Here is a 492996-nt window from a genome sequence, read left to right on the forward strand (position 1 = left end):
GCTTAAGCCTGCAGCTCGTCAGCCAGGGGACACAATCCGCCACACCAGGCCGCCATCACGACCCACATCCGCGCCATCCTTGCTCCATTCAGCCACCAGAGCAAGATGCATTCGTCCAGGAAAAGAATCACGGAGCATATACCCCAAAAACTCACAGAATTTGTCTACAAGCCGGCGCACACCGGATCGCAAGATGGCACCGACCAGCCCGCGCCGCGAGTCTCCTATACTGACCTCGCAGACGAACAACGGAATACAGGTACCACTGCTGAGCCCCACTATACCCCTGAGGGTGATCCTCTCCCTGCCAGCCCAGCCAAAGCTAAAATGCGGTTAGACACACCGCCGCACTGGACGCAGCGTCCACTAATCGAGGCCCAGGCTCCTATTCCTCTCTCCATAGACCAGGCCTTACACTCATCCATGGCTACCTTCCCCACCTCAGGTCAGCCAGTTATGGACACAACACTAAAAGAAATGCTCCTCTCTCTGCAATCATCCCTAATGACAGACCTCTCATCCATGTTCCAAAAAATCACCTCTGACATCCACTCACTGGATGACAGGGTGACTAACACTGAAAAAGGCCTAAATACCTGTACCTCCACAGTGAATGTCATCATTGATGCTTATGATGAAATCAAGCAGTCATGGATGCGCGCCAAGCTGGCCGATTTAGAAGACAGGTCTCGCAGGAACAATGTTAAACTGAGAGGAATCCCTGAGAGTGTACTGCCCGCAGATCTCCCGCGTTACGCAAAAGAATTGATGCACATTGTTATCCCCGAAGCATCTCCAAGGGATGTGATTATCGATAGAATACACAGAATCGCTAAACCGTTATTAACTTTATGCACCCCACTTAGAGGAAACAACGGTGTTCAACACCCCCTCTTAGTCACCATTTGCTATACCCATAGTGAAAGATACACCGTATCACCCACCAACAGATCATTCCACTTATAATGTTTCCAGCTGCTACTTTATCTCTGGTTATTCTTTTTTTTTTTTTTTTTTTGAGCTTAATGTTCTCCTATTGACTTCCACTACTGTGCTCTTTAATATATTGCTCTATTCGCAGTCTTACAGTCCATCCTCCACACAGCTAAACGGGCAACCACAAGCCTGCAACTGAATCTCGCCTCCAAGCCGCTTCAGAGCCAAGTCGCATCACCCTTATTCTACTAACCTAAACGACTTCCAAATCGCGGACCCCAGCACATCTTTACCTGGATTCCAATTCCTGATCTCCTTTGAACCTCAATATTTCATCTAACCGTAAGTGCCATCTACACCACTTACCACCCACACCCCCACGAGATGCCGTTCAATATTCTATCGATAAACACCAATGGGTTAAACCATCCCGCCAAACGTCACCCACTTTGGAAATCTGCCGCAGAGTTCCATAGTGACATACTGTGTGTCCAGGAAACACACCTGTTACCAATCCACTCCTCCCTCTGTAAAAACCATCAATACCCCCATATTTTTTACGCATCACACTCCCTGAAAACCAGGGGAGTCATGATCGCAATTAAGGACACTGTTGACTTCCAACTATTAGATGTACTCACTGATCCTGAAGGTCGCTATATTATTCTAGTCTGCATCATCAACAAAGTGACTTACTCTATCATAAACGTCTATGCCCCAATCTTTCGTCAAATGAAATTTCTCCACAAAGTTCTAAACGCAGCCAGACCTATCCAAAAGGGTCACATGATTCTATGTGGAGACTTCAATCAAGTCCCAGATGCAACCATGGACTCCACGTTAGCAACAAAGAGAAGGGAATCACCCCTAAAAGCATTCCTATCCTCCCACGATCTATACGATGTTTGGCGATGCCATCATGGCTCAGAACGGGACTTCACTTTTTTTTCTCCCAGACACAATTCATATTCGAGAATTGATCTTTTTCTCACTGATAAATGTATTCTACAAAAAATATCCAGCTCTGTGATTCATGCCACGACATGGTTGGACCATGCCCCTATCTCAATTACAATCCAAGACTCCAACTTATAACACAACACATTTTTATGGCGAGCAAACAACTTTATTATCCAGCATGACAAATACGCGCCAGAAATATCAGAACAAATCACTGATTTTTTCACACTAAACAAGGGCTCAGTGCCCGACCCTGCCGTGGTATGGAGCACACATAAAGCGTATATGAGGGGAATGCTAATTAAATTGAGCTCCCATCATAAACGGAAGAGGACGCAGCGCATAGATGAACTGACAGCTCAAATAACGGCCCTAGAATTAAGTCATAAAAAAAATCCTCATGACTCTCAGACGAATCAACTTCTATCCCTACGACAGGAACTCAGATCCCTACTCCTGCACTCTTATGAATTCCTTTTAAGGAAAGTTAAAGCATCTACCTATTTCACCTCAAATAAAGCTGGAAAGAAATTAGCACAACACATCAAAGGTCGACGCACAAAATCTAAAATTAGCCAACTGATTCACCCACACACGAAAATCTCCCTAAGTAATCCCCAAGATATAGCCGATGCCTTTAGTGCATATTACCGAGATTTATACAACCTAAAAAGAGACCCCCATACCCCACAACCCACACTCCCTGACATGGACGCATTTCTCAACAAAATAAATCTACCCAGACTGAATACGGACCAACTATCCGCCCTTAACGCCCCTTTCACTGAACATGAAATTAAAAACGCCAACTTCGCTATCCAGTGGAAAAGCCCCTGGACCAGACGGCTTGACCGGGGAATACTATAAGCAATTCTCCCCACAACTAACCCCTCACCTCACCGACCTTTTCAACAACGCTGCCTCCTCTTCCAATTTTTCTAATGAATATTTAAAAGCTTTGATTATACCGCTACCGAAACCAGGGAAGCAGCCGAACGCCCCACAAAATTTTCGCCCAATTTCATTGCTAAACCTGGATCTCAAAATTTACGCTAAAACAATCGCAACAAGACTACTTACAATCATGCCCACCCTTATTCACCAAGACCAAACCGGATTCTCGAAAGGCAGACAGACATCTGACGCCACTAGACGGATGATTGACCTCATCCACCATATAGAATGCACTGGAACGCCTTCTCTGCTTCTATCTCTAGATACGGAGAAGGCGTTCGATAGAGTCTACTGGTCCTACTTGAAAGCGGTTCTGCAAAAATTTGGGTTCCAGGGCAACATCCTAAGTGCCATCATGGCACTTTATTCCAACCCCGAGGCCCAGGTATACGTAGAAGGCATGCTCTCACGCCCATTCCCCATTATTAATGGTACCCGACAGGGGTGCCCCCTATCCCCCCTCATATTCAATATGTTAATGGAACCACTAGCGGAACATGTCTGCTCCCACCCACATATCTCAGGTCTAAAAATTGGCAGCTCCCACCATAAAATCAGTCTATTTGCTGACGATGTGATTCTTATCCTTTCCAATCCGACTGCTTCCCTGGTTGAAGTGCAAAAACTGCTAAACTGGTTCAGCTCGATATCGTACTATAAAGTGAATACGACTAAGTCCTTTATATATTGATGCTACCATGAAAAATCTTTTACAACTACAATACCCATTCGCGTGGGCCGACACTGACATTACCTACCTAGGCATCCAATTACCACGGAAAACCAAACACATATACCAATGTAACTTCCTGCCCCTTCTCCAAAACATTCAATCGACATCACAACAAATATCAAAACACGAAATTTCATGGACAGGCAGACTTGCAGCATTCAAGATGATATGCCTCCCCCAAATTTTGTACCATTTCAGGACTCTACCCATCCCTCTACCCGTATCCTTCTTTAGATCTCTTCGTACGATCTTTAACAAGTTTCTATGGAAAGACAAAAAGCCAAGATGTGCCCATTCTACTCTGGCTAAACACAAACTAGCGGGCGGCATGGGTTCCATAGATTTTGAAGATCACTTGGCAACCATCCTGGCCCAACTTCCCTCTTGGTTTCAAACCTACCCGTCAACACTATGGGGACAAATAGAGAAAGCTTCACTCACCCATTCTAACCTAACAACATGGATACTTAGCATACCGCTAGGCACCATAATCCCAACAGCTATATCACCAACTATGAAAGCCACGGCTCATGCATGGAAGAAAATGTCAACCCTCTTGCCATTTAACCCCACACAGATACATTCACATATCCCCATAAATACCTTGCTACACCTAATGCCTGAACTCTCATTATCAACATGGAACCTCAATGGCATCCACTTCCTACACGAGTTATTGCACGATAACCACATCAAACCATTCTCCCGACTACAATCAGAATACACTCTGCCTCCAACCGAATACTATACCTACCTCCGTATACACCACTGCCTGAAAACTATCCCCCTCCCTCTATATTGTATCCAACCTAAAACTTGGGACTACCTCACCAACCCTAACACAAAAACAAAAGGAATCTCTCACTTTTACAACATCTTCCACCAAAAATACTTCTTCTCAAAACTGAAACCACATCACAGGTGGGACATTGATCTTGCGTACACCTACTCAAATGATCAATGGCACCAAGCCCTCAAGTCCATATATACAGCCACTAAATGCGCAGCCCTCTGGGAACTGATCCAGAAGATATCCTTGCGTTGGTACATGACCCCAGCTAGAATAACATCCTTTAACCCACAAATTCCCAACACTTGTTGGAGATGCAAATCCTCCCCAAGTGACCTATTTCATGTATTCTGGTCATGCTCTGCCCTTAAGAAATACTGGGAAAATGTTTTCCACTTACTATCACAAATAACCATCCAATACCCGTACTTGCAATTTTAAACCTAAATATAGAAGAAATACACCCTACATTCAGACTAGTAATTACACACATTCTACTGGCGGCCAGACTCAATATTGCTAGACAATGGAAATCCGACAATCCCCCGACATTAACCCAAGTTGTCGACATAGTGGCCCTACACTGCAGTTATGAGATCACAACTGTAGAGTATACAGGCCATGCAGCAAAAGCACACAAAAACTGGCAACCATGGACTGATTGGACTAAAACTGCACACCCCACATAATAGCACGACACCTTAGATTTCACTTTCTTGACCGAGCAATATTTGCAACTCTACTGGGAGACATTTACATTCAAATCAAATAGTTCTTAATAGATAAATACAGTGAACATGTTTGAATATGTGGACAGGCCTTTCCGCTTCAGGGGCACTAAAGATCCCACATGGGGTGCCCCTCCAGCGGAATGGACTGAATATCCTCATTAATACCCTCACCAACGCATGTTTACTACTGGTTACATCTGAACACTGTTTGTGGATTTATGTTTATATCTTATATTGTTTATGTTTATATCATAAATTGTTCAATCAAACGTTGTTGCACGACGTACAATCTCAAATTGTACCTTGTATTTCCTATGCAAAATCAATAAAAATTATAAACTGAAAAAAAAAAAAAGTTATGATTTGTGAATGAGTAAATGTAACGAATATAAAGAAGGTGTTATTCCAAGCCCCCTGCTGGCATTGCTAACTGCCCTTCTATCTTTTAAAATACCTATCCCTGCTCCAGTTGGCAGGAAAGAATGAAAGCTGCAGTCCTAAAGAAGAGCAGCATGACAGGTTGTGCCCTAGTTAAGGCTGTTCTCCTCTTGTGTCTACAGAACTAGTCTTGAAGCATCATGTTGGGCAGCCACAGCACCAGAGAACATGGGCAGCAGTGGCAACTGGCACACCAGGTAAGAGATGCAGGGCATGTGCCCCAGGCACCCAATGCTAGCAACGCTTATAATGATGGAGGTCACAATTCACCTGTCACATAGTCACAATCAGTAGGTAGATGGTGATGGACCTGTTGTTGACCCCTGCTCTAATGCTTCCCAAATCTTTCCAAACAAAATAAACAGTTTTGGAAGAAGTTGGGCTTTAGAAAATGTCAATTTCTTATGAAACTAAAATCTATATTTGAAAGCAAGAAAGCTTTGTATAATGTGGTGTCCTCCATTTTTCACTTCTTAAAGGATCTGCAGCTGTTTAAAATACTTAGTTAGTTATTTAGTTAGTTGAAATCTCCTCTGCTTTATCAGAGGTTGACTTATACCGCATACACACGAGCGGAATGTCCGACAGAAAAAGTCCGACAGAAGCTTTTCATCATATATTCCGATCGTGTGTATGCCTCATCTGACTTTTTTTTCGAAAATTCTGACGGACCTAGAAATAGAACATGTTTTAAATATTTCCGATGGAACCAATTCCTATCGGAAAACCGCTCATCTGTATGCTGTTCCAACGGACCAAAAACGACGCATGCTCTGAAGCAAGTACGAGACGGAAGCTATTGGCTACTGGCTATTGAAGTTCCTTTTTCTAGTCCCGTCGTACGTGTTGTACGTCACAGTGTTCTTGACGGTCAGACTTTGGTCGGACTTTGGTTTGACTGTGGGTAGGCAAGACCACTTGAATGGAATTCCGTCTGAGTTCCGTCGGAGAAACCTTCGGAATTTATTCCGACGGCAAAACCGGTCGTGTGTACAGGGCATTAGTCTGCTATAGCACTAGAGAACTACTACCAATAGAGAACTACTTAGGACAATAATAGGCTCTAAAGGTTTATATGGCCTTGTGTAGGCAGCTCTGTAAGCAGACATAGAGACATAGAATAGGACTAATCTGTAATATGTGTTTTAACAACAGACTTGCACTATAAAAGCATAATCCATATTCAAGTTGAGAGCCTGAGTCCAAGATCAGCACATATACATATACGACCACCCACGAGGCTAATCTAATATTCTTTTCTAATATAAACATTTCCAGGTGGCCATAAAAGTCCCATAATATTTCAGTATGTCATGTCTATTTCCTCTCATTTACTTGATGTTAAGAACTTTATTGGTGGTCTACTAATGCCACCTGACATGTAATTTCCTAGGAATAAAACTATATTTTCTAACACTCTGAAAGAAGCATCTCAGGACAGCAATTAATGATGGAAGAAATCCTTTTTTTTAAGTCATGATCAGATGAGAGCCCGCACTGCGCATTGTGTGTGGATTGTTTAATTATCAGCATGAAAGTGTTATGAGAAGACTGCTATCACCATGGATGCAGAACATACAATATTAGTGTTTCCTGTCTTAAGCTTGTATTGGCTGGGGTGAAAATGATATCTTGAAGGAGAGAAGATTTCACACAGAGACGCCATTTTTTTTCATTACAGACAAGCTGAAGCATCTCTCGATTATACCATTTTAAGCTGAAATCCAGGCACAAATGAAATCCCACAAAGTTGCAAGTTGTAATGAATAAGGCAGCCCATAGATGAATATGTTTTTTTCATTTAACCAACGGGTTGAACAAAAAGAAAACTGACCTGATCCCCATCCACACACTTGAGGTGGATGGGGGCATCCTCCCCACTGAGCTTTTCCATTCTGATGGCAGGGAGACAGTCCCACCATCAGAATATATTGATCAGCGTAGCAGGCTGTAGACTGATTGAGTAAGGAAAATTCGGCAGGGCGATTGTACAAAAGTTGATTGGTAGATCGACTTCTGTACAACCTCAGTGCCCATACATAAATCAAAATTTGGCTGGTCCCTGCTGAACTAGCTGAGTTTCAAACAATGTATGGCCAGATTAACAATTTGACTCATCTGATAAGTGTTAGCGTTTGCCTTTGGTGAGGTTATAGAGGTGTAAAACTGGTGAGACCCTGCCCTGGATGATAAACTACAGCAAATATAGTGGATTTATGGTTTAGCGTATGTAGCGGTACCCTCTTGAAGGCTGCTGAGTGTTGTGGTCTGTCTGTCACCCTGCCCATCCAGGCACACAGTTCTCATTCACGCTCAGGCAGAAAAACAGGCCTTGAACTTTGTTTTGTATTTTTTTTGAGGGGAATAAACTTGGATGGGGATGGGATACTCATGAGATGCCCAAACTGATTGCAGAAAAATATATATATGGGACCGACTATATACACCTTTAGTATATACAACTCCAACACATCACTTGCTTGCAGACTATCTCTCCTCAACACCTCCAGCACATCACTTACTTGCACTTCCTGGACCAGCTAGCACTGATTTGTAGGCCAGACTCTGGCTCAGCCAGGCCCAGAGTAAATGCCCTTAGCAGGCAGGGACCGCAGGCCCCTTTAATGTAGGAAAAATATGGTAGTCCTTGGTGCTAGCTGTCCACGTGGCTACTAAGCCCAGTACCACATCTTCAGGCCCTGCCAGCCCTCCTGGCTGCAGTTGCCTCTCTCTCCACTGCCCATAACACCACAGTCCATCCTACTGGCTCTGCACCCATCCCAGCCTGTAATCTCCCAGTTCTCTCAGGCGTGCCTCTCCAGTCCTCTCACGACTGTGTGTCACTCACCAGCCCCCTTGGCTGTGACCTGTTGTTCCTCTCCTGGAGACTTTGCCTGGCAGTGCTCTCCCGCTGTCATCTCTTGCTCCCTTGCCACCTGTACAGGACACCTCAAAGTGTCACGAGAAGGGGTCCTGTCCACACCGGAGCCTCCGGGTATTTAATGAGGCCTGCCCCCTGCCGATCCAGATTGGGGATTGGTCATGGCTCCTCAGAACACCCCAAGCAGCTCCACCTGCCCTCTCCCCCTCCCATTCCAGAAAACAGAACATTCTGGAAAGAAGTGGGAAGTCTTGGTGATGCTGCCTGTAAGTCACCCAGCTTTACTCTGAGTCACTCCCAACCAAGATCAAAACACACCCAGGCTTGGCTGCTAGCCAAGCCTGGAAGTTTACCTACTCTCACAAAAAAATGCACTATCCTTCTAACACACTAGATGCTGCTTGAGGTATATATAGTCAAACAGTTTTTTTGTCTTGGATAGAGCTGGGAAACTGTCAAATCTTTACTGCTGCTTGTATCCTTGCTGTTCTCTTTATTTGTTCTGGTGACCAATGCTTGTGAAAGAATAAGTGATGGGAAATCTAACATTTTCCCTTTGTCACTAGAACAAAAGGTGTGGGTAAATCTTTCAGTAGGGATGCCCTTTCTGGTGGCTTTCCAGACCAGATTCTCAGACGGCTGCAGAAAATCTCAGCAAGTAGGCCCCACAGCTCAGCAGAAGCTGGGAGCTCGGTGAGCACAGGCAGAACTTCAATTGGGCTGCCTGGAAGGGCAGCAGCCCATTCAGTCTAGGAACTTCTCTTCCTGGACAAGAATAGGGCTGCCTCAGGCCACTGACTATTTATGCACTCCCCAGCTACCTACTGGGCAACCTCCCCCATGGATTGACTGAGACAACATAAATATTCAGACAGCTGATTTGCATCCTTCCAACTCACTTTATTCTGGAATCCTCCAGAAGACAGGGGTAAGCAATCAAACCCACCGCCTGCAGAGCCCAAAGAAGCCCAACGCAGTCACAAACTGCTATACTGATTGCAGAGGAGACAAACAGAACTAAATGTACCTAACTTTTCTAGCAATCTATTTGGGAGGGTGCTACATCCATCACCACCAACACTGAGACCTGTCCTCATGGATCAACCAAAAAGAAAAGTGGAGTATCCCACAAAAACAAGAAAGGGGAGAAGGGGACCTATGTTTTTTCATATGGTGACATTGTACTGCTCGGATGACAGTATGTAACAAAAATTGTGGAAAAAAACATTTTATTTAAGTTCTTTCTTTTTCTAAAAATTGTGACAAAAAATTAAAACTTCAAAAGTACTCACAATGTCTCTTATTAAATGCCTTGGGGTGTCTGAATTCCAAAAAGGAGTCATTTGGGATGTATTTGTACTGCTCTGGCTTTTTTAGAGCCTCAAGAAATAAGATAGGTCGTCAGTAAATCAGGATTGTTACATTTTCAGATTATAGACTAACTTTCAAAAGAGTAAATAATATACAATTATTCGGGTTATTTTTACCAAAGAAATGTAGCAGAATAGATTTTGACCTACATAGTTACATAGTTAGTCAGGTTGAAAAGACACAAGCCCATCCAGTTCAACCAAAATAAAAAATAAAAGCTACAATCCCATACACACAATCCTATACCCAAAGTTGATCCAGAGGAAGGCAAAAAAACCCAGCAAAACATGATCCAATTTGCTACACCTGGGGAAAAAATTCCTTCCTGATCCCTTGAGAGGCTATCGGATTTTCCCTGGATCAACTTTACCTGTAAATGTCAGTACCCAGTTATATTATATAATGTATATTTAGGAAAGAATCCAGGCCTTTTTTAAAGCAATCTACTGAGCTGGCAAGAACCACCTCTGGAGGGAGTCTATTCCACATTTCCACTGCTCTTACTGTGAAGAAACCTTTCCATATTTGGAGATGAAATTTTTTTTCCTCTAGACATAAAGAGTGCCCCCTTGTCCTCTGTGATGACCTTAAAGTGAATAACTCAACACGAAGTTCACTATATGGACCACTTATGCATTTGTACATGTTGATCATATCCCCCTTAATCTCCTCTTTTCAAGAGAAAATAAATTCAGTTCCTCCAATCTTTTCTCATAGCTGAGTTCCTCCATGCCTCTTAACAGTTTGGTTGCCCTTCTCTGCACTTTCTCCAGTTCTTCAATATCCTTTTTGAGAACTGGTGCCCAAAACTGAACTGCATATTTCAGATGAGGTCTTACTAATGATTTGTACAGGGGCAAAATTATATCTCTCTCTCAGGAGTCCATACCTCTCCTAATACAAGAAAGGACTTTGCTGGCTTTGGAAACTGCAACTTGACATTGCATGCTATTATTGAGCTTATGATCTACCAAAACCCCCAGATCCTTCTCCACCATTGATTCCCCCAGTTGTACTCCCCCTAGTATGTAAGATGCATGCATATTCATAGCCCCCAAGTGCATAACTTTACATTTATCAACATTAAACCATATTTGCCACTTAGTTGCCCAATTAGACAGTGCATTGAGGTCAGCTTGTAAATTGAAGACATCCTGTAAGGACATTATTCCACTGCATAGCTTAGTGTCATCTGCAAAGACAGAAATTTTACTTTTAATCCAAAACCCTATATCATTTATAAAATATTAAAAAGTAAAGGTCCCAGCACTGAACCTTGGGTTACACCGCTGATAACCTTAGACCATTCAGAGTAAGAATCATTAACCACTACTCCCTGAATATGTTTTCTTAGCCATTTTTCTATCCATTTACAAATTGATCTTTCCAAACCTGTAGACTTTACCTTACACACAGAGGTGGACTGACCATTCGGGCACTCAGGCACTGCCCCACTAGGGAGCTCTATCAGGGTGGCCAGCCTCAGTAAAACCAGGGACAGTTTGTAAAAATCTGTTTTTTTTACATATGTCCCTGAAATGTCTGACACAGACATGCTTTTGATGTGAAAATTCTGAGACTATAGCTGCTCCGCCTCTGCACTGCCTCCTCAGCCAATGGGAACACAGTGTACCCGCCCCCTTCCCTAGCGTGGCTTATTTGACATAGGAGCAGGAGATGCCAACAGATGGAAGACAGGAGAGGGAGGAGGGGACACAGCTTGCAGTGTGGGATGCAGTCTGCTGGAAGGTAAGCTGGCTGATCTAAATTGAATGTATTATTCTCAGTGCTTACCCTGGTGAGCAGGGGGAGGGGGAGGCTGTGTTTCCTCTAGCAGGGCTCCTCCTGTCTCTAAAGCAGTTAGATCAATTTTCTGTGTGAGTAGTGCTGTCATGTACCTGGTGGTAGAGTCTGGTATGCAGAGGGAGGCCTCTCTTACACCTTTGACTCGAGGCCCCTGATAGAGAAAACAGGAGGCGCAGGAGAGCAGAGTTGCATGGGTGCCTTGGAAGGTTGATGGTGGATGAACTGGACAGGAAATGAAGTAGGAACTGGAATGGACTTAGGAACAGCTGTAAGACTAGAAACTGGTGCTCAGGCAGGTGCAGGCAGATGGACTGGAAGCGTTGACACACGAGTCCAGAGCAGGTGGACACTGGAGCAGGGTCAGGTGCAGGCAGGTTTAGCAACAGGCTGGCAGCAAGGTAGCAGATGGAGCAGGTAGGAACAGGGTCTCATGTACAGGCAGGTTCAGCAACAGGCTGGCAGCAAGGTAACAGAAGGAACAGGCAGGAACGTAGTCAAGACAGGCCGAGGTCAGATGCAGGCAGATAAGCAGGGATAGTCAGGAGCAAGCCAGGTAGGTCAACTGGAGCAGGTACAGGCAAACGATAATCAGGGATCACAGGTAATGCTGTAGACCAGACAGCATCGATCCAAGGAAGTAAGGCAGTTTAAATAGTCTGTTAGCGCCACAAATGTCACTGGACGCACGCGTGCGCGAGTGCGCCCATTAGGGCTGCGCATCTTCACTGGTCTCACGATTCGATTCGATTACGATTATCTGGTCAACGATTTGATTCGATTCCGCAATGCATCACGATGCATCACGATTACCGACGAGCTCCCACTTCCGCTTGGGCCGCCTAGGTGGCCCTTCCACCCTGCAATCTTCTAGGACACATCACAGTTCCCAAAAGATTGCCCGGCTATGCAGGACAGCGCAGTGAGACATGCGCACCCGGCTGTGAAGCTGCAAGCTGTCACAGTCGGATGCCCACAGTAGTATTGCCAGCGCTGTGGACAGGTGGGGGAGAGAAGGGAGGGTTTGGGTGGCCACGTTGCTGGATTGTGGGACAGGTGAGTGTCTTTTTATTAAAAGTCAGAACATGCACTTTTTTTGTAGCTGCTGACTTCTAATAAACAAAAAATTGACTGGAACTCCGCTTTGAATTAAAAATAACCTCACTCCCTAAAAAAGTGCAGTAATCCGGTGCACTACAGGGTACAGAGATTCACACACACTGCTGCTGGGAGGTCAAAAGGGATAGAATCCACAGATGACAAACAGCCCTGTGAAGTTCCCTGTACTGTCTCTGTGCTGACCAGTGGCGGCTGGTGCTCAAAATTTTTTTGGGGGGCGCAAACAAACTGAAAAATACTGAACCTCCCCCGTCAAACGCAGCCATCTGTGCCCGTCAAACGCAGCCACTTGTGCCCGTCAAACGCAGCCACTTGTGCCCGTCAAACGCAGCCACCTGTGCCCAAATGCAGCCACCTGTGCCCAAACGCAGCCACTGTGCCCAAACGCAGCCACTTGTGCCCAAACGCAGCCACTTGTGCCCGCCAAACTCAGCCACCTGTGCCAAAACGCAGCCACTTGTGCCCAAACTCAGCCACTTGTGCCAGCCAAACTCAGCCACCTGTGCCCAAACTCAGCCACTTGTGCCCAAACGCAGCCACTTGTGCCCAAACGCAGCCACTTGTGCCCACCAAACTTAGCCACCTGTGCCAAAACGCAGCCACTTGTGCCCGCCAAACTCAGCCACCTGTGCCCAAACTCAGCCACTTGTGCCCAAACACAGCCACTTGTGCCCAAACGCAGCCACTTGTGCCCGCCAAACTCAGCCACCTGTGCCAAAACGCAGCCACCTGTGCCAAAACGCAGCCACCTGTGCCCGCCAAACTCAGCCACCTGTGCCAAAACGCAGCCACTTGTGCCCGCCAAACTCAGCCACCTGTGCCAAAACGCAGCCACCTGTGCCAAAACGCAGCCACTTGTGCCCGCCAAACTCAGCCACCTGTGCCCAAACGCAGCCACTTGTGCCCAAACGCAGCCACTTGTGCCCGCCAAACTCAGCCACCTGTGCCAAAACGCAGCCACCTGTGCCCGCCAAACGCAGCCACCTGTGCCCAAACGCAGCCACCTGTGCCCAAACGCAGCCACCTGTGCCCGCCAAACGCAGCCATCACTGACCCCCCCCAATTACTTTCTTTTAATAAATATATTACAAAGGATGGTGTGCCCCCGCTGTATGTGCTTTTAAAAAACGATGTCACTTCATACCAAATTTTGCCGGTATACGATCATGTGACTCCCGGCCGTCCCGCCCCTCTCCGCTCTCCTCTTCCCTCTCCGCTCACGTGTCTCCTGAGTCCTGACGTCAGCGGGGAATTCTCAGTCCCGCCCGCTGACTATAGTTATCGTATCAGAAGAGAGGCGGGCGGGACTGAGAAATCCCCGCTGACGTCAGGACTCAGGAGGCGGAAGCGGAGAGCGAAGAAAAGAGCGGAGAGGGGCGGGGCGGGGCGGGGCGGGCCGGGAGTCACATGATCGTATACCGGCGAAGTTCGGTATGAAGTGACATTGTTTTTTAAAAAAGCACATACAGCGGGGGCACACCATCCTTTGTAATATATTTATTAAAATAAAGACGGTTTAAAAATTTTCTTGAGCGCTTTCCCGGGAGGGGCGGGGCTACTAATGACGTCACCAAACATCGATTTTCGGGGTTTTATGCATCGATGCCGCATCGGGGACACCCGAATCGCGATGCATCGATGCAACGATTAATTTCAGCACCCCTAGCGCCCATGTGGGCCAACGTTGGCATTTCGTGCGGCACTGGTGCGCAAGCGTGTGCGCGTGTGCATAGGTGTGCAAACGTGCCCGTGCAGCCCTTCTCAGTGGGACATGCAGAACAGGGGGACATCTATGGTCGCCATCTTGATTGCTGGCATGCCCTTCCTGACATTGCCCCCTGCCAATGGGCAGCCTCCGGATGCCCAATCGGGCCAACTCCAAAGGATGGGATCTCTTGACTGAACAAGTCTTTCAACGTGAACATTATCCTGGGGTTCCCATGAATTTTCCTCCGGACCATACTCTTTCCATTTAACGAGATACTGGATCTGATTTCTTCTTTTCCTACAGTCCATAATTGCCTCGACTTCAAATTCTTCTGTCCTGTCAACTAATATTGGTTCGGGTGGACCCGTATCCCATCCAGGGAATGGATCAGGGGTCACAGGTTTAATAAAGCCACGTGAAAGACAGGATGTATCTTAAAGGAATCTGGCAGTTCTAGCTCATAGGCCACATCATTGATCCTCCTCCTTACCGGGAAGGGTCTCATGAATTTAGGACCTAACTTTTTAGAAGGGCATGCTAGTTTTAGGTTTGCTGTGGACAGCCAAACCCGATCACCAGGTTCCAGCTTTAGCTCTCCCCGCCTCTTCTTATCAAAGATCTGTTTGTTATGTTCTTATCTTTTAGCCATAGTTGTTTGTAACAGTTTGTTATTGGTATTGAAGAAATTTACGGTCTCAAGGATGGCAGGTACTGAACATTCCGGAAAGGTACTGGTCAGAAATGATGGGTTAAATCTTTAATTAGCAAAAAATGGGGACTGTTTTGTGGCAGAGTGGATGGAGTTGTTATAAGTGAATTCCGCTAAAGGGAGTAATGCGGCCCAGTCATCTTGTGAAAATGAGGAAAAACAACGTAAATATTGTTCGAGAGTCTGGTTAGTTCTCTCCGTTTGCCCGTTAGTTTGGGGATGGTATGTGGAAGAGAATCATAACTCAATTCCCAAGGTTTCACATAGTGACCTCCAGAACCTTGAGGTAAATTGTACCCCCGGTCCGACACAATGTTTGCTGGGACTCTAACAACTTCCTTCACAAAAATTTGAGCTGTTTCCAGGGCCATCTTGGATAATCGGTCTACCACCACAAAGATTGTGGAAAAACTGTCTGATGGGGGAAGCTCCACGATTAAATCGATTGAAATATTCTTCCAGGGTGTTTCCGGGACTGATAGTGGTTTCAGCAAACACCATGCTTTGGTTTTACTATTCTTGTTCTGTATGCATGTGGTACAGGACTCCACATAGCCCTTGCAGTCCTTTTCAACTTGAGGCCACCAGAATGTGTGTTGCACAAGTTCAACAGTTTTACTGATCCCGAAATGTCCGGCTAACCTGTGGTCATGACACAACCCCAAGAAAGAAACACGTAGATTTTCTCGTATGAATATTTTGTCCTTGTGCCACAGCAGACCATCCCTGGCCTGCAGCGTTATTCTCAGAGGTGAGGGGACATTCACAGAAGCCTGTTTAATTTGTGAGAGCAGGTCTCCCTGAAGTAGCAGAAAGTTCTCAGAAGACAGAAGAGTGTCAGGCGGTGCAGATTCCCCGGACTCACAGAACATACGGGAGAGCACATCAGGTTTGGTGTTCTTAGACCCTGGCCTGTAAGTTAGATGGAAAGAGAACCTCCAGAAGAAGAGTGCCCATCTAGCCTGGCATGGTTTGAGTCTCTTGGCTGTCCTCAGGTATTCTAGGTTCTTGTGGTTCGTAAAGGGAGAAGGCAAGTCCCAGTCTGTGGATGAGACAGCACATCCAAGTGCACGTTCAAGTTCTTCGCAAAGATCTGTACAGCAAATATATTGATTACTATACTTTATCTGGTGTACATCAAGGCATCATTGCATTTCTCAATCGGCATATTATTCTCTACAGGTTAGTAATGACAGGCCAACAACATCACGATCCTCGTGACGTAGCAAAAAGCCTGAAAATCCAGAGAAGCCATGAAGTCCTTCATGGACGAGATGATCTTCTTTAAAAGACAGGACAATAAAGATCCATTCTGTGATCCAAATAACTTAAATGCGTCCTTTCTGAGGACAATTTATCATGCACTTCAAAAAGCACCAGCAGAGAGGCAGATGGAGATACATACGGGTTTATTTAACCACTTGCTGACTGGGCACTTAAACCCCCCTCCTATCCAGACCAATTTTCAGCTTTCAGCACTGACGCACTTTGAATGACAATTGCGCGGACATACAACACTGTACCCAAATTAAATTTTTATCATTTTTTTCCCACAAATAGAGCTTTCTTTTGGTGGTATTTGATCACCTTTGCAGTTTTTATTTTTTGTTAAAAAAATGTAAAAAGACCAAATTAAAAAAAAAAAAAAAATTAATATTTTGTTATAAAATTTTAAAAAAGGTAATTTTTCTCCTTCATTGATGTACGCTGATGAGGCGGCACTGATGGGCACCTATAGATGGCAGTGATGGGCACTGATGGTTTGCAGTGATGGGCACTGATGGGTGGCAATAATGGGCACTGATCGGTTACACTGATAGGCAGCACTGCTAGGTGGCACTGATTGGCACCACTGGTGGGCATTGATAGGTGGCACTTGTGGGCATTGATAGGTGGCACTTGTAGGCATTGATAGGTGGCACTCATGGGCATTGATAGGTGGCACTGGTGGGCACTGTGGGCACTGTCAGGTGGCAATGGCAGGTGGCACTGGCAGGGGGTACTGGTGGTACATATGAGGCATTATTGCCTCTTCCTCTTCGGGACTGATGTCCCTTGCTGATAAGTCGGTGATCGGCTTTTTTTTGTCCTCGCGCTGTCAGCGCGAGGAGAAAAAAATACCAATCACAGAGCTTTTGTTTTGATCATGATCAGCTGTCATTGGCTGAGAGTTGATCACATGGTAAGGGACCGGGACCGGCCCCTTACTCAGATCAGTGATCACCCGAGTCTCAGTGACTCGGTGATCATAGCGTGCTCCACGTGCGCCCTGTAGGGCGCGTGCACAGGGGAGGCCTTCTTTTGATGGCCTCCCGGGAATTCAGGTCCACGCTGTAGCTGTCATTCGGCTATAGCGCGGATGTCAACTGGTTAATTACGTGGGGGGATGTATTAGAGCTGCTGAGTCAGGAATGCCATTGCCCACTATTAGCCAGTATGAACCCCCTCAGAGGTCATACCGTCAATATTCCTATGAGTCCCCATGTCTTCCTGCCCAGCAATATCTACCGCCCTATCCACAGACCCTTGTGCGTGCATACAGCTCAATGCACAATACCCAGAGGCCTTCTTATGTTTCCTCTCCTGCTCATTCCTCACAGAGAACATATCCTCAGAGTGTAAACACTAGCTCAAATTCTGCTGATGCTTCTCAAGCTAATAGCCAAACCAGCTCTGGTTCTTCTTCCCAAAATTCCACTTCCTATTCCCCATCCCCCACCTCTTTTTATCAGGATTTGTAACCTTGCTTTTATGTTAAACTACAAATTTTGTTCCATTTTGCATATTTTATGCTTTGTTCATACTTTGACAAATAAAAAAACAGTTAAGTGTTAAAACATTTATTTTAAACGGGTTATGCAGAATAATAAAAGTAGAACCGTTTTGTGTCTTTTTATGCTTTCAAAACACAATGAAATAACCAAATTAATTAATTAATAAATTTATATTTGCACTGCATTATATATATATATATTGGTACTGCCATGGAACTTCTCCTGATGGAGATAGGTGGATCTCCCTGCACGTACTCTGCTGTACTGTACGGAGGGCAGGTGGAACTCTTCCTCTTCCTCAACATGGATGCCCTCCATCTCCCGGACAATATTATGCAGAATGCAGCAGGCCTGAATTACTAACTCAGCGTTCTCAAGACTTAGTTGCAAGGGTGTTTGGAAAACATGCCATTTACTGGACAATATGCCAAATGTACATTCAATGAGGCGTCTCGCGCGGCTCAGCCGATAATTAAAGAGCCTCTTCTTGTCGTCCAGATTGCTTCTGGCATACGGCCTAAGAAGATATTGCGAAAGTGCAAAGGCCTCATCTGCAACAAGCACGAAAGGCAGGTCTGGTCCTTCAGTTCAAGGCAGAGGCTGATCGAATGGTATGTTGAATCGCCCTTCTCGCATTCTTCGACCCATTACAGACTCATGGAACACTCTGGAATCAGAACTGCTGCCATATGCCCCAGTGTCCACAGTGATAAATTTATATTTACTATCACAGATAGCCATGAGGACCAATGAAAAATATTTCTTGTAGTTATGAAATCTAGACCCGGAATGTGGAGGCTTTTAGATACGGATATGCTTTCCATCAAGAGCTCCGATACAATTTGGAAAGGTTGCTTGATTCCAAAATCCTTCTGCTATTCTTCGCCACATGTTTACATCTGGCCCTGGCATCACTGCTGAACACAGCTCTTCCCATATGGCCAAGAAAGTATCATGCACTATCTCCGAAATAAAAGTTGAAATGCCCAGTAAAAAATAATGGTTTAAAGAGGTATAGGACTGGCCAGTTGCAAGAAACCTAGAAAAAATGAAACAAAACAAAATGTTTTTAGCTTTTTAATTAAAACAATATTCTACTGGCACATAAATGGATACAATATTTATTATCTATACATACTGTATATACACACACACAGTAGACCAGGGGTAGGCAACCTGACACTTGATAAATGAATGACTTCTTACCTCAAGGTCACTGAGAGACGTTCATCTGCAGGTACACATTTTCTTATGTTGGTATGTCTCCGCTGCAGCCATGGGTGCAGCTGGTCCAGTAAGTAGTCGAATGTGGCTACGGTCATCCTGGTGAAGTTGAAAAACATAGTGGGATACTGTTGGAGATGAGTGTAGTGCAAAGCCACAAAACCTTTAGCATGGGGTGGGTCCAAAATCAACATCTCCTAGCCACAATCTGCTTTTTCTTGCCTCCATTCTCCTCATATAGGCAAATACGACAAACAACGTCACGCTGTCCCAAAAATTGTTGGAATCCATTGCACAATGCAGATAGCACACACAAGGACAAGGACAAAGGAAGGACACAGCAAGAACAAGTCACTCACTGAAAGCTGCAATGCAGCTTGGGAGGAGCAATGCTTTTCTGGGTAATTTCCTTAAAGGCAGAGAAACTGCTGTAAAGGGATCAAAATGGATACAAAAACGGATGAAAAAACGGATGTAAATGTGTGCATTAATGGATAAAAACAGATATTAACGGAACAGAAGACGGATGAAAACGGAGATTCACGGAACTGAAGACGGATAAAGACGAATGAAGCAACATATAAGAACTGATATGTTTTTAACCTGGCTAAACTGATGGTGCCTGTGTGAAAGGGGCCTAAAAGTTTGAGAACCCGACAAAGCGTTGAATGCCTTTTTTTGTCCACTGGGGCTGGCCAATCTAGAATGGCAGTGACCTTTTGTGGGTCCATCTTGACACCTTTGGTGGAGATTAGTCCCAAAAATTGGATGCTTTTTCGCTCAAACTAGCACTTCTCTGGTTTAGCGTATAGTCCGTGTTGTCGTAGTTTGCCCAGTACATTCTTAACATGCCTGTGGTGGTTTTCAAGGGAAGAAGAGAAAATTAAGATGTCATCCAGATACACTACAACAAACAAGTCTAGATAATCACTAAAGATGTCATTAATGAAGTGCTGGAATGTGGCTGGGGCATAGCATAGGCCGAATGGCATCACCAGATATTCAAAATGCCCAAATCGGGTGCGAAAAGCCGTCTTCCACTCGTCACCCTCCCGGATCCGTACCATCATGTAAGCCCCTCGGAGATCCAGCTTTGTAAATATGGTTGCAGCTCCCAACCTCTGGAACAACTCAGGCACCAAGGGGAGAGGATAACGGTTTTTGACCGTAACTTTATTGAGTTCACGATAATCTATACATGGTCGAAGGGAATGATCTTTCTTCTCCACAAAGAAGATACCCGCTCCTGCCAGAGAGGTAGAGGGGCGAATGAAGCCTTTCTTTAGATTATCGTCTATATAGTTCTTTAGGACGACAAGCTCCAATTCTGATAGAGGAAAAATCCTTCCAAAAGGAACTTCAACCCCCGGGAGGAGCTTGATCAGGAAGTCATAGGGCTGATGAGGAGGAAGAGTCTCTGCTCCCTTTTGCTGAACACATCTAAAAAGTCATGATATGCAACTGGTACAGATGAGCAGGTTTCAGCGTCAGAGTCCAAGCGTAGTAGGGATGGCGGGTCTGGTGAGAACTCCGTCAAGCAGTGTTGGAGGCAGTAAGGAGAGTGGAACTTGACTTCCCCCTCGCCCCATTTGATAAGAGGGTTATGCGCCTGGATCCACGGCATGCCAAGGATTACAGGAAAAGGGGAGATGCAATGGCATCCAGGCGTAACAGTTCCTTGTGATTACCGGCTATAACAACAGGTAAAGTTATTGTTTCTTGAGTCACAAGTCTGGATTTAATGGCAGACCCATCGGCCAGATGTACTGAGAGTCCCTGGGCCCTGGGTTGCAAAGGAATTTGGTGTCTTGAAATGAAAGATAAGTCCATAAAACAGCTACAGGCACCGGAGTCAATTATAGCGGAGACTGGAATACATCTTCTCAGAAGCTGTAACACAATGGGAAGAGCCAGGTGAGTTGGCAGGATTGGTATGCTGGCAGAAAAGATAGTTTCGGATCTTGACTGGACATGATCTCACATAATGTCCTGGTTTCCCACAATACAGACAGAGGTTTTTGTGTCGGCGGCGTTGACGCTCCTCGGGGGAAAGTGAGGCACGGAGCATGCCGAGCCGCTTTGGTTTAGGGATATTGGGTGTAGGAGCATCAGGGGCAGAAGACGTCAGGCTGCTGGAATTGGAGACCTGGGGCAACTTCCAGGCCGGACAAGATGGCTTTGTTGCTCTTTCAGATCTCCGTTCTCGTAACTGGGGATCGATTTGGATGGCCAAATTAATTAATGTCCTGAGAATGGGGAATGCCAACTTGGGCCAACTCATCTATCAAAGGCTCAGAAAGACCAATGCGGAATTGATGGCGAAGAGCAGCATCATTCCAGCTGGTATCGGAACGCCAGCGCCTGAAATCAGAAGCATAGTCTTCGGCCGCTCTGCGACCTCGCTGGAGGGTGTGTAATGCTGCTTCCACAGTTGCAGTCAGCTATGGGATCCTCATAGAGCTGAGCCATAGAGTCAAAGAAGTTGCTTATCAAGTCAGAGAATCGGCTCCTTGTTCCAGCAGGCGGTGAGCCCATGACTGGGGCTCGCCCTGTAGTAGGGAGATGACGAACCCAACTTTGGTGACTTTCAGGGAGAAAGTGCGTGGCTACAGGGTAAAGTAGAGTTCGCAAGCATTGCGAAATGTCAGAAATTTACTGCGATCACCAGTAAATCTTTCAAGTATGGGAACCCTGGGTTCTGGAGGTAACATTGCCATTAAAGAGGTAGTCCGTTGCGGGGCCGTTATAGGTGAGGAGAGAGCCTGGATATGTTCTTCCAGTCAGGTGTATTTTAACAGTCTGCAAGATGTAGGCAGAATTCCTCCATGGGAGAGGCTCCCTGCACAGACTCTGACATGGCTGTCTGGTACTGTCACGTACCTGGTGGTAGAGTCTGCTATACAGAGGGAGGCAGGCCCGAACTGGACAAAAAATAGGCCTAGGCATTTAAGACTGAGAAGCCAATTTTTCCAGGAACCGGGGGGGGGGGGGTTCTGTTGGCATTCGCAGGGGTGGCTGGTGTTGGTGTCCTCCACACAGTAATGAGCAGGGGACACTGTGATATAATGGGGACAGCACTGTATAGTGGCATTGTAATGATTACAGTGCCCCTTTACAGGTAAGCCCCTTTATATTCCAGTGCCCCTGCAATTACACCCCCTTTCTCTGTAATCACAGTGCCCCCTTTTACTCTATGCTCACTGTGCAGGTCTCCAGCTCCTCCTGCCCCCTTACATCAGAGTCCACACAGACCCCCCTTACATCAGACCCCCCTTACTTCAGAGTCTGCACAGGTCCCCCTTACATCAAACCCCCTTTACATCAGAGTCCGCACAGAGGTCCCCTTACATCAGACCCCCCTTACATCAGACCCCCCTTACATCAGAGTCCACACAGACCCCCCTTATGTCAGAGTCCGCACAGAGCCCCCTTACATCAGACCCCCCTTACATCAGAGTCTGCACAGAGGTCCCCTCGCATCAGAATCCGCACAGAGCCCCCTTACATCAGACCCCCCTTACATCAGAGTCCGCACAGAGCGCCCTCGCATCAGAGTCCGCACAGAGCCCCCTCACATCAGAGTCCGTACAGAGCCCCCTTACATCAGAGTCCGCACAGAGCCCCCTTACATCAGAGTCCGCACAGAGCCCCCTTACATCAGAGCCTGCACAGACCCCCCTTAGAGTCTTCAGAATTTCCACTTACTGTAAGGGGGAGATCTGTGGACTCTAATGTAAAGGGGAACCCTGATTTAAGGGAGAATGCTGTGGACTCTGGTGTAAAGGGAAACTCTAATGTAAGGGAGTCTCTGCTCACCAAAGCCCCCCTCTTGCATCAGAGTCCACAGAGCACCCCTTAAATTCGTTTTACACACTGGGAGGCAGGAGAGAGGGTGATCTTACTCACCCTAGGATGGAGGCTCAGGCAAAGGCTGTCTGTAGCATTTATCTTCTGGATTAAAACTTCCTTCAGCGGGGCAGACACAGAAGTAGAGGGCCGGGAGGAGGAGGAGCAGTCCGTCCAAGCGGAGAGCTGAGAGCGGAACTGTCGGCGTTGGATCTGAGGCTGAGCTGTGTGTGAGAGAGACACACAGCTCAGCCCATGCAGCCACTAACGTCATTTGTAGTTCCGCCGGACACAGGCATGGCCGCATTACGGTAGGTGAGCGGCGGCCGCGGCCTATGTTGACCCTGTCCAGGCTGCCGTCGCCGCTTACCTCCCGATGTACGGCCCACGCGGTCCCGGCCCACCAGGCAAATGCTCGGTCTGCCCTATGTCCAGTCCAGACCTGGAAGGAGGCCTCTCTTACACCTCTGATTCGAGGCCCCTGATAGAGAAAACAGGAGGCGCAGGAGTGCAGAGTCGCACGGGTGCCTGGCAAGGTTGCTGGTGGATGAGCTGGACCGGAACTGAAGTAGGAACTGGAACGGACCCAGGAACAGCTGTAGGAATAGAAACTGGAACTCAGGCAGGTACAGGCAGATGGACTGGAAGCGTTGGCACATGACTCCAGAGCAGGTGGACACTGGAACAGGGTCAGGTGCAGGCAGGTTCGACAACAGGCTGGCAGCAAGGTAGCAGATGGAGCAGGTAGGAACGTGGTCTCAGGTACAGGCAGGTTCGGCAACAGGCTGGCAGCAAGGTAACAGAAGGAACAGGCAGGAGCGTAGTCAAGACAGGCCAAGGTCAGATGCAGGCAGATAAGCAGGGATAGTCAGGAGCAAGCCGGGTAGGTCAACTGCAGCAGGTACAGGCAAACGATAATCAGGGATCACAGGTAACGCTGTAGACCAGACAGCACAGATTTAAGGAAGTAAGGCAGTTTAAATAATCTGTTAGCGCCACAAACGTCACTGGATGAGTGTGCCCATGCGCGCCAACATTGGCATTTCGTGTGGCACTAGTGCGCAAGCGTGTGCGCATGTGCATAGGTGTACGCATACGTGCCCGTGCAGCCCTTCTCAGTGGGACATGCAGAACAGGGGGACATCTATGGTCGCCATCTTGATTGCTGGCGTGCCCTTCCTGACAAGTGCACTACATTTAGAGGAAGGATGTTCTGAACTTTCCCCCAATCTCTGCTACACCTCCCTACTCATTACCTCCTCACCAGTACACAGGCACAGTCCCCCCCTCTCCTGTATTGCCACTGCCTGTTTCTGTGAGCTGCTGGGGCACTACAAATCCCAGCATGCTAGGAGATGGAAGCAGCAGCAGTGTGTTCCATCCGGCTGATGGAAAGTGCTACGCCCCCTTAAAGGAGAATAGTACAAAAAAAAAAACAAGATTAGTTAAACCCACAAGTGCTTTTTTTACCCCTACTATTCCTTTATATTGGCTTTTGGAATTTACAAATGCAGCAATTTAGAAATCAGATGAAAGGTTTAGCACTGGGAAACACTTTTTGATACATTTTTTTATATAACTATATAGATCAGACCAAAATGAGGGACAAATGAGGACAAATGAGGGACAGAGGGACATTGCTCCAAATCAGGGACAGTCCCTCGAAATCAGGGACAGTTGGGAACTATGTATGTATACTGTGTGTACGTATGACTATGTGTGTGTATACTGTATGTATACTGTGTGCGTATACTGTATGTATACTGTGTGTATGTGTGACTGTGTGTATGTGTATACTTTATGTATACTGTGTATACTGTGTCTAGTATACTGCATGTATACTGTGTGTGTATACTGTGTGTTTGTGTGACTGTGTGTGTATACTGTGTGCATACTGTGTGTATACTGTATGCAGGGGCGGACTGACCATTCGGTCAGTCGGTCGCCGTCCGAGGGCCCCGTGGTGGGGGGGGCCCGGGTCGGCTCAGTCCGTCTGTCTCAGGAGGTGCCCGCAGCATAATGTGAAAAAAAATACCCCTTCCGAAGCAGTAAAGTGTAGCCTTTACCTCTGGTTGATGGGGCTATATAAGCAGAGCTGGCCAGGATGCATCATTCATCAGCTCAGAGGCGAGCCGTCAGCCGTTCGGGGATGATTTTAATGACAGGCGCTCTGGCCACCTCTCCCCCTGGGGAATTCAGCCGAGGGGCGGGCCATTCGTCACTGCCGCGGGGGACCGGTAAAGAAGCTGGAGGCAGCAGAGCGCGCCGCACAGGCTGAGTGAAGTCATCTGGAGAGAAGAATTTCCCTTTCCCAAAGGAACCCACACTGACCTGCCTTGTGTGCAGCAGCAGGTCAGTGTGATAATGACAAAGAGGAGAGCAGTTGCCAGTTAGTGTATAATGTGTGTTGTAAACGAGAGAGCCATGCTGCTGAGTGTTCCACTTCATTCTTGCCCTGTGCTGTGCCTATTTACCAGGTGGCAGGTGCTATTCACTAGTGCACACTGACATCTGGTACATTGAATGCCACTCAGTGCACTCAGTGTATAGATATCAGTGTTATATATAGGGAATAGCACTTATACCTTGTTCACATTGAAGCAATTTGCCATGCGATTTGACATGGCAAATCGCATGGCAAATCAGCGGCAATCGCCGGCAATGGCACTACCCGAATCAGTGCGGTGCCACATTTGTGGCACCGCACTGATTCCCAAAAGTAGTTTCTGTACAACTTTTGGTGACTTCTGGGTGCGATTTCCATAGACATCTGTGCAGCAACCCGCACAGATGTCTCTGAAATCGCTGCCAAACTCGCACTGATATGTGGGTATGAAATTGTGCGAGTTTAGCTGAACTCACACACTTTCATTCCCGCTGTCAGTGTGAACCTGGGCTAAGTGCGTTTATTATATATATATCACTAAAATCTGTACACTATGAATGTTCCTTACATTGGTGGTCAGTGGGAAGAAAGTTCCTTACATTGGTGGTCAGTGAGAAGAATGTTCCTTACATTGGTGGTCAGTGAGAAGAATGTTCCTTACATTGGTGGTCAGTGGGAAGAAAGTTCCTTACATTGGTGATCAGTGGGAAGAATGTTCCTTACATTGGTGGTCAGTGAGAAGAATGTTCCTTACATTGGTGGTCAGTGAGAAGAATGTTCCTTACATTGGTGATCAGTGGGAAGAATGTTCCTTACATTGGTGGTCAGTGAGAAGAATGTTCCTTACATTGGTGGTCAGTGGGAAGAAAGTTCCTTACATTGGTGATCAGTGAGAAGAATGTTCCTTACATTGGTGGTCAGTGGGAAGAAAGTTCCTTACATTGGTGGTCAGTGAGAAGAATGCTCCTTACATTGGTGGTCAGTGGGAAGAATGTTCCTTACATTGGTGGTCAGTGGGAAGAATGTTCCTTACATTGGGATCAGTGAGAAGAATGTTCCTTACATTGGTGATCAGTGGGAAGAATGTTCCTTACATTGGTGGTCAGTGAGAAGAATGTTCCTTACATTGGTGATCAGTGGGAAGAATGTTCCTTACATTGGTGGTCAGTGGGAAGAATGTTCCTTACATTGGTGGTCAGTGGGAAGAATGTTCCTTACATTGGTGGTCAATGGGAAGAATGTTCTTTACATTGGTGGTCAGTGGGAAGAATGTTCCTTACATTGGTGGTCAGTGGGAAGAATGTTCCTTACATTGGTGATCAGTGGGAAGAATGTTCCTTACATTGGTGGTCAGTTGGAAGAATGCTCCTTACATTGGTGGTCAGTGGGAAGAATGTTCCTTACATTGGTGATCAGTGAGAAGAATGATCCTTACATTGGTGGTCAGTGGGAAGAATGTTCCTTACATTGGTGGTCAGTGGGAAGGAGGAGGAGGACACACCCAAGGAGCTCTCTGAGAACCAGCCTTTTTTTCAAGCCTGGGCCTTGCCTGTTAGCTTGGCCCAGGAACAATGCCTGATCCTGGGGGAGGCCCAGGGAGGGATCCCCCTGATGACATGGGGCCTAGTGAGGAGGAGGTAGAGGATCTGACTGTGGGTCCAGGCCCTGGTATGGATGCGAGTATCTTCAGACAGAAGATTGTTGATCGCTTTAGGGAAATTGGAAGGGCTGAAGAGAAACTTCAAGTTTTGAAAACTAACCATAAGAACTTCAAAGCCAAATACTTCCAGGCCTGGAGTAGAAATCGCACAGCCATGAAGCCTGAGTTACAGGAATATGAGGAAAAAGTAAAGCAGCAAACTTTATTGTTGGAAAAATTAAAAGCCAGAAGTGGAGCTTTTAAAGAAAAATTTGAGAATGAGAAGAGATTTGCCAGCCAGTCGTCAGTAAGTCGCATGGATCAGCAGCCTCAGGTTATGGATGACCCGGGTCCATCTGCCTCTGCACCTCTCCCCCCATGTAAGGCCTTGGAATCGCCAGCGGCAACCAGCCAGGGGGTTGAGAGTGAGCATGGCACCCTGACCTTCATCCGGCGGATGGAGTCACCCCTGAGAGCAGACAAGTTTGCCATTTCTGGTGATCCATCAGAAATCCCTGAGGATAAGAGGAAAGATAAACCAGGGAATGAAGATGGACCTGCACCAAACACCCTGAACATGGATGTTTCTACTCCTGCATTTGCTGAGACCAGTAGTTCCTCTATCAAGTTTGCTGCATGTGTTTCACACAGTAAGGCTGACACCAGCAAAGAGATTGCCTCACCTGAGCCTCTCTGTGTTCCAGCAGAGCTGATTGATGGTGATGGGGGAGGGGATCAGCACATTGCACCATGTGCAATGGAAGCCATGGATGTGTCAGACCAGCCTGCTGAAAGTCCTGTCCTGATGGAGGAGAACAGGCCAGCTGAAGATTCCACCAGCACAGCAGTGGGAACTGACACTGTTGGGAAGACTACAGGAACTGTGAATATACCAGCAAGTATTAAGAATGACAGTAATGATAAAACTATGAATGTGGTGGGTGGTGGTGAAGGGGTTAATACTGCTGGGAAAAATAAAAATGACATTGCTCTCCCTGCTCAGCAGAGGAAAGACTCAGCGATTGTGCAGACCAAATCTGTACAATCGATATCTGCCAGAAATGTGACAGACGGTTCAAAGCACACAAATGCTTCTTCTGCTGGGAGAAATGTGGGCAGTTATGCGTCCGTTCTGGGGAGTCGCACCAAAGAGGGTGGAGGGAATTTTAGTGGTCACAATTTGGGGGGGCTTGGTGGTGGGATGGTTGGTGGGTACAGGAGGAGGAATGTGGTTCAATTGAAGTGGGAGGGGGAGGGGACCCCACCAGTAAGGGGGAGGGTGGCTGAGTTGGTTCTGGAAATGGGGTTTAAAGCATCAGATATCTTTGCTTTGATTTGCCCAGTGGGGAGTTATGAATTTGATTTGTCCTTTGTAAAACCTGAGGGTTTGGATTTATTTTGGGAGCGATATAGGAGGTGCAAGGGCCTTCCGCAGTGGAGTGGTTTGGTGCCAAAGGTGATTTCCAGGCAGCCTCTGATAAAGTCGGTGACGATCCTGGTGCGTAACGAATCCATACCAGAGGCTGATTTGATAGTATGGCTACGCCGATATGGTGAGGTCCTCGCTCCACTGCGGAAGGTCCTTGATGAGCATGGGATATGGACAGGGGCCTGGACAGTCTCACTAAAATTGGGGGTGCTTGGAAATGTAGTTCAACACCTTCCCTGTTCAGCTTTTCTGGGGAGAGATAGGCTGACTATTTTTTACCAGGGTCAGCCTAAAGTCTGTAATAAATGTGGAGACAAAGGCCATTTTGCATCTACCTGTACCCGTAAGAAATGCTCACTGTGCCAGGATCTGGACCATTTGGCTAAGGATTGTACTGAAATTCGGTGCAATTTGTGCCAAAAGCTGGGTCATCCTTATAGTCAGTGCCCGGAGGCATTACATAACTTGCCAGGATTGGAGGCTGAGTTGCAGAGACTTGATAAGGAGGATGAGGCCGCTAAAACTGTTATTGCCCCTCCTGCTTCTGTTATATCTGTTCCAGATTCTGTTTCCCCTAGTAATGTGGTCCCTGAGTCTGTCCCTCCTGTTTCTGTTACATCTGTTGTTTCGGATTCTGTTTCCCCTAGTAATGTGGTCCCTGAGTCTGTCCCTCCTGTGTCTGTTACATCTGTTGTTTCGGATTCTGTTTCACCTAGTAATGTGGTCCCTGAGTCTGTCCCCCATGTGGTGGTCCCTAATCCTACTGTACGTAGATCCTCCAGACTGGCAGAAGCTGCTGGGGGGGCAGGTTTGGCGGATCTTCCCACTCGGCCTCCAGTCCCTGTCCCTCAGCGGCACAAACGTGGTCAGGGGAATGTGGGGGTGCAGGATGGGGGTGGGGCTGATAGAAGGGTGTCCATATCCTATGTCTCACCCTCTGTTGAGGGGGATTCGGATGATGAGGGGTGGGAGAAGTTTAGGAGGAAGAAAAAGAAGAAGAAGAGGAAGACAAGTAAAGTGGTCATTTCTTCCTCAGGGTCGGACCCAGGAGGGGTTTCTCTTGGTAATACCTTTTCAGTTTTGTCAGGTGATGATATGTCTGATATATCTTTCTCTTTATCATCCATGGATGAGGGGGAGTCACGTAGTCTGAAGAGAGCTGTTTCTGGTGATGAGAGTGTGGCAAAGGTTAAGAAACGACTACCCCAATCATCCTGATGGCAGTTCCCACTCCGATAAAGGTGGCGACCATTAATGTCGCCAGCATTAAATCTGCAAGAGCTCGTGATATTGCCTTATTTTTGCTCAGCGAGTTTGATGCCGAGATTTTATTTTTGCAAGAGACCTGGCTCAATACTTTGGCCGATGTCCATCTAGCAAAAAGGGAGTGGAGATGCGGTCCCTCCTTTTGGTCTCTTGCGGCTGAGCCCTGCAGCGGAGTTGCGGTCCTTTTTAAAACCGATATGGTAACATGCCGGCGGGTAATTGAGGTAGAAATGGGGAGATGCATGGTCTTGGACGTCTCTGTTAGGGGGCAGGACCTGCGCCTGATCAATATCTATGGACCGCAGTCAAAATGGGGCAGGAAATGCCTCCTCACAGAGATCAAGCCCTTCCTTTTTACGTCCCAGCAGGTTGTCTTTGGAGGTGATTTTAACACCATAATTAGGCCTGAAGACAGGAGAGGCTCCATAGACAGGCTGGGTTACGATAGCGTTTTTCTTAGAGATATGGTAAGACAAGCAGGCCTGGTAGATGTGCATATTAAGCACTGCCCTGGCAGCACGGGATTCACATTTCAGAGAGGGAATAGTCAGAGTAGGATAGATAGGTTTTTTTAAAGGAGAACTCTGCTTTCTCGGCTCCTGAGTTGAGGGCGGTGGAGTTCTCTGACCACTGTATGCTGTCTGTGACTCTGAATGCCTCAGACACTCCACCCAGGGGAAGGGGTACCTGGAAACTGAATTCGGCTCTCCTGGAAGATGTAGAGGTAAGACAATCCTTTGAGGATTTTTTTCAGGCACAGGTTTCTATTCTGGACTTTTGCAGCAGTAAGTCAGAGTGGTGGGAGCTTGTGAAACAAAGGACAATTGGACTTTTCAAGGCCATAAGTAAGAAGAAGCAGCTTGGTATGTACATTGCCTACCAGCATTTGCGGAGGAAGCTTGATCGTCTTGTCTCGTATAGAGGAGATCCAGGGGAGATCTCTGAGGTGAAGTTTCTTCTTAGGAAGTGTCAATACGACCGGCATGCCTCCTTGGTTCTGGAGAGGGATTATGGAAAATATCACTCGCCTGATCCTTACCAGAACTGTAAGCAAGGCATAGCAGTTAAGACGGTCATAGGCCTGAGGGATAGTACGGGTTCCCTGGTGAAGTCCAGATCAGGGATCCTGGAGATCTTCAGGTCATATTATGCAGACCTTCTGGGAAGAAAGGACCTTTGTCGGGACAGGATGGAAAGCTTTCTGGATTCTACTCCAGGATTGGGAAATGGTACATTGCCTTTGATGGATTTGATAGAACCAATTTCAGTGGATGAGGTAGTTCATGCTATAGAGAAGCTGGCTACCAAAAAATCGCCTGGGCCAGATGGGTTGACAGCTGAATTCTACAAGTGTTTTAAGTCCATTCTGGCTCCCTTTTTAGCAGAGGTTTATAACAGCTGTCTAGAAGAGGGTTCGCTCCCTCCCTCCATGAGGCAATCCGCTGTGATTCTTCTGTCAAAAGGTAAAGACCCCTCAATGATTGAGAACTGGCGCCCCATCAGTCTTCTTAATGTTGATAGAAAGATCCTGGCGAAGATTCTTTTTTGGCGCTTGTCGTCAGTAGCAGGCGATTTGTTGTCCAGTCATCAGCACTGCTCGGTCCAAGGTAGAAGTACCTTTTCAGCGGTTTTAGCTGTCCGGGAGGCTTTGGAACGATGCAAGGCTGCTGGATGGAGAAAGTACTTGCTGGCATTGGATCAGGCGAAGGCTTTTGATAGAGTCAATCACGAGTACCTGTATTTGCTACTTGGTAGATACGGCCTGCAGGGGAGGTTTATAGATTGGCTGAAGACATTATATAGAGGGGCTGAGAGCTTCCCACTGGTTAATGGTTGGGTTGGACGGCCTTTTGAGGTTAGCTCTGGTGTGCGCCAGGGATGTCCTCTGAGCCCCCTGTTATATGTATTCGCAATCGACCCCTTCATAAGAAGGCTAGAGAGTGGATCTTTGTGCGGGGTGCCTTTGGGCATTGCTGGTGTGCCGCCTCTGAAGGTCGTGGCCTATGCCGATGATGTGTCTGTTATTGTCTCTGGGACAGAGGAGGCGCAGGAGGTGGTCTCTATGATAGAGCAGTACACGGAAGCTTCTGGTTCTAAAGTCAACCATGAAAAGAGTGAAGTTTTCTGGATGGGTGAGGAGGGTGAAAGCTTCGAACTTCCGGATGCCTTCCCAGAGCCCCAGCAGGAAATTAAAGTGTTGGGCATCAAATTTGGTCCTGGTGACTATGGTCATCGAAATTGGGAAAGCAGGTTGGTGTGTGCCAATGCCAAAGTAGCAAGCTGGAAGAAATGGAAGCTTTCCTTGAGAGAGAGGGTTGACTTGATCAAAACGTACCTGGTCCCAATCTTTTTGTATGTCAGCTTCGTCTGTATCTTGCCAGCATCTCTCTATGCAAGGGTGTACAGCTGTTTTTTCCAACTGTTATGGGGAAGTAGGCTGAACCTGATCAAACGCAATGTAACTTACCTGTCTAGGCGGGAGGGTGGCCTAGGAATGGTCAACCCAATAGTTTTCTTTTCTCTGCTCTTTTTAAAGTACAATCTTGGTAACATGCTAGCAGAAAACCCGCCGGGATGGGTGGGCATTTTTCAGTCTTGTTTTAGGCCTTTTCTGCGATGCTGGGAAGATGGCGGGCCAGTGAAAAGTCTGAGAGTCCGACATGGCAAGCTCCCGGCTTATGTTGCCCCGTGTCTGAAAATACTTCGGCAGTGGCAGGTGACAGTGGAGGATATCAAGTCCCTCCCCAGGAAGCTTCTGGAGAAGAGGATTTTGAGCTCTGCTTTCAGTGTGTCACTGGCCTTAAGGGATTGCCCAGGCTCTGTAATGAGGGAGGGGTTGCGTTTAATCAATTTAGAAAGAATCCCCTTGAAATTTAGGGATCAAGCCTGGCTCGCTTTCCATGGAAGGCTCTATGTCAGAGGGAACTTGAAGCATCGCCCTGTGGATGATCGGGATTGTCCTAGAGCGGAGTGTGTTGGTAAAGTGGAGTCTATGGACCACTTTTTGCTGCAGTGTCCCTTTAACATAGAGGTGTATAAAAGGGTGGGGAGGGCTCTAGGCATCCCCTTTTTCTATCGCATGAGTTATGCGGAGTGGGTGTACGGGGCATTCCCGACTTGCTGGGATTTTGATTTGGATACACTGTTTTTAGTTAGTATAGTTGTCCGTTACTTCACATGGAATGCACGGTGCCAGATTACCCTGCGGAAAAAAGTCCTCTCTGTTGAGGTGGTGGTGCACGATATTCTGGGTGAGGTTGGGAAAATTCGGGGTCTTGAGAGGGGCAGGGAGCCTCGGGCGGTCTGGAAAAAGGCGTGGAGGAATATCAGACCTGCCTTTGGTGAACTGCCCATCTCTGGGTGAGGTGCTCCTTTTCTTTTTCTGTTTCTTTCACTCCCTTAGCTTTTGTTGGTTAGTATCTTCTTTTTGAAGAAGGGCTGCATGCATAATGGGTGCGGGTTTGTTTCTTGACCTCACAGTTTGGATGTCTGGTGTATTGGTGTGAGTTGTAGTGAGATTATCCCCAATAATGACATGTTCATGATGAGTTTTGTTTTTGCTGTAAAGTCATTTTTTGTTTGAGAGCAGATTTGCTATATTTATTTTCATTTATGTAAATATGTATATATTTATGTATATTATATATAGTGATTTTATGCTTATTGATTGCAAGACTTTTAATAAAGAAAAATTGGGAAGAATGTTCCTTACATTGGTGGTCAGTGGGAAGAATGCTCCCTACATTGATGGTCATGGGAAGAATGTTCCTTACATTGGTGGTCAGTGGGAAGAATGTTCTTTACATTGGTGGTCAGTGGGAAGAATGTTCCTTACATTGGTGGTCAGTGGGAAGAATGTTCCTTACATTGGTGGTCAGTGGGAAGAATGCTCCTTACATTGGTGGTCAGTGGGAAGAATGTTCCTTACATTGGTGATCAGTGAGAAGAATGATCCTTACATTGGTGGTCAGTGGGAAGAATGTTCCTTACATTGGTGGTCAGTGAGAAGAATGCTCCTTACATTGATGGTCAGTGGGAAGAATGTTCCTTACATTGGTGATCAGTGAGAAGAATGATCCTTACATTGGTGGTCAGTGGGAAGAATGTTCCTTACATTGGTGATCAGTGGGAAGAATGTCCCTTACATTGGTGATCAGTGAGAAGAATGCTCCTTACATTGGTGATCAGTGAGAAGAATGTTCCTTACATTGGTGATCAGTGAGAAGAATGTTCCTTACATTGGTTATCAGTGAGAAGAATGTTCCTTACATTGGTGATCAGTGAGAAGAATGTTCCTTACATTGGTGATCAGTGAGAAGAATGTTCCTTACATTGGTGATCAGTGAGAAGAATGTTCCTTACATTGGTGATCAGTGAGAAGAATGTTCCTTACATTGGTGATCAGTGAGAAGAATGTTCCTTACATTGGTGATCAGTGAGAGGAATGTTCCTTACATTGGTGATCAGTGAGAAGAATGATCCTTACATTGGTGGTCAGTGGGAAGAATGTTCCTTACATTGGTGGTCAGTGAGAAGAATGTTCCTTACATTGGTGGTCAGTGGGAAGAATGTTCCTTACATTGGTGGTCAGTGAGAAGAATGTTCCTTACATTGGTGGTCAGTGGGAAGAATGTTCCTTACATTGGTGATCAGTGAGAAGAATGTCCCTTACATTGGTGATCAGTGAGAAGAATGATCCTTACATTGGTGGTCAGTGGGAAGAATGTTCCTTACATTGGTGATCAGTGAGAAGAATGCTCCTTACATTGATGGTCAGTGGGAAGAATGTTCCTTACATTGGTGATCAGTGGGAAGAATGTTCCTTACATTGGTGATCAGTGGGAAGAATGTTCCTTACATTGGTGATCAGTGAGAAGAATGCTCCTTACATTGATGGTCAGTGGGAAGAATGTTCCTTACATTGGTGGTCTGTGGGAAGAATGTTCCTTACATTGGTGGTCAGTGAAAATTATATAAAGTAAATAATAATAATTAAAAAAAAATGTAAAGCACCCCCATGATCCCCGCACATGCTCTATATGAAAAGCTTTATGTAGGATGAGCACATGTATGTAAACATGTGTCTATAGACGCAAATGCTGGACATGGGAGCGCACCTGAAAGGTAACCCCCCCCCCCAGGAGAGCGCTTCTCCTAGGGAGTTATCTGATGTGGGGAGGAGCCGCGAGAGCCACCCCCAGAAGACCAGGTTCAGGGCCACTCTGTGCAAAACGAGCTGCACAGTGGAGGGAAGTATGATATGTTTGTTATTTAAAAAAAAAAAAAAGAGCCTTTACAATCACTTTAATTTTGGAAATGTACCGTTGTTGCACTTTCTTTAATGTAATTCTGTGACGAACGCCTGTAGTGTGGGCAGTGCAAAATGTAGGTGGGAATTTGTGTGGGTGTGGCTTGAGTGTGGGTGGGAACACATGAGCGGGGACAAGGGGCCCCAGGATCTCCTATTGCCCGGGGGCCCCATGAGTTGTCAGTCCGCCCCTGACTGTATGTATACTGTGCGTGTATACTGTATGTATATTGTGTGTATACTGTGTGTGTGTATACTGTATGTATACTGTGTGTGTATATATATATATACTGTATATATACTGTGTGTGTGTGACTGTGTGTGTGAATACTGTATGTATACTGTGTGTATGTGTGACTGTGTGTGTGTATACTGTGTGTATGTGTAACTGTGTGTGAATACTGTATGTATACTGTGTGTGCGTGTATACCGTATGTCTACTGTGTGTTTGTGAATACTGTGTGTGTATGTATACTGTGTGCGTGTATACTGTATGTATACTGTGTGTGTGTGTATACTTTATGTATACTGTGTGTGTGTGTGTATATACTGTATGTATACTGTGTGTGTGTATGTGTATACTGTGTGTGTGTATACTGTATGTATAGTGTGTGTGTGTATACTGTATGTATAGTGTGTGTGTGTGTGTGTGTGTGTGTGTGTGTGTGTGTATGTATATACTGTGTATATTGTTTGTGTGTGTATACTGTGTGTGTATACTGTATGTATACTGTGTGTCACGGGGAATGCCACAGGGAAGTCCTGTCAAGTCACCGTGCGTCAAAGGGGGGCGGGGTCACCGAGTGGCCCCACCCCTGTTATTTAAGAACCGTCAGAAGAGGAGAAGCGTCACACAGCGGGAGCCTCCCTCCATGCCATCATGAATGCGGATTGGCCTGAAAAGAAGATGAAGAGAAGAAGATGAAGACAAGATGATGAAGATGTAGAAGATGAAGAGAAGAGCGTGAGCCTCCCTCCATGCCATCATGGATGCAGAGCGGCCCGAGGAGAAGAAGGGAAGAAGACGCCAACGCCGCGGAGGAGATGCCGGACGAGAACACCGGAGGAAAAACCAGAAGAACCAGAAGAAGAAGAAGATGGAGGAAGAAACCGAAGGAAGATAGAAGATGGGGACAAGGTGTTTTGGGGGGCTACCCCAAAGCACCCTCCCAATGTTGAGGGCATGTGGCCTGGTACGGTTCAGTAGGGGGGGTGCTCTCTCGTCCCCCCCTCTTTTCCTGCGGCCTGCCAGGTTGTGTGCTCGGATAAGGGTCTGGTATGGATTTTTGGGGGGACCCCACGCCTTTTTTTTTTTAATTTTGACGCGGGGTTCCCCTTAAAATCCATACCAGACCTGAAGGGTCTGGTATAGATTTTGAGGGAGACCCTGCGCCATTTTTTTTTTTTATTTTGGCCAGGGTTCCACTTAATATCCATACCAGACCTGAAGGGCCTGGTATGGAATTTAGGGGGACCCCCCACGTCATTTTTTTTTTTTAATTTTGGTTCGGGGTTCCCCTGTGGGGAATTCCCATAGCGTTTTTATCAATGAACTTTTATGTGTATTGTCGGACCGGCAATTCATTAATAGCCGCGAGTAGTTTAAATGACTTTTTTTCCTTTGAAATGTCATTTTGCTGTCAGACTGTTCTAAATACGGGAAGCATGCGCCCCTTTACAGGCATAGTATAGACCCCCCCTAAGGTACGAAATTTAACCTCTTCAATACAGGGCACTTAGACACCTTCCTGCCCAGACCAATTTTTAGCTTTCAGTGCTGTCGCAGTTTGAATGACAATTGCGCGGTCATACAACACTGCACCCAAACTAAAATTTTATCATTTTGTTCCCACAAATAGAGCTTTCTTTTGGTGGTATTTGATCACCTCTGCGGTTTTTATTTTTTGCTAAACAAATAAATAAAGACCGAAAATTTTGAAAAAAATAAAAGTTTTGCTTTTGTTTCTGTTAAAAAAAATTGTAAATAAGTAAGTTTTCTCTTTCACTGATGGGCACTGATAAGGCGGCACTGACAGGCACTGATATGGCGGCACCGATGAGGTGGCACCAATGAGTGGGCACTGACGATGGGCACTGATATGCGGCACTGATGGGCACTGGTAGGCGGCACTGATGGGTGGCACTCATATGCAGCACTGATGGGCACTGATAGGAGGCACTGATGGGCACTGATGGGTGGCACTGGTTGGCACTGATGGGCACTGATAGGCGACAATGATGGGCAATGAAAGGTGGCATTGCTGGGCACTGTTGGGCACTGATAGGATGGCACTGATAGGTGGCACTGCTGGGCACTGATGGGCACTGATAGGCGGCACTGATGGGCACTGATAGGCGGCACTGCTGAGCACTGATATATGGCACTGATGGGCACTGATACGCGGCACTGATATGAGGCACTGATGGGCATCCCTGGTGGCACTGGCACTGGTAGGCATTGAAGTGGGCACTGACTGGCAGCTGCCTGGGCACAGATTGGCAGCTGCCTGGGCACACAGTGGCATTTCCCTGGTGGTCTAGGGGCATACCTGGTGGTCCAGTGTGGATCGCTTCCCTGGTGGTCCTCGGCGGCTTCCCTGGTGGTCCTGGGTAGGATCCGAGGGGGGGCTGTGCTGATAAACAATCAGCACAGACCCCCCCCTGTCAGGAGAGCAGCCGATCGGCTCTCCTCTACTCGCGTCTGTCAGACGCGAGTGAGGAAAAGCCGATAACCGGCTCTTCCTATTGACAGCCGTGATCAGCCATGATTGGACACGGCTGATCACGTGGTAAAGAGTCTCCGTCAGAGACTCTTTACCTAGATCGGTGCTGCGGGGTGTCAGACTGACACACCGCAACAACGATCGCCGCGATGCGTGCCCCTGGGGGCGCGCAGCGGCTCAATATCCTGCGGACGTCATATGACGTCCCGTCAGGATTTTGAAACCACTTTGCCGCCGTCATTCTGCTATATGGCGGGCGGCAAGTGGTTAAAGGGATATTACACTTTTAATGTTTCACTTTAAGCATTATTAAAATCACTGCTCCCGAAAAAACGGCCGTTTTTAAAACTTTTTTTTGCATTGATCCATGTCCCCTGGGGCAGGACCCAGGTCCCCAAACACTTTTTATGACAATACCATGAATATAAGCCTTTAAAATTAGCACTTTTGATTTCTCCCATAGACTCTTAAAGGGTGTTCCGCGGCATTCGAATTTGCAGCGAACACCCCAAATTGTTCGCTGTTCGGCGAACTTGCGAACAGCCGATGTTCGAGTCGAACATGAGGCTCATCCCTAGTAGTCAATACATAGCCAGAGTTCAGTAATCAGATCGTGTAGTCAGCCAGTGCCAATGTCAGAGAGCCAGAGATCAACGTAGTTGTACAGGAAACAGGATCAGGAGCCAGAAGGGACATCAGCCGAGCAAGTCTTCAACAGGTACGCAGGAGAAAGTCTCTGAGATGTGACCAAAGGTGAAGGCAGAGATGAAGTGAACTGGACGGCTTTAAGTAGCCAGGACTGACGAGCAGATCATCAACAGCTGAGTCACTGTGGAGAGAAAGGAGACGGCAATGTAACGATAGCTGAACGGCCAGCTCAGAGAAGGAAGGGCTGAGCCCATCCCTGACAGTACCCCCTCCTCAATGACTCCTCCCCCTCGGAGGACCACCAGGCTTGAGGGGAAAACATCTATGGAAATCACGGAGGAGGACAGGGGCATGTACGTCCGAGGATGAGACCCAAGAGCCTTCCTCCAGACCGTACCCCTTCCAATGTACCAGGTACTGTATGCTCCTATGGGAGTCAACAATGGATTGTACTTCATACTGCTAATGGTTTTCAACCTGTATAGGGTGAGGACGTGGCACCGAGGTGGTAAAGCGGTTGCACACCAAAGGTTTCAATAAGGAGACATGAAACACATTAGAGATGCGCATACTAGGAGGAAGGTCCAACGCGCAAGCCACTGGGTTAATCCTGCAAAGGATACGGAAAGGCCCAATAAACTGAGGTGCGAATTTCAAAGAAGGAACACGAAGTCGGAGACGACAGCCAGACTCTTTCCCCAACCTGATAGGAAGGTGCAGGCAGGCGTCTGCGGTCAGCATGGAGTTTGTACCCATCGTTAGCATGTCGCAAAGCCTCCTGGACTTGTGCACAAGTGGAACGAAGGCCACGGAGAGGCTCCTCTAACGCAGGAATACTCTGCGGAACAAACGAGGCAGGCAACCAGAAGGTTGGAAACCATAGTTCACCATAAATGGGGACAAACAGGAAGCTGAATTCAAGGCACTATTGTGAGCAAACTCTGCCCACGGTAATAGGTCTGACCAGTTGCTATGATGGTCAGAAATATAGTAACGTAGGAATTACTCCAAGGACTGATTGGCTCGTTCTGTGGCCCCATTAGACTGTGGGTGATATGCAGAGGAGAAAGCAAGCTGAATACCCAACTGTGCACAAAAGGCTTGCCAGAACCAGGACACAAACTGACTACCCCTGTCTGAGACAATCACCTTGGGTAGCCCATGTAAGCGGAAGATCTCCAGAGCAATAATAGAAGCCAGTTCCTTAGAAGTAGGCAACTTCTTAAGTGGAATACAATGCAACATTTTTGAGAACCGGTCAACCACCATAAGGATAACTGTGTTGCCCTGGGAGTTGGTTAACTCCACAATGAAATCCATAGACAGGTGGGTCCAGGGCCTCTCCATTGGGTATGGGTTGTAGGAGGCCCACTAGAAGGTGTCGTGGAGTCTTACTCTGAGCACACATGGAACAGGCAGCTATGAAGGCGGTTACATCAGCACATAGACTAGGCCACCAGAATTGTTGGGAAATGGCCCAAAAGAGTTGATTCTTCCCAGGGTGGCCAGCAGTCTTGGGAGAATGGTAAGTCTGGAGCACAGCAGAATGGAGACTCTCTGGAACAAAGCAGTGGTCACAAGGTTTCTCAGGAGGAGCATTGACCTAAGCAGCAAGAATTTTGTCACCCAAAGGAGAAGTAAGACTGGTGCGAACCGTGGCCAGAATACGATCAGGCAGAATCACAGGAACCGGAACCGACTCCATCTTGGAAGTGGAGGAAAATTGTCATGACAAGGCATCAGCCCTTACATTCTTAGTACCCGGTAAGAATGAGACAATGTAATTAAAACTCGAAAAAAAAAGAGCCCATCACGCTCTCCTGGGAGAGAGGCGCTTAGCCTCAGACAAGAATGTGAGATTCTTATGGTCAGTAAGAATGAGAACCGGCACAGTGGTGCCTTCAAGGAGATGTCTCCATTCTTTCAGGGCTAAAATGATCGCCAACAGCTCTCTGTCACCAATCTCTTAATTGCACTCTGCCGGTGACAATTTCTTGGAAAAGTAGCCACACGGATGCATAGCGCACTCAAAGTTAGGCCGTTGAGACAGAAGGGTGCCAACTCCAGTCTCAGAAGCATCAACTTCTTGGGTAAAAGGCAACGTAGGATCAAGGTGTGCCAACACAGGAGCAGAAACAAAGGCAGCCTTGAGACTCTCAAAGGCCTTAATGGACTCCGGAGACCAACTCTGTGGGTTGCCATCTTTTCTGGTCATATCAGTCAGGGGCTTGACCAGAGACGAGAAGCTACGAATAAACTTCTGATAATAGTTGTCAAAGCCCAGGAAATGCTGCAGAGGATGTAAAGCCACGGGTCGAGGCCACTGTAGGACCGCTGAAAGTTTCATTGGGTCCATCGAAAAACCAGCAATGGAAATTACATAGCCCAGGAATTTAACCTGTTCACAATGGAATTCGCACTTTTCCAATTTACAATAGAGATTGTTCTCTCTTAGTTTCTGAAGCACACGACAGACATCTGTGTGGTGGCTCTCCAGGGACTTGGAAAATATGAGGATATCGTCGAGATAAACCACCACACATAACTGCAACAAATCTCGGAGGACATCGTTAATGAACTCCTGGAAAACTGCCGGAGTGTTACAAAGGCCAAAAGGCATGGCGAGATACTCATAATGACCTGAAATGGTATTAAATGCAGTTTTCCACTCGTTGTTAATCCTGACGAGATTGTATGCCCCTCTCAAATCAAGCTGCGTGAAAACCGTTGCTCCCTAGAGGCGGTCAAATAACTCCGTAATCAACGGAAAGGGATAGACATTCTTAATCGTGAAACAATTGAGACCCCTATAATCGATACAAGGTCTCAGTTCACCACTCTTCTTCTTCACAAAAAAGAAACCAGCACCAGCAGGAGACAAGGATTTGTGGATGAAACCTCGAGAAAATGCGTCTGCAACATACTCTTCCATGGCCTTATACTCCAAGATCGACAAAAGGTAAACCCGGCCACGAGGGGGTATGGCACCAGGTTGAAGGTCAATTGTGCAATCATACGACCGGTGTGGAGGCAAAGTAATGGCTTGATCTTTGTCAAAGACATCGCTAAAATCACAGTACTCCTCCGGCAGGGAGGAGAGTGAAGAGGTGCACAGGACCCTGGCTACCTTCTGGAAGCATCTCTCACTGCACTGTGGCGACCAGGACAGAACCTCAGCACGGAGCCAATCAAAAGAAGGGTTGTGCCTCTGTAACCATGGATAACCAATAACCAGCTGAAACTTAGGCGAGGAAATAACTTGGAATTGAATTATCTCACGGCCATAGACAAAGGAACAGTCTCATGAGTCACATGGGCAGGCTGTAGAGGTCTCCCGTCAAGAGCCTCAATGGCAAGTGGAGTGTCACGCAGCTGCAGCGGAATCGAGTGCTTTGATACAAGGGCAGCATCAATGAACAGGCCTTGCAGCCCCAGAGTCGATTAGAGCCTGTATCTCGACGGATGACTCAGCCCAAGACAGGGTGACCGAAACCAGGGGCTTATCTTTCTGGGAAACTGGAGATGAAACAACGCCACCTAAGGTCTGTCCATGACAGGACCTCAAGGTTCGGGCGTTCCCTGGATGGGTAGGACAAGACTTCAAAAAGTGACTAGCCTGGCCACAATAAAGGCACAATCTCTCCCTCCTCCTAAGGGCTCTCTCATCCGCAGAGAGATGCGTGAAGCCCAAGTGCATGGATTCATCTTCACAGACCGACTCGGTACCAGGAGGCATGGGCGGTGAGGGAGGCAAGGGTGGGACTGCAAAGCTCGGAGACAAATGTACAGGAGGCTTGCGTCAGCACTCCTTAAAAGGGAGTCTTTCTCTGAGTCTGGAGTCAATGAGGATGGCAAATGTGATCAACCTCTCCAGCTCAGTGGGTATATCTCGGGCTGCTATCTCATCCTTGATGTTATCTGAGAGACCATGAGAGAAGGCAGCCTCATTGTTCCAAGCAACCTCTGCTACCAGAGTATGGAATTCAATGGCATAATCGGCAACAGTTCTCGTACTCTGTTTGATGGACATGAGTCTCTTGGCAGCAGAAGCGGAGCATGCAGGAACATCAAATAACCTTTTGAAGGAAGCCACAAATTCTGGGTAACTCAGGACCACATAGAGGGTTTGCCCAGGCCAAGGCTCTCTCAAAAAGCAAAGATATCACAAAACCTTCTTTGCTTCTGTCCGTGGGAAACGCCTGGGGCAGCATCTCAAGGTATATCTCAACCTGGTTGAGAAACCCTCTGCATTGAACTGGATCGCCCCCAAATTGCTGGGGAAGCGGAGCAGAACCAGACATGCCCCTTATAGAGGTAATACTCAAGGCGGGTGCCTGCACAGAGACTGGAGCAGCAGCAGGGACGGCCTGCAACACAGGTTGTACCCGAGCAGCCATAGTGGAAGATTCCAGGTTCGCCGTGCGACTCAGGAGCATTTGAAACGCCAAGGCAAACTGATCCATGCAGTGAGCCTGGTCATCCAATCTGGGAAAAATATTACCAACAAGTGGACTGACTGCATCTTCTGAATTCATGGCCTTCGCCTACTGGCAGAAACCATGAATCAGACCGAGACAGAAGTACAGTTAATCACACTTGCTTGATAATAATAAAAAGGTAAACATAGTAAGCGTAGTCAATACATAGCCAGAGTTCAGTAACCAGATCGGGTAGTCAGCCAATGTCAGAGAGCCAGAGATCAATGTAGTAGTACAGCAAGCAGAATCAGAAACCAGAAAGGACATCAGCTGAGCAAGTCTTTAACAGTAACACAGGAGAAAGTCTCTGAGATGTGACCAAAGGCGAAGGCAGAGATGAAGTGAGCTAGACGGCTTTAACTGCTTGCCGACTGCCGGCTGTCAAATGACGGCCAGGCGGCATGGCTCTCGTTGTGGGAGGGCGTCATATGATGGCCTCCCATTTAAACAGGGAATGCACGCAATCGTGCACGCGCCTCCCTGTTCCTTCGGTGGCGGTGTGTCACGGAGACACCGCTCGCCACCGAGGGGGGTGAACAGCCATTGGATATGGCTGTTTACCACGTGATCGGCCGTGATGAAGTCACGGCCGATCACAGATGGTTCCACCCCAATGTGCACGGCGCATGCATGCGCACGTTGGTGGCGGCGTGTTCCCGGGAGCACTGCTCGTCACTGATGCTGGTAAACAGCCATTGGCCGGCTGTTTACACACATGATCACATGAAAGGATCACAGCCGATCACTAAATGTAAACACAGAGTGGTAAATGTTACCAGCTTTTCTCTCCTCACACACCATTTCCAGTGTGAGGAGAGAAGAGCCAGGAGCAGTGTTCTGTAGTGTCTGCACCAACACCACACTTGTCCCATCGCCCCCCTCATTGTCATCTGTCACCCAACAATCACCCCATAAAGTGCACCTGTCACCCATCCCCCGTCACCCATCAGTGACCGCCAGCCATCACCCGCCACGCATCAGTGACCGCCAGCCATCACCTGTCACCCATCTGTGACCATCAGCCATCACCTGTCACCCATCAGTGACCGCCAGCCATCACCGGTCTCCCATCAGTGACCATCAGCCATCACCCATCAGTGACTGTCAGCCATCACCCGTCACCCATCAGTGACCGTCAGCCATCACCCATCACCCATCAGTGACCATCAGCGGTGCACCCATCACCCATCAGTGACCGTAGCCTGTTATCCATCACACGTCACCCATCAGTGAACATGCCCTGTCACCCATCACCCATCAATGACCATGACCTATGTGTCAAGATGGTCCAAACACTTTTAAAACATTAATGATTAAGGAATCCAGGAAAGTTTAAGTAGCTGTGGTCTATTGTAGTGATGAGCCTCTTTCACCAAGGATAATCACCACGTGCAGGGGACATCTCCCCAATGAAATTGCACTCACCAAAAGAACAGCATACATAAGCCTTTATATTAAACGCTTCCTTTCTCCTTCGTCCAACCACCAGATGTCAATCATATTCATAAATGATACCGTAATACATATGGAAGGAATGAAATAGCCAAATGGTGTAATATTGCTAAGACAATTTTATTTGACATTCAAAATAATCCCCCTTAGGTTAATATGCGTACCAGATATGTAGAACAAACGAGCATTTAATAAAGTGCACTGTGCAAATAAAATTGTCTTAGCAACATTACACCATTTGGCTATTTCATTCCTTCCATATATATTGCGGTATCATCTATGAATATGATTGACATCTGGTGGTTGGACGAAGGAGAAAGGAAGCGTTTAATATAAAGGCTTATGTAATACAGTAGCAAAAGAGAAAAAAGTAAAAAAGTAACTCCTGCGCACAGGTGGATCACCATGTATAGGACATAAACACAGGCCTTGCTGCCCTAAAGGATGGGGATCCTAATAGAAACCGAAACAAAAAGAAGACAAGGGCGCACCAGCCTTGTGCATTAACTTTTAAGACATTTATTAAATAAAAATAGTAAAAGAAGTGACTCACAAGCGATTGATGGAGGAGGCACAGCATAAAATCGCACCAGTAGACAGTCTGCAATTTGGGATGAGCGAAACCTTCCAGGGGTCGTGGAGGAAAGCACAGACGTTGCAATCCGCTAACGCGTTTCGAGGGGAGAGTCCCCTCTTCCTCAGAGCTATGCAGTGCAACCTCCCTCAGCGAACCTCACTTAAAAAGGACTGCAAGCCAGTAATGCAGGGATGGAGCGCGGGGCTTCTCCCCCTTTAGAGAGTTCCTCCCTCCTAAGTCCTCTAATCCGGCATGCCATATACGCATAAGTACATATGCAGACACGTGTACACAACATACATACACGTGCATGCATACACACACATACATACGCGAAAAAACAAATAATAATCAATTGATAGATGAATCAATAAGAAGTGAACTGCAGCGTACTGTGCATACGGACTGAAAGGCAACATGCGATGTCTAAAGAGCACCAGATGTAAATCACAGTAAATGTTACCAATACCACTGCCAGATGTACATCGCAGTAGACATTACAAATCATAGTAGATGAGAATCGCCACCTCAAAAACTCACTCATCAAGTCGCAGCATATGCACAGTGGATGGAGGTGTGCATGTACTTACACTGGTATTGTGGTGGTGGGTGCCTGTGGAGTGCCTCCACATCCGCTACACAGCGGGCCGGTAGCTGCAGCATGTCTATAGTTCAGAGGAACGCACGCCAATGCGCTTGCGTTCCAAGCTACAGGGGGAAGAGGTGGGTTCTGCGTGCCACTTTGGAGGAGGGAGGCGGGGTTGACATCTCCCCCTCCGTATGACGCACAGTACACTGGCCGTGCGGGCGGCGTGAGGCATCCTAGTGACGTGCAGCTAGGGGCGGGACCGACATGTGAAGAGCCTTCCGCCCACCAGAGACATCCTGGTGTCTAACAGAGCGACCAACTGTCGCACAGATCATAGGCCAGGCACACACTGCCATAATACACTGCCAGTGTGTATAGCAATGATAGAATAATAATTAAACTGGCAATGAAAGTACAAATACCACTGAATGATTTGTAGACTATATAATAAAGGAAATAGTGATGTTGAAATCATTAATAATGGTAATGTGTGTCTGTTTTATCTGGTAATGCGGTTGGCGATGCTATTACAGGGGTAATGCTTGTAGAAGTAATTTTAAAAAGATCATAGCACTAGTAAAAATAATAGTAAAAATTGTTGTAATAGATGATAAGTCATCCGACCACCAGCGCGACCAGCACGCTGTACATGCAGCTTATATACGCATATGGGTGCCCACAGACTCGCATGCCACTATTCAGCTACAGATCAGCTCCCGTGATAATGGTGGTACTAATAGTAAAATAAATTGAAGGAATAAAAATAAAAATAAAAATAAGGATCACGCTGAGAGAGGTATGCGCATGTGCATACCTCTCTCAGCGTGATCCTTATTTTTATTTTTATTTTTATTCCTTCAATTTATTTTACCATTAGTACCACCATTATCACGGGAGCTGATCTGTAGCTGAATAGTGGCATGCGAGTCTGTGGGCACCCATATGCGTATATAAGCTGCATGTACAGCGTGCTGGTCGCGCTGGTGGTCGGATGACTTATCATCTATTACAACAATTTTTACTATTATTTTTACTATTATTTTTACTAGTGCTATGATCTTTTTAAAATTACTTCTACAAGCATTACCCCTGTAATAGCATCGCCAACCGCATTACCAGATAAAACACACACACATTACCATTATTAATGATTTCATCATCACTATTTCCTTTATTATATAGTCTACAAATCATTCAGTGGTATTTGTACTTTCATTGCCAGTTTAATTATTATTCTATCATTGCTATACACACTGGCAGTGTATTATGGCAGTGTGTGCCTGGCCTATGATCTGTGCGACAGTTGGTCGCTCTGTTAGACACCAGGATGTCTCTGGTGGGCGGAAGGCTCTTCACATGTCGGTCCCACCCCTAGCTGCACATCACTAGGCTGCCTCACGCCGCCCGCACGGCCAGTGTACTGTGCGTCATACGGAGGGGGAGATGTCAACCCCGCCTCCCTCCTCCAGCGTGGCACGCAGACTCCACCTCTTCCCCCTGTAGCTTGGAACGCAAGCGCATTGGCGTGCGTTCCTCTGAACTATAGACATGCTGCAGCTACCGGCCCGCTGTGTAGCAGATGTGGAGGCACTCCACAGGCACCCACCACCACAATACCAGTGTAAGTACATGCACACCTCCATCCACTGTGCATATGCTGCGACTTGATGAGTGAGTTTTTGAGGTGGCGATTCTCATCTACTATGATTTGTAATGTCTACTGCGATGTACATCTGGCAGTGGTATTGGTAACATTTACTGTGATTTACATCTGGTGCTCTTTAGACATCGCATGTTGCCTTTCAGTCCGTATGCACAGTACGCTGCAGTTCACTTCTTATTGATTCATCTATCAATTGATTATTATTTGTTTTTTCGCGTATGTATGTGTGTGTATGCATGCACGTGTATGTATGTTGTGTACACGTGTCTGCATATGTACTTATGCGTATATGGCATGAGGACTTAGGAGGGAGGGACTCTCTAAAGGGGGAGGAGCCCCGCACTCCATCCCTGCCTTACTGGCTTGCAGTCATTTATAAGTGAGGTTCGCTGAGGGAGGTTGCTCTGCATAGCTCTGAGGAAGAGGGGACTCTCCCCTCGAAACGCGTTAGCGGATTGCAACGTCTGTGCGTTCCTCCATGACCCCTGGAAGGTTTCGCTCATCCCAAATTGCAGACTGTCTACTGGTGCGATTTTATGCTGTGCCTCCTCCATCAATCGCTTGTGAGTCACTTCTTTTACTATTTTTATTTAATAAATGTCTTAAAAGTTAATGCACAAGGCTGGTGCGCCCTTGTCTTCTTTTTGTTTCGGTTTTTAAAGGCTTATGTATGCTGTTCTTTTGGTGAGTGCAATTTCATTGGGGAGATGTCCCCTGCACGTGGTGATTATCCTTGGTGAAAGAGGCTCTCCACTACAATAGACCACAGCTACTTGAACTTTCCTGGATTTCCTTAATCATTAATGTTTTAAAAGTGTTTGGACCATCTTGACACATAGCGCTGCTGCAATAAGTGATTAGAGACGTTTTAGGGCATCGTTTATTATTATCATTATGGTTTTGTTCTTTATGATTTTATTGCCTACACACAATTGTTGATTTTATTTTAAGCAGCTGCTTTGTCTACATCATATCTCTCAGCAAACCCTTGCGCAGAGTAGTGGGGGATAGAGGCGGCCTTATTTTCCACCATTTCCTGTTTTTTGAATGACCATGGCCTGTCACCCATCTGTGACCATCACCCGTCAGTGATCATCATCCGTCACTGTCCGTGGCCTGTCACCCATCAGTGACCATCGCCTGTCACACCGTCATCACCTATCAGTGAACGTCACCTGCCACCCATCGCACTACCCATTAGTGACCGTCACCTGCCACCTGTCACACAGCCATCAGCGTCATTTCCAAAAGAGTATACAACAGTGAGGAGGCGTTCCAGATCCTCTCCATGACCGATAAGAGCAACGGGGAGTTCTCATCAGATTCCAATTCTAATTCCGAATAAAATTTGGCATTTGAACCGGATAGTGAATCGGCAAATGATTCGGAGGAAGAATGGGTCCCTCCTAAAAGGGCACGGCACTCTGGAAACCAGGATTATATTCCCAGGCCCAGTACCAGTGCTGCCGCCAGCAATAGGCCCCGGGAACAAATGCCCAGTACCAGCGCTGCCGCCGGCGATAGGCCCCAGGAACAAATGCCCAGACCCAGTACCAGTGCTGCCACATCACGCCTGAGTACCACCACAGGAAATTCCAATCCAACTACTGGAGTGTCACGCCCCCCAAGAGCCAGGGCCTCTATATACATGCCAGATGGTCTTTCCAACCCAACATGGCTGCCTTCCAACTCGGCATCACCAATTATTTCCCATTTCACAGCACAGCCAGGTGTGCAGACCAACACCCAAAATTTCTCAGAGATTGATTGCTTTCATCTGTTTTTGCCCGACACTTTGCTGCAATTTATTGTGGACCAGACAAATTTATATGCCCAGCAGTATATTGCCAACAAGCCCCAATCATCATATTCCCGTCCGTTTGAGTGGAGAGATCTGAATTTGGAGGAGTTCAAATTGTTTATGGGCCTCACCATAAACATGAGGACTAAAAAAAAAAAATGAAGGACATGCCTATTGGTCCACCAACCCTATCCATAACAGGCCCATTTATTCTGCCGTAATGTCCAGGTCCCGATACAAGATGATAACGCGCTTTCTTTACTTCAGCGACAACACCCAGTGCCCTCCCCACAATCATCCAAATTACGACAAGTTATATCAAATTTGCCCACTGATAAATTTCTTTTACCAACAATTTGTAGAATTCTATGTCCCCGATCAGAATATATGTGTCGATGAGTCCCTGGTACCCTTTTCAGGCTGGTAGGAATAAAGCAATATATTCCTAGCAAAAGGGCCAGATACGGAGTAAAATTATACAAGCTCTGAGAGAGAGCCACAGGATATCTGTATGCGTTCCGCATATATGAAGGAAGAGATTCCCAGCTCCAGCCCCCTGAATGCCCGGCCTACATGGGCACAACTGGAAAGAATGTATGGGACCTGGCACACCCACTTCTGAACAAAGGATATCACATATACCTTGACAACTTCTACACCAGCCTGCCCCTTTTCAAACACTTATACATTGCAAAAACCCTGGCCTGTGGAACCTCCAGAAAAAATAGGAAGGGCTTTCCACAATCTCTAGCAAACAAGAAGCTGCAAAGGGGGGAAAGAGCATCATTGAGATGCAACGAAGTGCTGGCCTTGAGGTGGAAGGACAAAAGGGACGTGAACATGATGTCCACCATCCATGACGACACTACAATTGAGGTTCAAAGAAGATGAGGTCCCATTGAAAAGCCAACATGTGTCCAAGATTATAATCTCTACATGTGAGGGGGTGGATTTCAATGATTAAATGATTCAGCCCCATTTGTCAATAAGGAGGTACAAGAAGGTAGCAATTTATCTCATCCATTTGGCCGTTTATAATTCCTACATAGTCTACACCAAATCAATGGAAAGCCCCACCCCTTCCTAAAAATCAAGAAGTTGTCACGTCCCTCATCTATCACCAAAGACCCCCCAGGAAGACCTTCACTCTGAGGCTGTTTGCCGACTTCATGAGCGCCACTTCCCCTTCAGCATTCCACCATCTGAAGCAGGCCGAAGACGGCAAAAAAAATGTTGCATGTGCACCAGGATTTCGAGAAGATACCAGCTACCATTGTCCTCAGTGTCCCTCCCAACCTGGCCTTTGCATTGGTGAATGCTTCCAACTTTATCATACATCCCTAAAATATTAGCCCATATTTTTAACCATTTCCCCATTTTCATCATCTGTGCTGACCATTTTCCATGCTTCCCCAAATAACTATGCCACTGCCTTCCACGTGAACTGACCCTGGCCTGTTTTTTGACTATGCCTCTGCCTACCGTTTGGACTGCTTCCACGTGAACTGACCCTGGCCTGTTTTATAGACTATGCTTTTGCCTCCCGCTTGGACTGATCTGTTGCCCTGCTACTGTAATACACAGGGGTCTCACATATGTGAGGGGCTCCAGAATTGTTTTTCCGGATGGAGAAAACCATTTTTTTTTTTTTCTGGGTTTCTGAATTCCCGGATTAGGGTCTGGAGTCCGGAGGCTTCATAGAGATTTGGGTAGGTCGAAAGCCTCTACACCTGTGCCCCTGTGCACAGGTCTTACCTGATTGCCTGCTGCTGACTTACTGCCACCATGCCTCTGCCTGCCGCATGAACGGACCACACCGCTACCTGGACTATGCAAATAATTAGCTGTAGCAAGAGGCAGTATGTTTATGAAGGGATGGAGAGTGGTACAAAAATGAGTGTCTGTAAGTAACAGTGTACCAGGACCAATATTATGGCTGTGCTGGCTGTCTCTGCCTGGACAATTTCTATGGACTGTGCTGTGCTGATAATATCCTTGTGCTGACTATAGACAATATTCCTGCCTGCTGCCTGGATAATTACTATTGCTGTCGCTAAGCACATCCCTGCCTGCTGCCTGGACCAATGCTCTCCTCTGTGGATACTACTAAAAGCACAGGTAATGCTTTTTTTTTACCCTTTCCGCAATAGAATTTATTTTGGATTGTAATTCTTAGTATGTACATGCTATGTGTTAGAAATATGAAGGGCTTTCAAAAATGATAGGTTGCCAGGAAATTATGTCATTTATGCTCCTGATGGTGCTACTTGGAAGTTGGGCCTCTGTATGTGGCCAGGCTGTGTAAAAGTCTCACACATGTGGTATCGCCAAACTCAGGAGGAGTAGCAGAATGTATTTTGCGGTGTCATCTTTGCTATGTACATACTATGTGTTGGAAATATCTGATAAATGGACAACTTTGTGTAAAAAAAAAAATGCGTTTTCATTTTTTTTCCACATTTTCCAAAAACTTCTGGAAAAAAATTAACCGTTCAAAAGACTCGCTATGCCTCATAGACTATACATTGGGGTGTTTTCTTTCCAAGATGGGGTCCTTTTGGGGACAATTCCATTGTCCTGGTGCTCCAGGGCCTTCAAAAGTGTAATAGGTGGTTGAGAAATGAGGTGTCATTTATGCTCGTAGAACGCCTGAAGATGCTACTTCAATGTTGGTCCTTTGTATGTGGCCAGGCTGTGTAAAAGTCTCACACATGTGGTATCGCCATACTCAGGATGAGTAGCAGAATGTATTTTGAGGTGTCATCTTTACTATGTACATGCTATGTGTTGGATATATCTGATAAATGGACAACTTTGTGTAAAAAAATGCGTTTTCATTTTTTTCCACATTTTCCCAAAACTTCTGGAAAAAAATGAACCGTTCAAAAGACTCATTATGCCTCATAGATTATACGTTGGGGCCAGGCTGTGTAAAAGTTCCACACATGTGGCAACGCCATACTCGGGAAGAGTAGCGGAATGTCTACTTTCTAAAAAGGGGTAATTTAGGGGGTATTTAGGGGGTATTTGTACTTTTCTGACTTGTTATGTCTCAAGAAATGAGATAGGCTGTCAGTACATCAGGTGTGATCAGATGTGATCAATTTTCATTGACACCATAATTTGTAGACTCTATAACTTTCACAAAGACCAAATAATTTACACTAATTTGGGTTATTTTTAACAAAGATATGTAGCAGTATAAATTTTGCCCAAAATTTATGAAGAAAAATTACTAATTTGCAAAATTTTTATGACAGAAACAAAGAAAAAGGCATTTTTTTTTCCACAAAATTTACGGTCTTTTTTATTTATAGCACAAAAAATAAAAAACCCACTAGTGATTAAATACCACCAAAAGAAAGCTCTACATGTGTGAAAAAAAGGACGCAAATTTCATATGGGTACAGTGTTGCATGACTGAGTCATTCAAAGTGTGAGCGCTGAAAGCTGAAAATTGGTCTGGGCAGGAAGAGGGTGTAAGTGCACTGTACTGAAGTGGTTAAGTAGCCAGGACTGACGAGCAGATCATCAACAGTTGAGTCACTGTGGAGAGAAAGGAGCTGGCAATTAGCCGACAGCTGAGTGGCCATCTCAGAGAAGGAAGGGCTGAGCCCAGCCCTGACAACTGTGTGTGTGTGTGTATACTGCATGATCCATGTGTGCCTACTGCCACTCAACAGAAGTCAATATAACAATCCGATGCCTGTGAAAAATCTACTTGTTGCCATTCGGAGGCAGCTGAATTGTGCACCGCTGAGCTTGGCCTCGGATCAGGCAGCAGGGCAGGTCTGAGTGTGCACCTGTGCATTGCAGTGATATCATAGCACAGATCAAGCTTGGCTTTTATTCACATGCCCCACTGCCCAATCTGAGGCCAACTAAAGCAGTTCTCTATTCACCTTTTTGATCATCAAATTGGCGCATGTGGCACCGTGCGATCTAATCACTGGGGCTTTTCCCAGCGGCTTGTAGATTCCCGTCTTAGGCTGGGGGAGAGAGCCTGCTTGCGGTGTAATAATTTGCTCGCTATGAAGTGGAGGGACAATAAGAATGTTTTCGTGCTTACCTCCCTTCATGTAGACACGACGGTCCAAATTACTACGGCGACTGGTGTTGTGGAGAAACCCCTCTGTGTCCACGAATATAACCAAAATATGGAAGGGGTGGACCTCAACGACCAGTTGTTGGCGCCGTACCTAGTTGCCCGTAAGGCCAGACGGCGGTATAAAAAAGTGTCTGTATACTTATTTCAATTGGCTTTGCTGAACGCTCATGTGCTATACAGAGCTTCAGGACAGACTGGATCCTTCCTTAAATTCCAGGAAGAGATTGTCAGAGCCCTTCTGTATCCAGACGGTGCTCCACCTCACCTTCCCCAACCAAATGCAGTAAGCCGGCTGCATGAGAGGCATTTTCCTTATGTCCTCCCGAGTACCCCTACCCAACGAGCCCCCCAAAGAAAATGTCGTGTCTGCAGAAAGCGCGGATATAGGCGTGACACCTGGTATTATTGTCCCTCCTGTCCTGACAATCCTGGTCTATGCATTGGTGAATGTTTTGAGCGCTACCATACACTAGTTGAGTTTTAGGATATAGTTCAGCATTGCACAGGCTAGGACACACTTTCACAGGGTCACCCAAGATGCCCTCGCATTTTGAGAGACCCGAACCTGGTACCAGTTACAATTATAAAAGTTACAGTTATAAAAAAAAAAAAAAAACTAAAAAAAAAAAAAAATACACAAAAAAATATAAAATAAAAAAACCAAAAATAGTTGTCGTTTTATTGTTCTCTCTCTCTCTATTCTCTCTCCATTGTTCTGCTCTTTTTTTACTGTATTCTGTTCTGCAATATTTTATTGTTGTTATGTTTTATCATGTTTGCTTTTCAGATATGAATTTTTTTTATAGTTTACTGTGTTTTATTGTTAACCATTTTTTTGTTTTCGGGTACGCAATTCAGCTGCAGCACGGATTTATTTATCTTGACAGCAACAGCGTTTGCTCCCACGATACATAAAGCCGTGACTCCATCGCTGTCGGAGATGATTTCGCCACCACAGTTACATACTTCAGCAAATATGCCGAAGTGTGGGGGCAGCAGTGGGCGGAGGAGCGATTTGCTCCTACCTTTTGCGGGAGGATGCCCCCCATGCTTCGGCATATATATATTTTAGGCACAGGTTGCGTTAAATGTTTTATTTTTTACTTTGTTTTTTTTTGTATTTGCTTTGCAGGTATGGTAAGACTTACTGTTATACTGTAATGTTATTTTGTTTTATTGTTAACCATCATTTGCTTAGCAGGTACGCCATTCAGTTGCAGCGCGGATTTATTTATCTTGACAGCAACAGCGTTTGCTCCCACGATACCTAAAGCCGTGACTCCAGCGCTGTCGGAGGTGATTTCACCACCACAGTTACATACTTCAGCATATATGCTGAAGCGTGGGGGCAGCAGTGGGCGGAGGAGCGATTTGTTCCTACCTTTTGCGGGAGGATGCCCCCATGCTTTGGCATATATATATTTTAGGCACAGGTTGCGTTAAATGTTTTATTTTTTACTATGTTTTTTTTGTATTTGCTTTGCAGGTATGGTAAGTCTTACTGTTATACTGTAATATTACTTTGTTTTATTGTTAACCATCATTTGCTTAGCAGGTACGCCATTCAGTTACAGCATGGATTTATTTATCTTGACAGCAACAGCGCTTGTTCCCACGATACATAAAGCCGTGACTCCAGCGCTGTCGGAGGTGATTTCACCACCACAGTTACATACTTCAGCATATATGCCGAAGAGTGGGGGCAGCAGTGGGTGGAGGAGCGATTTGCTCCTACCTTTTGCGGGAGGATGCCCCCATGCTTCGGCATATATAAACGGTGCATATATGCCCATCATTAGAAGTGGGTGGATGAAGGGAGGTATTCTAATGGTGGGCATACCCACCGATCAATCTCTTTTTTTCGTTCAGCCCACAGGCTGCATGAAAAAAAAGTTTACAATATATGCCCAACAAGGACCAGCAAGGTACTGGTATGTTGCTGGACTTTAAGTGGTTATACCAGAATGATGCCTGCAGGTTTAGGTATCATCTTGATATCATTCTTTTCAGCCAGCGGTCGGCTTTCATGTAAAAGCAATCCTAGCAGCTAATTAGCCTCTAGACTGCTTTTACAAGCAGTGGGAGGGAATGCCCCTCCCCCACCGTCTTCCATGTTTTTCTCTGGCTCTCCTGTCCCAACAGGGAACCTGAGAATGCAGCCGTTGATTCGGCCAGCTGACCATAGAGCTGATCAGAGACCAGAATGGTCCAATCATCTCTATGGCCTAAGAAACCTGAAGCTACGAGCATTTTATGACTTAGATTTCGCCGGATGTAAACAGCGCCATTGGGAAATTGGGAAAGCATTTTATCACACCAATCTTGGTGTGGTCAGATGCTTTGAGGGCAGAGGAGAGATCTGGTTCTAATAGACCCCAATTTTTTCAAAAAAGAGTACCTGTCACTACCTATTGCTACCATAGGGGATATTAACATTCCCTGAGATAACATTAAAAATGCTACAAAAAAAAATGAAATGAACAGTTTAAAAATAAGATAAAAAAGCAAACAAAATAAGAAAGAAAAAAAAAAAAGCACTCCTGTCCCCCCTGCTCTCCCGCAAAGGCGAACGCAAGCGCCGGTCTGGCGTCAAATGTAAACAGCAATTGCACCATGCATGTGAGGTATCACCGCGAAGCTCAGATCGTGGGCAGTAATTTTAGCAGTAGACCTCCTCTGTAAATCTAAAGTGGTAACCTGTAAAGGCTTTTAAAGGCTTTTAAAAATGTATTTAGTTTGTCGCCACTGCACGTTTGTGCACAATTTTAAAGCATGTCGTGTTTGGTATCCATATACTCATCTTTTTTATTCCATCAAACAGTTGGGAAATATAGTGTGTTTTAGTGCATTAAAATTTTAAAAAGTGTGTTTTTTCCCCAAAAAAATGCGTTTGAAAAATCGCTGCGCAAATACTGTGTGAAAAAAAAATATGAAACACCCACCATTTCAATCTGTAGGGCATTTGCTTTAAAAATAATATATAATGTTTGGGGGTTCAAAGTAATTTTCTTGCAAAAAAAAATAATTTTTTCATGTAAACAAAAAGTGTCAGAAAGGGCTTTGTCTTCAAGTGGTTAGAAGAGTGGGTGATGTGTGACATAAGCTTCTAAATGTTGTGCATAAAATGCCAGGACAGTTCAAACCCCCCCCAAATGACCCCATTTTGGAAAGTAGACACCCCAAGCCATTTGCTGAGAGGCATGTCGAGTCCATGGAATATTTATATTGTGACACAAGTTGCGGGAAAAAGACAAAATTTTTTTTTTTTTGCACAAAGTTGTCACTAAATGATATATTGCTCAAACATGCCATGGGAATATGTGAAATTACACCCCAAAATACATTCTGTTGCTTCTCCTGAGTTCAGGGATACCACATGTGTGAGACTTTTTGGGAGCCTAGCTGCGTACGGGACCCCGAAAACCAAGCACCGCCTTCAGGCTTTCTAAGGGTGTAAATTTTTGATTTCACTCTTCACTGCCTATCACAGTTTCGGAGGCCATGGAATGCCCAGATGGCACAAACCCCCCAAATGACCCCATTTTGGAAAGTAGACACCCCAAGCTATTTGCTGAGAGGTATGGCGAGTATTTTGCAGACCTCATTTTTTGTCACAAAGTTTTGAGAATTGAAAAAAGAAAAAAAAATACATTTTTCTTGTCTTTCTTCATTTTCGAAAACAAATGAGAGCTGCAAAATACTCACCATGCCTCTCAGCAAATAGCTTGGGGTGTCTACTTTACTTTCCAAAATGGGGTCATTTGGGGGGGTTTGTGCTATCTTGGCATTTTATGGCCCACGAAACTGTGATAGGTAGTGAGGAGTGAAATCAAAAATTTATGCCCTTAGAAATCCTGAAGGCAGTGATAGGTTTTCGGGGCCCCGTATGCAGCTAGGCCCCCAAAAAGTCCCACACGTGGTATCCCCATACTCAGGAGAAGCAGCAGAATGTATTTTGGGGTGTAATTCCACATATGCCCATGGCAAGTTTGAGAAATATATCATTTAGTGACAACTTTGTGCAAAAAAAAAAAAAAAAGTTTGTCACTGTCCCGCAACTTGTGGCAAAATATAAAATATTCCATGGACTCAACATGCCTTTCAACAAATAGCTTGGGGTGTCTACTTTCAAAAATGGGGTAATTTGGGGGGGGGGGTTGTGCCATCTGGGCATTTTATGGCCTTCAAAACTGTGATAGGTAGTGAGGAGTGAAATCAAAAATTTACGCCCCTCGAAATCCTGAAGGCGGTGCTTGGTTTTCGGGGCCCCGTACGTGGCTAGGCTCCCAAAAAGTCCCACACATGTGGTATCCCCATACTCAGGAGAAGCAGCTAAATGTATTTTGGGGCGCAATTCCACATATAACCATGGCATGTGTGAGCAATATATCATTTAGTGACAACTTTTTGTAAAAAAATTTTTATTTTTATTTTTTTATCATTATTCAATCACTTGGGACAAAAAAATGTAATATTCAATGGGCTTAACATGCCTCTCAGCAATTTCCTTGGGGTGTCTACTTTCCAAAATGGGGTAATTTGGGGGGGGTTTGTACTGCCCTGCCATTTTAGCAGCTCAAGATATGAGATAGGCAGATATAAACTAAAAGCTGTGTAAATTCCAGAAAATGTACCCTAGTTTGTAGACGCTATAACTTTTGCGCAAACCAATAAATATAAAAATATTGACTTTTTTTTTACCAAGGACATGTGGCCAAATACATTTTGGCCTAAATGTATGACTAAAATTGTGTTTATTGGATTTTTTTTATAACAAAAATTTGAAAATATCATTTTTTTTCCAAATTTTTGGTCTTTTTCCGTTTATAGCGCAAAAAATAAAAACCGCCGAGGTGATCAAATACCATCAAAAGAAAGCTCTATTTGTGGGAAGAAAATGACGCAAATTTTGTTTGGGTACAGCATTCCATGACCGCGCAATCAGCAGTTAAAGTGACGCAGTGCCAAATTGTAAAAAGTGATCTGGTCAGGAATGGGGTAAATCCTTCCGGGGCTGAAGTGGTTAAATATGGGCTCCACTTTGGCCTTACGCCAATCCAGTGGTACCATTCCAGTCATTAAAGAGTCCCTAAAAATTAGAAACAATGGCTTTGAAATGACAGAGCTCAATTCTTTTAGGATCTGTGGGTGGATGCCATCTGGTCCAGGTGCTTTATCCACCTTTATTCTGTCTAAATATTTCTGGACCATATCACTTTTGAGCCATTGTGGATCATTTGGGGCTGTGTCACTACCACCCCCATTATGGACCTGAGCTCCCCCATGCTCCTTTGTATACACAGAGCTGAAGAAAGTATTTAATAAATTTGCCTTCTCTTTGTCCCCAGTCACCCACTCTATATTATTTTGTAAGGGGCCTACATGCTCAAACCTGACCTTTTTACTGTTAATATATTTGAAGTATTTTTGGGGGTTTGTCCTACTATCTTTTGCAATCTGTCGTTCGTTTTCAATTTTTGCATCCTTGATTTTCTTTTTACATATTCTGTTATATTGTCATGGTTATACAATAGAGTTTGTCTGTCAGCTTACCTATCACCATGTGTTCATCTCTAGAGACCAGCCAATTCTCACCTGACTGCTTTTATAATCTCTCCTCTAGCATGGCTCCACCCCAGCTCCTATCAGAGAACTCTATATTAACCTGTGCACCGCAGGCCAGCCCTGCTGATCAACCTTTGTGTGTTTGGTTTCCTGTTTCCTGCTTGCCGTGTGCTCTACGTTTGTTTTCTGTTACCAACTTTGGGGTGTTCCCAACTATTCCTGTCTGCTCGTGACCCTGACCTTTTGGCGTGTCCCCGATTATTCCTGTTTTCCTGTGACCCTGAACCTTTGGCGTGTCTCTGTTGTCCTTGTCTGCTTGTGGCCCCGACCTTGGCTTATTCCCTTACTATCCCTATCCTCCTGTTGCCTACTGTGGGCGTGAGCTAGGGGACCCTGGGGGTCGCGACCTGGAGCCAGTTGCAGACCAGTCTATCCTCACCACTAGAGGCTCTGGTGAACACCTGCTGGCTCTTAGACTCCGGACCCAAGGGAATCTTATGCTCTAACCCCGGTGGGATCCGTGTTGGTGTTCCAGCGGCCCTGCCTTCCTTACCAGCCTGACTCCCATCTGCAGCAGTTAGCCGTAGGGTCCACTACCTTGCGGTGCACCCCTGATCCCAACGGTGTGCATCTGTCACCTAGCCTCAGGTGACCTGACATATATTCCTTGTAGCATTTAAATGATGATAGTGTTCCTTCAATTTTATATTTTTTTTAAAGTTTTTTTCTTATTATTTATAGCTATTTTAACTTTGGCCGTGAGCCACATATGTTTTATTTTTATGCTTTAAAACTTATTGCCCATGGGAATATACTTTGCAGTGAGTTGGCATACAGTCTTTTTGAAGAATTCCCATTTCTATTCTGTGTCCATTGATGCCAATATTCCCTACCAGTCTAAGTCCTGGAGAGCAGCCCTCATCCTTGGAAAATTTGCTCTCTTCAAGTTAAGTGTTTTTATCTTTCCGTATGTGTTTGTTGCTTACAGCTAACATTAAATGAAATCATGTTATGGCCACTGCTACCCAGATGTTCTTTTCTATGAATATTGGTAATAAGCTCTGCATGGTTTGTGTCAGGAAGATCCTGCCATTAATCGGCGTCCCAGGCTCACTGGTGCGCGTTTGCGGGCGCCATTGCGCGCGCACACGCACCCCTGTTGGCGCCAGGCGGGCTATTTAAACCTGCCTGTCATACTCAGTCTACGTTGTCTGCTCTACAGCGTTCTGTGTGTGTTACCTGATCTGATCTGAGACTACCTGTTAATTGACCCGGCTATCTGTTTGTGACCAACCCAGCTATCTGCCTGCATCTGACCTCCGGCTTGCCCTGACTATTCTCCTGTGTTATCCTTGGTACCTTTGCTGTCCGTCTGATACCGATCACTGGCCTGTTTGACGATCCTTCTGCCTGATTCCTGATATCTACCTACTTGCCTGCTGTGTTCCTGGTTCCAGTCCACATCCAGCTTTCAGTCTGCTTACCTGCTGTTTGTTCCTGGTTCCAGTCCAGCATCCAGTCTCCGGTCTGCTCACCTGCTGTTGTTCCTGGTTCCAGTCCACCATCCAGCCTTCAGTCTGCTTACCTGCTGTTTGTTCCTGGTTCCAGTCCAGCATCCAGTCTCTGGTCTGCTCACCTGCTGTTGTTCCTGGTTCCAGTCCACCATCCAGCCTTCAGTCTGCTTACCTGCTGTTTGTTCCTGGTTCCAGTCCAGCATCCAGTCTCTGGTCTGCTCACCTGCTGTTGTTCCTGGTTCCAGTCCACCATCCAGCCTTCAGTCTGCTTACCTGCTGTTTGTTCCTGGTTCCAGTCCAGCATCCAGTCTCCAGTCTGCTCACCTGCTGTTGTTCCTGGTTCCAGTTCAGCATCCAGTGTCCAGTCTACTTGCCTGCTGTGTTCCTGGTTCCAGTCCTGCATCCAGTCTCCAATATACTTGCCTGCTGTGTTCCTGGCTCCAGTCCAGCATCCAGTCTTCTGCCTACTCACCTGCTGTTGATCCTGCCAGGCACCCATACCGCTCCTCACTCCTGTGCTCTCTGTCCCCATTCCAGAGGGCCATGAGTGGGAGCCATAGGAGAGGTCTCTCTCTGCAGTTCGGGCTCAGAACCCACCAGGTACGTGACAGTAGCAGACAGCCATGTCTGAGCCCGAGCAGAGAACCTCTCCCATGGAGGAGCTGTGTGTACACCTGGCAGGATTGACTGAAGCAGTCAAGAACCTTCAGCAAGGCTACACACGGCTGGAAGAATGGGTACTAGCCCTGTCTAACCCTACCGGGGTCCAGGGAGCTCCTTCCGCTTCCGCTTCTTCAGCTGGGCCTTCTCCAGCCGTGGTGATGCTTCCCCCAGAGCCTAGAGTTCCGATGCCTGAAATATTCTCCGGAGATCGAAGTAAATTCAGGGCCTTTCGCAATTCCTGTGAACTGTTCTTTGCCCTCCAACCATGCACCTTTTCCCTGGAGGTTACCAAGGTGGGCTTTGTGCTTTCCTTGCTTGCAGGCGATCCCCAAACCTGGGCCCATCGTCTTCTGGAACAAAAGGATGTGTCCTTGACCAACCTCACCACCTTCTTTGATGCTTTGGCCCAGATATACGAAGACTCTCAGCTCTCAGTAACCACAGAAACTGCATTACGTACCCTTCAGCAGGGACGCAGGGCAGCAGAGGACTATGTGGCTGAGTTCAGACGGTGGAGCGCAGACACGAATTGGAATGATGCCGCTCTCCGCTACCAATTCCGCATGGGACTTTCTGACCCCCTGAAAGATGAGTTAGCTAGAGTTGGCGTACCACAGTCTCTGAATGCATTGATCGATTTGGCCATCCAGATCGATCGAAGCCTAAGGGAACGTAGGGCAGAGAGGGCTACAGGACTTTCTCGCCCAACCTGGATGCTTCCAAGGATTCCTAGTCATACCCTACCGGCACCACCTACCTCCACGTTCAACACACCTTAACCCATGCAGTTGGGGGTCCTTCGGCCTTCCCTCACCCAGGAAGAACGGCAACGCCGTCGGATGAATAATTTGTGCCTGTGCTGTGGGGAACCCGGACACCAACGCTGTATCCTGGCCTAGGCCAACAAGGCCCAGGCCTAGGGCAGCACTTTGCAGGGGGGCAGCACGGAAAGAGTCCCCGCCGGCTTGTGCTACACTGTTATGGGGCGGACTGGGCTGAGAGGCAAATTAGTCTAGCGCCCCCATAAAGCAGCCACACTGCTTCTGGCATGCCGTCGGCCACCATTCCGCAACTGTGGTGGTGGGGGGGGGGCGCCGCTTCTAATTTTGACTGTCCTATCATCCTGGACCACAAACCTTCCTCACTGTGCTCTATGTTTTCTGCTCCACCATTGGCATGGTTATATCTTCTTAGTCCTCTCCATAAAATTATCAGAAATCTGTGCTTAAAGTAGAACTATAGGCAACACTTTTTTTTTTCATTTTGGATGAAAGGAGGGTTATAGCGCCTGTCAGTTAATTTTTTACCATCCCTGTCCCATTGCAGAGATTTCCCTTCACTTCCTGCCCCATAACCAAACAGGAAGTGAGAGGAAATCTATGCAAATTAAGGGAATCCATTGCCTCCCCCCCAGACCCTCAGGACTAGTGTCCCCACTCCAAAATTTCAGGGCAGGTCTTAAACAGCAAGGGGTGTGGCCTTGACAGGAAGGGGTAGGTCATATTTCAATTAGCGGGTACACGAGTTTAGTCAGGCCTAGGGCAGCACAAAACCTAAATACACCACTGCCGGACACTATGTTAGAAACTGCCCTCTTAAGCTCCGTAAGTGTCTCTCCTTGTCCACTGACTATGTTGCTCCTTTGGCCAAGATCACTTCTCACCTTGGCCTCTCTGTCTCATTACAGCTCCCAGGAAAGATTCTGCAAATACCCGCCATTATTGATTCCGGAGCTTGCAGCTGTTTCATGGATTCCTCTTTTGCTGAAAAACATCAGATTCCCCTTCTTCCAAAGGCCCATGGACTTTCTATCCACCTGGCTGATGGGTCCGCCATCAAATCTGGACCTATCACTCAAGAGACCATTTCAATACCCATTACCATCTCCAACTCTCACCAAGAGTTGCTGCGCATGGACATTATTGCTTCACCCTTGTTCTCTATATTCCTTGGCATACCTTGGTTACAAGCGCACAACCCTGACATTAACTGGGCCACAGGAGAGGTTACCTTTTCTTCTCCCTATTGTCAACAGTTTTGCAGGTCCCAAGACTCTCATAGGGCCACTACCTTACTATGTCTGGACACAGAAACCAGTATACATCGGTCTATTCCAGAAGCTTACCACGACTTTCTAGACGTATTTAGTAAATGGGGGCAGAGACTTTACCACCCCACCGGGCCTATGACTGCCTTATCGAGCTACTCCCCAGAGCGGAGATCCCATTCGGAAGGATTTTTCCCCTGACAGAGGTAGAACAAGGGGCATTAAAGGAATACATTGACGAGAACTTAAAGAAAGGTTTCATTCACCCGTCCACGTCCCCAGCAGGCGCGGGCATCTTTTTTGTACAGAAGAAGGACCATACCCTTCAACCATGTGTGGACTACCGCGAATTAAATAAAATTACAGTAAAAAAACGCTATCCTCTCCCCCTGGTACCAGAACTGTTTCAGAGACTTGGAACTGCCACTGAGTTCACTAAACTTGACCTCCGCGGAGCTTACAATTTGGTACGTATTAGGGACGGAAACAAATGGAAAACTGCTTTTCGTACCCGCTATGGGCATTTTGAATACCTGGTGGTGCCCTTCAGGTTGTGTAATGCTCCCGCCATGTTCCAGTATTTCATCAATGACGTTTTACGGGACTTTAGATCTGTTTGTCATCGTCTACCTGGACGATATACTAATATTTTCTTTTTCCCTTGAATCTCACCGCAGGCACGTCAAGAGTGTATTGGCTCGGCTTTGACAGCATGGCTTATATGCGAAGGCAGAAAAGTGTGAGTTTGAGCAGGTAAGTATACCATTTTTAGGGTTAATCATCTCTAGTAAGGGCATTAAAATGGACCCTCAAAAAATTGCTGCAATATTGGATTGGCCGGTCCCAACAGACAAGAAGGGAATCCAACGATTCGTTGGATTCGCCAATTTCTATCGGAAATTTATTAAAGGGTTCTCAGCCATTATCACTCTAATTACCCAGTTAACCAAACAGGGAACACGTTTTCACTGGTCTTCTGAAGCCCAAGAGGCCTTTGAGACCCTCAAGGGTCTCTTCACTTCTGCCTCCATATTAAAACATCCAGATTCCTCTCTGCCATTTGTACTTGAAATAGACGCATCCAAAATTGCTGTGGGAGCAGTGCTGTCCCAAAGACAGGGAACCAGGGCCCTACTGCACCCAGTGGCCTTTTTCTCCCGCAAGCTATCAGCAGCAGTGAGAAATTATGATGTAGGAGACAGAGTTGTTAGCAATAAAAACTGCACTGGAAGAATGGCGCTACCTTGTGGAAGGAGCCGCACATCCAGTCCTAATTTTTACGGATCATAAGAACCTAGAGTACCTGAGATCTGCAAAAAGACTGAAGCCACGACAAGCCAGGTGGGCCCTCTTCTTCTCCAGGTTCTCCTTCCACGTCACTTATCGCCCTGGTGCCAAAAACACTAAACCTGATGCCCTATCCCGAATGTTCCACAAACCCCAAGAAAATTCACCTCCAGACACTATCCTGTCTCTGGGGAATTTTCTTCTGCTTCAGGGAAATCACAAATTAAGCAAGCCTCCGCAGGTCTAGGGTCTTCCGTTGGGTCAGAACTACAGATCAGAGATGGGTTGCTTTGGCACGAAGACAAAATTTACATACCCGAAAGCCTACGAGTGCCCATATTGGAGCTCCGTCACGATCACGCACTGGCTGGGCATTTCTGTATAACCAAGACCACTGACCTGGTACAGCATACTTTTTGGTGGCCTCAGGTACATGAGGACTGCAAGAAATTTGTGGAATCCTATACAACCTGCATTAGGAGCAAGGGTTAGAAAACCAAGGCATGGGGGCTACTAAGACCTCTACCTGTCCCAGACAGGCCATGGAAGATATTATCTATAGATTTTATTGTCGAGCTGCCCCCAGCGGGGGGCACACCACCATCTTTGTGATCGTGGATCGACTGTCAAAGATGGCCCATTTTGTTCCAATGATGGGTACTCCCTCAGCTTCAGAAACAGCACAAGTATTCATTAAAGAAATCATCAGACTCCACGGGGTGCCAGCCAATATCGTCTCAGATCGGGGGGTACAGTTTACCTCCCGATTCTGGAGGTCTTTGTGCAAAGTCCTGAATATTGAACTGTCGTTCTCTTCTGCCTATCATCCCCAGACTAATGGGCAAACAGAGAGAACAAATCAAACTCTCGAACAATACCTACGTTGTTTCTCCTCTTTTGCCCAAGATGACTGGATTTCTTTGCTTCCATTGGCTGAATTTGCCTACAACAACCCCATCCATTCCGCTATCAAACAAACTCCATTTTTCGCCAATTATGGCTTCCATCCTTCATTTTTACCCAATTCCCTTCCTGAATGTACAGTACCTGCAGTTCAGGAAAAATTAAATTTCTTTGCCTCCAACAACCAAATTTTACAGGAAACCATGACCAGGACCCAGGAACACAACAAAATAACGTTTGAAAAGACGTGGCGAACTGTTACTTGCACCCGGTGACCGGGTATGGTTATCTACAGTGAACCTTAGGTTGGCCTGCCCTTCAAAGAAATTGGGTCTCAAGTTTTTGGGGCCATTCCCTGTCAGAAGGAAGATTAAGGAGGTGGCATATGAACTAGAACTTCCTGACTCACTTAAGATCCACCCGGTATTTCATGTGTCATTACTAAAACCTTCCATTTTCAATCCATTTCCAGGTCGAAGTACGGATCCCCCTGATCCTGTTTTGGTAGATGGCGAGGAGGAATTCAAGGTCCATCTTGGACTACAGAAGGAGAAATAATCAAGATCAATTCCTGATTAAATGGAAGGGGTTTGGACCCGAAGAAAATTCTTGGGAGCCCGAGGGTAATATTCATGCTGAAAATCTGTTGCAATCCTTCAAGAGATCCCATCCCGAAAGGTTTGCCCGAAGAGGCATCCGGAGGCTGCCCCTTGGGGGGGGCAATGACAGGAAGATCCTGCCATTAATCGGCGTCCCAGGCTCACTGGTGCACGTTTGCGGGCGACATTGCGCGCGCACACGCACCCGTTTGCGCCAGGTGGGCTATTTAAGCCTGCCTGTCACACTCAGTCTTCGCTGTCTGCTCTACAGCGTTCTGTGTGTGTTACCTGATCTGATCTGAGACTACCTGTTAATTGACCCGGCTATCTGTTTGTGACCAACCCAGCTATCTGCCTGCATCTGACCTCCGGCTTGCCCTGACTATTCTCCTGTGTTATCCTTGGTACCTTTGCTGTCCATCTGATACCGATCACTGGCCTGTTTGACGATCCTTCTGCCTGATTTCTGATATCTGCCTACTTGCCTGCTGTGTTCCTGGTTCCAGTCCACCATCCAGCCTTCATTCTGCTTACCTGCTGTTTGTTCCTGGTTCCAGTCCAGCATCCAGTCTCCAGTCTGCTCACCTGCTGTTGTTCGTGGTTCCAGTCCACCATCCAGCCTTCAGTCTGCTTACCTGCTGTTTGTTCCTGGTTCCAGTCCAGCATCCAGTCTCCGGTCTGCTCACCTGCTGTTGTTCCTGGTTCCAGTCCAGCATCCAGTCTCCAGTCTGCTCACCTCCTGTTGTTCCTGGTTCCAGTCCAGCATCCAGTCTCCAGTCTACTTGCCTGCTGTGTTCCTGGTTCCAGTCCAGCATCCAGTCTCCAGTCTACTTGCCTGCTGTGTTCCTGGTTCCAGTCCTGCATCCAATCTCTGGTCTGCTCACCTGCTGTTGTTCCTGGTTCCAGTCCAGCATCCAGTCTCCAGTCTACTTGCCTGCTGTGTTCCTGGTTCCAGTCCAGCATCCAGTCTCCAGTCTACTTGCCTGCTGTGTTCCTGGTTCCAGTCCAGCATCCAGTCTCCAGTCTACTTGCCTGCTGTGTTCCTGGCTCCAGTCCAGCATCCAGTCTCCAGTCTACCTGCCTGCAGTTCCTGGTTCCAGTCCAGCACTGCAGTCTTCTGCCTACTCACCTGCTGTTGATCCTGCCAGGCACCCATACCACTCCTCACTCCTGTGCTCTCTGTCCCCATTCCACAGGGCCGTGAGTGGGAGCCGTAGGGGAGGTCTCTCTCTGCAGTTCGGGCTCAAAACCCATCAGGTACATGACAGTTTGAGAGTACCAGGTCCAGCAGAGCGTCATTCCTAATCGGGCCTCAATAAACTGGACCATAAAATCTTTCTGTAATAGGTTTATTCATTTTTGCCCTTTAACTGTACCAGCAGTGCCATTACTCTAGTCAATTTCCAATAGTTAAAATCCCCCATTTTTATCTGTCAGAAACCAGGAAATCAGGCCGAGACAGAAATACAGTTAAATCACACTTGTTTAATAATAAAAGTAAAAAAGAACAAATGTAGTCAAAACAGCCAAAGTTCAGTAACCATAACGGATAGTCAACCAAGCCAGAAGTCAGGGATCAATGTAGTGTAACAGCAAGCAGGATATGGAGCCAGAAGAGATGTCAGCAAAGCAAGTCTTGAACAGGATCGCAGGAGAGAGTTTCTGTGATGTTGACCAAGGCAAAGAACCTCTGGACCGGACGGCTTAAGTAGGCAGGACTGACAAGCAGGATATCATCAACAGCTGAGTAACTGTGGAAAGATAGGAGCTGGCAATTAGCCGACAGCTGAGCGGCCAGCTCAGAGAATGAAGGACTGAGCCCATCCCTGACAGTACCCCCTTCTCAATGACCCCTCCCCCTCAGAGGACCACCAGGCTTGAGGGGAAAACGTTTATGGAAATCACGGAGGAAGACAGGGGTATGTACGTCCGAGGATGAGACCCAAGAGGGTTCCTCTGGACCGTACCCTTTCCAATGCACCAGGTACTGTATGCACCCACGGAACCTACGGGAGTCAACAATGGACTGTACATCATACTCCTCATGGTTCTCTACCTGTGCAGGGTGAGGACATGGCACCATGATGGTAAAGCAGTTGCAGACCAAAGGTTTTAATAAGGAGACATGAAATACATTTGAAATACGCATATTAGAATGAGGGTCTAATGTGTAAGCCACTGGGTTACTCCTGCGAAGAATACGGAAAGGCCCAATAAACCGAGGTGCGAACTTCAGTGAGGGTACACGAAGTCGGAGGTTGCGAGATGACAACCAGACCCTGTCCCCAACCTGGTAGGAAGGCGCAGACAGGCGTCTGCAGTCAGCATGGAGTCTGTACCTATCATTAGCATGTCACAAAGCCTCCTGGACTTGTGCCCAAGTTGAACGAAGACTACCGAGATGCTCCTCTAACGCAGGAATATTCAAACAAGTCAGGCAACATGTAAGGTTGCAAACCATAGCTATAAACGGGGACAATTGGGAAGCAGAATTCAAGTCAATGTTGTGAGCAAACTCTGCCCACGGTAATAGGTCTAACCAGTTGTTATGGTGGCCAGAAATATAGCAATGTAGGAATTGCTCCAAGGACTGATTGGCTCATTCTGCGGCCCCATTAGACTGCGGGTGATATGCAGAGGAGAAAGCAAGCTGAATTCCCAACTGTGCACAAAAGGCTCACCAGAACCGGGACACAAACTGACTACCCCTGTCTGAGACAATCACCTTGGGTAGCCCATGTAAGCGAAAGATCTCCCGAGCAAAAATGGAAGCCAGTTCATTAGAAGTGGGCAACTTCTTAAGTGGAACACAATGACACGTTTTTGAGAACCTGTCAACCACCATAAGGATAACTGTGTTGCCCTGGGAGTTGGGTAACTCCACAATGAAATTCATAGACAGGTGGGTCCAGGGCCTCTCTCCATTGGGTATGGGTTGTAGGAGGCCCACTGGAAGGTGTCATGGAGTCTTACTCTGAGCACACATGGAACAGGCAGCTACGAAGGTGGTTACATCAGCACGTAGACGAGGCCACCAGAATTGTTGGTAAATGGCCCAAAAGAGTTGATTCTTCCCAGGGTGGCCAGCAGCCTTGGGAGAATGTTAAGTCTGGAGCACGGCAGTATGGAGACTCTCTGGGACAAAGCAACGGTCACAAGTTTTCTCAGGAGGAGCATGGATCTGAGCAGCAAGAATTTTGTCACCCAAAGGAGAAGTGAGACTGGTGCGAACCATAGCAGCATATGATCCGGAGGAATCACAGGAACCGGAAACCGACTCCAACTTGGAGGTGGAGGAAAATTGTCGTGCCAAGGCATCAGCCCTTACATTCTTAGTACCGGGTAAGAATGAGACAATGTTATTGAAACTTGAAAAGAAAAGAGCTCATTGTGCCCTCCTGGGAGAGGGGTGTGTGACAGACTCACCCGGGACAGAGGCTGTTGGAGGGGACTGAATGTGAGCCTCTTGCCTACAGATTATGGGCCCTGGCATTTGGGGTACCCTTGAGGTGTTGTTACTTTGGCTTCGGGTCCTTGTCCCCCAGGACACACAGACTCTGGGGACCCTGTATTTGCCATATTAGCAATAGTGACTGAGTCATACTGTTGGGACACATACTGTGAGGAGATGCTAATATCAACTCCACTCACCTGTCTGATGTCTGCTATAACATGCTTAATGTAACTAAGTCTAGTCTGGCTCACCACAGGTTCTAAGGGTATTCCACACATTGTTGTTTGTTCTAATTAACCCTGTGTTGATGTTTATGGCAATGTGTATTGAATAGTCAATGGCTAGGAGACGAACAGTCTACTCCTACTATAGTTTGTTGATGACTAGGCTGAGGAGGGGGGGAGATCACTGTTTGTATTGTTAATTGTAATTAGCTCCTGCTATTGTGAGAAAATGTCCTGTGGTTGTACTTATGATAATGTATAATGTACTGTGTGAAGCTCAGTGACCAGAAGTCTGTTCTAAAAGGTCATGTCTCTTAGTAACCTAGGCTGGATAAAGGATTAGATAATTAGCTCATGTTAATTAGGTTAGGTTTTACTTATCCTGCTGTATATATTTGTGTGAGATCTCAAATAAAAAGTCAGTCCATGTTAGCAGTGAAACAAGTGTCTCCTTGTTTTGTGCTTATGAGCAGTTGGAATATCTGTATCCAGACTGGGAGGAAGTGGTATACTGACGGAAGCACTCAAGTGGAGTGTGGGACGTTCCGTTACATTGGTGGCAAGCAGCGGGACGCTTCCTGCAGTCTGGGACATCCAAGCTTCCACCTGTATCCAAGGTCCGGATAGCAGCAGAAGAGAGGAGAGGTACAGATACCAGCCGCCATGGAAGAGGAATTCGGAAGGAGGTTGCGAGAGATGCAGATACAGCACAGAGGACCAGTTTTACAGCAGGTCCTGCTGGGATGGTTTGTTTCTATCCGCTGTGAACTCTGGAAGGAAGCGCTAGCCCGTGAGCAGCGACACCAGGGAAAAGTTCTCCCCTCCATTGAGGAAAGGTACTGGTTGCAGTATGGATTGCGGGGTTCTGTTTTTAGGAGAAAAACCGAACAAGGAGCAGACAGCGGAATTAAGCAGGCTGGTCTGGACAGAGATGCGGCTGGATGAGAGCTACAGAGCCCTCTGGTGGCATGTATCCCAAGCATGCCCTTGAATAGCGGATGACAGCCCAACAGAAGGCTTTGGCTACGGCGGCCTGGGACTGTTGTATGGGAAGCTGACAGGGGACCCTAACTTTGGGAGTGATTTGGAGTGGCGGTCGGATGAAATAATGGATTACAGAGAACAGCTACTCAACGTCTCGGAAGTGCACTGGGCACTGGAAGATATAGAGTTTCTGGCCCTTCAGGAATGGGAGCTGGAGATCGCCTACAGACGGCTGCTAGACTCTGTTCAGCGCCAGGGCTGGGCTCCCTTTGCCTGGGACTATCAGGAAATACCAGGTGACAACTCTGAAATCCTGGCTGAAGAGTTGGCAATGTGGCAGAGTAACAGTGTGCTTTGCCAACCTGCCCCCACAGCTAGGGAGGTGGAGGTCTTATGGCGGATGCAGCAAGTGCTGACTGACCTTGATGATCCTGTTTCTGCATGGGATGATCTTGGATGGAGGAATGTGCCTGTCCAGCAGCATGCCAGAGAATCGGCAGTGGAAAATCTGAAGATTGCCGTCCCCAAACCTGAAGTGCTGACAACAGGGCAGAGCTCTGCTAACCTCTGCCCAGCACTGATAGCATCTTCTGGGTTCCATGGGCAGGAGATGGTGAACCTCTATCCCCAGACACCAGTTGCAGAGACAGGAGATTTGATAGACTTTTCTGCTGAGGAAGAACAATCTGGTGAGGAATCAGCGGAAGAGCTGGTATTAGGGCCAAACTTCACTGTGCTCTGCCCAGCACCAAAAGCAGTATCTGTGGAGTTACAAGGAACTTCCCCAGCTGAAGTGCTGGTCACCAGACAGAGGGGCCAAGACCTCTTCCCCACACCTGTAGCAGTTTCGGAGGCTCAGGGTGAGTAGGTGACAATCACTTCCCAGCAGCAGATACAGGGGGAGAAGGGAGAGGAGGTGTTCTTCGTCCCTCCCCAACAGTTGGCCAGGGTGGAGGAAGCAGACTTTCCTCCCCAGCAAAGATCTGTGCACCTGGGAGACAGTACCACAGATATGTCGCCCCAGCAGCCAGATGAGGGAATGGAACAGGAAGCATCCGGCTCACCTCCCCAATGGCAGCTGCACAGTTTGGGAGTGGAGGAATCCAGCCTCCTACCCCAACAGTTAGTCAGAACAGAGGGTGTGAAGCCCCCAGCAGAAGTGCTGGCAACAGGGCAGAGTGCTACCAAACTCTGCCCAGCACCGGCAACAACTGTGGAGATCCAGGGAGCCGGGGCAGTTGGCCCCTCTCTTTCGGCGACAAGCTGATGTAGTGGAGCTGCTACTCCCAGCTGAATCGCTGGCAACAGGGCAGAGCGCTGCTGGCCTCTGTCTCGCACCTACAGTTTCTTCTCAGCGTCAGGGAATTGGGACAGTGGGCCCCTCTGTCCAGCAACAGGCCAAGCCATGGAATGGTAAACACCACCCAGCTGAAGCGCTGACAGCCAGATAGAGAGTCAATGACCTCTGCCCCATGCCTACTGAGGTAAACTATTCCTTGCAGCCAAGAAAGGAGATCATGCAGACAGACATTTTGAGTTCACTCTGCCTGACTAACGCATGTCCAGACCAGGTGGAGGTCTGGGACCTTGTTAGTCAACTTTTGATGGGGGAGAAATGTGACAGACTCACCCGGGACAGAGGCTGTTGGAGGGGACTGAATGTGAGCCTCTTGCCTACAGATTATGGGCCCTGGCATTTGGGGTACCCTTGAGGTGTTGTTACTTTGGCTTCGGGTCCTTGTCCCCCAGGACACACAGACTCTGGGGACCCTGTATTTGCCATATTAGCAATAGTGACTGAGTCATACTGTTGGGACACATACTGTGAGGAGATGCTAATATCAACTTCACTCACCTGTCTGATGTCTGCTATAATATGCTTAATGTAAATGAGTCTAGTCTGGCTCACCACAGGTTCTAAGGGTATTCCACGCATTGTTGTTCTAATTAACCCTGTGTTGATGTTTATGGTAATGTGTATTGAATAGTCAATGGCTAGGAGACGAACAGTCTACTCCTACTATAGTTTGTTGATGACTAGGCTGGGGGGGGGGGGATCACTGTTTGCATTGTTGATTGTAATTAGCTCCTGCTATTGTGAGAAAATGTCCTGTGGTTGTACTTATGATAATGTATAATGTACTGTGTGAAGCTCAGAGACCAGAAGTCTGTTCTAAAAGGTCATGTCTCTTAGTCACCTAGGCTGGATAAAGGATTAGATAATTAGCTCATGTTAATAAGGTTAGGTTTTACTTATCCTGCTGTATATATTTGCGTGAGATCTCAAATAAAAAGTCAGTCCATGTTAGCAGTGAAACAAGTGTTGCCTTGTTTTGTGCTTATGAGCGGTTGGAATATCGGATATCTGTATCCAGACTGGGAGGAAGTGGTATACTGACGGAAGCACTCAAGTGGAGTGTGGGACGTTCCGTTACAGGGTGTTTAGCCTCAGACAAGAATGTGAGATTGTTATGGTCAGTAAGAATGAGAACCAGCACAGTGGTACCTTCAAGGAGATGTCTCCATCCTTTCAGGGCTAAAATGATCGCCAACAGCTCTGTCACCAATCTCGTAATTGCACTCCGCAGGTGACAATTTCTTGAAAAAGTAGCCACAAGGATGCATAGCACTCTCAGAGGTAGGACGTTGAGACAGAAGGGCACCAACACCAGTCTCTGAAGCATCAACCTCAAGGATAAAAAGGTAGCGTAGGATCAGGATGTGCCAACACAGGAGCAGAAACAAAGGCAGCTTTGAGACTGTCAAAGTCCTTAATGGACTCCGGAGACCAACTCTGTGGGTTACTGTCCTTTCTGGTCATATCAGTCAGGGGCTTGACCAGAGACGAGAAGTTACGAATAAACTTCCGATAATAGTTGGCAAAGCTCAGGAAACGCTGCAGAGGACGTAAACCCACGGGTCAGGGCCACTGTAGAACTGCCAAAAGCTTCTCTGGGTCCATCAAAAAACCAGCAGTGGAAACTACTTAACCCAGGAATTTCACCATCGTTAATAAATTCCTGGAAAACTGCCGGGGTGTTACAAAGGCCAAAAGGCATTACGAGGTACTCATAATGGCCTGTTCTGGTACTAAACGCAGGTTTTCACTCGTCGCCCTCCTTAATCCTCATGAGATTGTATGTCCCTCTCAAATCAAGCTTCGTGAAAACCGTTGCTCCCTTGAGGCGGTCAAATAATTCCATAATCAATGGAATCGGATAGGCATTCTTAATCATGAATTGATTGAGACCCCTATAATTAATACAAAGGTCTCAGTTCACCACTCTTCTTCACAAAGAAGAAACCAGCACCAGCAGGAAACGAGGATTTGCGGATGAAACCTCGAGAAAGTGCATCTGCAACATACTCCTCCATGGCCTTATCCTTCAAGACCGACAAATGGTAAACCTGGCCACGAGGGGGTACAGGACCAAGTTGAAGGTCAATTGTGCAATCATACGGCCGTTGTGGAGGCAAACTACCAGCTTGACCTTTGTCAAAGACATCTCTAAAATCGTGGTACTCCTCCGGCAGGGAGGAGTGTAAAGAGGTGCACAGGACCTTGGCTACCTTCTGGAAGCATGTCTCACTGCATTGCGGTGACCAGGAGAGAACCTCAGCACAGAGCCAATCAAAAGAGGGGTTGTGCCTCTGTAACCAAGGATAACCAATAACCAGCTGAAACTTAGGTGAGGAAATAACTTGGAATTGAATTATCTCATGGCGAAAAGCCCCTACAGCCATGGATAATGGAACCGTCTCATGAGTCACATGGGCAGGCTGTAGAGGTCTCCCATCAAGAGCCTCAATGGCAAGTGAAGTGTCACGCAGATGCAGCGGAATCGAGTGCTTCTATACAAAGGCAGCATTAATGAATAGGCCTGCAGCCCCAGAGTCGATTTGAGCCTGTGTCTCAATGGACGACTCAGCCCAAGAAAGGGTGACCGAAACCACCTAAGGTCTGTCTGTGACAGGACCTCAAGGTTCGGGAATTCCCTGGACGGGTAGGACAAGACTTCAAAAAGTGACCTGCCTAGCCACAATAAAGGCAAAATCTCTCCCTCCTCCTAAAGGCTCTCTCATCCGCAGAGAGACGCGTGGGTTCACCTTCACTAACCGACTCGGTACCAGGAGGCATGGGAGGTGAGGGAGGCACGGGTGGGACTGCAAAGCTCGGAGACAAACGTACAGGAGGCTTTCGCAAGCGCTCCTTAAAAGAGAGTCTCTTTCTCGGAGTCTGGCATCAATGAGGATGGCAAACGTGATCAACTTCTCCAGCTCAGTGGGTATATCTCAGGCTGCTATCTCATCCTTGATGGTATTTGAGAGACGATGATAAAAAGCAGCCACAAGGGCCTCATTGTTCCACGCAACCTCTGCTGCCAGAATACGGAATTCAATGGCGTAGTCAGCAACAGTTCTCGTACTCTGTTCGATGAACATGAGGCACTTGGCAGCAGAAGCGGAGCGTGCGGGAACATCAAATACCCTTTTAAACAAAGCCACAAACTCAGGGTAGCTCAAAACAACAGGTTTTTGCGTCTCCCATAGAGGGTTTGCCCAGGCCAAGGCTCTCTGAGAAAGCAAAGATATCACGAAACCTACTTTGCTTCTGTCCGTGGGAAACACCTGGGGTAGCATCTCAAAGTATATTTCAACATGTTTGAGAAACCATCTGCATTGGACTGGATCTCCCCCAAATCGCTGGGGAAATGGAGTGGAACCAGACATACCTTTTATAGAGGTAATACTCGAGGTGGGTGCCTGCACAGAGACTGGAGCAGCAGCAGGGTTGGCCTGCAACATAGGTTGTACCGGGGTGGCCACAGTGGGAGATTCCAGGTGAGCCGTGCGACACAGGAACGTTTGTAATGCCATGGCAAACTGATCCATGCGGTGATCCAGTTTATCCAATCTGGAAAAAATATTACCAACAAGTGGATCAACTGCATCTTCTGAATTTATGGCCTTCGTCTACTGTCAGAAACCATGAAAACAGGCAAAGACAGAAGTACAGTTAAATCACACTTGTTTAATAAGAAAAGTAAAAAGAACAAACATAGTCAAAACATAGCCAAAGTTCAGTAACCGGAAAGGATAGTCAGCCAAGCCAGAAGTCAGGGATCGATGTAGTGGAACAGCAAGCAGGGTCTGGAGCCAGAAGGGATGTCAGCAAAGCAAGTCTTGAACAGGATGGCAGGAGATAGTTTCTGTGATGCTGACCAAGGCAAAGGCAGAGATCCTCTGGACTGGACGGCTTAAGTAGGCAGGACTGATGAGCAGGATATCAACAGCTGAGTAACTGTGGAGAGATAGGAGCTGGCAATTAGCCAACAGCTGAGCGGCCAGCTCAGAGAAGGAAGGGTTGAGCCCAGCCCTGACAACTCTGCACTCTGTGTGCAGCACACCCCTGAACTCGGCACATAGCACAGCTCGAACTCTACATGTAGCGCACCTCTGAACTCGGCACATAGCACAGATCGAACTCTACATGTAGCACACCTCTGAACTCTGCGTGTAACACTTCCCCCTAGAACGCTGCAATCTGTACGTAATGCACCCCTGGTATTTAATGACCCTTCCTCTATTTGTTGTAAAATTTGACCACACCCACTATTTGATGCATGGGTGTGTGTGTATAGGGGGGGTTGGGGGTCTTGGTTGAGCTCCTGCAATTATTTTCTGAGAAAAAAAGCCCTGTTTTTATGTAAGCAAGTGGTAAGGCCTGCTGAAAGCAACAGGGGGTATAATAAGTAAGGTTATAGCACTTGGCACTTTGTTGGTACCTCATTGGTATCTGGTGTGCATTTTACACATACACTTCCCCTCACTCGTCTCCATGTCAGGCTAGGGAAAGGATCCGATCGCCTTTACCGACAGCTCCGGTAAACGGCGGGGGGCACTGGAGAGCGGCAGGAGGGGGCCCCTCTCCCGCCGCCGATAAAAGTGATCTCGCGGCGAATCTGCTGCAGAGACCACTTTCATCTTGAAGCGGACCGCCCGCTGAAGAAAAGGACACTGGGGTTATGGCAGCTAGCTTCTGCTATAACAACGATACTCCTCTTCAAAGGACCGACGTATAACGATGGTGGGCGGTCCGGAAGTGGTTAAGATGTCAAATGTATGTCTTTATACCTAATAAAAACTATTGAAATATAAAAATAAAAACAGCAGTGAATAAATACCACCAAAAGAAAGCTCTATTTGTGTGAAAAAATGATAAAAATTTAATTTGGGTACAGTGTTGCATGACCATGCAATTGTCATTCAAAGTGTGACAGTGCTGAAAGCTGAAAACTGGCCGGGGCAGGAAGGTGATAAAAGTGCCCGGTATTGAAGTAGTTAAAGCGGAGTTCCACCCAAAAGTGGAACTTCTGCTTATTTGCTTTCTCCCCCCCTTCCGGTGCCACATTTGGCACCTTTCGGGGGGAACATGGACCTGTTTTTGACAGGTCCCCATTTCCAGGAGATGGGGCCGAGGCACGGTCCCTCTGAAGTTTGTCCCCCCTCCTCTTTCCTCAGAAGTTCATTCCCCCAGGCCAATTAAAAAGCACAGCGCGCTTCTCGCATGTGCAGTAGGGAACCCTTCGTGGAGATGGCAGTGGCAGCACCCGACAGCCGATACGAAAATCGGCTAGGGTGCCGACATCGCGGGCTCCCTGGACAGGTTTAATTTTTTTCCCCAGGCTGGACCTCCTTTTTAAAGAAGGCAAGTACACAGTGCTTGAACCACCCTCAGATCTTAGAGAAACAGCCTGTTATGGGCAGGAACCCGAGGCCCCTTTTAAATGTGTAGCTAAAGTTAGTGTCCAGTTTCCATCCCTGTGGCTACTGATCCCGGCACCACCTCTTCAGGTACTGCCAGCCCATCTGGCTGCAGCTGCTAGCTGCCCCTTTCACTAGCCCTCCTGGCTATTACTCCACAGTTCTTCCAGACTGCTCAATCACCAGCACGCACGGCTGACTCCTCGGACGTGCTTACTCTCTCACACTGTCCTCACATTTGCTTCCGTGCATCCAAGAAAGGATTCCTCCTTGTGCTGTGGAGGATTCCTCCAGCACCCGAGCCTCAGACCTGAGGTCACCCCCTCCAGACTAGGGGCTCCCTTAAGGACCACTGTCAGCTTCCCCAGCACTCCATCTCCAGTCTTTCACCCGACTGCCCCTGCTGGCATGACTTATGAGTATTCTTGAAGTGCCTGTGCCGTGCAAGCACACTTTGCTGGGGATTGACTAGGGCACGGGACCCAGATTTAACCCATGCTTGACTCTCAGGCAGGCCCAATTTTCCTACACTAACAATTAACCTATTCTAGCACACTAGAGGGTGCTACAATACTTTATTTATAAAACCACTATACTTCAGGTGCCATAGGATGATTAAAGTTTACCCAATATCCAACCACAAAGGAACACTAATGCATACCCATAATAATAAGATCATACTCTAGAGATGTTTTCCTGCATGTAATACATCTTCAGAAAACACTGTGTTTGAAATTCTGGAATCGCTGCACAGTATTTTATGACCCACATTTTGAAAACATAACTAACACACTACAATTTAAATAATTATATCACCTTCTCATTTGCACAGAGCAGCCTGGATTCTCCTCTTCTCGGGTCTCTCTTCTGTTCTCCTGGCCCCTTCCTCCTGTTCAGCGCCCCCCACAGCAAGCAGCTTGCTATGGAGGCACCCGAGCTGAGTCACAGCTCCGTGTGTCCATTCAGACACGGAGCCTTGACCCGGCCCCGCCCCCTCTCTCCCCTGAATATATTAAGATAAAAAAAAAAAAAAAAAAACTTCTGCCTTTAAAACCCCTTTAAAGTGGTAGTAAACAATCACCTTGTAAAACAACCCATTCAGTTTAAAATAGAAATGAAAAGCAAAACATTTGTGTATAGATATAAGAAAAAAACATTATAAATACCTTTTTTTCCCTTTTTTTTTATAAGTGATACTTTCTGTTCTCAGCTGCATAAGAGCTGGTAGGAGGAGAAGCAACAGTACACTGAGCTTCCCATCAAGTGGCTGTGTTGGAGGTATGTCCAAGTCTGATCATTGGAGGAGAGCACAAAAAAAACCCTAACAATTAATTTGGAAGGACTATAAACGGTACCAAGGGAGTAAAAAAGTATCAAAAGTATTTATTTATAAGGTTAAAGTTGATGAACACATGACAAATATACACATGTATCACAAACATAAACATCACAAAACAGTATGATGCTCTTCTTAGTATTGTTTCTCATCAACCCTACTGCAGTAGGGGACGAGGGACCTGCTTTAGCTTCAATGCAGTTGCGTTTCCCAGGGCATAGCCCTCTTCTTCAGGAACAGTGTATCGCAGTCAAACACTAAAATAAGAAATATTATAAATATCAATTCCAATCACAATCTATCAATGTGCATAATGGCAGAATAGTGTATTGCCACATACCTCAAAATTATATACAGAGTCATAATACATGGCCCTCATATGGTCAGCCACTGCCACCTTCTGGTCGCATGGGATAGTTCACATACAGCTCTTTAGGGAGACCAAGCTCTTAGTTCCAATTGATATAAGTATTTGAAAAAGGTATATCATATGGAGATCATAGTAACCAATATGAAACAACCGCAAAAATAAGAAGACATCACTGTGTGTGATATAAGGCAAAAGGATAGTTTGGTGTGGGGCCCCGTTAAAATACAAACTACACCCCTACTCCCCAGTTTAAAAAACATATCTACTAGAGTCACTTATACTGCCTGTAAATACTAGCAGTGCCACGGAAAAACCCCCACCCTCCTTAACATGCCTTGACATACAAAGTGAAAAAGATATATATCCCAGATAAGTATATAACCATCATAAGAAAAATTCACTCACCCAGAATATCTGATGTTCAGTGTGATAGCCACATGTAGAGTGGAAAATATTTTACACGTGCTATAACATGATAAAGCAGGGATGCCAAAACAATGGTCCCCTATGCCAGCATCAAGGGACTCCTTAGCACCCTCACATCATGAGAGGCTCTATATAGGATGGGGAGGGCGGATCCCATCTCATGGCGTGCTTATATGTCAATTAGTGTCTTCAGGTGGATAAAATCAAAATCTGCGCCACCACGTCAGAAAAGACGTACCGCGCATGCGTGGACACTGCATCATAGGATGCGGACCACATCGCGGTCGCTGCATCATACCCCCTACAGCAAATCACACACTGCAGAGGCGCAGCAACCCCCACCCCCCCACCGTCCAACCACCAGCCCACGGGGACAGGAAGACATCCCGGACCCCGCCTCCCCACCAAAGGAGACGGACAGCACTGCCAACCAATGGAACAAGGAAATCCAAAAAGCAAGAACCACGGGGCAAAGGGATGAAAAAACAATTGCAAAGCATGCAAACATGTAAGCAGACTTGCTCGTCATGCTGGCCAAATGGGAACCCATATAGCAGCCTGCCTAAGATGAAACCATCTTGATAAGTCACGTAGCCTCATCAGCGAATTTAGGGGGGAGATGAGCAAAATAAATACATTTAAGGAAAAACATTGTCATTGGCAAATATAAGAGCTTGCATTGTAAGCTCTTATACCATCCAGTTCCACCAGGGGACAGCAGCTGGCCATTTACATATACAGGGGGTCCCCTACTTACAAACATCTGACTTACAAAAGACTCCTACTTACAAACGGAAGGAGACAACAGGAAGTGAGAGGAAATCTACCCCTTGGAAGGGAAATTCACTCCTGTAAGAGTTAATATGGGAAAAAGGTGTCTCCACTGATGCTTTATCACCTATCCTTATTTCCCTAATAACCCCAAATTTTCAAAATCCAATTGTCATTGGGACAGAAAGTGAGGTGAAATCTTCTGAACAGGGGCACAGACAGCAAAACAAATGTTACAGGGGTAATAACCCTTCCCTATGCTATCTACAAAACTTAAAAATATATTTTTTGGCTGGAGCTACACTTAAAAAATGTACCTGTTCCGACTTACAAACAGATTCAACTTAAGAACAAACCTAAAGTCCCTATCTTGTTTGTAACCCGGGGACCCCCTGTATACGACCATATATACATATTGATCAAATATCATTCAGCCATAGACATAACTAACAAAGATACAACAAATATATGATTAACACTAATAAGTCCCTCCTACCCCCCCCCCCCCCCAAAAAAAAAAATGGGGAGAGAAGCATCCCATCTCATAAGTAAAGCCCACCTCCCAAGATTGACTAAACTGCAGGTGTATATGTACATTCGCAGATAGCAGGGGGTCAGATAGGCAGAAGACAGGGATGGGCTAAATCTTTTAAAAAAGGTTTGTAACTTATAGCGTCATTTAAGCTGGATGGCTGTGTTGACGCCAAACGATGAATCCATCTCACCTCCCTTTGTAGGATTAAGCAATCCCAGTCGCCTCCTCGTATGTCCGTATGGATTTGTTCAAGGGCAAAGAATCGAACACTATGGGGGTTCTTATTGTGTTTCCATGTTTCATGTCTCTCAATGGGGGACATAATATCACCACCCTTAATGGCAGATGCATGGTATATACGTTTCCAGAAAAAGCGGTTTGTCTTACCGACATAGTAGCAACTACAAAACACATGTCATGAGGTAGACAACCCCTATTGTCTGACAATTTGTAAAGTACTTGACTTGATGGATTTCACCGTTCCTTCCAGTAGAGAACTGACCACGGTGTGCTCTCCTGCTTAGTGTGTCAGTTTTATTAGGAAACAGAGGGACTGGCAGGAACACCAGGAATTTTACACAAAGGAAGCAATGCAAAGAGAACAGGATACTTTTTCATACAAGTACATGGTACAGCAGGCACACATCAGGAATATGAAATGTTGGGCTTACCTACTCTTTAATTTAGAATCAGAACTTCAGGGGTGATAGGGGACATTTTTTTTACATGAAATCACACACATTTGCTACATCATTCATCATCTAGAAAACAGAGGCAATAAAACAGCAATATATATTCAGACTAAGAAGCAGGCAACTGCATTTTAAGAATTTACAGTCCAATTCAAATTAAAACCAAAGCACTTGGAAAACAGACAGAAATACCAAAATCTGTGAATAGGAGGAATCCCAGCCTCTGGCCAGGAGTCTTAGTTGACAGATTATGTAACACAGCTGTTTATTACCCTTGCTCCTGAGATCCCTAAATCAGACTGGAAAACAGTCAGCATCCTCAAAGCATTGGGGTCATGAGCCCCAGCTTCCAACTGGGAAACTATAACAGGTTTTGGTCTTATGTGTTTGCACTGGCCTTATAATTCATTTTTATTATTGTGTAATATATTTATTTTACAAATAAGCATTTCATATGAGGACATTAAGTCAACCAAAAATAATGGTCTTTCTAAAATGTAAGCCCAGCACTGTCTTTTTTCCCCCTTGCTCTAATAAATAATCTATCAATACTAGAAACAATATCCAAGTGGTAACACCTCAATTATGAATGGCAACATTCCGATATCTTTAAACATACCTTACTATATTTAGATGGGAATTTTCATGCATTCTGCTCATATACACACACACACATGTAAATCTATAAAACGTCATTCATTAAAAACATGTTAAAATAACATAGATACAAATAAAAACAATATATCAGGCTATGATAATGATTAGAGCATGCTGGGTACAATTCTCTGCACTTCCAGTGCCTTTCAAATAGACTATATTTTCTCCTCAGGGGAACGAGCATCTGTTAGAGACCCAAGCTATCATTATAAACGTATGTAAAAAGTCCCATCCAAACATAATAAGGTATATTTAAATTCTTTCATATTAGTTTGTGAGAAGTAGGGTGGATAGGTTTTCTTTATTTCTCTCAATCATTAGCAATAGATTAAGTTACACAAGCTATTCAGGTTATTAACAAAAAAGTGGTTAATTATTGTTCAGAAAACTTGCTGGACCAAAGTAAATATGCTAAAAAAAAACAAAACAAAAAAAATACCTGGAATTCAGCTTTAAAGTGGTTGTAAAGAAGAAGGTATTTCATCTTAATCCATTCTATGCATTAAGATAAGAAGCCTTCTGTGTATCAGCCCCCCCCCCCAGCCCCCCTAATACTTACCTGAGCCCCATCTTTATCCAGCAATCTTGCAGGAGAGACTCGGCTGGGGGGTAGACTCTCCCTCCCGATTGGCTGAGACAGCAGCGGAGCGCCACTGGCTCCTGCTGCTGTCAAAGTCAGTGAGCCAATGAGAAGAGAGAGGGGGCAGGGCCTAGTCACGGCTCCATGCTTGAATGAGACACAGAGCTGCGAGTCGGCTCGGGTGCCCCCATAGCAAGCTGCTTGCTGTAGGGGCACTCAACAGGAGGGAGGGGCCAGGAGCGCCAAAGAGGGACCCAAAAAGAGGAGGATCCAGGCTGCTCTGTGCAAAACCACTGCACAGACCAGGTAAGTATAACATGTTTGTTATTTTTAAACACAAAAAACGTGACTTTATTATCACTTTAAGTATTTACTGTGTTGTGATTGGACACAGATTATGGGAAGCATTTTAAAAAGATGATTGCAGATTTGAAATTGCAGAGATATATTTTCATATATTGCTATATGTAAGATATGCAATCTGAAAATGTACCTAATGCATGTAAACGAATAGAAGAGTGTGACTAAGCATGCTGCTATTTTGGTGCAACACTAGCATGCCTAAGATATGGACCAATAGAAATATCAGTTGTACTGCAAATGATGCAATAGTAAAAGGTTTTGGGACCATGCATCATATTAACTAATAACAGTGAATAACCTATTCCTTTGATGTCTTTTGGTACAAAACACTGGATTTGCTGGTAAAGTGACAGTGTAATCTGTACAAATGGATATACATATATGTGGCATGAAAAAGTTTTTTGAAATGATCAAGGTACTGCCGCATTTCATCACCAGGACAGATCAGGTATATAATGATTTTGGTCTCCAACAAAATGGCGGCAGGGGTCAGGGCTATCAGATTCCCCCTGAGGAAGACACCTGTCCTGGTGATGAAAACTGTATGGACGGAACCTTGGATTATGTCAGCACACACCACGCCCATACTGGAAATGCAGTACTTGAAATTGTGAGCTGGAATGCCTGCGATATCTCATTATATGGGGGTCATATATTTAGGGTGAGAGCACAACTGGTGTTGGATTTACACAGGAGAGGGAGGAGTAGAGTGGATGTATTATAAGAGCAAATATTCATGACAGTGTGTTATGAAAGAAGACACAAGAGAGACTGTATTTTACATGAACAACATTTACTATTAATAATTATTTTGGTGTTTAGGTTTTGGGAAAAATAGTTGACCTGTGATAGTGCTACACATAATGAGTTATATTGATCTTTGTGTACAATTGAGACAAAGGTGTTGGCAGCTGCAGTTATTCTTTTATTAGGTATTTCACAGATTAGCAGCGTAGTTGGTAACGTTTGTTATTTTTTCCTTGTGGGCAGTGACAGGTACTCTTTACCGGAAGATTTGGGGTCTATTGGACCCCAGATCTCTCCTCTGCTCTCAAAAGTATGTGATCAAACTGAGATGTGTTTGATCAGATGCTTTAGAAGCTGGCAATGGCTTGTAAGTAGTTAACTAAAACCGGAAGTGACACAATTCTTGTCGCTTTCTGGTATCATACACCACAGAGGTGATCTCTATGGTGTACCACTCTGAATGCCAGTGTCAGTCTCGGGCTCTCTGGTGGGACGTGGGAGACCGGGAAGGTGGCGAGAGGGGGGTGACCACCTGTCGCCACATGTAAAAGTGATTCGGCAACTGTATAGCCGCTCCGATCACCTGCTCTAAAAGCCACTGAACCACTGATTCTCAAGGACATACGGGTACATTAATTTGTGGGAGGTGGTTAAACTGTCATTTTTTGTTTATGTTTTGAAGAACTACAAACAGCTTTCTGTTCTTAGCTGAGGAGATACTCTGGGAATTTTACATCTTTAGGAAGACTGCATTAGGCACATGGGGTAATTTCAGTGCTAGTCAGGATTATCAGAAGCTCTGAGGGGAATAAGTCTACACTAGACTAAACAAATTATTTTTTCATAGGGGCGGCAAGGTAGCCTTAAATGGCTGAAATGAAAAATGTACTGGCACCTTATGTCACCTTTGTGTACCCATGTTGTTTTGCACTGCTTTTTTGAATTAGCAATTCTCTTAATGTCACCAGGCTTCTATTAACTGGGTCTGGGATGCACATTGTAAATGAATTACACGTGGTCAAAGAACTGCATCAAACTAATTGTGTCACAGTTTGAAATTCTGTTACTCTTATTAGCTTGCGGTGTTCCCAGATTTACAATGTGATTTTAAAACATTGCTCCCTTTAGATCCACGGCATAATAAATCCACAGGCATGTCTGTAAGAGGGCTAATGAAATGAAATATCCATGTTGCTTTTGGGCACCAGAGAGTAATTCTGCAGCTGAGTAAATTAATGGCAGTTTTACATTTTACCTCATAACAAATGTGCATTTTTTTTTTAGCCTCGGTATATATTTAATATTATCATATTTATTCAAGCATATTAATCCACAGACATACCTGGCAGAATTCAGAAACACTGCAGTGGGGCCATTAATGAGAATCAAATGGAATATGTCATGGTTTTGTGATGTTGATAGCTTTTACATGTGAGATTTGATAAATGTTGCCTTAAAAGCCTCATTGTAAACTGTGCTAACTTTTTCTGGATATAGTAATCCAATGATAGGTGTGCCAATAAGGCTGTCAAATGAGAACTGGCCTTTTTTATTTGAATGCAATACTCTTATTGTATTGTAAACTTGAGCTACTCTCATTGCTGCAAGATTCATAATTCTTGATGCCTTATAATATGAAGCATGTTCATAATGCTAAAACCGGGCGTGGCCTGGACGGCAATGGAATAGGACGCGAGTGAACTGAGCTCCGCTCGTGGTAGATCTTGAAACCGATATCCTGAGTGCGCACGGCTAACCTTTTGCTCAATATTTGGAAGACCAGAGACTACCATACCCTTCTCATCATGTCCCCACTGAAGAGGAACAACACAGCCTCTTCATCCCTGGACAGATACCGGAGACAGGAGTGGGATCACGAGGAGCAAGATGGCTACTTTGCAGCTTTACCCTCAGAGCATGCAGCGGCTGACACAGCGAAGGTACTCGAGGCTATATCCATGTGCCAGTCTACCCTAACAACCAAAATAGAGGAAATAAAGGTGGTCATTTCCTTTATAAGGCAAGACATGACCAAACTCCGGGACCGGGTCAAAGAGACTGAGACTAGACTCAGTCGCGCGGAGGACACGCTGTACCCGCTTCTACATTCTCAGGAGGACATGCAACGCCAACTACAGCAACTGGCCCAAAAGCATGATGACCTCGAAAACCGTGCCCGCATGTCCAACCTCCACTTTATTGGTTTACCAGAGGGCTCTGAGGGCCCGGACCCGGCCACTTTCCTTGGTAATGCTAAAACCAAGACGAAAAAAAACACAATTGATCTTCCAGCATTCGTAAATGGTTAATGAAATTAGGGTATTGCAAGGGCTTACCTATTTAGCAGCTTGGAACACATGTGAAGGTCTGTGTTATGCTTTGGAACAAAAGGAAAGAGAGAGAAGCTAACTCAGTTTCTCAAAACACAGATTTTGTAGGCACAGCATGAGGCGATATATATAAAAAATAACAAATTTTATTAGATATACATTAAAGTACAACAATCATAATAAAAGGGGGGGGGTTAAATAAAGACACCCTCCTTCTACAAAGAGTCAACGGATACCCAATCCTATAGTATGGAGACAAAAAAGTCATGGTGTATTGCAAGGTACAATGGAGTCCATCAGTGAGGTCAAAATTCAACGAGATTCATGAATTTGCTGCTAGTGTGTTGCTCCATACTCAAATTTCAACGCGCTTCGCAAGATATGCTTGCTTCTTCAGGACTGATTGGGTGGGCGCTGAGTGAGTTCACATGTCGTCGGTGACGACCAGAAATGGGGAAGACACACATGAGGCATCAACAAGGGAAGGAGACACAGGGGGAACGTAATTCCCCAGGAATAGGGAAACACCCTAAGGACAGCAACTGGAGCCAGCCAAAAATATCAAGATGTGTATCTAGAGTATATATTGCTGTATTATATAGCAGGTTCCAGTATCTGACTGGAAAGAGATAGGTATAGCGCAATCAAGAAAAATGCTGAAAACCAAACGGGATCACATAATAGCAGGCGCAGGTCCCACCACAAATGGAAATACAACGGGGGTCCTGTCTTTTGTATTCTGTAGACATTAGCGTGACACCAACGACCCCAATAGTGTATATACAAGCTGGTATATGTCAAAGCCGTAAACCATAAGAATAGACCACCATGGCCCTTTAAGGCACACCAAATCTTCCAGCCACAGAATATGGGATCACCAATGCCAGCTCCTGGGTCTGAGACCCAGGAGCTGGCATTGGTGTCATTAGGGGGTTTCCCTATTCCTTGGGGATTTTCTTTTCCCCAAGTCTCCTTCCCTTGCTGTTGTCCCGTGTGTGTCTTCCCCATTTCTGATCGTCACTGTCCTCTCCTCTGCATCCGAAGTCACTCAGCACCCACCCAATCAGTCCTGAAGAAGCAAGCATATCTTGGGAAACGTGTTGACGTTTGAGTATGGAGCAACACACTAGCAGCAAATTTTTGAATCTCGTTGAATTTTGACCTCACTGGTGGACTCTAATATACCTTGCAATACACCGTGACTTTTTTGTCTCCATACTATAGGATTGGGTATCTGTTGACTCTTTGTAGACAGAGGGTGCCTTTTTTTTAGCCCCCCCCTTTTTTGACGATTGTTGTATTTTAATGTATATCTAATAAAATGTGTCATTTTTCATACATATCACTTCATGCTGTGCCTGCTGTGCCTACAAAATATGTGTTTTGAGAAGCTGAGTTAGCCTCTCTCTCTTTTTGTTAGAATTTGGATGTTGGCAAGGTGAGGAACTTCCTTCCCCCATGCTTTGGAACAAAGTGAATTATTCATTCAGCTTTTTCAGCAGATGCATCGATAGACATTCAGGTTCCTTTCACATTTGGTGTTTTGAGATTTCGGGCAGAATCGTAGCAATCGCAAAATGCCAAATGTGACTGGAGCCTCACAGTCTGTCACATTTTGAGTAGAGACGGGCTCGGGCATGTTCTGGATCCCAGCACTAATCACAGGCAGTGAGACATTTCTGGATCTGGGCAGCTACAGACCGGGAAATGCCTGTGATTAGCGGTGTGCAATGTTGGCTTCCTGAGGGGATCAGGCAGGTGGGATTCTGAACACAACCGAGCCCATTCCTAATGTGGAGATGCGCAAGTGCTGAAAAATCCCACTCAGTTCAACAGATCACCAAGGCCGGTTTCACATATGTGCAGCAGCAGTTTCCAGCTTGGGGTCTGGTGCATTCCTGTTCACTGGTTCAGGTGCGTTTCAGGTCCAAATTTTTGCCTGAATTCGCACCTGAACCGGACCCAAAAGCGCACAGGACACTTTTGGAATTTGCACCGTGGCCGCCCCGGACACGTGTGCACCGACTCCGTTGTCACACTCGCATGTCATGTGAATTGGATGCAGTGAACACTACATCCAATTCGCACATATTTGAACCCTGCCTTAAATAGCTCCTGATTAGGATGGGAAATACACAACTATGTGCACTTACATGCAGGTGCATTGCCTTTCCTCATGAACTAATACTGGTGCCTTGCCAGTTAACAAGGCTCAAAATATGAAAAAATAACAGATAAAATTAAAAATGCAATTATTAGCAATAACATGTACTCCGCCCACCCCCTTCTTACATACATAAAAAAACTTAAAATTACATTAAACCTTAATTTTTTCTAAAACTAAAATAACAAACATGTCATACCTATTGCACAAAGCAGCCCTGATCCTCCTTTTCTGGGGTCCACCGCCGGCGCTCCAGGCCCTTCCTATTCGGCAAGTGCCCCCAGGGAAAGTGGCTATTGACACAGACAGGGTAGCTTGGCCCCAACCCCGGCTCCCTTGTCACAGCATTTGATTCAACGAGTCCACAGCAATCCGCGCTATCCCCAAAAATCCTACAATGCTGTTATACCTTTACAAATATTAGTAAAAAATTATGAAAAAAATGATAATCACAAAAAATGCTATGACAAAAAAGTGCTGCAACCAAAAAAAAAACTGAATATGGGTTCTACTAGTGTCAAAGACCACAATGTTTAAGGATTTATCTTCAGCCTAAAAACCTTAACATATAAATGTGAAAAATATATAAAACATATATATAAAAATATATATATTGATTTAAAAATAGTGCTAAACAATCAATCTGTGTTTCTTGTGTAAGTAGTCCTTCCTTCAGTTAGTGGGATTTCATCTCGCTGGGTGATTGCGCGAACCAAAACACCGTGTAAGAAAAAGGGGGGCCGCTTACCAGATGTGCTGGACCCCTATAACAGGGGTCTTCAGGGCTTCTCAAATGCCGAGTTTCACAGGCAGAAACAGCTGATTTAACTTGACAGGGGATCCAGATAGACTGGACCCCTGCGCACCTGAACAGCATTTGATTGACAGCAGTGGGAGCCAATGGCTGCCACTGCTATCAATCTTCTCAATGAGGATGGAGACAGTGGTGAGAGCCGCTGCTCTCATTCACATTGCTGGGTCGTATTGGGCTCAGGTAAGAATAAGGGGGGGGGGGGCATGCAGCAGAGACAATTTTTTTACCTTAATGCAAAGAATGCATTAAGGTAAAAAACCTTAATGTTTTAGAACCACTTTAAAGAAACAAATAAAAATAATAATTCATCATTGAATCTCACTGAAGTCTAGTTACATTGTATCAGAATATGGAAAGCTGGTAATCAAGCAGTTTGTATTTTTCTTTTTACTATTTTATTTCCCATTTACTACAACATCAGAATCATGGTGTGGTTAGGGTTTTTTCTCCCTCTGTGATGCACTTTCATCAAACGCTGCAATGAAGGAATATGGAGGCCTTGCTATTTAATTTAGCCCTCTAGCCCTCTATCATTGGCTATGCTGACCTTTTACTCACAGTAGGTTCCCAGTTATAAAGTAGTGTTAGACCTCAGACACACTGAACCTGTGCATGAGATTCTAGTGTTTTGGTGCGGGTGGATGGGGCTGGACAGTGTCTTGAGTGGTGCTAATGTTTAGGGAAGTATGCACCCAGGGATGAATGCTCCGAGCACACACTTGTTTACCCTGTGCGAATGTGGTCTTATGTCCTTAGCGCACCTATACTGCGCTTCACAAATGTGCTCCACTTGCTTTGGGACTCCAAAGTAATCTGAGTCCTGAGACCAGTCTCTCCTCCAATTACAGAGTTCCTTTTTCAGTATTAAACACAGAACTTCATGGAGCAAAACAGGCGCTGCGGCCTGCATTTTATGAAAGGCAAGTCAAAATATAGGATGCAGTGTTGAATAACGTTGAAATGTCTATCAAACAATGAATAGCAGTATCTAATGAGCCCCCCCCCCATTGTACAAATCTGCTATTTTCTGGGTAGATGGGCTACATGTGTTCTTATTTCAGTTTTTTATAACTAAGGTGCATCAGGTGGATCTGATTACACATTACTCACAGATTTCAGTTTTCAGTTGTACACTATATTACATTTTGTGTTTAAATAACAATAGCAATAATAATGTCATTACACCGTTTTATAGGTTAATTTATACCATAAAGTTTGAAATGGTTGTGCATTTATCTTAGCAAAAGGGTCTGTTTACAATAACCTAAAATATTTTTCTTTGATCATTAGAAAGGAACATCATGATCCAAATTCTTGAACTAAGCTCTTCTAAAATATGTGCACAATAAAATATGAACATGGGGGTGTAAGAAAACACATATTTTCTAAAGATGAAAAAATGTAGTCTATGCATAACCACTATTTAGCCCCGGTTCACAGTCAAGGCGCCTTTGAAATCGCACGATTTCAAAGCCGGTTAGTATGATTTCAGGTGTGGCTTCCTGACATCGATACGACTTCATGCACAGATGTTAATGCAAGTTGCACATAAATTTCCCAAAAATAATGCAGGAACCTTTTCAAAGTTGGTGCAAGTCTGAGTCGCACTGATTTGAACAGTTCCAGAGCCAGAAATAGGGTACGACTTTAAAAATTATAGCATAAAAGACAGCTAATAAAGTCCTGGGGCCTATCCTGTTCCAAGAATGGCCTTCATTGTACCAACTGAGGCGTTATAAATAAATTCATTTTAGTGAGAAGAGATCTATATATTGGTGTTGCATAGTTGCCAGTTGGACGGAGGACATGAGGGAACTGGTCACATGTGGATGCAGGGCTGGACTGTGTCTGTGGGTAATCACACCAGCCCTGCATGCTCCCGGAGTTCTAACTCGCGCTGTGTGTCTCTGTCTCCTGAGGTCGGTCTCCCTCATCTGCTCTGTCAGCCGCCCCCTCTCTGTCAGACCCCCCTCCTCCCATCCTTCCATGTTCCTATATACAGGAGGACTACAAGTAGCTGGGACATGAGAGGCTGGGACTTGTAGTTCTCCAAGTAGCTGAGGCATGGGAGGCTGGGACTTGTAGTCCTCCTAGTAGCTGAGGCATGGGAGGCTGGGACTTGTAGTTCTGCTCGTAGCTGAGACATGAGAGGCTGGGACTTGTAGTCTTCCTTGTAGCTGGAACATGAGAGGCTGGGACTTGTAGTCTTCCTTGTAGCTGGAACATGAGAGGCTGGGACTTGTAGTCCTCCTAGTAGCTGGGACATGAGAGGCTGGGACTTGTAGTCCTCCTAGTAGCTGAGGCATGGGAGGCTGGGACTTGTAGTCCTCCTAGTAGCTGAGGCATGGGAGGCTGGGACTTGTAGTCCTCCTAGTAGCTGAGGCATGGGAGGCTGGGACTTGTAGTCCTCCTAGTAGCTGAGGCATGGGAGGCTGGGACTTGTAGTTCTGCTCGTAGCTGAGACAAGAGAGGCTGGGACTTGTAGTCCTCCTAGTAGCTGGGACATGAGAGGCTGGGACTTGTAGTTCACCTTGTAGCTGGGACATGAGAGGCTGGGACTTGTAGTCCTCCTAGCAGCTGAGGCATGGGAGACAGGGACTTGTAGTTCTCCTGGTAGCTGAGACATGAGAGGCTGGGACTTGTAGTTCTGCTCGTAGCTGAGACATGAGAGGTTGGGATTTGTAGTCCTTCTAGTAGCTGGGACATGGGAGGCTGGGACTTGTAGTCCTCCTAGTAGCTGGGACATGAGAGGCAGGGATTTGTAGTCCTCCTAGTAGCTGGGACATGAGAGGCTGGGACTTGTAGTCCTCCTAGTAGCTGGGACATGGGAGGCTGGGAGTTGTACTTGTAGTCCTCCTGTATTGGGGGGCATGGTAGGCTGGGACTGGTAGTCCTCCTGTGTTGTGGAACATGAAAGGCTGGGACGTATAGTCCTCCTATATTGTCAGACCCCCCCTCTTCTGTCAGACCCCCTCTTTCATACCTCTCTCTCTCCTCCCCTTTTCTCTCACCCCTCCCTCACTACTGCCTCTTTCTCTCACCTCCTCCTCTTACCTCCCTCTTTCCCTCCTCAGGGGGTGGGGGCCCTATGAGATAGGCTGTACGGGGTCCCAATAATTTCTAACAGCAGCCCTGTGAGTGAGTGCACCAGTTTGGATGTTAGAGGCTCTATGACAGGGGTAGGTCAGTGTGTAGGGGTCCCTCTATGACAGGGGGTAGGGCAGTGTGGAGTGTAGGGGTCCCTCTGGGACCTACCCACATGTCAAAGAGGGACCCCAACACTCACCTACCCCCTATCATAGAGGGACCCCTACACTGCAACACTGCATACTGACCGACCTGAGATGTAAGGAAGCACTCCACTGGGAACACCTGAGATGTAAGGAGGGAATCTACTGGGGACACCTGATGGCATCTGGTGGCAGGCGACGTGACAAGTGACACACTTGGGGCTCCCACTGGTTCTGCATTATGGTGAGTTGAACTATTTAATTCTATATTACAATGTAATAATGATAATAATGCGCTTCTATCATCCTGACACCATAACAACCATACAACCATGGTGACGGGATGATTGAAGCACTAACACCAGGTGTTTGGAGTATCTTTATTTGCTGATTGTTAAACTTTCTGAAACACACATATTTCTATTGTGGTTTAGGATCTGGGTCTGCTGTTCCTCCATCCCTTTCTTTCTCTTTCTTTCTCCCTTTGTTTCTACCTCCATCCCTCATTCATCTCAGACTCTAACCACACCCCCTTTGAGTCACTCCCCTTCAAGCCATGCCCACTATTTCACGTAAACCATGCCCATTATTTTGGTGCGGCACGCTGTGCGCGCCGCATTTTTATTTTCCCCTATGCCACGCCTACTTACACATGCCCCACTCCCTAATTATAATGTGACTCCACCTACAGCCAAAAAAAAGTGTCCCTAAATTTTTTTTTTACAATGTTGGCAACTATGGTGTTGCTGTGAGATGCTGATTTACATTTTGCATGTTGGTATTGAGGAGTGTAGTTTCACCTATACAATGTTTGATAGTATATTTAAACTCCTTCTTCAGGTTTAACTATTAAAATTGCCAGATGTAAAAGCTTGTGAACTGAGGAGTCAGGTATCATTTTATTAGACTGAAAGTATCATCTTGGTACTGGAAAAGGAGAATAGTAGAGGAAGATGTGTGGAAGGGAAGAACAGAGAGGTCAAATAGAAGAAGGGAATGGGATGGGGGGGGGGCTGGGGTCAAGTAAGGAGTGTGGCCCATGGGGCATGGCATGCATTTTAGCATTCTGAATGGCTAAAAGGTCTTGATGTAGGCCCAACAACTGTATTGCATTCAAATCCAAAGGAATTTCATTCATTCAGTTTTTTTGTAAATCAGGGTGTCTGCTTGTAACCCTATGTTTGACCAGTGGTGGCTGGTGCTGGAGGATTTTGGGGGGGCAGCTCCAGGTCCGCACACACCCTACGGGCAGAGCCCTCCAGCAGTCACGGCTCCCCTGCAACCCGGCATGTAGCTTCTGTGTCTTTATTCTGGGTTCTGGGTCTACAGCCTCCTGTTCTGATTGGCCAGGGCACGAAGCTGGAAGCCGAGTGTTTATTTGATGGTATTGCAGGGTGGGAGGACATCATGAAAATGGCCAATTTGGGTCTCGGGCTCTGGTCATGTGCTTGTGAGGGGGTGACGGATGTGGTAGAGACCTGTTGGTCCGGTGCTCCACACAGTGCATGGCCAGACACATGATGTGTGATTGTATGGGCTAGGGGGGCAGATTGTGCAGACTGGGGGGGCGGCACCCCTTGTGGACCAGCTGCCACTGTGTTTGACCTCTTTGAAGTTGAGGGTGAACTGTTTCTGTGATGTTGCTATTGTTTGTCATGTAACTAGAAATAGAAAGGTGACTAATTTTACTTTGTATTGAAACAAAGACTGTGTATTTTTATTTTGTTGACTGCGGAGCAGAAGGTCATTGTATACTCAAAACCATAGCTCCTGTACTTTTCCAATAAATGTGGAACATGGATCCATGAGAGGTACAAGTCCTAAAGCAGGTGGGGGAGTTTTTGGTGGTATAGTTTGCAATTCTGTCTGGGGTTAAGTACTAGCACATTAGGCTTCATAGGAGTTTTCAAGCGCTAAAGTGTTGGAGAAGCTCTTGGTGACATTTGTCCAGTCCACTTGTCTAACGTGCCTCCCATTCATTTCCTATTTTGTTGCATAAGGAAGCTTATCTCTCTCTAATTAAAACTCTGTATGGATCTATACAGAGAGATAATGGGGGAATAGGGGATGAGTCAATCCTTTGACTCATTCAGCTTTGTGTGTAATCTGAGCTTTAACTATATAGAACAGTTTTTGCTTTCAGTAAATCAGTTACAAATAGTCTAGTAAACACGGGGACATGCTGGGTGTCTTTGCCTTGGTGATTGAATCTCTGGCATTGTTATTAAGGGCATCCCCTGCAGTCCAGGGTATCTTGGTGAGGCCTCTGATGGAGAAAGTATAGGAGCAAGGACGATACCATATATCTACAGAGTCTATATCATATGCTCCCTAATAGAGTGTCCAAAAAATTATGGTTATCACAAACTGGGAAGGCATAATTGTAGTATGTCTCAGGTCTCAACAGGTTTTCTCTATTGGTGTGATGAATCATGTGTCCTTTGTGAGATCTGCTCCAATACTGTGTCATTCATGAATTAATAAATATGCCATCATAATACATTGTCTCATCAGCTGTATGCCACTTGCCTCACTTAAACTCCCAACTCCTGTTTTTTTTTACCTAAAGCCTTAAGGTTTTTCACCTTAATGTATGCAGTAAGGTAACTTCTGTTCTGCAGTTCCCCCCCCAGACCCCCCCTTACTTACCTGAGGCCAATCCGATCCAGCTCCCGCCACTGTCTCTTTCCACCTTGAACAGATTGATGGCATTGTCTCATCAGCTGTATGCCACTTGCCTCACTTAAACTCCCAACTCCTTTTTTTTTACCTAAAGCCTTAAGGTTTTACACCTTAATGTATGCAGTAAGGTAACTTCTGTTCTGCAGTCCCCCCCAGAACCCCCCTTTCTTACCTGAGGCGATCTGATCCAGCTCCCGCCACTGTCTCTCTCCTCCTTGAACAGATTGATGGCAGTGGGAGCCATTGGCTCCCACTGCTGTCAATCAAATCCTGTGACATGGGAGCGGGGGACGGGGCTGAGTCCTGCTGTCTGTGTCAATGGACGCAGCAGTGGGGCTCGGGAGCGAGCATGCACGGGTACCCCCATGGAAAGTGGCTTTCCGTGGGGGAACCCGACCAAGAGGAGGGGCCTGGAGCTCCGATGGGGGACCCCAGAAGGAGAGGATCGGGGTGGCTCTGTGCAAAAGCATTGCACAGAGTAGGTAAGTATAGATATGTTTGTTATTTTAATACAAGAAAAAAGCTTTAGAACAATGAACACACAAACATCTCTAGCAGCAGCCCTAGAAATTATTGACTTGTTTGACTTGTACTCCACAAGGTATACTACACTACCCAGAGATTATTGGCCATATACCATACCACTGATGATGAGCATTGTCCTAAATGCCGCCAAGAAATGGGCTGATGATATGACCGCGATTAGTGATATACCAATTGCTATGGATCCGTTAATTTTGCTACTCGGTATCACTAAAAATATAGCTACAACGTCCCATAAGAGGCTATCTATTCTATACTGTGTTATGCACAAGAAATGGTTCTATCCAAATGAAAATTGGCAGAACCTCTGACTAGGTGCATGGAGGTCCATGGCTAATGCAGTCCTGCCGCTCTATATGCTCATGTACACGGGATGTAATTGTCCTAAGAAATTTGATAGAATTTGGTCAGCTTGGGTAGAAGCTAGGAATTTTACTCTCTAACTTAGTCTTGAAAGCGAAATATCCCTTTAGAATGATAAGGTTATCCTTCACCTCTCTCTCCTATTTTGCTTTTCTATCTCTCTGCACCCTACTTGCCCCTTCCGCCTTCCACCTTCTACTAGTCCTTCTCCTTACCTGCCCCCCCCCCCCCCACACACACACACACACACACACACATTTTCTACATATCATGGCTGGGATTGTGTAGGATATGCTATTTTATACCTTCCCTTGTTGGACATTGTTTCCTGTATAATTTTCATAAGTATGAATCCTTTTTCTGATGATCTGTACCACGCTACAAATGTTAAATCTGACTAAGCTCATGGAAACCTGCATGATTCTTTTGATATTTCTCATGTACATAGTTGAATATGTTTTAATAAAATTATACCTCATAATAAAAAAAAAATGCGAGCGTCACCACTTAGAGCAGCACCTGCTTTCTGGTAGTTTTACTTTCAAAATGTTTTATTGGTTTTCCAAAAATATAAACAATATAAAATAATGAGAAGTAAAGCAACACATTACATTACGTTCCCCTGAGGGGGGTACACGATAAGCCTAAAACATAAAGTAAGAATCTAGCGCACATCATACACATTGACTGGTACCTAAGAAGCTACTGTAATTCTTCCAATTATATGTAATACACCCGGCCTGCGGCCAATAATGGGGAGGGGCAAGGAGAGGTTCTGCCGACACCCCAAAAGGGAACACACTGTGCCCAGCCGAATCTCAGCCACTCATATCAAATCTTCGCCAGATAGGCCTGGGATCTAGGATAAACAATGAGGTTGCTATGACCTGATTTGCTAGCCCCAGAGGGAGAGACCTCCCTCTGCAGAACTGATTGCACTAAAGTCGGGGGAACTTTCCTAATACCTTAGAGGGTTAAGCAGAAGGGGGGTGTAAAGAGGGGAGGGGAGAGGAAGAGAGAGGGGGTAGAGAAGACAGGGAAAGAGTAGGGAGCCTATCAATGGGCGAGGACCACGCCTCCCTCTGTAAACCAAAGAATTTTACGGTTGAACTCCTGGTATAAGGGAAATGCCCATATACTGCGCCCAAGGTTCCCAAATAGCTTCAAATTGCGTTTTGGTGTTGTGGAGAATGCTGGAGAGTTTCTCTTGGGACATAATCCAAGATATTTTATGAGTAGCAGCCTTGATGGAGACCTTGGGTTGTTTCCAAGCTTTGGCAATGGTGAGCTTGGCACCAAGGAGGATGAAATGTATTAATTTACGCGTCTGTTTTGGTGTTTTGGGTAAGTTTGCATTAAGGAGGACTATAGCTGGGGTTTTCGGGATTTGAACTTTCGTAACTTTTCAAATCAGGGAGAAAATCTTGCTCCAGTGGGGCCTTAATCTCGGGCATTCCCACCAAGTGTGGGCCATGGAGCCTGAGAGTTGACACCCTCGGAAGCACCTGGGGTCTGCTGCCGGAAACATTTTGGCCAATCTGTCCGGGGTAAGGTACCATCTAGTAATGACCTTGAGGCTGGATTCTATCAGGGAGATATTCTTAATGCCCTTAAAGGATCTTGTCACGGAACGTCCCACACTCCACTTGAGTGCTTCCGTCAGTATACCACTTCCTCCCAGTCTGGACTCAGATATCAGATATTCCAACCGCTCTCAAGCATAAAACAAGGTGAGACTTGTTTAGATACTAACATGGACTATTTTATTTAGAATCAAAATTACAAGACTTTATATGCCGTTGGAACCTCCTCTAACAATGCAACTGTAACCTAATTAACATGAGCTAGTTAACTAATTCTTTATACAGCCTAGGTGACTGAGACATGACCTTTTGCCCAGACTTGTGGTCACCGAGCTTCACACAGTAACAGAGATAATTATCATAAGTACAACCACAGGACATTTTTTCACAATAGCAGAAGCTCCAATAGGAGTCGGCCCGTCTCCTACATTGTATAGAGGACAATGTGATCAACTCACTCAATTAACATATTGAGTTCAGAATCAATCAAACCAAGAATAGTCTCTACATACATCCTGGGAGGTATTGTGGACAAATATTACTGTCCCATTTTAAGTAGTCCAAGATATATTTTCTCACTCAACCTGTGCCAGGATAGCACAGGGTGACTTAGACATAAGAGGTGTATGGGGAGCTGAAACAAGGGCATCCCCTACTTTCCAAGGGATTCTGAGTTCCACAGGCCCTCCCGTCACAGATCTATTAAAGGAGACCCTCCATTTTTCTAAGTCCCAGTGGAGGGATAGGTCGCTCTCCCAAGCGAGCATGTATGGGGTCTTTAAGGATTGATGAGATAGTGACTGATAGATGATGGAGATTCCGCCCCTCTGTTCTGTGGACTGCCCAAACCATAATTCGTATGGCGTGAATTTGGGAGGCAAGGTTTTCTCCCCCCAAATGTGGAGGAGGAAGTGTCTTAGGAAAAGAAAAAGGTAAAACTGCGCTAAGAAAATATAAAAAATATACCATAAACCAATGATCGTGAAAGCAGCAATTCAAAATATATAACACACATATACCAAATCAAAAATAGAAAAAAACTGAATCGCGCTACTAAGTATCAAAAAATTAGCCGTGATGGATCTAATATATCCCAAACTCGATGAGCAGAATAAATGCAAAAATTTGTGATATAATAGGTATGACCTTATCAATAAATATCTATATGCTCATCATTAATACATTATGTGCGCTTGTGATCAACAAATAAAAAGGGATCCAGTAGTGAGGTATAAGAGGGAGCTTGAAGCTATTGTAGATAGGGGCTTCCGCAGTGGCATCTTGAACAAAAAAGAAAAATTGTTTCTGGTGCCAGCTGCTCCCCGCACCCCAGTTATATACCATCTCCCAAAGATCCACAAAAGTCTTACTTGCCCCCCGGGGCGACCTATAGTCAGTGGCATTGACTCGGTTACGTCCCGGGTGGGCAAGTATATAGACCATTATCTACAGCCTTTAGTTCAGAAGGTTCCCTCTTTCATTAAGGATACCAAACAGGTTATTAATATGCTGTCTACTATCATTCCTAAGAAAGGACTATGGTTGGTCACGGCTGACGTGACCTCCCTTTACACTATTATCCCCCACTCTTTGGGATTGGAGGCGGTTCAGTTATATCTAACTAGAGGATCTGGTCTGGCTCCAACCCAGATCAGTTTTATTATGGAACTTCTAGAGTATGCGGCCAGTCACAACAACTTCTGGTTCGACCATCAGTTTTATCGCCAGGATAGGGGTGTGGCCATGGGGGCTAAGTATGCCCCAAGCTTGGCCAATCTTTTTATGGCCAAGTGGGAGGAGGACATCGTCGGTGTCCAGGCTAGACCGGAACTGGTCTTTTGGGCCAGGTACATTGACGATGTCCTCCTCCTATGGGATGGCAGTGAGGCTGCACTTCGTGACTTCATGTCGTTTCTTAATGACAACAACAGGGGGATTAGATTGAACTTTGAGGCTAGTCGTGAGGAGATAAATTTCCTAGACTTGAAAATTACTGTTAAAGGTGATAAATTCATAACATCCACCTATTTCAAGCCGACCGATAAGAACTCATACATCCCCCTCGACAGCTGTCATTATGAACCTTGGTTAAGGGCAGTCCCTTATGGTCAATATGCACGTCTGAGGCGAAACTGTACTGAGGTAGACACCTTTGACAGTCAGGCGGCTGTCCTTACCAAAAGATTCACGGACAAGGGGTATGATGATGGTGTTTTGTTGAGAACGCTCAATTCTATACGTGAGAAAGACAGATTGTCACTCTTGAAGGATAAACAACAGGATGAAGTTAACACCCAATTCTCTTTGCCATTTATAACCACGTTCTCGACACAACATAAGAGTGTGAAGCGTTTGATTCGTAAACACTGGCATAGTCTAACCAGTGATCAGGTTCTTGGAACTATATTGCCAAAGAATCCCCAGGTCGTGTTCAAAGGAGTATCCTCGCTTGGTAATAGGATTGCCCCTACGGTCCAGGACCCACCGAGTCTGGATAGGAATTTTTTTCATAACCTCACAGGTTATTACAGATGCAAAAAATGTCAGGTCTGTACTGTAAATAGGTGTAGAGATAGAAAAATCAGCCAGTTTACCTCCACCAGCACTTCTCGGACATATGAGGTAGCACCATTCATAACTTGTTCATCTGAAGGTGTGGTCTACCTTATACAGTGCCCATGTGGTTTACAGTACGTGGGGAGGACCAAAAGGGCACTGAAGGTTAGACTGACCGAGCATATAAATAATATCAGAAGGGGTTTTGACAAACACCCAGTTTCACGACATTATGACGAGGTACACGCTAGGGACCCCTCCAATACATTATACATGGGCATTGATAAGTACAGACCCCATTGGAGGGGTGGCTCATTGGTCAGGGAGATCTCTAAATGTGAGATGTCCTGGATCTACGGACTCAAATCTTATGTCCCATTTGGACTCAACGTTGATACTGATGTGAATGCTTTCATCAATAATTCTTGAGCACACATCGGTACCACGGCTCCTGTTTTTCTTGGGAGGTGGCTGGTGAGGTTGCTTCTATATATTTGGTGCTATGAGTCCCCCACGGTATCAATGTTTTGACTCTTGAGATTATCTCTGGACCATTAGAATTTTATTATATATTGTTTTTTATTTTTTTTTTTTATTTCTATTTTTAGTTTTATTTTACTTTACATTTTTTATCAATTTTTCATTTTTGATATTTTATATTTTAAATCATATATTTTTATTGGCTTTTGACATCAGTCATGGTTAGTTTAGGAGTACACATCAAGTTGAGTACTTTCTAAGAATGTCACACCAAAATATGGTCAGAATCCATCCTGAGCATAATGAGGTTTATGCTGCACATTCTATACTTCTACCACTAGATGGCAGCAATCCTTTTTGCAGTCGTGGCCCCAAATGTCCAAATTTTGGACTTCCGGGCTCAGTTAGTATCCAAAATAGATTTTTTCTAATTTAATATATTATTTTATATATTTGATCATTGAGAATGTTTTTGCTTGTCTGGGGGCTGTTGTTTAACAGAGATTAGTTATAGACCGGACATCCCATAAAGTGCCGATTTAGTATTTTTTTTATATTCTTATGATTAAAAATCAGAATTGCTCACTGATACCGTTTGGCAACTCTGTGATATGCCTTCGTTACATTCATTAAGGAGCTCCTTTTGCCAACAGAATATTTTTTAATATTTTTTATATTTTATATGTATTTAGGTTTCCTATGCATACCATTAACACTGGATGCCTTCCGCTGTAAACATACACAAGCGTGTTGGAATCTCATTTGCGCCCTGTATGATATATGATGTATTAGAGCGTTACGAGACCTTTATGCATCATACTGGACTCTGTTTTTAAATACAATGTTTGTTGGGAGTGTTATTATGCATTCAATCCATCGGCCTTTCTCGTCTGGTCCTGCGGTCCATTCGGGGCAATTCGGATGCTCATTGGTGGTCCGTGGCTCAGAACGAGGCTTGGTACGGTGTTCCTGGTACATAGGGAGGTGACACAGCGCGCCGCCCGTGCCCCTGGATGACGTGACCTATCACGAAATGCGTAGGGTGGAGCAGGACAAGGTGTTGACGTCACCTCCAGACTGTTTGTTCTCTTCCAGTAGGACGGGTTTGTCCGTGTGTGTTTGGCCGACACACCAGACTTTAAGCTTGTTTATGGACGTTCTATGTAAGTGTGTTTTTGACTTTTTTATACAATAAAGCTAAAAGGTTTTACACAATTGGAGTTTCCCACTTTGTGTTACATTTGTTGATTCACCACTGCACCGATCGGGTCCCCTTGATGTTGAGGCACAGCCGCAGCAGTCCAGCACAGGAGTTATACAGCCGATATGTCTGTTATGATCCTCCGTAATGGGGGATCATTTATGTCCAGTAAGAAGTAACCCCTTCTATACTGGTGGAGGATTACATCTTTCGCTGCATAAAAATTGAAGATCTCCTTACGAATGGACTTTTTGTCATTTGTGTTTTGCACGGGTGGATTATTCATCACATTGAGAGACTTTCTTTTCTTCTTTTTATTTGTTGATCACAAGCGCACATGATGTTGTATTAATGATGAGCATATAGATATTTATTGATAAGGTCATACCTATTATATCACATATTTTTGCATGCATTCTGCTCATCGAGTTTGGGATATATTAGATCCATCACGGCTAATTTTTTTATACTTATTAGCGAGATTCAGTTTTTTTCTATTTTTGATTTGGAGGAAGTGTCTTATTTGGTAAAATCTATAACGTTCTGAATTAGGGATTTCTAGATGATTCACACAAAATTCAAGGGAAATAGGGCCATCGGCAGTGAAGAAGTGTCCGATTCGATACAACCCCTTGTCCAACCACCATCTAAAGGCTTTGATGTCCAGTCCCGGAGTAAAGTCGGGATTGTTGAAAATGTGCGCTAGAGGAGATTAGTTATAGACCGGACATCCCATAAAGTGCCGATTTAGTATTTTTTATATATTCTTATGATTAAAAATCAGAATTGCTCACTGACCGACACACCAGACTTTAAGCTTGTTTATGGACGTTCTATGTAAGTGTGTTTTTGACTTTTTTATACAATAAAGCTAAAAGGTTTTACACAATTGGAGTTTCCCACTTTGTGTTACATGCTAAATTCACCACTGCACCGATCGGGTCCCCTTGATGTTCTGAGGCACAGCCGCAGCAGTCCAGCACAGGAGTTATACAGCCGATATGCCTGTTATGATCCTCTGTAATGGGGGATCATTTATGTCCAGTAAGAAGTAACCCCTTCTATACTGGTGGAGGATTACATCTTTCGCTGCATAAAAATTGAAGATCTCCTTACGAATGGACTTTTTGTCATTTGTGTTTTGCACGGGTGGATTATTCATCACATTGAGAGACTTTCTTTTCTTCTTTTTATTTGTTGATCACAAGCGCACATAATGTTGTATTAATGATGAGCATATAGATATTTATTGATAAGGTCATACCTATTATATCACATATTTTTGCATGCATTCTGCTCATCGAGTTTGGGATATATTAGATCCAACACGGCTAATTTTTTTATACTTATTAGCGAGATTCAGTTTTTTTCTATTTTTGATTTGGAGGAAGTGTCTTATTTGGTAAAATCTATAACGTTCTGAATTAGGGATTTCTAGATGATTCACACAAAATTCAAGGGAAATAGGGCCATCGGCAGTGAAGAAGTGTCCGATTCGATACAACCCCTTGTCCAACCACCATCTAAAGGCTTTGATGTCCAGTCCCGGAGTAAAGTCGGGATTGTTGAAAATGTGCGCTAGAGGGCGGCAACTCGAGGTTAATGCAGGGTTGTTTCTTAAATTGTCCCAGATTTTGAAGGATTGAGATAGAGACGGGGAGAGGATTGGGGGACGCTGTCTTGGGGGAACCCAGAGTAGAAAGTCTAGGGTATAGGAAGGAGCAGCCTGTCTCTCTATTTGAATCCAGTCTGGTTTCTCAGCCTTAGAATAGACTGTGGAGAGCTGGGCCAGCCTGGCAGCTTGATAATACCAGAATAGTTGGGGCAGTCCTAAACCCCCTTATGGCCTGGGTAGGAATAGGGTTCTTTGCTGGATTCTATGTCCTCTACCCCCCCCCCCCCCCATATGAATTTGTTTACTTTTCTTTGAAATTAGGTCAAATGATCCTTAATAATGTTTATTGGAAGGGCCCTGAAGAGGTAGAGGAGTCTTGGTAGAAATGTCATCTTAACAGCGTGGATTCTCCCGAGCCAGGATACCTCCCCCTTTGTCCAGTTTCCTAAGTCAGCTTCGAGCTTACGGTAAGTTTGAGGGAAGTTAGCAGTGTATAATTGTTCCGTTTTAGCTGTGAGTTTAATCCCTAGGTAATCAATGGAGAAGTCGCTCCACTTAAAGTCAAAGGAACTTTGAAGTGACTACTGTGTCTGACTTGAGGGAAATGTTTAAGGCAGATGACTTAGAGTAGTTAACCTTTAACCCTGAAATCTTGGAGAACTCTTTCAGGAGTTTGCAAAGGTTTGGGAGGGAGGTTATCGGGGATGTTATGAAAAGGAGCATATCGTCCGCAAATAGTCCGCATTTGTGGACTTGGTTCCCACAGGACACCACTGGATGTTGGGATTAAATCTTATTGCTATTGCCAGTGTTTCGCTCGCCATGGCAAAAAATAGAGGGGAGAGAGGGCAGCCCTGTCTAGTGCCCCTTGCTATATTGAGGGGTTTGCAATACTGGCCTTGTAGATGGATCACCCTTTCTGGTAGTTTTAAATATAAAAAAATATTAATATGCGACATTTCAAATCTATCTGACTAAAAAAATATGGAACAAATTTAGCTAAAATGTCATTCTTTAGTCCTGAACACAATAAATGAAGAATATTTGGAAACATTATGCATTCTTATGCAAACTCTGTAAGACTTGTATTTACACTGAATTTAAAACACAATACAGGTATGATTATAAGACAAATTGAACTTGTAATTATTCCCAGCTTCATTAAGCCAATAATCACAGGAGGTGCCCTGTTAGTACATTTTAGAAATCCTTCACTGCAGACACAGCATATTAAAGATCCCACTGGATTTAATTATATATAATGAAAAAGGAATGCATAAACCTATCTTAGAGTGTGTAGGAAATTTCTACATACATAATTACCCTGCTGTACATTAGTAACTGAGAAGTGACACCGATTAAACATTAGGCATGTGAACACAAAGAGAAATGAACACTTAATCTCCCCTGCTTTCCAAACAGATGTAGCGCAGAACTGGAGCTGGCTGTTCCAAGCAAATCTATAAGACTAGTAAATGATTTGTACATAATACATCATTCAGCTGCAGGGATGTAGCAATTAGCAACCAAATCCACCCTAAAATATCCCTGTATAGTAAAACACTCTTTTATCTCATTTTCTTGTTAAAGGATTTTCTAACAGAAACACTAGCGATTCCCATAGCATACAGCACAATCATCTGCCATTAGATAACCTTAGGGCACATCCGTTTTTTTTTTCAATTATAATAGATGAGCATGAAGCAGTCACACTGTTTCCCAGGATTTTGATGTTTGGTGATGCGTAAAGTTTTGTTCTAATGCCGGTCAGAATTTCCGACAACAAATGTTCGATGTGAGCTTGTTGTCAGAGATTCCAACCGTGTGTAGGCTCCATCGGACAGTTGCTGTCGGAATTTCCGACAACAAAAATTTGAGACCTGGATCTCAAATTTTCCGATAACAAAATCCGTTGTCGGAAATTCCGATCATGTGTACACAATTCCGACGCACAAAATTCCACGCATGCTCGGAATCAAGCAGAAGAGCCTCACTGGCTATTGAACTTAATTTTTCTAGGCTCGTCCTATGTGTTGTACGTCACCATGTTCTTGATGTTTGGAATTTCCAACAACATTCGTGTGACCGTGAAAATTATGCATAGGGGGTGCTTAAAGATTGAAACTGGTGATTTTACAGACTGTAGGTTTTCTTTACTGTAAAAAAACCACTGTAATCTTATCGATAAACAGTATATTAGGGCTTTTGTAGATGGCTTTTGCTTCTTAATGATGCATTTTGCAGGTTAACTTATGCTTGTGCCTTTGTTCAAAATCTAGTGCATGCGTAGTTACATAGTTAGTCAGGTTGAAATAAGACACAAGTCCATATAGTTCAACCATAAAAAATAAATAAAAAAATAAAATAAAAAATATCATACAATCCCATATACCCAATTCTATACCAACAGTTGATCCAAAGGAAGGTGAACCCCCCCCCCAGAAAAGCAGGATCCAATTTGCTACAGCAGGAGAAAAAATTCCTTCCTGATCCCAGAGAGCAATCGGATTTTCCCTGGATCAACTTTACCTATAAATGTTAGTACCCAGTTATATTATGTACATTTAGGAAAGAATTCAGGCCTTTCTTAAAGCAATCTACTGAGCTGGCCAGAACCACCTCTGGATGGAGTCTATTCCACATTTTCACAGCTCTTACTGTGAAGAAACCTTTCCATATTTGGAGATGAAATCTCTTGTCCTCTAGACGTAAAGAGTGCCCCCTTGTCCTCAGTGTTTACCGTAAAGTGAATAACTCAACACCAAGTTCACTATATGGACCCCTTATATATTTATTTATTTATTTCAGGTACTTATATAGCGCCGTCAATTTACGCAGCGCTTTACATATACATTGTACATTCACATCAGTCCCTACCCTCAAGGAGCTTACAATCTAAGGTCCCTAACTCACATTCATAAATACTAGGGACAATTTAGACAGGATCCAATTAACCTACCAGCATGTCTTTGGAGTGTGGGAGGAAACCAGAGTACCCGGAGGAAACCCACGCAGGCACAGGGAGAACATGTAAACTCCAGGCAGGTAGTGACGTGGTTGGGATTCGAACCAGCGACCCTTCTTACTGCTAGGTGAGAGTGCTACCACTACACCACTGTGCTGCCCATTTATACATGGTGATCATATCCCCCTTAATCTCCTATTCTCAAGAGTGAATAAATTCAGTTCCTCTAGTCGTTCCTCATAGCTGAGCTCCTCCATGCCTCTTATCAGTTTGGTTGCCCTTCTCTGCACTTTCTCCAGTTCCCTGATATCATTTTTGAGAGCTGGTGCCCAAAAACTGAACTGCATATTCCAGATAAGGTCTTACTAATGATTTACTAATGATTTGTACAGGTGTAAAATGATCTCTCTCTCTCTGGAGTCCATACCTCTCTTAATACAAGATAGGACTTTGCTCGCTTTGGAAACCGCAGCTTGGCATTGCATGCTATTATTGAGCTTATGATCTACCAAAACCCTCAGATCCTTCTCCACCATTGATTCCCCCAGTTGTACTCCACCTAGTATGTATGATGCATGCATATTCTTAGCCCCCAAGTGCAACTTTACATTTATCAACATTAAACCTCATCTGCTACATAGTCGACCAATTAGACAGTGCATTGAGGTCGGCTTGTAAATTGGAGACATCCTGTAAGGACATTATTCCACTGCATAGCTTAGTGTCATCTGCAAAGACACAAATGTTACTTTTAATCCCAGATCCAATATCATTTATAAAGACATTGGGGTACACCACTGATAACCTTAGACCATTCAGAGTAAGAATCCTTAACCACTAGACATGTGCAATTAGTTTCATAATTATTGAAATTCGGCCGAATTTTGCATCTTTTTTGGACATTCGGATGCATCCGAATGTCCAAATAAAAAAATAACGAATTTCAACTAATATGAAAGAAAATATAGCGAATATAACGAATTAATTTGACGTGATTTGGTAATTCGTTAAAGATCTAATGAAACAAAAGGTCAACTCTTACAGTCCAATCAGCTGATTAATTTTGTACTGGAGGTTGGATTACTGGCAAAGTGCATTCCTGAGAACTGAGTGAGAAGGGTGTTGTATTGTATTTGAGCAGAGGAGAAGAGATATTGACATTGTGTGTGTTAATAGATTCAATAAACAAACGACTTTCCAAACTACTAATCATTATCACGAATATATATACATACATAAATATCGAATTTCAACTAATACGAAAGAAATTATAGCGGATATAGCAAATTAATTCGACATGATTCGAGATTCCGTATAACGAATATTGACACTCTACAGAAATAACGAATTAACGTAACATAACGAGTATAACAGAACAAAATGTATTTTACGAATGACAACGAACCGAAACTAAACAAAATTTTCCGTTGTGCACTAGTGTATACCACTACTCTCTGAATTCTGTCTTTTAGCCAGTTTTCTATCCATTTACAAACTGATATTTCCAAGCCTGTAGACTTTACCTTACACATGAGCCGCGTGTGGGGAACTGTGTCAAACGCTTTTGCAAAATCCAAGTATACCACGTCCACAGCCACCCCTCTGTCCAAGGTTTTACTTACCTCCTCATAAAAAGAAATCAGGTTTGTTTGACAACTTCTGTCTTTCATGAATCAATGCTGTCTGTTGCTTAAAATATTTTTTTCCAGCAAGAACTCGTCTATGTGGTCTTTTATTAAACTCTCCAGTATCTTCCCGACTATAGAAGTTAAACTAACAGGTCTATAGTTACTTGGTAAAGGCTTTGTTCCCCTTTTAAATATAGGCACCACATTGGCCCTACGCCAATCCAGTGGTACTATTCCAGTCATTAATGAGTCCCTAAAAATTAGGTGCAATGGCTTTGAAATTACAGAGCTCAATTCTTTTAGGATTCGTGGGTGGATGCCATCTGGTCCAGGTGCTTTATCCCCCTTTATTCTGTCTAAATATTTCTGGACCATATCCCTTTTGAGCCATTGTGGAGTATTTGGGGCTGTGTCACTACCACCCCCATTATGGACATGAGCTCCCCCATGCTCCTTTGTATACACAGTGTTGAAGAAAGTATTTAACACATTTGCCTTCTCTTTGTCCCTAGTCACCCACTCTAGATTATTTTGTAAAGGGCCTACATGCTCAGACCTGACCTTTTTACTATTAATATATTTGAAGAATTTTTGGGGGTTTGACCTGCTATCTTTTGCAATCTGTTGTTCATTTTGAGTTTTTGCATCCTTGATTTCCTTTTTACATATTCTGTTATATTCTTTGTAACATTTGCATACTGTTTGCTTTAGGGCCTATTCACACCAGCGGGGATGTGTTAAAGTTTTTGTTACCCTGAAAAAACAGATCCTGTTCCCTTAAAGTGTGAATAACATCACAACGCTTGTGCTGTGTAATTTGGCCCCTTCTATCACCTAAAAAACCTGTCTGATCCTCCCTGGCTATACCCTCCCACCTGTAAACTGTCTACGGTTTATCATGGCTGCTGAGCCCTGACAAAGTAGTCAGTTTACGTGCCTCCATCATCCGCAGCCCTGTTCTGTCCTTCTCCCCTCCCCCCCTGCCTGTCTGCTCTGTGTCAATGCCCACTCCCTCCCCTCCTTCTACTATTATAACCAGAATAAAAACCTCCCACCCCCTCTGTAACATAACGTTACGAGGAGTCGAGCCGAGGAGTCATGTGAGCGATGGGAGACGCTCTGATATAGGTACAGATCGGCAGCTTTTTTATATAACAAAGACACAGGGACACATAACGACGTTATGTTACAGTGGGGATGTTAGGTTTTTATTGTTGGCTTAACGACCGCTTTAAGGTGAACATAACACCTGCCTGCTAGTGTGTGTTGTGCACATATTGCGGTGTGTGTTTTTTAATTTTTTTTTGCAAGCTACGATTCATTTAACTCGTTGCACTACATAAAAATGCAACCTGTCCTACTGCACACCATTGCAGCACTTTGGTGTGAACTGAAACAATAGAACATAAGGCAAATTGTCCTGTATATTTTAAAACCTTTTTGGGCAATGCAGCCCAGCAGGACTGGTGTGTATGATTCCTTAGATCTGTGTAGAGCCTTTGCCTAAATAATTTTCTAAGCAGCAAGAACAGATCCCAACAGGACCAGCTCCATCCAAAAAATACAAAGCAGGTAAAAATCAGCTTCAGAATAGTCATCACACTAAACCGATTGTAAAATGTAGAGATGTAATTAAGCAAAAAAAAAAAAAAAGCAAAGCATGGGCACATGGGTGCAGCCATATTGATCATAACTTGCTAGCATTCATGTAGAGGTAAGTCTACCAGACAGGGCCTTGATTGAAAATTTTCTACAGCAGGGATATGCAATTAGCGGACCTCCAGCTGTTGCAAAACTACAAGTCCCTTCATGCCTCTGCCTCTGGGTGTCAAGCTTGTGGCTGTCAGAGTCTTGCTATGCCTCATGGGATTTGTAGTTCTGCAACAGCTGGAGGTCCGCTAATTGCATATCCCTGTTCTACAGTCTTTAATGGTGTAAAACACCTACAAAGCTCTGGTAGTGATGGAATCTTTTTTATGACCTAGGAAATAACCTTGTTGAATGCAGGCTGACATTCATTTATGCAATAGGGAAAATATGTGCACATCTCCCACAGCATTATTCAACCTGGAAAACTGAAGATATGATGTGAGTGCAGAGTGCCATGGACCTGCCCCTTGGGTGTAATAATGCAGAGAGCAGCGCTGACATCAGTACCATTCTGCATCACTGAGCGACATCCACCTATGTCTGAGGCGGAGAGACAGCTGCAGACACACGCGGCTCCAGTATCTTTCAAAGAGATTTCCACCCTCCTCCATCCTCCTAGAATACAGGACAGCGTTCTCCCCTTAGGACGCAGACAGGCTGCAATCTCTCCTCCATCCAGCCCGTGAGACAGGACAGGTCCACACTACCCCACAGTCCCACTTCAACTATTTAAAGGAGAACACACATACCGTCAACATACCACATAGAACGTTTGAACGTGGACTGGTATGGAACACAGAAAAACTTACTTTTAATCTCAGGCTACACTTCCCAACTAGCCATTACTTTTATGTACACATGGTGGCCTACCGGCCCATACAGACTGTGCCCTGGTTCTCAAAGGCTCTGATGAAGAGGTTATCCTCAAAACGCATCAGCCGACTCTAAACACTTACCTCAACATGGGCTTGTGTTACTTTTAACCTATTTTTAATTTCCATGCTTTACATATTTTGTTACCTGTTTGCATGATGCGTAGTATTGGTATTATTTATTTGTTTTTATTTCATATGAATACATTTTACACCTTTTGATGTGAGCGATTGATCACGTGCCCTCCATCCATCTTTCTCCATATAGTCTTACCCTGACCACCCCGGGGTCAGTTTTTTGGGCAGCGGGACACGCAACGCCATCCTTTTCAGTTCTTCTACAGCTCACAATACTACCATTTTAAACCTAATACACCCTCACAAGCGCAGGAGTAATCTTTCCTTGTCCACAATTCACTGAGCGCCTTGCCTGATGTAAAGGCAAAGAGGGAAAACTCCTGTGGCATCACTTCAAGGCCTGAACACTCCTAAAAATGGTATTAAAAAACAAAAATACTATATGGAGGGCTTAGGAAGGGAGTGCAATGGGAGGGCTCAGAAGCCAGAGTTGGGTTTTAAATCAGAACATAAGGGACAAACGTTACCAGAAAATATCTATGAACATTCTTTTGTTTCAGTCCTGCTCTTAGCCACCATGTCATGAATTATTGCAACACTTCAACTACTTTGAAAAGCCAGAGAAGGTGGTTTATGGTTATAGTAACTTCTAGTTTCAATTCCCAGGGAGATGTGGAATGAGTAAATGTCTCTTAAACTGACTGATGGACATGAGAATTACTTTATAACATGAGTCACTTCTGTCACAACATGTGGAAATGTGGAAAATTTTATAAAGACTGTTATATAAGTGTAGTGAAAGAGCTTCTTTTTTGGGACTACGCCTCATCCTATGCAGCCTCATGACTAACCTTTTCAGTGTGCTTTGAGAATCCCATGGATGAACTCATTTGTTTGATTAAAACTGTTACTTTGTGGCATAAAGTCATATCAGGTTTTCTGCCTGTTGAAGGATGAGCAGGAAATGTTTAGGTATGCAGGCAAGTCATATTTTATGTTTTAGAGCTTGTTCAAATCTTCTTTCAAATTAAAATGGATAGGGGCTGGTATCTGGTTGTTAAAATGTAAGTCATTGTTTACCCTTCTTCTTATCTGTTCATTTCATTAAAGTTACATAGATAGTCTGAAGAAAGACACAAGTCCATCTAGTTCAACCTATAAAAAGGTGAAAACCAAAAAAAAAAAAAAAAAATGTTTTACAATCCTATATACACAATCCCATGCCCACAGTTGATCCAGAGGAAGGCAAATAAATAAATTCCTTCCTGATCCCCCCAAAAGGCAATTGGATATTCCCTGGATCAGCCTTACCTATAAATGTTAGTATCCAATTATATTATGTAGACATACAGTATCTCACAAAAGTGAGTATATCCCTCACAAATATTTTATTATGTCTTTACGTGTGACAACACTGAAGAAATGACCAGGGGCGGCCTCTTTCTATCCACCCCCTCTGTGTAGTATTGATAGATTCATGGATTGCATGAATCTATCCATGGCCGCCGCCACCCCCTATTCAGGCACCCGGCCCCTTTTCAGGCGCCAGACGCCTGAATTACAGTGGCGGGGGGTGTTTTTTTGAAGCAGAGCATTGTGCTTGGAGCCCACCCAGGTGTGTTAGAAAAGCAAATGAATATTTGCTTTTCAAACACTGAACCACCTCTCCGCCAATCAGGTACCAATCAGGTGCCAATCAGATACCTGTCACCTGATTGGCTGAAAGAACAGGTGCTGCTATTGTTCGCCTGGCAGTAAGCGGAAAGATGAGACACAAGGAGGACATACGTAGCTTGCCACTGCCTGACCCGCCACCAAGATGGGGTAAGTTCCGGTCAGACATCGGGAGGGTGGGGTCACAGTGGCTGCATTTGATGGGGCATGATGGCGGCATTTGATGGGCACAATGGCGGCAATTGATGGGCACAGTGACGGCATTTGATGGACACAATGGCAGCATTTTATGGGTCACAGTGGCTGCAGTTGATGAGGCACAATGGCGGCATTTGATGGGCACAGTGGCGGTATTTGATGGGCACAGTGGCGGCATCTGATGGCACAGTGGCTCCATTTGATGGCACAATGGCTGCATTTCATGGGCACGGAGGCTGAAATTGATGGCACAGTGGCTGCATTTGATGGGCACAATGGCTAAATTTGATGGGCACAGTGGCTGCATTTGATGGCGCAGTGGCTGCAATCGATGGCACAGTTTGATGGCACAGTGGCTGCATTTGATGGGCACAGTGAGGCTGAAATTGGTGTTTTTTTCAGTATTTTTCAGTTTGTTTGCGCCCCCCCAAAAATTTTGAGCACCATCCGCCACTGGAAATTACACTTTGCTACAATGCAAATTGGCGAGTGTACAGCTTGTATAACAGTGTAAATTTGCTGTCCCCTCAAAGTAACTCAACACACAACCATTAATGTCTAAACCGCTGGCAACAAAAGTGAGTACACCCCTAAGTGAAAATGTCCAAATTGGGCCAAAAGTGTCAATATTTTGTGTGGCCACCATTATTTTTCAGCACTGCCTTAACCCTCTTGGGCATAGAGTTTACCAGAGCTTCACAAGTTGCCACTGGAGTCCTCTTCCATGAAGATATCACAGAGCTGGTGGATGTTAGAGACCTTACGCTCCTCCACCTTCCATTTGAGGATGCCCCACAGATGCTCCATAGGGCTTAGGTCTGGAGACATCAGTGGCGGCGCGTGCACTGTGGGCGCACAGGTGCCCCTGCCACATCCATGCACCCGGCCCCTTTCAGGACACCGGATGCATGGATTCCTATGGCGGGGTGGGAGGGGGCGGTATTTCTTTAAGCACCTGATTAGAGCCAGAGGCTCTAATAGGCTTCAAAATAGGGTGGGCTTGGGGCACAGAGAGTGCGCCCTGATCCCACCCAATTGTGTGACAATAGTGAATTAATTTTCGCTATTTTCACACTAACCTTCCTCCCAGACAATCAGGAGGCAGGGCACCAGACTTGTTTCCTGATTGGCCAAAGCGCCCGGCCACCCTATTGAATGCCTGGTGCTTAGGAAGAGGAGCGGAGGTGAGACACACGCTGGAGAGGAACTGCTGCCTGGTAAGTGTCAGGGTATTCTGCCAGAGCCGCACATGATGAGGGATTGGGGGGTTGGATGCACTGCCAGAGCCGTGCGTGTGGGGGGCTGGATGCGCTGCCAGAGCTGCATGTGCTGGGTTGGATGCTAGAGCCACACGCAGGGGGGGTATTGGATGCACTGCCAGAGCTGAGCGGGGGGATTGGATGCACCGCCAGAGCTGTGTGCGTGAGGGGTTGGATGCACTGCCAGAGCCACGAGCCCAGCGAGTGGGGGGGGTCGATGGAAACAATGGCTGCATTTGATTGGCACAAGTGGCTGCATATGATTAGCACAATGGCTGCATATGATGGGCACAAGTGGCTGCACATACTGGGCACAATGGCTGCATATGATGGGCACACGTGGCTGCGTATGATGGGCACACGTGGCTGCATATACTGGGCACAAGTGGCTGCATATGATGGGCACAAGTGGCCGCATTTGATGGGCACAAGTGGCCGCATATGATGGGCACAGTGGCTGCATATGATGGGCACAGTGGCTGCATATGATGGGCACAGTGGCTGCATATGATGGGCACAGTGGCTGCATATGATGGGCACAAGTGGCTGCATATGATGGGCACAAGTGGCTGCATATACTGGGCACAAGTGGCAGCATATGATGGGCACAAGTGGCTGCATTTGATGGGCACAAGTGGCTGCATATGATGGGCACAGTGGCTGCATATGATGGGCACAGTGGCTGCATATGATGGGCACAAGTGGCTGCATATACTGGGCACAATGGTTGCATATGATGGGCACACGTGGCTGCAAATGATGGGCACAAGTGGCTGCATATGATGGGCACAAGTGGCGGCATATACTGGGCACAAGTGGCGGCATATACTGGGCACAAGTGGCTGCATATGATGGGCACAATTGGCTGCATACACTGGGCACAAGTGGCTGCATATACTGGGCACAAGTGGCTGCATATACTGGGCACAAGTGGCTGCATATGATGGGCACAAGTGGCTGCATTTCATGGGCACAAGTGGCTGCATATGATGGGCACAAGTGGCTGCATATGATGGGCACAAGTGGCTGCATAAAGAGGCTGCATATGATGGGCACAGTGGCAGCATATGATGGGCACAAGTGGCTGTATATGAGGGGCACAAGTGGCTGCATATGATGGGCACAAGTGGCTGCATATGATAGGCACAAGTAGCTGCGTATGATGGGAACAGTGGCTGTGTTTTATGGGCACAAGTGGCTGCTTATGATGGGCACAGTGGCTGCATTTGATGGGCACAATGGCTACAAATGATGGGCATAGAGGCTGCATTTGATGAGCACAAGTGGCTGCATTTGATGGGCACAAGTGGCTACATTTGATGGGCACAAGTGGCTGCATATGATGGGCACCATTGGCTGCATATGATGGGCACAAGTGGCTGAATTTGATGGGCACAAGAGGCTGCATATGATGGGCACAAGAGGCTACATTTGATGGGCACAATGGCTGCATATGATGGGCACAGTGAGGCTGCATTTGATGGGCACAGTGAGGCTGCAATTGATGGGCATAGAGGCTGCTTTTGATGAGCACAAGTGGCTGCATATGATAGGCACAAGTGGCTGCATTTGATGGGCACAAGTGGCTGCGTTTGATGGGCACAAGTGGCTGCGTTTGATGGGCACAAGTGGCTGTACATAATGGGCACAGCGGCAGCATATGATGGGCACAAGTGACTGCATATGATGGGCACAAGTGACTGCATATGATGGGCACAGTGGCTGCATATGTTGGGCAAAAGTGGCTGAATATACTGTGCACAAGTGGCAGCATATGATGGGCACAAGTGGCTGCATTTGATGGGCACAAGTGGCTGCATTTGATGGGCACAGTGGCTGCATTTGATGGGCACAATTGGCTGCATATACTGGGCACAAGTGGCTGCATATGATGGGCACAAGTAACTGCATATGACGGGCACAGTGGCTGCATATGATGGGCACAAGTGGCTGAATATACTGTGCACAAGTGGCAGCATATGATGGGCACAAGTGGTTGCATTTGATGGGAACAGTAGCTGCATATGATGGGCACAGTGGCTGCATATGACAGGCATAAGTGGCTGCATATACTGGGCACAAGCGGATGCATATACTGGGCACAAGTGGATGCATATACTGGGCACAAGTGGCTGCATATGATAGGCACAAGTGGCTGCATATGACGGGCACAAGTGGCTGCATATGACGGGCACAAGTGGCTGCATTTGATGGCCACAAGTGGCTGCATTTGATGGCCACAAGTGGCTGCATATACTGGGCACAAGTGGCTGCATATACTGGGCACAAGTGGCTGCATAAGATGGGCACAATGGCTGCATAAGATGGGCACAGTGGCTGCATATGATGGGTACAAGTGGCTACATATGATGGGTACAAGTGGCTACATATGATGGGCACAAGAGGCTGCATTTGATGGGCACAAGAGGCTGCATTTGATGGGCACAAGAGGCTGCATTTGATGGGCACAAGAGGCTGCATTTGATGGGCACAAGAGGCTGCATTTGATGGGCACAAGTGGCTGCATATGATGGGCATAGTGGCTGCATATGATGGGCATAGTGGCTGCATATGATGGGCACAAGTGGCTGCATATACTGTGCACAAGTGGCTGCATATACTGTGCACAAGTGGCTGCATATGATGGACACAAGTGGCTGCATATGATGGGCACAAGTGGCTGCATATGATGGGCACAAGTGGCTGCATATGACAGGCATAAGTGGCTGCATATACTGGGCACAAGTGGATGCATATACTGGGCGCAAGTGGATGCATATACTGGGCACAAGTGGCTGCATATGATAGGCACAAGTGGCTGCATTTAATGGGCACAAGTGGCTGCATATGATGGGCACAAGTGGCTGCATATGATGGGCACAAGTGGCTGCATGTGATGGGCACAAGTGGCAGCATATGATGGGCACAAGTGGCAGCATATGATGGGCACAAGTGGCTGCATTTGGGCACAAGTGGCTGCATATGATAGGCACAAGTAGCTGCGTATGATGGGCACAGTGGCTGTGTTTAATGGGCAAAAGTGGCTTCTTATGATGGGCACAGTGGCTGCATTTGATGGGCACAATGGCTGCATTTGATGGGCACAGAGGCTGCATTTAATGGGCACAGTGAGGCTGCAATTGATGGGCATAGAGGCTGCATTTGATGAGCACAAGTGGCTGCATTTGATGGCCACAAGTGGCTGCATTTGATGGCCACAAGTGGCTGCATATACTGGGCACAAGTGGCTGCATATACTGGGCACAAGTGGCTGCATAAGATGGGCACAATGGCTGCATAAGATGGGCACAGTGGCTGCATATGATGGGTACAAGTGGCTACATATGATGGGTACAAGTGGCTGCATATGATGGGCACAAGTGGCTGAATTTGATGGGCACAAGTGGCTGCATATGATGGGCAAAAGAGGCTGTATATCATGGGAACAAGAGGCTGCATTTGATGGGCACAAGAGGCTGCATTTGATAGGCACAAGTGGCTGCATATGATGGGCATAGTGGCTGCATATGATGGGCACAAGTGGCTGCATATGATGGGCATAGTGGCTGCATATGATGGGTACAAGTGGCTACATATGATGGGTACAAGTGGCTGAATTTGATGGGCACAAGTGGCTGCATATGATGGGCAAAAGAGGCTGTATATCATGGGAACAAGAGGCTGCATTTGATGGGCACAAGTGCCTGCATTTGATGGGCACAAGTGGCTGCATATGATGGGCATAGTGGCTGCATATGATGGGCATAGTGGCTGCATATACTGTGCACAAGAGCTACACATACTGTGCACAAGTGGCTGCATATGATGGGCACAAGTGGCTGCATATGATGGGCACAAGTGGCTGCATATGATGGGCACAAGTGGCTGCATTTGATGGGCACAAGTGGCTGCATATACTGGCCACAAGTGGCTGCATGTGATGGGCACAAGTGACTGCATTTGATGGGCACCCGTGGCTGCATATGATGGACACAAGTGGCTGCATATGATGGGCACAAGTGGCTGCATATGATGGGCACAAGTGGCTGCATATAGTAGGCACAAGTGGCTGCATTTGATGGGCACGAGTGGCTGCATATGATGGGCACAGTGGCAACATATGATGGGCACAAGTGGCTGCATATGACGGGCACTAGCGGCTGCATTTGGGCACAAGTGGCTGCATATGATAGGCACAAGTGGCTGCTTATGATGGGCACAGTGGCTGCACATGATGGGCACAGTGGCTGCATATGATGGGCACAGTGGCAACATATGATGGGCACAAGTGGCTGCATATGACGGGCACTAGCGGCTGCATTTGGGCACAAGTGGCTGCATATGATAGGCACAAGTGGCTGCTTATGATGGGCACAGTGGCTGCACATGATGGGCACAGTGGCTGCATTTGATGGGCACAAGTGGCTGCGTTTGATGGGCACAAGTGGCTGCGTTTGATGGGCACAAGTGGCTGTACATAATGGGCACAGCGGCAGCATATGATGGGCACAAGTGACTGCATATGATGGGCACAAGTGACTGCATATGATGGGCACAGTGGCTGCATATGTTGGGCAAAAGTGGCTGAATATACTGTGCACAAGTGGCAGCATATGATGGGCACAAGTGGCTGCATTTGATGGGCACAAGTGGCTGCATTTGATGGGCACAGTGGCTGCATTTGATGGGCACAATTGGCTGCATATACTGGGCACAAGTGGCTGCATATGATGGGCACAAGTAACTGCATATGACGGGCACAGTGGCTGCATATGATGGGCACAAGTGGCTGAATATACTGTGCACAAGTGGCAGCATATGATGGGCACAAGTGGTTGCATTTGATGGGAACAGTAGCTGCATATGATGGGCACAGTGGCTGCATATGACAGGCATAAGTGGCTGCATATACTGGGCACAAGCGGATGCATATACTGGGCACAAGTGGATGCATATACTGGGCACAAGTGGCTGCATATGATAGGCACAAGTGGCTGCATATGACGGGCACAAGTGGCTGCATATGACGGGCACAAGTGGCTGCATTTGATGGCCACAAGTGGCTGCATTTGATGGCCACAAGTGGCTGCATATACTGGGCACAAGTGGCTGCATATACTGGGCACAAGTGGCTGCATAAGATGGGCACAATGGCTGCATAAGATGGGCACAGTGGCTGCATATGATGGGTACAAGTGGCTACATATGATGGGTACAAGTGGCTACATATGATGGGCACAAGAGGCTGCATTTGATGGGCACAAGAGGCTGCATTTGATGGGCACAAGAGGCTGCATTTGATGGGCACAAGAGGCTGCATTTGATGGGCACAAGAGGCTGCATTTGATGGGCACAAGTGGCTGCATATGATGGGCATAGTGGCTGCATATGATGGGCATAGTGGCTGCATATGATGGGCACAAGTGGCTGCATATACTGTGCACAAGTGGCTGCATATACTGTGCACAAGTGGCTGCATATGATGGACACAAGTGGCTGCATATGATGGGCACAAGTGGCTGCATATGATGGGCACAAGTGGCTGCATATGACAGGCATAAGTGGCTGCATATACTGGGCACAAGTGGATGCATATACTGGGCGCAAGTGGATGCATATACTGGGCACAAGTGGCTGCATATGATAGGCACAAGTGGCTGCATTTAATGGGCACAAGTGGCTGCATATGATGGGCACAAGTGGCTGCATGTGATGGGCACAAGTGGCAGCATATGATGGGCACAAGTGGCAGCATATGATGGGCACAAGTGGCTGCATTTGGGCACAAGTGGCTGCATATGATAGGCACAAGTAGCTGCGTATGATGGGCACAGTGGCTGTGTTTAATGGGCAAAAGTGGCTTCTTATGATGGGCACAGTGGCTGCATTTGATGGGCACAATGGCTGCATTTGATGGGCACAGAGGCTGCATTTAATGGGCACAGTGAGGCTGCAATTGATGGGCATAGAGGCTGCATTTGATGAGCACAAGTGGCTGCATTTGATGGCCACAAGTGGCTGCATTTGATGGCCACAAGTGGCTGCATATACTGGGCACAAGTGGCTGCATATACTGGGCACAAGTGGCTGCATAAGATGGGCACAATGGCTGCATAAGATGGGCACAGTGGCTGCATATGATGGGTACAAGTGGCTACATATGATGGGTACAAGTGGCTGCATATGATGGGCACAAGTGGCTGAATTTGATGGGCACAAGTGGCTGCATATGATGGGCAAAAGAGGCTGTATATCATGGGAACAAGAGGCTGCATTTGATGGGCACAAGAGGCTGCATTTGATAGGCACAAGTGGCTGCATATGATGGGCATAGTGGCTGCATATGATGGGCACAAGTGGCTGCATATGATGGGCATAGTGGCTGCATATGATGGGTACAAGTGGCTACATATGATGGGTACAAGTGGCTGAATTTGATGGGCACAAGTGGCTGCATATGATGGGCAAAAGAGGCTGTATATCATGGGAACAAGAGGCTGCATTTGATGGGCACAAGTGCCTGCATTTGATGGGCACAAGTGGCTGCATATGATGGGCATAGTGGCTGCATATGATGGGCATAGTGGCTGCATATACTGTGCACAAGAGCTACACATACTGTGCACAAGTGGCTGCATATGATGGGCACAAGTGGCTGCATATGATGGGCACAAGTGGCTGCATATGATGGGCACAAGTGGCTGCATTTGATGGGCACAAGTGGCTGCATATACTGGCCACAAGTGGCTGCATGTGATGGGCACAAGTGACTGCATTTGATGGGCACCCGTGGCTGCATATGATGGACACAAGTGGCTGCATATGATGGGCACAAGTGGCTGCATATGATGGGCACAAGTGGCTGCATATAGTAGGCACAAGTGGCTGCATTTGATGGGCACGAGTGGCTGCATATGATGGGCACAGTGGCAACATATGATGGGCACAAGTGGCTGCATATGACGGGCACTAGCGGCTGCATTTGGGCACAAGTGGCTGCATATGATAGGCACAAGTGGCTGCTTATGATGGGCACAGTGGCTGCACATGATGGGCACAGTGGCTGCATATGATGGGCACAGTGGCAACATATGATGGGCACAAGTGGCAACATATGATGGGCACAAGTGGCAACATATGACAGGCACTAGCGGCTCCATTTCGGCACAAGTGACTGCATATGATAGGCAGAAGTAGCTGCGTATGATGGGCACCGTGGCTGCGTTTGATGGTCACAAGTGCCTTCATATGATGGGCACAAGTGGCTGCATATGATGGGAACAGTGGCTGCATATGATGGGTACAATTGGCTGCATATACTGGGCACAAGTGGCTGCATTTGATGAGCACAATTGGCTGCATAAGAGGCACAAGTGGCTGCACATACTGGGCACAGGTGGCTGCATATGATGGGCACAAGTGGCTGCATATACTGAGCACAAGTGGCTTCATATGATGGGCACAAGTGCTGAATTTGATGGGCACAGGCACAAGTGGCTGCATTTGATGGGCGCAAGTGGCAGCATATGATGGACACAGTGGCTGCATATACTGGGCACAAGTGGCTGCATATGATGGGCACAAGTGGCTGCATATGATGGGCACAGTGGCTGCATATGACAGGCATAAGTGGCTGCATATGCTGGGCACAAGTGGATGCATATACTGGGCACAAGTGGCTGCATTTAATGGGCACAAGTGGCTGCATATGATGGGCACAATTGGCTGCATATGATGGGCACAAGTGGCTGCATATGATGGGCACAAGTGGCAGCATCTGATGGGCACAAGGGGCTGCATATGAGGTGCACAAGGGGCTGCATATGACGGGCACAAGTGGCTGCATATGACGGGCACAAGTGGCTGCATATGACGGGCACAAGTGGCTGCATATGACAGGCACAAGTGGCTGCATGTGGGCACAAGTGGCTGCATATGATAGGCACAAGTAGCTGAGTATGATGGGCACAGTGGCTGTGTTTGATGGGCACAAGTGGCTGTTTATGATGAGCACAAGTGGCTGCATTTGATAGGCACAAGTGGCTGCATATACTGGGCACAAGTGGCTGCATATACTGGGCACAAGTGGCTGTGTTTGATGGGCACAAGTGGCTGTGTTTGATGGGCACAAGTGGCTGCATTTGATGGGCACAATGGCTGCATATACTGGGCACAAGTGGCTGCATATACTGGGCACAAGTGGCCGCATTTGATGGGCACAAGTGGCTGCATAAGAGGCACAAGTGGCTGCACATACTGGGCACAGGTGGCTGCATATACTGAGCACAAGTGGCTTCATATGATGGGCACAAGTGCTGAATTTGATGGGCACAGGCAGAAGTGGCTCCATTTGATGGGCGCAAGTGGCAGCATATGATGGGCACAGTGGCTGCATATGATGGGCACAGTGGCTGCATATACTGGGCACAAGTGGCTGTATATACTGGGCACAAGTGGCTGCATATGATGGGCACAGTGGCTGCATATGACAGGCACAAGTGGATGCATATGCTGGGCACAAGTGGATGCATATACTGGGCACAAGTGGCTGCATTTAATGGGCACAAGTGGCTGCATATGATGGGCACAAGTGGCTGCATATGATGGGCACAAGTGGCTGCATATGAGGTGCACAAGTGGCTGCATATGAGGTGCACAAGTGGCTGCATATGACGGGCACAAGTGGCTGCATATGATAGGCACAAGTAGCTGCGTATGATGGGCACAGTGGCTGTGTTTGATGGGCACAAGTGGCTGTTTATGATGGGCACAGTGGCTGCATTTGATGGGCACAGTGGCTGCATTTGATGGGCACAATGGCTGCAAATGATGGGCATAGAGGCTGCATTTGATGAGAACAAGTGGCATCATTTGATGGGCACAAGTGGCTGCATATACTGGGCACAAGTGGCTGCATATACTGGGCACAAGTGGCTGCATATACTGGGCACAGTGGCTGCATATGATGGGTACAAGTGGCTGCATATGATGGGCACAAGTGGCTGCATTTGATGGGCACAAGAGGCTGTATTTGATGGGCACAAGAGGCTGCATTTGATGGCCAGTAGTGGCTGCATTTGATGGGCATAGTGGCTGCATATGATGGGCACAAGTGGCTGCATATACTAGGCACAAGTGGCTGCACATGATGGGCACAAGTGGCTGCATATGATGGGCACAAGTGGCTGCATATGATGGGCATAGTGGATGCATTTGATGGGCACAAGGGGCTGCATATACTGGCCACAAGTGGCTGCATGTGATGGGCACAAGTGGCTGCATTTGATGGGCACAGGCACAAGTGACTGCATTTGATGGGCACCACTGGCTGCATATGATGGACACAAGTGGCTGCATATACTGGGCACAAGTGGCTGCATATGATGGGCACAAGTGGCTGCATATGATGGGCACAAGTGGCTGCATATGATGGAAACAGTGGCTGCATATACTGGGCACAAGTGGCTGCATTTGATGGGCACGAGTGGCTGCATTTGATAGGCACAGTGGAAACATATGATGGGCACAAGTGGCTGCATATGACGGGCACTAGCGGCTACATTTGGGCACAAGTGGCTGCATATGATAGGCACAAGTAGCTGCGCATGATGGGCACTGTGGCTGTGTTTGATGGTCACAAGTCGCTGCTTATGATGGGCACAGTGGCTGCATATGATGGGCACAGTGGCAACGTATGATGGGCACAAGTGGCTGCATATGACGGGCACTAGCGGCTACATTTGGGCACAAGTGGCTGCATATGATAGGCACAAGTAGCTGCGCATGATGGGCACTGTGGCTGCGTTTGATGGTCACAAGTGGCTGCATATGATGGGCACAAGTGGCTGCATATGATGGGAATAGTGGCTGCATACGATGGGCACAATTGGCTGCATATACTGGGCACAAGTGGCTGCATATGATGGGCACAAGTGGCAGCATATTATGGGCACAGTGGCAGCATATGATGGTCACAAGTGGCTGCATTTGGGCACAAGTGGCTGCATATGATAGGCACAAGTGGCTGTGTATGATGGGCACAAGTGGCTGTGTATGATGGACACAGTGGCTGCGTATGATGGACACAGTGGCTGCATATGATGGACACAGTGGCTGCATATGATGGGCACAAGTGGCAGCATATGATGGGCACAGTGGCAACATATGGGCACAAGTGGCTGCATATGACGGACACTAGCGGCTGCATTTGGGCACAAGTGGTTGCATATGATAGGCATAAGTAGCTGCGTATGATGGGCACTGTGGCTGCTTATGATGGTCACAAGTGGCTGCTTATGATGGGCACAGTGGCTGCATATGATGGGCACAAGTGGCAGCATTTGATGGGCACAAGTGGCTGAATTTGATGGGCACAAGTGGCTGAATTTGATGGGCACAAGTAGCTGCATATGAGAGGTACAAGTGGCTGCATATGATGGGCACAGTGGCTGCATTTGATGGGCACAAGTGGCTGCATATGATGGGCACAATGGCTTCATATGATGGGCACAATGGCTGCATATGATGGGCACAAGTGGCAGCATATGATGGGCACAAGTGGCTGCATATGATGGGCACAAGTGGCTGCATTTGGGTACAAGTGGCTGCATTTGATGGGCACAAGTGGCTGTATATGATGGGCACGGTGGCAGCATATGATGGGCACAAGTGACTGCATATGACGGGCACAGTGGCTGCATATGATGGGCACAAGTGGCTGAATATACTATGCACAAGTGGCAGCATTTGATGGGCACAAGTGGCTGCATTTGATGGGCACAAGTGGCTGCATATGATGGCCACAAGTGGCTGCATATACTGGGCACCAGTGGCTGCATATGATGGGCACAATTGGCTGCATATACTGGGCACAAGTGGCTGCATATGATGGGCACAAGTGGCTGCATTTGATGGGCACAAGTGGCTGCATATGATGGGCACAAGTGGCTGCATATGATGGGCACAAGTGGCTGCATTTGATGGGCACAAGTGGCTGCATATGATGGGCACAAGTGGCTGCATATGATGGGCACAAGTGGCTGCATTTGATGGGCACAAGTGGCTGTATATGATGGGCACAGTGGCAGCATATGATGGGCACAAGTGACTGCATATGATGGGCACAAGTGGCTGCATATGACGGGCACAAGTGGCTGCATATGATGGGCACAAGTGGCTGCATATGATGGGCACAAGTGGCTGCGTATGATAGGCACAAGTAGCTGTGTACGATGGGCGCAGTGGCTGTGTTTGATGGGCACAAGTGGCTGCTTATGATGGGCACAGTGGCTGCATATACTGGGCACAAGTGGCTGCATATACTGGGCACAAGTGGCTGCATATACTGAGCACAAGTGGCTGCATATGATTGGCACAATTGCTGCATATGATGTGAACAAGTGGCTGCATATGATGGGCACAAGTGGCTGCATTTGGGCACAAGTAGCTGCATATGATAGGCACAAGTACCTGCGTATGATGGGCACAGTGGCTGTGTTTGATGGTCACATGTGGCTGCTTATAATGGGCACAGTGGCTGCATTTGATGGGCACAATGGCTGCATATGATGGGCACAGAGGCTGCATTTGATGGGCACGGTGAGGCTGTAATTGATGGGCATAGAGGCTGCATTTGATGGGCACAAGTGGCTGCATTTGATGGACACAAGTTGTTGCATTTGATGGGCACAAGTGGCTGCATATGATGGGCACAGTGGCTGCATATGATGGGCACAAGTGGCTGCATATACTGTGCACAAGTGGCTGCATATACTGGGCATAAGTGTCTGCATATAATGGGAACAGTGGCTGCATATGATGGGCACAATTGGCTGCATTTGATGAACACAAGTGGCTGCATTTGATGAACACAAGTGGCTGCATTTGATGAAAAATAGTGGCTGCATTTGATGGGCACAAGTGGCTGCATTTGATGGGCACAGTACCAGCATATGATGGGCACAAGTGACTGCATATAACGGACACAAGTGGCTGCATATGATGGGCACAAGTGGCTGCATTTGGGCACAAGTGGCTGCGTATGATGGGCACAGTGGCTGCTTATGATGGGCACAAGTTGCTGCTTATGATGGGCACAGTGGCTGCGTATGATGGACACTGTGGCTGCATATGATGGGCACAAGTGGCTGCATATGATGGGCACAGTGAGGCTGCATTTGATGGGCACAGTGAGGCTGCAATTGATGGGCATAGAGGCTGCATTTTGTGGGGACAAGTGGCTACATTTGATGGACCCAAGTGACTGCATTTGATGGGCCCATGTGGCTGCATTTGATGGGCCCAAGTGGCTGCATTTGATGGGCCCAAGTGGCTGCATTTGATGGGCCCAAGTGGCTGCATATGATGGGCCCAAGTGGCTGCATATACTGGGCACAAGTGGCTGCATATACTGGGCACAAGTGGCTGCATATACTGGGCACAAGTGGCTGCATATACTGGGCACAAGTGGCTGCATATGATGGGCACAAGTGGCTGCATACGCTGGGCACAAGTGGCTGCATACGCTGGGCACAAGTGGCTAAATTTGATGGGCACAAGTGGTTGCATATGATGGGCACAAGTGGCTGCATACGATGGGCAGAAGTGGCTGAATGTGATGGGCACAAGTTGCTGCATATGATGGGCACAAGTGGCTGCATATGATGGGCACAAGAGACTGCATTTGATGGGCACAAGAGGCTGCATATGATGGGCACAAGTGGCTGCATATACTGGGCACAAGTGGCTGCATATGATGGGCACAAGTGGCTGCATTTGGGCACAAGTAGCTGCGTATGATGGGCACAGTGGCTGTGTTTGATGGTCACATGTGGCTGCTTATAATGGGCACAGTGGCTGCATTTGATGGGCACAATGGCTGCATATGATGGGCACAGAGGCTGCATTTGATGGGCATAGAGGCTGCATTTGATGGGCATAGAGGCTGCATTTGATGGGCACAAGTGGCTGCATTTGATGGACACAAGTGGCTGCATTTGATGGACACAAGTGGCTGCATATGATGGGCACAAGTGGCTGCATATGATGGGCACAAGTGGCTGCATATACTGGGCATAAGTGTCTGCATATACTGGGCACAAGTGGCTGCATATACTGGGCACAAGTGGCTGCATATGATGGGCACTTGTGGCTGAATTTGATGGGCACAAGTGGCTGCATATGATGGGCACAAGTGGCTGCATATGATGGGCACAAATGGCTGCATATGATAGGCACAAAAGGCTGAATTTGATGGGCACAAGTGGCTGCATATGATGGGCACAAGTGGCTGAATTTGATGGGCGCAAGTGGCTGCATATGATGGGCACAGTGGCTGCATATGATGGGCACAAGTGGCTGCATATACTGGGCACAAGTGGCTGCATATACTGGGCATAAGTGTCTGCATATAATGGGAACAGTGGCTGCATATGATGGGCACAATTGGCTGCATGTGATGGGCACAAGTGGCTGCATTTGATGAACACAAGTGGCTGCATTTGATGGGCACAAGTGGCTGCATTTGATGGGCACAAGTGGCTGTATATGATGGGCACAGTGACAGCATATGATGGGCACAAGTGACTGCATATGACGGACACAAGTGGCTGCATATGATGGGCACAAGTGGCTGCATTTGGGCACAAGTGACTGCGTATGATGGGCACAAGTAGCTGTGTATGATGGGCACAGTGGCTGCTTATGATGGGCACAAGTGGCTGCTTATGATGGGCACAGTGGCTGCGTATGATGGACACAGTGGCTGCGTATGATGGGCACAAGTGGCTGCATATGATGGGCACAGAGGCTGCATTTGATGGGCACAGTGAGGCTGCAATTGATGGGCATAGAGGCTGCATTTGATGGGCCCAAGTGGCTGCATTTGATGGGCCCAAGTGGCTGCATTTGATGGGCACAAGTGGCTGCATATACTGGGCACAAGTGGCTGCTTATACTGGGAACAAGTGGCTGCATATACTGGGAACAAGTGGCTGCATATGATGGGCACAAGTGGCTGCATTTGATGGACACAAGTTGCTGCATTTGATGGGCACAAGTGGCTGCATATGATGGGAACAGTGGCTGCATATGATGGGCACAATTGGCTGCATTTGATGAACACAAGTGGCTGCATTTGATGAACACAAGTGGCTGCATTTGATGAACACAAGTGGCTGCATTTGATGAACACAAGTGGCTGCATTTGATGGGCACAAGTGGCTGTATATGATGGGCACAGTGACAGCATATGATGGGCACAAGTGACTGCATATGACGGACACAAGTGGCTGCATATGATGGGCACAAGTGGCTGCATTTGGGCACAAGTGGCTGCGTATGATGGGCACAGTGGCTGCTTATGATGGGCACAAGTGGCTGCTTATGATGGGCACAGTGGCTGCGTATGATGGACACAGTGGCTGCATATGATGGGCACAAGTGGCTGCATATGATGGGCACAGAGGCTGCATTTGATGGGCACAGTGAGGCTGCAATTGATGGGCATAGAGGCTGCATTTTGTGGGGACAAGTGGCTGCATTTGATGGACCCAAGTGGCTGCATTTGATGGACCCAAGTGGCTGCATTTGATGGGCCCAAGTGGCTGCATTTGATGGGCCCAAGTGGCTGCATTTGATGGGCCCAAGTGGCTGCATTTGATGGGCCCAAGTGGCTGCATTTGATGGGCCCAAGTGGCTGCATTTGATGGGCACAAGTGGCTGCATATGATGGGCACAAGTGGCTGCATATACTGGGCACAAGTGGCTGCATATACTGGGCACAAGTGGCTGCATATACTGGGCACAAGTGGCTGCATATGATGGGCACAAGTGGCTGCATATGATGGACACAAGTGGCTGCATATGATGGGCACAAGTGGCTGCATACGCTGGGCACAAGTGGCTGCATACGCTGGGCACAAGTGGCTAAATTTGATGGGCACAAGTGGCTGCATATGATGGGCACAAGTGGCTGCATACGATGGGCAGAAGTGGCTGAATGTGATGGGCACAAGTGGCTGCATATGATGGGCACAAGTGGCTGCATATGATGGGCACAAGAGACTGCATTTGATGGGCACAAGAGGCTGTATTTGATGGGCACAAGTGGCTGCATTTGATGGGCACAAGTGGCTGTATATGATGGGCATAGTGGCTGCATATGATGGGCACAAGTGGCTGCATATACTGGGCACAAGTGGCTGCATATGATAGGCACAAGTGGCTGCATTTGGGCACAAGTAGCTGCATATGATAGGCACAAGTAGCTGCGTATGATGGGCACAGTGGCTGTGTTTGATGGTCACATGTGGCTGCTTATAATGGGCACAGTGGCTGCATTTGATGGGCACAATGGCTGCATATGATGAGCACAGAGGCTGCATTTGATGGGCACGGTGAGGCTGTAATTGATGGGCATAGAGGCTGCATTTGATGGACACAAGTTGCTGCATTTGATGGGCACAAGTGGCTGCATATGATGGGCACAGTGGCTGCATATGATGGGCACAAGTGGCTGCATATGATGGGCACAAGTGGCTGCATATACTGGGCATAAGTGTCTGCATATACTGGGCACAAGTGGCTGCATATACTGGGTACAAGTGGCTGCATATGATGGGCACTTGTGGCTGAATTTGATGGGCACAAGTGGCTGCATATGATGGGCACAGTGGCTGCATATGATGGGCACAAATGGCTGCATATGATGGGCACAAGTGGCTGAATTTGATGGGCACAAGTGGCTGCATATGATGGGCACAAGTGGCTGCATATGATGGGCACAAGTGGCTGAATTTGATGGGCGCAAGTGGCTGCATATGATGGGCACAAGTGGCTGCATATGATGGGCACAAGTGGCTGCATATACTGGGCACAAGTGGCTGCATATACTGGGCATAAGTGTCTGCATATAATGGGAACAGTGGCTGCATATGATGGGCACAATTGGCTGCGTATGATGGGCACAAGTGGCTGCATTTGATGAACACAAGTGGCTGCATTTGATGGGCACAAGTGGCTGCATTTGATGGGCACAAGTGGCTGTATATGATGGGCACAGTGACAGCATATGATGGGCACAAGTGACTGCATATGACGGACACAAGTGGCTGCATATGATGGGCACAAGTGGCTGCATTTGGGCACAAGTGACTGCGTATGATGGGCACAAGTAGCTGTGTATGATGGGCACAGTGGCTGCTTATGATGGGCACAAGTGGCTGCTTATGATGGGCACAGTGGCTGCGTATGATGGACACAGTGGCTGCGTATGATGATCACAAGTGGCTGCATATGATGGGCACAGAGGCTGCATTTGATGGGCACAGTGAGGCTGCAATTGATGGGCATAGAGGCTGCATTTGATGGACACAAGTGGCTGCATTTGATGGGCCCAAGTGGCTGCATATGATGGGCACAAGTGGCTGCATATGATGGGCACAAGTGGCTGCATATACTGGGCACAAGTGGCTGCTTATACTGGGCACAAATGGCTGCATATACTGGGAACAAGTGGCTGCATATGATGGGCACAAGTGGCTGAATTTGATGGACACCAGTGGCTGCATACGCTGGGCACAAGTGGCTGCATACGCTGGGCACAAGTGGCTAAATTTGATGGGCACAAGTGGCTGCATATGATGGGCACAAGTGGCTGCATACGATGGGCACAAGTGGCTGAATGTGATGGGCACAAGTGGCTGCATATGATGGGCACAAGTGGCTGCATTTGATGGGCACAAGAGACTGCATTTGATGGGCACAAGAGGCTGTATTTGATGGGCACAAGTGGCTGCATTTGATGGGCACAAGTGGCTGTATATGATGGGCACAAGTGGCTGCATATGACGGCCACAGTGGCTGCATATAATGGGCACAAGTGGCTGCATTTGAGGGGCACATGTGGCTGCATATACTGGGCACAAGTGGCTGCATATGATGGGCACAAGTGGCTGCATATATATACAATTGGCTGAGTATATAGGGCAGGCCCCTACTTTCAAACATCCAACTTACAAACGACTCCTACTTGCAAACGGAAGGAGACAACAGGAAGTGAGATGAAATCTACCCCTAGGAAGGGAAATTCTCTCCTGTAAGAGTTAATATTGGGAAAACTTTTCTCCTTTACACTTATGCTTTATCACCAATCCTTGTTTCACTAAAAACCCCAAATTTTCAAAAAACATTTGTCATTGGGACAAAAAGTGAGGTGAAATCTTCTGAAGAGGAGCACAGACAGCAAAACAAATGTCACAGGGGTGATAACCCTTCCCTATGTTTTCCATAAAGCTTAAAATAGATTTTTTGGCTGGAGCTAAACACGTTAAAAATGTACCAGTTCAAAATTACAAACAGATTCTACTTAACAACAAACCTACAGCACTGCCTGTATACTGCTGTTCAGAGTATATAGGGCCTGGGGGCCCCACATTTTTCTATTTTTAATTTGGGTGCGGGGTTCCCCTTAATATCCATACAAGACCCAAAGGGCCTGGTAATAGACTGGGGGGTACCCATGCCATTTGTCTCACTGATTTTCATCCATTTGGCAGGACCCGACATTACATTAAAGCCGCAAGCAGTTTTAAATGATTTTTATTCCTTAAAAAATGTCATTTTGTGCAGGGACTGTTCTAAGCACGGGAAACACGCGCCACTTTACAGGCATACTATAGACACCCCCCAGGTACCATATTTAAAGGAATATTTCACTTTTTTTGTTTTTTACTTTAAGCATCATTAAAATCACTGCTCCCGAAAAAACGGCCGTTTTTAAAACTTTTTTTTGCATTGATACATGTTCCCTGGGGCAGGACCCGGTCCCCAAACCCTTTTTAGGAAAATACCATGCAAATTAGACTTTAAAATGAGCACTTTTGATTTCAAACGTTCGAGTCCAATTGACATCAATGGGGTTCTAACGTTCGTGCGAATTTTCGGTCCGTTCGCAGGTTCTGGTGCGAACCGAACCGGGGGTTGTTCGGCTCATCCCTAGTGCAGAATACTCCAAAATGTTAGAAGAAATTAACAGGAGAATCTTTAGATATAATCCTCTTGTGACAGCCTTTGCTGGGGGTAGGAGAGAATGGGCAGCTAATCTGGGGTCTCTGTACACGCAGTCCTAGTCCTTGTGGTAACCACTAGCACTTACTTCCTCACACACATGCACACCAGGAGTCTTTAGCAATGGTCCTACAAAAAATATCCAAGAATAGCTGTCACTTACCAGCTTCCATGCAACATTCATCCATGATGTCAGGATCCTCCTTAGGTCAGCATGCACAGGTGATGCCCTCCAACAAATATAATGTAATCCAGATTCCTTCTGGCCCTCAGCCAAGTACAGGCTGAGGCCCAACATCAGCTCTCTGGTACACAGGCTGTATCCCAGGGGCAGCAGCCCCAGGACAAGAAGCCTCTGGGCAGGCCTCCCATACATTTATCTTCTCCCTCATTCATCTTCTGGGTGCCACTCCCAGAGATTGACTGAGAATATAGAAATATTCATAACTTCAGTGGTTGACCCTACCACTCTATTCTCTGGAAGCTTCTTCCAGAGATAGCCAAAAGTAAACAGCCATCAAGCCTAGGCCAGACCTAGAAAACAGATCACTACTCCACTGGGTATGGCAGAGCCCAAAAATGAAATTTAGCCTAACTAGGGCAGGGCTCTACATGAAAAAAAAAATCTTAGTTTTTAAATTAATTAAAAACATATACAATGTGATACAGAGCTCACAGGCACATATGTACATAATTTATACTTTGAACATTGTCTCAGTTATGCATAGCATTTCATAACAATATCAACCAATAAACTCGAAATCATTTCTAACAATTCTAAGCAGTGTGGTGGTCTTCTAATAAAACATGCAGTGCCTTGAAAAAGTATTCATACCACTTGACATTTTCCAAATTTTGTCATGTTACAACCAAAAACATAAATGTATTTTATTGGGATTTTATGTGTTAGACCAACTCAAAGTGGCCCATAATTGTGAAGTAGAAGGAAAACAATAAATAGCTTTCACATTTTTTTACAAATAAATATCTGGAAAGTGTGGCATGCATTTGTATTCAGCCCCCTTTACTCTGATATCCCTAACTAAAATCTAGTGGAACCAATTGCCTTCAGAAGTTACCTAATTAGTAAATAGAGCCCACCTGTGTGTAATTTAATCTCAGTATAAATGCAGCTGTTCTGTGAAGCTTTCAGAGGTTTGTTAGAGAACTGTAGTGAACAAACAGCATCATGAAAGCCAAGGAACACACCAGACAGGTCAGGGATACATTTGTGAAATTAAAAAGTAGGGTTAGGTTATAAAAAATATGATGAGGCGGCAGTGATGGGCACTGATAGGCGGCAGTGATGGGCACTGATGGGTGGCAGTTATGGGCACTGATGGGTGGCAGTGATGGGCAGCACTGCTAGGTGGCACTGATTGGCACTACAGGTGGGCATTGATAGCTGGCACTTGTGGGCATTGATAGGTGGCACTTGTGGGCACTGTTAGGTGGCACTGTGGGCACTGTTAGCTGGCGCTATTATGTGGCACTGATGAGGCAGATGTGCCTCTTCCACTTCGGGACCAATGTCCCTCACATCCGAGCCGGTGATTGGCTTTTTTTTCTACTCACGCTGTCAGCGTGAGTAGAAAAAAAAAATGATTACCGATCTTTTGTTTACATCATGTGATCAGCTGTCATTGGCTGACAGCTGATCACATGGTAAGGGGCCGGGACTCTGTGATCACAGCGCGCTCGGCGCGCACCCTGCAGTGCGGGCGCAGAGCACGTGCACAGGGGAGGCCGTCAGGTCATTCGGCCATAGCGCAGATGTGAAGTGGTTAATCAGAGAAGCAGCCAAGAGGCCCATGGTAACTCTGGAGGAGCTACAGAGATCTACAGCTCGGGTGGAAGAATCTGTCCACAGGACAACTATTAGTCGTGCACTCCACAAATCTGGGCTTTATGGAAGAGTGGAAAGAAGAAAGCCATTGTTGAAAGAAAGCCATAAGGAGTCCCTATTGCAGTTTGCAAGAAGCCATGTGGGGGACACGGCAAACCTGTGAAAGAAGGTGCTCTGGTCAGATGAGAACAAAATTGAACTTTCGGCCTAAAAGCAAAATGCTATGATGCTATGTGTGGCTGAAAGCTAACACTGCACATCACCCTAAACACATGACTGCTGAGGTGCAATAAGCCCAGGTCCCAACCATACCACTTGTCATACCTTACCCCTTCCTCTCATCCAATAAAAAACCACATACAACCATTAACGTTGGAAAGGGCAAGGCCACAGCTTTATTTAAATCAACATTAACATTAACATTAACCTTTAGGACCGTGCCAGTCACAGTTGTACTGTGAGCACTCAACTACAAATGTAAAAGGGAGATGAAGGAGGGGCCTGCCCTTACCATCAGTGCCGGACCGGCCGTCAATCTCCCAATTACCATCCGGGCATCAAAGGGGTTCCATATTTGCTGGCAAGGTCACCAAAACCGCAACACGCTGTGACATACCATCAAAAATTAGGGCGGGAGGGTGGGCAGCTCTTCCATGCTTCCGTCCGAAAAGGACCATAATCCCCTGGGGTACCAAACTCCTGAGCTCAGGCCCAACCCTTTTCCCCCTTGTACCAATCCTGAGTTACAACAATTTTACTGCAACTCCTCCCTGGCCATGCCCCCATCAGTCAGGGCTCTCTTTCCCGATGGGCTCAAGAGGCTCTCATGACTGCTGAGGTGCAATAAGCCCAGGTCCCAACCATACCACTTGTCATACCTTACCCCTTCCTCTCATCCAATAAAAAACCACATACAACCATTAACGTTGGAAAGGGCAAGGCCACAGCTTTATTTAAATCAACATTAACATTAACCTTTAGGACCGTGCCAGTCACAGTTGTACTGTGAGCACTCAACTACAAATGTAAAAGGGAGATGAAGGAGGGGCCTGTCCTTACCATCAGTGCCGGACCGGCCGTCAATCTCCCAATTACCATCCGGGCATCAAAGGGGTTCCATATTTGCTGGCAAGGTCACCAAAACCGCCACCAGCCAGTCAGTGATCCACTGACGGGCGCCCCACCGCAGCCAGCGCCTGTTCCACCCCCCTCTGAAGTCCCAAGTTAAATATGTCCATGCCAATGTCGTTGAGATGAACACCATCCCTCCTCAACAAGTCATTGTTGTTTCCCTCCAAATCCTTGTGACGGACAACGACCCCCCCGATCCTCCGAACAAATTTGGACACTTGGGCGTTGACCTTCCTCCGAAAATTTTCTAAACAGGGTCCCGGAACTTCTCTAGCCCAAATAGAACGAGGGACAATCTCTGACCATACGAAAGTCACGCTGGTAAATATTGCAAGGCATTGAGCAATGTCGCCCTTTATGGCAGCAATTAGATCCACGGACCGGGTGTAACCTACGTCATTCCCGCCGGCGTGAACCACAAGGACAATGTGACCGGACACGCGGGTACGGAGGTGCCAACATTCCCACAGTACCTGATGCCAACGCAGCCCGCGCAGGCCCAGCCAGCGAATCCTTGCCACGTCTGAAGAGAGTCCTAAATTTCTCCCATAGTTTCGGATCTCCGCGCGACGAGCCGCCCAGAAGACAAAGGAATCGCCCAGTATCCATACTTGAGTCGGGGGGAAACTTGAAATTAACACAAAAGGTGAGGGCGAACATACAGCGAAAAACGAGACGACTGCCATCTACCCAGCCGCTGAAGTTCCGTATCGGAAAACCCTAAGCCAGAAGCGGCGGTGGCAGCGCCTATGCGAAATGAGTGAGTCGAAAAATCGCCCGCTGGTAAGCCTAAAGCCTCGAGGCAAAAACGAAAAACTTTTAAAAATTGGAAGCGACTCAAAGAGGAGGAGTCAGCGTGCACGAAAAACGTAGGGGATGGGGGGCGCGCGGAAAGAAAAGGAAAGGCCAGAGACACAGGACAGAATGGGCCGCCACAGTGGTGCAGCACCACTCGGCGGCCCCTGCCAAGACTGTCAGTCTTCGAGGAGCGCAATAAAATGGTGACACTGCGCTCCGACAGGGCAACATCCTCCGATCGAATACCCCCAGTAGAAGACCTGGACTTCGCAACTAATTCCCCGATGCGAAAAGCCCCAAAAAACGCCCATGAGAAAGCTACTCGGAACAGCAAAATCTCAAACTCGGATGAGCACACCTCCGGCAACATAGCCAAAACATCCGATAGGATCTGTAAAGAAATGGGGCGCCTGGAATCAGGCAGATGAGTGATGCGTTTCCAGCCCCTCAATATCCGACGCACTGGAAAGGCTTTTGTGACATCCCCCCACCCCAGGAGCTGAAACCAAAAGGATAAGGCGGACATAGCCGAAGAGACAGTGGAACCCGACACTCCCTTATCCTGTAACTGGACCAGGTAAGCAAATAAGATCAAACGTCTATCATCCGGAGATGAAATAGAGAACTCACCGCCCGACGCTTGTGACCACTCGTGCCAGACCCGACAATACGACACCCACGTCCGCGGCGAAAGCGACGACCGAAGCAGTTCTAACAATCCCCGGAAACGAGGTTCCATAAGTGGGCCGGACAGGGGAGGCCCTCCAGCGAAGCCGACGGAGCCAGGGAACGAAAACGGGGGTACTGTTGGCGGGAAAGAGCATCGGCAATGTCATTAGAAACTCCCGGAACGTGTTTTGCCCTAACATAAATGTTAAAATGCAAACATCTTAAAACCAAAAAACGCAACAGTGACACAACCGGGGGGGAACTGGCCGATTGCTTGTTCACTACCTGCACTACGCTCATATTGTCTGACCAAAAGATCACCTGACGATTGCGCAACTGTTCACCCCAAAGCTCCACCGCTACAATGATCGGGAAAAGCTCCAAAAGGGTGAGATTGCGCAATAAATCCATGCGGGCCCATGAGGCCGGCCAACATTCCGCAGACCACTCCCCCCGAAAGAAGGCACCGAAACCACAGGAGCCTGCCGCGTCAGTGTACAACTCCAGCTGTGAGTTCGGTACCTCCTCCTGCAACCAACAAGACTGTCCGTTGTAGGATTGCAAAAAGGTTAGCCAAATGTCCAAATCCGCCTGCATGGGCTTGGTGATCCGAACGTGGTGGTGCGGGGCCGTAACGCCCTTCGTGGCCCAAGACAAGCGCCTGCAGAAAGCCCTCCCCATGCGTATGACCCTGCACGTGAATACTAGGTGCCCCAGCAGAGATTGTAGCTGTTTTAGCTGAAGTTTTTTGGACCCTTTCGCCAAACGAACAAAGGATAGAAGCCTGGTCAGCTTCTCCCTCGGCAGGCGAAAGACCATGGCCACTGTGTCAATCTCGATACCCAAAAAAGATAGTACCGTTACCGGACCCTCGGTCTTGTCCACGGACAGTGGGACGGCGAAACGCCGACAAACATCTTGAAAAACAGAGAGCAAGCATTGACACTGCCCACTGTCCGAGGGACCCACAAAAAGGAAATCATCCAAGTAGTGCAGCATGGACTGAGACCCAGCCTCCCGGGCGACTACCCACTCAAGGAAGCTACTGAATAACTCGAAGAAGTAACACGAAATGGCGCAACCCATAGGCAGGCACATATCGAAGAAATAGCTTCCCTGAAAGTAGCAACCCAGGAGGTGGAAACAATCCGGGTGGACCGGGAGAAGGCGAAAAGCGGATTCAATGTCCGCTTTTGCCAAAAGAGCGGAACGCCCTGCTGCCCTGACGAGGTGAAGAGCCTTATCAAATGACGCATAATGCACCCGCGATTCCTCGCGATCAATGCCGTCGTTGACAGAGGAGCCAGAAGGGTAAGATAAGTGATGAATTAAACGAAATTTACCACTCGCCTTTTTGGGGACCACGCCGAGTGGGGACACCCGCAGGTTGTGAAATGGGGGAAGATCAAAGGGGCCCGCCATGCGCCCCAGCTCCAGCTCTTTCTGGAGTTTCTCGGCCACTACGGATTCAAATTCCACAGCCGATTTTAAATTAGCCGACATGGTAGGAGCGTCCGACGGGGAAAACGGTATCCAAAAACCTCGATCCAGGCCATCCTTTAGGATCAGGGCCTCCCTACGAAGGGGTACCGGTCTAGCCAGGGCAACATCTCTAGGACGTTCACCGGCGTCCTCCGGCTTAGGAAGGTCGGTCTTGGCTCCCGCTCTGGAAAGTGTCTGTTTTCCCTTCCTGAAACACCGGCTGGAGGGGTGAGCGCCCCCACAGCTAGAACACTCATGCCTGAAGCGACAGGCGGAGTACCACTTACAGTGGCTTTCATTGAAAAGCCAACAGACACCTTTTTTGGAGGCGGCCGACGCTCCGGATTGATGAGCGCCGACCGCGGACTGACAGGACGCTGGCCTATGAGGGCACATTAGCAACAACCATAGGCTACCATCCTGACAATCGAAACGAAGCTCCTTGCGTGCCGCCATCTTCTGTCAAAACTGGGTGTCATACTGGAACCAGCATTGACCCCCATAAACCTTGTACGCTCCCCAGATAAGGTCCAAGTAGCAGAACAAGGAGGTCGCCAACTCTGGCTAACGCTCACAGAGCACACCCGCGTAGGCACAAAAACCTTGCAGCCAGTTCCCAAATGTTCTAGGAAGCTGCTTGACTTTTCGCCCTGTGTAGCGACGTCTACCCGCCGGGATTTGTCGACCGTTTCCCTGTCCAACGGAACTAGAGCGAGGAAATCAACGAAATCCCAACGCCATATTCTTTCCTTCGTCTCCTCCGGTATGTGGGCACCCGTGGGAGCTACAGCCCACAAGGCCCCTCTGGAAGGAGGGGAAAGATTTGCCGCCGCGCCCGACACGCCCATACTAGAGAGAACCGACCTGACCACCGACGCTATACGGTCTTCAGGGCCCGATACGGAATCATCAGCTGACCTCCCCCAAATCAATTCACAATCATACTCACTGATCCTTGGGGGCATCACCAATGACGGGCGATCAACGGGCGAGGCGGTGTCCCATGCGACTCCGGAAGACTGCAGGCTGGAACGGCCAGCACCGTGAGGAGCAACGGGGCCGTGTATGTTCGGGCCGTCTCGGCCGACTGACAGATCCAAAGGCGGGGGTCCCGCCACGGACACTGAAGGGTTCCCTTGGCCGAGGGCAGTGACTGTGCAGGTGCAGGAGTGTCTCTGGATTCTGCCCGGCTGATCCGGGGCGGAAGCTGCCGCCAGCCCGGATCCGGAATCTCCCCCCCAGGGAGACTGGCGTTACCCGCCATGTTGACCGCGTAGGAGGGGTTAAACCCCGGTGACTGGAGGGGTGGAATCCGCGAGCCCTCCACCCGACCGGGCGCTGGAGGGCGTCCGAGAGCACGGGGGGGATGGCGTCCGAAAAACCCGCACCCGCCCTGCCAGGCGCAGAGGGGGCACATCCCATCCGGGATGCTAAATGGCATGGCGCGGCCTGGGTCTGGGACCTGTCCCCCACCCGTCCGGGCGCAATGGGAGTCCCGCCCTGTGAAAAGCCCGCTCCCGATGGCCCAGAAGCCGCCGAGGGCCCCGCCCATGAAGACGCAGGGGGACCTTGCGACCTGGCCACGTCTGTATGATTCCCGTCCCGGGATGAATTACCCCCCACCCAGCCGGGTGCTGAAAGGGCCGCGTCTTGCAAGGCGCCCTGGTCATATGAATCCTGGGCCAGCTGCGACCCCGCCCAGGAGGGCGCAGGATGAGGCAGCCCGCACCCACATGCACCCCTATGATTTCCCCCACTATCACCCCCCGCCCAGCCGGGCGCAGAGGGGTGCTGGGCACATGCATTATTTGTGTTGTGCACGGCCAGTTCGAATACTCCCGCCTGGCTAGGCGCAGAGAGTGAACTGGCCGCTAGGGGGAGCCGGTACCGAGCCGAGGCGCCGCCGACGCTGCAGACGCCGCCGTCCGATGGATCGAAAGCCGCCGGAGCAGGCGAGCAGCTCCGGCCCCCTCCAGCCGCCCTGCGCGAGGACAGCCTGGCCGAGGAGTAGAGCGGCCGCACGCCCGCTGCCCCCCCCGCTGCTAGCAGGGGCGGAAGCAGATACCAAACAACGCGAGGCCGTGGGCTGGAGCGCTCCAGCTCCATCCAGGCCTCGCGCCATACACAGGGAAGGGAAGGGGGGCGAGGGGGGGGCTGCTGAGCGGGGGCTACGAGAACGGGGACACCGAGGGGGGGGCCGCACGTTATTCCGGATGGCCGGGGAAGGCGACCGACGGGGGGGGCACGCCGAGAGCGGGCGGCCGACCCCCGCTTCCTGGCTGCTGGAGCCCTGGGAACCCGAACTGGAGAGGGATGGATGGGGGGAGGAGGGGGGGGAGCAGTGAGAGGCCGCAGAGGGGCTGGGGCAGAAACGAGAAGGTGGACGGGCACGTCTGCGGGCCCTGCGTCCATCCGTCTCGGGGGGAGGAACAGGGGAAGGGGCAGGAGAGGGCACCCCAGGGGATAAGAGGGCATAGAGCCAGTCAGCCTGACCCCTGAGGGCCAGCTCACGGACCTTAGCCAGGAGGTGATCCGTGTCCAAAGCTGGAGCCGCAGGGTCAGGTCCGAGCTCTTCCATGCTTCCGTCAGAAAAGGACCATAATCCCCTGGGGTACCAAACTCCTGAGTTCAGGCCCAACCCTTTTCCCCCTTGTACCAATCCTGAGTTACAACAATTTTACTGCAACTCCTCCCTGGCCATGCCCCCATCAGTCAGGGCTCTCTTTCCCGATGGGCTCAAGAGGCTCTCACCATCCCCACCGTGAAAAATGGTGGTGGCAGCATCATGTTGTGAGTATGCTTTTCTTCAGCAGGGACAGGGAAGCTGGTCAGAATTGATGGGAAGATGGATGGAGCCAAATACAGGGCAATCTTAGAAGAAAACCTGTTCGAGTCTGCAAAAGACTTGAGACTGGAGCGGAGGTTCACCTTCCAGCAGGACAACAACCCTAAACATACAGTCAGAGCTACAATGGAATGGTTTAGATCAAAGCATATTCATGTGTTAGAGTGGCCCAGTCCAGACCTAAATCCAATTGAGAATCTGTGGCAAGACTTGAAAATTGCTGTTCACAGACGCTCTCCATCCAATCTGACAGAGCTTAAGCTATTTTGCAAAAAAGAATCTCTAGATGTACAAAGCTGGTAGAGACATACCCAAAAAGACTTGCAGCTGTAATTGCAGCGAAAGGTGGTTCTACAAAGTATTGACTCAGGGGTGCTGAATATAAATGCATGCCTCACTTTTTCACATATTTATTTGTAAAACATTTTGAAAACCATTTATAATTTTCCTTCCACTTCACAATTATGTGCCACTTTGTGTTGGTCTATCACAGAAAATCCCATTTAAATACATTTACGTTTTTGGTTGCACCTTGACAAAATGTGGAAAATGTCAGGTGGTAGGAATACTTTTTCAAGGCACTGTATAATAAAAGCTTGTCATGTCACAAAAGCTTTCTCCTAATAGTTCGTAATAGACCATAGTAATAATGATAGTAATAGTAATAATGATGATATTGCAAAGCCCATATGGTAGTTTTTACCCCTGGATAGGCCATTAATCTCATTGCTGCTCTAAAGAGCTGTTAGCGGAATGTCCTTTATCTCTGTTAATGGTACTTGCTTTCCAGCTAATATCTTGATTAATTACTGCTTCCCCTCACTGGTGCTCTTCATGTTGTAATCCAAGTGCATAAAATGCTTCTTCTAGGACCAGGATTGTACATCAAGGTTAGGTTCCTCCATACTTAGATGTGTCCTCTGAGGTTAACCATAAAAGCTAAATATGCAGAACCATTCAACACCTGAAACTAGGAACATTATTTCAATTAAACTTTCCTGGTAATTCTATATACCAGATTCTCTGTCTTGCCACCCTGGGCTCCTGCCTACTGCTATCAAGCTAAGAGTATCAAATGCTTGTCCATTTCTCAGTAAACTACCACCTGCATGCCTGATGCCTTCGTTGAGAAGACACTGTGGGGGCATATACATACTTAGGTTACAACACACACACAGGTTAGAGAATTAACTACTACAAACATACATTCAACATTATAATGATAATTACTAGCATTAGACATAGGAGCTTAGGGTAGTTTGGTTTAGGTTCCTGCCCCATAGGTTTATTTGAAATTTTCTGTAGAAAAATCCTTGCATTCTGTAGGAGCATCCAAAAAACAAGAGAGGAAAAATCTGTTTCATCACATGAACTGTATGATGCCTAATGAATACTGGGCATTTGGGCCCAGTGCGTAAGATCCTGGTGTTATGGTGCAGCTAAAAGCCACAGGCACATTGTTCAACCCCGATGCTGGCAGTCTGTAAAACTCTATGAGAAGCTGGAGCAGGCTGCCAGCAGTGGGGCTGGATGGTTTAGCCTGTGCCTTTTGCCTTCACCAAAATGTCATGCACCAGGGCTAAAAGTGCAGTGTGTATGAAGCATAACTGTTGCCTTCAAGGATTTAGTAGGAGTTTAATCCCTAGGTGTTGCAATGGATCCCACATTGTCTATTCTACCTGCATCTCTGAATAGGTTTCACATACATTGGTGCCAATACTAAATGCTAGTTGAATGTGTACTGAAAGTTTGGCAAACTCACTGTCAGAAGTAGCAGTAGCTGGTGTGACATTATGAAAGGCGAGGTGATTGATGGACGTTTTGTTTCAACTCGCATGCATTCATTTGGAGAGAACAAAGGTGGAATCTGGTCTGGGTTTTACCAGCCACCTTGGCAGGGTCGGTTCCGGACCAGATTTTGCAGTCCACTTGTGTCCAGCAACAGGTGGGTGGTATAAACTAAGCAGGACTAGAGCAAAAGATTGCTCTTGGTCTGGGACTCAGGAAGCCAAAACCTGAGAGAGCTGCTTATGTGAAGTTTGCTTTGTGAGAGAAAGAAAAGGTTTGCATTATCTTTGTTTTGTGGGTGACTGAGAGAAGCCCTTTACCTTAGGAGTTAGGAACCTGCAATGTTTAGTTAGTGCCTGAATAACAAGGATTTATTTTCTGTTTTGTTTGTTTAATTTTCATACAACCTTTTGCTCTAGTCCTGGCTACAAGTCAGATTTTTATAAAAACCTGTTTGGACCACCTTTTTCCCAGGGAAGGTGATCCCTCTTGAGCTAACCCCTGACACTGGCTATGGCATATTTTAGCCTCACCCAGTCTCTAATGCCGCGTACACACTGTTGGACTTTTCGTCTACAAAAGTCCGACGGACGCCGACGGACTAAAGCCGGCTGACAATCCGATCGTGTGTGGGCTTAACCCGGACTTTCAGCGGACTTTTCCAGCCACAAATCTGATGGACTTTGGATTTGAAACATGCTTCAAATCTTTACGTCGTAACTACGCCGGACCCAGAAATCCGCTTGTCTGTAAGCTAGTCCGATGGACAAAAACCCACGCTAGGGCAGCTATTGGCTACTGGCTATCAACTTCCTTATTTTAGTCCGGTGTACGTCATCACGCACGAATCCGTCAGACTTTTGTGTGATCGTATGTAGGCAAGTCCGTTCGTTAGAAAGTCTGCCGCAAGTCCGCCAAAAGTCCGCCAAAAGTCCGTCGAAAGTCTGTCGGACGGTCTGTCGGACTTTTGTAGCCGAAAAGTCAGACCGTGTGTACGCGGCATTATAGAAAGCCCAACATACAGATACATCAGACATAATGTAACTATCCCACATACAGAAAGACATAACTAAACCTACCTGGTTGAAGGTCAAACAAGACACATTACCATGTGCCCAGGAACAGTTGGGCTGTACTATGGGTTATACTTAGTCCAAGCCTAAATGCTGAGCAGTAGAAGATCATAGTGATCAATATATTAGGAATGTATAATGTCATCATAGTTCAACCCCAATTGTCAGTGTTATAAAAGTCTAAAACTCTGCTCCTACTTTTATTTATGGGTGATCCCTAAAGGATAATCATATCTTTATATAACATATGAAAATGATTCAGTCTTATTTTTGCTTTTTGAGAGTGTAAAAATCTGAGTTATTTTTGATGACGTCTAAAGTGTTCGTAAGCACACTCAGTGACTGTTCCGCTTCTGTGTGAGTGATAAAAGCCAAACTTTCCCTGACCTGCATAAATTAGGAATGCAGAGCTTAATCATCACCAGTTGTGTGCAGTTTGTGGTCCATGGCCCATACACAAACGTTTATTGTTGGGAACTGATTTATGCCTGTGCTGCTGTTTATGGTGACAATACCAGCTGAAATTCTCTTCATTAGCCTGCATATAATGCAAAAGGATTTCCCATCCTTCAAGGACAGAGAAATAAGTAGCAACTCCTCAGTTCACACATAATAAAGAACAGCTGGATGCAAATTTCTAATCCCATATTTGGATGAATATGGTCAAAGAAAATTTGTTGCTTTTAGCCGATTGCTCTGGAATTAGTAGAACTCAGATAAAGCATAAAGACATCAGCAGACAGCTAAAGTGGTAGCAGAAGTAGCAACTGCTAGAAAGAAATGTTCTAGAAGGCCTTTTCTTCCTTTATTGCCCCAACAAAAGAACCTTCACCATACAGTGATAAGCTAAGAGATTTACATGCTTTCACATTAATGTTTACTGTATGTGTACTGTATATTATCAAAGTAGGCAGAGAACTAAATACACAATTGAAATGAAAATAAGGGAGCTAAGAAAATATAGTGGAAAACACATGCATTATAAATGGATAGGCAGAGGCTAGGTGAGCCTGGAGGAAGCCCACCCCTCCTTAAAGGCACAGGGGCAAATTGGACACCCAGAATGTAGCACCATGGCAGCAAAGGTGTCCAGTGCGTTCCCTACCCAATATTTCAACAGATCAAACAAATGGCCACATGAGCACATAAAATACATTGAAGCTATCACAATCACAAGTCCTACAGGTACTTGTGATGGTGTCAATGTGGATGAAAACCATTGTAAAGGCTCTTTTTTTTTTTTTTTTTAAATACCAAATATGTTATACTTACCCCCTCTGTGCCGTTGGTTTTGCACAGAGCAGCCTGGATCTTCCTCTTCTTAAGTCCCTCTTTGCTGCTCCTGGCCCCTCCCTCTTATTGAGTGCCCCTACAGTCAGCAGCTTCCTATTGGGGTTCTAGAGCTGAGTCACAGCTCCATGTGTCCATTCAGACACGGAGCCCCGACCAAGCCTGCCCCCTGTTTCCCCTTATTGGCTGACTGACTTTGACAGCCGTGGGAGCCAATGATGCCGCTGCTGTGTCTCAGCCAATCAGGAGGAGTGTCCCAGACGGCTTAGACATTCGTGGACATCGCTGGAGAGAGATGGGGCTCAGGTAAGTAATTAGGGGGTGTTGGGGTTGCTGCTACAAACAGAAGGTTTTTTTATCTTAAAGCATAGAATGGACTGGATGGACTCCCTACTGCTCTTTACAGTTCTCTTTCTCTGCTCAAACAGCTGGTTCCTGCATCAGCCTCTGTGGTCAAAGGCCACAACCAGTGGGACACTATTTCTTTATCCTCACTGTCTTCTTCCTCCTGCACCACAGGGGGAATGGGAAATCCGCCGTGAACGAGTCCTGGGAGGTGTTGGATTTAAAGGAGGTGGAGGGGATGCCTGAGGCACCCTAACAGCATCGGACAATGGGAACAGCTGGTTTCTTCAAGGACCTTGGTTTTCCCTCGGGTCTAATTTGATAGACTGGCAACCCAGGAAGTTGTTTACAGATGACATAGGTTTGAGGTCACCAATGGTCAGCCAGCCTATACTTTCCAGGCACACCCAGATTCTTCAACAGCACCCGATCTCCAGGCTATAAATCCTGCACTCTCACTTTCAGATCAAAGTTCTTATTCTTCAGCTCTCTGGTTGCAGTGTGCTCCACAGCACTTTCATATGCCTGCTTCAAATTTCTTCGTAACCCTTCCACATACCCCCTATGAGAGGTCAAATAGGTGTTGTCAACAGACATCCCAAAGATCAGGTCCATTGGGAGGCGAGCTTCTCTCCCAAACATAAGTCTATAAGAGGAGTACCCGGTGGCGTCACTCACAGTACTATTGTAGGCATATACAACAGCAGCAATATGATTTCCCCAGTGTTGTTCTTTTCCATGGGCAAAGTCCCCAACATGTTCAGCAAAGTTCTATTGAATCTCCCTGGTTGAGGATCTCCTTGGGGGTGGTATGGCATGGTCCTTGACTTCTTTATGCCCAGCAATTTGCACAACTAGTGTATTAGCTGACTTTCAAAGTCCCAACCTTGATCAGAATGAATCCTGACTGGCAGTCCATAATGAACAAAGAATTTTTCCACAAGGACTTTTGCCACTGTGGTTTATCTTTAGTGATATGGTAAAATGGTTAGTCACCACCAGGACATTACTTCTTTCACCTGTATTTGGTTCCAGGCACAGAAAGTCAATACCCACCAGCTTTATCGGCCCTCGACTTTGCAGGTGCCCCATTGAAGCATCTCAAACTGGTAATGTCTTGCATTGGATGCATGGCAGGCAAGAGTAGCAATAGCTCTCTATCTCTGCCCTCATTTTAGGCCAGCAGAACCTATCCCTGACTAGGTGGAAAGTTCTTTCTGTGCCTAGATGTCCATGTTTGTCATGCAAGGCTACTAACACTGTTGTGCAGTTTTATTCAGGAAGGAATAGCTGCCATTTCTCCTCCAAATCCTCGGAGGGACATCGCCTGTACAACAATCCACCTCTAAGTTGCAACCTATTCCACTCCCGGTGTATGATCTTGGCTTTGGCCATAGGGCTCTTCAACAACAAGCTTGGGTCTTGTTTGGCCAAGGCTTCAATGGCCAGGTGGCATTGATCCTGATTCTGGTCAGTTTTCAAGTCTCTCTTGGACAACCGAGGGAGACGCTCACCTCGCACCTGCATTAGACCGCAGTAACACTTCAGAGGGATGGGCTCCTATAAACTCGACTCCTACAGTCCCTTTCAATTGTTGGGCCATGCCTTGACATAAGGCCTGAACGCCTTGGGCAGTCACATCAGTCCAATCTTCTGGCTCCTCCAACCGCTGGTAAGGCCTACGAGACGGGGCATCCACATCTCGATTCCCGGTCCCAGGCCAAAACGTCAAGCTGAACTGGAATCCAGCTAGTGCAGCTAACCACCTATGTCCTGTAGCGTTCAGCTTGGCGGGGGATAAGAGGTAGGTCAAAGGATTGTTGTCTGTCTTCACTACAAATGTGGCTCCATATGGGTAATCCTTTAACTTGTCCACCACAGCCCATTTTAAAGCCAAAAACTCCAGCTTGTGGACAGGTAGTTTCTCTCAGATGGGGTGAGGCTGCCGGGTCTGAGTCCACTGTCTTGTTCTTGATAGAGGACTCCTCCTAGTTCATCTCTGCTTGCATCCACATGGAGTTTGTATGGCTTTGCTGGATCAGAATAGACCAGCACCAGTGCTTCTGTGAGACTCCTCTTAAGATTCCAGAAAGCCTCCTTGCACTGGGGGGTCCATTGTTCTTTTCTGGATTCTCCTTTTCTTCGAGCTCCAGACTCCTTCACACTTGGCTTATTCTCCACTTTGCCCAAAACAACCTGCAACAGTTCATTGAGGGGCCGAGCAATCTTCGGAAAATTTGCCACAAACCTCCTGTAGTAGGAGCAGAACACAAGGAAGGACCTTAACTCAGGCAAAGTGCTTGGCCTAGGCCAAGTAGAGACTGCCTCCAGCTTCTTTGGATCTGTGGTTACTCCTCCAGCTGAGACAACATATCCTAAGTACGTGACTGAGGTTCGATAGCATTGGCACTTCTCCAGCAATAGTTTTAACCCCTCTTCATGGAGCCTTTCAAAGACCTTTTCCAGCCATGCCCCGTGCTCTTCTAAAGTCCTTCCAAACACGATGATGTCACCCAGGTACACCAGGACCTCAATCAAGTTCATGTTTCCCACGGTTCTTTCCATTAGTCGCTGGAATGTTGCTAGGGCCCCCTGATAGTCCCTGTGGCATCCAGCTGAATTCATAAAACCCTAGGGGCAAATGAATGCGGTTTTTTCTCTATCTTCTTAGTGCAAGGGTATATGATAATCCCTGCCCTTCAAATCCAGCACACAGAACAATTTTGCACCAGTGAGACACTGAAGAGCATCCTCAATGCAAGGGGTCGTGTACTGGTCAGGGATAGTTCATTGGTTCAAGGTTTGATAGTCAATGCACATTCGCAATGTTCCATTCTTCCTGCACACTACCACAATAGGGGAGGCATACGGACTTCTGGACTCTTGAATGACCCTTGACCTCTTTAATTTAGGCAGTTGCTCCCTGAGATCATCCAAATAACTGAGGGTTATCCTCTGAATCCGCTCTCGAGCGGCTTATCTTCCCATAGCCGGATCCTTTGTTTAGTGCTCTTAGCACATCTCACATCAAAGTCATTTTTAGAGAAGATCTTCTACCTGGACAGTTGGAATCTCATCCTTTTCTGCCACTCAAGAGGTAACGCCTCGGTGCTAGACTGAATTTCCCTCTGCAGCCACTGACCCTCTTCCTCTTGAGCAACTTCCACAGGTCGCACTGGGGTGGCCGCACTCACTCGTCCCACTAACATGCGGGCCCCTAATGTGAGTGGGTGGTCTCTGAGGTTTCGGAGGCTGATCGGCACATTCTTTCCATTTTGGGAGAGAGCCTTGGTGGGGACCAATTAAGGGACCATCTCTATCCCAACAGCTTCTGCTTGTGCATTGGTCTCCAGCACAACAAAGGTGCCAAATTGATCCCAGGTTAGCTTGACGGAGGTCTTCAGTCAAGTCACTTCTCCAGGCTGCAACACTTTCTCCTTGGCTCCCAGCTTCCACAGGTGTCCACTCCTTCAGCAGGGGCGCTCCATTCCTTCACCACTCGCTGAGAAAGCCTGGTGTAACTGGGGGTGGATTCCATTAGGCACCAAACCATATTCCCTGATCGCTGAAACTAACAATCTACTCACCAAGTCGGTGTTTGTCCCAATCAGCATGGAATTATGTTCAGCCCCTGGAGGCCTAGGGCACACTACCGCTAGGGTGTCCAATGTCTCCTCTTTCCCAGTGGCTGCTGGCCCAAATGCGATTTTGATAGGAATGTATCCATCGTATGGGAATTTGTCAATCCCAATTCCCCAGATCTCCATTACTTCAAGTTTGCATAGGGGATGTGTTTCACATACCTGTCAAAGTCTCTGTACAGTAGCATGACCTGTGCCCCTGTATCCAACAGTGCCCTAGTGTAGATGCCCTCCACCTGCACAAACGCAACCAAAACTGGCCCCACTAACCGTACTGGTAAACTTCCTGGGGCTTTCCCGGGAGGGACCTTTCTGTGATCTTTCCTAGTGCTACGCTGAGAAGACCTAACAATGGTCTTGGGTGGTGAGACATTGACTCCCCATGCCTGTGTCCCCAACCGCGGTGATGGGTTACTTGACTGCAGAGATGACAGAGTTGTCAACCCTGGACCTTTCTTCTGGCATTTCTTCCCAGCTTTCTTTCTCTCTCGGTTCTTGGAGCTCTGTTTTTGCTTGGGGATCTCAGCTGGCTCCTTCACTGAGATCCCTTGAAGTTCCCTGCCATCTGACTCAACGGCAGCTTCTGCAGCACTTTCAACAGTTACAAGAGAAGGTCTGGTCCCACTTCCTTTTGTGGGCACTGCACTCTGAAGTTCCTGGGTTCTCCAAACTGGAAACACCTCCTGGAATAAGGCTTCCCTGTCTGAGCTTTGGCTTGAGCTTCCATCACACACAGCAAGGTCTGCTGCATTTGATCTTGAGCTTGGGCTACCTGTGTGAGCAGCTTAACAGGAGTGGCCTCCGGAGCAGGCTGTGCAATGGGGGTCTTAGGGCACGCCCCCCACTCTGAGTCCTCATCACTGTCTGCCTCCTGCACACCATTTTCCACTTGAACTGGCTGAGCCGATACTCTCTGTTTCTGAGGAAACCTTTGTCACCTCCCATGACCCTTGATTCTTCTCATCCAACAGAGCTTCTTCCTCTCTGACCAACTTCATGAGTTCTGGGTAGGTTGGAGCCACCTGTGTCCCCTTTTACAATAGCCGGAGCACAATTGGGTGATTGGGTCTGACCCCCCTGCAGAATCCTTTCAAGTCTGACTTTATCAGCTTCACGAGGATCAATTCCCTTCTTCAGGATATTCTGATGCAGAATTCGATCCACTCTGATGACATATTCAGACAGTCTTTCCCCTCTGCACTGGTGGGTGTGCTCAAACCTGTACATCAGGTCAGATAGCTTCTCCACTCTCCCATAAACAGCACACAAGGCCTTGATGTAGTCCATTGCCACACAGTCTGGTTTTCCCCTCAGACTTCAGATAACATCTGTTGCTGGGCTTCTGAGACTCTCACTTATCCTCTGTCTCTTCCCCGCCTCTGGTACATTCCATTCTTCAACTGCTTGCATGGATTGATCCATCCAGCTCTCAAATTCTTCTTCCCCTCTTGGGGTGGGTATGCGGCCCGAGAAGAACTGCAGTTTCCTATACCCCTGATGGGCTGAGATGGTATAACTCTTTATCAAGCTTTCAACCAGTCTGCTCATGTCTGTATAGAAAGAAGTTAGCGGCATCCCCATAGCAGGAGTGTCTGCCTCCTCCGAGACTGGACTCACCAACCCAAGCTGAGGACAATCTTCATCGGGGTCACCTACTGGCAGTAATGGTATCACTTGTACTTCTAGCCCCTCGGCCAAACTCATAGCACTCTTTGAAACCCAGCTGGGATACTTTCTTGCCACTCTATCAGAACGTGTAGTCTTCTTCATGCTCAGGTCTCATATCCACAAGGTAGGACCCTTGCTTTGGAACAGCCTTCCTTATCAGCTCCCGCACTTCCATTTCATCCCATCCAACTCTTAACACTGTGGTCAATTCCAATCAACTTCCAATCAACTTCCATGTTCTCGCCCCCAGTCGGTGGCGGTGACCGAGTCCATTCTCTCTTCAGCCCTGGGCTCATCACATGACTTGCTTGAGCATCCCATGAGGGGTATCTTGGATGAGCCCCAAAATGTAGACCTGTGAGCGCTGCTAGTTGAATCGGTACCCCACTGGTTGCCCCGACCTGGCAAATCATCCTTCACCTCTGACACATCAGTAATAAGGGTAATTAAAGACACACACAAGTCAGTGAAACAGTTAAGCTTTATTTATTGGTGTAATAAAGACATTAGAGGTGAAGGACATAAGTTTGTCCTCTATAGCAATACCTCCAGCAAAGCATTACTAATGGTAGAGGCAATAATAACAACAAACGATATCTGATGACAGAATATAAAGAACAATTAGATATGGTCAAAACAATACTTAAACATGAAACCTACATGAACAGGCAGAAGCAGGGCAGGGGAATGACCTTAGATGGGTCAAACCACTCCCTGTACCTCAACCCACAAGCCCAGGCAAAGTGTAATATTGTTTGAAATGCAACACAAACAGTTTAACTTGCAGACTTTAACCTGCTCCTTAAAGAAATAGAGTCCCAGGTAAATCAAGGCCTTTTTGGTACTGCAATAACAATCTCCTGTAAAGAGGGGGGAGATTAGTTGTAGTTCCTTTAACCACTTCAATACAGGGCACTTCCCCACATTCCTGCCCAAGCCAATTTTCAGCTTTCAGCACTGTCGCTTTTTAAATGACAATTGCGCAGTCATGCAACACTGTACCCAAACTAAATTTTTATAATTTTCTTCCCACAAATAGGGCTTTATATTGGTGGTATTTGATCACCACTGTGGTTTTTATTTTTTGCTAAACAAATAAAAAAAGACCGAAAATTTTAAAAAAATAACGTTTTTCTTTGTGTTATAAAATTTTTGTAAATAATTAAGTTTTCTCTTTCACTGATGGGCACTGATGAGGCAGCACTGATGGATACTGGTGAGGTGGCATTGATGAGGTGGCATTGATGAGGTGGCATCGATGGGCACTAATATGCAGCACTGATGGGCACTGATAGGCATCACTGATGAGGAGGCACTGGCAGGCATTTATGATTGGCAATGATTGGTTAACGCATACAGGCTGCCCCATAAACCTCAGGGATGTCATCTTATACCAGGCCTGTGACTCCCCCTCCATCCCGATTTTTTTTTTTTTTTTTTTTTTTCTTAATCATTATTTTATTGTTATATGACATAAACAAACACAAAAAAACAAGACATATCCATTAGTCTTTAAAGGAAAAAGAAAAGTAAACATTTGTGGAGTTGACCTTGCAGGGTCGCGTGTATAAATATGGACTACGTGATTCGTTTAAGTCAGAATATGGTCAGACTGGTACAATCTCTGACCTCATATAAAGTAGTCTAGTGGTGTGTATTGACGGGGAGACCCTCTGGTGCTTTTTGAGGCTGCTAAAGCCGCTGTATAATCTATCAGCTCACCGGAACCCTTTTGTAGAGCATGAATTGATTTTGAGCTGAAAAGGTAAGCCCTTTGTCTGAACATCAAATAACTAATCCTTTGGCCCGCGAGCGAGGTGAAGGGGGGGCCCTAAGGCCTCCATCAAACCACCCTCCACCTCCATCCCGCACGAGGTGGCCAGCAAGTGATAACAGTGTGCTTATCAGATAGGGACTACTGTAATTACACTACCGAGGGGGCAGCTTCACGTGAGAGTCTCACCGTCCATCGACTTAGAATCAATAAAACATTCCACTGTTATATAGTAAACCAAATGAAAAGAAAAGAGAGAGAAAGTGGGGGGGATGGGAAAGGAGGGAGCAGGGTGAAACAAGCTAGTCATACCCATGATCTTTAGGGATGTGTCGTCCGTGTCCACGCCAGGCGCACCACATCATGGGCATCCTTCACATCAATCAGGACCAGTCCACAGCAGCTCCTCAATTTCTGGTATCTCTACCTCTCAGCGCTTGTTGATCTACGAGCTTTAAGTGAGGGATCTGCTAACTCTAATAAAGCTGTATCTAAGCTGGAGGGGACCCAACGTGGGTCGGGGGAAAAGTCATTCCAGGGTGTCCATATTGTTAGGTATTTCTCCCGAGAACCTCAGCAGGTCGCTATCCACTCCTCAGCCTCAGGTATTGCATTCACCCCTGCAATCCACTGTTCCCTTGAAGGGATGCTGGACTTCTTCCAGTAAATTGGGAGCAGTCGTCTGGCTGCATTCAGCAGGTGGGGTAGTACACTTTTTTTATATTGTCTAAGTGATAATGTGGGTACATGCAATAGAAAGTGCTCGGGAGAGAATGGAACCTCCAGTCCTAATATAGTTTTTATCTGGTTGTTTACATCTTCCCAAAAGGGCTTAATTATGGGGCAGGTCCACCATATGTGTAAAAGAGTTCCCCTGTGCCCACATCCCCGCCAACAGCGATTCGATACCGAGGGGTAAATGCGGGCTAAGTCTGCTGGCACACGGTACCAGCGAGACATTATTTTAAAGTTTGTTTCTTGGGTACGGGAGTCAACTGAGGATGAATGTGTCATGTAATAAAGATGGTGTAGTTGTGTAGCTGTAAGTTCATGTCCTAGGTCAGTTTCCCACCTACGAATGTATGTGGGTTTCAGGTGGGGGGTCACCTCTCCCAAAAGTTGGTACAGCTCCGACACCATGTGAGGAACTGGCTCTTCATCTGTGAAGAGACGTTCATAAGAAGTGGGTGTAGACGGGTCTCTAATCAGATGGATATGCTTCTCAAAGAAGTGGTGCAACTGCCTGTATCTCCAAAAACTGAGTTGCGGGCCCTTGTGTCCTACTGGTAAACTTTCATAACTCATGAGCTTACCATCCTTCATGAATTTACCGCAACTAGCGTTCCCATCATCTAGCCATGGCTCACCTGGAGGGAGCCATTGGAATCCACCTAGCGGCGCCAGCGGGGATATAGGGGGAGCTAATTTCAGCAATAGTCGGCAGCGGGGAGGTTGATTCAGAAAGCCCCCTACACTCCTGCGACAACCACGGAGCGTAAGCCAAATTTCTACCAGCAAGGCACTTCTCTAAGTTGACACAAAGTTTGGATTCTGTATGGAAACGCCAGTTCAGGATTCTCTGAAGGGCTACAGCGCGATAATAGCGCTTTATGTCTGGGATACCCAAACCACCTGCTCTCTTTGGACGATTTAGCAGACGCAAAGCTATCCTGGGCTTTCGTGAGTTTCAAATGAAATTTGAGAGCATTTTGGCCAGCTGGTCAAAAAATGTTCTGGGTAGGGGGATCGGTAGCATCTGTAGGAAAAACAGTATGCGGGGTAAAACATTCATTTTTATAATATTTACGCGACCAAGGCACGTAAAGGCAGTCAGCGTCCACCGTGAGAGGTCGTCCCTCACCGTTGACTAGGGATGAGCCGAACACCCCCCGGTTCGGTTCGCACCAGAACCCGCGAACGGACCGAAAGTTCGCACGAACGTTAGAACCCCATTGACGTCTATGGGACTCGAACGTTCGAAATCAAAAGTGCTCATTTTAAAGGCTAATTTGCATGGTATTGTCCTAAAAAGGGTTTGGGGACCCGGGTCCTACTCCAGGGGACATGTATCAATGCAAAAAAAACTTTTAAAAACGGCCGTTTTTTCGGGAGCAGTGATTTTAATGATGCTTAAAGTAAAAAAAAAAAAAGTGAAATATTCCTTTAAATATCGTACCTGGGGGGTGTCTATAGTATGCCTGTAAAGTGACGCGTGTTTCCCATGTTTAGAACAGTCCCTGCACCAAATGTCATTTTTAAAGGAAAAAATCTCATTTAAAACTGCTTGCGGGTTTAATGTCATGTCGGGTCATGGCAATATGGATGAAAATCAGTGAGACAAACGGCATGGGTACCCCCCAGTCCATTACCAGGCCCTTTGGGTCTTGTATGGATATTAAGGGGAACCCCGCACCCAAATTAAAATAAGGAAAGGTGTGGGGCCACCAGGCCCTATATACTCTGAACAGCAGTATACAGGCGGTGCAAACAAGACAGGGACTGTAGGTTTGTTGTTAAGTAGAATCTGTTTGTAATTTTGAACATTTTTAACGTGTTTAGCTCCAGCCAAAAAATCTTTTCTAAGCTTTTTGGAAAACATAGGGAAGGGTTATCACCCCTGTGACATTTGTTTTGCTGTCTTTCCTCCTCTTCAGAAGATTTCACCTCACTTTTTTGTCCCAATGAAAAATGTTTTTTGAAAATTTGGGTTTTTTTGTGGAACAAGGATTGGAAAGCATCAGTGGAAAGGAGAAATTGTTTTCCCATATTAACTCTTACAGGAGAGAATTTCCCTTCCTAGGGGTAGATTTCATCTCACTTCCTGTTGTCTCCTTCCGTTTGCAAGTAGGAGTCGTTTGTAAGTTAGATGTTTGAAAGTAGGGTCCTGCCCTATATACTCAGCAGAAATTTGGGCCTTAGGTGTTGCTGTGGCCACAACACTGTAAGCCCTCACAGGGCCCTGCTGTGAAATATTAGATCAAGAATTGTAATTACATGCCCCTGTTGAACAGGAGCTGAAAAATTAGGCCTTAGGCACTGGTGCTGGTGCCACAACACTGCAACCCCTCACAGACACTCTAGTTGGAACGCAGGAACGAGCCCTGCTGCAAAGTATTGCTTCAAAAATTGTAATTACACGCCCCTGTTAGACAGGGGCAGAAAAATTGGGCCTTAGGCACTGGTGCTGGTGCCACAACACTGCAACCCCTCACAGACACTCTAGTTGGAACGCAGGAACGAGCCCTGCTGCAAAGTATTGCATCAAAAATTGTAATTACACGCCCCTGTTAGACAGGGGCAGAAAAATTGGGCCTTAGGCACTGGTGCTGGTGCCACAACACTGCAACCCCTCACAGACACTCTAGTTGGAATGCAGGAACGAGCCCTGCTGCAAAGTATTACATCAAAAATTGTAATTACACGCCCCTGTTAAACAGGGGCTGAAAAATTGTGCCTTAGGCACTGGTGGTGGCGCCCAGAACCAAAAATGTTCTTACAAGCTATCAGCGTGATGATTGAGGAGGAAGAGGATAATTACTCAGGGATAGTCACTCAGCATCAGCATAGGCAGTCTTTGAAGGGATCTGAGATTTCAAAAAAAATTATTCGGTTACATCAGCATCAGGTGCTTGGTAGCTGGTGGTGATCCAAGACTCATTCATTTTTATGAAGGTCAGCCGATCGACCGAGTCGGTGGACAGATGCACCCTGTGATCGGTTACCACGCCTCCAGCAGCACTGAATGTGCGTTCCGAAAGAACGCTGGATGCAGGACAGGCCAGTAGCTCAATTGCATACTGTGCAAGCTCTGGCCAGTGATCCATCCTCAAGACCCAGTAACCCAGAGGATTTTCGGTGGGAAAGGTGTCCAAGTCTGATCTTGCCCCTAGGTATTCCTGCACCATGTAAAACAGACGCTGGCGATGGTTGCTGGAACCGATCATACCTTGGGGCTGCGGACCAAAAAATTGTCTGAACGCATCGGTCAGACGGCCACCTTCTCCACCGCTCCTTCTTTGACTGACCAAAGCCTCAGCAACACGTTGTCCAGAAACAGGAGTTTGTAACCTCCCAGTCTCTGGGAACGCGTTGCACAGACCTTTCTGCAAGGCCTCCCGAAGATGTTTCATCCTCTGCTCCCTCTGCGATGGCAAGATAAGGTCCGCAACCTTACCCTTGTAACGTGGATCAAGGAGGGTTGCCAGCCAGTATTGGTCCTTCTCCTTGATACCACGAATACGAGGATCCTTACGCAGGCTTTGCAGGATCAGGGAGGCCATGCAGCGTAGGTTTGCTGAGGCATTCGGTCCGGAGTCCTCTGGGTCACTAAGAACGACATGGTCCGCAGCCACCTCCTCCCAGCCACGTACAAGTCCATGTTTTTATGAAGGTCAGCCGATCGACCGAGTCGGTGGACAGATGCACCCTGTGATCGGTTACCACGCCTCCAGCAGCACTGAATGTGCGTTCCGAAAGAACGCTGGATGCAGGACAGGCCAGTAGCTCAATTGCATACTGTGCAAGCTCTGGCCAGTGATCCATCCTCAAGACCCAGTAACCCAGAGGATTTTCGGTGGGAAAGGTGTCCAAGTCTGATCTTGCCCCTAGGTATTCCTGCACCATGTAAAACAGACGCTGGCGATGGTTGCTGGAACCGATCATACCTTGGGGCTGCGGACCAAAAAATTGTCTGAACGCATCGGTCAGACGGCCACCTTCTCCACCGCTCCTTCTTTGACTGACCGAAGCCTCAGCAACACGTTGTCCAGAAACAGGAGTTTGTAACCTCCCAGTCTCTGGGAACGCGTTGCACAGACCTTTCTGCAAGGCCTCCCGAAGATGTTTCATCCTCTGCTCCCTCTGCGATGGCAAGATAAGGTCCGCAACCTTACCCTTGTAACGTGGATCAAGGAGGGTTGCCAGCCAGTATTGGTCCTTCTCCTTGATACCACGAATACGAGGATCCTTACGCAGGCTTTGCAGGATCAGGGAGGCCATGCAGCGTAGGTTTGCTGAGGCATTCGGTCCGGAGTCCTCTGGGTCACTAAGAACGACATGGTCCGCAGCCACCTCCTCCCAGCCACGTACAAGTCCATGTGTTTCTTGGGACTGATCCCTTAAAGACTGCTGCTGATGCTGAGTGCCAGGCTCCACCTCCATACTGACACAATCTTCCTCCTCCTCCTCCTCCTCTTCCTCCTCGTCCTCTTCCTGTGTGATCGGCGGGCACGCAGGAACACTGTCTGGATAAAGGGGGCCTTGAGAGCTAAGGAAGTCCTCCTCTTCCTGCCTCTGTTCTGCCTCAAGTGCCCTGTCCATTATTCCACGCAGCGTGTGCTCCAACAGGTGGACAAGGGGGACAGTGTCACTGATGCATGCACTGTCACTGCTCACCATCCTCGTGGCCTCCTCGAATGGTGACAGGACAGTGCATGCATCCCTGATCATGGCCCACTGGCGTGGGGAAAAAAAACCAAGCTCCCCTGACCCTGTCCTGGTGCCATAGTCGCACAGGTACTCATTGATGGCCCTCTGCTGCGTGTGCAGCCGCTGCAGCATGGCCAACGTTGAGTTCCACCTGGTGGGCATGTCACAGATTAGGCGGTTCTTGGGCAGGTTAAACTCCTTTTGGAGGTCCATCAGCCGAGCACTGGCATTATATGACCGGCGGAAATGCACACAGACTTTCCTGGCCTGCCTCAGGACATCCTGTAAGCCCGGGTACCTGCCCAAGAACCGCTGCACCACCAAGTTAAGGACGTGAGCCAAACAGGGCACATGGGTCATTTGTCCCTATCGGAGGGCAGAGAGGAGGTTGGTGCCATTGTCGCAAACCACCATTCCTGCCTTAAGTTGGCGTGGCGTCAACCACCTCTGAACCTGCCCCTGCAGAGCTGACAGAACCTCTGCCCCAGTGTGGCTCCTGTCCCCCAAGCACACCAGCTCAAGCACCGCATGGCATCTTTTGGCCTGCGTACTTGCGTAGCCCCTTGAACGCCTACGGAGCACCGCTGGTTCCGAGGAAGAGGCCATGGAGGAAGAAGAAGAGGAGGGGGTGGAGGAGAGAGGTGTGTCACAATCAGCATTTTGGAGGCGTGGTGGCGGAACAACCTCCAACACTACTGCACCTTGTCCTGCATCCTTCCCAGCTGCCAGCAGAGTCACCCAATGCGCCGTGAAACTTAGGTAACGTCCCTGTCCATGCCTGCTGGACCATGAGTCAGCGGTAATATGCATCTTACCGCTGACCGCCCTGTCCAGTGAGGCATGGACATTGCCTTCCACATGCCGGTAGAGAGCCGGAATCGCCTTCCGTGAGAAAAAGTGGCGTTTGGGTACCTGCCACTGAGGAACCGCACATTCCACAAACTCACGGAAGGGGGCAGAGTCTACCAACTGAAAAGGCAGCAGTTGAAGTGCTAGCAATTTTGCCAAGCTAGCATTCAACCGCTGGGCATGTGGATGGCTGGGAGCAAACTTCTTTCGGCGGTGCAGCAGCTGGGGCAGGGAAATTTGCCTGGTACAATCTGACGTCGGTGTACCAAAAGCAGATTGCCCACAAGTACTTGGCTGTGACACACCTAATTCTACACCTTCATTCCTCTCACTGCAGGTCTCAGAGAGGACTGAAGGTCTAGTGGGGTTGGAAATCTCAGCTGATGAGGAGCAAGGAGAGATCCTCTTTGTTCTTTGGTGTGGGTCTTTTAGATACGCTTGCCAACGAACTGCATGGCAGGTCAACATATGTCTGGTCAAGCATGTGGTACCCAAGCGGGAGATGTTTTGGCCCTGCGAGATACGCTTGAGACATATGTTGCAAATAGCAGCGGTGCGATCTGATGCACTCGTCTCAAAAAAGGCCCACACCAAAGAACTTTTTGAATAACGCGCAGAGACTGCAGCGCCCTGCACATGTGGAGCTTTGGGGTGTGATGCAGTCAATGTGCTGCCCTTAGGCTGGCCCCTGGAGGGCATCCTGCCTCGTTGGTGATGTGTCGTCGCCTCCTCCTCCTCCTCCTCCTCCTCCTCCTCCTCCTCCTCCTCTCTCCTATCAGGCACCCACGTTGAGTCAGTGACCTCATCATCCCCTCCCTCCTCATCACTGGAGCAAACCTGGCAGTATGCTGCAGCAGGGGGAGCATGACTGCCAGATTGCTGTCCTTCTTGGGCACCCCCTCTGTCCGTGCTCATGTTACTGCCTTCATCGAGCTCAGTATCGTCATCAGAGCCTTCCAAACGCTGGGCATCCTCCTGGAGCATGTACCCAACACTGTGGTCAAACAGTTCGAGGGAATCCTCATGAGGACATGGTGGAGCTAGGGAAGGAGTCACTGATGACATTGAGCTGAGGGAAGAGGCCGCTGCTTTGCCAGACAAAGCACCCTGGGCATGGGTGAGAGAGGATGAGGAGGATGAGGATGGCTTGGTCATCCACTCGACCAAGTCTTCCGCATGTTGCGGCTCAACACGGCCAGCTGCCGAAAAAAAGGCCAAGCGTGTCCCATGGCCACGTGCTGATGAGGATGCACCGTCTCCACGACCAGCACTAGACACAGAGCCTGCTTGCCCTCTCTTATTGGCTTGTGACTGTCTGCCTCTCCTTCTTGGCCTTCCAGACATACTAATGGCCTGTAGCTGCACTAAGCTGGGATAGAACACCTGTAATTTTCTTCAGGTAGCTTTATATACTGTAACCAGACAAGCCTGCCTGTCAGTAGGAAGATAACAGGAACGGATCTAGCTGTACACTGTGAGCAGGACGCACTGTACTAAATGTAAATAGTCTAGCTGCCTGACCGTGGTACTAATAGGATCAAATAGAACACCTGTAATTTTCTTCAGGTAGCTTTATATACTGTAACCAGACAAGCCTGCCTGTCAGTAGGAAGATAACAGGAACGGATCTAGCTGAACACTGTGAGCAGGACGCACTGTACTAAATGTAAATAGTCTAGCTGCCTGACCGTGGTACTAATAGGATCAAATAGAACACCTGTAATTTTCTTCAGGTAGCTTTATATACTGTAACCAGACAAGCCTGCCTGTCAGTAGGAAGATAACAGGAACGGATCTAGCTGAACACTGTGAGCAGGACGCACTGCACTAAATGTAAATAGTCTAGAAGATAACAGGAACGGATCTAGCTGAACACTGTGAGCAGGACGCACTGCACTAAATGTAAATAGTCTAGAAGATAACAGGAACGGATCTAGCTGAACACTGTGAGCAGGACGCACTGCACTAAATGTAAATAGTCTAGAAGATAACAGGAACGGATCTAGCTGAACACTGTGAGCAGGACGCACTGCACTAAATGTAAATAGCAGGAACGGCTCTAGCTGAACACTGTGAGCAGGACGCACTGCACTAAATGTAAATAGCAGGAACGGATCTAGCTGAACACTGTGAGCAGGACGCACTGCACTAAATGTAAATAGCAGGAACGGATCTAGCTGAACACTGTGAGCAGGACGCACTGCACTAAATGTAAATAGCAGGAACGGATCTAGCTGAACACTGTGAGCAGGACGCACTGCATTAAATGTAAATAGTCTAGATAGAAGATAACAGGAACGGATCTAGCTAAACTGAATACAGTGTGTATATATATATATGCAACACCTGGGATGCATATATATACACAATACACTGTAAGTGCAGCTAACTGACTGACTGTTCTGCCTAATCTATCTAACTCAAATCAAATGACACTGTCTCTCTCTCTCTCTCTATCTCTCAGCACACCGGAACACACACTACACAGGGCCGCCGTGCAGGCGGCCTTATATAGTGTGGGGTGTGTACTAAATCCCCTGAGCCATAATTGGCCAAAGCCACCCTGGCTTTGGCCAATTACAGCTCTCTCTACTGACAGCGCTGTGATTGGCCAAGCATGCGGGTCATAGTGCATGCTTGGCCAATCATCAGCCAGCAATGCACTGCGATGCCGCAGTGAATTATGGGCCGTGACGCGCCACACGAATTTAGCGCGAACGGCCCATATCGTTCGCAATTCGGCGAACGGGCGAACAGCCGATGTTCGAGTCGAACATGGGTTCGACTCGAACACGAAGCTCATCCCTACCGTTGACAACAGTTGTGGGTAGTTGGCCATATACAGGGTATCGAAACGATCAGTTAGTCGTATGCCTAAGTATTTTAATTGGGACGAGGTCCAAGTGAAAGGAAAGGCCATCTGAAGGTTTGTTGTCAGTTGGGTAGATAAGCAGACAGGTAGAATCTCTGATTTAGAGAGATTGATTTTGAAATTAGATATTGATCCAAAGATCTTCAATTCCTGCATTAGGTTAGGCAGCGAGATCAGGGGGTCTGATAGGTGGAACAAAATGTCATCGGCATATGCCGATAGGTTGTGCTCCATGTTTCCCACCCTTAGTCTCTTGATGTTCTGATTGGATCTCACAGATCGGAGAAGTGGTTCCAATACTAAGGCGAACAGTAGGGGCGAAAGAGGGCACCCCTGTCTTGTGCCGTTGCCAATGGGGAAGCGAGATGAGAGGGTCCCATTAACTTTGACCTGTGCTCAAGGTGTAGAGCATAGTGCTAATATCGATGTCAGCATTCGTGGGCCTAAGCCTAATGATGTAAGTACCGCTGTCAGATATGACCAATCAACACGGTCGAAAGCTTTTTCTGCGTCAGTGGATAAAATCAAGTAAGGTTGTGGGTCTGGACGGGTGCGTGCCCAGTGTATAAGTTGAATTGCTCTAAGGGAGTTGTCTCTGGCCTCTCTACCAGTTATAAAGCCTGTCTGGTCGGGATGGACAATGTTTGGCACAATGTGTTTGAGTCTATTAGCTAAAATTTGCGCTAGGAGTTTTATGTCTAAATTGAGGAGGGAGATGGGGCGGTAGCTCTGGGGGGCGGCGGGATCCTTGCCCTCCTTCGGTATCACCGTAATGTGTGCCAGAAGCGCTTCCGAAGGGATTACAGCACCTCCTGCTGTGTCATTAAAGTATTTACACATATGTGTAGCTAACAAGGGAAAGGAGGTCTTATAGTATTCTTTAGTGAACCCGTCTGGGCCAGGACTTTTCCCATTGGGCAAGGACTCCACCGTTGCCCCCAGCTCCTCCACCGTAATTGGGATTTCTAAAGCTAAGGACTGGTCGTCTGTGAGTGGTGGGAGACTGGCTGAGGACAAGTATTTTTGTATCACATGTTGTCTAGTTTCTTTCGTAGAAGTAGGGATCTCGGAATCTAAGTTGTATAATTTGGCGTAATAGTCTCTAAAGCCTGAGGCGATCTTGGAGGATTGAACCACTGTCTCCCCTGAAGCTGATTGTAGTTTATGTACACATGACTGAGCCTGGCGTTTTCTAAGTGCCCGTGCTAACATTCGTCCGCATTTGTTGCCATGTTCATAATATTTATGTGACGTATAACGGAGCTGTTGCTTTGTCTGTCTATCTAGAAAACGAAGGAACAGCTCCCGCAAATCAGTAAGTTGCTTTAATGCTTCAGGGTTCCCATTCGGTTTGTGCTGAAGTTCCGCCTTTTGGAGCACAGTATGTAGTCTCAAAAAGTCAGCCTGTCGTTCTTTTTTTAGCCTAGTTTCCTGAGAGATCAACTCTCCACGTGCTACAGCATTGTGGGCCTCCCACACAACCCCCTCACTCACTTCCTCCGTCGAATTCTCTCTGAAGTAGTGGTTCAAAGTGTCAGAGACACTCTTCACCACCGCCTCGTCATCGAGTACATTACTGTTCATTCTCCACGTCCAGATCTTGTGCCCTCCTGAGGGTAGAGTAAGAGTTATATGGACTGGGGCGTGATCTGAGATAGTAATATTACCAATAAATGCTTCTTGCAGAAATTCTAATGTGGTGCGATCCACATAGATATGGTCTATGCTAGTGTAGACGTCATGTACTTTGGAGTAGTAACTATAGTAATGGTCTGAGGGATGTAGTACCCTCCAGCAGTCTAGTAAAAGATGTGATTGAATGGTCTTACGGAAGTGCTTTAGAAACGCAAAGGAATGGGGGGGGATCTCTTATGAGATGTGTCTACCAAGGGGTCCGGACTCGCATTGAAATCGCCTCCGAGAACCAGAAGGCCCTCCCTAAAGTCTGCTAGCAACGCTAAAGTCGCGTCAATAAAAGTGAGTTGGCTAGTATTAGGGGCGTAAATTGAGGCAAACGTGTACTTTTGTCCTGCTGTGCTTTCTTTTAAAAAAACATATCTGCCCTGTGGGTCTATTTTGTTATCTAGAAGTTGGAAAGGGCAAGATTTGTGTATTGCAATGGCCGTACCTTTAGATTTAGGTGTTGGGGATGTGCTAACAATCCACTGGTTAAAGAGATGTGTAAGCAGTCTAGGAAGCGATTGGGGTGTAAAATGGGTCTCCTGAAGGAAGACCACCTGTGTCTTCAACCGTTTTGCCGCGTACACACGGTCAGACTTTTCATCTACAAAAGTCCAACGGACGCCGACGGACTAAAGCTGGCTGGTAATCCGATCGTGTGTGGGCTTCTCCGGACTTTCAGCAGACTTTTTCAGCCTCAAATCCGACGGACTTTAGATTTGAAACATGCTTCAAATCTTTACGTCGTAACTACGACGGACCCCGAAATCCGCTCGTCTGTGTGCTAGTCCGACGGACAAAAACCCATGCTAGGGCAGCTATTGGCTACTGGCTATGAACTTCCTTATTTTAGTCCGGTGTACGTCATCACGTACGAATCCGTCGGACTTTTGTGTGGTCGTGTGTAGGCAAGTCCGTTCGTTAGAAAGTCTGCTGCAAGTCCGCCGAAAGTCCGCCGGAAGTCCGCCGGAAGTCTGTCGGACAGGCTGTCGGACTTTTGTAGACGAAAAGTCCGACCGTGTGTACGCGGCATTTGAGTTCTCTCCAAAGTTTACTTCGCTTATGTGGAGAGCAGAGTCCCCTAACATTATAAGAGCTTACCTGTAGAGTAGCCATGAAGTGGAAGGAGTGGTGGTGCAGTGTTCAACTCGGCGATATGCCCAGCGTGGACAACGAGGCAACCTGTTGCTCCTGTAGAAGGATGGGAGGGAAAAGGGAAAGGCAGGAAGAAAGGAAAGGAGAAAAAAAGAGAAACGTGAGACAAATATAAAACCAAAGCGGTCATAGCCGCTTAAACATTGATAACATCTATGAGCCGTGTCTAGGACCCCATCCCCCTGAGGGGAGGGGGGCACAGACCGCAACCCAATATCCCATGGTTTATGGGGGGAGCAGGTATGTTACCTGTTGTGGGGGGGGGGGGGATTTTTAAGAAGTAGGGAATAGAGGAATCTATCGTAAATAATTAAAGTGCAAACGGCGTCTGCAGAACAGTGCGTCATACAGCTAAACGTGTTTTAATCAGAGAGCGAGATTATTAAAAATGAACTCAGCTCGACAACATCTATAGACTAATGTCTCAAATGCAGCCTTCGAGTGATACTCTTCTCATCCCTGGAGGTAGTGCCACTAGTCCCTAGTGAAGTCATGTCCAGTGGAGGTATCAGATGTATAGAATAATTCTGCGCTACCCTAAAAAGAAACACAGAAGCAGCCAACACGACCAACAAAGTATAAGATTGCAAAACAACAAAAAAGTGTGGCGCTAAACAATGTCACATATAACTGTAAACCAGTCAATAAGCAATGAGAAGGATCAATTGTGTCTGCTATGAACAGGTAGTCCTCATGTGGACATTACAGATGGGTAGTCCTTATGACAATATGTTGTAAACGAAATAATAAAGGATTATATGGACCTCTCCAATAAAAATCAGCTCACTACCACCGAGAGATGAAGAGGCTTACCAGATGAGGTGGACCCAATGAGGCATACGCCGGATTGGGTCGGACAAGGCTTGGGTGGTGAGTGGCTGTGTATACTCCGAGAAGGATGTGATCTCGTGGATTTGCTGTATTTCTCCAGATAGCACCAGGAACTTGAGAGGTGTACGCAATCTCCCGGATGTGGGAGGTCATGTAGATCTTAAGGAGGTGGTGGGGTGTTCCGTGGGTGAACCCCTCAAAGCAACATTCCACGAACCAAGAAATGCAGTCAAAGGTGTTGCTTTAGGAAGACATCAAGGTGGGCGTGACGGAGAATCATGCGGCTTCTCTAGCTGGCAGTCTAAAGCAACACCTTTGACTGCATTTCTTGGTTCGTGGAATGTTGCTTTGAGGGGTTCACCCACGGAACACCCCACCACCTCCTTAAGATCTACATGACCTCCCACATCCGGGAGATTGCGTACACCTCTCAAGTTCCTGGTGCTATCTGGAGGAATACAGCAAATCCACGAGATCACATCCTTCTCGGAGTATACACAGCCACTCACCACCCAAGCCTTGTCCAACCCAATCCGGCGTATGCCTCATTGGGTCCACCTCATCTGGTAAGCCTCTTCATCTCTCCGTGGTAGTGAGCTGATTTTTATTGGAGAGGTCCATATAATCCTTTATTATTTCGTTTACAACATATTGTCATAAGGACTACCCATCTGTAATGTCCACATGAGGACTACCTGTTCAAAGCAGACACAATTGATCCTTCTCATTGCTTATTGACTGGTTTACAGTTATATGTGACATTGTTTAGCGCCACACTTTTTTGTTGTTTTCCAGTGGAGGTATCAGACTGATGTCTTCTGCGATCCTGTCGGCGGCTCTTGCGTCTGGCGGGTTGCCATGGCTGAAGTGTTGGTAGTTTGGCCGTAGGGAATTCTAGCGAGCTCCTCCAATCTGGGAAGTCCACTGGGTCTAGGTCCAGAGAGGACAGAAAGTTCGGTAGATCATCTTTGGTACGGAGAGTCATGGTTCTGTCCTCCTTGGTGACTTGAAGAAAAAAGGGAAAGCCCCAACGGTATTTTAGACCCGCATCTTGGATAGCTGTCAAGAGAGGGTGAAGAGATCTGCGTTGTAGCAAAGTGCACCTCGAAATGTCCTGATAAAAGGCCAAACGTGCGCCATCAAAATCGAAGTATGGCTTGCCTCTCATTTTCTGCATGATACGGTCCTTAAGTGTATATCTGTGCAGCTTACATATAATGTCCCTTGGGTTGTTAACGTCTTGGGAGGGGACCTTCAGGGCTCTGTGTGCACGATCAATTTCGATGGTAGCTGTGGCGGGCAGTTCTAAGATCTCTCTAAAGATCCCTTCCAGTGTAGGAATAATGTCTTTAGCCCCAGTTGCTTCAGGTAGGCCTCTGATTCTTATATTTGCTCTGCCGTTGCGATTCTCCATGTCGTCCAGCTGACAGAGTAAGGCCTCAATCTGATGACTTTGTGTAGCACATTTATCTTGCAGCATGGAAATGACTGGGAGTGTTTCCTCAAACCTCTACTTCAAGGATTCCACTCTGCCCCCTAAGTGAGTTGTGTCAGCCTTAAGTTGCGCTATGTCTTCCTTCAGGGCCTTCTCTACCCTGTCAGCAAAGCGCTCCAGGTAGGCTTTAGTGGGTAAGGACCAAATATGGCGTCTGATGTCAGGTCCATCCAGGGGGTCAGGGGCTTCCAAGTCACCATCTGGTGTGGAGGGGGCTTCTGGGGAGGTCGGGGGGATCGATTCACTCACCGATGCAGGGGATGGTATAGGTGAACCTGCCGTCCGATTCCCGCGTGGAGTGGTGTGTTGTGAGGCTTTGGGGACTTCGTTATCGGCGCCATCTTTGAAGGCTCGTGGCTTCACCCGCTGGGTCCGGAGAGGAATGAATCAAGCTGTCCCTGACGCGTGCGGTCGTTCCTCAATGGCTGTGAGGATGCCTGGTTCCTCTGCGACATCTATAGCGGCAGATGGGGTAAGATTGCTCTCCCTTTGCGGTGATGAGGTGCGGCGGTGAGACGGAGCGAAAGGAAGCACGTCTTTACCCTTCCATGGCCAGGACACGCCCCCCCCCTCCATCCCGATTTAACATCACCTCCTGCCCAATAGCCATAGGTACAAATGTTGCATTCTCTCAAAGCAGGGAACCTTGCCAGACAGGATACCTCACCACACACCAAAGTACCACAGGATTTTCCAGCATCACGCGCCCCCCCCCATTACCCCCTGCATCCATGTTAAAAAAAAAAAAAAAAAAGAAATGGTTATGTGTTCTAGAGATGCATATGTTTTCTGTTGTAATTGTTCTATTCAATGTTGTTTTTTTATTGGTTATTGACTTTGCCTTAGGCTTCACCTTTATAAGTTGAAATGGAATAACAAGTAGACTGCTAAGGTACAGAAGAAGCCTCCCCGAACAGTTAGTTTTCATCTGTTTAAGACTTATTCAGAGTGTATACAGCAAGATACACAAGTCATAATTCTGACTCTAAAGCAGTAAAGACCAAGTCAACCTCTTGAAATTGCCCATGTACTCCATACCTCCACTATCTAAATCAATATCCTGTAGCAGCGGGCTGATATGTAACTCACCTAAATCTACCCAACCAGGACTTTACCAACCCCCATACAGTGGTATAGCATAGTGTTAACTACCTCTAGGAGGGTTCACACTTTCTATACACTGTACTTTACTGACACCACTCATTTTGAGAAGGGTGAGCAGGATCCCCCCTATCCTCCGTTCAATACATAGGAGAGTTACTCCTCCTCCCCCCTTTCTATCTTCCCTTCCCTCCCCCCGCATCCCTGAGACTCCACATCCCCTTCTCCCCCAGTGTGCATCTCCCCCCTCATGACCATGGAGCAACGCAGTTCCGCTCGCCCTCCCTCCAGGTCAAGCTATACTCATTAAATATATGCGGACTTAATACCCCTGAAAAAAATCCCAGTTACTCTTAACCCTACAAAAAACAAAAGCGTGTTTCTTCAGGAGACACACTTTCGATCTGATAACATCCCCAAACTCCAGAACAACCTCTATACCACAGCCTCCAATGACGAATCTCTAAGTCTAAGGGTGTATCCATTTTATTTCCAAACATTGTCCTATAATGATCCAAGACATTGTGAAAGATAAACATGGCCGATACATATTTCTTAAAGGGAAGATCTACAACAAACCCATCACTCTAGCTAACCTATACGCTCCTAATAAGTTGTAGGTACCCTTCTTCCATAACACTTTGCGACTCCTCGCATCCTTTCAAACGGGGATTCTTATTGTAGGAAGAGATTTTAACCTAGCCCTCAATCCATCCCAGGACACCTCCTCAGGCTCCTCCTCCATAACGTACAAAGCCCTCCATGCAATCAAAACACAGTTCAGTGACCTTACCTTACATGACGCATGGCGCACGCTACATCCCAACACTAAAGACTTCACATTTTTCTCGCCACCCCATAACAAATATACTAGGATTGACTACTTCTGCATCACGCAAAACCTAGCATCCCTTCATAGTGCAACCAAAGACCCTATGCTCCTCTCAGACCACAATCCCATCTCAATGACCATAACATTCCAGACAGCGCCCACGCGACCAGCAATATGGAAACTCGACAACTCCCTCCTGATTGCCCCCGAAACTATGGAAAAAATCAACACTAGCCTATCACACTATTTCCGCGGAAACTAATCCACAGAAATAACTCCACTGACACAATGGGCAGCACACAAATGTGTCACCAGGGGGGAACTTATCTCCATTGCCGCACAGCGGAAGAAAGCTAGACTAGCCCGTATTGAGGAGTTGTCCAAACGCATCCGTTCTCTCGAAAAGAGACATAAACAATCACTAGCGATGTAAACACTAACTGAACTGATACAGGCTAGGGAAGCCCTACTCGAAGAGCTGGAGAAAACAATGAGACACAAATTCGCACTGACACAGAGGTTATTCTATGAGTTTGGCAACAAATCTGGGAAAATGCTCGCAAGAGCCCTCCAAATCAAGAAAGCGGCATCAACCATTCATGAAATCAAGGCCCCATCTGGAAACTCAATTGTCATCTCAGAGGGTATAGCTAATCAATTTATGTAACATTACACCAAACTCTATAACTTACCACCCCCACATACATTGAAGGGTGCTACAGACCGTAAGGAAATGATTTTTAATTTTCTCAGTTAATATGGCCCCACACCTATATCCTCCTCAGAGGCCACAGAACTAGAACACCCAATCTCCTTAGAAGAAACGAATGAGGCTTTGAAACAGCTAAAGACAGGCAAAAGCCCCGGCCCTGATGGCCTAACTGTTAGCTACTACAAGTCCTTTGCAGAAACTATACTCCTTCATTTTTTGAAATCATTCAACTACCTATCCTCCTCCTCTCACTAAAACAAAGATCTTCTTGAAGCCCACATAACAATGATACCAATAACTGGAAGAAGCGTTCTCCAATTTGCCAATATGCCACCTACCATGGATCAGACCTAACATGATACCTAAGGACAGCACTGCACACCCCCTGACTGGCCCTACCCTACAGATCTTCCAGACTGTGTGTAAAAAAACAAACCTCGCATCTTCACCTGGTCCCTTGACCCCCATTGATCCGAAACCCAGACTTCATACCAGGGCTAACAGAGCTTACCCCACTTATCTCACATACCGGGAAATCGATTAGGGCAGAAATCTTCTTTGATAAGGGCAAGCTTAAATTTTCAAACCCTCTCATCCCGATACCCTGATATAACCATCCCTTTCTTTAAGTACCTTCAGATCAGACACTTCCTGTATAGTTCCAAATCACTCTCCAAATGGCACAGGGACCGAACCCCCTTCGAATCAATTTGCACCAGATCGGAACCCCAAAGACATATGATTTCGGACATATATTCTCTTTTGTTCTCAGATAGCAACTCCAAAGACAACACCATTAGCCAACAATGGGAAAGGGAACTTGCAATAGATCTGTCAAAAGAAGATTGGGAACACATTCATACCCACATCCACAAAGGGTCAACAAACATTTCCGCACAGGAAAATGGATACAAAATCTACTCAAGGTGGTACAGGACCCCAGATAGAATCCATAAATACCATCCCAGTGTTTCTCCACTATGTTGGAGATACAACTCGGCCCGAGGCTCCCTGCTCCACATATGGGGGGATTGTCCAGTGTTACAACCCTACTGGACAATACACCGCCTTACCACTCACATAACGAGCTACTCCCCAGAATTCACCCCTGCACAATATCTACTCCACCACACATCCATAGCCTTATCGGCTTACAAAAGATCTCTCACCCTCCACCTCATCAATGCAGCCAAAATGTGCATACCCTTACATTGGAAAGACAGCACTCCCCCCTAACATCTCAGAGTGGCTTCAACACATAGGGAGGATTGCTGATATGGAAGACTTAATACACTAGGTGAGAGAGACCCCGACAAAATTCCATAAAGTATTGGCCTGCTGGACACATTTCACAGAATCTGATGAATTACGCAGGCTATCAAACAAAACACCATAGCTTGACCTGAGGGTACCCACCAGGTACCGGATAACTAACATAGACAATACAATGGCACACGCTCACTTCCCCCCCTTCACCCCACCCTCCCCTTGTCCCTCCCCCCATAACAGAAAATAAGGTTACCCTATAGGCCCCAGAACTACATCAACTAGAATGCACTCTAATCCACTTTCATATAGAGATAGGGATTTTTCCCTTACAATCCATCTCTGACAGTCAGCCCGATATATATGTTACCCGTGACATAGAGAGACTTGATTGCACCCCCCCTGGAGAACTGGTTAGATAATATAACAAGTACCTAATATAAATGCCCCCACCCACTCACAGTTTGAGCCCAGTTGGGGTGTTTGGGTGTATTGGAGGCATGCCCGGTTTCTCTATAAGTTCAGCACAGAATCCCTCTTATGTCTCCACTTGCTACCCTTTGGGTCTGACCCAAAGGGCCCTTTCACCATATGCACTACCATGGAAGGTGGAAAGGAAGAGTTTGTGGGACTTTAAATGAGGGAACGCCATGTCAGGAGAAAACAACAACATAGAAATGAAGTTACAGTACATGATTTATTTATTACAATCTAGAATACCTATCAGATATTTTGTATCAAATAGATAGGTAGTCACAAGACTTACACTAAATATGCTGCTCATAGCATGCAATACAGATAGAAAATAGACATGGCAAATATACATGGTATAATAAATTGATTGAAAAACATATGTAATAGAGACAAGTAACTGTTGGCATCTAGTGGCACTCAACGCATTTCCTGGCATTACAGCCATTCATCAGGAGTGTTGGGAAGTAATATACTGGGAAGAGAATGAACAGGGGTTAATGATAATGCCCTTAGAATAAGGGAGGACAGAGGGATTATATCCCAACAAGGTGGAGATAGATTGGGATACTTACTACACAGCCTCAAGGCCAGGTCCGGTATCCCCAAGGAAGACAGGGGTAACAGGCATGATGATTCCCCCGCGGTTGAGACGGGGGAACCCTCCAAGGACAGATAACTGCGCCCGGAGCCCAACACAGTGGTCACAGCATGATCCAATAGACTATGTGTGCACGAAAAGTGCATAGTGTTCCTAGAACAAATGTGTCAAAAAGGGATTAATTAAAAGTGTAAAGATAATGTGGCAAAATGTCTATGTGTTCCCACAAGGGGACTACATGAGGGGGGTATGTGAAATAAAACCAAATAGAGGGAAGAAAAAAAACATACCAAAAGAGGATGGCTGATCTCCCAGCGAAGAAGGTAACCTGTGTGTGGGATAAGTGTATGCTTCCTTGTGATTGAGTCAAGCAAATGAACCATCGGCTGCTCCAAGGCTACTATATACTTCCATTCCCAGGGAGGGGCCCCATCATTGTCATGCCTGATTGGCCAATCTGCACAAGAGAGGTGGGGAGGGGGGATTCCCAGCTGCATGTGGAGGAGCTATATGCACTACCATGTTTCTTAGGACATTGCTAAAGTTGTCTTTATCTTATTTATATATGGAAATTGTCATATCTGTACAACTGTAATGTGCTCTTTGTTATTATTCTTGTACATTGAAAACCCTTTAATAAAAAAAAAACAAAAAAAAAATATAGTACTCTCTTCCAGGGGTTCTATACATACAGCAATAAACATCAGTAATTTTAATACCCCTGAATTTCCTATACACTTTGTGTTTCTGTCTCTGCTATGGCATGGGGGTGAGTCTTTTCCGTCACTGCCTATACAGGGAGGCCTGGAGCAGGTGGAATGGAATGAAGCTAGCAGAAGGCCGGCATGACAGGGGGAAAAGGGTACAGCAGGGGTTAAAATAAAAGTTGTTTTAGATTTATTGTTAGGGGATTGGGTAAAAGATAATGTTGTAATGGGAGGGGTTTAGGTTATTTAAGGGTCAGGAGGGGTGTCCCGGGCAGCATTGCAGGGAGAACTACAGTGAAGAGGAAGTTTGTGTCCCCAAGCAAGAGAGAAATGGCAGATCTGGACAGTTTATTGGCCCAGCTGCGGGCTGCTGCGACCACCCACAGCCCTGGATGGCTGCACAACCAAGTGGCTAGACTCCTCGGACCTCAGGCTGGAGAGGAGGTGAGGGGGCAGGATCTTCCACGCGCCCGGAGGTCTCGGCCTCCGGAGCGTTTTTCACCAGAAGCCTCCCCCAGAGCTGCACGCCACATTAGGAGCCCCCCGGAGCGGGACCCGTCGGGACCACCGGCGAAACGACACCCTGTTTCTGCTGTTGTGGTTCCCGGGCGGAATCCTCGGCATCGGCGGAGCTCAGGGCGGGGCGTCGGCAGGACCCAGCGTTTCCCCCCCGCCCGCTCGATGTGGGCAGCGTGAGAGGACGTTCGCTCCCTGTGTTGTGTACGCAGCCAGGGGGAGGTCTCAGCGTGGGAGGATGACATCAACGGCCGCCGGGCTTTCCCCATCCCCGGCCGGCGGCTCGGAAGTCCGGAGCGTTACCCCTTCCAGGAGGAGTGGGCGGCCCAGCAGTCAGGTCTTCAGGATGCCTGTGAGGAAGACAGTGCCAGCGATGGGAGGAGCCAGCGTCAGGAGGCGTGGCCAGCGCGGTCAGGAGACGGCAGCATTCAGGCCCTCTTCCCCGGGGATGGATGACACAGAGCCCCTGCAAGAGCCCGGTGACCGGTCCGAGGGAGAGCTGAGCGGGTCTGAGGAGGAATATATACAAAATAATCCTGCGCTGCTCATAAGGGAGAAAAAGCAGCTAACACAACCAACAAAGTGTATATGCAAAAGACAACAAAAAGTGTAGCGCTAAACCTTATCATACATAACCCTAGATGGGTAGGTATACAGTGAAGGTAATCACCAATATAAAGACCCATACATAGATGGGAAGTCCCATTATAGGTGTTTATGGCCAAACAATAAATAACAATGTTTAGTCCTTAGATAGAAAAATGAATAAATCCAGTATCTCAAAACAGCAGATCAGCTCACTACCACCGAGAGAAAGGAAGGCTTACCAGATGTGGTGGACCCGACAGGGCATACGCCGAATTGGGTCAGATAAGGCTTGGGTGGTAGGAGGCTGTGGATGTCTGTGGAGTCGCAGATTGCTGGATTCCTCCAACTGGTGTCCGGGTCCTGGAAGGTGTGCGGAGTCCCAAGAATATGGATGGTTCTGTAGATCCCAGGGGGGAGGGGATGAGGTGTTCCGTGGATGGATCCCTCAAACCAACATTCATTGGGTATAGATAATGATATTAATGGGGAAAAAAGAAAAGAAGGGCCACATAGTGTAAATCCGAGTAAAAAAATTTAATAAAAACTTTAAGGAAATACACTCACGTATAAGTCCAAAGAATAATACAGCGCTGTGACAAAGTGGCGACAATGGGGTCCTTCCCGACTGAGGTGTCTGAGGAGGAAGAAGGGCAGGAGCGTCCGGCGCCATCGGATTCGGGAGCAGCGGCGGCGGGGACAACCCCTGGTCGGCCCGGTAAGTCACTTCCTGTTGCTTCTCACACACTTACAAATGCCTTACAGGGGTTGTTGGGGGCGGCTGATGTGGGGGGTCTGGGACCACATTGGGTGGGCCGCAATCTGGGGCTGTGTTGGCTGCCAGTCCCCAGCCAGCGGGCCCAGGGCCTGCTTCTGGGGGCACGGATGGACAGTTGCAGGCTTTATTGGGGGGGTTTGCGAGAATTGGTCCAGAAGTTTGGACCGGGTAAGGATGGGCAGGCGCCGCAAACTGCGGTGTGGGTCCCTCCATGTGCAGCATCGCCGGTGGTTGGGGGGTGCCCTCTACGGCTGATGCGGGTGTGCCAGCCCCCTCGGGGTCGGTGCCCCCGGTGGGGTCCGCTCCGACCACTAACGTGGTGGCTGCAGGTGAGGGGGAGAAAAGGACGGATGTGGTTCGCATTGTGGATGCCGTAAAATGCGAGGTTTACATCTGCTTCGAAGGGCCGCTTGGGGCACATTTGAAGTCGGAAGTGCGGGAGAAAATCGTGAAAGGGGAGTATGTGGAGATTTTTTCCCTTCTCCCCTTGGAAAAGTTTAACCTAGATAGGGTTAAGCCAGATGACAGTAAGAAGGAGGATGAGGAAAAACGGCGGTATCGGTTGATTCCGCGCACGTTTTCTAATTGGCTGCGAGCGTTCGCGATTCTGGCTAGTGTAATTGGTGAAAAGAACCCTGAACATTGTTCGGCGCTCTTTTGCTACTTGGACGCCATTGGGGAGGCCTACAGAGTTTATGGGGGTACAGCATGGCTCAGGTATGACGAGCAGTTCCGGCAACGGAGGGCGGTGCGCCCCTCCCTTCGCTGGGACCATAAGGACATTAGCCTCTGGATGAAGCTTATGTCCTCAGCTCGGGCCCCGAATCAGTTTTTTCCAGGGGGGGGGGCGGCGGTTCTTCTTCACCCGGACAGCCGGCCGCAAAAAAGTGGGGCGTCTGTTGGCAATACAATGACGGGACGTGTAAGTTCGGGGGCGCCTGCCGTTTTAAACACGAATGCTCAAGTTGCGGAGGATCTCACCCCGGATCCCGTTGTTTTAAAAAAGGGAAAAGTCGCCCAGGAGAAGTGGGTAACAAAAGGGAAGACACCAGTGAGGGTGGAAAGGATGCAGCACAAAGTCCCCTCCCTCAACTGGCGTCGTCCCAAAAATTCCCGCATCACACTCACCGGGCATACCGGAGTAGGTACCCGGACCGGGCGGCTGCTCGGCTTCTGCGGGAAGGGTTCCTGGAGGGTTTTAGAATCCCTAGTTTATTGACTGTTATCCCGCCGGTTGCAAAGAATTTACGCTCGGCACTGAGTTACCCCAGTGTGGTTGGGGAAAAATTGGGGAAGGAAGTGGCATTGGGCCGCATGGCCGGGCCATTTCAGGAGCGGCCGATGCCGAATTTGGTGGTATCTCCGCTAGGGGTGGTCCCCAAGAAAGAACCGAATAAGTTTCGACTTATACATCATTTATCATTCCCCAAGGGCGGATCGGTCAATGATGCGATCGACCCTGATGCGTGCACGGTTTCTTACACGTCGTTCGATGCAGCGGTGGGTTGGGTACGCCATTGTGGGAAGGGAGCGCTTATGGCAAAAGCAGACATCGAATCGCCCTTTCGCCTCCTCCCGGTACACCCAGACAGCTGTTGGTTGTTGGGGTGCTGCTGACAGGGTAGGTTTTATGTCGATCGCTGCTTGCCTATGGGTTGCTCGATTTCATGCGCATTGTTTGAAACTTTTAGCTCATTCGTTGAGTGGGTGGTTTGGGATGTTTCAGGTTTGAATTCTGTAATTCATTACCTGGATGATTTCCTATGCGTTGGCCCCCCAGCATCTAAGACGTGTGCTGTTCTGTTGGCCACATTACAACACATGGCTGGTATTTTTGGTATCCCATTGGCACGGGATAAAACAGAGGGCCCGACCACCGTGCTTAGCTTTTTGGGTATAGTCATTGACTCCGAGGCAATGGAATGTCGATTGCCGGAGGATAAGTTGGTGGCTTTGAGAAGGGAGATTCGGGCGACCGCGGCATTGCTTAAGATTCAGCTTAGAGGCCTGCAGTCATTGCTGGGCAAGCTTAATTTTGCGTGTCGCATAATTCCCATGGGCAGGGTGTTCTGCCGACGGCTGTCGGCAGCTACAGCAGGTATCAGGTCCCCTCATCATTTTATCAGGATGACCCGGGAACATCGGGCCGATCTGAGGGTGTAGGACACCTTTTTGTCCACTTACAATGGTAAATCGCTGTGGTTGGTGGGGCCGCTGAGCAATTGCGATTTGCAGCTGTTCACGGACGCAGCTGGGTCTTCGGGTTACGGGGCGTTTTACCAGGGGCATTGGAGTGCTGAACCCTGGCCGAGGGAATGGCAGGAAGCGGGATTCTGCAAAAACCTGGTGCTGCTGGAGCTGTTTCCGGTGGTGCTGGCAGTTGAAGTTTGGGGTGAGTCGTTCAGGGATTTGAAGATCCGATTGAACTGCGACAATTTGGGGGTAGTGCAGGTGATTAACCGCATTTCGGCTTCATCGCCACCGGTAGTTCGGCCGTTGCGGCACTTGGTGCTGCGCTGCTTAGAGATGAATATCTTTTTGTATGCGGTACATCTTCCGGGGGTGGATAACACGTTGGCTGACGCCTTGTCTCGTTTCCAGTGGGACAAATTCCGGGACTTGGCTCCGTCGGCAGACCAGCAAGGGGTTTGGTGTCCCAGAGGGCTGTGGTCGATCGTTTTAGAACCCTCGCTCGATGGATAAAGGGCTCGGTGAGTGTATCCACCTGGGGGGCTTATGAAAAAGTGTGGGCCGAGTGGTGGGCGCTTGTCAAGCAAGTTGGTGTGGACCCTGGAGCTGAAGACGTGAGGTTGCTAGTGGTCTATTTTGTCTCTAGGAATCTGGAGCAAGGGGTGTCGGTTTCGATGATGGACCGCAAGCTCGCCAGTTTGGCATTCTTGTTCAAGTTGCAAGGGGGGACAGATTTTACAAAAGATTTTTGGGTGAGACAAGCGATGAAAGGTTATCGGCGGTCGCTGAAAAGTAAGGATACTAGGAGGCCATTGACTTTTAACAACCTGCGGGTTTTATCTGATCATTTGGGCACAGTATGCGCGTCGGCTTACGAGGCGTTGCTATTCCGGGCAGCTTTTTCGCTGGCCTTTTTTGGTGCCTTTCGGATAAGTGAACTGGTTAGCCCTTCTAGGAAGGTTTCGGGGGGCTTGGGGGTACAGGATGTGAAGGTCACGGGGTTTAGCTTGGAGGTATGGTTGAGACGGTCAAAAACGGATCAGATTGGCAAAGGGGTTAAGGTGCAACTATATCGGATGCCGGATTCTCCGGTATGCCCGGTGAGTGTGATGCGGGAATTTTTGGGACGACGCCAGTTGAGGGAGGGGACTTTGTTGATCCACAATGACGGGTCTCCTTTAACGAAATTTCAGTTTGTGGCAGTTTTCAAGAAATGCTTGAAAGCGGGGGGTCTGGATTGTACGCAGTATGCTTTGCACTCCTTCCGCATTGGAGCGGCCACAGAGGCGGCTCGATGTGGGTTGGACGAAGCGGCTGTTAAGCGCATTGGCCATTGGGAGTCTAAGAGATTTCGTACATATGTGCGGCCACACTTGGTGGTCGAGTAGAAGTGCGGATCATTGATGGTTTTGGGGGAGGACGGGGGTTTGTTTTGGGGTAAGGGGATTGATTATGGTGTATGTTATTTGACTTTGGTTATATGTGATTTCTCCTTTCTTTTAGGTGGAATCAAGAGGGGTCTCGTATGGATATTGGGCCACTCCTATGTGTTTTGGGGGGCAAAACGGGCAGATATGAGACCTAAGGGGAGGCAGTTGGGGATTCCCAGGGAGGATGCTTGTATACGTTGGATAGGCAGGCCAGGGATGCAATGGGCTAGGGTGTTGCCTGAAGTACAGCATTTTGCGTGCCTGGACAGACCACCCGATGTGTTGGTGCTTCATGTTGGAGGCAACGACCTGGGTGGACGTCCCAGCCGGGAGCTCATAAAGGACGTTAAGATTGATTTCTTACGTTTGAGAACTTCCTTCCCTGAGATGTTGATTGTTTGGTCCGATATTGTGGCCAGGACGAATTGGAGGTTGGCAAGGTCGGTAGACCGCCTAAACAAAACCAGGATTAAGGTGAACAAAAGGGTGGGCCAGTTTGTTATACGGAATGGAGGTTTGGTAGTTCGCCATAGGGAGTTGGAGAAGGATGTTGGGCTATACCTGCGAAGGGACGGGGTTCACCTGTCGGAAGTCGGTATTGATCTTTGGTCTATGGGTTTGGAGGAAGGGATTCGGAGGGCACTCCGTGTGTGGAGGAGCTCCCAAGGGTAAGGGGGTCACCCTTGTTAGCGTTGGCGGTGGTGGTGGTCTTTGATGGTGGTAACTAACCCAGGAGATGGAAGTGTGGGGGGACTCAATGGTTATGGGCCCCTATTGGTGTGTACAGTTAACACTGATTAGCTGAAGATGGTAATGGTGACACTGCGGATAACGAGTTGTCTTTGGGCTGATGTTATCACGGCCGTAGGCCTTTTATGATAGAAGGCCCGCAGTGTAGATGTGGAACAGAATTTACGTTGGGAAGTGCCGTCATTGACCACCAGGAGGAGAAACTGACAGTTGATTTTGTTACGTTTAAAATGTTACAGAGAGATATATATATATATATATATATATATATATATATATATATATATATATATTTTTTTTTTTTTTATATAGATTTATATTGGTTAATAAACGGCTGCTATGGCCAGTTTTACTCCAACAAGGTGTGGTGTCGTCAATATAGTTAAGGATAACGGGGACTTAAAGTTGGGGTATGATAGATGGCGGCAGCCATAAAAGGAAAAAGGTGTGCATCTTATTTACACTGGTCAAGAATTACATTGCCCTTCCAGCAACCGATACCCTTTTATCTGATTCAGAAAGAAAACCATCTAGCCACAGAACAGGACTTTTGCTACCCACTTTGGCAGAATAAACAGAACCAACTATAGTGTTAGGGATAGGGTCCAATCTTGTTATGAACTAACTGGCAATGAAAAAGCTGAAAGAAGAGGAAGTAGTAAAGTTGACAGAGGGATGACTTTATTGACGTGCTAGGTTTCCTTTTTTGTCCAGAAAATAGGTTGGTGGTGTGTTCGAAGCAGTGTTTTGATAAACCCATGCCACTGTTACAGTAGAGGTTTAAAGATGGCAGTGCTATCACAAAACATTTTACTAGTTATAAATTGATATAAGCAATTGCCATTGTTGCTTTGTTGAATTTGGTGCAAAAACACACTGGGAGTCTGCGCTGTCTTAAATGTTGTTGGAGTGATGCTGGAATACACGCTATTTGGTTTTAGCCAAATAGGTTCTTGCCGGAACTTGGAGGACACAGTAGTCTGCGGCGCATCAGTGCAGTTTTTTTATCCACTCATGTATATAGTACTGTTAGTGATTGTCAATGTGAGTTAATTTGTCTTTCTGTTGAGTTTTTTAATAAACATATCAGGACTATGAGGAGTTTCTTTTTTCTTTTCTAAAACTGCATTCGCTCTGAATAATATAATATAACTAGAGATAGTATATTGTATACCTTTGTGGACATTCTTTTGTGTGCTGCCGTAATTTGATAATTGTTAAATAATTATAATGTTAGGCTTGTGCTGGAGCTTCAAAAATGAGGAAAAGGCTGCCTTCAGGAAGGTCTGCTCTCAACTTATGCATTGCTATATGCATGTCCTATTGCAGAAAACTAGCAAAGTTTCCTTAAATTTGAAATAGTTTTAAGTTAGGGACCACACTTTACAAAAAAACCTTGACTAAGCAGTGTGGCTTTATATGTATTTGAAAATGTATGCAACAAAATCCTCTGTTTTTAACATGAGAGGTGCTGACTAGCTAGAAGTGTGCTGGGGATTATAAAGAATTACAAATTCTTTGGCAGATAAACAGTTTCCATATATGTATTTTAATTTTGTATTTAGTTGCTTGCTTGGAGTTCAGCTTTAAAAATTGTGGCATTTATAGCTCCACCATGAGCCAAACAGTCAATTTAATATATATAAGTGTAAGGCTGTTATTGTAGGAGGAGTCAGGATGCATAAAGCCTGCCCTCCTTCTTCTCCTTCTTGTGGTCGTAGGATCTCGTGTCAAAAGGTCACTTCTGGGTTAGGGCAGGTCACGGCAGATCACTTCCTGTTTTCGGCTTGCAGGGCGGCAGCATGGTCGGCTGCAAGGTTCTCTTTTGGTTCTCTCTCCCTGGGGTCGCGGTTCCGGTAGGTGTGGGCGGGTGGCATCAACGGAGGATCCACATCAGATGCCACCTGTCCCGCTCAGGTGCCGGCCTGGGCTGGGGGGGGGTGTTTCTGGAAAGAGGAAGTGTTAGACGGCAGATGGGATGTAAAGGAGAGAGAGAGTGGGATGCTCTGTCTCCTTATGGCCAAAAGATACGGAAGACTCCTGGGGCGCTGCGATCCGAGTCTGCTTGTATACACCGCACACCCGCCCAGGTACACCACCAGTGATACCGCCAACCAGGTATTGTGTATTCTGTCTGATCGCATACAGGACTGAGCACTTACTATCAGCTCCAGCATCCGTGCTTTGTACTACTGCACATGGGTTGTGTCAGTGGGCTCCGGGTGTGTGCTGCTCCGGGGCCGCCTGTCCGCTCCTTCCGATGCTGACGTGGGGGTAATCGGCCACCTGTCTGCTCCTCTCCCTGTGCAGATCCAGCTCCATGTGGGAGCCGGCATCCCGGTACTCACACTGTGGGGGAAGGGGTTCAGCTGTTTGTTGCAAGGTATTTAATGTTTTGGTGCGGTTGGGGATGTCTATGGTACAGTTGCAGACAGGGCAGCCTGCGGATGCTGCCTTTTCACCTGCATGGGGCCATGTTGCTAGCACCCGGTTACCTCATGCTACGCATGTGTTAGCACAGGGTTCAGGGGTTAATTCAGGCTGTGGGGTTGTCATGACTCTTGCTCATTGCCTGTCATCTCATTATTTTCTGTGGGGGTCCTTTGGGGGCATGCAATTTACGATTTCTCATGTAATTTTTGGTTTTTCATGCGATTTACAGTTTCTCATGCATTTTACGGTTTTCTCATTCATTTTACGATTTAAATTTACGGTTTCTCATGCATTTTATGGTTTCATGCGATTTACGATTTCTTATTTATTTTACGGTTTTCATGCTATTTACGGTTCTCATGCATGTTAGTTTCGCATGCATTTTACGGTTATCGTGCATTTTATGTTTTCTCATGCGATTGATGGTTTCTCATATAATTTATGGGTTCTCATGCATTTTACAGTTTTTCATGCATTTTTTACGGTTTCATTAAAAATTACGGTTTCTCGTGCTTTTTACGGTTTCTCATGCATTTTACGGATTCTCGTGCATTTTACGGTTTCTCGTGTTTTTTACGGTTTCTCATGTATTTTACGATTCCTCGTGCTTTTTACTGTTTCTCGTGCTTTTTACTGTTTCTCGTACATTTTACTGTTTCTCATGCATTTTACGGTTTCTCATGCATTTTACACGTTTTTAATGCATTTCACATTTTTATTAAATTACGGTTTCTCGTGCATTTTTCAATCTCTCATGCCTTGGTACGGGTTCTCATGCTATTACGTTTTCTCATGCAATTTACATTTTCTTATGCAATTTACGTTTCTCATGCAATTTACGGTTCTCATGTAATTTACGGTGTTCTCATGAAATGTTCGATTTCTTATGTAATTTGTCACTTCTCATGCCTATTCATGTTTCTTATATTTCTCATGTTTCTGACGTCTTACATGGTTCTCACGTTTTCCATGTTTCTTACGCTTCCCACGTTTTCCCTTGCCTCTCACATTTGTTCATGCTTACGTCTTCCCATGTTTCTCACGTCTTCCCATGTTTCTCACGTCTTCCCATGTTTCTCACGTCTTCCCATGTTTCTCACGTCTTCCCATGTTTCTCACGTCTTCCCATGTTCTCACGTTTTTCCATGTTGCTTTCGGGTGCTTCTCTCGTTTTCCCATGCTTCTCTCGTTTTTTCCATGTTTTTTTCTTATTTTCACAGGTCTATTACGTTTCATGTCATGTTTTTTTTTATGTCATGGTCTGTCATTTGTTTCACAGTGTTTTCATGCAGTTCAGTGTTTGCATGCAGTTTACAGTGTTTCATGCAACTTTTTACAGTGTTTCATGCAATTTTCACAGTGTTTCATGCAATTTTCACAGTGTTTTCATGCAATTACGGTTTCTCGTGCAATGTGTCACTTCTTATGCCTTTTCATGTTTTCTTACATTCCTCATGTTTTTCTTAATTTTCTCATCTTTTCACGTTTTTTCCCTTGGTGCTCACGTTTGATTCTCTCGTTTTTTTCCTTTGATTCTCGTTTTCCCATGCTTCTCTCGTTTTCCCAGGCTTCTCTCGGTTTCCCATGTATTTTACGTTTATGTCATATGTTTATGTTATATGTTTGTCACAGCTTTTCGTTCGCTGCATTTCCGTTAGCTAGTGCTCACATTCAGGGTCTGTCACGTCTACAGATCTGTACAGGCTGAGCTTTCGTTTTTAATTGATTGTTGTCCCACAATCTTCTCGCCTGTTTTCCATACGTCATACATGCACGTTCACCATTACACATTTACTTCTACCCACCACGGTCTGCGGGTATCTTAGCCCTGAGTGTTCATTTTTAATTTCCTGTCCAGGCGCTGCAGGTTGCTCGGGCTCACTCACTGCATACAGTAGGGGGGTGTCATCATTAGGTTCACATTCTTGCGCTATTGGTCTTGCCATTCCTGCACCCACATCATCATTGTCAGGTACCAGGGGTGTTTTGTCTTGGGGCTGGTTGTACGTAATGTTATTTGGTTGCTGTCAAACAGCTGGGTTGTTCATGTTCTACCACTGCAGATTACCCATCACTTCTATGGGTTGACAGATTGAGGTGATCGTTTTTAATTGGCTTGTTCGGTGGCAAGTCTCCTCATCTGTTCTTACGCTGTTTATGTTTTTCATACAAACTCACGTCTCTTATGCAATTTACGTGTCTCATGCTATTTACGTGTCTCATGCTATTTACGTGTCTCATGCTATTTACGTGTCTCATGCTATTTACGTGTCTCATGCAATATACGTGTCTCATGCATTTTACGTGTCTTTTGCAATTTGTTGTTTCTATGATAATCTCACTTTTATGTTTCTCTCGTTCTTCTAGGTTTTCTCATGTTTTCCCAAGGTTACTCTCGTTCTCATGTTTCTCACGCTGTTCATCAATTCACGTTCTCGTGCTACCGGGGTTTTTCATTTAGTTTGCGGTTTCTTGCAGCTTCGGTGCTTAGGCTGCTCACGGTTCATAGCTTGCATTATACATGTGTTTCGTTCTTTCACGCAGCTTACGTACCTGGTGCAGGTTCTCAGCATGCTCGCGTTCTTTCGTAGTTCATGTTGCTGTCCCAGTGGCATGTCACTTACACGGAGTAGGTTACCCAGGGGTCTGTTTTTTCCCTCTTGTATGCACACAACCTTTTATTTCCTAGTTGCTTTTGGCTAGGGTTGGCAGAAGCATGAAACTATTGTAAGTCAGCATGGCAGCTCCAGCAGATTTTACAGGCTCAGGGGGTTTAGTGGATTCCGAATTTTCTCAGTCTCTAGGTCAGGATCAGTAGGCTTCCTACTTGGTTCGGTTTTTGCCCCTTTTATCTCATATCGGAATGACATTGTCAGGGCGTATCTGGTTGGACTCAGCATTTCATGTTGTTGGAAACCCCGACAGACTTTCTTTATTTGCTGTGCATTCTATAAGCAATCCTCAGGGTTCTTGAAGAGTAGCCCTCCTGCTGTGATCAGCGGACTTCTCATCATGGGTCATTTTTTCCGTGTGGTATCTATCACATTCTCATGGTCTCCTTCATGTTGGGTACCAGCTCGGTGCTCAGGGCAGGCTTATACCCGGTTTGGATCATAAGTGATAGGAGCAGGTTCGGTGTATTTGTGCCAGGGACCCCGGCCCGTTTGGGTAGGTGGAGGTCGTCTTGTTTCTCTGGGTTTGGCCCAGAGCCACTTTTTGAGATACCATAAGCAGTTGTAATTTGATAGTTTATACGTTATTTCAGTGGGCTATAATTTGGCATCATATTCATCCTACTGGTCTTTTTTGCCCCCTTTCAGGCATACTGACCACTTGACCAGGGCACAACTCAGGTCTATGTTTTTGTTGCTTTTTGTTCCTTTGTTACACTATCACAGATTGACTCCGAGTACAAGTGTAAGGCTGACCGCAGGTCAGCCTGTTATTGTAGGAGGAGTCAGGATGCATAAAGCCTGCCCTCCTTCTTCTCCTTCTTGTGGTCGTAGGATCTCGTGTCCCACCCACCCATTCCCTTTTTCTTTTCTTTTTCATTTTATTTCAATTCATACTTGGGTATGCCCCCTTTCAGGCATACTGACCACTTGACCAGGGCACAACTCAGGTCTATGTTTTTGTTGCTTTTTGTTCCTTTGTTACACTATCACAGATTGACTCCGAGTACAAGTTCTGTACTTCTGAGGAAAAGCAGCTACACAAGAAACATTATGACAGTTTGGTTTAATCAAGTGTTTAGAGAAGGCAGGGACTGTTTTGTGGTAGATCAGGTTATGGAATATTCTGACGATCTTAAGGTTCCTTCCTTATAGGAAATGACATTGTAAAGACAACGTAATGTTAATAGTGGCAAAATATAATGTCATTTTCATATATGTAATTATTTAATTTTTTTTTACAAGTGGCAAAAAAACAGACCTAGACAATAAAGAGAAACTTCACTCACCTGGGCCTCTGTGTGTTTTATTTTCAGTCTGTCCATACCTTTTATCCTGAATTAGCATACCTATCTGCCCAGTGAATCCAGCATTGTCCTGCTGTGATCTACCAACCCCCCCACACCGCATAGCTGTTCCTGAACCACCATCTTCCTGCCTCTTCTGAGTTCTTGCAGTCAGCCCTCGATGCTGTGCCACAGGGTCCGTCCTCTTCTAGTCACTCACAAAAAAGTTGAAGCCTCCTGGAATACCCAGTATGAATAACCCTGGAGCCTCCTGGAGCAGGGTAAATGTCATTCTTGCCTAGACTGACAGGAGTAGGGTAAACATCTTAGTAGGCAAAAAATAAATAAAAAAAGTAAGATAAATAAAAAATCAGCACCCAGATAGCAAGCAAATATGCAAACAAAACATTTGAAAATTACTTGCTAAGCTTTTGCTAGACTTGCCAGGCTTCACAAGTTTGTTGCACAATTGCAGCAAGTCCGCATTGCATGATTCCAGATCAACTTTCCTTGCAAACATGCTGCAAATCTGCTGCAAGTTCTGGTTCAGTTATGTTGTGCAATAGTCATCCCACCACAGGGGTCACCGTGATTGGATTTTCATGTTGTAGACCTGCAGAGCTCTTGCTGTAGACTCACCACTGCAAATTTGCTCATGCTTGACTTGCCACGCAAATTTTCTACAAATTATCAACTAGGACTTGTGCTTCAAGTGCCCTGCAGATGTACAACTTGCCAGTGAAAATGTGCAGCAAGTTAACAGACTTACAATTCAAAACTGCCACACATTTGTGGCAAGTTATGCTTGCTATCTGGGCAATTATGAAAAGTGAAAAATTTTATATTAAAAAAAAACATAGTAAGGCCTTGTTCACACAGGGATATACAGGTGTTCTATGCATCTCTGTGCAGGCAGTACCATTGAGGTTCATTGGGATGCAGCGGACGCACAGACACAGTCGCTGTTCTCAATTTGACATTCACGCAGGGGTCCCCAAAGTCACACTGTCTACGTTCAGGATCATGCACCCAACACCCACACAGACATCAGATTGGGAACAGCAACTGTATCCATGCATTCACTGCATCCTAATTGACAATAATGGGACTGCCTGCACAGGGATGTATGGAAAATCTTTGCATCTCTGTGCACCTAAACAGCCCTCACATGGGTGAATGAAGCCTTTGTAGGAATTTAACAGGAATTTTGTAAGTTATGTTGTGTTTATGTGTGCTAATAATAAATTTAGTGTATTTTTAGTGAAAACAATGATTTGATAAACATTTGCGCAACTATTGTGGGGTCTATAGAATCAACTATTGCAGGGATTGTACTGGGGGTCAATCTGTCCCCAGTATGATCCCCCCAGGGGGGATGACTTGGGAGGATTGTACTGGGCGACAGACTGACCTGGGGGGATTATACTGGGGGACAGACAGACCTAGGGGGGGATTATACTGGGGGACAGATTGACCTGGGGGGGATTATCAGGGCCACCATCAGGGGGGTACAGCCGGTACACATGTAAGGGGCCAGCCCATCCGAGGGGCCCGGACCACAGGTCACAACCCTGACTCTGCTTAACGCAAGGTGGCTGCCGTCAGATCGGACTGGCTGCCAGGATGCAGGGGAGGGTGGAGAGGTGGGCGGATCCTATGTGTGTGCAGGTCTGGGCCCGCTGTCAGACACTGTGTGGGGTGGGGTGATGTCAGGTGCCAGGTCGGAGGGCCCCATGGAGGAGAAAATCAGGGGGAGGAGCCCCTCCCCTCTCTTCTGTGTGCAGGTCGGTGGGACCCATGGAGGACGAGGTCGGGTGGAGGTGCCCCCCCTCTTTTGTGTAAGCAAGCTCCACTCTGGTCAGGTACTTGTTTGCCCTGGGCTGTGCGGGGTGGGTGGGACCAGTTGTGCCAGCTGAAGGCCCCATAGAGGAGGAGGTCAGGGTGAAGAAGCCCCCCCTTTCTTGTAGCTGCTGCCGGAGATCCTGGTGGAGATGGAACACAGGCTCAGCTACCCATCCTGACACTGCTGGACATGTGAGAGCTGGGAGGACTGCTGCTTCCCTAGGTGCTTCCCTCCCAACTGTTCCGCTGCACTCCACCTGTCCCGCTGCCCCACTACCTGTGACACTGCCTCCTACCTGTCCCGCTGCCCCCCTACCTGTGACATTGCCTCCCACTCGTCCCACTCCCTCCCACCTGTCCCGCTGCCCCCCACCTGTCCCGCTGCTCCCCTACCTGTGACACTGCCTCCGACCTGTCCCACTCCCTCCCACCTGTTCCGCTGCCCCCCTACCTGTGACACTCCCTCCCACCTGTCCCTCTGCCCCCCACCTGTGACACTGCCTCTCACCTTCCCCACTGTCCCCCACCTGAGACACTGCCTCTATTCTGTGTTGCTGCCCCTCCCCCACTTTTCTCACTGCCCCTACCTGTCCCACTGCCCCCCTTCCATGACACTTCCCCCTCCTGTTCTGGTCTTCTCCTGTTACACTCCCCCCTCCTGTCCCACTGCCCCCTCCTGTCCCACTGCCCTCCACCTGTCCCCCTGCTCCCTTTCTGTCCCACTTCTCCCTTCTGTGGTAGGAGGATTTGGGACTGGAGGAGGAGGACATGGGATGGAAGAGATGGGATTGCAGGAGGACAAAGAGGACAAGGGGTAGAGAACATGGGATGGAGAAGGAGGGCGCGTGATGCCCAGTAGGCGGATTCAATGGATCAGCAAGTGGGGAATGTTGGCGGTCAGGCCCGGGGGGGGGGGCAGACCTAAAGCTGTGTAAGGGGCCCCACTATTTCTGGTGGCTGCCCTTAGGATTATACTGGGGGACAGACTGACCTGGGGAGATTATACTGGGGGACAGACTGACCTGGGGAGGATTATACTGGGGGACAGAGTGAACTGGGGGAGAAGGAAGGAATCTACTGGGGGACAGACTGACCTGGGGGGATTATACTAGGGGACAGAATGACCTGGAGCGATGGAAGGATTATACTGGGGTACAGATCGGCCTGGGGGATTATACTGGGAGATAGATTGACCTGTGAGGTGGAAGGAGGGTTTGGATTCCTTCATTTATCTAACTTGTGTGGATGGAGGAACCAGCTGGCTGAACAAGATAATACTAATCGTCTACGGACAGCTGAACAGACTCCTGCACTTTATAAACTATATTGTACATTACAGACTCCTGCACTCTGTACACTATATTGTAGATTACGGACTCCTGCACTATACAGTGAGGAAAAAAAATATTTGATCCCCTGCTGATTTTGTACGTTTGCCCACTGACAATGAAATGATCAGTCTATGATTTTTATGGTAGGTTTATTTTAACAGTGAGAGACAGAATAACAACAAAAATATCCTGAAAAATGCATTTCAAAAAAGTTATACATGGATTTGCATTTTAATGAGTGAAATGAGTATTTGATCCCCTATCAATCAGCAAGATTTCTGGCTCCTAGGTGTCTACTATACAGGTAACGAGCTGAGATTAGGAGCACACTCTTAAAGGGAGTGCTCTTGTTACCTGTATAAAAGACAATTGTCCACAGAAGAAATCAATCAATCAGATTCCAATCTCTCCACCATGGCCAAGACCAAAGAGCTGTCCAAGGATGTCAGGGACAAGATTATAGACCTACACAAGGCTTTAATGGGCTACAAGACCATCACTAAGCAGCTTGGTGAGAGGATGACAACAGATTGGTGCGATTATTTGCACATGGAAGAAACACAAAAAAACTGTCAATCTCCCTCGGTTTGGAGCTCAATGCAAGATCTCACCTTGTGGAGTTTCAATGAGCATGAGAACGGTGGGGGGAATCCGCCCAGAACTACACTGTAGAATCTTATCAATGATCTCAAGGCAGCTGGGACCAAGAAAACTATTGGTAACAAACTACGCCATGAAGTACTGAAATCCTGCAGCACCTGCAAGGTCCCCCTGCTCAAGAAAGCAACTGTACAGGCCTGTCGGAAGTTTGCTAATGAACATTTGAATGATTCAGAGGAGGCCTGGGTGAAAGTGTTGTGGTCAGGTGAGACCAAAATCAAGCTCTTTGGCATCAACTCAACTGTTTGGAGGAGGAGGAATGCTGCCTATGACCCCAAGAATACCATCCCCACCGTCAAACATGGAAGTGGAAACATTATGCTTTGGGAGTGTTTTTCTGCTAAGGGGACAGGACAACTTCACCGCATCAAAGGGACAATGGATGGGGCCATGTACCATCAAATCTTGGATGAGAACCTCCTTCCCTCAGCCAGGGCATTGAAAACGGGTCGTGGATGGGTATTCCAGCATGACAATGATCCAAAACACACAGCCAAGCCAACAAATGAGTGGCTCAAGAAGAAGCACATTAAAATCCTGGAGTGGCCTAGCCAGTCTCCAGACCCTAATCCCATAGAAAATATGTGGAGGGAGCTTAAGGTTCGAAGTACCAAATGTCAGCCACAAAACCCTAATGACTTGGAGATGATGTGCAAAGAGGAGTGGGACAAAATCCCTCCTGGGATGTGTGCAAACCTGGTGGCCAACTACAAGAAACATCTGACCCCTGTGATTGCCAAGGGTTTTGCCACCAAACACTAAGTCATGTTTTACAAAGGGGTCAAACAATTATTTTACTCATTAAAATGCAATTCAATTTATAACTTTTTTTAAATGTTTTTTTTTATGGATTAAAATAAACCTGCCATTAAAATTATAGACTGATCATTTCTTTGTCAGTGGGCAAACGTATAAAATCAGCAGGGGATCAAATACTTTTTTCCCTGTACTATATTGTAGATTACAGACTCCTGCACTGTATACACTATATTGTACATTACATACACTGCACTATATATACTATATTGTATGCTACATACTCTGCACTATAAACACTAATTTGTACATTGCAGACTCCTGCACTATATACACTATGGCCACTGAAGCAGCGGGTCCGTTAGCGGCGCTTTAACACTGTTATAGCGGCGCTTTGTCGTCGCTAGCGGGGGGGGGGTTTAACCCCCAGAAGGGTTTAAAAGGGGGTTAAAAGCTCCCGCTTATTGCTGCTTTCAAAACACTTTTAAGGCACTTTAAAAGCGGCGCCCATTCACTTCAATGGGCAGGGGCGGTGGAGGAGCGGTGTATACACCGCTCCTCCATTGCCCCAAAAGATGCTGCTTGCAGGACTTTTTTTCCTGTCCTGCAAGCGTCCTGCAGAAGAGGCATTTTACAGGTGCTATTTTTAGCTCAAAAATGCCTGTAAAGCGCCTCACTGGGAAAGTGGCCTATCTAGTACCTTACAGACTGCTGAACTATGTACACTATATTGCACATTACATACTCTGCACTACATGCATGATATTGTACATTACAGACTCCTGTACTATATCCACTATATTGTACATTACACACTCCTTTACTATATTCACTATATTATACATTACATACTCCTGCACTATATACACTATATTGTACATTACATACTCCTGCACTATATACACTATATTGTACATTACACACTCCTTTACTATATACACTATATTGTACATTACATACTCCTTTACTATATACACTATATTGTACATTACATACTCCTGCACTATATACACTATATTGTACATTACATACTCCTACACTGTATACTCTATATTGTATATTATACACATCTGACCAAAGTGTTCATTGTGTCAACAGTTGCAGTGAAGTTCTTCTATAAGGTAGACTCAGATAAAGTGTTAGCACTCTGTCTATTTTCACGCTGCGCAAAACCATATGTAATGGAAGAGTTTTATTTAAGTATACATGTCTGTGAGACTCTTACATGTGTCACAGTAATCTAAGCATTATGGGTACAAGAAGAGAGGTTTTGTTTTATTTACAGCACCTCCTCACCACCTGTCAAAAGCTTTCTAAAAAGATATCCAAACTCGGATCGCTTTTCAGAGAGCAATGCTAGTGTGAATGAGTTCTAACAGCTAAAATCTTGCACAGGGGACTATTAAATACTCCCATTTATGCTGCACATTTCTTCCAGCTGGCAGAAAATCCAAAGTAAAACAATGCTCACTTTGGCACATATTAATTTGCATTTTCAGGTGTATGTTATTTATGCCGCGTACACACGGTCGGACTTTTCGTCTACAAAAGTCCGACAGCCTGACCGACAGACTTCCGTCGGACTTTCGGCGGACTTGCAGCAGACTTTCTAACGAACGGACTTGCCTACACACGACCACACAAAAGTCCGACGGATTCGTACGTGATGACGTACACCGGACTAAAATAAGGAAGTTCATAGCCAGTAGCCAATAGCTGCCCTAGCATGGGTTTTTGTCCGTCGGACTAGCACACAGACGAGCGGATTTCGGGGTCCGTCGTAGTTACGACGTAAAGATTTGAAGCATGTTTCAAATCTAAAGTCCGTCGGATTTGAGGCTGAAAAAGTCTGCTGAAAGTCCGGAGAAGCCCACACACGATCGGATTACCAGCCAGCTTTAGTCCGTCGGCGTCCGTTGGACTTTTGTAGACGAAAAGTCCGACCGTGTGTACGCGGCATTAGAAGCGCATAAGTATAAAGCACATACGCATACGATTACACGCTGAAATATGAATCTTAATGCCACAATTTTCTTGGAAATTTTGGTTCAAATAAAGCTGCACTAAAAAACTAAAAAAATGCCTCTAAAAAGCACTTTTTTCTGCCCATGTCTATGAAGTCTTAACCTCGACCAGCATTTTAGCACATAACTGAATTTTTCTACCTTTTGGTTTAAATTATTATACTACATGCATAGTTGATACTCAAATCACAGAAAAACTGAAATGTTATGATGAAGGCATATCTATTACAAACTGGAGCTTATACAAGCCAACCATGAAGTTTCTCATTCTATATGTGATTAAAGTGGTTCTAGTTCTTATTTCATTTCCTGAAAGGATCAGGTTTCTTAGGTGAAGTGGTCATAAAATGTCTTCTCTGCTTAGAAAAGTGGATAATAAAGACATGTTTAAGAAGCTGTCTTGGCAACCTCTCTTTATATAAAAGCAGAATTCTAATGAGTCTTAAATTACAAAGTAGCCCGTGGACATTTGAATCACTTAGAGAAGGATTTACATTTTAAATTAACATTTTTGAAAATGAGGAATCTATTTTAATTTTGTTACTGCAATGAACGTAATAGATATATCATGGCTGCTTCTGTCTTCTTGACAGCCATAGATACATCAACTATGTCATGACTGAGAAAATATTTTTAACCCACAATCTCAATGGGAGTGTATTTATGGGTCCAGTAGACATCAGAGGAGGCTTGATGAACTTCTGGCACAACCCCTTCCAAATCAACATTTCTTCATCAGGCATTGCTCAAGGCAGACATTGGGGGGAGTCCTAAAAAAAGGACGGCCTAACTGATAGCTAATAACACAGTCACTTCCAGCACTAAGAGGTCTACCAAGGTGTGGAGTAACAGATGTCAGATAAAATGGTGGTGTGAAAGGTATATATGGTATCCAAAACTAGGTGAATGCTGCCTTCCTTAGATGGGTAATCCGAAAGGAACTACAAGAAAAACAGAAATGGAAGGCGCGCACACCTAGTGCATTACCAAAGATAATTTAATAATAAGACATTTTTATATAAAAGTGGGTACTCGCAAAATGCAACTGACAAAAGACCATAAACACAGTACATGGACATACACAGAACACGGGGTACAGCTAATGCATTTCAGGGGCGCCCCCCCTTCCTCAGAGCTAGCAAAGCTACAGCTGACAAATATTTTTGGCTGTATACCTGCTGATCATCTGTGGCTAATCACAGCACAGAGATCTGTGTTTTTGTAAACACAACACACAGTTTCTGACTGAATTGCATTTCAGAACTGAAAGCAAGGAGAGATCCAGCTAGAACCTGTCGGTAAAAGCAGCACACATACACATGTTAGGCACACTTTAAACCCCTTGCTTGTCCTCCTGATCACTCCTGCCACCCAGCAGTGTCATTAGTACAGTTTACAGTATTATCACTGATCACTGTATTAGTGTCACTAACGATGTCAGCGTCAGTGTCCTTCCCAGCCCTTGTCAGTTAGGTTTCCCACCACACTATCACAGGCAGTTATCACGGACATTAATAGTATAGTGTCTGTACAGATCAGTATCTTGATCATGATCGGAAACTATACTAGTGTCCCCACTGTTATAGTGTCCCCAAAAACGCAGTTTTGGCAGGGTCAGCCCCGATCACTGCCAGCACTTGCGTTTAGCCCCCACCCAAAAAGTGCAGTCTCAGTATAATTTTTCTGATCACTGCCACCTCTGATTCATCGTCCACAAAATCGCAGTGCCGGGCCCGATCTCTGCTAGTGCTACCAGTTCATTTTATTCATAGCACACAAATGCCCTGTACACACGGTCGGACATTGATCGGACATTCCGACAATAAAATCCATGGATTTTTTCCAACGTATGCTGGCTCAAACTTGTCTTGCATACACACGGTCACACAAAGTTGTCGAAAAATCCGATCGTTCTGAACGCGGTGACGTAAAACATGTATGACGGGACTATAAACGGGGCAGTAGCCAATAGCTTTTGACTCTTAATTTATTCTGTGCATGCGTGGCACTTTGTGCGTCGGATTTGTGTACACACAAACGGAATTTCCGACAACGGATTTTGTTGTCGGAAAATTTTATAGCCTGCTCTCAAACTTTGTGTGTCGGAAATTCCGGTGGAAAATGTGTGATGGAGCCCACACACGGTCGGAATTTCCGACAACAAGGTCCTATCACACATTTTCCGTCGGAAAATCCGACCGTGTGTACAGGGCAAAACAGTCCCTGATTGCTAGCCAGGAGCTTTTTTCCCATAGTCGGGGACTCAAAGGGGGAGAAAGCCTGCTCGTGGAATGAACTACTAGCAATAAAATGGAAGTACAAACGTGATGTATTCATCCTGTCTTCTATTGACCCAGACACGATGGTCAAAATTCACACAGCGTCTGGAGTCATTGAAATACCTCTCTGCGTCCAGGACTATAATCTAAATATGGGAGGTGTAGACTTCAACTACGAAACGACGCAGACGTATTTAGCCTCCCACAGGGCTAGATACTGGTACAAAAAAAGTGTCTATATACTAATTTAAATTGGCTCTATACAATGCGTTTGTTATTTACAAAGCTACTGGAAGAACTGGATCCTTCCTAAAATTTCAGCAAATTATCATCTCAGCCCTTTTGTATCCAGAAGGCGCTGTGGCCCAAAGCCCTAATCCAGATGCAGTTAGCCGGCTGCATGAGAGGCATTTTCCAGGTGTCCTCCAACCTACCCCAACACAAAAGTCACCTCAAAAAAGATGTTGTGTCTGTGGTAAATACGGAAAAAGGTGTGACATCCATTTTTTTTCCCTCTTGTCCTGGCCAACCTGGCAGGACTGCTTCTGTCACTACCACACCATAGTGAACTATTAGTCTACTCTAGGGCGTACCTGTCAGCAAAAGCACGTAGGCATAGGACACACCCCCCTGCCATGCCCCCTTAAAGGAGAATTATACACAAAAAAAGATTATGTGATTAGGGAGGGTGAAGATGTGGGGGTAGTTGCCAAAGCTAACCCATACACATAGACACCCAGGGGGAATTTAATGGACTTTCTCGATACTGATATAACCACAAAATTTGATCAATAAAATACAAAATTATATCTTTATTTTATCTTTTAATATATTGTTTTCCTATAAACCCCTCATCCTCCTGAAGAAGCAGTTATACCGCGAAACCGGTAGAGGAATACTTATACCCCACCCTAACAGAAACTGTACCGGGGAAACCTGCTATGAGTTAGTTCTGTGTGGTGTATACTATATTATATATTTTATAATTTGTTTTTGTATACCTTTTTTTGTGTTTTTAAGACACTGTTTGTACATTGTTACAGAATAAAATTTTGTATTTTGTTAATCAAATTTTGTGGTTATATCAGTACCGAGAAAGTCCATTAAATTCCCCCTGGGTGTCCATGTGTATGGGTTAGCTTTGGCAACTACCCCCGCATCTTCACCCTCCCTAATCACATACGTAAACCTGGATGATGGTACTCCTTTACTGCTGTTATCTGAATGTTATGTGAGGCTATACTCAACATCTGAATACAAAAAAAGATTAGTTAAACACAGAAGTGCTTTTTTTTACCACTACTATTCCTTTATACCGGCTTTTAAAATTTACAAATGCAGAAATTTAAAAACTAGATGAAATGTGGCACTGGGAAACACTTTTGAAAGATAAAAGGTTCATTTTCTATACAACTATTTAGATCAAACCAGAATGAGGGACAAATGAGGAGGAAAGAGGGACAGAGGGACTTTGTTCCAAATCAGGGACAGTCCCTCGGAATAAGGGACAGTTGGGAGCTATGATGTAGGGTACAGCATGGCACAATCCTGCACAAGAAGGGTCTCTAAAGATGTTAGGTAGTCAGGAAACTCTCTATCACATTTTGAGAGAGCCTACAATCAAAGGCTGAAAAGGGTATTGCTCTAAAAAAAAGTGGAGTTACAAAAAAGTAAAAAGAAAATTAAAAAAAACAGAAAATTTATTATCAAATACTTACTGTAATTTTCCTTTCCTGATGGACTCCATGGCAGCCTATGTGTGGGTTAACCCCGCCTCTTCTCCAATGCTATAGGACCCTACTCCCATAAATTTGAGCTCACCGCTAGAGACTGCGTTCCATAATTAGCCAACTCTTGACCAACGGGTGGAACCTCCATCTGCCATGGAGTCCATCAGGAAAGGAAAATTATGGTAAGTATTTAATACATTTTCCCATTTTCCTGACAGACTCCATGGCAGCCTACGTGTGAGAAATAACTAGCCAGTCCACAGGGGTGGGTATGCTGATCAAAGAAAAAATTGAATTTAACTCGTCAACCGACAGGATTCTTAAACTAAAGTTCACAGAAGTTAGAGCAGCGGGCTCTATACAGTAATGTGACATAAAGGTATTAATGGAGGCCCATGAGGCCGCTTTGCAGATGATGTCTGGAGCCACATGCCGGGCTGCTGCCCACGAAGCCGCCATACCCTTGATGGAATGTGCTGTCATCGCCTCTGGAGGAGCCAAGCCCTTAGCCCTATAAGCTTGCTGAATGGACTGTACAATCCATGCCACAATCGTTCTGGTCGAAGCTCCATTCCTTTTATTACTGCCAGAGTGCAAGACAAACGAGTAGTCGGAGGGTCTAAAGGAGGAAGTAGCTTGCAGGTATGCCTTCAGTAATTCACCTACATCCAGTGGATGTGCATTGGTGTACCCTTGGGCCCTAAATGTAGGTAGGATAATTTCTTGGTTTTCATGGAACACTGAGGTGACTTTTCGGGTTTGAGCCGAGCATAGGGATGAGGAAGAAAGTCAGAAATGGTTCTTAATGACCCAAGAAACCCTTTTGGCCGAAGTGACGGCAACTAGGAAGGCAACTTTTGCAGAAAGGTCTTTGACAGAAAGCGGAGCATACCCCGAGGTACTGGAGACAGACAGTGAGTCAAGGACAATGGGAAGATCCCATTTGGGGAATCTCGGTCTTCTTTGGGGCCTGAGTCTTGCTGCCCCACGGAAGAACTGCTGGATTAGAGGATGAACGGTCCATGATGTTCCGGTGAAGGCCGACAAGGCCGAGACTTGGACCATTAAGGAGCTGATGGATAGAGACAGATCTAGGCCGGATTGGAGAAAACTCAGAATATCCTGAACTCCTGGATCTCTGAACGATCTGTCCATAGAGGATGAGAATCCTATGAACTTACCCCATATTCTTTCATAAACCTTATTGGTGCTTGCCTTTCTCAAGCTCATGAGAGTGGAAATCACTCTTGAAGCACACCAGAGAGATTCCAGCCTCTCCCTCTCAAGAACCAGGCCATCAGTCTCAATATCGCCGGACAAGGGTGCAGGACTGCCCCTGAGAGAGAAGGTCCGGCCTGGGAGGGAGAAGCACTGGGTCCCGGAAGCTGAGCTGGATCAGGAGGGGAAACCATGGCCTGTTCTACCAGTAAGGTGCTATCACCACCACTTCGACCGCTTCCGTTTGGAGTCTCCGAAGAAACTTAAAGATGATCGGGAGCGGGGCAAAGGTGTATGCCCTGTTGAAGTTCCACTGATCTGACAGAGGATCCACTCCGAAGGCCTGGCTGCAATGAGCCCGAGTGTAATATTTCTTGATTTTGAAGTTGCAGGGGGATGCAAATAGGTCCACTTTGGGAATGACTCCCAAAGACAGAATCCATTCGAACGTCTGCACATGAAGAGTCCACTCATTTTCCAACTGTGTACGAGACAGGAAGTCTGCTTGGACGTTCTAAACTCCGGGAACGAAAGTCACTGAAATATTGGCCAGGTTTTTCTGAGCCCAGGACATGATGGACTCGACTTCACATAGGAGACTGCTGTGGTGTTGTCCATTTTTAGTAAAACCGACTCCCCTTTTTAGGAGATGAGAGAAAGACTGGATGACACAAGGCTGCCCATAGTTCCAGGACATTTGAGCCCGGGTTGTGAAGACGGGCATCCCACTTGCCTTGAGCAAGTTTTGACCTGCAAAGGGCTCCCCAACCGGCACCGCTGGCATTGGTCGTGACCGTGACCCATGAGACAGGGGCAATGGAGTGACAGGTGAGCAGATTTCTGCACTGGAGCCACCAGAAGAGACCTCATCACCTCATCACTGAGGATATGTGAATGGACTGATTGACGTCCCCTGAATTCCATTGATGAAGGAACCCTGTTTGAAAAGAGTGTAACCTCCAAAGAGACCATTTGACCTTGGGGGTCGTAGAGATCATCGTGCTGATGATTCTTATACACTGTGAGGCCTTCAGGCGTGAGGTTTTCAGAGCCCGTGAGATTCTCCCTCAGATGATTGGGATCTTGTCCAGTGGGAGAGAGATGTTGTTTTCCACAGTGTCGAACTGGGCACCTAAGTATACCAGGTGTTGGGCTGGTTCCAGGTGGCTTTTTTCCAAGTTTAGGAGCCACCCAAATTCGGACAGTGTGGAGATAACTTGCTCCCTGTGGATCAACAGCAGCTCCTTGTCCTGGGACAGTAACAGGAGGTCGTCAAGATAGTGGAACAAGTGTATCCCTTTTGTTCTGATGAGGGCCACCATGGCCAGAGATACTTTCGAAAAGACCCAGGGTGAGGTTGTCAGGCCCAAAGAGAGCCAGGTGAACTGTAGATGTTCCTGACTCTGAACCGGAGGTATTTGTGGACAAAGTCTCCATTTTGAATCTTTCCGACATTATAAACTTGTTTAGGTAAGTTAAGTCTATCACGGGCGCCATGAACCATTTTTCTTTTGCACATGGAAGAGAGGGGAGTATACACCCTGAAATTCTTACTTTTTTGGAACAGGCACCGCGGCTCCCTGCACTATCAGCGAATCCACGTAGGACAGTAGCACCTGTTTCTTTTCTTCTGACCATGGTAGCAGGGTGAAAATAACTCTTGTGGGAGGGGTACTGATGAAGCACCATGTGTGACCTGTGGAGACCCGTCTTGATGGTCCAGGAATCCGAGATTGAGGCCACCCAGATGTGCCAAAAGAGAAGCAGGCGTGCCCCCACCCGACCCGCTTGGGCGGGCCCAATCTCAAAATAACTTAGCCAGGTCTCGTCCGCTGGACGCCTAGCATTTAGCAGATTTTTGGAAGGATGTCTGACCTCTGCTCCTATTTCTTCTGAAATCCCAGCCAGGCCTATAGGAGTGTGTTCTGTTGTATGGTCTTATGGCTGCACCATCTTTAATGCATCTTTTAGGGTGTGCCCCCAAATATCTTGTTTGTCTATTGTATGGATTCTGACCAAATCATTTTGGGTGTGAAGCACTCCACTCCCTCATTGAGTACCTCTCATTAGTGTCCACCTGTGTCAGGGGTGGAGACCTCAAGTTCTCCCATATAGAGGAGTGTATTTCTCTTTCTCCCATGGTTCAGAGAAGCAGGATCTCCCAATCTATGGATAGTGTAGAACCCACTAATCATGGGGTACTTTGTCGCAGTAAGTGTGCTTAAGCACCATATAGCAATATGCTGTGACCAAATCCCCATATTTTTTGATAATGTTTTTTGAAAATGTCTAGGTGTTTTAAATTAGCCTTGCTGGAGGTAAATGTCTTTTTTTGCATGTGTGCACTGTAATATATTCTTCTGTTCCAAAAGAGAAGCAGGCGCGCCCCCACCCGACCCGCTTGGGCAGGCCCAATCTCAAAATAACTTAGCCAGGTCTCGTCCGCTGGACGCCTGGCTTTTAGCAGATTTTTAGAGGGACCTCTGCTCCAATTTCTTCTGAAATCCTGGCCAGGCCTGTAGGAGCGTGCTTCCCTAGGACGCTCCGTACTGCATCTTCTATGCTGGGGCCTCTTCTGATCAAAGAGACACCTATCCTAGGGTAGGAAGCCTGACTTCCCACCCATGGCTCGGGCTATAGTGCTATCCATCCTGTTGCCAAACAATGAGGGCCCTTCAAAGGGAATCCTACATCAGGCCTGCTTAGATGCTGGATCGGCAAGCCAAGGGCGCAACCCTAAGCCGTGACCGAGGATAGCATAGTCGGGGCCAACAGGGTCGATTGAAGCTTCCCCCAGGAAGACTGTTGCCAGCTTCAATTCCTGAACTGCCAAACCCCTGGCCAGATCTTCTGAGACACCTCTGAGTACAGAGTCCACATTCCCTGTCCAGGCTTCCATAGCCTTGGACATAGCTGCGAAGGCCAAGGTGGGTTTGCAAGCCATACCAGCTAGCCAGTAAATTTTTTTGAGATCTTGGTCTATTCTGCTCTCAAGCCTGTCCTTGAAAGATACGGCATCTTCTAAGGGAAGAGTGATGTGTTTAGCCAGTCGCATCAGTGCTGCATCTACGAGGGGAGCGTTTTCCAGATGTTTCACTTCCTCTGCCTTGAAGGGGTATAATCTTAAAGTTTTGCTTGACATAGAAGTCTTCTTATCTACTTTGCTCCACTCCTCTTCAATAATATACTTCAATTCAGAAAGAAGGAGAAAATTGGAACGTTCCTTTCCCAGATGTTTAAAGAACTTCCTCTGCTTAGCCAGAGGAGTGGAAGGATCTTCCCACTTGAGGGCCTCTTTGACCGCTTTAATTAGTGGAAAAACCAGAGTGAAGTTGAAGGCACAGACAAATTCATCTCCCTCCAATTCCTTGTCTGAAGAGCCGGGGAAGGCATTATAAGGCTGGAATGGGCCTGGATCCTCCTGGGCCTCGTCAGCCACAGAGCCAGATAAAGTGGTGGACTGGCTCTGCGTGCGGGTTGTACCCCATTCCTTTAGGGACTGCTGCATCACACGCATAACAAGAGACTTCATCTGTTGGTTCTCCGTCTCTTTCTCCCCAACCGCCTGGGCATAAAACGGATCACAGAGTGACTTGCCCTCCGGGACTCGTGTCCAACATCCCCAGCAAGCTCTGCGATCAGAGCGGCTGTCATGGCGGTAGGTGTAGTTTCTGGAGGAGGAATGGGAACATCTCCTCTGTTAAAGGGTCCTAGACAGAGAGTCACATCTGGACCTAGATGAGGAAGGTTGACGTTGTGGCTTGGCAATGTCCCTGTTGTCCTGGACAATAAACTAGTGATCCGACCTGGAAGGGCTAAAAAGGAGAAGGGCAAAAAACACATCACATTAAGCAATACAACTATCCCACGTGAACCTGGCCCCCTCCCCTCACACACTCCACGTACCTAGAGCATGAGGGCTTGCCGCACGGAGGTGGTGACTTGTCCATGGCAGCCTGGCGGACGATCAGTGACCATCCTGCAGCTTGTAGGAACACACGAACGTCCTAGGAGAAGGAGAGCAAATAGCATGTAGCTTGCCCTTTAAGAGCCATCTCCGGCCCCCCCCTTACACTGCACCATAAACCCCCAGGCCGGCTTACCTTAACCTAGGAACCCTGGTGCATGGAGGAGCTGTCGCAAGGTGCCTGCAGTGATCCCCAGTGTGACAGGAGCTCACAGGGATTTAAAAAACCCTGCCGAAATTACATCACCGCCACGTCTAGCGTGCCTGCCCGACCGCCGAGACCCCGGCTGTACTGCACATGCACGAAACCAAGCCTAAGATTCGTCCGAGAATTGCGCTTGTGCAGAAGCGCGCCAGAGCCGCGACCCAGAAGAGGGAGCCGTGTCCTGCACCAAAGAGGGGAGGGAAAATGGGAGACAAACAGAACATAAAAACAAACACTTGCTGCCATGGAAGAATCTTCAGACTTGCCAGCCGATCCGCACCTGAGCAAAGAGAGGCCATCCCCACCACTGAACATAGAGGCCTGGAGCCACACACCTGCCCATGGCTGGGCCCTGATACCGTTAAAAGGTATCCCCGGCATCAACCTCGATCGATTTGACGTCCGTAAATGTAAGTGCATTGTTTGTAGGTCCAATGAGGAGGACAAAAAAAGGAAAGCAGTCTCTAGCGGTGAGCTCAAATTTATGGGTGTGGGGTTCTATAGCATTGAAGAGGAGGCAGGGTTAACCCACGTGTAGGCTGCCATGGAGTCTGTCAGGAAAAAAAGATTTCTTTATCCGCAGTTAAAAAACAAAAAGAATGTATGCCCAGCATTAGGAACGTGGGGTGCTCAGGGGGCAGTAGCTCCTATGCTCAGCATATCAGCATATACTTTTTTCTCGCAGAGATTTCTTCATGCACATGGAGTAATTTGTTAGGTTTCGTTCAGCCTGAAAAAAAGAACATTACATGTATGCCCATGGCATGTATATGTGGCGGAAGCTTCTAATGTTGGGCATATTATACACTTTTTCTGGCAGAGATTTCTTCATCCACATGTGAATTAAGGAATCACAGGCTGAATGAAAAAAAAGTACAATATATGTATGCCCAACATTTGAAAGGTGGGTATATGTATGGCAGAAGCTTCTAATGTTGGGCATGCCAAATAGTTTTTACTGGCAGAGATTTCTTCATAAACATCGACTAATGTGAATGAAAGAATCTGTTCTTTTTTTCATTTAGCCCACATTTTCCAAGAACTTGTGGCAAAAAATAAGATCTTTCAAGGACTCAAAATGCCTCTCAGCAAATATCCTGGGGTATCTACTTTGCAAAAAGGGGTCATTGGGGGGTGTTTATACTGTCTTTGCATTTTAGGGCCTCCAAAAATGTGATAGGTAGTCATGAAATCCAATGTCTAATTAAGGCCCTTTGAAATCCTGAAGGTAGTCACTGAATTTTGGGCCCCTGTGCGTGGCTAGGCTGCCAAAAAGTCTCTCACATGTGGTATCCCAACACTCGCGAGAAGTAGCAGAATGTGTTTTGGGGTGTAATTCCATATAAACCTATTGCATGTGTGAGAAATATCTCATTTAAAGTGACAACTTTGCGTAGAAAAAAAAAATGTTGTCATTTTCCAAAAACTTGGAGCAAAAATATAAAACCGTCCATAGGCTTAACATGCCTTTCAACAAATACCTTGGGGTAGCTACTTTCCAAAATGGTGTCATTAGGGGGGGTTTATATTGTTCTGGCATTTTAGGGCCTCCAAAAATGTCATAGGTAGTCATAAAATCCAATGTGTAATTAAGGCCCTTCGAGAGCCTAAAGGTGGTCACTGCAATTTGGACCCGTGTAGGTAGCTAGGCTACCAAAAAGTCTCTCACATGTGGTATCTCTGTACTCAGGAGAAGTAGCAGAGTGTGTTTTGGGGTGTAATTTCTCATATATCCATGGCATGTGTAAGAAATATCTAATTAAAGTGACAACTTTGTCATTTTCCAAAAAATTGTGATAAAAAAATAAAATCGTCCATGGGCTCAACCTCCCTCTCAGCAAATATCTTGGGGTTTCTACCAAAAAGGGTCATTTGGGGGTGTATGTTTTGTCCTAGCATTTTAGCGCCTCAAGAAATCGGATAGGTAATCAGAAAGTCAGAGATGCTTAAAAGCTGTGTAAATTCCAGTATATATACCATAGCTTGTAGCTGCTATAACTTTCACACAAACCTATTAATATTACACTTATTGGGATTTTTTTTTTATATATACCAAAGACGTAGCAGAATACATTTTGGCCTAAATTATTGAAGAAATTTAATTTTGATATATTTTAAAAAAAGAAAGTAGAAAATAAAATTTTTCTTTTTCAAAATTTTGAGTTTATATAATAAGAAATAAAAAAACCCTGTGGTGATCAAATACCACTAAACTTTATTTGTGTGAAAACATTATATAAATTTAATTTGGGTACAGTGTTGTGTTAACCGTATAACTTACATATATGTTAGTGTTAACCGTATAACTTACATATACGGCGGCAAGATATCAAGACATCCCAATTCTCCCGCATTTCTGCGGCGGCTCCCGCACACCTGCAACGCCTCCCGATCTCCCGGGAATGATTGGTGAGGCAGGGAACAGCTGGAACACCGATCTCCTTTGTATAGATTTTTAGCTGACAGCCACTTCTTCTCTCCCTCCCGCGGCTTTCAGCTAAAAAGTTATACAGGGAGATTTTTGTTCACAGCTGTCCCTCCCGCTGCACCGATCATTCCCAGCTGTTTCCTGTATGCTCCTCCACCAGCCCCCTCCGTGTCCTTCTCTGCCCCCTGTTCTCCCCAGGCCCCCCGTGTTCTCCTCTGCCGCTCCTGTCCTCCTCTTTGCCCACCCTCGTCCCCCACAGCCGGCTCCCCTCCTCTCCTCTCCCGCCGGCTGCAGGGGGGAACTGTCAGGAATTGGACACAGTGAGCGAGATCGCTCCTGTGTCCTGTGATAAGTGAGCAGAGTAAACTGTGTTTACTCTGCTCAGTTTATGAATGAACAGGAGCCTCTGTCTCCTGTTCATTCATCTTCAGTGCTGAGAAAGGGACTGGGGAATCTGTGTCCTCAGTCCTTTTCTCTGTCTCAAAGGGGAGATGTCAGGGGTCTGTTTAGACCCCTGACATCTCACCAAAGCCCCCCAAAAAATATAAAACTAATTGTAAAAAAAATTTCAAAAAATGAAAAACTGTAAAAAAATAAAAAAATAAAAATACTGACAACACTCTGCCCTGCCCTACCAACACTGTCCACTGCCCCAACCCCCTCCCCTCAAAAAGCATTGTGAAAAAAAATTAAAAACAAATTAAATTGTAAAAAAATCAATTATTAAAAATAAAAAAACTAAACCACCCACCCCCACCCCCTTCCCGAGAAGCACTGTGAAAAAATATTGAAAAAGTGATTTTAAAAATATATTTCCGCGGGGGGAGTTGCGGGCGCGAAGCGTCGCCTCCCTGAAATGAGTTTACCACCTCCCTGAAATGAGTTTTTGCAGCTTGAGATGTCTGGATATCTCTACCTAGTACATGATCTGACACTTCTGGGTAGGGGGCGTGCTGCCAGCAACCCGGACATGCTGTGGTTAAACACAGCAGATGTTGATCACCGGGTGTCGGCCAATGGATTACATCATCATGAATTCACTCAGGACAGAGCCCTGCCTATGTAAACAAGACAGAGCCCTGTCCTGTCCCTGTCTGCAAAGTCCTGTCCTGTCCCTGTCCTAAAAACCACATCCAAGGCTATCCACCACCAAGCTCAACATCGATCCCTTAATTAGCATAATTAAGCATAATCAAATTATTAACTTTTTTAACATATTAGTGTTCGCTAGGAGCAGATACATCTTTATAAATTGCTTAATTGTTTTTATTACCATCTGTCAAGGAATCTTTTATGATGTTTTATCTATTAAGTTGCTATAGTCCCACCCCTGTAACCAATGCCTATAAGTATTTTTTGCTTTCCCTACCCCTGTGTCTCTTCAATATCTGAGACAGGGAAGGAGTTACCATGAGCACGTCTCTCTTCCCCTATAAATTGGCGAGTTACCAGCGAGCTAGTGGGCATGACCTGAGGAATGAGGCCATGCCTCTGAAACGCGTTGTCATGGCAACTGTGTGATGTCCTCACTTTCTTCCCCCCCGTATCCTGCTTGTGTGGATTTGTGTGTCCTCAAAGAGCAGCGCCAGCTGGACCGGATACATGCGCATTAGGATCTGCATGTCGAGTGTGGTGGTGGATAGCCTCCGATGTGCTGCCAGGATCTGGGCAGCTAGGTTGAATGTCCACGGCTCCCCCTTCCCCTGTCGGGATCTTGAGGTGGTTATAGGAGTGCGGCCACAGTGGAATCCTTATGCTGTATCTATCTTCACACAATGTGAGTTTGACCATTGTAGTGTTTTTAACTTTACCATATTAAAGCCAAGTTACACAAGGGCGGCTTTGCGCTCTCTTCATTTGTGTTTTGTCTGGTCATTAGCCTAGGCTTATGACATCATGCACAGCTCTCTCACTCTCGTGAGAGTTTGACAGGAAGGGAGGGGGAATGAGTCATAAGAGGGCCAATGAGAACTGCAGAGCTGGAGGTGTTCCTCTGTGTAAATCCAGGAAGTGAACAGGCAGCAGCTTCAGCTACCCACAGTTAAAATGGCTGCAGCCAGACTCAGTGGAGGGAGATTATTGCAGCATATTTGGCAAGTACAGAATTACAGTATATATATATATATAATAATATGAAACATGGTTGGAGGAAAGCTTCAGAATGGCAAAGATGTTTTTATTACAAATTATTTTAGCAGACTGCAGTTCCTCTTTAAAGTAGCTCAGTGCTGAATAGCAAAAATGCCCTGGTCATGAAGGGTGTAAAACCTTCTGGAGCTAAGGTGCTTAAGCGACTTTATATCCTTTGTGAGTGTTAAGGAATATACAGTATTTATATGAAAGCTTTTGTGCCTGAAGTTCAGTATAATGTGGAAGTGAACCCTTTTTTGGCACTTGTACTTACTGGTAAGCCTATATGGCTCACCTGTAGGTACAGTGAATATCTCCTAAACCTGCACAGTTTAAGAGATATTCACTCTGCATGCAGCTGGTGAAGTCACAAGCGCATGCTTTCAGTATACCCGTGCCGTCCCTTCAGAGCCATGTGCCGCGGTCCGTGACTCCGTGCAGGAGTGAAATCATTACGGCGCGCCCAATCAGACAGCTGGAGGACGTGAACCTGGAAGGAAGACCGGGTGAAGATGGAATCACCTGACAGCGCGACACTGGAGGGCTTCATCTAAGGTAAGTATTTCATAATGTGCTAGTATGCGATGCATACTAGCACATTATGACTTTACCTTGCAGGTTTAAAAAAAAAAAAATGGTGTGGTTTACTACTGCTTTACCGATGGTCATATACTGTTTGAATTTGAATGTTCCCCATAAACTGCCTACATTCACTCTGAGGGGAGTAGGTGGGTCTGTTGACCCCCTCTCATCTGACATCTCTCGATTGAAAACTAGAAGGACACGGGAGGAAAACTGTGGGCATTGGCACTGTATAGCATTGGATAGCGGTCCATTCACGGGGGCAATTATTACACCCTGTGAATTCCAGCGGTAAGAATCAGCAGATTCCTGCATCTGGAATGAGAGGTGTGTGCGGAGAGCAGCGTCCGCTCATTGTACACAATGTATAGTCCATAGACATACATTGTGGTTCAGTCTGGATCCATCTGAAAAGCTGACAGACATACCTAGACTGGCCACTTTAGAAAGCATTAGTAAGACCCCTTTCACACTGGGGTTGCAGACGCATTCGCGGTAAAGTGCCACTCGTTTTAGCGGTGCTTTATCGCTGTTTAATCGGCGCTTTTCGGCCGCTAGCAGGGCACTTTTAACACCAAACAATGATTTAAAAACTCCCATGTTGCAGAACTTCCTAAGAGCTTTTCAGGCGCTTTTAAAGCACTGCCAATTCATGCCAATGGGCAGGACATTTATGGAGCGCTGTATACAGCGCTCCCATCCCACCCCAAAGATGCTAATTGCAGGACTTTTTGGAATGTCCCACAAGCGCACCGTCCAAGTGTGAAAAGTCACACTGGAATGAATGGGAGGCGGTTTTCAGGCGCTTAGCAGAGGCTATTTCCAGCACTAAAGCGCCTGAAAACGGCCCCAGTGTGAAAGGGGTCTAAACCAGTGGTCCTCAACTCTCGTCCTCAGGACTCACTAACAGGCCAGATTTTATTTTCTTCAGATCTGCGCTATAGCCGAATGAAGGCTACAGCGCGGACCTACTTTTCCGGAAGGGCATCAATAGACGTCCTCCCGTGCTCAAGCGGCCTGCGCGCCCCCTGCAGGGCGCGCTGTGTGCTCTATGATCAGCTAGTCTGAGACTCAGGTGATCACAAATCGGAGTAAGTGGTTGATCCCGACCCCTTACCATGTGCATACCTCCCAACATTTTGAGATGGGATTGAGGGACACCTACTAACAAATGTATGTAGGCATAGGACACATCCCCTGCCACACCCCCTTAAAGGAGAATTAACCAAAAAAAAGGTTAATTAAATCCACGAGGACTTTTTTTTACCACTACTATTCCTTTATATTGGCTTTTAAAATGTACAACTGCAGCAATTTAGGAATTGGATGAAAGGTTTAGCACTGGGAAACACTTTTTGAAAGATAAAAAGTTCATTTTATATACAACTATGTAGATCTGACCAAAATGAGGGACAAATGAGGTGGAATGAGGGACAAATCAGGGACAGTCCCTCCAAATCAGGGACAGTTGGGAGCTATGCATGTGATCAGCTGTCAGCCAATGACAGCTGATCATGTGATGTAAACAGAGCCGGTAATCGGCTATTTTCTCTCCTCGCGCTGATAGCGTGAGGAGAAAAAATAAAAGCCGATCACCGTCTGCTGTCAGAGGGACATATGTCCCGATCAAGCAAAGCTGCCGCCAGCTCATCTGTGCCCACTAGTGCCACCTACCAGTGCACAACAGTGCTGCCTACCAGTGCCACCTACCAGTGCCCACAGTGCCAACTATCAGTGCCACCTACCAGTGTCACCAATCAGTGCCTCATCAACAGTGCTGCCCATCAGTGTCACCTACGAGTGCCTATCAGTGTCACCTATCAGTGCCCATCAGTGCCATCTATCAGTGGTACCTATCAGTAACACCTATCAGTGCCCTTTAGTGCCCATCAGTGCCACCCATCAGGGCCCATCAGTGCCATATTATCAGTGGCCATCAGTACCGCCGTATCTGTGCCCATCAGTACCGCCTTATCTGTGCCTATTTGTGCCTATCAGTGCCCATCAGTGCAGCCTATCAGTGCCCACCAGTGCAGCCTATTGCCTTGTACACACGGTCGGACATTAATCGGACATTCTGACAACAAAATCCATGGATTTTTTCCAACGGATGTTGGCTCAAACTTGTCTTGCATACACACGGTCACACAAAGTTGTCGGAAAATCCCATCGTTCTGAGCGCGGTGACGTAAAACACGTACATCAGGACCATAAACGGGGCAGTAGCCAATAGCTTTCATCTCTTAATTTATTCTGAGCATGCGTGGCACTTTGTGCGTCGGATTTGTGTGCACACGATCGGAATTTAACCGATCGGATTTTGTTGTCGGAAAATTTATAGCCTGCTCTCAAACTTTGTGTGTGGGAAAATCCGATGGAAAATGTGTGATGGAGCCTACACACGGTCGGAATTTCCGACAACAAGGTCCTATCACACATTTTCCATCAGAAAATCCGACCGTGTTTACGGGGCATAACAGTGCCCACCTATGCCGCCTCATCAGCGCATATCAATGAAGTAGAAAAATTACCTGTTTGCAAAATTTTATAACAAACTATGAAACATGATTTTTTTTTTTAATTTCCATCTTTTTTTGTTTGTTTAGCAAAAATAAAAACCCCAGCTGTGATTACATACCACCAAAAGAAAGCTCTATTTGTGTGAAAAAAATGATAACAATTTCATTTGTGTACAGTGTTGTATGACCGCGCAATTGTCATTCAAAATGCGTCAGCGCTGAAAGCTGAAAATTGGTCTGGGCAGGAGGGGGGTTTAAGTGCCCTGTAAGCAAGTGGTTAAGTATTACCTTGGGGAGATACAGACTAGAATACGGCAATCACTGAGCAGCAAGTGATATCACCTGTGATGTATTTCAGTTATCTTGCAAACCTGGCCTGTAGGTGGGTCCTGAGGACAGGAGTTGAGAACCACTGGTGTAAACCTACAGTGACTGTAGCTTTTATTCCAGCTCTGCTTCCCCTCGATATTAATCCCATCACTTCCTGGTGTAATGACCCCTGGGTGTGAGGCTGCTGAGGAGGATCCAGGGGTCAAACAAGTGGAGGATACCGTAACCTAGCAACTTTCCATGTGGGCATTTGGAGGCTGGCCCCGCCCACATGACGTCAGGTAGGAGAGCAGCGGGACTCCAGTCACACAATACGGCATCCTCTGCATCCCTATGGAGGAGCTTTCTGCATGCTGGTGTCTGCCCCGTCTAGCCCCAACAGGTCATGTTTTCACATAATTACTAAGGCAGTGAAACTGATCAAATCACCTGTGCAAAATAATGGAAAGCCTGAAAACATGACCTGTTGGGGCATCTTGAGGACTGGAGTTGAGAAACGATGGTCTAGGTGGTGCTGTGCATTGGGAAATGTAGCTCTCCATTCTACCTGTGAAAGAGTTATGGTACGAATGTCCTCCAATTATATGGGACTGGTATATCTACCCTGCATTAGGACAGTCCTTCATCTCCTTCCCCCTGCTCTGCACGTATACCCACATTAAGGAGTTTAGGAGCTATTTAAAGAAAATCTAAAATCCAATCAGTAACATCAGCTCTAAGCTTTAACCACTTCAAGTCCAGGGCAATTTAGTCATTTTGTTCATACATACTTTTGTTAAAATCGGCATTTTTCTAGAAAATTACTTAGAACCCCCAAATAACAGTATTTTCTGAAAGCAGAGGCCCTGGAGAATAAAATGGCGGTAGGTCACACAGTATTTGAACAACTTTTTATCAAAGGCATATTTTCAGTAAAAATACACTCAATTCACTTTCAGTGATTTTTTTTTTTGGTAAACTATAAGATGAGGTTGCTTCGGGTAAAGAACTAGAAAAGATTTTGAGACTTAAAGTGATTGTAAATGATCACCTTGTAAAACAAGAAAATAATAAAGTGTGGCGCTAAAAGTAATATCATGTAAAATATAATGATAACGATATTTACATAAATAGAAGTGCACAATCTTGAGGTGTGTGCAGAAAATGTTAGTACTGATTTTGTAGGGTGAAATAAGGAGATAGTGACCTCCACAGATGTATACCAAATACACTGGTGATGATCCTAAGAGTGTATAAAGAGATAATAACCTCCCCACCCAAAATATCTCATAAACAAAATCAACAATAATAAAGTTACATGTGCAGTGATATAACTACATTCCTATACCAAAAAGATGGGCTGATATCCAGTATATCAGCATTGGGTGAAACAACTCAACTAATTACCTGAAGGTTCAACTACAAGGTATAGACATGAAAAAGATAGCAATAATAAAAAGAATATTTAGAAGTAACACAGTGATGTGTATTAAATAACTTATAACCCTAAAAATAGACCAAAATACAAAATCAGAAGTCCATCAGGGTAGTAAATATACAGACATTTAAAGTCCACCACCATATAATGGGACAATTCTGGATCGCTTCATATCAGTCTAGGTGCAAACAGTCCTTTTAAGTGTGGTGAGCAGGAACTGTTGGACATATCCCTGCACATAGGTAGATTCTTCCCGTAATATGGTGATATTGGCCCAAAGAAATAAATGCACAATGCCCTTACCAGACAAGGTGGACTCACAGGCCCTTGGCGGTGAGTCAAACGAGATTGTACCGTCAAGCGGTGTGGGGCTGTAAACCCGTATGGTGGTCCTGGATAGGATCTCCGCTGGTGTCACCGAATGGCACGTCTCTAGCCCAATGAAGCTCGACAGATGTTATCTAATGGCGTATCCACGGCAAGACTCAGGCTGGAATCCAAGGTCGGCCTCAATCATCAGATGAAGAAAAAGTTTCCTCAGCGACCGTTACCATATGGATAAGTAGAAAAGGAAAAAGAACTTCCACATAGTGTAAATCTTTCTCAAACGTAACAACGTTTATTAATAAAAAAGGAGTATTTCTGCAGTAAATACAAAAATTGGGCAGTAAAAACTCGGCTCAAAGCAGTATAAAAAATACCAGATTTAAAAGTTTTGCGCAGTAAGTGATGGTAGGGGTAAATACACAGGAACCCGACGCGTTTCGTCCTCAAAGACTTCTGCTGGGGTATGAATCTGCCCCCCATCCACTGCGCTTATATATGCTATAACTAACAATCAAAAAAATCCAATTAGCAATGATGCCGGACATGACTTCTGGGTAGGGCGGTGTCATCGGTGACCAACAGGTCACGTGATGTTTGAAGAACCAATCATATCCCCCTTAGGTTGGTCAAGAACCAAACCTCGCTTGCAGCCTCCAATCAGCAGTGGCGTGTCTTCCCTTGTGTCACACTGATCACGCCGCGGCCACGTAATCTATTTAATGCGGGATGACGTCAGGCCGCTCGAGGTCTGCGTGTCACAGGCGATAGGAAGTGATAGCTTGCCAGTCCGAGGCCTGGAGCGCAAATAGTGTGACAATCATGAATAGGGGGAATGTTTAAAAACGAAATAGACCCAGTCAGATATACCTGAAGTCATATCACTGGATCTTTACATGCTAATTAAGACACGATCCACTATTGCTATGCCTATAAGGATGTATCTTTCCTAGAACATTTACATGTCACATCATAAAAATAGTGGGAACATAAACAATTCAAAATCAGGATTTTGTGAATCTTTTATACAACATTTATATGCAGCATCAAAAAAAATAAAATAATATGAATATATCATGGGACATTTAGATGCAGCATCAGAAGAAATAATAAAATGGTAATGCATTTATAAAAATCTAGAATTTAGGGGTCTAACCATGCCTGTCAGCATAGGCAGACTCAATGTATATATAAAAACAAAGCCATTAATAGATCATTAATGGACCAGATATGTCTGAAAAAAAAGGGGGGGGGGGGGGGGGGTTAAATAGGGCCCAAAAGGGGTGAGGGGACCAAGGGGAAAAAAATATATATATCTGTGTCTCAGCCAAAGTCCACCCCACCGACTTGAATGTGAATGGTATTGATGTAAAGAGAATAAAAGAAACCAAAAGCAGTAAAGTATACAAGATTAGGAGATGTGTTGGTAGGAAATCGCACAAATATCTCTAGATATGTAAAACAACTCATTCAGTTTAAAATAGAAATAAAAGGCAAAAATTTTTGTATAGATATAAAAAACATTCTAAATACTTTTTTTCCCTTTTTAATAAGTGATCACATTCCCTCTAAGAGCTGGGGGGATGATAAGTAGGAGCACACTGAGCTTCCCAGTGAATGGCTGTGCAGCAAGGGCGTGTCAGGACAAGTCTGATCATTGGAGGTGAGCAGGCTGAATTTTCAGAATAGCTAGAGAACCAAACAGACCATGGTGTGCTCTCCTGCTTAGTGCGGTCAGTTTTTAATAGGAAAGCGGAGGGACTGGCAGAGGGATTTCACACAAAGGAAGCAATACAAAGAGAACAGGATACTTTCTCATGCAAGTACATGGTACAGCAGACACATATCAGGAAGATGAAGTGTTTGGGTAACAAATGCTTTAAAGCAGTTTTTGCCCATCTTCATTGCCATACACGCCAATGGACGTTACGAACAGGCAGGTCAGTCTGTTTTATTGCAGAAGGGACATTAAATGTCTCTTCTGCAATAAAAAAAACCTGCCTGCTCACAGTGTACAACAGCAGAACTTTAGTTTCACTTTAAAATTGTGTGCATCTGTGAAATTGCAAAAAACTACAGTGACCAAAAATTGTCTATAGGTAAGACATTAAGCCCCCGGTCACAATGGTACGACTTGTCATGTGATTTGACAGTTTCAAGTCACATGACAAGTCACACCTTATTGTCCGCATTGAAAGCGGTCAAATCAATGTGACTTTGTCTACTTTTTGCAAGTTCAGGTGCAACTTGCATTGACATCTGTGCATGAAGTCGCACAGATCTCTTCTAAGTCGCACCTGTAATAGCACTGACATGCTACTTTGAAATTGTACTACTTCAAGTGAAGTAGTACGATTTCAATGTCGCCTTTGAGGTGTCCACGGTGTAAATGTCTTTACTGGTTATTAAATTAGAATTAACCTTGATGACAAAAATATTGGTCTCACTCTGGCGTTAACGGCAATACCTCACATGTGTGGAGCAATTGCTGTTTACATATACATGTCCATCTTATACATGCATTTGGTGGGAGGGGCTTAAACTTGACATATGCAACAGTCCTTGTACTCAAAAATTGCTTAATTACTGTGCCACAAGCAGAAGTCTAACAGGCACAAATAAATCTCAGCACAATCCTTTTTCACAAATAAAACTCTTCTATTACATATGCTTTTGTGCACACAGCCTACCTTGAAGAAGAACTTCATTTACATAGTCACTGACTACTGAGCAATCAACAATGGTTTTACAGTATAGCATAAAGAGTTTAGTAGTCAGAAATACATACCTCCCAACTTTCTGAAAGGGGACTGAGGGACACCTATTAGCAAAAGCACCCCCTGCCACACCCCCCTTAAAGGAAAATTGTACAAAAAAAAATGATTGGTTAAACCCAGAAGTGCTTTTTACCACTACTTTTCCTTTATATTGGCTTTTAGTATTTACAAATGCAGCAATTTAAAGATTGGATGAAAGGTTTAGCACTGGGAAACACTTTTTGAGAGATAAATAGTACATTTTATATACAACTATATAGATCAGACCAAAATGAGGGACAAATGAGGGGGAATGAGGGACAGAGGGACTTTGTTCCAAATCAGGGACAGTCCCTCGAAATCAGGGACAGTTGAGAGCTATAGAAATATGAAATACACAACATACTGTATATAGTACGGGGCTCAAGAGTGTGTAACACAGAGAGTTCAGGGATCAGAGTGCATATCACTATTTTCTCTCCACGGGACAAAACAGTAATACACAGAGTGACAGGGTCAGGAGCATGTAAGGCACAGAATGCAGGGGTTAGGCGTGAGTAATGCACAGAGCGCTGGGACCAGGACATTGTAACAAACAGAATGCATGGGTCAGCCGTGAGTAACACCCAGAGCACTGGGGTCAGGAGTGTATAATGCACAGACTGTAGGGGTTAGGAGTGTGCTATGCACAGACGGCAAGTGACAGAAGTGCATAACGCAGAGAATGCAGGGGTTAGGAGTGTGTAACGCACAGAGTGTGGCGTTCAAGAGTGCATAGTGCACAGAATGCAGGGGTCAGGAGTGGGTATCGCAAAGAATGCAGGGGTCAAGAGTGGGTAAAGCACAGAATGCAGGGGTCAGGAGCAGGTAACGCAAAGAATGCAGGGGTCAGGAGTGGGTAACGCACAGAATGCAGGGGTCAGGAGTAGGGATGGGTGAACGGTTCGGCTGGAGCATAAGTTCGGGCAGAACTTTTGCTGTTCGGTCGTTCAGCGATCATCCAAACAAACGGGTCTTTTGACCGTTTGTTCGCCCCCCGAACCGTCCACAATGCATTGCGGCACTGAACAGTGCATTGCAAGCCCTGATTGGCTGAAGCAGGGACAGCTTCAGCCAGTCAGGGCACAGATCACTATCATGCCCCGTACACATGGTCGGATTTTCCAACGGAAAATGTTCGAAAATGTTCGATGGGAACTTTTTGTCAGAAATTCTGATGTCGGACTGTGTGTAGGCTCCATCAGACATTTTCCATCAGAATTTATGACACACAAAATTTGAGAGCTGGTTCTGAAATTTTCTGACAACAAAATTCCGATCGTGTGTACACATTTCCGACGCACAAAATTCCACGCATGCTCGGAATCAAGCAGAAGAGCCGTACTGGCTATTGAACTTAATTTTTCTCGGCTCATCGTACGTGTTGTACGTCACTACGTTCTTGACGTTCGGAATTTCCGACAACATTTGGGTGACCATATGTATGCAAGACAGGTTTGAGCCAACATCCATCGGAAAAAATCCATGGATTTTGTTGTCGGAATGTCCGATCGTGTGTACAGGGCATCAGAGTCATGACTGCACACTGTCATTGTGACTTTACCCAATCATGAATCATTCCCACCCCACAGTATAAAAGTATTCTTTCAATGGCAGCCATTTTCAGTGTGATTTTGGCGTGGAGAGAGATAGAACCGGTCTCTGTTTAGTGCTATTAGTTAGTTACTGTGCTATACTGTGCTACTTTGCTTCAATTGTCAGTGTAGAATATTAGTTTAGTGTCAGTTTAGGGATAGTGTGAGTGTAGTGAGGAGGAACATCATTCAGCTTTGCATAGTGTGCAGCTAGAGTAGGGACAGCTCAGATAGTCTCAGTGTAGTGCAGAGAGACCGTGTCAGTAATCATTACATTAGTGTATAGCTAGAATAGGGACAGTTCAGATAGGTTGAAACCATCTATTTGATTGCGTTACTGCCAGTTTAACGCCATTTACTTCTGTGTGCGTTACTGCCAGTTTAACGCCATTTACTTCTGTGTACGTTAAAGCCAGCTTAACGCCATATAGTTTTGTATGCGTTACTGCCAGTTTAACGCCATATAGTTCTTTGTGTATTACTGCCAGTTTAGCGCCATATAGTTTTGTGTGCGTTACTGCCAGTTTAACGCCATATAGTTCTGTGTGCGTTACTGCCAGTTTAACGCCATATAGTTTTGTGTGCGTTACTGACAGTTTAACATACTTTATAGTTCTGTGTGCGTTACTGCCAGTTTAACGCCATATAGTTCTGTGTGCGTTACTGCTAGTTTAACGTTATATAGTTTTGTGCGTTACTGCCAGTTTAACGCCATATAGTTCTGTGTGCGTTACTGCCAGTTTAACGCCATTTACTTCTGTGTGCGTTACTGCCAGTTAAACGCCATATAGTTCTGTGTGCATTACTGCCAGTTTACCGCCATATAGTTCTATGTGCGTTATTGACATTTTAACAAACGCCATATAGTTCTGTGCGTCACTGTATGTTTGGCACATTATATTGCAGTATATGATAGTGTATCCTTGTAGTGTGTCTGTGTAGTGTGAGTACTCAAATTAAAGTGCACCAAGCACCTCTTTACATTGATTAAAGTGCATCTACGTACAGATTTCAACTTCTTCTTTACATTTGCTTATAAGCACTCCCAATAATGTCTGGGAGGACAACAAGGAAAGGCAGACGTTCCCTTGGCACTGTAAGGGGGCCAGCAACAAATGTATCCACAGGCAAAGGTGGACATGGCGGTCAGTCCTCAGGCAGGGCATAATTTCCTCTGTTTAGTGAGTTTGCCTGTGCTATCCAGCCACAGGTGGTGGACTGGCTTACTAAACCTTCCTTATCCTTCTCATCCTCTGTCACGCAAGCAGAGACAAGTGTGCAGTCCCCTGCATTTGCCGGAGTGGATAAACCTGCCTCCTTGTCCACATCTATTCCTGCCATAGCCCCAACATCAGCCATTGAGGAGTCAGCTGAGTTATCTGACCACAGCGTCAGCCACTTGCGCCTTGATGATGCCCAGCCATTACAGGACTCAGAATTTGGTTCTAAGGTTGAGGATGACAGGAACATGAGCCTAGAGAGAGGGACAACTTGCCAAGTTGTCTCCAGTGGTAATGATGAAGATGGAGATGATGATGATGAGGTCACTGATGCGACTTGGGTGCCAGATAGAGCAGAGGAAGAAACTGAAGGTGAGGCGGCACAACCCCAAGGAGTCCAACATAAAGAAAGAGTAGCGAGCAGCCACCCTATTCCATCACATTCTGCAGCTGTTATCTCTCGGCCCACTTCCCAAAGCTCAGCTGTCTGGGCCCTTTTCAGCACATCTACAGCAGATTGCACTGTTTCTATCTGCAAACTGTGTCTCAGGCACATCAAACGTGGCAAAAACACCAACCATTTGGGTACCACATGCTTAATAAGGCATTTAACGTCCAACCACTCAGCCCGTTGGCAAGAGCACCTAAAAGCCACACAAAAGGGGCACAAATCTGTCCCTCCTCCTCCTCCTCCTTACCCACTTCAGTCTGCCCCTCTGTCAGGGATGATGGTATAGCACAGGGTGTCCCAGGTCTTAGCAACACATCTGCCAGCAGCACACCACCAGCTGTAGACTAGCCGGCAAATTTCTCTGCCCCATCTGCTGCAGCGGAAAAAAAAATACAGTTCCTGCCACCCACATGCCCAGCATCTAAATGCAAGCTTGTCAAAGCTGTTGGCTCTCCAACTTCTGCCTTTCAGCCTGGTGGATTCTGCCCCCTTTGGCGAATTTGCAAAATGTGCTGTACCACAATGGCAGGTTCCCAGTCGCTACTACTTTTTACGTAAGGCCATTCCATCTCTCTACCATCACGTGGAAGGGAATGTTCTGGCATCATTGGGCAAGGCAGTCAGCCGTAAAATCCACCTTACTGCTGACACGTGGTCCAGCAAGCATGGACAGGGACAAAATATTTCATTCACAGCACACTGGGTAACGCTGCTTTCAACTCGAAAGGATGCAAGTGAGGGCTTGGTGGTGCAGCTTGTTGTGCCCCCACGTCTCCATACAGCTGGTGGTGATGATGCCAGAGCTGTGAGCTCTGCCACCTCCATGTCCTCCTCTGCAGAATTGTCCTATGAACATCAGGTACCCCTAAGCGTTCAAAGGGCTATTCCCAGAGTCAGGCTAAAAGGTGCCATGCAGTGCTTCAGTTTCAGTTTAGGGGACAGCAACCACACCAGAGCAGAGATTCTTGCAGCTCTGCAGGGACAGGCCCAGAGGTGGTACCATGCCAGCTGGAGCCAGGAATGGTGGTGTGCAATAATGGCTCAAACCTCCTGTCCGCCCTTAGACAGGGAAAGTTGACACATATGCCATGCCTGGCACATATCCTCAATTCGGTGGTGCAGCATTTCCTAAATACATACCCAGGGTTGCAAAATGTGCTAAAGCTGGCCAGAAGAGTCTGTAGCCATTTCAGGCGGTCATACACAGCCAGTGCTCGGTTGGCTGGAATTCAGTGGGAAATCCACCTGCCCGTAAACCGCCTGATTTGTGACATGCCCACCAGGTGGAACTCGACTTTGTCATTGCTGCAGTGGCTATACATGCAGCCAAGAGCCGTCAACGAGTACCTGTGCGAATACGGCATGACGAAAGGCTCAGGCCGCCTCTGCTTTTTTTTCCCCACGCCAATGGCTGATCATTAAATTATGCATGCACTATATTGTCACCATTTGAGGAGGCCACAAGGATGGTGAGCTGTGACAGTGCATGCATCAGTGACACAATCCCTGTTGTGTTCCTGCTGGAGCAGACATGGACAGGGCACAGGAGGCAGAGCAGCAGGAGGAAGAGGAGGACTTCCTTTCCTCTCAAGGCCCACTTTATCCAGACACCATCATTCCTATGTCACAGAACACACAGGAGGAGAGAGTGGAGGAGGATGAGGACTTCATGCTTTAAAGCCTGCGAAAGGACCCAAGAATATGTAGCATAAAGAAGGATGATTACTGAATGGCAACCCTCCTTGACCACCATTATAAGGGGAAGGTCTCAGAACTCACCCCGTCCCCACAGAGAGTGCAGAAGATAAAATCTCTTGAGGACACGTTAAAGAGGATTTTATTGAATGTTTTTTCTGACTCCAGTAGGTTACAGTGTCATGGAAAATAGTGTTGTGTCTTCTGTTGGTCAAGAGAGGAGCGTTGGAGAAGGCGTCCGCCTAAGTGAGGCATTTCGGAATTTTTTTAGTCCTTGCCGCCCAGGGCTGTGGGCTTCCACATCCCATTGGCAGCGTCTGCATCACATGGTGGGCGATTACCTCGGGGCCAAAACAGAGATGGAGCGCTTTCCAGCTGACGATCCACTGACTTACCGGGTCATGAGAATAGACCACTGGCCAGAACTTGCCCACTATGCTATTGAGTTGTTGGGCTATCCTGCATCCAGCGTGCTTTCAGAATGGGCATTCAGTGCTGCAGGAGTTGTCGTTACTGATCATAGAACGCGTCTGTCCACAGACTCCGTGGACCATTTGACTTTTATAAAAATGAATCAGTCCTGGATTACCAGCAATGAAGCCCCTGATGCCGATGTCACTGATTAAGTCTTTTTGGGATGTGGAATCTCTGCAGTACTTCGAGTCGGCCTAGCTTTGAAGGTGTTCAATCATTTCATCTGGAAGAATGTTTTTGGTATAGGTTTCGTGGGCGCAATTAACACCCAAAGACCAATTTTTCTGCACCTGTTTGACAGGTGCATATCATTGTGATTTTTTTTGCCTTCATCAAGAGCACCTCTATTGGGTTATGGTGAGAAAGCGCCACCGACACCAAAAGACCAATTTTTCTGCACCTGTTTGACAGGTGCATATCATTGCAAATTTTTACAGCAAGGCCAATTCTTCCTTTCATCAAGAGTACCTCTATAGGGTTACGGTGGGGAGGCGCCACTGACACCCAAAGACCAATTTTTAGGCACCTGATACTTCTATCCAAAGTCAAAGACCAGAATGTATCCAAAAAATCTCTAATCTTGTTCCCAGTGCACTACATTGTGGCCTCATCATACACACTGGTTCCTCAGCTGTTGCTGAGCAAAATAAAGGAAAATTGCAGGGAAAATGTCATTTTTTTTTGGCTTTATAAATTCAAATATTGTTGCAACAGATTCTAGACATGGTACAGATCTGCCACTTTACAGGTAGACTAAGGGGGGCCCCCAGGCACTATATTGGAAGGAATTTTTCATTTTTATTCTTTCACTTTAAAAGGCAAAAAAATCCCTGCTCATTTAAAAATTACGTTTTTCACAAACTTTTTTGATATTTGATATTTGGCTTGTTACCTTGTTACTCTCTTTTTCACCAATAAATTGTTCTTCCATGTTGACTGATCCCTTGGCCTCCATGACCAGTACACGATACGAGCAGATCTTGCGGTTCATGCATGCGGTTCATGCACTTCAATGATAATGTATGCTGTCGTCCTCGGGGTGACCCTGGATTTGATCGGCACTACAAAATTCGGCCCCTCGTAAACCACTTCAACCAACAGTTTGCAGCCTTGTTTACTCCCGATCAAGTTGTCTGCGTTGATGTGTCCCTGATTACGTTTTCTGGCTGTTTGTCTATCAAACAATATCTTCCCAGCAAGTGTGCCAGATATGGGGTCAAGATGTATAAGCTCTGTGACAGGGCAACAGGCTATACATATAGTTTTATGGTTTACGAGGGAAAAGATAGTCACGTAGAGCTGGAGAACTGCCCAGACTACATAGGGAGCGCTGGTAAGATTGTTCGGAACTTGGTGTCACCCTTATTTGGAAAGGGGTACCAGTTGTGCGTGGACAATTATTACATGAGCGTGGCACTTTTTCGTCACCTATTTGATTATGGAATTGGAGCATGTGGCACCGTGCTATCTAATCGCCGGGGCTACCCCCAACGGCTTGTAGAATCTAGACTTAGATGGGGGGAGAGAGCCTGCTTGAAGTGTAATAATTTGTTAGCAGTGAAGTGGAGGGATTCACGGAATGTTTTCGTTCTGTCCTCCCTTCACGCAGATACGACAGTCCAAATTCCTACGGCGACTGGTATTGTGGAGAAACCCCTCTGTGTCCACAAATACAACCTTAACATGGGAGGGGTGGACCTCAACGACCAGTTGTTGGCGCCGTATCTAATTGCCCGTAAGGCAAAAAGTGTCTGTATACTTCTTTCAATTGGCTCTGCTGAACGCTTTTGTGCTATACAAAGCTTCAGGACGAACTGGATCCTTCCTAAAATTCCAGGAAGCGATCGTCACAGCTCTTCTGTTTCCAGATGGTGCTATGGCCCACCTTCCTAAGGCAAATGCAGTGAGTCAGCTGCATGAGAGCCATTTTCCATATGTCCTCCCTGGTACCCCTACCCTAAGAACACCCCAAAGAAGATGTCTGCAGAAAACACGGAATTAGGCATGACACCAGCTTTTAGTGTCCCTTCTGTCCTGACCAACCTGGTCTCTGCATCGGTGACTGTTTGAAATGCTACCACACACAAGTGGAGTATTAGCATAGGGTACAGCACTACACAGTCCTAGGGCACACTTACACAGAGTCTCAAAAGATGAGATGGCCATCATATTTTGAGAGACCCTAATCTGGAATGCTCAGTTTACAGTTCTTATAAAAGTGAAAAAAGTAAAAAAAAAGAAAAAAAAACACATACAAAAACACAAAAAAAAATATAAAATAAAAAAGCCAAAAATAGTTGTGGTTTTATTTTCGTTCTCTATCTCTATTGTTCTCTCTCTCATGTTCGCTCTCTACTGTCCGCTCTATTGTTTGCTCACTATTGTTCTCTTTCTGTTTTATTTTTACTATGTTTTATTGTATTTGCTTTGAAGGTATGGTATGTCTTACTGTTATACTGTAAAGTTACTTTGTTTTATTGTTAACCATCATTTGCTTAGCAGGTGCGCCATTCAGCTGCAGCGCGGATTTATTTTTTCTTACAGCAACAGCGTTTGCTCCCACGATACGTAAAGCCGTGACTCCAGCGATGTCGGAGGTGATTTCACCACAAAAAAAAAAAAAACATATATGCCGAAGCATGGGGGCAGGGGTGGAGGAGCGATTTGCTCTTAACATTAGGGATGGATTGCCCCCAAGCTTCGGCATATATTTTTTAGGCACAGATTGCGTTAAAAAATGTTTTATATTTACTATGTTTTATTGTATATGCTTTGCAGGTATGGTATGTCTTACTGTTATACTGTAAGATACTTTGTTTTATTGTTAACCATCATTTGCTTAGCAGGTACGCCATTCAGCTGCAGCACTGATTCATTTATCTTGACAGCCACAGTGTTTGCTCCCACGATATATAAATCAGCGACTCCAGCACTGTAGGAGGTGATTTCACCGCAACAGTTAAAAAAAATGGTGCATGTATGCCCATCATTAGGAATGGGTGGATGAAGGGCGGTATTCTAATGGTGGGCATACCCACCAATCAATCTCTTTTTTTCGTTCAGCCCACAGACTGCATGAAAAAAAGAACATTACAATGTATGCCCAACAAGGACCAGTGACGTACTGGTATGTTGCTGGATTCTGAGTGGTTATACCAGAAAGATGCCTGCAGGTTTAGGTATCATCTTGGTATCATTCTTTTCAGCCAGCAGTAAGCTTTCATGTAAAAGCAATCCTAGTGGCTAATTAACCTCTAGACTGCTTTTACAAGCAGTGGGAAGGAACAACCCCCCCCCCCTCCACCGTCTTCCATGGTTTTCTCAGGCTCTCCTGTCCCAACAGGGAACTTGAGAATGTAGCCAGTGGTTCTGCCAGCTGACCATAGAGCTGATCAAAGACCAGAATGGCTCCAATCATCTCTTTGGCCTAAGAAACTGGAAGCTACGAGCATTTCATGACTTAGGTTTCGCTGGATATAAACAGTGCCATTGGGAAATTGGGAAAGCATTTTATCACACCAATCTTGGTGTAGTCAGATGCTTTGAGGGCAGAGGAGATGTCTAGGGTCTAATAGAGAGTACCTGTCACCATCTATTGCTATCATAGGGGATATTTACATTCCCTGAGATAACAATAAAAATGATTAAAAAAAAAATGAAAGGAACAGTTTAAAAATTTAAAAAAAAAGCAAAATAAATAATAATAAAAAAAAGAAGCACCCCTGTCCCCCCCGTGCTTACGCACAAAGGCGAACACAAGCGTTGTTCTGTTGTCATATGTAAACAGCAATTGCACCATGCATGTGAGGTATCACCGCGAAGGTCAGATCAAGGGCAGTAATTTTAGCAGTAGATCTCCTCTGTAAATCTAAAGTGGTAACCTGTAAAAGCTTTTAAAAGCTTTTAAAAATGTATGTAGTTTGTGGTCCTTGCACATTTGCGCTCAATTTTAAAGCATGTTGTGTTTGGTATCCATGTAAGACCATCTTTTTTATTTCATCAAACATTTGAGCAATATAGTGCATTAAAATGAAAAAAAGTGTGTTTTTTCCCAAAAATTTGCGTTTGAAAAATCGCTGCGCAAATACTGTGTGAAAAAAAAAAATTGCAACACCCAAAATTTTAATCTGTAGGGCCTTTGCTTTGAAAAAAATATATAACGTTTGGGGGTTCAAAGTAATTTTCTTGCAAAAAAAAAAATTATTTTTTTCATGTAAACAAAAAGTGTCAGAAAGGGCTTTGTCTGGTTAGAAGTGGTTAGAAGAGTCAGTGATGTGTGACATAAGCTTCTAAATGTTGTGCATAAAGTGCCAGCCCAGGACAGTTCAAACCCCCCCCAAATGACCCCTTGTTGGAAAGTAGACACCCCAAACTATTTGCTGATAGGCATGTCGAGTCCATGGAATATTTTATATTATTTTATATTTTGCCAAGTAGCGGAAAAATTACATATTTTTTTTTTTTGCACAAAGTCGGCACTAAATGATATATTGCTCAAACATGCCATGGGCATATGTGAAATTACACCCCAAAATACATTCTGTTGCTTCTCCTGAGTACAGGGATACCACATGTGTGAGTCTTTTTGGGAGCCTAACCGCGTACGGGACCCCGAAAGCCAATCACCGCCTTCAGGCTTTCTAAGGGCATACATTTTTGATTTCACTCCTCACTGCCTATCACAGTTTCGGAGGCCATGAAATGCCCAGATGGCACAAAACCCCCCACCCACACACGCACACACACACAAATGACCCAATTTTGGAATGTAGACACCCCAAGCTGTTTGCTGAGAGGCATGTTGAGTATTTTGCAAATCTCACACATATGGTGTCCCCGTACTCAAGAGAAGGAGCAGAATGTATTTGGGGGGTAATTCCACATGTAACCATGGCATGTTTGAGCAATATATCATTTAGTGACAACTTTGTGCAAAAAAAAAAAAAATTAATTTTCCCGCAACTTGTGGCAAAATATAAAATATTCCATGGACTCAACATGCCCCTCAGCAAATAGCTTAGGGCAGTGATGGCGAACCTTGGCACCCCAGATGTTTTGGAACTACATTTCCCATGATGCTCAACTACACTGCAGAGTGCATGAGCATCATGGGAAATGTAGTTCCAAAACATCTGGGGTGCCAAGGTTCGCCATCACTGGCTTAGGGTGTCTACTTTCCAAAATGGAGTCATGGGGAGGGGGGGGGTTGTGCTATCTTGCCATTTTTTGGCCTTCAAAACTGTGATAGGCAGTGAAGAGTGAAATCAAAAATTTACTCCCTTAGAAAGCCTGAAGGCGGTGCTTGGTTTTCAGGGTTCTGTACACGGCTAGGCTCCCAAAAAGTCTCACACATGAGGTATCCTCATACTCAGGAGAAGCAGCAGAACATATTTTGGGGTGTACTTCCATTTTGCCATTTTTCAATCACTTGTGACAAAAAATAAAATATTCAATGGGCTCAATATGCCTCTCAGCAATTTCCTTGGGGTGTCTACTTTCCAAAATGGGGTAATTTGGGGGGGGATTTGTACTGCCCTGCCATTTTAGCACCTCAAGAAATGAGACAGTCATAAACTAAAAGCTGCCTAAATTCCAAAAAATGTACCATAGTTTGTAGACGCTATAACATTTGCGTAAATCAATAAATATACGCTTATTGACATTTTTTTTACCAAAGACATGTGGCTGAATACATTTTGGCCTAAATGTATGACTAAAATTGAGTTTATTGGATTTTTCTTATAACAAAATGTGGAAAATATATATTTTTTTAAATTTTCGGTCTTTTTCTGTTTATATCGCAAAAAATAAAAATCGCAGAGGGAACCAAATACCATCAGAAGAAAGCTCTATTCATGGTGTTTGAAAGTTCTGGTGTGAACCAAACAGGGGCCGTTTGGCCCATCCCTAGTCAGGAGTGGGTAATGCACAGAATGCAGGGGTCAGGAGTGGGTAACGCACAGAATGCAGGGGTCAGAAGCGGGTAACGCACAGAATGCAGGGGTCAGGAGCGGGTAACATACAGAATGCAGGGGTCAGAAGCAGGTAACACACAGAATGCAGGGGTCAGGAGTGGGTAACGCACAGAATGCAGGGGTCAGGAGCGGGTAAAGCACAGAATGCAGGGGTCAGGAGCAGGTAACGCACATAATGCAGGGGTCAGGAGCAGGTAATGCACAGAATACAGGGGTCAGGAGGGGGTAACGCACAGGATGCAGGGGTCAGGATCGGGTAACGCACAGAATGCAGAGATGAGGAGTGTGTAATGCACTGAATACAGGGGGCAGGAGTGCATAATGCACAGCTTATACAGGTCAGGAGAGCGTAATGCAAATCTGTAGATCAGCCTCTCTCAACCTTTTCAACACAAAGGAACTCTTAACCACTTACCTACCGCACATAGTGATATGACGACGGCAGGAACCCTTTGTCCTTCCAGGCCGCCGTCATATGACGTCTTTTACTTCCTGAGACTCTAGGGGGGCGCATGCGTGCGTCACTAGGTACCCGATGCGTGTGCCTGGCAGCCGCGATGTCTGCCCGGCACCCGCGATTGCCTGTGAACACAGCAGGACTGTGGATCTGTGTGTCCTGTCAGAGGAGAGGAGACAGATGGTGTGTTCCCAGTACAGAGGAACACCAGTCTGTCTCCTCCCCTTGTGAGTCCCCGCCCTTTACAGTTAGAATCACTCCCTAGAAAACATAATTAACCCCTCGATCACCCCCTTAGTGTTATTATTCCCTTCCCTGACAGTCACATTTACACAGTAATCAGTGCATTTTTTATAGCACTGATCACTGTATAAATGTGAATGGTCCCAAAATAGTGTCAAAAGTGTCCGCCGCAATATCGCAGTCACGATAAAAATCTCAGATCGCCGCCATTACTAGTAAAGAAAAAAAAATAATAAAAATGCCATAAATGTATCCCCTATTTTGTAGATGCTACAACTTTTGCACAAACCAATCAATGTACGCTTATTGCGATTTTTTTTTTACCAAAAATATGTAGAAGAATATATATCGGCCTAAACTGAGGAAGAAATTTGTTTTTTGTTTTTTTTTAATGTGATATTTATTATAGCAAAAAGTAAAAAATATTGTGTTTTTTTTCAACATTTTCGCTCTTTTTTTGTTTATAGCGCAAAAAATAAAAACCGAAGAGGTGATCAAATACCACCAAAAGAAAGCTCTATTTGTGTGGAAAAAATTATCAAAATTTCATTTGGGTAAAGTGTTGCATGACCGCGCAATTGTCATTCAAAGTGTGACATCACTGAAAGCTGAAAATTGGTGTGGGCAGGAAGGGGGTGAAAATGCTCTGTATTGAAGTGGTTAAAATAACTTTCCAGTCTGCTAAAAATGACTATATATACTATACTTACATTAGTGGGATGGTCAGTGGGAAGAATGCTCCTGACACTTGTGGTCATTGGGAAGAATTACCCCATTATAGATGGCTAAAAAGATCAGTGGGAACTTATCTGGGAGGCAGAAATTGCTTATTGCTCAAGGAACTCCTGGCAAGCTCTGGAGGAACCCTATTTGAGAAACCCTGCTGTAGATAGTACAACAAAATGTACCTCCCTCCCCAAGCCAAAATCCCCCCAGTACAGATCCTCCTCCCCAGGTACAGATTCTCCTAATACAGATGTCCCCCTTTCATTATAAGAGTCCATTCTTTTCTAATTCTTCTTGGATGAGGCTGCTTTCATACATAAGCCATACTGATTGAGGATTCCTATCCAGAATGTATAAAAGGATGGAGAAGTGACACAGCCAACATCAAGAGCCAATCAGGAACGAGCTAGGAGAGTGCACATCTGTAGGGATGCCGGGGAAGTCAGATTACATGTAAGTGGTGCTGAGAAGTAGCTGGGAGCAGCTGAGTGCAGAGCTCATTGCTGGAGTGCTGGGATAAGGACTGTACACTATGGCACAGACTGTCACCCTCAATGGTCCCTCTCCCTGGGGATTCAGACTGGTGGGAGGCAAGGACTTCAGCACACCTCTCACCATTTCTAGGGTAGGTGACCCTACTTTTCTATGATGCCTGGGAATAATATTTCATGTATTAGAAGATAACGTGTCTATCTTGTTTTATTTGCTTATTTGGAATGTTATTGAAGAGCTTTGCTGTTTAGAAGATGTACAGAACTCGTATTACACATTCTGTATTTATTCCCTGGCTGACACTTTGTAACTTACCTGGTAAAGCAGCAAAAGTGACTTCAGGCTGGAGCGGTGCTTGGAGACATCTCAGATGATGCCTGGGCTTCTCTGCTCATTCTTCTTCTCATCAATTTAACTGATTGCCTAGAATTCCTTTTTAATAAAAGGATCCTAGCTTTTCAAATATCTAAACCCAAGAGCAAAAATGAATAGTATTTCAATTTACTAGTCCTATAAGTGGTGACTACACTTGTTTTTCTTTTTTTTACACTTTTTTTTTAAATGTATTTCCTGGTAATCCTGCATTTAACTCATGTCCTGATCTTGGATGACAACCGTACTGAGCAGCTTTGTCATTCTACAACTGGGAATGTGTTAGGACTACATACCACCTCCCTCTCGTCTCTGCAACAGGGAGAGGTGCTTTATAGACTGTGGAGAGAGAAGGGAACAATGCTAACTGATAACAGTGTTGTCACCCTAGGACAGGGAGTATGTTAGGATTACAGAACACCTCCCTCTCGTCTCCGCAACAGGGAGAGGTGCTTTATAGACTGTGGAGAGAGAAGGGAACAATGCTAACTGATAACAGTGTTGTCACCCTAGGACAGGGAGTGCGTTAGGACTACAGAACACTGTAGAGACTATACACTTCACTCTCTTCTCTATAAATGAGGGCAGTGTTTAAATCAGGGAATAATGCTAACTGATAATAGCGATGTCACTCTAGGGGTGTGCTAGGACCATATAGCACTGTGTTAAGACTATATAACACCTCCCTCTCTTCTCCATACCAGAAGGAGGTATTGTGTAGATCACAGAGATAGCAAGGAACAATGCTATCTGATAACAATTCAGAAGCAGAGAATACATGAAGGTAACAGCTCACAAGATTTTTGGTTGGATAAACAGCAATTTTTTTTTTTTTTTTAGTTTTTTTTAATCGAACAGATACAATGTTTTTAATAGTATATTTAACAAACCAAAAGACAGCAAATAAGAATATTAAGGGGGGTTGCGTTTTTTTCATCAGACATGGCTGTTATTAAAGTGATTGTAAAGTCTCATTTTCTTTTTCTATAAAAATAACAAACATGTTATACTTACATTCTCTGTGCTGTTGGTTTTGCACAGGGCAACACGGATCCTCGTCTTCTCTGGTCCCTGGCTGGAGCTCCTGGCCCCTCCCGCCTGTTGAGTGCCCCCACAGCAAACAGCTTGCTATGGGGGCACCCAAGCCGAGCTGCAGCTCTGCGTATCCATTCAACCACAGAGCTGTGGTTTCGGCCCTGCCCCCTCTCTCTCCTGATTGGCTAACTGAGTTTGATTTACAGCAGCTGGAGCCAATGGCGCCGCTACTGGGTCTCAGCCAGTCAGGAGGGAGAGTCCTGGACAGCCAAGGCAGTCGTGAACATCGCTGGACAGAGATGGGGCTCAGGTAAGTATTAGGGGGACTGAGGGGGCTGCTGCACACAGAAGGCTTCTTATCTTAATGTATAGAACACATTAAGATAAAAAATCTTCTGACTTTACAACCACATTAATTGTAGTGGGAACAGAAACAGTACCAACCAAGTTATTTCTGGGAAAACTATTCAATTAAAGCAGTAGTAAACTGCTGTGTGTTTTTTTTATTTTTTATTTTTCGAACCTGCAAGGTAAAACCATAATGCGCTAGTATGCGTCGCATACTAGCACATTATGTAAAACCTACTTTAGAATGAAGCCCTTCCAGCTGCGAGCTGTCATCTCTGACACGGCGTCCATCTTCAACCGTCTTCCTTTTGGGTTTGCGGACTCCGGCTGTGTGAGTGGCTGGAGCCGCGATGACGTCACTACCGCGCATGCTTGTGGGAGCCCCTGTTTATAGAACTGAACTCTTTGTTTCCTTTTATATATGTAACTGTAGGATAGTCGGACACACTTTGTTTTCAAAAACATATATGGGTGGCTTTTTCTACTGCTGCTTTACAAATTCACATTTCTGCATTTTTAGTGCAAGTTCATCTTCTATGTGGATGAGACTTTTAAAATGCACTTCATCTGAAATCTCACGATTTCAAAGCCGCATGTCAGTGCGACTTCAGTTGCAACTTGGAAGACATCTGTGCGACTTCATGCACAGATATCTATACAAGTTGCACCTGAAATCATACTCTGACATTGACACCGCAAAGGCACCGATTTGAACCATTGCCGACAATAGGGTGCGACTTCTCAGCCGCTCCAGTGTGAATGAGGGCTTAATGCACATAGAACATCACACCAAAAACATTTCCCAAAGCATGAAATAGATCAAAAATACTTGCTTTGTAAATATGAACATACACACTCATGCAATGGTGCAGTTATTGTAAGTAAGGTGCTCATAGAAACATTCTGGATATGCTTCGTACTCTCAACATGCCTGTAGAATGTATACACATTGGTGTCGTTCCAAATGCAGACCATAGCAAAAATCATTCTGGATTTATCTGTGGTACGTACTGAATTTAATATTGTGTGGAGGTGTGAATATCATGCGGCAGATATGTAAGGAATAACAGCGATCTTGTGATTGCTTATATTTAATGTTTGCTTTCATTTATAATGAATAATTGTTTGCTTTAATTTATAAAGACCAGATAATAAGGTATAAAAATTGAATGTAACACCCTAAGCCCTGGTTCATATCTGAGTGGTTTAAAGTCCTTTTCAAAAAATGCTTCAATGATCGACATGAGGATTCCCATTGTATCCTATGGTGCCTGTTCACACTTGAGCATCATAGCCTGTCTAAAGCCTCGTACACACGATCAGATTTTCGGACGACCGTTGGTCTGTTTTTTGTTGCATGCTAGTCTCATGTCAAGTAAAGAGGTTACTCACCATACAAAAATTCTCGTACGACAGAATACAACTTCCGAAGTGACGTAATGTGTTGAATTGTTTTGTATTCTTTCATTTCAGAGCATGCATAGTCTTGCTCTTATGATTTTTTTTCGTACGAAAACCGTACTAATTATGCAAAAATCGGACGTAGAGTTCACGTACGACAAAAATTTTATAGTCTTCACATTCAGCTTTTGTCAGACGAAAAACCGGAATCGTCTGTCGAAAGCACCGTACTAACGATCCAAAAATCGGCAGATCGTTCTTCGGACAAAATTTTACTTCCGATTTTAATTTTGTGTGTACGGGCCTTAAGACTGGTTAAGTTTAGATATGTGGTTAGGGATGGTAAAAATGCATGGTTAGGCCGAAATACACAAAGCGCACCAAGATTCAAGTAAGAATACACACGATGAATGTATTTAGACAATATTTTCAGATATCGGAGTTCAGCTTTATTGTGAACCTGGCCTTAGGCAAAAACAGAGACGATCACTTATAGGAGCGAATCTAAAGTAGAGACTGTTCTTGAATAGCAGCTACAGACCAATGGTTAAAGTGACCACAAAAAATATTCTGATATTATAAAACAAGTCGCCTTGATTAAAAAAAAATGATATATCAGGAGAGGAAGTCTATCTCCATTGATATTTTTGTTTCATTGGCTAAAATTCCATTACATTGATATCTTTTGTTATGCTTATCTAAAAAAAAATGTTTTCCATTGCAGATCTTTTATTTATACATTTGCTTCTTTTTTGTTTGTGCCTGGTTGTGTTTTTTTTAATGCTAGCTATTTATATACTGCTGTTTACTATATTTAAACTTAAGCCTCGTACACACGATCAGATTTTCGGCAGGGAATTGTGTGATGACAGACTGTTGGCCTAAAATCCGACCGTTAGTACGCTCCATAAGACAATTGTTGTTCAACTTCCTGCCAACAAATGTTGGATGGCAGGCTAGTAAATCTTTGGCGGACAACGGTCTGTTGTCAGATTTTCCTATTGTCTGTACACTAGTCAGTCACACAAGTTGAAAGTACACGCATGCTCGGAATCAATGCTCACCAAACACGACATTAGCAGAAGATGCCCAAAGGGTGGCGCTCAAGAGCTGAAATTCCTCGTAGTACGTCACTATGTTCGTGTTTGTTGGCCGACAATTGTGTACCGTTTCGAACAAAAGTCTAACGTTTTGTTGGCCAACAATCTGATTGTGTGTACGAGGCTTTAACCTTTTGGACAAAAGTCTAACGTTTTGTTGGCCAACAATCTGATTGTGTGTACGAGGCTTTAACCTTTTGGACAAAAGTCTAACGTTTTGTTGGCCAACAATCTGATTGTGTGTACGAGGCTTTAAACGTGTCCCACGGCACATTACAGACTTGCTCAGGTCCCAGTAGCATAACCAGACCTGACAACAAACATACTACACTAACTCATATACTTTTATAAAAAAAAAAAACAAATGCAATCTCCTTTCTCACACAACAATTCTTAGTTACGGGAAAGGTGTCCAGTGCCTCCTGGGATCGGAAGTAGTTAGTTGGTACTGCAAAAATACTCATGGTTTGATATTTTGTGAGTAACCCTGCCCCTAGGCTCTTTACTTGCTTTTATCAGGACCCTTGTACACTATTCCTCCCACTGATACAAGGCATTATTCCTTCTGCACCAACAATGGGGTATAACTCCTGTCACTAATATCCACAATAGGGCACTATTCCTACCACTGACACTAATGATGTGACACTATTCCCTCCACTGACAACAGCTGCAGGGTCCTATTCTTCCCGCTAACACCACTAATGATCTACTATTCCATGTTAACTTATGTGCCCATGCACACTATAGGCGTTTACTGGAGTTTAGGGGCAGGGGCGTTTAGAGGCAGAAAAACACCTGACACACCTAAACGCAGGTATACTTACCTAAGAGCTGGATGCGTTTACCACTTGAGCATTTTTTCATTTCAAAAGCATTTATAAAAGCTCCAGTGTGCATAAAGCCTAAAAAGTCAGCAGGCACAGGCATGTCCAAGGTTTTTCCATTGGCACTGCATGATGAGTGCATATTTCCATAGTCTTGAATGCTGACCAAATTGGGTATAGATGTACCCAGAGCATTGACAGTGGGTATGACCTCCGAATGTATACACCTTGAAAGGAATTAGGATGCGTCATAGGCTGCAATTATAAAGTTACAGTATCATTAGCACTGCTAGTTAGGGGTGGTACCACTTCAGCCCCGGAAGAATTTACCCCCTTCCTGACCAGAGCACTTTTTGCGATACGGCACTGCTCCGCTTTAACTGACAATTGCACGGTCGCGCGATGTTGCACCCAAACAAAATTGATGTCCTTTTTTTCCCACAAATAGAGCTTTCTTTTGGTGGTATTTGATCACCTCTGCGGTTTTTATTTTTTGCGCTATAAACAAAAAAAGAGCGACAATTTCGAAAAAAAAAAAGCAATATATTTTACTTTTTGCTATAATAAATATCCCCAAAAAATGTATAAAAAAGCAATTTTTTTCTCAGTTTAGGCTGTTATGTATTCTTCTACATATTTTTGGTAAAAAAAATTTGCAATAACCGTAGATTGATTGGTTTGCGCAAAAGTTATAGTGTCTACAAAATAGGGGATAGATTTATGGCATTTTTATTATTACTTTTTTTTTATTAGTAATGGCGGCGATCTGCGATTTTTATCGTGACTGAGACATTATGGCGGACACATCGGACACTTTTGACACTATTTTCAGACCATTGTCATTTATACAGCTATCAGTGCTATAAAAATGCACTGATTACTGTGTAATGGCAGGGAAGGTTAAACACTAGGGGGCGATCAAGCGGTTAAGTGTGTCCTAGGGAGTGATTCTAACTGTGGGGGGGTATGGGCTACCTAGGACATGACAGCGATTACTGCTTCCGATGACAGGGAGCAGTAGATCTCTGTCATGCCACTAGGCAGAACGGGGAAATGCCTTGTTTTCATAGGCATCGTTCTTCCGCTCCGTGACACGATCACGGGACACCGGCGGACATCGAGTCCACAGGACCCGTGGGCACGGTCACGGAGCACGCGCCCACAATGCCGCATCTTAAAGGGGATGTACCTGTACGCCCATTTGCGCAGCCGTGCCATTGTGTATATCGTTGTGCACTGGTCGGCAAGCGGTTAAAATGCCATCTGAACAGAGTCCACCCTGCTTAGAGCCAATGAGAACCTTATCTCCTTCCATGTCTACATGGTATTGTATTTGTTTCATAACATGAACAGCCCTAATTGTATTGTCTAGTTATTTGTAGTTATTCCTCTGCAAAGTTATTCAGCAGCTGGAAGTGTAGTAGCTGCTGTAGCTTGAAGAAATGTGTAGAATCATTGCTTTCTCACCCTTCCCTAAAATCTTGCTTTTGATTATAATATAAAAACAAAATTGTGACAGTTCCTCCTTAAAGCATTTTGTTGCCATGACCGTGACTCTTGTCTCACTAACACGACAAATCTCTGTGGTTACACGTCTTGGTGCACTTTTTCCAGATCCCACCCTAGAAAGGAGTGTCTGCTACGAAAGTGTTTCACAGATATGCAGAACAACAAAAGCCACATTATGCCTTTGTTGACTTTGGTAATCTGTTTGGTCACAGGTGCAAAGTTACTTACAGCAAACAGGAACAGTTTCTGGTTAGCATGAATTTATAGTCTGAAGTTTTCTCCTGTCCTGCAGCAGGAAAACTTCTTGTAGAGTAGACATCCATTTTTAGAACAATGCAAGCAGGTAGATTAATCGGGCAGGGAACGTTGTAACTACAAAATACTAAAAGCGGACTGCTCTCTTCCTACATCTGCAACTGATTACTGCACTTCCAGACTCCAATGCTGTTTTAAAATCCCCCTCAATGCGCACTTGATGTGTTATCAAAGAAATCCTAGAAGAAAAGGTCAGGCACCCAGCACAGGAGATGGCCGGGTTGGGGTTAACAACAGTTCTATATACAGGGAACAAAGAATGTGTGGAACTGCAGCTTCACTGAGGTTTTACAAATCACAGAATACAGAATATGTCCACAAAATCAAGTCAGCGACTATATTCATAAGAAACGATGTGCCGGCTCTAAGGGAGTTTAACAATTATTCATTTTTTAAAAAAGATTTTGAAGACCATCAAGGGAAATAATGTGCTCTTTATTTAAGAAAGAAATGCTCAAGTGACAGCACAAAGAGATATTTTCCAAAAAACATGATTTAACTTACTTCTTATGTTGTCTTGTTATCCAAATCCAAACATTTGGATAGTTGGATAAGGTACATCTGATTAACAGTAGAATGTTGCTGAGACTATGATTCCTGATTCATATAGGAAACCAAAATGTAACAAAAAATCACATTTTCTACTAGTCAAATTGGAGATAAATCCACAAATCCACAAATCGAGGGAGAAACATTTGCTTTTATATGGAAAATCCTTTTTATACTTTCTTGGCTTCATTTTATCAGGACAGTGTGGTTAGATTAGCTGTAAAGAAAAATAGAATATACATGTCTGCCTGATGATACAGATTACTTGGCTGAAAAACATAGAAATACAAAACAGACTGGATATGCGTTAAAAGCAATAATTGTATCCATACAAGACAATACACTGTAGTCAGTTAAAGCGGAACGTCAGTCATTTTTTTCATCTGTTAATTCCTCTGCCCTTGTTGTTTTAACTTTGGATAGTAAAACATTTTTTTTCTGCCAGTAAATACCTTCTACAGCCCACTTCCTGTTGATTGTCTGGTAAAAAGCCTAGGCTTATGACATCATTATTATTATTATACAGGATTTATATAGCACCAACAGTTTACGTAGCGCTTTACAACTTGAGGGTAGACAGTACAAATACAATACACTTTAGTACAGTAGGAATCAGAGAGCCCTGCTCCTTAGAGTTTACAATCTAAGAGGGAAGGTCAAGAGATACAAGAGGTAATAACTGAGGGTGATGTGCTGATTGAGAAGATAAATGTACAGTTGTTAGGTGGGGGCCAGATAGGCTTCTCTGAAGAGATGAGTTTTCAGGGATCGTCTTAAAGTGGATAAAGTAGGAGAAAATCATGCACAGCTATATATACCTCACTCTCGTGAGAGTTTGCCAGGAAGGGAGGGGGGATGAGCCATAAGAGGGCCAATGAGAGCTGCAGAGTTGGAGGTGTGCCTCAGTGTGTCTGTGTAAATCCAGGAAGTGAACAGGCAGCAGCTTCAGCTGCCCACAGTTTAAATGGTTGCAGCCAGACTCAGTGTAGGGAGATTTCTGCAGCATATTTGGCAAGTACAGAATCACAGTATATATAAGTTAATATGCAAAGTTTATTAATGGCAAAGATGTTTTTATTGCAGATTATGTGAGGACACTGTAGTTCCTCTTTGAAGGCAGAACACTCTCAAAGCTGCTAAATGCATAACTATGTCTTCATTTTATGTAAATTTTGTTTTAAGTTTTTTAGAGTATAATTGATTTCGGACTATGGGCTGCATTGCAGTGCTTTAGTAAAAAACCCTCAATGCTGCCTTTTGGATGCAGTGACCCATGTTTTGCCATTCAAACAATTCATATGAAGTCTTTCAAAGACATCAATGCACATGAGGTCTCGGAACAGTTGGGTCATAAACTATTAATAAGAAAGTGATAATAAATGCTTTACAAATATGAGAAGACTTGTAACTTGAAAAATGCATCCACTCCCTTTTCTGTTTAGAAACAAGAATCATTCACCATGTATGCACCATATCCAGACGATGGCAGAATCAGTAGGGGGATCACAGCAGGCCTCAGAGACATGAAGTTTGTACAAAGAGGGGCAGATCCCATATGGTTATTAAATAGAGGTTTGCCTATTTATGGTCACCCTATATTGGACATACAATTTTCTTTTTCTCTTAGGTTTCAATAAACAGCAATCTACCAATCATACTTTTATTTATTTCCCAGTTTCAAATGACGAAATGTAGAAGAAATTCAATCCAAACCTACGACAGTGCTAGCTTAAATTGCCTAGAGTATGGCCAGCATTCTTGTTGTGACACTGTTTATAAAGCATTGAATATGACTTTCACCAGATGTTCTCTGGTGGAGAATCAATTGATCTCATTTAAAACACATAGGCTTGGAAGAGTCACATGCAGAGAATCTTAGTGAATGAAAGACTCTCTGCTTTATAAATATGGCATTTTGAAGCTTGTTTCTCAGGAACAAAGACTGTCCTTGGAATTTAGAGGGAGGTTGGACAAACAGACCACATCCAACTGTTCCAAGAGCAGAAAATCTAAGCCTTGTCCTGCCACCAACATGACACGTGATGCAATATTTAAATAACAATGAGGCAACTTAGGGCTACCCTAGTGGAGTGATGGTGAGCATCTTGGAACGTTGGAAGTTGTTCTCGGAAAAGCTTTAAGCTGCATGGCTAAAGGTGGTGTGATGGTGTATGTATAGCAAAAACGTTTCATTTGTCTTGGCTAAAGCAGGCAAAGGTAGAATTCCAGCATTTCAGTGTCCAATGCACTTTAAATAGTTCATTTAGGGCGAGCTGACCCAAATGAACTATTTCCATTACTAAGCAATGAAGCTACTGGGTGTGGTATAATATCCTGTTATAGCATTAGGTACATACAGTAAGCAGTGCTGTGTTCTGCCAGCAATATGAATGGCTTCTCGTCTGCTGTCGGAATTAAAGAGAGTTAGGCTAATTGCTTCTCTGCCATTCAAGAGAATCCTTATATTTATATCAATTAATATAAGACTTGCTCTGATTGGCTGAGGTGGAGAGGAGGATGACATCACAATTTAAAGTGCATTGAAATCTGTAATTCTTCTTTAAACTTCTCTCATGCTATTTTTTTGCTGTCTGCATCTTGTTAGGGAGATATCCTTTCACTTTTTGTCCCAGAAACACAACAGGAAGTGAGCAGAAATCTATACAAAGTGAGTTGGTTTTTATCAGAATAGGGGATTGAAGGATTTCCTCCCTATTCCTGTTCTGCTGAAAACTCTCAAATTATGTATTTCCCATTACTTTCTTTCTTGGTGACAATAGTCACCAGGACAAATAGAAAGGGGGATTCTACCTAGCAGGGACACAAATGGTAACATAAACTCGCTAGGAGTTATGGGCTCACATGGAAGGACCTTGCACAGGGCAATCAAAACAAAATGTATTTTCTAGTCAGCAACAAAATATCACGGCGTCTAACAACTTTTGTTAAAAAAAGGGGTTTTCCACAACATTCACTAATATATGTGGAAGCTGCAATACCTCACGAAGACCTCTCTTTATAGTGCAGTCCTAACTTTAGTCTATGAAAGTCTCAAAGTTTGAGCATATATAGTAATGGATAAATCATGGATAGGTATACTTGTTGGCAGCCCATTCCTATTTAAAGTGTAAGTCCACCCTAACACTAAAATCCCTGCATCTACAGACATCCATGATCTAACACTAATCTATCTAGCCCTGTAAAGAAGAAATCAGTATATATATCTTCTTTTTTTAAGCCGATCCGGTCTCCAGCGGCGGAAGCTCTGCAGAGTACATAGCCAAAAATAGCTGTGTAATGATTGGAGAGTGACGCCACCCATAGACTTACTATGGGGCTTCTTTTGTCGGATGTGTTCTCTGCACCCGCCTCCACAGGGAAGCTGCAGCTAAAAGCCCAGCGTGGGATTGGGTCGGGCTGGCTTCAAAAAAGTATGCATACTGATGGGCGGCACAGTGGTGTAGTGGGTAGCACTCTCACCTAGCAGTAAGAAGGGTCGCTGGTTCGAATCTCAACCACGACACTACTTGCCTGGAGTTTGCATGTTCTCCCTGTGCCTGTGTGGCTTTCCTCTGGATACTCCGGTTTCCTCCCACACTCCAAAGACATGCTGGTAGGCTAATTGTATCCTGTCTAAATTGTCCCTAGTATATGAATGTGAGTTAGGGACCTTAGATTGTAAGCTCCTTGAGGGTAGGGACTGATGTGAATGTACAATGTATATGTAAAAAGCGCTGCGTAAATTGACGGCGCTATATAAGTACCTGAAATAAATAAAAATAAATATAGGGCTAGATAGGTTAGTGTTAGATGGTGGAGGTCTGTAGATGCAGGAATTTTAGTATAAGGGTGGACTTCTACTTTAAAGGAACACACCAGAAGCCTAGCACAGCACAATGGTAGCTGAAGGCTCCATTCCAGCAAACTAAGCAAAAATGGCAACAACTCCAAATTTTACCTAGCCTTTTGAGTAAGGTGCACAGGGAAGGTTCTGTGCAAAGTCTGTATCTGTCCCCTTAATACTTTCAAAATGTTGGTGTTTTTTGGTGATATGGAACTTCAGTAAAACACTAATTCTAGAACATTGTTGGAGTGCTGACCTTTCTCTATGTTTGGATTTGTCTGGTGTCATCGCATAGCCAGCTCTCACCCCTCAAAAAGGGTTATAAGAGGTTTGATGTGTTACAGGTTTTTTTTGCTATCTCTCTGGGTCCCCATTCCAGAAGTTTCCCCTCACTTTTTGTTCAGATGGTAAGGCCCCTTTCACACTTATACAACTTGTCCCACGATTTTATACTGCAAAATCGTATGACAAGTCATTCTCCATGATTTTCAATGACTACCATTCATATTGGCACGACTTTAAGTCGTGCCGACTTCAAAGTTGTCCCTGCACTACTTTGGTCCAACTTCCATGCGAGATGTACTCCACAGACCTCAATGTTAAACCCTCAAGTAGCATGCAAATCGTACCTGAATAATATAGACATGATTTCAGTACGACTTTGTAAGCACAAGCTGTAAGCACAAGCCTCACACCATGTATGTTTTCATTTGTTAATGCCAAAGTTGTGGCAAAGTCATACAAAGTAGTACTGCTCCCAAATCGCGGCAAAATCGCAGTAAAATCACGGCAAAATAGCGGCCGCGAAATCGCGGTAAAATCACGCGCCTTTGAAATCGTATAAGTGTGAAAGGGGCCTAAGTCAGACAAAAGAAGAAGTCAGGAAGTCTACACAACATGAACACAGACATAAGTATACAAATCTAAAACTAAAAAAATCAGAAAGTTGGGCTTTAAAAACACTGCTACTTTAGTTTAGCAATGAATACACAAATCCTGCACCCCTACAGCTGTAGAAACCCCTGTGTACTAGAAGAGAACAAGTTTGTGTGTTTTTATTTTATTTGTTTTGCTATTTTGCTTCTTTCCTATTGCTCTACCAAAGTTTTCTCAGATAAGAAGTTCTCCCCTTCTATAGGTTAATGTCACTGTGCACAGTGTTACGTTAAACGCTGTATCAAATAATTGAGCAGATTAGAAGAAGGGGAATGCCAAATGACAATGAGACAGATCTGCACCAGTTATGTTGTTTATACACGTGAAGGGGATTTCCTCATTTCAAATGCTTAGATGAACCATAATCTCCCTACGGTTCCCCTGTGACAGCAGATTATGGCCAAAACAAGTCAATCAGGGAGAACACAGGTTTTACATAACAATGAGACTGGAATGTTAATCGCATTTCCCCTCCTTGTAAGGCTTAAGAAACTTTCACTGGCTAAATCGAAGGATTGTCAGAACTGAAGGGAAGGCGTATGGTTATCTCACAGTGCAGTACAATTAGTGGCAGTACAGTATGCACCAGGTCAGACATTCTTTTTTTGAAGGCTAAATTAGGTTTTGTGCATTAGTCATTCTCCATGTCTATATTTAAAGTCATAATCCAGGCAAACAGCTGAATACAAAGCAATTTGAAGTTAGTTTCCACCTGGCTGGGATTTCACAGACCAGGGGTAAATTATGGACCCAAAACGATAAAAATCTGGCCTGTATAGGATTGATATAATACCGATGTCAGACTTTACATCTGCTCAATCCCCAGACAACAACTTGTCTCTCCACCTGTACTTTGCTCTTGCTTTATTGGTTAATTAGAAGAGATGACATAGCCTTTGTCATGTATAGGATGACTCACTTTGGTATAGATCAAAATTCTTCTCTCTGACTGCCTGTATAGTCACCAGTCCCTCCATGACTGTGAGCAGCCTAAACTTCAGCTTTAATGTTAAGAAATATTTTTAGTTTTAGGTTTCAAATTAAAGGAGTTGTAATGTCTGAAGGTTTTTTATCTTAATGCATTCTATGCATTAAGATAAAAAGCCTTCTGTGTGCAGCAGCTCCACTCGGCCCCCCTAATACTTACCTGAGTCCCATCTCTATCCAGCGATGTACACGAGTGTCTTGGCCATCCGAGACTCTCTACCCTGATTGGCTCCTGCTGCTGTCAATCAAAGTCAGTCAGCCAATCAAGAGAGAGAGGAGGCAGGGCGGGGCCGCAGCTTCATGTCTGAATTGACACAGGGAGCTGTGACTCAGCTCGGGTGCCCCCATAGCAAGCTGCTTGCTGTGGGGGCACTGAACAGAAGGGAGGGGCCAGGAGCACAACAGGGCAGGTAAGTATTACATGTTTGTTATTTTTATTGAAAAAAAAAAAACAGACTTTACTATCACTTTAAGGCTCCATGCACACTGGGATTAAAAACATGGCAGTTCCCTTGGCAGAAAAAAACACTTACTGTATTTATTGGTGTATAACACTCACTTTTTCACCATGAAAATCGGGTGCAAATAGTGTGTTCGTGTTATACGCCAATACTTCAATTTCAGCTGCCTCGGAGGCACCGGGGGGGGGGGGGGGGGGGGGGTGAGTGCCGTCAGATTACATACAGTGAGAATCTCCTGTTTACTTGGTGGCCTCTGTAATAGGAAGTCAATTGATGGCAATGGCGAGGCTGCATTGATGTGGACTAATAAGGCTGCATTGATGGCACTTGTGAGGCTGCAGGTGGGCATTAATCAGGCTGCATTGATGGCAATGGTGAGGCTGCTGCATTGATGGCAATGGTGAGGCTGCATTGATGTGGACTAATAAGGCTGCATTGATGGCACTTGTGAGGCTGCAGGTGGGCATTGATCAGGCTGCATTGATGGCAATGGTGAGGCTGCAGATGGGCACTGACCCTTATTTTGCTTCAAAGTTCCTTATTTAAAAATGTACGTTTTTTTCCTGAAACTTCCCTCTTAAAATAAATGTGCGTGTTATACGCCTGTGCGTGTTATACGCCGATAAATACGGTATATAGAGTGTTTTTTGTACAAAGTTTAGTTGAATTTAGGAAAGTTTTATGTTTTTTCTGCCAGTAAGCTCCAACCAGAAACGCAAACCTGAAGGTTTTTTTTCCTGCCTCTAAACGTTGAGCTCAAAATAAAGTATGCCTGTAATGCCTGTACACACGATTGGAAATTCCGCCAGCAAAAGTCTGATGTGAGCTTTTGGTCAGAAATTCCGACCGTGTGTATGCTCTATCGGACTTTTGCTGGCGGGAATTCAAGCAGGTTCTCAATTTTTCGGTTGGAAAAAGATTTCGAACGGGAATTCTGATCGTCTGTACCAATTCCGATGCGCAAAATTCCTTTGCATGTTCAGAAACAATTCGACACATGCTCTGAAGCTTTCAACTTAATTTTCTCAGCTCGTCGTAGTGTTGTACGTCACCGCGTTCTTGACGGTTGAAAGTTCAGGGAACTTTTGTGAGACCGTGTGTATGCAAGCCAAGCTTGAGTGGAATTCTGTCGGAAAAACCATCCAAGTTTTTTCCGACGGAAAATCCGCTCGTGTGTACAGGGCATAATCGTGCTAATGTGCATAGACACATAGGATAACATTTAGCAGCTTCTACAGGCAGAACACAAAACTCCTATGGAAGCAGCGATTTTTATGCCAGTGTGCGTGGATCCTTATGCTGCGTACACCCGATCGGATTTTCCGACAATAAATGTTGGATGTGAGCTTGTTGGCGGAAAGTCCGACCGTGTGTATGCTCCATCGAACATTTGTTGTCAGACTTTCCGATCGTGTGCACAAAAAGTCCACGCATGCTCGTAATCAAGTACGAGCTGGTAGCGCTCGGTCTTGTAAAACTAGCATTCGCAATGGAGATATCACGTACGTCTTGTACGTCACTACGTTCGCAATTGTTGGCCAACATTTGTGTGATCGTGTGTATGCAAGACAAGTTGGAGCCAACATCCTTCAAACTAAAATCCACAGTTTTGTTGTCGGAAAGTCCGATCGTGTGTACGGAGCATTAGAGTTCATTTTGAGGAATAGACTAGGGTCCCTCAGCATAGGTTTCATCAACAAAAACGCTGCAAGATGCCTTCTATATCCAAACCACCTAGAAAAAAAAAATACTAAAATTAATCTAAGATTCAGTATTCTTTGGCTGTTAGCAACAAAGTGAAGACATGAGGAGGTTTTGGTCCAATAACTTTAAGCCTAGATGGAATATAATAAAGTGGTATCTTGACAGTTTTTTCAATTCTACTCTTTCTTTAAAATGTGCCACTAAAGAAATGAAGGAACAAATGAATGAAAAAAGTTTGCATAATAAAGCGGAGCTCCACCCCCCCACCCCCCCCTTTACTGCCACATTTGCCACTTTTCAGGGGGAAGGGGGAGCAGGTACCTGGTTTTGACAGGCACCCACTCCTACTTCTGGCTAAGATTGCCATTTCCAGCCCCTCCTCCTTCCCTCCGCTGCCTTCTTGGCAACACACGGGTCCCAGAAGATGGCGGGACCCTTCAGAAAATGCAGCATGACTCGCGCATGTGCAGCCTGAAGGCTTCACTACCAGTTTCCCTTACTTACAATGCCGGCGCCTGCACCCAAAGCCAATTGATGAATCGGGTTGGGGTAACGACATTACGGGATTCCTGGACAGGTAAATGTCCCTATATTTAAAGTCGTCAGCTACAGTTTTTTTTTCCAGACTGGAGCTCCTCTTTATTAATATTATAATATTGAAAATAGGGAAAAAAAGCACTAGCAAAATAATAGCCAGGGGGAGCATGGGAGAAAGGAGTTAATTAGGTCTGATTATGGTTAATTAAAGGTCACTAAGGGATTAAATAGGAACACATTTTTTTTTTCTTTTAACTGACATCACATGTCCAAAGAATTAAAATGATTTTTTTAGGGCGCATGTGTACTATCATCAATGTTCTTAGCTGGTAAAGGGAATTTTTCAATTTGCCTTGCCTCATTTGTCTTTTGAAGACCTGGGTCCTATCCCTTTGTAAGCTCCCTATTTATTTATTTTGGGTATTTTTATAGCACCAAAAATGTACGCAGAGCCTTATATATACAGTATGTTGTACATTTGAGATACTGGAGCTTACACAGGATTATTGACCTCATCTCCCCTGAAACAGTGTTCTGGTGGGGTGATTGGCTGCTCAGGCCCAAGCACTGCATCTCAGGAGTAAAGGGAGAAGGTGACATGCTTTCTTGTACTCAGGCATACTGTATAGACTATTTCAGAAGGCCCCCAAATGAATAGAGAAGCAGGGGTGAGTAACAATCAAAGTCTTTAAAGAGAACCTACCACTTTGCACATCTAGAGGTTCACTTCCTTCCTTCTTGCATAGGCAAACAAATGGTTACATTGTTTTAGCTGTGTTTTGTGGCTTTAGGGACTGCATGCTTGTAGTACTTTATACTTTTGTTTACAAAAATAGTTTTTGGAGTATCGTTTTATAATTTTTTAAGCAATGTATTATTAACATGATCTATATTTGAATACTTTTATAATGCAGTCCTCCATAGCCATGTCAATGAGTATTATATTTCATATGTTATGCTAATTGGTAAAGGATACCGCTTTAAAGTCTTGGGTTTCCACAAAACAGAGAACTGTTTAAGTGTTGATGGATGGATCATAATAAAGACTTTACAGGCCCTATAATTTGCACTTGTGTTAAGACTTAAGCCCTGTACACATGATACGAAAATCAGAAGTCAGATTTCGTCCGCCGAACGATCTGCCGATTTTACGGATCGTTAGTATGGTGCTTTCGAAAGCCGATTCTGTTTTTTTCGGATGACAAAAGCTGGCTGTGCAGACCATAAAATTTTAATCGTACGTGAACACAACGTCCAATTTTCCTATAGATAGTACGGTTTTCGTCTGAAAAAAAAACGTAAGAGCAAGACTACGCATGCTCAGAAATGAAAGAACACAAACAAATCTATTCAACACATTACTTCACTTCTGAAGTTGAATTCTGTCGTACCAGAATTTTTGTATGATGAGCAAGCTCTTCCCTTTCGATATGAGACTAGCATGCCACAAAAAACGGATGAACGTTCGTCCGAAAATCTGATCGTGTGTACGAGGCTTAACAGTGGTTTTCTGCAAGTTATTAAGCTGGTTACAAAATTAAAATGTACACAACTACACGCCTGCCCAAACCTTCAGTGCCGGTTCACATGCTGCGCTGTGAATTTGTTCCGTTTTTTTGTCCTGTGTGAGGTGTGATTTTACCGCGAATTTACCGTGATTTTACCGCGAATTTCAGGAGTTGGACATAGCTGCGATTGATGTTCTTGCCAATGGAATCATAGTGTAAAAAAAAAAAAAAAAAAAAAGGTGTTAACTTCCTGTATACTTCCTGGTTTTTGTGGAGAGTAGTGTGGTGGAATTTGCACAAATCTGAACCAATAATGCGATTCTAGAACGATTTACATTGATGTCTATGGAGACTAAATTCGCAACGCAACGCTGTAAACTCGCACAAGACCCTTTTTTTTTAATCGCATCGCATTCGTAGAGGAATCGCAACGCGTGTATGTGAAAGACCGTCATTGAACACAATGACTTTAGGGATGACATGCGAATTTAGAATGTTTTTAACGCATCACATTCGTTATGAACTCGCATCAGTGTGAACCGACACTCAAACGTATTCATGAGCACCCTGGTTGCATTGCCACTTTTATAAGTCCTGACCTGTTTCATTAATGGCTCATCACGGTGATGAGTGGCCTTACTAGCTTCTTATTACCCTGTAAAGAATAAAAACATGTTTTTTTGGGGGGGGTTTTTTTGTGCGAAACATGTCGAAGATGACGAATTCTATGTGATATCCGCTTGGTGATCAACCAGGAGCTCAGTTAATATACTGTCATGATCTGCAATTGTATTTTGTTTTGAAACAATACCTGGATGCCTGACATTCATATTTTTAACCTTCTATTTTTAATGTTTTGTATAATTAAAATGATGGATTTTTACCTTTAATTTGGTGTGGTACTGCAGAAGTCCTATTAGTTCTTTTTGCTAGGGAAATAACTGGGTTTCCATTCTTTTTTTTTTGCCTTGAACCAGCAAAAGGTATATGTAAGCACACAGAACAGATGTATTTCTGAGTTGGCCACACAATTCAATGAGAACAATGGTGCGTAGGTGTAGTCTTTGTGGCTGTGACTGCTGGAATAGGCTAGCACAGCTATAAAATTTACAAGCAGCTGCAGGGGAGCATTCGCTATTTTTTCTACACTAGCTCTGAGCTTTTTTATTTTTCCAGTTGGGAATGCATTCAGGGGATTTAGATAATACTGCAGGTTTTGTGCTTGTTGTGTGGGAATATAAAACGGATTTGAGTGCTACAAAGAGCTCATACAGATGATGAATGCCCTTAGCAGCTATTTCAAAGCAATACCATATGTGCATACAGAGGTCTAGTCAAGGGCACTTCTAGGCATAGGCAAATTGGGCAGTTACTTTAAGTACACTTGCCTGTAAAGAGCACCAGAGTATTGTGAGAAACTTAAGTTCACACTGGTTCACACTAGTGTGATTTTTGATGCAACTTGAGTCACACAGAATTGCATGACAATAGAAATAGCATTATTTTCAATGGTGGCTGTTCACATCAGTGCATCACAAATGTGATGCATCTTTGGGGAATGGTCCTGTGCTGCTTTGGAGTGATTTTGTGGCCCTTGGGGCACTATTCCATGCACTGGCTCCAATGATGGGGCACTATTTCTCCCAATGACACCAGTGATGGAGCACTGTTCCTCCCACTGGCACAAACAGTGGGGCACTATTCCTCCCACGGGCACCAATGATTGGGCACTATTCCTCCCACTGACACCAACAAAGGGACCCTATTTCTCCTACTGACACCAATGATGAGGCAATTTTCCTCCTCATAATACCAAAGAAGGGGCAGTGTTTACTACCACTAATGTCAGGACATTTTCTATTCCCACAGTCTGGCCCCCCTAAAGTCTAAAGGACAGTAAACTGGCACTTTGTTTAAAAAGTTCAGAGAGCTCTGCTCTAGTGTAAAAACATCCTTAGCAATCGAGTATGGGGCAGATACTAGAAACTAGGTTTGGAATGTGAAATATCCATATGATAGCAGTCTAGGGGTATACTTTTAAGGTAGAGGTGAGTATGAGTGAATGGTGGAGATGTAATGTATGATATATAACATAATTATAACATACATTATAACATATTGAACCGGAGGGTTCAATATTGAGTTGGCCCATCCTTTGCAGCTATAACAGCTTCAACTCTTCTGGGAAGGCTGTCCACAAGGTTTAGGAGTGTGTCTATGGGAATGTTTGACCATTCTTCCAGAAGCACATTTGTGAGGTTGGGCGCTGATGTTGGACTAGAAGGCCTGGCTCGCAATCTCCACTCTAATTCATCCCAAAGGTGTTCTATTGGGTTGAGGTCAGGTCTCTGTGCAGGCCAGTCAAGTTCCTCCACCCCAAACTCGCTGATCCATGTCTTTTTGGATGAGGTCCTAATTATTTGGTAGAGGGGGGATTATGGTGTGGGGTTGTTTTTCAGGGGTTAGGCTTGGCCCCTTAGTTCCAGTGAAGGGAACTCTTAAGGCATCAGCAAACCAAGACATTTTCATGCTCTCAACTTTGTGGGAACAGTTTGGGGATGGCCCCTTCCTGTTCCAACATGACTGCGCACAAGGTCCATAAGGACATGGATGAGTGAGTTTGGGGTGGAGGAACTTGACTGGCCTGCATAGAGTTTTGACCTGAACCTAATAGAACACCTTTGGGATGAATTAGATGGGAGACTGCGAGCCAGGCCTTCTCATCCAACATCAGTGCCAGACCTCACAAATGCGTTTCTCAAAGAATGGTCAAACATTCCCATAGACACACTCCTAAACCCTGTAGACAGCCTTCCCAGAGGTTGAAGCTGTTATAGCTGCAAAGGGTGGGCCAACTCAGTATTGAACCCTATGGACTAAGACTGGGATGCCATTAAAGTTCATGTGCGTGTAAAGGCAGGTGCCCCAATACTTTTGACAATATAGCGTATATAAATATAAATAAATATATATATATATATATATATATATATATATATATATATATATATATATATATATATATATATATATGAGTTGCCTCTGATTCCTACTGTATTAAAGTTTATTGTATTTGTACTGTCTACCCTCAAGTTGTAAATCGCTGCGTAAACTGTTGGCGCTATATAAACCCTGTATAATAATAATATAGAGTGTATATTTAAACCATAGATTGTAGACTCTATAACTTTCACACAGACTAAATAATATACACTGATTTGTATTATTTTTACCAAAAAAATGTAGCAGAATACATTTTGGCCAAAATGCTGAAGAAAGATTATTTATTTGCAAAATGTTATAACAGAAATGAAGAAAAAGATGTTTTTTTTTTTAGAATGATGTAGTGATGATTAAATACTACCAAAAGAAAACTCTATTGGTCTCAAAAATTGATAAAAAATGTATTTGGGTACAGTGTTACATGACGGAACAATTGTCATTCAGGCTGGGTACACACTTAAGCACAGAGCAGCTCACAGCAGGGGTCAGTACGTCCACATTCACCGTTTCAGCTCTGATTTCAGTCTGAATTTTTGGTTGAATTCAGACCTGAAACGGACTAGAAGACGCACAGGGCTCCTGTGCAATTCGCACCAGAGCCGCTGCGGAAATGTGTGAAGCGGCTCCATAGAGAGCCAGTCGCAATTTCCTGACATGCAAATTGGATTCGGGGAAACCCACATCCAAATCACAATAGTGTGAACCCAGCCTTAAAATACGACACCACTGAAATCTGAAAATTGGCCTGGGCAGGAAGGGGGTAAAAGTATCCGGTATTGAAATGGTTAACGTAAAAAAATGACACAGAGGTACTAATATTGGCATTAGGGGTTATTATATCTGTCAGTTATCTTTTGGTATGAATATTTTAAAGTGTCCATGTGGACTCTGTAGGTTGTGATCACACAGAAAGTTAAGGCATAAATATTCTATCCTGTAAATTAACACATGCTATGAGTAAGGCTCCCGCCGAAACATGTTAACACTTTAGATGTCGCACTGCTGTTAGTGCTCAATAAAGATTTAAGAAAAAGCAATCAAGTTGCCGGTGTTCTGCCGAGAAAGTTCCCCTCGGCGGATAATGACCCCCCTGTAGTGCGCAGCGCTTGCGCAGTAGAAGCAACAAGGGAGCCACCGAAAAGAGCCGAAGCTGAACACCTGAGTCAGCTGTACACGGCGCCTGTGTGCCAAGACTCTAGTAAAAAAGAACACTTTGTAACAGGCCCCTTGCGGGCTCGCTACACTCACCGTGTTTCGGGCACGGCCTCGCTGCGCTCTGCATTTTAATATTCTAACTCTATGTCCACTTGGATGGTGGGGCTTTAACCTGGACTTAGGGCAGAATGTAGTGAGCAGGCGCCGTATAGAGCTGACGATCAGCTGTTCTTCTTCGGCAATTTTCGGCGGCTCCGTAGTCGTTCGTACTGCGCAAGTGCAGCGCATGTGCAGTACATAGGGGTCCTTATCCGCCGGGGGAACTTTCTCGGCAAGACATCAGCATTTTTTGCTATGTAAATTAACACAGTTACCAGTGACTAGACATTTCGCAAAGAAAGGACACACTGTATCACAATTGAGATATATGGTGATTGACCTAATAGGTAAGAATAGACATAAAGGGAATCATGAACTGTTATTAAAGAAACCGGAATCCATTGGATTCATCATTTGGATACACTGTACCCTAAAGAGTTAAACTGTGATTTAGATTTACATTTGTTTATCTGATTAGGTTAGACATAGGATTGACTATTTGACTATGTATTGATTTCTTTATTAGCAGATTAACTCTTTCCTTGAATATAGTTGTGTAGTATAGTGATTTGTATAAATATTGATTGGAGTTTTTCTATTTTTCTATTTTTCATAATTTATATGTCTCTGATTGATGTACATATTTTTATAATAGGAACATGACAGGGGTCCTCTGCTTTTGATGTTGGAGATGAGTACATGTCATATGCTATCTGCTTGAAATGACTATCATGTATGATTTATAATTGCTACATGGAAATAATTTAGCTTGATTGTATAATTGGCTCCTAATTTATTATATTTCTAAACTAATGTTGTTATAACTATACATACGTTCTTGCCTGACGAAGAGCATTTTTAACTTTTCCTGATACTGTTGCTTTATGAAACATGGTGTTTATTTTGTGATTTTTGGATCCTTTGATTTCTCTAATAATTTAATAACAGAAAGGTATTTCTTCAGTAAATGTTTATTGTACCAGTTGCATCTGGATCATTTTGTATATTGTCTTTGGGATGACCCGATTGAGTTGCACCTGCAATTAGAATATTTATAACACTATTAGGCAAATGCTTATAACTGCTTGTAAACCCATGTAAACATTGAGATACATCGCATAGTCACGTCAAGCGTTTTTTTTATCTGACATGTCAAAATCAATGGTTCCCTATAAGAGCCGGTATGGATCTTGAAAGGAAACCCTACACCAAAATGGAAAAGAAAAACAGCGTGGGGTTCCCCCCCTCAGACCATACTAGATCTGGTATGGATTTTGAGGGGAAACCCCATGCCAAAAAGGGCGTGCCCCCCCAAAATCCATACCATACCCTTATCCGAGCATGCAGCCCGGCAGGCAAGCACCCCCCCCCCGACCATACAAGGACACACGCCCTCAACATGCGGGTTGTGGGTGCTTGCATGTGGGGGGGGGCTCTACGCTGAGTTCCAATCCCAGTTGATGCCTTCTGAGGGGAAACGTGACGGAGTCAGCCATGACATCAGCGTGTGCGGTCCACACTGCAGGCAGCCGTGCTGGATTCTGTGCTGGATTCAAGTAATCAGTCTGTTAGTGAGATTCTTTTTTTTATAAATGTACATTTTTAAAAAGATAATGCACTATTGGTCCTTTTTTTCATTTTCACTCCTATCTGTGAGCTGGGAACCTTTGACCATCTAGAGTTCCACATAGACAGTGATCCAGATCGATGTCTCTTAGCTGAGAGCAGTGTACATGCCCATTGACCCTTGAGGTCTTGTAAGCGGCCATTTATCATTTGAGCACGTTGGTGATGCATGCAGCACTTTGAAGGTTTTGGAAAAGCATCCTTCAGCACTCTACATTATCTGGGACTGTTTGATTAATCAACTTTCAATAGAGTTCCATTTATTATACATGTCACCTCAGCAATTTATGTTTGCTCACATTGTGTAATTTTTGATTGATGCTGTGTTGCATCACATGTTTGAAGGGCAGCTGTGCACTTTTTTTAAAGAGCACTAATATTTGCGTTTTGTGAGCTTTGGTTTAGCTCATTAAGTATTTTTCAGCCAGCACACCTTATTTTCTTTCACCGATTTGTCTTACTCCAGAGTGCATTGAGCAAGGGTCTCCAAAGTTTGCCCACGGGCCAAATCCGGGCCGCTACAGGATTGCATCCAACCTGCAACTAGGCTTCTTCTGCTTGGCTGTTTTTCTCCAAAATAGGCTCCTTTCACACCAGCGGACCCATCAGACCACGCATTGTTTTCTATGGGGCAGTGGATGTCAGTGTACATGTGTCCGCTGTCACCTGACGGAATCTAATCCAATCCCGCCCGCTAAAAACAGATGGATGGGGATACGTTCGCCATCCGTATTGGATCAGATGACAATCCTATGGAAACGGACATGCAGTTCGTTTCCATCCGACCGTTTGAAAAAGAGCAGCAGGCTGTGTCCCTGTCCACTCTGTATACGGAGCAGACACAGACCTGTCATCCGCCTGCTCAGCGGGGGTCAGTGAAGAGATCCCCCACTGAGCAGGCGGATCTGCTTGGACAGATTCTGCCCTGTGTGAAAGGGGCCTTAGTTGGTTGCTAAGACCATCAGCATCCTAGCAACCTATGACATGCTTGCCCCAGCAGGAGGAAAGCCATTCTCTTCTATGGCTCCTGCCCTGCTGCTACACTAAAGGCAAAACTTTTTTTTTAGTTTTGGATAGACTGGAGAGGGAATAGAATGCTTGTCAGGTATTTATTGCTGTCTGTGTCCCGTTAAAGAGATTCACCCTTTCTGTTCATCCTGTTTACCATTATCATTGAAAGTAAAAGAAAATCCCACATTTTGGGTTGTCCCCAGAAATGTAATAGAGGGGAAATCTTCCAATGGGGACACTAGTTCTGGTGACATTGGGGTCCCCAGGAATTTATTTAATTTGCAGGGATTTCCTCTCTGTATGGCTATCACACAATCGCAATGGGACACAGATGTCGAAAAGAAATCTGACAGGGGTTATAACCCTCCTTTGATCTAAAATGAAAAAAACATTTTCCCTATAGTTCTACTTTAAGCGAAGTGGGGAAGGACCACCAATAGGGAATCTGATGTAAGGGGGACTCTGAAGGGGTCCCTGATGTAAGGGGAGACTCCTAAGATGGGCTCTGATGTAAGGGAGGCTCTGATAAGTACCATGATGGAGGTGGTTCACTGATGGGAACCCTGATGTAGAGCGGCTCTGATGGAGGCCCCCCTAATGTAAGGGGGATGCTAATATTTGAGGGGGCTCCTAAGGCAGACCCTGATGTAAGGGGGATTTCTAAGGCAGGGAACTCTGATGTAAGGGAAGATGCCTAAATTAGGCTCTGATCTCTGATGTAAGCGGGGAGAGGCAATGGGGTCCATGATGTAAAGGGAACTCCTAAGGTGAACCATAATTAAAGGGAGGCTCTGATGGGGGCCTTGATGTAAGAGGGACTCTCATGGGGACTTTGATGTTAGGGAGGCTCTGATGGGGATCTAAATGTAAAGGGGACTCCTAAGGCAGACTCAGATGTAAGTGGGGCTCTAATTGGGACCCTGATACAATGGGGCACTGATGGGGACCCTGATGTAAGGGGGACTCCTAAGGTGCACTCTGATGTAAGGGAGGCTCTAAAGGGGTACCTGATGTAAGGGGTGCTCTGATGTTAGGGGTGCTCCTAAGGCAAATTCTGATGTAAGGTGTCTTTGATGGGGACCATGACATAAAGGGGGCTCTGATCGGGACCCTAATGGAAGGGGTGCTCTGATTTTAGTAGGGACTCCTAGGGCAAATTCTGATATAAGGGGGCTCTGATGGGGACCATGATGTAAAGGGGGCTCTGATGGGGACAACAATGTAAGGGGGGGGGGGCTCAGATATGGATGCAAGGCTTTGATTTGTTTAACTGAACAAATGATGTAAAGCTTTGATTTATTTAACTGACATTTTTTTATTTTGTTCTGACACATCTGCTGGTTAAAAAAAAAAAAAAAAAGATCCATATAAAAACGATAAAACTAAAAATAATGTTTAAAAAACTCCTAAAATAATTATTGACCAAGAGAGGGTTTCTGTTTATGATTCATTCAGTTGTCTTTGTCTTCAGTTATAAATGTTTTATTTTTTACACCACACAGATTGCAGTACGCAAAATACCTTTATTTAGAAGTGAGGGAAATGGGAGTTCTGTTTTTGTTCTCCAGCATCGTATTCTCATATTCTGTCCTGGAAAGGTTTCTTCACTTTTCTGCTGACAGCAGGAACCTTGTGGAAAGCTGTTAAGTCACTTGAATTGAGATGCGGGGTCTGTGACAGACTTGAATTCTCTCACACACTCTTTTTCCATTTATGTAATTGACTGTGATGCTTGATGAAGGTTTTGGCACAGCTTAGAAAACATCAATCATCTTTAAGGTTCTCTGTTAATGACACCATTCGTATTGTTGGGGCTCAGGCTAAGTAGCAGAAATCTGTAGGTTTTCAGTATGATACCAAGCTGACATTATGAAGCTGCTATTGTATAAAACAGTCTGCAAATGTATGCATTCCCCCATAATCGGGAAAAGACATTTTTCAGTATTAAGCAAAGGATGGTGTTAAACCAAACCACATGAGCAAGCTTGTGAAAAGGTACATGTCCAGTTTTTGTGCTTTGCAATGTGTTTGTAGCCTATGCAGGATTAAAGCTAAACTCCGGGATAAGGAAACATTGTCAAAATACAAGAGGCATGTGTATCCTTATTTGAATCTTCTGCTTCTTTAAGCTCTGTGCAGTATTCCAGTGTGAAGCTACTTCTATTACTAGATAATAACCAGGTTTACAAAGGAATTTAATACATGAAAAGTAAATTTATACCTTTTGTTGGCTAGGAAGATATTGAAATGAAAGTTCTTGGAGTTCAGTTTTAATGAATTCATTATACTAACTATAACATTTTTTTTGAATGAATACAGTATCTCACAAAAGTGAGTACACCCCTCACATTTTTGTAAATGTTTTATTATATCTTTTCATGTGACAACACTGAAGAAATGACACTTTGCGACAATGTAAAGTAGTGAGTGCACAGCTTGTATAACAGTGTAAATTTGCTGTCCCCTCAAAATAACTCAACACACAGCCATTAATGTCTAAACCTCTGGCAACAAAAGCGAGTACACCCCTAAGTGAAAATGTCCAAATTGGGCCCAAAGTGGCAATATTTTGTGTGGCCACCATTATTTTCCAGCACTGCCTTAACCCTCTTAGGCATGTAGTTTACCAGAGCTTCACAGGTTGCCACTGGTGTCCTCTTCCACTCCTCCATGATGGCATCACAGAGCTGGTGGTTGTTAGAGACCTTGTGCTCCTCCACCTTCCGTTTAAGGATTCCCCACAGATGCTCAATAGGGTTTAGGTCTGGAGACATGCTTGGCCAGTCCATCACCTTTACCCTCAGATTCTTTAGCAAGGCAGTGGTGGTCTTGGAGGTGTGTTTGGGGTCGTGTTGGAATACTGCCCTGAGGCCCAGTCTCCGAAGGGAGGGGATCATGCTCTGCTTCAGTATGTCACAGTACATGTTGGCATTCATGGTTCCCTCAATGAACTGTAGCTCCCCAGTGCCAGCAGCACTCATGCAGCCCCAGACCATGACACTCCCACCACCATGCTTGACTATACACACTTGTCTTTGTACTCCTCACCTGGTTGCCGCCACACACGCTTGACACCATCTGACCACAGGACATGGTTCCAGTAATCCATGTCCTTAGTCTGCTTGTCTTCAGCAAACTGTTTGCAGGCTTTCTTGTGCATCATCTTTAGAAGAGGCTTCCTTCTGGGGCGACAGCCATGCAGACCAATTTGATGCAGTGTGCGGCGTATGGTCTGGGCACTGACAGGCTGACCCCCCACCCCTTCAACCTCTGCAGCAATGCTGGCAGCACTCCTATGTAAAATTCCCAAAGACAACCTCTGGATATGACGCTGAGCACGTGCACTCAACTTCTTTGGTCAACCATGGTGAAGCCAGTTCTTAGTGGAACCTGTCCTGTTAAATCATTGTATGGTCTTGGCCACTGTGCTGCAGCTCAATTTCAGGGTCCTGGCAATCTGCTTATAGCCTAGGCAATCTTTATGTAGAGCAACAATTTTATTTTTTTCAGATCCTCAGAGAGTTCTTTGCCATGAGGTGCCATGTTGAACTTCCAGTGACCAGTATGAGAGAGTGAGAGCGATAACACCAAATTTAACACAACTGCTCCCCATTCACACCTGAGATCTTGTAACACTAATGAGTCACGTGACAACTGGGGAGGGAAAATGACTAATTGGGCCCAATTTGGACATTTTCACTTGGGGTGTACTCAATTTTGTTGCCAGTGGTTTAGACATTAATGGCTGTGTGTTGAGTTATTTTGAGGGGACAGCAAATTTACACTGTTATACAAGTTGTACACTCACTACTTTACATTGTAGTGTCACTTCTTCAGTGTTGTCACATAAGAAGATATAATAAATTATTTACAAACATAAAAAGTGTGTAATCTCTTTCGTGAGATACTGTATGTACCCCCCTGTTCCTAAACTGGGGCTATAAGGTAAATTTAGTTTTTGGCTGAGCTGTAAACAGTTCAGACTAATTGTACAGTTTATCTGGTCTTTCACTAATCTCAATTGAGATCTACATTTCTCACTGTCGCCAGTAGGTGTCACTGGTACAACAGACTAGTATGAGAAATTCAACAAGGTTGAGCTATGAATAATTATTCTTTTTCCAGCAAAGCCCAGTAGGAGGTTCTTAGCCACTGGTGCATTCTGGGAAAGGGTACTTATTTGGGTTGGACCATGTGCTCTCTCTTTTACCTTGGGCCCTTCTGGCTTGAGGACATGCTGCTGAAGTGCAAATAGGTCCAGAAGCCTGTCTGGGGCCTACTACTCCTGAGGTGGTCCTTAGGCTGTCTTGCCCAGCGTGGAAGAAGCTGAGCCAAGCTGAGAAGATCCAGGGGAGGACCCTCGCTGGAGAGAGCCAGGATGAAGGCTGGTCTCTCCGGAGGGCCTGTTGACTGGGACGCACCTACACCTTAAATGCGCTTAAAGTGTTGCAAAGTCGGCTTAAAGTTTCTGACACTGTGAAGCTGGATCTTGTTCTACAAATCTAACCCTATTTGCAGTATCGCTGAGTCAGCTTAAAGGTTATGGTACTGTCAAGCTGTTCTACAATCTAAAATGTGTTAAATAGCTACTGGGTGCTGGGTCTGTGAGAGAGGCCTATCCAGGAGTTCTACTGGCTGATAGGTCTGTGAGAGAGGCCTATCCAGGTATTCAAGATCCCAAAGAGAGAAAGCTGTTCTTTTTTGAATCCATGGAATCTGTAATTGATCTGCATTTGGTATCTGACACCCCTAATCCTCTCTCCTACTACCTCTTTTCAAGTTCTACAATAAAGCATTTAAAATATCTAAAGTGACTGGCGCCCAATTTCTGTTCTAAACTCCCCATTATAGCCATGGACTCAGCCCTGGGGTAAATGCTGCCTTGCCCCTTGCCTCTGGAGGTCTCTCCTTGCCCTGAGTAGACTCAGAAAGATGCTACATGTATATAAAACAAGGTAAATAGTGAAGGGCAACCACACCCAGATAAGAGGGCTAAAATAAGTGAACAATATCAAAATAGTGAACAAAACATGAGCACTTGACAATAAACAAAAAAATAGTCCATAAAGATCAATAACTGTTGCTAGTAAGTTCAAAATGTGAATGATCATAAAATACAGAGTGAATCACACTTCTTAGTGCACATGTCCAAGTCTTCATAAGTGACAATCCAAACTTTAGTGATTAAGCACACCACCCTATCCACCACCGGTCTCTATATGTGCTCACCTCACATAAAGACCCACTATAGGGTCTAATGGCACCTTCCCCACAGAGGTAACAATCCAGTAATCTGTAATTTCTCTGTCCTAATGGGACTTCCAATCTCTCAGGCGAAATTCCTCATGGTATTGTATCATAAGGGTAGGAAAAGACTCAACATAGTGTTTTACTGCTTTAAAAACTTTTAATAAAAAACACTTTATATCCAACTCACATTTGCAGATGCACTTTCCTGGTAAATGCAGGTAAAACGCTGGTATGACAAAAATGGACAGTCACTGGATCACTGAGACATCCGCAACTCCTCAGTCCTGTGTCCCCAGTGGCTCGTGGACTGCTTCCTGGACATGCGCAATAACGTCACAGGCTCCGCCTCGATGTGTTTCGTCATTACACTTGTGACTGTATCAAGAAAATATAGCTGGACTTGTATTTTTTTTTGTAAATCTGCCATGCTATCCCCCTTTAAAGTGTATGCAAACCCTAACAGTAAATGTTTCTTATTTGCTTCCACCTGGTTTGTTAAGTATACAATTGATAGCATTTTGTTAAACCATTTTGATAAATAAAAAAATATCCTTGATCCTGCCAAAAAAACTGTGAGCTGATACCTTCCTGTGCTCTCCACCTCTACTGCTCATCTATAAGTTTGCATTGTTCCAAACGATCTCTGTGGACTTTAAAATGCCTCCCCCCATGTTATGGAGAAGAAGAGAGATACAGCACAGAGATTGAGGACTGTCATCCTATTAAGGAGGTGTGTTCCTGGCTAAATCCCTAGGAAAAGAATTCTGGAAAAAGAAAAGTATTGCGGCCACCACATTAAATGGCTAGTACACTGCAATGTATTATTTTTTTATTCTTGGTTTGGATAAGCTGTAAATACCTCTTTTCAAGTATTTTCACTAAAGGTGATCATACACTGGTAGATTTTTGAATGAACGGTCTTACAAATATTCATACGAACATTCATAAAAAAATTGGCGAATGTCATTCAAAAGTACTTGCTTTTAACATTCAATTTTTTAATAATTGTAACTTCACAAACATAAATTCACTGTTAGAAATTTTTCAGCACTCTCATGTAAAACAACTGGCAATTTGACCCCACTAATGATTAGAAAATTGAATAGAATTGAATTTCAAACACAATTTTATTAGTGTATTGCCAGTTTCAGTATCTGTTTTTCACAGTTAACTGATAGGCCCCCCAGCAATGAGGACCTCAATCCAAGTTAATAAATAGCTGCAGGCACTACTACATTGTAAAACCATAGAGTATTGTCATTCTACAAACAGTAGTTGGCAACATGGAGTAATCAGTGGAAGAAGCAGAAGGGTATGACAGAGGGATACATTCATTACGTGTGTTTAGTCTCAAAAGAGTGATCATCTGAGAAATGTTACCACTTAAGAAACACAATAAAGCTTTCAAGAATAATGTTTACAAGGGTTATATGAGGCTAGTCAAAGAAAGCCAAACATTTGGACATTGTCCTCCCACTGTCTCTGCTGTCTTATTTATGCTAATGTGGAATTCAGCACACTTAGAATAATCATCTGCCTTTTGTCTGCTTGGATACAAATATTTTCTTCTACAACACGGGATACAATACCTACAAAGTCCAAAACGTATGACACCTTGCAAGTTAAAGGACAAACACATTTAAAAAAATAAAGAAGGCTACCATTACAGATCATTTGAAAATGTTGTTGGGCTGTTATTTTGACCGTCTAACTTTAATACCTTGAGCCACTGACTTGGAGCATGAAAGCATGAGCGAGTTAAACTGATATTAAAGTCATTTTTAAAAAAATAACAAACATGTCATACCTACCTGCTCTGTGCAGTGGTTTTGCACAGAGCAGCCCCAATTCTCCTCTTCTTAGGTTCCCCGTTGGCCCTCCTGGCCCCTCCTTCCTGCCAAGTGCAGGCTCGTTTCTGAGCCACTACTCAGTGTGTCCATTCACACATGCAGCGTGGCTCGCCCCCACTCCCATTCTCTCCTGGCTCACTGGCTGTGATTGAAAGTAGTGGGAGACAATGGCTCCTGCTGCTGTCTCTGCCAATGAGAAGGAAGAGATGCAGGAGAGCCACTGCTCTCATGCACATTGCTGGATCGAGATGGGGCTCGGGTAAGTATTAGGAGGGGCTGCTGCACACACAAAGGTTTTTTACCTTCATGCATAAAATGCGATAAGGTAAAAAAACCTTGAGCCTTGAAAATCACCTTAATAAGATACAGTGTGCACAAACGTGAACAAATCTTTTTTAAACTTGCTCATTGGCCTTATCATTCATACAGGGTGACTCTTAGTTTCATCCTAATATCCATCTTTTGCAGCTAGCTAACTAACTTTGTGAATCTGAGCCCCGAAGCTTCTAAATCCCACACGTAGCATTTTCCAAAAAAGTTCCTGGAAAGGATCCCTTTTCTAAATACAGATTTCGTGTCTATCATAGAACATGTTTCTGGCTACCAACAGCATAGTAAAAGGCCAAGATTGCTAACTAGAGGGGTACCTGCTCTTTATTAGAGTGGTTGAAGTTTGTATGGTCAGCACCCCTTGAGTGTCATAGGGCATTAGAGCTATGTGTCAGGGCTGCCAAAGGTGGCACATAGACACCTATACTCAGAACATGTTGCCAACTGTCATTATCATGTGATTATATCATGTATAATAAAAGGTTCCAAATCTCTGCCCTGCCTGCCATTGCAATCCAGCTGTTGGAATTGTGACCTGCGTACTTATAGTTCACATTCTGGTTCTGTACTCTTAATACTAGTAGAGTAGGTTGAAAACTTTTCTAGCTACTGGTTCTAGCTTTGCTGACAGAGGGTGAGCACACTATCACTAATCTATATATCTTTGTTTATTAATCTACAGCTTGTCAGTCCAAGTAATTATTTATCTGCATCATGCCACTTATTCATTTGTTAGCTTAAAATGATCGTATTGTTGTGTTGCCCCTTCATTTTCCAGTAATCAGGGGATGGGTTTATAGCAAAGCTGTATTGTCTAACGCCTTTGTTTTTAAACAAAAGTTATATTGATATCTCCCAAGTTAAAGTTAGCGTAAAAAGATATGTTTAATAATTTTTTTTCAAATTGCATAGCAAGGGGGTGATTGTACAGAGGACAGGGTGGGGGCATTGGACCCTAGAGGTGTCCTATCTAGAACTGGGCATTAAATATAGCAGAGAAAAGTGAGGTTACTGATCTGGCCTTGCAGTAATGCATGCTCTCTGGTCCATAAGACTGGCCCAACAAAATTACATATATTTGGTCAAGTAAAACAGTTCACATATTTGTGTTTCAGCTGTGTATTTAAGTGTTTCCCTGGAGTTCAGCTTTAAGGTCATGTTGCTGAAGTTTGGCTAAGGACCACATCTGTCAGCTGAAACATGTTTCCTATTACTCCCCGCTGCAGCAAATTCATTTTTAAAATGATGGAATACATCCCAGTTATGAGAACTAGCACTAAATAAACTACGGGCAAAACTTTTTTTTACAGTTTGCAAATGCCAGAAACATAGTGAAAATATTGGACAAGAGCAAATTGTGTTGTGTTATGCTGACATATTTCAAAGCAGGTGCAGAACAGCAAAAAGTGGAGGGAATAATTTATGACTTCTGTATGACAGGGATATGATTTGGTGTCTGGGCTCAATCTACAGGAAAACAGAAAGTAATTCTGAAGTCAAGCTATGGCAAGAAAAGAATGAACAATACAATGTCACGACGTTGGCTATATATGTATACTGATGGCTACACAATTTACCAGGGCCAGCCTGGCCATTTTTAATGCCTCCTGTCCTCTCCCATGGCAAAGATGGCTTCCTTGGGTGGCAATAGCACTGCTTTGTGAGTGGGTGTCATCACACACACATACACACAGAGCCAGTCAACTCAGTTACACTTCAGCCTCAGTGCTACCCCCCCCCCACCATGCCTCTATGAGTGCTACCTAAGACAGCCATCAAAATTGTGTGTGTAGGTGATCAGCATATAGGTGATTTTGGCTGTCATTCAACATAGAGTGTATGTACAGCCAAAACAGATTTTATTTAGTTTTGGATAGAATAGGGATGAGTTAAAACCCCATCAGTTTATTCTTTGCTGCCTGTGTCTCATGAAGATGGTTATCCTTTGCTTGGTTTTGCACAGAGCAGCCCTGATCCTCCTATTCTCCAGTCTCCTGCTGGCCCTCCCCACCGAGTGCTCCCAGAGCAAGCGTCTTGCTCCTAGCCCCGCTCTGTGTGTCCATAGATACACAGAACATGGCTTGGCCCAGCCTTCTGCTCCCTCCTTATTAGCTGTAATTGACAGCAGCAGGAGCCAATGTTTCCCACTGCTGCCTCTCTTTCCAATGAGGAGAGAGAGCCTCTGCTCTCATGCACATGCCTGGGATGAGATTGGGCTCAGATAAGTATAAAGGGGGGCTGTGGGGGAGCAGCACACTGAAGGTTTTTACCTTAATGCAGTGAATAAATTAAGATAAAAAACCTTAAGGCTTTAGAACCACTTTAAGCATTAGAGCTTTGGGGTTTGGGTGCAGGCAATTACAACACAGATCGCTACAAATGTCCCAACTTTCTAGCAGGCAGATTAAAAACAAGCAAGCTGAATGGGTCAGAGCACTTACCTCTTTTTAGCAAACCCTCCTCCCCACCCCTTTCATCAGAACACTTAAGCCAGGCATGTCCAAATGGCCCGCCGGGTAATTTGGACATCTATATCTTTTGTGGCCCCCAACGAATCCCTGAGCGCCGGGAGCCACAAAAGATATACATGCTGGCTGCCTTGGAAGGGACAGGTAGGGGGTGAGATGAGTGCCATACGTACAGGAGAATTTCCTGTTTGCACGGCGGCCTCTGTAATAGAAAGTCCCATCTCCTGCGCTGCTATTGGACGACTGTTCTGTCCATCATAGGAGGCGGGACTTTGCATTAAAGAGGCCGCCGAGAAAACTGATTCTCCTGTATGTAATCTGTTGGTGTTCATGCCGCTCCCTCCCTGTCCCATGCGAGGTTGCAGATGGGCATCAATCAGGCTGCACTGATGGCAATGGTGAGTGTGCATTCATGGCAATGGGGGTGCTGCATTCCTGGCAATGGTAAGGCTGCATTCATGGCAATGGTGGGCCTGAATTCAAGGCAAGAGTGGGGCTGCATTCAGGGCAACGGTGGGGCTGCATTCAGGGCAACGGTGGGGCTGCATTCATGGCAACGGTGGGGCTGCATTCATGGCAACGGTGGGTCTGCATTCCTGGAAATGATAAGGCTGCATTCATGGCAATGGTGGGCCTGAATTCAAGGCAACAGTGGGTCTGCATTTGTGGCAACGATGGGGCTGCATTCATGGCAATTGTTGGTCTGCATTCATGGCAACGGTGGGGCTGCATTCATGGCAACGGTGGGTCTACATTCATGGCAACGGTGGGGCTGCATTCACAGCAATGGTGGGGCTGCAATAATGGCAACGGTTAGTCTGCATTCATGGCAACGGTGGGGCTGCATTCATGGCAACGGTGGGGCTGCATTCATGGCAACGGTGGGGCTGCTTCATGGGAATGGTGGGGCTGCATTCATGGCAATGGTGGAGCTGCTTCATGGGAATGGTGGGGTTGCATTCATGGCAGCGGTGGAGCTGCAGATAGGCACTAATTAGCCTGCATTCATGGAAACTGACCCTCATTTTGCTTCACAGTTCTTTACACAGTGGGTCTGCATTCGTGGCAACGATGGGGCTGCATTCATGGCAATTGTTGGTCTGCATTCATGGCAACGGTGGGGCTGCATTAATGGCAACAGTGGGTCTACATTCATGGTAACGGTGGGGCTGTATTCATGGCAACAGTGGGGCTGCATTAATGGCAATGGTGGGGCTGCATTCACGGCAATGGTGGGGCTGCATTCATGGCAACGGTGGGGCTGCTTCATGGGAATGGTGGGGCTGCATTCATGGCAACGGTGGGGCTGCTTCATGGGAATGGTGGGGTTGCATTCATGGCAGCGGTGGAGCTGCAGATGGACACTAATTAGCCTGCATGCATGGACACTGACCCTCATTTTGCTTCACAGTTCTTTATATAAAATGTACTTTTTTTCCTGAAACTTCCCTCTTAAAGTGAAGGTGCGTGTTATACGCTGATAAATACGGTATAGCCAAATAACAAGCCTAAGCTCATCTCTTCATCACACACAGCCACAAAGGCAAGAAAATTCTTGTTGGGCAGTGTATTAGTGCTCGGACGAACACGCTTGGACCGAATTTTAATGGTTCAAAGAATGTCAGGCAAAATAGTCGGCCCTCACGCACGTTCACTTCATCAAGTCTGGCCCTCTTTCAAAAGAGTTTGGACACCCCTGACTTAAGCTTAACTGTATATTCATCACACAGGGAGAACAAGCAGGAAACTACAGTATATTGTTAAAGCAGATCTTATCCCTCAGTTTGTTTTTACCTTCTGTCCAGCCCTCCTTTCCTCGGCTGGGCTAATAGGGCTTTTTTTTATTTACCCTTTTTTTTAATAAAAAACCTCTGAGCCGCCCCCATATGCACGTCACTGGCTTGCCTCCTGGGATATACGTCTTATATGCCAGGAGGCACAGTCCTTCATTGAGAAAAGAATGGGATGGGCTTAGCGGCTGGCAGCTTCCAGCTTCGAGAAGATGGCTGTGTTGGACTGAGCGGGGGGCAGTAAAGAAGAGGGTCTCAGCAGGTAAACTCTGGATTTGCTGGGCATGTGACTATTTTAACTGTGCAGGACCTGCAACCAGGTAAGCAGGGGTTGAAAAAAACTTGTGGGGGGGAGGGTGAAGATCCAAGATTCGGCCAAGATCTGAACCGTTAATGGGCAGGCTGATTGTGCCAAGTTGATTGATCGATCAACTTGGGTACAACCAGCCTGCCGGATTCGCTTGTGATTATCATAAGTGGCTGCTATAGCCGCTAGCAATAATCACCGTCTTCCCTGACGGGAGAAAACAATTGCTGATTCCCCTGTCAGCACTGCCTGTGTTGATGGGGGAATTGTGCAAATTTCTTTCTTTCACACTGCACCTTAGAGATTTTTATAAGTTAATAAAATTCAGATTGCATAAAGAAAATAAATAATGCACAGTACAGCAGCCTCTTCAAAGAGCTCCTGAAGAATTAGAATGCGATGCAACTGAGAGGAGTTGAAACATTTCTTTCAGTGTGAGGTTGAAATTACACTCAATAAAACCGTGACATAATGAGTGGTTTTTATTGCTTCTGTCATACAATGTTAGCGTTGGTGAGTTGAGATGTTACAGACATACCTAAACCCAGAAAATTAAATACTTACATATTCACATCTGTGCCCTTATGACAAAGAAGCCTTATATACTGTATGTCTCCAATAGGACAGACTTGTAGTGTATGTTTTACCTTTAAATGGAAACTGTAATGATGATGAGTAAGTCTCAGGAGTAGCAGCAACTGCTGGAGATTCTATTTTTATCCAGGGTAATGCAATTTCAGTCATAATAATCATATTTATGCAATTTAATATTTGTATTTTTCCTTACAAGGCAATTCCATTTTTTAGAGTGGCTCATATACTGTATTTGTTCTGGCTGACTGACTACTAAAACCACAACTCAACCATGCCTGTCTACAACCTCCTGTTACATGCATGGACCACAGTACATTTAATAATATTTTTTTTAACCAAATATAAAAGAATTCTGTTTTGTCATCTTCATTTTTGTCATGTTCCCAACATACTCCATGGATCTTGCTTTTCTGGGGTTTCTAGAAAGTTTAAAGACCTGGGACACCTTTGGGTAACCAAGGGGAGCAATAATCTGCTGCCTGCAGTATGCAGTGAACAGTGGGTGTGTACAAATAGCATTCATGGGGATGGGGATATTAAAAGGGCAAATAAAACCCAATGCTACTTGCTGTCTGCATGGCACATATACAGTGCCTTGAAAAAGTATTCATAGCCCTTGAAATTTCCACATTTTGGCATGTTACAACCAAAAACGTAAATGTATTTTATTGGATTTTTTTGTGATAGATCAACACAAAGTGGCACATAATTGTGAAGTGGAAGGAAAATGATAAATGGTTTTCAAAATATTTTACAAATAAATATCTGAAAAGTGTGGCGTGTATTTGTAGTCAATACTTTGTAGAACCTTTTTGGGTATTATCTCTACCAGCTTTGCACATCTAGAGAGTGACATTTTGCCCATTCTTCTTTGCAAAATAGCTCAAGCTCTGTCAGATTGGATGGAGAGCGTCTGTGAACAGCAATATTCAAGTCTACCCACAGATTCTCAGTTGGATTTAGGTCTGGACTTTGACTGGACCATTCTAACACATGAATATGCTTTGCTCTAAACCATTCCATTGACGCTCTGGCTGTATGTTTAGGATCGTTGCCCTGCTGGAAGGTGAACCTCTGCCCCAGTCTCAAGTCTTTGCAGACTCTAACAGGTTTTCTTCTAAGATTGCCCTGTCATACAATGTTAGCGTTGGTGAGTTGAGATGTTACAGACATATCTAAACCCAGAAAATTAAATACTTACATATTCACATCTGTGTCCTTATGACAAAGAAGCCTTATATACTGTATGTTTCCAATAGGACAGACTTGTAGTGTATGTTTTACCTTTAAATGGAAACTGTAATGATGATGAGTAAGTCTCAGGAGTAGCAGCAACTGCTGGAGATTCTATTTTTATCCAGGGTAATTTCAGTCATAATAATCATATTTATGCAATTTAATATTTGTATTTTTCCTTACAAGGCAATTCCACTTTTTAGAGTGGCTCATATATTTGTTCTGGCTGACTACTAAAACCACAACCTGCGCCCAGGAGCGATTTAGCGCAGCTATCCGCACATAACCGCAGGCAATCGCAGTGCACTGTGTAAGCTGCAGATAACAGCGCTGAGCTGCTCATCGGGAAAGGAAAAATCATTTTTCCTTTCCCAATGAGCAACAAGCACGGGGATCCGACTCGGATCCCCGCCAATGCCCGGCACTGTTTGGTATGAATCTTGAGGGGGAATTCCACGCCAAATTTTAAATTAAAAAAACGGTGTGGGTTCCCCCCAAGGGTGTACCAGACCCTTAGGTCTGGTATGGATTTATAGAGGAACCCCTACGCCGAAAAAAACGGCGTGGGGTCCCCCCCCCAAAATCCATGCCAGACCCTTATCCGAGCATGCAGCCCGGTCAGTTCAGGAAGGGGGTGGGGACGAGCGAGCGCCTCCCCCCCTCCTGAGCCGTACCAGGCTGCATGCCCTCAACATGGGGGGGTGGGTGCTTTGGAGGATGGGGCGCCCTGCGGCCCCCCCACCCCAAAGCACCTTGTCCCCATGTTGATGAGGACAAGGGCCTCTTCCCGACAACCCTGGCCGTTGGTTGTCGGGGTCTGCGGGCGAGGGGCTTATTGGAATCCGGGAGCCCCCTTTAATAAGGGGGCCCCCAGATCCCGGCCCCCCCACCCTATGTGAATGAGTATGGGGTACATGGTACCCCTACCCATTCACCTAGTGAAAAAGTGTCAATAAAAAAAACACTACACAGCTTTTTAATGTAATTTATTAGACAGCTCCGGGGATCTTCTTCCGGCTTCGGGGGTCCTCTTCCGGCTTCGGGGGTCTCTCTGGTTCTTCTCCGTGCTCTCCGGGTCTTCTGCCAGGCTCCGCTCTCCCGGGGGCATGCTGGAACTGTGACCTCACAAGGGGGCGGGGTCACCGCCTATATAAGTCCATTGCGGAGCGCTCAGAGAGCATTCCAGCTGGAGAGAGCGTCGTGTCAACATCTCTGGAACAGAAGAAGGCAGAAGGCAGCAGACCGGGCTCCTCCGCTAGCAAAAGAGCGGCAAAAGAGCAGAAGATAGCGGAGGAGCCTGGCAGAAGACCCGGAGAGCACGGAGAAGAACCAGGGAGACCCCCAAAGCCGGAAGAGGACCCCTGAAGCCGGAAGAAGATCCCCGGAGCTGTCTAATAAATTACTTCAAAAAGATGTGTAGTGTTTTTTTTTATTGACACTTTTTCACTAGGTGAATGGGTAGGGGTACCATATACCCCATACTCATTCACATAGGGTGGGGGGCCGGGATCTGGGGGCCCCCTTATTAAAGGGGGCTCTCGGATTCCGATAAGACCTCCACCCGCAGACCCCGACAACCAACGGCCAGGGTTGTCGGGAAGAGGCCCTTGTCCTCATCAACATGGGGACAAGGTGCTTTGGGGTGGGGGGCCGCAGGGCGCCCCATCCCCCAAAGCACCCACCCCCCCATGTTGAGGGCATGCGGCCTGGTATGGCTCAGGAGGGGGGGCGCTCGTCCGTCCCCACCCCCTTTCCTGACCGACCGGGCTGTGTGCTCAGATAAGGGTCTGGTATGGATTTTGGGGGCGACCCCACGCCGTTTTTTCGGCGTAGGGGGTTGCTCTATAAATCCATACCAGACCTAAGGGCCTGCTATGCCCCGGGGGGGAACCCACGCTGGTTTTTTATTTAAAATTTGGCGTGGAGTTCCCCCTCAAGATTCATACCAAACAGTCGGTAGGGAGTCGGTACCCTGTCGGGTTGCCATGCAAGCTGCAGCTAAACGCAACCGCAGCTAATCGCACTGTGCAAATGCAGCTAAACGCAGTGCCTGGAGTCTTGAATTTCACAGGCAAAAAACATGCTTTTAACTGCGGCAAAATAGCCGTCCGTGTGAAAGGCGCCTAACAAACCTCCGAGGGCTGTATTTATACTGAGATTAAATTACACACAGATGGACTCTATTTAGTAATTAGGTGACTTCTGAAGGCAATTGGTTACACTAGATTTTAGTTAAGGGGTATCAGAGTAAAGGTGACTGAATACAAATGCACTCCACACGTTTCAGATATTTATTTGTAAAAAATTTTGAAAACCATTTATCATTTTCCTTCCACTTCACAATTATGTGCCACTTTGTGTTGGTCTATCACATAAAATCCCAATAAAAACATTTACGTTTTTGGTTGTAACATGACAAAATGTGGAAAATTTCAAAGGGTATGAATACTTTTTCAAGCCACTGTATGCCACAGTTCTTATACTGATAAATATGCTTTAAAGAGGTTGTAAAGAAGTTTTTTAGTCTTAATGCATTTTATGTATTAGGATAAAATGCCTTCTGTGTGCAGCAGCCCCCCCCCCCCCCCCCAATACTTACCTGAGCCCCATCTCTGTCCAGCGATGTCTACGAGTCCCTCAGCCATCCAGGGCTCTCCCTCCTGATTGGCTGAGACACAGCAGCTTGCCATTGGCTTCTACTGCTGTCAGTCAAAGTCAGTTAGCCAATCAGGAAAGAGAGGGGGCAGGGCCTAACATCAGCTCCGTGTCTGAATGAACACACCAAGTTGCAGCTCGGCTCGGGTGCCCCCATTGCAAGCTGCTTGCTGTGGGGGCATTCAAAAGGAGGGAGGGGCCAGGAGCACAGAAGAGGGATCCGAGAAGAGGAGGATCCAGGTTGCCCTGTGCAAATCCACTGCAACAGAGCAGGTAAGTATAGACGTGGCTGTGCCACAAGCAAGAGTGTCACAGACTTGTCTAAACCTCAGCACAACATTTAAAAAAAAAGTAATTGCTTCCATTTCATATGCTTTTGTGCACACTGAAAATTGACAGCTAATACTTTGCAGAACTACATTCAAATAGGAACTGCTTAGCAAGTATTAAGAAAATGAATACTGGTGAGACATATGTAATGTACAATATAGTGTATATTGTGCAGGAGCCTGTACACACACAGTGTGAGGTCAGGTATGTGTAATGCAAAGAGTGCAGGGGTCAGAAGTATGTAATGCACAGTATGCTGCTATCAGGAATACTTAGGGAATTGAATTTAAGAGTACAGAATGCAGGGACTAGGAGTATGCAACACACACAGTACAGAAGTCAGGCAACACACACAGTACAAAAGTCAGGAGTACATAATGCGAAGAGTGCAGGGGTCAGGAGTATATAACACTCAAAATTTAGGGTGGGGGCATGTAATACACTGTTTGCACAGGTCAGGATTGTAAAATGTACAGAACGCAGGGGTCAGAAGTGTATAACACAGTGCAGGAGTGTGTAATGCAAGAATGCAGTGGTCAAGGATATGTGACACACACTCCAGGAATCAATGGCATGTAATGAACACAGTGCAGTGCTCAGGGGTGCATAATGCACAGAGTGCAGGGGTCAGGGGTGTATAATACACAAACTACAGGGGTCAGAAATGCGTAGTGTACAGAGTGTAGGGATCAGGGATATGTGATTTACAGATTGTAGGGGTCGTGGTGTGTAACTCAGAGTTTAGGGATCAGAGGTGTGTAGCTCACAGAGTGCAGGGGCAGAGTGCGTAACTCACAAAAATGAATATATTGATGATTACCAATTCTTAGATGTGGTAGCTGCATTCATTTTCTTTTTATAGTTTTTTTTTTCATTTATTTTCATCTATTTGTCCAACTTCCATTAACAGACCAAGGTGTTCAGAAAAAATGTCAGTTAGAGGGTTGAGATAAACCATTTAACACTAACAGTTGTGCTTACAATGATGAAGATTTTGTTTATTTATGTAAAACCTTTATCCCAAAGAAATAATAGCTGTTTCTGTGTTAGGTGGAGTTTGGCTTTAATTTGTTTGTCAATTCATCTAAAACTGCTAGTGTATAACACTAGCCTCTCCCAGATTGCCAATTCTGCTATCCAAGGGTGACTCTTGCTCCGTCAGTGAAGTGGAGCCACCCTCAAGGCAGGAATTGTGTTGCAGTCACCACATTTAAGCATAGGTAAGCTACAATGTATGCTGCAGTGAATAGACACCAGGGAAGGAAAATTATGGAAAGGTAAGTATTCAATTTTCCAGTTCACTGGTGCCTCCATAGCAGCATACCTATGCTGCCATGAAAAGGCACCAGGAAAGGAAAATTACAGAAAGGTATGTATTCAATTTTCCGGCTTAGTTTACATATCACACCTTAAAATTATTATTATTGATCTGCAGCAGTTGGCTACTTTTATGCCCTGTACACACGGTCGGATTTTCCGATGGAAAATGTGTGATAGGACCTTGTTGTCAGTAATACCGACCGTGTGTGGGCTCCATCACACATTTTCCATCGGATTTTCCGACACACAAAGTTTGAGAGCAGGATATAAAATTTTCCGACAACAAAATCCGTTGTCGGAAATTCCGATCGTGTGTACACAAATCCGACGGACAAAGTGCCACGCATGCTCAGAATAAATGAAGAGATGAAAGCTATTGGCTACTGCCCCGTTTATAGTCCCGACGTACGTGTTTTACGTCACCTCATTCAGAATGATTGGATTTTCCGACAACTTTGTGTGACCGTGTGTATGCAAGACAAGTTTGAGCCAACATCCGTCGGAAAAAATCCTAGGATTTCGTTGTCGGAATGTCCGAACAAAGTCCGACCGTGTGTACGGGGCATTAGAGTCAATTAGAAATCCTTATAACAAAAAAATAAAATAAAAATACTGATACAAAATATAAAGAACACACTGGAATATTGATTAGAGTCAACATTGATATACATTTTTGTACAATGAATTAGTGATTTATATGAAGATCACATCCTTAAAAGGCATGGAATCAAACATTTTAAAGCAGGCACCACATTGTAAAGCAGCTGAATGGTGAAAGGTCAGTGTTAATGTCTTACAATTGTTTGGATAACGTGTCAGAGCTGGGATAACTGTTAGGGCGCCATAAAGGAACCTGCAATTAATTTCTCAGTCTCATAAGTGAAGTATTACAATAAGGCTCTGCAATTACATCCTGTTTAGTCCAGATCTGGAAACGTCTAGATAAGGGTGTACATTATAAGAGGTCAGATCAGAGATATCCATGTTTATCACACTTTCATACGTTTACTAAACAACTAAGAAGATACACCTGTGCAAAGGCATACTATTTACCTGTGCATTTTATAGCATCAAGGAAAATAGCATCACAGCAAGCCTTGAATTTGTATACCGATGAATAAATGACATTCTAAACTATAATTACAGCTCCCAAGCAAGAATTCTGTTGGTATGAATTACAGATTACATATAATTATGTCTAGAACCAATGTAAGGTGATAGCTTACGTACCTGTGAAAAAGTAAGATCATTTTAAATGTCTTATTGTTGTTATAAAGAGATTCTAATGATATCACAATATCACAATGCCCAATGATTTTTATGGGCTATTATTTCCTTTTTTTTTAATGTAAGCAAAATGATAAAAATATGGCTTTTGTGTTATTGCATTTTGCTATTAAAGTGATTCTAAATGCAAAATGTTTTTTTTTACCTTATGGGCCCCTTCACACTGCTCTTTTGGGGTTTGGCCTCAGGGTGGGTGCAGTGTACCAGCAGTTTCCCATAGACTTCTATTATGTCCCGCGTTTTTAGTGCGTTTTCTGAAAGCGCACCAAAAGTCCTGCTGCTGCATTTTTTACAATATTTTTATTGGTTTAACAAAATAGAAAAGCAAAAAGCTTACAAACTCCAAGTGAAAGCAACCCATGCAGGGGAGTCTACTTGATCTCAACAACAGCATCCAGGGTTAATAGTCAACACAACAGTTGGCCCAAGTGTCATCGATAGCAAGGTGTCTACTACACACATCTCACATTACATCAACAGCAAAAATGAAAAATGTAACAAGAGGGATAAATAAGGGGGTGAGAGTAAATCTGAACTGCAAGTGCAGCGGAGATGGGGGGAGGGGAGAAGTCAGGGGCCCATTTCCACTGCAGTGGACAGAGCCTCTAGCCAGCAAGCCCAAACAGCTTGGAATTTGTTACTCCTACCCCTGTTCTCATATATCTCCTGACACAGTGCAAGGTTTGAATTGACCTGCACGCTGCATCTTTGGTGCACTTTCAGAAAATGCAGTAAACTCATTGGACATAATAGAAGTTTATGGGAAAGTGCAGATAACCTGCTCAAAAAATGCTGGTACACTGTGCTGCAACCGCAATGTTGCCTAGCCGCAGCAGGACAGTGTGAAGGTGCCCTAATGCATTCCCTAGATTAAGCCTAGTACACACGGGCCGAATGTCAGGCGGCATCGGCCAGTTCAATAGAAACCAGCCGATATTTAGTCCGTGTGTATGGCGGTCAGTCCAACAGAAGATGGCCGAACGTCAAAGGGTCATGACCGAAAAAGGTCTACCGACTGGCTCCCGATCAGCATACTCAGCCAGTGGCTGAGACCACTGACCAGAGTGTTCTGGCGTGGGGGCCGCACCTCTGTCAGAACACAATAAAACACCAGGGAAAATCACTGTACTAACATCTGATTGTTAGTACAGCAGCTCTGACCTAAGCTGTCAGACACTGCACTAGTTGTCGTGTGCGAGGCTTTAGGGTAAAAATCATTGCATCATTTTTTTTTTCTTTCCTTCGATCACTCCTGCTGAGCTATTGGCTATAAGGCTCCCTGCTGGCAGAAATACAATGATCAGTGTTTCCGGTTATAGCTTGCGGCACTGATCATTCAGGAAAAATTTGACAGGCCAGATCGACTTGTGCAAAACCAGTTAGCCCATGCATGGATCAACATTTGGTTGGTCCCTGCTGAACTGAATGGTGAACATGGTGGACATGAATGGTTCACTTTACTTGCCTCCTCTCACAGTCTCAGAAACCAGTGCTGTCCCCATCTTCAGCACTGTTCCACTGACTTTCTTCTGTACTCACAGGAGGCATAGGCAGCACAGACAGCCATAGGCTCCTGCTGCTGTCAGTCAAATCCTGTTAGGAGAGAGCAGGGGGCATGGCTGAGCTGCATTTTTTTTTGTCTATGGATGCACACAACCCAGCTCAGGAGTACATCTGCACAGGTGCCCCCATATCACACGGCGGATTGCCTAATGCATTTTCATTAGTTTATGGCAAGCTTAAAGTGGAGTTCCACCCAAAAATGGAACTTCCGGTTTAAGCACTTGTGACCCCCTGACATGTCACATTTGGCATGTCATTTTTTTGGGTGGGGAGCGGGTACCTGGTTTTGAGAGGTACCCAGCTCCCACCTCCTCTCCCTGACGCCGTGGCGCCAAGCGGAAGTTCATCTCTCCCCCCTCCCCCCTGCAATCTTCTGGGACACGTTACAGGTCCCAGAAGATGCCTGGCCATTCAAGACAGCGCGTGTCACGCATGCGCAGTGTGTGACCGGCTGTGAAGCTGAAAGCTGTCACAGCCAGGCACCCACACTTACAATGCCAGTGCCGTGGAGAGGAGGGGAGGGATCCAAGGCTTCGGGCGGCCACATTGCTGGACCATGGGACAGATGAGTGTCTGTTTATTAACCCCTTCCTGACCAGCCACCGCAGTTATACTGCGGCCGGATGGCTCTCCTGCGCGAGCTGTCGTAGCTTTACGTTGGCTCTTTAAGACGCAGCGTGTCCCCGATGACTGCCGGGCACCCGTGATCACTCGTGACAGAGCAAGAACCGAGATCTGTGTTTGTAAACACATAAATCCCGGTTCTGTCAAGGGAGAGGAGACCGATCGTGTGCTCCTACTAAGTAGGAACAACAATCTCTCTCCTCCTCTAGTCAGCCACATTCCCCCCACAGTTAGAACACATCTAGGGAACACATTTAACCCGTTGATCACCCCCTAGTGTTAACCCCTTCCATGCCAGTGACATTTATACAGTAATCAATGGCTATTTTTAGCTATGTTCGCTGCATAAATGTCACTGGTCCCAAAACAGTGTCAAAAGTGTCCGATGTGTCTGTCGCAATGTTGCAGTCACGATAAAAGTCGCAGACCACCGCCATTACTAGTAAAAAATAATAATAATAAAAATGCCATAAATCTATCCCCTATTTTGTAGACACTATAACTTTTGCGCAAACCAATTAATATATGCTTATTGCGAGTTTCTTTACCAAAAATATGTAGAAGAATACATATTGGCCTTTAATTTTTTAATTTTTTGGGTGTTATTTATTATAGCAAAAAGTACAAAATATTGGGGGTTATTTACTAAAGGCAAATCCACTTTGCACTACAAGTGCACTGCAAGTGCAACTGAAAGTGCACTTGGAAGTGCAGTCACTGTATATCTGAGGGGGACATGCAAGGAAAATAAAAAACAACATTTTTGCTTGCACATGATTGGATGATAAAATCAGCAGAGCTTCCTCTCATTTCAGATCTTCCCCTCAGATCTACAGCGACTACAATTCCAAGTGCACTTTCAGTGCTCTTTCAAGTGCACCTGTAGTGCAGAGTGGGTTTGCTTTTAGCAAATAACCCCCATTTTGTTTTTTTGCAAAATTGTCGCTTGTTTTTTGTTTATAGAGCAAAAAAAGAAAAACCGCAGAGGTGATCAAATACCACCAAAAGAAATCTTTATTTGTGGGGAAAAAAGGACATACATTTTGTTTGGGTGCAATGTCGCACGACTGTGCAATTGTCAGTTAAAGTGACGCAGTGCAGTATCGCAAAAAATGGCCTGGTCAGGCAGGGTGTACATTCTTCCGGGGCTTTTTGTAGCTGCTGAATTTCAAATGGGTGGAACTTCGCTTTAAGGTGATATTCAGAAGCATTTTTCAACATTAAGGAGCTGTAACTATAGTGCAACCTTTGGTGCAGTTACATTTAAATTGTAGCTCACCCTGTTCCTAGCGCCTTCACCCATCTTAGAGTCACTTATACCTGATCTTGAAATATTGCCGATTAAGCCACACAGTCGCTTGTCAAAATATGCTGAGCCAGACCTATGCATGCTTTAGCCTATTTAGATTTATGAAGCGTTTTTAATCCATGCTCCAGTGGAGTACAAACTTTTCATAAGATTGAATGGAAAGTGCACAGGGTAAGTGCAGGCTCTGCTTAGAGTTTGACAAGAGGCTATGCATACCCATAAATTCATGCTAATGATTTAGGTCCACTAGCTTGATACTGCTGCTAATAAAGCAATATTTACAGTATAATTTCCTAACTGGGGCCAGATTGCATTCTGTAAGTGGAAATATATTTGATAATGGTAAGGAAATTGTGGTTATGACATTAGTGATCAAAATAGATAAAATGACTAATCATGAAAATATCCATAAGCTAAATAACCTCTTCCGAGATCCAGATACTTAATCTGGGATTGATTTTAATTTTCATTAGCATATTTTTTTTTATTGTTGTTTGGACATTAAAGTACAACCAAAACAGATCTAACAAGAAAGAGTCAAAAGGGAAAAGGTACCATTTAACAATATGGGGAGAGGTACCATTTGTTTTTTTGCAGTTTTAAAGCCATTTTTAACATTTTATAGGAACATTCCAGACTAGTTAAAGTGGTTGTTAAGCCACTATATTAAATGTATACCGTCCTCTCTGTTTATTAGTCCTGTGTGCCCCTGTGTCTGTGCCTTATAAAAATAAGCCTTTCTATACCTGATTTCAGATCGCCGCTCGGCGATCACGTGGCCGGCCGCCCCTCTGCTTTCCCTGTCTGACAGCTGCAGCGGACGGGGCAGAGAAACCGAGCTGACATCAGTTGGGAGGGGAGGAGGAGAGAGGCAGCCGTTCACGTGAGCGCCAAGCGGCGCTCTGAACTCAGGTGTAGAACAGCTTATTTTTATAAGGCACAGACACAGGGGCACACAGGATTATTAAACAGAGAGGATGGTATGAAACTTTTATTGCAACTTCAGCAGCAGGAGGGGAGGGGTGAGCACTGACACAGAGCTGACAGGCAGGGAGGGAGGGGGGAGAGGGAGACAGAGGAGAGACAGGAGAGCTGCGGATGACGGAGGCATGTAAACTGACCACAGTGTCAGAGCTCCATGATAAACCGTGGTCAGTTTACAGGGGGAGGGTCAAATGACACAGCACAAGCACTGTGCTGTTATTCATGCTTTAAAGAAACATGATTTTTTTTTTTTTTTAGGGTAACAAACACTTTAAATCTGGTGAACAATTTTCAGTTCATAGTTAAAAAAGAGAGGAAAAAACAATTTTAATTATTTTAGCTGCTAACAGGAATGAGCTTTGTCATGTGAAGGTGGGAGGAAGGTCAGTAGGTCTGTGAAAACATACACAGGGCTTTCTAAACTGTAAGGCAGACAGGGTAGAGGAATGATAAGTATCGGCAGAGAGAAGGTAAGTATCTGCAGGGAAGGTGGAGGGTTGGGGCATGTCCTATATACATGCAGATCTGATAATGGTAATGCTTAGAAGCTAATCATATTGGGTATATTTAGCTATATTTTGGTTGTTTTAAGGTTCTAAATCCTATATGTGATAAAGGATTCACAGAGTAAATCACCTGTTTGTGTAAATAACATGTTGTCCTGTAGACAACAGGATCTTTTCAACAAAGGGGCAAAGAAACAGCTAATTGGCTGGAGCCACGTATCGTCAGAATATTTTCCAACATGTCCCATTGACAGAAGTCAATTAAATAATGAAACTTTGTCAGCAGGGAGGGCCACACGCTGGTCTAAATTTGGTGGGTACCTGCTGGAACGGTGGTCGAATTTAGATCAGTGTGTGGCCTCCCTAATAACAGACTATTTTGTATGTAGTAGGCCTATATTGTACATTTTATCTGCTCTGGCACTCATACTGTTTTCTACAACCATATGCTTGTCTTTTCTAGTTAGATGGTATTGTCCCCCAGGGTGTAGGTTCTATTAATCAATCTTAGAATGAAGGAATACAGCAGCACAGCTATTTAAATTCTCTGCAATCATTGTGACATCCCTCATTGATCCTCCTTTGGGCATGACATATTTTGTTTAAGCCGGACTTTCTTCTGAATTTCCTATTAAGGAAACTTTTTCTAAGGAAGTATTTCGTAACTGAATTTGATGAATAGTGAAACAGATAAAATTACTTGTCTGCTTGCAATAAAGAAAATACCACTGAAATGGGCAGAAGCTTCTTAACAAGGTTTTAAATGTTGTAGAGTAAAGGTTACAGAAGCAGTAAAATACTGCGTGTACCAAGTCACAATATCTATGGGTATTTAAGGAAGTTTAGGTATGGCAATTTTGACATAATTAAATTGGTCTAGCGTGGACCATGTAAGCATGTATGTGCCATACCTGTGGCATCCATGTGGAAGCTGGAAATCACTGTAGTTGGCAATATACACCAGTGATCTCCACTAGCTTCTGTATCTCATGCCGGCTGTGGCTTCCCAGCTGCAATATTAATACATTAATTTCTCAGCATTGGCATCATTCAGAGTGCAATTTGAATTTGAAAAGCATTCTCTGACTGGATGAAGTGGAGAGATGGGGCGGTTGGTCTCCACGTTGTCAATCAGAAAACACTTTGCATTAACTGAGAAAATGCAAAATGCGGCCAGTCACGGGAGCGCCGAGCGGCGCTCTGAAATCAGGTATAGAATGACTTATTTTTATAAGGCACAGACACAGGGACACACAGGATTAATAAACAAAATGTACACATTCTGATGTGCTGAGCGAGTGACATCCTGTGTTCAGCAAGTAACAGGCAGCCACTCGGTACAGGACCCAGGAGCTCATTGAGATCTGTTGAGGAGCAGTGCTTTCTACAGTGATTTCCACCTTCAGTGGGGATCTCACTGGTATGGCACATACGTAACTATGTAACTGGGATGTACCTTGTATGTAACAGGACTTATGTATCTGTGAAAAATTGCCATCCCTAAACTTCAGCTTTTTGTATTTTGTCTCCAATGGTGGTTCATTACCTCATTGCAGGTGACACATATCAGAAGGTCAGAAGTGCAATGAATTTGATTAGAAATCTTAAGAGAAATGCCCTGTACACACGATCGCACATTACGAAAACAAAATCCATCTGATTTTTTCAGACGGATGTTGGCTCAAACTTGTCTTGCATACACACGGTCACACAAAGTTGGTTGTAAATTCCAAACGTCAAGAACGCGGTGATGTACAACACGTATGACGAGCCGAGAAAAATGAAGTTCAATAGCCAGTGCTGCTCTTCTGCTTGATTCCGAGCATGCGTGGCACTTTCTGTGTCGGAATTGTGTACACACGATCGGAATTTATGCAAACGGATTTTGTTGTCGGAAAATTTTAGAGCCAGCTTTCAAACTTTGTGTCGGAAATTCTGATGGAAAAAGTCTGATGGAGCCCACACACGGTCGGAATTTCCGACAACAAGCTCCGATCGCACATTTTCCGTCGGAAAGTCCGATCGTGTGTACAGGGCAATCAATATTTGCTTCCTACAAGAGCCCTGCATTTTGGGCTTATAGTAACCTCAGGCAAGAGCCAATTTGCATTGCTGTTACTACAGCTGTAAATACAGTAAGTTACTGATCACTGCCATTGCCTTGACAAAGTTTTTTTTTTCACATAGTTAATTGTTGTGTAGTTAATGCTAGGGTTTAATGGTGACAGAGTTTGGATTAGGGAGCCTGGTCCCCTGCCAGGACTAACCAAGGAAAGAGAGGGAAGCAAGTGGACTATCTTGGTACAATGCAGAAAGGGATACAATGCAGTATATAGACGATCATATAAAATTTGGAAAAGTTTATTGATACATAATACATGACAAAGAAAGTCAGTAGTAAATTAAAATCATAGGTGACTTGGTCATGGTCACCCCCCCTTCTTCCACTCCCCCCCCCTTTTTCTTTTCCCACCCCCCCCTCTTCTTTCTTCTTTTCTTTCCCTTCCCCCCTTCCTCTTTCTTTTCCCCCCCTTTCTTTCATCCCTGTTCACTCAGTCTCCCCCCATTTTCTGTAGTGGTGTACATGTTTGTTGTCTTTTTCACATTAATTCAGTGGTTGTTTGGTTTGTACTTTTCACCATTTATCCACTAACTGCCCAACTGATTTTCCCTTTTTGGCAACCTCCCACCAATTTGCACCTCTTAATTTCATTCACTCACTTAGTCACCATCTCACCGGGCTTTCCCTTCATCTGTTACCTAATTTTTTGGCTCATTTACTTTATGTACCTCATTTCACCCAGACTCCAGCCCCTTGACTTGTTAATTTCCCCCAGTCGCCGCGGGGTACCCTACTGGTGATGCCCTGTGCCGTGTGCACACCAGGACTTGGGTAAGCAGCTTTACACCCCCCCCTCTTTTCTCTCCCCCCTTGTGTAACATATATACAGTATATCGTTGAACTGTATAATATATTTTCTATATATGATTGAATATATTGCCATTGATCTTGTGTCTAATAAATCACAGATGTTTTTCCTGATGAAGCAGCCTAGTTGAAACTAGTTGAAACACTGTCCATGACCAAGTCACTTATGATTTTAATTTACTACTGACTTTCTTTGTCATGTATTATGTATCAATAAACGTTTCCAAATTTTATATGATTGTCTATATACTCCATTGTATCCCTTTCTGCATTGTACCGAGATAGTCCACTTGCTTCCCCCTCTTTCCTTGGTTAGTCCTGGGTGGGGACCAGGCTCCCAAATCCCTTATTTCATTAAATCTTGGATGATGGTACAACCTTCATTTAAATACACATACCTATTGTACTTTTGCTAGAGGCCACCCTTACTTTTCCAGAGTTTGGATTAGGGTTAAAGTTAGGGTATTAAAGGATAAGTTCACTTTTAAAAAAAATAAAAATAAATGCACATTTTTTGCAGGTAAAAAAAAATGTGCATGTATTATCTTTTTTTTTTTTTTTTGAAGCCTGTAAAGTATTGCACTAGCGATCAGCTGATTGCTGGTGCCATGCAGGTCTCCTGCAGATCTTACTGTGTATCTGTGTGTTTGTACATCCCATATGGGAAGACAGATACAATTTGACCGGAAGAATCAATAAACTACCACAGCGCTCCATGCGCCGTGGTAGTTCATTTAGAACTGCAAGCCGACAGCCATAAAAGATGTTGGGGCTTGTAGTTCATTTACACACAGAGCTGTGTGAATGAATCACATGGCCATTTGGGCAGAGCCCCGCATAGCACCGATTTCAAAAAGTGACAGCTAGTAAGAGGAACTTCTCCCCATACTGCTGTCACATGTTCAACCCTAAAAATATTCCATAATCCCAAAGGTGATCTTTTTTATTCAAGGCTCGGTTTAGCGCTAACAGTAGTGCTAGGTTCAGAAATGTTGTTAAAGCAGAACTACACTGCATCTGCATCATTATTTTTAATACTCAAAGCAAACACACCCATCCATTCATGTCTCCATGTTTTATTTTGCTGAGAAATCACTTTAAAAAACACCCCCTAGCATTGCTGGCCAAGACCATCTTGAATAAGGGTAGATGATTCATATAGCTTTTACTTCCTGAAATCCATCTGCCCTTAGCTCAGGCTCCTGAATCCTGGGATGTATGGCATCATTTGCCTAGGCCTGGAAACCAGGAAGAATATAAAAAAAAGTTTTAAACAAGTAAATATGATATACTTTCCTATCTATTTACTAATGCAAGCAGAATAAGGATTAAAACAGTCAATGTTGATTGAAAGAGTGAAGTTCCACTTTAAAGTGATTGTAAACAATCACCTTGTAAACACCCATTTAGTTAAAAATAGAAATGAAATGCAAAACATTTGTGTATAGATATAAAAAAAAAAACATTATAAATACCTTTTTTTCCCTTTTTTCTAAGTGATCACATTCTCTGTTCTCAGCTGCATAAGAGCTGGGGGAGGAGAAGCAGCAGCACACTGAGCTTCCCAGTGATCATCCTGATCAGTCTGATCATTGGATCTGATCATTGGATAAGAGCAGGCAGAGTTCCCAGAATAGCTAGAGAACTGACCATGGTGTGCTCTCCTGCTTAGTGTGGTCAGTTGTTAATAGGAAATCAGAGGGACTGGCAGGAACACCAAGGATTTCACATAAAGGAAGCAATACAAAGAGAACAGGATACTTTCTCATACAAGTACGTGGTACATTGGGCACATATCAGGAATTTGAAGTGTTGGGGTAACAAACGCTTTAAGGTTATGGTTATGGTAAGGCAAGGCTTAGGAGTGATAGGTCTAGTGTTTTGGCTAGTAGTCCTGACATCATTAAACTAAATAAAAAGATTGTAAAATGTGCGTAGACATCATGACGTGGCTTGAAATTCTTATTAACCATCAGTGTATAAAAAATGAAATATTATCTGGGCATTGACTTGTAGTATACAAGTATATTAACAATATCATTTTATATATATCCTAATATGCTAGTGTATTATATTTGATCGAGAATCTAGTTATAGTGTGTCAGTGAAGAAAAATTCATTACAATCTCAAGGGCTCTTGGATAAACGTGTGCTACACCCATCCACAGATGTTTCAGCCGAACGCCCCAAGAGGAAGTGATCCACCTCCTTGCCCCGTTTCACCAAATATAAACGCCGCCTGTTAGACATCACAGAGTCATTACTCAACAAATGTGATAAGATTAACAAAGTAAACAGGGAGAATATGAATCTGGTATTGTCACAAATGCCATGCCTTCAGCAGCCTTTAGCATAGATTATTCTCCACATGGCTGTATATGGAAGGATTTTTCCAGCCTTGAGAATGTCTTTATGAATTTACCATCCAGGCACAAGAAAGGCAGTAGAGAAAAGGAACAATGTGATGAAGATTTACTGCGAGCATTTGGTTTGTTTTATAAATTCCACACTCTACCGGGAAGAATCTCTCTCTATGTAAAATATGCCTCTGACCAGCAGCTTCCACATACATCCGTTAAACCTGTAGCAAATACAAAGATAAATTTATCTCTAATCAGAGGCATATCATGAAATCAGTGGGCCTGTGTGCAAAATCAAAAGTGGGCCCTAGGTACCAATAAAATAATAATGCGGGGTGCACAGCGCCATGGTGAAGGGTGGGCGTGGTTTAAATTACGCTAAATATTGGGAGTGGCTTAAAGAAGGTGTGGTTAAATAGAGTCTGGGATGATTTACATTGTGCAGAATGTGATAATGTTAAATAGGGAGCGTACAGTGTTGAGTTTCTCTGCGGCCTCAGCTGCACTGAAGATGAATGAACTAGAAACAGAGGCTCCTGTTCATTCATAAACTGAAGCATTGTTAAAACAATGATCACTGACTCTGCTCATTCAGAAAAGGAAGGGGCCAGTAAATGACATGTTTACTGGCCCCTTCCTCAGCTCTTCATCCTGAGAGATCTGGGATAGGGGGGGCCAGAGGAGCAGAAGTGGGCCGGAGCAGCACAGAGATCGACTGGATGAGCACAGAGGGGGACCGAAGGAGTGGGGCGGAGAAGCACAGAGAGCGACCGGAGGAGACAGAGGGGGTCCAGAGGAGCAGAAGTGTGCCAGAGCAGCACAGAGAGGGACTGGATGAGCACAGAGGGGGACCGAAGGAGTGGGGCGGAGAAGCACAGGGAGTGACCAGAGGAGACAGAGGGGGTCCAGAGGAGCAGAAGCGGGCCGGAGCAGCACAGAGAGGGACTGGATGAGCACAGAGGGGGACTGAAGGAGTGGGGCGGAGGAGCACAGAGAGGGACTGGAGGAGACAGAGGGGGTCCAGAGGAGCAGAAGCGGGCCGGAGCAGCACAGAGAGGGACTGGATGAGCACAGAGGGGGACCGAAGGAGTGGGGTGGAGAGTGGGGTGGAGGAGCACAGAGAGGGACCGGAGGAGACAGAGGGGGTCCAAAGGAGTAGAAATGGGTCGGAGCAGCACAGAGAGGGACTGGATGAGCACAGAGGGGGACCGAAGGAGTGGGGCGGAGGAGCACAGAGAGGGACCGGAGGAGCACAGAGGGGGTCCAGAGGAGTACACAAGGGTGCCCGCAGAAGATCCGATGTCCGATGGACGGGGGTGATCGGTGCAGTGGGGGCAGTTACAAGCACCGACCTCCCTGTATGGCCTTCAGTGAAGCAGCTGAAAGCCGCAGGATTCTTAAGGGAGAGGAGGAGAAGCGGCATTCAGCTGCTTCATTGAAAGCCATACAGGGAGATCGGTACTTGTAGAATTTCACCATCCATGTTTCATCATCCATGGGTGCAGGGTGGGTCAGACCACAGTGGGCCCCCTTACTCGAGGCCCATGTGCGGTGAACACCCTGCACCCATGGATGATACGCCTCTAATACATAGCTTGCTTTCATTTTTTTTTAGTTTTGGTTTGAATCTCATCACTTTCTGTTCTGGGGACAACCTTTGGCCACACAAAAAGTGAGGGAAAATTGGCAACAGAGACAACAATACAATGCTGATAGAAGTTTTAACATTTCCCTGCTTAATTTAAAGTAGACCTAAAGTAAATTTTTTTTTTGATAGAATAAGAAAGAGTTAAAACCCTGTAAGGTTTTTTGCTATCTGTATTGGGGAGATTTTTCTACACTTCCTGTCCCATAGCCAAAACAGGAGCCTCCTTTGACAGTAAAACCTGGCAGGAGTTGTCACCGTTCTGCACTCTATCCAAAACAAAAAAAAATCTTTGTCTATGGATACACTTTAATATGTGACTGCAGATCTAGATGGATTAGGGCAGACATCACTTAATGGCAGACTGCAGTCCATGCCCGGAACAAGTAACAGTCCCATCCTAACAACTGTGGTCACACCACTCAGCAGCCTAGGTGTCTTTCTCTTTCTCCCTCCTGCGTTTTCAGATGCATGGGGATGCCATTAGGAATTAATGTCTGCCTCCCGCACATCTGCTAAAAAGCAGCATGTTTTGGCTGTGGGTGTGGGAACCTCACCCACAATTGTGTGAATCTAGCCATAAAGAGGAGCTAGTGATGTAAAGTGGAGGGGGGCTGTTATGTGAATGATCTGAGTCATCACAGAAACATAAGATTGGGACCTCTGCTGGAAGAAAATCTTAGTGACCAGACGTCTATGAATTTAAACTTAATTATCCTGGATTAGAGAGCATAAATTCATTGATTTTAATGGCCAGAGCTGTGTTGCTCCAGCAGAGTCTGGCTGGAAAGTCTTCAGAGTAAATTCATTTTTAGCTCCCATTGGCTCCCGCTGCTGCTTCCCTTTCCTGTAAGAGAGGCGAGAGCTGCTATAGACAGGCACACTGCTGGATCGTGTAAGAACTCATATAAGTATTTAGGGAGCACCGGGACGCAAAAATATACTGGAACAGTTTTTTAACTTAATGTAAGGCATGCATTAAAGTAAACAAATGTTTTCCCTTTAGAAGTACTTAAAAGCGGGAGTCCGGCGACCAATTTTTTTTTTTAGGTCATTGAGACACTTTGCTAATCCCAATTATTTGCTAATAATACTCAGTTTGGGTGTAATATTTCCGCCTCTGTCTGTTTTCGTACTGAAAACTAACTTAAGAAATGTGATGCTGGCTGTTTCCATCTTGCTTGTGGGCATGTGAAGCCCACAAGCATCGATTTCCTGGATGCGGTGAATGCTGTTCATTCACAGCTTGTTCACACGCATGATCATTGTTCCCGCACTGAATCTTGGGAAGCCTGACACTAAGCTCCCAGGAGACAGTGCTGTGCAGGGGAAAGGCAATAAACACGCCTACTCCCATGGAAGGAGAGACAGGAAGTGCCACAATAAAGTACAATATAAAGGTAATTACAGCGCTAAAAAAAAAATTTGTGTGGCATTTGAACATCTATGCAATTAACTGAAGGGGTTAAGATTAAGTTAAAAATTTGAGTGGAACCCCGCTTTAATGTGTAAGTAACACAAGGTATTTATTACCTCACACGGAAATACTCCCCCTGACAATGCCTTCATCTTCTTTTCACTTCAGAAAGATGGCACCAACTTTTTGAATGTCTAAATTCCCTTTAATGGTGCATCCATATTGCTCACATTGTGGGTTCCTGACAACAGTGTACAGGTGCAAATTGTGGGAGCCCTTAATATGTAAAGGGGTCCAAAGCACAGGCAAACAGTTTATTTACAGAGAAAAACAGAGACTATTGTATGCTTTATGGTTAGGTATGTGAGCTGTTTTATTGATAAGCCTTATGCTCATTACAGAATTCTGTGACCCTGATGTAGCATTTGTTATGTTGTGCAAAATCCGGTTAGTCTTATCCCACATAAGACTATCAAGAATGAGATGACCTCACTTTGTAGCCACTGGTGTCCACTTCCTCCACAGTAACAACTGGAAGTGACTGCAGACTCATACCTCATACAAATTTTTGGAATTGTGCAGGTTTACTGACCTCATGCCAATTGTTCCTAACCTTTCTAGTGTTTCAGGATGGTGAGTGGAAGGTGGACTTATGAAAAAGGCATAGCCATACCCTTTCATTGCCCCTGTCCATGCAAAAATGATGGGCGAGACCAGGGCATACATGATTTTTTCTAGTGCCAAACTAAAGCAGTTGTATTTCCATTTGGTTAGAGCAAGTCAATGTGAATTTGGTTACATTGCTATGTAAAAGAAAACTGGCAGTAGTTAGACACCAAGGCGCTTCAAAAACGCCCTAAAACGCCTTAGCGTTTTTACTGTGTTTTTACCGCGTTTTAGGGGCGCTAGCGGTAAAATTAACGCAACGCTGCAGGCGTTTTAACAGTGTTTTTCAAGCGTTATTGAAGCATGTGTTATTGACGCTATCTTTCTGCTTGCATGTTTATCCTTTGTGAGATCATGTAAAACAAGCAGTGTCTTGTAAGGTAACAAGCAGTGTCTTGTTTTACTTCAAATTTTCATTTTTCTGGGATTAATTTTGTTTTTTTGGCACTTTAATTTTGTTTTTTTGGCACTTTGATGGTCTGTTAAATCATTCTGACCTGCCCACAATTTCAGTCCTGTTGTTGTAGATGCTCTCTTTTCTGCTTGCATGTTTACCTTTTTGTGAGATCATGTGACTTTTCTACAGCTCAGGGCAGATTATAGGCGCTATTCAGGCGTTTTTACAGCGTTTTCAATTCATTTCAGTGGAGAGGGGCTTTTTGAAGCGCTTTTTTCAACGCCCAAAAGCTGCTCCAAAGATGCTGCTCGCACGACTTTTCTCAATGCCCCGCCAGCGCAACGCCTCAGTGTGAAAGGGTCCATTGAGATGCATAGGGAGCATTTTATGAGCGTTTTATGAGCGTTATTTTTAGCGCTAAAACGCTGCAAAAATGCCTTGGTGTGAAAGGGGTCTTACTGTACCTACAGTGTGTGTGCTGCCCCTGCAGGTCAATGCATGATAATAATAAATGTTACTGTTTAATGAATGGGCACACATTAGTAGTCCTTATGAGGAATGAACTCAAATTGTGCAACTGTGATGGCTGTTCCTTAGAACATTTGTTTTCAGTTTCTTGTTACAAATGGCACCCCACTAGCATTTTTATAAGAGTACGTGCATGAGGCCAAATTGTGGAGCTAACTTGGCAATCAGCACCTGAAGTATTGGTATTTTTAAATTTTTTCCTTCATGGGATTAAAGTAATCATTTCGTGGCTATTTCCCTTGAACTTTGGATGTTCATTTTTTAAATATTTCAGCAGCATATCTCTGTGATTCCTTTTGTTTGAGCAATATATGAACATATCCACTTATTTTTTCAGTGATACATATCATTGAATATTTGCCAGATACCTGCTTTTCATTATTTCTACCACCTTTGTAGGCTGTTTCCCTTTTTCTTTAAGGGGGTCTGTATACACAGGCAGATATTCTAATGGTATAATCGATTTGATGTTTGTTCTTTGATCACTATGGACTGCTGCAGCTACTTTCTTCTATTTTAAAAGGAAAATAATCTGGTGTACCGGGATTATATAGTCCAGCAAATGATAAGGGTTAAGGGTAGTCCAAGATTGTCTCTGATACGTGTAGGGAGGGATGTAGTAAAAGGGGAGGCTTGGGACCACCTGCGGCTGCTATCCTCAGAGTTGTGACCGGCACTGTGTGATTCAATGGGAGAAAGAACAAAGGGAAAGAAGAGCCAGGTAAGTGTAGTATTCCTGTTAAAAGTTTTAAAAACAATGGATAAAAAACACTCACGAGAGATATAAGATAAAAAGACTCATCTGGTGCAGAGTCTATAGGTTCGGGAGCCTGGAGGAGCCCCAGAAAGCCATGCTGCACGGAAGTGACATCACCAGAAGGATGGAGGACCAGATGAGAAGGAAAGGCACAAGGCTATGCGCTCGAAGCGTCTAGCTCCTTCTACAGGCCTCTAGCAATCGGAACATACCACAGGGGTCCTGCAGGTCGGATCAAGGAGGAACCTACACCTATAGACTCTGCACTAGATGAGTCTTTTTATCTTATATCTCTTGTGAGTGTTTTTTATCCATTGTTATTAAAACTTTTAACCGGGATACTACACTTAGCTGGCGCTCCCTTCCCTTTGTTCTTTCTCCCACTTTCTTCTACTTTCACTTATTTTTTTATGCTGTTTCTTCACACCTGCAAGATGAACATTCTTGAAATTTATATTTTCTTCTTTTTCTTGTTGTGGCTAAGGCCTCGTGTACACTGCTGCTCCTAAACTCACGGTTTTGGAGTTTTTGGCATATCCTGCCAAAGACCGTGAACACAACTCAATAAAAGGCTGTGTCCATGCACACATAGGCTTTTACCAGAGTTTAGGAGTGTTGTGGAAATTTTTATTAATGTATGTTGTCAGATGTCCCCCAGTGTCTGTTTTGCTGTAATACACTTATACGAGGGTATTCACACATACAGACGCTGGTGGAAGACCATTGGATGCGCAAATCTTCCCGTGGACATGGCGGATCTGTTTGCTCTTTTAAGGATGTTTGTTTATGCCTCATCAGGGAACTGGCCACTCCATGGCGATCGCATTTAGACTCCTAAGTAAGCAGGTCTGTGTACTTGGGAACCATAGCATAACCATACAAAATTATGGCCCACTGGACCATAATATAGTATGGCTAGCATCATTGGTAGCAGTGGGAGTGTGCACATGGTTGTGTTCGGAACCATGTGCTCGCCGCATGGTTTTGCACACCACCATCTGCATACGTCACTACTGCATTTCTATTTGAATATATGCATGTGTGTCATTGGTTTTTTGAATGAATACAAGTGTCTGATTGGCTGATTCTGAAGCCAGCAGCCTCTTTTGTTATCCATGTGTTTAGTATAAATAAAATTAGCTTGGCTGCCTTGTGCAGGATGATACTGAGATCGAGGTGATACCAGCATCTGTTTGTGTTACTTGGAGAGATAAACGAGCGCTTATTCCTGGCATTATATAAGAGAGCTGTTTGTGCTTTTAAGCGCAAAGAAATTATATGCTTATAGGGAGAAGCTTAAATTTTCCTTGACAGGAGCAGCAGAGTAAGAGGCAGTACATGCCCTCTTCTAAATGCAGGAGAATCGCGTTCAGGAGAGGAAAGTTTTGGCAGAAAAATGCTAGATTCTTGAGCACTAATTCATTTTTATGCCTGGCCAGAATACATTTTTTACTCTGGCCAATGAAATGAACTAATACACAAGCCCTTGATGCTGCTAAACGTGTGTAAACGCAGCTAAATGCAGTACACACGCTTACCAGCGTCCAGCATTTTTCTGCTGCCAGGAGAAAGGAATTTAGGGAGCGTCCAGTGTCCATTAACCCTAAATGTAAAGCATATAATGAATGTCTTTAGACTGAGAAATGATCCATTATTAAGCTGGCTATAGATGGTTCTGTTTCATCTGAAGTGAGAGAGATCTAGAGAGCAAAATCAATTGATTGCCTCTTCCATGCTAAATGGAGTAGATGGAGTAATCTCCACTAATGGCTATTCTTAATGTCACAATACAACATATTGGAGTTTAAAAGCCAAGTGTATACAAATGTATCAGGCAAGAACAGATTGTGTTTTACTGGTACATCCATTATTTGCCTAAAACAATGTGTTTTTTTGTGCTCTAGAGTGTGTATAGCATTAACACCATATTGCTATTGTTCCTCTTCCTGTGCAGATTAATCCCGGAAGCAAGGCTGCTCTGGCTAACCTGTGCCCTGGAGATGTTATTTTGGAAATCAATGGGGAAAGCACAGAAAACATGACTCATCTCCAAGCACAGAACAAGATTAAGGCCTGTTCCAGCCATCTGATGCTTTCCTTGAACAGGTTTGTATATATTTTTTTGCAATGTTTTTTCTAAAGAGGAAAGGAAATATTTGCGCCTTTTGTGCTATTAGACAGGTGACCAGGAATAAAACCTGTCTCCTTGGATTATCACTGAAAACAGCTTATTACTAAAATGCACTATATCTAGGACCTTTATAACCCTTCATGATGCCTAAGGCAGCTTTGGTGATACAACATCCTGCTAATTGCCCTTTAGGAGTGTGCCTTTACCTTTGGTAGTAAGAGTAAAGATGGCCATACATTATTTGATTTTTTAGCCAACAATTAACTGCCCAGCTCCTTCAATTTTTCAGTTATAGAATGTTGGGCGGGAAGGGTCCAAGAGGGGCACCCACTAAGCGAATTTCATCCAGTTTACCAGGAACTGGCAGAAATTAGAGCAGTCTATGACCAGCTGTAACCTTGGCCAGTTGATGTCTCTGCTTCTGTGGTATTTTTTTTAACAGTAAGTAAATACCTTTTTAAGTGTATCTAAAGCCAAAACTTGATTTTAGGTTTTGAATGGTATAAGGTATTGTTAAATCCCCTGTCAGTTTATTAGTGAGATTTCTTTTCACTTTTGAAGACACAACAGGAAGCGAGAAGAAATTTCTCCAACATGAGGGTAACCCCTCTCTTATGCCATGTAGATACGGGCAGACTTTTCGGCATCAAAGGTCCGACGGTCTTTCTGGTGGACTTTTGACGGACTTTTGACAGACTTCCGACCGACTTTTGAACGAACGGACTTGCCTACACACGATCACACCAAAGTCCGATGTGTCGGTTTTCGTCCATCGGATTAGCATACAGACGAGCAGATTTTTCGACCGTACTCGAGTCCGTCAGAAAGATTTGAAACATGTTCCAAATCTAAAGTCCGTCTGATTTTCGACCGAAAAAATCCGCTGCACGTCCGATGAAGCCCACACACGGTCGGATTGTCCGGATTCGTTCCGTCGGACCAGTCTGGTCGAAAAGTCTGCCCGTGTGTACACGGCATTAGACACTTGTCACAGCAACAGGTGTCCCTACTGGAAGATTTCTCTTCACTTCATATTGTGGAGAGAGCTGTAACATTTCCCATCACTTTCTGATTTCCCAGAACTGCTGCTGCACTGCTATTTGCAGATTATACCTTTTAATGGCAAATGAAGAGAAATTTCTGATTTATTTATACATTGGCATAAGCCATACTGTGCTAAGAGAATGTTTATGCTTGAATTTCTCAGGCATCAGCACACTCTAAGAAAATTGTTGATGAGAACCTTATGTGAACTAAGCCATATATGCTATTTATTTTGGCCACCATGGATTACAAGTTTATTACTTAATTACACCATTCAGGAGGTCATACGGTATCTTACAATGCTTTTCTATTACTTGTGTGATGCAGTATGAAGTGGATGATTTTACTTTTTATCCAACTGAACTGTATTTAACACCAAGTTCTGTATGATGTGATAGAAAAAAATGGTTTCTAGCAGCGTTTTGGAGCTGGTCCACACAGATTGTATACTTGTTTCACACTATTTCCAATACCAGTGATTTACAAAAGGATGTCTCACAAACATACGTTTGACTTTTAAATACATGGAGCCGCGTGGTACTTGGAATATTTTGTATAAACTTTCAAATGAACAATTTTAGGTGAGTTTTATTCAAATAGATAATGATATAAAGACATAAATTAGGGGCTAGGTCCGTTAGCCAAAAAAAAAGGAAGTTATGCTTTTGGCCCATAGTTTCGCATTGAGGGCCCAGTAAAAATGAATTGGCATATTTAAAACTCAACATGACAAAGAATATGCATCAATTCCTTTTTAAAGGCCAAAACACAAGCAGATAACACACTGTAATTAAATAATGCATGTATTAATGCTTTAAAGAAGCATTTTTAGGAAGGTGTTTGTATTCAGAAAATTTTCCTGGAGTTGCAGGATTACTGACTAACACTGTTTCTACGTGAAGTAATGAAAAAACGTTGTTATGACATTATGTTTTATAGTGTTAAAAACGTCCAAAATGGTTAGTCTATGCACGACTTTATAAGCATATTTCTCTGTTCATCCCCCAACTTCTAAAAAAATTACAAAACCTATAAGACAGTGAGAAAGTAGTGATATTTTCAGGCATTTTTGGGTTTGAACATGCCATAAAAAAACAATCAAGGAATTTATTTTAAAAGATATATAGTAAGTAATGTTTACACTACTGTTTGGATATTTTTGATTGAGTTTATACAAGCAAGTTCTATAGGTGTATAAACTAATCTTAAGGTATAAATTGCCCAGACTCTGTGTAACTATAATTTTTATTGCTATATTTGCATTTTCACATGGGAATGACATACATAATGACATACAGAATTTCAACAGTGCATGCAAAAATGTTTCCACTGTCAGAAGTAATGTGGATGGTACAAAGAGAGACGCTTATCAAATATAAGAGATTTGTATTGGGTTTTAGTGCCCCATGGCTCCATTAGTATCGTAATTCTAGTATATAAATTTTGTTATATGTGTACTCAGCTGTCTGCTCATAAAATGAGTGGAATGTGTGTACTGTGTTATATGAAAAGGAAGAAAGGAGAGGCACTTTAGGCTTTTTTGGGATGTACAGAAAGGATTTTAAGTGCAAAATTCAAGTTATAGAACTTCAGTTTCAATGACAGAACTGTTAATGTTTAAGCTTCTGTGTAAAATATCTGTATGGTCCTACAACCTTCATAGCTAAAAAGTTGCACACTGTGGATGACCCTAGTACACAAAGTGGTTGATCTACTACAGGGAAGTTGCACTTTGCAAAGTAATTATCCCCAGAGCTTAGTGAAGCTCTACTGATTTCCATCATCCAGACATGGTCAATGAAAATGCTGTTTTTTGGTGTTTTTTTTTATTTTCCTTGCATGTGATTGGGTATTTTTGGCAAAGTAACATGTCACCGCATTTACTAAGCTCTGAGGAAAATTCCCTTGCAAAGTGAACTGCCTATTTGCTTTTAATAAATCAACCTCACCATTTCCACACCTGCTGGTTTATACACAATACTGAATGAGGGACAACACTAAAATCCCCACAATACATTTTACTGTAATGTTGTCACTCTGTGCAGCTTCATCCTTTAGCACACTGAGGAGGAGCCTGCCAATCAGCAGAGGATAGGTTATCCAAGTGTGTGCTATCTGTCTGAAGGAAGTGATCTTGAATTCTGCCTCCTCGTTTTGGAGACTGAAGACCTTTGCAACAAAAAAGGAGGTGTTTTTTTTTTTTTTTTCCCCTGAAGACTGGTAATTAAAAACAACAGGAATCTAAAGGGAAAGTGGGCCAAAACAAAAAAAAAAAGAATAGTCAGAGTGGGACTTTTAAATGAGCCCCCCTACTCAAAGGCAATACTCATCTCTGCTAGCTCCTGTCAGATCTTAGCTGTGCAGCATGTTGTTGGCCACACAGTTGCTGCTATAAACCCTCCTGGCTCTGCCAAATATATACAATAATTAGGACAATAAATAATGCCACGGATTACCCCCAACTAATTTTGCTAACAACTTCCTTGTATTCATTTTCCTCCGAATAAGTACATTTATAAATTAGAGAAACCCCAGGGAATCAATTTTTTTTAGATCTGTTTATGCCTCAGTACCTATTACAGACAAAAGGGGCAATTAGTACGAAAAGGTTGACCCAAGGTACTGTAATATGAATATATGCATATATCAACATCATTTTTAAAGTCTCATTTCTGGCACATCCCCACCTAACAACAAGAAAAATGGTTGGCCCAATAAGTATGAGAAGTAGTCTTCATTTTGAAGTTTCTTTGTTTATTTATTACAGGTACTTATATAGTGCCAACACCGTGCTTTACATATATATTATACTTTCACGTCAACTAAAGTTAATATTTATATAGTAGAATATCCTGAGTTTAAGGGCTTCTAGGACAATTGTAAAAGTGGTCCTGCCCCAGCACACTTCTATAAAACGCTTATTAAAACTGCTGCTAACATGATGAAAGCATCTGGAGCGTGGTGTAATTTAGTACCTTTAATGTGTCATACTGTTTGAGGTGTATCAGCACCTTCATAAGGCCATCAATCAGATTTACAAAGTGACATTTTGTATCACTTTCATCTACATCAAAATACCTGGTAAGCTGAACCTGCCATAGCTTTTCTTCAATAATTTCTGGAATAGGAGAAAATTTGCATATTTTTTTTTCTTAAAGCAGACACCAAATACAGATTCTCAGACATAGAATGTTTCTTTGGCCCTCTACTTATTCTCACCTCTCTCCTAAAGCCCCATGAAGTAGACACAGAACACAGAATAGACATTGGCAGTTAAAGTAATGAATATGCAGTGGGGACAGTTTGACATTGCCCCTACTGTACATGCACCACCAATGCGGTGTCTTCCTAATGTAGAGCCAGTGGTATGTGCACAGTAAGGCAGTCTGACTTGTGCAAAACTCAGGTTAAGAGCTACAGAGAATAAATCGGGGATTATCTGCATTTCACATTATGAAGTGAACTCTGTTTGATACTCACAAGATCAAATTTTCCTGGCTGATTTCCTAGATTTTATTTTCACTTTGTTTCAATTAACACAGCCAAGATTCTGCTATTAAAAGTGTGCTGCTGATTGTCCTTCCTTCTTTTTACCCAGCAGCTCATGCATTCTTAGCAAGTTACGATCAGGGTTCTTTTAACCAACTTGAAAAACTAAAATACCTGCTTGTACTTTTTGAGTAAAAAAAAAAAACTGAAAAAATTTAATTATAAACAGAGGAATAAATTGATTGTTTAGATTGCATGCACTATAACTTCATATTTACATATGTGCAGTTAATGTACACCAAAGTTGCCATCATTGCAAAAAAATTTATAGGGACACTTTTTTGTCTGTAGGTGGAGTCTTGCTATAATTAGGGGGTGGGGCATGTATTTGAAGGTGGGATGCAGGGAGGAAAGAATAATGTGGTGCGTGGAGTGCACCGCGGTGGAAAAATGGGCGTGGTTTAAACGGGAAATTGGGCATGGCTTAAATGGAGTGAGGCTCAAAGGGGGTGTGGTTAGAGTCTGAGATGAACGAGGGATGGAGGGAGAAAGTAAGGGAGAGAGAAACAAAGACTGAAAGAAAGAAAGAAAGAAATAGGGAGAGAAGGAGAGAGAAAGAAGGAAAGAAAGAGGAATGGAGGGACAGCAGGCCCAGATCCTACACCACATTAGCAATGTGTGTATTCCAAAAAGTTTACCAATCAGCAAATAAAGATACTCCAAACATCTGGTGTTAGCACTTCAATCATCCCGGCACCATGGTTGTTATGGTGTCAAGATGATTGAAGCGCATTATATCTATTATTACATTGTAATATCAAATGAAATAGTTCAACTCACCATAATGCAGAATCAGTGGGAGCCCTGAGGGTGTCACTTGCCACTGTCACCTGCCACCAGATGCCATCAGGTGTCCCCAGCAGAGTCCCTCCTTACATCAGGCGTCCCCGGGAGACTCCCTCCTTACATCAGGTGTCCCCAGCGGAGTCCCTCCTTACATCAGGTATCCTTGGCGGAGTCCCTCCTTACATTAGGTGTCCCCAGTGGAGTGTCTCCTTTGATCAGGTATCCCCTGGGAGTGCCTCCTTAGATCAGGTATCCCCAGTGGAGTGCCTCCTTACATCAGGTGTCCCTAGTGGAGTGCCTCCTTAGATCATGTGTCACAAGTGGAGTCCCTCCTTACATCAGGTGTCCCCAACGGAGTGCCTCCTTACATCAAGTGTCCCCAGCGGAGTGCCTCCTTACATCTGGTGTCCCCAGAGGAGTGCCTCCTTACATCAGGTGTCCCCAGTGGAGTGCCTCCTTACCTCAGGTGTCCCCAGTGGAGTAACTCCTTAGATCAAGTGTCCCCAGTGGAGTGCCTCCTTACATCAGGTGTCCCCAGTGGAGTGCCTCCTTACATCAGGTGTCCCCAGTGGAGTGCCTCCTTACATCAGGTGTCCCCAGTGGAGGGCCTCCTTACATCAGGTGTCGGTGTCCCCAGTGGAGTGCCTCCTTAGATCAGGTGTCCCCAGTGGAGTGCCTCCTTACATCAGGTGTCGATGTTCCCAGTGGAGTGTGTCCTTACATCTCAGGTGCCCTCAGTGCAGTAGAGTCCCTTGGCTCTGTCTGCCTCTCAAAGACCAGCAGCAGGCCACAGGGCGGAGGGTTGACGGCAGCTCCATGTGCCTTTGCAGGTGGGTCTCGTTTCCCTGTGTTCAGTGGAGAGAGGAGGGGCCTCCAATCCGTGCAGCTAACCACCTTCAGTGTACAAGAGAATTGTCTACTTGTACACAGAAGAGAGTAGCCGATTGGCTGCACAGATCTGAGGCCCTGTCCCTGGGAGACTCCTTCCTTACATCAGGTGTCCCCAGCGGAGGCCCTCCTTACATCAGGCATCCCTAGCGGAGTCCCTCCTTACATCAGGTGTCCCCAGTAGAGTGCCTCCTTACATCAGGTGCCCCCAGTGGAGTACCTCCTTAGATCAGGTCTCCCCAGCGAAGTGCCTCCTTACATCTGGTGTCCCCAGCGGAGTGCCTCCTTACATCAGGTGTCCCCAGCGGAGTACCTCCTTACATCAGGTGTCCCCAGCGGAGTGCCTCCTTAGATCAGGTGTCCCCAGTGGAGGGCCTCCTTACATCAGGTGTCGGTGTCCTCAGTGGAGTGCCTCCTTAGATCAGGTGTCCCCAGTGGAGTGCCTCCTTACATCAGGTGTCGGTGTCCCCAGTGGAATGTGTCCTTACATCTCAGGTGCCCTCAGTGCAGTAGAGTCCCTTGGCTCTGTCTGCCTCTCAAAGACCAGCAGCAGACCACAGGGCAGAGGGTTGAAGGCAGCCCCATGTGGCTTTGCAGGTGGGTCTCGTTTCCCTGTGTTCAGTGGAGAGAGGAGGGGCCGCCAATCCGTGCAGCTAACCGCCTTCAGTGTACAAGAGAATTGTTTACTTGTACACTGAAGAGAGTAGCCGATTGGCTGTACAGATCGGAGGCCCCTCCCCTCTCCACTGAACACAAGGGGAAAGAACCTGCTAGCCAGAAAGGGATTTTGCAGGGGCGGCGGCCATATTTTTGGAGCCAGAAGCTACAGAGCCAAAAACGGTCCCGATTTCCTAGGACAAAAGCAAAATCCAGGATTTTAATCGGGACGGCCTCAGATCGGGACGAGGGTCCAAAATAGGAATAGTTTACCTTTGCCAAAAAAAATGCCTATGCAGACAAGGGCCATCTGTAGATAAAAACAAACTTTGTAGCTTTGACCAAATTTGAATAATGCCCTTGCTATAGATGTAGGTCATTTATGTACCTCATGAGGCCTGAGGGAAAACTCCTAGGACATTGCTAAGAGACGCCTAATAGTTACTGTTCACCTTCATCATCACTGGAGCTAGCTCCTAATTGCTGGGCTCAGACCTATTTAATCAGAAGAGAGAAAGCACATGTAAGGGAATTTGAATCAGAGAAAGAGAGCTTGCTCCTGTGATGGTGAAGGTGAACAGTAATGGCTAGGAATCTGTAAGCAAGATCCTTAACAGCATCCTAAGAGTTTTGTAGTCAGGCTTCATGAGGTACGTAAATTGCCTACACCTACAGCAAGGGCATTGTTTAAACTTGGTCAAGGCTGCACAGCTTGTTTTTATCTACAGGCATCCCTTGTCTGCATAGGCATTTTATTTTGGTAAAGGTGAACTATGCCTTTAAACACTTTATTACATTAAAAAGAAATGCTGTTCTATTCTGCTCCAGCAATATTAAAGATAACACACTATCCAGTGCTATACTGAAATACTGCAGATTTCTGCATGTGAGTGGGACACTGCATAGCTGCAGAGAAGTATGTAACATGTGAGTGTGACAATGCATTGCAGAATAGAAGTATAAAACATGTGAATGGGAGACTGCATGGCAGAATAGAAGTATATGACAGGTAAGCATGACACTGCATGGTAGAATAGTATATACTGTATGTTAATGGAAGTGAGCAGGACATTGCATGATGGAATAGAACTATATGATCTATGAGTGGGAGATTGCATGGCAAAATAGAAGTATATATCATGTGAGTGGAGCCCTTCATGGCAGAACAGAAGTATATAACATGTAAACGGAAGTGAGTGTGACACTGCATGGCAGGATAGAAGTATACAACGTGTGGGTGAAGCACTTCATGTGTTCACTAAGCAGTGGGCTACCTGCTTGACACGGGACCTGGAAACTAGCGGCAGTCACTGTAGTGGTGCCTATTACAGCGATTTCCAGATTCCACTGGGATCCCACAGATATGGCACATACATACTTACATTGGCCCAAGCTGGACCAATGTAACTCTGCAAAAATATCCATACCTAAACTTCAACTTCAGTACTATACTAGCATATTAAGTTCATACAATGCACCCATCTAATATACATTAAACACTACTGTACTTAAATTCGCAAAGACCTCTACAGTACATTGTTATGTAATTTATGTTATATGCACATAAATCCATCCAGTCATTTGTCCGTCATCAGGGTGCTGAAAATTGCCAGTGCTACCTTTATAGCACAATGATCATAAAGCTGCACAAATTGAATAAAAGGAGAGAAAGATGGGAAATATATCTCACAAATAAACTTTAACCACTACAGAAACTGGAAATCATTAAATCATTCTATCACTGGATGCTTTCATAAAGATAATTTTATCCACATGAAAATCTTAACGTGCTGCACACTTGGCATTTGGTTTGGCTTGCATCTTGGCATTCCAACAGAAAGTCAAAAAAATCCATAGTATTTATCAATCGCATGCAAAGCCATACATCCAATCTATTGCATAAAAGAGAAGAGAGATAGAACGTTACTGCGGAAAAAAAGTTCCCTACTCATACCAGATCTCCTCTGCACTGAATGTAGATTCATTGAGAGGAAAAAGGATTGATTGGCTGGCTGCGCGTGGCCTGAGAAAAGATAAGTATTTGGCTACTCTTTTCAGACTTTGCAGATAGTAGGCAGCATGATAAGCAGGTGGTCAGCTTTGGACTTTAGATAGACTTTAACATCAGAATGGGATGGGGAAAATAGATCCTAAAGTGCAAAACTAACTTTTGGTCCATCTGCCCACTATGTTGCTTACTATCTATAAAAGCTGACATGGAAATTCCAGCTCCACCTAATCCAGCAGAGTTCTTTTTTTGGATGTTTAGAATGTAATGGTGGCTTCAGTTGTTTTTTATCTTTGGTTGCTCAAATTCCTCTTAAACTTAATGGACCATTTTCATAATTAAGATTCAGAGCTACAGTACCCAGCTTACAGTTTGGAAATTATTTTGGTATGCAAATTATCAAACAGAACATCATTTCTTTAAGGATTTTGCATCAGTTCTTTCCACAAATTTCTCTGGAGATTGCATGGATATTCCAGAAGCTTCTGGGTTTATACAACCTTTTGTGTTTTGTAAAGTCTGGACATACTCTGTAGACTAGTATGGAATTGGCAGTTACTGTCTTCAGATTCAATTACTTGAAATGTTACACCAATTGCCTCAATGCAGTAATGCAAAGGCCTCCTTAGAAAATCACTTGATGAACTGCATATTACAGCCTTTCTCAAACCTTTTTACCCTGAAGCAACCCTTGAAAAAATGTACAGGTCTCAGGGAACCCCTTCTGGTAATTATTTTATCTACAGCTCATAATATATTAGCATGACCTGTAAGTCGTACACAGTTTTAAATGAAAGAATTATGATTTTGGCATTCCTAGAGTATTTGACATCCTTTTCACAATACCCCCCTCTGCTGTGTAGGACGACATTAAAGTGGATGTAAACCAGATTCATGGAATTTGACCTAGGCACATATATCTGTAGTGTTTTCTTATCTCTCTCCAAAGCCCTAAATTCCGTGTCTTTCTGCTGTTTCGTTCCTCTATTATCAACATGATAACTTCTAACAAGTTCTCAGAGACGGGAGATAAAAGCAGCCTGAGATTTGTGTTGGGGAGGTTGCTATAAATAGATTATCAGAGAGCTGGTCTTGTCACAGCACAGCTCTGCAAGTTTCTTCATTCTTCTGCCTATGTGGAGAGGGGTGCCTTTCTTCAAATCAGCTGTCACTCAGTGTAAGCCCAGACACCACCACTCCTACTGTTGAATGAGGAAGTAAAAATTCTAACACGATGTAAGAATTCTAAAGAATATAGCAAGCTGAAGACAGCATATATGGCAAGTAAAACTTATTTAGGGAGATTTGTTTTATCCCTGTGTATCTTCCGAGGCTGTTCACTTCACTGGGTATAGGAGAGGGTTTACATCCACGATAGTCTTAATAAATAAAGCATAATAATAATAATAATGCTTTAAAAGAATCACATGCTGTAAAAATGATAGGGTCCCGTTACGCTGGTGGTCTTTGGAGAATGTCCCTTATATATTACATGTCAATGGAAATTTATAGTTGTGATCATTTAGATGGTATATAAATCTACCAAAACTCAAGTAATTCTCTGGAAGAACCCTGATTGAGCAATCCTGGCTTATTAAGTCATTAGAACTATTTGATACTTGGAAAAGTATGTTTCCATTAAGGACATCTTGATAGCTAGAGAAAAGTTAAAATACTTTGTAAAATAACCACAAATAATTATAAATGGTGTTTTTCATAGTTACTGCAAAGTGGAAACTACCCTTAAAGTGTTACTAAACCCACAACAGTAAAATCAGTCTTTATGTGCAGTCAAACATGCTTGTTATACTCACATGGTCTTAATCCTCCACATTGTGTAAAAAGTCTAATTGATCCTGTCTTCTCTGATCCTCCCCTTCTTCCACTGTCCCCAATCCATCATCTCCTGATATTACAGAGCCCCAGGAGGCACTCTGCACATGCTCAGTTTGGTGTGTATTGATCTATCAGACACTGATAGAAGTCACAAGACTGCTATACACTACTGATGAGAAAAGGTATTTAAAAGTTTATATTTAGTCTAGGTTCACATCTATGCGGCTGCATTTGATGCATTTTTCAGACATGTTTTTCAGTGGATTTTACGTTTTTAAACCAGTGTTTTTATGCGTTTTTGCATGCAGTTTTCATGCATTTTACGTTTTTGTTTTGTTTTTTCTCTTTAAACGCACTGTAAAACACACTGTATAACTGGTTGCTAAGAAGGGGGCCGTGAATCCTGCGTCCTTGGCAACCGATGAGTCATCAGCTGTCAGCGGGGGTCTTGTCAGATGCATACTTCTGAGTGCCGTGATAGCATAACACTTTGACATCCTTGGTAGGACTAGGGATGTGAACAATTATTAATTGCTCAGTTATAGACCCCAGCCATTTGTAATGGTTTAAACTATTTTCCTGTATATATGAAAGCAGACCTGGGAATTGTAACATGACCAAAATCTATGTACTGCTGATCTTCTTACTCCTACTTATTAGTACTGCACACTGATTACTGTTCCTTTTTTGCCAATTTCAGTCTACTCAGATTGACTAAAAAACAACAGACTTTGTATGTGGCTCAGCAGTACCTGAGAAGCTGAGCTTAAAGTACATGTAAACCAATAAATGGATGGTATTTAGTTTGCTAAAGCAGCATGTCATAAATAAATACTTGTTGATTTCCTGTATTGGGACACCTGCCTTTACACACACATGAATTTAATGGCATCCCAGTCTTAGTCCATAGGGTTCAATATTGAGCTGGCCCACTCTTTACAGCTATAACAGCTTCAACTCTTCTGGGAAGGCTGTCCACACCACAAGGTTTAGGAGTGTGTCTAAGGCAATGTTTGACCATTCTACCAGAAGCGCATTTGCGAGGTCAGGCACTGATGTTTAGATGAGAAGGCCTGGCTCGCAGTCTCCACTTTAATGTTAAGGCCAGTTAAGTTCCTCCACCCTAAACTCGCTCACCCATGTCTTTATGGACCTTGCTTTTTGCACTGGTCCACATAATTTGGTGTGGGTTTGTTTTTCAGGGGTTGGACTTGGCCCCTTAGTTCCAGTAAAGGGAACTCTTAAAGCATGAGCATACCAAGACAATTTGGACAATTTCATGCTCCCAAGTTTGTGAGAACAATTTGGGGATGACCCCTTCCTATTCCAACACGACATATAGTTACATAGTAGGTGAGGTTGAAAAAAGACACAAGTCCATCAAGTCCAACCTATGTGTGTGATTATGTGTCAGTAAGACTGCGCACCAGTGCATAAAGCAAGGTCCATAAAGACATGGACTTGGCAAGGGTGGTGGAAAATTAACTTCAAGTGCAAAAATTCACATTATAATAGTAACTAAAACATATAAAATTAAATGCAACAAATGTTCTATACACCACAAGCACTAGAACAAATAAGGTCCCGTCTATATCAGTACAGGATTATTGGTTTTGAAAACATGAGAGGTGGTCTCCTAGTGCAAGTTGTATATATGAAGTACTGTGGCTATTGTGTAACGCTCGAGATCTTTGTTATTGTTCTATGAAAACTTTAATAAAAATCATTGAAATGAAAATTAGGTGCAACAATCTAAAAAATAAAATTTCCAAAATGCTATAATGGTGTGAACCTCCCAACTAAAAAATTGTTGCACTTGAAGTTATTTTTGTATTGCAATTATCTGTAGAGGGGTTTCCACCATCCCTGCTAAGTTTAAAAAAAAATATGTCTTATTCTCATTTTGATGTGTATTACATGTGAAATCACACATCACTGGAATTATTGCACTTGAAGTTAATCTGTATGGCAAATATCTATAGAAGGGGTTTCCACCATCCCCGCTAAGTTTCATTTTTTATGTCTTTATTCAATGTGATGTCTGTTATATGTGAAGTTACATATCACAGAGACCAGTATTGTGGTACTATTGAAGTTTATTGAGACTCCCATACATTAGAGGGTTCCACCATTATTGTTAAGTTATTGATCAGTAAGTTAGCGCTGCACTTTTTTTTTGTGGTGTGGGAACACATAACAGTGCTTAGTGGCAGGCCTTTTACTGACACTTTTTTATGTTACCTCCAGTAGTTTATTGTAAATAGTAGTGTTGTTATTACCTATTATACTAAAAATTGGCATGTAGCATTAATAAACATCAACAGATTTCAGTTGTGTCCCTCCAGGCCAGCTCCCCATGGACAATGTGCCTGTCTGCACATTGAGTTCATCTCCCCATCCCTGCACTCGGTGCACTGATGGGCACTGATTGGCAGCACTGACTGGCACTGATAGGCAGCACTGATTGGCAGCACTGATGGCCACTGATTGGCAGTACTGAGGGCCACTGATTGGCAGCACTGATGGCCACTGATAGGCGGCACTGGTTGACAGCACTGATTGGCACTGATAGGTGACACTGATAGGCGGCACTGATGGGCGGCACTGATAGGCAGCACTGATGGGCGGCACTGATAGGCAGCACTGATGGGCCCTGATTGGCACTGATAGCTGGCACTGATGGGCACTGATAGGCTGCACAGATAGGCAGCACTGATGGGCACTGATTGTCACTGATAGATGGCACTGATAGGCAACACTGATTGGCAGCACTGATGGACACTGATATGCGGAACTGATAGGCAGCACTGGGCACTGATTGGCACTGATAGGTGGCACTGATTGGAAGCACTGATTGGCATTGATAGTCAGCACTGACTGGCACTGATAGGTGGCATTGGTTGGCACTGATTGGCAGCACTGATTGGCACTGACAGGTGGCACTGATGGGCACCAACAGGTGACACTGATGGGCACTGACAGGCGACACCGGTTGGCACTTATCTAGGAGAGGGAGAGTTTCACATTGAGCAGTCAGCATTGCATGTAAGAGCTGCTTAGTGCGTGACTGTCATGTAATGTCACTGCTTGCAGAGACCAGCTGTCAAAACTCAGCGGTGATGTCGAGGGTGGGCAGAACCAAACGGCTGTCAAACACAACCCAACGGGATAGGGGCTGGGCGGGCGGCTCCGTGTATGTGGCTCTGCCCCCTTTATATCAGCTATCAAACACCAACCAATGATTGGGCTGCTTAAAAAAGGGAGTGGAAGCCACATCCATGGAGCGGCCCGCCCAGCCTTTATCACATTGGCTGTTTGATGTTGTTGGTTATTATTTGAGGGATGGGCCCTATACAGTTTGGCATAAAAATCCTATAATGCCTCTAAAATTTTTGTGGGGTTGGCTGTAGGACCTTGTCCGGGAATTCTCATCTTTGGCATTACATGAAGCTGTATTCGGGGTGACAATTTGGATGCTAACATGGAACCTATCTTGTCTCTCTGTGTATAAAATTTGTTTTTATTCCAGCAAAAGTATTTTTCTGCTTGTGCATGAGAGCCAAGTTAAGTTCCAGCCAGGCTTTATTAAGTTGGACTATTGTAGTGGCTGAGGGTTTCTTTTTGTGTTGGGCTCGAAACGATGCGTATTCTCTTTCTAATCTCTCGATTTCGGCTGTTCTTTCCCGTTTAATTTGAGCGGTCCATGTTGAAATCCTTGTGGGCTGCCCACGCGGTCTCCACCGAGGTTCCATCAATATTGTTGAATTTAAAGTATTCATATAATGATTTCTCAATCATGGTGACTCTGATTGAATCAGAGAGGAGGGACTCATTCAGTCTCCAGTGCTCCTGGCCAGACCTTGGGTCATTATTACTAGGGAGTGGTCCGACAGGACCGTGTCTCTGATGTGGGAGTTTAAGAAAAGTGGGATAGTGTGGGAATCAGAATATGGTCAATTCTGGCATATGTGTTGTGTGGATTAGAGTAGTGCATGAAGTCTCTTGTTGAGGGATTTAGTTCTCTCCAAACGTCAGCTAGGCCCTGTGCATGTATTCGTTTAGCTATTTTGTGGCTTACTTTGGGTGGGCAGGTCAGCCGGGCTCTGAGTGGCTTAGATTTATTTACACCCTGATCAAAGGTGACATTGGAGTCACCCCCCAGGACGACTGTGCCCTCTAACATGTGGTTAAGGGTGTCAAAGAGACGTGAATGCCGCCTGTCCCTTGTTATGGATATAATAGGACACCAGGGAATACATTTGTCCCTCAATCATTTCCTTAACTAAAAGGAACCTACCCTCTGGGTCTTTAGTGTCTGAGATCCAGTTAAACTTTGGTTTTATTTTCTGTATTTGCTAGGAAAAATTTAGGAAAGTGAGCATGTAGGAACGTAGGACTGTACCTAACCAAAAAATGAGTCTCCTGGAGCATAACTTTGTCTAGGTTCATAGATTTATAGGAGTCAAAAATTTGCCTGCATTTGAGAGAAGAGTTTATGCCCTGCACGTTGTGGGAGGCGACCCTTAGGGTGTTCTGTGTGGAGTTAGCCAATGGAACAGAAGTGAGGTGTGCGGATGAATCCATCGTCACTTACCTTAGGGAGTCTCCTCCAGTATAAGCGTGTGGAAGAAGTTTTCAGTTGGAGCATTTGAAGTCTAGCGCATTTAGCAGGCCAAGTGCGGTGACTATCTGCAGGAGACAATATAATTAGAAGATGTGTGATAGACAGGAGAGAGCGAGAGAGAGGGATGAAGAAGGAAGCTAAGAGGTGGTGATTTCTCCCTAGACAGGTATCTGGCCCCTGGGTACCAATCCAGACCCCAGACCAGGGCGCCCATTAGAAAAACAACATTATAAGCTGTGTCAAAAAATAATAACAAAAAGGCAAAAACCATACCAAGAACAGAACCCCAAGAACCCCTTGACATATATATATATGATCAGCGAATTTCTGAACTAGGTAGCCTTGGCATGTCACCTGGGGCATGGCGCGGGCTTGCTTCATGACCGCCTCTTTTACTGTGTAATAGTGGGGTTTGACTATAATGTCTCTGGGGGAGCCATCCGTCCTGGGGGGACCCAGGGCTCTATGGGCATTGTCAAACTCCAGACGATGTTGCGGGTGGTTAGGTGTCAGGGTTTTTATTAGGTCTTGGCTTGCCGCCGTGACATCCGCGATTGTCTCTGGTAGGCCCCTGATTCCAAAGTTGTAATTTTGGATCTGTGTACTAGGTCATCTATGCGCGATAAGGCAGTGTCCAGTTGTTCATGAAGGGTTTGGATCAGATCTGAGTTTTGGTTAGAAACCGCCGTAGTCTGCTCCAGCTTATTTTCAATTGCTTCCATCCGGGAGCCTATGTTTTGCAGATCTGATTTTATGTCTCCTGTGATTTTGGCTGCTGTAGTCGCCAATCCCCTTTCCAGGAGGGCTGATAATTTGTAAATCAGCTGCATTAAAGCTGTGATCCTGGGCTGGAAGGCCTGGCGTGGGAAAGTCAGTGAAGTAAGGTGCATTAGGCTCTGCAGGGGAGAAAGCATAGTCACTAAGCGTACAGCCAATTAGGGATTCTGTGGAAGTGGGTAAGGGGGTCAGGGCCTACTGGCAGCTCCCATGAGTGACTGGGGTATAGGTCAAAGTGGCTGGGGTGAGCACTTGCCTGTGTTCTGGGGCTCCTTCCATGCTGGGATCATGAGGCTGTTTCAGCAGCGACCATGGTGGCCATCTTGGTACACCCGGCCCAGGTGGAGGCTTCGAAATGCGGCTTAAGGTCTCGCCGGACGGCCGAATTAATCATCCAGGGGTGTTCTCTGGCGGTTAGGGGCAACAGTCCCCTCACTGTGAGTGGTCCTGGGATGTGAAGTATGATGCTCTAGGCACCGTTGGTCTGGGGAGGTGCGGAGTACCGGGCTCAAGCAGCCATCTTGGATCTCTCGCACATTCGCTCCATGTTCATAGGATTTTCATGTGATGAAATGATTCACTTGGATTGAAGTCCTTTGGGTTCATTATTATAACCATGGGAATGGATATCCAACCAATATAATGGTCGCCAGTCTCCCTTATGGAAATAAACCTATGGTCGAGGAGACATGTTTGTCCAGCCAACAAAATGGCCGCCATGCAGTATTTGATTGGCCGACATGGCCGTCCAAACGATGTTCATTTCCAGTTTTCGGTGGAACGCACGCGAGTAGTGGCGCTTCTCATTGCAATTCTTTGCTAAATTCATGCTTGTTTTAACCTACATCTTGTGACTACCTTTTTAACCTGTGCAATAAATACCTTTACCAAGCAGTACTTACCAATAGTCCCCCTCCTTTATCTCGTTTTGGGCACTATGATTCACGCATGATTCTCATGAGCATGGGAGATCTCCCTGGTATCCTGATGTGAACTTGCCATCCCTGGCCAACACTCTAAGCCTGAATGACCCCCTAGGCTGAAAAGCTGGGGGTCCATTCCATCCAGTGAGTGGGGACACAGGAGGTAGTGTGGCGCACTTCGAGTTTTGGTGCACAATCGCACTATATATAGTTTTTTGGAGCATATCATTCACCATTATATGGACATTTACCTACTTATGAATTGTATTCACTGTATTTATTGATACATTATTTGCATCAATGCAAGCGCTGTAATTTATTAATTTCATTTACTTACATTTTTTGTTCAACATGCCTGCTATAAAATAATTATGTAAAAAGAAGTTTTATTATGCAAAATGCCTTCACTAGAATTATGTATTTCATTTGCATAACCCAAGTAATTCATTGGATTTATTAGTATGGCTTTGATTCAGTGTGGCACTAAAAAGAAAAGAAATCCATATGTATACAGTAGTTCTTGGCACATATTATTCATTACAGCTTTTAAACTAAATCCACATGTCTTTGCATGATGTAAATAAAGGGGGAAGTTGGGGATGTAATGATTATGTCTTTGGAAATACTTCTTTTTACTTGGAAATGTTTGTCTTCATGCAACAAAACTGTAACAAAACAAGTTAAAAAAAAGAGATATACACAATCGTATCTGTTATACATAGTGCAGGAAGAATGCAATTAAAATATATCAATAGCAACAAACTACAAAAGTGGTATTTGGCCCATCCAGCAACCATCTGCTCCTGTGACAGCTCCCCTTGTTTGCCAGAGACCTCTATTCCTGCCCAAAACTATATACAGTAAAACCTTGGTTTGAGAGAAATTTGGTTTGAGAACGTTTTGCAAGACAAGCAAAATTTTTTAAATACATTTTGACTTGATATACAAGCGATGTCTTGATAAACAAGTAGCATCAAGTCACAACTGAGTATAAAAGAGAAGAGAGGCACCTCTAAGTGTAGCAATATCGTTACATTTAATGAAGGTACAACATTTAGCAACTCACATGGTTGATGATTAAAACAGGCACATCTAAGTACATAGGCATCCGGGGTAAAGTTGTCCACTTAGACCGTCCTCCTCACTGCGTCCTCCTCATCTACGTTGTCCCTTCCCCACTACGCTCCAAGAGCAGTTTAATCGCTCTACTGCAGGGTAGTCTTCCCCGTCACGATTGCAGACTGACAGCGGTGAGTGCCGGTGGTGTGGGGGATGGTCTATGTGGATAGCTTTACCCCGGATGCCTGCATACTTAGATGTGCCTCTTTTAATCATCCACCGTGTGACTTGCTAAATATTGTACCTTCATTAAATGTAACCATATTACCATATTTTTCCGACGGATGTTGGCTCAAACTTGTCTTGCATACACACGGTCACACAAAGTTGCCGGAAAATCCGATCGTTCTGAACGCGGTGACGTAAAACACGTACGTCGGGACTATAAACGGGGCAGTAGCCAATAGCTTTCATCTCTTTATTTATTCTGAGCATGCGTGGCACTTTGTCCGTCGGATTTGTGTACACACGATCGGAATTTCCGACAACGGATTTTGTTGTCGGAAAATTTTATCTCCTGCTCCCCAACTTTGTGTGTCGGAAAATCCGATGGAAAATGTCCGATGGAGCCCACACACGGTCGGAATTTCCGACAACACGCTCCGATCGGACATTTTGCATCGGAAAATCCGACCGTTTATACGGCGCATTAGAGGTGCCTCTCTTCTCTTTTATACCCAGTTGTGACCATATTGCTACACTTAGAGGCACCTCTCTTCTCTTTTGTACTCAGTTGTGACCATATTGCTACACTCAGAGGCGCCTCTCTTCTCTTTTATACTCAGTTGTGACCATATTGCTACATTTAGAGGCGCCTCTCTTCTCTTTTATACTCACTTGTGACCATATTGCTACACTTAGAGGATCCTCTCTTCTCTTTTATACTGTGTAGCTCCTGCTGGATTTTGCTTCTAATCCCCTTGTGGAGGCTTCCATTTGTGGATGGACATTTTATGGTTACACAACCATATCACATTGCTATAATCTTTTTATATGAACTATAGACTGAAGGACCTTTGAAAAAATGGTTGTGGAACGAATCATTTGAGTTTTCATTATTTCTTATGGGGAAATTTGCTTTGATATACAAGTGCTTTGGATTACAAGCATGTTTCTGGAACGAATTATGCTTGCAATCCAAGCTTTTACTGTATTTAACTATTTTTAGCAAGCCACTGTTTCACACAGCCGTATACAAATATTTGGCACATGCATACGATGACCACGAAATACAAAGGCTCAAGGGCTGCCTTCCCATCTCTAATAGCTCACAATAATTTACAAGAGTCTATCAAACCCCACCTTAAGTGAAAATACATACAGTAGGTACATAGATGCTACAGATATGCACATATACTTACCATAATTTGAAAATATAATCAATTCTACCGGAAAAAGGAAATAGGTGGGTATTGTGCCACCTGTGCAAAGCAGGAATGGGAGACATTTATATAAAGTTTTCAAAATGTAGATTTTTTCATAAGGAATGAGGACTTTATGGGACTTTATAGGTGCTGAAAATCCCCTCTCAGAATAGAAGTCAACAACTTACAAAAATGAGAAAAGACATACTGGGGGTCTAGCTCCTTAAAAGTAAGTAGTTGTTCCTACACATAGTCTCAAACTGACACCCCTAAAGGTAGAGTTTCCTTCCCACATGTATTGTCATGTATAAGACAGATAATGATACTAAATCTAGTATCATTTACAGCAGGGAATGATAACTCGTCCCATCCCCATGTGTTTTGCCTGTATTGGCTTCTTCAAAGGATTCAGGGGATGTATGTAGTTTGGAACAACTAAAGAGTAAAAAATATATACATAATATACATTCCATAAACAAAAAACATTTATATGTATACTTTACTTTTTGTGTACACCTTATATAGGTAATGTTCACACCACATCTTCCAGCCTTGCCCGCATATCTGTCTCTGCGCACTTCTCAGCACCTCTGATTGACATTGGTGTAAAAGTTACATGCATCTCTCCTGACATTGCTAAATGTTCTGCTCTTATACAAATTGTAAGTTAGCAAACAATAAATATAAAGTGTATATAAATGTTTTTGTTTATGGATGTATATTATGTATATATATTTTTCTCTTTAGTTGTTCCAAACTACATACATCCACTGAATCTCTTGAAGAAGCCAATACAGGCGAAACACGCATTGGGATGGGATGAGTTATCATTCCCTGCTGTAACTGATACTGGATTTACTATAATTATCTGTCTTATACATGACAATACATGCGGGAAGGAAACTCTACCTTTAGGGGTGTCAGTTTGAGACTATGTATAGGAACAACCACTTGCTTTTAAGGGGCTAGACCCCCATAATGTCTTTTATCATTTTTGTAATAATAAAAAGTTTTTTATCTTTAACAATGTATTGACTATCATTCTGAGATGGGATCTTTCAGCACCTATAAAGTCCCATCCTGTTTGATGTTTTGTTTCTAGTTACTTAGGGATGTGGTTCTGTTGTTTTCAGCCATACTCATACTCCTTCTATTGAATGAGGAAATGTGTTTATAGGCATGTTATATATTAGGGTTGTGGTGCTGTTGTTTTCAGCCATACTCATACTCCTTGTATTGAAGGAGGAAATGTGTTTATAGAAATGTTATATATTTTGATAATCCTGCATTAATGAACTTATTGATGTCATGAATACTGCCTAAACTGGACCTCTTCTGCAAGACTAAGTAGTTAACAGCAAGTACTAAATGCTAAATAAATACTGAATGTATAATTACTGTCACACATACGTTTGAAAAAAAATGTGTGATTTGACCTTCCCCATTCTTTCCTTTGAAGAAATATTTGACAAAAGCCACTATACGACATCACATGTGACTAATCACACCCAGTGATAAATAAACCTGTCGCAAATCTGGTCAATTAAAATGTCTTAAAGTAGTTCTAAAGGCAGAAGGTTTTTTTATCTTAATGCATTCTACTGTGTGCAACCTTCTGTGTGCAGCAGCCCCCCAATGCTTACCTGAGCCCGATCTTGATCCAGCAATGTTGCATGAGAGCCTCAGCTGCCCAGGACTCTCCCACCTCATTGACTGAGACACAGCAGAGGGCACCATTAGCTCCAGCTACTGTCAATCAAAGTCAGTGAGCCAATGAGGAGAGAGAGGGGCGGGACCAAGCCGTGACTCCATGTCTGAATAGACACATAGAGCAGCGACTGGTCTCAGGTGCCCCTATAGCAAGCTGCTTGATGTGGGGACACTCGGCAGGAGGGAGGAGCCAAGAGCGCTGGCAAAGGACCTGAGAAGAGGAAGATCCGGGCTGCTCTGTCCAAAACCACTGCAACAGAGCAGGTAAGTATAACATGTTTATTATTTTCAAACATAAAAAACAAGACTTTAATATCACTCTAAGCAGAGCTTATTTTAAAGTGGATATAAAGGAAAAACATTTTTTTTACCTTAACGCATTTCCTGCTTTAAAGAGGAGTTCCACCGGAAAAAAAAAAATTAAAGTCAGCAGCTACAAATACTGCAGCTGCTGACTTTCAATAATCAGACACTCACCTGTCTCAGGGTCCAGCGATGCGGGGGAACGAAGCCCCGCTCGTCTCCCCCTCCTCTCTGCGGCACCGGCATTGTCACTGTGGGCGCCCGGCTGTGGCTTCACAGCCGGGCACTCACTGCGCAGGTGAGAGCCGCGCTGCACGCTGTGACTGGCCGGGCAATCATCTGGAACCCGTGGCGTGTCCCAGATGATTGCCGAGAGGGAGGGGGGAGAGGCAAACTTCCTTCCGGTGCCGCGGTGCGCCGGGAGGAAGTGGGAGCTGGAACCTTAGAAAGAGGGTTTCCGCCCCCCCCCCCAAAAAAAATGACATGCCAAATGTGGCATGTCAGGGGGTCATTTTCCCCTTTCCCTGCTTTAAGGTAAACAAACATTCCCATAGCATTTCTCCCTTCACCTACCGCTAAATTTAGTAATTTCCCTTTGAGATTAATAAAGTATTCTAAATCTGAATCTAACTCTCGATCCAGCTCTGTCTCTGCCGGCAGCCCTGCTGTAACCTCTTTCTGCATTCACAGGCTTTACTGAGGGCTGCGGGAGCCATTGACTCGGGCTGTGGTCAGTCAAATCCTGTGAAGCGGGGGTCAGGGCCAAGCCGCACTGTGTGTGTGTGTATGGTTGCATTGATCATTTTTTGGCAGCACTTATGTGTATGCTACACTTTAACCAGTGCCTGTTGAAGGGTATGTTGAGGTGCCATTCAAAATAAATGGCACCATTCAAAATAAATGGCACCACATCACACCAATGAATTACATATGTGTTGCTGCGCATTACTGCAGTGCCACAGTGTGGCATATAGCCTAATGCTGGGATATGCAATTAGCGGACCTCCAGCTGTTGCAGAACTACAAGTCCCATGAGGCATAGCAAGACTCTGACAGCCACAAGCATGACACCCAGAGACAGAGGCATGATGGGACTTGTAGTTTTGCAACAGCTGGAGGTCCGCTAATTGCTTATCCCTGGCCTAATGCGTTGTGGGAGACCCTGCGATCTGTGTGTGTTTCCCATACCCAATTCAAATCGCACTGCCCTTGCAATCTGCAGCGGGTGTCAGTGCAATCTTAACAACACCCCAAACTCAGGTTGCAAATGCGGTGCATTTGCCCGCACCATATGGTACAAAAGTACCCTGCAATCTGGTTGCAATGCGGTTCCAAAATTGGTGCATGCACGACTTTGGTGTGGTGTGGTGCGAATTAAGCCCATTCATTATGAATGGGCTCAAATCGCACCACACTGAATCCTTTAACTCAGAGTATGTTTTCAGGACAAAAGTCGTAATGTATTTGGCAAAAGGCCACAGATGCTGAATGCACTACAATAATGTAAACAGCATTATTAATTGTATTTTGAGTCCATTTTCCCAAGCATTCAATGCCCAGCACATAAACATTTCTTCCTTAACAACCAGAATATATGAATAAACATTGCAAAATTCTAAACAAAAATTTCCAGGCTTGAAAAATGAAAACTCTTGGTGTCTCCAGACATAAACAGCCTTAAAAGAAACAAAATAGGTGGCAATATACAAATATATAATTTGCAATCCTGCCAAAAAAAACATTAACAGAAATAAACTATGGAAGCAGGAACAAAGTAACTGTCAAAGATGTATTAAAGCATATTGAAACCCAAAAACAAAAATGTTATATATTGCAGTTTACCAATACTTAAATGTGGCGGCTGCATTAGTTTTATTTTTGTAGGCTATATTTTAAGATAATGATCCAGACAGTAAGTCTGTTATTTTTCAACTTTCTTTAGCAGACCAAGCTGTCTAGAAAAAGTGTAAGTTAGAGGGTTATTTACATTTACAACTGATAGGGGTGAATGGTCATCTTTAATTAATTTATGTACAACCTTTATCCCAAAAAGAAAACAAAAATGTTTCTGTAATTGCTAAAGAAAAGTTTTAGGTGGCGATAGGCTTTAACTTGTTAGTTACTTATATAAAGTCCATCCTAATCTACTAGTCTGTTTAACACTACCCTCTCCAGACAGTGCTGATGTCCAAGGGTGTCTCCATGGCTCCTCCTTGGTGTGGGACCACCCTAAGACAGGTCAAAGATTATGCTATTTTCTTTCCTGCAACCAATCGCTTGCTTGCTCAATTCCCCCATCAACACAGTCAGTGTTGATGGGGGAATCCTGCCTGCGGTGCTATTGTGTTCTACTGGCAGGGGGGAGGGAGGGTGAGCGTAGTGATTACTGCTAGCAACTATAGTTGCCAGTAATAATCACATGCTAAAAATCCTACATGCTGGTTGTACTAAAGTTGATTGATGGATTGACTTGAATACAATCAGCCTGCCCATGAATGGATCAAATCTCGGTCGGTCCCTGCTGAACTAGCCGAGATTCGATCCATCCATGGCCGGCTTAAGACTGGAAATGTATTACTGGTTGGATTACCGAGTAAAAATAAAGAATATCAATGCACACTAGAAAAAATACAATTGGGACTTTACTGGCACCGAGAGGAACATGCATTACATCATTAAAACCATCATCCAATTGTTATTCCATATAATTCACAATACCCAATAGTTATTGATTTTGAGGGCTGTATGGTTTATGCAGTATACGTAGCTGGCACAGAATCTTACTTTTATACTGGGGTAAGCACATACTTACACATGTATATTTTTAGATTGACTGGAAACTTATAACTCCCTGAAGCCTCTGTTATTTTCTCATTAGGTTCAGTATATCAACCCCTGCTGCCAGAGCTGATGTAATACTTACCAAGTCGTTGATCTTTTAAATAGCTATTATTATGGATATAAGCCAGCTTCTACATTCCCAAGACATTTGGTGTGAATAAAACTTGAGTAGAGCTTTGAGATCGTAGGATGATGCTATGGGATTTAGTATTTTTTTATTCAAATTTGGTACCTAAATAGAGTCAGATGCTTCTCCCTTGATCGCTGCTTGTCTGTTCCTCAGTGCCCACTCCAAGAGTTCCATCCATGATTGCGGGAATTACAGGCTTGAGGTGTAGATAATTTAATGAATATAATATGGAACATACTGCATATTGACATGTATACTTTCTAATGATTTCCTTTCACACTTTATTTAGTTACCGCTGCGACTATCCTCATTTTGTCCTGAAAAGGCTAATTTTGTGTGCTTTTTCTGGGTGCTTTTTGTGTGGTTGATATGTAGCAGTGTGTACATACCATATATCAGCAGAAAACCATATATATGTAATTGATTTTATCATATGTAACAAATTTATATGTGGTTTTATGAAAAGTATGGAATACAAATTGGTTGATGGTTTTAAATATTGTAATGAGTGTTCTTCTCCGTGCCAGTAAAGTCTAACTTTATTTTTTCTATTGAGTATTGGTATGCATTACGAATGTGGCACTGCAGTGGTCTTACTGTGGTTATCGTAAAAATAAAGTAAAAACAAGTTTAAAAACAGAAAACTTAAGTAGCCACCACATCTAAGGGTTGGTAAACTGCTATATATTAGATTTTTGTTTTTGGGTTTAGATACGCTTTCAGTGACATTCCGTAGTAAGTACAAAATTGTTACAACAATGTCAACTTTACCACAAATGTGTTTGCTTATTTATCAAATGCTGTATGCCTACCAATAGAGACCAATATATACATACTATCCCTGTCTATCTGTTGATTTCTAACCATCTAAAAAATAATGTGGTTCTTTTGGGTTCTAAAGAAAAATTTTTAAAGAATAATTCCAGGTTGGACCAATGTAATTATGCAAATACCATACCTGGCTGATGCCACTGGAAGCTGGAAATCACTGAAGTAGACACCACTACTCCAGTGATCTCCACTTATTTCCAGGTCCTGTGTCGAATGGCTGCCTTGCTGCATTCTGCATAGAATCCATTAAGGTAAAAACCTTATGACTTTAGAACCTCTTTCAAATATCTAGAATAATCATTATGTGTATGTCATTATACACACTTGTGAATTATTGGATTTAACTTAAAGCGTTTGTAACCCTAAAAAATAAATAAATAGATCCTGTTCCTTTAACCTCCCTGGCGGTATGATTATTTCAGATTTTTGCGTCTCAAAGCGGTACAATTATTTTGCATAGAAATTTGGCGTTTTATATTGTAGGCCTGTAATTCTTGTATCTGTCCACCAAGAATCTAGTAGATATCCCGGGTATGATGAAGTTTGAAACACAAAATCATAAATTATAATATAATAAATAAATAATAAAAAAATAATAATATAATAATAATAAAATAAATTTCCCCACGATTCACTATCGCTCAATTCTGCAAGTGTTCTAATTTACTATCGCTGTTTTCTAGCTGGTCTAAAGCCACTTTTGACGTAAAGGGACACTTTTTGGTTGCTATGGACAATCTCAAGTTTCCAGGCAGAAAGAACAGTATATATGATATAAAACTGCATGCAGGGCATGGGCCAAAGCACTGGGGACAAAAGGGATGTGAAATGATTTCATACAGTACTGTAATCTGTAAGATTACAGTACTGTATGTGTTATGATTTTTTAATTTTTTTGAATTTGCCGACAGGCTCCGCCCCTGTGCGTCGCGATGCTCGCAGGGAACGGAGCCTGGCACAGAGAGGCTTCAGGCAGAGGATGGAGCCCGCAGACACCGCGGGGTGACATCGCAGGATCCTGTGGACAAGGTAAGTAACCTGCACCAGGATCCTGAGATGTAATCCCGAGTGTGGCTCGGGGTTACCGCTAATGGTGCTGAAATTTAACCCCGAGCCACACTCGGGAAAACCGCCAGGGAGGTTAAAGCGTGTTATACAGCACAGTGCTTGTGTAATTTGGCCCCTTTATAATCTAAAATACCTGGCTGATCCTGCCTGGTTCTTGCCCTCCCCTCTGTAAACTAACCATGGTTTATCATGGCTCCTGAGCCCTGATACCGTGGTCAGTTTATGTGCCTCTGACATCCACAGCTCTGCTCTGTCCTCCTCCACACCTGCCAGTCTGCTCCAATTCACTCCCCGACCCTCCTTTCCTGCAGCTATCATAACTGAGCAGTGCTATAAAATAAGGTATATAGCGGCTTATTTTTTTAAAAACACATACACTGGGGCACATCATTTACTTTAACATAGGAGATTGTAGCATGAACACTCAGGGGGTTATTTACTAAAGGCAAATCCACTTTGCACTACAAGTGCAAACTACAAGTGCAAAGTCCACTTGAAATTGCACTAAAAAGTGCACTTGGAAGTGCAGTCACTGTAGATCCGAGGGGGACATGCAAGGAAAATAAAAAAACAGCATTTTAGCTTGTACATGATTGGATAATAAAATCAGCAAAGCTTCCACTCATTTCAGATCTACCCCTCAGATTTACACAGACTGCACTTCCAAGTGCACTTTCAGTGCAATTTCAAGTGCACTTTGCACTTGTAGTTTGCACTTGTAGTGCAAAGTGGATTTGCCTTTTGTAACTAACCCCCTCAGTGGCTTAACATCCACTTTAAGATACAGTATGTGGCACAAATACTGTTTTGTACTGCTTTGCTTGAAGTGCTCTGTAATCAAGAAGAGTGTGAGGGAGGGAGGGTTGCTTATGTGTTTTTTTGTTCATATGTAAAATACATAATATCAATTGGGCGGCACAGTGGTACAGTGGATAGCACTTTCGCCTAGCAGTAAGAAGGGTCGCTGGTTCGAATCCCACCCACGACACTACCTGCCTGGAGTTTGCATGTTCTCCCTGTGTCTGCATGGGTTTCCTCCGGGTACTCCGGTTTCCTCCCACACTCCAAAGACATGCTGGTAGGTTAATTGGATCCTGTCTAAATTGTCCCTAGTATGTATGAATGTGAGTTAGGGACCTTAGATTGTAAGCTCCTTGAGGGTAGGGACTGATGTGAATGTACAATGTATATGTAAAGCGCTGCGTAAATTGACAGCGCTATATAAGTACCTGAAATAAATAAATAAATTAAACCATAATATCAAGAACCATTAAAGTGAATGTAAAGTCTGTTTTTTTTTTTAATTAACAAACATGTTATACTTGCCTCCTCTGTGCAGTCGGTTTTGCACAGAGCAGCCTGGATCCTCCTCTTCTCAGGTCCCTCTTCGCTGTTACTTGCCCCTCCCTCTTGTAGAGTGCCCAAGCCGAGCTGCAGCTTTGTGTATATGGTCAGACATGGAGCTGCTGTTCGGCCCCACCCCCTCTCTCTCCTGATTGGCTAACTGCATTTGATTGGCAGCTGCAGGAGCCAATGGCACGTTCCTGTGTCTCAGCCAATCAGGAGGGAGAATCCTGGACAGCCGAGGGATTCATGGACATCGCTGGACAGAGATGGGGCTCAGGTAAGTATTAGGGGGTGCTAGAGAGGCTGCTACACACAGGCCCCTTTCACACTGCATGCGATTTTACAGCGATTTTGCTGCCGCGATGTAGACGTGATTTCAGGGAATGCCTGTGTAAACTTGAGGTCTATGGACCTCAACTCCCATGAAAGTCAGACCAAAGTAGCACATATATGAATAGTTATCATTGGAAATCATAGGGAACGACTTGTCATGCGACTTGTCGCACAAGCGTGAAAGGGGCCTCATGCATAGAATGCATTAAGATTAAAAACCTTCTGCCTTTACGATTACTTTAAATGCTGATTAACAAAGAATTATTGCTGCAGCTGCTCAAAAAACAATTGGCAGTGATATGGTTCGCGCTAATACCTGTTACTCTTAAGCCGTGTACACACAAGCAGAATGTCCAACAGAAAAAGTCCGAAGGAAGCTTTTTGTCGTCTATTTCGATCGTGTGTAGGCCTCATCTGACTTTCTTTTTCGAAAATTTTGACGGAACTAGAAATAGAACATGTTTTAAATATTTCCGACGGAACCAATTCCTATCGGGAAAACCGTTCATCTGTATGCTGTTCCGACGGACCAAAAACGACGCATGCTCTGAAGCAAGTACGAGACGGAAGCTATTGGCTACTGGCTATTGAACTTCCTTTTTCTAGTCCCGTCGTACGTGCTCTACGTCACCGTGTTCTGGACGGTTGGACTTTGGTCGGACTTTGGTTTGACCGTGTGTGGGCAAGACCGCTAGAATGAAGTTCCGTCGGAGAAACCTTCCGAGTTTATTGCAACGGCAAAACCAGTCGTGTGTACGTGGCATTACATTTTCAGGACAGCATGGTCTGCTGGAAAGTGTGGAAACATATTAAATATAAATAAAATAAAAATACAGAAAATACTATAAGTAAATGTAAAAGCCATATACAGTTTTCAAATGCAATGTTCTTCAAGGTGGTAGCACTTAAAATAATTTGGTAAATGCTAATTGTAATTGTTAGGTGAAAGTAGAACTAAAGGCAATTTTTTTTCATTTTGGATAGCGTAAGTGTGTCTCACTGGGGAGATTTCCTTCTCTTCTTGTCCCATAGCCAACATAGGAAGAGGAGGAAAATCCCTACAAAGTGAGCGAATCCCTGTTTATCACCAGGCTTACCCGAGCTAGTGTCCCCATTGGGAGATTTCCTCCCTATTCCTGTTCTAGGTCACAACCCAAAATTTGGGATTTTTTTTCACTTTTGATAATGGTAAACATGACAAAGAGAGAGGGTGAATCTTTCTAATGGGGGGAGGGGGGGGGGGCAAAACAATAAAAATCTGAAAGAAGTTCTAATCCCTTTGCGCTCTGTCCAAAAAAAAAAAAAATTCTGCCTTTAGTTTTACTTTAACTGTTAAGGTTGAATTAAGGGTAGGGTTCAGTCGGTGGTAAGAGTTAATTTTATGGATATAGTTGAATGAAAGTTGTTATACACATAGCTTGTATAAGAACAATTTGTATAGCAAGCTTTTACAAAACATTTGGAAAGCTTTCACCTAGCTTTAAACAGCTTTGTGTAAGCCTTTAAAACACCATTCAACACCAGTTTAGGGAGGTTAAACACAGATATTAACAGTGCTGACTGTCATTTTAAACAAGCAGCTAGCAGGCTTTATTAGCCTTATTTAAGCTTCAGTATTACTCAGCAAGCCTGCTGAAACCATCTAGCAGCTTGCTTACAGTGAAAGTCATCACTCCCAATAAGGTTTATATTCAACATCCCAATGCTGGAACTGAAGTTTCCTTTAAAGGCTTCAAGAAAACGCTTAAAAGCTAAGTAAAAAAAATAAAATAATAATAAAAAAATGCACATAATTTTGCAGTAAAAGAAGTGGATTTAATTTTTTGTTCACAGGAGGCTGCAGAGCATTGCACCATATTGGCCTTACCTCTGTACAGGCTTTCAGTTACAGAACTGTAACTGAACTACGAGCGTGCTGATCATCATCATCCGGTTCGTTGAAGCTACAAGTCCGTCTGCCGTGGTGGAAGATGGGACTTGAAGTTCATTCATTCATTCATTCATTCACAGATTGCTGTAAATGAATGATGCAACTGTGTGGGCAGATCCACACACAGCAGCGCATTTTTTAAATTTGACTGCAGGTGAAGAGGAAGAGGAGCCTAATCACAGTAGGAGGGCTCTGGCTGCGGGAGGCAAGTGAATAGGAGCTTGTTAGATGTTACACCCTAAATACATTCTCCTAAAGGTGAACTTAGCCTTTAAAGCATAAAAGCAACTTTGCAAATGCTTCATAAAGCTTGCTGTACACTCAAGGCCTTGAAGTGAAACTCCAGGCAACACTTTTCCTTAGCTTTGGGAAGAGTGTGGACAGTTAGAAATGCCCCCCTATGTCTAGAAAAGAAGGCTGAAGTTGTCCAGCTTCTAATGAACATTTGTAGAGGACTAGAGTATCCAGCTGTGCCAGGTCAGTTTCCCATCTAGAAGTGTATATTTTTTTGGGGTTTCATGAGTCAAAGGCCAGATATGTAGAGGCCACACACAACTGAAGTCAGAATGACTGTTAGTCCAGACAGAACAGTGCGTAAATATAATCTTGGCTTCCTGTATGATGTATGCATTTCTTAACAACAAACACAACTCCGGTTTATTAATAAATATAGGAAGCACTGCACAGGGCAATATGTTTTAAGGGATATATATATATAACTGTTTAAATATACAGAGGCAGCAATTGTTTAAAATGTATAAATAGCATTATTTAGAGAAGTAAAATATAGGTGTTCCTAAAAGGAACATGCCCCTCACATTCAGCGACAGCTGGTTATCATGAAGATGTAGAGATATAGCAGGCAGGCACACAGGCAGCTTTGGAATGTGTCATGATATAAATTAATAAAATAAATATAGTTCACGTACTGAAGGCCTCAGTATGTATATGAACTTCATTCTTTTATAGTCTAGTTACTCATCTTTAACTATATATCTGTTTTTGGAGATCAACGATCAATTAGATTCACTTCTTATATTATTTTGAAATGTATGATTTCTTTCAAACCTTTTTAATGTGGTTCTAAAACCTGGTCATTTTTTACCGTAATACATTTCCTGCATTAAGGTAAAACATGTCCCAGTGTTTGTATCACCCCCCCCTTACTTCCCTTACTTACCGGAGTCCTTTCTCAATCCAGCGCTGTGCTCATCTGCAGCGGCTCTTTCCTCTCTCTCTGCTCACAGAGACAGCTTCGGGAGCCATTGGCTGCTTCTGCTATCTATCAATTCCGGTGAGCGGTATAGACGCACACAGCCTGGCTCAGGATCAAGTCCACAGGTGTGCCCCCATAGCAAGTGGCTTGCTATGGTGGCACACAAAGATGAAGAGGGTCCAACTGCGCCGGCAGGGGGCCTAAGAAAAGGAGGTTTGGGGCCGCTCTGTGCAAAACCACCGCACAGAGCAGGTAAGTATAATTTAAGCTATCTACCCCCTGCACTTCTTCAAGGCTGATCTTAATGAATATCTTTTTTTGTAGTCAGTCAGCTGGTACTAGTTTCTATAATTACTATTATAGTAAGTCTAACATCATGTGTTAAGCATCATGCTATCATGTGAATGACGAGTTATATAACCATTGTCTCCATGGTGTCACCCTACTACCCAACCATATACCATCATTGCCCTGTTTTGTCTCATTGGTACATGCCCACATCTCTATAGCAATATGTGGATTACACAATCCCATATGCAATATAATATATGTCTAAAAGAAAAGCCTGGGTTGTGATCAATGAAGATTAGTATCAATAATTAAGATTATGTGCTAAACAGAGGTAGAGTTGCTACCTTGCCAGTACTTTACCCACCTGGCCAGTAAAATTATCTTTGTAGTCAGAGATATTAATTGGAAAGAGGTCACAAAAAGGTGTCAACCTTAATTGTGGGTTGGGACAATAGGGGGCTAAAAGGGTGAACTGTAGCGACAGCGATTGGCCTTGGCTTACAGAAACATAACCAGATCCAAAAATATAACTGAATCTAGAACCAGAATACTGCTTAGAATTCATATTAGTGCGTTATGTATATGTTTATTATATAGATCAGACTTTTTCAACCATGGTGCACCCTAGGGTGCCTTATGGGTTCTTCAGGGTTGTCTTGGAAAAATGCCTAAAAAGTGCCACAAGCTGCCCAAAAATTTTCAACAAGCCAGTGAGTTGATCAAGCCTGGCCTTTTTGTTACACAAAGTCACAGGTTTTATTCTGTACAGCATTACAACCTTGGGCACCCTGCAGGCCAGCTGCTGGCACCCTAACAACCAATGACAACATCGGTTGGGCGCCTGCACATTGAGCGCCTGCACAGCATCCTTGTTTGACCCTTCCCTGCCCCCTATGTCAGCACTGGGGTCACGTTAACAGAGAGATGGAGAGAAACTAAGGTAGAAGAGAAATGCTAGAATACTAGTCAGTATCGTTTGCAAAGGTGGAGGAGTAAATTATCCTCTAATGTTGGGTGGCCCACATGTGTGGACATTGCTGTGATATGTAAAATTATTTGTTCAGTTTTTAATATTTTAAAATGCAGTGCCTTGAGATGCTTCATTTTACAGAGTGGCTTGACTGAAAAAAGGTTGTGAAACACTGGTATAGATAAACATTTATTTTTTATGTACTTTCCAAGCTCTCTAAGCATTATTTACCTAAGAAAATGTAAATTAGCTTAGCTTATACAATTTTTTATTTTTCTAACGTTTGATGACATTAATGTTCAATTTTGCAAAAAAAAAAAAAAAAAACAACAAAAAAAAAACAAAAAAAACAAAAAACATAGCATAAGTAAGGCCAGATTTCAGTTAGGTACCCCATGGATCTTTATGGCTAGACACAACAGGGCAACTTTTGTATTAGAAATAAATCTGGGCTTGTTTATAAGTTCAGTGATAGTCGGACAGGAAAAGCTGGTGTTTGATTGGCTGCAATGATGTATCAATTGTATCTATTAATACAATTTTTATCCCATTTATATACAGTATATATAATAATAAGTAAGCTCTAACGAGCAGGGCCCTCTGATCCCTCCGGCATTGATTTGTAGATTGATTGCTAGTGTACTGTCTGCTCTCATGTTGTAAAGCGCTGCGCAAACTGTTGGCACTATATAAATCCTGTATAATAATATAATAATAATAACTGTAAATAGGATATAATAACCATTTCATTATATTGGTTTTTAATCTATCTGCAGCATTAACATACAGTAATGTATTTTATTGTATTGCTTGTTATAGATATTTTTCGTAGGATTTATTCAGATCTCTGAGACCTTTTAAGATTTTTAGAAGAATATATTAGAATTGACATTTCAATAGTTTTGCTTTTGATTAACATATTACTCAGTTTAACCCATTTATGCCTGAGCTTGTAATTTTTAGAATTTGTGCATGAAATTCATATATGTTAACTAGAAAAATTCAAGGAACAAGAATTTGAAAAGATTTTTATTTTTTTATTGTATTCTATTGTTGAGTTATGTGGCGTTCCAAAATGGAACACTAGGCAAAACCAATGTTTCATTGTACATAATGTATAAAATCATGTTTCTTGTCTCGGGAGGTGGTGACACCTGTTATTCATTGTGATATTCAACATAACACTTCACCTGTAAGGCAACATCACATTTTTCACACTGAAAAGTGGTGTTCTTATGACATTCAGCACACCACATTTGCTTTCCCTGTTTGACTATCACATGATTCATGCCATCATAACGTGAGTCAATGTTATGCTTCTGAGAAGATCTTCCTCTTCAGCTAGGTTCTGGGGGATGACCATGAGTCTCCAGATAATGGCATATCACATGTCGAAGAAACGCAAGAAAATCCATTGCCTTCGTATCATATGTTTTATGCAGTTGCCAAGTATTTTGTAAGATCAATTTGAAACAGAGGGCTTGAATACCATTTCTTTCTACGGATTGATGCCGATACTTTCATCAGCTCTGTCTATGCCTCCCATGAAATGGTTATACACTTTGATCAAGTTTGACTGCTGAACTTGGATCTTCTTTTTCGGTTTCTGGGAATAACGATGGACAAGACACAGGGGATCGATACCAACACCAGATGAGGCAACAGTGACAACACTGTTATCATTCCATCTTTCCTTTGCCATCAATTCGATAATTGAATTTGCCCCTTTCTTTTCCTCAGAAAACTGAAAAAATATATTATTAGGCCTAGTGAGAGTGGTTTTGCCTAGTGCTCCAAAAATGGAACATGCAAAATGTCAAACCCATATCTATTACAGCAATAATAATTTTGGTATTTCCTTTTTACAGCACAATAGTATAACTAGTAGAGAAGTAATAGAAAAAAAAATACTAGTATAGGATGTAGTGCAGTAAAGTTGTATTTACCTGTCCTTGGATGGTTCTTCAAAAATGTTTCCTGAAAATTCACATCACTTTTTGACAAGTTTCCAGCATGCCAGTATCTGCAGCAGTGACTAACTCTGTACACCACGTGATAACATGTATACTCAGGAGGCAGACGTGTGAAAAATCAGACCTCGGCGATGACTTTGAGCAGTAGGATATAAGTAACTCCCACATCACTACTGTTTCAATAATGGAACATCAGGCATTAATGGGTTTATAGGTTTAATTAGAAATGTCAAAACACTTCTTTTACCTATACAGTTGTGAAAAGCATTGGTTTGTTATTGAATAAAAGCGTTAAATGTTCCAGCTCATTCTTTATTATGTTATTTTAATTTTAGTGGACCTATGATTTTAGGCTACTTTGAACCATAGCGGTGATGCTATTTTGTTGATCTAAGGGTTGAGTTACTTCATAATCCCCTTCAAGAAAAAAAATCACTGAAGCAGAATAGGTGGAATCTGTGGTTTTGTCTCAGATGTTAGGACATACACACGAGTAAGCAACATCCGTTTTAAAGCAAACCTGTTGCAACGTTGTCTGTGTTAAACTTCTCATATTCCAAACCCATATAAGCACAGTTTACTGACTATTAAATATATTTTTACAAAACAAGGTATCATTGCAGAGAACTGTATTTTTCTATGTTTGCAAATCTTGACTCATGCAAAGTTGAGAGCTGCATCTCTTACAGATCCCTCTTGCCTGCATCATGCATGCCATAATCTAGTGTTGTTCCCAACTGTGGCCTGATATAAGTGTATGTTTGTGCAAAAGACATCTTTTTCATGAAAGTTAACCAGCAATAATAATGTGGGGGTGCTAACAAAATTTTATACCAGTACTATTTCCAGATGTACCCTGCTTCTAAGGGAGATGTTTAAAAATAGTAAAGGTCACATGCTTAGAGAACAGTACCTGACATCCCCTATATAGAATTCTGCTTTCAGCATATGCAGAATTTTTCTTAGCCCAGCTTTTTTATAGCTTAAGACCACAGTCTATGAAGTGAAAGACAGGATGACACCTCCAATTTATGACAATCTATGCTAATATTATATAGAATTCTAAGTACTGCACATGTGTGAGTACATTTGTATATATAACTTACTGTAACTATAATTCCCCCTTACCATTACTATAGAAAATGTTAGGCAAACTTAAAAAAAAAATGTTCTTTACTGTCTTGTTCACATTATGTAAGATTTGACAAAGTGTCTTAACAGACTTTCAAACAATAGTTGGTGTTTAAGTTGAAAACCAAGGTGAAAATTGTTTAGGCCAGGTTCACACTAGCTAGCCGATGCTCTGAAAAGTGATCTGCAGCACTGTCAGGCATTCAGAAAGTGATCCCGATTGCCTTTTTTTCTTATTTTTTTTTTCCAAATGGCAGCTCCTAATAGTTTTAATGTGGTTCCACCTTTCAACTCGACATGCTGCATTAAATTTGTTGCAGCAGCAATGCAAAGCATCACAGCTGCGGCATGTGAACAGCCTCCTTCAGAGTATTTTAAACTTTTCACAAAAGACAGTAAAACCATGGCTCATCAATCTGAGTGAATCTGAATGATCTCACAAGCATCTCAAACTTATGTCTAACTAACAGCATCGAGAACCAAAGCCTGTCTAGACAGGCTCTTAACTTAGAGTTTACCAGTTTGATGACAAATTATACCAATTGACACAATAAGTAAACACCAGGCATTCAAAGGAATATACAGTATCTTTGTCACCTTCCTAAATACCCTGAACCTCCTGAACCTCGTTTCATTTATCTCGTTCACAAGACTGACTAAATGTTTGATTGATGAAATGAGCAGTACGCATGAAAAGTAATTCCAAACATAGGTTCTGTGAATATGACCTATATATTAGTACCTCACCAATTTCCCTTTTGAACTAGGTCCTCAGGCTCCTGAATAACGATGCATATTCTTTTAGTGGATGCGCCATCTTCACAAACCAATTCTTTATAGGAGAAAAAAAGAAAAAAGGAGGCACTCAGTAGGTACAAAAACCTGTGTTTGCTGCATAGTTCTCGACATGTGGTACATGTACTCCCAGAGGAGGTTACTTCTGTCAAATTCTTTAGGTACTGTTGCTTGTCAAAATAAACTCATTATGCTGGTGTTAAAACTTAGTAAATACCAGATCTTATAGAAAACATTCTTTAAATCCATGTAATGGATTGCCTAGGAAGTACTAATAAACATTTAGAGGGTCTGAGCAATACATATACACTCTTATGGTAATGCACACTTCAAATAAGGCAGTACATAATATAATATATATGAAAAACACTGTTCTAAGGAAAAATGTGCAAAGCATAATCAGCTTCCAGGTATTGCTAAAAAAAAAAAAAAATGACACTGGTTAATTACTACGGGCAACAGTAACATCAAAATAAAATAGGGGGATTTTAGAAAGGCGTAGCGCCTTTCTAAAATCCCCCTATTTTATTTTGTATGTTGCTGCATTTTGTGTATACCACACGTATATACTGCTAAAAACATGTATTTATTCACATACATTTCTCCTGACAAGTAACATGGTCAAAAAGAAATAAAAGATATGTGGCCAACCCATAATTATTATATATACACAAGACAATATAACCGCATAAACAGATAAATATCTGTGTATCAAGATGATAACATTGAGGTCTTATTGGGAAACCTTAGCAGTTGTGGTAAAAATGGGTGTGGTCACAACTCTACGCATTTTGCATCTAGTTTTGTCAGGAGAGAAGAGGTGCTGTTAAATTAGATCAACAACATCAAATTTGCAATAAACATGTAAAATACACATATAATATAGATAACCATTAAAGAACGCATGTGAAAATTAGCCTATTAAGATCTACATAATAAATTAGAGTTTATCCAAAGAGTCCTGAATGCAGTCCAGGGAGGGAGAACCGCAAGGAGCTGTGACCACACTCATGTGCACTGCAACTGCAAAGGTTTTCACATTTCAAAAAGGTGTTGCCTCTGAAAGTATATACCTTCAGAGGCAACACCTTTTTGAAATCCCCCTTTTTTCTTTTGTTGCTACTTACCTTTGCTGTTAAGGGTGTGGAGCTTAAATTATCCATCGATTTTGATTGGCTTATAGTACTATGGGCAACACTCACAACATGACACATTGCTATAGTCACTAGTGAGTCTACTGTTATCCAGGGCCGTCTCTCTTTAGCCCATTCAGGAAATAGGTAGGTAGTGCTGCATTTATGTTAATTAGGCTTTTGAATTGATATGACAATCTAAAGCCAGGTACACACTATTTGTTTTTTTCGTTCAACCCTGCCGGTTGAATGAAAAAAGACTGTCAGCTCTGGTTGGAGGCGCTGTACTAACCATGCAAGGTTAGTTCAACGATCTCCTCCTCTGACCTATTGTGCTTTGACAGAGGGACGCCCTCAGCCAGAACACTCAGATTAACGCTCTCTGCCATTAGCTTAGAGCTCTGATCGAGAGTCAGTCTAAAGCTGGTTTTCCAGCATGCACATCAGACAGGCCGACATACACGTGGGCTGAATGTCGGCCGTTTTCTTTTCAACCGGTCGTCGTCTCCCGACATTTAGCCCTTTCATGGGGAAAAAATAATATAGCGTATACAATTGTGACACAAGTCGTATTGTAATTAAATGTTTTAAAAAATGACCTTTCCTTTTCAATATGCAGCCGCTGTAATTTTATGATAATGCAATGCGATATGGCTACCTGGAGTTGTTCTGTACACACACAGTGTTTTCTGAGCACTCCCCAGAAACAAAATTTCCTGCTTTTGTGATTGGCTCACTGATTTTCCCAAAAGTCTGCACTAAGATACAAGTCAGATTTTTGGCATCCCCTGCAAAAAAAATGCCATTTTTGGTGAGATACTCCAGCAGATTTCCTCATTAGTGCCCTGCAGGTGCCACAGCTGATTGATAATTATGAAACCACTCCCATTAGATTAATTGTTGGATACTCAACATGGAGATCTTCAGAATAACAAAAGGTAAGAATCTGCAGCAAAGGTTGTTATAATCCTTGTAATGTACATAGATCACCCAGAGGGGAATGTTTTTTTCTTAACAAAAGTGGAGTTGTGCTTTAAGTCAAAGGACTGAAAAACAAATATTCACATGAATTAAATGCCCTTTCACATTTACAGACACACACAAAACAAAAGACAGGCATCGAAATAAGATCTGTCTTGACTTGGGTTTGTATTTAAAAATATTTGCTCATTAAGTAAGCGCATTGCACAGCCATTTGTTTGCTTGGCATTTACAAGTAAATATTTAAGCAGAAGCACTTCAGAGAAATCTGTTAAGCACTTTAGATGGCTAGTGAGCTCATCTATCAAACGATCCAAAAAAAAAAAACACAAAAAAAAAAAAAAAAAAAACCTTGAAAACAATACTACGGAATGGCAAAATAAATTTTACATTATCAGAATTTTTGCCTTGTATGCATGGCTTGCATTTTTATAATAGAAAGCTTGCAGCTGTGCAGCAGGATGTGCTATGATAGATATGATAACTCTTCTATAGACACATGCCTAAATTTGTCATCAGCATGTTTAAAGGTTTTCCCAGAATAAAAGACTGGAAAACTTAATGATCTGTTATGTGTAATGGAGACAGTTCTTCATTCAGATCCTTCTATGAATAAACTTTTTAGGACCAGGGTACCATTAACATTAGTAAATGTGACAGTGGGACACATTACATTTAATCTCTTTAATCTGTTAGGGAGAGAGCATCCTTGCAAACACAGGAATTGGCAGTGGATTCAGAAAATACTCATGTGTACATTTTAACATAGTAATTAAAGTGGAGCCAGCCACACCACGGTTGCAGGAAAGAAAATCACTGAATTTCCCCATTAACACAATCAGTATTTATGGGGGAATCCCTGCCATGGAGCTATTGCATTCTCCTGGCATGGGGAGCTGTCCCTGCCAGGAGAACACAGTGATTATTGCTAGCGGCTACAGCCTAAAAATCCAACGTGCTGGTTGTACTCAAGTCGACCGATGGATCAACTTGGGTCTAATCAGCCTGTTCAAAGATGGTTTGAATCCCTTGTCAAATTTGTTTATTGAATTTTAACAATTAGTATACATAAGTACATATGGTGGCAGCAAAAGAAAAGATCACATATATGGTAATAATACTGAGTTGTAGTTCCAACATAAACTAAAAGTAGTTTAACTAAAACAATTTTAGCATGGATCTAACTACTCAAAAGATTACGTCATACATTGTATAAGAGAGGATAAAACCAACTTAGACCAGGTTAATATAAGATGACCTCAGATAAAAAAAAAAAGGTCTTAATTATTATCAAGAGTATAGTTATTAAATAACAATAAAAAAAAAATAAAATAATTTATTATAGAATCTAAAATCTTATACTACATATTGGAACTATGTACAATTGGTATAACGCTAACCAAGGAAATAAAAGTTCTACTACCAGAACTATATAAAGAGTAAATTGAAAGAGGAGAGAGAGAATAGGGGGAAAAAGTAGAAGAAAGAAAGAAGATAAAAGAAAAAGTAATCTTAGGTAGGAGAAAAAATAGATAGGGAAGAAAGAAATGAGAGGTAGTAGGGGTCCCCGGAGTAGTACATGGTAATAAACACATACCATGAAACCCCCAACTCTACAGGACAAAATGTAGGTAATGCCACAAAACTGTATCAAATGCTTTTTTGATATCTAAAGATAAGAGACAGATGGGTATATGTTGTGATTTAGCGTGAATTAGTAAAGTAGTCCTGCGTACATTATCTGCCTCTTGGCGCTGTGGGATAAAGCCGACCTGGTCTTTATTTATTTAAGAACCTATTACACTATTTAAGCGGGTCGCTAAGACTTTCGCTAGTAACTTAATGTCAAGGTTGAGTAATGATATGGGTCTATAGCTAGAACAAGATGTATCGTCTGACAGAGGTTAAGGTTAATTGAAATTATAACCGTTAATGTTTCAGGGCGAAAGGATTGATCATTGAGGAGAGAATTAAATGCGTCTGTTAACATTGGAGCAAGGATATTAGAGAATTTCTTATAGTATAGGGCAGAGAAGCCATCTGGGCCTGGACGTTTATTTGGTTAAAGAGAGTTAATTGCTAATTTAATTTCGATAGCTGTAATGAGGCTTTCAAGACAATCGCGCTGGGCTAAAGGAATAGTAGGAAGTTTGATTTGTGAAAAAAATGATTCCACTAAAGTTTGAACAAAAGATCCTTCCTTTTTATATAAGGAGGTAATGATTACTAGTAAATGTATCATGAGATAATTTCAGTTGAATCGGTTTAAAGGGGCGATTTCATTTTTTAAGTGCTCGGGCTAAAAGTGTCTGGTTTATTCGCTTTAAGATAACATTTATGTTTAGACTTACATAACATTTTATCTACAAATTCTGATTAAAAAAGGTCAAGGTTTAAACATGCTTTATCAAGCTGTAATTTAGTCACAGGGGTAGGATTGGATTGAAAGATTGTGTGGCATGTATTAATTCTGCTTCTAATTTTTTTTTTAGTTGTCGTTTTTCACTTTTAAGAAATGAGGCTTGGCGGATACAAACCCCATGAAAAACAGGTTTATGAGCTTCCCATAGGGTCAGTGGGGATATATCAGGGGTCTCATTATTGGCCAGATAATCTTTTATGGCTATTAACTAGATCAGAGGAGTGTGATGGATGAAATAGGATTGAGTCATTAATATGCCATGTAGAATCTTGTGTTTTGGGTATTAGGGAAGTGAAAGTTGAAAGTACAGCACAGTGGTCAGTCCATGTAAAAGGGATAATAGATGAAGAAAGGAGTTCAGGGGTCATGTAAATTCCGTGCCTAGCAGGATTGATTTGAATCTGATAAAGAGTGTTGCTGAAGAAGTTGTTGGATTGAGAACTAGATGCAATAGGAGTTGAGGATTTATCTAAAAAGGAATAAAGGACTTGATTAGACTCTCCACAGATTAAAAGTGTGCTCGTTTTATGAGTATCATTTACCTGTAATAAATGGGAGAGGAATGAGGATGGAATTTTGTTAGGAACTGTTAGAATATTATTCCAAATTCATAATTCGGCACTTAGGTGTTATATTGTATACATGGCAAGCTTGTAAAGCATATTTGGTTTTATGATTAGTCATAATAAATATAGTATGTATGAATGACCTTGATCAGTTGATTTGATATGATTCTTCATCTAAAGCTGAATATTGCTAGAAGTTTCTGGTGTATGAGAATGACATATAAGGTATCTTGGTATAGAATGTAATGAGAAGACAAAAATAGACACGTATCTACGTAGCTAAAGGAATAATACATATTTGTTTATATCCTGTTAAGTTAGTTTAGTGTAGTCTCAGTTATATTAATAAGTATTAGCACGTAGCTGGTAATATGAGTTCATATTAGTAGATGTTTGGTTATATGACATTACATGATCAGCACATTACTTCAAGTACAGAGTGTTACATGTGGGATGTCAATCAAACTCCACATGACTCTCTAAATTAGAATCTCCTTTTGTATAGCATATTGCTGAAGTTAGCAGAAATGAATGTATGCCATACAAGGTTCTAAGATTTTGTGAGGTTATGATGTTCACATGTAACATATAAAGCCAACGCTTCCATATTGAAGGTCAGACAGACACACAAACACCCACTAGGAGAGATGACACAGACATATTTACACAAAGACTTTGACAAGTTGAAACAGCTGATTTCTCTCAGAAGACTACGAACGTCATTTCCTGCTTCTTTTTGGGCTACACAAGACAGCATGGAGACAGAAGGCAGCAGCCATGAAGCACACGTGCTTTCATAAGCTTATTACAGCTTTATAACTATTTATTCTATTTCATATATTTTAGATATTAGATAGTATTTATACTATTCTTCAGGAGCATAGTAGATAGCGACCTTCTGGGTCTTTGATCTCTGTTAGAAGGGAAAAGGGTGTAGTACAATGAAACGCTATTAGCACCCCTCGTTGTTTCGCTTTGGCAGAGGCTGTGAAAACTTAGGGATAAACTGAACCAAAATATTTCGTCTTATCTGCGAAATGGGTTTCTAGGAGGCATACAACATGTGCTTTTGAGGAAGCTAAGGAGCAAAAAACTTTAGTTCGCTTTTGTGGGTTATTTAGACCTTGTGCGTTTAACGTAAGGTCATTCATAGATTGTGAGTCTACAAGAACCAAGAGGGGAATAGAGACAGAATAAAGAGGAAGAAAGAGAGAGTAAGTGTCATATAGTCATATAATAGTAAGTAAATTGTGAGACTAAGAAAGGTAAAAAGGCGGCGTACTGCGAACTCAGAGGCCTAGTATCTATCCGAGGAGGTCCTCCAATAATAGGTCAGAATGGAGTTTTATCCTAGGACAGAACGATAAAGGGAGCAGTGACAATCTCTTGAGACCCCAACAGCCTAGATCTATATACAGAAAAAGAGAAATACTTGGACACCCAAGTTCGGCCGTTGAGAAAAAACAGTGAGCAAAGGTAAAAAATAAAATAAAAGGTTAATTAGCTATTAACAACTATACTGTAAGGTGAGTACATATACCTACAGGTAACCCTAGGGAAAAAATACATTAAAATAAGAAACTGTATAGTTTGCATAACAATATTACTTATCATAGTATTGCCAGTAATGAAGAAGGAAAATAATGATATTGATAAACAGAATCGTTAAATATAAAACAATAGAAGTACTTCAATTTAAAAAATAACTCGATTTTTCTCTAAGATAAATATTGTATAAGTAAATAAGGTTATAATCGAGACATCGGGTATCTCATTGGCTTAAGGGGTGGGGGGGGGGGAGAAAGGGGGTAAATAGATAAAACATAAAATATAAAAATATTTGATCTGAGGTTGTGGGGGTTAAAAGGGGACGTTCAAAACTTAATAGAACAGTATTATTTTAAATAAGTTTAGTCAGATTATACTGAAGGTGGTAAATTAATTAGTGACCAAAGAAAGGCAAAGCCTTAAGATTAAATATGCTTCAAGATGAGGAATGAAAGTCATTCAGTCCATTGTGTCTACAGTATCTATATCAGGAGAATTGAATCGACTTCTCTAATGCCGCATACACACGGCTGGACTTCCCGACAGAAAAAGTCTGATGGGAGCTTTTGGTCGGACATTCCGATCGTGTGTATGCACCATCAGACTTTTTCTGTCGGCATTTCCGACGAACTCAGATATAGAACATGTTCTAAATCTTTCCGTTGGAAATGCCGACGGAGTTTAGCCCGTGGCAAGTCCGCTCATGTGTACGCGGCATTAGAGGAATTTTGTCGGCCTCTATCTTTTTCAGATTTGGAGGATTATTGAGGGGAGCTGGATGTTGTGTGTTGACGAGGGCTAGTTGAAGACCTTTAATAAGATGTAGTTCTTGTAGAGTGTTTTGTAGTTCATCAGAGGATCTACAGGAATGTTTAACACCTTGATAGGTAAAGCGGATAGAAAATGGGAATCCCTATTGATAAGGGATCTGGGGTTGCTGTAGATTATGAAGTAAGGGTTTCAGTGCACGTCGTTTAGCCACATTAATTCACAGTCAGAGTCATTATAGGCATCCTGAGGTAACTGCAGTTGCTTAGCAGCACGAAATGTGCCTGTGTGTGAGGAAGGAGGCTGTGCCATTTTACAGGGCCCTCTAGACTGTGTGTCCTTGGCACTCTTTAGTTTATTTTTACCTCGGGCAGCACCAAAGACCATTTTATTTATCCCAGGGTCACTGAAGAGGCTTATGGTAAGATTATTTTCAGTTTACCATGCCTTGTGGGTGTCTTTATCAGCCGAGGAGTCACGAGAGATGTGGAGCTTCAGCTGGACATGTCTGTCGCCGGCGACTCCGCCTCAGATGGTTCGAATCCCAGCCACTCAGCCAGTGGCCGGCTTAAGCCGTGTTTACTTTGAATACCTATTCAGGAAAATTGCTTGCACACAAGTGGATAAATAAAGTGAACACGACTTCATCTTAAGTATTAAACTGAACATTCACTTTGCTAAGTGGACATTCTCTTTCTTTAGTTAAACAAAGCACATTATAACATATATTGTAGATCAGGTGACTATCTTCAGACCTCAATGAAAATCTGATTTCTTGTATTAGTCACACAATTGTTAAACACCTAAGACCCCTTTCACACTGGGGCGGTTTGCAGGCGTTATTGCGCTAAAAATAGCGCCTGCAAACCGCCCCTAAACAGCCTCCGCTGTTTGTTCAGTGTGAAAGCCCGAGGGCTTTCACACTGAAGCGGTGCGCTGGCAGGAGAAGAAAAAATCTCCTGTCAGCCGCTTCTTTGGAGCGGTGAAGGAGCGGTGTATTCACCGCTCCTAAACCGCTCCTGCCCATTGAAATCAATGGGACAGCGCGGCTATACCGCGGTAATACCGCGGCTATAGCCGTGCTATACGAGGGGTTTTAACCCTTTTTCAGCCGCCAGCGGGGGGTTAAAACCGCACCGCTAGTGGCCGAATACCACAATATTTAGCGCTGTTTTACCGCCGACGCCCCCTACCGCCCCAGTGTGAAAGGGGCCTTAATGTCCACAGTTCCTCTCATTAGATGGCGTAAAATATTGTTTTGATGTTTTCAATCAGCTAACCCAATGATGTGCAGCTCCAGCTGTCCTGTATTACCTAAGCCTGTGGCCTTCAGGTGACAGCAGTGGATGTATTTTTGATAACACCATCTAGCAACAATGTTTCTTCCTATATACAACATGGCTGACATTGGGATTTGTGGCTGCATATGGGCAAAGAGACTTGCTTGTGTGCAGATTTTCCCTATCACGTCCATATTGATTGACTTGTGGACAATTCTAGTCTTAATGCGGTATTAAACTAAAAAATAACAATGTATTATATTACAGCTTACCAATTCTTAGATGTGCTGGCTGCATTTGTTTTCTGTTTTAAGCTTTTTTTATTTTATTTTCACCTGGTTAGTCTGCCAATAAGTCTGTTATTTTTCAACGTACTTTTTAGACCAAGCTGCCCAAAGAAACTAGCAGTGAGAAGGTTTAGATAAACCGTGTATAACTGACAGGGGTGCTTACAATGAACCGCTCATTCACTTTCAATAAAGTGATTGTAAACCTTAGTGATTTTTTTATTTAACTAGAAAACATGTCATGCTTAACTGCCCTGTTCAATTGTTTTGCATAGAGAAGCCCTGATCCTTCTCTTCTGGGGTCCCCCACCAGTGCTTCTGGCTCCACCTCTTTACTGAGTGCCCCCAGAGAAAGTGGCTTGCTATGGGGGGCACTGGTGTGGGCTCGATTCTGAGCTGCGCTGCCTGCGACTATAGACACACACACACAGCGGCACTCGGCCCTGCCTCTGCTTCCTCTTCACAGAATTTTATTGACAGCAGCAAGAGCCAATGGCCTCTCTGTCCTTTGAAAAAAGAGAAAGCAGAGAAAGCTGCCCTCAGGCACAGTGCTTGATCAAGATCGGGCTCAAGTAAGTATGGGGGGGGGGGGAATCCTATGCATAGAATGTTTTTTACCTTAATGCAGAGAAAGAATTAAGGTAAAAAACTTTAAGAATTTAGAACCACTTTAATATATGTAAAACCTTTATCCCAAAAGGAAAAAAACCTGCTGAAACTGCTCATAAAGTGTTAGCTGGAGTTCAGCTTCAATTTGTTAGCCAAGTCCATCTAAATCTTCTAGTCCATCTAAAACTACCTTCTTCCCAGAATGTAGATATCAACGCGTCCCTGGCATGTTTCTCTGTGAAGGTGTCATTGGAGAGGCAGGGGGTAGAGTACTAGCTGACTGGTTAAAAGCACAAAAGGGGTAAGATTGGCCAGTCATGTGATATCCCAAGTTCAATTCATGCACTCCACAGAACCACGTGAGTTCTGTGGAGTGGAGTGTCTCAAACCAGCCAGAGCTAAAAAAAAAGCAGTATGATCCTCACAACCAAATAGGACTGGGCAGCTCATAATGAAAACCCACTAATGAACCAATGAAAAAAATTGTATAACAATTAATGTCATTGAACTTGGTATTGTTGCTATTACTATAGTTGATATACAGTATAGCATTATAAACAGAAATACACTGTCTAAGTATATATCAGGATTTTTCAGCTTGTGCATTGTGGTGCGCTGCAGTGAGGGGCATTGTGTGCTACAGTAAGTTAGTAGGAGCATGTTCTGGAGTATGTAAACATTGGCTGGCTTGTGGATACTGCAATAGTCTTAACCTCCCTGGCGGTATTCCCGAGTGTGGCTCGGGGTGGATTTTCAGTACCAAAAGTGGTAACCCCCAGCCACACTCGGGATTGCATCGCAGGATCCAGGCAAAGTTACTTACCTTGTCCCCAGGATCCTGTAATGTCTCCCCGCTGTGTGTGCGCGAGCCGTGTCCTCCGCCGGATCTATCACAGTGCCGGGCTCCGTTCCCTGCGAGCATTGCGACACACGGGGACGGAGAGCGGCGCCAAATTCAAAAAGTGAAAAACACACAATACATACAGTACACTGTATTCTTACAGATTACATTACTGTATCAAATTATTTCACATCCCTTTTGTCCCCAGTGGTTTGTCCAGTGCCCTGCATGCAGTTTTATATTATAAATACTGTTCTTTCTGCCTGGAAACTGGAGGTTGTCCATAGCAACCAAAAGCGTCCCTTTACATCAAAAGCAGTTTTAGACCAGCTAGAAAACAGCGATAATAAATTAGAATCACTTGCAGAATTGAGCAATAGTGATTTGTGAGGAAATCCATCAACAAACACTGAAAGTAATGACAGCGACAATTCTGCAACTGAGCAAATTTCAGTGTTTTTGATTTGATTACATTATTGAATAATTTTTATTATTATTATATTATTATTTGTTATAATTATTTATAGTCATTTATTATATTATAATTTATGATTTCGTGTTTCAAATTTTATCATACCCGGGATGTCTACTAGACTCTTGTTTGGATAGATTTAGGTGTGTTATTCCTAAGAATTACAGGCCTACAATATAAAACGCCAAATTTCCATGCAAAACATTGTACCGCTTTCAGCGTCAAAAATCTGAAATAATCATACCGCCAGGGAGGTTAAGATCTGTTTTGTATAAATTAAAGCCAAGATATTTTTACCTATGAATGTGCAATAAATAGTTTTTAAATGTAGCACGGTGTTTGATATTATAGGTCTACAGTTAAATCTAATATATATGATATATGCCTTCATAAAGAGTTTATGAATACAGCTATTCATACAGAGACACAGCTAGCATAGTATGACGCCTATAAAACTCGCTGCAGCAGCTCATTAACTGAGTGGTCATGATAAAGAAATATCTTAATAAACCTAAGATGAAGCCTAGCTCTCTTGTGAGTCACTTGTGGTCAGTGATGCAATGAATGTGGAATTGGTTTTGCGTAGGTGGTTTTTTCCTTCTTGTAGTTTGTGATTTATGGCCTTCTCCACAGGTGTGACTGCCTATACCAGCTTATCAGACAAGAGAACCCTCCAGCCTCAATACATTCCATAAAAATAGCAGAACTAAACTGGTACAAGTTCTCATAAGGTTACATAACAGTTGTATTATGTAAACCTGACATTACATAGTGGTTTGCTGCTCTTCAACCTCCTATTTTAATCAGCCATGTTGAAAGACCTTTTCGTGCACAGCCATGAAGTCTTTTCTCTGGACCACTGCCTGAGTGCTGTCCAGCATTATCTAACTGATTTGCAAAGTCTTGTAAAATACAATTCTTGCACAAAAATGTGTACTATAGAACTACATTGTGAAATAAATCATAGAGCAATTTGTGTGATTTGTGCACTACATCAGTTTCTTTATTAATTGTTTTATTTTTGTGATGTCTATGTTTGTTTTCTAGAATTATATACATTATGTATAATTATACTTACAATTGACTATGCCAATGCAATTTAAGAAAAAAAATAAACATAACTTGAACAAGAGACATCTTTATTTGTATTGCTCAGAGTTAATTGTTCTAGATATCCGCAATGCTGCTGCAGCAATAACACTATACTCATTCTACCTTTTGTCCAGACCCTATGCTGAGGCTGTGTTTTAGTGTAGCAGACTTATAGGCAGTGCAGGGCAATTTATAGGGAGTTTACCCCCTCAGGGAGAAAATAAATGTCCCCTAAAAAAAGTGAATCTGTACCCAGAATATGCACAGAATAGTATTTACATATTCTGAACATATAGTAAAAAGTGCTATATAACAATACCTCATTCATCTATGTAGCTATAGGCATTGTGTAGAAATGTATCTTTAAAGTTCATAAGGCACTGAGATCTGAGTTTGTTTTCACTTGGCTTTCTTTGGAGAGCAAAAATCTGAAAATTTTTAAATGAAATGCTTCACATTACAATCAGCTAAATAATTCAGGGATGGCTTGTTTTAAAGTTTTTACTGCTTGTTAGGAATATGTAAATATGCCTATAGTCTGTACTCATTTGCATTTTAAAGTGGAACTAAACCCTAAAATAAATTGCTAGTTAGTGGTTAGAGTTTTTTTGGTATAAGAACCTTTGAAAATCTCATTAACCACTTGCCTACCAGGCACTTTCACCCCCTTCCTGCCTAGGCCATTTTTCAGCTTTCAGCGCTGTTGCACTTTGAATGACAATTGCGCGGTCATGCTACACTGTACCCAAACTAATTTTTTATCATTTTCTTCACACAAATAGAGCTTTCTATTGGTGGTATTTAATCATTGTTGGGTTTTTCATTTTTTACAAAAAAGAAAATTTTGAAAAAAAAATTTTTTTTTACTTTTTTCTGTCACTAAATTTTGTAACTAAGTAATTTTTCGCCTTCATTGATGTGCACTGATGAGGCGGCACTGATGGGCACTAATAGGCTGAACTGGTGGGCATTGATGAGGTGGCATTTATGGGCACTGATGGGGCGACACTTATGGGCACTGATAGGTGGCATTGATATGTGGAACTGGTAGGCGGTACTGATGGGCACTGTTGGGTGGCACTGATGAGCACTAATAGGTGGCACTGGTGGGCACTGATAGGTGGCACTGGTGGGCACTGATAGGCGGCACGGATAGATGGTATAGATGGGCATTGATGGGTGGCACTGATGGGCGACACTGATGGGCATTGATCGTCAGCAGTGATGGGCATTGATGGGCAGCACTGATAGGCAGCACTGATAGATGTCCCCCTGCTAGGAGATGCCACTGATCGACTCTCCTCTCCACACACTCTGTCAGTGTGAGATGAAGAGAGCTGATTACCAGCTTCTCCTTGTTTACATGTGACTGGCTGTGATTGGACACAGCCGGTCACATGGTTAAAGAGCCGCGGACGCAGCTCTTTACACAGATCAGGGTCCTAGCAACACGGTGCGGCTGCAATCGCCATGCTGCGTGCCCAAGCGGCCATTCTGAGACGCCGTGAGAATGAGAGCTGCTCCGCCGTCATTTGATGGTGGGCGGGCAGCAAGCAGTTAAAGCAGTAGTAAACCGCTGGGTGTTTTTTTTTTTTAAACCTGAAAGGCAATGTCATAATGTGCTAGTATGCATCGCATACTAGCACATTATGTGAAACTTACCTGAAAACAAAGCATTCCAGTGGAGCGCTGAAGATGATTCCATCTTTACCTGGTCTTCCTTCCTGGTTCGCAGACTTCAGCTGTGTGAGTGGCCGGAGCCACACTGACGCGGCACAGGATTCTAAAGGAATGGCACAGGTATGCCGTTGCATGTACAATAAATATCTCCTAAACTGTGCATGTTTAGGAGATATTTACAGTACCTATTAGTAAGCCTTATTATAGGCTTACCTATAGATACAATTCATGCATGGGAGTTTACTCCCACTTTAATACTGTTACGTACATCCCTACACTTCAAACTCATGAAATTTGAAAACATATTCCAGATTAGGTGCCAATGATTAAAACCTTCTCAGTAAGTATGTAGGTGGAACCTGTCTTTTTTAAACCTAAGATATCTAGGATATAGTCTTATCTTTGCTATTTACATATGTGATATTATCATGTCCAGATCAACAGAGCTCTCTGAAACTGGTCATTCTCTGTAGCAGGGTGCACATGGAACTGGCTGACATTCCGACCATGTATACAGCTGTCCTTCCAACCAAAGCCAGACTAAGGCCCAGTTCACACTTGTGCAATGCGAGAACCCTCCGATTCGCATGGCAGTTCACACTGCCATATGCGAACTGCTGGGGAGTTAACATTGTTAACGACACCCCCAGTTCAGCTCGCGTATCTCACTGCGAACTGATAGTTTGGACATGAATCGGATCGCATATGTGTGAACACACATGCAATCCGATTCTGGTCCGAACAGAAAAAAGGGTCCTGTGCGTGTTTGGGCTGAATGCGGTGCAATATCAGCCATACTGTCTGTATGGCTGAAATCGCACCACACAGACAACGTATGTAATGTGAACAGCAGTGCGCTGCGAATTACATGCAATGTCTGGCATCGCACAAGTGTGAACCGGGCCTAAGAACTGTCTTTTGTTAAAGGGACATGTTTGAAAACCAGCATTAGATCAGCGCTCGCAGTCAATGGCTGTAAGCGCAGATTAGTGTGTTCTGGTGGGGAGCGGGAGAGATCACTGCACTAACATCACTTAGTACACCAATCTCTCCATTTTTTTTTTTTCATTCAGCCTGCTAGGTTGAAGGAAAAAAAAAATTTATTATGTGTGCCAGGCTTGACAGTCCAGCTGGTTGACAGATGTTGATTATTTAATTGGCATCTGTTGAAGGAACGTGTCAGAAAAAATTTCAATTTCAAATGGCTGCAGCCACTGATCAGTGTATTCTGACAGCAGTGGGTTTACAGCAAATTGAATACGGCATTTAGGTCTCTTTCACATGGAGGATCAAGGGTTGGAAAAAACAGGCAGTCCACCTAAAACCTAACATAGAGCTGGAGGTGGCTTCTATGCATCAGTGCTTGTCCCACATGCAAATACAAAGTATTTATTGAATGCCCAGAAAAGGCTGTGTGCAAAGGCCTTATATGTCTAATGAAAGCGTTGGCTTACTTTACATAAAAAGGCAGAAGTTATATACTGTATATTGTGCTCAGCAGAGACATCTTCATTTTGGGGTCCCTTTTTTTTTTTTTGAGTAATTATTAAATAGGAGTTTATCTCTAATCAGCCACTAACTCTTTTCTAGGACACCAGATCCCAGATGTTTTTTTTTTAGCATATTTATTTATAAGGGAAGTTATAGATGAACCATACGTTTTTCATATTGTGATCTGAGACAATATTACACTCTTTTGTGTCATGGACAATGGCTATAAATTCTCAATATTGTATCAGTTTCTTAGCTGGGATAAATGCTTTTTAAGTGCCTGAGGCAGAGAAATGCTTTATTTTGGCTGTCTACATCAGTTCTTTAAAAAGAAGCAGACAATAAGACTAGCAGATGAAGTGAACTCTTGGTAAGAAAACATACAACACATCTGCAATCAATTTTCTCTTCCCTCTGTTATGCAAAAATCGGTGAAGGAGCAGGTCTAAGCTGTCACATATGATTTGAAGGGACATCTTCGAAGTTGGAGTTTACAGGCCAGTCCCCATGCAGGAAACAATATGTCTTTGAAAATGGAATATGATATGAACAGATTGACACACTTTATAGAATAGGGATATTTTATTATAACAGTAATTGAGATTAATGAGCTATATTTACAAAGCTCAGTTTGTGCTTTCTGTGAAGTGTGTTACTCCAGATGTGGGCAAAATAATTCCTTTGTAATTTGTTGTTTATTTTTTTGTGCCTGGTCTATGTACTGCTATTAGCTTGAAATAATAGGGATTGTGTATTTGTTAGAAGAAACTGAATTTAAGAGGTGCAGAAAGACTAAGGCAATGTACACATACATGAAACTAGGGCACCTGGCCTAGATTGCTAGTTTAACATGAGCTCGCTTGTGCAAGTGCCTAAAAAGCAGATTGCAGTGCTCAGAAAAGTTGGCCAAATACTCTCAGTTTTTTGTTTTGCTCAGCCTGCGGGCTGAATGGAAAAAAATCTACCAGACTGCTCCATCCATGCTATATAGTGTAGATGGAGAAATCTTTCACTGGGCCTATTCCATCCTGACAGCCTCGGCTGTCAGAAAACCTGAACAGCGGCTGCATTTGATGAGATGTTGGGTAGGAATGTGGCGGCAGGGCTACCCACTCAGCGCATTATGACTGGTTCATCTTGATTTCTCTCAAATTTGCACATCCCCTGTTCATGAAAATATTGACAACAAGATGTACATGAAAATTCTAAAAAAAAATATAAAAAACAAACCCCTCAGGCACCACTGTAGAGAGTCATGAGGACATCCGGACTTACTGATCCCAGGAGGGGAGGTGAAGAGGGAAAGCACTCAATTGTGAAGGAACAGTTGTTGAGAGCGACTATCTGATCTGCACAGCAACTGACTGCACAGTCAAAGTCGGTTGCTGCATGAAATGAATGACACTAATAACTGTGGATTACTGGACTTTTTTTTTCTATGAAAAGGGCATAAATGGTGCTATTTATAGTTTCAGAATTGTCTTTAATTTGTAATACTTTTTCTGGACACAGATGCACGTTCAGCCACTTTCTATCATCTGCTGGCTTACTATAGGTTAAGACCAAGGTGCATGCCATCTCATGGACTTAGCTATGTAATTTACATCTGCCAGTTTTACTAAACACAGGGGGTACAGCTATCACTATACTCTCAGGGCTCTGACAGGACATATGCTGCATTCTCATACAGCAACAGCTCTATCTGCTCCTTCTGTCCATTCACAGAAGGCTTTGTATTTTGTGAATGGGTTCACATAATACAAACAAAACACTCTGTAATTGGGTAGAAAGAGGGGAGTATCAAGCACAGTGGCTGCATAAGACTCTGCAGCTGCAGGAGCTTGACCAGAAGATCCAGCATCAGAGTGGCAGAAGTATGGCAATAGCTATGCTCCCAACCCTCAGTAAAAATGCAATTTATAAATCAAAAGATAAGTCCATTAGGTGGCATAAACCTCATTAGACTTACAGTGTTTGTAACTTTAACAAATAAATCACTGCCAGTTCCTCAATTGCAGTGATATGCAATTAACGGACCTCCAGCTGTTGCAAAACTACAAGTTCCATCATGCCTCTGCCTCTGGGTTTCATGTTTGTGGCTGTCAGAGTCTTACTATGCCTCATGGGACTTGTAGTTCTGCAACAGCTGGAGGTCTGTGAATTGCATATCCCTGCTGTACTGTATGCAGCCAAACCACATCGTCTAAGTGTTTTTTTAAAAACTAAGCCTCTAAACACCTTTTTCCAGGCCGATCACGTGACTTCCGGCCACTCTCCAACTTTGATGTATGGGCTACAACAGGAGGGGCCGAGATCTTCCTCTGATGTCAGCTAGGGAGTTCACATGACTGCTGTGCTGGCCGCTCAGCCCCTCCTGCAGTAGGCCTGGACTGGAATAGGACAGTGGCTGGGAGTCACGTGACCGTCCTGAAGAATGTATTTAGAGGCTTTGTCTTCGGCTTACACAGTGTGGTATGCCTGGATAAAACAGAAGGGCAGAAGTGACAATTTTAAAACTTTTCTTTACTACTAATAGCGGCAGGAGGGGTGGAGGGGGGGGTGGAGGAGAGTTTGGATGACGGAGGCACGTACACTGATCACAGCAATCAGGACTCAGCAGCCATGATTACCGTGATCAGTACACAGAGGGGGACACAGGAAAGGGCAGGATCAGTCAGGTTTTTTACAGTTCAGAAAGGGGCAGGTTAGACAGCACATGCACTGTGCTGTTTAATCTGCTAAAAGGGAACAGGAGCTTTTTTTTTTTTGCTTTTTTTTTTTTTTAGGGTTACAAACATTTTAACCCCAAGTAAGCTAGAACATTATAGAAAGTGGCTGTATTCCTGGAGTTCAGCTTTAACATATTTATATATTCAAATATGAACTAAAGTTTTGACAAATTAACTGTTTTTCAAATTATTTTATATAACATAACATGACCTCAGTTGTCAGAAGATTTTACAGTGAGTTTAGGAAGCGTTAAGATGAGCTCTTTAGCAGATGAGATACTAATAGTATAACAATAATGAGGTATTGAAAGGGGTTGGATGATTTTCCCCTTCTCCCAAAAAACAGACACAGATTGTGATAAAATGTACTTTTTGCTGCTTGGCTAGCCTGGGGTTGGACTAAATTTTCTTTTAGAGGCACTGATTTAGACAGTGTGTGCATTGGGTGCAGGACAATAAGTGGCCATAGTAGTCTGGTTAGCACATGCATACATAATAGGCAGCAGCATGAGAGGAGAGAAGGCCAAGCAGTGAAGACTACATTTTATGCCATCTAAAGTTTAAAATAACATACCCATTATTGAGACAGAGTTCTGGGGTGCTGGGAGCATGATTTTTATTTAAAGGTACATCTTTTTAGACCAATTGTGATTTTTAGGTTCCTGTGGAGTTCATTTACTAAACTTGAAGAGTGCAAAATCTGATGCAGCTGTGCATGGTAGCCAATCAGCTTCTAACTTCAGCTTGTTAAGATAAGCTTTGACAAAAAAATGGAAGCTGATTGGTTTCTATGCACAGCTGCACCTGATTTTGCATGCTCCAGTTTTAGTAAATCAACCCTACTGTACCTAAGAAAAAAAGTTACTTTATATATATGATTATGTAAAAAATCTAATAATCATACTCATAACTATATGTAATAGTTCCCAAACCTGCATAGACATTGAGATGTTACTTTGTATAACCACATATAAGATCCCTTTTTAAAGGCACCTAACTGCCAGCCGTTGATAGTTTAATTTTCTGAGATTACTACACTACTATAAATAGTCAGCTATGTGTTAGAAAATTTCATCTCTAAATATGCCACCTTCTCCAAACATCTTCTGTTCTGATTATCTCCTGAAACATTTTTATATTTACACATATACTGTATGCCCTTAAAGCAGTATTAACCCCAAAAGCAAACATTTATTATGTTGCATATTACCAATTCTTAGATGTGATGGCTATATTAAGCCGGCCATAGACGGTTCAAATCACGATTGGTTGGATTAACTTGGGTATAACCAGCCCGCAGGATTTTTCATGTGAATATTGCTAGCGGCTGTTAAAGCCGCTGTGGTAATGCTCTGTAACCGCACCTATAGCATTTATGGCGTGTTAGTGAAGCATTTATAAAGTGTTAGCTAGGTGCTGGGGAAGAGGCCGTGGAAGTTCCTGTATCCCAGAATGCACTGAGAAATATTTAGAGAACAAGGACAGAGCAGCTCCAGCCATTTCCTACTCATACAGAGCAGCAGTGTGGTAACACCATTAGCTTCCATGTGCAGGCAAAAGCATCAACCAGCCAGCAATAATGACAGTGCCAGGCAGGAGCAGAGGCATTGAGCATTATGGCAAGTGGCAAAGCTTTATGTTTCAGCAAAAATTAGCTGGACCAAGCCAAGTGTCAAAGAGATCAAAGTATACAAATCCATCTTGCAGAGAATTGAAAAAAATGTCTGCTATCACACCAGAACCCAACTACACCTCAAAGTAGATAATTTCCTCTACATCACTTCCCCTACATCACTTCACCTTTAAGCATTTCCACTAGAAAAGCAACACTTTCATGGGCATTTATTCAAGCATTCTTGAAGCGTCTTCAACGCTTCATAAACACAGTGAAAACACATCACAAACACATAATAAATGCTATAGACGGGTTAATGAGCATTGCTTTGTTCTTCATAATAAACACACGTGAGAATGAGCCCAAACAGTATGGCATCATTGTCTAAAGCACTCCTGTGAGTAAATGGTGCTTGATGCTGTACCCACAGATGGTCCTTGAAGATCTGGACTCACAGAAAATGGGTTGAATGATGCTAGGCATCATTCAACCCAAAAGAGGACTAGCGCTGGGCCAAGGAGAAGGATACATGGGGCATTGCTGGAAAGTGGAGAGGATGAGCAATACTTTGCAAGGATTATATATATATATTATATATATATATATATATATACTGTATATACATACACACACACACACACAGTAGGGTTCATCTATATACATACATATTTATGCATATATCATGTAGCCTCCCTGACGGTATTCCCGAGTGTGGCTCGGGGTTAAATTTCAGCACCATTAGCGGTAACCCCGAGCCACACTCGGGATTGCATTCATTGCAGGATCCTGGTTCGGTATACTTACCTTGTCCCCAGGATCCTGCAATGTCCCCCCGCTGTGTCTGCGGGCTTTGTCCTTGTCCCGAAGCCTCTCTGTGCCAGGCTCCGTTCCCTGCGAGCGTCGCGACGCACGGGGGCGGAGCCTGGTGGCAAATTCAAAAAATGTAAAAATCATAACACATACAGTACTGTAATCGTACAGATTACAGTACTGTCTGAAATCACTTCACATCCCTTTTGTCCCCAGTGCTTTCTCCAATGCCCTGCATGCAGTTTTATATGATATATACTGTTCTTTCTGCCTGGAAACTTGAGATTGTTCATAGCAACCAAAAAGTGTCCCTTTACGTCAAAAGTGGCTTTAGACCAGCTAGAAAACAGCGATAGTAAATTAGAACACTTGCAGAATTGAGCGATAGTGAATGGTGGGGAAATTTATTTTATTATTATTATATTATTATTTTTTTTAATTATTTATATTTATTTATTATATTATAATTTATGATTTTGTGTTTCAAACTTCATCATGCCCGGGATGTCTACTAGACTCTTGTTTGGACAGATTTAAGTGTGTTATTGTTAAGAATTACAGGCCTACAATATAAAACGCCAAATTTCCATGCAAAATAATTGTACCGCTTTCAGCACCTAAAATCCGAAATAATCATATCGCCAGGGAGGTTAAAAACATACAGTATATATAGAAATTATACCTTTCCATGAAATGTTGGTATTTTTACCAATATTTTTAAATACATATATGTTTGCTGTTTTGCTCGCCACATAATTTCATTCTCTTTAGCCAGACTTGTGATACACAAACCTCTGCCACACAGCATATGCTGTATTGGATCATAATTGCTGGAAGGACATTGTTAATTTAAAGTACTGTAGACCCTTCATTTTGGCAAATGATGGGAGTAATCAGAAAGAGGAAGTGCTAGCAGCTACTAGACAGGCTCGTTAATAAAATATATTTTCCGAAAAATGTAACTACACATGCCAACTCTGCATCAGCGGAAAGTTCCATTTCATGTGAATGTGAGGGAGAAACCACCCATAATAATTCAATTAATTACAGAACAAAGAGAAATAAATACAAAGCTTAGATTAAGTACCTTGCATAATACAGTTGATAGTAATCACAAAACAGTGGGGTTGATTTACTTTTTGCACTCTACAGTTTTAGCACATCAACCCCACTGACATCTGCGGAACGTTTTATAGCCCTGGAAGTTTTAAGTATAAAATAAATGTCCATGTAATGTATTTTGTTTTAGTATTCTATCTTTTTTCCACAGATTAATCACCTTTGTTTGAAAAATGTTATATCCCTGTTATTGAAGTGACAGCCCCAGTATAAAAGGTTTTTTTTAGGGGGAAAATGCTGAAATTAGTGTGATCTCTTCCTAAAGTAGTATTAAACCTTTAAGTGTTTTCAAATACATGGATTCTTAGCAACATAAGTCATCACCTGATTCACAATTTTGTTGCAATGTTGCCACAATACACTTACATTATAAGCAATGCATTGTCACCAGCTCCAGGTTGTCAACTCTGCTTCCCTGAACTTCTGCGCCCTGAGTACTGCACATGCATAGTGCACTAGGGACAGTGGAAGCTCCAGCCAATGGCAATCACTTGCACATAGCAGCTTGCCGCTGGGGCTGTTCACTTCTAAGGACATAAGGAGACTCATCCACAGTAGCAACAGGGAGCATGGTTGCAAAGGTGGCTCCATGACAACCTGTAGAGGGATGGAACAACTTGAAGATAGAAACAAGTGAAGATGGGGTCTTGGAGACATCCAATGCCAGGCACCCACAGGCTACTGCACTATGCCATTTTTACATTTGAAGGGTTTAAAAATATTTTATGGTGAGGTTGGGACAAGGAGTGTCTTTGCCTGAAAGCTCATGCTGCCCCCGAAATTGCATCATCTGTGCCTTGGTATGTGGACATGTAACCAACAATGTTTAAATCTCTGCACAGATGCTTTTGCAGCTAACTTGGGGGTTCTGTTACATATTCTAGTTTCAAGGTAGATAGACCTTCAGGGTGGGGAAAGGATGTGGGGGGCCCAGTTTAAGGAACTTTGTACATGAGCAAGGTTAAACTGTAAAAGTAGGGGCTATTGTTTATACTGGAGTTCCACATTAAATCTGGAGTATTATGTATAAAATATTTGTTTCCAGTCTACCAAGTGACATGCCTTAATTTAATTGTTCATTTGGCATTACTTTTTTCTTGCTTCAACCGGGTAAATAGGCTGTGGGTGTTTCTCTATAACTACCTGTACTGTGTGGAGTATTTGTATAAACTAGGGGAGAGTCATAACTTCGTGTTCCCTCTGTGAAGACCAAAAACAATGAAGAATCACGCACTTAGAGGAATCAAGTCTGGTTATTTATGTGGTTGGCACAATGCTAACATTTACACAAGTACATATGAATATTAGTATGTTTGCTAGGGCTCCAGGAAACCGAAGTCATGGTAGAGACACATGTAATACAAACAGTCTATATTATAGCTGAACAGATATGATAATGCACAAAATATTGCAGCTTTGTAATTAGTAATACATAATTAAATATAGTGGGTTTTTTTTTTTTTTTTTTTTTTTTTTTTTAATATAAGCAGTTGTAAGTTTAACCTGGTATAAGCCTTTTGCAATTCCTGTACAGAGACTTTAGAATGGGAAAGGAAGAAGCAACAAAGAAGCCATCAGAAAGTAGAGTGAAAAAAAATATATACTCAGTATTGTGCTGCCTCACCTTTCACAGTCAGTCATGGGCTGGGCAGGCAAGGGTGACCTGGGCTCAGTGGAAGTGAGTTGAATGATGTTACCCATCACACTGAGGATTTCTGTGGGTAGAAAATAAGTTGTAATGACTGCAGGGAAATTTGTTTTTCAATCTTTTAATCATCTATTCATTGTTATCTTGTTATCGTTTTCTAGAGTTCTGCTTTAACTGCTTAACCTTGTCTCCATTGTAAGTTACACCTCATGCTTAACAGTTACATGTACCATATGCAAAGCTGCACCTAGACAGAGCAATTTATTAAAGCAGTTTCTAGAGGGGATTAGTTTAATGGAAACTGGGAACTTGTTGCCCACATTCCAGGCTAACCCTCGTCATACATTCTGTAAGGCTGAAGCTCTTCTAATTAGGATTCTGCAGGCGTTGGAGACATTCTCTTTCAGACTTCTGAATGCTCTCATTTCTGTGCTATTTTCTACTGTTTAAAGCATAAATAAATCTTACATATTGATTTTATGTTTGCAGTACTTCATAACAAGTTCATTGACTTACTATGTTTATAGTTGCTAAATACCATTAAATTACTTGCTATCATAAAAGCATAAGTATATACTGTATTTCATGTAATATATATATATGTATATATATATATATATCATTAAAGAATATTATACAGTAACTATTTTTAACCCACTTTAACTACAGCTTATATTCATTCAGTCATATAGATATATAGATATACATACCATACATGCAAATGGTATTAGGGCTTATTATTGGGGTTTATTAACGGTGCAGAAAATGATAATAATTAGCCAGTGCAATTACCATAGTAATCAATCAGATTTAGGTTTATTAAAGACAAATTAGCAAAATATGAATTCTCGTTGGCGGCTGAGGGTCACTGCACTATGAACATTGTCCTCTCAGATGCTGAAGAAGTCCATATTAATTGAGTATAATGTCTAGTTTTGCACCAGTGCTTATCCTTTGCCTTCTGATAGTATACACATGTATGACGTTGGAGTGTTTCTAGATATAGTAAGGAAACAGTGGGGACACAGCTTATACCATTTCCTAAATAATAAAACAACATCAATTATATATAACAAAATGGCAATAAAATGCACTTTCTGGATTCCATGTTCACCTATTTTTCACATTGTCTAAACTAAGAACTGCTCTTGTTGTCCATAACAGCCAATGAGATTTTTTCTTTCATTCACCCAAATAGCACTGTAAAAAAATAAGCTGAGAATCAGATTTTTCACCATAGACAAAAAGAATGGGCCTTCCTTCAGACACTTTAATAAATAAAGCGTGCAGTATTTTGTGCAGCTCTAGTGTAACAGAAAACAACAAATCCAAAATCATCTTAAATTATTTGGACAATTTGAAGTAAATAAAATATGTGATCTAGGGTGTGCCCAAAGTTTGGCACGTAAGCAGCTTCTGCCTGAAGATCTGTTGCCATTAGAAAATCCTGATCTTAATTCTCTTCAGCCATCCTCCACAACTGGGTCAACATCCCAATGCCTGCCTCATCTACTGCCATGCTGAAAATTGGACAGCATATGTCAAAAAAACAAAAAACAAAAAACAATATACCTTACATGCTTTGCCTATTTATCAGACCAAAATGGCGGTGGCCCTGCAGCTCCACATTGCCTATACTAAACCAATGGCATCTTTCTTTTTCCCCCCCGTGCAAAGGATGAACAGCTGCCCAAAGAAGCAATGCTTACACACATTATGCAGGTGATCCAGCAATGCCAGTGTGACAGACCTAGCCGGGAGAGAGACTTTTGAAGGGGACTGTATGCTAGCCTCTTGCCGATCGATCGGGGGCCCTTGCATTTGGGGGAACGGTGCTCTTTGTGAGCTGTATGCCTGGGGACCCTTGAGGTGGTATTACTGTGGATTCGGGTCCTGGTCCCCCAGGACACACAGACTCTGGGGACCCTGGATTTGCCATATTGGAATAGTGGCTGATTCATAATGCTGAGACAGATACTGTTAGGAGATGCTGATGTAAATTCCAACACCTGTCTATTGTCTGCTAAAATGTGTATTGTAAATAAGTCTACTATGGGATCTAAGAGTCATTAGATCCCCATTGTTATTTGTGTTAATTAACTCTGCTATTGTGTGAAGAAGAGTCTATGTTGATTGTGATAATGTTGATTGGATTTTCTGAACTACAAGACGGCTAGTCTGGCCTAACAGTCATGTCTGAGTCATCTAGGCTGTCTAAAGGGATTAGTTAATTAGCTCATGTTAATTAGGTTAATTAGGTTACAGCTGTATTGCTAGAGTAATATGAGCAGGAGGTCTGCACCTCCACTTTGAGTGTATAAAAGCTTGTATTTTGCAATAAAAGAGATTCCTGTTTGAACTTACATACAGCCTGCCTGGTGTTTGTTCTGAGCTACACAACTGGGTTAGAACGGCACATAGCTGAAGTTCTAATCCCGGAGCATTGGCTGACCAAACCATCAGACGTTGCAATCTGATTCAATAGCTGCAGAGGAGTGTCGGGAGAGTGGAACCGAGCGAGAAAGGGGCTTGTTACAGCCAGTTATCCTTAACCACACACATAGACACCCTCAGGGTAGATGTCTCTAACCCAAAAGATGATGTGCATAAGATCAGGTACAGGATATCCAATGCAGAGCAATGCATTAACACTCTGGAAGTTGATTTGAACCCCATGTCAATTACAAATATCACTTCTGATCATAATGCACAGGTCGCTAAATTGAGAGATCTGGAAAATTGCCTATGCAGAAATAACTTGCACATATTAGGTATTTAACCACTTAAGGACCAGCCGCTGCAGTTATACTGTGGCAGGTTGGATGCCCTGCGCGAATCGCCATCATGGTATTTCGACCGCTTTAAGAGCTCTGGGGGGCACACGCGCCCGCGGTGCGTGTGCTCGGCGGATGCGATGTATGCCAGGCACTTGTGATCGCTCCTGAGAAAGACAGAACAGAGATCTTGTCAATGTAAACAGACAGGAGAGAGGAGACAGATCTGTTGTTCCTACTGTTTAGGAATAGGGATCGGTCTCCTCCTTCAGGCAGTCCCATCCCCCCACATTTAGAAACACTCCATAGGACACACATATAACCTTTTGATCGCCCCTAGTGTTAACCCCTTCCCCGCCAATGACATTTATACAGTAATCAGTGGCTATTTTTCGCTCTTTGTAAATGCCAATGGTCCCAAAAAAGTGTCAAAAGTGTCCGATCTGTCTGCCGCAATGTTGCAGTCCTGCTAAAAATAGCTGATCACCGCCATTACTAGTAAAAAAAAAAAAATAAAATAAAAATGCAATAAATCTATCCCCTATTTTGTAGATGCTATACATTTTGCGCAAACCAATCAATATACGCTTTTTGTGATTTTTTTTTTTACCACAAATATGTGGAAGAATACATATTGGGCTAAACTGAGGAAGAAATTTGTCATAAGCCTAGGCTAATGACCAGATAAGAAAGAGAAAGTGGGCTGTATAAGGTATTTACTGGCAGAAAAAAAAATGTTTTACTATCCAAAGTTAAAAAAACAAGGGCAGAAGATTTAAAGTGTTTGTTAACTCAACATGATAACTTCCTGCCAGCCCCTCTATTATAGGCAGGCATAGCACACTGTATACGTCTTTTCTAAAAATGAGGATTGTAAATACCCTTTTAGGGTGATCTTCAGGCCGGTCGAAGTAACTTACGGCCGCTTTACAGCTCCGATACATGGCTACTGCAGGAGGGCGGAGATCTCCCTCTGATATCAGCTGGGGTGGTCACGTGGCCGCTCAGCCCCTCCCGCAGAAGCCCTGTCTCAGAGATGTAAAGCAGCTGCTGGCCTGAAGATCAAACAATCCTGGTTTTTAGAAAAAATGTACACATTGTGGTATGCCTGCCTATTATAGAGGGGCTAGCAGTGACCATTGTACGTTTTTTACTTGTACTAATAGCAGCGGGGATGGGGGGGGGCGGAGACAGAGACACTGAACATGGAGCTGACAGGCAGGGAGGAGGGGGTGAGAGGGAGAGAGGAGATCAGAAAGCAGGGCTGCGGATTATGGAGGTTTATCGTGGTCAGCGCAGAGAGGGGGATACAAGAAGTAGGAGGATCAGGCAGGTTTTTTACAGTTTAGAGAGGGGCAGATTACACAGCACAAGCACTGTGCTGTTTAATCTGCCTTAAGGGAACAGTATCTGATTTTTTTATTGGGTTAAAAAACACTTTAAGAGATGGAAATTTGAAAAAATTACTGAAGGTTCGCTTTAAGTTTCTGAAAGGTTCTGAGGGTTGCAACCCAAAGGAGTTCCTGGAGGTCCTAGAATTTCCCTACAACTTCCTGTACATGGTGGTGGCTTTGCTCTTTCAGATTTGCAAGCATACAATTTTGCTCTTCAACTAAACTACATTGGTAGTTGTTTTCGAATCTTAAAGCAGTATTAAACCCAATAGCAAACATTTAATGTTTAAAGTTAAATGTTGCAGCTTACCAATTTTTAGATGCAATGACTGATTTCGTTTTCTTATTTAGGCTTTCCTTTATTTTCATCTGGCGATCTGGCCAGTATGTCTGTTGTTTTTCAATAGAATAAGCTCAGTTACAGAGATGACACAAACTATTTACCACTGATTGGGGTGCTTACAATAATCAGTTTTATTTATTTATGTAAAACCTTTATCCCAAAAAGAAAAATAAATGTTTGCTGTAGCTGCTTATAAAGTGTTAGCTGGAGTTTAGCTTAAACTTGTAGTGTATTTAAAGCGGACTTCAGTAATTTTTTCAACTTTCCATCTATTAAATCTTCTGCCCTTGTTGTTTTAAATTTGGATAGTAAAACATTTTTTTTCTGCCAGTAAATACCTTATACAGCCCACTTCGTGTTTCTTGTCTGGTAAAAAGCCTAGGCTTATGAGATCATGCACAGCTCTCCCTCTCACTCTCGTGAGAGTTTGCCAGGAAGGGGGGGGGGTAAGTCATAAGAGGGCCAATGGGAGCTGCAGAGCTGGAGGTGTGCCTCTGTGTGTCTGTGTAAATCCAGGAAGTAAACAGGCAGCAGCTTCAGCTGCCCACAGTTAAAATGATTGCAGCCGGACTCAGTGGAGGGAGACTTCTGCAGCATATTTGGCGAATGCAGAATCACAGTATATATAAAATAATATGCAAAGTGGTTGGAGAGAAGCTTCAGAATGGCAAAAATGTTTTTATTACAAATTATGTGAGCAGACTGCAGTTCCTCTTTAAATCTCCTAGTCTATCTAACAGCCCCTCCCAGGCTGACGGTGCTGCTTTCCAAAGGTGCCCCCATGTTCATTCATTCAGAGTGGGGCCCCTCTAATATGGGAGGTATGTTATTGGTTAGATCACCAGTTGAAAACAGAGGGAAATAAAACATAAAAAAAAAATGCATCCACATCTAATGATTGGTAAGTTGCAATATGTTACATTTTTGGTTATAAGTTTAATACTAGGGATGGGCGAACAGTTCGGCCCGAGCATAAATTTGTGACCAACTTTGGTTGTTCGGCGAACACCGAACAATATGCGGTGTTCGGGCCAAATTCAAAAGCCGCCGGAACACAGTTAAAGTCTATGGGACACTAACATGAAAAATCAAAGTGCTCATTTTAAAGGCTTATATGCTTGGAGACCTGGGTCGTGCCCCAGGGGACATGTATCAATGCAATTTATTTTTTAAAACAGACATTTTTTCGGGAGCAGTGATTTTTTTTAATGCTTAAAGTGAAACAATAAAAATGAAATATTCCTTTAAATATCATGCCTGGGGAGTCTATAGTATGCCTGTAAAGTGGCACATTTTTCCCGTGTTTAGAACAGTACCGCAGCAAAATGACATTTCTAAAGGAAAAATTGTCATCTAAAATTGGTTTCGGCAATATAGATAAAACTCATTGAGAAAAATGGAATGGGTTCCCCCCCAGTCCATTACCAGGCCCTTTGGGTCTGGTATGAATAGTAAGGGGAACCCCAAACCAAAAATTAAAAAAAAATTGCATGGGGGTCCCCCCAAAATCCATACCAGGCCCTTCAGGTCTGGTATGGATATTAAGGGGAACCCTGCGCCAATTTAAAAAAAAAAATTTTTAAATACCAGACCCTTAATTTTAGGGGAACCCAGCGCTAAAATTTAAAATAAAATGGCGTAGGAATCCCCCCCAAAATCCATACCAGACCCTTATCCGAGCACGCAACCTGGCAGGCCGCAGGAAAAGAGGGGGGACGAGAGAGCACCCCCCCTGAACCGTACCAGACCACATGCCCACAACACGTGGTCTGGCCCCAAAGCACCTTGTCCCCATGCTGATGGGGACAAGGGCCTCATCTCCACAACCCTTGCCCGGTGGTTCTGGGGGTATGCGGGCGGGGGGCTTAAAAAGGGAACCCCCAGATCCCGCCCCTCCCATGTGAATTGGTAATGGAGTACATTGTACCCCTACCATTTCACAAAAAAAAGTGTCAAAAATAGTAAAAAAGACAAGAGACAGCTTGGGACAAGTCTTTTATTAAAAGATAAAAAAATAAAAATGTCCCACGATGTCCATTCATCTTCTATCGTGCCACCAACGAGCCGAAAAAAGAAAAAAAAAAAAAAGGAAGGTATTGCATTTATTCAGGAAAATCTTCCCATGCCTGACATTTTCAATCCATTAAGGTGCCTGTTGGGAGACTTTGTAGATGCTACAATGTCACCCATATGTTTGTATTTCTTATGTTTTTCTCCATGTTTACTCTTGTTGCTCATTGTTCTTTGACTAAATGTCCTGCAGTTGAATCTGATGTACACTGTGCAATGAACATGTATGCATAGAAGTATGTGAGACAAAAAACACTGCGCTAAAATAAGGCTAACAAGAGCTGCAGTTCAAATGTGCAATACACAATAATGGGACAAAAACAAAGAAAAAACCTGCGCTAAATCCTCATAACATATGTTAGGGCATATATGAAAAGATGCCCAATTGATTATGGAAGTGTATGTGAATCCTCGAAAATTAAATTGAATAGCACACAAATCAATAGTGAACAGTCAATATCATGAAATAAAAATCACAAAAATGTCAAAAACAGGAACACATCGGTATGGTAACTATATTCAGCCTCTTAGAAAGAGGCTGAATGTAGTTACCATACCAACGTGTTCCTCCTCCAATGAGAGGCTCTTCCTGCTGTGGGGATTCTAGCCATGGAGGCGGTTACTGACCAGGCTCTTTTTTGTTGGTGACTGTGGTTGTGGCAACCCCCTCCTTCCCCATGCACGTCCGTCTACATTGACTGAGTGATGTCCTGATGTTATTGGAAGCCTGAACACAAGGTCCTGTATAACACCTGGTTTGCCTGTCATCTGCCACGTCAACAGAGGGAGGTTCCAACACCTGCCGGTTATCTGGCCCTTGGTCTATCTACGAGCTTATTGAGCTTACTATCTGGTAAGCATGCATTCTTAAAGGTGGAGGATCACTGCAAGGGGTGTCGTTTTCATTTTCCACTTTTAGACACTGATCCCTATGAAGAGCTAATTGGGGACTCTTCCCATCCTTTAGAAGATTTCCTCTTTTGGTTCTGGGACTTTTTTATTTATGGTTCACTATCTTGTGTTTTTGACATTTTTGTGATTTTTATTTCATGATATTGACTGTTCACTATTGATTTGTGTGCTATTCAATTTAATTTTCGAAGATTCACATACACTTCCATAATCAATTGGGCGTTTTTTCATATATGCCCTAACATATGTTATGAGGGTTTAGCACAGTTTTTTTATTTATGCATAGAAGTATGCATAGAAGTTGTGTGCCTTGTTAAATAAAAAGATATTAGTAATAGGGATGAGCTTCGAGTTCGAGTCAAACTCATGTTCGACTTGAACATTGGCTGTTCGCAAGTTCGCCGAACAGCGAACAATTTGGGGTGTTCGCGGCAAATTCGAATGCCGCAGAACACCCTTTAAAAGTCTATGGGAGAAATCAAAAGTGCTAATTTTAAAGGCTTATATGCAAGTTATTGTCATAAAAAGTGTTTGGGGACCCGGGTCCTGCCCCAGGGGACATGGATCAATGCAAAAAAAAGTTTTAAAAATGGCCATTTTTTCAGGAGCAGTGATTTTAATAATGCTTAAAGTCAAACAATAAAAGTGTAATATCCCTTTAAATTTCGTACCTGGGGGGTGTCTATAGTATGCCTGTAAAGGGGCGCATGTTTCCCATGTTTAGAACAGTCTGACAGCAAAATGACATTTCGAAGGAAAAATTCTATTTAAAACTACCCGCGGCTATTGCATTGCCGACAATACACATAGAAGTTCATTGATAAAAACGGCATGGGAATTCAACACAGGGAAACCCCGAACCAAAATTGAAAAAAAAAAATGACGTGGGAGTCCCCCTAAATTCCATACCAGGCCCTTCAGGTCTGGTATGGATATTAATGGGAACCCCGGCCAAAATTTAAAAAAAAAAATGACGTGGGGTTCCCCCTAAATTCCATACCAGACCCTTCAGGTCTGGTATGGATTTTAAGGGGAACCCCGCGCCAAAAAAAAACGGCGTGGGGTCCCCCCAAAAATCCATACCAGACCCTTATCCGAGCACGCAACCTGGCAGGCCGCAGGAAAAGAGGGGGGGACGAGAGTGCGGCCCCCCCCTCCTGAACCATACCAGGCCACATGCCCTCAACATTGGGAGGGTGCTTTGGGGTAGCCCCCCAAAACACCTTGTCCCCATGTTGATGAGAACAAGGGCCTCGTCCCCACAACCCTGGCCGGTGGTTGTGGGGGTCTGCGGGCGGGGGGGCTTATCGGAATCTGGAAGCCCCCTTTAACAAGGGGACCCCCAGATCCCCCCCCGTGTGAAATGGTAAGGGGGTACTTACCCCTACCATTTCACTAACAAACTGTCAAAAATGTTAAAAATGACAAGAGACAGTTTTTGACAATTCCTTTATTTAAATGCTTCTTCTTTCTTCTATCTTCCTTCTTCTTCTTCTGGTTTTTCTGGCTCTTCTGGTTCTTCCTCCGGCGTTCTCATCCAGCATCTCCTCCGCGGCGTCTTCTATCTTCTTCTCCTCGGGCCGCTCCGCACCCATGGCATGGGGGGAGGCTCCCGCTCTTCTCTTCATCTTCTTCTTCATCCTCTTCTCTTCTTCCTTCTTCTCTTCTTCTCTTCTTCGTTTTCTTCTCCGGGCCGCTCCGCATCCATGCTGGCATGGAGGGAGGCTCCCGCTGTGTGACGGCGTCTCCTCGTCTGACGGTTCTTAAATAACGGGGGGCGGGGCCACCCGGTGACCCCGCCCCCTCTGACGCACGGGACATGATGGGACTTCCCTGTGGCATTCCCCGTGACGTCACAGGGAAGTCTTGTCAAGTCACCGTGCGTCAGAGGGGGGCGGGGTCACCAGGTGGCCCCGCCTCCGTTATTTAAGAACTGTCAGACGAGGAGACTCCGTCACACAGCGGAAGCCTCCCTCCATGCCAGCATGGGTGCGGAGCGGCCCGGAGAAGAAAATGAAGAAGAGAAGAAGGAAGAAGAGAAGAGGATGAAGAAGAAGATGAAGAGAAGACCGGGAGCCTCCCCCCATGCCATGGGTGCGGAGCAGCCCGAGGAGAAGAAGATAGAAGACGCCGCGGAGGAGATGCTGGATGAGAACGCCGGAGGAAGAACCAAAAGAGCCAGAAGAACCAGAAGAAGAAGAAGATGAAGGAAGATAGAAGAAAGAAGAAGCATTTAAATAAAGGAATTGTCAAAAATTGTCTCTTGTCATTTTTAACATTTTTGACAGTTTTTTACTGAAATGGTAGGGGTAAGTACCCCCTTACCATTTCACATGGGGGGGGCCAGGATCTGGGGGTCCCCTTGTTAAAGGGGGCTTCCAGATTCCGATAAGCCCCCCGCCCGCAGATCCCCACAACCACTGGCCAGGGTTGTGGGGATGAGGCCCTTGTCCTCATCAACATGGGGACAAGGTGTTTTGGGGGGCTACCCCAAAGCACCCTCCCAATGTTGAGGGCATGTGGCCAAGTACGGTTCAGGAGGGGGGGCCGCACTCTCGTCCCCCCCTCTTTTCCTGCGGCCTGCCAGGTTGCGTGCTCGGATAAGGGTCTGGTATGGATTTTTGGGGGGACCCCACGCCGTTTTTTTTTGTTTTTTTTGGCGCGGGGTTCCCCTTAAAATCCATACCAGACCTGAAGGGTCTGGTATGGAATTTAGGGGGAACCCCACGTCATTTTTTTTTTTAAATTTTGGCCGGGGTTCCCCTTAATATCCATACCAGACCTGAAGGGCCTGGTATGGAATTTAGGGGGACTCCCACGTCATTTTTTTTTTTTAATTTTGGTTTGGGGTTTCCCTGTGTTGAATTCTTATGCCGTTTTTATCAATGAACTTCTATGTGTATTGTCGGCAATGCAATAGCCGCCGGTAGTTTTAAATGGAATTTTTCCTTCGAAATGTCATTTTGCTGTCAGACTGTTCTAAACACGGGAAACATGCGCCCCTTTACAGGCATACTATAGACACCCCCCAGGTACGAAATTTAAAGGGATATTACACTTTTATTGTTTGACTTTAAGCATTGTTAAAATCACTGCTCCTGAAAAAACGGCCGTTTTTAAAACTTTTTTTTGCATTGATTCATGTCCCCTGGGGCAGGACCCAGGTCCCCAAACACTTTTTATGACCATAGGCGTGCGCAGGGGGTGTGCCAGGTGTGCCTGGGCACACCCTAATCACCTTGTGCAGTGCCGATTCCCCCTGCAGCCCGGGTACACAATGTCCCACCCCACCAAATCAAATCTCACATCTAAGAATTGGCAAGCTGCAATATAATGAATATGTCATTTACCAACCCCTTCATTTTCTGAATGAATACAGTGAGGTACCGATCGCTCCTGTGTCCATTCATAATTGAAACATAGTGAAATGTGTTTGTGAAGAAACAGGAAGCTGCTTAGCACAGAGCACTTCCCATTAATTCAGTGTCCAGTGCAGCTGAGGCTGCAGAGAAAGGGACTGGGGAATCTCTGTCCTCACTCCCTTTCTGTGTCTAAAAAGCAAGACATCAGGGGTCTGATTAGACCCCTGATATTTCACCAAAAAAAATATTATAAAAAAAATTAACAAAATTTTAAAAAATATTAATTAAAATAAAAAATGACTGATACTGTTCACTGCCCTACTGATTGCGTCTACTGCTCTCCTGACATTGTCCATGTTTTAATACATTTTTATATGTTTGTTTACATTAATATATAACAGTGTGTGTCTGTGTGTGTATGTATGTCTGTAAACTTTGGGGTGCACACCCTAATGCAATAGTCTGCGCACACCTATGTTTATGACAATAACTTGCATATAAGCCTTTAAAATTAGCACTTTTGATTATTCATGTTCGTGTCCCATAGACTTTAACGGTGTTCGCGTGTTCGAGCGAACTTTTTTCCTGTTCGCATGTTCTGGTGCGAACCGAACAGGGGGGGTGTTCGGCTCATCCCTAATTAGTAACAATACAGCCTGGGTAGAACACTAAGCAAAAGAAAGTGAAGCACTCCCTACTATCTATCTCTATCTATCTCTATATAGATAGATAGATAGATAGATAGATAGATAGATAGATAGATAGATAGATAGATAGATAGATAGATAGAAACTGTATACAGCGCTTCACTTTCTTTTTGTCATTTTTATTTGTAACTAGGGTGGTGATTGCACAGCTACTCTACTTCTGTCTGGATTCTTTTTTCTTTCTTTTTGCATGAATTTTTTAATAGTGCTGTTTTTTTTTAATTATTATTTAAATGTTTTTTTTTTTTTTATGGCGTTGTGAATTGCGTTCTTGGCAGAAGACACCTCCTGTGTAATGTTTAATAGGGGTAAAAGGTTATTGATCTTTTATGAGAAACTAAAGCTGGTCAGTTCATAAGGTTCTCCTCATTTATCTTTAATACACCAAAACAGAAGAGGTCCAGGATCTATAATGTTGCCTGAGAAAATCACAAAATATTTATCGCCTTAACACAAATCTTCGCACAACTGAATTTTTTACATTTACACATTCCACTGTTCTTCAGGAATAGGTGTAAGAAGTAGCACCTTCTCCTATGTACTGTACTAAATAACAAAGCAAAGGCAGCAGGAAGGCTAAGGGGTTAGCACTGTTATCCGTTAAGTCTAGGGTCCTAAACAGTAGCGGCCCATCCACAAGGGGCACACAGGCGCCGTCCCCTTATCCATGCGTCTGGCCCCCTAATCTACATGCAGGGTGCCAGGTGCATGGATTCTAATGGGGGGAGTGTGTTTTTTTTGAAGCATGGGATTAGAGCCAGAGGCTCTAATAGGCTTCAAAAAAGGGTGGGCTCGGGGCGCAGAGCCCACCCAGTTGTGTGACAATAGCGAATGAAAGCGGGTGCACTTTGGCTTGACTTGTATGCTATGTCTGTGATCTACCAGCACCCTCAGATCACTTTCCATAACACGATTCTCTTAGGGGAGCCATTCCTAATCTGTAATTTGCATGTGTATTGTTTAGCACCCAAGTGCATAACTTTACATTTCTCTATATTGAACCACATCTGCCATGTTGCTCCCCAACACCCTATTTTGTCATTCCTGTAATAACGCTGCATCCTGTGCCAAAGTTATTTTGATGCATAATTTGGTATCATCAGCAAATACTGAAATTGGGATTTTCATTTTAACCTCTATATCAATATTAAACAAACTGAACAGCTTTGGCCTCAAGGGGTACACCACTTACAACTTTAGACCATCCAGAGAATGAGCCATTTATCACTACTCTCTAGAACCGTTCAAGTAACCAGTTTCCTATCCATGTACATACAATTTTATCAACTCCAGCAGACCTTATTTTATAGACTAAACATTAATGAAATACAGTATCAATTACCTTAGCAAAATCCACCATCCAATTTCTCACTTACTCCCATAGAATGAGAACAGGTTGGTTTGACAAGAATGGTCTTTCATAAATCCATGCTGGTTGTCACTTATGATACCTTTATTACAGACACATTTCTGTATATCATCCCTTACCATTACCTCAAATATCTTACATACTCTTGATGTTAGGCTGACTGGTCTGTAATTTTCTGTTATGCATCTCAATCCATTTTTGTAAAATGGTATCACATTTGCCCTATGCCAATCAATTGGTACCATTCCAGTCAGTTAAAATCAGAAATATTGGCTTGGCTATAACTGCGCTGAGTTTCCTAAGGTATAAGCCATCTGGACCTGGTAATTTGTTTACATTATTTTCTCCAGTCTCTTTTGTACCTGGTTTTCAGTTAACCACAGAGCTATTTTTGCTGTTAAGGCTATCAAACCAATCTTTTTCATTTGTAAAAAACTGAAGTGAAAAAAAAATTTAATACATCTGCCTTGTTACTGTCGTTTGTGACCAGTTTCCCATGTTTATCCATTATGGGGCTTATCTGTTCTTTCGCAACCTTTTTACTATTGATATAGTTGAAAAAAAACTGGGATTTGTTTTACTTTCAATAGCATTCTTTTATTTCTCGTATTCTATTTTAGCCACCTTGATTGCTCCCTTGTATTTATTGTTGCACTCCTTGTAAATCTGAAATGTCAAGGATTCTACTTTTGTATTTTTAACGGCTTTTTTTTTCCTATTTATTTGTTTTTATACAATAACATTTATCCACCTAGTTTTTAATTTAGTGTTTTATGCTTGTTACCCAATGGAATACAATGACTCACCTTGTATACTATTTGTTGGAAATATTTGGTCCTGTTGACTGTTGTACAGTTGAGATCACAACTTAGTAGAGTTATATTTTTTTGAGATTTATAAATTCAACAGGCTACACTTCCACACCCTACATAAAATGAAAGACACATATTTGCAATAATACATTCGGAGGTAACACACTCCACGTTTTATTTAAATCATGCATTTTAGCTGCTTAGCATGTATATATATATATATATATATATATATATATATATATATATATATATATATATACACTTTACCAGTGTTCAGGCTCCTTTCCCACATTAAAAAATATACTTATGATAATTGCATTCTACGCAAACAACTGGGTTACTTGCGTTAGCATTTTACTTTCCTAGAGACATTTGATTACAAGCTTTATAATGGGGGACTGATGTGAAAAGCTCAATCTTCTTTGTAAATGCTGCACAAAAATTGCCCAAAATCAGTTACAGAAAATATGACATATTTAAACCATATTATAATGACATCAATAGTTTGCATTTATCTCAGTGCCAGTGTTTAATGCAGCGTTGGAACCTTTTAGCGTGACAGCAGAAGCTCTAGCATTTGACATTTAAATAACAGTGATATAGCATTCTGCCAGCTGGGGATGGGGGTAAATCTTGACTTGGAGAGATATTGAGGCTTTGTGTAAATTCGGGGACCTCCCTAGGTATTGATATGAGAACAATGGCAGGTGAACTTTACCAGTAATCTTAGATTAAGAAAAAAGGTTGATCGAGCCATCCCTGATGCCAGCTTTCCAAACCAAGAAAGGTCTCAAGTGGAGATACTGTTTTTTTCTCTATTTACTTTCGGACTGCAATTGTAATGAGTGTTTGCACAGGTGTTTAGAAGTACAATAGACATCATATATATTTTACTTACAAACTCGGCTGTTGATGTAATCAGTGATGAGTAAGCATGATGAGAACTACTGCTATTCTTCACTGCATTGTCGTTTGCCAGGAATGATCTTATTTACGTTGATGATCTTATTTTATTTCTTTGTTTTGATGCCACTGGGTGTGATTGATAATGAATGACTTTAGTTTGCCCTCTGCCTGCAGGTGTGATGGGCGGGCCTGGTCACCAACAGAAGAGCTAAGACAGCCGCCTCGTAAATACAGTCTTGAATCAGAGCTACAGGTAAGAGAGAATCAATAAGCGTTGACCTATAACATCTTTTGATGAGTGAAATCATGAATTTTTTTTCCATGTGCTCTGATTCATTTACATATAATTATATTGTTATTTTGAAAAATGACACATCTATTGAGTTCAAACAAAAGACAAAAAATACAATGAAACATTTTGCACCATCAGAAACCTAAACCCACAGCTGATGCAGAGAAAGGCAAAAAAAAAAAAAAACACTTATGATTCATTTTGCTTCAACAGAAAAAAATCCTTCCTGATCGCCAAAGGAAATTGGGGACTCTCTGGATCAACCATTTACAGTGTTATTTATCTCAAATATTTATAACTAGTTATGTTGTTATATTTAAAAACACCGCCAGCCTGTTTTTTTTTTTTTTTTTTAAGCAATCTACTGAATTGGCTGTGGGAGACTTTTCCACATTCTTCAAATATGGTAATATTCTGGATTCCCGTGTCTTTGACTAATTGTGGTAATGACTCAGATGCCAGGGTGACATCACTGCCAATATATGGTAATGACCATATTTAGTCAATGTTGTCAACTGGGATACCCGGCACTGTGTTTACATTACTGCAGTGCTGATGATCTGCCATTTAGTGAAGAGATTGCAGTGGGCGAACTTTGGCAGGCTCTGGGTGGTGTGTATATCTCCATTTATCTCCTTGTGGGAATGAGTAATAAAGTAATAATGCCCCTGAAGACGCATGTTGATGACGAAACGTGGGCGTTGATGGCGACGCAGGACACGGTGGGACAGTGACACGGCGGCCATCTTTGTGGTTAGAAGCGCTGGACGCTTCACACTGCTGTATACCTTCTTACTAAATGTGAGTGGTTTTTATCTTTTCAATAAATCATCCTTGTTTATGGAGATTGCGCAATGAGCGTTTTCTTTTTATTTCCTACGTACCACGATCTTGAGGTGCATATGCATACTGGAGTATACTTGGTTTAATATCCAGCTACCAAAAGGAGATCTAAAGCCTTCCATTTAGTTCAGAGGGGAATATGTTGGTGCTACTCCATTAGAAGATCGTTGGTTTATTCTATGAAGACTGCCTTTTTTCTACACACGTGTATAACCCATACACTGATGGTAAGGGTCAGTTTGTTTGGGTGTTGGTGACGGTGTTTTTATCTCTCTTCTGTGTCTCTTTTCAATATGGATCTCGCTGATTAGACTATTATTTCTTCCTGACGGAGAGGACTTTTGTTTGACCATATTTATTTTGGTTCTTACTGGGACATTTTTACATTAATATTTTTAGCTCTGCACCATTCCTATTAATAATGGGTACTAATGTACCCTCTACTCTTTCATCTGGGAGGGGCAGATATCTAGAGCCCCCTTTATTATAAAGGGGGCTTCCAGATTCTGCTCTAAGCCCCCCCCAATAGCCCTCACACCCTTTTTGGAGGACTGGATGTGGTAAGGAGGCCCTTGTTCCTCAACAATCTTCTTTTAAAAACTGAAGCTTGGCAATGCATGCGGTTATTAAGTCTATAATCTATCAGAACACATAGATCCCGATGCAGATGCATGTATGATGCATGCCTGTTTTTAGCCTCTAATTACAAAACTTTACATAATCCCAAACAATATCATTTATGTGGGTCAACAAGGTTTTTGTGGGATTATAGCGGTGCCAAAGAAGAGTGAAAAGGACACCTACATATAAAACATATGCATTTTATTTACAAATTGATTAAAAACTGAATCAAAAGATTTTACACATATCACTTCATTGGTCATAAATTTCCATTGCATAATTGGTCATGTGTGAAGTCTGATCCTGGCATGTTTCGCCAAGATTAGCTTCTTCAGGGGTTTTTCAGACCACCACTAGTCAAAAGACTAGAATAGAGATAAATATATATATACCATCAAAAATATCAATACAACACTTTATACAAATCCATTAGGACGTATTTTATTTACATTTTCACCCTGTCCATCTCATTGCAAGCTTACCCAGCAGACCATAAAGGAAGATCACCACAATCATTCATACTCCTAAGGGAGGGGGGCACTGTGCAGCCACAGAGGACACAGAAAGATGAGGCTGTGATAAAAATATGTGTGAACTGTCAATATACAGAAAAACATCTGGACATACCAATTAGTATGTCCAATTAAGGGCCAAAGCTGGCCTCTAATGTTTATTTATCTATAGTGTGGTATTAAACCAAAACAAGAAGAGGACACCTATTTTTAGTGCGACAGCAACCAGCAAATTACTTTTAGTGGCTAAAACAGAGGAGCTATATACTGCTATAATATATGGCTGTGATATTCCATGATATCAATCTGCAAATACATACATATGTGTATACACACGCATATATCTACATCTATACATCTTTTTGGCAGTTGGCTGCAGAGTAGCAACTATTTCCACAGCCAAGTCCAGATAGTACATCAAAGCAATGATATCCAGTTCACCTAATGTCGCAGTTTATCCTCATTTGCCTTTCAGGATAAAGGTTTTATATAAATGAATAAAATCGAATCATTTTCAACACCCCTATCAGTGTTAAATGGTTTGTCTGAACCCCTCCATCCTTGAATGTCATAGCCTTCTCCTTTTTTGGGAGTGTCTAATTACTGTCTGTGCTGGCCAAGATCCTCTGCAACTTCCCATACCTCCCTATATAACATTTTATTTAGAAGCCGGGAAAGCAGCGAAGGGGAATATTAAAAAGTGTCACATGAGTGAGAGTTGAGTCTGCTGGACAGCTGACATCTCATCCAGTATGACTACAACCAATCGGTGGTCTCAAGCCTTTTGGATGTCTACACAGGGGAGGCAAAAACCATGCTAAAATATGTTAAATGTACCTATAATCTTATGGGAAGGTTTGTTTTTAATGTATTGTCGGGTGACAGGGTTTCTAAGCTAATTAGGAAATATGTTTACATGACCCATCATAAAATAGTTTCAGTAAAAAAATGTATTGGGTAATTTAATACAAAAAACTAAGAAAAAAGTAAAAAAGAATGTCTGTCCTTTTTTTTTTGCTCCTCTTGTATGTGCATTAGGATTTTTCAGCACTAGAAATTCTATCTGTTAGTATATCCCAAGCCAAAACTTTAAAATCTGCATCTCTTGTAAATAAAACTGTTTTGACAACATGACTATAGAAACATATGTCACAGTAATACCAGAGCCCCTTGTAAAGGCAATGAGCTGGAGTTCAGTGTAGATGGCATAATTGTTGTGGCAGCAAATTACTGCCATTTGCTAAGTCAAGGTCAAATAGTATCAAAGATCTGGGAGCCTGATAGCATTTTCATGGACTCTAAACTGACATCGGAAGTGGACCTTTCTTGTAACATACAAAATATCTTTCTCCATCTGCTTGCTCCCTTGGGATGCCATATTCAGACTGCAAATATATTGTACACATGCTTTGTCTTGACAGGGGAAATTATAAGTTGTACATCTGTGATTGAAAGCATAGCTGGAGTGTTTTATAAGAACACAGGGAACTGTCACACTGAGAATTTGTAGAGAGGCTACCTACAAAGCTACATGTATCACATTACTATCATTTTGATTGAAGCATCATTTGCATCTATATACATACACGAAAAATATAATACCAATTCACACTGAGAAAATATCTACATTCATTTTTTTTAAAAAAACCTTCAAAACCAAGTGTGACAGCTGTGGGTACACATGGGACATATCTTTAAAGCGGACCTTCAGTCATTTTTTCATCTTTCCATCTATTAAATCTTCTGCCCTTGTTGTTTTAACTTTGGATAATAACAATTTTTTTTCTGCCAGTAAATACCTTATACAGCCCACTTACTGTTTCTTGTCTGGTAAAAAACCTAGGCTTTTGACAACATGCACAGCTCTCTTCCTGGAGTTTTCCAGGAAAGGGGGGGGGGGGGGTGAGTCAAAGGAGGGCCAATGAAAGCTGCAGGGCTGCAGAGCTGGAGGTGTGCCTCTGTGTGTCTGTGTAAATCCAGGAAGTGAACAGGCAGCAGCTTCAGCTGCCCACAGTTAAAATGGTTGCAGCCAGACTTAGTGGAGGGAGATTTCTGCAGCATATTCGTCAGGTACAGAATCACAGTATGTATAAAATAACATGCAAAGTGGTTGAAGGGAAGCTTCAGAATGGCAAAGATGTTTTTATTACAAATTATGTGAGTAGACTGCAGTTCCTCTTTAATTTCTGACTGCTTTGTTCATGTAAGGTTGTTGTTTTTTCTATTGTGCTATGAAATAAACTCCAGGCCTGGGGATTTCCTTTTCAGTTTCCATTTCCTTTACCTATAGAGGAACTTTGAAAACCCAAGAAGCAAATTAAAAACCACGCTTTTATACATTGTACATTAAGTAGCTAGCTTGTAAGACTTGCAGCATTATAAACATGAGTTCATTGCATGGAGTTTGTATGTTTTCCTTGTGTTTCTTTCAGTACCTCAAGTGTATGTAAACCCAATCAATAAAACTTCATATAAGCTTTAAAAGTGTTAAAGTAATTTCAAAGGTCAGTTTTAATACTTTTAATAAAACCTGCAGCTTTCATGTAAGTAATACCTGGTGACCCTGCCACAAAAGTCCTTATTCACATTCTGCCTATTATGTTCAATGATCTGCCTCTGTCTCCCAATTTTTCTCCTGCATTGCCACTCTACATGTTCTTTCAATAAAGACTACCAGTGGCCATGCCAACGTGCTTTGCACATGGTCCAATAATGTCGCCATCAGCTAAGTTGCTGTGAGAAATGTCTCGCAAGTGGCTGTAAAGATGCTACAGGAGATCAGCACTAAGATTCAACAGAGGGTAAAAAAAAAAAAGTGCAAACAACATTTTACCAAGAAAAAAATAGTGATTGTTTATGGAATACAGTGCTTTAGAAAACTAGATACCATTCAGTTAGCATTTACGTGAAGAGTAACTGACATTAATTGCAAAATGTAGTCTTTGAAACTGACTAACTAACTAGTTTCTGCCATATCAAAAAAATCTAAATGTCCCTTTTACTAACCTAGATTCATGGTCACATGATGTTTTGGCCTCTTCTTTTGTGGAGAGGAGGTTCCATCTTCAGGTGTCCACATCAATTCCTATTAACTGGTCAGCGACAGAATCCTTTCAGGATCCAGAAGAGGAGTCTCAGTAGCGATATCAGGAAAATACCACACACTGCTGATTAGATGAGAGAGGGGTGAGATGTAGCGATGGGCGGGGGGGATACATTTTGCTCAGAGATGGGCTTTAAAGTGGTTGTAAGGTCAGAAGGTTTTTTATCTTAATGCATTCTATGCATTAGGATAAAAAGCCTTCTGTGTGTGGCAGCCCCCCTCAGCCCCCCCCCCAATACTTACTTGAGCCCCATCTCTGTCTAGTGATGTCCACGGGTGACTTGGCCATCCGAGATTCTCCCTCCAGATTGGCTGAGACACAGCAGTGGCGCCATTGGCTCCCACAGCTTTCAATCAAAGTCAGCTAGCCAATCAGGAGAGAGAGGGGGTGGGGCCAGGCTGTTGCTCCATGTCTGAATGGACACAGGGAGCTGTGATTCGGCCCGGGTGCCCCCATAGCAAGCTGCTTGCTGTGGGGGCACTCAACAGGAGGGAGGGGCCAGGAGCACAGTAGAGGGACCTGAGAAGAGGAGGATCTGGGCTGCTCTGTAAAAATCTTCTGCAACAGAGCAGGTAAGTATAACATGTTTGTTATTTTTATAGAAAAAAAAAAAAACAAGACTTTACAATCACTTTAATTTACATTCCTAAAGCAGCTCTCCCACACAAGAAAGTGGTTTGGCACTCTTAAGTCATCACATGCAGTGCAGGACTAGAAATGGCAGGAGGGGCATCTACAAGTATTTTGGAAGACTGGCAAGAAGAGACTAGCAGGTATGGAGACTACAGGGACATGTATTAAGGCAAGTATTGCTCTGTACAAGATCATCCCCTAGTAAAACAAGCATGATATTCTGCATCAGCCAGGAAAGGAGCATTAATATTTATTTCATGCATGCCCAGAGTTAGGCTTTAAATAACCGTAGAACATTACAAAGTTTATTATTTGTTGATGTTTCCACGTTCTAGAACATAGTAGAATAAAGTGCTTTTGTTATTATTTGTTTTAGATCAGTAATTAATACCAAATGTTGTACACCCAGAGGTCACATAAAACACATGTGATCTTTGACTGCTCATATGTATCGAGGGTCATAGATCTGGATCTTTGATGTTTGTATGCCTCTGAGTACTGATCTGTTAGTATGTGTAAATGTTTCTTTATGGCAATCTGATTGGCCATGCTGATTGCCTCTCACAGCCAGTATGTCTTGTGTAATATTACAAGGAAATTCATGGGAATGCAAAGAGGGGATGAGGGTTCAGTCTTTTTTTATTTGTGGTTTCATCTCTTTTGAATTCTTATTGTTTTTGTTGCATAAAAACCATTCCATATTGTGTTAAGTAGGGATGAGCCGAACACCCCCCTGTTCGGTTCGCACTAGAACATGCGAACAGGAAAAAAGTTCACTCGAACACGCGAACACCGTTAAAGTCTATGGGACATGAACATGAATAATCAAAAGTGCTAATTTTAAAGGCTTATATGCAAGTTATTGTCATAAAAAGTGTTTGCGGACCCTGGTCCTGCCCCAGGGGACATGTATCAATGCAAAAAAAAGTTTTAAAAACGGCCGTTTTTTCAGGAGCAGTGATTTTAATAATGCTTAAAGTCAAACAATAAAAGTGTAATATCCCTTTAAATTTCGTACCTGGGGTGTGTCTTTAGTATGCCTGTAAAGTATGCCTGTAAAGGGGCGCATGTTTCCCGTGTTTAGAACAGTCTGACAGCAAAATGACATTTCAAAGGAAAAATTGCATTTAAAACTACCCGCGGCTATTGCATTGCCGACAATACACATAGAAGTTCATTGATAAACTTCAAGTTCATTGAGAAGAAGCATTTAAATAAAGGAATTGTCAAAAACTGTCTCTTGTCATTTTTAACATTTTTGACAGTTTTTTAGTGAAATGGTAGGGGTAAGTACCCCCTTACCATTTCACACGGGGGGGGGCCGGGATCTGGGGGTTCCCTTGTTAAAGGGGGCTTCCAGATTCCGATAAGCCCCCCGCCCGCAGACCCCCACAACCACCGGCCAGGGTTGTGGGGATGAGGCCCTTGTCCTCATCAAAATGGGGACAAGGTGTTTTGGGGGGCTACCCCAAAGCACCCTCCCAATGTTGAGGGCATGTGGCCTGGTACAGTTCAGGAGGGGGGGGCGCACTCTCGTCCCCCCCTCTTTTCCTGCGGCATGCCAGGTTGCGTGCTCGGATAAGGGTCTGGTATGGCTTTTTGGGGGGACCCCACGCCGTTTTTTTTTTTTTTTTTGGCGGGGTTCCCCTTAAAATCCATACCAGACCTCTGGTATGGAATTTAGGGGGAACCCCACGTCATTTTTTTTTTAAATTTTGGCCGGGGTTCCCCTTAATATCCATACCAGACCTGAAGGGCCTGGTATGGAATTTAGGGGGACTCCCACATCATTTTTTTTTTTTAATTTTGGTTCGAGGTTTCCCTGTGTTGAATTCCCATGCTGTTTTTATCAATGAACTTCTATGTGTATTGTTGGCAATGCAATAGCCGCGGGTAGTTTTAAATGGAATTTTTCCTTCGAAATGTCATTTTGCTGTCAGACTGTTCTAAACACGGGAAACATGCGCCCCTTTACAGGCATACTATAGACACCCCCCAGGTACAAAATTTAAAGGGATATTACACTTTTATTGTTTGACTTAAAGCATTATTAAAATCACTGCTCCTGAAAAAACGGCCGTTTTTAAAACTTTTTTTTGCATTGATCCATGTCCCCTGGGGCAGGACCCGGGTCCCCAAACACTTTTTATGACAATAACTTGCATATAAGCCTTTAAAATTAGCACTTTTGATTTCTCCCATAGACTTTTAAAGGGTGTTCTGTGGCATTCGAATTTGCCGCGAACACCCCAAATTGTTCGCTGTTCGGCGAACTTGTTCGACTCGAACTCGAAGCTCATCCCTAGTGTTTCATCTTATTTAAAGTGGAAGTAAACCCTCCTATCATTTTCAGCCAAGGAAGCCGCCATCTTGGCCTCTGTTTAATCTATAACTGCCATGATGCTGCACATGTGATCAGTTATGACACCAGCCATTGGATGGTTTGACAGTTTGGTTGAGAGCACAACCAATGGGAGTGTTACTTTTCCGGCACGTGCCGGAAAGGTAACTGTTTTATGGATGGGTTTACTTCCGCTTTAAGTTTAAGCAAGCCCAAAAGTCCTTTCTGTTCACAAACACAATATTTTAAGAAATCACTGCAAAATAAATGTACATTCTCTTTTATGTAAATGTATTTAAATATATAGCCTAAACTGTTTAAATTTATTTAGACAGGATTATTGATGATGGGCAAGAAGAGAAATAATTAGAGGAAATATTTCCAACAGGAACAAAGTCAGCCAAAAAAAAAAAGTAGTATGCCCCGTACACACGGTCAGACATTGATCGGACATTCCGACAACAAAATCCATGGATTTTTTCCGACGGATGTTGGCTCGAACTTGTCTTGCATACACACGGTCACACAAAGTTGTCGGAAAATCTGATCGTTCTGAACGTGGTGACGTAAAACACGTACGTCGGGACTATAAACGGGGCAGTAGCCAATAGCTTTCGTTTCCTAATTTATTCTGAGCATGCGTGGCACTTTGTGTGTCGGATTTGTGTACACACGATTGGAATTTCCGACAACGAATTTTGTTGTTGGAAAATTTTATAGCAAGCTCTCAAACTTTGTGTGTCAGAAATTCCTATGGAAAATGTGTGATGGAGCCTACACACGGTCGGAATTTCCAACAACAAGGTCCTATCACACATTTTCCATCGTAAAATCCTATCGTGTGTACAGGACAGTAAGTGTGGGAAATGAGTCCTGAAGACACACATCTTATCAAAGTTTCAATGTATACTGTACTTAAGTGTGAATTAAATAGCTAGTTACTGCATATTAGGAGAAGGATTACATATTGAATGGTATTCAGGTATTAAATTAAAATTCACGGAGGTCAGATCAGAAAATTTTTCTGCCAGCAGAGGTCCGTATCACAAGTTTGTGCGATGACTCAGGTCCTTCACATCACAACCCCCCTTTTCTTATATCACAATTCTCTTCTTACATCAGTATCCTCTGCCCACCTCACAGCCCCCTTGCAGCTTTGTCCCCTCATTCACATTACACCCCTGCAGCTCCATCCTCAAAATTTACATTGCAGCCCTTGCAGCTCTGCCCCACCCATTCACATTACCGTACCCCCACAGCTCTGTCCTCATAATTTACATTACAGCCTTGCCCCTCCCATCTGCATTACAGCCCTTACAACTCTGTCCCCCATGAACATTACCGCCCCCCATAGTTCTGTCCCCCCAATTTACATTGAAGCTCTTCCACCCCCCCATACACATTGCAGCTCTGCTACCCCCCCTCACATTACTCCCCTGCAGCATTGCCCTCCCATTCACATTACTGTCCCCTCACAGCTCTGTCCTCAAAATTTACATTGCATCTCTGCTAGCCCCTGCATTCACATTACCATACCCCCACAGCTCTTTCCTCATAATTTACATCATTACAGCACTGTCCCTCCCATCCGCATTACAGCCCTTGCAATTCTGTCCCCCATTCACATTACCGCCCCCATATCTCTGTCCCCCCCAATTTACATTGCAGCTCTGCCACCCCTCATTCACATTGCAGCCCCTGCAGCTCTGTCCCCCATTCACATTGTTGCCCCCCTAGCTCTGTTCCCCAATTTACATTGTATCCCCTGCACCTCTGCCCCTCCTATTCACATTACAGCCCCCCTAGCCCCTGCAGCTCTGCCCCCCTTCACATTACTGTCCCCCCCAGCTCTGTTCCCCCAATTTACTTTCAGCCCCTGCAGCCCCCCCCCCCTTATTCACATTACCACCCCTCAGCTCAGTCACCCCAATTTACTTTGCAGCCCCTGCAGCTCTTCCCCACCCCCATTCACACTACAGCCTTTGCAGCTCTGTCCCTTCACTCTCCTACCTTACTTGGGCACGAAGCAAATAGTGAGTGTAAATACAGCTCTGGATTGAGGGTGAGATCGGCAGCTGCTGGAGTTAACTTTTTGAGTTAACCACCAGGTGATTGGTGGCTGCATGATAACAACCAATCTTCAAAAGGTAACTCTGGCAGCTCCTGCACCTGCCCTCCATCCTAAGCAGCTGTGCCTTCCGGCTATCTAGCCTGCCTCTCCACTCTACTGTGATGCTCTCAGCACTGACGGTGGCTGAGGTGAAAAACCGGCTCCTAAAAGGCGGGACCACAGCAGGCCGGATAGAACAGTGACGTGGGCTGGACCTGGACTGCGGGACACCCTCCAGGGATGCCTGACATATAGAGTAATTGATTTTAAGACCCAAGAAGGTCCATTGTTATTTTATCGATTGCTTATAATAAAGTTCTGTTTTTATATTTATACAATATAAGGCATGTTCTATTCTTTGCCAGTAAATTCGGGCCAATTTTTTCTAGCTGATTTTTTTTTTTTATACATCACGGATGCGTTGCTCTTTTAATTATTTAGTGTGGGAAAGGTTAGAACATGTGCACTGATTTAAAGGAACGTGTTTGTCTGCTGTGCACAGTAGAAAGAAAAGGTAGAATTCCGGTTAAATTAGAGGGGAGGGAAGTAGTTGGATTTAACCAGAATTTTACTTTAAAACTGAACTAAGGGAGATCAATAAATGCAATTATTTATGTACCTATTTAAAATGTACCTAAATTGTAACTAGTATAAAACCCCAAATTTACCTGGCTTTAGCCTCTTGTAATTCACCGTACAACACTCCAGGAGAGGAAGGGACAAGCTTGGATGCAGTGTGTTGCATGCAAATGTACAGACAAGGAGAGCGCAGAGAGATGACCTCGTCAGCCTGTTGCTGCTCCTTCACTTTACAATTGTAGGCTGGAATTAGGGAGAGAGACTAGAGTGCATTTCTTAACTATAACAGAAAAAAGTCAGGTTCTCAGGCCAGTTGTGATGTCCATTATGGTTGTGTAAATCTCAGGAAAAGTTGTACAGAAATAAAGATCCAATGAAAAAAAAGCCAATGCCCTTATAGGTATTTCAACTGTGTACTTAAAGTCGATGTAAACCAGACTCATGAAATTTGACCCAGGCACATATATCTGTAGTGTTTACTTATCTCTCTCCAAAGGGTTAAGTCCCATGTTTTTCTGCTGCTTCATTCTTCTGTTATCAGCATGATAACTTCTGACAAGTTCTCCGAGACGGGAGATAAAATCAGCTGAAAATTTGTGTTGGGGTGGGTGCTATAAAAAGATTAGCAGCTGGTCTAGTCACAACACAGCTTTTGAAGTATCTTTGTTCCTCTGCCTATGTGGAGGGGGTTTGCCTTTGCTCCAATCAGCTGTCACACAGTGTATGCCTAGGCAATACTCCCACTGCTGGAACAGCAAGAAAAAAATTTTAACACGATGTTCACTTACTAAAGAAAATTGCAAGCTGAAGACAGCACTATACTGTCTGCTGTCGCGGAGACTCTAGATGGAGAGCGGGGAAAGGAAAGAGCAGGAGAACGAGTGCCGAGGAAGGTTATGTTACAGCTGTGTGTGGCCGCCCTCCTTCCGGATTGTATGAGCTTCTCAGTGTAGATTTGTGAGCATCACCGGGGGGGGACAGAGGAGCACATGGGACCAGAGCAGCATGGGGGGGGGAATATGGGGGACCAGAGCAGCATGGGGGGAGAGGAGCATATGGGGGACCAGAGCAGCATGGGGGGAGCATGCGGGGGACCAGAGCAGCATGGGGGGAATAGAGGAGCACGCAGGGGACCAGAGGAGCATGCGGAGCACATGGGTGACCAGAGCAGCATGGGGGGGACCAGAGGAGCACATGGGGGGACCTGAGCAGCATGGGGGGTCCAGAGGAGCATGCAGGGGACCAGAGCAGCATGGGGGGAGCAGAGGAGCACGCGGAGGACCAGAGCAGCATGGGGGGGAATAGAGGAGCAGCATGGGGGGAGCACGGGGGGAACAGAGGAGCATGGCATGGGGGGGGACCAGAAGGAGCATGGGGGAGGGGACAGACAGCTGACTTAACAGGTATGGCCTGGGAGTTTCTCACTTTCCTGCCTAATCTTGTCCCATGGGGGGGCACCAAACTGATTCTTTGCTTCCCGATTGTCCCCATTTATGGCAGACTCTGGTTTCCAACCTTCCATGTTGCATGACTCTTTTGTTCCGCAGAGTTTTCCTGCGTTAGAGGAGCATCTCCATGGTCTTCGTTCCACTTGAGCACAAGTCCAGGAGGCTTTGCGACATGCTAATAATAGGTACAGACTCCATGCTGACCGTAGACGCCTGCCTGCGCCTTCCTACCAGGTTGGGAACAGGGTCTGGCTGTCATCTTGCAACCTTTCGACTTCATGTTCCCTCTCTGAAGTTTGCACCTTGTTTTATTGAACCTTTCTGTATCCTTCGCAGGATTAACCCAGTGGCTTACGCGTTAGACCTTCCTTTGGTCTGCAACCGCTTTATCACCTCAGTGCCATGTCCTCACCCTGTTCAGGTTGAGAACCATGAGGAGTATGAAGTACAGTCCATTGTTGACTCCCGTAGGTTCCATGGGCACATTCAGTACCTGGTGCTTTGGAAAGGGTACGGTCCGGAGGAATGCTCTTGGGTCCCATCCTCGGATGTACATGCCCCTGTCCTCCTCCGTGTTTTTCATAGACGTTTTCCCCTCAAGCCTGGTGGTCCTCCGAGGGGGAGGGGTAGTTGAGGAGTGGGTACTGTCAGGGCTGGGCCCAGCCCTTCCTTCTCTGAGCTGGCCGCTCAGCTGTTGGCTATTTGCCAGCTCCTATCTCTCCACAGTGACTCATCTTTTGATGATCCTGCTCGTCGGTCCTGCCTACTTAAGCCGTTCAGTCCAGATGATCTCTGCCTTCGCCTTGGTCACATCTCTAGAGACGCTCTCCTGTGTTCCTGTTAAAGACTTGCTTGGTTGACATTCCTTCTGGCTCCAGATCCTATTTGCTGTTCTACTACGCTGTTCTCTGGCTCCCTTATGTTTTGGCTTGTCTGACTATCCGTTCCGGTTCCTGAATTCTGGCTATGTTTTGACTACGTTTACTCTGTTTACCTTTTTTTATTATTATTAAACACATGTGATTTAACTGTATTTCTGTCTCAGTCTGATTCATGGTTTCTGACACACGCATGATTTAAGAAATGGAGGCACACATTTTGATGTATATACAGTACTATCTGTAATGTATATGCTTCTTCAATCTCCACCTGTCCTATGCAATATAGGTACTGAAATAAAACTATGGTAAATGAAAATAGACGATATGCTTGTCGGAATTAATAAGAATTATAACATTTCTTTCCCCATATCCCCACTGTGGTTTTTAATGAATACAGAGAAAAGACTAAAGGGATTTTGACGGTGCAAGCAAACTAGACAGAGGAAAAAAGTTTTTTTCTAAAAAAGACAATTTATTAATTCAACCATTAAAAAGGAACATACAAATTGTACATAGTATCAGAAATTACAATTCCAAAAACATGGTGGTCAGATGGGATACGAGTGTGTATTATGGTTTAACAGATGATACTTATTGCATACTAGCCCGACATGTTTCGCATTGTCGCTTTTTCAAGGGATATGCAAACTGGTGGTGATATCATCCAACACTCTTAGTGATTCTAAAAAATGAGAAATTGCATAAATAACATTGTATTTTATATTGAAACATAAGATAACACAAAGACTGCGCATTGTCATCACCGAAACAGCATTAGTGGTAATGCTTACCCTCATATTGACCCAACAAAAAACCTTGTCAGTCCTAGCGTGTACCAACCCACACCGGGCCAGCGATGAGGCCAGAGAATACAACCACAGGGAACAGAAGGATGGAGCTGAGTATAAATTATAAAATGCCATGTGTCAAAAAAGAGAGAATAATATAGTGGTGTTGAAAAGATATAAGACTGGTTGTAAAGATATCAGTGGTTTTTAATATCTTGTATAAAACAATGGTAGAAATGTTAGGATTAATGTCAAAGACTAGACTGTTAGTGGTCTTTTTTGCAATATTGCATATCACATTTTTTTAAGTGAAACATGATGGGTCATTATTTGACCAAGTGTGCTTCTTGGGTTTTCCATTTTGAAATCCAGTTTACAAAACTTTATATTAAAATGTATTTTATGTGTTAGAAAGAGGCTGAATGATGGATGATCTCATGTGTTGGCATCAGATGTGATTAAGAGTCTCTTGAGATCAGCTTACGCTTTGTTAAAGAACTAACTTGAAGCTACTGGTACAGTCATTTAAGCCAACCACACATTTACAAGCTATTTATTTATGTTTTTTGAGTCACATATCACTAGTCTGGACCCTTTCTGATGCATGTTGAGGTCAGATTACTGCTTGGATTCTTAAAGTACAAGCCAGGACTCGCTGACTGAGTAAATTATTGAAGGGCTTTCTACTGTGTTGGAAACGTCCAAATTTAGCAACTTATGAGTAAAATAAAGTGACTTGTATTTGCTTTCAACTGTAAAGCATGATGTCATGTTGTTAAATGTATTTACCATTTGGTGACCTTTTGGTAAGGAATTGAGATTTTGTAACCACGATGAACTAATTCATCTGACACCTAAGTTATAGTGCAGTGCAAAACTATTTTTCCCTTGTCTGGTGTTACGTGTTAGCACATTCCTATGCATATAATTGGGTATTGAATTGTACTGGTCAGGTTAGCAAGTGAGCATCCTACTTTTTCATTGAATCCAACACTTTCTATAAACAACATAACAAGGCTACATCTATGTTTTCAAAAATCAAGATGGCAGTCTACTGCAGCAGCTCACCTGTCGAAAAACAAGATGCATTGTTTAAAGAAAAATAAATAAATAAATAAATAAATAAATAATAATAATACTGGTTCATTGTGATCCACAATACATTCAGGTAATTTTTATTCATAAGCAGGTTAAACTGAATTCCAGGTGCCCCTTTATAAAGCACATCTGATAGGAATGGGGCAGTAATAGGAAACGTTCATGCCCCGTACACACGATCGGACATTCCGACAACAAAATCCATGGATCCAGCTTCAGCTTGGCAGAACTGCAAATTACATTTTGGCATACGCTGCATGGATCCAAGGACCGGTCGCCATCTCAGTCTTTCATGAGGTTTTTAGCAAGATGTAAACCCGATTCATGAAATTTGAGCTGGGCACATATGTCTGCAGTGTTTTCTTATCTCTCTTCAAAGCACTATGTCCTATAGCTGTCTCCTGCTCCATTCTTCTGTTATCAGCCTGATAACTTCTGACAAATTCTCCGTCACATATGATAAAAGCAGTTGGAGTTTTGTGTTGGGGAGGATGCTATAAATAGATTAGCAGAGACCTGAATTATTCAACAAACAGAACTGAAAGTCTCTACCTATGAGGAGAGGGGGTGTGTGCCTTTCCTCCAATCAGCTGTCCTGGCTATATGCCCAGGCTTCACTGCAGTGTTGAACAGGAAGAGAAAATCTCCTAACAAGATCTGAACTTTCTAAACAGTATATAAAGCTGAAGACAGCAGATATACAAGTAAAATTTGTTTAATCTCTGTGTATCATCTGAGGCTGTTCACTTCACTAGGTATATTTGAGCCTTTACATCCACTTTAAAGGATAAAAATAGACAACTGAAATACTTAACTATCATTTGTACTTGAAAGATGAACTCTTGGAAAAATGGGCCTTTCTTGTAGGCAGACTCTTTACCTTAATGACAGGAAGGGAAACTGGGTTTTTACTTGTTTTTAGTACTGAAAAACCCTGCCAAAAACTAAATTGCTAGGAATTGTAATTGACTAAAGCTGGCCATAGATGGATCAAATCTGGGCCGGTTCAGCAGGGACCGGTCAAGATTTGATCCGTCTATAGGCAGGCCGATTGTACCCAAGTCAATCCATCGATCGACTTGGGTACAACCAGTGTTTTGGATTTTTTTTACATGCGATTACTGCTGGTAGCTAATAAAACTTTAGAACAGAGGCCATCAGATAATAGGTATTAATGAATTTGGAAGAATTAAAAGGTGTTCTTTGTGCTAAAACAACAATATAACAAGCTCTGATTCAGGGTAAAAAGGAAAAGGGAACTTGTCTATTTTAGTTTTTGACAGGTGATGTACAAAAGCAATGAATTAGCATTTTAATGCATGAAACTTTTTGCCCTTAAAAAAATGACTTAATTAAACTGCTTTCAGACTGTTTCTGAAGTATTCCAGACAGTGGAAGTAAAAGAAAAATGAATGTGACTTGAAATGGACCATGTAGTTATAATATAAGTATGCCATGGAGACATGTTTTAGGAAAACAGCTTTCCAGGCATAGTAAACAGTAATTGTTTGTGGTAATCACCCACATTTATTGTCGGAGGCAGACGGCTAAGAAAATAATCTGTGCTTTTCCTGCTGGAGTGAAGTTCAGGGTAAACTAGAAAAAGCCCAGCTCTTTTCTCGTCAGTGTACACAGCAAAAATAATTACAGCATTCTCTTGGGAGCCATCTACTTAGATTACCATAGGTGATGAATGGACATTTTGAGAAATGTTCAGTGGACTAGAACACACTTTGAAACTTTAATGTCTTTCTTTACATTCTTTTGGTTATATAAACTGTTAGTTTGCAAAGAATATGCTTTAATCCTATACAGAATCTGGAAAATAGTGCAATGTGTATAATGTGACACACATACTGCCCACTGAATTACTAAATTTAAATTATTATTATTAATAATAATATTAGATTATTATTAGTCAGCTTAATTTATTTGGTCCAAAAAGGGTCTTACTTCAGTTTTATGTGGGTGATGATAAATTAAGATTCTTATATCTGTTGGGATTTCTAGCAGCAAAATACACCTGTTCCCAGCTCCACCTTTATGCTGCAGCCATTCTAAAGATATAGGCCAGGAGCTGCAGGCGCAGCTTAAGCGGAAGGCCTGCATGACTGGGTTTGACCGTCTAGGGTGTAGTAAAGGAGGAGTTAATTTAAGAGTTTTTGTCTTTAGGAGAACAGGCCTTAACTCATTGCTGGAGAGTAGGGTGGGGTAGGGTGTGGTTATAGGGGTCTAGTGGGGGGAGGTGTTTGACTCTGTCATCAGTTGGTCAAGGGACAGCACCAGACAAGCTTCTGAGTAGAGAATGGCAAATATTGAGAATATGCTAGCCAGCATCCGGGCGGCAGCGGTTGCCAATGGTCTCCAATGGTTGCATGCTCAATGGGCATGTATACTGCAGGGGTCCGGGAGGGTACCTGCTACACCTGCCCCTGTACATCAATGCGCAAAGAGGTCACGGCCTCTTGTGTGCTTGAGCCCTGAGGTGACCCCGAGGGGTAGCCGATGACCTGAGAGCCCCATAGCGGACCCTTCAGCCCCATCAGCCAAGAGATTGCCTCACTCTTTGCCAGGTGGGGCTGGGAGGAATCCCCTTAGTAGTCGGGCCCCGGGCGGGAGATCTGAGTCAGCCTCCTGCTCCTGTCCCTCTCCTGCTGACCATCGGGACCCTGCGGCTGGCTCTAAAGGGGTAGCGCCTGCTGGGAGTGCGGCCCGGCATGAGAGAGTAACACCCACCAGTGGCAGTCGAGTGTCTGGGGCGGCCCCGACTGACAGCCCTAGAAGCCAAGGTGCCGGGCAGATATCCGCCGTATCTACACCGGTGTGGGACTGGAGTGCTGCTTCTGCCATGCCATCGGGACAGAGAGTTCAGCAGGGGATGAGGAAGGATCGGGCAGTTCATGGAGAGGGAGCGACAGCCTCTGATGACATCATCAGCTGGGGCCCGGAGTTCGTTCTTCCTCCACGCGGCCAAGCTGTAAGAGCTGAAGAGGAGAGATCGGTGGGAGAGCTGACAGAGTCCAAGGAGGGTGAGGTGGCCACAGGAGAAGACACCCTGCCAGCGCATGCTTCGGGGCTACAGGGATCCGGGATATGCGGCTGCGAGGCCAGAGGCCACGGGGCAACCTGGTAAGTCTGCTGGGGTCAGCTCTACACTTCCTTCTATACCCTATATTTTGTCTCTTGTACAGTCCCTTTTGTCTGGTGGCAGTGAATTGGGGGGTTTTCAAGGTCAGTCTTTGGGGGGGCCCGAGTCTGGAGGGGGGCAGCAGGTGGTGCCGGTGGCGGTGGCCGTGGGGCGAGATGGTGTCATGGTGAACGTTCTCCAGGCATTTATGACTGGTTTCAGTGCAATGTTGCCGCAATGTGATCCAGGTGGGTCTTTAGCTGGGATTGGTTCCCTGACAGCTGCGTGGACAGTGATGCAGGCTCCCTCCACACCGTTAGTGGCTGTGTCTGGCTTGGAGTCCCCCTCTATGGCCCCGGGTCGGGGCGATGGGGTTAAGTCCTCTACATCATCTCAGAGTGCTGGCAGGCAGGGAGGTTAAGTTTCGTCCCCGCTGGAGGTGGCACCACAAGCCACTGCAAAGGCAGCCGCAGATCCAAAAAAGTTGAATGGGTAATCGAATGGGATGCATTTGGCAGATTCGGTGAAGTGTGAAGTTTATGTGTGCTATCAGGGCGCACATCTCAAACAGGAGGTGAGGGCTAGGATCTCGAGAGGTGAGTATGTGGAGATTTTTTCGATATTGCCCCTTGAAAAATTATTGAAAAATTTAACCTAGATAAAGTTAAGCCCGATGAGAGCAAGAAAGTGAAGGAGAAGCGATGTTACCGTTTGATTCCCAGGATGTTTGGGAATTGGCTGCAGGCATTTAACATTCTGGCCAGTGTTATAGGAGAAAGTAGTGCTCGGAACTTTTCTGTTACCTGGATTCCATCAGCGAGGCTCAGCGCGTGTATGAGGGGGTTTGGCTTGGTTGAGGTACAATGAACAGTTCAGGCAAAGGAAGGCGGTTAGGCCAGCATTGAGATGGGACCACAAAGATATTGGTTTGTGGATGAATCTCATGATTCAAGCACGGGGCCAGAACATTCCCTTTTGGGGGGGGGGCGGCGGTAGTAACGCAACCTCATCACTGTCAGCCACGAAGCGTAAGGGGTTCTGTTGGCAATTCAAGGAGGGAACTTGCAGATTCCAGGGGTCCTGCCGTTTTGATCATGAATGCTCCGAATGCAGAGGTTCACATACCCTCACAAATTGCTTCAAGCAGGGAAAAGATAAGTTGGGCGAGGCTGGAAAAAGGGAGGACTCCAGTGAAGTGGGAAAAGCTGGCACCCTTTCTAAGTATTTATCCCAACCAGGAAGCGACCCTGTTTTATTTCAGGGTTTTTCCAAATGGTTCGTGATCCCTTGTACATCGTCCCATGTTCCGCCGATCCCGGTAAATTTGAGATCGGCAAAACTCCACCCTGATGTGGTCACCGAAAAATTGGCCAAAGAAGTTTTATTCGGGCAGGATGGCCGGTCCATTCTATTCCCCGCCAATGGACGATCTCGTTGTTTTTCCACTCGGGGTGGTTCCAAAGAAGGAACCTAATCGGTTTTGGCTGATACACCACCTTTCGCACCCCAGAGGCGATTCGGTCAATGATGCTATTGACAGGGAGTTGTGTGTGGTTTCCTATTTATCATTTGACAGGGCGGGAGAGTGGGTTCGCAAGTTTAGTAAGGATGCTCTTTTGGCTAAAACTGACATTAAGCCGGCTTTCCCACTGCTGCTGATGCATCCGCACAGTTTGCGCCTGTTGGGATGTGTGTGGGAGGGGCAATACTTTGTAGATCGCTGCTTGCCCATGGGTTGTTCTATCTCCTGTTCTTTGTTTGAGGCATTTAGCTCCTTGGAATGGGTGGTGAAGGACGTGTCGGGCTTGCATTCCATTATTCATTACATGGATGATTTTTTGGTGATCAGTCCTTCAGGCTCTAGGGTGTGCCATATGCTATTGGCCACGCTTCAACATATTTGTGTTCAGCGTACCGCTGGCAGAAGAAAAAACTGAAGGGCCTACCACCAAATTAAAATTCCTGGGCATTGTCCTTGACACGGGTTTGATGGAATGCCGTCTACCACTGGATAAATTGGAATACCTGCGGGGGGTCTCGGTTGCTCTTGGCAGCAAAAAGATGCCATTGCATTCCCTTCAGTCGCTCATGGGCAAGCTGAATTTTGCTTGCCGCATCATGCTGATGGGTAGGGTTTTTTGCAGGAGGTTGGCGGTGGCGACAGCAGGAATCAGGGCTCTGCACCATTATATCAAGTTGACCAGGGAACATCGGGCTATTTGAGGGTGTGGCAACTATTTCTTGATAACTACAATGGGCGGTCATTATGGATGGAAGCGGCGGTGTCGGATTGCGAATTGGATCTATACACAGATGCTGTGGGTTCCGGAGGATATGCTGGTCAGTGGCCAGATTCTTAGTGGGAGGCTGCTCTGCTGGGCAATCTAGTACTACTGGAGTTGTTTCTCATTGTGCTGGCAGTGGAATTGTGGCAGCAGGAATTTAGGAATAAACAGGTCCGCTTTCATTGTGACAATTTGGGGGTGGTGCAGGCCATTAATAAAATTTCTACTTCCTCTCCACCAGTGGTCCGTTTCCTTATACATTTGGTGCTGCCGTGTCTGTATTGTTATGTTTGTGCAGTACATGTGGCTGATGCTTTATCTCGCTTGCAGTAGGACAAATTCCGTCTGTTGGCGCCGGAAGCGGAGCAGCAGGGAATGCCTTGCCCGGACCACTTGTGGGACATCGCTTTCGATCAGCGCTGGTCTCATTTAGAATTCAGTGTGCCAGTCCACATGGGCTGCTTATGAGAAGGTTTGGAGTGAATGGCATGTGCTGGTAAGTGAGGTGGGTGGTTACTTCGGGATGAGGATCGCTTGTGTACACTGCTGTACTTTATCGGTAGGAACGTGGAGGATGGGGTTTCGATCTCCATGTTGAATCGGAAGATGGCCAGCTTAGAATTTTTGTTGAAATTATCCAGCTTGTCGGATGTTACTAAGGATTTTTTTTCCATGACACTATTGTGATTTGGTTGGACATAGTTGCCAGGACTTCCTGGCATCTGGCCAGATCAGTGGGCAGGGTCAACAAGGCCAGAATAATAGTTAACAAGGAGGTGGCAACGTTTTTTGTCTGAAACGGTGAGCTGGCAATTTGCCATTTGGAGTTGGAGAGGGACTCTGTTTTTGAGAGGGGACAGGGTCCACTTAAATGCTGTAGGAATTGACCTTTGGTGTTTAAGTCTGCAGGATGGTATCCAGTGAGCTCTTCGTGTGTGGAGGGCTGCCCAGGCGTAAGGTCTTATGATGGGCGTCTGTGGCAGAGGTCGCAGGGTCTTTGAAGGCGGGAGATGGTTTTGTTCTTTAACGAACGATGGGTTGGGCCCATCTTTGGTATGGGTGTACCTGCTCGAATAAGTGTCAGAATTATATGGGATTGGTTAGCTGGCTGTATCAGCTGGAGAATTGAAAAACAATTGTCCCCCAGCCTGTGTAGTTGTGGCTGGGGGCTGTGGAGATGCAATTTGGTGCCAGATACAGCTGGTTGGTCATTCAAGTGTGCCTTCAAATATCCTAAGACCTAGTAGAGACCTAGTAGAAGACCTAGTAGACCTAGTAGCAGACCTGGTAGTTACATTGGGCTGTTATGTTTTTGTTTAATTGAGAATGTAATGTTAATATAATAAAGAGATTATATTGTTATTGATGGTTGTTTTAATAAAAGGGCTGCTATGGCCATTTAAACCTAAAGAAAGATGTTTGGTCTGTGTTATTATAGTTGATTAAGGTGGTCGGAAGTAGAAGGAAGGGGAATTGGGTAAGTGACATGGCAGCCATAACATGGACAATACCCCAGTCAAGAGATTGCAGGACAGAAAATAATCTCAGTGTTAGATGAAAAGTGTTGAATCATATAAAACACATATGCTCTTACTGCATTATACCTTATAATTTGTCTGATGGTGAATGACCCTTTTCATAATATATAATTACAATTTGGGCCATGTTAGGCAGACACTTTTGAGTTTTAATATATGACAATGATTCTGTGATTGCTGACCGAATAGTTCGTGTGACATAGGCCTTACTGTAAGCCTAATCTGAACTACATTCCACTACTAGTTTATCCAAATACAGCAACTAAATCTTAATGCTTTGGATCATTGAACACTGGGTAATTTTTACCAAAATATAGGTAATAAATTGATGGGTTGCCTGTAGCAAATCAGATTCCATGTTTCATTTTCTTGTGCAGGTTAGATAATTCAACTATTATATTGTTGCCCTGGTTAACAGCACTATATTTCTTCTGTTCCAGTTTGTATAAGTCAACTGCATTCATGCAAGGTCAGCTTTGGGTAATTTGGGAATGACACCTGCTTGTAGGCAGCATTTAGTCTGAATCTGAAGGTGGCACTATGCTGCTTCTTCAGGCTGTTAGGAAATCTTTGGTGACTAATTTGTCCCCTATTAGGTGTTCCATGAAGCCATTTTGGGGAGGCCAGCATTTCCTATTGGATGCCGAAATCCTGTGAGATTTGGGTAGCCATCTTGACTTAAAAGTGCTTACATAGCAGATTCTGCATCACACATACACGCATGCAGTGTGGGAGTAGGTCAGGGATAGAACCCTGCTTGTCAAGGAGAAGAGCAGAGCTAGGGAGAGGTATCTGACCAGGAGGGAAAGCATAGATTTCCCCTTACAGGAACTTTTCTCTTACTTATCTCTTCTGCCCGCTTCTTGCAACTGTCTCAGCCTCAGCCTTATAAACGACAAGTCATTTAGGGAACGTAGAGTGAATGTGGATACCCCCCCCCCCAAGGGAAATGCTCCTCAGGAATTCTGTGGTCTCTGACCTCATATTATATTGCTATTGAAAAAGTGCCCTGTTGACAGACATTGCCTTTCTGCTTGAAGAAGTGTATAGCCCACGACATATTTGATGCTTTTTCTTTAAACTACCTTATTCTGTGATCATTCAATTGCTACACCAGAAGTTAATGTTTAAGTACCAATATATGCTGACTCCTCTTTCTTTTCAGGTACACTGGTTAAGCCCTGCCCACATACTCTCTTTAGTGAAAAGGGTGAATCTTCACCACCCTCCTTGTAACTATTATTACTTAGGCAGGCCATAGCTGGTGCGATTTTATTTCCTGCGCAGGGAACTGTCCCTGCCGGGAGAACACCGTATTTATGGCAATAATCTCATCCTAAAAATCAAACATGCTGGTTGTACCCAAGTCAATCGACGGGTACAATCAGCCTTCCCATATATGGTTTGAAGATTTGAACCATCTATGGCCGGCTTAAGGGCCAGTTCACGCCACAAAAAAGTCCTCTGGAATCATTCAAGGTGCTTTTCTGCATGCACTTTTTTAATGCTTTTTGATGCATCTTTGGATGCATTACAGATGCTTTTTTTCTTTTTTCTTATTTTTTTTTTCCACTGTACTGTGTTCTGGTGCTTTTTTAATGCTTTTTACTGCGTTCAAGTACAGTTCAGTGCAGGAAAAAAGCAGCATGTTGTACTTTTTTGTTCTGAAATTGAAAAGCACTGCAACGCACTGCGCTGATGTGAACTATGCCAATGGAGCCCATATAACTTACTTTCCATGCTTTTTTGATGCAGAAAAAAAGTACTGCACTGCATGTGGTGTGAACTGAGTACTGTTCATATCTGTGCGACTTCAAGTCACAGCAACTTCAAAGTAGTCCCTGCACTACTTTGGTCCGACTTTGATGCGACTTGAGGTCCACAGACCTTAAGATTACACAGGCATTACTTCAAGTCGCTCAAAGTTGTGTCGAAGTCGCGTCACAGTGTAAAAGGAGCCAAAATCTGATATCAAGAAAAACAATCTTGTGCATTGATAACCTCCTGGAAATTCCAAATTGCTAATACAATGTTTTTATATCAGTATGTACAGTTCAATAAATGGTCAAAAGAGGTAAAAATTACGCAGCAGCACCTTTTTAACCACAGCGATTGACATATGGCTAAGACTGCCTATCCCCACCATATTACTTGGTCTAATGATTTGTGAATCATTTTCCAAAAATCTGCACTAACTGCATATATTATATGAATGACATAAACCATAATTGATAGAGCTTGTTTATACATTTTAGATCATTTCTAAAGATAATATAAAACTGATTTACTAAGGTATATAAGATTTTTCATATGATAGTGTGAATAATTACTTAAATTATCCAATCTTGTGTAGAAATAAATAAACAAGAATTTTCTTTTCAAGTGAATCAATAACTGAATCTTAAAACTTTTTATTGTGTGAACATTCACAAATCCTTACTGTATCTTCATGATTTTACGCTGTAGTCCTATCAACCTTTCCATGTTCTATTTAAGGAGGCTCATAGAATTGATATATATCAAACAGAGAAAATTACATAACCGATTAAGTATAAACTGCGCAGATAGGAAAGACATTGGCACTAACTAATCCCTTTCATTGCCAAAAATAATCTTTTTTTTCATGTCAGAAACCAACTTGTTTCTCCAAGGTCACACCTCGATAAGATATACTGTAGGTACTTGCATTATTGTGCACGTCATATAGCTTCATTTATGATAATATTCTTCTACATTTAACATTTTACATTTTCTGCAGCTTCTTTTATTACATATTACTTTATTACAACATACTTTGAGCTTTTTTTAACAGTTTAATTTGTAGTGCCTGGGCCAATTTGTACTTCTTGCCATCAATGGCTGAATTGTTGAGCCCTTTTCTGGCAGGTAACATTTAATAATGATTCTTTCTGGCATGCAGTTGCACCATTCTTCTGGCTTGAACAAAGAAGCAGTTTAGTAAATTAATATGAAACCAGTTATAATATTGAAGTGATGAAATACAGATTTTCATTATTGGTGGCTATAGGCAACCTAACATGTACAGAATAAAAGCACCTTTTTTTTTTTTTCATAATTGTGCAGCACGCATAGTGATGATTTCAAACACATTAAAAAGGAACTCTACCCAAAAATGTTTTTTAATTCCCATTTTAAATTGTGATGGTCTATAATCTATTCCCTTGCTGGATCTGTACAGTTCTCTGGGACAGTAAGGGCAGATTTTACACCACCCCTGGTTTGTCTTCCTCACCAAGCCAATGGTGTCACTTTCTGAACTGCATTTCCAGCATTCTTTATACAGAGAAACTCAACTGAAGGGGATATTAGAATGCATATTTGTGTCCCGCACCCTGTAATGGAACCTTTTCTATGAAATGTGGTAAAATCAGTTCAGCAGGTGACAATGAAAGTTCATGGGGTATTAGGAAATATCCCCCAGAATGTTACAGGATTGTATGTGGGATGCAAAGACATGGCCGGTTTTCAACCCTGACCCATTCCCTAAAAACGGAAAAATCCTTTTTGTGCCAAGTTCTAAATTAAATTAAAAAAAAAAAAAAAATTTGCAAAGATAACGGAAAATGTGAGCCTTGTTTCTGAATCTGCCTTATATATGGGACTCAATTCATTAAAGAATATCTCATGAGATAATTGAATCATGTGACACATTTTTTCCGGTTATCTCATGAGATGTTGAAAATGTCAATTCACTATAACATTATGAGTTATTTACCTCACAAAGCAAAAACACTTGGTAAATAATTCATAAAACGGTCTTAAAGTCAATTCACCAAGGATATAAATAAATAAATGCATGAGTTAAATAAGTTGTGGGCAGGCATGAGGAATTTAAGGAATGTAAAAATATAATAGCCAATTTGGAGAAGTCTCTACCTTTTTGGATCAGTTTCTCAACAGTAAGCCCTGGTTCACACCAGTGCGGCTTTGAAATCACGCTACTTCAAAGCCACAGATCTGTGCAATTTTGAACCTCAGATTTCATTGTGGCTTGCAACTTCATTTAACAGAAGTCAATGCAAGTCGCAATGAAATCACAAAAAAAGCAGTGCAGGGACCTTTTTCAAAGTTGCTGCAACTTGAGTCCCAACGATTTGAACAGTTACATTGCCAGCAATGGGGTGCGACTTGTCGTGCAATTTTGAACTGTCATGACATGGCATGACAAATTGCACTGGTGTGAACCAGGGCTAATGCATAGAAATCTAAATATGGAAAAACACGGAATCATTGGGGCTTATTTACTTAAAGTATAACTAAAGGCAAAACCTTTTTTTGTTTTGGATAGAGTGGAGAGGGATTAGACCCCTTGTTTACTTGCTGTCTGTGCCCCCGTTAGGGAAATTCCCCGTCTCTGTTTGTCCTGTTTACCGTTATAAAGACACCAATAAACACACTGGTTCTTTTGACCTGAGGGGCCCCAAGGGATTATTTTAATTTGTAGGGATTTCCTCTCACTTCTTGTTTTGGCTATGGGACAGAAGTGAAGGGAAATCTCCCCAATGACAATGTTGTCTTTTTTTGGGGGGTAGAAAAGTCCCACACTGGATATTTATATATGCGTGTAATTGTTGATACTATTTTCATTACAATTTTATCATTTATAAAGATATTTTGTATTTACTTAATTTAACTTGGTTCCCTTTGATTGGTATTCCAGTCACCTTTTTTCTTTTGTATTAATACATTTGCTGCAGGGACCACACTGACTTAGTGAGTTGGCATATTTCTATGGGTTAAACCATTTTACCTCTTTGTTAGCACGAAAAGCTGACAGGAGTTCTAATCCTTCTCCACTGTATCCATTTGGTGTCCCGGGGAATTTTCCTTCAATTTCTGTCTTATGGTTCAACAGTATATCAGAGGAGATCCTCGCTTTGACAAAATATATTTTGCTATTGGAAGACTTTCCCTTTAATGCTATTGCATTGATAACTCAAAATTTTACATTTTTCCCTCAATTTCAGCATCAGGGGCAGTAGTGACCACTAGGGCAAATATCTAGTGTGGGACACAGCAATAAGAACCTGACAGAGATTCTAACGCTTCCACCCTTTAATCAAAATATAGTGTATAGATAGTCAGGCATAGAGCTTCATTATGTATCTCTAGTGGAATTCTGCTTGCTGAGGTGTCCAAGATTAAAATAACTTTAATTTGAAACTGGACTCAAGTCAGATAAAAAAAAACACATAAAGCAGCAGTTAAAAAACAAAACACCTGTAAGGCAATTGCATCACACACTAGCACATTATCAAATACTTACCTTAGAACGAAGCCTCCAGCGGCGCACTGTCACCCCTGAGAGGACTTCCATCTTCCCCCAGTCTTTCTTTGGGTTTGCGGCTTCCGACTGTATGAGTGGCCGGACCCGCAGTGACGTCAGCCCTTGGCTCCAGCACAATGCTCTGAAGGTCTGACACGGTATGCCAGGCCTTCAGGGGGCATGCGCCGGTGACATTGCCGCCTGCATCCAGGGTGAATATCTTCTAAATCGTGCACATTTAGGAGATATTCATTTCACCTAAGGTAGAGCTGCACGATCCTGGCTAAAATGAGAATCACAATTTTTTTGCTTAGAATGAAGATCACGATTCTCGTGGTGTAACATCATCTTTCACATTATACAAAAAAAATTGGGCTAACTTTACTGTTTAGTTTTCTTTTTAATTAATTGAAGTGTAATTTTACTCATAAAATTGCATTTGAAAGACCGCTGCGCAAATACAGTGTGACATAAAATATTGCAACAACTGCTATTATATTCTCTAGGGCAGTGATTCTCAACTCCTGTCCTCAGGACCCACTAACAGGCCAGGTTTGCAAGATAGCTGCAATACATCACAGGTGATATCATTTGCTGCTGAGTGATTGCAGTATTCTAGTCTGCATCTTCCCAAAGTAATACGTAAAATCTGGCCTGTTAGTGGGTGCTGAGGACAGGAGTTGAGAACCACTGCTCTAGGGTCTCTGCTAAAAATATATATATACTATTTGGAGGTTCCAAGTAATTTTCTAGCAAAAAATACTGATTTTAACTTGTAAGGAACAAGTGTCAGAAAAAGGTTTAGCCTTTAAAGTGTTTGTGAACCCATTTGTATAAGTCTATGGCAGACCCTCTATTAGAGCCTGGCATAGCACACTATGTATGTCATTTTAAAAAACAAGCAGTTTAAATACCGATTTTCAGCTGTCTTCAGGCTGTTCACATGACTAGCGGTCGCTTTCCAGCTCTGATGGATTGATTCTGCTTCAGGGAGATCACGTGGCCGCTCGGCTCCTCCCGCAGAATCTCTGTTACGTAGCTGTAAAGCAGCTGCGAGTCACGTGACTGGCCTGAAGACAGCTGAAAATCAGTATTTACACTGCTCATCTTTAAAATGATTTAATAGAGGGGCTGGCAGTGACGACTGTATTTTTTTTTTCAATTATAGCAGTGGGGTGGTGGGGCTGAGCAGAGACAGACAGAGAGAGGGAGATGACAGGCAGGAAGGAGGGGGTGGGGGGGGGGGAGAGGAGAGCTGAGAGTAGGGCAGCGTATGATGGAGGGACGCACTCTTACCACAGTGGTCATGGCTCAGCAGCCATGATTTTTGTGGTCAGTATAGAGGGGCATACAGGAAGTGGGTTGAATCGAGATCCTGATTCTCTAATGATTAATCGTGCACCTCTAACCTACAAGTAAGCCTTATTATAGGCTTACCTGTAGGTAAAAACCACAAAGCGGACTTTTCTACCGCTTTAATGTAGGTCTGTAATTATTAATACATCATTACATGTATTTTTTAATGAAGTGTAAATAGCTAAGTTTGACTTGGTATCAGCTTCTTGCAGTCTGTATTTCTTACAGTCTGCACAGCAGAATTCAAAATGCAGTAAGAGGAGCTGCACAAGGAGCAAATCAGGTGTACTGCAGTGCAAGGTTTATGCAGATAGCAGAAGAGAGCAGAGTGACATTGTGCAGATGAAAAGATCTCCCCTTCTGGACAAGGCTTTGCTGCATAGAAAAGCTGTGTAAATCTCAGAACTGGATGGACCGAAATACAAATGCTTTGGCAGGTAAAACACGCCTTCATATGTGTTTTTCATCAGTGCATTGAACTGTTTGCCCAGAGTTCTATTTTAAACTGTCATGGATGGTGATGTTTTTGCCAAAAGAATTTAATTCCAATGCAAACACTAAGCTATTATTGCCTTACATGAGAAGAATGAAAGCAGTTATAATTCTGTACTAATTAACTGCAGTCAGCGTGTCTGTTCAGTTTGTGAAACCTAAGATGGGGTTTTTGCCATTCCTCCTAGAAAAAGATATCTAGAATATCCTAACAGATTAAATGTTATACTTTAAACAGCAAAATACATAAAAAAAAACAAACACTTTCAATCAACAATCTGCTGATGGTCTGCTGGATTTGATTTTCTGTGAAATTACTTCTCTTAAAAATGTGTTCATTTAGAGATCCTATGTATATTTAACACATTCTGTGCCCAGTAGATATTTTTCTCTACATGAATGAGTGTTACATGGTATTCATGGTATGTTAACGATTGGAAGCATCTTTTTTAATTATATGTTATATGAAACATAAGTCTTTTGCTGTCAATTTGCTGTAGCTGGGTTCAGGATGGTTTCACAGTGATTTAAAGATGTGATTAAATTGACATTTGTGATTTGCTATAGATTTTTGGTGTCAGCTCTCTTGCACGTCTGTTTTTATTAAAGATACTCCTTCCTCACATAAATCAATAAAGGAATGTATAGACTTCAACATGTTGGATAGACCCTTTGAAGAATCTAGCCAGTATGTTATCTATTGAGGTATCTTATTAGAAGTTAAAGTACAACCCAACAGAATTGCCAAAGGACATACTTTACAGTATTGCAGTAATGAGCTTCTATCCAATGGTACACAGGCACATTTAAAAAAAATCATACTTAGAAAACAAGAACATACATTTTTTATTTGTTGAACTAGATGGACTTATTTTAATCTGACTAACTATGTAACTATGAAAATATGTAACTATGTAATCACATTTAAAAATAAGTCTGAAACTGGCCATAAACTGCTCAAATTTTGTCCGATTCCTGCCAACTCATTCCGTTCGACAAAAGTTGATTGTCCAATTGACTTTTGTGAATGAAGTCTGTCAGAAAATTGTTGGCACCATTTAGGCAGCCTGACAGCTGGTGGAGCCAGTAAAAAACAGTATTTGTAGCTGCTGACTTTTATTTTTTTTCTCAAACAACCTCTAAACTAACCGTTGTTGGACACCGCCAGTCTGACCAATGCAAAACCCATCTCCTAGAAGTCTACAACTGTCTAAGCTGCTACCTCACTGATAACCTTCTTGGACCTTTACAGTCTGGCTTTTGACCACATCACTGCCTTCCCCATGACTCAACTCAGTCTCTTGGACATCTCTAACCTACTGATATTTCAGTGTGGATGTCAAACAACTTTTTAAAACATAATCTTTCCACCACTGTCTTCCGATCACATAATGAATAAAACTAAAAATATTAACAACGACTTACAAAGTCATTCATAAGTCTTCCCCACTGCTACTCTGCAAAACTAATTTCAAAATATCAGCCAAACTGCCCACTTATTTATTTATTTATTTATTTCAGGTACTTATATAGCGCCGTCAATTTACGCAGCGCTTTACATATACATTTTACATTCACATCAGTCCCTACCCTCAAGGAGCTTACAATCTAAGGTCCCTAACTCACATTCATACATACTAGGGACAATTTAGACAGGATCCAATTAACCTACCAGCATGTCTTTGGAGTGTAGGAGGAAACCGGAGTACCCGGAGGAAACCCACGCAGGCACAGGGAGAACATGCAAACTTCAGGCAGGTAGTGTCGTGGTTGGGATTCGAACCAGCGACCCTTCTTGCTACCACTACACCACTGTACCGCCCACTTCACTCCTCCCAAGACCTCCTGCTCTCTTGCTCTCCTGTCACTTCCTTCCATGCTCACAATGGAGACTTTACCAGAGCCAGTCCCAAACTCTGGAGCTCCCTACCCCAACCTGTAATTATATCTCCTTCTGTAGGAGTAAGAAAAATAGAGCTGCGCTAATCATTCACCTAATTGTGAAAAAGGAAGGTACCAAACAGTGAAAAACTTTATAGTCCATGGTAAACATTAACACGACTAATGTGGAGATGATGCTCGTCCTCTCGTGATGCTAGTGATTCACAACATGACATGGAATATCCCTGCACCACATGAAATACATGCTTACCAGATAGCAAGCGCTGTAACGCTTGTGGCTAAATACCCAGCCAGGGCCTTTATCCTCAGGGAAGAAGTCAAATGACAGCTCGTATCAGGAAAGCTTCTCGTGTAGTAGAGCAGATGGCCCAAGCCCTTTACCAGGGTCCAAGGAAGCCAATTCTTTTGCAAGAGGTATGTTTAGAAGGATAACCCAGAGAAAGTGTAAAACCAACTAACATTTTAATAAAGAAAAGGTAATGAACTTACATTCAAGAGCATTAAAAACAGCATTTGTAAAAAGCCGGCTGGCTAGTGTAAACGCCTGTCCTTCTGGGATCGTAACAGCCCAGTGATGTCAGCATGTCCCTCCTCTCGACGTGTTTTGTCACCATCTGACGTTGTCCTGGGGCACGGGCGGTGTGCTGACTCACCGCTTAAATACACAAACAGAAAAACACACATCTCAATCTGAGCTTCGGGCAGGCAGCCAAGAACTCCTCCATATTTAAAGAGGGAATCTTGCCTTAACTAAAAAGTAGAAATAGTACTATAGAAAATATATAAAAAAATAAAAAATAATAAATGGGAACTTTATTCATAAAAAGAACCCATAGGTTAAACAATAGATTACAAATGGGAAATTCATTGTGGGAAAGAATGCCAAATAAAAACTAATTTTATATAGGGGCCAATTGTCGGCGCGGCCACACACGCGCGCTCGCTGTATCTATTACATGAAGCGCCGTACAGGTACGGCGATTCACGCAGTAGAGCTACCCTGCCGCGGTATAACTGTGGCGGCTGGTTGGCAAGTGGTTAAGTCTGACCTGTAGGGGGCGCTAAGCCTGGCCCACATACTGTAGCCTGCACGGGCACTGAAATAAGTAGACCACCCTAACCGTTGAACATGTAATAAATGGTTTAATCTCTAACGCCACTGAAGTACTAGTAGAGATGAACTTTGTTGTTCTCCTATTCCTACAACCATTAAGAGAACAGATTAAGCATCGCCTACATTGATAAAAACCTGTAATGTTCTGAAAGAAACTAGTTTTCATTTATAGGAGGATTGAAAACATTAGGGTCTATTTTATTTCTAAGGGGGGGGGGGCACCCTTATAAATAACTTGAGGTTTAGTGGGCAGAACGGTGCTTAACACCCTATCATTGCCCAAAATATGCCAATGTTGAGCAACATCTCCTACTTTGTTTGCCTTTAAATGACATCTTAAAAAAAACGCCAATAAAACTTATCTTGCATTTAGCTAGCAACTGATTGTAAACCCTCATGAACAGGGACCTCCTTACCCTTTTGTGCAAACTGTTGGTACTCTATAAATCCTGAATAATAATAATAATAATAATAATAATAAGTACTGGTGACCATTGTAACAGAAAAAGAAAGGGAGGGGGGAATCCAAAAAAAAAAAGTTGTCCTCAGAACACGAGGTGAGGGGAAATCTTCCACTGGGACACCCTGTTCCAGGGACTGTCTAAGAGGGGAATTTCTTTTACTTTGGGAGACTTCCTCTAACTTCCTGTTGCAAGAATGCAAAAAATTCCCCATTAGTACACGGACAACAGCAACAAAAAATAACCTAGCAGGAGTTTAACCCTTTATCTAAAACAAACCACAAAAACATTTTGGCTATATAAACAGTTTAATGTCTTGGTCATTAATAACATAATTAATCCTAATCAGAATATTAGGCTAAGTACATAATGTCCCATATTCTCATGAACCACAATAATTCTATTCTAGTAATCATGATGTTCAAATGAAAAAATGAAAGCAATGAGCATTGTTGTAATTCTGTGAAAGCTGAGGCTATTGGCACATTTACAAGTGTGCTTTGGCGAATAACAATGGAACACAAGTAGGAGCTAAAAGTTTGGCATTTTAAACTGGAAGCTCCCCAGGAATGGAACAAAAGATGCCAGGTGTGTTAATATGACAGAAGTGTTATTAGAAGCACCAATATATTTCAGATGAACATTGATGGCTGTGGATTACTTTTTACCTTGGTACAAATGGTTCCTAGCTCATGTTTGTTCTTATACCATTGCCAGGTGATCCCTTTGTTGTTTATGACAGCAATTATTTGTATTAGCAAAGTGATTGCTTTGCCAGTACAAATATATCAGATTTTAAAGAGCTCTTTATCATGAGCCTTTCTCTTATAAAGGCTGAAAATGAGTTTTTTTGTACTTGTCATTTGTGTGTTATTCAAGCTGCTGTATTTTTTGTTATACATCTGTTTACTTGTATAATGCATCTGATGCACTAACTGAGGCTTTTCTTTCTGAAAACTTAAGCCTAGTACACACTGGCCGAATGTCGGGCGTCGTCGGCCAGTTCAATAAAAACCGGCCAACATTTGGCCCGTGTGTATGGCAGCCAGACCAACAGAAGACAGCCATTTGGCCAGCTTCTTTTGGACAAGCATGCTGGAAAACCAGCAGCCGACCGACTGCCGATCAGCACTCTCAGCCAATGTCTGAAAGTGATGACTGGGCATCCCCGTCAGAACACAATAGATCAGCGGGGAAGATTGCTGTTCTAACATCGGATCATCAATTTTTTTTCCTTTCAACCCGGTTGAATGAAAAAAGAAAAACTAGTGGTGTGTACAAGGCGTAATTGTTAGTGAATAAAGTCAAATTGTGGTCATGTTTAAGCTTTTTTTCCCCAGCACATAATCAATTTTTCACCTTCCGTCTCCATCAACATTCATGTTTGCCAATGAACCACATCTATTACATTAGTAAATTAACCCCATTGTTTAACAGAGTAGCTTTACCCAAACAATATTTCCCCCTTGCAGTCTCTGAGAAATGCCATGTTCTACCAGCCCCAGTTATTTCAATAAATTCCTAAGAGTTCAGTATATGCTGCAATGAATGTTAAAGCTGGTAAAGGCAAGTACCCAACTTTTCAAATTCATCTTTTTTATTCATGGAAAAATAAGTTAATTTATAAAGTATAATTATTAGGATTTCATCCTGCACACTATGCATGCTCCTCCTGCACACATGGCACAATCTCAGGGTAGAAATCCATCATGGGGGTAGTTAGAGGCTCATTGGTATGGTTGCGGAGCTACATGTCCCTCGAGGAATTGCACGGCTGACAGTTTCAAGCATGACTCCCAAAGGCAGAGGCACGATGGGGCTTGTAGTCCCACCACAGCTGGAGGACTACAGGTTGAGCATCCATAGACTACTGTATGGAAAGCAACTTCCTGTGTTCACAAAGAAAGTAAAAAGAAAGTTGTAGCTACTTTGTCCCATACACGTCATAACAGATTCCTTGGATGCAGGTATGTGTTCTTAGAGGAAATTTCCTTTTAGTATTCAACTGGATTTTACTGTACTCAACTGCTCTGTTCGGTTCTTTGGGATTCTGTTGGTACCTATATTAAGGGGTTCATATATAAACTAGGATCGCTGGTGAATTATTTTAAATAAGAATATATTACACTCTGAGCATTTCCTCTGGAATTTCCAGGAGGCTTAAAGTAGAATTCTTGCCTAACATTAACTACGTTTAAAAATGTCCCCTCCCACCTCCTGCTACCTCTGCTGTCTAACCTGTGTAAAAAAAATTGTACACGTCAATTTTTTTTTTTTTTTATTTACAAACTTTTTTTATTGAGATAAAATGTTCACAGTACAAAGTAGTAAGGCAGAATTGTAAATCCATATTGCAAAAGTACAATAAGGTGATAGAAGGATAGTACATTATTATTTTTTGACAGGTTTTATATAGCGCCAACAGTTTGCGCAGCGCTTTACAACATGAGCGCAGACATTACAGTTACATTACAATTTGGTATAAGAGGAATCAGAGGGCCCTGCTCATTAGAGCTTACAATCTAAAATTATAAAAAAGATATCCGTTGTAGAAGCGATTCACCAAATCTTTGATGTCCAATATCTAATAAAACAAGGGCAACTGGAGTTTTCCTCAGACCCAGAGTAGTAACTTTATCTCAACTTCAAAAATAAGTTTCAACTGTAAAAATGAAATTCAAAATGAAACAGAGCAAGAAACCATTACATGAAAGATGGAAAGATGGAAGATGGAACTCAGACAACAGACCCACCCACAGAATCTGCAGGTTTTTGGGTCTCATAACAGACAGAGGGGAGACATTTGACAGGTAATGATACATGCAGGAGGAATGTACATCCTTATAGATAACCCCTATGGCAGTAGTTTAGAAGGGATGATATTGGGTTTACATACACTTTAAGAGAACAGTACCATATTAGATTTCCAGTTTAGGGAAATTGCTCATTACATAGCAACACAGATGATGTATATAGGCTTTAATAGATGTTTAGGAACATCTGTGATTTTTCCAAATAAAAGACAATGTATGTGTGTCACAGCAAGATGCGTCCCCGCCAACTTGTCCACCAAGGCGAACACTTTTTTGCAGGTAGGTTGTAATCTATCACAATCCCAGAACACTTGCTAAAAGGAGCGCGGGAGAGCACAACCACGAAAACAGGAAGGGGAGATCTGTGGATAAATTGTATGTAAACACAAGGGGGTATAGTACCAGCGAGTAAAAAGTTTAATCGCCGTCTCGCGTATCTTTAAGGATTTTGTGCAGTTACACATATTTTGCCACTTAGTATACCACTCCTGTATGTCAAACTCCAAGTTCAACTCCCGCTCCCAGCTGGACACATATATTATTTTGGAGTCATCTCCTAAGGCCACTATAGACTTATAAAGCCCAGAGATCAAACCTTTCTGTCTGTGGAATGAAAAAATGACAAATTTGGAGATAATGGAAAAAATTCCTGTAGTGGAATACCATATTGAGTCTGCAGCTGGGAGAAAGAGATGAATTGCGATTCAAACTGAAGATCTTTTACCGTGGTTAGATCCTGGTCTATCCACCATTGAAATGCTTTTGGTCCTCAAAGGCTGCAGAAAATCTGGGATCACCCAGAAAAGAGGCCCATGGGGGTGTCTTCAAGATAAGTGCAAGCTTAAGTCTATATACAGTTGTGCTCATAAGTTTACATACCCTGGCAGAATTTATGATTTCTTGGCCATTTTTCAGAGAATATGAATGATAACACAAAAACATGTCTTTCACTCATGGTTAGTGTTTGGCTGAAGCCATTTATTATCAATCAATTGTGTTTACTCTTTTTAAATCATAATCACAACAGAAACTACCCAAATGACCCTGATCAAAAGTTTACATACCCCAGTTCTTAATATCGTGTATTGCCCTCTTTAACTTCAATGACAGCTTAAAGCCTTTTGTGGTAGAGTGGCTCAATGAGGTCAGGAGACTGAGATGGCCACTCCAGAACCATCACTTTATTCTGCTGTAGCCAATGACAGGTCGACTTGGCCTTGTGTTTTGGATCATTGTCATGTTGGAATGTCCAAGTACATCTCATGCGAAGCTTCCTGGCTGAGGAATGCAAATGTTCCCCCAGTATTTTTTGATAACATACTGCATTCATCTTGCCATCAACTGTTTTTACTCTTTTTAAATCGTAATCACAACAGAAACCATTGTTTCTGTTGTGATTACGATTTAAAAAGAAATTATGCCAGGATATGTAAACTTATGAGCACAACTGTAGATCCCATAGTTTCAGTGAATGGGCTACTACTATATTACAATTCCACATAACTGAGACTGGGGGCTTAAAGGACCATAATAAGCCAGGAAGGTAATACTGGGAGATAGAAGCTCCCTAAGCCAAGGGAAATGTGATTCCGCAATATTCCATTGGGCTTGCTATGAGAATCTGCTTGCTACATAATAAAGCCATATCTGAGGGACTCCCAGACCTCTTAACTTATTGGGCCGGTATAAAACCGCCCTGCCAAATCTTGGGGTTTACTGTGCCAGCTAAATTTATTGCATTCAACTTGAATTCAGGAGATAATATTTAGAAATCATAATAGGTAAAGCACAAAATAAATAAAGGAGTTTAGGGAAAATAGTCATCTTTATCTCGGTCGTTCTCCCTAAAAAGGAGATGTGATAGGCCGACCAGGTTCTGAGTAACTGTCTGAGTTTAATTAATAAGGTGGGGAAATTACTATAAAAAAATAACTTATAGTCTCCTGGGAGTACTACACTTATCTATTTTTAATGTGCTCCACTCCGTTCGCATGGTTCGTCTCCCCTGTGTCAATCAGTAGCTGCAGCAGGGGAAAGGAGGGAGCGCCGTCAAGGATTGGGCCAAGGGAGTCTATGGGTGCTGCTCTCAGAATTTCCAGTCATTATCAGGCACTCTCTCATGCAGCCACCGCTGAGACGGTATCATGTGACCAGACTGGAGCAGGCCTGAAAATAGGTAATTACACACATTATTTTACACAGTTTGTCAGCATAGGTAGCAGGAGTGGGGACTGGACATTTTTAAACATAATGTTATGCAAAAACTCCACTTTAAATGACTGAAAAAATATATTGCATATTTAAAAAATGGACTTGTTTGCTTTTCTAGATAGATATATAGATACATTGATTGATATAGATAAATAGATAATCATAAACACACAGTCATGAACAGACTGTAATTCAGCCCACGATGCAGCATACTTGTGAACTGAAATCCCATAGTGGTGTTGTGATGAGTAAAATGTCACTTATGTTTCTTTGTTTAAATGCTTTTATTTGTTCTGTAAGCAAGATTTATTTGAGGATACGTTTTTTAGAATGAGTAGAGTGTACCTAGGGTTTGCAGAAGGTGCCTTGAGGAGGAGGCTTGATTGTCAAAATTATGTCTTCTGCAAGGAAATTGTTTTGTAGGTCTGCTTCTTAGGCAGGAAAAGCACTGGTTCTTTACAGTGAACAAGTACCCCTGTGTGTGTAGAAAATGGACATAAGATGGAGTAAAATGGATGTGATGAATACCTATATTAGTGCACTTTTGGAAGAGTACCAAATTCTTGTCTGTAGATAAATCACCCATGTACAATGACAAATACAGACCCTAAAATTGGCATTGAAGTCTTGGAGGAGCTCCATTTGAGCTTTATTCCAAAGGAATTGCAGCTGAGAGCAAATAATTGTTCAATCTAAGCTCCCATGTAAACAAACTCAGAAGTACAAAGTCTACTCCTTTAGCCCATCTACTAAAATGTATGATCACATGCAAAATGTTCTTTGTTGGTTCAGATAATTTAATAGTGCTCACCCACTGCAGTAATATGGCTTTTGGATAGGTTGACATACCTGACATGACCGGACCTTATTGCTGACACAGTAGAGATCTGCAGCAGAGTTCTACTGAAGAAGAAAGTGGAGATTTGGCTGTGAGTGGTTTCTAGTTTCTTGATTATCACATGTAGCTGGGGGTTTATAAAAACTAGGGAGGAAGAAAAGTACATTTATACTTCAAAGCACAAAGGTCCTGTCTTTGGTCTCCGGCTCCTCCCTTGCCCCCTCCTTGTGGGGGCTTAAGCGCGGCCTCTTGCAGGCCCTGGGTTGGCTTTCTGACATGCATTCCCTTCTCCTGCGTGGAAGGCGGGAGCGCTCGCCCCATCGGTCGGATCCTCCAGCAGTTTTTAAGCACAGCAATCAGGAGGCTACTTTTCTCAGCCGTTAGTGGTAAATATATTTGAATAATAATAATTTATGTGTCAATATCAACATATACTGTTTCTCGATAGTGTTGTTTTTCAAATGATCTTACTCTCACAATGCATCTTTCTCTAGAGTTTCTGCTCTTTCCCCCAGAAGACCTCTACTGCTAAGGTCGAAACACGTCGGGGTCTCTAGTATGATCACAATACTTATATCATGCTATGTTTTCCTATGTATACCTATACGGCTGTATTATGATGTACATGTATTAGCCTCATTTACAGAGCTCATGTTTTAATACAAATAAATGCTCTTTTTATGAAAATTTTCTTAATAAAATTTATATTTTTTTCAACTAATTTTCAATTTTTTTGCTGCAAATAAAACCTCACGGGGAAACCTTTCCAATTTATAGTTCAAAGCACTTTGTTAAGTTGTACATTCATTACTGATCCTACATTAAAATCAAAAATAATATTGATTGTCTCAATAAAAGATAAAGCTTCATAACTTCCTAACCAGCATATGCAGGAACACTAGGTGGTAAAATCTAGGGTAAAGTTTATTGGACTGTGCTTGTAACTTAACATAATTATCCAAACTTAAAAGAGTTTTTTTATTTTATTTTTGAGAAATCATACTAACCTAAGTGGATGCAGCATAGGTCCAATGCTGCATATGTCCTCTGCCAGCTCTAAGCTCTGGTTCACACTGGTGCAGCTTTGAAATTGCGCTACATCAGCATGATTTCATTGTGGTTTGCGACTTCATTTAACAGAAGTCTATGCAAGTCGCAATGAAATTGGCAAAAGGTAGTACAGGAACCTTTTTCATAATCGCTGAGACATGAGTTGCGGCACTATGACTGTTTCCATTCCCGGCAATGGGATGCGACTTGCCATGCGATTTGGAACTGTCAAATTGTATGACACATCGCACCGGTGTTTACAGGGGCCTAGGCTAAGTACTAAGCGATGAATGTTCTCAGTGCTCCGTGAATAGAGAGCCGGTGACTGTCAGCCGGTCGTGCCCCTCCTGACAGAAAGTCTTCTTCCCATTTTTCATTATATTGTCCCTTTTAAATTGATTTGTTTTCTAGCTTCACTGTGGCTGTGTTGATGCACATATTCTAGTCAGTAACATTCAGTGGAAGAGCTAGAATTAATGAAAATTAAGTTGAAGGCTTCTGCATTCTGTTCTCTCATCTGTTTGTGAACCATGTGCAGGTTGCTGGCAAAACACTGGGTGAATATTCTGAGTACCTTTTCCTTCTTGACAAGGGTAATGCTGACAAGCAGGCTATCGCACCTTTTTCTTATCCATCCTTGCTCTTCTTTACATGATGTGAACTGCTTCTTCAAGTAGGATGAATAAAACACAGGCTAGAACAATTTTAAGGTTTTATTTTGGACACGTATCTTAATCTTCACATATCTTATACTATCTAATCCAGAATAGAAATACAATATTGAAGGTTTTATCTTGGATAATTATCTTTCTCATTTACAGGTATTCTGATAAAGCAGGATCCATCTGCCATTGGTGATCACAGCATCTGATTGTACAGTCCTGTAATTATATGATTTAATGTGAGAAATTGAGGAGGTCAAGATTAATTAGGAAGATTGTAAAATGAACAGAAGGTCCAGTTATATGGATAGTATATAGTATTATAGATTGTAGATATTATTATATATTTACGAAAGCACTGTCTTAAAATATTTATGAACAAAAGAAAGTTACTGTAAATTATTTGTTCTTGGTGTGGTACTACAATGAAGGGTAACTCAAAAAGTCCCCAAGACAATTTTCAGCAGATTTGTAATATAGTTCAAGGTGTTAAATTGTATTCCCAATATCTTGGCTTTCTTGAGACTTGCATTCTTCTGTGATACAGTTTGGTATTTCATCTAGTGTGCAGGAGACGAGAAAAATCAAAGGCAAAAAAAGATTTTTTTTTAAGTGTAGTTAAATTGAAATTTTAGCACCTGTTTAATAATATATCTTCACACTGAATTCATAACACAGTCAAAAGCAGCCTAATAATATAACAACCACAACCCCAAAATAAAACTAAATACGTTGAATTTCCAGTTCTTTATTGGAGACCATTTTAATGGAGACCTATAATTTAATGGAGACCATTTTAATATTATCACATAGTGTATGTACACTAATAAATCGGCTTTTCTGCAGCCCTGCCCATGTCTTTCGTGCTATTAGGCAGCTCTATAATGTCCCGGTGAGTTTGTAGACAGTGTGGAAAGATGGAAAAAGGCAAGCTATTCAGGAAAGGAAAGAAGAAAGATGTCAGCTCCTGGAAAATATTATTCAGTGAGTGAATAGAAGCATTTCTGCAAGGGAGTGAATGGAAAGACTGCTTCAAGGTCTATGAAAAGAGAACCTGTGTTTTCATGCTTCCCATTCCCTGTTTAGTCTGAACAGGACTCAGGGGAATAAGGGGAATTCTTTGGGCAACAAAACCATGTTCCCATACGTGGTGTTATATGCAGCATATGTGCACATTGGAACATCTGTATCCTGCATTAAGTGACACATTGACAGTGATGCAGCCACTTCCTTTTATGCTGTTATCATAAAGGTGACAGCAAGCTAATGGAAGGTTAATTTATACAAACAGGAAAAATAAATGATACTACTGGAAATCAGGTGTGTTTAGACAGATAGTAATAGCAGGGTACATAAGTCATGAAAAAGGTTAAATGTTAAATGAAAAACAGCTCTGTTTTACTTTATTTATTGATTATATTGTGGGATCAAAAATGCTCTAATGTGTCATCTTAAAATTATTTGAATAAATAATTGAAAAAAACAAACAAACAGAGATATTATTCACTCACTGAATAATATTTTCCAGGAGCTGACATCTTTCTTCTTTCCTTTCCTGAATAGCTTGCCTTTTTCCATCTTTCCACACTGTCTACAAACTCACCGGGACATTATAGAGCTGCCTAATAGCACGAAAGACATGGGCAGGGCTGCAGAAAAGCCGATTTATTAGTGTACATACACTATGTGATAATATTAAAATGGTCTCCATTAAATTATAGGTCTCCATTAAAATGGTCTCCAATAAAGAACTGGAAATTCAACGTATTTAGTTTTATTTTGGGGTTGTGGTTGTTATATTATATTTATTATATGTTCTAATCGTGTCAGTCAGTTATACCATAGCTTCAGCAGAGCTCACTATATACCCATTTATACCTTCTCTATATTTCCTTCTCTTTACTGTAGATTGGCAAAGTGATTTTGGTAATGCGGTTAAATTTACATGGGCTATTTAGTTCACTTCTACATCCCAGCTGAGCAGATTTCAGGTCTTGTCACCTATTTCTTTCTGTGTTTATTCATACCTTTTGTTAGCAAATACATCACCATATGAATGAATGGTAGTACATGTAAAATGCCTACATAATATGCTATACATGCATTTTTCAGTACATCATAAACAAAACCATCTAAACCCAAGATAATAATTGTGTGCTTGCAAAAAACTATAAACCTTAGTGACAAAAAATTAAGCAAAACAAATACAATAAAAACTATGGTTAAGTTAAGTTAAATCAAACAGACAGCAGCATCTAAATCACCAACCTGAGTTGGATGTGTAACAAGCTCCAACCAAACAATAATTAAAAGTGCACTATCCTTGTGCTAGATAGATCCACAGTATTAGGCTGCTTTCGCACTGGGGCGGCGGGTCCGTTAGCAGTAATGCGCTGCTAGTTTTATCTACCGCTGTTTAAGCAGAGCTTTTTTCGGCCCCTAGTGGGGCGCTTTTAACTCTCGCGAACGGCTGAAGAAGGTATTAATAGCACCCGTGTTGCGGCGCATCCGAAGCACTTTTCAGGCACTTCGGAAGCACTGCCCATTCATTCCAATGGACCGTGGCAGTGTAGGAGCGCTGTATACAGCACTCCTACACCGCCCCAAAGATGCTGCTTGCCGGAATTTTTTTTTGTCCCGCAAGCATACCGGCCCAGTGTGGAAGCACTCGGGCTTTCACACTGGGGAGGCATGAGAGTCAGTTTTCAGGCACTTTGCAGGCGCTATACAGGCTCTATTTTTATTGCTAAAAAGCCTAAAAACTGTCTCAGTGTGAAAGGGGTCTTAGTGTTTGTAATCTCTCACTAGGACGTCAGCCTTTACCATACAACTATAAATAATTTAATTAAAAAAGTCCACCATCTGATGTAAAAGCAATACAGCCACAATTCATTATTATGCCACATGTTAAAATTGCTAGTCTACCAGGTTGAGTGTAATAGACTTGCTGTTAAGCAGATTAAAAATGACAGTCTCCTTTATGAGTTGCAAACACACACTAGCCCCATATCTGTGGATACGTGCTGGGCATAAACCTGATATTTACATGTCCCCTGTGTGTCAGCAATAATGGGAAAAATGTGCACCGCAGCTCTGATTAGTGTAATATGGTCTTCAGAAAGGATACAGCAGGCTACTCGTGCTACCCAGTATATTAATGTGTAAATAAATAATTAATTAAGTTAAGGAGTTTGCTGCCAACACGTAGCAGTGTCTCATACATACCAAGTTAAATGAACAAAAAGTTGAAATAATAAACAATATGGTGAACAATAAATATACAAAATATCAAAACATGACTCAATATGATTCAATAACAGTGATCTCATAAAAAATTCAATACACAGCATAAAACAATCGAAAGAATATAAATAATGTGCTTAATCCATTAGACAGTGCTGTAAATATATTACTCAAATAAAGTGTCAATGCCTTACTGGGCAATGCATCCAATCGCCAGTGCTGTAAATTCAAAAAAATACCTAAAAGTGTAAAAATATATAACAATATGCAAAGTCCCATCAAACACTACACAGATGTCTTAAAATGAAGTGAAATAATTCCTGTAATTCAGTGACTTCAAGGCAATTCAGTGCTCCACCAATATGCAAGGTGGCAGCTCACTTAAAAAGTAGACCTATATTCACATACAGGTCATAATGCACTTTTTTATAGCAGGTATCACTCCAGGCTCTCCCCAGTAGGGAGAGCTGCCTGCTAGCGGCTGCGTGGACTCCCCCCCCTCCTCTCCTCTCACACACACACAGATACACAGAACTGTTTATTTTGTAGCCTCCCTATTGGAAGAGACTGAGAGCCAATCATCAGGGAACAGCAGCAACAAACTGTGGAATATGAAGTCCCAGCACAAGGCAGCCTGACTGACTGTGTGAGGGGGCAGGACTGCAAATCCCAGGCTGCACTGCAGAGAGTCAGGAGGATTGTGGGAGAGACTATAAATAGCACAGGGCGGACCAGGCCGAGAGGCCTTGTTTCCTGGATCCCATCGGGAGAGCAACCCTCTGTTGCTGTGTGAGGAGATTGCGGCCTACCAAGAGGCACACAGTCTGCAGCTCCAGCTCAGAGGAACAGAACCCACATGCTTCCAGAAGGACGCTCTGCAGCAGCTCAGGATCTCATGGAATCGGCCGATTCAACGAGTCAGAGACTAAAAGCCATTGAGACACATCTGCAGACAGGAGAAACGGTTGATCACTCTTTGGAGGACCGCTGAATGCGTACAGGATTGGTGAGGGGGCTTTGCCCAGAAATCTTATTGCCTTCCATAAAACACCACACCTGAATACTGTGCACAGACACCTGTTATCCAGATCACGTAGAGGAGTGCTATATCACAGCACCAGCTATTTTACATTCCTTCTCATTACCCTGTTACATTGAGGGACCCTTGTCCACAGAGCTCCTACATGCCAGTGAAGAGAACAAACGCAGAGCTTTGCTCCTAGAACATTATTGTTGTTGCTCTTAAAGGGGACACGCCACTGGTGTTTGTATTACTTCATTGTGTGTGTATTGGAGGTACTATAGACTGGCCTGGGGTTCCCCTTTAGCCATAGTATTCTACATCAATCAATATCTTGTTTGGGGAGTCCATTTAATCTGTGTATGTCGTTATTATTCTTTTATTGTTGCATAGTGTTATTGACTGTTTTGAGAACTGTTTCAACCATGTCCTGGCTACTTATACAGGACTTGGCTGACTAATATTACTTTAAACTTTTCTCTGGTCCAAGTAAACTTGAGAGAGCAGAACTGAGTGTGTGTGTTTATTACTGGGTTATTCCATTAATCACATTGCTAGGTGTGCCAGAGGGGCTAGATTTGAGAGACAGAGTAACGGACTGAACAAACAAAAGCAGCTTCTTCGGGGGTACTGCTATACACGGTGTCTTCATGACAAATATGCGATGCAGGGTTCACAGATTCTCCTCTCCATATACCATCATATAGAATAATGAAAGATCCATATAGCGTAGTAATTTTGTGTAACTTCTGGTCTCAGCCGTGTCCGGAAGTGATGTCACCCAGGTCCTCCCAACGCATTGCATCACAATCATATGACTTTCCCAAGGGCTCTGTAGGTTATACCGCACTGTGCACAGCAGGAGCATTGCTAGAACAAGGCGTTTTAACGAGCATGCACTTTATCAAGTCTTTGGATAATAATGCCCAGTGTCATTTAATCTGAAAGATTGGGAACATACTGTGAGTGGAGGTTATCGTGGCAGAGGGTTATGACTTCATGGCATTTCTCTCTTAATTCTTAGAAACCTGATAAAATGTAAGATTCCATGTTGTCCATAGTGATAGCTATTTGGGTTGAACTAAGTCACAGAATGTAAAATTATTTTCTATGTCTGCCCACACACTCAGCTTTACGTAGTTGAGGACAGGCATCAAAATGCCAGCTGTGTCTAATCCTTCCAGTAAACACATTGAAGAAAGCTGTTGAAACACTGTGGACTTTAAATATTATTCTGAACCTGGCACTTGTATTCGCTCACAGTCATTTCAGTGCTCTGTACATTGCTGCCAATGTTAGCATGTATGTTAGTTCCAAAGTCATTTATCATCTTGAAACTTTGCATCTTGAGAAAAAGCTTTTGATAGACTGTAAAATAGTTATTTTTCAGTTCAGTCATTTGCTTTGCTTTGTTATCTGACAAGTGATGATATACTGTAGACCACTGATGGTAGTGCAGGCAAATATTAGCACCACCTGTGTGTTATATTTAAAGAACTCTTGTGCAGACATAATGTATAGTTGATTTGTTTAATCTGCTCAGTACACAGCCTTGACAAAGAAATCACTTTTATATATTTAACATAGGAACATTGCTTAGAAAAAAATGCCTTTTTAAAGTACAGGCGGTCCCCGGGTTACAAACATCCGACTTACAAACGACCTCTACTTACAAACGAAGGGAGATAACAAGAAATGAGAGGAAATCTGCCCCTAGGAAGGGAAATTCACTCATGTAAGAGTTATCAGGGGAAAAAGGTGTCTCCACTGAAGCTTTATCACCAGTCCTTGTTTCCACAACAACCCAAAATTTTCAAAATCCAATTTTCATAGGGACAGAAAGTGAGGTGAAATCTTCTGAACAGGGGCACACACAGCAAAACAAATGTTACAAGGGTGTTAACCCTTCCCTATGCTTTGTAAAAAACGTAAAAAATTTTTTTTTGGCTGGAGCTAAACTTAAAAAATTTACCTGTTCTGATTTACAAACAAATTCAACTTAAGAACAAACCTACAGACCCTATCTTGTTTGTAACCCGGGGACCGCCTGTACTTAATTCCTGCCCAGATATTATTCATTTTTCTCATAGGCACTTCCACATGGCAGACATTTTACAGAAGTAAGTCTTCTGCTGTAAACAGATACAGTAAGTGCTGCATTTTATTAGATTATTGATTAAAAACTTTGCAATATGTGTAGCATGAGGGAAAGGTCTGCTCCCCTTCATGGCTAGAATACATGCAACCATCTTGGTGGCCCTCAGAGTCAGTCTGGTTTTGGGTGGTCCAAGGCTTAATAGCACAACTGATTTTCTCACTTAACTCACCACTTCACATGTAGCATTCACATATAATAACCATATCCTCCATCAGAAAACCTGCACTGTCCATAGCATGTTCCACTTACAGAGGCTTAGTGGTGCCCATGGCATCCAAAGTATAGTCTCACACTTTTCTGTAGACCAGGCCAGAAGTGGAATCCTTAACAATCTTTTCCACAGAGGATCACAGGACATATATATCAGCTCCTCCAGCCCTTGCTAGTAGCAGACTCCGCAAGAGTGCATACACCCTTAACAATGAATAGTTAATTCACTCCTAATAAAGGGATATCCAGTCAGGTTAGCTTTTCCTTTATGTTTTTCTCACAGAAAAGATTATTTACAAAGTCTAAATGATTGGAAATAGTAGGACCATTTTCTTGAAGGCAGAGCAAATCATTTCTCATGAAAGTTTCAAATAAATGAACAGTTCCTGCGCTTTGAGTAAAATACTCACTGCTGGTCAGGTGTCCCATAAGCACTGTCTCTGCATGCTGCTGCTGCCTTGTAACTCTTCCCAAGCCAAATCCATCTGTGTTGCAGGACAAATATCATGGCTGCTCCGAAATGGCCACCCCAATCTTGTGAGAACTCAATGCCAATAATAGGCACAGGCCTCCTCATGATGGTCGCCAAAACCCAGTGCAAAGGAGAAGTCAGTCCTCTGATAGGTTCCCCAGTACCCAGAACATAGCAGCTGTCATGTGACTGCATTGTATTCCATGCACCTAACAACCAGTGGGACACAGTCATCAGGTGAGGTGGGCTGCACTGAAGTGCTGACACATGACTTCCCCTATGTAACACCCTGTTAAGTACAGCTTGGCTTTCTGGCTTGTAGTACTGTGTTCAGTCTTATAACTGATATTGGCATATGCTTACAATATATGGAAGCATAAACTAAATGACATTGACTTAGAATATACTGTGCCTCTATTTGGATAGGGTCATGAGGAGTTAGAACTTGTTATTGTTGTTTCCCCATTAGGTAAGTGTTCTTACCATTGTCACTGAGAATAAAAGCAGAAGTAAATTCAAAACAGGACTAGAGGGGATGTCTTCCAATTTGGACAATTGTTCCTGAAGCAACTGTCTAAGAATGGATTTCCCTCACATTAAAATATATTCTCTGTGGGTCCACTTACTGTATGCCTATTAGCAGCCAGGTGGGTTATTCTGCAGACATGGCTATTTTGTAACTTCCCTACAGTCAGAAAAGTGGTTAAAGATCTATGTGATCTGCTATATATTGAAACTTTTTCAGCTGAATCATATACTAAACATTTATTTCAGTGTTTGTTGGGATTTCTTGGTAAAACGTTTGAAATGCCAGAAAAACAGTTTATTCTTCCTGCATTTAGATACTGTATACATTACACTACACTGAGGAGATTTTGAAAGATAACATAGCTAGCTTCTGAACTACAATATCCACGTCCTACGCTCAAACCTTGAGTAACTGATTATCTGAGGGCCTAATAGCACCACAACTGCTGCTATGTTCCTTCTCTTTATTTTGCCTGTAATGAACCAACAACAAAGTTTGAAGCTTTTGAAATAGGTTTGCTTTTGTGAATTTAGATATCCTCCAAGTGTACAAGATAGGACATAAAGGGACAACTCCCCAATGTGACACAGATGGCAAAAGAAAATAATTGACAGCAGTTTTACCCTCGCCTGCTCTTTTCAAAGAGAAAAATAAAAATAGGTTTTTAGATACACTTTACAGTTAATTTTCAACTGTAGAGCTGTAACACTGACTCTTTGGCATGTCAGACATCTGCAGAGAAATCACTGCTTCTACACAGTGAGCAAGGATTCTTCTCTGTAGCCTACTGACAGAGGACACATTTCTATTCAAGCTTTGGATGCTTTCTAAAAAGAACAAACTGTAAGATTTTGAAAAACTTTTGTTATGATGCACCTGGAATGTATTCGGTTTATTTAAACTTGAAGTTCCATTTGGACTTAACTTCCATGTGCAGCCCTACCATTGAGGATCCAGTCTATATCATTATCAGTAAGTTTACTGAGGGGCAATACATTGGATGTTTTAGTGTAGGAATCAACCAGAACTCCTTGTCTGCAGATTGGACTGTGGAGCCCCAGTTGGAAGCCTGCAGACTGCACAGTGTATTTATATGCCTAATTGAACTTTAACTCTGCCTTAAAGCAGGGTTCCACTCAAATTTTTAACTTAATCTTACCCCCTTCAGTTAATTGCATAGATGTTCAAATGCCGCGCAAAAATTTTTTTTATCGCTGTAATTACCTTTATATTGTACTTTATTGTGGCACTTCCTGTCTCTCCTCCCATGGGAGTAGGCGTGTTTATTGCCTTTTCCCGGCGCCGCACTGTCTCCTGGGAGCTTAGTGTCAGGCTTCCCAAGATTCAGTGCGGGAACAATGATCATGTGTGTGAACAAGCTGTGAATGAACAGCATTCACTGCATCCAGGAAATCAATGCTTGTGAGCTTCACATGCCCACAAGCAAGATGGATACAGCCAGCATCACATTTTTAAAGTTATTCTTCAGTACGAAAACAGACAAAGGCGGAAATATTACACCCAAACTGTGAGTATTATTTTGGGATTAGCAAAGTGTCTCAATGACCTAAAAAAAAAAAAAAAAGATTGGTCGCCGGACTCCCACTTTATAAGAAAAGTGTCACTTATTTTGTATTCTGCTTCCTTGAACAAGATCAAACATTTAACCTTATTCTTTTTCCCCTTCTTGCACTGCAATCTGTCCAGGCCAGTTGTAAAACCCCACCCCTCAATAAGCCTGGTTTTATCAGCTTCTAATTGAATAATTTTGAATCTTCCCCCACACCTTCCCACTATAAATGTAGTTCATTTCTTGGGACGGCTGGCAAGGGTTTAGGCTGGTCACTCCTTGCACAAAGTGTCACGCCGGCAACAAGTGTTTGGCACTTGTACACGGGCACTTTGACTACTAGGTGGAACTGTATCTGTAGAGGCAGCAGCTCTTTAACTCAGTAGCACCATATCCATTGAGCGGATCCACCCCATACAACTTTGACTAAGGCACAGCTACAAAAAAGTAAGTACAGACATTATTGTTCCACAGCTATTTTGCAGGAAGTTCCTCTTCATTCTCTAACATTCCTCAGCCTTCCTTCTATTAGCCTCTCCCCACCCTCCAACATGCTCACACTAATCTTTGTTATAACGTCCTCTCTCCTCAAACTCTCATTTCTTTATCCCCCCTCTCCAGCCCCCAACCTTTACATATCTACCTCTCTTCTGCTCACTCAATATTACTCCACTTACCACCTCCTGCTCATTCTAAGCCCACACAGTATCACCCTGTCCATTCCTCCACCGCATCTGCCCTCCTATAAATCCCAGTCCCGCCTTACCACCCTCACCCTCCTACTACTCCTAATGTCTGGGGACATCACACCAAACCCAGCCCTCCCACACCCAATTCCCAACGCCAAGATTGGCCATCTACCTCCTCCAACAGTAGTCGTTACTTCAACCTTCTCATCCCAATTCCCCTGATTCCACAAGTCAGCCCCCCTCTTTCATGTGCCCTCTGGAATGCCCACTCAGTCTTCAACAAACTAGTTTCTGTCAATGACCTTTTCCTCTCCAAATCCCTTGATCTATTTGCTATAACCGAAACCTGGCTCCAGGAATTCGACACTACCTCTCCAGCTGCCCTGTCCCACAGTGGCCTCCTCTGGACTCACTCCACCAGACCCAGTGGACGTAAAGGAGGTGGTGTCGGGACTTCTCCTCTCCCCACAATGCACCTTCCAGGTACTTCCCACACCTCCCTCTCTTTCCCCCTGCTCTTTCGAAATGAATTGCATTTGTCTTTTCTCTCCAGCTTGTCTGAGGGTCGCATTCATTTATCGGCCTTCTAGACCAGTGTCAAGCTTTCTGGATGACTTCTCTGCATGGCTAACCTACTTTCTCTCCTCTGAAGTACCTGCCATCATCCTAGGTGACTTTAACATTCCAATCAATGTTAATACTGCTACCACTTCTAAACTACTCAACCTAACTTCCTCTTTTAACCTAACACAATGGACACAAACCACCACTCACTCCAACGGCAACACTCTCGACCTTGTATTCTCCCATCGCTGCACTCCCTGCAATCTCTCTAACACACCCTTTCCTCTCTCTGATCACAACCTTATCCGTTTCACACTCTCCTTGTCTCCTACCTCCCATGCTGCCAACCCACAAACCACTAACCGCAGGAATCTTCGCAACCTCAACCCTTCCCTTCTTCACTCTGCTACTGATGGCCTTTATGACAAAATCGCACCCCTGTCCTGCCCAGACCTAACCACTTCCATCTACAACACCACGTTGTCATCCTCCCTAGACGTACTTGCTCCTCTTTCTACACGCAGAACCAGGCCCCATCTGCCACAACCCTGGCAAACAGATGACACCAGAAGTCTCAAGAGACACAGCCGTGCTCTTGAGCGAGCATGGCGTAAATCTAAATCCCTGCAAGACTTTACCCTCTACAAATCTGCCCTTCTCAAATACAACTCCTGCCTCCACACTGCTAAACAAACCTATTACAACACTCTCATCAAAACCCTGTCATCCAAACCTTGTCAACTCTTTTCTACCCTTAATTCCTTACTTCAACCCCCACCCACCAACTTGCTTACCGCTCAACAGATTGCCAACCACTTCAATAGCAAAATCGACACAATTCACAAGGAGATGTCCAGCATTCAAATTATTCCCTACCCAACATATCAGGTCCAACACCACACTCAATACTCTCCTCCTTTTTCCCAGTTACCACAGATGAAGTTGATAAACTCCTCTCCATGGCCCACCTCACTACCTGTCCCCTGGACCCTGTCCCCTCTCAATTACTGCGACCACCTTCCCACTCTATCCTCAACTCCCTAACCCACATCTTCAACCTCTCCCTCTCCTCCAGGAACCTTTCTTTCTCCGCTCAAACATGCACTGGTTATCCCCATACTCAAAAAACCCTCAGTAGACCCCACCTGTTTAACTAACTTAAGACCCATCTCCCTGCTCCTGTTTGCCTCCAAGCTCAACGAACGCCTTGTTCATGAACAAATGAGTCGCTACCTCACGGACAACAACATTCTTGACCCCCTAGGTCTGGCTTCCGCTCACAACATTCTACTGAAACTGCCCTACTAAAACTCAATGACCTACTAACTGCTAAAACCAATGGGCACTACTCCATACTCACTTTTAGACCTCTCTGCTGCCTTTGACACAGTTGACCACCTGCTCCTCCTCAGCAAATTACACTCCCTTGGCCTCCGTGATTCTGCATTATCCTGGTTCTCCTCCTACCTATCTCAGCGCACTTTCAGTGTCCCTTAAAACTCCATTTCCTCCGCTCCCCTTCCTCTTTATGTTGGGGTACCCCAAGGCTCCGTCCTTGGGCCTCTCCTATTCTCACTCTATACCTCTTCCCTGGGCCAGTTGATAACCTCCCATGGCTTCCAATACCACCTCTATGCCGATGACACCCAGATCTATCTCTCCACTCCTCAACTCACCCCCTCGATCTCCTCACGGATCTCAAACTTACTGAATGACATATCGGTATGGATGTCACACCACTTCCTCAAACTTAATCTTTCTAAAACTGAGCTTGTTATATTTCCTCCTTCACGGTCCCCCCCCCGTGACTTCACCATTAATATCAACAACACAACCATTGGTCCCTCCACACATGCCAGGGTCCTGGGTGTAATCCTCGACTCTGACCTCTCCTTCAGCCCCCATATCCAATCACTGGCTAAATCCTGCCACCTTAACCTCCGCAACATCTCCAGAATTCGACCCTTCCTGACTAATGACACCACAAAGCAACTTATTCTCTCCTTGATTATTTCCCGCCTTGACTACTGCAACTCTCTCCTTAATGGCCTACCCTTAAGCAGGCTTTCCCCCCTTCAGTCTATTATGAATGCTGCTGCTAGACTAATACACCTCACTAATCGATCCACGACTGCCGCCCCTGTTTGCCAATCTCTTCACTGGCTTCCCCTAACCCACCGTGTAAAATTCAAAATGCTAACCATAACATACAAGGCCATTCACAACATCGCCCCCATCTACATCACCAACCTCATCTGCAGATATCACCCAAATCGTCCCCTCCGCTCCTCCCAGGACCTCCTAGCTCCCTTGTTACCTCCTCCCATGCTTACCTTCAGGACTTCTCCAGGGCCTCTCCCATCCTCTGGAACTCCCTGCCCCAGTATGTCCGATCAGCCCCTACCCTGTCCACCTTTAGAAGATCCCTGAAAACTCATTTATTCAGGGAAGCCTATCCCACACCCACATAATAACTGTCCCCGAGCCACCCCCATCAAATCATTCTCTGCAGCTATTACCTTTTGTACCACCACCCCCTCCCTTTAGAATGTAAGCTTTACGAGCAGGGCCCTCCTGTACCTTTTGTATTGAACTGTACTGTAATTGTGTTGTCCCCCCTATACATTGTAAAGCACTGCATAAACTGTTGACGCTATATAAATCGCGTATAATAATAATAATAATTTATTGATTAATCACACAAGGAAATTTGCACCTACCAAAAACATTTTATTTTCTTGATTGGTGGGACAATTCACAAAAGAAACTACCACCATTAGACTTCCAGGTATCTATAAAAAAGTAAAGGGGTTCACATAGTAAGTTTAATATTTGAGTCACTTTTATATTATATTATATTGGAAATATCATTATATTATACTGAAAACATGAAACTGGCAAAGGCATTACAAACCTATAATTTTAGATCTACACAAAAGCTTAAGAGCTCTTTACACAAGTATAGCAAAATGATTTGCACACAAGGGCACCTACAACATAAAAGCTTTCCCTGCTCCAGGACCTCCATGTGAAGCAATCCATTCATCACTGTTATTTACAGAATGAAATTCCCTGGGTCAAAATAGAAGATTTGCTACTAAGCGATCATAAAAATAATATTTCATCTGTTTTTTAAATCTCTGTCGGAAATAAATAGACTGGCTAAAGAAATGTCTCTCTGTTCCCAAACTTTAGTCAATAGCTTGATTGTTTCCAAATGAAAAAGAAAGAAGGCATTTTAAGCCCTAAAGTTTCAGCTCCAGCATAAATGTCCAGAAATGCTGCTAATGGTGAGAATGTATTACAGGTCAGTGACAGGTCCCACATAGGAAGATTGGTGCACATGTTTGTCCCTCTCTTGTCTCCCAGTATAGTACACCCAATGTACACCTAATGCACTGTATAATGTGCACTTTTCCTTTTGTAATTCAATTTACTATTGTAGCCCTCTTTTGGGGGTTATGAGAAATGGCTCTCCTCAAACAGGATATTGCACTAAACCTGTAGGTAAATAAAAGAACCAAAACATTTTAATTAGTGGAAGAGTGACATTGATAATAAAGTTGTCAGTGCCTCTGCCCAGGACAGGGCCTCTGTGAACCTAATCAAAGTAGTTGGGAACAGAGAAACTCCCACAACCAGTTTGTAATATTTACCAATTAGCATATAGATGCACACCAGTATAGAAATAATACATTCTTTATATAAGAATAGATTGATAGTAGTACAAACAGATATTATCAGCAAAGGGCTCAATAGGAGTCCTGCTGGAATTGTGCACATATACCCGGATATACATAGTTATTTATAGAGTTCCCGCCAGATGAATGTTGCAGGAAAGCTCCATTGCAGGGGCCCCTGAGGATGATGCATTGTCTGTCTTTTTATTGGAGACCCTCCACCCGTTACCCAACCAGCCTGGTACGCAACGCTAGGTATCTGGCACTGTGCATGTGAGATAGTAATAGAAGAGAGATACTCTGTTTGTCACAAGGATTCAGCAATACACTTAACCCACTTGAGCCGGCACCAGCCTGCCCTTTAAGGGGTTTTACATGATGGGAGGCGGGGCTTAAGGTCATGTGACCTCCGCGATTGGCAGTCACTTGATCGGAAATATCCTTCCACAAGCATTATTGCATGTGAAGGAGGAAATAAGACACATAGTGGATGCTTATTTAAGAGTGTGTCAATATATAATATTTGCATGGTGATTTATTAAAGCATTAGGTTGTTGCCCTACATTTTTATTTATTTTAATACTATAGTGGATGTGGGAAACACATAACAGTGGGAGCAGCAACAACACATAGGAGAAGCACCTCAGCTGATACTGTATATACAGTATATTGTGAACTGAAAACAGGCTGCGCAGAGAATTATTTAATATAATTTTCTGTTTGGTTAGCCAGGTAGTGTTTGAGATATTTGTGACTGCCATTTCTTAATTGGATTCTATGAGTTACTATTGTTGCTAAACTAAAAGAATGAAAGTGCTTGTGTTTCTGTTAAATGTGCATTAGCTAACAATTGATTGCCAGCTGATAAAAGGCGCTTTTTTTTTTTGTTAAATTTACTAAGTGAAATGATATTGTTTTGTAATGTGTAAAAATGTCTTTTCATCATAAAGTCATGGATGACAAATGAACTCTAAAATTAAGTGAAACTTTGGCAATATGAATATTTTTCTTTTGACCAGGATTTTTTACTGTGTAAAAAGCAAGGGCAGAACTCTGACGGCTCGTGCTATAATCTATTGGGCTGCAGCGTATAATGTACTTATACATTAACGTGAACAGAGGGTCAACAGCAAAAGATGTTTTAAAGTAATCCTTGCTTCTGTGTATTAGGGACCACAGGTTAGAATCTCTGTTTTGAGGTGCTGTATTATATATGTAGCTGGTTTGAACATGAAGCTTTGCATGACCATAAACGTATGTCTACTTGGTGTATGACTTTCTGTAACTACTGACTGAAAACTGCAAACAAGTAACCTAGCTGAGATTTACACAAAGTGTGCCATTAAATGAACAAACGCCATTAATCAGAAACAGCCTGACTCCTGCGGGATCACAAAGCAAAAGTAATATTAAAAATAGGATTTAGTAAAGAACATAACTTTGGTTATTATTGGTGAGGTAAAACATATTGCATTGATTAGTCTGGAAAGTCACTTTTAAAAAAACTCACCGAATGTATTTATTTTAGGTGTTTTAAGTAGAATCAGCTTACTTTGTAAGGGCTGCCATTAAAAATCATGGGGCTCTGTACAATCTACCTGAAAGACCTGGCATGCCCGAAGACACCCGCCACTCCATAGAGGAGGCTGGAGGGTCCAATCAGGTTCGCCTAAAGAACTGACAGGCGGACCTGACCTGTCTGCTAGTGTGAAAGGGGCCTTAGTCCACAGTTTGGCTCTGTAAAACCCATCCACCTTTTGGCTGCCACCTTCTGAAGACAACAATGCCCTGCGGTTTCACAGGACTGTCTGAGGCAGGAGCCGCACTGCTGATCCTCCGGGCCCAGTCCTGATACAGGAGGGCTGGCTGTAAAAACCTATCGGCAGTTCTGGTATTATGCTACAATTCCAATATTTTGCTATACAACAATATCGGCTCTAATAAGCACTAAACTGTGTACATAATGTGGATGTAAAGAAAAGCCCCCAGCAAACATACTACGGTAAAATTAATAAATTAGTATTCAATAAAATGAATATTCACCTTTAATCCATAGCTTTCTCCCAACAGTACTTTTTTTGTTACTGGATGCCCATAGTCTATTGGTCAGCATCATTTAACCCACTTCCTCAAAACCTAGGTTGCCACTCCAGCTGTGACTGTACAGTGAATGGAGAAGAAGCATTGTGATGAGCTTATCTCTCTACCACTCTGCTTTTTCTTCCTATCAGCATACTTTTTTTTAGCACATGAACGGGTTAGCTTATTATTCTGCTTCTTCCTCTCACATTCAACCCTGCTGTACAGGGACTGCAGGAGGGCGATACCAGGCTAAAATTAGGTACTTACACTGCTTGCATTTCAAAAATACCTTTAGTGATGTATTAATGATTACAGAGGCGCATCATATTGTTTCTTTTATAACTTTTATATTCCACTGTTGGTACATTTCTACTCCTGTCTATGTAGAGACAATTCAATGGTTTTGCACAATAACCTTGTTACTAAAAAGGGTCGATGATGACAAGTCATATGTATTTCCACCATAATCATAATCCAGTTGCAAGGTTATTGATAACCGTAGTCTCATTAGATTTAGCTCAATGTTGTAGCTATATTTTTGCTAAGGTGTTCTCCAACACCAATACATATTATTATGTTTGCAAGTAGGCTTTATTTTGCCATCCAGAACACATCAATTTGCGATCCATATTGTAGATAGAGAACCATTTACAGCTATCCTTATTTCACATTGTATACCATTTAAAATATAACTCACAAAAAAGTGAGTTGCAGCTTAATCCCTTACACACACAAGCGCAACTTGTTATAAACTAGCTGATGCATATGAGATCACAAAGTCTAGATACAATAGCTGACTTCACCGCTGATATGCATGCCAGCTCCTGTTGGCTTTTTAAAATTAATCCTTTGAATTATTTAGGATGATGCGAGGCAGGCGTTTTTGCATGCAGCAATTTTCGTAATTCGAAACATCAACATCCAGAAAGGATATCTGACATCATCCTTAAGTCTGTTAATGAAAATGCAAATCATTGTTTAATTTTGAATTCGGTCACACTTCTGTAAAATCATATGTTACTTTACAATAGGATTATCAAGTTGTATATACAGTTCCTGCAATGTGTAAAAAAAATCCTACCAAACGAGTCCAAAAAAAAAAAATGACAACTAAAGAGGAACTCTAGAAAAACAGCTAAATACCAATTGAAATATCTACATACTGTATACCATTTAACCTGAAAAACTATTTTTTTCATTCTGTAAAGTTAGTCTTGTTATTGAGCCAGGGACACCAAATGGATAATTGGACAGAAATGATGCTGATTGTCTAATTAAGATGTTATTTTGCTGAACCAGGAAATAGGTGGTGCTTTTTTGCAAACATGGTAACATCAGGGCACGTTGTGTGTGTACACAACCCCTATAGAAATGTAATTTGCTTTTCCCATAGCTTGACATGAAATTGAAGCTCCCTTCCCCCTCACCATTGCACCGTTCTTAGGTTTGCAGCAGGAAGTCTTCACATGTACATTTTTAGAATGACAGAATCGCTGTAGGGCATACAGTGAAACCTTAACAAATTAGGGTAAACCTCCATTGTGTCACCATATTCAATGCCCACTACATATGCAGAAGTTTAGCAGCTGAATTATGTTCTGCATAATTCCTCTTGTTAGAACATAGCAACTAAATTTGACTTACCTATGCATGGACATATCATATATGGGCAAGTCGGTTAAATATTTGGCAACTTGAAGTTTAGAATGCTCATACAAAACTGTGTGCTATGTGTTTAAAGGCTCCTCAATGGAAATGTTCATTCAGATTTAAAACTCAGAAGAACTAATTTACATTCTTTTTTTCTCACAGAAAAGCTTTTATTGATTTTTTTACAGTTTAAAAGTAAGGGACAATCAAAGAGGTTTGTGTAAGACGGGTGCCTAGTACCACAGGCAGGGTCTATTATTCAAATGCTGATATGAGAAAAAAGGGGGAAGTCAGGGTATAGGGTGGGGAAGGCAGGAGAAGATGGGGATAATGGGAACGAAGAGGAGGTGAAAGCTGTGTAGACAAGGTGCAGTGATGATGTGATATTAGGAAGAAATAGACACAAGGCGGCAATATTTATGAAGCATTATACAACTGTATGGTTCTTCTCCTGTTGCTGGTATGGTATCTAGATATCTAAATTAATATAATCATTTGAGGCTCAAAATAATTTGTGGGTGGCTGAAGAGGTATATAAGAAGGGTAGGATGGGAGAGGAGTTGAGTTGGGGAATGGTGAAAGAAGGATACGTATGCAAATTGGGTGGATCTGAAGGGGGGGGGGGGGAGTAGAGGCTGAGGAAGCAGGTGGGTTTAAAGCGTGTGCAGATAATGGGTCATATTGTCCTGACATATGTGGATTAGCACTTCCATGTCAGCTCAGTTGATATAAGTAAGCCACTCGTGGTTTTCATGTGCTGCTTGCTGTTAAGACCAGTTATAGGTAGGGGCAGTAGCCATTTGTTTGTACCATTGTTTTTTTTGGTGTGGGGGCGCACTGGACACCTTCTCTGCTATTGTGCTATTTGCTGAGTGTCAAATGTGCTCCTGTGATTTTAAGGAGTGGGCTCCCTCCAGGCATACCTGCTCTCAATCTAGCCATTATTATACATGTGCTCTTAATATGTAGGCTCTCAAAATTTATAGAGTTAGGACTGCAGATAATATTGAGGTGCCGTGAAGTGCCCTCTGCAGCTTGCGCATGTATTTGCAAATGTGTGCAAACAAAACCCCTGTTTTTAACGTGAACTGTTGGACAGGACAATTCAGTTTGTTGCAGGCTGGTTGGTAAATCGAGCTAGGAATCTTTCTTTGTTTTTGTTTGACGTGTGTCACCCTTCCATGTGCTCCTTGCTGTTAAGGCCAGTTAAAGGTTGGGGCAGTTGCCATTTGCTTGTACTCTTGGATAGTTGGGTGGGTGGCTTCCAATGTCTTGGGATTATAGTTGTTGGTGTGTTCAATAAATGTTGAAGGAAAGAGCATTTGGATTGTTTTATTGGAATACTGAAGTAGCAAAGAAGGAATGGTACTGGTTGGAAATCTAGGGTGCAATTGCTAAGGAAGGTATGAAGGAGTGTACTTCTAGAAAGGTTGAAGTCGGGGGCATGACCACCATATATGCAGGAGCCTGCTTGAGTCTGTTAATATATATCGGGTAAATATGAGGACTTAAGGTGGAGTGCCACTGCACTACTATACCATCTTGAGCTTATCTTATAGCTTGTTTTTTTATGGGTATTAACATTGACTGAGCTTTTAATCATGGGAATATTCATATGTTCCTGTTTTTCTGCAGAAAATGATTGACCTAGATCAGGCTTACAAAAATTTGAAAATGGGAGGTTTTTCGGAGAGAAGGAATGAAAAAAAGAATAGTAGATGTTAGAGATGAAATGGTAAAATGGTTCCATGGATATACATACATTTTTAAATGGGGTGAGTGGTTGGCTTAAAGAGGTTTCTGTGTTTGGCACAGTTTAGGAAGTGACATATCTGGAAATATGTCCAGTACAGCAGTTTGCAGTTTGTACTTATGGTATAGAGGTTGCTAGGGCCTCAGAAGACTTCTCATTTGAAGGAGTGTGCAATAAGTCTGATGGTCTGATTTAAATTCTTGTTCAAGGTCAGTGGCAGAAATTACTGAAACCATTGGAATAGGGTGAAGACGGCTATAGCAACCATGTTATCTTTCCCAGTACTGTAGATAGTTCTGCTGTAATTCTGTAATGTGTGTCTCCATGCTTACTGTAGTTGATTTTTTTTAGATGACGTGTCAATGTATTTTTTATTGCTTTTATTTTAACACAACCTTCTCATATTTATGTTATTTCATTGTGAGAAAGAACAAGAATCTAAGTCTCTGATACTGTTCAAAGACCCCTCCAGCTGTAGAAAATGTTCCGTTAGCAATGAAAATATTTATTTTTCAGTTCACTAAACCCTTCATGTCCTGTGACATAATCCTAGATAGCTTGCCTAGGATTCATTTGCTATTTTCATGCGCAGCTCTGTATAGAAAAAGGGAGTAAGATTGCTATGTCTGTCCTGCTGCCTTACTTGTAATCAAAATACCAAAGTCTTGGAGAGGAGTGCAAACCTCATAATTACTGCTCTTTCTTTAATTCTGTTTTTTCAGATAAAAAATCAACTGTCTTTACTTTCAAAATTACAGGCTCCATTTAAGAGAAACATGATATACTTTTCTGAATATTCTTCCAAACGCTATCTGAAATATGTAACACTATTGGTATATTCAGAATATTACAGTAGGCTCTTTATCTTTGAATGGCCATGGATTTAGAAGAAATAGTTTTACTTGGGATTTGTTGCATCTGCAATTAAAATATTTTTAAGAAAAGTCAGTTGTAACACACTGATTAGGGACCCTAGCCAGCAAAAGCAGATTTACACTGGTCATAGGTTTCAGTAAACTGTTAACATGCATGCACAATCTAATTTGTCATTTGTTGTACCTCAGGAAATTAGGCAGGGTAAACAAAGATGGTCAGATAAGACTGTCTGAACTACATGATCGTTGTAGACAAGATCAGTCATTAAGTGCTGTCAGAGAGTGACTCACAAACATTTGCAGGTCATGTTATCTGCAATTTTAGATATAACCTGCCCAGAAACAAAATGTGCATAAGCCATGAACCAGTTATAGCAATGAACATCAAAAAATGAATTAACGTGTATTTCCACTTCTGCAGTCAGATTTGAGAAAACCCCTCTAAATGCAGGGCTGGATTTAGCCTGCCTGATGTGGGGGTGCAATAAAAATATGTCAGGGGGTGCAGAGGATGGGAGGTCAGCAGAGCAGAGTATAAGGTCAGCAGTTTGTTCTGCAGTGTACAGATGCCATTAGTTTGTAGGGAAGTGTACAGGGGTCAGCAGGGTAGAGAACAGTGGCTATCAAGACAGAGGACAGGGATCAGAAGGGTTCAGGTTTAGCAGGGTGGAGTTCAAGGGTCAGCAGGATGGAGGACAGGGGCCAGGAGTAAGTGAGCCAGAGTTCAGAGATTGGTAGTAAGTGAAACAAAGTTCAAAGATCAGTAATAGGTGACGCGGAGTTCCCCCTCCTTACACCAGGGTTCCTAGAGTTGCTTCCTTAAAGGAGGGTCCCCAGAGTTTCCCTAGTTACATCAGGACCTATACTTCAGGACCCCCCTCTTTCCTTCCCAAAAGCTCCCCCTCTTACACTAGGGTCCCAAGAGTCCCCCACTTACATGAGGGTCCCAAAAGTCCCCCACTGACATCAGAGCTTACATAGTCCCTCTCTCCCCCTTTCATCAGTGACCCCAGAGCCCCCCCAATTTTTGTGTCCATTGAGTCTCTCCCCTGTCATTGGGGTCCCCAGAGTCCTCCCCCTTATGTCAGGGTCCCCAGAGTCACCCTCTGTTACATTAGGGTCCTGACAGTGGCTTTGTGGCTCCAAGGGGAGCTGTATGCCTTTCTCCTCTTCCTTGTGCATCCACTCCATCACACAGCACACTGGGGCTGTTTGATTATGGACCTTTCACTTTGACATATAAGGGTGTTTTGCTGAAGTGTCATCCATTTGAGACTCTGGAGCTGTGCTCTGTTTTCAACTTTGTTTATAAGGCTTTTTTAGCCTTTAACAATATACCTTGATTCAACCAAAGCCCCTCTGTTGGCCATAATGTTCGGAAGATCCTAATTGGGTGAAACATATCTAGTTACCCTTGAATGTGAACCACTGGGTTTTCCATTTCTACAATTTATATTTGACTTTCCTCCAATTTTCGATGGGCTTGTATGCCACATATGTACCAAAAACTCCTGATGAAGTTCATGAATTGAGCGAAACATGTTGAGTGGTATTCATTGAGTGGTTTTGTCAAATTTCCTGTCATTATTGATTGATTCAGACTGAAAGATCGGTTGTTTTTAATATTTTTGTTAATAATAAATTTTGAATAAAAGATTCATTTTACAGAGTTTAGATATTGCATACATTATTTTAATTGTACTCACTTGATAATACCAGCACCTTTAAAGTCCCGGGGGCTAATTCACCCCAATCCCTCTACCTTTGTATCCATTTATTAAGGATGTGGTGCTAAGGGAAAACTGTCCCTGCCCTCTCAAATTAAAAAATAAAGGCAATTTCTTGATTTTCAGAGATCATGGTTATGTTACAGATAAAGTGTCCAAGTTTGTGACAGCTTGCTGCAAAGCTTGAGATGCTTACTTCCTAATCTTAAATTTTTATAGAACCATACCTTTAATATCTAAAGAAAAGTAAATTTTTAAACGGCTCTCCTTGCACATGGTTTTATGCATTTCATACAATGTACGTCTTTTGAAAGTGACATTTGACATTTGCGAAGTGCCATGGCGTAACAAGTATGAAAAGGCATCTGAAATAAATGTCACATATTTCTTTCCAGGGAAGGGGCAGCCCTTCCTGAGTGGTCTTTATTAATGTTCTGCTTGTTGTACTCAGAAAGCCAAGCTAGGCATGTGAATATGTAAGACTTATGTTTCTCATAACTTTATTTATGACCTTAAACTCTGATATTACTATACCAGGCTAGGATGTGTTATATAGTAACTTTCAACTGGCTCTGATATATATCCTGTTCCATTACTGTGAGACAAGGAAAAGCCAATAAACAGAACATTGTAAAGCTATAAGATATGGGGAAAGAACGCATTACATAAATTAAGTCAACTTTGTATTCATATTATGAGTATAAAATGGAAATGTTACAAGAATGTGCTTGTTTTTTGCAGAAACAGAAGACTGAGAGTAGAAGATTCCTTTTAATTTTGTGTGTACCAAATGCTTTTGCAAACCATATATTGCCTTGTTAAAAGACTTGTAGAATCAGAAAATAGATTTGTGAGTGGGATCAGTAGGTCTACCCACTACAGCAGTGGTCATCAACCCTGTCCTCGGGGCCCACTAAAAGGCCAGGTTTGCAAGATAACTGAAATACATCACAGGTGATATCATTTGCTGCTCAGTGATTGCAGTATTCTAGTCTGCATCTCCCCAAGGTAATACATAAAACCTGGCCTGTTAGTGGACCCTGAGGACAGGGTTGATGACCACTGCACTACAGGATGTTTGTAGAAAACTACAGATAACATATATAAGACCAGTAACTATGCACAAAGGGCAGCAGTTGCTTTACTATGTGCACACAGGAAAAATGGTTTTATGTTGGTTCACTGAACAGATCTGGAAGAAAGACAAAAGCTGTCCTCATTTGCATATCTGCTTTTCTGTTCTAGTGACAACTTTTGGATTTTCCCTCGGTAGTCACCTGGGCAGACAAATAAACTTCCATAGCAGAGACACAGATAGCAATAAAAAACTGACAGGGAATCTTGTACTTTTTAGTTCTAGTACTTTACTCCTGTGTATACAAACACATCATTTTGGGTTTCAATTTATCTAATGTTGATTGACTCACTACCTCGGCCTGTTTACTATTTTGGAAAAATATTACTTTCTAATGTTACTTTCTAATGCAACTCTTGGATTTCCTTCCTGCTGGCTGTGTTCTTCAACTCCGCTTCATATTGAAAAATCTGACCTTGAACCTTTAGCCATGTCTCCTCTTTCCCTTAAGGCTCAACATATTATACTGTATTCCCCCGTCTTTCCTGATATATTTTATCCCTCAGACCCTGAACCATTGTTTGTTGCCTATTTCTGGGCTTATATTAGTTTATCATTATTGTGGAGTGGAGTGAGATCTCCAGAATGGGACACTGGAAGGGATTCTCTAAAACTGCTGCATGCAAAATCTGGTGCAGCTCTGCACAAAAACCTTTTGGCCTCAAGGTTTTATTGCCAAAGATTAATTGAACAAGCTGAAGTTAGAAGCTGATTGGCTACCATGCACAGCTGCACCAGATTCTGAGTGCTCCAGTTTTAGTAAATCTCCCTGACAGAATTTTACATGAGGTCAACTAAAGTGTAGCGGAATCAGAACTTCATTCCTCCTGCTGGTGATCCCTCTAGTATTGCCTTACAGAATTTACTTGTTCCCTGCCTGGTCACACTATTTGTTAATTTTGCAATAATCTGAGATTTGCCAAAAGTTCAGATTCATGAATTTAGAGTGTATTTACCACCACCATTGAGGTAGACTCTGTATAGCTATGTGTTAGAATGAGCAAATTGCATCAGGTCAAGAGATGCATCAATCCTTAACACTAGAGATGGGCCGAACAGCTCCCTGTTTGGTTCGCAGCAGAACTCCCGAACAGGGGAAAAGTTCTGCCCCGAACAGCGAACTCAATTGAAGTCTATGGGAGCCAAACATGAGAAATCATGGCTTATGTGCAAGTAATTGGCCATAAAAGGGGTATATGGGGGTTTGGGTACTGCCCTGGGGAACATGTATCAATGCCGAAAATAAAAAATAAAACAATTGTTTTTTCAGGAGCAGTGATTTTAATGATGCTTAAAGTGCAACAATAAAAATGAAAAATTCATTTAAATATAGTGCCTGGGAGGTGCCCTTAGTCTGCCTGCAAATTGGCGCATCTGTAGCCTGTATAGAACATGCTGCAGCAAAAATGAAATCACATTCAAATTGACTTGTGGTTGCAATTGCCGGCACCCGGCTATTTAAAAAAAGTAAGAAGGAAACCGCGTGCCTCCCTCACCCTGCCAGTCCATACCGCTCTGCCCTCCCACCCCAAAACAACTTGTCTCCATGTTGATGGAGACAAGGGTTTCTTCTCCACAACCCTGGACTGTGGTTGTTAACAAGGGGCCCCCAGATCCTGGCCCCCCTCATGTGAATGAGTATGGGGTACATAGTACCCCTACCTATTCACCAAAAAAAGGGTCAAAAATAATAAAAACACATACAGTTTTTGACAATTCTTTTATTAAAAAAAAACAGTGTCCCCCGATTTAAATCCGTCATCAATCACTACACCCGCCACACCACTGACCCGAAAAAGGAAAAAAAATAGCTCCACCTGCCGTGAAGGCAAACCGCAGAATGGCTGACTTGCCGTTTCACAGTTCTTATATAGATAAGGGTGGGGCCACCCGGCAACATCACCAGGTGGCATCGCCCCCTTGCGACGATACAGACCCAGCATGCACCAGTTGGTGCCACCACACCGTTTTTTTTGTTTTTGTTTACTATTTTTTACTGGCACATGTTTTTTTTATTCAGCTGTCAGCGGAGAAGCCCATTGACAGCTGGTGACTCATTGGTTGTTAAGGACGCCGCAGCTGGCTTTCCAGCCCCTCTCCTTAACAACAAGCTTTTACTGCACGTGATTGGGCAAAGCTTTGCCCAATCAGGAGGCAGAATGCACTGTGAACACCCGCTGCATGTCCTGCAAATGAGCCCAACACTACTTAACACCTAGGACCTAAACAGTGCATCAAGCCCGATAATGAAGTACTCATGGTAAATCAAAGTGTTGCTGTAGGAAAAGGGTTAGCAACCCTGTAAAATTAGTATTTTTATCTGTGCCTCCACTGAGAGATTCATCCTTTCCATTTGTCCTAGTAACCATTTGTACCAGGACTGAAAGAGAGGGAAAATCTAAATTTTGAGTTGCAACCAGAACAGTAATTGAAAGGACATCTTTCAATTTCAATTTCTGGTGTTACAAATGTTTAATGCCCTGTACACACGTTCAGACTTTCCGACGAAATATGTGCGATCGGAGCTTGTTGTCGGAAATTCCGACTGTGTGTGGGCTCCATCGGACTTTTTCCATCCAAATTTCACACAAAGTTTGAGAGCTGGCTATAAAATTTTCCGACATCAAAATCTGTTTGCGTAAATTCCGACCGCGTGTGGACAATTCCAACGCACAAAGTGCCACGCATGCTCAGAATAAATTAAGAGACGAAAGCTATTGGCTACTGCCCCGTTTATAGTCCCGATGTACATGTTTTACGTCACCGCGTTCAGAACGATCGGATTTTCCGACAACTTTGTGCGACTTTGTTTATGCAAAACAAGTTTGAGCCAACATCCGTCGGAAAAAATCCATGGATTTTGTTGTCGGAATGTCCGATCAATGTCCGATCGTGTGTACAGGGCATAAGAGTGGATTTCCTTCCATTTACATGGATTTGCTCTTTCTTCATTTTGTTTCTCTTGGATAGGAAGTAAAGGCAAATCTGCCAAATGGAAAATAGAAAAAAAATGGAAGGGGTTATATCCTTTCATTGTTTATTAGAATATTAGATTATGCATTATTTATTGTGTTATATGCTCTATTTTTAGGACATTTTTCCATCAGAAAGTACCAATAACAGACGACCCAGTTCATTTTCACCACGGAGCAGCCCCAGTGACGTTCAACCAATGCTCAATGTCCAGTACAACAATCCATCCAGGCTTTATATAAATGACAACAATAATGGCATAGACTCTCACCTTTCTTCACACATGGGTCGAGTCAGTATTTCTTCACCTCCCAAGTAAGTGCAATGTCTTAATTTGTTAACTGGATTTTTATTACTTTGTAAGGCCAGCAAAGATGACACTCTTTTTGTGAGATGTTCCTACTAAGTCAGAGTTGACCATGAATTCTGTACCAGTATTGGCCACAGATCTTCCTCTGTAGTACTGGAGGGTTATGACTATAAGAAAAAACACAGTATAATAAGAAATAGTGTACATTTTTCATATAAAGATTGCTTGGATTAAATGGAAACCTACTCTCCCGCACAGCTGCTCTGAATCAAAAGTATGTATACATTTTATTCGGGAAAGAACTTTGTTTATATAATAATATTTCCAAAGATGATTTACAAAATTTAATTTGTATTTAGATTCCATACACAGCTATCAATATGCATTTGTTCTGTGTTCTAAATGGTGACAGCATTTCTGTAGCACAAAATAAACAAGATTAAAGATTAAGATTAATTTGGACATTCTTGCAGCCATTTTTGGAAATTAGCACAGCTGTTTAAGGCCCACTCTGTATTTGTGGCCATTTCTAATCCTAAAGACACTGTAAAAACAATACATAGAAATGCTACTAGTTCAATGTGCCATGTTCTGTTAGGGTGTTTTAAGCCATATAGAAAGTATAAATGTGAATTTATAAAATACTCTTGTAATATTTTGTATCCTTAGTATTATAATTTTTTGTCTTTTGACACTGTCACTGCTATGGTGGACAGATGCACCTATTTATTATTATTTTTTTAAATAGATTAGAAAAAAAAAAGTGGCCATTTTTTTAGAGTCTATAATAAAAAGAGTCAGCTGGAAGTGTTGTCATCTACTGCAACTAAAATGTGTCACCTTAAACAAAACAGCAGAAACCACTGCACCAATATTGATACAGTATATCGGATCTGCATACCCATCCTTTGATTAAAAAAAAATCACATCTTTTGGATAATGCTAAAGAATTTTTCAAGCTTATTTGTTTTATCAGCAATCATGTAAGCTACATATTCATTCAGTGGCTCAGATTTTTCTTATCTTATGTCATGTATTAATTGTATACAAATACAGTATATATACAATAAACTATTTTCTAGTTTTGTAAACACATTTATAGGAAAGTATCCCACTGAAATTGTAAAAGCTTATTGAAAAATCTCTCTGAAAAATTATGGGTACTTTTGCAGGAAAGAACAACTTATCTTTTAACCCCTTCCTTATAGGATGGTTGCCAGTGATGTCTGTAACATCTGCAATGTTATCAAACACTGTATAGTATATGACAGGGGTCAGCAACTTTTTTCCACTTAAGGGCCGGATTCAATGTATGTGAATGCATGGAGAGCCGCATTCACCTTCTAATAAGTGAAGATAATGATAATAATCATAACATAGTTAAAATAACAGTACAGGTTTACCTTACTTTAAGGTGCTTCACTAATACAAAGCCAGTTCACTCCGAGGTAGCATGCAGGTTCACTCCCTTGAGGCTTTGGCATCACTGCAGGGTCTCCCACCCCCCTCTTTACCACTAGACCCCTTTATATTACACAGCCCCCTGCACCTCTGGACCCCTTTACAATACACAGCCCCGCACCTCTGGTTCCCTTTACATTACACAGCCCATTGCACCTCTGGACCCCTTTGCATTACACAGCACCCTGCACATCTGGACCCCTTTACATTACACAGCTTCCGCACCTCTGGACCCCTTTACATTACACAGCCCCACACTTCTGGTTCACTTTACATTACACAGCACCCTGCACATCTGGACCCCTTTACATTACACAGCCCCCGTACCTCTGGAACCCTTTACATTAGACAGCCTCCTTTGCATATTACTCAGCCCCCCTGCATATTACACAGCCCCCCCACCCAGCTACCCCTGCATATTATAAAGCCCCCCCCTGCATATTACACAGCACCCCCTGCATTCTACACACCCCCCCTCTTACACACAGCATTTTTGCTTGCACACGATTGGATGATGGGAGTCAACAAAACTTCATCTCATTCCCTAAGCTCAGGGGAAAATTCCTTTGCAGAGTGAAACTACACATGCAAAGTGTACAGTCTGTTTATTTTTAGTAAGTCAACCCCATAGTCTCCCAATACACTATCATGGAGCTGTATGACAGTTGGTTGACAGTGGTTTCTATATAAATTCTATTAAGGTAAAACAAGTGAATGTTCTGATTTTCATGCAGCTATAGGATTTGCTGTATAGCATTAGTAACTAACTGGATTTCTATCCCCAAGCAAAAAAAGGGAAGCATGTTTTTAAAGTACTCCAAGCACACGGCAATCCTCTTGTCCTATACACTAATGTGTTTCAATCCATTTGAAGATTATTTGTAACTAAAGGTGTTCACTTGCTGTCATGAATTGCTGTAATTAAAAAATGCACTTTGTGTATGTTTTCTTAATCACAGCATTATATTACTTTAAATGAACTAATACGATGTAGAATAGTTGTGTGGGATTTATCCAACAAGTGCAGAGTTAAGCTGGATACACACTATACAATTTTCTGTAGATTTTTACCATCAGATTTACTAAAACCATATAATATGAGGTCAAACCTTAAGAGTTTAAATTTGTATGCAATCAGGCGGGCCTTCAGACTACATGGTTTTGGTACATCTAAAGGAGATCAGACAACACAAGCTGTATAGTGTATATGGGGTCTTATGGGGCGTACACACGGTCGGACTTTTCAGCTACAAAAGTCCGACAGCCTGTCCGACAGACTTTCGACGGACTTGCGGCGGACTTTCTAACGAACAGACTTGCCTACACACGATCACACAAAACAAAAATCCGTCGAATTCTTACGTGATGACGTACACCGGACTAAAATAAGGAAGTTGATAGCCAGTAGCCAATAGCTGCCCTAGCGTGGGTTTTTGTCCGTCAGACTAGCATACAGACGAGCGGATTTTTCGACCGTACTCAAGTCCGTCGGAAAGATTTGAAGCATGTTTCAAATCTAAAGTCCGTCGGATTTGAGGCTGAAAAAGTCAGTTGAAAGTCCGGAGAAGCCCACACACGATCGGATTACCAGCCAGCTTTAGTCCATCAGCGTCCGTTGGACTTTTGTAGACGAAAAGTCCGACCGTGTGTACGCGGCATTACTAGGACTGTCCTTAGAGAAGTCTTAATTGGGTTGATTTACTAAAACTGGAGAGTACAAAATCTGGTGCAGCTCTGCATTGAAACCAATCAGCTTCCGAGTTTTTATTTGTTAGAGCTTAATTGAACAATTTAAAGTTAGAAGCTGAGTGGTTACAATGCACACAGATTTTGCACTCTCCATTTTTATTAAATCAACCCCAATGTGCCCAGATGAATCTTATCAAGTGTTATGTGACACAACTGAACAAATATATGCCAGTGATGTGTTTAATTAAAATGTTGGTTTAAAAAACATGTGCTACATGCAATTTTTTCTTTCTGTCAACTTGGGCCTCTTGCAAATGGACACCTGAGCCCTTGCAACATAAATCCCTCCTTATTTTCCTTGCTTGTAAAGCCCAGATGCTCTGCTTATAGACATGGATGACTATGCACAGCTGTACTAAGGTTTACACCAGTGCCTGCGTAAACCTTCATATAGCTTAGAAGCCTATGCACAAATGTAAAAATTAGAAATATGCAGGGATTTACATTGCATTGACACATGTGAGCAAAAGACCTAAAACGTCTTAATTATGTGGAGTTCCTTTGTCCTGCTTATTTGATGAGTGGATGTTGTGTATATGTTGTGAAAGTCAATTTTATTCCCAACTGAAAAAGGAACCATCAGTGCCTATCTGCTCAGAGAGTTTCCCATTTCCACAAGCTGTGTTTGAGTCAGCCATATCATTTTCTAAAGGTTTGGGCATATTTTACCTTTAGTGCTAGCAGCTCATTTTTTACACAAGGCGACGTCTATTGTTTACACTTTTTTTTCACATATCATTTTCTATGATTAGGAGATATATGGGCTGAAATATGTGCATGTCCAGATCACAAAATCTGTCACAGACTCCGGTCAGCTCATTATAGAATGATGCATTCAAATTCCCCTTTCCACCTAGTGCAGTAAATTGGAACACGTTTCTTGCCTGATTCTCCAAAAGGCCTTAGCTTAAAGTAAACCTGCGGCCAGGCTATGGACAGCCACATATTTAGTTATGCTTAGTGTAGCACCGTCCTAGTCAGGTCGCTAGAAGTATTGAGGTAAATTTTGTTTTTGGCACCTCTGTAGCCAGTGAAGCGAAATTTGATTGATTTTGGTGGTTCTGGGTTCTGCTGGTTGCAGGCTCGGCTGCTTCCCCCTGATTTCTGGTGAGTTCCAGAATTTAGTTGGTTGGAAGAGGCAGACCCTTAACTTTCATATTCATACAACCTCAGCCAATCCTTGGTAGGAAGAATAACCAGTAGGGGGACAAGGTGTGTATAAATAGACTGGCTCCTGGAGCAGCAGGGCAAAAACCCAGCCTGGGGGTTATGGCCATCTGGGTCACTTAGCTGAAGATTTCAGGAGGCTATCAGGGTTCCAGCTCAGTGAGAGCAGAGTGATCCATGTCGGAAGTTGCTGGAAGCAGTTTGGAGGAAGTCTACAGGGGATCTAGTCTGAAGGCTCACAGTACATAAACTGGCTGGAACTGTATGAAAGCATTCAAATACTCAGGGCATGGTGAGTACAAGCCTGAGAGAGAGACTCTAGAGACGGTCCTTATTAATCCTTGGGGAGGCTGCTCCAGATTTGCTGGATCAGACTTGCTCTGGCATTGGAGTCCACTGAGCTGTAGTTTACTCATCACTAGCCAGAAACTGCTCCGGATTTGCTGGCTCAGGTTTGCACTTTCATTGGAGTCCACTGAGTCTGAAGAGGGATTTCACCATGGAGAGACAGACATATACTTTGCACTCAATTTGGAGTACCCAAGGCTCACCCAGCACCCTACCCAAGTTCAATCAGCATTAAACTACAAAAAGACAAGCATTGCCTGTTTCTTGAGATGTGAGAGTGTAGAACTGCTGTGTGCCTGGCTGCCATGTACCTCATAGGGAATGGAACCTGGGACAAAACTGCAAAGCCCAGTCTGGGGTCTGTGCTACATTAGCAAACAGTAAAAGAGATTTATAACAAGTCATTGCCTCTTTAACTTCAACCACTATGAAGCAATTCTTTTTCCAACTTCACAATAAAAGCACTAAAATTGTTATGGTCATTCTCTCAGCTTACATTGATCCTCCCACAGTACCTGCTCTATATTTACATTAGAAAGTAAAAGGTAGAAGGCTAGAAAGCATTACTAGAAGGGGAATTAGGGAGAGCTGAGTAGCTGAGAGAATGAATTAAGATTCTCCACAGTACCTGCAGCTACCAAGGTCAGTAAGGTAAAGTTAATTTACTACTTGTTATCAGTAGGTAAATACTGGACTGTCCATAGCCTTGTCAAAAGGTAATATTAGCCATCAGCTCAATGTTTGTTGGGTTTCGTGGATGTTTTGACAATTCTAACTGAAATGCCCCGTACACACGGTCGGATTTTCCGACGGAAAATGTTCGATGGGAGCTTTTTGTCGGAAATTTCGACCGTGTGTAGGCTCCATCGGACATTTTCCATTGGAATTTCATTCACACAAAATTTGAGATCTGGATCTCACATTTTCCGACAATAAAATCCCAATCGTGTGTACTCAATTCCGACGCACAAAATTCCATGCATGCTCGGAATCAAGTAGAAGAGCCGCACCGGCTATTGAACTTCATTTTTCTCAGCTCGTCGTACGTGTTGTACGTCACCGTGTTCTTGACGTTCGCAATTTCCGACCAACTTTGTGTGACCGTGTGTATGCAAGACAAGTTTGAGCCAACATCCGTCAGAAAAAATCCATGGATTTTGTTGTTGGAATGTCCAATCAATGTCCGATCGTGTGTACAGGGCAAAAGAGTGGTAATATATTAGCAGTTCAGGAGATAAGGTACTACTGGGTTATATTTTTAGAATTTGAGCCCTAAAAGCTTCACAATATAATTATTATTAGTAATACCTAAAGTTGCCTTTTATATTTGACCAGAAAATGTACTATTTTTAAGTAACAGTTGATGTAAACTCATCAGCCACGGTACTATTGGTATATGGTATATGATATTTAAAAATACTAATCTCCTTTACTACTCATTTTAAAAAATACTTCAACAACTCCCTCACTTCGATCCTTATGGAAACCTAATGCTATTTCCAGCATCACTTCTTTTCACACTCAAGTCCTGGAAGCGCACATAACATTTAAACCAAAGCCTATTTCCTTATGTAGCAGTTATCGGCCCATATCCCCTACCAATATCAACATAAGGCTCTTTTCCAAGCTCATAGCTAATTGCCTTACACCTCTTATCCCAGATGTTGTCGATTTTGATCAGGTTGGGTTTACTTCTGGTAGAAAAGCCCAGGACAGTATCCTTAAGACTATTTCTCTAAAGGAGTATGGTCAGTAACTTTACTTGCATGCCTGTCTGATATTGGTTGGATGCCAAAAAGGCATTTGACCGATTTCCTCAAGGCAACGCTGCAACAGATGGGGCTGGAGTCTAATATACTACACAAAATCTTGGTTCTGAACCAAAACCCATCGGCACAAATTCACTCGAATGGTCTGCTTTTAGATCTTATTTGGATACACAATGCCACTCAATATAGCTCAGCGTAATAACTTGAATATCACCAATATAAACTATCCCTCTTTGCCGATGACCTTCTCCAATATGTCTTGTCTCCACTTATATCCTTCCCATTAATAATAAAAGAATTTGACAAATTTGGACAGTTGAACAACTTTAAAGCGGAATTATACTCACCTCAGCTACAGCGATGCAACATTCTGGATTCTTCTGGGTATCGAACGCCGGCTGCTTTCATTGGTTGGTCAGGGATAATATTACTCCTGCACAAGCACAGGAGATCCATCGACTTCAGCATTGACAAACTTCTACAGTGAGCTGTGTGTGCATGACACACTGTACAGGGGTGGACAGGACGGTAGGTAATTTTAATGCAGAAGAGACAAAGCATGTCTTGTGTGCATTAAAAACTGTGCCTGTTTGCCCATTTTTATGTACTGCCTAAAGTTCTTCTTTAAGGTAAATTAGGATAGGACGGAAGCCTTGAACATACACAATATTGTCAAAAGTATTGGGCCGCCTGCCTTTACATGCACATGAGCTTTAATGGCTTCCCAGCCTTAGTCCATTGTGTTCAATATTGAGTTGGTCCACCTTTTTCAGCTAAAACAGCTTCAACTCTTCTGGGAAGGCTGTCCACAAGGTTTAGGAGTGTGTCTATGGGAATGTTTGATCATTCTTCCAGAAGCAAATTTGTGAGTCAGGCACTGATTTTGGACAGAGTTGAAGGCCTGGCTCGCAGTCTACGGTCTAATTTATCCCAAATATATTCTGTCGGATTGGGGTCAGGACTCTGTGCAGGCCAGTCAAGTTTCTCCACCCGAAACTCGCTCATCCATGTCTTTATGGACCTTGCTTTGTGCACTGGTGCGCAGTCATGTTGGAACAGGAAGGGGCCATCCCCAAACTGTTCCCACAAACTTATAAATAAAATAAACTTGTGCAGCGCTGTGTGTACCTCTGTATAAGTACTATTATCCAATGTGCCAATACATAAAGTGCAAATGCCAGTGATGATAAATCAAAATAAAGTGTCAATAAATGTACTATCTGTGTTATCACTATATATAACTCTCGCTAAAACAACCAATATGTTATCAAAAGTGCAAATGCTAAGCAAAACAGGTGTCTACGCACCTATATATAAATGATTGAATATATTGCAAATATTACAAATATTGGAACACATCAAACGATCTGATACATTGTTCTGTGCACTAAACCACAATACACAATCTACAATAGAAATGCTAATTGAAGATACCTGTATAGTGATACATAAACCATAAATAAATGATTGAATATAACTAGTGCTGATATCATAAATGCTAATATAGTCTGAATAAATATAATATATTTTCCAGTGCTCCAAAATGAAATTCACAGTGACTTGTGACTGTACTTCACAGATGGAAATTTTCAGTGACTTTCAGTGATTCCACACACGTGCTCCCCCCCGTGTGTCTATAAAACATGCAGTAGAACCAACACTGGTTCAGGGCTAGTGGACACGCCAATCCCTTCACTGTGGATGTCATATATATATATATATATATATATATATATATATATATATATATATATATATATATATATATAAATATATATATGCAAAGAAAGGCTCAAATACCTGTAGTGTGGTAACGTTTAAAACTCCAATTTATTAAAATAGTTTATAAATCATATTCACATCTTAGAGGTGCTACCAGTTCACCACTCTATACAAAACATGAATAAACGAACAGTCCCAATACGATCAGTGTATTGTTATGCCTCTAATCACCTCGCCGAGAGAACAGCATCTCAGTTGGCTTCTCCTCCATCCTGGCCCCTCCCCAACATGTATTCGACACAGGGCTTGTCACATGACTTCATCTGAGGGATTCGATTGGAATTCTGAAATTACTAGAATATATAGTGTCCTAGTGGCCATTTTCTTATAGTTCAAATGCGCACCGACCCGCGCCATTTTGTTGTGGGCATATAATACACCTCTATTATCTCTCCACCAGCGGTTACCCTCACTAACTAATTATCTATTGTGAATAGATCTAGTTTGCAGGATGGGGAGAGAGGCATATAAAATCCCTATCAGATATGGGGGTAATAATTCTATATATATATTACTTATTCTAGCTAAAGAGCACCACTTTAACAATTTGTTAAACATACTACATACAAATGATAATTAGACAGCTCCATCTCCCATTATATTTATGGCGTCCCGAAAAGAAGAAACCATATTAGGTGTGGGATTAAAGCCCCAAAAAATAAAAATAAAAAACATATATATATTGCTACCATAAACGGAACACCTATAATCCCATATATCGATCTTTAATAAGGGATCACAAGTAGACATAATAAATCATGAAAACTAAATTTATGATAAACACATAATGCTAGATTAAAATTTAAATAAAAGTAAATGTAAATTCCTATAGTTCCAAACCCTTACTTTGAGGTGGACACTATACTAGCCTCATACATTCCTCTGATAGGAATGTATATATGCTACCGGTACCCTACAAAACTGGTCCAACTCCACCACTTCTATATCTTAGTCCTGGGTAAAAAATATATTTACTGTATATACATACCACCCCCCCCCCCCCCCTACACACACACACACACACACACACACACACACACACAGTGGGTGTACTGAATATCACCATATGGGACTGATTACTGGTACTAACCCCAATTGATCATCCAGATACATGGATGTACATCCATATACATAGATATACACCCATTAGGGCCCCAATATTAACGTTAGGGGCTTCCAACCTACATACCACACATATGTTGGCACCTCCTAGATGAAATCTACTAGCTGTAATGTATGGTTCAAAATGCATGAAATATATATGCTAGGATGCACAGAGTGCAAACTAAATACTTAATATAATATCAGCATGCACACTGCGCCCCTGCAAACATAAAAAAAAAATTACCAATGGAAAGTAACAAGAAATCCCTTAGCGGTTACTCAAAAAACCATTGGAGGTCAAACTCCTTGTTTAACCCTCCCAGGGTGAGTGACCCCATCTGATGGCTCCACCACAATTCCCTTTTACTAATCTCCCTGATGTAATTGCATTCTCTCCAGTGGCGTTTAGGGGCCTGAATTCCCCAAAATTGTAAACCCTCTGGGTTTTTTTAATGCTTGTCCCTAAAATAGATGGATAATTTGTGTTTGTCTAAACCTTTCCTGATGTTTCTTACATGTTCCTCCATCCTGACCTTAAGCATTCTCTTTGTTCTTCCTATATAAATTAAATTACATGGACATTTTATGGCATAAACAACCCCTACTGTGTCACAAGAAATAAAGTCTCTGATGGTGTATACATGGTCATTTTTGGAATTGGTGAAAGATTTTACCTTCCTACTGTTATTTGGAATTCTTACACAGCTGTAGCATTGCCCACATCCATGGAAACCTTTGATGTCCCAAAACATCCATGGTTTGGGTTTCAGTGGTTCTACCACAATATGTACAAGCTTATCCCTTAAATTAGGGGCCCTTTTATAAATGATTTGTAGTTTATCCATGAGATTATCTGTTAATTGTGTATCTTGATTGAGTACCTGCCAGTATTTGGAGATAATTTTTTCCACATCTCTGGTTTGTAAATTATAATCCAATACTATACAAATACCTGTAGCCACATTATCCACCCTGTTCTTAATGTTTTCTAATAAACTTCCTCTGTCCATATCCCAAATCTTTATTCTTTCTTTTTCCAAGAATCCATCCTGATAACCCTTATCTTTAAACATACTTGTTAATTTATCTGTTTGTTCATCAAAATCAACAACCTTAGTACAAGTTATTTTAATCCTCATATACTGCCCACTCGGGATGTTAACTATCCATGGTTTGAAATGGCAACTCCTTGTAGGTACAGTATGTATGAGTTGCAATCCGTATCTTTAAAATAGGTTTTTGTTTCCAAACCATGTGTAGTATTATTTATCTCCAAATCCAAGAAGTGTATTTGATTTTCATTGGCATGCTGATATTATATTAAGTATTTAGTTTGCACTCTGTGCACCCTAGCATATATCTTTCACTCATGTTGAACCATACACTACAGCTAGTAGATTTCATCTAGGAGGTGCCAACATATGTGTGGTATGTGGGTTGGAAGCCCCTAACATTAATATTGGGGCCCTAATGGGTGTATATTCATGTATATGAATGTATATCCATGTATCTGGATGACCAATGGGGGTTAGTACCAGTAACCAGTCCCATATGGTGATATCCAGTACACCCACTGTGTGGGGGGTGGTATGTATATATATTTTTTACCCAGGACTAAGATATAGAAGTGGTAGAGTGGGACCAGCTTTGTAGGTTACCTTTAGCATATATACATTACTATCAGAGGAATGTATGAGGCTAGTATAGTGCCCACCTCAAGTAGGGTTTTGGAGTATAGGAATTTAAATTTACTTTTATTTCAATTTTAATCTAGCATTATGTGTTTATCATAAATTTAGTTTTTATGATTTATTATGTCTATTTGTGATCCCTTATTAAAGATTGATATATGGGATTATAGGTGTTCCGTTTTTTGTTTGTTTTTTGGGGCTTTAATCCCACACCTAATATGGTTTCTTTTGTTCGGGACGCCATATATAATGGGAGATGGAGTTGTCTAATTATCATTTGTATGTAGTATGTTTAGCAAATTGTTAAAGTGGTGCTCTTTAGATAGAATAAGTAATATATATAGAATTATTAACCCCATATTTAATAGGGATTGTATATGCCACTCTCCCCATCCTGCAAACTAGATCTATTCACATTATATAATTAGTTAGTGCAGTGTAACTGCTGGTTGAGAGATAGTAGAGGTATATTATATGCCCACAATAAAATGGCCCAGGTCGGTGTGCATTTGAACTATAATAAAATGGCCGCTGGGCCACTATATATTCGAGTAATTTCAGCCATCCAATAGAATACCCCTGATGAAGACATGTGACAAGCCCTGTGTCGAATACGTGTTGGGGAGGGCCCAGGACGGAGGAGAAGCCAGCTGAGACACTTTTCTCAAGGCGAGGCGATTAGAGACATAACAATACACTGATCGGATTGGGACTGTTCATTTATTTGTGCTATGTATAGAGTGGTGCACTGGTATCACCTCTAAGATGTGAGTATGATTTATAAACTATTTTAATAAATTAGAGTTTTAACCACTTGACCACTGGGCACTTAAACCCCCTTAATAACCAGACCAATTTTCAGCTTTTGGTGCTCTCACATTTTGAATGACAATTACTCAGTCATGCAACACTGTATCAAGACCAAAAAAATCTGTAAAAAAAATGCATTTTTCTTTGTTTCTGTTATAAAATTTTGCAAATTAGTAATTTTTCTTCATATATTTTGGCCAAAATTTATACCGCTACATATCTTTGGTAAAAATAACCCAAATCGGTATATATTATTTGGTCTTTGCGAAAGTTATAGAGTCCAAAAGCTATGGTGCCAATATCTGAAAATTGATCACACCTGAAGTACTGACGGCCTATCTAATTGCTTGAGACCCTAACATGCCAGAAAAGTACAAATACCCCCCAAATGACCCCTTTTTGGAAAGAAGACATTCCAAGGTATTTAGAAAGATGCATGGTGAGTTTTTTGAAGTTGTAATTTTTTCCCACAATTCTTTGCAAAATCAAGTTTTTTTTTTCTTTTTTTTTTCACAAAATTGTCATATGAGCAGGTTATTTCTCACACACAGCATATGCATACCACAAATTACACCTCAAAACACATTCTGCTATTACTCCCGAGTATGGCGATACCACATGTGTGAGACTTTTACACAGCGTGGCCACATACAGAGGCCCAACATGCAAGGAGCACCTTCAGGCGTTCTGGAGCACCCAGGCCAATTCTGACATTTCTCTCCTACATGTAAAAATCATCATTTATTTGCTAGAAAATTACATAGAACCCTAAAACATTATATATGTTTTTTAGCAAAGACCCTAGAAAATACAATGGCGGTCATTGCAACTTTTTATCTTGCACGGTATTTGCGCAGCAACTTTTCCAAATTTTAATTTTTTTAAAAAGAAACAGTTTTGTGCTTTAAAAAAAAAAACAAAACAGTAAAGTTAGCCCAATGTTTTTGCATAATGTGAAAGTTGAAGTTACGCCGAGTAAATAGATACCCAACATGTCACCTTTCAAAATTGCACACGCTTGTGGAATGGCGCCAAACTTCACTACTTAAAAACTCCAGTAGCCGACGCTTTAAAACTCTTTACTGGTTACATGTTTTGATTTACAGAGGAGGCCTAGGGCCAAAATTATTGCTCTCGCTCTACTAATTGCAGCGATACCTGACATGTGTGATTTGAACACCATTTTCATATGTTGGCGGGACTTATGTACGCGTTCGCTTCTGCATGCGAGCACGCGGGGACAGGGGCGCTTTAAAAATATATTTTTTTTAATTGTTCATTTTACTTTATTTATTTTAGTTTGACACTTTTTTCCCCAAAAAAAATTTTTTGATCACTTTTATTCCTATTACAAGGAATGTAAACATCCCTTGTAATAGGAATATGGCATGACAGGTCCTCTTTACAGTGAGAATTGGGGTTTAATAAGACCCCACATCTCACCTCTAGGCTGGGAAGCCTAAAAAAAAAAAAAAAAAGATCCTGGCTTTGATTGTATCAGTGAGTTGGTAGAAGCACCTGAGGGCAGCGGGAGGGGGGACGTCCCCTCTCACCTCCCGTAAGAATGATCAAGCAGTGAAATAGCCGCTATGATCATTCTTATGGTGTAGAGAATCGCTGGCTGAAAAAGATGATATCTGAATGATAATACAAGGATATATTAGGCAGTGCTGCTCCACCTCTAGTCTTGGGTAGTGACAGGATAGTGTGTTTAATTCTCAAATTTTAATGTAAGTAGAGAAAATTTCTGAGGGTAATTAATCACCGTGTGATAGCAACACAGTGTAATAGAAAAAATGTTTATAAGGAAAATAATATAGTATTTATAACAATATCTACTTTTATTACAAATATAAAAGATACACTTATACATGTAGACATATATGTAGACGTATTATCAAGCACCATCACTACTCAGTATCCTTGATTGGTACCAGAGCAGTGGCACTAAACTATGGACTTTCTTAGAGAACAATATGGTTGTCCCAGATTTCCCATCTCTACCCTGGACAGATCCCAGTTGTAGACCTACTATAGATTCTTTACCACCTACTGGTGTCCACCACCGTAAATATTTAGGATACTGATACAGCTAAGGGACTACTTGCTTTTCGGTCTAGTCCCTTAATATAACTTTTTGGTATGACTGCGTTCCCTCCAACTATACCAATTTAATTTTCTCTCTTGGCCTCTCATATGACATACCTTAAAAAAAAAAAAGTGAAATTACTTCCCCTGTCCCAGATGCTACTGTCTTGTCATAACCCCGCTAGGGCTTGGATTGAAATTTTCCATTTGCAAAACTGCATCTTAAAACTGTGTTTCCTATAGACTTCCTAACCAGATCCCATACAGATTTTGAGTGGTTGCTTTCCCAGTTCACTGGATATTTTATTGAAACATCTCATCTGCAAACCCCACACTTTCTGGTCAAATGGGAAAAGGAATTAACCACTTAAAGACCAGCCTCGTTTTGGATTTTAGGTGTTTACATGTTTAAAACATTTTTTTTTGCTAGAAAATTACTTAGAACCCCCAAACATTATATATTGTTTTTTTCTAACACCGTAGAGAATAAAATGGCGGTCGTTGCGATACTTTTTTTTGCACCGTATTTGCGCAGCGGTCTTATAAGCACACTTTTTTTGGAAAAAAATCACTTTTTTGAATAAAAAAATATGACAAAAGTAAAGTTAGCCCGATTTTTTTTTTATATTGTGAAATATAATGTTACGCCAAGTAAATTGATACCCAACATGTCACGCTTCAAAATTGCGCCCGCTCGTGGAATGGCGTCAAACTTTTACCCTTAAAAATCTCCATAGGCGACGTTTAAAAAAATTCTACAGGTTGCATGTTTTGCGTTACAGAGGAGGTCTAGGGCAAGAATTATTGCTCTCGCTCTACTGGTCGCGGCGACACCTCACATGTGTGGATTGACCACCGTTTTCATATGCGGGCGCTACTAACGTATTATTATTTATTTTACTTTATTTTATTTATTTTTTCACTGTTTTAAAAAGAAAAAAATTGGATCACTTTTATTCCTATTACAAGGAATGTAAACATCCCTTGTAATAGAAAAAAGCATGACAGGACCTCTTAAATATGAGATCTGGGGTCAAAAAGACCTCAGATCTCATATTTAGACTTTAATGCAAGAAAAAAAAAAAAAAGTCGTTTAAAAAAAATGACACAAAAAAAAAATGTGCCTTTAAGAGAAGTGGGCGGAGCTGACGTCATGACGTCGCTCCGGCCATCCTATGGTATGGTGATGGGTGGGCGCCATCTTAGCCTCACTCATGGGGGATAAAATCCCAAACTCCCTTCAAATCACTCTGTTATCCATAATAAATGATTTCTACAAACAAAAAGAACTTATTTTAACACTATGCGCGTACTGTGATGGTCAGATCCTGGTGAAAACCTAACACTCCGTCTTTAACTGAATGGGCTTGCAAAATGGACTCCATCTGTCATACAAAATGGCTGATCTCATAGTAAAAAGATAAAGCTGATTCCTTCAAGATCACACAGTCTGTATGGACTAATTTCAAATACTCTTCAAACTTTGCATCTTATCACTAAACAGATTTGGTTGACTGTCCCAATTTCAAAGTAATGTTTCTCTCCTTTGGCTGCTGGGGTATTTCGGAGATGGTGCGGTGCCCAGGTCCATTCCCCACCTTCCTTTTTTCTCTCTCTTCTTCCTCTCCTTGTTCTTTTTTTCCTTCTCTTGTTCCCTTTTCTCTTTTCCCTGAGTAATTTTTGGATTATGACTTTTTTGTGCCTTGTTCGTTCATTTGTATTGGAAGATACAGGACTAGGAGGATTGGCTATCCTAGCTTCAATTCCTCTGACCCCATGTACCATACCTCCTCTTACCTCTCACTTATACTGTATTTTTATCAGACCAAATTTAGTGCTTATTCTACCCAATGCTACTGTGGTATTCTTATTATTTTAGTAGTATGTTCTTCCAACATGCCGTAAGCTTTGACTACTTTATACTTGATATGTATTATGTATGAGTGTACTTTATACCTGCCTTTACTTTGCTTTCTGTATGCTTGATTTACTGTAAAACACCTCTTATTTTTCTCTTCATAAAAAACTTTAATAAAAAGAGATTAATCATGAAAATACTAATCTCATCATTTTTTCCTCAATATGTAGTGCATATGAGTAAGGGCTCTTTCACACGGGGCAGATCAGTCATGATCCGCCCCGTGAACACCCGCTTGCTCAGCGGGGATCGCTCCGCCGATCCCCGCTGAGCAGGAAGATGACAGGTCCATCGCTGCACGCTGTGCAGCGGCGGACCTGTCAGAGCGCCGCTCTCCCCTATGGGGGGATCGGATGATGACGGACCGTAGTGTCCGTCGTCACCCGATCCGAAAACGGATGGAAAAGTAGGTTTTTCCTCCGTTACACTTTTCGGATCGGAGCGGGTCGGATGTCAGCGGACATGTCACCGCTGACATCCGACGCTCCATAGGGATGAATGTATGTCCGTTTTTCATCCGAAAACGGAAGGATGAAAAACGGACATACGGATCGTCCGTGTGAAAGAGGCCTAACAGTTAATACTTTGTTACAGAAATTATCTAAGAATGAATTAGTTCCATCATGATCAGGCTTATGTAACCTGAAATTGATAATATAGTCCTTTGGTCAACCTCAGCAGTTCAGCATCTAGAAAGCTGTATTACAGAAACATTGTTAGCATGAATAAAACATTTTATAATATGGAAATCTCCAACCAGTTCACGCAAAGCTGATATTACAGTTTTTGGAAGAGTCTAGAAAGTATAAACCATATTACAGCCTATGTTTCCTGGGGATTCTGGGAATGCTGATTGTGAGAACTATGTGCTTTAGTTGTATCTTCACACCTGCTGTTGCCATTGCAAAGTCATTTTTTTCTTTTGACTTGTTTAATTAATGTTTTTGTGTGGACATTGTGATAAAAGAAGTGTGAATATCTCAATTTAGATAGTAGCCAATCGAGACATACTGTTTTTTAATAAAATAATGAAATAGATCAATGCTTATCTTTATTTTCTATATAACAGTGCAGACCCACAACGGAATGTTCCAAGGAGCCGAAATGGAATAGATGTTGAGTCAGATGTGTACAAAATGCTTCAGGACTACGAGGTACCTGTGTCACAGCCCAAGCAGTCTGGTTCATTCAAATACTTGCAAGACATGTTGGAGGCTGGGGAGAATGGTAAGAACAAGATTTATGGTTCTAAAAAATGTAGCGTAATCTGTTGTAGTATCAAAGTGATGTGCAGTATATAGCAAAAAGGGTGCAGCAGAGGACTGAACAGGTATAGTGTGGGAAGGTGTCCACATAGAAACAAGCTGTTTGTTGGAAACCCTGTTCTAAATGCATAGAAATAGTATACTGAAGTAGCTACCTTGTGATTCATGTGGGAGGTGCCCACAGATTTTTCTGTTGTCTTTAAACCAGCTCTAGTTTAATGACATCTGAAATCTGGTTGCAGTCTAAAGTATAATCACTTTAAAATTCATTGTGGCCCACATGTGACCCACTGTCTCTCTGTGTACGGACCACCACTTGTTGGGCACTTTTTAGAGAAGCTCTCTCAGTTTTCATGCCTCATGCTGAAATGAAGCCAGTTCTGTCAGGCTGAGCAATCTCCACCTAACAGTAGATGTAAAGGCCCAGCCCAATGTCATCAGGGAGAGAACAGTGCAGAAGTGTGTGATCTGGTAAAAAAAAAAAAAAAACTGAGTGGGCTGCCACTGAACACCAATGTGAGGTGGGGTTAACCACACTGCCACTGATAACCAAAGCAGGGAGGAGTTTAGGGGGTGGAGTCAACAGCATTGCCGCTGACCACCAATGGGGGCAGGTGAGATGGCACTACCATTGACCACCATTGGGAGAGTTCTAATTGTGATTGTTGAAACCAATGCTGGGCGGTATCTGATTGTAGAAACCCTAAAAATTGAAGATGCCTCTGGGCAGCAGATGAAGTGTTTGTCTGCCTTTGGTACTCACAAGCCAGTGTGTTCTGCGAAGGTTTCTCCCCCTATTTTGATAGATTTATTTAAAAATATTGGCAGCACCTGAAATATCCCTTTGTGGTTCCTAAATGTATTTTGGTACACTATCTCTTTGAGTAGTCCCTTCTATAGAGATGGACCTCCCCTCCTGTCTTGAATTGTCCTATATCTCGTTTGAACAAAGCAATCATAATACTAGTAGAGGAGTCTCCTTCCTTCAAGGAACCCATGGGCAGGAAGACAGAGTCAGTGGTCCCGTCTATGTTTGCAGTTGTGAGCTCAGCACTTCACCCAGTTTTGACCACAGCCCTTATGTCACAGATGCTTACTTAGTGGGTGAAGCTCCTGCATCAAGGACTGAATAAGGAACAGGTTTCCCATCTACAGGCCCTTTATGGATCAGCACAGGATCTGCTTCTCCAGGCAGTAATAGCCCAGAACTGGAAAGGTTTAGTTTTTTTTACTATAATCCGTTTATGGTTCTGAAAAAGGAAGGAGTGCGCCGGATACTGGACCTCAAGGCCCCGAATTATTTTGTGAAATTAAAAAATCTCAGGATGGAATGCATCTTTTTGGTGGTGGCCTCTCTGCACCAGGGGGATTTCTTCTCCTCCATAGACTTTAAAGATGTGTACTTACACATTTCCATTGATGCTGGGCTTCCTGCACTTTGGACTAGATTAAGTACTTCTGCCCCGGGTGCTCTTGTGGGCGCACCACGTCCTAATCATATTATAAATCCTTATATTCTAAACCCAAAATGGACTTTTGAGCTGCTCCAGAGAAAGCCACACCAATACAAAGTTAAAAGTTAGGAGGAACTACACATTTTTTACAATTTTATTTATGCAAATAGTTAAACCTTGACATAAACAAATCTACAGATTCATAACATTAAAAAAAATGCTTAAACCTCTCCCATGCAGGAGCCACATAAAATTCACATCTACTATTATTAAGTAGTCTCCAACAGGGGGTAATAAATCCCCTCAATATATATGGCATCCACTTTTATTGCGCAGCGTTGCTCCTTTATGTGTTTTGTAGGAATTGACGCCTGCTTCCGGAGGAAAAAAAGGGTGAGCCACTCTGTAATATTTCCTGGTCAAGTAAAAGAAAGGAAGAAGGAAATAGTCTGCCCAATATTTGTGAAAGTAAAAAAGTTCAGGATGGAATCCATCGATTCGGTGTTGGCCTATCTGCACTATGGGGGATTTTCTGTCCTCCATAGACATCAAAGATGCATACTAATTGCTGGTGGGTTTCCTGTGCTTTGTGGTAAGGGACACGCATTTTCAATTTGTGGTGTTTTCCTTTGGTTTGGCCTATGGAGTATCTGGGACTGATCTTGGACTTGGCACAGTTGAACCTGGACAAGCTTCGGAAACTTTGGCCTGCAGTTTAGTTGTCACTGTCCTGCAGGTGGTCCATCCTGTGTTCTAGCATACAGGTCCTGGGCCTCATGGTGTCCACCTTTGAAGTGGTCCCATATGAGGGTTCTGCAGAAATCTTATCCAAATGGGACAAGTCCCCTGCATCCTTGGACAACAAGATACGCATGGGACAATTGGCCAGGTCCTCCCTTCTTTGTTGGCTTTGGTCTCTGGCTCTTCAGGCGAGGAAGTAATTTTTTCCTCTCCATTGGATGATGGTCAAGATGGATGCCAGCCTGTCCAGCTGGAGGGAATTCTAGGCCCCAGGTTGATCCAAGGTTGTTGGATACCAGAGGAGTCTTAGGAATGTCCTGGAGCCTAGGAGATCAGACTTTGGCTCACTGCACAGCGATCTGGACAGAGATCTGGTCAAGATCCAATCGGTCAATGCCATTGCTGTGGTGTATGTCAATCACCAGAGCGGGACAAGAAGCTTGGCTTTGGCGGGGGATCCCTCGCTCATCCTTTAGTGGGTGGAACTCTATGTGCCGGCTCTCCCCACCATTTGCATTCCAGGCATTGAAAACTGGCAGACCAACTACCTAGGTCATCAATCTCTGGATCATGGAGAATGGGCTCTGTACACAGACGTGTTTCACCCCCTCCCTGCTATAGGCAGCTCAGTTTGTCTCAAAGCAATACTAGAGAAAGAAGCAAAAGAGGGATGGGTGCTGTGTTCTTCAATGAACTCAGAGAAAAGGGATTTTACGGTGTGTAACAAAAAAGAATCATTGATGGAGACAAGTCTTTCATAATTCTTGATCATAGGTATTTCCCAAAGCAGTGACCCAATGGGGAGTGGGAATGTGCTAACCAAAATTTCTATTATATTCTAATATTTCATATTCCCAGATATTACCATCAAGAAATCCGAAAAAAGGAATAGTAGCTTAGCTATTGTTTGCAACAAAGCAGAGACAATAGGAATCAATACAAACAATGGATTTCAACAAGGTAGTCGTTTCATGAAACAGCATGGACCTATTATGTTTATGCTTTAAAAGTTGACCATGGGTTGTATTATTAAAATTTACAAGTGAGATAAGTAATGCCGCGTACACACGGTCGGACTTTTCGTCTACAAAAGTCCGACAGCCTGTCCGACAGACTTCCGGCGGACTTTCGGCGGACTTGCAGCAGACTTTCTAACGAACGGACTTGCCTACACACGACCACACAAAAGTCCGACGGATTCGTACGTGATGACGTACACCGGACTAAAATAAGGAAGTTCATAGCCAGTAGCCAATAGCTGCCCTAGCATGGGTTTTTGTCCGTCGGACTAGCACACAGACGAGCGGATTTCGGGGTCCGTCGTAGTTACGACGTAAAGATTTGAAGCATGTTTCAAATCTAAAGTCCGTCGGATTTGAGGCTGAAAAAGTCTGCTGAAAGTCCGGAGAAGCCCACACACGATCGGATTACCAGCCAGCTTTAGTCCGTCGGCGTCCGTTGGACTTTTGTAGATGAAAAGTCCGACCGTGTGTACGCGGCATAACAGTTTTCCAGATTTCCTATGGTTGAAGTTATTGAGGATAACATATTTTTTTATCAAAAGATGTAATATTTTCACATACTCATTTTTTAGCTGATTTATAGAATGGCAGTCATTTCTTGTTAGTTAATTTCTTTGTAGGACTGAACAAATATTGGCACTAATCTGATAACTCAGGAAGTACTGCATAGCTTTCTGTAACTATTATGTATAATGATAATAACTTCCTTGCCAACAGCAATACTTCTGCAAGCTTTCTGCCAGTATCTAGTGTTAATCCCTGCCACTGATCTGACCAAAGCATTATAAAAAAAATGGCTTAGTGTTACCATAGTGTGGTCACCACAGTCCTGCAGCCCTCCTTGTTCCTTCAGAACAATAGACAAAAATGCGTGGGAGGTTTCTGTAGCTTTCATCATCTTTTGACTCTAAAAACACAAGTGTACTGTATGTAAAGCACAGCAATAGATTTAAAGCTAGTTCATGTCCAGACATTATCTCATTAGCCGCTTACATGACCTTTATATCACGTTGTGTTCTTGGAGACAAAACAAAGACAAAGGTCAGATATGTCAACATCTCAAAATGACCTGCAAAGTTCTTGCCAGTTCATCATGTTTTCTGCTTTGGGCCACTAAAATTACTATATTACATGTATTTGTTATAAGCTTGTTAGGCTTCAGATCTTTTAATTGCATTTTTATAAATTAAGGTAAAAAAATTGTTGCAAGCAGGTCCCCCAGCCACCCTAAATACTTAGAGTACAAACAAACAGCAACTGCCCCAACTTATAACTGGCCTTAACAGCAAGGAGCACATGGAAGGGCGGCGCATGTCAAACAAAAATAAAGAAAGATTCCCAGCTCAACTTACCAACCAGCCTGCAACAAAGCGAATTGTCTTATCTAACAGTTCACATTAATAACAGGGGTTTAGTTTTCACACATTTGCAAAAAAATGCATAAGCTGGGGGGAGCAGAAGTAATGGTGGGGGACCCGAAAAGAGGACTGGGGCTGCTCTGTGCAAACCTATTGCACAGAGCAGGTAAGTATGACATGTTTGTTATTTTAAAGAAAAAGAAATTATTTTAGAATCACTTTAATATGCATGAGGACATCTTGGCACAGTTCTATGAGGCAGAAAGTAATGTTTGTGGTTAGCATTAAAGAATATGTCACCCCAACATGAAGATATGTGTCTGTGGCAGCATGTACTTGTGTTTAAGGTCATTTGCACACTATATTTGCCATATTATATTATATATATAAACCCAAGGCCGTTTTTAACCACTTCCCATCCGGCCACTGCACAAATACGGTCGGGTGGGCGCTTCCTCCTTCCGAGTGGACGTTCAGGAACGTCCCTCAGAAGGAGGGGGATCGCGCTCGCGCGTGCCCTCACAGCGGCGCGATCCCGATACGCTTGTGTCACCCTGACATGGCGCATCTCCGATCGGCAGGAGGGCTCTGTGATTGTCCTTCCTAATCACATGATGGCTGTGTCCAATCAGAGTCGTCATGTGATGTAAACAGAGAGCTGGTTACTAGGCGATCGGCTCTCCTCTCCTCACACGGAAGTTGTCAGTGAAGAGAGGAGAGCAGATCGCTGCAGCCAGCTGGTGATCAGTGAGTATGAGCTGTTTTTACAGCTTTTTACACACTGATCACCGGCACAGTGTCCCCACACAATGTAAACACGCACAATGTCTAAATAGTGTCCCCAAAACACTGTCCCCACACAGTAAAAACACCTGTCCCCACATATGTAACACTAAAATCATATGTCTCAATGATCATCTGCACACATATGTCCGTGATCATCTGTACACATTTGTCAGTGATCATTGTGTACATATGTCCGTGATCACACAAACCAATTATTATACACTTAACAGGATTTTTTTTACCAATTAATGTAGCAGAATACATTTTGGCTTAAATTTATGACAAAATTAGATTTTATTGGATTTATTTTAAAACTGAATTTTTTTCAAAATTTCCGTTTCCGCTTTTTTTTTGCTTATTTCGCAAAAAATAAAAAATTGATTTGTGAATAAATAACACCAAAAGAAAGCTCTATTTGCCTTAACAGAATGATAAAAAATTCATTTGGGTACAGTGTTGCATGACCGCGCAATTCTTATTGAAAATGCAAGAGCGCTGAAAGCTGAAAATTGGCCTGGGAAGGAAGGGGGTGAAAGTGCCCAGTATTGTAGTGGTTAAGGCAGGGCAAAAGTGGCAGCTGCCCTGGGCCCTGTCATTGTTGTGGGACCCAAAGCAGCTACCTCATACTTGCCAACTATCCTGGTTTAAAATCCCTTGTCCCTTGAAGTTTTAGTGCTGTGCTGTGTCTCGATATCTCAGTGTGAAGTGCTGCTACTAATGCTGCCCAGCTCTGCCCTATTGTTGTGTACAGATGACTCACCTGCAGACTCTGCGTTTATATGTAAATAACCGTCATTGATATGTAAATAGTGACTGCATTCATATGTAAATACCCATGGGTCAGCGGCATTCATATGTAAATATAGGCTGCATTCATATGTATATTATGCCCACCTGAGGTCATATCCACCGTCACCTATACTGAATGCTGCCCACTGGGGAGAACTTGGTGCATGCTTGAAAGTCTTGCCTGCAATTGTGGTCATTCAGCTTAACATCAGCCGTTGTGCAAAGGTAAGCAAATTGGTGGGGGCGGGGGGTAGCGTGGATTGTGCAGAGGTAGGCAGAGAAGGAATTACAGTTTGGGGTGCACAGGTGAGAAAGGAGGGGATGTATGGAGGTAAGGAAGGTGGGTGCAAAAATGAGCAGAGAAGGCAGGTAGAGTTAAAGGGTTGGAGTGGAGAGGATGGGGAGGTTTAGGCTGCAGAGGTTAGCAGGGGTTTTAAGATGCAAAGGTGTACTGACAGGGTGGATAAAGATGTAGGTCGCGTGTAGGGCAGCCCAATTATTTTAATGGGCTGCTCTATGCACTGGAAATGCAGAAGAAAGTCCCTAGCGCTTTTTCAAAATCACACGGTTGCACAGCCTATGTCAGCAGATGCGTGAGGATGTCATTAACAATTAATGGCACTGCTGTGTATCTGCTAAAGGGAAACACATTTCACACAAATGTGAACGCAGGCTAAATGCCTTAGTTACATTGGTGGTCAGTGTAAATCTTCTCATTACATTGGGGCTTGGTGTAGAATCCTTTCATTCACACTAGTGGCCAGTGTTAAGGTCCCCCTTACATTAATGGTCAGTGTAAATCCCTCCTTACATTGGTGGTTACTGTGAATGTTCCTATTACATTAGTGGTCAGTGTAAATCCCCTTTACATTGGTGGTCATTGTAAATCTATTCATTACATTGGGGCTTGGTGTACAATCCTTTTATTCACACTAGTGGCCAGTATGAAGGTCCCCCTCCCTATATTGGTGGTTACTGCGAGTGCTTCTATTACATTACTGGTCAGTGTAAACCCCTATTACATTGGTGGCCAGTGCTAAAACTCCTCTTTATATTGGTAGCCTGTAAAAAAATCAGCATTGCCATTGATCACACCCTCCCCTCGCTCCAGCACTGCCACTGATCCCAGGAGCTCTAGAATCCCTAGGAGTTTTCTGTCTATTGATGGGTCCCCTCACCACCCCAGTTCACGGTGTGCAGGTAGGTGGAGAGAGAAATTGCATGGGGGGGGGCAAGAAAATGTTTGCCCAGGGTCCAATCAATATTAAAGACAACCTGTATATACCATGTAATGCTTGTTGATATTTGGTTCACTAACCATACATTGAAATTGGTGTACTGTAAATGATTTTCTTGTCAACAAGAGGGTAATCTCATTCTCACTTATTGCTGAGCCCTTGTCAGTGTTTATGCTATCTTTTCTACATTTAACTCTACTCTAAATGGGTAAGCAGAAATGTCTTTACAGCAGACAGTTCTTATGCTAAAAAAAGGCATATAACTGTCAGGTGATTTGCGGGTCATTACCAGAGACTACATGATAAAAACTACACAAAAATAGAAAGAATAAAAAAAATAAACTCTAACTGATTTTTACTAATAGTGTTCTTCAAAATAACTACACTGTTGAATCAAACTGCACTCATGACTCAAACAGCTGTATTAAAATTCCCTGAAATGTTTCCATAATGTTAATCTAAAATTGTATGTTATGCTTAAAGTGATTGTAAAGGTAACATTTCTCTTTTTTTTTAAAAATAATAAACATGCCATACCTACTTGCTCTGTGCAATGGTTTTCCATAGAGTGGCCCCGATCCTCCTCTTCTGGGGTCTCCCACTGGTGCTGTCTGTTCAATATCCCTTCCTAGTGCCCCTTAGCAAGCGACTTGCTAGGGGAGCACTCATGTGGGCTGGATCCCAGTTGGAGATGTAAAATTTCATGGAAATTTTGCAGCCACGGTGAAAAACATTTTTTCCCTGTAAAAAATTGAAAATTTCTGATTAAAAAAAAAAAAAATTCTGCGTGGAGTAGTCTTACAAACTGAAAGTCATTTGTTACACTGGGAAGGTGAAATGCAGTGTATATAAAATGATTATGCTTCAAATAAAAGTACAGCTTATTCAGTAAATAAACTAAACTTGCTTTTTAAATGTTATTTTCTATAATATTTTAATTCGTAAATCTGAATGTCTTTAGGGCACATCTGACATGCACAGATGTGTTTTTTCTCATCCTTGTAGCATTTGGAAAGGAATATTTCTTCTCACAAAATTTGAAAATTGCAGCTTTACTCCCAGCAGAAATTGCACTGTGGAAATGTTTCCAAACTCTAGATGTTGGTCTCACCATGTTACTGAGAGGAGGAAAAGAAAAAACAATTTACTGCGCAGACTATAGGGAAACATTATGTTGGGATGGTGGACAACATTATTAGGAATCATTTAAAGGTTAAAAACGATAAAATAATTTTCAGACAAATTTACCCTCTTACCTGTCAATTGGGTCCTTAGAGGACAGAAACTATCATCTACTCTATCCTAACAATCACCCAACTGTAGAAGCCTACAAGCAAACTATACTGGAGCCTTTCCCCCTGCAGTGCCCCCTAGTGGCAGAAATCAATATTTCTCTTGTTTGAGAACTGCATTGAGAATTACAGTGTTACTTGAACTGTGTTTCAGGACGTGCTTGCCTTCATCTGAAAGAACTTGTAATATTTAAAGACTTTATTTAAAGTCTCAGAAATCTTTCCTTAAGGTCTTCATGTTATATCGTTTGAATACCATGTCATAGATAGATTACTAATCATTGTAAAATAACATATTCCACATTTCATTTTTTTTTCTGGAAAAAAAGACTTTAAAAAAGTTTTGTAGTTTTTTTTTTCCAGGCCTTCCCATTTCTAATACCAAGCCATGCTCTGTGCATCAATGCAATGCCACCCCCTGCTCCCTCCTCACAAGATTTGGTTGACAGCAGCAGAAGCTAATGGCTCTCACTACTGCCTCCATTTCTAGTAAGGAGAGAAAGAGAGCAGTGTTGCTGCTCTCTGGCACAGGGCTGGATTGAGATCAGGCTCAGGCAATTATTTAGGTGGGTTTGGGGAGGGGGAGGAGCTGATTAAGGAAGAATGCATTCATGTAAAAAATGTGAAGCCTTAAAGTGTTACTAAACCCACAACAGTAAGATCTGTCTGTATATGCAGTAAAGCATGCTTGTTATACTCTGGAACCTAAAGGATTAATCCTCTGTATATTGTAAAAAGGCTGTTTGATCATGTATCCTCTGATCCTCACCTTTTTCCAGTGTCCCCAACTCATCTACAGATAATACAGAAGGTAGGGGACAAGCTGCACATTTTCAGTTTGGTGTGTATTGCTAGAGAGGTTTTGTTTTTTCTTGGAAGAGTGCATGTGATCAGCACATGACCAATCAGCACTGTCCAGACAGAGGGTCAAGGGTCCTGCAGTCTTATAGGACAGTGAGAGCACTGTGAAAACTCCTTCTACAAGCTTCATAATTATCCAGAGTGAAAAGGCACTTCCATTGACATAATTGCTTAGAGATCTAATATTTGCCGTGGATTCTGCAGCTTTTTCTATTTTTTTTTTTTAATTATATAAAGCAAACCAATATCCACTATTGCTTCTTAAGTATGATAAGAGGGATCAGTAACCAACAGTTAGGAATAAAAGTTTTGAGGGGTTGAGCCAGTACCAAAATATAGGAAGTTGCACTTTGTATATCAGAGGGCCTCAGGCGTTTAGGATCTCAACTTATAGGTACTTGCAGGCACCAGAGGATCTGCTATGTAATCATGTTCTGATTTTATTCGTTTTTCTAAATAGAGAAGGTAGCTTTAATGAAACAGTCAACGAAAAACTTCTGACAAAAGTAACTCTAAAGTATTTGAGTTCATTCAGTGGTGCAGTAACAGAAGTTGTGGTTTCAACATGACTCCTGTTGTAGGGGCTCTATAGTGCACGCCTAGCCACAACTTTAAATAAATAGCTAAGGGTCCCTGATCTTTACTTTTGTACCCACGCTTCCAGACCTAGCAACCTTAACCCCCATGACTACCCTTGCAGCTAACATACCCAATCCATTACCTTCTGTACTTAAAATTCCCAGTTCCCATTACCCATCATCAACACATAACCACCCTTCAACTCTTACAACCCTCTCCACCGTGCACTTAACCACTTGCCACCCAGGCCAATTCTGACATTCCTCTCCTACATTTCTCTTCTGACGTCATAACATCACGCCCCGGCGGACCCTGTCTCCGACTTACCGATGGAAGCGGTGAGTCGGTAGAAGCACCGGAGGGCGGCGGTGGGAGGGACGTCCCCTCTTGCTGCCCGTAAGAATGATCAAGCATTGGAACAGTCATTATGATCATTCTTATGGTGTAGGGAATCGCAGTCTAAAAAAGCCGATATCCGAATGATGCCTGTAGCTGAAGGCATCATTCAGATATACCTGCTCAAAGTCAAGGACATCATATGACGTATGGCGGGCGGGAAGAGGTTAAACATTTGTATTTTAGTGTTTCCTAGTTCAAACTTTATTTCAAAGTGCTAAGAGATATATGTGTTTAAATCACCCGGGAACATGAAGCATGTAGGAATAAAATATGATGTTCTGCAGTGATTTCCTGAAGATGAGAGCGTGTGTTGCCTAACAGATAGTAGAGAATTCTACCAAAGATCAAAGAATACAATATGGTATTTTAAAGAGGTTTACATAAGTCACGCTCTCCAGCCTGCTGCTGGCACAGGACAGCATCCTACTGTGTTAAGCACAAACACTTAATAATAATAATAATAATATAGCACCATATTATTTACTTGTTATGCAGCCTGACCTCAAAGCAAATAAAAAAAAAAAATGATTTATGTTAAACATCTCTTCAAACCTGGACAATTCAGAATAGACTTGTGCTAGAAAGAAGCATAAGTAGATGTTACTTCCAGTAAAAAACTGCATTAAAAAATATGCATTCACTGCTGCTGATCTCACTAAGCCTCTTTGAAGCCATTTCCTGTCTATATGCATGCACTCTAGCAATGGCATTCTGCGAGGGAGGAGGGGGAATGTTTTTTCCCTGATAGTGACAACAGTGGACAATGTCTGTGCAATGTGTGTTGAAACAAACACTTGTAGTCTCCATTGGAAGATCCACTGTTTGACAGGATGCCAACATAGGAGTACAACTGGGAGACTGACACTGAATGTCATCACCCAGGAAGTGTCTGAACAAGGACCTTCTTGGCAGGATTAACAGGTATTATTGTAATAAAAGCTGCAAATTTAAAATTATTAAAACTATTTTTGAAATGACATTAATGTGTAAAAGCTAATGCATTGGGGGGCTTGGTAGGTAGGGGAGAGTGGAATTTTAACTTTACCTGGAATTTGCACTTTTTTGTGTTATTTGTACCAATAGCAATTTTGTCCACACATACACACGTCCACATGCCCAGGTGTTTAAGGCCTGGCACTTCTGATCTATAGCCATTTTATATATGCTTAGGGAAAGAATAAATCACTTACGAATAACTGTACACACTGACAGATAATTGAGGCAGAAGGTTTGAGGCAACTATGGACTCTTCATGGTACAGCAAAGACTCACATACATATTTGTAAAAAAGTATACATTTATTTAAAATAACAAACCATCGTTAAAACGGTCCTATAAAGGGAAACGTATAATACACAGTATTAAATCTCTGAAGAGGAACTCGACACTTGGATGCATGTCCACCCAAACAGGAGGACCATGAATCTTGTCCTATGACAGATAGATGAATGCAAATCTGTCATTTGGATGGCATGTAACCTTCAGTCTTCCGAATACACAATGACAGTCATTCTCTGTCTTGTAGACTTCTTGTAAGGTATTAGACACATTTCCATTAATACTGGAAGCTTATGCTAGTAGTGTGAAAAGCAGCTGAGCTAACAAATGGCTTTTTTTTTTAAATCGACATATGGTACATGCATAAATAATCAATAAACTCATAAGAAAAATAAAATATGTCCCCTATACATGAGGTGACGGCTATCTCTTCGCTCCCATTGGAGTTTTCACCAGCACAATACCTCCTTCATCTTGCAAAAAGCCCCAAAAAAGATACTTTAAATTGATAGCAATGCATCTGATAAATGTTGCTAGGCTATGTATACCTTTGCATTGGAGGTCCACGTTGTCTCCCTCACTAAAGGAATGGGCACTACGTATGGACCGCAAAGCGACGATGGAGGAGCTGATTAGGGATGGGCCGAACACCCCCCCCGTTCGGTTCGCGACAGAACATGCAAACATGCAAAAAATTTGTTCGAACACGTGAACACCGTTAAAGTCTATGGGACACGAACATAAAAAATCAAAAGTGCTAATTTTAAAGGCTTATATGCATGATATTGTCTTTAAAAGTGTTTGGGGACCTGGGTCCTGCCCCAGGGGACATGTATCAATGCAAAAAAAAGTTTTAAAAATGGCTGTTTTTTCGGAAGCAGTGATTTTAATAATGCTTAAAGTGAAACAATAAAAATGTAATATTCCTTTAAATTTCGTACCTGGGGGGTGTCTATAGTATGCCTGTAAAGTGGTGCACGTTTCCTGTGTTTAGAACAGTCTGACAGCAAAATGACATTTCTAAAGGAAAAAAAGTCATTTAAAATTACTTGCGGCTATAATGAATTGTCGGTCCGGCATAAAAGTTCATTGATAAAAACCACATGGGATTCCCCCACAGGGGAACCCCGAACCAAAATGTAAAAAAAAATTACGTGGGGGGGTCCCCCTCAAAATCCATACCAAACCCTTCAGGTCTGGTATGGATTTTAAGGGGAACCCCACGCCAAAATTAAAAATAAATGGCGTGGGGTCCCCTAAAACATCCATACCAGACCCTTATCCAAGCACGCAACCTGGCAGGCTGCAGGAAAAGAGGGGGGGATGAGAGAGCGCCCCCCTCCTGAACCGTACCAGGCCACATGCCCTCAACATTGGGAGGGTGTTTTGGGGTAGCCCCCCAAAGCCCCTTGTCCCCATGTTGATGGGGAGGGGAGAAGGGCCTCATCCCCACAACCCTTGCCCAGTGGTTGTGGGGGTCTGCGGGCGGGGGGCTTATCGGAATCTGGAAGCCCCCTTTAACAAGGGTACCCCCAGATCCCGCCCCCCTGTATGAATTGGTAATGGGGTACAAATGTACCCCTATTATTTCACAATAAAAGTGTCAAAAATGTTTACGCAAATGGGTGACCCCGCCCCCCTCTGACAACATGGGGAAAACCATAGGGAAGTCCCCGTGTGTCAGAGAGGGGTGGGGTCACTGGGTGGCCGCACCCTCAATTATATATCTGTCACCTGAACAGAAGCGTCACACAGCGGGAGACTCCCATTGAAGCGGGTCGGAGGACGAAGCGGAGAAGAAGGAGTCGGGGAAGATGCTGGACGAGAAGACCGGAGGAAGAAGCGGAGGAAGATAGAGGAAGAAGCGGGGGAAGAACAAGATGGAGGAAGAAGAAGAACACTGAAGGAAGACCAGAAGAAGATGGAAGAAGTGGGGAAAGAAGAAGACATTAATAAAGGAATTGTCAAAAACCGTCTATTGTCTTTTTTTAACATTTTTGACACTTTTTTGTGAAATGGTAGGGGTAAATTTGTACCCCATTACCAATTCACACAGGGGGGGCCAGGATCTGGGGGTCCCCTTGTTAAAGGGGGCTTCCAGATTCCAATAAGCCCCCCACCTGCAGACCCCCAAAACCACCGGGCAAAGGTTGTGGGGATGAGGCCCTTCTCCGCATCAACATGGGGACAAGGTAATTTGGGGGGGCTACCCCAAAGTACCCTCCAAATGTTGAGAGCATGTGGCCTGGTACGGTCCAGGAGAGGGGGGGCGCTCTTTCGTCCCCCCTCTTTTCTTGCGGCCTGCCAGGTTGCATGCTCAGATAAGGGTCTGCTATGGATTTTTGGGGGGACTCCACGCCATTTTAAAAAAACAAATTGGTGTGGGTTTCCCCTTAAAATCCATACCAGACCTAAAGGGTCTGGTATGGATTTTGAGGGGGACTCCCACGCCATTTTTTTTTATTTTGGTGCGGGGTTCCCCTTAATATCCATAACAGACCTGAAGGGCCTGGTATGGAATTTGGGGGGACCCCCACACACTACCCCCCAGGTACGAAATTTAAAGGAATATTACAGTTTTATTGTTTCACTTTAAGCATTATTAAAATCACTGCTCCCGAAAAAAAACAGCCGTTTTTAAAACTTTTTTTTGCATTGATACATGTCCCCTGGGGCAGGACCCAGGTCCCCAAACACTTTTTATGACAATAACTTGCATTTTAACCTTTAAAATTAGCACTTTTGATTTCTCCCATAGACTTTTAAAGGGTGTTCCGCGAACACCCCAAATTGTTCGCTATTCGGCGAACAGGCGAACAGCCAATGTTCGAGTCGAACTCACGTTCGACCCGAACATAAAGCCCATCCCTAGAGCTGATATGCACTTTTCTATTCGCAAGATAAAATCTTGAGCTTTTCAGCTATTTGGGAGGCGTGGATCACTTATAAAAACTTCCAGATGTATCAGGAATTGTTGCGACACAACAGGTGATCTATTTTCGAGAAGCAGTGTTCTCTCTGACAGTCCACCCCGTGGACCCAGGAGCCATGTGGATGTACTCGGCTAACAGTAGATGGAGGGGGTAGCTGGTGGGATCCCTCCCCCTTTCCGCCTGTCCCCCTTTTGTACGTGTCTCCTCTTTCTCCCTCACCTCCCCTTCCTATCTTTTCTTTCCTATTCTTTCTTTGTTCTCGTTACTTGAGCCCTACTACATAGTGGCTGTGGAGCTAGGGGCTGACTGAAGTAGCTCTGACCTCTGGGTTGCCTTTAAATGACTGCATGATTAGGAGATGAAGAGCCCCTAAGAAAGTGCCCTTTCAGGTGGTTTGGAAGGATGCCTAGTGGGCCAGTAGACCAATTTAGACTATGATACACAATTAATAGGGAGGCCACTACATCCTTTAACTTTAGACATTGATAATGATGCATATCTGGTCTTTTGCAACATTTGGTCTTTCTTAGAATTTTTTTTGTGTTCATAATCTGTAGACTAATGTCTGGACTACTACAAATGGAACCTGTATCCTAATTTACTGCAATACGTTATATATTTCTTGAAAGTCTGCATAAAATCTTTATGTTTAAAAAAAAAAAAAATGTCGTGGTGGGTCCATTGGAGATATTCTGCACATCTTCTGGTCCCCGAGACTTCTGCTTAGAGGTTAGATTAGAGGTTACCCAAAAATGTACCGATTACCACATACCCTGGGATCCAGCCTTGTTCCTCCTGCATCATACCATACTGTTGAAGGCCCATGCCGCGCACACACGACCGGACTTTACGGCAGACTTTGTCCGGCGGACTTTTCGACGGACTTTACGACGGACTTTCCGAATGAACGGACTTGCCTACACACGATCAACCAAAGTCCGACGGATTTGTACGTGATGACGTACGACCGGACTAAAACAAGGAAGTTCATAGCCAGTAGCAAATAGCTGCCCTAGCGTCGGTTTTTGTCCATCGGACTAGCATACAGACGAGCGGACTTTTCGACCGGACTCGAGTCCGTCAAAAGGATTTGAAACATGTTTCATTTCTAGGTCCGTCGAACTTTTGGGGAAAAAAAGTTAGCTGGAGCCCACACACGATCGAATCGTCCAACGGACTCCGGTCCGCAGGACCAAGTATGCCGTAAAGTCCAGTCGTGTGTACGCGGCATCACACATGCTCTGCTCTGCCCCACTTGTTTGATGCAGCCAGGAGCTGGATCCCATTGTCCGTAGCTACGTGGTTTCCAAGTCTTGAGAGATACACAATAACTCCAGGGACAAATTCCTTATTATATGGTTCTACTGGCACAAATTCACCCACTAATCCAAATCCATCATGACAGGATAGTTGGTGTCCTCATCACCCGAGTAGGCGATAGAGTCCTGAGTGGGGGGGGGGGTCCTTCCCCCTCTTCATCCATCCCCCCCTTCCTTTTTTTTTCTATTCTGTATTCTCTTTTCTTCTACTTTTTCCTCTTTTATTTATAGATTTCCCTGTTCCTCCTAGTTCTTTTTCCGATTGCAGTCGGTTCTACCTTGTCTGGAATTATAAGAACCTTTACTTCCCTGATAACTTGTTTAAAAAAAAAATATTAAGAGCTTATGGGAGATTCAAATTTTCTTCATGAGTGGAAGGTGTTATTCAAACTACATTACATTCTACCGTATGCGGCTGTATGAAGTTTTCTATAAGCTGACAGATTTTACCTCGTTTAAATGTGTATTCATACCTTCTCTCCATATATTTAGCACGTTGATGATATTTATGTGTTGAATAATATGTACCTTTCTATTCATAAAGAAATAATTTATTAAAAAAAATACATAAAATATCATTTACATAAAAAAACAAAACATTTTCAATAATTACAACAATTATATAGGGATGGGCCGAACACCACCCTGTTTTCGCACCACAACATCTCGAACAGGGAAAAAGTTCTAGCGAACATGCAAACTCTATTAAAGTCTATGGGACATGAACATGAAAAATCAAAAGTCCTCATTTTAAAAACTTATATGCAAGTGATTGCCATAAAAAGTGAATGGGGACCTGGGTACTGCCCTGGGGGACATGTATCCATTCAAAAAAAGTTTTTAAAACCATTGTTTTTAAAAAAGCTGTGATTTTAATGATGCCTAATGTGAAAAAAAAAATGAAAAATTCCTTTAAGGCCACTTTCACACTGAGGCGCTATAGCGCTAAAAATAGCACCCACAAAGCACCTGTAAAGCGCCTCTTCTGTCACTCCAGTGTGAAAGCTCGAGGGCTTTCACACTGGAGCGGTGCGCTTGCGGTGCGCTTGCAGGAAAAGTCCTGCAAGCAGCATCTTTGCAGCGCTTTAGGAGCGGTGTATACATCGCTCCTAAAGCACCCCTGCCCACTGAAATCAATGTGCAGCGCCACCAAAGCGCCTGTAAAGCGCCTCGGCAGCGACGCTTTGAGGGCGCTTTTACCCATTTTTCGGCTGCTAGCAGGGGTTAAAAGCGGCCCGATAGCGGACGAAAAGCACAGCTAAAATGATAATAAAGCGTTGCTAAAAATAGCAGCACTTTACCACCGACCCCCCAATGCCCCAGTGTGAAAGTGCCCTAAATATCGTGCCTGGGAGTCCCCTTAGTCTGCCTGTAAAGTGGTGCATCTGTACAATGTATAGAACATGCTGCAGCAATAATTACATTTCTAAAGGGAAAAATGTAATTTAAACTTGCTCGTGGCTGTAATATGTTGCTAGCTCCTGGCAATACAGATTTTAAAAAAATGAAAAAAAAAAAACAGCGTAGGATGCCCCCCCACGTCAATTTAAAAAAAAAAAAGGTGTAGGGTCCCCCAAAATCCATCCCAGACCCTTATTCAAGAATGCAGCCTGGAAGGTCAGGAAAGGGGGGAACGAGCAAGAGGCCCCCCTCCTCCTGAACCATACTAGGCCACATGCCCTCAACATGGGGGTGGGTGCTTTCTGACCTCCCCACTCCAAAGCACTTTCCCCCCATGTTGATGTGGACAAGGGCCTCTTCCTGACAACCCTGGGTTGTGGTTGTCTGGGTCTGCGGGTGGGGGGATCATCGGAATTTGGAGCCCCGCTTTAACAAGGGACCCCCCATGTGAATGGGTATCGAGTACATTGTACCCCTACCCATTCACCAAAAAAGTGTCAAAAAGTAAGAAAAACAGGAAACAGTTTTTGACAAATCCTTTATTAACCATTTTCCGACCACCTGCCGCCAATATACGGCAGCAGGTGGGCTCTATTGCATGAATCGCAGCAGGCATCAGATCCGGTGCGCGTGGCTGGCGGCCACGATATCCACAGGCCACCCGCGATCGCTCCACAGAGAGGCAGAACGGGGATCTGTCAATGTAAACAAACAGATCCCCATTCTGTCAAGGGAGTAGAGAGAGATCATCTGTTCCTAGTGATCAGGAACAGCAATCTCTCTCTTCTCCCAGTCAGTCCACTCCCCCCATAGCTAGAATCACCTCCCTAGGGAACACGTAACCCCTTAATCGCCCCCTAGTGTTAACCCCTTCCCTGCCAGTGTCATTTATACAGTGATCAGTGCTATAAAAGTAGCAGCAACTGTGGAGAATTTTTTTTTTTTACTGATGCTGCAAAAAGAACAAATAAAAAAAACAATAAATGTAAAAAAAAAAAAAAGAAAGCCAAAAGAAAAAAAACAGCGGTGACGCAGTAGGAAGACCACCTGCAACTCAAAAAAAGGAACAGCAATTATGGAGACATATTTTTTTTTGCTGCTGCTGAAAAAAAAAATCAAAAAGCCAAAAAAAAAGAAAAGGGAACCAATGATGATGCAGAGGAGGAATGCAGAGGAGGAAAGGAAAGTATGCCCTAAATATTTTAGTGCTGCTGCAGCAAAAAAGAAAAAAATATAAGATAATAATAAAAAAAAAAAGCCACTCCTGACGCAGGAAGATCCATCAACATTCAGAATGCCTCTTTTTACAAATACTGATTCCCAAATCGCTTTATTTACCACTATATGATGTTAAACTGATGAAACCAATATAAATGATTGCAGCACCATCACTTTGCAAGTCATGCAGTTTTGTCTTTGATAGCAATTAACAGTAATCATTCAAAATCAGAAGATGTTTCTAGTTTTGAAGACCTTGGGCTTGGAAAAATTAGAGCTTGGGGCATATTTCTAAATTCATTTGTAACTGTGGCTAAATAATTCCCTGCTTTTCATGCATGTAGTTAAGCATAAACAAAGCTATTATTAAAGCAAACACAAGTCATACTGTATACAATTTTTCCCTTAATCGTCTTTCAGGACAGCCACCTGACAGCCACCTAAGAGACCTTGGCTCCTCCCCTCTGCAGGAAACACCGCGCCAGCCCCTTTTAAAACTCCTCCTCCCCTGCTGGTTCCTCAGTTATTGTGTTTCCTCCAGAGGGAAGACACCGACAGAGGAACCAGTCCAGGAGCAAGGAAGCTCAGATGGATGTCCTGAAAGGAGTACAGAGCCCCCCAGGACCCTGGGCCAGAAAGGCTTACCTGCCATACAATGTCACTTTCCGCTCTCCGGGTGCTGGAGTAAGCCGAGGGGGCCCCGATTCAGCACCGAGTGCAGCAAGGAGGTACTGGCCTCACATCCTGCTGAGTGCCACAGAAAAGGCCAGAGAGGCAGAGGCATTGCCGCGCTTGCTATATAAACAAGCTGCGCCGCAATACATGTATTCGTTGGGTGGCGGGTGACGTCATCTCCGGCGGAAGGGGCGAGTACTTACGGTTGACCCCGCGGCTTACGGTTCTGGCCATGGATCACTGAAGAGGGGCCGGGGCGAGGACTGGAGAAGAGCCACATTGCTGTAGAGACAGCAAGGCTTCACTGGCCTTCACAGAGACCGGATCATGTCCGATACAGAGGAACTACAGACTGCTCCCACGGAGCCCAGCTCCAGTCACTCAAAGGTAAGGGGTCCTAGGGAGGAGCTCCCCTTACCTTATTACTCTCCCCACCAATTCTTCTGCAGGCTCCGTATTATCAATGTACTCCCATTCTGTCCATGGGTTCCTTCTGTGTAACAGCAGAGAGGGGGGGAGTATACCCTTAGTGCCAAAGGATTAATGGGATCCTGGGGAAAGAAATCCACGTTTGTTTTTAATCTACACACCTGCAATATATACAGCTTACTTATATGTGTTTTGATACCTGTAATTGTGTATTTCAGTGCAAAACATCAGACAAAACTAAACCACCTCATAGTTCAAGAGGAGGTGCCCTTCATGTAAAGTCGCACTTAGAGACTCCCGGGCAAAGACGCTATGTAAAGAGTGTATAGATAAGGTAGTTCAGGAACATTCCACTGAACAAGGCATTGAGTTAGCAGCTTCAGTTAAAGAACTAGTCAACACCTTTCAGTCTTTCAAAACATTGTTCACAGGTTTTCAGATCCCGCAGCCTCAAACTGCTCCGCTACCACCTCAACAGGTAGCATTGCCAAAATTGCAGGTACCCTCAACAAGTGCGGGCCCACCAGAAGCCTCCAGGGAGGAGGCGGATGATGAGCCAGATAATGCGGGGTCCGGTTCCCAAGAATCAGAGGAAGAAGAGCTGGAAGGTGATTCCAGAAAACCCACAAGGTATAAACTTTAACTGGATGATCCCTAGGTATGCAACCTGAAAAGAAGACCCTAACATTACATGATCAAATGTACCAGGGTCTAGGAGAACAAGAAAGGAAAAACTTCCCAGTTCATGAGTTCTTAGTAGACACAATAAACAAGGAATGGCAGGATCCGGAGAGGAAACCCTTCTTTTCAAAAGCTTTAAAAAGAAGATTTCCATTTGCGGATGACCCGGCGTCAGTTTGGAACAAGGTTCCCAAACTAGATGCAGCATTTTCCCAGGTTTCGAGGCATACAGACCTAGCCTTTGAAGAGTGGGAGTGCTGTCCAATGCATTGGACAAAAGAATGGATTCTCTTCTGAAGAAATCATGGGATTCTACAGTAGGGAGTAAAGCCAGCTATGGCAGTAACTGTAGTGGCTAGAAACGTGGAGTTCTGGCTCACTCAAAGACAGGCCCACATTGAGGAGGGAACACCGAAGGAGCAAATATTATCATCCTTTCCTACGCTCCTCAAGGGCATTGCCTACATTGCGGACGCATCCGCAGAGTCAGTACAAATGGCGGCAAAGTCCTCGGCCTTGTCAAACTCCGCAAGAAGAGCCTTGTGGTTAAAGACTTGTCAGGGGGACAGCGCTTCTAAAGCCAAGCTCTGTGGAATCCCTCTAACAGGGGACTTGTTGTTCGGGCCAGGATTGGAAAAGGTACTAGACCGCACAGCGGATAAAAAGAAAGCCTTTCCGTTGAAACGGAAGCCAACCTGGGGTCAACCTCAACAAGGAAAGAAAAGACCAAGAACAGATACGAGGCCTCGCTTTGGACCACCCAGGGCTGAGAATCAAAAGAAACCCTGGAACCCGAGAGGGAAAGGCAAAGGAGGAGCAATTTTTCATCCTCCTGAGCAAACCCGTAACAAACAGTGACAAGTTGGTCATGGTGGGGGGAAGATTAGGGGCCTTCCTTCCACAATGGGAGGCGATACCCTCAAGCCGATTCATACTAAGAATCGTGCAATAAGGGTATCTTCTGGAATTTTCATCCCTTCCCCCAAGCAGGTTTTATGCCACAGAACTACCAAAAAACAGAGAGAAAGCCAGAGGTCTATTGGGAGCCATAAAGGAAACAAGAAGTGGTAAGCTATGTACCACAAGTAGAAATCAGCAAGGGTTTTTACTCCCACGTGTTTGTGGTCCAGAAACCCTTGGGGAAATTCAGACCAATACTAAATCTCAAACCCTTAAACCAGTCAGTGAATTACAGACGGTTCAGGATGGACTCACTTTTTTCCGTAAAGGCATTATTGCATCCAAATTGCTACATGGCTTCCCTGGACCTAAAGGATGCATATTTACACATCCCAATAGAGCAAAAGTGCCAAAAATATCTAAGACTGGCAGTAAAAACAAAGGAAGAGACGTACCATCTTCAGTTTCGGGCTCTTCCTTTCGGGCTTTCATCTTCGCCTCGAATATTTACAAAAGTACTGGCAGAACCTTTGGCGACACTACGAATCAGGGGCATCGCAGTCATTGCCTACCTAGATGACTTGCTGATTTTTGCCACTACTCCAGAAAAATTAATAAAAGACCTGAATTTCACCCAGAATTTCTTGCAAAAACTGGGGTGGTTACTAAATCTGTGTTGTGAATTCATGAAGAAATATATTTTATATTTCCTGGCAGAAACATGAGAGATGCTTAGCCCTCAAAAACCAGATGAACTGTTGCCCTTTCATCGACCTTTAAGGACAAATTAGACGCTCTCATGTTTTCCAAGTTTTACTACTTCTTTAAATATTGAAGACTTTTACAAGCATGTATTGTAAAGGAAGCTGTTGGAACAAAGACTATTCCTGTCACAAAACAGGGAGATACTTACATGGTATTGTGAATAAACAAACACGGCCACAGGACACAAGGAGACATAGACTTTTATAGCATAGAGATAGACTCACATTGTGTTCGAATGGAGAGCTGCTTAAATAGCTAACACCTTGGCAAAGAGAACCCATTGTATGAACTTTTTAGGATGGTTTATACAAACAAGTCAGTTCTAAACACCCAGCGAGAATGTTCAAGGTCCCTCTCAACACATTAGTGAAAGTTGAATATTGTGCTAGTCAAAATAATATAAGGTATCAATAAGGTTATCATAAGTCATTTTAAACTATCTCTGACATTGTAGGTCACAGAGACATTATAATGTTGGCGTCGGCGGACCCAACAACTTTGCTATGAAGAAAATGTATATGAAAGTGTGATTTTATAAGTAGAAGTGTTAGGTAACGAATTAGTATTAGGAAAAACATATCATCATAATTATAATCATATAAGGTTGTAGCCTACACTTAAGATAAACAAATGTTCAGTGGAGATACCAGAAGTTATACAGGTATCCATATAGTTAATCATTTTATGTGGTATTGATGAAATATATAACAATTTGTGTGTTCCTAGATAGAGCGGTTTACAGATATACATTTATAGAGATACAGTTATATCACCAAGTTATGCAATGATGATTAATCAAACTTATACTGAGTGTATTTTACATTAGACCGAGTACCAGAATATTTAAAAGTTTATACCTATCCTTACCATTATACACCTTATGAAAATAGGACGTATTAATTTAAAAGGATGGACTCAAAACATGTGTGAGACACCTGGTGGTTGAAGGTGGTATTATTTTAACTCACTAAGTTTCCAGAGGAAGTTAATAATTAAGTCTCCTAACCCAATGGGAAGTGAGCCACCTCCTTTTGGGCAGGGCCATTATAATTTTTATGGTCTTATTATCTGAAATGGTATTTAGAGGCAAGGAAGATGGGAGACCGGACGACCAACGAAGGGAAGGAGGAGAGAGCTCAGGGGGAGAGCTCAGGGATCCACCCTGAGGGGGGACACTGGGAGACACACACACTCCCGGACTGACACTCATGCACCATGCATGAATACATCTCTTTACATTCATGAAAATTCCTCAACACCTAATACTTAGAACTCGGAGGTCACAAGAAGTAAATCCTCTTTAGGAGTATCCATTTTGAAACTACGGCAGCCATCTTAACTCTGGTAACTAGCCCATAGGAATTACAGCCATCCTGGAATGGGTAATTATGTCATGTTGATTTTATCTTGTATGTTCTCTCAAATATTGATATGTTCTCACAGATATTGATATATTGAATATTATACAGTTGATAATCATTCTCCCGAATCAATAACCGCCTTGTAGATTTTTCTCTAAAGATTCAGATTTTTCATTATATTTTTCTTTTTGCATAGTTGCCACATTTATTGACAAAGCAAACGTCTAATTCATTTCACAATTTTAACCACTTACTTACCTGCAGTAAAGTAACGGTTGTACGTGTGAAATACAGATGTTCTGTTTAATTGTCAAGTTCACAAGGTTATTGATTCTACCGAGAAGTTATCATGGTGGTATTATGTCAAAGGGACGGTACGCCCATTCTTGCAAGTGTTTTTATTGATTTTCAAGACGTTCATGTAACGCAATCGGTATCTTAATTTCATGTGATTATTTGTGTTTGTTTACCAATAAAATTTCTATTTGGTGTGACCACACGTCTCCGTGAATAAGTTTCACAAGTATAGACTGCGTCACATAGATTGATTTTGTATCTTAAAAATATCTTCGTTAAAAATTACTCAAGGATAATTATTGTGCGGGAAACCTGTCCTTAAAAAGGCACAACATATTCTGACTGAAAATTCACGACATCTGGAAAAGTCCAACCTGCTCCCCTCCCAACAGATTACGTACTTGGGGTACACCCTAGATTCAAGACAACAGAAGGTGTTTTTACCAAGAGAAAAAATACAAAAAATTCAAGAGGCAATGAAAATGCTACAAACCAGTCAATCATGCACAATAAGGGGGGCAATGTCGACTTTGGGGTTATTAACCTCAGCAATCCCGGCAGTACAATGGGAGGGATTGCATTTTTGACCACTACAAATATTAATTTTAAAAATATGGCTGTCCTGAAAGACGATTAGGGGAAAAACAAAGTTACTTACTGGTAACGTTCTTTCCTGGAGTCTTTCAGGACAGCACTAGTACCCGCCTGAATGTAAATAATTTGAAATTTCCTGAAACAGGAACTGTGGTATTTTTGTTGATTATGTGTATCACGTGTTCTTGTGTCTCCCCAGCAGACTGTAGGTGCTCTAAAACAACTGAGGAACCAGCGGGGAGGAAGAGTTTTAAAAGGGGCTGGCGCAGTGTTTAATGCAGAGGGGAGAAGCCAAGGTCTCTCAGGTGGCTGTCAGGTGGCTGTCCTGAAAGACTCCAGGAAAAAACGTTACCAGTACGTAGCTTCTTTTTTTTTTTTATTTTTTTTTTTGCTGTTTCTTCCAATCACACCTAACAAAGGTTAGAAAGCATTGTAGTTTTCTTTCAGCCAGGAAAAATACTTATACTTACTATGTAACCTTTGCATTAGAGTTTGTTGTGTTTTGTTAGTTTAGGCCCCATGTACACTGAGCATGTATCCCCTGTTTATCCAAATCAGTGTTTTTATTATGTCTAGGACATCCAAAGGAGCATTTTTGCATATTCAGGAGGTACAGTTGCATCCAGCCCCACTGCCTGCAGCATATTAAAGTCTATGGGAAGCTAAAATACGCTGCAGCTGAATGTGATTGGATGCTGTACCAAAAATTACTTTAAAAGCAGGAGAAAGCAAGTCTAAAGCCCACGATCGGACATTTCGACAACAAAATCATGTAATTTTGTCCCAAGGGTGTTGGCTCAAACTTGTCTTGCATACACACGGTCACACAAATGTTGGCCAACAATTACAAACGTAGTGACGTACTAGACATACTACGTGTTTTTTCAGCTCTTTAGCACCACCCTTTGGGCTCCTTCTGCTAATTTCGTGTGAGTAGAAGTTTGGCGAGCGTTGATTCGCGCTTTTCTTTTCGCGTTTTTCATTTAGCGCTTTTCAGTTTGCGCTTTTCATCTCGTGCTTTTCAGTTAGTTTGTGAACGGCTGTTCGTCAACCAGACATGTTGCGGAATCGGAGAAGATACCCTGTTCGATAATGATTTGATTTGGTAAATTTTCTATATTTTTGGATGCATAAAATGCACTTTTTGGTTATTTTCTATTGGCAGATAGCATGTCTATTTTTTTTTTTAAATGCACAATAAAAAAATTGTGTAGAATAATACTTGGCTATGTGTTTAACTTCAAATGACAGTCTGGGAGTAGGCAGTTACATTTTAAAAAATACAATGTAAAATTGACAAGGAACACCAACATAGTTGTATTAAAAACTAGGGTATAATGGTGTTGTGGTAACTTGCACAAATAAAACAAAAAAATATAATAATATTATTCTTGATATCAGTAGAAAAAAAAGTCTTTGAAAATTTGTTTGCAATAACTCCATCAGTATCACCAGCAAAGCAGCTTCATTATTATCCCATTAAAGAAGAGAATTGTGCGCTGCATTTGGAGATTTCATAATTTGCCACGTCATGAATGTTAATTCTTCATTACGAACGCTAGTTTACAAGACCGACTGCTTCTGCTTCCGAGCATGCGTGTTTGTACTTTGGATTTTTGTCCAACGGACTTGTGTACACACACTCGGAAAATCAGACAACACACATTTGTTGGCGGAAAATTTGAGAACATGCTAGCCAACATTTGTTGGCGGAAAGTCCGACAACAAATGTCTGATGAAGCATACACATGGTCGGACTTACTGCAAACAAGCTCACATCCAATATTTCCTGTCGGAAAATCCGATCGTGTATACACGGCATAACAGTTATAGTGCACCATGACTTTCCTGGCTCAACCTAATTCCCCTCTGGGTGGGTCAATTCAGTCCGGGTAAAATAATGTTTGCATATTTGAACTATTAAACCTAAAAAAAAAGTAGAAAACCCAATTGATGTAATTATATAGAAAAGGAACACATTCCGACCAATGGGAGACCAAAGTGTTCTGAATCTGTGTTTTGGAGGTGGTGTTTTGCCAGATTGCATGATGTACCTAACTATGCTGTAGCCACGAAAGTTGAAAGGTAGTAGCAGTGGCATGGTTAGGAGCAAGTTTACACCAAAGGCATTGTTTGTTTGCTTAAATTTGTACAATTATGCATAGAAAAGTATCCCAGAACATTATGAGGAGCTGCAATTTTTAAAGGAAATTAATAGTGGTTTTGTATGCATTTTGATTCTCTCTTTATTATGGTCAGGTCTATGCACCTTTTTACATGTTAGTGAGAATAGTTTTACCTGTCTTATAACAAGGTTCTCTTGAATCCAAATTTGCATTAACTGCTTCCATATGACTTACTAAGTTTTACAAGCAAGTAAAGTGGTACATAGAAGACATCCAGGTTTCTGTCATAACCTCACTAGACCATCTAATGCAGCAGTTTCTGAGGTGTCTAAAAACCCCATGCTCAGTTCTCCAAATGGAATTCTCAGCCAATTTGTAAATGTTTTGGGCAATGTTTGTTTCAAACACTTGATACATTTTTCTTTTTAATATGTTGGCAGGTGAGAGGGTAGAAACCAGACCAGCCAGCTCAAGAAATGTCAAATCACCAGTGTCTAAACTCGGCAACCCACTGAGTGGCCCACAGATGCTCCCAGAATGCACCAGATGTGAAAATGGAATTGTGTAAGTTAAAAGCATTAAAGCAGAATTATAGGCTCTACACAAACAAAAAAAAAATCTTTACAGCAGCAGAAGACAAAGCTTAGGGCTTTTATTAATTTAACAAATGCCATAAAACTACAGAATTTACCTTTCCTCTTTTTCTCTAGTAGTGATGCCACTAATGCCCTCAAGAATTGCTCCTGGTGGTGTAATTTATACAAATGGAACAAATTATAGAATACAATGTATACTTTTTATTAGCAGTAAAAGCATTCTTTTAGAAATGCAGAAAGTCATATTAGTTTATATATTTTAATGAGTTTTGTGTAAACAGCAGACGGATGCTGGCCCCCTGAGGAAGACTTCATACGTTGAGATGTGTTGGGGCTTCTCTCTCCTTGCATCTGTCATTATTTTTGATATTTGTGCCTCTGGTCGGAATTTTGTGCCAGTTATATTGTCAGTCACTATTTTTGTATGTACAAATTTTTTGGTGGATTCATATTGTCCCCATTCATTTAGGGGTTTATTTTAATATTGTCCTGTGTTTTTAACGTTATAATTGACTTTGTGTTGTATATTGTTTATTACCTATATACTTGCTTGGTATCTGGAAGTTCCAATTTCCCCCTCTTTCTTCCCCTTTGTGGGTTTCTGTCCATTCTTAGAAAAAATACTGGTCAAAACAGAAAAAAAACGCCCCCCATCTTTTATGTGTTTTTTGTTTATAGATTGCATTAAAATTATTATTATTATTATTTTTTTTTTGCAAACAATGTGAAAAGAGATCCTAGTTTTTCCCCCCAAAAATAATGTATTACTTTGTTATCTTAACCACTTCCTGTCCTTTATAAACAGCCTAAAGTTGAAGTTATTACACTAGGATCATGACTGCAGCTGTAGTCATGATCCCAGTATTGTTATTTTCAGCAGATTATTCCCTTTCTACTAAAAGTAATCAGAGCAGCTATACAGCTGCTGGATTACTTTTTCAGGTGGAGGAAGTGAGCGCCCCCATTCGGACAGGAGAGCCCAAAAAGGATGTGACTAGCAGCATCCTGTTCCTGGGACACAGTGAGAGGAACTGATATTGTTCCTCCCACTGTGTGATCTCAGAAGCTGGAACCAAGGAGGAGTTAGTCACTTCTGGTTTTGGCCTCATGTAAACAAACCATTACTTGCTTGTGAAGGCATCAGATAAAACTGATCTCTGAACAGCAGTAAAGAAGAAAAAAGGGACGGTCAAAAGAGGGGTTACCCATCACTCTGTGGGTGCACACAGAGACTAGCGGGACAGCATAGCCAACCAGAGGAGATTGGTTGGGGCAAAACAGTCTGATTCGAGCCACAAGGATCAAATTTTTATTTTGAATTTGGTGGGGCATCCCCTGATGCTATAGGCAGCTTTATTAAATGGTAGTGCAGAATTTATTATATAGTGTTTTCCACCAGCCAGTGTGTGAGGAGCAGGATCTTTATATTGAAAGATAATCGCCTTTATTGCATAGTAGTGGGAGACTAAGCAAAGTCCTAGTTGTCCTGCGATTGGCCAGGGGCTCCACCACTCCTAGGAGGCATACCCCTGAATCCTGAGGGATTGTAATGTTTGTAAGATCTGTTTTATATTTTAATATTCTAGACTGTTGTGGATTAAATAAAGCTTCTCCTATAAGCAAATAATTCCATGCGCTAATAAGCACAATCATAGCTTTCTTGTATAATGCCGGGAAAGCACAATTGTTTATCTTCAAGTAACACAGACAGACGCTTGTATCACATTGAGCTTAGTAAAATCCTGCAATAGAATGCTCTACTTCTTCTATTTATGCTGTACACATGAATAACAAAGGAAGGTGGTGGATTCAGAATCAGCCAATCAGCCACTTGTATTCTTTCAAAAGAACCAATCACACACATGTATATATTCAAATAGAATTCCAGTAGTGACGTGTGCAGATGGTCGTGTGCAGAGCCATGCGGTTAGCTTATTGTGAGACACAAAGTGTCTCACAATTTGAACACTACTTACAGGGCTCTGAACTAGATTGTGTGCACATTCCCACTGCTACCAATGACGCGAGCCGTACTCTATCATGGCTCAGTGGGCCATAATGTTGTATGGTTATGCTATGGTTCCCATGTACGCAGATCTGCTTGCTAGGAGCATTAATGCAGTCGCCATGAGGTGGCCAGGCTCTTGGTGAGGCATGAACGAACATCCCTAAAAGAGCAAACAGATCTGCCGTGTCCACGGGAAGGTTTCCGCAGCCAATGGTCTTCCACCAACTTCTGTATGTGCGAATACGCTTGCGTATCTGACAACATACATTGATAAAAATTTCCACAACAAGACCAGTACAATGATACCTCTGTATAAGACCAAAACACATGTATAAAATCTGCTGGGGTGTGAGAGCATCTCCAGCAGGTGGCAGAGTGCTGGGTAGAAACTACATTCAACCGTGATGGGGTGAGACACAATGCACTATTTTATATTATATAAGCTTATCCCTGGCCGAGATCAGGTGTTGGGTGGAGTAGTCTAATACATCCTCACAGTCATCTTTGTTCAGGGTCATAAGATATTGGGACCACATCTCTCTACATTTAAATAATACTGTGTGGGCAGGATAATGCAGGGCTTTATACATACTAGAGTGTGCTAGAAAGGGATGCAGATTTCAGTAGAGGCTCCAGCCCCATTACAGAATAAAGGTTTTATGTTACAGTTTACTTGAGAATAATATGTGAAGTCCCTCCCCTTAGGATGCATAATCATCCAGGCCTCCACTAATTGCTGCTGATATAATTTTTGTTTGACAGCTTTAAGGTTTTTCCTGCTGAACGTAGAGAGATAGGTTGAGTATCAAGAGTTGGATCAAGCACAAAATTAAAGTCTCCTGCCATAATAACTTTCCCCTCCTTAAAATTTTCTAATTTACTCAATATCTTTCTCAAAAAAAGACAAGGGTGAATATTAGGGCAATAAATATTAACAAATGTATACTCATTATTAAACAGGGAACCCTTAATAAATAGGTACCTTCCTTCGGAGTCAGACTCCATTGCTTTTAAAGTAAATGGTGTATTCCTATCAAAACCAATTGCTATTCCTTTAGATCTTTTATTAGGAGAATATCCATGAAACCAAACTGGAAATCCTTTTGAGCTCAGTCTAACCCCGGAAGACTATTTAAAATGAGTCTCTTGTTAAAAGACAATATTTGATGACCAACTTTTCAATTCCTGCATTATTTGGTGCCTTTTATTGAGATTGTTTAAACCTCTCACATTATAGGTAATTAACTTTAAGGGCATCCTCTATCAAATATATGAAGCATAAGCTAAAGAAAGCATTCAACCATAGGAGAGAGATATAATTCTTCCACTTCCTTTAAGGTGATCCATTTAACTAACAACAAAAAACTTAGCACAGACCAACAACTCAACCCTACCCCATCAATTTTACCCCATTCAGACTTTATTTATACCACCCCCCTACACTGAATCTCAATTATATGCCCCATCGGACTGTCACCCAGATTAGGGGCGCCCAGCCCGACAGGGCCTCCCCTGGGGAGTTTTGTATGTCCACATGAACCCCCAGACCTCATTCCCCTTTGGGGAATGGTTCTAAGGGTGCAGGCAGGCATCGCCAAACCCTGGTGTACCCCCTGAGCGATTCTCATTCCCTTGCCGCCTCATCTCCCCCTTACCACATGTTTCACTGCTTTACCATTGGTTCCCATTTTAGTTCTAGTCTTAGGGCTCTATACTTTATTTCAAGACTGCTCTTTTAGCTTCCCCCATTCTGGGTTTTTTTTTTCCCAGTTTTCCAAGTTGACCAATGGCATATCTAGTTTGCTGCAGAAATCTTTCAAATCTTCCGGAAATCGCAGTGTAGCTGAAGTCCCCTGATTTTTCACAATTATATTTTTCCCCTGTAGCTGAGTTACCAATGGTTTCAACGCCCTCCTACGGGCTAAGGTCTCTTGTGATAGGTCTGTAAAGATCAGTATTTTAGCTCCATTAAATTCAATCGGTGCAGCACTTCTCATACCCAGTGAAACTTGTTGCTTAATAAGAGAATTTCATAATAAGAGAATCTTGCTATTACGTCTCTTGCGGTGTCTGTTGGTGGCGTAATTATTCTTTGTATTTTGTGTACTCTTTCAAAGCGTATAGGAGATGTTATTTCTTTTTTCAATATTTTATTAAATAGCTCACAGACCGTTTTCTCTAGATCAGAATTTTTTACGGACTCTGGCAGGCCCCGAATTCTTAAGTTGTTACGTCTATTCCAGTTTTCATGATTTCTGAGCCTATAACGGATATTCCTCATTTCCAGCCAGTCCAATTCAGCTCTCTCCCGCAGCTCCATAATGGCTTTTTTATGAACATCTAACTGAGCTCCAGATTCTTCTACTCTTTGTAGCACATTCTGTATATCCATTCTTGTGGCATTCAGTTCTCCTTTAATCATGCATTCTAAGTGAGACATCATCTCTGCCATATCTTGCTTTGTGGGGAGTGCTTGTAGGCTGTTTCCCTCTCCATTCTCTGTTGTTATTGATCTTTTTGCGGTACTCCCTCTTCTCCCACATCAGTTTTATTTGTCAGCCCCTCTAACACGAGGGTTACTTACTCCACAATCTCAACTGTCTGTTCCGTTCTTTGGTCTGTTTTATCCTGTACCATATATGTCTTTATAGAGTTACAATTCTCACTTTCAGCTTGAGTAGCTTTGACTCCTTTTCTCCCCATTATTCCCTCCTATGAAATTGTTTTTACTCTATATATTCGCCACCCAAAGTACAGTCCCTTACTGATCAAGTAGGCACTTGCATAAAAGGGAGTAAAACCCAGAGAAAAACAAGGAAAAAAAATGTATTTGCGCTTTTTCTACTGAAGCAAGCTAATACCTTCCCAATATATCAATTAGGATACCCTTGTATAGGGGATGCGAATAGATCTTTATGTAGCTATATATATTTACGGTAAGTCGGCATACAATCCGTATGAAGTCAAGGATTCGGAAGAAGAAGATAGCTGGGACTTCTAGTAATGCTGCAGGGGGACAGAGATTCCAAAGGGTAGATAGGTAGGTAATTCAGATCACATACATTTAGAGCTACTCATCAACTTTATAAAATTATTTGGCTGACAAGCTGACTAACTAGTTGTTATGAAGGTGTGTAAATACCGAATATGACCACCTTAAAGACTATAAAAACAGCTCAGTATAGATATGTATGTTCAAATATCTCTTTCGTAATTTAAATACAAAAAAAACACGCTAATGAGTGTTACAAACAGTATGTGATAAAGTTAGTCCCATACAAATTAATATAGTCCCATATGAAAAAGTCCAAAGCAAAAAAGAAAGTGGATCTGTCATAAGTGAATGGCGTGAATTTCATCCAAATTTAATAGGTGGTGAGATAACATATAATTGGAACACTTCTATGTGGTATTAAGCTTACCAGAAGCAAGCCAAATAAGGGCAAGTGGCTTAAACCCAGCCTGGGCCTTTGGAAGAAAACGATCCAGGTAGATTAGGATGTAATACACTCGTCCCGTATATCCAATCCACAGAAATTTATCCGGAAATATATAATAAAAATATAGCGTAATACTGACAACGCAAACCACTCAAAAAATAAATAAAAAGTGCAACACTCAACATAGACCCAAAATCATATGTGTTCATAAAACATCCAGTGTCATTACAACAACTAGGATTGTTATATGTGAATGTCATGCAATCATGTAAATAATTATTAAGCAGGTATGTGAACCATACCCAAAATCTGCTTAGCAGATATTGGTGGAAAGTGAGCATGTAACAATCACCAAGATTAAAGTGAAAGATGCTCACCACAGTTTGCCATCTGGTAAGCAGTTTGTATTTGTGGCTTGCTGCACCTAGAGGGATCTTTCACACTTTAATCTTGGTGATTGTTACATGCTCACTTTCCACCTATATCTGCTAAGCAGATTTTGGGTATGGTTCACATACCTGCTTAATAATTATTTACAGCTATACGCTAGCTATACGGCTATGCCAGTAGAAGCAGAAATATATATGTAGATAAGTTCAATCAATCAATCAAGCTAGTAAGAAAGTTCAAGAATTAGTAAAAAGGGAAGCAGACAGTCCATGAATGCAAGCTTGTGGGTTTTAAGGCAAACTAAAACGCATTCAATCAAAGTAGCACAGCAATTTTTACTTTAGTTTTTCCTTTTTTCCTTTCCTTTTCCAGCACCTCTAAATATCAATGCCGTATATACGGCTATAGAAGTAGAAGCAAAAAAAATATGCAAATAAGTTTGATCAAGCTAGTAGGAAAGTATCAAGCATTAGTAAAAAGGCAGGCAAACAGTCCATTGATGCAAGTTGGTGAATTAAAGCAAGCTATATCAAGCTCAATAAAGGTAGCACAGTTATCTTAAAAGCTTATAACAATCTTTCTCTTAGATACCGCCTCACCAGCCTCCTGAAAAAAATTTACTTTAGTTTTCCTTTTTCCTTTCCCTTTACACCAGCTCTAAATATCACTGCTGTATGTTTTCTACCCGGTCTTCAAATCTTCAGTCCTGCAGATTAGCTGGTCCGGGCTGCAGAGATGTGCTCCGTCTGCCCGACTGGCCCTCTCACCTCCGTGAGCCTCTGCTAACAAAAGCTCCTCAATATCCTTCGAGGATATCAGTGGGCGGACTGCCGCACAATGTTTCCCCCGCTCGTGGAATGCCTCCTGTCTCTGTCCGGCGCCAGGTCCTCCTCCGGCTGACCTCCGCTCCACTCCACTCTCCTCATGCAGGCTCTCTCACCTTCCTTCTCTCACCCTACGGGTGAACAGCTGCAGCCTCCAACCCCTTCTCCTCTCCGCACGTCAAAGGCTGCCGGACGTCAGCTCACTGCGGAGCTCTCAATCCCAGGATCGGGGGAGGCAATCAGACGGCTGGAGTCCGGGGTCTAGGTAAGATCGGGCACAAGCACTCAGTAAGAGCTTCCAGGGGTTCCAGGATTGCCAGAAAAAGGGTATGTGGACCGGCATCACCAGGAGAGTTTTACCTCTCTCAACATGTTCTACAAGAAAAACAGAAATGGAAGGCATGCACACCTAGTGCATTACCAAAGATAATTTAATAATAAAAATGTTTTATACAAAAGTGGGTACTCACATGTTCGCTCAGGGGGGAACACTTGGAGCTCACAGCCTCACGCTGCTACTTGGCGCCATGTTGTAGCTCCACCCCCTCCGTGGTTACAGTTTACTATGCTACTTACATTTACCAAACATTTGCCAACTGTCACATTTTCTATATACAAAGAATGTGAAATTTGAATGCATAGAGAAATGACAGTGAATGGTTTGGTGGTTAATTTTCTAAAAACTTCAGAAAATGAAGATGAATTATGTATTTTGTTCCTTTATTTCTTTTGTACAGATTGGGATTGCCCAGTGCTGCACACAGTATGATCCTGAAACCTGGAATAACACTGAATGATATTCCTACAGTATATACATTAAAGCTTTCAGTGTTTTGTCTCTCCATCTCCTCTGTCTAGGGACTGACAATGTTAGAACCATTTTGTTATCTGATCCATTTTGTTAAAAATGTGATCATGAATAAATTAAAGGATCATGACTGGTCCTCTCTAATAGGAAAGGATTTAAATAATTGATACCAGTTTTCCTAATTAGAAATTAATTTACAGTTTGTCTTCAAAAAGTTTCTGATCTCTGATTACTATGATTGGACTACTTAGATACTTTATCTTAAGCTTCATAATTTTTTAATACCACAAACCTCTGATGTTTCAGGCTAACACTGTCAGAATATATACTCAGTTATTGCATATTATATTCCATATTATTTCATATTATTATGGAATTCCCAGTGACTGTAGTGTTCTTGATTTTCAAAATTTCACTTTTTTAGCTCCTAGAATTTCAAATGTTTAAAATGGGACTCTATTCAAAGATTTCTAAACCACCTCATGCACACTAAAAACCTCTTGCAGCACATTGGCATAGCATAGCATTTTGTGCACATTGTCTGTCGTGAAGCTGTGATCGTAAACAAACTAGTGAAGCATTACAAAAATTCTACCATACATTTGTATTCATTGGGTGGAAAATACTAAGTTAAGGAAGGTATTTTTTTGACCAAATTTTCTAAACTATAACAATTAATATTATTATTAGCAATTAAGAGCCCATGAGAGTTAGATATAATAATCACATGGTTGAAAAGCTTGGTAAATCAAATCTGTTTGTCTTATATTAACTCTTCCCAATTGTTTGGCACTCCTTTATTGTCTCACTCCTTCCCCCTTCACCTTAATAGATAACTAAATCTTTAAATAAATGAATCCCAACCCTCTCCAGCTCATGCTAGTTGCACCCCTTTGTACTTAAATTAGCAGGTTACCCTGTCCAGGAGCCATGGCCTGCGTTAGGCTGGGTGGTGCTCCAGTCTTCCTCTTGGCCTGTAGAGCCACACTGTATTGTGCATGCGCAGTCTATTGAAAAAAGCTGCTTATACAGAGTGCCATGTGGTTCTGCTGACTGAGAAGTGGACCAGAATGCCAAGGCCAAGGCTCATGGATCCTGTTTAATGTAAAGTAGTATAAATAGCATGGGCATTGAAAGAATAGTTACCTTTTAAATGTTTTTTTTTTTTTTTTTGGTGCTATAAATTTGACTAGCGTTTACAGCCCCCTGTCCTTGTTTAACTTTGGACATTATTCACCACTCAGTTTTGTTTGACCTGAATATCCTGGCTAAGATTGTTATTTATGACTGACCACCAGCCCCTGCTAGTTAGTGCAAAATTCATCTTTTCAACTTGCAGAGTGCAGCAGGTGTTTGCTAATTATCAAAATAATCTGGCAATTTGTTTTTGTTTCAGACCTGACTATTCTTTATCCCAGTTTGCTAGGTTATTGTATGTGGCAAGACTCTCTATAAACATTGCATTCTTGCTGGTTGGCTTTCTGCCCACACAGGATGAAACCCACATGATGCTGGTGATGTCTGCGATTGCATACATTTATTGTCTTACAGGGAATGCTGAAGAGGGCAGTGACATGTTTGTCCTTTTGCTAGAATACATTCTGTGCATGAGTTTAGATTTTTGTTTTTCTTTAAATCCTCATTGAATGTTAGTGTGCTGCAGTGCCATTCATTTTTACTCCAGTGCACCTTGCCTATGGATGTGCACTGCAGCCATGATGCACAGTGACACACTACCGCATGGTGTAGTGTGCTTTGTAACAAAGAATAGTAAGGGCCCGTTCATATCAAAGTGATGCAGTCATGCATGCATTACTGCATGGATTACTGCAAACCATGGTACTTCATGTTGGTAGGATACAGTGTTATTTACTCTGAATAGCACTGCAAAACACCACCTGAGTGTACAAATTTTGGGGTAGTAGCAGGAAGTGAAGCTTGTCAGCGTTGCATGAAGTTAATGGGGATTTTATTGCACTGAAGTGGACAGGGCTGGTGTGAATGGGTCCTACATGCACCTTTTTTGCATGGTATGACTGGTCACCTGGTAATGCTGACTCCGGAGCCTTAGGGGGATTCCTACCTCCCCATTTGGATGCATTTGAGAAGTGATGCATGATGTATAATATTTACATTGCAATGCTGCAGTACCCACTGTATATATTACCCAACACCTGTATTTTTCACGTTGGTCAACGTGTATGTTAGAAGACATAAAGTATGGTTAGGCACGATTATTTAGGCTACTGTCACACTGGGGAGGGGGTGCGTTAGCGGTAAAGAGCCGCTAGTTTTAGTGGCGCTTTACCGCTGTTATAGCAGCATTTTTTTTGGCCACTAGCGGGGCGCTTTTAACCCCCTGCTAGCAGCCCTAAGAAAGGGTTAAAAGCACCCGTGTTGCGGCGCTGCCAAATCTCTTTGCAGGTGCTTCGGCAGCAGTGCCCATTCATTCCAATGGGCAGGGCGTTTTGGGAGCGGTGTATACACCGCTCCCGCACCACCCTAAAGATGCTGCTTGCAGGACTTTTTTTCCTGTCCTGCAAGCACACCATCTCTTGGTAGAAGCACTCAGGGTTTCTCGCTGGGGAGGCATGAGAGGAGCTTTTCAGGTGCTTTACAGGCGCTATTTTTATTGCTAAAACACCTGAAATGCGCCCCAGTATGAAAGGGGTCTTACTCTGGTATTTTTACTTTGGGTGGATTTTATGATATCAGGGGGTGGCTTCCTTACTCTGGTTTTTGATTGGTAGATTTTAAATGATTTTGCACTGTGTTATGTACTCTGTCAGTGCCTGATGAAGGGGTCCTACGTGGCTCCAAAATGTTGTACCACTGTGATGTGATCATCTTGATAAATGTTTGGACATTATCTTAAAAATCCTTGGTGTGCTTGCAATATACAGTGGGGAAAATAATTATTTGATCCCCTGTAGATTTTGTAAGTTTGCCCACTTACAAAGAAATAAAAGGTCTATGATTTTCATCATAGGTGTATTTTAAATGATAGAAACTGAATATCAACCACAAATCCAGAAAAAACACATGATACAAATGTTATAAATTGAGTTGCAGTTCAGTGAGTAAAATAAGTATTTGATCCCCAAACAAAACATTAATTAGTATTTGGTAGCGAAACACTTATTGGCAAGCACAGAGGTAAGACATTTCTTGTAGTTGGTTACCAGGGTTGCACACATCTCAGGAGGAATTTCGGTCCACTCTTCTTTACAAACCTTCTCTAAATCCTTAAAAGAGAAGTATTTTTTTTTTTTCCCAGAATCATACTTACCTAGGTGGATGCAGCATCGGCCCAATGCTGCATCTGTCCCTGATGCCTCTGCACTGAGAACCGAGCACTGCTGATGGCTCGGTTCTCTCAGCTCCCCGGGCAGAGAGCTGCTGACTATCAGTCAGCAGCTTTCAGCTCTGCAACCCCTCCCCCCGACACTCACTGGAGCGTTGAGATGTGGAGGGGCGGGGTGCAGCCATCTCAGGCTCTCGGCGGCTCGCTGAGAGGCTGAGACGGGTATCAGTCCAGTCCAATTTTCTACAGGATTAAGGTCTGGAGACTGGCTAGGCCACTCCATGACCTTAATGTGTTTCTTCTTGAGCCACTTCTTTGTTGCCTTGGCATGGTATGTTTTGGGTCATTCTGGAAGACCCATCCGGCTCCTCAATGTGGCAAAGCCGGCCTGCACCTTTAGGAGAGAAACGGCCCCAAAGCATAATGTTTCTATCGCTGTGCTTGACTGTAGGGATGATGTTCTTAAGGTCATAGTCAGCATTTTTCTTCCTCCAAACACGACGAGTCAAGGTAATGGCAAAGAACTCCATTTTGGTCTCATCTGACAACAGCACTTTCTTCCAATCCTTCTCCAAATTATTTTGATGATTCTTCTTGCTGATGGTCTTGAAGCCCATTCGAGCCTCGTGCAGGTCTAAAATCTTGTCCCTGACGTCCTTTGACAGCTCTTTGGTCTTGCCCATAATGGTGAGGTTCGAATGGAAGAATTCTATGGACAGGTGTCTTTTATATAAAAGAAGATATATATCAGCGCATGTATGAAAAAGCCAGAAAGCAGCTGAACACCAGGGTCAAACAATCAAATCCCTCAAGACAAATAAGTAAAATGGGTGCAGCGCTAAACAAAATCAAAATCAAAAGAAAAAACATCCAGGAATAAAAAGATATCAATAAGGTAAAAGTCCTTTAAAATATACAGAGCACAAATAATGTCCAGATTTCATGTATGAATCCACCAAGCAAACGTGATTTTCACAGCAATGTTATGTGACTGATAGAAGTGCCCTTCACCATATACTGAATGGCCTCTCACCTGATGACCAAGACCCTTGAATAAAGAGTCATGAAAGCATTCCCATAGGGATCATGAAAGTGAAGGTTCAGTCCAGTGACAGGAGACTCCTCCAGATAACCACGTAGGGGGGGGTCAGCATAATTCATATAAATAGAAAGGGACAAACATAGTGCTCTCCGTATGCTATACTTTATTAAAAGGTAAAGAAAAACACTTACATAACAGGCACTTCACAAGTGCCAGGACGGTAACAGTGCATAAAAACAGCAGAGTGTGTACAGCTGCTGAGGAAGTCCCCGCCCACTGGGACGCAATGCGTCCAGAACGTGACGTTGTGACGTCATCCGCGGCTACCGCGCATGCTCCATCGCTTGTACACACTCTGCTGTTTTTATGCACTGTTACCGTCCTGGCACTTGTGAAGTGCCTGTTATGTAAGTGTTTTTCTTTACCTTTTAATAAAGTATGGCATACAGAGAGCACTATGTTTGTCCCTTTCTATTTATATGAATTATGCTGACCCCCCGCTACGTGGTTATCTGGAGGAGTCTCTTGTCACTGGACTGAGCCTTCACTTTCATGATCCCTTTGGGAATGCTTTCATGACTCTTTATTCAAGGGTCTTGATCATCAGGTGAGAGGCCATTCGGTATATGGTGAAGGGTACTTCTATCAGTCACATAACATTGCTGTGAAAATCACTTAGGTGTCTTTTATACACATAACAAGTTGTTGTTATGAGCACCCTCTTAAATTGACAGGACTAATCTGTGTACCACTGGAGCCAGAATTATTGTTGATTGGTAGGGGATCAAATACTTATTTTACTCACTGAACTGCAACTTAATTTATAACATTGTTATGATGTGTTTTTTCTGGATTTGGTTGATATTCTGTCTCTATCAATTAAATTACACCTATGATACAATTATAGACCCTTAGTTTCTTTGTAAGTGGGCAAACTTACAAAATCTGCAGGAGATAAAATAATTATTTTCCCCACTGTATATACTTAAAATCTTTGCTTTGGGTACCTTAGTCAGCCCATTAAAATGAATGAGCTCCCTTCACGCAATGAATATTAATGCGTGAAAAACCTGAACTACAGCACCACAACAATGTGAGCTCAGGCTCATAGAAAAATAATATTTATGATTTGTTTAACAGCTCAGTGTTGGTAAAAAAGGAGCTAACTAGACAGTTCACAATTATGATATGCAAAACCTCCATGGTCAAACAGCACTTTCTGGCATTTTTTATTCATTTACTATTTTATTGGGAAATTCAATATTGCTATGGTTGGTAGTGTTTGGTTTGTGTACAGAGAACTTAAAAGCACTGTGTAATGGTGTAGGGTAGAAGTAGTGTTGGTAATACTGATATGAAGGGTCTGGGGGTAGAAGAGGTGATGACACCTAAAAGCCTGCTTACACTTCTTTATCAATAAGGCACTACTTAACTAAAGGCTTTTTTATCTGGCATGAGTGGTGTATTAACAAGTGATTTATCTTTCTTCTTATTCAGTGGTACAATAGTCAAGGCTCGCGACAAGCTCTACCATCCAGAATGTTTCATGTGTGATGACTGTGGGCTGAACCTGAAACAAAGGGGATATTTCTTTATTGAAGAGCAGCTGTACTGTGAGACTCACGCCAAGGAGAGAGTGAAGCCTCCTGAGGGATACGATGTTGTGGCTGTGTATCCTAATGCCAAAGTTGAACTTTACTAACCAATAAAGGGCTTATGTTTTGAAGAAGCACAATGCTTCCTACTAAGCAATATTGTACGAGGCCTACCTGCAAGAAACACGTTAAAATGGCTCACATTCCCAAGACAAGATATTTCCATTTCTAAAATTCTTTCCATGAAATCAATACACAAAGACAAAAAAAATAGCTTCAAAATATTTTACTTCCTGAATGAATTATGCTAAGCAAAGTACCCATAGATAGCATTTTGGAATGATTTATAACACTTAAGCATTAACTATCCATATGTTTGCATTGCTGTTGTGCTTAATACTGCAGTCTACATGTGTGCAATCTACTTTTTTATGTTTTGGCACCAGCAGAAATCTTCTGTAAATACTAAATAATATGTCACTTCTGCTCTAATAAAATATATATTGTTTTTAGAATATTAATGTCTTTAGTAATTGAGTTTCTGTTTTTATTATGGACAGTCTTACTGTACTCCTTTTAGCATGAAGAATTTTACACAGATTTCTTTGATTAATCTTTCTAATACAGGAATAGGCTGTATGGCAGCAGGAATTGGTCATAGTGCAGCTGAATATGTGGTATAGCAGCAGCAATAGTTAGTATGGCTGCAGAAATGGTTTGTATGTCAGCTGGAATGGGTGGTATGGTAGCAGGAATGGACAGTATATTGGTAAAAAAGGGCAGTATGGTAGTTGGAATGGGTGGTGTGGCAGCAGTAATGGGTATTATGATAATAAGTATGGACAGTATGATGGCCTGAAAGGGCAGCAATGTGGCAGAACTGGGCAGTGTGGCAGAAGGAATAGGCAGTATGGCAGCAGGAATGGGCTTTATGGTGGCAGGGAAAGGTGGTGTGTCAGCAGGAATGGGGGTATAGCAGGAAAAAATGGGTGGTCTGACAACAAAAATAGGCAGCATTTCTGGACATCACTATAGTAGTATGTAATGTGCCCTGTTCCTGGCTCTCATTTGAGTATAGATCATGGGTTTGTTCGCAGCCATTAACCAGACCTTGAAGTTTCACAAAACAAAAGGCAAGGCAATGGACCTAGTCCTGCAAATGAACTATGGAAAGATAGCATTTCAGAGCATCCCTGGTGACAGATACAGATAATTGAGCTACAAAGGTATTTTAATTCAGATGGGTGATTTTACTTTTCATATCATTTACAAGTATAAATGATTTGTTTTGGGTGGAGATGGTTTTTAAGCCTCATACACATGCGCAGAGGCTGTTTTATCATAACTAGTCTAAAACTGATTCAGAAAGAACAACTAGTATATACACTATATAACCAAAAGTTTGTGGACAGCTGACCTTTACACCGAAATGAGCTTGTTAGACATCCCATTCAAAACCATGGGCATAGATATGGAGTTGCCATCATTGTGTAGCTATAATTCCCCCGGAAAGGCTTTCCATAAGCTTTTGGAGCATGTTTGTGGGAACCTTTACTCAATCAGCCAAGAACATTTGTGAGGTCAAGTACTGATGCTAGATGAGAAGACCTGGCTGCACATTCAGGGTTTGTATACATATTTCTAAAAGTGTTCAATAGGGTTGAGGTCAGGGTTCAGGGTGTAGAGGGGACCAAAGCAAAGAGAAGGGAGCAGGTAGCAGGTATTTGACACGGCCAAAAGAGTAGGTTTACTGCAGTGGCCAGAGAACTGCAACATGATGGAGTTTTAAGATGCAGGCTGCTGGAATGGCAAGTATGCATCTGTTTCTTTTAAAGGGAGGGCTCAGCTTAGTACATTTAACCACTTCAGCCCCAGAAGGATTTGCCCCTTAATGACCATAGCAATTTTTGCGATACAGTACTGCGTCTCTTTAACTGACAATTGCATGGTAGGGCGACGCTGTAACCAAACAAAATTTACGTCCTTTTTTTCCCACAAATAGAGCTTTCTTTTGGTGGTATTTGATCACTTCTACATTATTTTTTGCGCTATAAACAAAAAAAGGCCGACAATTTTGAAAAAAAAAACACTTTTTTTATACTTTCTGCTATAATAGCTATAATACATATCCAAAAAAAAACCATATAAAAAAATAATTTAAGCATCAGTTTTGGCCGATATATATTCTACATATCTTTGGTAAGAAAAAAATCGCAATAGGCGTATATTGATTGGTTTGCGCAAAAGTTATCGCGTCTACAAACTACGGGTTCGATTTAGCGACTTTTATTTTTTTTTATTGTTTTTACTGGTAATGGCAGCAATCTGTGATTTTAAGCGGGACTGCGACATTGTGCCGGACAAAACTGACCCCAAATTACACTTTTTGGGGACCAGTGACATTATTACATTGATCAGTGCAATAAAAATGCACTGATCAATGTTTAAATTACACTGGCAGAGAAGGGGTTAACATTAGGGGGCGATCAAGGGGTTAAGCTTTTTCCCTCAGCGTGTTCTAACTGTAGGGGGGATGGGATTACTGAAACATGACAGAGATCACTGCTCCTGATCACTGGGAACAGAAGATGCCTGTCATGTCACTAGGCAGAACAGGGAACTGCCTTGTTTACATAGGCAGTTCCCCACTCTGCCTCTCCTCGACGCAATCGCGGGCCGCCGGCGGACATTGAGTACAGGTACGTCAGTTGGTGCAGGAGAGCCATCCTTTTGACGTATATCGGCGGGAGACGGCGGCAAGTGGTTAAGCACATAGTGACACGGCTTCTTTAATAATGCATAGTATTGGTATGTATAGCATAAAAACACTGCCACACAAGTTCACATGAGGTTTTGTGGAGGATATATGGTTATTTTGCAATGTAATATACCATCTACTGATGGATAGTAATGATGGCAGTGAGAGAGATGGGCTGAAATAAACGAAAACACTGCCAGGGGTACTTGAGCAGTTGTAACTACATTTTCTTTTTTTAAATTGTAACCACATGCATAAAAGGTCATCCTTGTAAGCACCCCTTACAATGGTATAGTTTGTCTCAACCTCTGCACTGTCCAATTTGCTAAACAACGTGGCCTGCATGTAAATATGCAGAAATAAAGTAATAAGATATATTAATTTTTGCATGCTTTAACCTTTTGGTCTTTTAGCATATTCTGTAATTAATTAAATGTATTACAGGCTCACATCTTCACCACAGGTATATTAAGTGTACAATAAAAAAAAGTCAAAGTGGCAGCAGCATTAAAGGCATTTAACAAATAATAGACATTAACACCTCCAAAGCTCACTAACATTCCTCAACATGGACAAATAATTATAATCAGACAGACCAATATTCTAAATATTGTTGCTAGCCTTATCTATATGAACATATATACAAAATAAATATTTCAAATATAGATGCAAAATAATAAAAATTAAAAAACAAGCAGGGCCCTGTATAAGATGACTGAAAAGATAATACATACAGTGCCTGTATGTAAGTATTCATTCTCTTGAAATTTTCCACATTTTGTCATGTTACAACCAAAAACTTAAATGTATTTTATTGGGATTTTATGTGATAGATCAACACAAAGTGGCACATAATTGTGACGTGGAAGGAAAATGATAAATGGTTTTCAAAATTTTTTACAAATAAATATGTGAAAAGTGTGGCGGGCATTTGTATTCAGCCCCAACACTTTGTAGAACCACCTTTCACTGCAATTACAGTTACAAGTCTTTTTGGGTATGTCGCTACCACCTTTGCACATCTAGAGAGTGACATTTTTACCCATTCTTCTTTGCAAAATAGCTCAAGCTCTGTCAGCTTGGATGGAGAGTGTCTGTGAACAGCAATTTTCAAGTCTTGCCACAGGTTCTCAATTGGATTTAGGTCTGGACTTTGCCTGGGCCATTCTAACACATGAATATGGTTTGATCTAAACCATTTCATTGTATCTCTGGCTATATGTTTAGGATTGTTGTCCTGCTGGAAGGTGAACCTCTGCCCCATCCAGTCTTTTGCAGACTCTAACAGATTGTCTTCTAAGATTGCCCTGTATTTGGCTTTTATCCATCTTCCCATCAACTCTGACCAACTTCCCTATCCTTGCTGAAGAAAAGCTTCCCCACAACATGATGCTGCCAGCACCATGTTTCACGGGGGGATGCTGTGTTCATGGTGATGTGCTGTGTTAGTTTTCCGCCACACATAGTGTTTTGCTTTTAGGCCAAAAAGTTCCATTTTGGTTTTATCTAACCAGAGCACCTTCTTCCACATGTTTGCTGTGTTTCCTACATGGCTTCTCACAAACCGCAAACAGTCACTGTCACTCTTCCATAAAGGCCAGATTTGTGGAGTGCACGACTAATAGTTGTCCTGTGGACAGATTCTCCCACCTGAGCTGTGGATCACTGCAGCTCCTCTAGAGTTACCATGGGCCTCTTGACTGTTTCCCTGATTAATGCTCTCCTTGCCCGGCCTGTCAGTTTAGGAGGACGGCCATGTCTTGGTAGGTTTGCAGTTGTGCCATACTCTTTCCATTTTAGGATGATGAATTGAACGGTACTGCGTGAGATGTTTGAAGCTTGAGATATTTTTTTAATAACCTAACCCTGCTTTAAACTTCCCCACAACTTTATCCCTGACCTGTCTGGTGTGTTCCTTGGCCTTCATGATGCTGTTTGTTTACTAAGGTTCTTTAACAAACCTCTGAGGGCTTCACAGAACAGCTGTATTTATACTGAGATTAAATTACACACAGGTGGACTCTATTTAGTAATTAGGTGACTTCTGGAGGCAATTGGTTCCACTAGATTTTAGTTAGGGGTATTAGAATAAAGGGGGCTGAATACAAATGCACGCCACACTTTTCAGATATTTATTTGTAAACAAAATGTGAAAACCATTTATCATTTTTCTTCCACTTCACAATTATATATACAGTATACAACATGTACAAATACATAAGTAGTCCATATAGTGAACTTGGTTTTGAGGTATTCACTTTAAGGTCATCACAGAGGACAAGGGGGCACTCTTTACATCTAGAGGAAAAAAGATTTAATCTCCTAATACGGAAAGGTTTCTTCACAGTAAGAGCTGTGAAAATGTGGAATAGACTGGCCAGCTCAGTAGATTGCTTTAAAAAAAGGTCTGTATTCTATCCTAAATGTACATAAAATAACTGGGTACTAACATGTATAGGTAAAGTTGATCCAGGGAAAATCTGATTGTCTCTCGGGGGATCAGGAAGGACATTTTTCCCCTGCTGTAGCAAATTGGAGCATGCTTTGCTGGGGATTTTCACCTTCCTCTGGATCAACTATGGGTGAAGGATTGTATATATGGGATTTTTTTTTTTTTGGTTGAATTAGATGGACTTGTGTCTTTTTTCAACCTGACTAACTATGTAACTATATATATATATATATATATATATATATATATATATATATATATACACACATATATATACACACACACACACAGTATCTCCCAAAAGTGAGTACACCCCTCGCATTTTTGTAAATATTTTATTCTATCTTTTCACGTGACAACACTGAAGAAATGACGCTTTGCTACAATGTAAAGTAGTGAACACAGCCAACATAGTCAACACGCAGTAATTAATGTCCAATTAGCCATTTTTCCTCCCCGGTGCCATGTGACTCGTTATGCCGCGTACACACGGTCGGACTTTTCATCTACAAAAGTCCAACGGACGCTGACGGACTAAAGCTGGCTGGTAATCCGATCGTGTGTGGGCTTCTCCGGACTTTCAACGGACTTTTTTAGCCTCAAATCCGACGGACTTTAGATTTGAAGCATGCTTCAAATCTTTACGTCGTAAGTACGACGGACCCCGAAGTCCGCTCGTCTGTATGCTAGTCCGACGGACAAAAAAACGACGCATGCTCATAAGCAAAAACTAAACGGAAGCACTCGGTCTAGTAAAACTAGTGTTCGTATTGTAGGTAGCACATTCATCACGCTGCAAAATCTGTGATCGTTGAATGCAGCGCATTTTATTTCTTCTTTACGAAGGCTCTATAAAGAACGAAGGTGTTTTGCTGTTCATAATCAGAGTTCTCCCAAACTGATTTCTGGATTCTTTTTCTCTTTGATCTCATGAATGATATAGTATGCATTTTAAAAACAATGTTTCCATACTAATAATACTTTTTCCCCTTTTTTTTTTTTAGGTTTGTAAAGTTACCACAAAGA

At 43.5% G+C, this 492996-nt stretch overlaps 1 protein-coding gene across 1 annotated transcript; it reads left to right on the forward strand.

Annotated features, from left to right (window-relative positions):
* Window positions 1-226258: 226258 nt before the first annotated feature.
* Window positions 226259-487277, forward strand: PDLIM4 (PDZ and LIM domain 4). Its single transcript, XM_073620680.1, has 7 exons — window positions 226259-226464; window positions 287715-287866; window positions 362253-362331; window positions 428914-429110; window positions 446062-446219; window positions 473194-473317; window positions 486663-487277. The coding sequence occupies exons 1-7, from the start codon at window positions 226372-226374 to the stop codon at window positions 486865-486867; spliced, it is 1008 nt and encodes a 335-aa protein (XP_073476781.1). The 5' UTR covers window positions 226259-226371; the 3' UTR covers window positions 486868-487277.
* Window positions 487278-492996: the final 5719 nt, after the last annotated feature.

The sequence above is a fragment of the Aquarana catesbeiana genome, linkage group LG03 (assembly GCF_042186555.1).
Source record: "Aquarana catesbeiana isolate 2022-GZ linkage group LG03, ASM4218655v1, whole genome shotgun sequence".
NCBI classification, from domain to species: domain Eukaryota; kingdom Metazoa; phylum Chordata; class Amphibia; order Anura; family Ranidae; genus Aquarana; species Aquarana catesbeiana.

Coding starts and splice junctions, on each gene's coding strand:
- PDLIM4 (XM_073620680.1), top strand. CDS start 226,372: ATGGCACAGACTGTCACCCTCAATGGTCCCTCTCCCTGGGGATTCAGA. Junction 226,465..287,714: donor CACCTCTCACCATTTCTAGG/GTAGGTGACCCT, acceptor CTTCCTGTGCAG/ATTAATCCCGGAAGCAAGGC. Junction 362,332..428,913: donor GTCTTGAATCAGAGCTACAG/GTAAGAGAGAAT, acceptor CTCTATTTTTAG/GACATTTTTCCATCAGAAAG.